The following is a 576,716-nucleotide window of genomic DNA, read 5'->3' as shown; positions in this document are numbered from 1 at the left end:
TCCTTCACACATTTTTTCCCTTTCTACAGTATGGCACATTGCTGTTCTGACAACTTGTAATGTCACCTGAATGTTACCTTGAATCATGATTTAGTGGGCCAGAGCAAAGCAACATCTCATTTATATCTGCTATTTCCTTGCATTGCAATGTAATGGTTGCAAAGACAAAAATTAAAATTGAATGTGGAAACAGATGGAGGAGTTGTATGTCTGTAAAAATGTGTCCCTTATAAAAGGTCAAGGTTGCTCAAATTTCTACTTGGGGGAAAAAATCAATTTTGGGACATAGCAAAAGCCATATGACAATTTATTTTGCTCAACTAAAATTAATTATTTCTGAATTATTAACCTTTAATATTTTATTCTACTTATGCTTTTTATCATTAATTGAAAATTATGTAGGATATCAAAAATACTATGATATGTTTCAATACTTAGGTGTACTTCCTGAATAATTTTGGAAATATTTTATTATTATATTGCTTCATTAAAGCTAGCATCCTGGGAACTAAATGCATGACTTATCATTATAAATAAACAATTAAATCCGGAAAAACTGCTTCACTAGAGAAAGTTAGGCTCATAAAATATCTTGCAGTTAAATTCCCCTGTTTTTTTTTTCTTTCTACTTTAATTCAAACCTCTGTAAACATTTACCATTGGCATTTGTTAATTGAAATTTAATCTACTTGATAGCTTATTTTGGGGCGATCACCTACATTTTTTATTCTCTGTTGATTCAAATTTTTGTTGCCAAAAAATAAATAATTAAGAATCATGTCAATAAGTTAGAAACATTTCATGGAGAAACAAATTGCACTGATAGATCAGTGTTGATTAAGATGATGATATATAAAAGGAAAAATGTCATTTAGAATTTTGGATTCAAAATTGGAACTTTGCTTCTTTAAGAAATGTTTCTTTACTTGAACATAAATAGATGTTCAGTTTATTTCTTTGCAAATGCATTATTATTATAATAGAATCACACTAGTGTATTTCCTGGGTATACGGTAAGTTTTGTCAATAATTTCATTATTGGAAGTTCATTTTTTTATAGTCATAAAAGGATAATAATAACATACCCATTCTGTTTTAGGCACTGCGCCTACTGTATATAAGTAAATCTTCCTCATCTTTATAACCAATCACAGAGCGTTTTTACCAACCTTGTTCAAAGATTCGAAGACTGTAGCATAGAGAGTTTAGGCAGCTTCCCCACAATCACAAAAGGAAAGAGGCAGGTTGAGGATTTGACCCCAGGGAAACTGTGCTTTTAATAACTGTAGCTGACTGATCTAGAGAAAGGTTTCATTCACTCAGCGTATTGACCATTTGATCTCCAGTTTGGGTGTCAACAAAGGGAAAAGAAGACTAGAAAATGGGTAATGTTCATTTTCTTGAGACGTGTGTTGAGGAGGGACTGATGGTGTCAATTGTCCACACAGTGAAGCAGAACATTTTGATAGCTCCAAGTGTGTGGACATGTTGATGTCAGCACATTCTGTCTCTTCCTCTGCTGTTAACAAAAGAGGACAAGAATCGTGAATTTTTCACAGGTCAAATATATGAAAGCATATTCTAAAGTGAAAGAAGGAAGAAAACATAAATCAAAAGAAGAAAGAAATGCATTTTGTGATATATCTATAGCTCTCTGGGGACTATTCATAGGCTGCCTGTAAAATGTATTTATTTATGTCTCATCACTACTCTTTAACAGCTCCTTGATGGCCTGTTAAATTAACTTTAGAGGTATTGTAGCACATGCATCTAGCAAAGTGTTTTTCTATGGGAAAGATTTAACAGGTACATATTGGATCAGTGTGAATATAAATGATATATATTTAAAAATGTTTAACAGCACAGGCTCTGGAGCTAAACTCGTTGGCATTAAATACCAGTTTCACACTTAGTAGCTCTTCGATCTTGGGCAAAACAATTCACTTGTCTAAAACATTGTCTTTTCATCTCTAATCCTGAGATCCTAATAATGAAGATTAACTGAGTTATGTGCATCACTTTGCACAGATAATTGTGCATGCTAAATTGTTTATAGTGTTACTTATTGTAAAGTTGAATATATATATAAATTACATAGCATTCAAAATTATTAATGAAAGTAGCATTTTAAAATATGTGATGTATTTTTTCTTCTGCACTTTAAAAAAAAGAACTGCTTTATCGAGGCTTGATTGGCATACAAAAAACTGCACATAGTTAAATGTATACAACGTGATGAATTTGGAGCTATGTACACAATTGTGAAACCATCTCCACAATCTATGCCATGCACTTACTCATCTCCTCTAAAAGTTTCTTATTTCCTTCTTGTTTATTTATTATTTTTGTAATAAGAACACAACATAGGATCTACACTTTTAGCAAATTTTTAAGTATATAAAAAGTATTGTTAACTACAAGCAATATGCTAAACAGTAGAACTCTAGGACTTATTCATCTTGTTTATAACTTTGTACCCTTTGACTGGCACCTCCCCATTTCCTTCTCCCTGAGTCCCTGGCTACTGCCTTTTACTCTCTGCTTCTATGATTTTGACTCAGACTTATCATATAATTGGTATTGTGTAGATTTTGTCTGTCTGTGTCTGGCTTATTTCACCAGCATAATGTCCTCCAAGTTCATCCGTGTTATCTCAAATGGCAGGATTTACTTATTTTTTAACGCTGAAGAATATTTTATTGTATGCATATACCATGTTTTTTAATCCATTCATTTGATAAACATTTAATCTGCTGTCAACTCACTCCAGCTAGAATGGCTATTAATAAAAAAACAAAGATAATAAATATTAGGAAGATGTGGAAAAAGAGAACCCTGGGACACTGTTGGTAGGAATGCGAATGGGTGAAACCACTATGAAAAAAATATGAATTTCTCAAAAAATTGCAAATAGAATGACCATATGATCCAGCAGTCCCCCCTCTTCACTTTTATGTACATAATTATCTCCTTAGTGATTGGAAGATAGTAGGTGAGGACTGTTTTCTGAGAAATAAAAAGGTAGAATTCCATGTCTTGTAGTTTCTAGGATTTAGAATTGAGGATTTTTTCAGAGATGTAATAATTTTTTAGACCCCATTAGCTCCTAGTTTGTATATCAAAAGTCAAGCTTGGTGGCTTAGATCACAGTGTTTTTCATTAGTTTATGTGTTTTTATTTTTTTATGTTCTAAATATAGTGGAATACCAACTTCTCCAAGGCTGAGGAAGTTTTGGAAGAAAATGATATGCAAATGTAGGGAAGGCCAGAAAACCAAGTGTTGTTAGAGTGTGAAAAAATAATAGATGAACGCAGATGGAAAAGGGCCATTTGTTTCCGTTTCTATTTGGGGCAGAAGGAGATGATGATCTCACAGGGTGTTCAGCAACAATTTGGGAAGGCAGAAAGGGAGGAAGTTAGCACTTCCCAGCCATTCTCAGCACATGGGCGATATAAAGAATCTAGAACTTGTCCTGCATTTTGGGGAAATGTGGCGATAGCTGGTGGTGGAAGGCAAGCCCACAAGAAGGTTTACAAGGTGGGACAAACAGAGGGGAGTGCCTACAGTTCTATAGCTGAAATCTATAGGATAACTGACCCAGTTTGGAGATAGGTGGTGATATGGTGCGTCTGTGTCCCCACCCAAATCTTATCTCAAATCGTAATCAAAATTGTAATCCCCAAGTGTCAGGGGAGAAACCTGCTGGGAGGTGATTCGATCATGGAGGCGGTTTCTCCCATGCTATTCTCATGATAGTGAGTGAGTTCCCACAAGATCTGATGGTTTTATAAGTGGCAGTTTCTCCTGTTCTCCTTCTCTCCTCCTGCCTTGTGAAGGAGGTGCCTGCTTCCCCTTCCGCCATGATTGTAAGTTTCCTGAGGCCTCCCAAGACATGTGGAACTGTGAATCAATTAAACCTCCTTTGTTTTCAAATGACCCAGTCTCAGTGTCTTTACAGCAGTGGGAAAATTTACTAACACAAGTGGATTATCACTGCTGGGTATCCGGTGGAGGCAAATGAACAGGGGAACGACTGGGCCTTGGTCAAACCAAATAAAAACAAAATTCATGTTATAGCAGCTCATGCATTAGCAGCACGCCCCAATAAAATGGCAGGGGATGGGGTCCCACCAATTCACATCACAGACATCAACCAGGGCACATTGGGTAAGCAGGCAACCAATTCTGTCACATAAAGCATTTATCTTTACATTAGGTATAGCTTTAACATTCCGACTAAATAAAAAAAATAAGTCCATGGTCAGTATCTGAGCACCTGCTCTCTTGGAAAGAGGTTAAAGGCACTTATATAATATTTAATGCTGCAGTCCTCTCTATTTTGCACTTTTGTATTTGAATAATCCCCCTTCTGAGTAACACATTCTTTTTTTTTAGAGGTGTTAATAGTTGCAACCAGGTTAACGTCACGTCCTGCTGGCCTGGGAGCCCTCTGCTCTTGAGGTGGCTGCTTAGCTATTATCAGCTCCATGATGGGCTTATCTAAAAGTTACACTGTCAGGGGACAGTCTTTAGACACTTATTTTCAAGTCAGCCTCTCCCAGTTTCTCCTTACTTCAGAGTTATTTAAAATGGAAGAGATACTACAGAGTTAGTATCTCTTACTATTAGTCATAATAGTCATTACATTATTTTTCTATTGTTTATATACTTAAACTTTTAAAGAATTATTTTCAAAAATGTAAAGAAAATGTTACATATTTTTAAGAAAACTTAAGATTTTTTTTAATTCCAGGTTTTGACTTTCATGAACAAATGGGTCAGCAAAACTTACAGACATTTGTCACAAATAAATAGTGTACAAAATAATGGATAGATTATAGAACTGTTTTGTAGAACTGATGGGACTCAACAGTGTTTTGTTGTTGTTGTTTAATGTGTTTTATTTTGAAAATCAACAATTTAGTAAAAAGGGCATAGATTAAGGGTCACAAAGTTGTCATTTGGCTTACAGAATTACTCAGGGTTAAAAAAATAATTATTAGCAACATTTAACAACCTGAAGATCTTACATAAGAAGCCAGATGTTCTACTTCTTAAAGTCTGATTTTAAATTAATCATTGCAAAACAGCTGCGGTTGTGTAACATTAAAAGGAAAGAAAAATATTTCTTCTTTATTGTTAGTCACTGTTACAATAGTAATAGGGAACCCAAAGAGCCATGCATTTTGAGAGAAAAACAACAAAAAAGTATATTTCTTAGTTTAATTGAAGACTGTTCCTGTGTGGCGTTATAACAGCTTGTTAAAATAAGACATTGCATGACCCCATTGCCAGCCACCTTCCCTTGTTTAAGTTACCTATCCTGCCTGTTAAGGCATCACAGTATGTGAATCTTGCCATAAATCATGTTTGGCTCTCATAACCCTGTGTGATCTCACTGACTAGCTCGTAACCTGAGAGTGCTAAGTAGTTCTCAGGACCAACTATGCCAAGGTCAACACGGGAATGCCCAATATGATTGGGATGTGTCATAGTGAAAGCGGACCATCATAGTTGATAGCAACTTTAAGAAAATGTCACTACAGAAGTTAGTTGTTTTTATTACCAAGACAAATGTCAGAGTAGCTGATCCTGAAATGATGAGTTCATGTTTTATTAAAAGTGATGTTTTTCTGAACATACATGTCCTTGAAATCTGCAGCTCCTAGATGCCACTGAAATTTAAATAATTGAGTCAAGCCTCTGCCACTCTGAAATTCTGTGACCCAAATTTTATTGGAGAGCCAAGTTTTCTATATAACTGAGATGTTACTGTCTGCACTCTGATACTAGATGTGTATGTAATCTGTACAGCAAAAACATTTATATACACATATTACTGGATCATTCTGCAAAATAATAAGATGACTTTCAGAAAAGAAAGGTTTAAAGGACTTTTTGCTTTTATGTTTAATAGTTTCATATAGCTTGGCTCATTAAGCACTAGGTATTTTCTAAATGATCATTAAAATTAAAAAAAATTAATTGTGGTAAAATACACCTAAAATAAAACTTACCATTTCATCATTTTTAAGTGTACAGTTTGGTAGTATTAAGTACATTCACATTGTTGTGTGAGCATCACCGTCATTAATCTCTAGGGCTCTTCTTGCAAAATGAAACACTATACCTATTAAACAGCAACCCCATACAATTCTCTACTGCATACGGTCACTGACAGCCAACTTTCTACTTTCTGTCTGTATGATTCTGATGACTCTAGCTACCTCATACATGTGTAATCATTCAGTGTTTGTCTTTTTGTGACTGATTTATTTCATTTAGTACAATGTCTTTAAGTTTCCCTCATATTCCAACTTGTGTCAAAATTCTTTTCCTTTTTAAGGCTGATGAATATTCCACCGTGTGTGTGTGTATACACACACACACACACACACACACACACCATAATTGTTTATCCATTCATTGACTGTGTGACACCTGGGGGTCCTTCCATCTTTTGGCTATCGTAAACAATGCTATTATGAACATGGGTGCACAATTATCTCTTTGAGACTCTGCATTTCATTTTTTTAAAATATATCCCCAGAAGTGAAATTTGTGGTTCATAGAGTAATTCTGTTGTTCATTTTTTTAGATATTTCCATTCCATTTTTTCACAGTGGCTGCACCCTTTTAATTTCCTACCAACAGTAGAGTTTCCCATCCCTCTGCATCCTCTCTAACATTTGTCATTTCCTATTTATTATAGTAGGTGTATGATTTAATGTAATTCTTCCTCCTCTTATGCTATCAAATTGAAGACTCATAATTCACATTGGGTTAAATAATGCTTAATATATCATCTCTATTCTTTTTCTTTCCATGTACTTCAACTCTGTTAATACTCAGTTCTACTAGACTCAAATATAATACATCATTAAGCTCATGAATGACCAGAAAATATAAATTGCAGTATTTCCCGGTAGGATCTTTATTTTTAACTCTTGTGAATTATATTTGCCTCTTTATTTCCTAGACACTAGTTTTGATGGTAGACTAGATATAACTCTAATTATTCCAGAGAACTAAACAGGGTCAGCTATAATTCCTTAGAATACCAAACATGAGTATTTTTTCATCCATGCATATCCATATCTAACAAAATATGGAGAAGGTATTTTTTGTTTAAAAGGCTGATATAATGACACAGTTATGGAAACTTAAGATAATGGATCCACTGTATTTTTGCATGCTAACTAGTTTTCTGATTCTTTTTTTCTGTTTAAAATTACATATATTTTGAAATTTGAAACCTTTTAATGTATGTACAGGTTTAAATTGAATGCAGACAAACAATTACATGAATAATAAGTCTATTTTAGAAATCCAAATATACACTTTCAAATAGCCTACAATTCCTCCAGCTTTCCAACAGTCTCAAGACACCTTTTTTTCTTGTATAATTTATGCTTTGCTATCATATTTTATTTTATTTTATTTCTCTCTCTCTTTTCTCTTTTTCAATATCTCGAACGGATTAGAAAAGTGATTCCTGGCTCCTGGTATCATATTCTTAGTGCCTTCCAGCCAGGGACAACCAGGAACACACTTACAGTTGAAATAGTTGTTTTATTAATCAGTGCAGTAAGAAAGAATGTCCAGCATGTGGAACCCTGAAACAGCTCTGTAAGAGGGTGTTAGCAAACTAAGAGCATTTGCTTTACGTGATTTTGGGGTTGTTTAACAAAGTGGGGCTTTGCTTTGGACTTAGAGTGGGAGAAACTGAGTGTGAGAGTAGTTATATGATTGCATTTTTAAATAAATCTTACCAAGAAGGAGAGATGACAAGGTTGAAGCTCCAGGTTTATTTGGGAAGGAAACAGCAGACACTTATATTAGCCGATGTAGAGAAATGTTTGCTATTTTGTGGCTTAGACAATTGTCAAGTTTTGTCTGTGTTTAGACATGAATATGAAGTGGCCTTGTTTTTGTCTTATTTACTACAGTCCCACAATGGCCTTGTCTGATGTTGATTCTTTCTCAAATTGTTTGCATTCAGCATAACGACAAGACCTAACTGGGCTCCTGCTCCAAGCTAACAGGGACTGCTCTTATCTTTCTTGTAGACACGTGAATTCAATTTAAAGACATGATTTATTGATTTCTGCACCTCTGTTTTCTCACCAGTACAATAATAATATCTGATAGTTTGTTTTGAGTATTACATTGATTAGGAAATATCACAAAATTAGCATTGCAACTAGGGCATAGTAAGAATTCAATAAATGCTACTTACTACATAATATTGGATGTTTGACAATCACTATTGTTTCTCATAGTGTGCCAATTTATCGAACTAATAAATCAAAAAAATGATTGAATGAGATAAATAAGGTAAGTCCTGGTTATAGGAATCAACTGATGATCTGATTTTTGAAGCATACGATTTCACTTGTTTCAAGGAAAATCCATAATTTTCTCAAATATACTTTTGGAAAATCAGGACACGTTTTAGGTGAAAGGGGCACGTTCTGTGAAAAATATAATAGATTCAAATGAGAGTCAAAAATATGCACTACTTTCTGAGCTTTGCTTAGAAACATGCATGTCGTTACAATTTTATTTGGGGAGCTAGAGAATAAAATACATTGTGAAGGAATAATTGAGTTTAGTTAATCAGGCTGCAATTGCCAACAATATTATACGAAAGAATAATTTAATTTCTTGTGTTCATAAATTTTGCTCTTGTCTGAGAAATTCTGTGTAGTCTGGGGAATGTGTGTTGAAGGTGATTTGTTCTTTTTATATAAAACTGAATCTTTCTTTGTCCGTTTTATATAAAATATCTAGACAAACGCATAATCTTCACTCACCTGCTTAATTACTATGTTTTTATTGTCTTTAGACAATGAGGCTGTTTAACCCAAAATTTATAAATGCATTATTCATGGACAATTGAAAATATGTATCATGTTTCATTAACACACATACAATTACTTTTTTTTTTTTTTTTGAGACGGAGTCTCGCTCTGTCGCCCAGGCTTGAGTGCAGTGGCGCGATCTCGGCTCACTGCAAGCTCCACCTCCCAGGTTCACGCCATTCTCCTGCCTCAGCTTCCCTAGTAGCTGGGACTACAGGCGCCCACCACCACACCCGGCTAATGTTTTGAATTTTTAGTAGAGACAGGGTTTCACCGTGTTAGCCAGGATGGTCTCGATCTCCTGACTTCGTGATCCACCCGCCACGGCTTCCCAAAGTGCTGGGATTACAGGCGTGAGTCACCGCGCCCGGCCACAATTACATTTTTATGGTATTTCTCTGGCATAAGTAATTCAGTAAAACCATTTTTAATCTGGGAAAGCCATCACCAACTGGAATCTAATTAATAGATTACAGAAAAAAATGTAATCCAAGTCTTAGAATAGATTTCAATGTTTTTTAGTATTCTCAGTAACAAATGTCTAAATAATAAAACATTATAATGAATATTCATAACTTGCTTTATGACATGAAAAATAAACAAGACAGGTTGAGAAACGTAATAAAGATGTTAGTGTAATAATTACAAAATTTGAATTTTTCGACTCCACATGCACAGGAAAAAAATTTGCAACAACCAGGACTTGTACATTTGATATTGAAAAAAGAATACCTTCAAGATTAATATTGTCCTTTTACTTTACCTGAAATTAAGTCTCATGATTTTCATATAATATTTAGTTTCTAGCTCCTCACCTTTCCTTGCGATCCCATGAAGTGCTTCTTCTCAGCATATGTCTGGTGAATTACTGTAGAGTTTCTACTGACATTTCTGCCTTACCTGTTCCACTTTTCCTCCACTGGAAACCTCTGTATTCTACAAATGATCCATCATTTGCTGAGCCTCACATTCACATTTTGCTGAGTACATTTCTGTTCTTTCTTTCTTTCTTTCTTTCTTTCTTTCTTTCTTTCTTTCTTTCTTTCTCTTTCTTTTTTAATTTTCTGCTAGGTACTGTTTTATTTTTTTGCAAGGAACTCTTACAGATGTAAACAGATAAAATTAGTTCACAGCTGTGTGTGGTGGCTCATGCTTTTAATTCCAGGTCTTTGGAAGGCCTAGGCAGGAGAATCACTAGAGTTCAGGAGTTCAAAACCAGCTTGGGCAACAAAGGGAGACCCCATTCCCCCAGCAAAATAATAATAATTCACAACAAGTGAATTGTAACTATCATTCTCCGTTTACTTGTTAAAAATGGAAACTGAGTAACTGATATAAATCTTTAATTATAATCAATCTTTCTTATCAAAAGTTTAGAGGAAATGCTGTAAACTAGTTTCTGGCCAGGAATTCTTCCAAATCAAGATTGAAGACACGTTGGTCATCCCCAGCAATGGAAAGTAGAGAATCTACAAAGTAATATCACAATAGCTTTGCATCCCTTCTTGTGAACTCCGTTTCTTTCCCGGTAATTTCTATTTCTGTTCCAATGGCCTGGAACTTCAGCTTGGAACAGTTCTATTCCAGTGGCCTAGAACTTCAGCATTCCCACATCTTCTTTTCTCAGCAATATTTCTTTCTTCTTTTAAGGTTTGAATCTTGCTTTTCCCTAATTCAGCACTCAGTAGATGATCACTGATGCTATTATAGATTAGAGCACCCCTGGCTGAAGGTGACATCTACCATCCCAGAGGATGGTAAAACTTGTTCTATCATCCTAAGCTCCTTTAATCTATTATTTAAAGTTTATTTTAAAAACGATATGCCTAATCTTCCTCAATGGCTGTACATTGTACGAATGTTTTTTTTTCAGTTTCTGGTGGAATATAGCCTCCTCTCAACAGCGATATAATAGGGAAATAATTCATTGTGCCATCTTAGTTTTTATGAGGAAATCCAAGGTTGTTTATGGAAATAATGAGTCATTAAAGAAATACTGATAGTGGGAAAAACATCTATTAATTTGTTTGATATATTAATTCTTTTTGATGAAATATTTCTAGTATATACGTATACATAATCAAAAAAGTTTAGATAGCTTAAAAATACAAAATAATAAGTTTATTATCAATTGCAGTTCAAAATCCCAAAGGGATAAAATCTAAGGAGAAAATGATAAGGTTTATCTCACTTATAGGGTGGAAAGTTTCAAGAAAATGACCACCTTAAATTTGATTACAAGCTGCATAATATGCAGGTTTGGAAAATAAGCTTTAATGTTTGGTTTACCGGCAATTAGTGTCAAGCTTAGATACAGATGGTATGTTGTTAATCTGTTAAAGCTGGGGCTGTCTTTCAAGAATTAAAACAAATCAACAAAGTTGATTGCTATATAATTGAATATCCACAATTTCATTTTGCTCTAAATGTATTTACGATAGCTAATGCTTATTGACAAATTTGTTAACAGCCCATGACTTTGAGCCTCTGAAGTTATTTGAAGGGCACAACACCATCTGACAGTCTTGCAAAAGATTGAGGGCGACTTTACTGGAATGAATACCGCATTTTAGCCTAAAATAAATTGCTTACAGTGTTTCAGTTTCTTTAGGCATGAAGGACTGAGGTTATTTCCAGAAAACCTAAATTTAGTTAATAAGTCAATGCTACCATGCTGCCTGATCCCCATTTCCTCCTGAAATCATCACTTAACAAGTAACCTCATCACCTAATTTTGGTTAATCACCAAAAATTCACTTATCAATGAGTTTTCACTTTCAATATAAACTCTATGTAGTACATAATGGTACATTTAACAATATAGAATTTTTTGAGGTTTCTAAAAATCAATTCAATACTGCTATTTGCAAATCTTTTTATGGCATAAACTCTACCCATGAAGTAAGTAATTGCTAACTAGTTATTCAGACAATTTAATAAAAACTGCATAGTATGTTGAGGTATTTATTATATTAAATATGTCATAGTTTTATAAGTTTTATGTTAAGAGAATTTACTCTCTGCCCCCAAAAAGCCATTTTTTGTAACATAAAGCAAAACTAAAATTATTTTAAGTTTATTTATGGCTCAAATTATGACTGGTTGAGTGGAGTAGATTGGCAGGACTGCCCTTCTCCACGTGGTTATTCAGGGATTCATACTGACAGAAGTGGCCGGAAAATTAGTCTGGTGCTCATGTCTTTTTCACTCCAACGAGATAGAAGAAGAAATGAGTGCAAGTGAGAGGTTATGAACAAGGTCTTGAAGTGGAGTTCATAATTTGGGATGACTGTGGCTGGAATGTAGGCTAGCTGTGTATCCAATAAGAACAGGAGATCATACATTTTGGATAGTAGCCACCAGTCTCTTTCACAAGTACTTTCTGTTAATTATCTCATTTCATCCTTTGACAAACCTACTATATTTCTGATATATTAAGAAATAAATTTAAAGATAGAGAAATTATATTACTTGATCACCTTATACACTGATAGAGCTGAAGCCTGGGTCTTTCTGACATACAATACCTCTGTTCTATGTGACTCTAATATTCTTCAGTAACATTATTGTTATTTGAATTTTTGCATTATTATTTGGAAAAACAGCAGTGCAATGGTGGATGAATATAAGAGTTTCTATTTCTGATTGTGAATATGCTACCTATTCACTTTTGCTTACCTATGTCTGTATGAATATCTACCAATGATATAACCTCACACATTTCAAATTATTTAAGGTAAAGATTTGATTTTGCTTTCGTTCTCATCGTAATGTATCCATTCCCTTTATTTGAGAATGTTTCTCATTTAATAATCTCAGTATTTTAAACTATTACTTAACAAAATATGAGAGAAATGTCATGTCATAGTTAACTGAGGTCAGTGGACAGATTTTCTTTCTCTCTATAGCCATTCATTAATTTGTTTATTCATCAAATGTTTATGTAGCCCCTATTATGCAACATTCATTTTTGTGACAGAGGGGATAGTATAGCACAAAAAGTAGAAATATCTGCCTTCAGTGACCATCTATACTAGTAGAAAATACAGATAATAAATAAATAAATGCTAGATGTATAATTTAATATCATGCAAGGGATCTGTTGAAAAAGTAAATGAAGAAAAGTAAGAATTCAATATCTCTACTAAAAATACACAACTTTAGATACAGTCATCACTGAAATCCTTTAAGTTTGTCATTTGAGCAGAAACCTGAATGAAATATTGATCGATGGGAACTACTAGCATTTTACTAGTATTTAATTGAAGCTTTCTCCAGTGGAAAGTAGGCAGTTATGGAGCTTGGCTGAGTTTTGTGATAAATTACAGACTGGATGAATTATAGGAAGCAGATTTGCAACAAGGGGTGAATCTAACTAATGAAAAGGTTAATGGAGTTTGTTGATGTACACACAGGTGATGTTTACTGTGTTTCTTAACTTGAGGCAAGTACATTTGCAGGGGATTAAATTTAACCTATGACTTAACTTACATGTTCGGCAAGGGATACTGTGCATGGATATCTATAACTAATCAAATAATTAAGAATTTCATTGTTATTTGTGACATAGATAAACTAGGACATACCTATGTTGCCAAGAGTTCTGCCTTTTCACATATAATGTTACACTCTGTAAACCACAAGTTTGATAACAGTATTTTTGTAATTATTAGTAGCTCATTTCTTACATTATACAGCATTATATCATAAAAAGACTATTGAGCTCATTTAACAAATACAACATGGTCATACTATTACTTATGTATGACAAATAATGTAACTAAGCTTATGGAAATTTGCATTTGTTTAATATCTCTGCATAAAGACAAAGATACAAATATTATGTTGAATTAAATCTCTCTCTCTCTCTCTCCCTCTCTCTCTCTCTCTATATACGTATATATATTTGAGGGCTCTCTGATTTCTGTTTATGAGAATTAAGTTAACCTGGTGAGAAGTACCAGCTAGCATGAGGATCAATTGATTTTATGTTAAATCCATTTTATCAGTTGGAGAAATTCAAGATTAATGTTGGAGAAACAGTATAAAGCTCTAGTTTTTCAGGCTGTAGAATATAAAATCATCAGACAAAACCTAAAAAGGCAAGATATTAGATGTAAGAAATGTCTTGAAATGAATGTGAAGTGAATTGAAAAGAGCCGTGAATAAAGCAAAAACCACTAGGAATTCAATTTTGTTGGCTATTTCTGACATTCACAAGTAGACGTACCAGAAGAAATAAAATCTAAGAAGAGTTTATCTTCTACACAAGTTATTTCCAGCATCTGGCAGTTCATAGCACAAAGTAAACTTCTGCATATGTTTGTCAGAATAAACTAAATCGTCTTGTTAATATACTATTGACACTGATTTTCTTAAGAATGTAGTAAAAAAGTAAATCATTCATTAAAAAAAGGAAAAAATAGAGAATGGTTAAGACCATGAAGTTGTAACTGAGGAAGATATTTAGATTTTATAAGATAAGGAACGATTTTAGTTTATTCAGTCATTACAATGGTTCAACTGCATGCATATATTAAAATATTATTATTATGAACATTTAAAAATGTATACAAAAATAAAACAGTAAACAGTTTAATGTATTTAGCTCCCAGCTTCAAGAATAATCAACATATTCTCCAAATTTGTTTCATATTCTTCTCCACTTTTTTCATCTTGGACTAGATGTTTGAAGAAAATCCTAGATGTCATGCTGATATGGTTTTAATGTGTCCCTATCCAAATCTCATCTTGAATTCTCACATGTTGTGGGAGGGACCCAGTGGGGGGTACTTGAATCATGGGGGCAAGTCTTTCCCATGCTGTTCTCATGACACTGAATAAGTCTCATGAGATCTGATGGTTTTATAAAGATGAATTCCCCTGCACAAGTTTCCTCTCTTCGCCTGCCGCCATTCATGTAAGATGTGACTTGCTCCTCCTTGCCTTCTGCCATGATAGTGAGGCTTCCCAGCCATGTGGAACTGTAAGTCCAATTAACTTTCTTTCTTTTGGAAATTGCCCAGTCTCAGGTATGTCTTTATCAGCAGTGTGAGAACAGATTAATACAGCAAATTGGTACTAGTAGAGTGGGGTGTTGCTTAAAAGATTCTTGAAAATGTGGAAGCAATTTTGGACCTGGGTAACAGATAGAGGGTGAAACAGTTGGGAGGGCTCAGAAGAAGACAAGGAAATCTGGGAAAGTTTGAAACTCCCTAGAGACTTGTTGAATGGCTTTGCCCCAAACTGCTTACAAGGATATGGACAATGAATCCAGGCTGAGATGATATCAGATGGAGATGAGAAACTTGTTGGGAACTGGAGCAAATGTGACTCTTGTTATGTTTTAGCAAAGAGACTGATGGCATTTTGCCCCTGCCCTAGAGATCTGTGGAACTTTGAACTTGAGAGAAATGATTTAGGGTATTTGGTGAAAGAAATTTCTAAGCAGCAAAGTGTTCAAGAGGTGACTTGAGTGCTGTTAAAAGCATTCAGTTTTATAAGGGAAGAAGGACATACAAGTTCAGAAAATTTGCAGCCTGGAAATGTGATAAAAAAGAAAAACTCATTTTCTGAGGAGAAATTAAAGCCAGCTGCAGAGATTTGCATAAGTAAGAAAGAGCCAAATTTTAATTCCCAAGAATATGGGAAAAATGTCTCCAGGGCATGCCAGAGGTCTTCATGGCAGAACCTCCCATCACAGGTCCAGGGGCCTAGGAGAAAATAGTTTCAATATTGAGTATGGTTTAAATATTTTATATTTTACATTTTCAAATATTGCAGTTTTATTATTTATTTTAAATTTCGCCGTCATTATCACACAGAAGGAAATTTGCAACATTTTCTTACTGCCATCTGTAACCCAAAATAAACGTGCCAATTTATTTCAAAATTCATTTTTTACAATCCATTGGTTTAAATCATGATCCATAAGTCACACATTGCAATTGATTGTTGTCTTGTAAGTCTTTTATAATCTATAACAACTTTGTTTATCTATGTTTATTTTGTTATGAATTCATTATTTGTCTTTTCAAAAAAACAGATCATTTTGATACAGTAGGTAGCTTGTCAGGCATGAGCAGGGTAAGGGAGGGCTCCCTCCCCCAACCAGGAATGTCAAGTGACCATCAGGTCATGGTCAGGTGGTTGTTAAAGTGTCTCTCTAAAATAATAATTGGTTGCAGCTGGCACCAGCAAAAGGCAGTCTCCCAGCAGAAAGACAAAACCTGAAACAGGTGATCAGCAGCTTCCCGATAAGATCACAGGAGTTGGACAAGTGTGCTCAAGCATGCATGTTAAAAAGCAAAATGATAGAGTTTAACTGGTATATGACCTTCTAGGAAAATTCAGCTGGTAAGGGAATAACACCTCAAAAGAGCATACATACAACTTTGTATGTATTTCATTCTTTTTTTATGGCTGCATAGTATTCCATGGTGTATATGTATCACATTTTCTTTATTCAGTCCATCACTGATGGGCACCTAGGTTGATTCCACGTCTTTGCCATTGTGAACAGCACAACAATGAACATATGAGTCCACATGTCTTTTTGGTATAATGATCTGTTTTCCATACTCAGTAATGGGATTCCTAGGTCAAGTGGTAGCTCTGTTTTAAGTTCTCTGAGAAATCTCCAGACTGCTTTCCACAGTGTGTGAACTATTTGCATTCCCAACGACGGTGTATAAGTGTTCTTTATTCTCTGCAGCCTCTCCAGCATCTGTTGTTTTTTGACTTTTTTTTTTGAGATGGAGTTTCCCTCTTGTTGCCCAGGCTGGGGTGCAATGGTTTGATTTCGGGTAACTGCAACCTCTGCCTCCTGGTTTCAAGTGATTCTCCTGCCTCAGTCTCCCTAGTAGCTGGGATTACAGGCAGATGCCATGATGCCCAGCTAATTTTTGTATTTTTAGTGGAGATGGGGTTTCACCTTGTTGGTCAAAGCTGGTTTCAAACTCTTGACCTGAGGACATCTGCCTGCCTCAGCCTACAAAAGTGCTGGGATTACAGATGTGAGCCACCATGCATGGCCTGTTTTTTGACTTTTTAATAGCCATTCTGACTGGTGTGGGATGGCGTGTTATTGTGGTTTTGATTTGCATTTTTCTTACGATGTGTAATGAGCATTTTTTCATGTTTGTTGGCTGCTTGTATGTCTTCTTTTGAGAAGTGTCTGTTCATGTCCTTTGTCCATTTTTAAATGGGGTTATCTGTCTTTTGCTGGTTGATTTGCTTAAATTCCTTACAGATTCTAGATATTAGTCCTTCGTTGGGTGCAGTCTGTGAATATTTTTTCCCAGTCCATAGGTTGTCTGTTTACTCTGTTGATAGTTTCTTTTGCTGTGCAGAAGTTCTTTAGTTTAATTAGGACCTACTTGTCGTTTTTATTTTTGTTGCAATTGCTTTTGGAGACTTAGCCAAAAATTCTTCGCCAAGACCAATTCAAGAAGGGTATATCATAAGTTTTTCACAATTTGGAGTCTTACACTTAAATCCTCAATGTGATTAACATTTAAATCAGTAGACTTGGAATAAATGATTTTACACACCGCAATGTAGATGGCCTCACCTAATCAGTTGAAGGCCTTAAGAGAAAAGACTAGGCAACTCCCTTTGGGTCCCCTCCCATTGTATGGGAGCTCTGTTTTTATTCTATTAAATCTTGCAACTGCGCACTCTTCTGGTCTGTGTTTGTTACAGTTTGAGCTGAGCTTTTGCTTGCCATCCACCACTGCTGTTTGCCGCCGTCCCAGATCTGCCATTGACTTCCACCCCTCCAGATCCGGCAGTGTGTCCGCTGCACTCCTGATCCAGCGAGGCACCCATTGCTGCTCCTGATCAGGCTAAAGGCTCGTCATTGTTGCTGAACAGCTAAGTGTCCAGGGTCATCCTAATTGAGCTGAACACTGGTCGCTGGGTTCCATGGTTCTCTTCCATGACCTATGGCTTCTAATAGAGCTATAACACTCACTGCATGGCCCAAGGTTCCATTCCTTGGAATCTGTGAGGCCAAGAACCCCAGGTCAGAGAACAAAAGGCCATCTTGGGAGCAGCCCACCCCTATCTTGGGAGTGGCCCGCCACATCTTGGGAGCTCTAAGAACAAAGACCATCCTATAACATCTGGTGGCCCGTATGGGTATTCTTCAAAGTGGTGAGTAATATTGGACCCCTTTCACTTGCTATTCTGTCCCATCCTTCCTTAGAATTGGAGGAAAATACTGGGCACCTGTTGGCTGGTTAAAAAGATTAGCGTGGCTGCTGGACTTAAGACTCAGGTGTGAGGCTGTCTGGGGAAGGGCTTTCTAACAACCCCCAACCCTTCTGGGTTGCGAGCATTGGTCTGCCCAGAACCAGCTTCCACTTTCAATTTTCCTGGGGAAGCTGAGGGCCAACTAGAGGCAGAAAGCTGGCATCCTGAACTCCTGGCATTAGCTGGTTGAGATCATGGCACAGTCAGAAGTCTCTACTTAACAGTCGCCCATGCATGCGCTCCTACCTTTCCTTCTGACCCATACCTCCTGGGTCCTGACCATGACTTTCTTGAAAGTGTAGCCCCAAAAATTCTCCTTACCTCTGAACCTACTTCCTCCGATCCCTGCCTCCTAGGTACTAATGGTTCAGATTTTCATTTCCTCTAGCAAGTTGTATCTCCAAAGGGATCTAAGGAAGCTTTATGCTGCATCCTTAGGCATCTAGACTATGAACCCAGGGGGTCTTGTCCCTGGTATCCCTCCCAATTTAGGTATACAGCTCTCAACATGGGCAGTTATGTGTGGCCTGTTCCCCACCACCCTTGCCAGGACCCCAAGTTTGTAAATGGCTAGGAAGATTGCTCTCCCATTGTGTAAGATGCTCTCCTCCCCCAGTTTCTACCCAGCTTCCCCCCAGCCCCCCCACCAGTACAATCTCCAAGCCTTGGCTCCTTGGCCAGGGCCTTAGACTGATGACCCAGTACTTTAACAACTAGAACTGGGTCTATGACAACATAATAGATCAGGATGAAAGCAAATTGAGTAAGTCGAGGAGAGAGAAAGAGACAGAGAGGAGAGAGACAGAGACAGAGGAGAGAGAAAGAGAGACAGAGAGAGAAAAGGGAGAGAGAAGTGAGAGAGAGAGGAGAGAGAGGGAAGAGAGAGAGAAAGGCAGAAAGTCAAAGAAAGAGAGAGAAAGAGACAGAAAGTCAAAGAGAGAAAGAAAGAGATATACAAGTAGTTAAGAAAAAAACAGTGTACCCCATTCCTTTAAAATCCAGGATCAATTTAAAACCTTTAATTGGTAATTGGAGGTCTTCTCCATGACCCTATAACACTCCAATACTACCTGGTTGTCAGTGTAAACAAGGGCTTAGCCTGAAAACACCGAGACCACCGACAACCCGTAGCCTTCCTAGCAAAAATCCTTAACCCAGTAACCCATGGATGGCCCAAATGCATTCAATCTGTAGCAGCAACTGCTTTGCTGACAGAAGAAAGTAGAAAAATAACTTTAGAGGAAACCTCATTGGGAGCACACCTCACCAGTTCAGAACTATTCTAAGTCAAAAAAGCAGAAAGGTAGCTTACTAACTCAAAAATCTTAAAGTATGGGGCCATTCTGTTAGAAAATGAAATGGTGATTTAACATTAGCCACTGAAAATTCCCTTAACCCAGCAGATTTCCTAACAGGGGATTTAAATCTTTATTACCTTAAAAAGATCTGACCTGATCTGGGAGGAACTCCCTTCAGGACAGGACGATAAATGGCTCCTCCTGGGTGATTGAGAAAAAAACCACAATGGGTATTCAGTAATGATAGGGAGAATCTTGTGGAAGCAGAGTTAGGAGAATTGCCTAATAATTGGTTTGCTCAAACGTGTGAGCTGTTTGTGCTCAGCCAAGCCTTAAAGTACTTAGAAAACCAGCAAGCCCATCTTTTACTGCTCGCTCTCCTTCTCATAGGAAAAAGGCACATAGGATAAACAGGATCCATCTCTCATATATTGTACCCAAAAGGACTTAATCTGGGGCAACAAAAAGTTTAAGATCAATAATTAGGGCATATTCCTACAAAGGAAAAGAAGGACAAAGACTCTAGTAGGCAAAAACTCCATCTCACTCCTGATTCAAAAGGTTACCTACACCCTCTCTGAAACAATTTTGCATAATAACTGTTGTTTATGGGACTGCACCTTGATGGGGCAACTGGGTTGTTATGAAATACTCAGGAACCCAGCCCAGCTCTAGGATTCACCCCTGAACTGGAGCAAAGGTGAATATTGTTATGTATTAGCAAAGAGACTGGTGGCATTTTTGCCCTGCCCTAGAGACCTGTGGAACTTTGAACTTGAGAGAGATGATTTAGGGTATCTGGTAGAAGAAATTTCTAAACAGCAAAGCATTCAATAGGTGACTTGGGGGCTGCTAAAGGCATTCAGTTTTACAAGAGAAGCAGAGCATAAAAGTTTGGAAAATTTACAGCCTGACAATGCAATAGAAAAGAAAATCCCATTTTCTGAGGAGAAATCCAAGCCAGCTGCAAAATTTTCATAAGTAGTGAGGAGCCAAATGTTAATCCCCAAGACCATGGGGAAAATGTCTCCAGGGCATGTTGGAGGTCTTCACAGAAGTCCCTCCCATCACAGGCTCAGAGGCCTAGGAGGAAAAAGTGGTTTCATGGGCTGGGCCCAGGGTCAGTGTGCTATGTGCAGCCTAGGGACTTAGTGCTCTGTGTCTCAGCTGCTCCAGCCATGGCTGAAAGGTGCCAACATAGAGCTGGGGCCATGGCTTCAGAGGGTGCAAGCCTCAAAACTTGCAGCTTCCATATGGTGTTGAGCCTGAGAATGCACTGAAGTCAAGAATTGGGGTTTGGGAACATCCACCTAGATTTCAGAAGATATATGGAAATATCTGGATGTCCAGGCAGACGTTTGCTGCAGGAGTGGGGCCCTCATGGAGAACCTCTGCTTGGACAGTGTGGAAGGGAAATGTGGGGTCAGAGCACTCACACAGAGTCCCTACTGGGGCACTGCTTAGTGAAGCTGCAAGACGAAGGCCACTGTTCTCCAGACCTCAGAATGGTAGATTCACTGACAGCTTGCACCATGCACCTGGAAAAGCCACAGATACTCAGTGCCAGCCCATGAAAGCAGCTGTGAAGGAGGCTGTACCCTGCAAAGCCACAGGGGCCAAGCTGCCCAGTACCATGGGAACCCATCTCTTGCATCAGCATGACCTGGATGTGAGACATGGAGTCAAAAGAGAGCATTTTGGAGCTTTAAGATTTGACTGCCCTGCTAGATTTTGGACTTGCATGGGGCCTGTAACCTTGTTGTTTTGGCCTATTTCTCCCATTTGGAATGGCTATATTTACCCAATATCTGTACTCCCATTGTATCTAGGAAGTAACTAACTTGCTTTTGATTTCACAGGCTCACAGGCAGAAGGGACTTGCCTTGTCTTGGATGAGACTTTGGACTGTGGATTTTTGAGTTAATGCTGAAATGAGTTAAGACTTTGGGGGACTGTTGGCAAGGCATGATTGGTTTTGAAATGTGAGGACATAAGATTTGGGAGGGGCTGGGATGGAATGATATGGCTTGGCTGTGTTCCCACCCAAATCTCATCTTGGATTCCCACATGTTGTAGAAGGGACCCAGTGGGAGGTAATTGAATTATGGAGGTAGGTTTTCCCCATGCCATTCTCATGATAGTAAATGAGTCTCAAGCGATCTGACAGTTTTAAAAATGGAAGTTTCTCTGCCTAAGCCCTCTGTTTGCTACCATCCATGTAAGATGTGTCTTGCTTCTCCTTGCCTTCCACCATGATTATGAGGCCTCCCCAGCCAGGTGGAACTGTGTGTCCAATTAAACCTCTTTCTTTTATAAATTGCCCCCAGTCTTGGGTAAGTTTTTATTAACAGCATGAAAACAGACTAATACACAGGCATACCATTTTTAATTTTTTATAACAAATTTTTACTCTGCCTTTTCTGTGTTTCTATATGTTTAGATACATAAATACCATTGTGTTACAATTGCCTATGATCTTCACTACAGTAACCTGCTACAGGTTTGCAGCCTAGAAGCAATAGGCTATAGTATATAGCCTAGGTGTGTAGTAGGCGATACCATCTAGGTTTGTGTGAGCACACTCTAAGGTGTTTGCACTACAACAAAATTGCCTCATGAAGCATTTCTCAGAACATATTCCCATCATTAAGCAACACATGACTGTACTTTGTTTGGTCTATTATTTTACTCAAGGCCAGTCTTACAGAGTCAGGCAGTGATGTCATTTACATTAGGAAGTATTTGCATGAAAAGTCTCTTTGAGAAAGCTGGTATAACACTAGTAACATTCTGTGCACTGATTGTGTCTTTAGAAGGCTATAATTTAATGGCATGAGTAAATCTGCAATCAGGTCCTGAGGAAGGTGGCCACTTCCCATCATTTAACAATGCCCCTCAGAGGCCTGCCTATTATTCTCAGGGAGACAGCAGGACCTGAGCCCAGAGCAGTGGTGGTTGTGGCAGACTCAGCACATAGTAGGGCCAGGGATGCTAAGGCCTGAGGTGCATCCAGGATCTTTACAGGTCATAGCTATTGTTATGGGCTGAACTGTGTCCCAACCCTCCACCCCAATTTATATGTTGAAGCCCTAACCCCCAGCACCTCAGCATATGACTATATTTGGAGATAAGGTCTTTATGGACTGAATGTTTGTATTTCCCCCAAATTCATAAGTTGAGCTCTAAACCCCCAAGCTGATGGTGTTAGCAAGAGGTCCTTTGGGAGGTGATTAGGTCATGAGGGCTTTGCCCTCATAAATGGGATTAGTGCCCCTATAAAGGAGACCTCAGAGAACTCCCCAGCCCCTATTGCCATGTGAAGGCACAGAGAAGACAGCTGTCTATAGACCAGGAAGCAGGCCTTCGTCAGATACTGAATCTGATGGTGCCTTGATCTTGGACTGTCCAGCCTCCAAAACTGTGAGAAATAAATACTTGTTGCTTAAGCCATCTAGTATTTGGCAGTTTGTTATAGCAGCCTGAAGGAACTAAGAGGTAAGTTAATTAAGTGAAAATGAGGCTGTTAGGGTGGGCCATAATCCAATCCAACTGGTAGCCTTAAAAGAAGAAGACATTTAGAGACACAGAGAGACACCAGATACGTGCACACATGGACGACCATGTAGGGACTCAGCAAGATGACGGCCATTTGCAAACCAAGGAGACACACACCCTGTACACCTTGATCTTGGGCTCCCAGCCCCCAAAACTGTGAGAAAATAAACGTCTGCTGTCTAAGCTTCCCAGTCTGTCATACTTTGTTACAGCAGCCCTAGTAAATGAATACAATTGTTAAGAGGGGAGGAAACCTGTTTGGCATCTTCAGCTTTGCATCTGCTCTCCTGCACGCAGTTCAAACCTTCACCATAACTTTTTATGTGGCTGTAATTCTCTGTTTCTCGTCTTGACCTCTTCCTCTTGACCTTGAGTCCCTTGAGTAGGGGGACTCTGTGTTGGTCAACTTCTATTTTCAACCTCAAAGAAAGTTGGAGAGGACTCCTGCATATGCTGTAAAGGGTGTCCTCTCAGATTTACTGATCGAAATAGACAGGGGCAGTTGGCTGTGCATCAATGCAGAATGACAAACAGCATGTCAGGGCATTTGTGATGCCAATAGTGGCCTTTGAAAGTCTACTTTGTGCAACCTAACACATTGACTAGGCCTGTGACCTGACCCACTCCTAGAGAAAGGGGAAAAACTCAGAGCTTGCCTGCCAGGTAACATTTCTGCCTCCTCCTTGCTCCAGTCTGCTCTGAGAGCCAGCGAAGTCTCTCTCACCAGCCTATCATTTGTCTGACTCAGGCTTTTGTCTGGGCTGAAGGCTATTACATTTTGAGGAGAATGACATTTCTCTGGGACCCCTGGGGGTCTGTATACTGAGTGACTGCCCAGTGAGCCGGGAAAGCAAAGTGTGATTAATACTTTGGCCGGAAATACGACAGAAAAGTGATGAAACAAGTCTCCATCTTGCTCCTTGCTCCTCTTCCCTTTCTCTTCTCCCACACCTTTGCTCTGCTCTTCCACTCTTCACCCTAAATCAGCAACCTTCAAGTGATGATGACAAAACCATAATTCAGGAGCACGTGGTCTTCAGAGAACTTCAAAGAAAATGAGCAAAGGTAAAGGGGTGTGGTGGGGAATTGGATCTGAAAAAAAAAGAAGCCTCAAATGACATCCACAGAGAGGAAATAAATAGGATGGAAAAATAAATCTTATTGAAGCATCCCAGAAGACTCATTTGCTGCTGTTCTTCGTGCTGTAACAACAGAGTGTCTGCAAGTGTGGTAGATACGTGCTTGTGCAGATGGAGCCCTCTTACAGAACAGGACAAACTTCTTCTTTTCTGTCAAGGATGGTCCAGGAGTCGAGTGAAGGAAGCCCAGGAGCCAAGGCAGGGAGGCAGGTCTTTTGCCCAGAAAAACAACCAAAGTCCCTTTTACTGGTTAATGGCATGGCACGAACACTGGCATGTTTACAATGGTAAGAAATATGTTTACCTGGCTCTGCTGCAGAAACTGTGGGCTCTAAAAACTTGCGGCACCTCCTGGCCTACTTCACAGACCAGGACGCCTCATTACCACTTAATAAAGTTGTCCAACTTGTACCATAAGCTCCTGGCTTCCAGCCTTCCTCAATGCCGTAAAACCAGATTTCCTTGATTCAGAGAAACTTACCCTAGTCACCAAAAAGAGCCCTGTAGTAAAGGGTTTTTGCTAAGAAATTAGAAAATACATTAAATATTCTAGAACGGTTGAAAGGTCCATATTTTTTGAGAACTTGTTATAGGAATGAGAATTGTAGAGAACAAACTGGAAAAATAATTTCTTTGGGAAGAAATGTCTTAGAGATAGCCAGACACTTGATCCTCATGGCATGTGGGATGATGAATGTCCCAATACATTGTCTATCCTCAATCTATTTCTTGAATAACAAAACCAGTGACATTTAAAACTCTTTTTATTACTATTTCATAGTCACCCTTCTCTGCTTGACTTGGTTTCACACATTCATAGTAAGTGACTCTGAGTCACACAGCCCACAATTTTCAACATTGTTCTAGATTATTCTTACAATTCCTTTCAACTAAAAAGCCAGTGATTCTAGGGTTCCAAACATCCCCACACCATCTGTTCTACTTATCTCTTGATATTTGACATGAAGGCTGAGTCCTTTTCAAAGTGTGGTCTTTGGATCGCTGTTTGTCGCATGTCAATCAAGTGATTAGCAGGTGGTTTAATCTCGTTTCAGAGGAAAATACGTTGATGGATGTACAGTTGGAAATTTTTGAAATGAAAGATTAACTATTATCTCACAGATTCCTGAACATTATTAATAAGTGTTCTACTTTTAAAGGGAACCCAAAGTTTGCATTGGTCAGGTGACCTCTGCTCACATTCCAGTAAGGATGTGGTTCTGCTGATGGCATTAGTAGGTTACTATTTGTGCTTGTTAAAATTGCGGTTTTTTTCTTGTTATTTTTCCTGTCTGCACTGTATTTCCAATTCATGAAAATGTCTCAACTACCTGGACTGGTTCATTAGAATGTAAAAGTCATGGCCGGGTGCGAGACTCACACCTATAATCCCAGCACTTTGGGAGGCCCAGGTGGGAGGATCACTTGAGCCCAGGAGTTTGAGACTAGCCTGGGCAACATAGTGAGACTTCATCTTTACCAAAAGAAAAAATTAGCCAGGCATGATAGCACATGCCTGTAGTCTCAGCTGCTCGGGAAGCTGAGGTCGGAGGATCACTTGAGCCCGGGAGGTCAAGGCTGCAGGGAACCATGATTATACCACTGCGTTCCAGCCTAGGGAACAGGCTGACACCCTATCTCTTTCTCTCTCTCTCTCTCTCTCTCTCTCTCTCTCTCTCTCTCTCTCTCTCTATATATATATATATATATATATATACACACACACACACACACACACACACACACACACATACATATACATATATATATATGTCATGGTAAAAGTTAATAAGTATGATTCTTAGAGACAAAATGATGTCAAAAATAAAAGGTGAACTAAAATATGCACAAGCATGAGTAAGAAAAAAGACAAAAGTGCTGTACCATGATGAACATCCAGGATTGCACACATTGACTCTGTTCCCTCACTCCCCTTTTTTTCCCTTCCCTGATATGTTTTCTATCGTGAAACCATAAAATAATGACTTGGAACTCATCAAAACCTTGCATAATTTTCAATCAAAGCAGAGGACCTTTTCTGCGAAAGTAATGAGATTTTTCTGGAGCAAGTGTAGAATCATGCATTTCAGGATAAAACTGATGGATGCCATTTCTAAATTGGAGAAGGGAGGTTTCTGAAATTCCAGTGACAATGACTAGGGTAGGTGATGCATCTTAAAGTAGATTGATACCAGGAACTGCAGCCATCTAAAGAGAGGGTCCAGATTTTGACGGGGTGAGTGTCACAGGACAATTGACCGTATTTCCCCGAGGCTGAGCAGCTGTCCCCAGCTGCTGTGTGTTTCAGAGCTGAAGACAGATGTATGCAGATTTCCCACTGCATATTGGAAAATACTAGATTTTCATGGGCATAACTGCCAGGGCATTGAGTCTGCCCCTGGAGTTTTGATTTATTATTAAATTCCCCATGGACTTAGAAAACAGATGTGGGTCACCCAGCACCTATCAGGGTATAAATCCATGTCAGTGATTAATCTGTAGCCTTAAACTTCCTGTTATGAATTGAAAATCCTTCTACAGCCAGGGAATGTAAATTTGATTAGGTTGACAATTTATATCTCCCTCCCATGCCTGAACCCATAGGCAGAACACAGTAATAATACTGTGGTCAATTTAGAATCAGCCCCGTGTATGTCAGTCCTCAGATGTTAATTGGATGTTTCACACAGAGGTCAACTTTGGCTTTGAATGCCTCATCTGTGCTGATTGGCTGTTGTCATTGTGTTTGTTGTGCAGTATCTATATACTTTTCATACGGTGAGAATCCCTCCTTTTGTGTGACAGTAGTGGGATTCAATGTCCTGCTGTCCAGTGTAGTACTTAAGTTTGGAGTTTTCCCCTTCTTTCTACCATGTGGTAGCTATGGCATGGGCATATAGTTTAGAATTAGCCAATCAGATAATTGGATAACTCCTACCCAGGAATTTGGAATAAATGACAAAGAACAAATGGTCAGTTAAGAATTAGTTATGGTGGTTTACAGGTGTCCAGGAGGGTGTAAGGTCTGACTCCACCAATAGTGACATTACAGCCAAACTGTTCCTGCTGAAAAATAAATTGATTAGTTTCCTGTGTGGAACCTTCTATACAGTTTTTCCTGCATTTTTCGAAGCCTGGTCCTTTAGCTGCCAGTCAATTCTGTGAGCACCTTGTAACTTTTTGATGCAAAATTTTTCTGCCTAAGACAACATGTGATGATTTCTATTGCTGACATTCAAATCCTTAATTGATATGCGTGCTTTTTGGTCTACATATGGCAGAGAGTAGTGATGATGATAATCAAAAAGGAAAAGGAGGGAGAAAAGGGGGAGATGGAGGAGATGATAAAAAACATGGACAGATGTAGAAGATACAGACAAAACCAAAAAGGAGACAGACAGGAAGGTAAAAAAAATACAGATTCCTACAGTTGGTTTAGAATCACCACTTATTGCCCTTTTAAAAATTCTATTTTTCCATGTGCTGATAGTTTTTCTTGAGTTATGGAACACAGTGACTTCCCCTACAATCTCTTTCATAATTCAGTCAAGAAGATCCTGGAGTGATCAGGCTTAGAATAGACCAGTGGTCTGCAAATTATGGCCTGTGGGCTGCCATTTGTTTTTATAAATAAAGTTTTGTTGGAACACAGCCCGGCTCATTCATTTCTGAACTGTTCATGGCAGCTTGCAAGCTACAGTGGCAGACCTGAGTAGATGAGACAAAGATTCTATGGTCCATAGAGCCTAAAATATTTATTACACAGCCCTTTACAGAAAAGTCTACTGGCCCCTGGATAGAGCATCTGAATCTCTGGGAACTGAGATACAGAACTGTGTTTATCTCATCTTTCACGCCTCTCCTAGATGCCCTCCTTTTCCAGCTAAAGTTTCCCAGTGTGGAGGATTAATACAAGAGGTCTGCTCTTTTTCAGTGGGCTAAGATCCATTTTCCCAGAGGATAGGAGCAAACAAGGAAGAAGAGATGAAAACAGCTCAACTCTCTTTAATCCTATTGAACTCCCCATCTGGGGGCCTGGTTCTGGGGGACTCTGAAAGCCATCCTTCTGGGCAGTGTGCAGAAGCAAAAGGCTCAAGGTCACACTGCTAATTATAACAGCTGAGACCCAACGCCAGGTCTTTCCATACTCGGCCTGTTTCTCTGCTTGTCACTCTGCCTCATCAGGGAAGTCTTAATAGGAGTAGTGGCATTTGAGTTTAGCTTAGAAACCAGAGGGATAATCTAGCCAGCAAAAACTTAATTCATCTCTTTTCAGTACATAATTACTGAAGAGCAACATCTCATTGTACTAGATACACAATATGTCACCCATAATGAAGCATGAAGATCACTGGACTAAGAGTCAGCAGACTTATGCTTTGGTTCTGGAGCTGCCACTAATTAGCTGCACTGCCTTGGGCATGTTACTTCTATTTTCTGGGCTATTATTCGGTCAAATATAATAGGGTGGGGAAATGGGTTAAATGGGCTGCAGCTGGCTCTGCTTTTCTTAAAATCCTGTTGTACTGTTATTGCTCATCACACAGGTGTCCTTTCCAGAGATACACATGCCGGTTAGGTGCATAAAAACTGGATGATTATGTGCCAAAGTCTGTCTTAAATGGGGCCATCCAAGGATGCAGTTATGGAGCATGAGCATTTGACTGGATTTGTAGGAAGGCATGCAGACAGACAGGCAAATGGCTCTGAAAGATGAGAGCCCCATGTCACACCAGCAGACAGGAACCAATGGGACATGGTTCGGTGGACTCCTGGTTTAGAATCCAAGAATGCTTTTTCTTTACTGCCTAGTTTAAGGCTCAGAATAAAGAAATGTATTTGGGATGCCAACCCCAGATCTGCTCCCTTTGTGGTTCGGGTGGAGTGTCTGAAATCAGCATTACTCATGTGGAAACATTTTGCTCCTTAATAGTTTCAGAGTCCTGGAACAGCCTGTGGCAAACCATGAAAGCAGGCAAGACAGAGCAGCTCCATTATTTGCTGAATCCAGTGATTAATTTTCAAGGCACACTCAAGGTTTTATAAGGATTATTCATAAATTTATACAGCTTTATTCCTTTAAGATGTTTATCTCTGTTTCTATATAGAAATCTGGCCTTATTTTTTCAAATTCACCTTTGGAAAAATCGAAGAAGCTAAGAAAATATCTTCAAAATTGCAGAAGCCTCCCAAACTTAACACCAACACCCTGTAGTATCTGGAGCTGAATTCAGTGGAGGCATAATTTGTCCCAGCCAATTACTAAAAAAAGAAATTGTTTTTAGTGATCTGTAACCTCTTAATAGGTTTAATGACTCAAATCCTATTTTAATTGCTTAATCATGAGCAGGAAATACAAAACAATTTATGCAGACTTGATGTTTTCTGTCTAGTAATTTTCTTTAACTCTGCCCCCTTCTCCAATCCCTGAGCTGTAATAATAGCCAACATTTGACAGTGAGTGGGTGCCAGGCACTGTGCTAGGAAGAAAGTGTTTTGCTGCAGCAATGTCTCTTTTAATCTTCACAACAACCATGTAAGATAGATATCATGAGCCTCATCCTACTAATGAGGAAACTGAGACTTAGAAAGGACAAAGTAACAGCTAGAAAGTCAAGGAGATGGAACTCAAACTCAGGTGTGTCTGCAGCTAAAGTCAATATGCATCCATCTGTTCATCCATCTATCTGTCCATTCATTAGCAGATATTTATTGCCATCTATCATATGGCTGGCACTGTGTTAGGCATTAAAAGTACAGTAGTAAGAAAATAAAGATCTCGTTATGGTATAGATGATCTAGTGAGAAGAGAACAGCATTAATGAATACAATAGATAAATATAAATTTTAATTTGGAAAGTACTGCAAAGATGACATTTTAGTGCTCTGAGATCATAGGGGAAAGAACATATCTAGTTAAGGATGTCTATCGAGTGGGACAGTCCATAGACTATCTGTAGTAATAAATTAATTCTGAAAGCACAGTGGCTTAACACAATAAAGTTTAGTAATAACTTGGAGTACATTTTTTTTTAAGACGCGGTCTTGCTCTGTCACACAGGCTGGAATGCTGTGGCGCGAACTTGGCTCACTGCAACATTCACCTCCGGGGTTCGAGCAACTCTCCTGCCTCAGACTCCCGAGTAGCTGGGATTACAGGCGCCTGCCACCATGAGTACATGTTTTATAAAGGTCAACAGAGAGTTCTCCTCCACCCAGTCACTCAAGGACCCAGGCTGACAGAGACTCTGCCATCATAGCTCCACTACGTGGAACACATGGCCACCAAAGTAAGTGAAGGAGGAGAGGAAGAGTAGGATGATCTCACTGAATGTTTTCAAAGGCTAAGCTGAGGAATAGCTTGCCTCACCCACACCCATTGGCCAGAACCCAGTCAGCTGGCCCCAATTTAACTGGAAAAATGTCTAGGACGTGGCATTGTTTCTGTTGTGAGAAATCAGGAAAGGCCTCCCAGAAGAAGGACCGGACATGTAGAGGAAGTACCCTGCCTTCTCAGGAAGTATCTTGGGACAACCAAATAAATGGAGGATTTCCAGCTCTCTAAATCCTTCAGCTCCCTTACAATTGCCTTATTTGAGCTCAGGCAGTGTTTAACTAACCAGTACAGCACATACTTAATCCATTAATTTGGTTTATATTTTCCGTTTACTTATTCTACCAAGGACAGGCATTTATGGAGTATTTACTATGTGTGAGTTGCAGAACAGGCTGTATACAAAGATAATCATGATATTGTTATTTCCCTCAAGGATGTTTAATCTAGTTGAAAAAATAAGACAGATATGTAGAGTATTAAGTAATAACACAATAAAGACAATGTTGAACCACCTCAAAGGTGTAAACAATAGAAAATTTATTATTTCATGTAGAAAACAGTTGAATGGTTTGAAGACTGGGCAATTAGGTAATTTGGTGGCTCACAAATGCCATCTAGGACCAGGTTATTTCCATCTTTCTGCTCTGCTATCCTAGGGTTTGCTGTAGTGTCCCATTTTGTATGTAAACATGACTATATTCAGTGGAAGAAGAGAGAGAAGAAGTACATTTCCTTTCTGTATGTCCCTTTTCAGGAGTAAGGAGTCCTTCCCAAAATTCCCCAGCAGATTCTCTTCTTTATCATATAATGTCAAGTCCATGCCTAAAATAATCCCTGGCCAAAAGATGAATCTAGTCATATTTTATTTCCTGTGACTAGAACTCACTTTATCTGAAAGACAGAAGAACAAAATCAAGACTCTGTTACAAGGTGTTCCATGCTGGGCAGGTCTATGCAAACCTACCCCCAAAGTCCAAGGAAGCTGAGAGGTGGAAGACAGAAGCTGACATATGCAGTTTCTCTGAAAGAAACATTTAATAGGAACTTAGGAAGAGAAGCCATGTCTGCGTCTCAAGTGGTGGTGAGAGGAGATGATGGATCCCTGTGCCATTACTCCCCAAAGCCAGAACTTATATGTCATAGGGAAGGGGTATATGTGATTCAGATGGGATGTGTAGGACAAGTGAGGTATGATAACATCAAGGTTGTTTTAACCGAAGGGCAGGATTTACAGTAAGTATGTGCTCTTACCTAAGGAACAATAAATATACTGGAAATTTTAGAGGCCTTCCCAGGACAGGTGTTAATCAGAAGTCAACATGGAAGATTAGCATTCAAAATGGAGTTGCTTTGGCCTCCACAAAAAGAAAAAAAATAACAACAAACAGTGTCTGCTATAGTGGTGATGCCAAGCGCTGAGTAGCTTGGACATGTACCATAACAGCAAGAGAACACTTTGTGGTATTATCTGAATAAGCCTAGTAAACTTCATGAAGAGAGAGTAAAATAGGAGGACTTTTAAGGCAAGGAGACAATGACTAGGAGAGAGGCGCACATGAGAAGGATTGATGAGCAATGGAAGTAACTGGCTAACTGGGGTGGAGAGGTCTATGGAACCCTAAAGAAGGCTGAGCTTGGAGGAACTGGGGATGTGGACAATGAGGTGATCTCTGCAGCTTCATTCAAAAAGGCTTATCCTATCTTCTCTGGAATATTTCAGAATGAGAAAGTTATCTTCCATTGTCTCAAGAATCACTGGATTATTCTTCATGATTATCAAATGTTCTCAACTCTCCTGAGATGTTTATTTACTTTTTACAGTGTGAATTTTTTGTGTCAACTTGGCTATCTTGTGGTTCCCTGTTGTTTGGTCTAACACCAGTCTAGATGTTGCTGTAAATGTATTCCTTTAGATGTGATTAATATTTAAATCAGTAGACTTTGAATGAATTATATTACCTGCCATAATGTAGACAGGCTTCATCCAATCAGCTGAAGGCCTTAAGAAAACAGACTGAGGGACCCTGAAGAGGAAACAATTCTGCCTCCAGACTGCCTTTAAACTCAAGACTGCAATATCGACTCTTGGAATTTCCAGCCTACTGGCCTGCCCTGTGAGTTTCAGACTTGCCAGCTCTCACAGTCACATTAGGCAATTCCTGAAAATCAGTCTCCCATTTTGAGGAATTTACTTGGATCTTTCAAGATCCTGCTGTAGCTAAGCAAGATCTTCAAGAAAACCCTTGTCTTGCCTTCATTGTGTAAATGCAATTTGCCTTGTCAAATGACTAGGAGGCCAGTATAGCAAGGTCCCTTTGGGAAACTGGGTTCCGGAGGGTCAGAGCTGCCTCTGCTTCAGGCTTCTTCATGATCTGGATCAAGCTTGTTTGACTTCCATCTACAGAAGTCAACCTTGGCTTCTCAAAGAGCAAAATAGGGCTGAGCAGACTAGCCCTGGGGAAGGTCACTGTGTCCTAAGGCTAGGGGAACCAAGGGAAGAGGTTGGTGTTATCTGGATTTAGAAGCTGGAAGAAGGGACCCTACAGGGCTGAGACTCAGGCTTCTGAGGAGGGGGAACTGCCCAACTAAAACTGATACCTTTGCCAGGGTACAATGAGGCTAATTCTGGGAACATAGAAAGAAGCTGACCTGGAACCAGCTACAGCCACCAGTGTCCAATACACAGTTAGCAGGTCATCTTAGAGAGAAAGACTCAAAAGATTGTCTGTGAATACCCTAAATCCAATCCAGGTATACTGGATGCAAACACTAGGAGAAAAAAGAAAGCTTTTATATAAGGAATTAAATTGCCCTCTGTCTGAAGAAAGAAACGATTAGGAAAGATGGAAGTGATCTGAATAAAATTTACAAAAGGAGAATTCAGACAGACCAACCTGGGTGATGTGTTTCAAGCTCTGCCCCAGGAGCTTGAATGTCTGTTCCTTGTGGCAGGAGCATTCCTAGAGACTGGTGCATCAGGTTTTATGTTGTTGTCTCTCTGCTCCAGCTCACCCTTCAAAACTCTGCCCTGGGATGTTGGAACTCAGATTCTGCAAATAACTTTTCTCCTTTGTCAACCCATAGGGGGTGACAGAAGAGGGTCCTGGATGGCTGTAGAAGGCACTTGCTCTTTTTTTTTTTTTTGGCTTGCTGTTTTTGTGTCATCTGAGCAATGGCCCTTAACCCTGGTAGCTATAGTTGGTTCCAGGTCAACTTCTTTCTATATTCCCAGAATTCTTCTCATTGTACCCTGGCAAAGGTATCAGTTTTAGTTGGGCAGTGCCCCCTACACAGAAACCTGCAGGGTCCCTTCTTCCAGCTTCTAAATTCAGATGACACCAGCCTCTCCCCTTGGTTCCCTCAACCTTACAAGATGGTTACTTCCCTGTGTTGTGTAATTTCTTATAGTAAATTCTCTGTGTTAAAATATCTAGTGTGGTTTCTGTTTCTCTGTTTGGAGCCTGATGGACACAAATGCTCAATGACACCAGCTGTTAACATTATCCAACAAGTTATCTCTCTCTCTCTCTCTCTCTCTCTCTCTCATGCACACACACACATACACACACACACTACCATGCTTAACACACACATCTCTGATTAGTATTTGGCTTCTCAAATAGATTTGTCTACCAAGAGAATTTGTTTTTCAGCAAACATCTATAATACATGTAGCCAGTTTGAGAGTTATATTTTTCATTATAAATGAATACATTAAGATGATAGTTTTTGTACATGAGTCTCTGAAAGCCTTATTCTTGTGATGGAGACAGATCCATTCCTGGGACACTGGCAGTGAGTTTCCTGCACTTGAATAATGACCCTAAACATGTAATTCCACCAAAATTGTAACATCCTGACCAGCTGACCAACTTCCTCTCTTATTCCTTTGTTCCTCATTTTGCCCTGTACTGGTGGCAAGGTGAACCCATTTTTCTTCAAATGGCAATATCTAATATCTATAGGCAATGTCCCCTTTCTGAACACACTCTGATTCTTTTTAAAACTTCTTCTTCAACTGGAATTTCTCTGTAGAGCATCTGAAAAAGCCCTTAACATGAAGTCATAAACAACCAATACAGCTAAACTACCTCATCTCAAGGTGTATATTAATTTTATTTGTATATTGATAAATCTCTAATTGGTTTAAATCAAAGAGACTAAGCCTTGATTTTAGAATCTCAGAATTCACTGTGCTTAGTACGGGGAGTATTTTTCACTGGGAAGAGGCAAGAGAGAGGTGGGTCACATTTCCACTGCTCTCGAAAATCATGCAAACAGTTGCCTCCTTTAGCTGCTCTTTAAGTTGGCACTGATACAAAGACACGTTCAGTCCAACACAGTTCTTGACTGTCCCTTGGCCAGACCATAACTGATCTCCTTTTGGCTTAGGCCACAGTGAAGCACCATGGGGGAGGCCACGGAGTACCTACACATCTTATAACGGCCTCCTTTGTAAAGCTAAACAAATATTTCCCTCTGCCTTGCAAAGCTGAGTCACAGATCTGGCTTTTACATGTATATTCATATGCATCTGCACCTCTGCTGCTCACATTAGTGGCCCTGCCAACGTCCTAACTGGGCCCTTGGGGCCAAGGCAGGCAGGATGCAGTGACAGTCCCAGTGTATCCAGGAGCCTGATGTCCTCAGGTGTCTTTTGTGAACTTTCACAGCCAGAGACAACTGTGCAGAACTGGGACTTCATCACCTCCAGGGAGGTTGCCTGGGGCAGATTCTAGATGGTTTTAATATTCAACCCATAGGTAAAAAATTATGCCCAATTGTTATTCACATCTTTGAAAACTAGACATAAGGAACATTCTGGAGCATATATGAAATGATAACCAAGTAAGATTTAATAATAAACCAATGTTTAAAATGCATTTAATGAGAAATTACTGGAGGGAAGTAAAAGATACCTATATTGAAAGATGAGGGACTCTTCTCTCTGGCCCAGTTTTCTACTTACTGCCCATGAACTTAAGTAATTTACTAAATCTTTTCAGACTGTCATCTCTGCGTGTACAAGATAGTACATGTGTAGACTCCAGACCTCTACTGGGTCTGGAGTGTTTTTGTTGTTGTTTTGAAAAGTTTTCATACATGTTCTCCCTATTTGTTTGCTAAGACTGACATAGCAAAATGCTACAAATGAGATGACTTAAACAGTGAAATTTATTGTGTCACAGTTTTGGAGTCTCAACGTCTGAGATCAAGGTGTTAGCAGGGTTGGTTCCCCCTAAGGGTTGTGAGAGAATCATCTGTTCCACGCTTCTCACCTACCTTCTGGTGGTCTGCTGGCAATCTTTGGTATTCCTTGGCTTGTAAATGCATTACCCTCATCCCTGCTTTCATTTTCACATAGTGTTCTCCTGTGTGCATGTCTGCCTCTGTGTCTAAGTTCTCCCTTTTTATAAAGACACAGTCATTTTGGGTCAGGGCCCACCCTAATGACCTCATCTTAAGTTGATCACCTTTAAAGACCTATTCAAAAGTAAACTGAGGCACAATACAGTTTTAAAGAGTTTGAGCAAACAGCAATTCATGACTCAGGCATGAGTCTAAACCAGAAGAGGTTCAGGAGCTCTACCAAGGGAGCACAAGGGGTGGGGAGGCTTCTACAGGACAAACACAGATATAAAGCAAATAAAATAGTTGATTGGTTACAGTTGTACAATTGCCTTATTTGGTCTCTCCCATTGGAAAGCTTCTGAGTCATTTAACTTACATTGTGTTTTTCTTTAATATAGGCATTTACAAAAAGTTGCTGAAGTTAAGTTTTGCCTATGTTTGCAAACCAAGCAAGGTTAAGGCCACTTATGAAACCTAATTGGCTTTGTCTGCTAAGGGATTCTTCAGGCCTGGTGTCTATTTTCATTTACTTTAACAATCCCTATTTTTAAATAGGTCATATTTGCAGGTACTAGGGATTAGGACTTAAGTTTCTTTTGGGGGTACATAATCCAACCCATAATACTTTCTGACCCCAATTCTTGAAGGCAGGCTCCCTGGCAGCTCTCAGACTGACCTTCTTCTCTCTGCCATTGACCCATTATTGATTTCTTGGGAGAGATCAATAATGGGCCAATGGCAGAGAGAAGGAGAGATCCTTCTTTGCAGAATCCTTCTCTGTAGATCTTTCTCTATAGCAAGGCAGGAGAACTCACTCTGGAAAGACAGATGGAGTCCAGTTCTTTCCAGCTGCATAACACAAGACAAGTCACTTTACCTCTGCAAGCTTCTATCACCTCATCTATAAGATGGGATCATAGGTTTGCCAACAGAAGTCAGTGAGATAAAGCAAAGTAGTACTTGGCTAGCACATGGTAAGTGCTTAACAAATTATGGATATTATTATTTATTCCTTTTGAGTCAATGAGAGGATGGATCAGTGATTCCTAACCCTGGATGCACCTTAGAATCATCTGAGGGAAGCTTTTAAAAACTGCCCAGGCCCCAGTACAGATTCTGACTCAATTGGTCTGGGATAGAGTCCAGGCATTAATATTTTTAGAAGCTCCTTGGTTTAATATGCAGCCAGGGTTGAGAACCACTAGAATAGATGACAGGATTGAAAACACGAATGGAAAGTCTCAATGCGGTAGAAAGTCAGAGGCTGATTTATAGTTACTTAGCAGTATGGCCCACTTCGTGGGGGATGCATGATGGTGAGAGCCAGAGACAGCTCTTGGAAAACCTGTGAATTGGGTGACCTAGATTTCAGAGCCACTGCTTGCTTTGTGGTCTCCCTGTGACATTTTCTCTGGGCCTCCCTGAGGAGGGAACACCCCCACTGAGACACTGCTCTGGGCTTTCCTTCCCACAGCAAAAGCCCATCCACTTGCTCACCCTCCAAACACAGGCGCCATCCTTTCCCCAGCTCCAGCTCCAGGTCTGGGAAGAAAATCCTCAGTTACTAAGAATAACAGTTTGACACACTTCCCTTCCCAGGGACATCTACCTTTTAATGGTGGACATGACAGAACTCAAGGAATCCTCCAGTGAGGAAGGTTTAGATGCTCAAGGGTAGACTTGTAGCACAGAGATGGCTGAATTTTTATGCCCTACTAGGTGGGAACTGACTGCTTGGACTGAACATGACTCCCAAGGCCCCTGAACTGTGGCCTGGAGAGCTTTTAGTTCACAGAGTAACTCTCTCCCTCCGTCCCCAGCACCAAACCCTTTCCATGTATAAGTGTGGACTCTGGAAGCGGCTGTTCTGGTAGCTGCAGGAGGGGCCAGGCTAGTTTTGACAGTTCTGGCCACTTCCAGAGATGGCTCTTGGTTCTCAGGCCCTTGGCTGAGCAATGGGGGCAGCTGTCAACAGCTCTCTCTCCTCTCCCCTTTCCCCAGCTGCTCTGACTCTTCATCAGCAGGCTGAGCTTCTCCAAGCCTCAGTTTCCCACAGTGCCTCCTCGCCCCCTTCTCATCAGACGCTTGCCACCCATGCTATTTACGGTCCTGGGTCTCTCCAGTTTTCATGAGAGAAGGCCAGTAACATTTTCTTAAGCGAGTGAATGAGTAATATAAATAAAATCATATGTAAATAGAAGCAATTTTTGATGACAAAACTGTTTAAATTCTCTTAATTTATTATCCTGAAGCAATTAGGAATGTCCATTTTCTTTTTGGCTGAATTAATAAAAGTATAGCAACTAAAGCAAAGACATGAGAATCCTCTTAATCTGGATACGCTGTGTTTGAAATAACGTGTTTGGTGCTTTCCACTTCTTCAGTTTTGTTATTTATTTATTTTTTAAGTAGAGACAGGGTCTCACTAAGTTGCCCAGGCTGGCCTCGAATTTCTGGGCTCAAGGGATCTACCTGTCTTGGGCTCTCAAGGTGCTGGGATTACAGGCATGAGCCACTGTGCCCGGCCCCGTTTCTATTTTAATCAAGAATATGTCAAAAGAAAGAGGAGCCAGAGACAGCCTTCTCTTAACACAAAGCAGGGTGTTGTATCTTCATCTGACAATAAGTGACTTAGTTAACTTTGATTTAATTTTGGCTTTTGGGAAGTCATGGGGAAAAGAAGTAAAGCTGAGGGTGGCGAAATACCTTTGCTAAACCCAGAGACACTGCACCTGAATCCTGCTCAGTGTTTTGTAGGCAACCAACTGCCTTCTGCCACTGGTATCCGGAAGGGGAAATGAGTTACCTTAAGTGGGCCAAAGTGGGGAAATACTAACAGTACAGCTAGAAACCAAGAGCTGTCGTGAAAGCCCTGAATGGGTTCCCACTGCTATTTCAGACAAAACTGATGCAGTTAAGCCTGAATTTCCTGGCAAGCACAAGGGTAGATTTTTCCAAAAGGCTTTTTAGACTGCAAATACACAGCCTTTCCATGTCTAATCACAAAAGCAAACTGCTGGACACATGCTCTCTGTTCCCAGCTGGTTGTGTATGTTTTCTTCACACTTCAACAGAAACGTGCCAAGGTGTGACATTTATGAATTTCGCCAACTGGGAACTGTGCACACAAATCGTTCTTGCTTGTGGTGTGGGAAAATGATGAATGGGGGCTGTTCTGCCTGGGGAGGAGGGCTGCTGTCACTCTGGCATGCCTACAGCCTTATTTATTACACACCAAAGTATAAAACCACTCCGCCGCTGCAGCTCTCAGCTCCAGTCCTGGCATCTGCCCGAGGAGACCACGCTCCTGGAGCTCTGCTGTCTTCTCAGGGAGACTCTGAGGCTCTGTTGAGAATCATGCTTTGGAGGCAGCTCATCTATTGGCAACTGCTGGCTTTGTTTTTCCTCCCTTTTTGCCTGTGTCAAGATGAATACATGGAGGTGAGCGGAAGAACTAATAAAGTGGTGGCAAGAATAGTGCAAAGCCACCAGCAGACTGGCCGTAGCGGCTCCAGGAGGGAGAAAGTGAGAGAGCGGAGCCATCCTAAAACTGGGACTGTGGATAATAACACTTCTACAGACCTAAAATCCCTGAGACCAGATGAGCTACCGCACCCCGAGGTAGATGACCTAGCCCAGATCACCACATTCTGGGGCCAGGTACTCAGAATTCTCTTCTAAGGATTTTTGTGAAAGCTTAATGAGTGTTGTTGTTGTTGTTTTGTTGTTGTTCTTTTTTTGGCTAAGATTCTTAGAATCAATGAATGCTTTCGAGAAGTTCGCTAAGCTGCTTGTGAATCTCTTTCTGGATTGCTCTTGGGTACAAGAGAGACTGTCGGTCTCTGTTAGAAAATCAGCAGAGGCAGCAATGATGTGATGGGATAGTGGCCGTAGCATCACCCCATCAGAAAGGGGAACCTGGCCAGCCAGCTTCCTGCTATGCTGGGACTTGATTTCCTTCTTGCTCTGTTGGTCCGGAAAGGAGTGCTGACCCATGCAGACAGATCGGTCACTGTAGACAATCATTTGTTGTTCTTAAGAGAATTGGGCTTTCTTCATCCCTTCCGGCAGGGAGAAGCTGCCCTTTGAGTTTGTCAAAAGCAATCAAAGTTTTTTTACTTTGATTTGTGAGTATACTGTGACATTTCATGGCAGTCTTGTTTATTTGATTTATAGCATTCTAGATTGTTAAGCCTCTCTGTTCAGCCTGTTTTAAAAAGAATTAAAGAGTTAAATAAAAAATAAACTGTTTGAAATGCATACCTTATAGCATGATTTGATGCCTGATAATCACAGAGGACTTGATCTATTTCTCAGGTTATAAATTCAGCTCTAAGGAAATATCTTTAACTCTTGGTAGTATGAGAGTGAGTTAAGATTTCAGTATAGTGAATTGCAAATTGGTGAAACTCAATGTAATTTAAAATATTAAGTACAGGAAGAGACATATTTTGAATTACCCTCTAGACATCTAGTATGCTGAAAACTGTCAGAGGGGGCAAGAAGAGTTACTTTGAGTTATATGATATTTGAACATACAGGTTTTTACTACAAGATTTGATTACTTTAATGCATTAAATAGGACCTGAAGAATTTCTTGTAATTGAAATCTAAATCCTTCCTACCATGGATTCAGAAGTTTGGGTTGGTTGTTTGGTTATATGGTCAGACCAAGATCACACACAGAATCAATTGCAGATTTGAAACTAACCCAGAACTTCTAACTTGACCACACAAGGCAGTTGCCCAAACCATTCTGTGGGGGATGCATCCAGAGAAAATTGCTTCTTTAAGGAGCCACGGAAGAAATGATAATCTCTAAATATGATCCTATCTTTTGAAAACCACTTTTAGAGATTGTCTATTCATCTGATAATCTTTTGGCTAAAGGGTAATGATTAGCACTAATTTGTGTGTGGGTTTTTGTTTGTTTTTGTTTTGTGGTGAAGATATTTTCACTTGTGTCCAAGACTTGATCTGGACTTTCCATTTCACACATGGTATCCTTCTTGGCCAACAGATGGTATCTTTCCTGGCCATGACAGTGTGATTCCCCCAGAGGAAGCAGAAGGAAGTTAAAGGTTGTCTTTGGTCATTATGTCCTGACAACCAACACCCAGCAGGCCACTGAAATTCAAATCACATTTCTCCTTCACTCTACCTTCTAGGTTCCTGAAGTATTTTCAAACAAACCACCAACAGGAGATATTGAGGATATTTAGAGTTACTGACATTCTGGAAGTTTTCACTACAACTCCTCTACCAACGGCTATGGAAACCACAGTTTGCATTTAGGATTGTGCTATGTTCTTCCTTCTTTCCCTACTTCCCCTGTCCCTCTTCTTTGATCGTAATTCAATTTTCCTCTTATTCATTCAGTTCCCGTGTATTTCTTGTGCTTCTACTTTGTACCAAACTTTAAAAGGGGGGCCAGGGATATATAAAGATAAATATGCCTGAGCTCCCATGTCCAAACCATCCTGAAGGGCTGTAGTAGAGATAAATTTTTGTTAATTAAATTAAGTTTAATTAAATGCCATGTGTTAAATAAAGTCAGTACATGAAAGGCAATTGGGCAAAAGTGTCAAAGTACTGATAGTTTTTGAGCTGGATCTTAAAAGATGGTATTAAAAGAATGACTATCCACAGCAAATTAAAAAAAAAAAAGTGCTGCAACAGAGACTGGAAAGCCTGTGAGGAGTTGGCTGTGGCTGAAGCTCCTGGGTTGGGGATGCAGGGGTGGGGGTTGGGGGGACGACGGGACATTACACGACTTTAGTGCCAAGAAGGATTCTGCTAGCTGGTTTAGGAGCTTAGATTTTGCTTTGCTAGCTAGGTTTTGTTTGTTCATAGCAGGACAGTGAGGTAATCAGATATATGGTCTGGAAAGATGCTCCAGCTGTGGGTTCATGGTGGAGTACAATGGCCAGAGATCTGGGGTGGGCAGACCTGGGCTCTTTTTTCCTGGTATTTTCTTCTCTGTAGCCTCTTTTTCATTCACCTTTGTCAATCTCCCCTCCTTCTCCCGGATACCCATTTCTCCCTCCTCCCACTTCCCTTCCTCTTCTTTCTTTTCCCTTTTTTTGGGGCAGGAGGTTTAAAAAAAGGAGCTATGACTCTCCTTCCTAGAAGTCACTTACTAGTAGTAGAGCTCAGTTCTGCATCCCTACCCCTAGGCCTCCATCTGCAAAATTGATGGAGCATTTCTTAGAGACAAACTCTTTCTCGCATGCTGCAAATTTACCTGCCTTTTGCATACAAATTTGTCCTGCTTTTGGGAAAGGGGATGATAAACAAGGAGGTCATAAATAGCAACTACCTACATGTAATTTTCCCTTACCTAGGAGAAAACTTCTGAATTAACACATCCCTTCCAACTTGTTCTAAGAGTTCCAACAAAAGACTCAACAATGCAAAAGCATTGCTCCATTCAACTGAACTTTGAAAGACAAGGCCAGAGGAAGGAACGTGTAATGCAATGCTGCTGAAGGGTTCTCACGAGGTGCTCGACTAGTAGTAACCAGAAGTCTCTCACTGTTCTGGTGGCAGCTCTGTGCCCTCAAAGTGCCCTCAAGTAGCTTGGTCTTGCACTTCCAATCCTAGTTGGCTCTAGCATTGAGCAACTTCATCTCCTGGAGCTGAATTCTTGTGCCTAGATACTAAAAACAAAATGTTTCTAAATTATTATTTGAGGCTTTGGAAAATACTTTAGTATCTTTGCATTGTAGAGCTGGAAAAAAATGCGAGACGACTGTAGTGGAAAAGTGGGAAATCTTCTCTTGTTTCATCCTCTGAAGATTCTCTGAAAATTAACTGTCCAAAGGCAGATCAATAGGAGAAACACACATACCGCATGGGGATGATTTCCCAATAGCCCAATGTGGTATGCATGCTTACACACCCTTCCACGTAGGGTAGCAGGGAGTTGGGGAATGTAGAAGTAAATTACAAAGTTCCTCTGAGCCCTGAGGGAGGTGCTGTTACCAAAAGTGAATCCACACGGGTCTGCAACAACCTCAATTCTTGGCTCCTCAATTCCATTGAGGGTCATAAGGCGGAAGGAGAGACCAACGCAAGTTTTAGAGCAGGAATGAAAGTTTATTAAAAAGTTTTAGAGCAGGAACAAAAGGAAGGCAGGTATACTTGGAAAGGGCTAAATGGGCAACTTGAAAGACAAGTGCACGGTTTGACCTTTTGACTTGGGGTTTTTTTACGTTGGCATACTTCTGGGGTCTTGCGTTACTTCTCCCTTGATTCTTCCCTTGGGGTGGGTTGTCCACATGTGTAGTGGCCTGCCAGCACTTACTTGGGAGGTGAGCATGCATAGTATGTTTACTGGAGTTGTAACCATGCTCACTTGAGGTATTCTTCCCTTACCAGCCAAATGCTCCTAGGAGGTCATTTGCCAATTAAACTCTGCCATTTTGCCTCTTAATGCACATGCTTGAGCCCACTTGCGCAACTCCTGAGATCTTATTGGGAAGCTGCCGATAACCAGTTTCAGGTTTTTGCTATCTTTAGGAAGACTGCCTTTACCCGGCACTGGCTGCAACCAATTATTATTTTAGAGAAACAGTTAAAAGCCACTTGATCATCACCTGATGATCACCTGATATTCCCGGTCAGGTGGAGCCCTCCCCTACCCTGCTCATGTCTGAGTAGCTACCTACTGTAACAGTATCAAGAAGGGAAGGGAGAGAAATTTACTGTGAACAGAGGTTGTCTTAAAGCTTCCCAGATTATGGCTCCTAGCTTCCCTCAGGAAATAGAAAAAAAGCCTGTCTGAGCCTTGTGATGACTCCCAGTCTCTTCAGTTCTCCAGTGGTTAATCTTTCCTGGTTATTTGATGAGATTCCTAAGGAGGGGGTCTTAAGACAATTGCATTTCTTTTGGAAAGATGCTTTCTTAGTCAAATAAAGAAATTCCAGACAGAGTCCCTCCCGGCACTTCTGGAAAGAAGATCAGAGAGACTGGGAGGCAGGGAAAGGTCAGAGAGAGACCTTGGATCTGAGGCTTCTCTCTCTTTTTTTAATAAGAGATTTGCCACAAGTCAGTTTTCCCTGTGATAGCTCTTCCAATACGTCTTTCTTAAAACACCTAAGTTCAGAAGGATCATGAGGCCCCTCTCTCATGATCTGCATTCATACTGAAAATCAAGATCAAGCAAGCTTTTGTCCTGCTCTGCAGAGCCTTCCATCCTCCCTGTGCTCACCTTATCTTCGTGGCTTATTTCTGAAGCCTTCCATTTCCAAAGCACTCAACACGCTGAAGCACGTATTTTGAAGAGTCATTTTCTGTGCACCAACACCACCTCATCCAATCCTCTGATTTAATAGCCAAAAACAAAACAAACAAAAAAAGATGTCTGGAGAACAGCGACTTCTCTAAGGTCACACAGCACCATGATGGAAATTCTGGTTTCAGTCCAGTGGGTGTTTCAACATTCCTAAGCATCTCAGTATTTCCATTCCATTCCTATATCGATGGTTCCACTTGAGGATTTTCCCTCCTTCCCCTCCCTTCTCCATCCTTAAAATTCATCATTGGCAGAGCCCTGGATTTTCTGAGGTTTAAAAGGCTGAATTTCACATTGGCAAAACCATAACAGGAAATATGGAATCCTTCCTTCTCAGATTACAGTTTTGGATTAGAAGGTGGGGTGTGCCGTGGTGTCTTTGACTTTCCAAGTGTCCTGAAATCCCTCAGATAAAATCCCTGAGATGAAATCCCTCATCTCAAACCAATGGCTTTAGTTGACTTTTCTTCCCCTACCAATTTGACAGAAGGTTTTCATAGACTCTAGTTCTTGTCCAGGTTTGAGCCTGGTAGACTGAAGACAAGACTAGGAGTTAGCTCTAAGTTATAGCTCCTGATCAGGCAAGACTTGGGTTCTGAGAGGTTGCAGGAGAATGCTTGTGCTACAGATTCTGTTCTGTGTTTTCCCTGAATAGCTTGGTGGAAAATTTTAGGACAAAGCAGTGAGAGAGTGAGAACAAAATTCAAGCCCATTTTTTATTAAAGAAAAGAAAGTAAGGTCTAAGTGTTTAACTGTGTGAAGTTTGATCCAGTTCTCTGCTTAAATTTTTAGTGACAAATACAACTTGAATTTTAAATTCTTTTTTCCTCCCTCTGTGTCTCCTTTTTCTTTCTCTTCTTCCCTGGCCTCCTTTTTCTCTCCTTTGCTTCATTTTTTTCATGAATCTCTTAGCAACAACATGCTGTTTTCAAAAGACCGTTGAATTATAATTGATGTCTAGGAACATTTCCACAAGTATTTTGTATGACATAATTAATAGGCAAGTTGCCAGTTTAGATGGGAGTTCAAATTTCATAAGCAACTTTAACTCTTCTGTCAATCAACTTCCACTAGGTCTTTAGCTCTTTGACGGTAAACATACATTTTAGAAATTTATCTTTGTATAAATAAGCATTTCACTCAGTGTCATACTTGAGCATGTTTAGTACCCATTAAGTGCTTATTAAACATTGGTTCAAACAGTGAGATAATCATTTCACAATTTTTTTTTTTTGAGACTGTGTCTTGCTCTTGTCGCCCAGGCTGGAGTACAATGGTGCTATCTCAGCTCACTGCAACCTCCGCCTCCTGGGTTCAAGTGATTCTCCTGCCTCAGCCTCCCAAGTAGCTGGGATTACAGGCATGCACCAGCATGCCTGGCTAATTTTTGTATTTTTAGTAGAGATGGGATTTCACCATGCTGGCCAGGCTGGTCTCCAACTCCTGACCTCAGGTGATCCACCTGCCTCGGCCTCCAAAAGTGCTGGGATTACAGGCATCAGCCACCATGCTCAGCCCAATCATTTCACATTTTAAAGTGGAATGTGTGAAATAGAAATCATGTTAAATAGTTGATTTACTGATAAAGTTAAAGTTGTTTCAAGATGTAGATAATTAATAAAAATGTATTGGACTTATAGTTAATAGCAATGTATTATATTCTTGAAAATTGTTAGGAGTAGATTTTAAGTGCTCTCTCTACAAAAACAGTATATGAGACAACACATATGTTAATTAGCTCAATTTAGTATTTTACACTGTGTACTTATTTTATAACAACATGTTATACGTGATAAATATATATATAATTTCTAGTTGTCAGTTAAATAAGTAAATAAATGTATTGGACTAAAAAATACTTTATTTCCTTCGTTTTCTAAGACAATTTAAGTGTGCTATGGCTGTTTGAAAAACTAGTGTTACTATTCAGAATTTCTAAGAGATCTTAATCTAGCTCTTAACTCAGTATCATGGATATAGTAAGCATTTAAAAACAGTGCTTAAAGTGGATAATTCTTGTAATTTGAGGACCATCTACTCAATTTAGCTACATCTGGGGCTATGGCAGTTGGAAAAGAGAAAAGGCTTCCAAGTCCACTTCTGAAGGAGTTTCTTCCTTTGCTGTTACAGTAGCAGCAGGAAGGCACTTTCCAGAAATAGGACCCAACTTCCCACCCCCACCCACACGCTTTTCAAAGAGCATCTTCCTCTATTGACTTTCTTGTTGCCTTTTCCTTTGATCATCAACTGACCTTAGCTACTCCCTGACCCTTTGCCATTGATATCTCCACCCCATCCCATCTTTTGTGATCTTGCTGTGATTCGATTGGAATTAAGCTTACCTAAGGGCCAAGGCCAGTGGAAATTTAAAAATCCTAATTGCTCACAAGTACCTTTTTTTCTGAAGCTTCTCTTTCTGTCTTTTTAGTCTCCACAAACCGGAGGACTACCCCCAGACTGCAGTAAGTGTTGTCATGGAGACTACAGCTTTCGAGGCTACCAAGGCCCCCCTGGGCCACCGGGCCCTCCTGGCATTCCAGGTAAGGATGAGCAAGACATACTGTCAATCTAATTGCAGCCTGAGCTAAAGTAGGAGCAAAGGGCAAACCTTAATAATTTGGGATCACTTCTGTGTGATCCAAAGGATCCGCTAGACTCTTGGCACCCTGGAATACCAGGTTCATAGGCTGGGAGGCTCCTCAACAGCATTGAGTCCGAAACGACCAGGTCATAGTCTTCGTTCCAGTATATCTGCCACAGCATGCTTTATGAAGGGCAGAGTAGAGCCAAAAGCTTACTGCTCTGGGCTACAGCCATCTCAATGCCAGTCACTGAGCTGTGCATCCTTCTGTGTGACTCTAGGTCCAGCTAAGTGCTTCTTCCTCCAGTCTCAGGATCTCTCCATGTTCAGCCGTCTCTCAGTTGACTCTCATGCCACTCTTGACCTCATGGAAACATTTTTAGGCTCCAGTACCATGTAGTGGTATGGGGAATGCTCTGGAGCTACATGAGACCCCACTAGACCAGCAATTCAGTCATCTGTACTGTGCCAATGCCACCAGGCATAGGAGAGTGCCGCGGGCCTGCTGGTACCCTGGGTCAGTCCAGGAAAGGGTAGCCCAGGTCTCCTCAATATGGGGCTCCCAAGCCTATCTTGGGTTTTATTGTCTTCATCCTCAGGTTAATCCCTAGGGTAGGACCTCATCTCAGGGTCTGGCCAAAGTCCACTGGCTCTTCTGTGACTTACTCTCATTGATGTTAATATTTATCAAATGTGGTTCAATTTTTTTTCTACTTTTGAGTAGCTTCTTGCACAAAACCAAATTTACAGCAAGAAAATCTTATGTTAAACTTTAAACTACACTTACTGGCTTGGAATCTATGTCATTGGCCATCAAGGACAGCAGCCAGCAGGAGCAATGATGTAGGGGTAGGGCCTACTTCGACCCTTGTAAAATCTTCTCAGGTCTTAACTCTTGTGAGGTTACACAAAAGATTGGCCTTGGTTAAATGTTTTCTAACCAGGAAATGGCTTTGTCACTGAACACATTAATTTGTAAACACAGTCAAAGTTCATCCATTTGGTAGGGTTGTAAGCCTGGTATGATAACCAACCAAGGGTAGCATGCAAAATGAACAGCAAAAAGCCTGAAATTTAGCAAATATTAAAAATAAAGAAGAGGTGTAGAAATTGTCTCTTGTTGGCAAAGGGAAAAGTTAAAATTGTTTTCCAACTCTTGCTTTCAAAATCATTGCTGTAATTTGTTTAATGAATGAGTTTACCTTTTCCCCAGTTATAAAAGTGATGTGTTTTTTGTAGAAAACTTCAAAGAAACAGAAAAATATACAGAATGACATGAAAATTACTCATGTTCCACATTTAGAAAAGAACCTCTGTGAATATTTTTCTGTAACTTATTCTTGTCTTTTTTTCCCTATGGATATAATACATAAACACATATTTTTCCAAACAAAGATAGTATCATGTTATTTCTATTTACTCATAACTTTCTTTTGCCTGAAACAAAGTCTGGCTCTTTTGTCCAGGCTGGAGTGAAGTGGCATGATCCAGGCTCCCTGTAGCCTTGGCCTCTTAGGCTCAAGAGGTCATCCTGCCTCAGTCTCCCAAATAGCTGGGACTACAGGTGTGCACCACCACTCCTGGCTAATTTTTTAATTTCTATTTTTGTAAAGATGGGATCTCACCATATTGCTCAAGCTTGTCTCAAACTCTAGGGCTCAAGTGATCCTCCCACTGTGGCTTCGCAAAGTGTTGAGATTACAGTTGTGAGCCACTGTACCTGGCCACTTATAACTTTAAAATCTAAAAATATCATGAATATCACTATATCATTAAATGTTTTTCTTCAGCCTTCTTTTTTATGACTATATAACATAGTTTCTAGAATATGTCATGCCCTCCTAGTATTGGTGATTATATAGGTGGTTTCCAATCTTTGCTATTTTAAATGATAATGTGATAATCAGAATTGTACACAATTTTTCCTCCAAGCCTCGCTTCAAAGGATAAACAGGCTTTGGAGCTTTAGGGTATCTAAGGCTTCTTTCAGAGCCTATTGCCCTATTTAGATGATGATACCCCTTGGTTATATTTGGGATTATTCTGAATGGTCCCCTTTCATAATTGAGTTTGGATAGTATGTCTAGAAATGGATGGTAAGTATGAGTGACTGGGTTTTCTCATGTGATGATGTCTGGTTGTTTAAGGAAACCATGGAAACAATGGCAACAATGGAGCCACTGGTCATGAAGGAGCCAAAGGTGAGAAGGGCGACAAAGGTGACCTGGGGCCTCGAGGGGAGCGGGGGCAGCATGGCCCCAAAGGAGAGAAGGGCTACCCGGGGATTCCACCAGAACTTCAGGTAAACCATCCTCGGTACATCTCCTGGTGGCTTTCCAACCTGCCTGACCAAAAGGGGCCAGGAATCAGGATGTTCGAGCGCTTCCTCAAGTCTTCCCCAATCCTGAGTAAATCTGAGTCTCAGTTTGTTCATCTACATCACAGGATGTTTGCATAAGGCCCATACTGTCCAAAAGGAGGACTTAGATACTATTCTTAGGGAGGAGAGACATTTATGAAGGGTGAAATCTAAGTCCCTCATAGAACCAAATCCAAGGCAACCCTAAATATAAACTTATCTCCTATTTTCCCAAATAAGATGTTTTAAGAATGTAATAAGATGTAATAAGGGTTTGGGCCAACTTGAATGTATAAACATTTAAGTATATAAATGGAATGATGAAATGTCTAGTTATAATATTGTATTTATTAACATTGTTATATTTACATATACTAATCCATACATAAATATTGATATATATTGTTTTCTCTCAACTCAGATTTTGTGGTATAATTTTTGTTTATTTTTTGAAACAGAGTCTTGCTCTGTTGTCCAGGCTGGAGTACAGTGGCACGATCTTGGCTCACTGCAACCTCTTCCTCGTGGGTTTGAGCAATTCTCCTGCCTCAGCCTCCCTATAGCTGGAATTACAGGCATGCATCACCACACCTGGCTAATTTTTGTATTTCTAATACAGACGGGTTTTTGCCATGGTGGCCAGGCTGGTCTCAAATTCCTGGCCTGAAGTGATCTGCCTGCCTCGGCCTCCCAAAAAAGTGCTGGGATTACAGGCTTGAGCCACCACACTTGACCTTGTGGTATAATTTTTACTTGAGCTTTTCTTGTCAGAATCTTCTTTATCAATGGAGAATTTCAGTTTTGAGCCATCCACTCAGTGTTCCAGACCAGATTACATTCATTTCAGCATAAAGTTTAAAAAATCAATTTATGAGGTTAAAACTGTACATTTTTTTCCAGGCTCAAGTACCCATTTACCTATTCTTTCTCTCTCTTTTAAATGATCATTAAAGTTCTTATTGCCAACACGATCTTAAACTTGTAAATGTGAGGTTAGGTCACAAGGAAAATTACTAACTTTGGGTTATTTCTGGAAGGTGGAGGAGGGCTAATATTTTGAAATGGATCCCCTCTGGGGGACTTCTATCAGCATTGAAAACTAGCATTTTTTAAAAATTAAGTTTCTTTCTGACTAGTGTCTTCCCAAAAAAAGTAACTTGTGGATAAAAATAAAGTAACTGAGATAAAGTACTGCAACATGAGAGATTTTTGAAGAACTAGACTATAAAGCGATTCTTGCCTGAAAGATCAATTAGGGGGAAACTGTCTTTCATTTGTGCGTGTATGGTGGTGGTTTGACCCTGTATAAGTTCCATCATTTTTCTGGGCCTTGGTTTCTCAAGTTTAAAATAGCTTGAATAGTTAGTGTGTTACTCTCATTTGTGGGTTTTGCAACTTTTAAATGAAAGCCGTTTTGTTTTGTTTTGTGTGTGTGTGCACAGGCTGGAGTGCAGTGGTGTGATCTTGGCTCACTGCAGCCTCCACCAAGGTTCAAGCGATTCTCTTGCCTCAGCCTCTGGAGTAGCTGGGATTACAGGTGCGTGACACCATGCCCGGCTAATTTTTTTGTATTTTTAGTAGAGACGGCATTTCTCTATGTTGGCCAGGCTGATCTCAAACTCCTGGCCTCCAGTGATCGGCCTGCCTCGGCCTCCCAAAGTGCTGGGATTACAGGTGTGAGCCACTGTGCCTAGCCAAATGCTGTTTAATAATTTCAGCAACCTGGGATCCATGTGCCAATATAAATTTACAAACAAAAAGGCTAGAGATGCCACTCAGCCAGGTTAAGGTATTTAATAAGACAGAAGATAAACATCTCAAAGCTAGACACTCTAACCCATAACCTATGAATGGTAAACCACGGAGAAGGGGCCCTAGAGTAGCCAGTTTGATAGAGAACATTCTGGGCAATTATTAAATTTGTCCCATCAGCTATTTTACCCTAAAATCACAATACAATCATTTGGGTCTTACACAGATTGTGAAGGAGGGAACTTCACATTCTTTGAAGGTCCCAGCAAATTAAAGAATTTATTAATCTAACTTACACTCAGTTTCAATGACTCATTTGGACGAAGGATTAACTTTGACTTTCACAGCTCATTCTTCAATGGTGGTTTTAAGCAAAAGCTTTTCTTTTCTTTTCTTTTTTTTTAACTTTTATTCTAAGTTCAGGGGTACATGTGCAGGTTTTTTACATAGTTAAACTTGTGTCGTGGGGATTTGTTGTACAGATTATTTTATCACCAGATATTAAGCCTAGTACCCATTGGTTATTTTTCCTGATTCTCTCCCTCCTCCCACCTTCCATCCTCCCATAGGCCCCAGTGTGTGTTGTTCCCCTCTATATGTCCATGTGTTCTTATCATTTAGCTCCCACATATACATGAGAACATGCAGTGTTTGGTTTTCTGTTCCTGCATTAGTTTGCTAAGGATAATGGCCTCCCGTTCCATCCATGTTCCTGCAAGGGACATGATGTCATTCTTTTTTATGGCTGCACAGTATTCCATGGTGTATATGTAGCACACTTTCTTTATCCAGTCTATCATCAATGGGAATTTAGATTGATTCCATGTCTTTGCTATTGTGAATAGTGACAAAAGTTTTCTTGACAGGCGGAATTGTCTCAAGGCTTTTAAAATTATTGTTAACATTTTGTATTTTGAACTTCAACCCTGTCTTTGGATATTAGTAGTATAGAGGTGGCAACAATAGTAGTAGTGGTGGCAAGAGGAGGAAGAGTACTACCCCATTCTCCACTTAGGGGATATAGAAATTTGAGGCCCAATTACTAATTACTCAATTGCCAAGTGACAGAATTAAGAGAGGTGGACCTTAATCTCATATCTTTGGACCCAAATAGACAGCCTTATTCCCAAACTCATAGAGCCTCTTGGTTGCCACCGTGAGCAGGTTTCTCAAGTTAATTCTCTTTGCTGATCTTTTACTGATTAAGCAGAGGCTTTCAAAGTCCCTTAAAAGATTACACATAAAGTATTTGTAACCATTCCCAGAAATGGGTGTTGACCATTAAATGACTTCTTGGATTCTCCCATCTCTAAACTTTACAGTTCCAAGATGACATTTTTTCATCCAAAATCATGCTGAGAAATTTTTGCTGTTCTAATATTCAAAAAGATTGCTAATTTTAGTAAACCATTTTTCTATATTTTAGATAACTGCAAACACTCCTTTTTACCTTTTCAAGGTTATTTACGTAATATCTTTTCACTGTTAAAAAAAATTAGAAAAGTTCTGGGCCAAAAATAATAAAACATGCCAAGAGATGATTACTGTTAACATACAGTTATGTAACTTTTCAGATTTATGCATACTTATATACATGTTACTTTTAAATATGATGGGAACATATATACATATTATTACTTTATTTCATGAATGACAATCTATCCTAAATGTCTGTTCATATAAATAAATACAATCCTATAGCTTTAAAATTAGTATCTTTTTTCTGAATATAAAATTAATACATGCTAACTTGAAAATTATAAGTGTAATGAAGAAAGGAAAACTTTCCCATGAAACTTCTACCAAGAAAGACCTGCTATTAATAATTTCAAGAATATTCTTGCAGATATTTTTCTGAATTGCCCACACAATGACTCCATCCACACAGACACAGTTAATAAAGGCTGGTATCAGATAATAATGATCTTGTGTTGTCTACTTTTTGGGTAAACAGTGTATTGAAGATATTTTCTCCTTTTATACAGATGCACATTTAGATCAGCATCAAGAATTCTCAAAGTGTATTCAAAGAATTAATTTCATTAGAAATTAATAGGCTAGGCACCATGGCTCACGCCTATAATCCCAGCACTTTGGGAGGCCGAGGAAGGTGGATCTCTTGAGCCTAGGAGTTTGAGACCAGCCTAGGCAACATAGTGAGACCTCGTCTCTATAAAGAAAAAAAAAAAAAGAAATTAATAGGTATCTTTTCGGGAAAAAATAATGCAGGGTTACCAAAATTAAAATGTTTGGCTATAGGGTTTCTCAGGTCCTTGAATTTGCTAATGTGCATTTCTCGGCTATAAGTGGAAAATTTCATATAAAATTTTCTGGTATTATTTGATAACAGAATTTTAGTATTTCAAAAATCATTTGAAAGACAAATAATCTTTGAAACCTATGTTCAGAACTGTTGATAGACATTGTCAATCTAATGGCTGCATAGCATTCAAATGTTGGAATTACCATAATTTATTTGTTTCTCTCTCCATAGATTGATGTTTATTCCCAATCTTGCTGTTATGTATAATGTTTAACAAACTAATCTGCATAAAAACTTGACTTCTTTAAGATAAATTGCCTATTTATTGACCAATAATTCTTTCCTTAGATTGCATTCATGGCTTCTCTGGCAACCCACTTCAGCAATCAGAACAGTGGGATTATCTTCAGCAGTGTTGAGACCAACATTGGAAACTTCTTTGATGTCATGACTGGTAGATTTGGGGCCCCAGTATCAGGTGAGATGGAAACATAGGATGAAGATTGAGTTAATCAATGTAATAATAAAGACAATTAAGGAAGGAAGGAAAGAAGAGAGGGAGGGACGGAGAAAGGGAGGGAGAGAAAGAAGGAGGAAGGGAGTAGGAAATAAAGAATGACATTAAGGTAGTTATTTTTTTTCTGATTCACGTTAAACCAAACAGCTCATTTAGATTTCTGTTGGATTTCAAAGTAAACGAATTAGAATCTGAAAAGACAAAAATAGTTTTTAAAATATGGCCATAGTCATTAATATTATTAACTCTGATTTAGACTGAGCTAAATAATTCTTAAGAGGACATACTTACCTCTGACTTTAAAAGTCCTTAAAACATAATTCTCAGTTTAAATGTGTCATAACTGTTTCCTCCCCCTGCCACCACCTCAAGGAGTGCCTGATCCTATTTTTTTAATTAAAAGAAATTGAGCAGGTAATACATTTACTTATTTAAAAAGTTAAGGCCCGGCGCGGTGGCTCATGCCTGTAATCCCAGCACTCTGGAAGGCCGAAGCAGGCGGATCACGAGGTCAGTAGATAGAGACTATCCTGGCTGACATGGTGAAACCCCGTCTTTACTAAAAATACAAAATATTAGCCGGGCGTGGTGGCGGGCGCCTGTAGTCCCAGCTACTCAGGAGGCTGAGGCAGGAGAATGGGTTGAACCCGGGAGGCGGAGCTTGCAGTGAGCGGAGATCGCGCGACTGCACTCCAGCCTGGGCGACAGAGCGAGACTCCGTCTCAAAAAAAAAAAGAGCTTGTTTATGCAAATGAATACAAATATATCTTCTCATATTTCTAAATAAAAGCTAGGACACTCTACATTCTGATTGTGTCTTGCTTTAAAAAAAAAAACTAACAATATATTTTAGAAATCTTTTCACGTCATTACTTCATCTTCTTTCTTGTAGCTGAATGTACCAAAGTATATTTAATGAATTCCCTTATTTCTGGACATTTGGGTTGTTTCCAGTTTGCTTTTTTTTTTTTTTTTTTTTGGTGGTGGTGGATTTTTTTTGTTTGTTTGTTTCTAGACAGGGTCTCTATCAACCAGCCTGGAGTGCAGTGGCACCATCTCAGCCCACTGCAACTTCTGCCACCTCTGCCTGCCAAGCTCAAGCGATCCTCCCCACTCAGCCTCCTGAGTAGCTGGGACTGCAGACCCAGGCCACCACACCTGGCTAATTTTTGTAGTTTTAGTAGAGACGGGCTTTACCATGTTGGCCAGGCTGGTCTGAAATTCCTGGCCTGAAGTGATCCACCTGCCTCAGCCTCCCAAAGTGCTGGAATTACAGGTGTAAGCCACCATGCCAGCAAGAATATACCACTTTGTAATTGATCACTTACAGGTATATCTGTAGGCTAAAGTTTTAGGAATATTATCAGTATAAACATATCCATAATTTTTATCAATTTTGCCAAATTGCTCCCTGTAAGGGTTGTACCAATATACTTAAATTGTCAAGATATGAAAGCACTTATTTCCTGATAGCCTTATCAACAAAATGTGCTTTCAAGTTTCTGGATAGTTGATAAATAGAAAATCCCACTTTACAAACTTTTTACTTTGAATTAATTTTAGACTTATAGGAGAGTTATGAAAATATTATACAAAGTTCTCATATTTTGTTTAACCATCTTCCACTACTATTAACATTTTAAATAACCAAAGTGCAATTATAAAAATAAATAATGAACCTAGGTACAATACTATGACTAAATTATGGACTTCATTCAGATCTCACCAGGTTTTTCTGATGCCCTCAGCTTTTCATTCCATTTATTGTCTGGCCATTTCTACCATGGGTTCACGCCTTTTGTTCTATAATGTTCTTTTATAGAGGTATTTGCTTTATTAGTATAAATTCATGGCTACATTTTTCATCTACTACATGACAACATTTTTTCTTGGAGAGTATTGTTAATCCATTAGGGTCATTTTTGCTTTTCTTTTCTACTTTAAAAAATTAACTGAGGGTTGAATGAGTTTAATTTTCCTAGACCAGCCGTATGCTCTAGTTTCTTGGTGAAGAAAGGACCAGGGCAGTTTCTAGACTGGATAACTCAAAGGCTCCCTCCCCTGCTGCCAGGGGACTAACGGATTCTTTTAAGTATGGCCCTAATGTGCGTTTTTCTTGGTCACACTTCCACTACCTCTCCAGACTGCACCGGGTCCATGAAAGCTTCTGAAGCCAGCCTTATACTTCCTGGTTCCCTTGCCTTCAGGAGACTTTTTTTTTCTTTCTTTTCTTTTCTTTTCTTTTTTTTTTTTTTTTTGCTGGCAGATTTTGAGATTGGCCACTGCAGGTCCTCTTTCCACATCCTACACTGTATCTAGCAACCATCACCCCAAACACAGCCTTGCTTCCGCTCAGCCCTGTTCACAGGGACTTGTTTTCAGCATTGCTCTTCCACGTGGCCCTCACTATCAGGGAGTGCATTTCTCCTGGCACTGTGTGACACCTGCTGCCACCTGGCCTCCTCAGAGCCTGGCCCAACCTCGTGTTATCTCCACATGACTCTGTCCACCCTCAGGGGCATTTGGCAGCACTTACAGGTATTTTTGAAGTTCATTGATTTTCTTCCAGTCTCCTAGCGTTGCAGAACGTGGATATTTATTTGGTTTTTGTTTTTCAATTCTACTCATTTCTCTATATGGTATCCAGAATTAAAAGGAAGCAACTTCTGATGGAGGCAGTGGCCCTGTCAGATTTTCACAAATGCTTTTAAGTGCACCTTGATTTATTTTTTCTACTCAGTTTAAGTCAGAAATGAACTGAGATATGAAATGATAGAAGCAATCTTTCATCACACTTTAATGTCATGAAAATCATCTTTAAATGTTCTTGTGTGATTTTCTGCTCTGAAGGTTTATGTCATAATTTTCTTACAACTATTCTGTTAAATGCTATCTATGCCACAGATTACATTAATGCCTAGAAATACCTAGTCCACATTTCCATGGAATTAAATGGCTTTATAATTGAAGCCTAAGTAAGGATTTAATTTTTTAGAGCTCTCTTGGGCCAGACGTTCAGCTTCTAGTGATACCAACTGTCATTTGACTCTCACAGTTTTCTGTTTCAGTCTCCATTTTTGCAATAGATTGCAAAAAGACCATTTTGTCCTTTTCAACTTTGGGAGTGAAGAGACGGAGAAGGCTGGTTTTTGAAATTACAGCAACACAAAGACCTCCAAACCGTAGTGCAAATGTGTCTCCTCTGGTTTCAGTACCTTCCCTTGCAGGAAAGCCACATGTGGGTATAATACATACTCACTTCGGTATTTCCAACTCCAGGCATTTCATTTATTCACCATCTGGTGTTTTAGTCTCCTCTTTCTAACATGTTTTTGCAACCTATTTTTAATAGTAGTCATCATTTTGTAAGAAAAACTAGTATATTTTCCTGTCATTTTGATTTCAGCTTTATCTTCTTGAGGCATTGAAAATTATGTGTGTGTATGTGTCTAATAGGAAATTTTGTAAAATGTGAAAAACTAAACACATATAAACTATTTTCCTTGAGGCTTTTAATTTTTATCTGCCTTTACTTTTCCTCTGTGGGCCAATCTCTAGGCATATGAATAGGCATGATAAACTTTTAGGCCATTTCCTTTGTTCCCAGAACATTGAATATGCATTCCTGGCACTAGACAAAGCATCATCATACTTCTTTGTTTAATTTGACTTAGAATCAGGTGAATTGACATGGCACCCTTACAACTTTCATCTTACTTGATTGCCCTTTGAGAAAGAAATAGAACTATCTTCTATTAAAGCTATTTCTGGGTTATTGTCTTGAAAGGCCATTAGTTTAAAATGTAACATGGAAATCAGTAAGAGTTTGATGACTTATGTTCATTCACCTTTCCAAAATGCACACCAAAATCCCATATCATTTAGAGTTTGAAAAATTTTCCTTTTGTCTTGTCTGTGTGCTATTGGATTCTTCTTAATCATTCAGTGAAAGTATCTTGTGTGCTGGCATTTAGAGTATATTAGGTCATATTATATTGCTTTCAATTAGGAGCCCTAGGCTCTTATTAAAAAACTCAAATCTTTTAAAATATATGTTGGTCTTTTCCAAATGAAGAGGATACAGACTTTTAGTGACAAGGTCCTGTTGCTGAGTCTAAGTTGGGTCTTTCTGTTTATTGTACATAATTTCACCAACATACAAGGTATAGCATGAGAAATTACCAGAACCATTTCTTTAGAACTCATAAACATTTGTTCTGTGCTCCAGGATTTCCTCATCTTTGGCTAATCCCTTTGGTGAGTTTAATCATCTGTTATATTGTAATAGTTGCTCATTTTCTTAAGTCATGGAGCATCGTTGTTCAACCACAAACATCTCTGCACCTTGGTAACACGAGTTCTGTGGTACATGAGGATGATCGCTAACCTATGCCCAGGAACAACGCCTACTTTGCCCTAAGCACTTTGTCAGGGTACAAGGCAGTGAGATACAGTTAAAATGAGGTAGGCTCCTTCCCTTAAAGACTTTTAAGTCTTATTCGGGATACACAGTGTACACATTGAAAGCACTTGGAAGGGGAGTAGATATAGGGACATTCCTGCAAATTAAGGCCAAGGAGAGACACCATACTACAAAGAATATCAATAAAAGACATGTGAAGGCAGTTGGCAAATCTCCAGGTATCTCCAGGTCCTCAATGTATAACATGTTAATATCAACATGGATATATACCTGCTTTTTTCAGGTGTGTATTTCTTCACCTTCAGCATGATGAAGCATGAGGATGTTGAGGAAGTGTATGTGTACCTTATGCACAATGGCAACACAGTCTTCAGCATGTACAGGTGGGTGGTCTTTTCTGTCATGGGTCTCATCCATGCTGCCATTGTTTGTTCAAGGAATGCCTAATGACAGGGAAGCGTATAGGAGTCAATAGAGCCTGACATGGCCCCTATCCTTAATAAGAGCCCTCATGCACCAGTATGGCCACATTATCATCATTATTGTTTGGGAAAAAGTAAATCTGATGAACTTGAGCATCAGCAGGTTGATAAGAGGCCTTGCATTAATTACTAGCAGCACTCCCAATAACCAGTCATTTGGATTATTTTTATAACTCATTATTTTTCTCCTCTCTCTCTGCCCCTTTTTCTGCTTTCCCATTCTCCCATGCCCTCTGATGTTAGCTTGGAATGTGGCAAAGAGGCAGAGAGCCGACACCTTTCTTACAATTAAAAGGGCCATGAGTTATCTATGAAAAACTTTGTGGCTGTTATCATTTCCCTGTTATTTTTGATGATGTGTGATAATTGCTGTGTTTACTTCTGGAGCCTTCCTTACCTGAGTGGGAAGATGTATTTGAAATGCCAAAAGACAGGAAGATGAGTTAGGGTAGGTGAAATTGTTGCAAGTAAGAGATCCAGTTACTCTAACATGCTAGAAGTTGATTTTTCTTCACCAGTCCAGGGCAAGAGTTCCAGGTTGAGAAAGAATGAGGGGTTGTAGGAGAGGTGCAGGTTGGGAGTGGGTTTATTCTTCCTGTTTTTTGAGGAAGCCAGGCTGATGAAAGCAGCTCTGCTGTCTATAAAACTGACTTTGAGCCAGGCGCGGTGGCTCACGCCTGTAATCCCAGCACTTTGGGAGGCCGAGGTGGACAGATCACGAGGTCTGGAGATCGAGACCATCCTGGCTAACACGGTGAAACCCCGTCTCTACTAAAAATACAAAAAATTACCCGGGCATGGTGGCAGGCGCCTGTAGTCCCAGCTACTCGGGAGGCTGAGGCAGGAGAATGGCATGAACCCAGGAGGCGGAACTTGCAGTAAGCTGAGATTGCGCCACTGCACTCCAGCCTGGGCGACAGAGCGAGACTCCATCTCAAAAACAAAACAAAACAAAAAACAAACAAACAAACAAACAAAAAAACTGACTTTGAAATTCTCTCTGGTCATTGTCATTGCCAGAGTCAGAAGGAGAAAAGCTTGCTGTTGCAAGCTTGTGGAAATATTTATGGATCAGGAATTCTGTTCAGAGAACTTAGTCACATTGTTTTCCACCCAACAAATGCAAAGGTGACATGGAATTGCAGTGCCAATGGAACAGAAGAAAGGGGATTCTGGTGAACAGCTAACCTTCTCTGCCCACTGGCTTCCAAATATCTGCTGAATTCTTCTTCCTACACTTACAATACATGTCTCCCCATCTCCCTGTCCCTATGGGAGACAGCCTGTGAAGCACAAATAATGCATCCAGCTCAAAGCCCTGAGTCAGTCAATGAGTAGTCCTTTTTATCAGATTGGTTTGTTGGCTGTTTTTCTCTTTGGCTCCTGGTTCTGTCCTCTAGGAGGGTCTTCTTTATCTGCTTTTCTCTGTGGCACATCTGAAAGGTGAGCAGGGCCTCCTCGAGGCTCTCTCACAGCCCACTTCCTGCTGGTGCAAATTTGAAAGCTGAGTCAAACAGCCCAAGCCTCTGGAGTCTGGTTTTGTGTCTCTGGCAAACCCATTTCCTCAGAAACTTACTTGGCAGGCTTTTACTCTGTTTTTTACTCGATTTTACTCTATTTACTTAGCTGGCTTTTACTTCATTTGTTAAATAGATTAAGTGAAGTCAGTTACATGTGTTACTAAACCACACTCCATATACTTTTCTTGACAGTTTTCAGCCTGCTATTCCTTGTCTTCATGCCTTTCTCTCAAGTTAATGGAGTTACCCTGAGGCCTTCTAAAGCAATCGATTTGGGCAGAAAGGCAATATTTTTAATCCATCAGATTGTGCCACAGCTGTGTCTACTTGATTGAATGAGTAGTCTTTTTTTATTATGATTTTACTTTAAGTTCCAGGATACATGTGCAGAATGTGCAGGTTTGTTACACAGGTATACATGTGCCATGGTGGTTTGCTGCACCTATCAACTCATCATCTAGGTTTCAAACCCTGCATGTGTTAGTTATTTGTCCTAATGCTCTCCCTCCCCTTTCCCCTCACCCTGCCACAGGTCCTGGTGTGTGATGTTCCCCTCCATGTGTCCATGTGTTCTCATTGTTCAACTCCCACTTATGAGTGAGAATATGCGGTGTTTGGTTTTCTGTTCCTGTGTTTGTTAGTTTGCTGAGAATGATGACTTACAGCTTCATGCATGTCCCTGCAAAGGGCATGAACTCATTCTTTTTTATGGCTGCTGAATGAGTAGTCTTAAGGAAAAAACATCAACTTTATCACTGCTCTTCCAGATATAAAGACACCTGGCTTTTTTAACCTTGTTAGGCCCTAATCACGTAGACATTATTTACTTCCTTTTCTTCAAACAAGTCAGTTTTTGCCTAACTCATCTTTGGTAGCAACATCTTTCTAAAAGCAGCAAAGAGTACTTTGGCTTTTTCCAGTCACTTCCCTTTCTTACCCTACAGGCATTAGATCTGTCTTCCAAGTTATCACATTTTCCAAATGTTTTTGCACAGTGTAACATGGATCTTCTGCTTTCCCAGACCATGATATTTGTTTCCCCATTGCTCCTTGCCTGACCATGAGCCAGTGCAAGCCTATTTTTATTTGGGTTGCGGAGCAGCCTCCTTTTGTACCAAATTCTAGCTTGGTTAGGGGAAGCTAAATTACTGTAACAAAAACCCAGTGGAATAGCTCAAACATAATATAACTTTCTTTCCTTCTCATCAAACAGCCCAAGGTTGTTCCAGGTTGGAGCAGAGAAGAGAGAGAGCTCTTTTCCACATGGTCTCCAAGAACCCAGTATTCAACATATGGCTTCTAAGATCATTCTGGTCATTGTCATGAACATTCCAGACAGTCATAAGAAGGAGCAGGGAGGGGTTTTGTGAGAGTGTTACTAGCCAGCTTTAGAAGTGGTACATAGGTCATTTCTGCTCACAGGCTGTTTAGAGAACTTAGCCGCAGGATTATACCTGTGGGAAGGAGAGAAGGGGAGCACAGACTTTGGTGAAGAGCTGGTTGTTCATGGCAAAAACTAAGTAGTTTGTTCCTCTTTTTCTTTCCAGCTATGAAATGAAGGGCAAATCAGATACATCCAGCAATCATGCTGTGCTGAAGCTAGCCAAAGGGGATGAGGTTTGGCTGCGAATGGGCAATGGCGCTCTCCATGGGGACCACCAACGCTTCTCCACCTTTGCAGGATTCCTGCTCTTTGAAACTAAGTAAATATATGACTAGAATAGCTCCACTTTGGGGAAGACTTGTAGCTGAGCTGATTTGTTACGATCTGAGGAACATTAAAGTTGAGGGTTTTACATTGCTGTATTCAAAAAATTATTGGTTGCAATGTTGTTCACGCTACAGGTACACCAATAATGTTGGACAATTCAGGGGCTCAGAAGAATCAACCACAAAATAGTCTTCTCAGATGACCTTGACTAATATACTCAGCATCTTTATCACTCTTTCCTTGGCACCTAAAAGATAATTCTCCTCTGACGCAGGTTGGAAATATTTTTTTCTATCACAGAAGTCATTTGCAAAGAATTTTGACTACTCTGCTTTTAATTTAATACCAGTTTTCAGGAACCCCTGAAGTTTTAAGTTCATTATTCTTTATAACATTTGAGAGAATCGGATGTAGTGATATGACAGGGCTGGGGCAAGAACAGGGGCACTAGCTGCCTTATTAGCTAATTTAGTGCCCTCCGTGTTCAGCTTAGCCTTTGACCCTTTCCTTTTGATCCACAAAATACATTAAAACTCTGAATTCACATACAATGCTATTTTAAAGTCAATAGATTTTAGCTATAAAGTGCTTGACCAGTAATGTGGTTGTAATTTTGTGTATGTTCCCCCACATCGCCCCCAACTTCGGATGTGGGGTCAGGAGGTTGAGGTTCACTATTAACAAATGTCATAAATATCTCATAGAGGTACAGTGCCAATAGATATTCAAATGTTGCATGTTGACCAGAGGGATTTTATATCTGAAGAACATACACTATTAATAAATACCTTAGAGAAAGATTTTGACCTGGCTTTAGATAAAACTGTGGCAAGAAAAATGTAATGAGCAATATATGGAAATAAACACACCTTTGTTAAAGATACTTTCTAAACTTGTGTTTAATAAACTTTAATAGTCATAGAATTGTAAATCACTATGGTTAACAGAAAGTGAAAATATTTTCATGCAGATGATGTGAACAGCCATGTGAATAGGTGACTTGGGCACACAGCAGGGTCATATGACTTCAGAAAACTTCGCTTTTCAGTTATTCCATTGTTATAATGTCAACCCTTTAAGACATTGATGTTTAGAGGGCTCACAAATAAAATCTGAATACCTGTAAGGAAAGAGGTTTTTTATCACATACCTTAAGTCTTTGTAATGTTCATGCTTAAATTCTAAGTTTTCACCTTAGTGACACACAAGGTTTGGTTGTAGGCAACAAGTCCCAGGTGTGTGGGAAATTGATTCACAACAGAGATGGGAAAAGGTGCAGATAATTTCCAATGCCTTCACAATTTACCCATGACCAGAAATATACTTGGAAGACTGATTTCACAAGTGTCCCAAAACTGAGATGCTAAAAAGGAAACAGTAGGTAGGTGTCATAGGAAATTTACATGTACCATCTAATAAACAAACTTGCAAATTCTAAATCTTTTTTTTTTTTGAGACAGTTTCACGCTGCTGCCCAGGCTGGAGTGCAGTGGCATGATCTCAGCTCACCGCAGCCTCCGCCTCCTGGGTTCAAGTGACTCTCCTACCTCAGCCTCCTGAGTAGCTGGGACTACAGGCGCCCACCACCAGGACCAGCTAATTTTTAATGTTTCTAATAGAGATGGGGTTTCACCATGTTGACCAGGCCGGTCTGGAACTCCTGACCTCAGGTGATCTGCCTGCCTCGGTCTTCCAAAGTGCTGGGATTACAGGCGTGAGCCCCCGCACCCAGCCGCAAATTCTAAATCTTAAAACAACTCTGCAAACGAAGCACTTGAGTTTCTGCTTGCTTCAGGGATGTAATATGGTGTAGAACTGTTTCACATAATGATCAGCCTTGGTAATTTTCCAGTGTAGAAAACATTATATTTGACCCTTGGACAACAAAGAGATTATATTGAAGGAATTTTATTGATTGTATCATGAATAAAAGCTGAAGTCAAAATTAAAATGTAAAAAAATAATTCAGAGGATGGAATATGCAAATGTAAACTCCAAATGATGTGGCTGGAATTCATAAACATTTACTTTATGCAAGATACTGTGCTATTCCAGGCACTCCTATGGCATTTAAAGTACAATTCTTACCTTCCCTAATTTTTCAACCTAGTAGAGGACAATAGGCTAAAGGGAATAAGTACATGGATAACAAAACATAAAGTAGAATGTTTTTACAGCCATAGAAGGCAAAGGGCTAGGAATTCACAGGAGAGAGAAACAGTATCTAGCTGAGAGCATAAGAAAAGCTTGTGGAAAAGATAATATCTGATGGCCAGAGACAATTTCTTGCTTTGGTATGTTTGAAGTGTTATATTTAAATATATATATTTTTATTTAAAAAACTCACTATAGAAAATTTATAAAATTCCCCAAAATATTTAGTATAAAATTAATCATCCCATCAAATATTAAATAATATTACTATTTTAAAGTGTTTATTTCAGTCTTTTCCTGCATGTATTTATGGCTTTTATTTTTAAATATAGTAATAAAATAATTTGAAATTAGCTTTTTATATATTTTTGTATCTTGCTCTAATGGGTTGGACTAAACATATTAAGAACACTCTCAAATGCTACTAAGGACAATTTGAAAACATAATTTTAATGACTGCATAATTTATTTAACTTTCCTGTTTTGGAAAATATTATTTTTTTTTTATTACAAATAATATGTCATGAGCATTCTCTTTTTAAAAAAATAAACTATGTGTGCATATAATTATTTCCTTTGATTAAATTTCCAGAAGTGAGATTATTTGGTAAAAAAGCCTAGACATTTTAAAAGCTGTTAATAATGTCACATTTAAAAAAAAAAAATAGCTTAAACTTATGTAAGGAGGGACTTTATTCAAAAGGATTATTGCCATAAGGGGAAGGTGACTACGACAATAGGGAAAAGGCTCTGAGATCTATGAGATCTGTAGCTCAGAGGACAAACACAAATAGGCTTTCTTTTATGGAGAGAAGTAAACAAGAACTGGGTGCAGGGGATGGGATGGGTGACAGGTATGATGGGACATTGACTAGGGAACACTTTTTCCTGAGTTCAGCCAGTTCCCTGAAGGAGGGGCCTCTAACTTTAACATGGCTCCATGTTCCAGTGCCCAAAGTGGGCCAAAGTTTAGGTACCTGGGCAAAGGGGAAAAGCCTTACTAAACTTTGGTCAAGTCAAGTTAGTTTGCATTTTGCCCAGATCGAACAGTTCAACGAACACTTCAGCTATTTATAAGACAAAAAAAGTGGGAATTTAGAGGGTCTGTGCCTGGTCATGTTCTATGTAAACAAGAAAGTTTTAAGTCATAAGAGAAAGCATGATTGTTTGCAGCAAGCCATTTCCCAGAACAAAAGGGAAGGAGGATTTTTAAAGTTCCTTTCCAAAAACACGGGGCTCAGGTAAGGTTCAACATTGCCAATAAATATTGTCAAGTTGTCCTCCAAGAAATCTGCACTTCTACTAGCAATATTTGAGAATGCTAGAAATGCTGCAGATAGGTAGGATTGTGATTCATGAGGATGGGAGACAAAGTGTTCTATGCAATGAAAAACAGTTTGGAAAAAAAAAGAGGCAGGGAAATTGCAAGCTCTTTGTATGCAACAGCATAGTGTGCAGTCAGCCTGGAATGAATTGCTGATACAGCGTTAAAGCAGGTACGGCTAGAAAGGGAGACAGAAGGAATGCCATAGGCTTTCAATGCCAAGGTGAGACCTACACTTAAATTAGCAGCTAAAGAATCACTGTTAAATTGTGATCAATATTTTGATGTAACCAGGGCTAAGTTTTAGGAAAATCAATCTGCTGAAAATGGGAGGCTTTGAGGTGCTCCCATTTTTTTTCTTTTAAAGACAAGCATTGATTATGTCAACCTTACAAAAAAAGACACTAGAAAAAAATTAAATATGTTGGCTTTACTTGGTAATAGAAATAAGTATTATAATCTGAATGCATGGAATGGCAAACCATGAGTACATTTGGTGAGGCAAGGGGAAGGGGAACTTTTGTTAGCAAAAAAGGTTTACATAAGCTGCTTAGAAACAGAGTTCGTTGGTCCTAGAGGTTGAAAGCCAGAGTTGTTAGCAGTTTATGGATGGAGACGCTGTTAGTGGGCAAGTGTTCTTGAGAACATCATCTCTGAATTATTGCAGTCCTGGAGAATGTCTAGTCATAAACCAAAGGGTTTTTAGAAAGTTCTTGGAAACGGTTTTTCTTATCTCAGACATATAAGCACGAGCATCCTCTTTTTCGGGCTTTACCAGCTCTATTTTGTCTGGGTCTGATGAAAGTGATTTCATCCTGGTATCTGCAACTTTCACAGCTAGCTAATGCTGAACATACATCCCACCCTCTCCCCACCACCCCCGCACAATTTCTTCTCCAAATGTTTATTGGACAGTGCAAGGTAAGGAGGCACAACCCCTGTTTGGATGGTAAGTGTTAATCCAGTGGAATGGACATAGCAACACCATGCTTTGCAGAATGCCTTAAAAATACTCTCTACCCTTATTTCCCCTGCAGAAACCCCACAAAACACACCCACTGTCACTCATTTTGACTCTTTAGTGTCACAGCAATATTGTGGAATAAGAAAGAAGTCTCTCCCCTCTTGGCATAAATGAGTTACTTTGGGCAAGTTACTCAATGTCTGTGCCTGAGTTTCCTCGCTTGTAAAATTGGGTTGTCTGCTAGCATGTACCTCAAAGAATTGTTAAAAGAGAAATTAGTTACTGCATGTTTTAATTATTTAGTGATACATAACGACCACAAACTAACAGCTTAAAATAGCACACATTCGTTGTTTTATGGTTTGTGTGGGTCAAGAGTCCAGGCATGGCTCAGGCAGATTCTTTGCTTCAGAAGCTCTCACAGGTCTACCGTCATCAACGAGGGCTGGCTCATCTGAAAGCTCAACTAGAGAAGGCTCTGCTTCCGTGCTCCCTAGTGTTGCTGGCAAAACTCCATTTGTTGAGGGTGTTGGGTTGAGGGCCTCAGTTCTTTGCTAGCCATTGTCTGGAAGCCACCCTCAGCTCATTATGATATGGGCTTGTCCAATGAACTGCTAACTTCATCAAAGCATGGAAACTGAGAATATGATGCAGAAAGTCTGCTAGCAAGACAAAAGCCACAACAGCTTAGAACTTAATCATGGAAGTGACATCCCATCACCTTGTGGTATTCTGTTGGTTGGAAGCAAGTCACCAGGCCAGCCCAAACTCAAAGGGAGGGGGTTTCACAAGGCCATGAATTCCAGGAGGAGGGGATCAATTGGGCCATCTTAAAGTTAACCTTAGATTGCCCTCCAGCCCCTAATGACTCAAATAATTCCCACATGCAAAATACAGTCATTTTCTTGCAAGGTCCTCAGAGGTCTCACATCATCATCATAGCATCATCTCAAAGTCTAGAATTTCATCTTCTGCATCATGTCCAGATATGGGTGAGGCTTTTTGGAAGTAATTCTTCAGTCCAGCTCCTCGAGTACAGTTACTTTTGATCTGCTAACCTGTGAAACAAAAAAGAAAAGTTATTGGCCCCCCACATCTAATAAAATAGTAGGACAGGAAAATACATATAACAGGTGTAAAAGTTTCTATTCAAAAAAGAAGGGAATGAGAGTGACAAAGGCCAAAGATTCATAGCAATTCTTAAATCCAGTTGGTCAGAAATTATAAGTTCCTTGATTAGCTTTCAAGGCCTATAACACTTCAGCATGTATCTCAGAGAGATTAGTTTAAAAAAATATAACCATAAAAAGAAAACATGGGCTGGGCGAGGTGACTCATGCCTGTCATCCCAGCACTTTGGGAGGCTAAGACAGGTGGATCGCTTGAGCCTAGGAATTTGAGACTGGCTCTATTTAAAAAGAAAAAGAAAAAAAACAAGATGATAACCACAAAAAAAAAAATTATAAACTCAAAAGGAAAAAAATTCTTAATATTATCAAGTATCCAGTCAGTGTTTAACAATATCCCAATTGTCTTACAAATACCTTCCTACTGTATGTTTGGTTAAATCAGGATTTCAAACAATATTTGTATATTACATTCGATTGATGTATCTAAGTCTTTTTAAATGGGCAATAATTTCTTGCTTATTTATCATTTACTTTCTAACATTGTGGATTTTGCCAATTATATCCTTTGGTTTATCCTCTATCCTCTATATTTCCTATAAGTAGATGAATAAGATGCCTTGATTAAATTTAGGCTTCAGATTTTTGCAGAAAAACTTCATATGTGGTTCTGTCCATTGCATCATACAGGGAGGTACATAGTGCCCTATTATATTGATATTAAAGTTATCAGTGGATTCAGGATGTCAAAGCCAGATTTATACATTATAAGTTCCCTGCTATGGACTGAATGTTTGTATCTCCCCAAAATTCACATATGGAAACCCTAATCCCCAGTGTAATGGTATTTGGTGATGGGGCCTTTGGGAGGTGATATGGTTTGGCTGTGTCCCCACCCAAAAAATCTCATCTTGAATCGTAGTTCCCATAATCTGCATGTTTTGTGGGAGGGACCCAGTGGGAAGTAATTGGATCACAGGGGCAGTTTTCCCCATGCTGTTCTCATGATACTGAGAGAGTTCTGACAAGATCGGATGGTTTTATAAGCACCTGGCATATCCCCTGCTAGCTTTTCTCCTTCCTGCTGCCTTGTGAAGAAGTGCCTTGATTCCCTTTCACCTTGAGCCATGATAGTTTCTTGAAGCCTCCCCAGCCATGCTGAACTGTGAGTCAAACCTCTTTCCTTTATAAATCACCCAGTCTCAGGTATTTCTTCATAGCAGTGTGAGAACGGACTAATACAGGATGTGATTAGGTCAGGAGGGTGGGGTCCTCATGATGGGATTAGTGTCTTCATGGGACATGAGAGAGAGCTTGCCTCTCTCTTTCTCTCCCTCGCACTCTCTACCTTGTGAGAACATAACAAGAAGCCACAAAGAGTGCCTTCACCAAGAACTGACTCTGCCAGCACCTCGATTTTGGACTTTCCAGCCTCCAGAACTGTGAGAAATCAATGTCTGTTTAAGTCACCCAGTCTATGGTGATTTGTTATAGCAGCTGAAGAGACTAAGACATTTCCCCCTTTAGCTTTTTGCCTAATGTTTTCAGCAGCCACTTAGGATTATAGCTGAAATCTGCTATTTCATTTGGGGTTGCAAATAGTGAAAGTTTTAAAGACAGATATTCTTTCATTAGCTATTTGGTTATCCTGAAATACCATTCATATGGAGGGCAAGATAAATATTCAACTTTTACAATAAAAAGTTGGTGCCCTAACAATCTCCAGCAGGGATCAATGAAGGCTTTAAAAACCATTATTGTGAACTCATGAATGTTCATAGTATTTGATGTGTTTTAATCCACCACAGTCATTATTCTAGTTTAACAGGCTCCATCTTAATTGTCAGTGGGAAGCCCTTCAAGTTAGTCCCTCTGCCCATTTGGGTCAGATTTAGGCTGGTGCCAATCCTGCACAGCTGGCAGGAGTTCAGCAGGGCAGGGGTGAGTGGAGTCTCTGTGCAGACTCTCCATCCTAACCAGACATTCATGCTGCAACCTTGAATGTGACTCTAGCAGCTCAAACTATTCTGTGCCCTGCCAATTGCCTGAATTCTGGCTTTCCCAGCAATTCTATGAGCTACTTGGTATCCTTCCAGTGAACTTTTTTTTTTGTATTTATGCCAAGAATCCTGATGGATCTAAGAGGAAGTAGTAGAAATGGGAAGCCAGTTAACATAAAATTGAGTGGTAAGGTAGTTTAGAAAAATAAATGCAATATAATATACTTTATCAAATAAAAAACAAAATAACATTTTGACAAAACAAAACATAGTATATAAATAGTACAGCTATGTCTGCAGATAGATATAATGGACTGTAGGACATACATCAAAGTCATGGGAGTGTTTGTCTCTTTTTTTTTTTTTTTTTTTTTAAACTGAGTCTCACTCTGTCACCCAGGCTGGAGTGCAGTGGCATGATCTCATCTCACTGCAACCTCCACATCCTGGTTTCAAGCAATTCTCCTGCCTCAGCCTCTGGAGTAGATTACGGGGGCCACCATGGCCAGCTAATTTTTGTATTTTTGGTAGAGATGGGGTTTCACCATGTCGGCCAGACTGGTCTCAAACTCCTGACCGTAAGTGATCCACTCACCTCGGCCATCCAAAGTGCTGGGATTACAGGCATGAGCCACCGCACCTGGCTGTGTTTACCTCTTGAATGCTGCGGTGGGGGAGGCAAAGAAATCTCACTACAGGTGAAAGTTAAAGAAGACTTTAGCTATGGAAGGAGTTTAAAAGCAGCTTGCATGATGATGCATTTACCCCCTTACTACAGGGATGCCCTGAAAGAGAAAGAAAAAGGCAAGTGAATCTCCATATTAACTGGATTTTGTGTAAATAGATGCATGATATTGTCTAGGAGGAAGAGAATTGAAAGACTGAATGCACTTAACAAGATATCCCTGGCCAAAGGATTATTTATGGTAAATAAACCCGGAATCTAAGAAGCATGGTTCCATAGCTAAAGCAATTCTCTGAGATATAAAATGAAGTCTATTAGGTGACCTGAGAACCTCGTTAGAGACTTCATCTGTAATTTGGGCAGAGGGGTTATTCGTTTACTAAGGCTGCCGCAATGAAATACCGCAGACTGGTTGGCTTAAACAATAGAAGTTTAATTTATCACAGTTCTGGAGGATAAAAGATCAAGATGTTGGCAGGTTTGATTTCTTCTGAAGCCTCTCTCCTTGGCTTGAAGACAGCAAGTGTCCTCACTTGATCTCACTGTGTCCTCACATGGTTCCCTTAGGTCTGTGTTTTTTTGGTCCTAATCTCCTCTTCTACAGATACTAGGATTGAATATTAGTCATATTGGATGAGGGCCCACCCATATGACTTCATTTTGGCTCTATCTCTAAATACAGTCACATTCTGAGGTATTGACGGCTAGGGATTCAACATATAAATTTTTATTGATTTATTATTAATACATAATATTCGTACATATTTATGGAGTACATGTGATATTTTGATACATGCATACAATGTGTAATGATCAAATCAGGGTTTTTAGGATATTCATCACCCAGAACATTTATCATTGTTTTGTGTTGGAAACATTTCAAATCTTCTCTTCTAGCTTTTTGTTTGTTTTTGTTTTTTTGTTTTGTTTTGTTTTCTTTTTGGAATAGGATCTCACTCTGTCTCCCTAGCTGGAATGCAGTGGTGTGATTATAGCTCACTGAAGCCTCAAACTCATGGGCCCAAGTGATCCTCAGACCTCAGCCTCATGAGTTAGTAGGTTTATAGGTGTACCCCACATCCAGATAACTTTTCAAGATTTTTTTTTTTTCAAGACAGAGTCTTGCTCTGTCGCCCAGGCTGGAGTGCAGTGGCACGATCTCAGCTCACTGCAAGCTCCGCCTCCCTGGTTCAAGTGATTCTCCTGTCTCAGCCTCCCTGGTAGCTGGGATTACAGACGCGCACCACCATGCCCAGCTAATTTTCATATTTTCAGTAAAGACGGGGTTTCACCAATTTTTCAAGTTTTTTGTAGAGATGGGGTCTCACTGTGTTGCCCAGGCTGGTTTCGAACTTCTGGCCTCAAGTGATCCTGCTGCATCAACCCCCCAAAATGCTGGGATCACAGGTGTGAGCCACTGCATCTGGCCACTATTTTGAAATATACCATATACTGTTGTTAACTATAGTCACCCAACTGTGCCATCAAATACTATTATTTAGCTATTATTTATTCCTTCTAACTACATGTTCATACCCATTATCCAATCTCTTTTCATCTCTGCCCCCCCATCATTCTACTCTTTATGAGATTAAATTTTTAACTCCCACATCTGAGTGAGAACGTGTGATACTTTTCTTTCTGTGTCTAGTTTATTTCACTTGACATAATGACCTCGAGTTCCATCCATGTTGCTGCAGATGACAGGATTTCATCCTTTTTTTATGACCAAACAATATTTCATTGTGTATATGTACACATTCTCTTTGTCCATTCATCCAGTAATGGACACTCAAGTTGATTCCATATTTTGGCTATTGTGAATAGTGCTGCAATAAACATGTGGGTACAGGTGTTCCTTTGACATACTGATTTCTCTTAAGATTTTTATCAAGACAATATGTGCACAGCTGAACATAGACCCTTATCAGGAGTTTTTGATTTTGCCTTTTGCCTTGTGATCTTTATTGGCCTCAGAAGCATGTGATCTTTGTTCTTCTTGTTTGCCCTTTGAAGCATGTGATCTTTGTGACCTACTCCCTGTTCTTAAACCTCCTCCCCTTTTGAAATCCTTAATAAAAACTTGCTGGTTTTGCGGCTCAGGTGGGCATCACGGACCTACCAATATGTGATGTCACCCCTGGTGGCCCAGCTGTAAAATTCTTCTCTTTGTACTCTTTCCCTTTATTTCTCAGACTGGCCGACACTTAGGGAAAATAGAAAGAACCTATGTTGAAATATTGGGGGCGGGTTCCCCCGATACTTTTGGACATATATCCAGTAGTGGGACTGCTGGATCATATAGAAGTTCTATTTTTAGTTTTCTCACAAACCTCCATACTGTTTTCCATAATGGCTAAACTAATTTACATTCCTACCAACAGTATATATAAGTTCCTCTTCTCTGCGTCTTTGCCAGCATTTGTTATTTTTTGTCTTTTTGATAATAGCCAGTCTAACTGAAGTAAGATGATATCTCATTGTGGTTTTGATTTGCATTTCCCTGATGATTAGTGATGTTGAGCATTTTTTCATATACCTGTTGGCCATTTGTATGCCTTTTGAGAAATGTCTGTTCAGATCCTGTGCCCACTTTTTAATGAGATTATTTCATTTTTTGCTGTTGAGTTGTTTGAGTTTCTTGTATAGTCTGCATATTAGTCACTTGTTGGATGAATAATTTGCAAAATATTTTCTTCTATTCAATAAGTTGTTTATTCTGTTGTTTCTTCTGTTGTGCAGAAGATTTTTAGTTTAATATAGTCCCATTTGCCTATTTTTTGTTTTTGTTGCCTATGCTTTTGAAGTCTTAGTCATAAAATCTGTGCCTAGGTCAATGTCCTGAAGTGTTTTATCTGTTTTCTTATAGTAGTTTTATAGTTTTGGGTTGTATGTCTTAAGTTTTTTAATCCATTCTGAGTTGATTTTTGTGTATGGTGAGGGATAGGGGTCTAGTTTCATTCTTCTGCATATGGATTTCCAGTTTTTCCAGCACTACTTATTGAATAGAATGTCCTTAATATATGTTCTTGGTGTTTTTATTGATAATCAGCTGGCTGTAAATATATGGATTTATTTTGGGGTTCTTTATTCTGTTCCATTGGTCTTTGTGTCTATTTTATGCCAATAGAATGCTGTTTTGGTTACTACACCTTGGTAGTATAATTTGAATTCTGGTAGTGTGTTGCTTCCTGCTTTGTTCTTTTTGTTCAGTGTTGCTTTGGCTATTCAGGACCTTTTGTGGTTTTATACAATTTTTTTTTCTATTTCTATGAAGAGAAAGCCACAGAGTCCTAAAATAATTCTAAAACTCATCATGACTTTCTTGCCTAAAAGATCTTGATTTCAATCGTGCCTAGTTTTGCTTTAATCACTTGCTTGAGAAATACATAAATCCCCACTTAAGATTAGTGCAGGCATATCTCTGGCACCCATTTCTGGTTCTATTAAAATTCCTAGAGATGTCAAAAATTACATTAGGCCACCTGACAGGCTATACCTAGAAGAGAAAAAATGATTTGTAAAAGCAGTGGGGCTATTTGCGATTGCTTTTTTTTTTTCTTAAATATCACCTATTAGGTTGAAAACCTGAAATTGCAGCTTTCTGTAGAAATGGCGGAAGACAAACTAACATTTTTAAAGCGCTCTCATTTAGCTCTGATGAGTACTACACCCCTGATATTCTTCTGATACTAAAATAATTTTCCTAGTGTAGTCTAAACTTTTTTAAAAAGACATGTAATCCGCGGAGTTTGTAACTCAAAACGAGTGCATCTAGGAGGTATCGCAAGCCGTTTCTGGATTAAATTCCCAGCTAGCTAGCTAGCTAAGCAGGGGCGGTGAAGAAGACAATCTGCAGCCTAGGGAAGAAAACGCTTTCGCATTGTTCTTACGTGTTTACGTTATTTTATTTCCCTAGAGCAAGGCAGGAGTAGGGACTCGAATGGTACAGTTGGGCTGGGGATCGCCCTGGTACAATAAAAGCGTCCAGAGAGGACGGTAACAGGCAGGAGCTCCAAAGGTCAGTCCCTGCAATTTAAGACTCAGGAATTTAGGTTGCACAAAAAGGAAAGCAACCTACTGCATTTGGCACTGGCGGTCCCGGGAGGCCGGGGGTGGGGAAGCGCCCAGTGCGCAGACTCCGCGGGCTTGCGCAGGCCCGCAAAAGAGGGACGGGGGTGGTGCCTTTGGGGCGCGGCGCCGCGGCTGGGGGCGTGGCGCCGGGGATTGGGAGGGCTTCTTGCAGGCTGCTGGGCTGGGGCTAAGGGCTGCTCAGTTTCCTTCAGCGGGGCACTGGGAAGCGCCATGGCACTGCAGGGCATCTCGGTCGTGGAGCTGTCCGGCCTGGCCCCGGGCCCGTTCTGTGCTATGGTCCTGGCTGACTTCGGGGCGCGTGTGGTACGCGTGGACCGGCCCGGCTCCCGCTACGACGTGAGCCGCTTGGGCCGGGGCAAGCGCTCGCTAGTGCTGGACCTGAAGCAGCCGCGGGGAGCCGCCGTGCTGCGGCGTCTGTGCAAGCGGTCGGATGTGCTGCTGGAGCCCTTCCGCCGCGGTGAGCCCGGGCCCCGCGGGCTGCTCTCGGGAAGTTCCCGCGGAGGGGAGGGGCCTGGCCGTTCGATCGAGGCTGCACCCGCCACACCTTTGCCCTGTTGCCGCAAGAACCCTTGTCGGCCCCAGCCTTCCAGATTTTTGCCTCCTAGGGTATTGTTAGTGATCATTCTTCCCAAACTGGATTGTCCAAAACTTGGGTTCTGAGATACTGCTGTTGCCCGGTTTCTCCTTTTGCCTCTCTGACTCCTTCCCAAATTCCTCCTTTTTTTTCTAAGAAACGTTCCGTATTTGCCTTTCTTAATTAATTGAGGGTCTTGAACCCTGTGAGAATCTAATGAAAGCCATAGGATTCCCTTCCTGGAAAACTGCATATAGGCGGTCATTCGGCTACCGTTTTGGAGTGCTGTACCCTCAAGCCATCCACGGGCCCAGGCTAACGCTCCTCCCTGCCTGAAATGCTGGCGTTCTAAGTCTCAGCATCTGCTCCCTGAAGCCCAGTTACCCATTCCCATCATTTTCACCTTTTTGTAGACTTCCCCCTTTCAGAGCGGCAGACGCTGGCATACACAGGTCCTGGGCATCGCCGTCAAGGCTGCCCGCCAGGCAGCTTCCACAAATCCCAAAATGAGCCTTTCCTTCTTCCTTCTAAAACAGCATCTCCACCTTCTGTATTATTTATTTCAGTGAATGCCTGAATCTCAAACTTGTACTTCATCATGGACTCCAGTCTTCCTTTCACATCCAATTTCAATGATCATCAATACAGTCATTTTGCTCCTTAGCCCACTCGGACTATTTCTCTCCATACCTGCTGCAACTGCCTTGACACTGGTGTGACAGCCTTTTAAAAACTGGTGTTTGGGGCTGGTATCACTCCAGTGGATTCTCAGACAGCTGCCAGAATAACTTTGTTCAAGTAGAAATCCAAAGCATTGCCTGGTCTATAGTGGGAAATCGGTAAATGGTGAATGAATGAATGCCTACGGCACAGCCGGCTTATTTAAATGCGTTAACTCATTTAACCCTCACAGCTGTATTTGAGGCTTGTAACAATAATGATTTAATAATTAAGATTATGTAATAATTTAAGAATGCTCCATTTAAGATGAGGGAGGCTTGTCCAAGGTCTTGTAATTAGGAGGAAGGTCGGCTGGGAATACGGATATAGCCTCCGGGTGAGGAGTTGTGACTGGTGTTTAGGTAGATGACTAGAGGTTTTCTGTGATTTATTTTAGCCTTAGGAAGGTAAAGATAGTGAGTTTATTATGTAATTTTGATTACTTTTAATCCCAGGAAATTTCAGGTGCTGGTTACCTGGGGTTTGTGCTATAAATACTATACTTGTTGATAGCTTAAAAACTCTCAGGTGCTATTGTCACTAACCACTCTTTCTACAGATGGGTGCTAAACTTTTTCGTGAAGGTACTGATGCTAGGCACTTTAGCGCCTGTGGAAACATCAGGTGTAAATTCTGCAGGAGGAGCTCATGAGCTGATAGGGAAGATAAGTGTATGCATGTACAAGCAAGTGCAGCTAAGGTGGGATGTGGTAAACACTGATGCGGTATAGAAAAAGAGAAAAGGGATTTACTAAAGGGATGAGACCCTGCTCTGGGGATTGAATAAATAGGCTTGGATAAACCTAGAGGGAAACAGAGATGTACTGGGAGAAATTACATCCTGGGAAGAAGCCACACATTCCAGAAATGGTGGCTTCACTCTTTGAGTCCTTAACTGCTGTAAACATGCCATTAGCCTACAGCAAATGTTATTAATATTACTTGCAATGGTGCTATTTTATGTTTGTCTCAGAGAAGGGATTATCTCCATCCTCAATTCATACTCTCTTAAGAAGATCGTTACTTTTCTCTTAAGGTGTCATGGAGAAACTCCAGCTGGGCCCAGAGATTCTGCAGCGGGAAAATCCAAGGCTTATTTATGCCAGGCTGAGTGGATTTGGCCAGTCAGGAAGCTTCTGCCGGTTAGCTGGCCACGATATCAACTATTTGGCTTTGTCAGGTATGTTGAAAAAAAATTTAGTCTACACTTTTAATTTATTCCATCAAGATCTACAGGTATGTTGATTAACAATAATTTGTAAAGGTAAAAATTTAAACATTTATCAGAATCAATCAAGAGAGCATGGGTGTTCAAAATGGATCGGTTTGAGTCTTGAAACAATCATTCTCAACCTTCCCTCACCCCATCCCTTAACAGGTTGGAAGGTTAATACATGCCCACTACTATCATTTATTTACTACATTTGTTGAGTCAATTCTCAGACAAACCCCTGCTAGGAATTAAGAGGCTTACTGGGTACTACGGATGGTTGCTCTGTGGTTTGAAAATGTTGACATAGTTAGATTCTGACAGCTACTTCTCCCCCGGACCCCGAAATCTCCACCCACCATATTGAGAATCATTGCCTGAGTCATTGTTTCAGACTTCTATGAGCACTAAAAAAAGCCCATGGTTTTCAGGTCCTAATATCACTTTATTAGAGTTTTTGCCTGTGACGACATGTGAGATAGGCCTGATTCCAGAATTCTAAGAACCATGTGTTGTTGACTATAGGACATTTCAGATTTTCTGTGAGTACACATTTAAAAGTTGAGGAAAGAAGTGGGTATAGAATTGTCTCTTCACATCTACTTAAAAATTAAATTCCTTTTTTTTCTTGTCTGCAAGTATTTTCTTACATTTCTTTATGCTAAGAATGAAAGTGCATTTACTGTTTTAAAACCACAAAATAAATAATCATTTTCTTTTCCAAAAGTAAGTGAGTAAAAACTTAGCAATATTTGAAAATGTTGGTTGGAATAGGTTTTAGAGAGGAAAACAACAAAACAAGGATCCTGTCTTGAGGGAAAGCCTGTTTATGAGTTTACTGACTAAGCTCAGATTTGGAAAAGTGATGTATACTAGCTTTCACTTAGATTATCTGCTGGAGAGATTGATTATTCCTCTAAGATGCTCACATATTTATTTTAAGAAGAGATTAAATTTAAAAGAGACATTAAATTTGTTTTTAATGATGTAGGTGTTCTCTCAAAAATTGGCAGAAGTGGTGAGAATCCGTATGCCCCGCTGAATCTCCTGGCTGACTTTGCTGGTGGTGGCCTTATGTGTGCACTGGGCATTATAATGGCTCTTTTTGACCGCACACGCACTGGCAAGGGTCAGGTCATTGATGCAAATATGGTAAGTATTAATTGGGGTAGATGCCTGCCACTTGTCCCTAAGTTTAAGATATAGCTGCTTAAAATCCTTTTTTTGAAGAAGAAGACAAGAGATAAATGACATTTGAAGTTTCAAGCCAGGTTACCAAGGATATCCTTTTCTTTTTAAAATAGACTTATGTCTTTTATATATCTGTTAGAATGTCATATTTTGATCATCTGTCCTTGGAGTCAGTTCTCTGAACTTTCTGTGACTCATGTGATTCCTACGTTGTTTTAGGTTGGTGCAAAAGTAATTGCAGGTTTTGCCAAATATTTGCCAACCTAAATATTTCAACAATTTTCCCCAAGTATCTCTTGTGCTTAGTATATCATTTTCAAGCAGTCGTCATTCAAAAAAAGTTCAAGAAGTCTCCCTCAGCTGGTAGAGAAAATTCTTAGGAATGCTAAGGTCAAATGGACCTCCCTGTCTAAACCTTCCTGCTGCGTTTTATAGGGGATGCTCTGATATCATAACACTTCTGTTTGTTCACTGTCATCCACTGAGTGCTTGCCTCATGTTCTGCTGAGCACATTCCCTGTGTGATTTCTTCTTATTCTCAAAACTGCATTTGGAATACCTTGTTGTTTTAAAGAGGAGGGAACGGAAGCATTGCCATTTGCTCAAGATCTCACAGCTAGTGGGTAAGAGAGCCCACTCCAGCACCACCACTGCGTGTTTGCATTTTCACAGACATTTGGAGGTGGGATGGAGAATGGATCTGAGGAGACAAGACTGGAGGTACAGAGACCAATGACTGGGTTATTGCTGAAGAGATCAGGGCAAGTACTAAAGCAGTTAATGGTAGAGTTGGTTTGCATTGAAGGGACATTTGAGGTATAAAATTGCTGGGAATTGATAATGGACTGACAGGGAGCGAAGAGGGAGAAGTTGAGGCTGGCTCCCAGGTTTCTGGCTTAGATGACCTGCTAGTGTCTTGAGGGAAGACTGCTGAACACAGTGGTCAGAGCATAGAGTGGCAGCTGACTACCTCCGTCCCAGCTCTGCCATTTACTAGCTCTGTGATCTTGGGCAAGTTACTTAACCTCTCTGTGCTGTAGTTTCCTTTGTAAAATGGAGATAATAATGACATCCACCTCATAGCATTGTTAGTTGCTATGAGAATTCAATGAGTTCATCCATTGTTCAGTGTGGGAACAGTGCCTGGCGTACAGTGGGCCCTCTGTAAAAGTTTGTCATTGTGGTTATTTTTACTAGAAGAAAAGGAACTCAGTTTTGGTCTTTTCAGTTTTAAAGTGCCTTTCAGATATCCAGGTGGGATACTTGAGGTTAGGGACTAGAAACAGATTTCGGAGTTATTTGGGAGCCATATGAGACTATGTGATCCACTAGGAAAGGGGATAGAACACCGGCATTTAAGGAATGCGTGGGCAGAAAAGAGAAGCAAGGGCTGAGGACAGCTAAGGAGAGAAGCAGAATGGAGTGTTGTCATGGAAACCAAAGAAAGGAGTGGTCAGAGGGTCAAATGTTGGTGGATACCTCAAGAGTTTAGAGACTGAGAGTGTCAACTGGATTGGGTCCTGGCTGATCTTCACAAAATCCATTTTCTACCAGAAACCCCCTCATCTCCAAAGCTTCAGCCTGCGCTTCCTTCTCCTGTTCATGGTGAATCATGACCAGCCCTGTACTGAGTGTGTGCCTGTGGGACACTGTCATCAGGGCACATCTCACACTTTCCAGTGTGCCCTCTCTGAAGTGTGTACCAGCAGCAGGGGAGTGTGGTTTATCTTTTGTGGGCCAGCTCTTGGCGTACTCATGGCATAGTCGCTGCATGAGATAGCAGCACCGGATTTATACCAGTACCCGCCAAACTCAAGACCGGTACCTTCCACAGGGCTTCTGTGATCCACACAGTTCCCTGAGGGAGACGTGCTACTATCATTGGCATTGAAGACTTGAAGGCTTGGCGAGGTTAACTGCCTTCCTCTAAAGCAGATGACGGGAAAGGGTCCGAAGCACTGCCCCAGGCAGTTGGACCCTAAAGCCACTGCTTTCAACAACTTCCCCTGCTGCCCCAAGAGCATGGTCCCTGGGGTCCAAAAGGAATGAACTAAGAGCAAACATGGAGTCTTGGGAGTGTTAAGGAGAATTTGAGCCTAGATACTTCTCTAGTAATAATTTGAATAATTTACTGAAGAGATGCAATTGATTATCATCAAATATAAATAAAAGGTGATTGCTGCTTTCAGCAGAATGTAGCTAATCAGAATTATATAATGATTAGAAGATAGTAAGGTTGGCTGGGCATGGTGGCTCACGCCTGTAATCCCAGCACTTTGGGAGGCTGAGGTGGGTGGATCACCTGAGGTCAGGAGTTCGAGACCAGCCTGGCCAACATGGTGAAACCCCATCTCTACTAAAATACAAAAAAGTAGCTGGGCTTGGTGGTACGCGTCTGCAGTCCCAGCTCCCTGGGAGGCTGAGGCATGAGAATTGCTTGAACCCAGGAGGCAGAGGTTGCAGTGAGCCGAGACCACACTACTACACTTCAGCCTGGGTGACAGAGTGAGACCGTGTTTCAAAATAAATAAATTAAATAAAGAAGATAGTAAGGTTTTAGGGTATGTGAAAATGTTGTAATCTTTCTTCTGGGTTCATATTTCCATTAGGGGCTAGTAAGTGTTTGCTAATTACACAAGGCTAAAAGAATCAGTAAATCATAGTCATTACTTCATCACTAGGACCCCTTGTGACACAGGCAATTGCAGAAGCTGATTAGGGGAAGGCAGATACCTTCTAATGGGCCGAAAGTTTTCACAGTGTTTAGCAGCAGAATTCCAGACCTGGGCCTGCCTGTGAAGAGCTGGAGGCTGCCTTATTGTAGTGCTGTTTCCTTGGAAACTGTAGTTAAGATAACTCTGGAATATGGAGTGCGTTTTGCTGTATTTACACTCAATCTGAGCCCACATGATGAGCACAGCGTTGTTAAATTAACTGTAGCATAAAGCTGCCCCCTTACGTATTTTAAGTTCCACCTAAAGGTTTCTCTTACATAATGAGCTGTGACCTAACTGGATGTGTAAACAGACTGTAACCTGCTTTTGTAACAAGCAGCAAGTCTCAGCCAATCACAGCAGCCGTACTTCAACTAATCACAGGCGGCCAGCTGTTCAAACCATGTTCAAACAAGGCAAAGGCCCACTTGTAACCAATCCGGCTGTTTCTGTACCTCACTTCTGTTTTCTGTACATCATTTTCCGTCCATAAGTCCTCTTTGGCCCCAGGGCTACACTAGTCGCTCTGAACCTAGTCTGGTTCCACAGACTGCCCAATTCATGAGTCATTCGTTGCTCAGTTAAACTCTTAAATTAATTCGTCTAAAGTTTTTCTTTTAACAGTATCAAAGGTTGGTGGCAAATTGAGGCTGCGGTTTCCCTGTGTCAGGGGGCTCTTCACTCGCATGCATGGTATATGAGTGATGGGGCAAGAGAAGCCGTGTGCCAGGGTAGCCACTGCCAGGCCTTATGATGAGACGAGGAGGGTTCCTGCTGTATTTCTTGTCCTGTACCTCCTCTGATGCTAAGGATTAGACCAGAGCTTGTTTTTGTCCTGAGTGGACCCAACTGGATCTGTAACTCTGTTAACACGTCTATTTTTCAGCAGTCTCATCAGGGCGTTCAACATATAAAAGAGATTAAAGGGGTATTTTATTAGCATAAAACATTTTATGTTTACATATTCAATATTTATATATTATTTTGTCAGACCAACGAAGCTGTTCTGCTAAACACAAACACTGGAAGTTAGAGTTTATGGGTGATTGTCTCATCGCTTTCAGTATTCAGTTTATTACTGTATTTCATTTTGACTGGATGTTAGGAAAATCCTGAGTTACAGAGATAAGTTAAAAATATCCATAGTTTTTACGCAAAAATTAGCTGGGTGTGGTAGGCACCTGTAATCCCGCTACTCGGGAATCTGAGGCAGGAGAATCGCTTGAACCTTGGAGGTGGAGGTTACGGTGAGCTGAGATTGTGCCACTGCACTCCAACCTGGGCAACAGAGTGACACTCCATTTCAAAAAAAAAAAGACCCTATATTTTTAAAAACTTGCTTAAAATTTCAGATTGCATTTCATTTATGATGAAGCAGAACAAAAATACTTTGTTTCTAGGTCGACTCACTACAGTGTGTAAAAACTTCTCACATTCTTTGGCCTGAACATGAAAGCCAGATAAACAGTATTCAGAACTCTCTGCTAAAACTCTCTCTTGCACTGTATGACAAGCTTGCTTCCAGTTCATCTATTACCGCCCTATTGATTCGGCGTTAGGCTCTGAGAGAAGTAAAGCTTGAGCGGAAAGCAGGCACTTGCTTATTGAAGGTGCTAACTTGTTGGTTTTGTATGAGTCAGCACAAATTAAGAGGAGAGGAGAACCATGCAGAACAAAGGTTTTCCTCAATAGTGTTTCAAATACAAGGTAATATTTATGCAAAATTGGAAGGAAAAGCTTTATTTTAAAGTCTAGCAACAAATGTTAATGAGTTGAGGCTCTGATGAGTCAGAATTTGGTATAGGATACATTTAAATATGTGCTTAAATAACATAAACATAAAATATATTTAAAATAGTGCGCATATACATGCATATGTGTATATATGTGTGTGTGTGTATGTGTATAAATGTGGAACTCTAATATCTCTGTAATCCAGCCTCAAAAAAAGGCACTGCCGTAGGCCACTTGCATGAACTCAGCTATTTGGTGACAATAAATGTCACAGCCATAAATTCAGATGTGCGTGAAATTTCAAGTTAAGAGGGAAAATTGGATATATCCAAAGATACATTTTGTGGTTGTTCCACAGTCAGTAACTGAGAAATTGCTAGCAGTTGGAATGAGGCCTGCTCTATTGGTAGCTTTTGAGACGAGGATGCTTTGAAGGCCTTCCTCCTGGGGTGCTGGAGACATTAGGCTCATAAAAGGCATAAAGGTCAGAACATCATCTTCTTCAAATAGTCCAGTGCCTTCAGCCTTTGAGTTTGAGCCTTGTGATAATTGTACTTTATTGTGTAATTACTTCAGGACTCAGTGGGAAGGTGGCGTGATGAGATGACTTTAGGACTCAGTGGGAAGGTGGCATTCCCAAACCAGTTTGCCTGGACTCAGAAAATGCACATACCTGCCATCCATATTGTTAGTTTATTTTATAACTTTCTAGTGATTATGAAATACATTAAATACTCAAATACAGTTTTCTTGGGATTGGAATCAAGCCAGAATAAGCCAAATTTTACTCTTATGTGATTTACCTTTAAAATGTGGTATGGTTTATACATCTGTGTGTGTTTATAGGTATGGAGATCAGAAGATGGATTTTTAAAAGCTCTTTTAATTTTTAACTTTTTATCTTGGCAGTTTTTAACATTATAAAAAGTAGAGAGAATAGTATAGTGACCTTCCATGTACCCTCACCTAGCTAAATCACTAGCATTTTGCCAATCTTATTTGAAATGGAAAGCAAAGGTCATTTCTTCTAAGTCTTATAGTATTTTTGGAACTGAATAGTGCAGCCAATTGTTATTTTAACACAAACTGCTCTAACTCACTTTCTGGAAATACCAGAGAAGTTGTGTAATTAGGTAGAATCTTCGTATACTCTAAGATAAGAATTTTTACGCAAATTTTTTTTAACTTGAATGGGAGGAATTATTCATGCTTTGACACTTGAGTTATCTGGATTTGTCTTGTATTCTGTTTTCTCAAAGGTGGAAGGAACAGCATATTTAAGTTCTTTTCTGTGGAAAACTCAGAAATTGAGTCTGTGGGAAGCACCTCGAGGACAGAACATGTTGGATGGTGGAGCACCTTTCTATACGACTTACAGGACAGCAGATGGGGAATTCATGGCTGTTGGAGCAATAGAACCCCAGTTCTACGAGCTGCTGATCAAAGGTAAGTGAACTTCACGCGTCTCCCCCAGTTCCCCTTTTGCTGTGGATGTTCTTTGGTTCTATTTTAAAGACTTTTGGCATCTAGGATGTCTTTTATTATATAGCCACTTTCTAATTAACCTAATTATAGCCATCAATATAATGTGGGGCATTTTCCATGGCTTTTAAATTGACCAGCAGTCTTACTAGTCTATAAAATAGCTGAGGGTTTTAAAAATAATAATCCCTTTTGTAGGATGTTCGGTGCTTTTATTACAGTTCACTCCTTGTGTTGGATAATCTTGACCCTGTGTGCCCAGATCTTACTCTTCCCTAGAAATGATCTCACATGGGTTGCTTTCCATTCAATATTCTACCAGCTCCTATTTCTTGGTAGATGTCCCTTATGGCACTTCAATGTCAGAAGTCACCAGAGCATGGAAAGATTTTGCCAAATGAGATTCTGTTAGAATATGTTACTATATCACTATGCCTTTGCAGATGACCTGTCTTGCAGATTCTTGCCTGCTTGGCAAGTTGTCATAAATTAGCAAGAAAATTTGGGATCTCTTCTTCCCTAATTAAATAATTGGATGGGAGTCGTTTTGTTCCTGAGAAATGTTTGAATTTAGAGTTCACTCTATAAATAATGTAGAATCTAAGAAGTTTTAGAATATACTCTGAAGTGATGTGAAAGCTGATCACAGTGCATTTACCTTTCTACTACAAGTTTAGAGTTTCATTGTTACGTTTGGTAGCTTTTCAGATGCATATACTAAAAGTTATTTGCATATAGCTGGAATGACTTTTTTTAAATTTTCCAAATTTTTGATGTGTTCTTATCTGATGGAGTAATTGTTTTTGCAAGCATCTGAGAGCATTTTATGATTAAACATATTAACTTCACCTATTCAAATATAGTTGGAAAAACTATAGAAGAACACAATGGTTTATCTAGATCATAAAGGGTACCTCTCTGTCCAGAAATTAAAAAGCTTGCCTTTTGTCACTGCTCCAAATAAATTGGAAGCTCTGGCTGCTCATGATGCTCTGGTGGAGCTCTGTGGAGCCATGAACACTGCCACCTGCAGTCTGATGAAGATAGCAAATGATATTCATTTTCTGAGTTCTGGTCCTTGGCCAGGTCTGGGAGAACTGATCTTGCTGAAAATACAACAGGAAGCAGTATCGTGCCAGGCAAGGCAAACCCTCGTCAGTGTGAAGCAATGGCCATCGTTGCAGCCCAAGTCATGGGGTTTTGTGTGGCAGTAACCGTTGGAGGCGGCAATGGCCATTTTGAGTTGGATGTTTTCAAGCCAATGATGATTAAAAATTTATGTTACACTCAGGCTGCTGGGGGATGCTTCAGTTTCCTTCACAGAAAACTAAATAGTGGGAATCCGGACCAATAAAGAAAGGATCAAGAAGCTAATGAATTAGTCGCTAATGCTGGTGACAGCTCTCAACCCTCATATAGGGTATGACAAAACAGCAGAATTGCTAAGACAACACCCCAAAATGGATCAACCTTAAAGGAAACTGCCGTTGAACTTGGCTCTCTCACAGCAGAGCAGTTTGATGAATGGGTAAAACCTAAGGACATGCTGGGTCCAAAGTGACTTAAATAAGTTTTAATGAAAATAAACGTGTAAAATTAAAAAAAAATACTGGACATTTTAAATAATTTAATGTGACAACTCCCAGGACTCCTCAGGATCCCTCAGTCCTGGGCTTGTTATTGTTGCTGTTTGTTTAATGATTTTCTTAAATTAAATCTGTATTCTTTGGCATGTGCAGCCACCGAAGTCAGCTGAGTTAGCTTCAGCTAATGATTGGACAGAAATGTCCTTAAATACCTTTTTTTTTTGTTTGCTTGTTTGTTTTAATCTAGGGGACAGGGTCTCACTCTGTTGCCAAGGCTGGAGTGCAGTGGTGTGATCATAGCCTTGAACTCTGCAGCCTTGAACTCTGGGGTACCAGTGATTCTCCTGCTTCAGTCTCCCAAGTAGCTGGGACTATAGGCAAAATTTTTTATTTTTGGTCGAAATAGAATCTTGCTATTTTGCTGAGGCTGATCTTGAACTCCTGACTTCAAGCTATCCTCCTGCCTCAGCTTCCCAAAGTACTGGGATTTCAGGCATGAGCCACTGCGCCTGGCCCTTAAATGCCTTGAACCAATAAATCTCCCATCTTTTTCTGAGGCACTATATGCCTTAACTTCTTGCTTGTGAAGAGCCTCAAGGTCAGCCAGAGGTGAGAGACGAGGGCCTTTACAGATCTCTCCCAGGCATTCATACTGCCCTGCGTGTGTACGTGTGCGTTGCCTTCTCAGGAGTTGCAAAAAAAATTCTCAGGAATATGTTGGAGCTTTTCAAAGTCCCCTATGGATATCCCATTCCCCAGTTTATTCTTTTGAGTTTTTTGGTCAGCATCTTATGAGCTGCAATAAATAACACCACCTAAGACAGCTGCGATAAAATATTGCCTTTTTTTTTTATTAAATCAACAATTTAGGGCTAGAGCAAAGTGAGCTCTGAGTCAGAAAGACAAGCCCTGAGAATGGAGCCTTTCAGGGAGCTGCCAGACAGGCTAAATAATGACAGTTCTCTGGGGATGGGATTTTGGGGGAAGCTGCAAACTTCTTTTCCTCCTCTCGGGGCTATTCTCCTGCTGGTTTTCAGAACTGACCAGAGTTGAGAGGAAGTTGTTTTTCAAGGCTACCACAGGGAGAGGGTTGAAATTAGCACAAGTTCTAACACCACAAAGCTCACTGCTCTTACTGAGATTCAGCTGTTTTTCTTGAATAAATGCTCCTTGGCTTGCTGCAAGCTTTTAATTTCCAGAATTATGAAAAAGTTAATTCTGACAGTTGTTGTTAGTGTTCTCATTGCTTTAATGCCGGTTTTTGAAGGCTGTCATTCTGCCACTCTGGAGTTAACTCCCTTCCTTGGTGTATCCTGTTATTTTAAAACATATACAGTAGTCCTCTCTTATCTGTGGGGGATGCATTGCAAGACCCCCAGTGGGTGCCTGAAACTGCAGATAGTACTGAACCTGATTGCGGTCAATTGGAAGATGTTTCTGTTTATGTCTTCCACCCACAAAGTTAATGCGTTTTCCATCTTAATTAAGCACTTATGCACTATGGCTGTAACTTTTCAGTCTGAGTTGTGACAGCAAAACTAGCATGAATTTCTTTTTCCTTCTCCCCTTCTTCACAATCTCATGAATATAAGATTCATTCTTAACAGTCGATTTTAGCAACCTTGGCTTATGAGTTTTATTCTTCCCTTAAGCTGAGAGCTTTCACCTTTTCACTTAAGGGAAGCACGTTAGGCTTCTCTTTGGCATATCCACATTGCCAGCATCACCTTTGCTTACAACCTTTGGGGCCCTTAGGAAGTAAAATAAGGGTTACTTGAACACAAGCACTGCAATACTGCAGCAGTCAACCTGACAACCTAGTTGGCTGCTAAGTGACTAATGGGCTGATAGCCCCACAGTGTGGATGGGATGGACATGGTTCATGTCCAAGGCAGGATGGAGCAGGATGATGTGAGGTTTCATCATGCATCATGCTACTCAGAACAGCATGCAATTTAAATTTATGAATTGTTTATTTCTGGAATTTTTCATTCAGTATTTTCAGACCATGGTTGACTGTGGGTAACTGAAACCACAGAAAGCCAAACCTCGGATGAAGAAGCACTGCTGTATGTGTGGAGTGCTCATTTTTCATATCCACACTTCACCTCAATGAATGAGCCTTCCTGGAAACACTGAAAATGAAACAAGACAACATTTTTCTAGCAGGGTCATTGCTCCAACCCCTTAACTCCTGATCACCTTCTCCTGGGTATTCTTCTGCTGAGTTTAAACTTTGTAACTCCCCTGATTTTTTTACAGCCCCCTCTTTTTGCATCCATAGCCTTTTATGATATCCTTAACCCTCATCTCCCTTCATAGTTTACCTAGGATCCTTAGCTGACAGATGACTTGTGCTATAGGAGATAGCATGTTAAACCACCTTTCACCTAATCTACCTAGTCCATGCCAAAATGCCTCAGCATTCTCTTTCTTTTATAATATTTATTTACAAAAATAGTACTTTTACTAATCACATATACATTTCTTCTCTCTCAAGTCCTACTGGACAAACCCCCACATCTGTAGTAATTTTTTGAGGGCCAGGTGCGATGGCTATGCCTGTAATCCCAGCACTTTGGGAGGCCGAGGCAGGTGGATCACTTGAGGTCAAGAGTTCAAGACCAGCCTGGGCAACATGGTGAAACCCCGTCTCTACTAAAGATACAAAAATTAGTCAGGTATGGTGGCGCGTGTCTGTAATCCCAGCTGCTCGGGAGGCTGAGGCACGAGAATCACTTGAACCGGGAGGCAGAGGTGGCAGTGCACTGAGATCGCATCACTGCCCTCCAGCCTGGGTGACAGAGCGAGACTCTGTCTCAAAACAACAACAATAATAGTAATAATTTTTGAGGTAGTACTAATTACATATCTAATTTACTCCCCTTTGTGTTTTAGATCTTTGATACCATACTTTAATCTGTATCTTCAGTTTCTGAACATAAGTATGCAAAATCTTTTTAAGGTGCATACTCTGCTGCGTCCCTGCTATTTTCTAGGACAAAAATAATCTGAAAACACTGAGAATTTTATGACATTTTGAGATAGCAAGTCTCTTATAGTACAATCAGGTAAGCAATAGATAATTTTCAAAAGCTGTTTTATCAGTAGATAATTTTCAAAAGCTGGGTGATCTCTGTCACCCAGGCTGGAGTGCAGTGGCATGATCTCGGCTCACTGTAACCTCTGCCTCTTGGATTCAAGTGATTCTCCTGCCTCAGCCTCCTGAGTAGCTGGGATTACAGGTGCCCACCACCACGCCCGGCTAATTTTTGTATTTTTAGTAGAGACGGAGTTTCACCATGTTGACCAGGCTGGTCTCGAACTCCTGACCTCAAGTGATCTGCCCCCACTTAGCCTCCCATAGTGCTGGGATTAGAGGAGTGAGCCACCACTCCTGGCCTTCAAACTATTATTTCTAAAAAATACAAAATAACAAGTGTTGGCAAGGGTGTAAGGAAACGAAACACTTGTGTATTACCAATGAGAGTGTAAAGTGGTGTAGCCACTGTCAAAAACAGCGTGCATTTCCTCAGAAAATTAGACATAGAATTGTATGATCTAGCAATTCCACTTCTAAGTATATAACCAAAAGAATTGGAGGCAGTGACTCAAACATATATTTGTATATCTGTGTTCATAGTGACATTATTCACAATAGCCAAGAGGTAGAAGCAACTCAAGTGTCCATCAACAGATGAATGGATGAACAAAATGTGGTACAGACATAAAATGGAATGTGATTCAGCCTGAAAAAAACAAGAAAATTCCAACACGTTACAACAGAGATGAATCTTGAAGACATTATGCTGAGTGAAATAAGTCAGTCACCAAAGGGCTAATACTGTATGATTCTACTACATGAAATGTCTAAAGTGGTCAAGTTCATAGAGACAGAAAGTAGAATGGTGCTTGCCAGAGGCTGTGGGGAGGTAGGAGCGGGAGTTAGTGTTTACTGGGTTCAGAGTTTCTGTTTGAAAAGTTGAAAAAGTTCAGGAGTTGTGTGGTACAGATGGATGGTGGTGATAGATGTAAAGCAGTATGAGTGTACTTAATGCCCTAGTACTGTACACCAAAAAATGGCTGAAATGGTAAACTTTATGTATATTTTACCACAATTTTCAAAAATGAAATAACAATTTAAAATTATATGTTTGCTAGGAAAAAAAAAAGCAATACGGATTTTAAAAAGTAAGAAGGGAAAATTTTCCTTTGTTCTTACGGTTTGGGAAAATATGGGATGTGGCCTTCAAGAATTTTTATTGTACACATACAAATGCACAATTATTCTATTCTATTTTATTTTTTTGAGACAAGGACTTACACTGTTGCCTAGGCTTGAGTGCAGTGGCACAAACATGGCTTCCTGCAGTCTTGACCTCCTGGGCTTAAGCAATCCTCCTGCTTCAGCCTCTCGTGTAGCTGGGACCACAGGCCTGTGCCACCAGGCCTGGCTAACTTTTTGATTTTTTTGTAGAGACAGGGACTTTACTAAGTTGCCCAGGTTGGTCTTGAACTCCTGGGCTCTAGTGATCCTCCTGCCTCAGCCTTCCAAAGTGCTGGGATTACAGGCGTGAGCCACTACACCCAGCAATTATTTTCTGTTTTACAATTTATAATTTATATATATAATTATATAAATTTATAATTTATAGCTTTTTATACAACAATATAGCAAAGACATTCTTTCTTGTCTGTACAAAAGATCTTCACCCTCACCCATTTGATATAGCAGCCATATCATATTTTTGATCTGCCTGTACTAAAATTTATATAACCAATTCCCTATGCAAGTTCATTTACATTTTTTCCAATTTTGTATTATAAAAATAATTTTTATGGCCGGGTGTGGTGGCTCACACCTGTAATCCCAGCACTTTGGGAGGCCGAGGCGGGCGGATCACGAGGGCAGGAGTTCGAGACCAGCCCGGCCAACATAGTGAAACCCCATCTCTACTAAAAAATACAAAAAATTTGCCGGGCATGGTGGCAGGCACCTGCAATCGCAGCTACTCGGGAGGCTGAGGCAGGAGAATCTCTTGAACCTGGGAGGTGGAGGTTGCAGTGAGCCGAGATCGTGCCATTGCACTCCAGCCCAGGCAATAGTGTGAGACTCTGTCTTAAATAAATAAGTAAACAAATAAATAAAAATAGGGAGGCTGAGGTGGAAGAATGGCGTGAACCTGGGAGGCAGAGCTTGGAGTGAGCCGAGATCACACCACCGCACTCCAGCCTGGGTGACAGAGGGAGACTCCGTCTCAAAAATAATAATAATAATAATAATAATAATAAAATAGTGTTTACAATTGCCATCCTGGACATATATCATTGAATACTTACAACTTGAATTTTGACTGCTTACTATATACTTAATATTATAAAGCAGTAAAGTTTATGGCATGTACTTAAAAGAATAAGCATTTTGTGTAACGTGTGTGTGTGTGTGTATGGTAGTTATTTTTTGGAATCAAAACATGCTTTCCCAAGTTTTAAATGGTGTCTGAGTCCCCAGGCTAGTTCCTGAAAATCTGTTTGACTTAAAATGCCAGAAATTTCATAGTGATTGTACCATAACAGCTAGCCACAATCTATAACTGTATTTATACAATTATGGATTCTGAGACTTGGGACTGGATTCCAAGTTCCATATTGGAGTGTCAGGAGCACAGCAAACAGCTCACCTTAAACCATTGGTGTTTAATCCTGTGGCCTTGGTCAGGGTCATGGGCAGGATGGGAGATTGTGGGCTGTGAAGGGATGGTAGACAATGGGAGAATTGGGGTGTTAGAGTTAGGGTAGGATCTGGGGGCTTTTGATTTCTAGTATTTTTCTAGCATACAAACTATGACCTGTGTAATCTCAGCTATAAAGTTAAAGAGAGAACACATTGGCTCTAGCTTTACTTAGTGTTATGATTCTGATCACATTCTGATAAAAAGAAACTGTTTTAAAAGCATGTGAAGATCACTACTTTTTGCTCAATGCTCATTTTATGTGCCTTTCACTCACAGAGTTCAGGGCAATCAAGAAAGAACATCAAGTGAAAGACATCCTGTAGATTATAGTGATAACCTGAAACTATGGCCTCATATCCGTCCTGGTATTTGAATGGGACTGGTGGTTACAGAAGAAAATGTACTTATATCCCACAGGAGGCTGTTTACAAAAATCTGGAACTGTGTTAGTTCTTCCTATTTCCTCATAGTCCTCAAAACCTTAAGAAGAGGCTTCAGTATTTATGTCTTCTTACCTCTATAGGGACTTTACCATCTTCAGAGCAATTTACAATTAGCCTTGATTGTCAACATGCTACAGAAGGAAGGTATTCTATAAGTGAGGATTATTCAATTAACTTGGCTAAACTTACACACAGTGTGATGCATAAAGAAAGGGCCTTTCATTATCATTCGACACTTAGCCATGCACTTTTAAAAGCCCGCTTATATGGGGAAGAAAAAGGACAATTTACACCAACTATTGTAAAGCAGCCCTGCTCTTTGGGTATAATTTAATCAGAACTGGAGTTTGGGCATGTCTGCAGGGGTAGAACCACATAGTCAGTAAAGGAAACGCAGATGGGGTCAAGAGCTAGAGAGGCCACCTTTCCTGTTAAGTCCCCAGGTAGCTGCTGTCATGTCCTCTGCACTGTGGTCTTGATGGGCCCTTCAAGTCCCTTTCATGCCGGAGAGGAAAGTCTGCATGCCCCACTGTTGACTGGCGGCTAATAAGTTTCTGTTTTGTTTATTATAGGAACAATTTGCTTGAGTCTTTGGTTACCTTACAAGTCCTTCATCCTAGTACAAAGCCCTTTTGGGCTCTTTTATTTTAAAAATGTATGTATGTTTGTATGGATGGATGGATGGGTGGATGGATGATGGATGATGGGGGTCTTGCTGTGTTGCTCAGGCTGGGCCTTGAACTCCTGGGCTCAAGCAATCCTCCAGCCTCAGCCTCCCGAGTAGCTTGCAGTATACTCGTGCCATCACTCCTGGCCATTCCAGCTCTTTTATTTTAACAAAATAAAGATAAATGAATGTATTTAAAAAATTGCAATCCTGAATTAAATAATTTGTCTTCAGGCTTCTTCCTTGGAAACTGAGATGGCCAAATGTAAAATTGTTTATATTTTATTTTTTTATAAGGTTTGAATACATTATAGAAAATAGGGAGTTATTTTAGCTCAGTATGACTGGTAATAACACCCTGGGGAAATTTTTTTTCAAAATCTACTCAGAGGTAGGAAATCAATTTCTGGAAACCAGACCATTGAAAACAGACTACTTTTGATGAAATGTGAATAATAAAATCTCAGTAGTGACAAGTCTGACTACCTCTGCCCTCTCTAGCCTTTGGCTCTAACCTTAAACTGATTTTACATTTTTTTCTCTTGACTCATTTGAGAAGCCCTTATAGAACATCTTATTTTGCATAGTACAGTGGGCTCAGCATTCATTTTTATTGATTATAATTGCTCTGTTCAAAGCATAATAATTTAGGAAATTGTATTTTTCCTCAGGACTTGGACTAAAGTCTGATGAACTTCCCAATCAGATGAGCATGGATGATTGGCCAGAAATGAAGAAGAAGTTTGCAGATGTATTTGCAGAGAAGACGAAGGCAGAGTGGTGTCAAATCTTTGACGGCACAGATGCCTGTGTGACTCCGGTTCTGACTTTTGAGGAGGTTGTTCATCATGATCACAACAAGGAACGGGGCTCGTTTATCACCAGTGAGGAGCAGGACGTGAGCCCCCGCCCTGCACCTCTGCTGTTAAACACCCCAGCCATCCCTTCTTTCAAAAGGGATCCTTTCATAGGAGAACACACTGAGGAGATACTTGAAGAATTTGGATTCAGCCGCGAAGAGATTTATCAGCTTAACTCAGATAAAATCATTGAAAGTAATAAGGTAAAAGCTAGTCTCTAACTTCCAGGCCCACGGCTCAAGTGAATTTGAATACTGCATTTACAGTGTAGAGTAACACATAACATTGTATGCATGGAAACATGGAGGAACAGTATTACAGTGTCCTACCACTCTAATCAAGAAAAGAATTACAGACTCTGATTCTACAGTGATGATTGAATTCTAAAAATGGTTATCATTAGGGCTTTTGATTTATAAAACTTTGGGTACTTATACTAAATTATGGTAGTTATTCTGCCTTCCAGTTTGCTTGATATATTTGTTGATATTAAGATTCTTGACTTATATTTTGAATGGGTTCTAGTGAAAAAGGAATGATATATTCTTGAAGACATCGATATACATTTATTTACACTCTTGATTCTACAATGTAGAAAATGAGGAAATGCCACAAATTGTATGGTGATAAAAGTCACGTGAAACAGAGTGATTGGTTGCATCCAGGCCTTTTGTCTTGGTGTTCATGATCTCCCTCTAAGCACATTCCAAACTTTAGCAACAGTTATCACACTTTGTAATTTGCAAAGAAAAGTTTCACCTGTATTGAATCAGAATGCCTTCAACTGAAAAAAACATATCCAAAATAATGAGGAAATGTGTTGGCTCACTACGTAGAGTCCAGAGGGACAGTCAGTTTTAGGGTTGCCTGTATCCAGTAACTCGGGGCCTGTTTCCCCGTGGGTCTCTGGGCTGTCAGCTTTCCTTTCTCCATGTGTTTGATTTCTCCTCAGGCTGGTAGCAAGTTCTGGATCTTATACCCAACACACAGCAACATCCAGAAATAAAGATCTCAGGACCCCCCAGCAAGTCGTTTTGTGTCTCCTTGGACTGAGTTAAGTTACAAGCCTTTCTTATACCTGTCTTTGACAAAGAAGACGGGATTGTCTTTACATAAAACCAGCCTGCTCCTGGAGCTTCCCTGGACTCAACTTCCTAAAGGCATGTGAGGAAGGGGTAGATTCCACAATCTAATCCGGGTGCCATCAGAGTAGAGGGAGTAGAGAATGGATGTTGGGTAGGCCATCAATAAGGTCCATTCTGCGCAGTATCTCAACTGCCGTTCAACAATCGCAAGAGGAAGGTGGAGCAGGTTTCTTCATCTTACAGTTGAGAAAACAGAGACTCAGAAGGGCTTCTTAGTTCATGTTTCCCTTAGCGCCTCAGTGATTTTTTCATGGTGGCTTAGGCCAAAAGAAATATCTAACCATTCAATTTATAAATAATTAGGTCCCCAACGAATTAAATATTATGTCCTACCAACTTATTAGCTGCTTGAAAAATATAATACACATAAATAAAAAAATATATTTTTCATTTCTATTTCATTGTTAATCACAACTACTTACTAAGGAGATGTATGCACCTATTGGACACTGTGCAACTTCTCACCTGGAATGAGATTGGACACTGCTGCCCTCATTTTCTGCTCCATGTTGGTGTCCATATAGTACTTGATTTTTTATCAGATGGCCTGGAAAACCCAGTCTCACAAAAATATGAAATTATCAGAAGGATTATAGTGCAATCTTATGTTGAAAGAATGAACTACCTCACTAGTAGTTCACGTGATGTCTGACAGATGTTGAGTTTCATTGTGTTTGTGTGTTCAAATTTTTAAATATTCTGAGATACTCTTGTGAGGTCACTCTAATGCCCTGGGTGCCTTGGCACAGTTTTAGAAATACCAGTTGAAAATATTTGCTCAGGAATATGCAACTAGGAAGGGGCAGAATCAGAATTTAAGCTTTCATATTCTAGCCTTCAGTCTTGTTCTTCAACCATTTTTAGGAACTTTCCCATAAGGTTATGTTTTCCAGCCCAGGCATGGAGGATCACTTGAGGCCAAGAGTTCGAGACCAGCCTGGGGAACTTGGCTGGACCTCCGTTTCTACGAAATAAAAATAAAAAAATTATCCAGGTATGGTGGTGTGTGCCTGTAGTCCTATCTACTCAAGGGTGGGGCAGGAGGATCACTTGAGCCCAGGAATTTGAGGCCACAGTGAATTAGGATTGCACCACTGCACTCTAGCCCAGGCAACAGAACAAGAACCTGTCTCTAAATAAATAAATAAAAATAATAATAATAAAAAAGATGTTTTCCCTACAACTCAGACTTTTCATTTGAACTCGGTCCAGCAAGGAAAATATAACCCACTCGAAGTCTTTAAAACAGAGGAAATTTAATATAAAGAATTCCACTGGTGACGAAAGAGCAGAGAAGCCCAGAAGATAGTGAGGCAACCCTGATAGGAACATAACTAGGAAGCCAAGACCACTCCTATGGTTGCAGGGGTGATGGGAAAGCTGGTGTACTTGGACCCAGAAGCCAAAGTTGCTGCACCCACCTTGGAGACATAGACACTGGCAGTAATACCTCAGGGAGAAGAAAGAAATCTAGGGAAATATCCTGGCTTCTTTCCTTCTCTCTCTCCCCTAGTCTTCCTACCAGTGTCTCCCATTAGCCAAATCTACCTAGAAGCCAGAAAACAAGGGAACCCTGGAAATGTAGCCCCATAAGATAAAGAGCACCAAAGGAAATAGATCTGAGCAGACAGGCAGCACAAAATGCAGTGTGTATGGTTTATTCACTCAGTAATTCCTTTAGCAAATGTTTATTGAGGATCTACTAGGTGCCAGGTATCATGATACTTGCTGGGGATACCATAATGAACAAAACAGACCTGTTCTCCGCTCTTGAGGAAATCAAAGACAAACACAGGATATGGAATAAACCCAGAATTATCTCATTGTAAAATGTGTTAAGTACCACGAGGAGAAATATCAGGGCGATCTGACACAGCTAATGATTTGAAGAAGGGTGTGACCTGCCACCATTTTAAATCTAGTTATTTCACTCCTGAGCTGTGTGTGTGGAAAACTTGTAGTAAAAAATAGAATGTCTATATTTATAAAAAGTTTATGAAAAGATATCAATTTATTTACATTTTGACAAACTCTATGTAATAAGGCTTTATTACCTCACGGCCATGTGTGTGATCATGTGTAATAGCATGTGTGTATGAGAGAGAGAAGCCATATGTAATTATGTGTAATAACGTCTGTGAGAGAGAAGCCATGTGTGTGATCATGTAAAATAACGTGTGTGAGAGAAGCCATGTGTGTGATCGTGTAAAATAACGTGTGTGAGAAGCCGTGTGTGATGTGTAATAACACGTGTGTGAGAGAGAAGCTATGTGTGCAATCATGTGTAATAGCATGTGTGTGTGAGAGAAGCCATGAGTCCGATCATGTGTAATAACGAGAAAAGCCCCATGTGTGATCATGTGTAATAGTGTGTGTGAGAGAAAAGCCATGTGTGTGGTCATGTGTAATAATGTGTATGAGAGAGAAGCCGTGTGTGATCGTTGTGTAATAACGTGTGTGAGAGAGAAACCATGTGTGATCATGTGCAATAGCATGTGTGTGTGAGAGAAGCCATGTGTGATCATGTGCAATAGTGTGTGAGAGAGAAGCTGTCATGTGTAATAATGTGTGAGAGAAGCCATGTATGATCATGTGTAATAACGTGAGAGAAGCCATGTGTGACCATGTGTAATAACGTGTGTGAGAGAAGCCATGTGTGTGGTCATGTGTAATAAAATGCATGAGAAGCCATGTGTGATCATGTGTAATAGCATGTGAGAGAGAAGCCATGTATGATCATGTGTAATAACGCATGTGAGAGAAGCCATGTGTGACCATGTGTAATGTGTGTGAGAGAAGCCATGTGTGATCATGTGTAATAGCATGTGTGTGAGAAGCCATGTGTATGATCATGTGTAATAACATGCATGAGAGAAGCCGTGTGTGATCATGTGTAATAGCATGTATGTGAGAAACCATGTGTGATCATGTGTAATGTGTGTGAGAGAAGCCATGTGTGTGATCATGTGTAATAGCATGTGTGTGAGAAGCCGTGTGTGATCATGTGTAATAGCATGTGTGTGTGAGAAGCCAGGTGTGATCACGTTTAATAGCGTGTGTGTGAGAGAAGCCATGTGTGTGATCATGTGTAATAATGTGTGTGTGAGAGAAGCCACGTGTGTGATCATGTGTAATAGCATGTGTGTGTGAGAGAGAAACCATGTGTGTGATCATGTGTAATACTGTCTGAGAGAGCCCATGTGTGTGATCACGTGTAATAACGTGTGTGTGAGAGGGAGAGAAGCCATGTGTGTGATCACGTGTAATTGTGTGTGTGTGTGAGAGAGAGAGAAAGAGAGAGGGAACAGTACAAAGGAGGATCCCTTTAGAAAAGTATTCCAACGTCTTATGGAGCCAGAGGGCTGATTCACAGCTGCTAATCTCTGTCATGCTTTCCAGCACCACCCCCTCCCTCTCATCATAACTTGTGATCTTAGAGGCAGGAAAGAATTTGAGCCCCTCCCCCAGCCTGACCATCTCTGTTGGTTGCTCGGCCAGGCTCCACGTCAAATCCAGTTTGAAACACAGACCCTAGGACCACGCAGGAGGTGGTGGGCTCGCAGGAAGGTTCCTCTCCCAGTGGCCATGGGTAGCAACAGTGGGCAGGCTGGCCGCCACATCTATAAATCCCTAGCTGATGATGGCCCCTTTGACTCTGTGGAGCCGCCTAAAAGACCCACCAGCAGACTCATCATGCACAGCATGGCCATGTTCGGAAGAGAGTTCTGCTACGCGGTGGAGGCAGCGTATGTGACCCCAGTCCTGCTCAGCGTAGGTCTGCCCAGCAGCCTGTACAGCATTGTGTGGTTCCTCAGCCCCATCCTGGGATTCCTGCTGCAGCCCGTGGTCGGATCGGCCAGCGACCACTGCCGGTCCAGGTGGGGCCGCCGGAGACCCTACATCCTCACCCTGGGAGTCATGATGCTCGTGGGCATGGCTCTGTACCTCAATGGGGCTACTGTTGTAGCAGGTAAGTGGGCTGCACAAGGTGGGCAGACAGGGATATGTGTCTTAGTGTGTACCTCTGCAGGAGGAGGATGTTCATGTGTTTGACCTTTCCTAGAAATTTGTTAGAATTGATCTCTCCTAGGTTACAATGAACTTCCCCTTTGACAAATTTGGCCCAGATTCTGTGGTTGGGGAGCCTCTACTTCTAGAAATATCAAAATAAATATGTTTCATTGTTGTGAAGATTTAAAAATAGGATTAAATTTGTATCTATTTTATTAAATTTGTATCTATTTTATCGAATTGAATATTTTTACATATTTATCAATTGAGTTACTTTTTGAGCCCATTATGCTCTATTTAATACTCTTATCAAATTGACTGGCTGCCAAATAGCTCCATAAATATTTACAATAAGTCACCTGTGTATCCAAATAAGTTAATTCTGTTCATAGTTTTATGTAGAGCGTTTTAATAGGCGTAGGGCATAAGCCCATCAGCTCAAGAGGACCTTTCTGGCATTGCAAATTCTGGACAAAAGCAAACCTGAGGGTAGGCATTTTTTCTAGCCATTAATCAGCTACCAATTAATCAGTAATTGATGGTAGTACAATAAAGTTGCATTGCAAAAAGGATCGCTAAAAATAGCACACATTTGTAGATCATTAACTCTCAAGCTAGCAGAATCGGTGATTATGAGGCAGGATAATCAATTATCATTTGTACATATTTGAAAGAAAGCGTAAATGTACAAATGTAGGATATTTCCAGGAGAATGAACAAAAAGCTGATAAGCATTGTTGACTCTAAGGAGGATTACTGAAGGACAGGAGGTGAGAAGTGGCGGGTAGACTTATTGTTCATTTAATTTTATACTGCAATTTTTAAAACGTGTATATAATCTATGCTATTCTTAAGTTTAAAAAGCAAATGGAAACAAGAGAAACAACAATGTATCTTTTATAGGAGATTGGGTAAACGATTACAGCGTATCCGTAGAATGAAAATCCAGCTGTTAAAAATTGTGAGGAGCTGAAATTATATGAAGAAAGTTGGTTACTGCATCAGTGCTGTTCAAAGATGTGGCCTCTGACCTGCCCCTCAGCATCAGCAGAGACCGTTAGAGATGCAGTTTCTCGGGCCCCCTTCAGGCCCACCAATTGAATCAGAGTCTTGGGAAATGGGGCCAGCAATCTGTGTTTTAACAAGACATACAAGCGATAGTTCAATATGCCAGACTTTGAGAAGCACTGCGTTTGACTACCATTGTACACGTGTGTCTGTATGTGCAGAAGTGCGTAAAAGGAGGCCTTAAAGCCTGACCTTTGCTGGGGCTGGGATTGGAAGCATCTCCCTCAGCTTTTTTAATAGAATTGGAATTGCTTGCGATAAGCATGCATACTTTTTTATTTAAGGAGATATTTTACATACCAGAAATTTCACTAATTAAAAGTGTACAATTCAGTGCCTTTAGTATGTTGTGCAACCATTACCACTCTCTAATTCTACAACATTTTCATCACCCCCAAAATAAACCCATTACCATCAATAGTCACGTCCACTTTTCCCCTATGCACCAGCCCTAAGCAACCACTAATTTACTTTGTGTCTCCATAGATTTGTGTTTTCTGGACATTCGCTTGCATAATTTTTAAAACCTGAAAAAAAATGTAAAGCTATTTTTATTTGGAAAAAAGCAAAATAAAAGCAAGGAAGATGATTTTATGGCAAGAAGTTTAGGTGGAAATTACAAAACGCGGATGATTCTAAAACAGGATTTAGGAGACCAATGTTTATTTTTCTTTTAGCTTTGATTGCTAACCCAAGGAGGAAGCTGGTTTGGGCCATAAGTGTCACCATGATAGGTGTCGTTCTCTTTGATTTTGCTGCCGACTTCATTGATGGGCCCATCAAAGCCTACTTATTTGATGTCTGCTCCCATCAGGACAAGGAGAAGGGCCTCCACTACCATGCCCTCTTCACAGGTAGGGAATATTCCAGAAAGTCTCTCCTTCAGCTCCCCAGACAATGAGGCACTTCCACTAAAGCCATCCAGTGTCTCTACACGTGGAGTTTTTTGAATGAACGGGTCAGCTGATGGGCTGCTCCCGTCATGCGGGCACTGTCTCCCCGTGCATTTCTCTGAACAGTCAGCTTGTGACTAGTGCTGCAGTTTCTGCAAAGGAAGTTTACAGAAGAGCTTTCTTAAGAATGCTTTGTGGAGACAATTACAACTGAAATGGAAAGAAGCCTTGTGGATTGTACTTTTGCATTAGAGCAGAGGATCTCAAGCATCAGCAATGTAGCATCCACATTCCTTAGAAGGTCATTGAAAATACAGTTGCCTGGGCTCCTTCTCCAGTTATTCTGATTCAGTGAGTCTAAGGCGGGGCCCAGACATTTGTATTTTATTTAATAAAGACCCCAGATGATTTTGTGGCAGGTTTAAAAAACAAAAAGAGAAAACAAACCAAGCAAACAAAAAACTCAACGTCTTAGAAATTTCTTAGTTATGTAAAAGGTTGGCATTTCCTCAACCTTGTGGTTTGAAAAAGTTCATGCCAGGAGGAAAATGGGAGCTCTCTTGATCTCTTGGGACTGTTGCCAGCCTACTTTGGTTACTGTTGGTCAATTGTTTAGAGCAATGCTACTCAGAGCACCAGTTAGGACTATGCTAGAACTAGGCATTGAAATATAAGGCGACAGGAGGATCCTGGCCCAAGAGGATTTTTATATCTAAGAGGGGGACTCTATCAGCCCACCTTATTTGATTGTCTTTGTAGCCCAGCCAATGCCTTTATTTATGTTTTGATGTATTCTCTCTCCTTCCATGGCCAGGTAGGTCCATGAAAAGCAAGATTTCAAGTTTTGCTCATAGTTTCTGTCTCTAGAGCTAAGACTGCTGCCTGCCCATGGAAGCCACTGGAGCCAATATTTGTCATTTGAGCAAACATTTGAATAGTTGAAAACATGAAGGAGTGAGGCCGTTGGAGCACAGTTGGTAGATCCTCCTCTGTGTAAGGAAGGCAGAGGGGCAGGAGTGCAGCCCCGTCTGTCACTGGCCCCTGCCCACTATGTCTCCAGGTGTTTAAAGGCACCTAAGACATGGCCAGGGCTTGAGACTTCCCCTGCCTCACCTTTGCTCTTGGCTTCCCTTCCCACTGCACTTTCCACGTGTGTCTCCTCACTCGGGTGCTCCCACCCCGCTGGCGTCCTTCTGTCTCTGGGGTCAGCCCAGCCCATCATACCTGCCCCAGGGTTTGGCATGAGCTCTTGCCCTGCCTGGGACACCCTTCCCCATATAATCCCATAGTCATGCCTTTATTCCACTCAGATTTCTCATCAGATATCTCTCATCAGTGAGGTCTTTCTTGGCTACCGTACCTGGCATAGTATGACCACTCCTCTTTCTCCTCATCCTTATTGGGTTTGATTTTTCTTTCTAGTGCTTATCAATACCAGACTAACTGACTGGCTATTTATTTATCTATCATCTGTCTCTCTCTCTCCTTCTCTTTTTTCTTTCTGGTTGTCTCTCCCATTTAGAACATCAATCCCAGCTGAGCAGACCTGTTGTTTTGTTCTCTGATGAATCTTCAGTTCCTGGAAGTGTCTGCTGCATAGTAGGTGCTCAGTAAATACTGAACAAACATTTCTCAAATACCCCATGTATGATAATAACCATGTATTAGGTATTTTCTCTTACATTATCTCGATCCTGACAATGGCCATGTGGAAGTGGTGTGATTCCCATTTTTCAGATGTGGAAGCTGAGCCTTGAAAGCAGTGGTGTGCTTACAGCTGGCTCATGCTGGCTTCTTGAGAATCAATTGTCAAATTTTAGGAATTCAGTGAACTTGTTGACATCATATTGCTGGCTTGAAACTGGCCATGATGGCAGTATTAAAACTCTAGAAATTGGCAAAGCTATAAATCATGGTTTTTTTTTTTTTCTTGGAAAGCCAGTTGTTAAATATTTACCTGAAGTCCACTGATTGGAGTAGGAGGGGGGTTCGGTGATTAAGTCACTTGCCCATAGTCCATAGCCGGAAAGTCTCATTGAATAGATTCCAACTTCATTTTCCTAACTTGAATCTGACAATTCCTTCTGTTTTATTATAATTTGTTGAAATTAATTACAAGGTCATGGGAGACTTTCTGGCTTTTGAACTCGATATTAAGAGTTTATTGATCTACAGGACATTGGACAATGTGGCCACCACTTCCCAGCTTACAATTGTATTAGATGTGGCTAAAAGACCCATGCTTTGCTGCCTTGACATTAAAAGACAAAACTCTGTGTTAGGGAAACTTTTCCAAGGCCAATACATGATAGTATTGTAAACCAGAATTAAAATTCTAACCCCCAGCTAACTGAAGGACCCTTCCTCTCGGCCAAGGTCATCCTAAAGTAAATCTGAAATACTAGTTTAGGCCATGATGGGAATGGGTGGTTGGACATGCCTCATTATACCTCTGTCCCTTTGGAATTCAAGCACAATTGATCAGCATTAACATTAAAGCAGAGACTTTAAAACTGACAAAACAGACTGTTTGTAGCAATTAGGTATTAACATGATAACATAGCAGGCCCTGAAAGAAATAGAAGTATTTCACCCCAATATACATTTATTTGATATATTTTGAAATGGCCCTGAAAAGCTGTCTCTTATGGGGAAAATCTACCTTCTGTACTCCTCACTCTTCCCTTTCCAGTTATTTTCCTGATTTAGGATAGAATTAACTAAAGTATCTGGCACCTTTTTAAGTCTGATAGGAAACGTTTACAGTCTATTCTCTCTGAAGCCTGCTACATGGAGGCTTCATCTGTATAATAAGAACCTTGGTTGCCACAACCCCTTATTTTAACCCAGACGCTCTCTTCTATTGCTTCCAAGTCTATAGATAACTCTTTCAACCAATTGCCAATCAGGAAATCTTTGAATCTTCCTATGACCTGGGAGCCCCACTTTGATTTGTCCTGCCTTTCCAGACCAAACCAATGTACATCTTACATGTATTGATTGATGTCTGATGTCTCCCTAAAATGTATAAAACCAAGCTGTAGCCCTACTGCCTTGGGCACATGTTTCAGGATCTCCTAGAGCTGCGTCACAGGCCATGGTCTTCATATTTGGCTCAGAATATATCTCTTCAAATATTTTACAGAGTTTGACTCTTTTCATTGACAGTATTTTTATGAGTTTCAGACAATATATCCCTTTTGAGATTTTCTGTTGATATTAGTATATGGTATGGTGCCAGCAAACATCAATAATTTTAATATTACCTTCATTCAGGCTCTTAGTACATCTCATCTGAGCTTTAGTACTGTTGATGGAAAAAAATTAAAATATTTGAAGAAGTTTATTCTGAGCCAAATATGAATGACTATGGCTTGGAACACAACCTCAAGAGGTCCTCAGAACAGTTGCCCAAGTTGTTTGAGTTATAGCTTGGTTTTATATATTTTAGGGAGCTAGAAGTTACAGGCAAAGATATAAATCAATAAATGTAAGGAATACATTGGTTCGGCCCAGAAAGTTGGGGCACCTTGAAGAGGGGGGCTCACAGGTTATAGGTAGAGTCAAAACTTTTTCAATTGGCAATTGATTCAGAGTTAAGCTTTGCCTAAAGAGTTGAAGTCAACAGAAAGAAATGCTTGAGTTAAGGAGGATTGTGGAAGCCAAGGTTCTTGTTATGTAGATGAGGCCTCCAGATAGCAAGTTTCAGAGAGAATAGATGGTAAATGTCTCTTTTTGAGTCTTAGAAGGTGTCAGGCTCTCTAAAAAAAAACTGGTAAGGGAAGGAGGTTCTCTACAGGAAAAAAAATCCCCCACAAAAGATGGCTTTGCAGGGCCATTCCAAGATATATCAAAGAAATATATTTTGGGTAAAATGCATTAATTTTCTTCAGGGTCTGTTATCTGTCATGTGATGGTATACCAGAGTCAGGTTGGAATTTGGCATCCTATTGCTATGAAGAGTGTTTTGTATGGCAGTCTTAAGATCTCTATTTTAATGTTAATGCTGGTTAATTCTGTCTAAACTCCAAAGGGAAGGGTTATAACAGGGTATGTCCAACACCTCCCTTCTCATCATGGCCTGAACTAGGTTTTCAGGTTTCTTTGGGATCCTCTTGGCCAAGAAGGGTGTCCACTCAGTCAGTTGGAGGCCTTAGAATTTTATTATTGGTTTGCAGTACTCATCCTTTAACTGTTCTCCAGTCTCCAGTTTCTTCCCACTCCAATTGAGCCAACTGATAGCTTCCAGATTCATATTTTTAAAAGCCAGCCGTGATCAGGACACTTTCCTGCTTGATGAGCTTCAGTGGCTCCCTATGTGCCTCATGGGTAAATAATATTTTCCTAGACAGAGGTTCAAAGCTGCCACAATCTGTTCCCATCCTACTCTCCAAGCTTTACTTCCCATTACTCCTTCCACATTCTCTGTGCTCTGAATAATTTTTCATCATGTTTCCAGGAGCAGCGGGCAGGTCTGTTTTATTCCCTGCATCCCTCACTCCTCTACCACTGCCTTGCATATTGTAGGTGTTCAAAATAAATACCAATGGGACAAATGAAGGAGCCAGCCCTTCCTTCTTCAGGTTCTGGGTCTTTGCTCACATCGAAAGTTTCTTTCTCCTTTTCTGCCTGTGGAGATCAAAGCTGCTTGGAAATGCTCACTCATTTTCTAGGAACAAGGGCCCTCATTCTCTTCGAAACTGCAGGTATACTTAATTTCTAACTTGGTCGGGGACTAGATCCACAAAATAATCAAAGCACAAAAGTTTATTGAGTAGATGAACATGAAGGTGCCAGTGAGGTAGATAACTCCATCAGGAAGAGACCATTGAGGCTGCAGTTGATCACACATACATCCTGAATTTTCATCTCCTCCTGGGGCCTTTATGGTCTGTTTGGGCTGCCATGCCAGAATGTCACTGACTAGGTAAACAGAAATTCATTTTCCCACAGTTCTGGAGTATGGAAATCCAAGATCAAGAAGCTGTCAGGGTTGGTTTCTGGTGAGGCCTCTCTTCCTGGCTGGCAGACAGCCGCCTTCTTGCTGTGTCCTCATGTGGCCTTTCTTCTGTGCACCTGCACCCTCACTGTCTCTTCCTTTTCTTACATGAACACCAGTCCTATTGGATTTGAATTAGGGCTCCACACTTACAGTCTCATTTAACCTTAATTACCTCTTTAAAGGCCTTGTCGACAAATACAGTCCCATTGAGGGTTAGAGTATCAACACAGGAATCGGGAGTACAGGGACACAATTGAGCCCATAATTGAGCCCTTTCACTTTTACCCTTGTTGCCGCTGAGTCCAGCTCCTGAAGCTTGGATGGGATGTGGATGGAGCACACATGCTTTTCTCTCTCTTCCCTCCTCCCCAATCCCTTTTGTTTTCCTTCTTTGCATAATGAAGATATTCTAGAATTTTCAAATAAACAAGAAAAACACAAAAGGTCTTTTTGTGTTCATAAGAGCAGTTATGGAACTGGAGTATTGTGTTCCAATCTAGCTGTTCTCAGGTTCTCATGCAGAATGCTCCCTTTAAGATCTTCTAAAATCCCTCCACCCCTGTCCTGCAGGGAGGGGAAAAAAATCTCCCCCACCCCCCTCACCCCTCCAACCTCCACCCCATCCTTGGAGGGAGGGGCAGTTGGTGGCAAAGGGAAAGTTGGCTCACACCCTGAGGAAAACATTTTACCACCTCCCAGCTTAGATAAACAGTCCAGCCCTAAAGGGCTACTTTCTTATGTCTCTTTCTTGGCCTTTGCCATTTTCCACCTTCCATGTTAGTTATTTGAATACATTTCTAATCATACTCATTACACCATAAACTTCTTGAGGGAAGGGGGCTGTCCAGAGGTAACATACGTGTGAATGAGTGAGAGGATAAGGGATGTGTGAATGAGAGACAATGTTATATGCACTTTAATGATCTTTTTGGGGGACTGGTACTGCCACCCAAAAATCCAGGTTGATTTCCTTCAGCCCTTCCCCGTGTTCTCGGCCCCTTCCCTATCAGCACTTGGTATATGCTTAGGGAATAGAGTGATTAGGAAGGGGTTGTTTGCAAGTCACTAACGCCCACAAAACAGTGGCTTCAAGGCAGATGTTTATTTTTCTTATGTAACAAAAAGTCTGGGAGTACGTGTCTGCTGGCTTTCAGTGAGCTGCTAGATGTCAGAGCCAACAATTTAATGTTTCCTTGGCAGCTTTAAGGATGTATTGCCTCCTGGATGCAAGACAATTGCTACGGGTCCATAGCTCTTGTTTGTTTCAAGACAAGAGGAGGGGAGAGGAGGGTCAGGGAGAAGGAAGGGGGAATGGGGAAAGAGCCTACATTCACTCTTTAAATGAAGAAAGCAAATCTGCCCTAGAAACCTCCCCTCTCCCAGAGCTCTGCTTGTTTCTCATTAGGCAGAATTGGGTTATGTGAGCATTCAGTGGCCTAAGGAGGTTGAAAAGTGAGGGTTTTGCTGGGAGTTGGTCATGTATCTCCCTAAACCACATTGGGGTTTTATTAGCAAAAAGGAAGGAGCAATTACAATTGAATAGACAAAGCTGGTAGCTATCACATAAAATGCAAACACAGTTGAATGTTAGCTTAATAAGAATAATTAAAGACCAAGACTATTATAAGAAAATGAATTAGAGCTTTTAAAGTCCCATATATGAGTAAATAATTAAAGGATAATTATATTTTGGAGTGATATACATGCCTGCTCGCAATTTTACCTGATCTGCACATTTGTTCACTCTCTCCCCTGTATTGTAATTTACAAGGTATTTATCTACCCCTCCTGCAAGATTCGTAAACTCTCCCATGAGGGTTTACCTGCAAATTCCCCATGGCTTCTAATTCATTGCCTTGCTGTTAGCAGGCACTTAAACATGTTAGTTGTGTAAAAGGAGACCCGAGGGTTACATAACCCTGTTTATAATTCATGGTTTTAAATGACACGACAAATTGCATCAATTAGACAAATATGCTCATTTAATTACTTTGTCTCATGACCAGCACTGAACCCCGAACCTCAGCCGACTGTCTCCCGTGCATGTCTTTGCTCATATGGAAGCAGCAGAGGTTGTGTGGATGGCTCAGAGCAATTTCTTTCCCCAACTAGAAAAACAACTTAAAACATCTTCCTCTTTTAGGACAGTGCAGTGGAGTCTCTCACTTTGTTTAAGGCTTAGATTCTAAAGTCCCCAACTCAGTGACAATGACAATCGACATTATTCGTAAATATCTCTCAGATTACTCATAAAATACAATATGCTTTGTTTTGTGTGTACAAACCTGCACATATATATATGCAGATTTGTCTCTCCTTTAATGTTTACTCCTGAAATTAATAGAATTACCCATACTATTTAAAATGTTACTCTTGTCTTTCTTGCAATCTCTCTCTTTCTCCCTGTGTTCAAAGTGTGAATAGTTGAATTCTGGTGAGTTAAATGTGGGATATGTGATCCCACTGTGGTATCCTCACTCTGAATGAAAAACTGCATTAAAAGATGAGTGAAAATAACAAGCAGGGCCTTGTCCCTCTGCCCTGTCTTTGCATACATGCCAAACTTTTTGAATTTACATGCCCTTGACAAAGAGATAACTACAGCATTCCACTTGAAGCAAACGTTTTCCGGCAGAGGCATGTTCAGTGTCAGGGCCCATTTTGATTTTTCATCAACAGCAAAATATTATTCACCCAAGGAATCCAATCATCCCAGTAAACTGAAATTCTTTTTTTTTTTTTGTTTCACTGCTGTGGTTCTGTTCCAGCATTTCCAAATGCTTCATAAATAAGCATCCAAGGGTTCATTACCAAAATATTTCCCAGCATATTTCTGACATTTTTTTGGGATTTTCTAGAGAAAAGACTGTACTGGCTCCTAGGGAGACATTTAATTCCTCTAGCTTCTATCTTTCATATTTAAAGGCAACTCTATCCTCCTCCATCCCTGGCATATGTGGTAGCCATGGTAGGTTTGGTGGGTCCACCCGCATCTTCTCACCACACAGATCCTTCACTCCTGGGTGCACCTGAGGCTGTGGAACCGAGTGAGCTAACAGAGTGGTACTCACCAGGGAAGACTGGAAATCCTTTTGTGCCCAGGGAGTCTAACCAAGCGTATTTCTGCTACTTGAACCCAAGACTTTGCTGTTCTTAGCAGTGGGCTTTCTTGCTTGGCGGGAGGCTGGGATCAGGCATGACAGGAAAGGCCAGCCCTGTTCAGCTCCTGGTTCCTCCTATTCACTGCAGAGTAGCCTCAGCATTTCTGAGCTTTCTTCATTCCTTCACAGGCTTGCAAATCTCTGCACCATGTTAGTTAATAACCACCTTGCAAGGGTCACAGGCACAGCACAATGAACCATCTAAAGGATTTCATCTAACCCAAAGAGATGAAACGCCAAATGTTTATATTTACTTGATTTCCGCTATCCTCACTACGCCTGCAAACATTTTATTTGTAATGACTCAGTGAGAAACTTGCCCCATTACATCCTTGGAAGAAGAATGGGTAACTTGTCAGATATCAACTTCTTTTAACTTTTGTCTTTTAATACTTCAAAGTATGCACAAAAAATGCGAACATGCAACAAATGCTCTAAATAGCAAATAATTAAGGGCTAAGAAAAGAGTCTTAAAAACGAAATTGAAACAAGAGACTCTTTGACTAAACCTTTTACACAGAGGAAAGGAGTCACTTCATGTTTGAGACTGTTTTAACCTTTTCTCTTTTTCATCTTTAGATGAGTGGTTTTGTTTCATCAAACAAAACCTTTGAAGTTCCACCCATGGTAGACTTTCACATCTCCTCATTCAGGCAGCTTGGAAAGGATATGGCCAGGGCAGAAACCAAGGATACAGGGATTTCAGCTTGTGGATAAAAAGGGTGATTTATGCAATTTAGGGTGATTAAGTCTCCAAATTGCCATCTCTTTTCCATTCAAATGGGATCAACACAACTCTCAAAGAATCTCCAAGTCAGATTAGAGAAGTGGGAATCTGGGGGACTTTGTCCTCCCTGTTTCCTCTGCTCGAAAGTGCTTTCCCAGGTACCAATTGGCAGTTGGCTTTTGGCCTCCTTGCTTTGTTACTCTGATCGCAAACACACACCCCCAGCCCTGACTCCCATCACAGAGGTACCCATCATTACTTGACACTGTATTATTTTTTCATTTATTTATTTCTGTAGGTCTGAATCAAACAGATTTTATTCAACTTTTTAGAATGAGGGAAACAAATGATATAAAATAAGTCACAAAAATGCTTTCTTATCCTACTACCTCAAACCATTTTCAATGTTTTACAAAATGCTCACCTAGCAAATACGAAAAGTTTCAACACATTCTTCTCTTGTAACTTCTGCTGCAATAAATGCGATATTAGCAAACATACATACTTCCATATCAGTCCTAAAAGTTGGATTACTGAATTATTATACTAATTTGTATGATGTTACTCATATTTTTATTCATACACTTTTAATGAGATCATTGGCAATACGTATAGTATTTTCTTTAACTTCACTTTCACATTAAGCCAATGTCTTTTATATAGCCATCAAAAAGTAAATTACACAGGTTTATAGTTCAATTTAAGCTCTAGCGTCTTAGAATCAGCCACTTTCTAACCTTTCATGATGCCTTCCTGCTTTGCAAAACCATGATCAGCATGAATTGCAAACATACCTCCTTCAGTACAAGCATTTCTCAGGTCTCCTCCATTAAAGTCATCTGCAAACTTCACAATTACTCCATAATTAATTTCACCATACTTTGTAAGGGGACTTGCATGGATTTTCAACGTGTCTAATCTTGCTCGTTCATTTGGCAAATCAATATGTATTTTTTTCTATCTAATCTTCCTGGATGCAGCAAAGCAAGATCCCGTGTATTTGGTCTGTTGTATTTTAACTCTGCGCAGAGTATCAAATCCATCCATTTGATTCAGTAACTCCATTAAAGTTCTCTGAATCTCTCTGTCAGCTGAAGTACCCTTGGAAAACCAACAACCATCAATAGCATCTAATTCATCCATAAAAATGATGCATGGTGGATGGTCCCTGGCATAATTAAACATTTCTCTGATCCAATGAGCCCTTTCACCAATGTGCTTGTCTACAATAGAACTAGATACAACCTTTAAGAAATTGCAGTCCTGGCCAGGTGTGGTGGCTCACACCTGTAATCCCAACACTGTGGGAGGCCAAGGCAGGTGGACCTGGGCACCATGGTGAAACCCCATCTCTACAGAAGATACAAAAATTAGCTGGGTAACTGGGTGTGGTAGCTCTCACCTGTAATCCCAGTACTTTGGGAGGCCAAGGTGGGTGGATTACCTGAGGTCGGGAGTTCGAGACCAGCCTGGCCAATGTGGTGAAATCTCGTCTGTACTAAAAACACAAAAATTAGCCAGGCATGGGGGTGCATGCCTGTAATCCCAGCTACTCAGAAGGCTGAGGCAGGAGAATCGCTTGAACCCAGAAGGTGGAGGTTACAGTGAACCAAGATCACGCCACTGCACTCCATCCTGGGCAACAGATGAGACTCCGTCTCAAAATAAAAAATAAAAAATAATTAATTAACTAATTAAAAATTAGTTGGGCATGGTGGTGCACACCTGTGGTCTGAGCCACTCCGGAGGCTGAGGTGGAAGGATCACCTGAGCCTGGGAGATGGAGGTTGCAGTGAGCCAAGACCACAGTACTGCACTCCAGCCTGGACAATAGAGTGAGACCCTGTCTCCAAAAAACAAAAAAAAAGGAAAAAAGTTGCAGTCCAGCTGGCCAGCAATAGCTTGTGTGCCAAGAGTGTTTTTCCTGTTTATGGTGGTCCACATAACAAACAGCCTTTTGGAGGTATTATTCCTACAAGTTGGAATAACTGGGTTTGTAAGTGGTAACCCCTCAATTCCCACATCTATTCTGATAGCCCTCCAATCTCAGAATAAGAAACATCCCAGGATCCTCATGAGACATGTTATAAATCAGTGGCTCCACCTCTCTTGGTAAATATCTCATGATAGTTAGTGTAGCCCTATCCAAAGCAACTCTTGTTCCTGGCTTCAGCTACTTTTGTGAAGCTGTCGACGACAACTCCCAACACATCTTGGTCCATCTGCAGCTTTAACAATGAATTTTTCTTCAGTTAATTGTTTAAGCATGTTACTCACAATCTGCCCAACACTTTTTAGGGCCTTCAGATCATTTTCAGACTTTTCATACGGTTTGGTAAATTCTTTGAATTGTTCCCTTAGCTCCTTAAGATGGTGCCCATCTCCATGCACTCTGGCAGCTTCTTGCTGTAGTCCTGAAATATCTTATCTCTAGGGTCCACCATGATGAGAAGTGCTATTTGTTTATTGTTTATTGTCTGTCTCTCTAACCATCACATAAACTCCTCAAGTACAAGAACATTGTGTTTCCTGTTCATTGACCACCACTATCTTGAATAGTGCTTGGAATATGGAAGGTGCTCAAAAAATATTGGTGAGATGGATATTCAGTTTTAACATCTTAATTTTATTAATGATTAAGCTGTGTTGTTGAGAGGTAAAGTGGCTAACCCAAGGTCACACAGCTGGTTAGTGGTAGACTAGGGGTAAAACCAACCAACCAACCAACCAACCAACCAACAAGCCAGTCAGCCAACCAGCTAACCAAAGATGTGGTTCATGAGTTAGTCTGGATTCCTCTAAAAGTTGAACCCCAGAGGTTTGTATACAGATAGTTTATTTGGGAAGGGATTCTAGAGAGCAAGAGTAAGGAAATGGTGGACAGGAACAGGCCAAACAATAAGCATTACAGAGCTGGCTCTGAGGAGGCTTAGGAAGGGCACCAAAGAACTCTCCATGTAGGGGATGAATGAGGGAAGATTAATCCAGTCTGTACTGACTGACTAAGGGTGGTACCATGGGTTTTGTAAGCCCTGAACCCCAGCTGTTTCTGTCTTCCCTCAGTTTAGGCACCATCCAGATGCACCTGTCCAGTGCAAAGCTGGCCGGAGCTGGCTTAGATTTGGTCACTGCAGCAGCTGCTGGAGCAAGGGAGGCAGGTGGGGACCGAGAAGGTTTGCAGTGGCTCACAGGGGCTGTCTAACTCAGCTGATGACTTCTAGTCTGCAGCTTTTTCATTCTAGCATTTGTGCCCTGTGCTCCCTGGTCACCACTAGGAGGAGTTAAAGCATTTTGCAAAACGCTTCACGGTGTGCTGAGCCATTACAACTTAGAACTGGAAATATTAGTTCTGTAAACTTTAAGAAAGCTCAAGACAGCCATAAATGGCTCCAGAACGAGGCCAATTAATGCCTGACCTCCTGCACAGCCTTTTCTTCCTGGGATTCTTACTGCCTCCATGGGGTCTGACCAGGAAATGAGGCACCTATCTTCTTGCTCTTGGATCCCTCAAGCCTTCCAGGGGAGGCTCTGCTCCTCTCTTCCCACCCTCCAACTCTAGCTAGGCCCATCAAGCAGGCAGCAAGACCATCGCCGCCTAAGGGATTTACCAATATGTGTGCACCCATCATGAATGCTCTGTCTAGCCTGGGAAGCCTGGTTCTTAAAGCACATTTTCTAATGAATCTACTCTCGATGCCTTCGCAGCCTAAGGGCTTTCGGAACTCTGAAGCAAGACAAACCATTCTTATTTCTCTGCTCTCTACTGTTACATACTGTCCTCAAAGCAACGAGGCATCCTGGCCCAGCTTAAATGTGAAAGAAGGGCCCAATGAGAGAAAGGGATGCCAGGATTAGAGGTAGGTGGATGGAAACAGTGAGCAATATTTTAAATATATTATCTCAGCATCTTTGAAGAGAAAAGTTGCTTTGTAAACCTAAAGAAATATCAGATCAGCTTGTCTGGTCAAGCTGGTCTTTGACCAGAGCATATGTATCATTTTTTTTTTATTTTAATTTAAAATTTTTTTTTTCTTTTCATTGGGAACACAACACATGTATCATTTTGACTGCTTTTTCTGTACTCAGCCTCCAAGAGGGCAGAGGTCATGTCTGTCTTGCTCATTGATGTATCTCAAGTGTTTAGCACAGTTCCTGGTGAAGATAGGTGCTCTAACAATTTCTATTGATAAACAAATGGGTCAAGGACACCACACACACACACACACACACACACACACACAGAGAGAGAGAGAGAGAGAGAGTAGCTGGTACTTATGTTAACTGTCCAGGATTTAGTATGTACCTGGTGGGAATAAGTAGGAAGCATGCACCTAATCTGACACTTTCATTGCTATTTTTTTCAACATGTAGAAAAGAATCAGAACGACTTTCTCATGAACCCCATGGGAAGATGGGAGTTCTTTAGTCTGTCCTCCTTCAGAGGTAAAGTAGCAAACAGCACATAGCTAGCTCTCATGACTTGAGCTGTGTCAGCCCTGGTGCTGAGCTTGCCAAGCCACACACCTGATGCCTGCAGGCAATTACAGGCAGATGGTAGGTGCAGAGTTTGATTTAGATGGACTCTCTTGAGTTTCCTTTCATCCTTTAGATTCCTTGGTACTGACAGTTTACCAATTTCCCATTTTACCTGTCATAGTTGTGGACTAAAGACAATTTTTTACATATTTCTATATATTTGGACTTCTTCCAGTATGGGCCACTGTTCAAGTTGCATCATTAGTTATGAAATATGACATCTGTCTTCTAAAGCCATTTATTCTGCTGAGTTTGACAACACAGCCTGGCTTGGTGAGGAAGGGGCCAGCTGGACCACTTCTGGCCCTTCTTTGTAAAAGCTTGTTATCTAATGTGGCAGCAGATGTCCTCCGAATGCTCTGGCTTATGGCTTGCCCAATAGCCTGGTGATTGATTCCAGTGGCCTCACAGAGGCTGATTTTGGCAGCAGAGGTAAATACAGTCTGGATGTAGGTGTGGGAGGTGGTAAAATGGTAAAACTATCAGCCTTTATCATAGCGCAATTAGGTTTTGTTGGGGAGATTGTCTTTGAAGATAAAACCCTTGGCTTAAGAAGAAGAAGCAAAAGAAAGGCCTTTAATGAATTCCTGCAGCCCTCTACTGGCCCTCATCATATCTGAGGCAGCAAATAGATAAAGTTTAAATATTTTTTTCCAGTGTCTTAATATTCTGTTAGGATAATTCCCCCAGTGGCCCACTTTGCTTTCCTGGCATGTCGTGTTGTACTATTCTAACTTGCAGCTACAACTACTTCAAAACAGTAGCTTTGGGACAAATAAGACAGTTCTTCCCTTTTTTTTTTTTTACCCCCTTCCCTAAGATAAGAGAGTGCTAATAATTCTCTAAGTTATAGATTATGTCAAGGTTTTAAATTAACACATTAATAAAGGAACCAATGGGGAAGATATAAGAAGAGTTTCCCCCAGGTTCTTGCAGGAAATGTGTGTGTGTGTGTGTGTGTGTGTGTGTGTGTGTGTGTGTGTGTGTCTAGCAAAATAAAAAATGCTAGACTAAATATGAACCTGGTTAACCTTCTACAAGACAAGGGGTTATAAAAGTATAACCCCTCTGTAATACTTTTGGAGTAATTTCCCTACCAGGCAACAAAAACCCTATTCATATCTGCAAACTACCTTAATTTTACAGGACTGCAAATCACTGTGCTTTATCAGTTATGAATTGTGGGTCAAATATCCTGTGACAACAAAGTACCATTTCTCAAGAAAGGAAGTTAGTTAGAAACTGCTGTCACCTGGCCACTCAAAAGAGTGATGCTTGGCCCAGCAGCATTGGTGTCAGTGGTGAGCTTGAAAGAAATGCAGAATCTCAGGCTCCACCTTAGACCTTCAGAATCAGAACTTGCATTTTAACAAGGTGCCCACATGATTTGCGTGCACATTAAAGTTTAAGAAGGCTGCTCTAGAGGAATATTTTAAAAGTCAAGCAGTTGCAATTTTTACACTTTCCAAGTTTGAGATATATTTTACTTTCTTGATACTTGCTACATGCCACAATAGGGTCAGGGGTAAGCCCAGGTCTCAGCCCTCAGAATAATCCATTAGTTCTAATCACTGGGCCTAAAATGACTAAATCCTTTCAGCAAGTTCCAGGCAGGCTGCCTTCAGCCAGTTCAGTGCAGTAGCTATCTTCTGCTTCTAGGGGAGGCTTTGGAATTAGGGTTACTATAGGAAGTCAGCAGGGAGCTCAGTTTTGGGTCTGGTTCTGCCATGGTATGTGCTGGGGCTTGACGTGGATTATTTGCATTAATCCTCACTAAATTCAGATGAGGAGGCAGCACCACCCTTGTTTCTCAGAGAAGTGCCCAAGAGCATGTGACTAGAAAGCACAAAGATAGGAATGGAAATCAGGCACGATTCCAAATCTCTTCTTCCCTCTGTGTGGTCTTCCATCACAGAGTCACTAAAGCTCATAGCTTTCTGATCTAACTCTTCAAATCTCCTTTTACATCCAAAATTTTTGAATTCATTGATATATTGAACTCTTATAACTTTCATTGCTAATGAAGAGAAATCCTGTCAGATTTACTAATAATCGACATCACCTTGTTACTATTAACTAGCACCAATAATGACTCTTTGAAACTCCTCTGTACTCTGAGTACCCAGCTCTGAGTTCTAGCTTATCATTTATTACTGTTTTGAAAGTAGCTTCTCCGGTGGCGGGCGCCTGTAGTCCCAGCTACTTGGGAGGCTGAGGCAGGAGAATGGCGTGAACCCGGGAAGCGGAGCTTGCAGTGAGCCGAGATTGCGCCACTGCAGTCCGCAGTCCGGCCTGGGCGACAGAGCGAGACTCCGTCTCAAAAAAAAAAAAAAAAAAAAAAAAGAAAGTAGCTTCTCCCATTATGTGCTTCTCCCACTTGAAACCACCTTCTGGGGAAAAAAATGGGAAACTGTGTCTTTTTTATGTTTATATCCCCAGAAGTTTGTAGAGTCATTTACATATATTTAGTGTTCGATACATGTTTATTGAACTAAAGTAAACCAGTAGACATGCAACTGCATCAGGAAACTCCCCAATTGTAGGACTCCATTTTCCAAATTAGTCTCTAATACAAATCCATCATTATATGCATATCCTTATATTTTTTCCATAAAATAAAACTACCATTCCATTGCACAGTGGAGGATTTATTTCACATATCAATTCTTTCAAATGAGCAGGGGTCTTCTGCTCTATATTCTTCCAACTGAGGCAATGAGTAATGCTCAGTTGAACAAAAATTTGAAAGATAGAGGCATAAGTGATAAGAAATTGAATGGCAATGTGAAAACCCTTGATCTGTTTACAAATGATAGTTTCGAAAAAGGAATGTGTCTGTCATAGGGTTGACTTAGGTCAGGGGTTCTAAACTAGGGGCCACTTTTCAACCTCCTTCCCTCAGAGATATTTGGCAATATCTAGAGACATTTTTGGTTGTCGTAATGGGTTGGGGAGCAGACTTAATACATTCTTATTGGTTGATTGCTTGGCTTGACGCATGACTTCTGATACCTTCTGCCTCTCTACAATTGAATAGTCATTGTCTAATAATAACCAGAGGCACTACAAATCCCAGAACATTCTTCTGAATCAGTCGTAGAGTGTGGCTGTTTCAGGACCTTCTCTTTCTCTCAAATCCTGGGCACTTCACCATCATCTGTCCTTTATCTGTTTATGTATATGCTCATCACATATAACTAGGCCATAAATTTCTTGCTTCCAGAGACTATATGTCTTACTTCACTGTGCCCCATTGGCCACAGTTTCTTGTAATTCTGCCTTAAAACACTTCAGCATTCAGGACATGCTAATGATGCTTTATTTTTGGAATCCAATGATTAGATTGTTGGTCCTCCTTAAATAGGCTCTATGTTAAATTGCAACTAACCAGAATATGAAGTGACCAAAATTGTCTACTCTCTCACTAATTTGAATAAATTAGGATTCATGGTACTTGACATTCAGGTTTGTGTTCTTGAGGTCAGAGTTTATGTAACTTTAGATGTTTAGGGTTAGAGAGGAACTCCTTTAGTTCTATTTTCTTCCTTGATTCTCTAGCTTGTGAAGATATTGTCCTTATCTGAGAAATAAAATAGAGACTTCACTCATACACACACACAAAAAAAATCAAAAACAAAAATGAAAGCTGATCTGTTCAGCTAGATAAGTTGTGGTTGGTAGGCATGATGGGAGTTTGACGTTTAAAGAATTTTGACAGGAGGATCAGTCCTACATAAGTTTGTGACATATGTAGTGGATGTGTCCAGCACTCAACTCTTTAATTCCCTCGACATCCCATAATATGTCCACTGCCCCCTCCCCAACCATGCTATCTCCCCACCTTTATCAGAAGTCACTGATGTCTGCACCAGAAGGAACATCTGAGGAACAGTTACTACTTTGGTGCTGAGTAATTTCTTGCCCATACCAGGAACACGTGTATTTTAAAACAGAAACTCAAAAAAGGAATAACTAATAATGGGATTTTAAATATCAGATAATTAGGATTGAATAGATTTTGAGGAGCCTTTCCTCAGTATCCCTCAAGTGACACAATGTTTAAGCCTGAGAAGATAAAACAAGCACCAAAAAGACCTCAGGTTGGAGTCCTGGGAAACGATAATAGGATTTTTAAAAATTCATGTTTAAACTTTTGTTCTCATTATTTCCTGTTCCCAGCTATCAACTGGGAACAAGTACCTTGAGCTTCTAATAGAGGAAGAAAGACAGCTTTTGAGGGTGTTTCATCTTTGCAAGCTTACGTCATCCCAGGAAGCTTAATAATAAGAAACTGCAAGTCATTTAATTTTATTGCTGCCAGAAATTGGTTTTCTTTGGGGCTTTTTCTGGTCAGAAATTTAAGTTCAAAAGCAGTCTAGAGAATGCACTTTGGAAAGGTCACAGTATCTCTGATGGTAGCAATACTTAGTAAGCCCTTGCTATGTGTCTGGCCCCATCCTGAACACTTTCTATTTTCAAATCATGACCCTACTAGTAGGTTACTCTTTTACTATTACCTCCATATTCTGGGTGAGGAAGCCCAAGATCACAGCAAGTAAATGCTAGAGCCAAAACTTGAACCCACATTGCCTGGCTGTGTGTTTTTCAGCCTCTTGCTGTATTGCTTTTCCAATTATATCCAGGTTGCCTCTGCTGTCTTCAGGGAGTTTTCCCACTGAAGGGGAGTGTCTATGCATGAGGAAAATGAACGATAATTTGCTAAATATGCTAACATAGCTTTTCTTGCTTTCCAGGTTTTGGAGGTGCCCTGGGTTACCTTTTGGGTGCTATAGACTGGGCCCATCTGGAGCTGGGAAGACTGTTGGGTACAGAATTCCAGGTCATGTTCTTCTTCTCTGCATTGGTGCTCACTTTGTGTTTTACTGTTCATCTGTGCAGTATCTCTGAAGCCCCACTTACAGAGGTTGCAAAGGGCATTCCCCCACAGCAAACCCCTCAGGACCCTCCATTGTCATCAGATGGAATGTACGAGTATGGTTCTATCGAGAAAGTTAAAAATGGTTACGTAAATCCAGAGCTGGCAATGCAGGGAGCAAAAAACAAAAATCATGCTGAACAGGTAAAGATGCAACATTTTTTCTTTACAAGGGAAAATATTCTTGCTCTTTGTTGTTGTTGTTGTTTTTTTAATTGTTTGTTTTGTCTGTTTGACGAGAAGAGTTTCATGGGGTCTAACTGAATTCCCAAATCCCCCGTAGCTATCATCCCTTGGAATTAAAATTTTATATCTCAAAGAAAAATGTCTGCATTTTCCTCTGGTCCTCCTGTCTCTTACTCCTCTCAGGTAGCATCCAACCAGGGAAGATGAAGCCAGTTGAGAAAGGTTAGGCAACAAGAGAAGCCTAAAATCATCCTTAGGCCAGAAGAAATATCCCCTTAGATTAGGATCATAAATTAGAAATTTTTTCCTCCAAATGGTAGCATCCTTGGGTTGGTGACTGAGTTGGGCATATCGAATTTGCCTGTCATGAGTTGATTGGATATTTTCGTTCATTTTCAGCGAACTGCACAGTGAATTCATCAGCTTAAAATTTGAAATAAAACTCAACTAACTGCCAGAGAAATGAGACCATGTTCAGATGAAATGATCAGAGAAGAGACTAGAATTAAGCTGAGCAATATAGTAGCTAATAATCCCGTGGGGCTATTTAAATTAAAATAAAAATAAAATTAGAACTTCATTTCTTCAGTTGCATTAGCTACATTTCAAATGCTCAAAGGCCCCATAGGGCTTCTAGCTAAAATATAGGACGTGCAGATGTAAGACATTCCCATCATTGTAGAACGTTCTGTTGGACAACACTGATGAAATAATTGCATTTTCCTTCAAGCTAAAATTGAATGCCAAAACCTCAGGGATATAGAACAGAGGATTTCTTGATTGACAAAATGTTGTAGAAGACTTAAGTTCAAATCTTGGTTCCTCTAGCTGCTGACTTGTGTTATTCATTCAGTGAATCACAAATAGCTACTTGCTATAGGGTAACCTAAAGATTAAGAGCACAGTGCTTAAATCCTGGCTGTACCACCTCTGGATTGCATGACTTTGGGCATTTACATTTGTGTTAAATGATAAAATAATTCCATCTACCTACAAGGGTTTCGTGCAGGTTGCAGGGGCTAATTCAGGTAAAGTTACTTAGAGTGTTTGCAACCACATAATAAGCTGTTGGGTTTAGGCCTTGTTATTTTGACCCTGGCAGAACACTAGAGTGCCTTAAGCACAAACAGGGAACACAAATCTGGACTCCAACAACTTTCAGACAAGCTCAGTGAATCTCACCTTCCTGTGAGGTCAACTTCTTTTGTTGGCTTGGCCAGTCTATTTTCTAGGATTATTAGGATGTTCAACTAAGATAAAGCATACAAAGACACTTTTTCAAACTTCACATAAATATATCAATACATTATAATCATTATTCATTTAACAAACAGCTTGGGGTACTGAGTATGTGCAAAGCACTGTACTAGATATTTGGGGACCATAAAACTGACAAATGTCCAGTCTCTATGCCCAGGAATTTGCAGCCTAACACGTGGCATATGCCATTTATACCATGACTCATAATCCATGATAGAACATGGTAAATGCTATAAAACAATGTATCAGTTCAGATCTTTTAAAAAGGCACCAAGATAGGATTTGACATGTAAGAGATTCATTGGAGAAAACAGCATGAAAGATAAAGTGGAGAAAGCAGAAATAGGAAGGGAAAGTCTTCTTATGTTGATGCAAGTCAAACACCTGTGAAAGGAGAAAGGAAAGGAAAGAGGATAGGGTAGGAAGCCTCTCAGATGCAGTGAAGTTTCAAGAAAGCTTCACTCAGGCCAAATGGGAGTCCTCCAGCCAAAGTTGCTCCTTAGAGGAGTCCCAACTCTTGTAGGAACAGGCTAACACTAATACCCCCCGTCTTGTTAGTCACTATCTGGGAACAGCCAGGAAAGGGGTAACTTTGGCAGGAACAGGTACAGGAACAGAGTTCCTTGGCAGGAACAGGAACAGTGGATCCAGAGAGGCAGCATTCAGCGCTGTCGATCAACTGTGTTTTCTCTGGTAGGTGACCCAAACGGCACATTTCCAAGGTGGCCACAAATGGCAAAATAGCAATTGCTTTTAGTTTTAAAGAGGGAAGGATTGTGCCTAAATAAATGGAGAAAAGCGTTATGGAAGAGATCGCCCCTGAGTTGTGCCTTGAATGATAGTTAGGATTTGAATAGAGATTTTGGGGGAAAAGTACTTCTGACAGAAGAGCATCAGCAAAGCCACAGACATAAAAAATTTTTTTTAAAGCATGAAGCATATTTGTAGAAAGTATAAGTGGTACCATAGATCACAGAGTTTGTAACTTTAGAAATAAAGTTAGGAAAGCAAATTGGAGACACATTTTGGAAGCTTTTGAATGCCAGCATAGGAACTAAAATTTTATTAGGTGGATGATGGAGGTCCATCAAAACTAGTGGGGCAAAGGACTCCTTGATGTTAGCTTTTTTTGGTTGGTTTTTTGTTTTTGATATTAATCCAGCTGCTGACTACAGGGAATAAAGAGGTACCCAGGAGGGTTTATTTGGGTGAATAATAAGATGTCTTGGAATGAGTTGCACTGTGTGCTTGGTTCATTCACTTGTGCATTCTTTTATTCATTCAATAGCTATTAATTACACCTGCCAGACCCAGTGCTGAGCATCAGAAGACTAGTGAACACCACAGCCCTTGTTCTACCCCATGGAGTTGTCACCTAGAAAAGTGTGCCTATGTGTTATTTTGCTTTCTTAATCAAAGTTTAATTAGATTTACAAAAAAGTTGCAGATAGTAGAGAGAGTTCCTATGTATGCTTCACCAGCTTTTCTCTTATGTTAACATCATAGAGAACCATGTACATTTGTTAAAATTAAGAAATTAACACTGCTTCAATACTGTTAGGTAAACAGCAGACTTATTTGAATTTCACCAGTTTTTCTACTAATGCCCTTTTTTTAAAAAAAATGTATTTCCATAGGCTATTGGGGAACAGGTGGTGTTTGGTTACATGAGTAAGTTCTTTAGTGGTGATTTGTGAGACTTTGGTGCACCCATCACCTGAGCAGTACACACTGCACCCAATTTGTAGTCTTTTTCCCCTCATCCCCTTTCCACACTTACCCCCTGAGTCCCCAACGTCTGTTGTGTCATTCTTATGCCTTTGCATCCTCATAGCTTAGCTCCCACTTATGAGTTAGAACATACAATGTTTGGTTTTCCATTCCTGAGTTACTTCACTTAGAATAATATTCTTCAATCTCATCTAGGTCACTGCAAATGCCATTAATTCATTCCTTTTATGGCTGAGTAGTATTCCATCATATATATAAAAGATACCTGCACACACGTTTACAGCAGCACAATTCGCAATTGCAAAAACGTGGAACCAACCTAAATGCCCATCAATCAACAAGTGAATAAAAAAACTATGATATATATATATATATATATGTCAGATGAATGTCCATAATAAAAAAAATAGATGTTGACGTGGATGCAGTGAACAGGGGACACTTCTACCCTGCTGGTGTTGATATAAACTTGTACAACCACTATGGAAAACAGTGTGGAGATTCCTGAAAGAACTGAAAGTAGAGCTACGATTTGATCCAGCAATCCTATTCCTGGGTAATATCCTTTTTCTGATCCAATCTAGGATACCACATTACATTTAGCTAAGCGGTTTACAAAATTTAAAAACGGTACTTTATTTTAATGGTATTTTAAGGAATTTTTTTTGCTATGTATAGTCAGTAGAAAACCTCATTTTTTTGTATACAGTTATGTATATAAATAAAAGCAATACATCTTAGCTGTTAGTTATAAAAGTGTGTAAGTAGTTTTCCCTTGAGATCAAGTGCTTCCTCCAGTATTGTTTACTCTGTTCATTTGCTTAGCATTTTTCCAAAATAAATGCAAAAGTAAACTTCGACACTGCTCATGTTTGAATTGGCAAAATGGTTGAGTATGATCTGCTGAAACGAGGCCTCATTCTATAAACATGACTGCCTTCAAGTTGAGTTGCCACAGCGCATCAACCTGCCTCTCGCCATGCCACTTGATAGGAGAATACAGTTGAAGAGAGTAATCTATTCATCTGATTCCAACAGTAGCTCCTATTTTAGGATGAGTGCAGTGTTTTTCATAACTGTAAGAGTGCAACGAGGAACTAAGAGGTCATTGGGATAAAGCCTTCATTTTATCTCAATCACACAAGTAGAGAAAATTTGAGATTTTAGGTCTCCTAATGCCTGGACTCAACCCCCTTTCCCTACACCAGGCTGCCTGGAGGAGAATACTTGTACTCTTTGACTCTCCTTCACCAAGAAGCCAGAACTCTAAGATTACTAGTTGGACTGGAGCCCTCTGTGCATTTATGCAGGACAGCCAAAGAATCACGGAATATCTATATGATAACATTCATGCGGTCATTAAAAATGTATGTTTCCGAAGGTTTACTAAAAATATATCAGGTAAAATATACATTACATGCACAAAACCATCTTTTTTTGGGAGAAAACAAAGCTGCATAACATAGAGGAAAAAATGGAAAGGAAATATACAAAAAATGAAAAGTCTGGATGATAGGCTCACAGGAAGCTTTAATTTTCTATTTTTAAATCCTGCAATACATCCAAAATTTCTATAATAGATAAAAAAAGGGAAAAAGTAATCAAATAATGTGAAAGTGAAAATTAAAAAATAATGTGGTGATTTGGGGAACAAAACAAGGTGCGGTTTTACTAAATAAAAGTATATACGTGATAATAGATAACACCCTGATAGATTATCTACCTCTTTGATGTCCCCTTCGATAGACTGGGACTCCCCCTCCAAGAGTCGCATAGGACAGGGGTCGTCCCATCCACTCAGAGGCTGCTGTGAGGATCACATGAAATCAACTGAGTGGAAGCCTTTTGAAAGTCATGGAACTCCCACACGAGTACAAAAATAAATACAACAGATACAACGAACTTTCTAGTAGGGGCCACATGAAAAATGTTGTAGACTCTGAATGATCTTGTTATTTGGTTTAAAAAACAAATTGAGACCAGTGCAGTGGCTCATTCCTGTAATCCCAGCAACTCATGAGGCCAAGGTGGGAGGATCCATTGAACCCAAGTGTTTGATGCTGCAGTGAGCTGTGATCATGCCGCTGCACACTTGTCAAAGCAACAGAGAGAGACCCCACCTCTAAAAACATAAATAAATAAGCAAATAAAATAAGACAAAAAGTTAAAGTAAGAATATAGCACAGAGTAATGCATCTTACTCTCAAAGCCATGGATTTGCACTTCTCTTCCAAATGTGTGCCCTGGGAGGTCTCCAGTTAAGCAAAGGAAGTCTGCACTTCCCCAGGGTCAGGGCCAAGGCTTCAGGGCTGTCATTGCTTGCCAAAGACATTGCTTTCCAAAATAAGGGTGGCTGTGTAATTTAAGAACAAATTTTTCTTTTTTAATGGCAAGAGGGCTGAATTATTTCAGAAGTTTAAACCAGATCTCATAAAATCTATCTCCAATTCCTCCATGTCGTCAGTTGCTCCCTTTAACATTTAAATAGTCTCCTTTTGAGGGTATGTTTGTGAAGTTTTCTTTCTCCCTGATGACTCTGTACCTTTTTCGCTTGTAAATTCATCACTACCCAGTCTCCAGCTGACAGTGGTGCAAAATAAATGCAGTAAAACAACTCCCAAGGTTTCAGAATCATTGAAAGGTTTTTACCAAGGGAATTGATGAGTCAGGAATAATATCCCAGCTGGGTTTTTATTCTGAGTTAAAATATACAAAGGGGCTTTGAATATTTACACTCTCAGCTTTTACAGAAATACTATGCACATTTTGAAAGCTCATATTTATTTTTAGAAGAAAGGAGAAATTAGGCTAACAATGAAAGCAGGCTGAAAATTATGTATAAGTCAGAAGCATATATTAATATTTAGAATGAGGCTGAGTACTTGCTGACCAGATTCGCTTTCTCAGTTTTGCATTTTTGGAAGGAGAGGAAGGAAAGTGATGACAAACCATTTAGTTGGAGGCATGAAAACCAGGCTGTTGTTTCTTGGGCTATTGTTAGCTGCTTCTTTCTGTGGTTGAGGAAAAAGTAGTAATTCTGCACTTCATTTTGGTTATAATCATTTATTTTTACAGGTACCATATTGAACTTGCAGAAAAACAGTTATTTTCCTTCAATCCAGGGAGATGTCTATAGTGTTTAACACTGATTATCAGAAAATGAGTATAGTTATGGTCAGTGGGCTAGATACTGCAAGACTGATGAATTTTAAAAAATCAACTTACACAACAAAATTAAAATGGGCGAATATAATTTTCCACAGCAAAGAAGAAAAAAGCATGATTATATAAGGTTAAGAAGTATAAAAAATATGCTGTTACAGTTAAAATAGAAAATCTCAGTAGACTGTCTTATAAACTAGCCAGTACTCAATGTCGTGATTCAGAATAAATAAAAATATGACAAGAAAGACCAATTACCAAATTGTGTCTGATGTTTATGGTCTCAGTGTCTTCAGGGAAGCTAATCAATTAATATTCCCAAGGTTTCTTTCTTCTCTTATATGACAAGATGCTAAAAGCTATTATCATTTTTTGTATTTCAAAACAGTTGTATCAATAGTTTAAAGTTTCTCATTCTCTCAATGTTTCTGAAACCAGAAAAACTATAGCTTCTAGTTTTAACCTAATTTAAATCTAAATTAAGGAATCGGGGCCTATATATTCATTTTTTACATATATGTGTGTGGGATGGGCCTTCCTAAAGTTAATGGAAAAATAGAATTAAAAGATAAAAATTAAAAAGAATAAACTTTATTTCTTAATGTAAGCTCCATTGAGTTCATTGCTTACTTTTGTAAGCAATGATACCAGCCGTTTAGCCCATCCCTAAAGAACTGGGGGTCCTGGAGATTTAGCTATGTCAATGCAGCCTTTTTTACAATATTAACTGAAAAACCATGGGTGCCCTTTATAGATTTTTTAAGATTAGGAAACAGAAGTCAGAAGGAGCTAAATCAGGACTCTGGGATTGATGCCTAAAGATATTCCATCAAAATTATCACAACATTGCCCTTGTTTGATGATAGGAATGAGCAGAAGCATTGTTATGGTGGACAAAGACTTCCTGGTGAAGCTTTTGTGTGTTTTTCTGCTAAAGCTTTGGCTAACTTTCTCAAAACACTCTCATAGTAAGTAGATATTATCAATCTTTGGCCTTCCAGAAAGTCAACAAGCAAAATGCCTGAGCATCCCCAAAAAAACTGTTGTCATGGTCTTTTCTCTTGACCTGTCTGCTTTTGCTTTGACTGGACCAATTCTACCTCTCGGTAGCCATTGCTCTGATTGTGCTTTGTTTTCAGGATCATACTGGTAAGGCCATGTTTCATCTCCTGTTACAACTTTTTGAAGAAATGTTTCAGGATCTTGATCCTGCATGTTTAAAATTTTCATTGAAAGCTCTGCTCTTGTCTGCAGTTGATCTGGGCACAATACTTTTGGTACCCATTGAGTGGAAGGTTTGCTGAACCTTAACTTTTCCATCAGAATTGTGTGAACTGAACCAACTGAGATGTCTATGGTGTTGACTATTGTTTCTGCCATTAATTGTCAGTCCTCTTCAATTAGGGCATAAACAAGATTAACTTTTTTATTTGCAAACTGATGTAGATGGTCTGCCCCTGAGGACTTCATCCTTAACACCATCTGGTTCCTTCCTAAAATGAGTTATCCATTTGTAAACTGCTGATTTCTTTGGGACATTGTCTTCATAAAGTTAAAAAAAAATCAGTGTTTCACCATTCTTCTACTGAAGCTTCACCATAAATTTGATGTTTATTCTAGCTTCAATTTTAGTAGAATTCATGTTGCTCTGTTAGGGGCTCTTTTCAAACTGATGTCTTATCCTTCTTAGTGCCTCAAACTAAATCTTCTTCAGACATGCTATAACAAGTTAGTATGAGTTTATATTGCTTCAAAAAATTTTTGGAATCCATGCATAATTTTTTCATAATATGCATTTTCCATTAACATATTGAAGACCGTGTGTGTGTGTGTGTGTTTGTGTGTGTGTGTGTATAAACATATATATTTGAGTTCTACATTGTTCTTACTTCTAACTCAATGTAAGGCTCATTAACATGTTTCTGCTATCATTAGGATTCAGAGATATAACCTGGGAGGAGACATCTGGCTAAGAACAGGGAGCTGACTGGCTCTCTGTATTAATGTTCTAATGAATAAAAAATTTTCACAAACTTAGCTGCTTAAAACAACATCAGTTTATTATCTCACAGTTCTGTAGATCAGAAGCCTGGGTAAGCTGCACTAGGTTTTCTGCACAGGGTCTTACAAGGTTGAAGTCAAAGTGTTAGCAGAGCTGTATTCTCATCTGGAAGCTCAGTGGGAAGAGCCCGCCTCAAAGCACATTCAGGATGTTGGCAGAATGCAGTTCCATGTGGTTATAGGATTGAGGTCCCTGCTTTCTTGTGGACTGTTGGCCTGGAGTTGCTCTCAGCCCCTAAATGTCACTCTCAGGTCCTTTCAAGTGGCTTCCTCCACCTTCAAAGCAGACATTTCTTGTGCTTTGAGTTGCTCTGACTTTCCCTTCTACTACCAGCTGGAGAAAATTCTGTACTTTTCAAGGGCTCATGGAATTTGGTTAGGATCAACCAGGTAATCTCCCTTTCAATTAACTCAAAGTGAGCGATTAATAACCTTAATTATTAATATATCTGCAAAATCCCTTTGCCATGTAACAGCACATAATCACAGGGATGACATCAGGGGACCAAGATCATGACAGACATCTTGGATTTGCCTACTATGCTCTCACAGTTAAGAGACCCAAGAATTATAATCATCTAAGAGCTGGCTTATGTCTGTGAGCTTTGTCCTTGTGCAACAGTTCTGTCATTCAGACATAGGATGCTCAATGTCTCCTACACCTTGGCCTGAAGCTAGCACCATTCTCATTCCCTTTGCCCTTGTGTCCAAAGCCTCATTCTGGGCCTGAAACTGCCAAGCAGCCACTCGTGCTTAACAGAATACCTCCTGTGAGTCTACTCCATGGAAACCTAGTTCCATGTCCAGGAAAAGTGACACTTTGTGTGATGGCTGACTGACAAATACATAACATGTCTGTGTGTTCTGGCTCCCTTAGCTGGCTGAGTTTCTGCAGTGAAGATCACACCTCTGTTTCATGTTTTATTTCAGACTCGCAGGGCAATGACATTAAAGTCACTGCTGAGAGCACTGGTGAACATGCCTCCTCACTACCGCTACCTTTGCATCAGCCACCTCATTGGATGGACAGCCTTCCTGTCCAACATGCTGTTCTTCACAGATTTCATGGGCCAGGTAATGAACGTGTCTGTGCACACAATCACTGTTACACATCATTTCCTCCATTAACACCTGTTGAGGTTCTTCTGGGCTATCCTCTAAGATTGGCACAGTAAGAATGTAGGAAAGGGTACCATCAAGAAGCTGACTTACAGACAGGTGTAGAAAAATGCTACTATACCCTGGACAACTAGAGGACACTACGGAGCCTGCCAGTATTTAATCAAATACAACAAATAGTTGACAGTGGGGTGTTAAAGTCTCCCATTATTAATGTGTGGGAGTCTAAGTCTCTTTGTAGGTCACTCAGGACTTGCTTTATGAATCTGGGTGCTCCTGTATTAGGTGCATAAATATTTAGGATAGTTAGCTCCTCTTGTTGAATTGATCCCTTTACCATTATGTAATGGCCTTCTTTGTCTCTTTTGATCTTTGTTGGTTTAAAGTCTGTTTTATCAGAGACTAGGATTGCAACCCCTGCCTTTTTTTGTTTTCCATTGGCTTGGTAGATCTTCCTCCATCCTTTTATTTTGAGCCTATGTGTGTCTCTGCACGTGAGATGGGTTTCCTGAATACAGCACACTGATGGGTCTTGACTCTTTATCCAACTTGCCAGTCTGTGTCTTTTAATTGCAGAATTTAGTCCATTTATATTTAAAGTTAATATTGTTATGTGTGAATTTGATCCTGTCATTATGATGTTAGCTGGTGATTTTGCTCATTAGTTGATGCAGTTTCTTCCTAGTCTCGATGGTCTTTACATTTTGGCATGATTTTGCAGCGGCTGGTACCGGTTGTTCCTTTCCATGTTTAGCGCTTCCTTCAGGAGCTCTTTTAGGGCAGGCCTGGTGGTGACAAAATCTGAACAGACACTTCTCAAAAGAAGACATTTATGCAGCCAAAAAACACATGAAGAAATGCTCATCATCACTGGCCATCAGAGAAATGCAAATCAAAACCACTATGAGATATCATCTCACACCAGTTAGAATGGCAATCATTAAAAAGTCAGGAAACAACAGGTGCTGGAGAGGATGTGGAGAAATAGGAACACTTTTACACTGTTGGTGGGACTGTAAACTAGTTCAACCATTGTGGAAGTCAGTGTGGTGATTCCTCAGGGATCTAGAACTAGAAATACCATTTGACCCAGCCATCCCATTACTGGGTATATACCCAAATGACTATAAATCATGCTGTCTATAAAGACACATGCACACGTATGTTTACTGCGGCACTATTCACAATAGCAAAGACTTGGAACCAACCCAAATGTCCAACAATGATAGACTGGATTAAGAAAATGTGGCACATATACACCATGGAATACTATGCAGCCATAAAAAATGATGAGTTCATGTCCTTTGTAGGGACATGGATGAAATTGGAAACCATCATTCTCAGTAAACTATCGCAAGAACAAAAAACCAAACACCGCATATTCTCACTCATAGGTGGGAATTGAACAATGAGATCACATGGACACAGGAAGGGGAATATCACACTCTGGGGACTGTGGTGGGGTCGGGGGAGGGGGGAGGGATAGCATTGGGAGATATACCTAATGCTAGATGACATGTTAGTGGGTGCAGCGCACCAGCATGGCACATGTATACATATGTAACTAACCTGCACAATGTGCACATGTACCCTAAAACTTAGAGTATAATAAAAAAAAAAAAATTAAAAAAAAAAAAAAAACTTTTGCTCAATAGAAATTAACTTGTTAGCTCCGGCCTGTATGAAATACATTAAAAATGAAATTCTTACAGCCTGCAAAGTCTTCCAAGGGGGTAAAGTTCCACATTATATCACACACATATGCATTTTTGTTTGCTTTACTGTGACTTGGATTTACTACAGAGACCTCTAATTTCTTAAATGACTTTTCACTTATCTACAGATGGAAGAATAGGACACGTAAATGCATCACTCATAATTGAGTGTTTGTAATACCTCTCACATCTTGAATCAAAATAAGAAATAAAATGCTGAAACTACAAAAAAAAAAAATACAACAAATAGGGCCAATTGATGTGAGCTGTAGCAATCATGGCAGGCTTCAAAAAGGAGGGGTGGGGTTCAGGCCGGGCATGGTGGATCATGCCTGTAATCTCAGTGCTTTCGAGGCCAAGGTGGAGCAATCATTTGAGGCCAGGGGTTCAAGGATGCGGTGACCTATGACTGTGCCGCTGTACTCCATTCTGAGTGACAGACCAAGACCCTGTCTCTTAAAAAATAAAATATGATAATAAATACACATAAAAAAGGAGGTGCAGTATGGTCTGGGCCTTGAAGGGTGAGTAGGAGTTAGAGGAATATTAGAGAGGGAGAAAACATTCCAAGCAGGAACAGGAATGGCCCATGTGGAGATGAGTCAGAAGCCGATTGGCTGTAGCAGAAGATGAGTGGTGGGATTTCCTAAGTCAGGTGGGGCCAGCTGTGAGATGGAAGGAGGAATGTTAAGGATCCAAGAGAGTGTTGTTGAGATCTGATGCAGCAAGCATTAGATTTCTGATAGGTCCTTGAATGAAGATGTGATAGGATGCGACTTGGTCATGACAGCATCAGCTCTGTACTCTAGAAAGGGTCCCTCAGGCAGGGACATTTGCTCCCCAGAGGTGGAGAAGCAGAGTGCATGAGAAGGGTTCTTACTACATTGCATTTGTACCTCAACAGCCTCCAATCTCTCTTTCAGATTGTGTACCGCGGGGATCCCTATAGTGCACACAACTCCACAGAGTTTCTCATCTACGAAAGAGGAGTCGAGGTTGGATGTTGGGGCTTGTGCATCAACTCCGTGTTTTCCTCACTTTATTCTTGTAAGTCTTTCTCTCTCCTAAGGATGTCTTCTAAAAGTTTCTGGTCTAGCACAACTTGGATTTGATATTTCTATGTGTATTTCCTACTGTTTAAAATACCAGATTCTTAATAAATCTATGGACGTCAGGAAAAACTATCACCTTAAAAAGGACCATATAAAGCATCCTTTTTTCATCATGAATTCTAGGTGTCATTTCCTCACTGATTACTTTGCTCTTGGAATCAGTGGGTTCCTGATCAAGTTTCTCTGGAAAATGAAAGGGAATCTTTACAAGATGAAGTGTTGGATGGATGAGTCCCAGCAGGTTCGTGTTCTACTGGAGCAAGATCATTGGTAGCATTTCATAGATAGGCTTATCAGATTTGTAGATGATACAGAAGAGAAGCAATATTAATATGACAGGTGACAAAGTCAGCATGCAAAATGACCTTAGCTCAGATGTGTAACTGGGTGGGTTATAGGAGCACCACACCAGGATTGGGGACAGCTGGCTTTCCTTCCCAGGTGCCAGCTTTTCTGAGCCTCTTAACCTCCACTTACCTAAGTTGCAGCTGTGAAGACACTGAACAAAGGGATTTCTGCTATTGTCTTTATGTAAGTCCAGGTGGCTGTGCTATAACTCCAGGGCATTGCACAGGCTGCATTGTACTTGCGACTGTGTATGGATATCTCCAAGCTCTGTATACATTGAGTTAAGTGAAACGTCTGGCCTGAAAAATGTATGCAGTTCTCCTAATTATAAAGAGCTCCTATAAAGAGCTCTTCTTCTGCAAGATTGTAAGAATAACTGACCCCCAATTCAGGGCTCTGGGCTTTGGACAGGTCCAGGGGACAGCAGGGATATGGCCCAGGTGAAGGAAGTGGGAAGAGATGGGGAGAATCCCTGTTACCATTCTCAGGAGGACTCACTCTGTCACTGTCAGCCTGCTTCTTGTGAAGGGAAAGTGTGGATGTATGTGAGGGCCCCTTCCCCTTCCCTTTACCTAGCCATAGCACAGCAGGAAACCTGCCTCAAGACCTCTTAAAAATTTAGCCCAATTGGGAAAATGGGACCTCATATAAACATGCAAGTTGATGAGCCCAATAATCACGTAACAACAACATTCATTATTTTAAAATTTATGATACTCAAAGAGTAGTGCTTAAAGATCACATTTATTTAGCAAACTCTTTTCTTCCTCTTCGAGTGTGCAAACTAAGAAAAAATCCAGGAGGAAGATTTCAAGCACTTAAAATAGAATAAAAGAATGTTAGACTAAAAGGGTCTAGTAAATTATCCAGCTTAAGTCCTTCATGATTTCAAGGGCTGAGGGGACTATTTACCACTACCCTCATGCTTTTTTTTGTTTTTCTTCTTTTTTTAAGACAAAGTCTCACTCTGCCACCTGAGCTGGAGTGCAGTGGCATGATCATGGCTCACTGCAGCCTCAACCTTCTGGGCTCAAGCAAGTCCCAGCCCTCTGAGTACCCGGGACCACAAGCACATGCCACTGTGCCTGGCTTATTAATTTAAAAAAAATTTTTTTTTTAGAGATGGGGTCTCCCTACATTGCCCAGGCTGGTCTCGATCTCCTGGGCTCAAGTGATCCTCCTGTCTCAGCCTCCCACAGTGCTGGGATTACAGGCATGAGGCACTACATCCAGCCCTACCTTCATCTTTGTCAGAAAGAAAAGTGTCAATCTAAACTTATTTTTCCTCAGGGAACTCCTACTAGATAACATTCCATTAGTCTTGTCCGCATAAATTTTATGGCATTTGAAACTTTAAAGCATATTATTTTTAGGTCCCTTCTAGTTAAAAGCGTTTCTAGTTACAAAAGAAATTATTAGTTGAATAGTTTTCCAAAGTTTTATTAATGTATAAATCTATGGGATCCCTACCATTGTTAATTCAAATCAACATTTTATTTATAAAATACCAGCCAGCTCTGCTCAAGGATTTTAGGGATTCCCCATGCCCATAGGATAAAGTCAAATTCCTGAGCTTTTCACAGTTTGGCCTAGTTCATACTTTGCCCTTTTTCACTCCCATATCAATTAACCACCCTCAATGACCCACTATGCAGACTTTCTCATTTCTGGGTATTTGCCACTGCTTTTAGTTTCTTCTGCCTGAACTGCTCTTTCTACTTCCCCAACTGGACAACTTCTAATAATATTTTTAGACCCAGCTTAAATATTACTTCCTCAGTGAAATCATTCAAGTTTTCTTCCCCCTGCACCTCAACCCACTCTGGGCAGAATCAATCCTTTCCTTTCCTTCCAGAGCTCACTATATTACCCTCTATTTTGGATTCATCACATAACATCAGGAGCAGATTCAGAGTTTCTATCCACATGGAGGTTGGCAGGACAATCTGGCTGCTGAGGTGGAGAGTGCTGATAGGGACTTGTTTCTAAGCTCCTTTTGTATACAGCAGGTACAGGTATACCAATTAGAACAACAACACTGAGTACTAAGATATGGCCTATTGTTCATACCATAATATCATACACTACTAGTCATAACTGGTGCTTAAATCTATAATTTCCCCTCAGTCCTGAAGAGAGGCATTGTGTGAGGATATGACTACCACTGGGTATCAGACCCATCAGAGGGCAATTCAAGCTTGGCCCTGAAGTTCACTGAATTATCTTTGTGAATAAAGTATTCTTTGCCAGACTTTCAGTCTCTGTACTGAAGTTACTTATGTTTCCAAATACCTCTTTGCCCTACTTTGCCTTCTCCTCTGCTGGCATACACACTTGGATAAGAGCATTTCCCTAATGGGTATTGATGGTATCTTTTAGGTATTGAGACACCTTAGATTACATTTTCTGTATAAATATAATTATTAAGCAAGCAGAAACTGTTCTAGCTTTATTCTCATTTTTGTATTCTCAACCTTAACAACAGTCCTCCAGTCATGGTATAAGTTTAATAGAGGAAGCAATGTTGCCTACTTGTCATTTCCAGATCTTTGTCTTCCATCAGTGTGAGAGTGTTTAGTTTCATAATTGATTCAAATGTACTGCAAATAAGGTTGCTTGTCTACAAGGTGTAAGTCCAATAATTATATGAATAGATATGGAAAATGTCATTCTTAATAGTCACGTTTCAAGTATCTGTTATTTATCCTCTGATTCTTGTGTTCCAGGAGAATGGGGCAGGGAAGAGATGAGGAATGTGTGGATTAAAAACGACTGAGGGAAGAAGATAAAAACAATTTAGAGATTTTCCTTGCCATTGTAGAAAACCTTGTAAAATGTTTTAAAGCAGAATTTTTCATTTTTAAAAATTAGTTCTGCCACTATACTGATATAAGCAAGCCAAGTTGACCTGCTAGAAGAGGAACCCAGTTAAAAGTCAACTGTCTCCAGCTCAGCCTGTCTTGTTGCTTAATTGGATGTTTTCTACATGCTAGGCATTAAGCTGGGTGATTTCATAGACACTTCATCTCACTTGATCCTGGCAACAACTCCAAAAGATGGTTTTATTATTCCCAGTTTTCAGATGAGGAAGCTGGGGTTTTGAGAAGTCAAGGAACTTGTTTACCAAGAGTTAGGGAGCCAGCGATGAGGAGATGCTGGGTGCTGTGGGAGCCCCTTACCAGTCTGGGAAGGATTGGCAAGTCAGGGAAGGTGTCTTCAGATAATTGTACATCTTTTACCTCCTTCTCAGGTGTGCAGACTCCATTCAGATGGGGGCTAAGAAATCATGAATGACTTAGATCATTCTGTAAATTTTGGTTGTTTCAATTTTCCCCAACCTGACTTTGGGTTGTAGGGCCAAGATAGGCCTGTGTTATTATTTTCGTCCTATGGGGCCACAGCCCATCTGATTTAGAATAACCCACACTTTTCTTGAAGCCCCAGGTTCCCATAGTTAGGTCAGATTTTCCACCACCTTTCTCGCTTCTTTTTGCTATCCAGCTGTCTGCTAAACAGTGCCAGATTCTTCTTTGTAGAAAAAAAATCAGCCTACCAAGGCAATTTCAAGCTGTCCTTTATGGAAAGGTCTTTAAAATGGTTCCAAAAGCCAGCTGTTTTCAACCCACAGATAAGGGGATTCTTTTGTTCCTGGCTCAGTATCAAAGGATGTCTAAAAAGGTGAATCTTCAGAAGAAAGGATTGTCTGAAATTATTAAATGTTATGAGGCACTGCCAGCTGTAATTTCTCCCTCTCTTCTTCCCACAGACTTTCAGAAAGTTTTGGTATCCTACATTGGATTAAAGGGTCTTTACTTCACGGGATATTTGCTGTTTGGCCTGGGGACGGGATTTATTGGGCTCTTCCCGAATGTCTACTCCACCCTGGTCCTGTGCAGCCTGTTTGGTGTAATGTCCAGCACCCTGTACACTGTGCCCTTTAACCTCATTACTGAGTACCACCGCGAGGAAGAAAAGGAGGTGTGCTGTCATTGAACCTCTGCCTTGGGTAACATCCAGACTCATCTGAAGGCTGGGGAGGATTTGGTAGCAATGTGTAGAGCAGAGCTGGAAAATAAGGGTTCTTGAAACAGCAACAGTCAAATGCCCAACCAACTGCAACCATGATCTGGTACAGGCATGCTCACCAGCCCAGCCCAGCCCAGCTGTCCTGTCCTCCTTATTCTCAACTCCTGCTCACTTAGGGAGCTGTAGGGCAAGAAGTGTTACTCCCATTTTTCTAATTAGAAAAAGGCTTGGTGAGGCTGAGAAACCAGCCCACAATTACACAAAGACAAAAAAAGGGGGACCCAGGTCTTCTGTAACCACCTCATAGGTCTCCCTGGTGCCACCTGCAGCATTTCTAGATACCGACAATAAGGGTCTCCCTATCCCCAACTTTCAGAGGTACATAGTGGAATTTCTTGGCATTATTTGCTGAGGGTAGGAAAGTCCTAGGCAATGGAGTCCAGATTTTAGTAAGTCAGACCCCATGTGTGAGAAGGAAAGCTGGAATCATGGGTGGTAATCCCCACTTTGCTGCCCTGAGCGGGACCTGTGCCATTTAAACCTTGGAACGCAACTAGTGAACAAGCGCCTATGCAGTGCTTATAACAGAGTTGGTGTTTCCACTCTAAAATTACCACCTCTTCTTATCAAAATTTGCAACTTTCTTCCTGTGAAAATAGGCTTATAGTTCCTTAACTGGAGCAATGATATAAAAGCTACAGAGATAACTCCAAGTTTAATCCAGCTCAGCATGAAACTGCAAAAACACTGAACATATAACCATCAGACTATAATTCTGGCCATGTTTTTCATCATTTGATCTGGCAGCAGGGCAGAGGTGCACCAGGAGTAAAAACCTTTCAAAAAAGAGGTGTGGCTTTCCTCATCCCCTGGCAAACATTGTCACCAAGGTGGGATGTTGCTGCTAATGGGAGAGTCATCATAAAAAACTGTCCCTACAAGGAGAGTGTTACATGGTGTTGGGGGAAGAAAACCTACGCTTCAGGCTCAGAGAAACCTGGATTCAAATCCTGCCTCTCTCACTTGGAAGCTGTGTTACACTGGGGATGTTATTTACTTGTTTATTAGTTAGCACTTAGAATGAGTTCATTTTTAGGTGAGATAATATATTCACAATGATACACAAAAGTGCACACTGTGTGCTCCCTTTACCATTTACTATCTCCCTCCAGCCCCAACGTGTTACCACTCTTACTAGTTTTTTGTTAATCTTTCCGGCATTTTTAAATAAAAACCAAGCAAATGTAAATCTGTTTTCTTATTTTCCTTTCTTATTCAAAGGATAATATGCGTTTTTCAGCATAATGCTTTTTTTTTGCCTAATAGTGTAGGAAATCATCATTTAAGCTCGCAGGCCCTCAGTTTCCTCATGAGGCAAATGGAAAGAATGTTATTTACCTTATAGAAAAGCAAACAAATTAGTGGATGTGCTTAGCATAGTGCCCCCTAGCACCCGACAAAGACTCAAAATGTGATAGCTAGTATTATAATTGTTACCATGGGGGTAATGATAATAACATGTGCATCCAGGGAGGTGGTGAGGTTGAAATACAGTAACAGGTAAAAAAAAAACCCAGGCCCAGCACATAAGCGATACCCAACAAATGACAAAGTTATCAGCCAGTTCGGAAGAAATATCAAGTATTAACCAAACATTATTATATTAATCAAGTAGCAACCATATTTTGAAAGATTGAAATGCTTTTTAAAGTTGCTTCTCTTAAGGACATCAGCAATTCAACATCCTTCTTAAAATCTTTGAATTTTTAACACTAAGAAAGGAAAAGAATGGGATATTTATTAAGTATCCACTACATTGTATTGATTATGGCCCGCCACTTGTTTTTGTACAGTCTGCGAGCTAAGAATTCCTTTTAATTGTTTAAATGATTGAAAAAAACTTTCAAAAGAAGGTTAATATCTTGTGACAGGTGAAAATTACATGAAATCAAATGCTAATACCCATCAATATTCAGTTCAGTTCCACATCACCAATTCATGAAAATTACATGAAATCAAATGCTAATAATGTCCATCAATATATATTGGAAAGCCAACTCAGCTCCACATTGCCCCTGCTTTTGCACTACAGCAGCAGAGTTGAGTAGTTATGACCAGGGCTGTATAATCCACGAAGCCAAAGGTATTTACTATCTGGCTGGTCACAGAAAAATTTTGCTGACCTGTGCCCTAAATGACAGTTCCTTGTAGGTCAAATGGTGGTTCTGTGCTTCCTTTGCAGAGGCAGCAGGCCCCAGGAGGGGACCCAGACAACAGCGTGAGAGGGAAGGGCATGGACTGCGCCACCCTCACATGCATGGTGCAGCTGGCTCAGATCCTGGTCGGAGGTGGCCTGGGCTTTCTGGTCAACACAGCCGGGACCGTTGTCGTCGTGGTGATCACAGCGTCTGCGGTGGCACTGATAGGCTGTTGCTTTGTCGCTCTCTTTGTTAGATATGTGGATTAGGTCAATAAAGAGACAATGACCCTAACCTCAGAGACAGTGAAGCACATGGCAGGAAGTTAACATTTTCTGCAGCTCTGAATCTTAGGGTCTGCCCATTGGACGCCCACTATTGTGATTTCAGCCGTGGAATCTGCCCACCTCTCTCTCTCTCTCTCTCTTTTTTTTTTTTTTTTTGAGATGGAGTCTTGCTCTGTCACCTAGGCTGGAGTGCAGTGGCACGATCCCGGCTCACTGCAAGCTTCGCCTCCTGGGTTCACACCATTCTCCTGCCTCAGCCTCTCGAGTAGCTGGGACTACAGGCGCCCACCACCATGCATGGCTAATTTTCTGTATTTTTAGTAGAGATGGGGTTTCGCCATGTTAGCCAGGATGGTCTCGACCTTCTGATCTCATGATCCGCCCCCCTTGGCCTCCCAAAGTCCTGGGATTACAGGCGCAAGTCACCGCGCCCAGTCCCACCTCTCACTTTAAACCAATCCTCTGCACAACAGTCCCCATATTTCAGGCAACGTTTGCCTGGACTATGCCTCTATGCCTCGGTGGCAAGGGGTAAGTGTGGGTGGCAGCATCTCGGTGCAAGGGTGGAAGAGGCAGGAGCTGCTTTTCACAGGGCATTACAAATCTTGCTGAGACCTCAGAAGCAGACTAATTCCATATACAATGCTTGGATGTGTTCTGTGAAGTGATTTGATTTTTTTTTTTTAGCCAGGGGTCCATATATATTGGGGAATCATATATTTCATCAAATTCACAAATATTCAAAATATTGCTAATGATTTATTCTCTATTAATTTATTCATAATTTGCTCATAATTAATTCCTATTACTTTATGATACCCCTGACAAGTCTACTCAAACATCTCATGCTGGAGAATTCACCACTTTAAAATAGTTCATTTCATTGACACAGTAAAAATATTTCTCTCTAGTCTGCACCCTTGTTTCGTCCTCTGGATTTGATGTGAAAGTCTTTCCAAAAAACAGCCCCCTGTTTCTCCTATGATCTTCTTTTCTCCAAGCTAAGCAGTTTTTCTCTAACCACACCCCTTCAACTGCCCCATGATGAGGTTTTCAGCAGCCTTGAGAGACAGCATGGTTTAATAAAAATCGTGTTTTGGAATCAGCTGGTTTTAAATCCTGGCTTTGCCACTCAGCAGTAAACTATGTAATCTCCCCAAGGCACACTTGCTCATCTATACATTTGGGATAAGAATTGCTATCTCAGAGAGTTGTGATGATTAATAATATGTAACATTGGTTCAGGCATGGTGGCTTATACCTGTAATCCCAGCACTTTAGGAGACCGAGGCAGGGGGATACCTTGAGGCCAGGAGTTCGAGACGAGCTTGGGAAACATAGGGAGACCCTCTCTCTACAAAAAATATTTTAAAAATTAGCTGGGCATAGTGGTGCATGCCTGTAGTCCCAACTATTGGGGAAGATGAAGTGGGAGAATTGCTTGAGCCTGGGTGATCGAGGCTGTAGTGAGCTGTGATTTTGTCACTGCACTCCACCCTGGGAGACAAAGCGAGTCCTGGTCTCAAAACAAACAAACGAACAAACCACAAAACACAAACCATGACATTTATGGAGTCTTTACCACTATTCTAAATGCTTTAACGTTAACACAGCAATTGTGGGAGTGGGTGCTGTTACCACTCTCCATTTTTTAGATAAAGAAATGGAGGCAGAAAGATATAACTTATCTGAAACCACACAATTCTTAAGTGACAGAGCTGGGCTTTGAACCCAGTCACTTTGGTTCCGTTGCTTCCTGTATGGACAGCACTTAGCCTGGTGTCTGGCACATGAATGGAGGCATGTGATCCACAGCCCATCCCTCTTCACTGCTTCCCCCACTCCTCTCTCTACCTAGGCAGTGTAGAGTCCTTGTGTGCATGCTGGCGTCAGCACATCCATAGCCTCCCACCTGCCTCCACCCTCTATCGCTCCTGCAAACGACCACCCTTAGCCACTTAAGGGTGGACAGACTCAGTGGCATGGAATTCCCTCTGGAGGATAGACTCAAGAAAGAACCCATGGATTCCTTGTAAATAGACTCAGGGCCATTTGGACAAGAGATTCCAAGGTCTCACGTACCCAAGCATAATCTAGGAGGTGGGAGGACTAGGGGGGCACAGATTCCAGAAGGTCCTGTGCAATCCTTGCCATGTGGGGAGGGGCAGGGGAAGAGCAGGGTCTCCTCTAATGATGACACCCAGACCAGGGGCCCTGGCTGCCCAGGGCTAAGGACCGTATCTACTGAAGTTGGCCAGCCTAGGAGCAAAGAGCCATTTGTTGTCATTCTGTGCTGCAGCCTCCTTCTCCTTCCCAGCCTCCCCAAGTGTCTTATAAGGCAGTGGCATCCCTGATATCTCACACGCGCTTTCCTCCTGCTGCTGCTGCTTGGGCTTCCACTTTGTTGCTTCAATTCTACCATTACCTCCTTTGTGTTTAAAGAACCCACTCTCTGCAGCTACCTGGTTCTTATACCTGTGACTGAGGCAGTGCTGGGGTGTGGAGCAAGGCATCTGAAATGCCCCTGTGAGTCTGGCCACTTCTGGTGTATATGTTGGGGGGAACAATAGAGGGCAGGGGTTTATGCTAAAGTGGCCACTTCTTCCTGCCCCCTGCTCAACCTCGTCACCTGCAGGGCATGCAGCTTCCTTATCCAGGCTCCTGCAGTGTGTCTGTCCCATTCTCTCCAGATCACTGGTGCTTTCCAGACCCAGCTAGGCTGTCTTCTCTGGCTTGAGCATGCTCTTTTACTTATCACCCTCCAAGCCTTGCTCCCTTCTCATTTTCTGCTTCCCAATCAGGTCCTCCTGTATTCTATTAGTACATTCACTCCCAAATGAAATAATCTCTTTCTTTTTACAGAATATATACAAAATTACCCCTTCTTCTCTACTCCACCCTCCCATCCCCCTGCCATTATCCATCCTGGAGAAATAAGTTAATGACTCATTTAGAGAGGCCACGAGGGAAAACACCTGCTCCCAACCCCATTGTGTGGGATGAGGATGGGTAAATGTTCAGAGGACTTCATGGCACATAACTCTTGGCATTAGGAAAGAAACAGCGACAAGCCACCTGTCTTATCTCCCTTACCTGTACTTGGCCTCTGCAAGGTTTAGAAATGGAATCCTCTCCAGGGTTCAGTGTTTATTTCCTGTCCGTTTCTCCAAAAACTGTTCTGATGTGTGAAGATTTGGAAATGAATAGATGGGCCAGCTGGAAAGGTGACCCACAGCTAAGGGCCATCTTATTGAACCCCCAAGAAGTCAAATGTAGTCATCCCTAACCAACCACAGGGCACTTGTGCGCGCGCACACACACACACACACACAAATATGCAAATACTCATTGAACTCAACTCCCTTGAGGTTTGAATGAATAAATATAATCCAATTTTCAAAGTCTTTAACCACATTTGGGAATCTAAGTATTTGTTCTCAGTATACCAATGACATATTCTTTCTGGCAAAAGAAATTTCCTTTCCCCAGACAAATAAAACTAGTACAAGGACGCATACTCTCAACAGAAATCCTGGGAAATCCTGCAAGAGAAAGAGAATCCCTACTACTTTGTTTCCTGCTTCCCTAACCAAGCATCCGACATTCCAACATCAAAGCTTTTAGTCACCACATTTTATTAGCGTTGAATATCCTCTCTACCTCCGAACCAACCCCTGCCATTCTGCCTAAACTGTGCCCATATATTTAGACCTGTCTCAAATATTATTTTGACCAGAAAGTCTGACCTCCCAGCAGGATCAACTTTTCCTTCCTTTGTCTTTCTTTCTTTCAGCCTTACTTTGACATTCAGCTGATCATTCCCTGTCTTATCTTGCTTGTGCTCACCGCTGTCTGTCCTTTTACGTGTGGAGGTCAGAAACGTGTCTGGTTCGTGTACATCACCTCAGCACCCTGCACAGGGGATGGCACAAAACAGCCACTCAAAAAGTAATTGTTGATTACAATTGATCTGACCATTTCCTTTGGTGACCCTTTTGTCTTTGTGGTAGACCAAAGTCATGATCTTTGATCCCTCCTGCCATGTTCTCAGAAGCCTTGTGCTTGGGATTTGGACAAAGTGACCCTTTTTATAGAGGTTATTTTTTTCCCATTCCTCCAGCTCCTTCTTTGCTGTTTTTCTAGTGCCCATAGTAGCAGATGCACATACTTCAACACCCTTTCCTAAAAATTCTGAGCTACCCATACATTATTTTATTGTTAAATTGAAATGGAAATTTGCTTTGATAAGAATCTCTCAGTAAGAGTCTATTATCCGTGTTATAGATGTATCTCCTACCGTGCAAATGTTAGTTTTCTCCTGTGTTTACTTTTTCATGTATTTTGTATTTTGGGGACCTTTGTGGAGCTTACATTTCAGTCTTTGTTAGCCTAATTGCTATTCAATATCTATATCAATAATTGTTCTTCCCAAAGGGTGAAGAAAAAAATGGACTACTTCAAAACAAACACACCATTCAGTTTTCTAAAAGAGCTGACTTCACAAGACTGCTCAGAATCGCGACTGGCAGCTTCTGCCTTTGTGGGAAGGCATGAGTGTTTAGTCATTTCACTGTGTTTTGCAATCACAGAAAGCAGATCAGGGAAGGTGGGAGTTGTAGATCTCACATTTTGAGCCCTGAATCTCAGATACTGCAGAAAACTTTCAACGACATCACTAAACAATTCTACCGTTCAAGAGGCTCTTTAAACAGACCTGTTTTTACGAATGGCTATTTTTTATATTAAACCAACCACCCTGGTGGGTGCCTGCATCATTGGTTTTTTGGCCCCAAACCAGGTTGCCGAAGAGAGTAGCAGTACCTCTATGAAAGCCAGCAGAGGGGTAGGTAGACTGATGTTTGATCCCAGTTCTTAGAAGAGCCTCAAGAAAGGACTTTGTGAGGGTTTAACATCTTAAGCTCCTGTGATCAAAACAGAGTCAACATGAGAAATGTGAGGCGGTCTTCAGAGACAGCTCCATAAACTGTCTGGAGGCTGGGAAAGAATTTGTCATGCATGCTTAATATGTAAAGCACTCTTTAGAATAAATGGAAATTGGTGATGGTAATGTCCGATGGGAATTACTATTTCCTACCTTCTCTTGTCAATAATATAAGCAATAAAAAAGCCCACAACTGAAATTCTGATGATACCCTCAGAACAGTTTCCCCAGTACTCTGCTCGCTTTAGAACATGGTACCTGAACCTTCTATTTTCTTTCCTACCCCACACCTCTGTTTGAGAGATCCGACCCAGCTTCTAGGAATTTGGTTTCCAAGATTCCACTTCCCCCCGCCCCCCGCCCCAATTCCCCTTGCACATTTCTGCGGTATTTCTTCCTCTTCTATCTAAGCCTACCAGAAAAAAATTAATAATAAAATAAATACTGAACCATCCCTCTACTCGCTGGTCCAGGGCCTCAATCAAAGGAACAGCTTGATTCCCAAAGCGTGGGAAGGGAGGAACTGAAGAAGTGCCCCCACTCCTCCCAGTAGAGCTATTCAAGATGCCTCCGGGCCCAGCTCACCGGCAGCACGCAGACTGCTCTCAGAGGAACTGGAGCGCCCGAGCTTCCTGCGCGCAACGCGCCAGCGCTCCACTTCCAACTCTGCTACCAAGTGAGCATATGAGCCCCCTTTTACCTTTTGGGGCAGCAGCCTGAAGAAATTTCCCTGTCCAGCCCTTCTAATCACACTGTGTCTCCTCCCTCCCGCAGCGACGACACTCCCCAGAGAATGGCTCTCCCAAGCTGGTGACAGGTGTTATCCCCCTGCTAACGTCTGAGCTCCGGGGCTGTGCAGCTAGGTCGGGCTCAGGGTGTTCCCGCTGGCCCAGTCCGGAATGATAATTGTCATAATGACTCCATTGGAGGTGGCTTTCCTTTGCCGTTTCTCCTGTGGGCGGACCAGGATGGTCAGTTCTTTTTCTTAACTCCAAAAGCGTTTCTTGCCTACCAGCTCTAGATTCCTGGGGCAGCCCCGCAGCAAGTAGGACCTTGGCGCTGCTGCAGTCTCGTTTGCCAAGACGCAAAGGAGTGTTTGTGCCGACGGCTGCCCTCTCCGCAGAAGTCGCTGGAATAAACGGGCACAATTGTCTGTGCATCATTTGGCTAAGCCCCGCTCCCCGTGCCAATTTCTCTACATTTTTGCTGCTTGTCTTCGCTTCTGGGCGCCCCCACACTACTCAGCGTGGGAAGAGTAAGGAGAGGCTGTGGGGTGCGGAGCGGAGGTTGGCTGTCTGGCCCGTGGGGCTCGTCTCTATCCCTTTGCCAATTTCCTCTCTCCACCCGATTTCGAAGCATCTCCTCTCCAGAGAAGGTCCTCGGCCTATCCACAGGCTCCTCCTCCATGCTCTGCCCATCCTCCTCCCACCTACTTCTTAAATGGGGCCCCCCCCAGCCCTCCTTCATCCTTTCACCTCTTTACCGCCCGGGGAAGGCCACCTTGCCCCGACGGCGCGCCCTGGGCCTGAGGCCTGCGTCAGTAGGCAGAGCTGCTGGGCAGCAGGTCGTAGCGCCCCCCGCTGTAGACCACGACGCCAGGTGGGTAGTAGAGCAGGTCCGGCTCCGCGGCCGCGTGGGGCGGCGCCGGGGCCTGCAGCCCCTGATCCTCGTGCTCCGGCTTGGTAGTGGCGGTGAAGGGGCGCATGCTGGTGATCGAAGGAGACGCGATGCGCCACAGCAGGCTCTTGAGCGCCTTGCGGAACTCGCGGCGCACGAGGCAGTAGAGGACGGGGTTGAGGCAGCTGTTGGAGTGCGCTAGGCACACGCTCACAGGGAACGCGTATACCTGGCACAGGAAATACTCCTGGCTGAAGGGCACCGCGTTGAACTTGATGAGGATGCTCCAGGTGGTGAGCGCCTGGTTGGGCAGCCAACACAGGAAGAAGGACAGGACAACGATGGTCACTGATTTGGTGACCTTCGACAGTCTCCGGGCGCTGGCTCCGGTCGGGCGTCCTCCGGCTACCGCGGCCCCTCCTTTGGTCCCCGCCGCGCGGCGGTCGGCGATGAAGCGCACCAGCAGCAGGTAGCACAAGATAATGATGCCCAGCGGCAGCACGAAGCCCAGCAGCACCTTCTGCGAGTGGTAGAGGCCCAGCCAGAACTGCCTGTCGCGGCCCAGCAACTTGTCCGGGAAACGCACCAGGCACAGCTCCTCGCCCATCACCTTGACCGTGGTGGAGAAAATGGCACTGGGCAGCGAGGCCAGCGCGGCCAAAGCCCAGATCCACACACACAGCGCCTTGGCCGAGAAGCAGCAGCTGTCCCCCAGGCTCCGGCCGCAGCAGTCGCCCCGGCCGTGTCCTCGGGTCCGGTGGCTCTTCAGAGCCGAGGCCACCGAATGGTAGCGCGTCACACTCATGGCAGTGAGGAAGAACACGCTGGCGTACATGTTCATGGACGTCACCATGGACACGATCTTACACATGGCCTTGCCGAAGGGCCATTTGAAGTCAAGAGCGTTCTCCACCGCCCAGAAGGGCAGGGTGAGCACAAACTGAAAGTCCGTCAGCGCCAGGTTGGTGACGAAGAGGTTGATAGAGGACTTGCGCCAGCCCTGCATGCTCTTCATCAGGTAGAGAACCAGCAGGTTGCCCGCCAACCCCAGGGCGCACACCACCCAGTACACCACGCTGATGAGAATCCGCACCCGGGCCTCTGTGTCCGCGCTCTCTGCCCCGCCGCTGCCCGGGGGATGTCCTGGCGGCGCGCCGTCCGGCAACTCCAGCCCCAGCTCCCACCACAAGTCCGGAAGCTGCAGCGACGCGTTACCACTCGTGTTGGCCGCCTCCAGAAGGTCCGGGACCAGACTGAAGAGTTCTGCTAGCTTGTCCCCGCCTGCTGCCTTATTCATGGTGGCTATCGTGGCTGCATCGGCCATCTGCATGCGCAGGTACCTCTAGGTCATGTTCTGGGGGACAAGACCTAAGATAACACGGTTTACCCCAGTTTTGTTGCCAGGCTAGCCTGCGGGACGTGCGTGGGAGCTTTCAAAGCAGCTACTGAAGAGAGAGCCCAGGAACTGGGTACTAAGCGCGTCCTGGCGCGCAGCGAACGCCCTGGACGCAGGAGTTGAGCTCAGCGGCTGCTTTGGAGCAGAGTTGAGGAGTGCAGCCCGTAAGGCAAGCACTCGGCGTCCAAGGGTTCTCAGGCCAAGCTCGGAGTCCCTAGGTCCTTATGTACAACGCAGACTTCCCCTCTCCGTGTCCCGCGGTCACTGGGGCACTGGCGCATAACTCCCCCAGCCGCTCAATTGTGCGATTTGGGGCCGCTCGCTCCCTTTCAAATACCTTTATCCGTTTCCTCTGGGACTGCTTGGATGAGGTTTCCGTCCTTGGAGAGAAAGAGATCGTAGAGTTCCATCCACCACGCTCAGCTTCCTGGAGGTCAGTGGGTGTCTGCGTCTCTCCGCGGTTGTCAACTCCGGGTGGGTTGCCAGCGGCTCTCACCAGTTACGGTGGCACTTGCACGGCCAAGGCGGCGGGCCCCAAGGAGCATGCGTAATCCCGGGGCGCCGCGAGGGGCGCTTTCCGAGGTGCTGAACCCAGCCGCGCCCGCGCCGCGAGGGAGAGTTGAGCTGCAGGCAAAGCCCACCCGCCACTCCAGTTTTCCTCTCCAGAGTTTCAGCAGGAAGGGTCTTAAGAGTTTATTTTACAGCTGCAGGAGAAAGTCGGCTTTGACGTGAGTTTCTTCTTCCTTTCTTATTCCCAAACATTATGATTAGAAGTTTTTTTTTTCTTTCTTCCTCACTCCCACTTTTCACCGGAATTATTCCATTTGGTGAGGAATTGTTCTAAAAATATGAGCTATCCTGCTTACTTTCCTTCTTGAAAGTAATAACAGTGGCCTCTTTTCATGCTCAAATGAGATAATGGGTACTTATTGGATACACAAAGGACAGCTCCACCTCCCCTCTTTAATTAGCTGACCACTTACGCAGTACCTGTGTTTGTCAGGATTTTCAAAGGGTCTTCACATGGCAGAAGTCTGGGCTCAAGGGTTGCCCCTACTTTAATGTATTCTGAGAGGTGACACAAAAACAGAGCAAACAACTGATGGTCCTACTTCACAGAAATTAAATGCCCTAAGCCCAAAGCGCTTCAACAAATTGTTTGATCACATACAGGCCACAGTCTCTTTACCTAGATGCAAATAGAATAGAGGATACCACTGGGCTGATCGTGAACCACCAGCCCTCCTATTTCCATTACTGTTAGCATCAGGACTCTTTTTCAGGCGTTTTTCAGACCAATGGAAGTACATTCTAAGGACTCTTCCAAGGGAATGAGTGGAAACCACTTGAATTACTTCTCAAGCTTCAGTCTACATAAATGCCAGGTCAATCGCTCTGGTGTAAATTACACTTTTAGGATTTACTTTAAAATTTTGAAATGTTTTCCTCTTGGTCTGGGACTAAACTGAAACCAAAGTTTCTTAAGCATAATTGTCCTCACTCCTGGAGTACTACAGAACTCCCAGCTTTACTTAAGGAGATAAAGAGGATGCAACCTTCAAGCTGAGGAGATAAGAAACAGAAAAAGAAAGAAAGAGAAAAACGAAAAAGAAAGAAAGAAAGAAAGAAAGAAAGAAAGAAAGAAAGAAAGAAAAGAAAAGAAAGAGAAAAAGGAAAAAAGAAAAAAAAAGAAACAAGAAACAATCTTGATTCCAAAGGACTTTTAGCCCTGAAGAGCACACACCTTGCTACGGATGCTGCACAGCTCCGTCTTCCCACTAGAGGGAGTAAGGGCTTTAGTAAAAACCTAGCCAAACACAAACATCTCCTTTGATCAGTTCTTACCTGGAGATCACCCCTGCCCTGAGGATTCCTCCCAAAGCACAGGTTATTTCTATGGATGACTATTATCCTGGTTTTAGTAGCCTCACTTTCACACTCAGTTTTGACTTTATTTTTAACTGGTTATTTCTCCATCAATTTTCTCTCTCTCTTCATCTATGTCTCTATTTCTCTTTTCTAATATTTCAAGGGGCTGTTGAAACACAAGAAAAGCTGGGGCATACCCTGAAAGCTCTCTGCTGTTAAATTTTTGGTATGTTCACACCAATGACCTCCATCTAACACATACACAGCTTCTCAGTGCTTCTAGGCACACCCAGGAATATATCTACTTGGTCTGCTCCAAATCACATGTACATATTCATACTTTATGAAAAAATTATAGGGGCCTGATTCAATTCATCTCACATTCATTGGCCACTTACTCTTGCCAGGCACTGAGATAGGCTGAAAGACATAAGTCCTCTATTTTGAGCGTCTCTGGAATTCTTAATCTAGATGAGTGTGCAATCTACTAGTGTCTAAAACTATATTTTTTGTTTAGTTTTGTGCATGACTAAGTTATCTAGAATGTAATGATTCATGCCAGATAAGTGGACAATAATTTTACCTCTTTTATTATTTCCCTTTTTTTTTAAGGGGTGGGTAGGTAATAAATAGTTATACCTTGATGGGATATTCCAGTTTTAGGTTTTTTGGGAGGGGGTACTCTATGTTGGTATTTAAAGAAACCATAAAGGAGGAAGGGTGCAGAGCTTGTTATGTTACATATGTGGTCTGTTTTTCTGTTCCTCTTCTTACCAAAATTGAAACCAGGCTGTGATGGGGGCCTGGAGGAAAATCAGCATCAAGAAACTGTCTCTCATTCACAGTGGCAGGGTATGGGATCTTGAAACCTTTTTCTGGGCTTCTTTTGTGTTCCTGAAGCCATGTGGGCCATGCGAAGCCATGAGGACAGCATAAAATCATACTCTAGCATGTAACCATTGGGAGCCCATGATCATAGAAGGGAAGAAATCACCTGCTTTGGTCCAGCATTTTGCGGAGGAGGCTTGAAGAAATGAAGGTATTTACCAAGAATCTCACCACTAGGAAGGAGCCACACCCGGTCTAAAACATAGTCTTGACTCTTAAGTGATGTCTCTTGATCTATGCTCCATTTTCCAATTTGGATCTAAGTCTTCCATATTGTTTTTCAACACAGGGGTGGGTGGTAGGCTGAATAATGCCTCCCCCCACACACAAATATGTCCACATCCCATTTCCCAAGCCCTTGGATGTTACTTTATACAGCCAAAGGAACTTTGCAGCCACTAGAAGCTTAACTAAGCAAAAAGATGGATTCTCTCCTAAAGCCTCAAGAAGGAAACAGCTCTTCTGACATCTTGGCTTTACTCTAGTGAAACTGATTTTGAATCTCTGATCTCCAGAACTGTGAGAGAATAAATGTACCTTCTTTTAAGCCACAACATTTCTGCCCATGTGTTATAATAGCAATAGAAACTAGCATAGGGTGGGTACACAGCCTGGCTTGAACATAACCTAATGGGAAATGGAGCAATTCTGATTTGAACATGTTGGTTAATCTTAACACCGACTTTGTGCTAGACACTGTGTCATGTACTAGAGATTTAGTGGTACCAGAACTCACATTCTAATAGATGAGAGAGACCTTTTAAAAATTTGAATTCTGGGTTGGGCACACTGTCTCATGTCTGTAATTCCAGCACTTTGGGGTGCTGAGGCAGGCAGATCACTTAAGGTCAGGAGTTCAAGACCAGCCTAGCCAACATGGTGAAACCCCGTCTCTACTAAAAATACAAAAATTAGCTGTGTGTAGTGGCACATGCCTGTAGTCCCAGCTACTCTGGAGGCTGAGCCAGGAGACTTGCTTGAGCCCAGGAGGTGGGGGTTGCAATGAGCTGAGATCACATGGCTGGACTCCAGCCTGGGCAACAGAGCAAGACGCCATTTCAAAAAAAAAAAAAAAATTCTAATAAATTGTATTATTATAATTACAATAAGAAAAAAACAGAGTAAAATAGAAAGTTACAAAACCATGTGCAAGTAACTAACTTTTAACTATTTACAAGCATATTTATCTAATTCTAAGATTCACATCTTATCAAATTAAAGATTTTTAAGATCAATATGGATTTCCAATTGCTATATACCTATTTAGTGAATAATTTTTTTCTCTAGAAAGCTGTAAACAAAAGGTGTGTCTTATAAGCTATAGTATCTTGGAAGAAAGGAAATTCTATAATCAGGTAAATGGGGGTGAGGTGGGGGTAAGGAAAGGGGAAGAAAGAGGACTCTGGGCAGAAGGAACAGCCTGAGTGAAGGCACTGGGCAGGAAAGAGCATGATGCTTTTGTAGGACAGAAAGAAGATGAAGTGCCTATAACACAGGGAGATGAAGTAAATAGTGCTAGATAGTCTGGTGACATGGGCAGGTGTCAAACAATTTCCGACTGCAGAATTTTGATCTATGACTTTGGAGTAATGGAGGACATTGGAAAATTTGAAGCAGGGGAGCAACACAATCAGTTTCGCATATTCAAACCATCACTCTAGATATAGTGTGATGAGTAGACTGGAAGGGGCGGAGCTGATATAAATCAAGACAATTAGGAAGCTACATCAATAGTTCAGGAGAGAGATGATTGTACTTTAATCTAGAGGGATGCGGGGCAGAATAAGATTTAAATAGGCATTTAAGACACTGACTTGACAGTACTTGGGGGTGGACTGCATACAAAGAAAGGGTGAAGGTAAGGACAAATTAAAAGCTTTCAAGTTTTTACCCTGAGCATGTGGGTAGGTAGGCATGCTGAGCAAGTGAGGTGGGGGAAGATGACACATTCAGGCTGGACATATGAGAGTGTGAATGCCCCAATCAGATTTAGATGTCAAAAAGACAGTTGAATACATGAATCAGTGACTCAGAGAAGATAAAAATATGTGGGTCTGCAGTGTATAGATTATAATTGAAGCTTTGACATTGATGAGACTGTCTAGAGAAAAAGTGTAGAGTGAGAAGAAATCTCTTGTTAAACCTGGGGGAAATCTGAGATTGGACTGTCTGGTAGAGGTTGGAAAGCCTGTTGATGATAATTGCTACATGTATATTTAATGAATATTCTCACTGTTTATGACAATGAGAATTAGAGCTAGAAAAGAGGAAAACTAGGAGCCTGTGACATGTGAACCCCGAAAATCCGAGACGGGTCTCAGTTAATTTAGAAAGTTTATTTTGCCAGGGTTGAGGACACGAGCCCATGACACAGCCTCAGGAGGTCCTGATGACATGTGCCCAAGGTGGTTGGGGCACAGCTTGGTTATATACATTTTAGGGAGACATAAGACGTCAATCAATATATGTAAGAAGTACATTGGTTCAGTCTGGAAAGGCGGGACAACTTGAAGCAAAGGCAGGAAGACTCGAAGCGGGGGAGAGAGCTTCCAGGTCACAGAAGGTGATATGCAAAGGGCTACATTCTTTTGAGTTTCTGATTAGCCTTTCCAAAGGAGGAAAATCAGGTATGCGTCTATCTCAGTGAACAGAGAGGTGACTTTGAATAGAATGGGAGGCAGATTTGCTCCAAGCAGTTTCCAGCTTGAGTTTTCTTCAGTAATTTTGGGGGCCCAAGATACTTTCCTTTCACACATGGAAGCCAAGAAATAAAAGAAATGTAGGGGAAAAAAAGCAGGGGCTGTATTTAATGCTGTGTCTAATGTGAGGCCAAGGAAGGCAGGAAAGGAGAAATGTTCATTGGATTTATGGACATGGAGACCATTGAAAACCTTGGGGCACTATTTCGGGAGGCAGATACTGGGAGAGGAGATACCAATGAAACTAGAAAGCTATTCTCATTGACTTCTAGCAACCAAAGAAACTGAGTCAACAGGAGAGACAAAAGTTTGTTTCAGTTCAACTGGCAAGTCAGTGACAGAATTAGAAAGGGATTCAGAGATATTGACTAACATTTCACCCTTTGGTTTGTTAATTGACGCTTTAATTGAGTCAATTGACTCTTTAATTGAGTCGATTAACTGCCTAACAAATCAAAGAGTTTGAGCCTTTGGGGTCCTCAGGCACCACTGCTAATCTAAGCAGTCACTTTAGTCTAAATTAAAATTTCTCAACCTTGAAACTATTGACATTTTAGGCCATATAATTCATTGTTATGTGGGAGGGGCTGCATTGTATGATTATTATTTACTAGCATTTCTGGCCTCTACTTGTTAGATACCAGTAGCAATCCCAGATGTTGTCTTGTCAGACAACCAAAACTGTCTCCAAACATTGCCAGACATACCCTGGAGGCAAATATCTCTTCCTTCCCCAAGGTTGCAAACCACTGGGCTAAACATGAACCATTTGTTAGAAAGGGAAATGGCAGGAGACTGTGAAAGAATCTTTTGTTACTCATTCTCACTTCTAGGAAAACAATTCAAGGGACCTCCCCTTTAGGTGGGAGTTGGAAGGGTGTATAGAGAACAACAGCATGTTACATTTTTGTATGCTACATACACACCCCTCCGAGCATTGGTGCAATGCATCCTTTTCACTGGAAATCCCCATCCTTTCTCTAGATGCTCTTCAGTTAAGCTAAAGCAGAGCTTGCTAATTTCTTTTAAATAGATGAGCAGACCTGCCTTGGGAAACTTCAGAGGCTCTCGCTCATACATTATGGTTAAGACTTCCCTGACATTGCCTAGATGGAAGAGAAGTTCAGGAAACCCGGACCTTGGCACATTGGCAGTTCTGATGTCCACCCACAGTGGAATGGTTTAGTCCTGTGGCTACTGGATGCCGCCTCCATCACCACCGTGCTAAAGAAGGCTCTGGCTCACTCAGGGGCCTGCTCCATAGCCTGAGGACATTGTGCTGCTGGTCCTCCCGAGCCCATTCTGCAAGTGAAGGAAACTACAAACAGACACGGGTTGTACCTTTGGAACTTTGTGTTCAGATGTCTCCCAACTAAGATTCAGGTTAGACTTCTCCAACAGGCATTCTAATTTAATAGGGATTTGAATGTTGGAAAGAGAAGCCCAGGGATAGGGCATTCTTATTTGGAAGTGAGAAATCTGAGGTCTGACACTAAGTAACCAGATAACGATACCCCAGTCAAATGACAGTGTAGAAGCCAAGTCTCACCAAACACAGGCCTCCATAACAACTCTTTCAGTACTGAGTGGTTAAGTTAAATACGAAAAGCCAGTGGCTTTATACAAAGGCTGGTATGTAACAAAAGCCCATCAAGAGTTTTATCTAGGCCTTTCCTGGGCCTTAAAGCATGACAAAATAAAGAAGGAATTCTTAACAGGACCCATTTAGGATGAAACAAGTTTTATCGTGGGGCTGAAGAAACTCCCCAGGCCTCAAACAAGTTCGTTGGGGGGTCTGAAGAAACTCCTCAAGCCTCCGTAATTTAGCAGGAGACAAGATAAGGGTAATCACGCCAGCACCTGGATCCATTTAGATTAAGTAAATTTACTGAGGCTCCAGAGAAAGGTCTTCAAGACTCAGACCGTAGTTATAGATTAAAAGAAGTTAATCACTTATGTCTTTAGATGAATGCACACTTACAAGTAGACATACAGCTTAGAAGGTTTATAAACTCTGGAAAACTTTGTAATTTTGAATAGGTCTGGCGATAATTTCCAGGCCTACTCCCTGTAACCGGCTACAGAAATAAAAACTCTCTTCTTCCCCAGTTCATCTGCATCTCATTATTGGGCCATGAGAAATAGAAGCCCGACCCTCAGTTTGGTCCTGGAACAATGCTTCTGGGTCTCAGGTTCCTCATCTATATAACGAAGGAATTGAGGTTCTTGAATATTCTAAGATAGACACTGAATCGGTGACATCAGAATCAACTAGAGCTTGCTAAAAAATACGGGTTGCATCGCTCTTCAGACCCCAGATTCTGATTCTCAGTGGATTGGAAAGGAGCCCAGGAATCTACATTTCAAACATTCTTCCAGGTGATACTATTTTTTTTTCAAGTTTGAGAACCTCTGGACTAAATTTTATTCTAGTTCTAACACTCTATGTAAACAAATTTTAAATCTCAAAGAATTAATCTGCAATGATGGTTTATCATACACTGCGATTGGAAGTAAAAGACATACAGAGAAGGGGATATTGAAGCCTGACAGGTGATATCTCTTCATTGTTGGACTATGAGGGTCATGTGCTCTGGAGGTACATCAGGCCATGAGTACCAACCAACATGAGACCCAAGCTGAAACTGAAACTGCCTTTGAAAAATTATAAATGAGGAAATTATGACTTTGAAAGAGATCAGACCTAACTGACCCCATCTTGCTTCTATCTTTTAAGCTGTCCTTGCTCACTCCTGGGCATAGGCTGAACTAACCTCGGGAAGGCATTCAGTTTATGATTTGACTCTGAAACAAAATTGATAGCAGCCCTTTCCCCAAAAAAAACCCCTTTTTGCCTTGGGACCAGTCTGCCTTCGTAGGACTAACAAATTAGCTACAAGAGTAGAAATTATGGTTTAAGAGTCATGCAGCCTCTGGCTGCAAGAGTCTGAATCTCCCCAAATTGCTGATGGGGATAACATCAATATTGTAAAACTGAAGATCGGTGCTTGAAATATTTTGCAGACCCTGTACTTGATGGACCAGCTGACACCACCCAGACTATTAATCTGGCTCAACCAGTTCTGCAATCCTACCCAGGAACAGAAGACAGCAAGCAAACCTCACTTTGACCCCCACTATGATTCTATCTCCAACCTAACCAATCAGCACTCCCCACTTCCTGAGCCCCTACCCACCAAATTATCTTTAAAAACTCTGATCCCTGAATGCTCAGGGAGACTGATTTGAATAACAAAACTCCAGGTCTGCTGCACAGCTGGCTCTGCGTGAATGATTCTTTCTGCATTGCAATTTCCCTTTCCTGATAAATTGGCTCTGTCTAAGCGGTGCGCAAGGTCAACACGTTGGGTGGTTACAGGACCCCAGGAGAACTTGTTCCCAAGTGTGACCCTTGGAGACTGCTGCTGGAATGCTAACACACATAGAATGTACTTGACTTTTTGAATCTGTTCTTGAAAATGAACCACAAGATCATGTGTAAGAATTTATACTACTGTTTAACTAAGCCTGTGTTGTGGAACCAAAAAATCCTTTTTCTTTTTTTTGAGATGGAGTCTCGCTCCGTCGCTCAGACTGAAGTGCAGAGGCACGATCTCAGCTCACTGCAACCTCAGCCTCCCAGGTTCAAGCGATTCTCCTGCTGAGCCTCCCGAGTAGCTGGGACTACAGGCACGTGCCACCACACCTGGCTAATTTTTTGTATTTTTAGTAGAGATAGGGCTTCACCTGGTTAAGCAGGATGGTCTTAATCTCCTGACCTTGTGATCCACCCGCCTTGGCCTCCCAACATGCTGGGATTACAGGCGTGAGCCACTGTGCCCAGCCTAAAAAAATCCCTTTTCAAATGACTTCTTTTCCAAAAACACTTAAAGATATTTTAGATCACTTATCTTAAAAGTATGGGCCATGGTTTACTCAAACAGGATCTAAAAATTTCAAGGAGAGGGGCATCACAATCATGGTCAAATACCATGTCAGTGTACTGTTAAAATATTACCAAAATCTTGCCATATAAATTTCTACTGGAAAATTAGGCTGGTGGATAATTTGATTGTATTGTTCAGGAGGATCTACTTTGTGGAAAAATAAAAAGAGAAGATTTATTTCTCCATCGTCTGGTTTTATTTTATTTTATTTTATTTTATTTTATTTTATTTTATTTTATTTTATTTTATTTGAGACAGAGTCTCACTCTGTCACCTAGGCTGGAGTGCAGTGGCGTGATCTCAGTTCACTGCAACCTCTGCCACCCGGGTTCAAGCGATTCTCCTGCCTGAGCCTCCCAAGTAGCTGGAATTACAGGCACCTGCCACTGCGCCCGGCTAATTTTTGTAGTTTTAGTAGAGACGGGGTTTCACCATGTTGGCCAGGGTGGTCTTGAACTCCTGACCTAGAGATCCACCCACTTCGGCCTCCCAAAGTGCTGGGATTACAGGCGTGAGCCAGCACGCCCAGCCCACAATAGTCTGGTTTTAAATCAGCCACCGCTTGCTTCCCCATCCTCACTCATTAATCTGATTGTCAAGTTTTATCACTGTGGATGCACACATGTCAATCTCTGTTTTCCCAGATTGGTGCCTTTGCTAAAAATGTTCTTGTGAATGTTTTCTCTTTTCCCTCATTTCAATGTGTTTCAATCTGACCTGTACTTTAAGGCAAAATGCTACCTTCTTTGGGAAGCCTTCCCTAATTTCTTAAGAAACAGGTAGGCTGGGGGCAGTGACTCACGCCTGTAATCCCAGCATTTTGGGAGGCCAAGGTGGGTGGATCACTTGAAGTCAGGAGTTCGAGACCAGCCTGGCCAAACGGTGAAACCCCATCTCTACTAAAAATACAAACATTAGCTGGGTGTGGTGGTGGACACCTGTAATCCCAGCTACTCGGGAGGCTGAGGCAGGGAGAATTGCTTGAACCTGGGAGGCAGGGGTTGCAGTGAGCCGAGATTGCACCATTGCACTCCAGCCTGGCCAAGAGAGAGAGACTCCATCTCAAAAAAAAAAAAAGAAAAGAAAAAGGAAAAAGAAAAAAGAAAAAGAAACAGGTGTGATTTTTTTCCCCTCTCAATCTTAGAACCCTCTATTAGCATATCTCTTAAGGCATACGTACCTGTGTAAGGAGTGCTGTGGCTCTTTCAGTATATTTCTCATCTCATTTCAAAGGGTGTCATCCTCTTGTGGACAGGCCGTGTATCATCATCGTGGTTGTTTGCTCTTAGTGCTGAGCCCAAATCTTTCACATGTGTGAGCACAGAACAGGCTTGTTGATTGGAGTCTACATTCAGGTGGTTTCCTCTTAGGAAGGCAATCCAAAAATCCTTAAAAGGTAACTTACAAGTTTCCCCTAACTATCCACTCATGTAGAATATCCAAGTGTAACTCTAGGGGAATTGACATTTTAAAATATTTTATTTTTGCCTAACCTATACCTGCATCTAGCTTAAAGCCACCTGCACATTAAAGCAAGGGTGAAGCCTTTTAAAAATACTGATGCCCAGTGCCAATCTTAAAACAATTAAATCAGAAGCACTTGTGGAAGAGTAAAACATGAAAATTTCAGTTCCCCAATAGCTGGGTCCTCTATATTTCTTCTGCCCATAGGCACATTCAAATGTTTTAAACAATTCTTTTACTATATAGCTCAATAACTCTAGCTGATATGCTTATATTGCTACTCTATGTTTTCATTTTAGGCATTATTTTTCAGTTCCTACTGTGGAAGGTGAGTAGCCCTTTTTCTCACACATTGCTCTTTCACTTCTAGTAACATTCTAACACCTCCCCATTTGGTTCTGTTGTACTTTTGAAAGATCAATTTCTAGCATTTATGCTGTAATGACTTTACTAACAATTGAGCCATACAGTATATAGCAATTGTTTTTTTTTTCTTGCACAATGTTTTGTCTCCATTGAAATTAGCAATTATCGTGGTTTGTTCAACGTAATGATCACTAAAGTATCCTCAAACTGTCTTTGAATTGTGAAAAATCTTTTCTCCATATCTTAAAAAAATTAGGTTCTTCTCTATCTGAGGATGTTAGCCTCTTCTTGCCTAAAGACATTCTGCCCTGAGGTTAGGGCCTTGCAAAGGGCTTTTGGTCATCCTAAGGACTACCTCCCCTGTTTAAAGAGGGGGCTCTATAATCAGACAAAGTCCTGGCAGGCCCCAGGGAGTCTGGGAATACTTAAGCGTGACACGTGAAGAAAGTACAGTATACACCAAAATAATTGCAAGTTTATCAATGTTGTTGATGGAAACTGAGAACATTTATGGAAATGGATCCTAAAAGTGCTGGATTATGGTGGAAGAAATGCAATGTTGGTCTGGTCACATTTGTTGATATGAGTACAGCATGCAGAGATTCTAGATTTAGTATATTAGTTCAAGCTATAGGAAGTGGCTCTAACAGTGTACTTGTTGGTTGGTTGAAACATGGATCTAGAAGTATCCTAGACAAAATTTAAACTGAAATGCCAGAAATTTTAGAAATGTCTCAGTATACTACAAGGGACACTACCCAGATGCTTAGGATGATAGGCATGGTAAAGTAGATTTACCACGTAAGATCTGCTTACTCATCCCTAACTGTGTATACTCTTTCAACAAGGCAGCAAGAAATACATTCATGAGGGGACCCTGGGCATCTTTGAAGACCTCTGTGGAGTTGTTATCAGTAGGCCAGGAATGCAAGTGGGAACTGCTGTCATTGACCTAGACTCCTTGAATTCAATGAAGATAATGGGATTTCAGGGTGGCAGGGGCCCAGTGGAGGCCCTGAATTAGCAGAGGTGAAGTAGGAAAGGCATGACAGTATGCAGCAAAGTGGAAGCAATGATCAGAATGGTTTGACCTATGACTTCAGTGCTAATTGACCATTGTTTCTAGGACTGAAATAGGTGGACAACCTTGTAAGGTCTTACTTGATATGTACAAGCAAAAAAGTCACTAAACTTTGTGAACAGAGATCTAACTTGAATCACAGTAACAGAGATGTTGTCCCTCAAATAATTACCAGATTTGAACCAGTTTATAGATGCGGAGTCCCTTGGATGAAAGGGAGGCCAGGTACCTTCAAGGAAGAACTGTGAAAAACAGCCAAAAATTTGTATTGTAATCATTCTCTTTAGCTTTCACCAAAAGAACTTGCATTCATTTGCCAGTGTGACTGGGAATAGAGGAGAAGAAATAGCTAGACTTTGGCTCTGAATTGACACTAATTCCTAAAGGCCCAACATTGCATTGTGGGCCACTAATCAGAATAGAAGCTTATGGACATCAGGTGATCAATGAAATTTTGGCTAAGCTCTGTCATATGGTGGGCTTAGTGTGTCCCCTAAACCACACTGTGGTTATTTACTCAGTTACAGAATGCATAATTGAATTACTCAACAATGCGCAGAATTCCTCTATTGGTTCCCTGGTCCATGGAGTGAGGGCTACTGTAGAAGCCCAAGTGGAAGCTAGTAGAGTGGCTTTTCCTCACCAAAATAGTAAACCAAAAGTCATACCATATACTTGGAGGAATCCTGCAGAAGTTAGTGTCATCACCAAGGACTTAAGGGGTGCACAGGTGGAAATGAAATGGCAACCATTTCTGTGTATGGCAAGAGGCAGTTGTATCTTGCTCACATTTTAAGTGACCTCCATGCTACTTTATTGGCATTGGGCAGCAGCTGGGATTTTAGCTCTTCCACTTTCTACTGCATATCTTTCTTTAGCTTTTTTTGAGTCCTGGGCCAGGCACATGTGTAGCTCTATAGCAAAAGGTATCAGCTTCCTCTGCAGGTCATCTGCATTGTCAGTTCTGGAGGTAGTGAGAGAGGGATTTTACTAAATTCAAGTTTGTCTTCATGGGTTCCAGCAGAAGAACAGTTTTTTTTAAAGAAGAAGAAGACAGGACAAGTGAATATGCCTGGAAATGATTGAAGGTTATCTTACTCCAACTCCAAAGAAAATTTGGCTGATAGATTTAGGCAGATCCTTCTAGCAGGCAAAGAGCAAAGAACCAAAGTCAGCTGTGCATGGGAGACTATGCTTGAGGGAGAGACACATGAAAAGACTGTGGAAAGAGCCTAGGAGGCCATGCTTGAGAATTTGGATTGCACTTACAGCACAACAGGAAGCCACCAGAGGGATTTATGTAGGTGCAGTAGATGCTGTTGGTACCCTGCACATCTCACCTTAGCACGTGCCATTTCCCTGTTTGCTAGCTTGACTTTCAAGTATCAGCTCTGGAGACTGTTTTCCCCAAGGCCTTTCTGTGGCAGTCAGAACCTTCCTTGCATGCTGTGGGGCAGCCTAGAGGTGGTGGAAATTTAACCCTCCACTCTCAACCTTATAAGGTCTCAGGGGACCTTATAAGCAATCACTGATGGGAGTTGATGTATAAATATCCTGGCTACCTTGCTTCTTTGGCAGAGCAACTCTGATGTGTGCTTACTCTATTTCCTGGAGTTTAGAGATAAACCTTTAGTTGGCAGAGTGGAAACTTGCGACAATACACCCTTTATTAGATTTCTTCCCTTCTCTATCTCACTTCTCCACTCCACTTGTGTTATCTGAGGTCATCTTCCAAATAAACTACTTTCACTTGAATTTTTGGTTCTGGATCTGATTTGGGGAGAGTCTAAATTAAGATAGCAGGAACATTATGGAATCCAATTTAAACTGTGTAAAGATCATACTAATTGCTGTATGGTGAAAGATTGTAAGGCAACCATGGTGTGAGCTGGGAACCTAGAAAAATGCTACTGAAGTAGTCTAGGTGGAAGGGGGAGCAGCTTAGCAGTGGTAATTGTGGGGATGGAGAGAAGTCCTGATCTGAGTTTTATTTAAAGAGTAGAATTATAATCAGGATGTGGTGATGGACTGGATGGAGTTAGAGGGAAGGGAAAAGGTAGTTTCAAAAATAACTTCATCCTAGGAAGCTAATAGGAATTTACTACAATGGAAAGACTGGGAAAAGAAAGATTATGGTGCAAGACTAAGAGAATTCTCATGGACATGTTGCCTTTCTGATATCCAGGTGCAGAGGTCAAACAGGCAGGGGGAAACAGGTATGTGGGTCTTACAAGCTGGGACTGGATTGGTTACTAAATGAATAAGAACATGTGAAATCACCCAAGGAGAGAGAGTATAGAGGAAGAAGGCATGCACCCATCCAGGGTAGAACAGAAAATGTCAGTTTCCAAAGACAAGGCTTCCATAAAGTTTCTAGAGGAAGCTATCAGGATGAGCATTTTAATTTAAATACCTATTTTAAAAACAAATTTCTGGAGAAAACTGGAACTGTTTCCACCAAACTGAATGCAGATAACAGAGACTGAAATAGAAAATATTAAAAAGGTGAGTTGAGCATATCTTTAATAAGACTAAGACCTTGAAGAATGCATAATTGTTTTTTACTAAATATGGAAAATTCACTGTCAACTGGGGCTTTTCATAGATCAAAAAAGGCCTGGGCTTCCTTCAATTTTTTTCCTAATGCTCCTGATATAGATAGGCACTTGATCTTAGCCAAAAGGCTGAGAAGTCATCCTGATATAGACAGAAAGATAAAGATAAAGAAATAGATAATATAATGATGTATACATATAATGAAAATATGCCAAAATTGAATTACAAGATGATATTGTTATAATATACATAGTTAATTAGAAGCTTAATATTTTAACACAAGAAAAGACTGTGTAACCTGAGATGTTGTAAAAGCCTAAGTTTGATGTCCTTTGTGAGTGCAAGATCTAGGCTTCTTGTCCCACTTCCTGACTCCAATCCCCTGTGGGCTTTCATGGAACTGTTGTGATAACTTGGACTGGTCCCAAGAAGATCAGACCTCACCTTGTGACTAGAAATGATGTCTTTTCTTCTCTAAAGGAAACAAATGCCCCCTGTGTCAGTGAACAAGCTTTGGACCTTAGGCTGTAGAAGGGAAGGACTCACCTACTCTTCGGTTAAGGCAATTGGAGGGCTGGACTCTGGACTATGCAGATGTCTGGGTGGGGCTGGGCCATCCCTATGGAACAAGTTGGGCAAAGATCCTCTAGTTGTGAGCCTGAAGGGTAGCCAAGACTAGTAGCAAGAGAAGCAGCCCTGTGTGTCACTCCTCTGGGTGTTAAGTTTTATTAAACACTACTGCCTGAATTTAGCTGTGTTTGGGGGAATGAAAGAAGTGATTTGAATCCATGCCTAGGGTGGACTGTTGTGGGAGAGAAAAATGGGAAAAGGAGAGTTATATGACTGTGCATTGTAAACTCAAGTTTTTAGGCAGTCTAAGGTGATCCATTCAAAGCTTATGTGGTTGGCATAAGGGCAAGTGACCACCTAGGCAGACTTGCAGAACACATAAGCAGTCTTCCTGGGTTCTTTGCCTTGGTTCTTGGCAAGTGGGAGACAAGGTAGAGATGGACTTTTCACAGTCCTATGGATGAAGCTCAGAAAATGATCACTGGGGATATAAAAAAGAAAGTTCTGATATAGGAAAATGGCAAATAGGACACAGGACTAACTTGCAGCTCCCACTCAGATAAACAGAGCAGTGTGTGGAGAATCACAACATGAACTTTTGCTCCAAGAACTACCACAGGAACATACCAGGAAAGCTGAGAGAATCCACAGACCCACTGAAAGAGGCAGCTTGCTGCCACAGGCTCTATGAAGCAACTGAAAAACTGTTAGTACCCAAAGTGTGACAGGGGGTATGTCCACCCCTGAACACACATCCTCACTGGGAAACTTGCAGGTCCAGATCACAGAAGAAGGATTTGACTCACCTGAAGCTGAGATGAATTTAGAGAACTGAGTGAAATATAGGGGTAGGAGAAGCAGCAGGAAGAGCTCTGTGGGCACTCTCGGTCCCCAGGGAAGCCATTTCTGACTGTCTTGCAGGAATCCTTGGGGAGGGCTGCCAGTGGAATTGGGGATAGACCACAGGGAGAAGGAAACTTTCAGCAGAACTTTGTAACAATTTCAACTGAACATGAAGTTTCCTGGACAGAGTCTGGGGGAGGGGGGTGAACGATGAGTGCAGATAAAGCACAGAAGCCATGGCAGGCTGAGATGTATGAAACCTGAAAGCCCTGCTTGCTTTTTTGGCGGGGACGCCTGTAGCCTGAGGCCAGATCTCAGCCCTGCTCACGGGCTGCCTGGAAATTAACTCATTGCTGTTGGGGGGCATGGTGGGAGTGAGACCGACCTTTCACATTGCTTGGTAACTGGGTGAGGCCTGTCACTGCTGGCTTTCCCCCACTTCCCTGGTGACCTGTATGACACAGCAGAAGCAGCCATAATCCCCCTGGAAACATAACTCCATTCTCCTGAGAACCTCTATCCTCCACAGCAGCTGCAGCAAACCCTGCCCAAGGGGAGCCTGAGCTCAGACACACCTAAACCTGGCCCCACCTGATGGTCCTTCTCTACTCATCCTGGTAGCTGAAGACAAAGGACATAATCTCTTGGGAGCTCTATGGCCCCACCCACTACCTGAGAAAGCCAAATACTTATCCAGATGACCCCAGGGCAAGCTCGTATCCTCCCTATACCAAGCAGCTGGTGTTTTCTTGAAAGGGCCACCTCCTAGCTGGAGGCTAACCAATGCTAAACCAGCACACTAAATAAAACTATAACCAAGGACCCTCACAGAGTCCACTTCACTCTCCTGTTACCTCCACCAGAGTAGGTGCTGTGCCAGAAATCTAGACATCCAAATACAAGAAACTCAAAGAACACCCAGGAAATTCATCATAAAAAGATCACCACCTAGGCACATAGTCATCAGATTATCTACAGTCAAGATGAAGGAAAAAATCTTAGGAGCTGTGAGGCAAAAGCATTAGGTAACCTGTAAAGGAAAGCCTATCAGATTAACAGCAGATTTATTAGCAGAGAGAGAGACCTGAAGATGGATCATGTCACAGGACTCTTTGCAGGCACTCCTCAGTACCACCCTGGAGCTTGGTAGCTCCATTGAGTGGCTAGACCCAGAAGAGAAATAACAATCATTGCAATCATTGCAGTTTGGCTCTCAGAAAGCCCCATCCCTAGGGAAAATGGGGAGAGTACCACATCAAGGGAGCACCCCATGGGATGAAAGAATCTGAATGACAGCACTTGAGCCCTAGATCTTCCCTCTGACATAATCTACACAAATGAGAAGGAACCAGAAAAACAATTCTGGTAACATGACAAAACAGAGTTCTTTAACACCCCCAAGACATCACATTAGTGCACCAACAATGGATCCAAACCCAGAAGAAATTCTGAATTGCCAGAAAAAGAATTCAGAAGGTCAAATATTAAACTACTCAAGGAGGCACCAGAGAAAGGTGAATACCAACTAAAGAAATAATAAAAAAAAAAAAGTTAAAAGATATGGGTGGAAAAGTCTCCAGAGAAATAGATAGTATAAGTAAAAAAAAAAAAAAAAAAAATCACAACTTGTGGAAATGAAGGACACACTGAGAGAAATGAAAAATACACTGGAAAGTCTCAACAATAGAATCAAACAAGCAGAAGAAAGAATTCAAAGACAAGGCTTCCGAATTAACCCAATTTGACAGAGACAAACAAAAAAGAATAAAAAAAAATGAAGCCTCCGAGAAGTTTGAAATTATGTTAAATGACCAAACCTAAGAATAATTGGTGTTCCTGAGGAAGAAAAGAATTCTAAAAGTTTGGAAAACATATTTGAGGGAATAATCAAGGAAAATTTCCCTGACTTTGCTAGAGATCTAGACATCCAAATACAAGAAACTCAAAGATGACCCAGGAAATTCATCATAAAAAGATCACCACCTAGACACATAGTCATCAGATTATCTACAGTCAAGATGAAGGAAAAAATCTTAGGAGTTGTGAGGCAAAAGCATCAGGTAACCTGTAAAGGAAAACCTATCAGATTAACAGCAGATTTATTAACAGAAGCCCTACAAGCTAGAAGGAATTAGGGTCCTATCTTTAGCCTCCTTAAACAAAACGATTATCAGGCAAGAATTTTGTATCCAGGAAAACTAAGCTTCATGAATGAAGGAAATATACAGTCTTTTTCAGATAAACAAATGCTGAGAGAATGTGCCACTACCAAGCCAGCACTACAAGAACTGCTAAAAGGAGCTTTAAATCTTAAATCCTTGAAGTACTCCAAAACAGAACCCCCTTAAGCATAAATCTCACAGGACCTATGAAACAATAGCACAATAAAACAACAACAACAACAAAATGAAGTATTCAGTCAACAGCTAGCACAGTGAATCAAATAGTACCTCACATCTCAATACTAACATTGAATGTAAATGGCCTAAATGCTCCACTTAAAAGATACAGAATGGCAGAATGGATAACAATTCATCAACCAAGTATCCACTGTCTTCAAGAGACTCACCAAACACATAAGGACTCACATAAACTTAAGGTAAAGGTGTGCAAAAAGATATTTCATGCAAATGGACATGAAAAGCGAGCAGGAGTAGCTATTCTTATATCAGATAAAACAAACTTTAAAGCAACAGCAGTTAAAAAAGACAAAGAGGGACATTATATAATGATAAAAGGACTTGTCCAACAGAAAAATATCACAATCCTAAATACATACGCACCTAACACTGGAGCTCCCAAACTTATAAACATTACTACTAGACCTAAGAAATGAGATAGACAGCAACACAATAATAGTGGGGGACCTCAATACTCCGCTGACAGCACTAAACAGGTCATAGAGATAAAGTCAATAAAGAAACAATGGACTTAAATTATACGCTAGAACAAATGGACTTAACAGATAGTTACAGAACATTCCACCCAATAACTGCAGAATAGACAGTCTATTCATCAGCACATAGAACATTCTCCAAGATAGACCATATAAAAGGTCACAAAACAAGTCTCAATAAATTTAGGAAAATTGAAATTATATCAAATACTCTCTCAGATGACAGTGGAATAAAATTGAAAATTGACTCCAAACAGAACCCTCACGATGATAAAAATAGATGGAAATTAAATAACTTGCTCTTGAATGATCATTGGGTCAACAATGAAATCAAGATGAATATTAAAAGGTTCTTTGAACTGAACAATAATAGTGACATACCCTATCAAAACCTCTGGGATACAGCAAAGGCAGTGTATTAGTCCATTTTTATACTAATATGAAGAAATACCCAAGGCTGGTAATTTATAAAGAAAAAGAGATTTAATGGACTCATAGTTCCACATAGCTGGGGAGGCCTCACAATCATGGTAGAAGCAAAGGAGGAGCAAAGGCACATCTTACATGGAGGCAGGCAAGAGAACATATGCAGGGGAACTGCCCTTTATAAAACCATCAGATCTTATGAGACTTATTCACTATCATGGAAACAGCACGGGAAAAATCTGCCACCATAATTCAATTACCTCCCACTGGGTCCCTCCCACAACACATGGGAATTATGGGAACTACAATTCAAGATGAGATTTGGGTGGGGACACAGCCAAACCATATAATTCCACCCCTGGCACCTCTCAAATCTCATGTCCTCACATTTCAAAACCAATGATCTCTTCCCAACAGTCCCCCAAAGTCTTAACTCATTCCAGCATTAACTCAAAAGTCCACAGTCCAAAGGCTTATCTGAGACAAGGCAAGTCCCTTCTGCCTATGAGCCTGTAAAATCAAAAGCAAGTTAGTTACTTCCTAGCTACAATGGGGGTGCAGGCATTAGGTAAAGACACCCATTCCAAATGGGAGAAATTGGCCAAAACATTGGGACTACAGGCACCATGTTTTGGTGCCTGTAGCAAGAATCACCCTTCCTCCAGTTCTCAACAAGTTCCTCATTTCCATCTGAGACCATCTCAGCCTAAACTTTATCATCCATATTAGTATCAGAATTTTGGTCAAAGCCATTCAACAAATCTCTAGGAAGTTCCAAACTTTCCCACATTTTCCTGTCTTCTTCTGAGCCCTCCAAACTGTTCCAACCTCTGCCTGTTACCCAGTTCCAAAGTTGCTTCTACATTTTTAGGTATCTTTACAGCAGCACCCCACTCTCTGCAGTACCAATTTACTGTATCTGTCTATTTTCATACTTCTATGAAGAAATATCCAAGATTGGGTAATTTATGAAGAGAAAGAGATTTGATGGACTCACAGTTCCATATGACTGAGGAGGCCTCACAATCATTGCAGAAGGTGAAGGAGAAGCAGTCACATCTTACATGGTGGCAGGCAAGAGGGTTTGTGCATGGAAACTGCCCTTTATAAAACCATCAGATCTTGTGAGACTTATTCACTATCACAAGAACAGCATGGGAAAACCCGCCCTGATGATTCAATTACTTCCCACCAGGTCTCTCCTATGATATGTGGGGATTATGGGAGCCATAATTCAAGATGAGATTTGGGTGGGGACACAGCCAAACCATATCAGGCAGTGCTAAGAGAAAAGTTCATAGCCTTAAATGTCTACATCATAAAGTCTGAGAGAGCACAAGTAGACAATCTAAGGTCACAGCTCAAGGAACTAGAGAAACAAGAACAAACCAAACCCAAATCCAGCAGAATTAAAAAAATAACAAAGATGAGAACAGAACTAAATAAAATTAAAACAAATAAAATACAAAAGATAAATAAAGTAAAAAGCTGGTTCTTTGAAAAGATAAACAAAATCAATAGACCATTAGCAAGATTAGCCACAAAAAGAAAAGATCCAAATAAGCTAAATTAGAATTGAAATCAGAGATATTACCACCAATACCACAGAAATATGAAAGATCATTCAAGGCTACTATGAACAGATTTATGTGCACAAACTAGAAAACCTAGAGGAGATGCATGCCAGTTAGAATGGCAATCATTAAAAAGTCAGGAAACAACAGATACTGGAGAGGATGTGGAGAAATACAAATGCTTTTACACTGTTGATAGGAGTGTAAATTAGTTCAACTATTGTGGAAGACGGTGTGACAATTCCTCAAGGATCTAGAACTAGAAATACCGTTTGACCCAGCAATCCCATTACTGGGTATATACCCAAAGTATTATAAAAGATGTATGCACACGTATGTTTATTGTGGCACTATTCACAATAGCAAAGACTTGGAACCAACCCAAATGTCCATCATTAATAGACTGGATAAAGAAAATGTGGCACATATACACCATGGAATACTATGCAGCCATGAAAAGGATGAGTTTATGCCCTTTGCGGGGACATGGATGGAGCTGGAAACCATCATTCTCAGCAAACTATCACAGGGACAGAAAAGCAAACACTGCATGTTCTCACTCATAAGTGGGAGTTGAACAATGAGAATACATGGACATAGGAAGGGGAACATCACACACTGGGGCCTGTTGGGGGGTGGGGGGCTGGGGGAGGGATTGTGTTAGGAGAAACACCTAATGTAAATGACAGGCTGATGGGTGCAGCAAACCAACATGGCACATGTATACCTATGTAACAAAACTGCACATTGTGCACATGTACCCTAGAACTTAAAATAAAAACAAGAACAACAATGACAACAACAACACTAATCTCAAAAAACTTAAAAAAAAAAAAGAAAACCTAGAGGACATAGATAAATTCCTGGAAATATACAACCCTCCTAGATTCAACCAGAAAGAAATAGAAACTGAACAGACCAATAACAAGCAGTGGGATGGAAATGGTAGTAAAATAAATTGTCAACAAAAAAAAAGTCCATGACCAGATAGATTCACAGCTGAATTCTATCTGGTCAGGGACTTTTTTTTTTGTTGGTGATTTTTGCTGGTGAGAATATAACTAGTACAACTGCTATGGAAAACAGTGTGCAGATTCCTTAAAGAACTAAAAGTAGATCTACCATTTGATCAAGCAATCCCATTACTGGGATTCTACCCAGAGGAAAAGAAGTCATTATCAAAAAAGATATTTGCACATGCATGTTTGTAGCAGCACAATTCATAATTACAAAAATATGGAACCAGCCCAAATGCCCATCAACTAACCAGTGAATAAAGAAAATGTGGTACATATATACTATGGAATACTATGCAGCCATACAAAGGAATGAAATAATAGCATTTGTAGCAACCTGGATTAAGTTGGAGACCATTTTCTAAGTGAAGTAACTCAGGAATGGAAAACCAAACATCGTACATTCTCACTCATAAGAGGTAGCTAAGCTATAAGGACATAAAGGCATAAGAATGATGCAGTGGACTTTGGGGACTCAGGGGAAAGGGTGGGAGGTGAGTGAGGGATAAAAGACTACACACTGGGTGCAGTGCACACTGCTCAGGTGATGGGTGCACTGAAATCTGAGAAATCACCACTAAAGTACTTATACATGTAACCAAATACCACCTGTTTCCCCAAAACCAATTAAAATTAAAAAAATACCAAAAAAAATCCTCATCTTATAGTTTCAAGATGTTGTGATCAGGAGATATGTCTGTTAAAAATGTAGCAATATCCATGATGTCTAAGAAAAGCACTCTGTGGCATTTTTAAAGATAAAGACTGTTCTTCTGACCTTTAGGTACTTATAATTAGAGATAAAATAAAGTGACATGAAAAGTTGAATAAATATATAAGCTTACAATCCAAATAATGTAATATGTAAGTAATGTGTAAGTAAAGGCTAGGATGTAGGTTTGAAAGAGCCTATAGTCATGTGGGTAGTTTGTTTTGGAAGACTGTAGTACGGAGGAATAATTTGTGTGGATCTGGATTAGAAGACAGAAAATCACTCCTGGAGTCAAATTAGAGAGGAGTTATATAATCAGAACTTCTAGATCCTGAAATTTTACAGGCAAAGTGGATTTTCAGATAGAGAAAAGAATTTATTCTTTCAAGACTCCTTTGGAGTATGTGTGGCTGCCCCTCACACTGCATTACTTCTTTTTAATCTGCACATGTGACAAATCTTTTATCCTACTATAATTATGAATTGAGTTCTTGTATACACACAGTAATGTGTTAGGTGCTTAGATATATAACAATGACAACGATGATACAATATGGATATTGATAGAAGCTATGATGACCATTCACATTTATTTGGACACTTTATTAGTTTAATAGCCTTGTTGTAACAAGTTACTACACACTGGGTGGCTTAAAACAATGGAAATTTATTCCTACAATTCTGGAAACTACAGTCAGAAAGCAAGGCATTGGCAGGGTTGATTTCTTCTGGAGGCCCTCAGGGAGAATCCATCTGATACGGTTTGGATGTTTGTCCCCTCCAAATCTCATGTTGAAATGTGATTTCCAATGTTAAGGTGGGGCCTGGTGAGAGGTGTTTGGGTCATGGGGATGGATCCTTCATGAATGGCTTGGTGCCCTTGCCATGGTAATAAGTGAGCTCTTGATCAGTTAGTGCATGAGGGAGCTGGTTGTTTAAAGGAGACTGGCACCTCCTCCTATCTCTCTTGCTCCCTCTCTTGCCATTTGACATGCATGTTCCCCCTTTCTTTTGCCATGGGTAAAAACTTCCTGAGGCTTCACCAGAAGCCAAGCAGATCCTAGTGCCATGCTTGTGCAACCTGCAGAACTGTAAGCCAAATAAATCTCTTTTCTTTATAAATTACCCAGCCTCAGGTATTCCTTTATGAAAACACAAAACAGACTATCATACCATCCCATCACTCCAATTTCTGTCTCTGCCTTCAGATGACATAGTCATTTCTGCGTGTATCTCTGTGTCTCTGTTTTCTCTTTTTATGAGGCTATCAGCTGAATTAGGGCTCACGATAATCCAGTATTACCTTATTTCAACTAATTACATCTACAAAGACCTTATTTTCAAATAAGGTCACGTTTGTAGATACCAGGGGTTAGGACTTGAACATATCTTTTGGGGGAGCACAATTCTACCTACCACAGGTGTACAACTGTGTACACTGTGCAAAGGGTTTCATCTGCATCAGCTCACCTAATGACCACAACCAGCGAGGCTGATACCATTATTATCCCAAATCTATACTTGCAGTCCTTTACTTCCAGAACTCTAGAGTTGTCTATTCAATTGCTACTTGATATTCCCACATGGTTGCTGATTTTCCTTCAGATTTCTCAATCTTGCTTAGTGGCATTACTATTCCCTTATCTGTGCAAGTTAAAAACCCAAGAATAATTCTTTATTTCTCATTTTCCTTTGTACCAAATCTAACCCTACCTAGTAGGTTCTGCTAGCATGGTCTCAAAAAATTCTTTTTTCTTGAATCTGTTTACTTCTTTCCATTTCCACTGGTAATATTTTGTATTAGTTACTGTTTGCCCAATAATAAATTACATTAAAACTTTATGGCTTAAAACAATGAACATTTATTATTGCACAGTTTCTATGAGTCAAGAATCCAGGTGCAGCATAATGCCGTTAGCTCAATGTCTCTCTCTCATGAGGCTGCAGTCGAACTATCAGTTAGGGTTACGGTTTTATGTGAAGCCTTGACTGATAGGCAGAGGAAACTAATCCTAAGCTCACTCACATGGCAGGTCTCCATCTTTCACCCTGTGGGATTCTCCTCAGGCTGCCTCACAGCATGGCAACTGGTTTCCACCAGAGTGAGTGATGTGATAGACAGACAGTGCTCAGCATAGAAGCTATAGTCTTCTTATAACCTCCCATCAGCAGGGACACTCCCAACACTTCTGCCGTATCTTCTTGTTTAAAGGAGAGTCCACACTCAAAGAGGAGGGGGACACACTCAAGTAAGTCCAGTCCACACTCAAAGAGGAGGGGACTACACAAGAGTACATGGGTCACGGGGGACATCTTAAACGCTGCGTAGCACAGCAGGGCAGGATGTCATGATACCTTGTGGAAAACAGGAGTTGGAGGGAAAGTCATCTAAGCAGATATTTCAACAACTACACAGTGCTGGGGCAACAGAGATTGAAGTTCCAACCTGGTAAAGTGGAAGGGTGCAAGTAATTTGTCTAAGCTTTTGGTTGAAACTCCAGAAGGAACACATCCTAAGGGTTCTACACCCTATTCTCAACAAACGGAAAATATACATTTTTTTTCTAAGTATACATAGTATATTCATCAAAACAGACCACATGCTGGGCCAAAATCAAGTTTCAAAAAATTTCAAAGGATTGAAATCAGACAGAGCATGTATTTTGTGCACAGTAGAATTAAACTAGAAATCAATGAAAGAATGATAACTAGATGTCCCTCAAATGTTTTGAAATTAAGCCACACATTTAAGCAACCCATGAGTGAAAGAAAAATTAACAAGAGAAATTAAAAAATATTTTAAACTAAATCATAATAGAAATGGGACACATCAATATTGGTAGGTTGCAACTAAAGCAGTGCTTAGGGGGAAGTTTATAGTTGTATGTGCGTATTTTTAAAAAGATGAGAAGTTAAACATCTAAGCTTCCAAATCAAAATACTGGAGGAGGACAAATATGTTACTTACATAGAAAAAAAGAAGTATGAAAATTTTAAAGATAGGAGCAGAGTAATACATGGAGAGTTTCTGTGACGGCAAGTATTAACCTTCTAGTTGCCAGATGATAGAGAGATGTGTGAAGGGGGCCTCAAGAGAGGATGAGAGCAGCTTGGGGCAGGGGTTACTTAGTGCTCTCGGGGCAGTGGTTAACCTATAAGTATGGAGACATATAAACATTTTATAAAACTTCTACTGTTAAATTCCCTCATACCAGTGGAATATGAATATGGAGTCTTCTCAATATGGTCCCACCCTCTATTGTATCCTCTTGTCAACCTTTCCCCACCAGCTGCAATACCCAAACACTGAATTGTGCTGACACTAGCCCACTAGTCATTCCCTACATTTTGAAGCAATCTCCCTCTCTTCTTTGCCTACCCCATCACTCTTTTTGCTCAGGTAGACATTTTTCTTCTGTCCCTGTTGTCTGGTAAGCTACTAATTGTTCTCCAAGATTCAACTCACACATTGTTTTTTCTTTGAAGGATTCTCTTATTCCCAATATTCCCTAGACAGAATGAATTACTCTTTTTGTGCTGCCATAGAACTTTGCATGAATATTTATTATAGTACCTTTTACTGCCTTAGACAAACACAATAACAAATGACCACCCCTTCTCTAAACTGAATACCTCTTGAGAACTGTAGTCATATCTAATGCACCTTTGTATACCCAGCTCCTGACATATGCCTAGAAAATCATATGCAGCTTGAACCTATGAATGAGACATTAATTCCATTTCTTTCCTAACAACTAACATCCATTTAACAAAGAGAATGCATTTACAGTTAGAATACCCTGCAGTAATCTGTGAGCTCCGTTTCAAATGCTTCTCTGGTCCTCTCCGTATTCCACATGCTCACAACCTGGCAATTGCCATTCTCCGTGTGTGGGAAGCAATATCCCCCCTGAACTTTGCCCCAGCTGAGGGGGCCTCTGCAATCAGGGTAACAACCATGCTTCCTAGTCAAAGAGTTAATGGGGCTTTGTTTCAGCAGAAGATATTAAAACTGGTCTTGACTGCTCCACAGCGTTCAGAGGGCAATATTTATCACATTTCATTATTTTTCTAAATTAAATTCAGGCTGGGTTAAGGCTCCTCTAACTAAGTTGGAGAGACATCAGACCAATCATCTCTGGTAGCCTCTTCCTCTTCAGCTGTACCCTAGGGCTCATGCAGTTGGAAAGAGAGAGAGGATCCTGGTTCCGGTGCCCTGCAGGCACACTGCTGATGTTGTTGCCATGTCATGTCTGAGTGCCTAACAAATTCTGCAGCTCCACTGGCAGCTTCTTTTTATGCTGAGCTCAGCCCTGGTCATCTCTGTCGAGTGTCTCAACAGGATGACCCCATATGCCCACTTGCTATTGACACCCGTGCAGGCCTTCTCACTCAGGAAAGCACGGAGGCAAGCTTTGAACTCTTCTAAGTCTCCAACCTCTCTCCTATCCCAGTCTCTAAAGTTCATGACCTTTTGGACTTTAGCACTTCCTTTTTAAATTATTGAACTCGTCCATTCGACCGTTGAGAAATAATACAACCTAATCATGGCAGAACCTCTAAAATAGTGGTTGTCAAAATGTGCTCCCAGCAGGCAGCATCAACATCACCTGGGAGTTTGTAGACATGCATACTCTGGCCATACCTGATATCTACTGAATCAGAAACTCTGGGGCCGGGACCCAGCAATCTAGGTTTTCACAAGACTACCAGGTGATTTTGATATATTGAAGTTTGAGAATCACTGTTCTAAAACAAAGAGGTAGCCTTTCCCCAACTCCCACTCTAAAACACATTGAGAAAGAAGGAAGGAATATAGGAAGGGAGGAATTGGTTATTACTCTTCCCCTTAAATAAAGTTCAGGCAAAAGAAAATAAGGATGTAAGGATGTGAGGGATTAGGGGGAGGGGAGCAGGTATGTGCATTGGCTGCTTTCGCCTTCTAAGGTTATGAATATCCATGAAAGTAAAAACAAAATACAGTAAAATTTTTCCAATTGATTATTCTGCCACAGAATAAACTGTTGATGCATTGTTTTCATAGCTGTCTTAGAATCTCTTGAGGAGCTTAAAAACATTCCAAACTCTCGGTTCCTCCCCCTAGGAATTCAGATTTTGTAGGTCTGGATTAAGATCCAGATGTTATTTTTGCAAAGTTTCACAGGTTATTCTAATATGCAGCTGAGGTTAAAATGCATTGCCCTAGATCTTCTGTTGTCTTTTAAGAATGACACAAGGAATTTTAACTCCCTGTTACCTCCTAGGCCCATGTGTGACACAATCAGAAATGGACTGGGAACATCCAATCCTAGCTGCTTCTAGTGGCCTCGTATTCAGTCCAAGAGCTGACATTACCACTCTTTTTCTTGCTTGTTTACAATGATCAGAGGAACGACAGTAGCATTTGCACATAGGTCTAACCACTACAAAGTCATTGAGGAATGCTTTTGAATATCAGCCCCTACACTCTTCCCACCTCCATCATTGCAAACTAACTTAGGCTGACTTTTTATGTATAGCTTCTAAGTTCTTTTATTTTGTATTTTTTTAAAAAGTTTAAAAAATCGACAGCATTTTATGCTTTTATTGTATACAATATGATGTTTTGAAGTATATATACATTGTGGAATGGTTAAATCTAGATAATTAACAAATGTATTACCTCCTATAGTTATCATTTTTGTGGAAAAAGCATATAACATCTACTCTCTTTTAAGAATATAGTATATCACCATTAAGTATAAAAACCTTGCCATACAGAAGACCTCTTGAAATTTATTCCTTATATCTAACTGTAGTTATGTATCCTTTGATCAACATTTCCCATCCGCTCCTCCCCCAACCACCCTAGTCTCTGGTAACCACCATTGTACTCTCTACTATTATGAGATCAACTTTTTTAGATTCCACATATGAATGAGATCATATGATATTTGTCTTTTTGGTCTGGCTTATTTCATTTAACACAATATCCTCCAGGTTCATCCATGTTGTACCAAATGGCAGAATTTCATTCTTTTTTATGGCCAAATAGTATTCCATTGCGTATATCTACCACATTTTCTTTATCCATTTATCTGTTGTTAGACACTTAGGGTGATTCCATATTTTGGCTATTGTGAATAGTGCTCCAATAAACATTGGAGTGCAGATATCTCTTTGACATACGGATTCCATTTCCTTTGGATATATATCCAGTAATAAGATTGCTGGATCATATGGTAATTGAGACCTGAATAAGCATTTCTCAAAAGAAGACATACAACTGGCCATCAGGTGCTTGAGAAAATGCTCAATATCATGAATCATTAGGGAAATGCAAACCAAAACCATTCTTCTGCAGGCTTGGTGAATCTAGCTAGCATCTAGTATCAAGGATTTACCTCAGGAAAATGCAACAATGTTTTATCAGCAAGATATGGCTAGTGATGTAGCTTCAGTCAAACAGTAAAAACATTCTAAAACCACAGACTTGACATAAATCTATTTATCAATCAGGTCAATGGTGCCACTTACAAAGAGGGACTACTTTCTAGATTCTAAAAGCATGTTTAAAACTGCAATATAATTCACACATAATAAAGTGCAACATGCTTGAAGTATAACACTTGATTCCAACATGCCCGAAGTTTTTTCTTGCCTCTTTGTAATCTGTCTGTCTTTCAGACTCACTCATTCTGATTTGCCTCTGTCACTATAGTTTGCTTAACCTAGAATTTCATAAAAATAGAATCGTATGTATCCTTGTTTTGTACTTTAGAAAAAAATCTAGCTTTTTTTTTCACTGAGCATAATTATTTTGCAATTTATCCATACTACTGAGTGTAGTTTTATTGGGGGAACCTGCCCCCAATATTTCAATGTAAGTTTTTTCTATTTTCCCTAAGTGTCACCCAGACTGAAAAATAAAGAGAAAGAGTACAAAGAGAGGAATTTTACAGCTTGGCCGCCGGGGGTGACATCACATATTGGTAGGTCCATGACGACCACCTGAGCCGCAAAACCAGCAAGTTTTTATTAGGGATTTCAAAAGGGGAGAGGGTGTACCAACAGGGAGTAGGTCACAAAGATCACATGCTTCTGAGGAAATAGCGCAAGGACAAAAGCAAAGATCAAAAGGCAAAGCGCAAAATTAGAATTACTGATGAGGGTCTATGTTCAGCTCTGCACGTATTGTCTTGATAAACATCTTAAACAACAGAAAACAGGGTTCAAGAGCAGAGAACCAGTCTGATCTCAAATTTACCGGGGAGTGGTTTTTCCCCCACCCTAATAAGCCTGAGGGTACTGCAGGAGACCAGGGCATATTTCAGTCTTAACCACACAAGACAGACACTCCCAGAGCAGCCGTTTATAGACCTCCCCCAAGGAAAGCAATTCTTTTCCCAGAGTATTAAATATCAACATTCCTTGCTAGGAAAAGAATTTAGCGATATCTCTCCTACTTGCACGTCCATTTATAGGCTCTCTGCAAGAAGAAAAATATGGCTCTTTTTGCCCAACCCCGCAGGCAGTCAGACCTTATGGTTGTCTTCCCTTGTTCCCTAAAATCACTGTTATTCTGTTCGTTTTCAAGGTGCACTGATTTCATATTGTTCAAACACACGTTTTACAGTCAGATTTCATATTGTTCAAACACAGATGTTTTATAATCAATTTGTACAGTTAACGCAATCATCACAGTGTCCTGAGGTGATGTACATCCTCAGCTTACGAAGATAACAGGATCAAGAGTTTAAAGTAAGACAGGTTTAAGAAATTATAAGAGTATTATTAGGGAAGTGATAAATGTCCATGAAATCTTCATAATATTTGTTCCTCTGCCTCGGCTCTAGCTGGTTCCTGCGTTCGGGGTCCCGGACTTCCTGCAACATAGTTTACTCCTTTTTATTGTTGAGTGTTTTTCCACAATAAGGCTATATCACAGTTTATTCTTTCAACTGTTGATAGCTTTGAATTGTTGCCAGTTTTGGGCTACTACAAATGAAACTGTTATAAACATTTGTATATAAATCTTTGTGTGGATATATGCGGTCATTTCTCTTGGGTAAATACCAAAGAGTAGAATGGTTAGGTCATATGGTAGGTGTATATTTAACTTTTTAAGAAACTGCCAAAGTATTTTCAAAAGTAGTTATACCATTTACATTCCTACAAGCAGTGTATGAGAGTTCAGTTCCTACATATCAAGATATGCATACTTGGTATGGTCAGCCTCTTAAGTTTTAGCCTTTCAGCTGCATAATGATATCTCATTGTGGTTTTAATTTGCATTTCCCTAATGACTAATGATGTTAACAGTCTTTTCATGTGTTTATTTGGCATCTATAAATCTTTTGTGGTGAAGTGTCCATTTAAATATTTTGTCCATTTTTATTGGTTGTGTTTTATTCATTTAGAGGTGAGAGATCTTTACATATTAACGATTTATATAATTTTTAAGATACATGTTTTGCAAATAGTTTTTTCTAGTCCTTGATTCACCTTTTCCCTCCCCTCCCCTCCCCTTCCCTTTCTTTCTTTTTTTCTTTTATTTTTTTGAGAAGGAGTCTTGCTCCATTGCCCAGGCTGGAGTGCAGTGGCACAATCAAGGCTCACTGCAAACTCCACCTCCTGGGTTTAAGCGATTCTCCTGCCTCAGCCTCCTGAGTAGCTGAGATTATAGGCATGCACCACCACACCTGGCTAATTTTTGTATTTTTAGTAGAGACAGGGTTTCACCATGTTGGTCAGGCTGGTCTCAAACTCCTGACCCCATGATCCACCTGCCTCGGCCTCCCAAAGTGCTGGAATTACAGGTGTGAACCACCATGCCCGGCCATCACCTTTTCATTTTCATAGCAGTGTCTTTTCAAGAGAAAAAGTTTTTAATTTTGATGAAGTCCAAGTAATTTATTTTTTTTTTAGAGTTTGTGCTTTTAGCATATATATTTTTTTCTTACTTATCTTTAGAAACTACGAAAGCTTTTGGGCTATATTTTAAAAATATTTTCCAAACCCAAGCTCACTCAGAATTTCTGCTAAAGTTTATTCTAATGTTGCATATATTTAATTCTTAAACTTTTCTTGAAAAATAAATGTAATCTCCCCTCCCCTCCGTTGTTTTTTTTTTTTTTTTTTTTGAGATGGAGTTTTACTCTTGTTGCCCAGGCTAGAGTGCAATGGCTTAATCTCAGCTAACTGCAACCTCTGCTTCCTGGGTTCAAGTGATTCTCCTGCCTCAGCCTTCCAAGTAGCTGGTATTATAGGCACCTTCCGCCATGCCCAGATAATTTTTGTATTTTTAGTAGAGATGAGGTTTCGCCTTGTTGACCATGCTGGTCTTGAACTCCTGACCTCAGGTGATCTGCCTGCCTCAGCCTCCCAAAGTGCTGGGATTACAGGTGTGAGCCACCGTGGCCAGCCTTATAATCCTTTTTAAATTAATATTTGTATTTGGTGTGAATTGAAGATCAAGGTAAATTTTTGTGTATAATTACCCAGTTGTTCCAGCACCATTTATTGAAGTGATTATTTCATCCACTGAATTGACTTGGTACTATTTATTAAAGTCAATTAACAATGTATGTGTAAATCTGGATCATGGCAGATGGGAGGCAAGACTATATTGCAGCCTGGACTTGCACAGACAGAGTAGCATGTGAAGGATCCCAATGTGATTTTTTCCTCCAGAATGACTGCAGGAATAAATCAGAAAACCTGAGAGGACCCACAGACCCTCTGAAGGAAGCAGATTGCTTCTGCAGGACCTGGGAGACACCCCAAATACTGTGAGTGCCTAAACTGTGGAAGTGGGAAAGGGAGATCATCTGCCCCCAAACACACACCTGCACTGGGGAAACTGAAGGTCTAGATTACCGGAGAAGATTCTGACCTCACCTGGAGCTGAGTCAATTGAGAAAGCCAAGTGAAATACAGGGGTAGAGGAAGCAGCAGGGAAAGCCCTGTGAATTTGGTGGGTCCCCTAGCAAGCCATTTCTGCCTGGCCTCACAGGGGTCCTTTGGGAGGGTGGCCTGAGGCACTGGGAAAAGGCCACAGGGAAAAGGAAATCTCCAGCTGAACTTTGTAACAATTTGAACTGATCGAGAAGCCTCTTGGCCAGAACTCAGGGGAGGGCAGACTCCACAGGCTGGGGAAGAAGGAAAGCCATACTTGCTTTTGCAGCTGAGAGGTGGGTAGCCTGGGGCAAGTTCTCACCCCTGCTCACCCACTGCCTGGAAACAGACTCGGTGCTGTCACGGGTAGGTGGGGCATGGTGGGAGTGAGACAGGCCCTTCGGTTTGCATGGGAGCTGGGTGAGATCTATGACTGCTGGCTTTCCCCCACTTCTCTGGCAACCTGCACGACATAGTAGAGGCAGCCATAATCCTCCTAGGAACATAACTCCATTGACCTGGAAACCTCACCCCATCCCCCACAGGAGCCACAGCAAGACCTGCCCAAGGAGAGTCTAAGCTCAGACACACCTAGCCCTGACTCACCCAATGGCCCTTCCCTACCCACCCTGGTAACTGAAGACAAAGGGCATATACTCTTGGGAGTTCTAGGGCCCCATCCACCACTGTTCCCTCTCCACACTGCTACAGCTGATGCTTTCTAGAAAGCACCACCTCCTGGCAGGAGGCAACTAGCACAAAAATAGTGGATTAGACAACCAAAACTAAGGACCCTCACAGAGTCCATTTCACTCCCCTGCCACCTCCACCGGAACAGGTGCTGGTATTCACGGTTGAGAGACCTGCAGATGGTTCACGACACAAGACTCTGTGCAGACAACAATGTATGTCTAAGTCTGTTTTTGTTTGAATTATTTTGGCTTTTGTGTGTCTGAGAGAAAGTATTTCATCTTAGAGTCTGAAAGTTTTTTTTACTGATTATAGAATTTTAGCTTTTTTTTTTTTTCTTTTAATACCTCAGAGCTGTTGCTCCACTGTTTTCTGGCTTGCAACATTTTAAGTGAAAAGTTTCCTTCATTCTTTTGTTTTTGTTCTACATGTAATATGTCTTATTTTTCTGGCTGCTTTTAAGATTTTCCATTTATCACTGGTTTTGAGCAATTGGATTGTGATGCTGTTTTGCAGTAGTTTTCTTTGATTCTTGTGCATGAGATTCATTAAACTTCTTGGATATGTGGGTTTATAGCCTTCTTCAGTTTTTGAAAAATTTTGATCATTATTTCTCCAAATAGCCTTTGTTCCCCCTTAACCCTTTTGTGGACTTCAATTACATACAAATTAGGATTCTTGGAGTTGTTCCATAGCTCCTTGATGCAGTTTTTTTTGTCAGTCTTTTTCCTTGTGTATTTCACTTTGGGTAGTTTCTATGTCTTCAAATTTACTAATATTTTCTTCTGCAGTGTCTAATCAACTATTAATACCAGTGTAATATTAAGCAGTGCAGTTTTCATCTCAGATTTTGTTTTCTTCATCCCCAGAAGTTTGGAATTGGGTCTTTTTCCTATCTCTCATGTCTTTCCTCAACATGCTCTTCTACTTTCTTAAACTTATAAAATACAATTGTTACAACTCTAAAAATATCTTTATCTACTAATGCTTATCATTGTCATTTCTGGGTCTGTTTCTGTTGTTTGGCTTTTCTCCTTATTTTGAACTGTATTTTTTCCGCTTTTTATGTCTGGCAATTATTTTTATTGAATGACACATGGTAAATTTTACCTTGTGGATGCTGGATATTTAAAAAATTTCTTTAAATATTCTTGCTCTTGGTTCTTGCACTTTGGGTCACATTTCAATTACTTATAAAGTTTGGTCCTTTGAAGATTTGCTTTTGTAAAATGTGAGACCAGAGCAACTTTTATTCCAGGTCTAATTTTGCCTCATTACTGAAGCAATATTCTGAGGCCTGTGTATTACAAGGTTTTTTCCAGTTTGACTGGTGGGACAACAAATTATTTCTGGCCCTATATAATCACTGGCATTATTCCACCTGAAGCTTTCTAGTGTTTCCTTTTTTTCCCTCCTGCCTCAGGTAGTTTCTGCACATGCAGAGGGTGAGCAATACTCAGTTAAAGGCTTGAAGGGAGCCCTCTAGACATTTCTGGGACTCTTTCTATGTGTAGCTCTCTCCTCTCTGGACAAGTCCTTCCTTTTCTGCAGTTTCCTGTGCAAACTTCTAGCCACTTTGGCCTCCTCCAGTTCTTAGCTGACTCCTCAATTCAGAGATACCATAGAGCTGTTTGGCACTCTACCCTTCCCTCCCAACACTACAACCTGGAAAGTCTCTCTAGAAAGTAAGCTGCTTAATTGTTGGTCTCACATCACTTGTTTGCCTTTTCTCAGGGATTACTGCCCCATGCTGCTTGTTGCCCAATGTCTGAAACAAGTAGTTTTATGTATTTTACCCGTTATTTTCTACTTGGTTGAGTTGAAAGGGCAAATTGCATCCCTATTACTCCATTAAGATTAAAAGCAGAAATCCCTTTTTTTAATATCCTGTTTATACAAGTTTGGGGATTGTCTCTACAATATCTCAGTCAAGCCAGATGTCTTAAACATTCTAGTTAAGAAACATCTGGTACTTATCAGAGATAAAGATAGTTGAAATATTTTTCAGTTGCTAACTTGTAGCATAAACTTTTGATTACATATTACTTCACCATTCTCTGGGTTCATATTCTTTTTTTAAATTTTTTAATTTTTTTAGTAGAGACAAGGTCTTACTATGTTGTCCAGGCTGGTCTCAAACTCCTGAGTGCAGATGATCCTCCTGCCTTGGCCTCCCAAAGTGTTGGGATTACAGGCATGAGCCACCACACCCAGCCCATATTCTTTTTAAAAATATTTATTTATTTATATTTTGAGACAGGATCTTACTCTGTTGCCCAGGCTGAAGTGTCGTGGTGTGATCATGGCTCACTGCAGCTTCAACTTCCCCAGGCTCAAGTCATCCTCTGATCTCAGCCTCCCAAGTAGCTGGGACTGTGAGCCTGTAGTAAGCCTGGCTAATTTTGTATTTTTTGTAGAAATGGGGTTTTGCTATGTTGCCCAGGCTGGTTTCAAACTCCTGGGTTCAAGTGATCTGCCCACCTTGGCCTCTCAAAGTGCTGGGATTACAGGTGCGACCCATTATACCTGGCCTCTTTTTTCTAGGGTGCAAAAGTAACACACAAGAATAATTGATAATGAAATATTTTGAAGTAAATTATAGATATTGTACCCTTTCCCCCAAAACAACTGCTAGTGCATGTGATCTTGGGTCTCAGTGGCCACATCCTTACCAGCAGAGCCCCGGCCATTGGCTCCTTTTTCTCATCGATACTCTTAGATGCTGGAGCCAGAACCACATGTAGAAATGACAGAGAGGGCGTGTGCAGAACAGTGCAAAAGCTCCTGAGCAGCAGCCATGCCTCACCTTCTGTGGAGGTGTCTGTTATAACAAGTGGCCCTTAGGTCAATATTCACAAACCTCTTCTTGCTTAAGTGACTGATGATTTAAATAGATATTTTGCTTTGAGAAAATCTGCAAAGTAGTTTATTCCTGAAGGAAAAGAGAGGAGAGAATAGTCTAACACTAACTCCAGAATCTCTTTCCCCAGGTCAGGTGGGAGTTCAGCGAGGAAACCAACTCTTTTTAATAGGGAGACATTTCTGTGGGCCTCAAAGCCCAGATCCTTCCCCAGAATGTTCCCCACTAGTTCATCCTCCCACACACCCATACTCTAATCAAGTATTTATTCACCAGGCTCATCTTTGAGGGAAATGCAGAAATGAATAAAGCATATTCTCTGCACCTACCGTTTATAATCAAGTAGAAAATCAATCATCAGCATCTAATGAACTCGAATCTCACTGTATGAAACGCAGCTCAGTTGCCTGCTTTCTAATTCCCTACTTGGTGGCATCACTCGTTTTTGTGAGTTCTTCACAGACTTCCCTCTGCCTTACATAGTAACCTGTGTATTCAATCAACATAACCAGTGTACCTGATTTTCTCACACTAGCTTTCAAAGACTGCATCAGGCTATTCAGAGATATATCACCACTCTTGCCTTCAAAAGCTGAATCACAACACCTTAATCTGATTCTGGCTACTACTTTACTCTAGGAAGTAGTAGCTAAATCAGTACAACCCTTTGATCTTGGAGGCCTCCGAAGAGACTTGGTGCAGATTTCAGGTGAGAGCAAAACAAGTAACTCACAGTATGTCAAGTGTTATCTGTAACACACAGAGGGACTATAAAGTAGCAAAGGAGGCCTCCCTACCCTGCCCCTGGCAAGATGGGCACCATTTTTAGAGCATGGCAGTGATGGATAAAGGCGTTAGCAGAGGCAGGAATGCCTGAGAGCAGAGTCTGCATTTCTGTGCTCCAAAGAATCAAAGTGCTGCAAATGCTCATCTGTGGCTGTGGAGATAACCTACACTTCTCTCTAGCAGTGTGGTCAAGCTGTATTGAGACTCAACAAAACCATAGGAAATCTTTAATCTTAATCTAGGTTTAACTTCAAAGCTGATTTTTTGTTAATGTGTATCTTTTAAAGTCACCTTTTTTTTTTTTGAGAAAAGTTCTCGCTCTATTGCTCAGGCTAGAGTGTAGTGGTGCGATCATGGCTCACTTCAGCCTCTAACTCCCAGGCTCAAGAAATTCTCCCACCTCAGCCTCCTGAGTAGTTGGGACTACAGGCATGCACAACCATGCCCAGCTATTTTTTTTTTTTTTTTGGTAGAGAAGGGGTCTCCCTATGTTGCCCAGCCTGATCTTGAACTCCTGGGCTTAAGTGATCCTTCTGTTTCAGCCTCCCAAAGTGCTGGAATGACAGATGTGAGTCACTGCATCTGGCCCAAAATCATTTTATCTTGAGGAGAAATATGTACTGTCCATTGACATGCAGTTGTTGGAGCACTTGGGGTCCTTGCTTCCTCAACTCCAGGAAAAGATCTTTAACATGAATAGTGGTATGCATGCATCTGCTTGCTTCTAGGCTAGGTGTCCTTGACCACGTTTTCCCTCCATAATTTTTCTAATGGTCAATAGATATTTAGTGAGGAGGTGAATGAATAGACCCATTGTGATATATCTATACAATAGAATACAACTCAGAAATAAAAAGGACCAATGTATTGGCACACAATATCCACAGATCTCAAGTGAGTATGCCAAGTTAAAGAAGGCAGACAAAAGTGAGTGCATACTGTAGACTCTACATAAAATTGTAGAAAATGAAAACCCATCTACAGTAACAGACAACAGAACAGTGGCTATCTGTGGTTGGTGAGACATGGGAGAATGGGATTACAAAGGGGCAGGAGAAAGTTTCTGGTACATATATGTCAAAATTTATTGTGATGATTATTTAACAGGTATATTCATCTCAATATTTATAAAAGTGTGCACTTTAAATATGTTCGGCTTATCCTATGTTAAATTATACCTCAATGAAGCTGAAAAAAAAGAGTGGGTACCAGTATGATACAGTTATTCACTGATAACGACAACTTGGTCAACAATGGACTGCATATATGACTGGTCTCCTTAGATTATAATGGAGTTGCTCTATAATGGTGTGCCACATTCTATCTTTTATACTGTATTTTAACTGTACTTTTTCTATATTTAGATATGTTCAGATACACAAATACTTCCCATTGTGTTACAATTGCTTACAGTATTCAGTACAGTAACATGCTATATAGGTTTGTAGACTAAGAGTCATAGTTCATATCATGTATCCCAGGTGTGCAGTAGACTATACCATCTAGGTTTCTATAAGTTGTTAGGTGACTTCATCATTGTCAATGATGAAAATAACTTACAGACACATTTTACATAGAGCATCTCCATTAAGTGACACATGACTGTATATTGTTACTGCTACCTGAACTAATCTCATTTACTCACTTCAAACTTTCTTGAGGGCACAGCTGATGTCTTCCTCTCGGTGATCCCAGGAGGATACCAAAGAGCAGTGAAAAATAGAGGCAGTGGCCCTCTCAGATCACAGTAGAACTCCCTGACCCTCAGCTGGTCTCCCGCTCTGAGTAGGAGAGGCACACTCCAGGCTCTCTTAGGCTTCTGGTTGAACTCAGTGAGTTAAGAGAACATAAAGAATGGGGTAAACTAGGACTGTGGATGTTCCTTGGTACACTCATCTCTTCCTGACAACACTCTCCATGAGGGAATTTCTAATCTGGACAGATTTCAAGGACGTCGATCACACTGCATTTATTGGTATGTGGAGTTATTTTTCTTAACTGATCAGACTCAGTCTTTGGTGTCACTCTTCCATTTTTGTCTTCCATGCAGCTTAGTATGAAGAGCCAGGACTCCTTTCCAGCTCTTACTCCAGTTTGAGCTATTGAATAACGGCTCCTTTCTCACTTGATTTCAAAGATAATATGCTGTCTTGGGTCTCCTCTTGCCTCATTGCTCACTCCTTGGTCTTTAGTGATTTCTCTTTATTTCCTGTAATTCTAAATATTGCAGTACCTCAGAGTTTAGTCCCCATGTCTACTTTCTTGTCTACTGAATTCACTCACAGGTACTCTCATCCATGTAACTACTATGACTTCCAAATGGATACTTCCAACCTGGACTTCTATGTGAAACTCAGTCTCGTATATCCAACAATCTACTTGACATTTCCATTTGGATATCTAAGAGACATCTAAACATGTCTCAAACCTCCCATCTTCCCCATCTTAATTACTGGCAATGCTAAACCTTTTAGTCATGTGTGATTTCTTGCTTTCCCTCGTGCCACACATCCAAATAATCAGAAAATCCTGTTGGGTCTACCTTCAGAATAAATCCAGAATCTGATTAATTCTCCCTGTCTTTTGCTACCACTTGATCTAATCCACCATTTCCTCTTACTTGGGTTAATCCAACAACCTCCTAACTGCTCTCTGTGCATCTGCGTTTATCTCTCTGCAGTCATTCTCAACCCAGCACCCAAAGAGATCCTTTTAACTCCTAAGTCAGTTCTTGTCACTCCTCTATTCAGAATCCCCAGTGCTTCTTAACTTCCTCAGGGTTTCAGAGTTCTCACTATGGTCTCTAAGAACATACACAACCTCCCCACTTCTACCATCATTCTACTCTTGTCCACACACTCCAGCCATGCCAAACTCCTTGCTTTTCTTGGGCTCTCTAAGCATGTTTCTACATATTCCCAATGGAAGGTCTTTTCTATTACTGTTTTCTCAGCCTGGAATATTCTTCTCCTAGATATCTATTTTGCTCAGGTTCTTACTTGCTTCAGGTTGCTGCTAATATCATCTTATTAGAGAGACCACTCTTGACCCCCTCATATAAAATTGTAACCTACCCCCCTCAATCACTCCCTGTTCTCCTTAGCCTGCTTATTGTTATCCATTGCATTTATCACTGTAGCACATATTCTATATTTACTTGCTTATTTTCTACCTCCCACAAGCTCACACTAGAGTGTATGCATGCATGTATGAGAAAAGAGACTCTATTTTATTCACTGCTCCATTCCCAGTGCCTAGACATAGTAGACAGTCAATAATATTTGTTGAATAAATAGAGTATTTTCTTTTTGCTAAATGGGTAGTACTGAAATTGTCCCTGATACATTTCATCCTTAATTTCTTCCTGTCTATGGGAAAAAATGGGCACGCTATTCTTCAACTCAGATTTAATCTTTAAGGTTGAATGAAAGAAAAGGGATAGTGTCCATGTGGTTCAGGACCAATATAACACCAGTATGATAATGGTAAGAGCCACAGCTATCAGCTTGGACACTTTTGCCCAGTTGCACCAAAAACTACCATACATTGGCATTTAGTTGGCTAAGTTCCAGAATATAATAGATAAATGTGTCATTATAGGCCTCCCTAATTTCCAAAAAATTCTACAGCATCTCTACCAAGCTTTCAATTGTTATAAAGAATGAGAACAGACTAAGACATTTGATAGTTTAATAAAATTTAGAAGCAATCTCAAACTTACAGCAAAGTTGGAAGTGGAGTTAAAAAAAAGAGACTTTCGTGGTCTCAGTAACTTGAGAGAATTCTTGTGAGATCTGGTTGCAGAAAGATTTAAAAGAAAATAATACATGTGGCAACAGTATTTAAATATGATGTTTGAAGTCACTACTTTTTGAGTTTCAGGTGGAATTAAGGTCTAACTACTCTTGAAAACGTCAGATGAAGATTTTTCTCCCTTCTACCCTTTGACCTGCTTGGGAGAAACACCTTAAAAACTGTAATGTTCAACACAATGATTATTGCTGTGAGATGATGATTGTGGTGTTTAGGCAGAATTAACAGATGTAAAGTCTCTTTTTGTGGCATATTCATTTGTGATTCTTAGGTCCAACTCAGGGTTTTTTGGGCCACTGTCAATTTATTTTTTGTCTTTCCAATGCTAATGACAGCTCCGAAAGATGCATTAAGCTAATTTTCCTTGAACTTCAGCCATCCCTTGTGATCCTAACGGTTTATTAGGAAAGTATGAACATTTTTTATGCCTTATTTGCTAATGAAACAGAGGGAGCTCTTTGTGAGGTATCTTAGATCTTGGGTCACAAATTGCATTTTTACATGGAAAAATACTATAATGAACTAAACTACCACCCAAGGCATTCTGATGATGTCTATATGTCAGTGTTCTAATCCTCTTCACTCTTTGTGGATGAGGACATTACTAGGGGCCTGAAGTAAAACAGACCTATATTTGAATTGACTTAGTGGTTTTGCTACATCTTTTAACTTCTCTGAACTTTAGTGCTTCATCCTGATTTTACTTTCACAGCCACTTAATCCTAGGCAAGTTACTTAACCTTTCAGTGTCTGTTTCCTCATCTATAAAATGAAGATACTAATGGTACCCACATAATAAGTTTTTTATGAAGTTTAAGTAAAGCAATACCCATATAGTCTTTAGCACAGAGCCAAGCATATAGTCAGCATGTAATAAATGCTTGCTATTCTTAGCTATCATTCAACTCTGGAATCTTGCATGGTTTTGTAGTGTTTCCTCAAGGGCAGCATGTTTGTATAAGCTCAGAGGTAGTTTGGATACTATGCAGTGATTCACAGTTCTGCTATCTACAGTGGGCAGGAGAGGTAGTTGGCTTTTTTATTGCTACCAACCTTGGTCACCAAGGGGATTTGTTACCTTTTCTCATTAAGCAGAAGCAAAGTTGAGGAGGATTAAGTCTCTCTACGCTGAGGTAACTCCAAGCTTTGGAGAGATTTTTGTAAATTCTGGAAAGAGTAGGAGGAACGTTAGAATAGTAGCAGAATGTATATTTGTGCTAAGTCATGTTGAGAACGTGCTAAAGTTGGAGACATGAATTGATAGTTGCACAATTAGATGCAATTATGTGAGTTTTTTCAACAGCACTTGGAAACAGAGAGCAGAGAAAATCAGCAGCTAGGGTAAAACAGAGTTAGATTTTGATGAGGAAGATATGAGATGTTGAATGTACTGGTTTAAGGAGGTGGATCAAAGGGTATGACTGGGCAAAAAAGGTGGTGAGTCCAGAGAGATGCTGATTATTAGAAAACCAAAGATGGGGAGATCAAGGAACTAGAAGTTCCTACTAGGCTGAAGATCCGAGGTACTGGGTATAAAGGTTTGGAAGGGCTGGCAGAATACAAAGTGTTGGTGGGATTTTATAATTTTAATATTTCAGTCTTGGTTGACTTATGGATAATAGATATTCCTGGTTATGGTCTTGAGAGTAGATGGGAGAAAGAATAAGGGAAATGCCATTAGAGTTGAAGAGGCTAAACTGTGAAGCCAGAGTGTTCAGTGTATCATCCCTGATATTGGTGGAACTCAGCAGTTCTCCAGAGTTCTTCAGGTTTCTGCCTGAGAGACAAATCTCTTCTCCAGGACCTGGGAGCTAGGAGTGATCTTGCCCTTTGGACAAGATCTTGCTTGCTATTAAAAGGAGCAGCAGGAGAAAAAAAGGTGGAAGAAGAAGAGTGACAGAAGAGTACAAGGAGGAGAGAGAAACAAGGAAAGGGTGAAGGGAAGCAAAGAAGAAGGGGAAGAGGAAGAAAAGAAAAGAAGCAAAAAGAATTCTAGCCCAAAGTTGTTCTTCAATGCCCTTGCAAATGCAGGTCATCATGCCTGTGTTATCTGAATGTCTTTTAACTCCAGTTGTGATCCTGCTTCCTAATGTTTACGTAACAGAAAAAAGGCTCAGAGTAGTTCTTTTACTTGCTTGTGACAACAAAACATGTTCTGTTACACGTAAAGGGGATTTAAGGTTGCAGATGGAATTAAGGTTGCTAATCAGCTGATTAGGAGAGTGTCCTGGTTAACCAGGATGAGTCTAATGTAATCGCAAGGGTCCTTATAAGTGGAAAAGGGAGGAAGAAGAGTGATGTGATGTGAGAAAGACTCAAAGGGCCATTGCTAGCTTTGATGGGGGAAGAGGGCCATGAGCTGAGGAATTCAGGCAGCCTCTAGAAGTTGGAAAAGGCAAGACAACAGATTCTCCCCTAGAGTCTTCAGAAATGAATGCAGCTGTGCTAACTCCTTGATTTTAGCCCAGTGAGACCAGTTTCAGATCAGAACTGTCACATAAGAAATTTGAGTTGTTTCAAGCCACTGAATTTATGGTAACTTGTAACACCAAAAATAGGAAACTAGCATATACCTCTCAAAGTCTTGGTGCCCATGTGTTCCACATCTGAGAGGACCACCTTGCTTTCAGACCACTGAGTTTGCCTTGGAGGCTCTGTCCCTATACAAGGTTGAGTAAGCTGGTATCCCAGAACTCTTGATTAACACATGTGGTTGGCTGGCAGCCAGGGAAAAGTCAATATTGGGGGCCGAATTCTTCCTGAATGGAGTAAGGAGGCCTGTTTCAGCTCAGAGGTGAAAAATCTTGGCTGGATTAGCCCAGTAAATTCTCAAGATGCCTGGCAAGCGTCCTGGATTGTGGCATTCTCTGACCGATGTAAAAGCTTGAGCCTCTGAATGAATGGACGCCCTCTCCAGGGTAGCCAGTTCAGGGAAACTGGGGAGATACCTTAACACCTTCCTGGGTTGACTTAATTCCTGGTTTCCTTTTGAGTGAATGGAGGTGGGCTAGGAAAGATGGGGTTCTAGAATCAGAAGAGCCGCACAGAGATCTGCAGACTCAGAGGGGCCCACAGGCATTTGCAGCAGTCACCTCATTGCACAGCTGAGGGGGCTTGTCTGAGGTCACATTAGCAGATTAGCGCAGCCCATTTCCCTTTGTGTGACTTGGCAAAGAGAAAAATCGCCTATTAGTTTTTCCAGTGGAAGAGAATCCCAGAGCGGTCCGAGTGGGTGAGGAGTCTTGATAGAGCGATGTTGGGAAAAGTTCAGGAACTTGGAGGAGAACAGCAGGGGAGGGGGCAGCGCTGAGCGCGGAAGGATGGAGGGAGTGGGGCCCCCCTCTGCCTCAACTCTGTTCTCCTCATTTTGAGCTTGTATTTAAGCACGCCGGGGGGCTGGCCTGGGGGCCTCTCACTCGCAGCTTCCTCCAGTGCCTCCCAGGGCGGCTCTCCCGGGTCTCCCCTATTTGGCCGGCTCGGCCAGCTGGGCCTGGCGTTCGGGGCGGGGCCGGAGGAGCGCGGGGGTGGGAGTCCGGGAGGAAGATGCACCGAGCGGGCGGGCTGCGAGGCCGCGGGGCATGCGGGAGGCGGAGGGGTGGGGACCGGGGTGGGCTGCGCCCTCCCGCTCTGGCCCATTCCACACCCCGCCGAAAGCGGACACTGTCAGCTGAATCACTCCCCTTTTAGGAGGAGGGAGGGGAAAAAGGTGTCTAGCTCCTTTCTGCTTAAAAAAGCACAGGGAGATCGCGGGCAGCTTTGCAGTCGCTGCCTTCTCGCGCCTGACCATGCACCCCTGCATCTTCCTGCTGGGCCACAGGCGAGCGCTTTATTTCTGGAGCTGAGGGCTAAAACTTTTTTGACTTTTCTTCTCCTCAACATCTGAATCATGCCATGTGCCCAGAGGAGCTGGCTTGCAAACCTTTCCGTGGTGGCTCAGCTCCTTAACTTTGGGGCGCTTTGCTATGGGAGACAGCCTCAGCCAGGCCCGGTTCGCTTCCCGGACAGGAGGCAAGGTTAGTGACTCTTCTTTATTTCTTTTTAAAACAGTGGTGGTAAGACTTGCGGGAATTTTGTTGCTCCCCTTTCCCTTCCCCCACCCGGCAGAACTGAACTCTGAAAAGCCATTTGGCTGCGTTGTAAGGAAATCTGGGCTGGGACCTCAGGAGCCTAGGCTTTCTCAGAATTCAGTGCTTAAGGTGATGAGTCCTTCATTCTTATAGAAAGGTGAGTACCTCACTCTTTTACAGGGATGACACTGCAGTCTTTGAAAGACCCAAGAGGTAGCTGGTAACTTTTTCTCTTTTGTCTCCTCTTTGAATGCTGTACTGTTTTGATCCCCTATTTTTCAGACTCTAAACATGGAAAATTTTTTTTTTAAGTGCTAACTGGCTACTGGCCGTCATTGCAGTGTTTCTAGTTAGTTTTAAACCTCTGGTCAGGAAAGGGGAAATGTGATTCTTCCCCCCTACTGAGCAGGCTTGGCTGTGTTTTGGTTTCCTGGAAAGATTTAGGGTTGTATTTTTGAAAGAATAGTCCTTTTGGGGGAACTATACCTCCATAAGGGCTCACTTTTTCCTGTCCTGTCTCACTGACCACAGCTGGCTGCTTCTCTTTATGAATTTCTGAACTCATGTTATTGTAGGAAGCATTGGAAGCGTTCTGGTGGACAATTTGTTGTTGTTGTTTTATTCTTTTAAGCCTAACAGTCAGCAGTTTATTGGACTTGGAAGGGTCAGAGGCACCTTCATGTTTGGTGGGGGGTTCATTGTACCTCTGGGGGTAAACAGTCCTAGCAGCAGCAATGGCCCGCGTGGCACTCTGTGTCAGCCCATCCGATCACTGGCAATAGCCTTCCAGGGTGCAGGTACCAGTGTTGCTGTCCCTGCTGTACAGATGAGGATGCTGCAGCTTGGAGAGCTTATGAGGCCAGCTAATGTAGAGCAGAGTTTTCAGCTCAGGTAGTCTGACTCTTAGAATCATGCAGCACTGTCCTGTAGCAATAATAGGGACACACACGCACACACACACGCATATGCACCCACACGCATGCACACGCACACAGAGCACTGGGTTAGCATGCACTAAGTCCTGTGTTTGCTGACTGTGCTGAAGCCTCGGGAAGTGTCCTCCATGACTTTCTGACATCCCTTTAATTCCCAAGGCCACTCGGGTGATAAACATCACCAGCCTGTCCTTGTTTAGGATTTCTAAGCAGGGTTTTCTGCTCATGTTGTAAAATTCAAATATTGCTGGACAACTCATCTGCTGTGGCTTCAAGACGTATCAGAAGCAAGTCCCTCTCTTTGCTTTACTTGGAAAGCTGGAGCCAGCAAACACTGGGGTTAGATGTCAGTCAGCCAGCACTCACTTGTGTAAACGGTCCAGATACAATCTCCCACCCCCAAGTTTAAAATAGCAGGGCTTGTTGTTCTTTGAAAAACAGTTCCTTTGTGAAAAGTCTCCCTTCTGGGGCAGCACAAACAAAGCCTGCAAGCACTTCCCAGGGCATTTGGAGATGATTTCGTTCAAAGACACACATTCTCCTGGGTTGGTTTTCAGCTCTGCTCCACATCTTCTTTGTAAGGGAATTCAGCTTGGTGTGAAGCAGACACCACGGGGCCATGGTTTTTGCTCTCTGGAAAGTGAGATATGATTATTTTCCCTAGTCACCTCTATCTAGAGCTATGTGCTGAGAGTATCCACTGTTCAAAAAACCTATAAAGTGCTCCAAGCTTATTGGTGATATATATATTTATTTAGGTTTAAAAATAATTAGAGGTTTTTGTTTTTCGAGGCTGAGTCTTGCTCTGTCTCTCAGGCTGGAGTGCGGTGGTGCAATCTCAGCTCACTGCAACCTCTGCCTCCCGGGTTCAAGTGATTCTCCTGCCTCAGCCAACCAAGTACCTGGGATTACAGACGTGTGCCACCATGCCCGGCTAATTTTTGTATTTTTAGTACAGACGAGGTTTCACCATGTTGGCCAGGCTGTCTCCAACTCCTGACCTCAGGTGATCTGCCCACCTTGGCCTCTTAAAGTGCTGGGATTACAGGTGTGAACTACTGTACCCAGCCAATAATTTCAGTTTTTAAAAGCATTTCACCAACCACAATCAATTCCCTAGTGGATTTACAAATAATCCACATTTGGTGCAAAGGAGAAATTTCTAAGCAGACTTACATTTAGAATTAAGAAGGAAAGTCACAAAGAGGGAGGAAGGGATGGATGAGGGCAAACCAGTAGAGAATGAAATTCTAAGGCTATCTGGGATTAGGATGGCCTGGGTTTTTCCCTCCAAATGACCTACCTACAGCCTCACAAATAACCAATCTCCTTAGACTTCCATTTCCACTTTGATAGCATTTTTGAATGCATTCAAATCCTGAACGTTTAAACTTGCAAATTACTTCAGGATCATCTCACCCATTCTTATTTTTGAAATATTTAATTTTTTTTTTAATAGAGATGAGGTCTAGCTATGTTGTCCAGACTGATCTTGAACTCCTGGCCTTAAGCAATTCTCCCACTTCAGCCTCCCCAAATGCTGCGATTACAGGAATGAGCCATCATGCCTCGCCCCCATTTTTACTTTTATGGATAAGGAATGGGAGGTCTAGGGCATCAGTTAGTCAACATATATGATTGAGCACCTAATAAATGCCCCTTCACGAGGAGGGTAAAGGGAATTGCACAGGGTTCCACATTTGGAGACAGATTCAGACACTACATTACCTTTTAGGTTCCTTCTAGTTCTAAGAGTTGGGCTAAGTCAGGATTTTAGTCGTTGGAAGGAGTATGGAGATAAATCCAGTCCTTTCTGGGACTAGAAACATAGAAACAGGCTATTTGACTAACTGCCCAGTATTCTTTCCACATTGCTCAGTTGTGATATAGGAATGTGCTGTGACTTACACAGGATTTCTTGGTTCACAACCAAGTATCAGAACAACGGGAAATATTAATCTTGCACACAACATGCTGCGTGTCTTCTACAGCCAATCATATCCCCTTAGGTTTGTTTACCCCTATGCTGTTTACAAAGCGCCAGTCTGTTCCATGACCTCTTTTGCTCCTGACATCTCTGTGAAATCAACAGGACAGTCACTTTATTCCATATTAGAGATGAACTCCAGGCTTGTGCAAGAAACAGAGGGAATGTTGCAGTGTTTTCAGATAAGAGTTTTAATTATTTATGTATTCTATTAAAAAAATTCTGCAAGGAGGAAAGGATTTCAGCTATTTTCTTAATGTAAAAAGAGAGTTCACAGATTTGATATTTTGTGTTGATTATAATAATCTATACAGTTAGCACATTAGTTATCATAAAGTTTATGAGCAAATCCAACCTTCTGTGGCATACTTTACAATTTTGAGGAGCCCAACACAGTTCTTCACAACATTCCAACATGTGTAAATTTCTATAATAAAAATAGCGTTGCAAGGTTACAGTTATCTTACATGGAAGATAATTATGAAAATAAACCTCTATTACAGGAATTTCATAATCTTGTTTTTTAGAAAGGGATCTGAGAAATTCAATTGTCTCTAAGATAGAAATAAATATAAAGAATAAGTACAGATAATGCTCGCTTTGGAAGCACATATACTAATATTGGACCGATACAGAGAAGATTAGCGTGGCCCCTGCTCAAGGATGACATGCAAATCTGTGAAGCGTTCCATTAAAAAGAAAAAAGAATAGGCCGGCGTGGTGGCTCATGCCTGTAATCCCAGCACTTTGGGAGGCCGAGGTGCGTGGATAACCTGAGGTCAGGAATTCGAGACCAGCGTGGCCAACACAGTGAAACCCCATCTCTACTAAAAATACAAAAATCAGCCGGGCGTGGTGGTGCATGCCTGTAGTCCCAACTACTGAGGAGGCTGAGGCAGGAAAATCTCTTTAACCCTGGAGGCAGAGGTTGCAGTGGGCCGCCAAGATCATGCCAGCCTGGGCAACAGAGCAGGACTCTGTCTCAAAAAAAAAAAAAGAATAACTACTATAGACTGAGCCTAAACTGTATACAACTAGTAGGTAAATATTCTCTTACCTCTGTCCTTTCTAAGCTGAGGGAAAAAGATGCCTTGTTTTGTGTTTTCAAAAGTGCTTGTGCCAGTAGCCTTTACTTGAATTTCTCATGAAGTACCATTGAAACTTGTGGACTGAGGCCTTAAATATAATTTTAAACAAGGCAAATCAAAGTATTTGGAGCTTATAATATTTCTACAAACCCTTGTATAAACTGTGATGTAATTTTCATGTATCTCAGCCTCTGGCCCTCCCAACCCCACACCTTATTGACAACCCGCCTTGACATCTGTGCTAGGTGACAGACCCTGGAGATGCACACAGTGAGGGCAGAGCTTAGGAGTGTGTGCTCTGGGATCCGATTGCCCAGGAAAAAATCCTCATCCCTCACTGTTGTCACTTTACGGAGATGGAAGTATAGTCCCAGATGAGGGATACAGTTAATAATGCTTACTCAGAGAACTGTGAGGATTAGATAAGACCAAGCCGGCATACTCTTAATGTAGTACTTGACCATAGAAATGATAAAAATTAGGAGCTATTATTATTTCTTGACACCTATTTCTCCATCGCTGTCATATCTCCTCTGAGTTCTGCTTTCATTGGCCAAGATTATAGCTAACAAATCTGCCAAACTAATCTTAGCTTGCGGAGAGGAGGCTATGGTGAGTGTGGGCTTCTCTCCTGTCTCTGCTTGGAGGTTACACATGTTTATGTCCACAGTGATCCCGGGTAGCCAAGTTCCTACCTTTAAAACCAACAATGCTAATGTTTAGCTAATGAATGTTATTTGTCAAGCACAATTTTAAATCTATTAAATATATTAATACATTGGAGCCTCACTCCCAGCCTAGGAGGTAGATGCTATTATTATTATGCCCATTGTATAGTTGAGGTAGCTGAGCTTGGGTCACCAACACAAACCACACTTTGTAAGTGACCCCCGATTTCCATCCACACCTATGGGCTGCCATGGCTTAGCTGCCTCCTATGCAATTAGATCAGGAGGGAAAACCGATCTTATCCCTCATCACTTTGCCCAACAAAGAGGCAATTACTAAGTCCATTGATTGCTAAGCAAATTGAGGTGTAAAGAGGTGAAGCACTTCTTGTCTGGTCAGATCACCGTCCCTGGGAGCAGTGTTATCACCTCTAACCCTGCTATACTCTTTGCCAAGAGCAGCTGCTTTTCTTTATTTACTAATGAAGTGTGGTGGCTAGAGCATGGTTTTGAAATAGGAGGCACAGCGTTTCAATCCAAGGAATGTTATATAACGTGGCATAGTGACTTCCTACATTCGGTTTCCTTATCTATGAAATGGGGATAACAACTGAATCTCTATCACAGGGTTGTTGTGAGTATTGAAGGAGGAAAGACTTATGGTAGCTGGCTCATAGCAAGTGCTCATGAAACACTTACTATAATTATTATCATATTATTCTACAGCCAACTTAAATTGGCTCTCTTAAAAATTCATTAGATCAAAAGCAACTGGGTCAAAATTTATAAATTTGTTTGCTCTTTTATTTATTGGGCAATAGGTGCTAGGGCATAGGCAAACTTTAGTCTTTCACTTTATACTTTCAAAAATCATGTTTAAATCTGTGAGATGTATCTTCAGAGGCAGTTTCTATAAGGGATATTTTAAGTCAGAAAATTTATGAGAAAAATTGTTATTTTCTGGATAAATTGAGATAACTCCTAGATTAAGTTTGCTTCCGCCACACTCTTCCCGTTGCAGTTCTTCTAACTCAGATCTGGGACTATTGCTTCTCTGCTGGATGGCCTGGATGGCAGAATACCAAGCCTGCCATTTAAGGCTGCCTCCACCCTGGCCTGCTTTTTCTCACATCCTTGCCTCCTGCTAACACTCCTGTTGATCTGTCACTCCAAACTCATTTTGCTTTCCTATTGCCTGAGAAGACCTCGAGCTCTACTCTAGCTGCCCCCTCCCCATCTCCAGCAGTCTCAGTCAAGGGATGCCTCTTCCAAGGTGAATTCTTCCCTCAGGATGCAGCCAGCTGTAATGGGCACAGTGAGCAGGGCATCGGGAGTGATCATTGTCAGACTGCCTTGTATCATGGGGCACTGGCATGCCTTACTTATCTTGTCTACTGGATATTCTCTATAGTTCTGTCATAAGCCAGCACAGCACTCTCCCATTCAATCCTTCTTACCTATTTATTTTTAATTGGGAAAAGCAACACAGGAACTACAATTTTTTTTTATTATTTTTTATTTTTTATTTTGAGACGGAGTCTTACTCTGTTGCCCAGGCTGGAGTGCAGTGGCACGATCTCGGCTCACCGTAAACTCGGCCTCCCGGAGGAACTACAAATTTTAAAAGGAAAAACCACACCCCAAATCTCATCATCATAAAAATATGTACTCTTACCCATTATTTCAAAGGCTTTGTTCATATGCATATATATTAATATATCTCACAATTGCAATTATAGTAGAGATGCAATTATACATTTATTGCCCCTTTATTATATCCTATTGTTTCCATATTTCTGAAAAATTACCACAATTATTTTGATATATCATCTCACACAAAAATTTAGAGTAACTTTTTAATAATGTAAGATTGATTTAGAATCACACTTGTTGGTTTCTGTTTCATGACAACCTAAATTTTATTATAGTTGTTTTCTAAGTATAACAAATAAGATATTTTCAACTCTTTTCAGAGTTTTTCAATAGGTTATAGCTCATTTGACTTGGAAGAGTATAACATTTTATTCAGAATTCATGTTTTAAAATGTGATTGCTTTTCGTTCGTGCTCCCTTTAAATCAGTCAGTCTGGCTTTTGGAAAAAATAATCTGCTAGAAAAGATGCTTATTTTTCTGTTTTGATGGAGATGCAGAAACTTGCATGTATAACAGGGTATTCAAATGGGACTCTTTCTTTTGTCTCAGTTTCTGCCAAGACCTTAAGTCTGAGAAGAAAGAAAAGATTAATTTTCCACATACACTTAAAGAGAAATTTCAGACCATATGTGTGGGACTTGCAGGGTGATGGTGTGATTCTGATTCCTTCACTCTCCTAGTATGCACGTGAGGAGAGGCTTAAAGGCCAGTGGAGAGATTTCAGAGAGAGAATTCCTTCAGGACAGATGAGAGTGCCAGGGCATTCATCCCCCCTACTGTGCCCCAACTCAAGGCAAGTGAAGGGACAGCTAGAGATCTTGAGGGTTTGCTATGGGCTTGGGGAGCATGGGCACTAGCATTTTAGCCTTAAAATACTGATAGGCAAAAGACTGCCTGGAATGACATTTGGTGACAGAGCTGACCAAAAGCACGGCCAGGAGTGGCCTGATTTTCATGACGTGGGATGGGAGTGAAGGGGATGTCAGCGATCATGGTTGCTTCTTTTGAGCCAGATTTAGACCTCATGGAAGGCAACAAGATGTGGATCATCTTGAAAAGATGCCAAAGAGGATGCCCTGCAGGGGTGACGTGGTTTCAGTAAAGGGGTAGAAGATAGGAAGGCAGTGGGCAGCCAGCTGGAGGAGGAATTGTCCACATTGAGGGACCTGAAGGGAGCAGAGGTTTCCCAGTGGACACAGAGCTTCTCTTAATAGAAGGCGCCAGTCAGCATGTGGACACTGACTACATACAGGGCACCATTGCTAGATGACACCGTTACTATACCCAGCTGAATAAGATATTTTCTGACCCAACTCCCTTCACTGTTCGAGCCCTGGAGGAGCCAGAGGCATCACTGTGAGTAGCAGAGGAGAAGAGCAGCCAGAGGGAAATACTATGGAAGCTGACTGCATCCGCCTCACCCACCCACAGTTTCTCTCTTTGGTAGGTCTAGACCTGGAAGGTCCTCCAATACAGATTGGAGCAGACATTTCTTAGGGAGTGAGTGGACAGGAGAGAGGACTGAGTCAGTTATACACCTCAGTTCATGGCACACTAGTATCATGAATTTGCGAAAAAGCTTTTTTTGTTATATATATTTATGCATTTTTGTTCCCACTCCCTACTCCAATTCTTCCCCATGGAAAACCATTTTAATGGGTTCCATATGTATTTCTTGTTCCAGTGTGTTCTGGAAAACTTTGTATTATTGTTTTAGTGTGTGTGTATTTTCCATGAATGTAAGTAGCTCTGCATTAGCTTATTTTATTTCTTGTTTTTCGTGGAGTGTTGCTGTGAAGATTTGCCCATGTTGCCATGTGGTCTGCTGTGCCTAGCTGCTGCAGTAGGAAGTAATGGGTCCGGGCTTTTTACACCTAAAAATGGAGACCATTTGTTAGTACCTGAGAGTGAAAACTCTGTATTCTGCCCCATATTTCATCCAAGGCAGAGAAGAATGATTCCACAAAGGGTTTGGAGGTAGTTGCCTGGAAAAAAAAAAAACAAAAAAAAAAAAAACAAAAAAAAAACCAAACAAACAAACAAAAAAACTCTTTTATAATTGTAGCCCATCAAGCCCAGTTATTTTAATTAACCAGCTGCAATAGTGTTTACTGATACATCAACATATAAGAACTGAGCACCTGTGATGTGCAAGATTCTGGCAGATTTGGGGATAAATCATATAATAAAAGGCAATATAAAATAAAGCCATTCTAGGAGGTACAGAAAGTAAGGGCATGAGGGTTCAGGGAAAGGAGAGAGAAGTTTAGCCAGGGACACTAGGAGAATAAAGAGGAAGGATTTGAGTTGAGATTTGAATGCTTAAACAGGATTTTGATAGAATGCAAAAGACATTCTAGTTGGGGAAGTTACACGAGCAAAGTAAAAGCAAGATCCAAAGTGCAAAACTACAACTGAGAGGTGATAAGTAGAAGGTTTTTTGTTTGTTTGTTTCAAAATATTAGTTTATCTTACTAAATGGTTAATAGTTTTGGGAGGCCAAGGTGGGTGGATCACCTGAGGTCAGGAGTTCAAGACCAGCCTGACCAACATGGAGAAACCCCATCTCTACGAAAAATACAAAATTAGCCGGGCATGGTGGTGCACACCTGTAATCCCAGCTACTTAGGAGGCTGAGGTAGGAGAATCACCTGAACCTGGAAGGCGGAGGTTGCGGTGAGTCGAGATCATGCCATTGCACTCCAGCCTGGGCAACAAGTGCAAAAATCTGTCTCAAAAAACAATACAAAACAAAACAAAACAAAACAACAAAAAAAGAAGAAGTGTAATCCAGAGTGATGATAAATTCCCTCCTAGGTAGATCCTTTGTTATTCTCAAACATCAAAATAAGGAGGTAGTGGTAGGGAGGCAAATTTGAGTAGGTCAAAATGTGTATGTGTTCTTGTGTGGGGAAGGATCAAGGGTTCCAGTCTTGCATTTTTAAAGTGGCAGTTTTTATGTTTTGAGCCAATGCCTCAGATCCTGACATATCTCCTTATCATATTAATTTGGTAAACACTTTTTTAAAACCCAGCTTCTTTTATGCACTCTTTGCTGCATTATGGAACACTCTTATGCTGTAATTGGTATGAGGTTTGTCAGCGTGCATATGATGAGTTCTCCATGATTTTGTGTTTTTTTTCCCTCTAATCTGACTTTATCAGGAAGTTCTTGATGTGTTGAAGCACCTTATAATCCACAGTGAAGCTCTGTGATTTGTCTTTCTGAACTCTAGACTTGAAAGATTCCTGTTCCTCATTCAGATCTTGCCCCTTTTCTAACAGTACCCCTCACGGATTAATTCCCATCTTAATGTGTCTCTGGTAAAACACCTGATATCATGTCACTGAGGAGGAAGCACTAGGTAAATTTGAGTTGTTCTGGGAGTTTAATGTTAACAGTATTTGTGTGATGGAAAGGATCTCTAAACTTCAAGTCAACAGTGGGATTTTGTAATTAAAAAGCTAGTGGCTGGGCATGGTAGCTCACACCTGTAATTCTAGCACTTTGGAAGGGCAGGGCAGGCGGATCACCTGAGGTCGGGAGTTCAAGACCAACCTGAGCAACATGGAGAAATCCTGTCTCTACTAAAAAAAAAAAAAAAAAAACAAAATTAGCCAGGTGTTGTGGCACATGCCTGTAATCCCAGATACTCAGGAGGCTGAGGCAGGAGAATTGCTTGAACCCAGTGAGGAGGAGGTTGCGGTGAGCCCGGATCGTGCCATTGCACTCCAGCCTGGGAAACAAGAGCAAAACTCCATTTCCAAAAAAAAAAAAAGCTAGCATTCAAGTTCCAAACGAAAGTGGCTTTGCTTTACTACCAATCTCCCTCACTGTTCTTCCATTTCTCCTTTTCTTTCAGAGCATTTTATCAAGGGCCTGCCAGAATACCACGTGGTGGGTCCAGTCCGAGTAGATGCCAGTGGGCATTTTTTGTCATATGGCTTGCACTATCCCATCACGAGCAGCAGGAGGAAGAGAGATTTGGATGGCTCAGAGGACTGGGTGTACTACAGAATTTCTCACGAGGAGAAGGACCTGTTTTTTAACTTGACGGTCAATCAAGGATTTCTTTCCAATAGCTACATCATGGAGAAGAGATATGGGAACCTCTCCCATGTTAAGATGATGGCTTCCTCTGCCCCCCTCTGCCATCTCAGTGGCACGGTTCTACAGCAGGGCACCAGAGTTGGGACGGCAGCCCTCAGTGCCTGCCATGGACTGGTGAGTGTGGGCTCTGGCATCTCCTTCCTCTGCCCTGGCCCCTAGAGTCTCAGCTGGTAGACCTACTACCAACAGGTTCACAGATGCACTGACATATGGGAGTTGAACCCCTGTGATGTGATGATCCTGGCCTCCAAAGTGGTTGGCGAGAAAGTATTTAATAAATAAAAGAGATCGACTTGAGAGATACAAAGAGTAAGGGCACTGAGGGTTCAGAGGAGGCAGACAGAACTCCAACCAGCAACATCAGTTTGGGGTTGGAGGGGGAAGAAGAGGGAGGATTTGAGTTTGGTTTTCAGCCTCTGAGGCAGCTCTGAGGCAACTGACTGGCTGGACAGCGTATTTTGAATGAGCAGAACCTAGATTTGGACTGAGAATTTATGAATAATGATGGTGATAGAAGCTGCTGTGATATAATAGTTGACTCTGTGTGCTTCGTAATCAGACTTCATGAGGGAACCTCGGGCAGTCAGTTGATCCCTTTGTGCCTCTGTTTTCTCATCTATAAAATGGAGATAATAGTAGTACCTGTCTCATGGAGCAAAGTTTGGCAAACTATGAACCATAGGCCAAATCTGGCCTGCCTCTTGTTTTTATAAATAAAGTTTTATTGAAAGGCAGATATGCTGTGTGTTTACAGATTGTCTATGGCTGTTTTCAAACTGCAACAACAGAGCTGAGTAGTTGGTGTAGTTACTGTATGGCTGAAGAACCGCACAATATTTGCTGTCTGGTCTTTCAGAAAAAGTTTACTGACACTTAATTGTGAAGAGTGTTTAATAAATAATAAACACTCAATGAATATTGGCTGCTGTTATTGTATTTTATTATTCGAATATGCCAGGCACTGGGATATGTGGTTTACTATGTGGTTTATGTACATTGTCCACTTTGCCTCGTTTTAGCAGATGAGACAGTTTGGAGATACTGAATAAATTCACTGTGCAAGTTACTTTGGGTTCAAGTCTTTCTATCATTATACGCTATATCTCAAAATGCAGCAACAGTGATGGCCCCACCAGCAACTGCAGGGCAAACAATGCTCAGGAATTCTGTTGAGATTTTTTGAGGTGTGTGTTTAGGGAGTGAGTGACTGCAGGGGAAGGAATCCCAGAGTCTCGAAAGTGGTTATGGAGGAGTCCGTGTTTTTGGCCTTGGTCCCTGTGCCAGGGCTGGTTTGCTAAGCAAAACTTCTAGTGGCATTGGCATTCCTACAAAAGGCACTTGTTCCAAATCCTCCCATTGTTACTGCCATTTTGCTAAGAATTTCTGTACTTTGTAATTTAGGGCTCTGTTTATCTTGTATCTCTGGAGTTTGGCTTTGCTAGAATACTGTGAGAAAATTCAGTAAAACATTATCCAGCAGTTTAAGTTTTCCAGAGGACCTCTGGGGATGAATTGCTTTGTACAATAAATGGAAAGTCTTGCTTTGCCTCTTTCTGTAAATTTGGATTTTCATATTAGGTGTTTATCGTTTCCTCCTAATTAGATCATAGCAGAAAATCAAGAATGGTGAATGGTTTTCTATTTTTCTTTTCCTCTTCTCTCTGGGCCTCATCAGGGGCTTCATTGAGCTGCAGAACATTTCCCAGCTCCACGGCTGTCATCATCTAGGCTTGCTCTGGACTCACATCACATCTCGCCTTTGCAATCCTGGCTCTCATTCCTGTGAGACAACCCTGGAAGCATTATGGCACCTGGTCCTCTATGGCCAGAACTGGAGAAAGTTCTGGATGATGAAACATTATCCTGCTCATTAAACATGAGCATCTTTCCATGGGATGGAGCAGTATGGTCTGTGGACCTGCAGAATCAACATCACATTGAATGGGGAGCTCATTACAAAGACAAACCCATGGGCTGCACTTCAGACCTAGTGTGTCAGAATCTCGGGGGAATGGGCAAAAATGTCTCTGTGTGTGTTTAGCTGCTTTACTGAGATATAATTCACATATATACGGTTAACCCACTTAAAGTTTACAGCTAAATGGCTTTAAATGTGTTCAGAGTTGTGCAGCCATCACCATGAATTTTAGAATATTTTCATTAGCCCACAAAGAAACCTATATCCCTTAGCAGTCACTTACCCATTCCCCCATTCCTCCACTCCTAGGGAACCACTGATCTACATTTGGTCTCTGTAGATTTGCTTGTCTGAAACCTTTGTTTTAATTAGCTATCCAGGAGATTCTGATGCCCGCTGAAGTTGGAGGAGCCCTGGACTAGAGTAGTCGTTGTTAACCCTGGCTCAACATGAAGACTAGCTGGCTAGCTTTAAAATGGACCCATGCACCAACCCCACAGCCTAGATGTTTTGATTTAATTGGTCTGAGAGTAGAGTCCCAGCATCAGCATTTTTTAAAGCTCCCTGGCAGGAGATTCTAAATTGCAGTCAATGTTGCCAACCACTGGATTAGCATAAGTGGGTGTTAATGGGTGGTATTGGCCAGTGTTACTCTAAAGTACCAGATCTCCCCAGGTGATTCTAATGAGCAACCAGGGGTGCAACCACTGCTGTAAATTGCTCCCTATTTTCATCTTGTGCTTTCTAAGGGAAATTGCATATTGTTTAGCATTATCCTAGGCTTGGGAATAGAATACTAGGACCCTTTCAATTTCAAATGTCCCCAAGGAGCAGGAGTACTACCATGTAGGCATTTTCAGATTCAGATTTCAGATTCATACGACGTTCAGAAGCACAAAGTGTTAGTTAAGATGATGGGAAATTTTCACATCCAGATCAGTGAATGATTTTGCCAGAAGAAATTCTACTGGGAGGATTATTTTGGAACCTTTTACACAAAATTGGATGTTTAATGGATGGTTATAAAAAAAAAAAGGCACCCAAAGCCAAATGAGTTTCTTTCCTTTCTGTGTGTGCACTACTTGGCTGGATTCAAGTTCATTTGCTTGTGTGCCACAATTTGCCAGTGTCCACCTAGAGTGGTCGTAGTCCAAAGGATAGTGGTTGGACTTGTACCTGACTTCTGATCACGTGTCTAGGGTCTGACATCCAGTGTAGTTGTTCTCTCTTTCACCCAGGTATGGCCCTACATTCAAATTCACAGGATGGCAGGCCTAGGATCTGCTGGCACTAAGCCCTTCTCCACTTTTAGGGGCAGAAGTAGCATTTGGGAAGTCCTTCTTAGGAAGAAACACATTCATGTGGACCAGGACGTCTGCCTGTCATTCCTGGGGTGCAAGCCTGGCTTTGTTTGTTTCAGATGTGGTCATCTGAATGAGATGTTGGAGGCTCTTGGAGTTGTCTGTGATTTGAGACTCATTTAGTCTCCTCTGGAGCAGACTCAGATGATTTCAAACTGAGGACCCTAGAAAAGCTACCTATGGGAAGCTGTGGGACAACCTTCTTCCTGCATTTAATATACTCTAGCATGGTTCCAGCCCTTGTCCTCTTTGAGGCTGCTCCCAGACTGAGTCAGCCCGTGTCTCGGCTCAGCAGCTGTCCTCTCTCATCTCCACCGTTTTCACTACCCTTCTCCCATCAACATTTTCACAACTTTGGCATTGTGGAATTTGTTTGTTTTAACAGTTTAGTTAATTTCTTCCATTCTCAGCTTTTTGATGGAGGAACTGTGTTCTTTAATCAGTTAGATTCTGAATTTATCCTCAGGAATGAGTATCGCAGTGGGGGTGGGTTTGGTTTTGCTGTTGCCAGGAGCACTACCAAATTGGTTCCAAGTGAATTTGTTGTTAGTATTTTAGTTTAGATTTCTGCACTGGAAGGATAGTCCAAGATATCCACCCTCGTGCAGAAGACAGGATTGGGGTTCTGATTTTTCAAAGGGCGTTCTAATTCTGCTAAGCACTTATCCTCTGGACTGTGTACCTGGGTCATTAAACTTATAATTTTAATTTCTGTTTATAGCACATTATGTAATTCCTGTTCATAGCATTTCTTAGCTCAGGCTTTACTAAAGTGAATACAGTTTTTGACTCTATCAAAAACTCTAATTCCAGCCCCTGCTGGGAAATCAAATTCTAATTCTTTATCTGAATAGCTGGTCATGGATCTCTCAAGGGCCATCCAGCTTTAACTTCCATCCACTCTCCAGCCTTAAGTTTCCCTTTCTCTTTGGGTGAATTGAGATTTCCTTTCTTGTTTTAAACTCAAATATGGGTTAAACTTTTGAGAGAGATATTTCTTAGTATTTTTATGTTAAACTTTTTATTTTGGAATAGTTGTAGATTCATAACATTTGTAAGAACTAATTCAGAGAGGTATTAGTATGTACCCTCTACCCAGTTTCCTCTGATGGCAACATCTTGCAAAATTACTGCACAGTATCACAGCCAGGATTTTAACACTGATGTGGTCAAGATGACACACTTTTCCATCACAAGAATCCCTCATGTTATCCTTTTATAGCTATACCCATTTCTCTCATGGTACCACCACCTCATATTTATATTTTACATTTAAGTCCATAATCCATTTTGAGTTAATTTTTGTATGAGGTATGAGACTTAGAGGTTCTCCTCCCTCCCCTCCTCCCTCCTTTTCTCTCTTCCTTCCTTTCTTGCTTTGTTGTTTGCCTATGGATGTCTGATTGTTCCAGCACCATTTGTTGAAAGGCTGTTTTTGTTTCATTAAGTTGCTTTTGCACTTTTGTAAAAAATTAGCTGGATGTATTTTTGCGAGTCTATATCTGAGTTTTAGGTTTTGTTCCATCAATAGCACACAGTCTTCATAACTGTAGCTATATAATTAGTCATGAAATCAGGTAGACTGATTCCTCCCATTTTAGTCTACTTTTTCAAAATTGTTTTAGTAATTTTAGTTTCTCTGTCCTTCCATATAAATTTTACAATAATCTTGTCTACAAAATCTTGCTGGGATTTTAACAGGAATTGTATTACATCTATATATTAGTTTGGGAAGAATTGACATCTTTGCTATGTCAAGTCTTGTGATCCATGAACATGGTATGTGTCTTGATTTATTTAGATCTTCTTTGATTTTTTCCATCAGTGTTGTGTAGTTTTCAACATCCTAGCTCTATATGTGTTTTGTTAGATTGACTTCTAAATATCTCATTTTCTAAGTCCTTATATTTTTAATTTTAGTATTCATGTGCTTATTGCTAGTATGTAAACACATAATTAATTTTTGTATGTTTACTTTGTATATACTGTGAATTTGCTAAACTGTCTTATTAACCCTAAGATGGTTTTTTTAGAAGATTCTTTGGGATTTCCTATGTATACAATAATGTCATTTGCCAATGGGGCAGTTTTATTTCTTCCTTTCTCTTCATATGCCTTTCAACTTTCTTTTCTTGCTTTATTACTTTGGCTAGAATTTTGAGCACTATATTGAATAAGAATGGGGAGAGCAACATCTCTTGCCTTTTCTCCAGTCTTAGGGAGAAGGCATTCAGACTTTTATCATTGGGTATACTATTAACTATCTGTTTTGTTTTGTTTTTGTAGATGCTTTCTATCAAGTCACGGAAGTTTTCTGAGAGCTTTTTTTGATTTTGAATGGGTATTGAATTTTGTCAAGTGCTTTTCCTGCATCAGTTGATATGGTCATGTGACTTTTCTTCTTTAGCCTATTAATATGATGGACTATATTGATTAATTTTTTAAAAAGTGTTTATTTTTTAAGAGCAGTATTAGGTTTATACCAAAACTGAGAGGAAAGTAAAGAGATATCTCATAATCTCCCTGCTCCCATATATACATAGCTTCTCCCATTTTCAACATCCCCCACCGGAGTAGTACATTTGTTATAATTGATGAATATATGTTGACACATCATTATCACCTAAAGTTTATTGTTTACATTAGAGTTCACTCTTGGTGTTGTACATTCTATAGGTTTGGACCAATTTATAATGACATATATCCACCATTATATTCTCATATAGAGGATTTTCACTGCCCTGAGAATTTTCTGTGCTCCACCTATTCATTTCTCCACTCTCCTACCCCTGGAAACCACTGATCTTTTTAGTTTTGCATTTTATAGAATGTCATATAGTTGTAAAGCATACAATATGTAGCCTTTTCAGATTGGCCTTTTTCACTTAGTAATATGTCTCACTCTGTCAGTAGGCTGGAGTGCAGTGGCATGATCTCAGCTCACTGCAACCTCTGACTCCCTGGTTCAAGCAACTGTCCTGCGTCAGCCTCCCGAGTAGCCAGGATTATAGGCACGTGCCACAATGCCCAGCTAATTTTTGTATTTTTAGTAGAGACGAGGTTTCACCATGTTGGCCAGAATGGTCTCAATCTCCTGACCTCATAATCTGCCCACCTCAGCCTCCCAAAGTGCTGGGATTACAGGTGTGAGCCACTGCACCCAGCCCCCTGAAGTTTTTTTATGGCTTGAAAGCTCATTTCTTTTTAGTGCTGAATAATATTTTATTATCTGGATGTACAGTTTGTGTATTCATTCACCTACTGAAAGACATCTTCGTTGCTTTTAAGTTTTGGCAGTTATTGATAACGTTGCTATAAACAACCTTGGGCAGGTTTCTTTGTGGACAAGAGTTTTCAACTCATTTAGGTAAATATCAAGAAGTGTTACTGCTGGATTATATGGTACGAGTATGTTTAGTCTTGTAAGAAGCAGCCAAATTGTCTTCCAAAGTGGCTGCACTATTTTGCATCCTCACCAGCAATGAAGGTGAGTTCCTATTGCTCCATATCTTTGCCAGCATTTGGTATTGTCAGTGTTCTGGATTTTGACCATTTCAATAGATGTGTGGTGGTATCTCATTTTTGTTTTAATTTGCATTTTCTTCACCATGGAAATGCATATGATATGGGATATCATTTCATATGCTTGTCATATGTATATCTTCTTCAGTGAGGTTCCTGTTAAGGTCTTTGTTCTAGTTTTTAATCAGGTTGCTAATTTCCTTATTGTTGAGTATTAAGAGTTCTTTGTAAATTTTGACAGCAGTTGATTTATCAGATGTCTTTTGCAAATATTTTCTGTCAGTATATGACTTGTCTTTTTATTCCCTAAATAGTGTGTTTCACAGAGCAGACATTTTTAAGTTTTATAAAATCCAGCTTATCAATTATTTCTTTCATGGGTAATTCCTTTGATGTTGTATCTAAACAGTCATTGAAAAAAACAAGGTTATCTAGATTTTTCTCCTGTATTATCTCTAAGAATTTTAGAGTTTTATATTGTACATTTAACTCTGTCATCCAGTTTGCATTAATTTTCTTGAAGAATATAAGATTTATTGTGTTAGTTTTCCCAAAGGGTGTCTGGATTATTTTTGCCTGTGAATGTTCATTTGTTCAGCACCATTTGTTGAAAAGCCTGTCTTTTCTTCATTACATTGCCTTTCCCACTTTGTCAAAGATAAGTTGATTATATTTATGTTGGTCTATTTATGGGCTCTCTATTCTGTTTCATTATCTATTTATCTATTCTTTCACTAATATCACATGGTCTTGATGATTATACCTTTAATGTAAATCTTGAAGTCCGATAGTGTCAGTTCTCCACTTCTCCTTGCATTCTGTATTGGCTAGTCTGTGTGTTTTGACTCTCCATATAAATTTTAGAATCATTTTGTGAATATCCACAAAGTAAATTGCTAAGATTTTGGTTGGGATTGCATTAAGTCTATAGATTAAGTTGGAAAGAACTAACATTTGAATAACATTGAATCTTCCTATCCATTAGCATGGAATATCTCTTCATATATTTATAGCTTCTTTTATTTCCTTCATCAGAATTTTGTATTTTCCCTCATATAGATCTTGTACATATTTTGTTCGATGTATCTAAGTATTTAATTTTTGGAGAATGCTAATGTAAATGGTATTAAGTTTTTAATTTTAAATACTTCTTGTTCATTGCTGGTATATAGTAAAACAACTCACTTTATTAACCTTGTGTCCTTCAAGGCTGGGTACAATCACTTGCTACAATTGTTTCAGGAGTGTTTTTTTTTTTTTTTTTTAAATCTACATAGCATTCACGTCATCTGTGAACAAAGTATTATTTCTTCCTTTGCAATTAGTATACTTATATTTCCTTTTCTTGTTTTATTGTACTACCTAGAACTTTCAATATGGTGTCAAAAAGGAGTGGTGAAAGAGGACATCTTTGCCTTACTTTTGATCTTAGTGGGAAAGCTTCTAGATTCTCATAAGTATGAAGAGATATTCTGTATTAAATTGAAGAGTTTTATCTCTATTCCTATTTTACTGAGATATTTTATCATAAATGGGTGTTGGATTTTGTCAAGTGTTTGTCCTCCATCTATAGGTATGATCATGTAATTTTTTTCTTTAGCCTGTCAGTGTCATGGATTACATTAATCAATTTTTGAATGTTGAACTAGCCTTGAATACCTGGGATAAATCCCACTTGATTGTGTTGTATTATGTGTCCTGCCTGAAATGTGTCTGGGTCCCTTTTAGCCATAGCTGGAGCTGGAGTGGCTGGGACACAGGGAGCAGAGCAAATGTCTTCTTATACATTGTTGGGTTCAGTTTGCTTGAGGGGTTTTGCGTCTCTGTTTATCAGAGAAATTGGTCTGTAGTTTTCTTTTCTTTTCTTTCTTTCTTTTTTTTTTTTCAGATGAAGTCTCACTCTGTCACCCAAGCTGGAGTGCAGTAGCACAATCTCGGCTCACTGCAACCTCTGCCTCCCGAGTTCAAGCGATTCTCCTACCTCAGCCTCCCCAGTAGCTGGGACTACAGGGGTGTGCCACCATACCCGGCTAATTTTTGTATTTTTTTTAGTGGAGACGGGGTTTCACCATATTGGCCAGGCTGGTCTCGAACTCCTGACCTCGTGATCCACCTGCCTTGGCCTCCCAAAATGCTGGGATTACAGGCGTGAGCCACCACGCCCAGCTAGTTTTCTTTTCTTGTAATGACTTTGGTTTCGGTGTTAGGGTGATGCTGGCCCCACGGAATGAGTTAGAAAGAATTCCCTCTGCTTCTGTCATCTGAGAGATATTTCAGGGAACTGACATAATTTCTTCTTTAAATATTTGGTAGAGTTCACCAGTGAACCTATCTGGGCCTGATGATTTTTCTTTTGGAGGGTTATTAATTATTGATTCAATTTTTAAAATAGATAGAGACCTATTTACATTGCCTATTTTTTCTTGTCTGTGTTTTGAAAGATTGTGTCATTCAAGGAATTGTTTCATTTCATCTAGGTTACCAAATATTGGGGCATATAGTGGTTCATAATATTCCTTTATTCTTTATTCTATAATATTTCTCACATAATGAACATGTGAGAAATGTTCATTCTCACATTGCCATAGAGAACTACCTGAGAGTGGGCAATATTTAATGTCCATGGAATCTGTAGTGATATCCCATCTTTCATTTCTGATATTGGTAATTTGTGTTCTTTCTCTTTTTTTCTTAGTTAGCCTAGCTCAAGGCTTACTGATTTTATTGATCTTTTAAAATAATCAGCTTTTGGTGTTACTATTTTTTCTATCTTTAACTGCATTGAGTTCTGCTCTAATTTTTACTAGTTTTTTTTCTCATTGAATCTAATGTGCTCTTTTTTTTTCTAGTTACCTAAGGTGGCATTGGCTCATTTTTCAAATATTGAAACAGGCTTGCATCTCTGGAATTAATTCCACTTGGTCATGGTGTACAATTCTTTTTATATATCACTAAATACTATTTGCTAATATTTTTAAAAGGATTTTTGCATCTATATTTATGAAAGATATTCTTTTGTAGTTTTCCTTTCTTTTCAGTACTGTTTGTGTCTGATTTTGGTATCAGGGTAATATTAGCTTTATAAAATGAATTGGGTAGTGTTTCCTTATCTTCTGTTTTCTGGAAGAGATTGCATCGAATTTATGTTAGTTATCTTTACATGTTTGGTAGAATTTGTATTGAAACTATCTGGGCCTAGAGACTTCCTTTTGGGAGTTTTAAAAAGTTATGAACTTTATATTCTTAACATAATTCTTAATAGGGCTATTCAAATTTTCTATTTCATTTTGGGTGAGTTGTGGTGGTTTGTGTTTACTGAGGAATTAGTTTATTTTATCTAAGCTGTTAAATTTATGTATTGATTTGTTCATTGTTCTCATATCTTTTTTGGGGGGAAATTTTACTTTCATCTTCATATTAATTCATTGTCACATGGCTATAAAGAACTACCTGAAACTGGGTAATTTATAAAGAAAAGGGGTTTAACTGGCTCATAGTTCCACAGGCTGTACAAGAAGCATGATTGAGGATACCTCAGAAAACTTACAATCGTGACAGAAGGCAAAGAGGAAGGAGGCACATCTTATATAGCCAGAGAAGGGGGAAGAGAAAGCGAAGGGGTAGGCACTACACACTTTTAAACAACCAGATCTCATGAGAACTCACTCACTATCACAAGAACAGCAAGGGGGAAATCTGTCCCCATGAGGCAATCACCTCCCATCAGTCCCCTCCACCAACACTGGGGATTACAATTTGCCATGGGATTTGGACAGGGACACAAATCCAAACCATATCATTTTAGCTCTGGCCCCTCCTAAATCTCACGTTATTCTCACATTGCAAAATACTATCATCCCTTCTCAACAGTTTCCCAAGTCTTAACTCATTTCAGCATTAACTCAAAAGTACACTGTACACTGTTGTGGGAAGTCAGGGACCCCAAACAGAGGGACCTGCTGAAGCCATGACAGAAGAACATAAATTTTGAAGATTTCATGGACATTTGTTAGTTCCTTCCCCAAATTAATACTTTTATAATTTCTTATGCCTGTTTTTACTGCAATCTCTGAACATAAATTGTGAAGATTTCATGGACATTTATCACTTCCCCAGTCAATAGTCTTATAATTTCCTATGCCTTTCTTTACTTTAATCTCTTAATCCCATCATCTTCATAAGCTGAAGATGTATGTCGCCTCAGGACCCTGTGATGATTGCATTAACTGCACAAATTGTTCGTAAAGCCTGTGTGTTTGAACAATATGAAATCTGGGCACCTTGAAAAAAGAACAGGATAACAGTGATGTTCAGGGAACAAGGGAGATAACCATTAGGTCTGAGTGCCTGGGGGCCAGGCAGGACAGAGCCATATTTCTCTTATTGCCAAAAACTGGTAAGAGAAATATCACTGAATTTCTTCACCAGTAAGGAATATTAATAATTAACATCCCTGGGAAAAGAATGCATTCCCAGGGAGGGCCTCTAAAATGGCCACTCTATGAGTGTCTACCTTATGCAGTTGTAGATAGGGATGAAACATGCCCTAGTCTCCTGCAGCGCCCCCAGGTATATTAGGATTAGGAAATTCCTGCCTAGTAAATTTTAGTCAGACCAGTTGTCTGCTCTCAAACCCTGTTTCCTGATGTTTATCAGTGACAATGTGTGCCCAGTGGGACATGGATCTTCATTAGCAATTCTAGTTTTGCCCTGACCTTGTGATCTTGCTCTGACCTTCTGCCTTGTGATATTTTATTGCCTTTGAAGCATGTGATCTCTGTGACCCACACCCTATTCGTACACTCCCTCCCCTTTGAAAATCGCTAATAAAAACTTACTGGTTTTGCGGCTCAGGGGGCATCACAGAACCTGCCAACATGTGATGTCTCCCCTGGACACCCAGCTTTAAAATTTCTCCTTTTCTCACAGCTCCTCTAGTCAGTGCCCTAGTGGGGACCCTGTGTAGGGTTCCAGCCACACATTTCCCCTCTGCATTGCCCTACCAGAGGATCTCCATGAGGGCTCTACCCCTGCAGCAGACTTCTGCTTGGACATCCAGGCATTTTCATACATCCTCTGAAGTCTGGGTGGAGGTCCCCAGTCCTCAGCTATTGCCCTCTGTGCACCTGCAGGCATAACACCACGTGGAAGCCACTGAGGCTTACAGCTTGCATCCTCTGGAGCAGTGGCCTGACATATGTCTGGGACCCTTTTAGCCATGGCTGGAGCTAGAGTGGCTGGGACACAGGGAGCAGTGTCCCAAGGTTGCACAGGGCAGTAGTGCCCTGGGCCTGGCCCACAAAACCATTCTTTTCTCCTAGATCTCTGGGTCTGTGATGGAGCAGCTGCTGCAGAGGTCTCTAGAATGCTTTTGAGGCACTTTCCTCATTGTCTTGACTATTAACATTCAGTTCTCTTTGCTTACACAAATTTCTACAGCTAGCTTGAATTCCTCCCTCAGAAAGTGGGTTTTTATTTTCTACCACATGGCTGGGCTGCAAGTTTTCCAAACTTTTACAGTCTGCTTTCCTTTTAAAAAGAGGTGTCCAATATTTTGGCTTCTCTGGGCCACATTGGAAAAAGAAGAATCGTCTTGGGCTACACATAAAATACACTGACACTAATGATAGCTGATGAGCTAAAAAATTTTTGCAAACAAATGTCATAATGTTTAAGACATTTTAGAAATTTGTGTTGGGCCACATGTGACCAATGGGCCATGGGTTGGACAAACTTGCTTTTAAATGTAAATTCCAGTTCCAAGTCATTTCTTTGCTCACAGTATAAGCATAGGTTGCTAGAAACAGCCAGGCCACATCTTGAACATTTTGCTCCTTATAAATTTATTCCACCAGATACTCTAAATCATTACTCTCAAGTTCAAAGTCCCATAGATCTCTAGGGCAGGAGCACGATGCCTCTAACCTGTTTGCTAATGTATAACAAAAGTGACCTTTGCTCTAGTTCCCAACAAGTTCCTCATCACCATCTGAGACCACCTTAGCCTGGACTTCTATGTCACTATCAGCCTGGATTGTCCATATCACTGTCAGCATTTTGGTCACAGCAATTTAACAAGTCTCCTGGAAGTTCTAAACTTTTCCTCATCTTCCTTTCTCCTTCTGAGCCCTCCAAACTGTTCCAACCTCTGCCTGTTATCCAGTTCCAAAGTCACTTCCACATTTTCAGGTATCTTTATAGCAATGACCCACTTCTAAGTACCAATTTTCTATATTAGTCCATTCTCATAGTGCTATAAAGAACTACCTGTGACTAGGTAATTTATAAAGAAAAGAGGTTTAATTGACTCAGTTCCATAGGCTGTACAGGAAGCATGGCTGGGGAGGCCTCAAGAAATTTACAATCATGGTGGAAGCCAAAGAGGAAGGAGGCATATATTACACGGCCAGAGGAGGAAAGAGAATGGAGGGAGAGATGCTACACACTTTTAAATACCAAATCTCATGAGAACTCAACTCCCTATCATGAGACCAGCAAGGAGAAAATTTTTCCCCATGATCCAAATCACCTCCCATCAGGCCCCTCCTCCAACACTGGGGATTACAGTTCCACATGAGATTTGGGCAGGGACACAAATCCAAACCATATCAAACTTAATATTACATTTGACTTAGTATAATTGATAAAACAAGCAGATAAAAAAATTCTGTAAGAATCTAGAAGATTTGTGCATCACAATTAATAATTTTAACTTGTGGACATATATATAACAGTACACCCAACATTGCATAATTTTTGTTTAAAAACTTTTTATATATGTGTGTGTGTGTTTGTGCTGTGTGTGTGTGTGTATTTTTATTTCAATAGCTTTTGGGGTATAAGTAGTTTTTGGTTACATAGATGAATTGTATAGTGTTGAAGTCTGAGATTTTAGTGCACGCATCACCCAACTAGTGTACACCATCCAATATGTGGTTTTTTTTATCACTCATCTCCCTTCCAACCTCCCACTTCTGAGTCTCCAAAGTCCATGATACCACTCCATATGCCTTTGATTATCCATAGCTTAGCTTCCACTTATAAGTGAGGTCATACAGTATTTGGTTTTCCATTCCTGAGTTACTTCACTTAGAATAATGACTTTTAGCTCCATCCAAGTTTCTGCAAAAGACATTATTTTCTTCTTTTTTATGGCTGGATAGTATTTCATGGTGTATGTATACCACATTTTCTTTATCCATTTGTTGGTCAGTGGGCACTTAGGTCGGTTCCATGTCTTTGCAATTGTGGATTGTGCTGCAATAAACACACGTATGCAGTTGTCTTTTTTATATGATGACTTCTTTTCCTTTGAGTAGATACACAGTAGTGGGATTTCTGGATCAAATGGTAGATCTACTTTTAGTTCTTTAGGAAATTTCCATACTGTTTTCCATAGAGGTTTTACTAATTTACATTCCCACCAGCAGTGTATAAGCATTGCCTTTCACCACATCTTTCACCACACCTATGCCAACATTTATTTATTTATTTTTTTTTTACTTTTAAATAATGACCACTTTTGCAGGGGTAAAATAGTATCTCATTGTAGTTTGAATTTTCATTTCTCTGATAATTAGTGATGTTGAGCATTTTTTCATATGTTTATTGGCCACTTATCTTCTTTTGAGTAATGTCTGTTCATTTCATATGCCCACTTTTAGATGGGGTTATCTTTTTTTCTTGCTGATTTTTTTGAGTTCCTTGTAGATTCTGGACATTGGTCTTTTTTAGATGCATAGTTAGCAAATATTGTCTCTCATTCTGTGGGTTTTCTATTCACTCTGATGATTATTTATTTTGCTATGCAGAAGCCATTTAATTTAATTAGATCCTACTGATATATTTTTTGTTTTGTTGCATTTGCTTTTGGGGTCCTAGTCATAAATATTTTGCATAGGCCAATGTTCATAAGAGTTTTTCCTAGGTTTCTTCTACAGCTTTTATGGTTTCAGGTCTTAAATTTAAGTCTTTGATCCATCTTGAGTTGATTTTTGTATAAGGTGAGAGATGGGGATCCAGTTTAATTCTTCTATATGTGGCTCTAGAGTTTTCCCAGCACCATTTATTTATTAAACAGGATGTCCTTTCCCCAAGTTTTATTTTTGTATTTTTTGTCAAAGATCAGTGAGCTGTAAGTATTTGGCTTTATTTCTGGGTTCTCTATTCAGTTCCATTGGCCTATGTATCTATTTTTATAACAGTACCATGCTCTTTTTGTATCTATAGCCTTGTAGTATAACTTGAAGTGAGGTAATGTGATACCTTTGCCTAGGATAGCTTTGGATATTCAGGCTCTTTCTTTGGTTCCATATGAATTTTCAGATTGTTTTCTAATTCTGTGAAAAATGATGTTGGTATTTTGATAGAAATTGCATTGAATCTATAGATTACTTTTGCAGTATGGTCACTTTCATGATATTGATTCTTCTAATCCATGAGCATGGGATATGTTTCTGGTTGTTTGTATCATCTGTGATTTCTTTCAGCAGTGTTTTATAGTTCTCCTTGTAGAGCTCTTTTATCTCATTGGTTATGTGTATTTCTAGGTATTTTGCTTTTGTAGCGATTGTTAAAGGGATTGAGTTCTTGATTTGATTCTCAGCTTGGTCGTTGTTGGTGTATAGCAATGCTACTGATATTTGTACATTGATTTTATAACCAGATACTTTACTGAATTTGTTTATCAAATCTAGGAGTCTTTTGAAGGAGTCTTTAGGGTTTTCTAGTTATACAGTCATATCATCAGTGAACAACAATAGTTTGACTTTCTGTTTTCTGATGTGCTTTATTTCTTTCTCCTGCCTGATTGCTCTGTCTAGGACTTCCAGTAGTATGTTGAATGGAAGTGGTGAAAGTGAACATCCTTGTCTTGTTCCATTTCTCAGAGGCAATGCTTTAAACTTCCCCCCCTTCAGTATGATATTGACTGTGGGTTTGTCATATATGGCTTTTATTATTTTGAGGTATGTCCATTCTATGCCTCGTTTGTTGAGGGTTTTTATCATAAAGCAATGCGGGATTTTATCAAATGCTTTTTCTGTATCTATCAACATGATCATATGGTTTTTGTTTTTATTTCTGTTTATGTGATATATCACATATATTGACTTCCATCGTCCCTACATCCCTGGGGTGAAATCCACTTGATCATGGTGTATTATCTTTCTGATATACTGTTGGATTTGGTTTGCTAGTATTTTGTTGAGGATTTTTGCATCTGTGTTCATCAGGGATATTGGTTTGTAGTTCTTTTTATTATTATTATTATGTCCTTTCCTGGTTTTGGTATCAGGGTGATACTGGTTTCATAGAATGATTTTAAGAAAATTTTCTGTTTCTCAATCTTTGGAATAGTTTCAGTAGGATTAGCACTGATTTTTCTTTGAATGTCTTATAGAATTAAGCTGTGAATTCATCTGGCTCTGATCTTTTTTTTTTATTTAATACTTTAAGTTCTGGGATACGTGTGCAGAATGTGCAGGTTTGTTACATAGGTATACATGGGCCATGGTGGTTTGCTGCACCCATCAACCTGTCATCTACATTAGGTATTTCTCCTAATGCTATCCCTTCCCTAGCCCCCTAACCCCCTACAGGCCCTGATGTGTGATGTTCCCCTCCCTGTGTCCATGTGTTCTCATTGTTCAGCTCCCACTTAAGAGTGAGAACATGCGGTGTTTGGTTTTCTGTTCCTGTGTTAGTTTGCTGAGAATGATGGTTTCCACCTTCATCCATGTCCCTGCAAAGGACATGAACTAATCCTTTTTTTATGGCTGCATTGTATTCCATGGTGCATATGTGCCACATTTTCTCTATCCAGTCTATCATTGATGGGCATTTGGGTTGGTTCCTAGTCTTTGCTATGGTGAATAGTGCTGCAATAAACATACATGTGCATGTGTCTTTATAGTACAATGATTTATAATCCTTTGGGTATATACCCAGTAATCAGATTGTTGGGTCAAATGGTATTTCTGGTTCTAGGTCCTTGAGGAATCACCACACTGTCTTCCACAATGGTTGAACTAATTTACACTCTCACCAATGGTGTGAAAGCATTCCTATTTCTCTACATCCTCTCCAGCATCTGTTGTTTCCTGACTTTTTAATGATGGCCATTCTAACTGGTGTGAGATGGCATCTCATTGTGGTTTCGATTTGCATTTCTGTAATGACTAGTGATGATGAGCTTTTTATCATATGTTTGTTGGCTGCATAAATGTCTTCTTTTGAGAAGTGTCTGTTCATATCCTTTGCCTACTTTTTGATGGGGTTGCTTTTTTCTTGTAAATTTGTCCTGAGTGGTATTACCTAGGTTTTCTTCTAGGGTTTTTATGGTTTTAGGTCTAACATTGAAGTCTTTAATCCATCTTGAGTTAATTTTTGTATAAGGTGTAAGGGAGTGGTCCAGTTTCAGTTTTCTGCATATGGCTAGCCAGTTTTCCCAACACCATTTGTTAAATAGGGAATCCTTTCTCCATTGCTTGTTTCTCTCAGATTCATCAAAGATCAGATGGTTGTAGATGTGTGACATTATTTCTGAGGCCTCTGTTCCATTCCATTGGTGTATATATCTGTTTTGGTACCAGTACTATGTTGTTTTGGTTAGTGTAGCCTTGTAGTATAGTTTGAAGTCAGGTAGTGTGAAGCTTCCAGCTTTGTTCTTTTTGATTAAGATTGTCTTGGCTCTACGGGCTCTTTTTTAGTTTCATATGAAATTTAAAGTAGTTTTTTCTAATTCTGTGAAGAAAGTCAATGGTAACTTGCTGGGGATAGCATTGAATCTATAAATTACTTTGGTCAGTATGGCCATTTTCACGATATTGATTCTTCCTATTCATGAACATGGAATGTTTTTCCATTTGTTTGTGTTATTGTTTGTGTCCTCATTATTTCCTTAAGCAGTGGTTTGTGGTTCTCTTTGAAGAGGTCATTTACATTCCTTGTAAGTTGGATTCCTAGGTATTTTATTCTCTTTGTAGCAATTGTGAATGGGAGTTCACTCATGATTTGGCTCTCTGTTTGCCTATTATGGATGTATAGGAATGCTTGTGATTTTTGCACATTGATCTTGTAACCTGAGTCTTTGCTGAAGTTGCTTATCAGCTTAAGGAAATTTTGGACAGAGACAATGGGGTTTTCTAAATATACAATCATGTCATCTGCAAACAGAGACAATTTAACTTTTTCTCTTCCTATTTGAATACCCTTTATTTCTTTCTCTTGCCTGATTGCCCTGGCTGGAACTTCCAATACTATGTTGAATAGGAGTGGTGAGAGAGGGCATCCTTGTCTTGTGCCGGTTTTCAAAGGGAATGCTTCCAGCTTTTGCCCATTCAGTATGATATTGGCTGTGGGTTTCTCATAAATAGCTCTTATTATTTTGAGATACGTTTCATCGACATCTAGTTTATTGAGTGTTTTTAGCATGAAGGGGTGATGAATTTTATCGAAGGCCTTTTCTGTATCTATTGAGATAATCATGTGGTTTTTGTCGTTGGTTCTGTTTATGTGATGGATTATATTTATTGATTGCATATGTTAAACCAGCCTTGCATCCCAGGGATGAAGCCGACTTGATCTTGGTGGATAAGCTTTTTGATGTGCTTCTGGATTTGGTTTTCCAGTATTTTATTGAAGATTTTTGCCTTGATGTTCATCAGGGATATTGGCCTGAAATTTTCTTTTTTTGTTGTGTTTCTGCCAGGTTTTGGTATCAGGGTGATGCTGGCCTCATAAAATGAGTTAGGGAGGATTCCCTCTTTTTCAATTGTTTGGAATAGTTTCAGAAAATGTGCTACCAGCTCCTCTTTGTGCCTCTGGTAGAATTAGGCTGTGAATCCATCTGGTCCTGGGCTTTTTGTGATTGGTAGGCTATTAACTACTGCTTCAATTTCAGAACTTGTTACTGGTCTATTCAGGGATTTGACTTCTTCCTGGTTTAGTCTTGGGAGGGTGTATGTGTCCAGGAATTTATCCATTTCTTCTAGATTTTCTAGTTTACTGTGTAGAAGTGTTTATGGTATTCTCTGATGGTAGTTTGTATTTCTGTGGGATCAGTGGTGATATCCCTTTTATCATTTTTTATTTGATTTTCCCCTATTGTGTCTATTTGATTTTCCCCTATTTTCTTCTTTATTAGTCTGGCTGGTGGTCTATCTATTTTGTTAATCTTTTCAAAAAATCAGCTCCTGGATTCATTGATTTTTTGAAAGGTTTTTCATGTCTCTATCTTTTTCAATTCTGCTCTGATCTTAGTTATTTCCTGTCTTTTGCTAGGTTTTGAATTTGTTTGTTCTTGCTTCTCTAGTTCTTTTAATTGTGATGTTAGTGTGTCGATTTTGGATCTTTTCCTCTTTTTTCTGTGAACATTTAGTGCTGTATATTTCCCTCTAAACACTGCTTTAGCTGTGTCCCAGAGATTCTGGTATGTTGTGTCTTTGTTCTCATTGGTTTCAAAGATGTTCTTTATTTCTGCCTTTATTTCGTTATTTACCCATTAGTCATTTGGGAGCAAGTTATTCAGTTTCCATGTACTTGTGAGGTTTTGAGTGAGTTTCATAATCCTGAGTTCTAATTTGATTGCAGTGTGGTCTGAGAGTCTGTTTGTTATGATTTCTGTTCGTTTGCATTTGCTGAGGAGTGTTTTACTTTCAATTATGTGGTCAATTTTAGAATAAGTGCAATATGGTGCTAAGAAGAATGTGTATTCTGTTGATTTGGGGTGGAGAGTTCTGTAGATGTATATTAGGTCTGCTTGGTCCAGAGCTGAGTTCAAGTCCTGAATATCCTTGTTAATTTTCTGTCTCATTGATCTGTCTCATATTGACAGTGGGGTGTTAAAGTCTCCCAATGTTATCGTGTGGGAGTCTAAGTCTCTTTGTAGGTCTCTAAGAACTTGCTTTATGAATCTGGGTGTTGCTGTATTGGGTGCATATATATTTAGGGTAGTTAGCTGTTCTTGTTGCATTGATCTCTTTACCATTATGTAATGCCCTTCTTTGTCTTTTTTGATCTTTTTTGGCTTAAAGTCTGTTTTATCAGAAACTAGTATTGCAAACCCTGCTTTTTTTCTTCCATTTTGCTTGGCAAATATTCCTCCATCCCTTTATTTTGAGCCTATGTGTGTCTTTGCATGTGAGATTGGTCTTCTGAATACAGCGCATTGATGGGTCTTGACTCTATCCAATTTGCCAGTCTGTGTATTTTAATTGTGGCATTTAGCCCACTTACCTTTAAGTTAATATTGTTATGTGTGAATTTGATTCTGTCATTATGGCGTTAGCTGATTATTTTGGCTGTTAGTTGATGCAGTTTCTTCATAGTGTTGATGGTCTTTACAATTTGGTATGTTTTTGCTGTGGCTGACACCGGTTTTTCCTTTCCATATTTAGTGTTTCCTTCAGGAGCTCTTGTAAGCCAGGCCTGGTGGTGACAAAATCTCTCAGCATTTGCTTGTGTGTAAAGGATTTTATTTCTCCTTTGCTTATGAAGCTTAGTTTGGCTGAATATGAAATTCTAGGCTGAAAATTCTTTTCTTTAAGAATGTTGAATATCGGCCCCCACTCTTCTGGCTTATAGGGTTTCTGCAGAGAGATCCACTGTTAGTCTGATGGGCTTCCTTTTGTGGGTAACCGGACCTTTCTCTCTGGCTGCACTTAACTTTATTAAGGTTAAAATGAAGATTGAAACTTCATTTCAACCTTGGTGAATCTGATAATTATGTGTCTTGAGATTGCTCTTTTCAAGGAGTATCTTTGTGGTATTCCCTGTATTTCCTGAATTTGAATGTTGGCCTGTGTTGCTAGGCTGGGGATATTCTCCTGGATAGTATCCTGAAGTGTGTTTTCCAACTTGGTTCCATTCTCCTCGACACTTTCAGATACACCAATCAAACACAGGTTTGGTCTTTCTACATAGTCTCATATTTCTTGGAGGCTTTGTTCATTCTTTTCCATTCTTTTTTTCTCTCATCTTGTCTTCACACTTTATTCATTAAGTTGATCTTCAATCTCTGATATCCTTTCTTCCACTTGATTGATTTGGTTATTGATACTTGTGTATGCTTCACGAAGTTCTTGTGCTGTGTTTTTCAGCTCCATCAGGTCATTTATGTTCTTCTTTAAACTGGTTATTCTAGTTAGCAATTCCTCTAACCTTTTTTTAAGGTTCTTAGCTTCCTTGCATTGGGTTAGAACATGCTCCTTTAGCTCAGAGGAGTTTGTTATTACCTAACTTCTGAAGCCTACTTTTGTCAATTCATCAAAGTCGTTCTCCATCCAGTTTTCTTCCCTTGCTGGCAAGGAGTTGTGATCCTTTGGAGGAGAAGAGGCATTCTGGTTTTTGGAATTTTCAGCCTTTTTGTGCTGGTTTTTCCTCACGTTTGTGGATTTATCGACCTTTGGTCTTTGATGTTGGTGACATTTGGATGGGGTTTTTGTTTGGATGACCTTTTTGTTGATGTTGATGCTATTCCTTTGTGTTGGTTAGTTTTCCTTCCAACAGTCAGGCCCCTCTTCTGCAGGTCTGCTGCAGTTTGCTGGAGGTCCACTCCAGACCTTGTTTGCCTGGATATTAGTAGCAGAGGCTGCAGAACAGCAAAGATTGTTACCTGTTCCTTCCTCTGGAAGCTTTGTCCCAGAGGGGCACCCACGAGATGCCACCTGGAGCTCTGCTGTATGAGGTGTCTGTCGACCCCTGCTGGGAGGTGTTTCCCAGTCAGGAGGCATGGGGGTTAGAGAGTCACTTGAGGAGGCAGTCTGTCCCTTAGCAGAGCTTGAGCACTGTGCTGGGAGATCCACTGCTCTCTTCAGAGCCAGCAGGCAGGAATGTTTAAGTCTGCTGAAGGTGTGCCCACAGCCACCCCTTCACCCAAATGCTCTGTCCCAGGGAGATGGGAGTTATATCTATAAGCCCCTGACTGGAGCTGCTGCCTTTCTTTCAGAGATGCCCTGCTTAGAGAGGAGGAATCTAGACAGGCAGTCTAGCTACAGTGGCATTGCTGAGCTGCGGTGGGCTCCGCCCAGTTTGATCTTCCTGGCAGCTTTGTTTACACTGTGAGGGGAAAACCACCTACTCAAGCTTTAGTGATGGTGGATGCCCCTCCCCCCACCAAGCTAGTCCATCCCGGATCAACTTCAGACTGCTGTGCTGGCAGCGAGAATTTCAAGCCAGTGGATCTTAGCTTGTTGGGCTCTGTGGGGATGGGATCTGGGGAGCTAGACCACTTGGCTCCCTGGCTTTAGCCCCCTTTCCAGGGAAGTGAACAGTTCTTTCTTGCTGGCATTCCAGGTGCCACTGGGGTATGAAAAAACTCCTGCCGTGAGCTCAGTGTCTGCCCAAACCGCCACCCAGTTTTGCGCTTGAAATCCAGGGCCCTGGTGGCATAGGCACCTGAGGGAATCTCCTGGTTTGCGGATTGTGAAGACCATGGGAAAAGTGTAGCATCTGGGCTGGAGTGCACCGTTCCTCAAGGCACAGACCCTCACGGCTTCCCTTGGCTAAGGGAGGGAGTTCCTTGACCCCTTGTGCTTCCCGGGTAAGGTGACACCCCATCCTGCTTCTGCTTGCCTTCTGTGGGCTGCACTCACTGTTTAACCAGTCCCAATGAGATGAGCTGGGTGCCTCAGTTGGAAATGAAGAAATCACCTGCCTTCTGCATTGATCTCACTGGAGCTGCAGACCAGAGCCATTCCTATTTGGCCATCTTAACCAGGTCTCAAGTTTTTTTTGTTGTTGGCAATTTCTTTTTTCTTTTCTTTTTTTTTTTTTGAGATGATGTCTTGCTCTGTGACCCAGACTGGAGGGTAGTGGTGTAATCTTGGCTCACTGCAGCCTAAACCTCCTGGGATCAAGCAATCCTCCCACCTCAGCCTTCCAAGTTGCTGCGACTACTGGTGTGCAACACCACACCTGGCTAATTTTTAAAATCTTTTGTAGAGATTGGGTCTCACTATGTTGCCTTGGCTGGTCTTGAGTTCTTGGGCTCAAGCAATCCTCCCACCTTGGCCTTTCAAAGTGCTGGGATTATAGGCGTGAGCCAGCACACCTGGACTTGTCCTTTTCTACTGTAAGCATTTTGTGCTTTAGCTTTTCCTCTCAGCATTGCTTTTTCTGTGTCTTACAGTTTTGATATGTTACATTTTGATTTCATCTAGTTCACTGAAGTTTTTAATTTGTTTGAGACTTTTTCTTTGACCCATGGATTATTTAGAAGTGTCTAGTTTGCAAGTGCTTGGAGGTTTTCCTGTTATCTTTCTGTTATTGAATTCCATTTTAATTTCATTGTAGTCAGAGGACACAGTTTATATTATTTCAATTCTTTTAAGTTTCTTGAAATTTATAGTTCCATCTTGAAAAGAATGTGTGTCTTGCTGTTGTTGGAGAGAGTGTTTCATAAATGTTTTATTAGATACTGTTGGCTGATGGTCTTGTTGAATTCTTTTACTTTACCCTAGCTGATTTTCTGTCTAGTTGTTCTGTCATTTTTTGAGAGATAGAAGTATTGAAGTCTCCAACCATAATTGTGAATTTGTCTATTCATCCTTTCAGTTCTATCAGATTTTCTTCACATATTTTGCATCTCTGTTGTTTGATGCATATACATTTGGGATTGCTATACACTTAGGTCTTCCAGGTGAAGCGACATGGTTATCATTGTATAATGTTTATCTCTGTCTCTGGCAGTTTCCTTTGCTCTAACGTCTAACTTAGTCTTTAAGAGGCAGAAGTAAATATAATTCCAATTTTTTGTGTGTTTCTCAAGGAACATAAGAGAGGTTTCAGTTCTAACTGAACTTATCAAATTCCCTTTGCTTTGGAGCTTCAGTTTTTTTTCTTTTCCAGCCTTACTGATGTATAATTGACAAACAAAAATTGTGTATATTTAAGATGTACAACTTGGTGATCTGTTATACATATATATGTAATAATAACCACAGTCAAGTGAATCAGCATATTCATCACCTCATATTAATTACCATTTTACCATTTTCTTTTTTTTTTTTGTGATGAGAGCACTTAAAATCTACCCTCTTAGCAAATTTCAAGTATACACTTCAGTATTGTTAACAACAGTCACATTGTTTTACATTAGATCTCTAGAAATTAATCATCTTACATAACTGAAACTCTGTACCCTTTGTGCAACATCTCCCCATTTCCCGCTTCCCCCAGGCTCTGGCAACCACCATTCTACTCTCTGCCTCTGTGAGTTTGACTATTTTGGTTCCACATATAAGTGAGATCATGCCGTATTTGTCTTTCTGCAGCTGCCTTACTTCACTTAACGTGGCATTCTCCAGGTCCACCTATGTTGTCACACATGACAGGTTTTCTTTCGTTTTAAAGGCTGTGTAATATTTTATCACACATATACACACGTGTACATGTATTGAATTTCTTTATCCATTTGTCTGTCAGTGGACATTTAGGCTGTTTCCATATCTTGGCTATTGTGGATAGTGCTGCCATAAACGTGAGATTGCAGCTATCTCTTGAAGACAGTGATTTCAATTCCTTTGGGTATATACCCAAAAGTGGAATTGCTGAATCATATGGTAATTTACTTTTAGTTTTTGAGGAATTTTCACACTGTTTTCTGTAATGGCTGTACCAATCTACATTCCCACCAGCAGGATACAAGGGTTTTCTTTTCTTCGCATCATGGCCAAACTTGTTATCCCTGGTCTTTTTTATAATAGCCATTCTGACAGGTGCAGGGCTATATCTAGTGGTTTTGATATGCATTTCCCAGATATTTAGTGAAGTTTTCCACCTTTTCATATACGTATTTGCTACTTGTATGCTTTTTTTTTTTGAGAAATCCTTTAAAATTTAGAGATGGGGTCTCACTATGTTGCCCAGGTTGGACTTGAACTCTTGGGCTCAAGTGATCCTCCTACCTCAGCCTCCCAAATGGCTGGGATTAAAGGTGCAAATCATCCCACTGGCTGCCACTTTTTCTGGAGGGGCTACCTTTTACAATTTCACCTGCCTTCCCTGCATGACTTCTTGCAATTTGCACAAATATGTGTGACTATAAGAGTCATATAGCCCCTTACCCATAGGATTTGGCCCAGCTTTATGTTCCCAGATGACAATCACCCAGGACACAATAGTCCATCACCAGCATGTTTTCCAAAGCCTGAGTTATTTAGTCTCAAACAGCAGTGCAGGGAGGTTTTGCGGGGGATGTGTGTGTATTATTCAACAGATCCTTTTCCACTGAGCTACAGCAGGTCCTGACCAATTCTCTATCCAGTCTCTCCTTTGATTCAAGGTGAAGAATAAGTCTGTGTCTATTTCTCGAAATCATTCAGGTTTTGCTTCTATCTCCAGTGAAGAACTGTTTGTGCTGGAATACAAGTTGGGAGGCCTTCTCAAGAAGACACAATTATGCTGGGTACAGTGGCTCATGCTGGTAATCCCAGCACTTTGGGAGGCTGAGGCAGGAGGATTGTTTGAATCCAGGAGTTGGAGACAAACCTACACAACGTAGTGAGGCATCATCGCTACAAACAAACAAACAAACAAAATAGCTGGGTGTGGTGGCGCTTGCCTATAGTCCCAACTACGTCGGAGGTTGAGGTGGGAGAATTGCTTGAGACTGTGGTTGATGCAAGGCTGCAATGAGCTGTGATCATGCCACTGCTCTCTAGCCCGGGCAATAGAGCAAGACCCTGTCTCAAAAACAACAACAACAAAAAAGATACAATTATATAAAGACTCACATTCTATAAATATGCAGAGAAAAAAAACATTTCTCCCATACAAATATGCAAAACTGCAGTGACACATTTCTGCTGAAATATAAACCCAGTAGTCATGTTCGAAGGCAAACATGACTCGTTTCCCTGTTTAACCACCTTTACATCGAGATGAAGACAATTTTTATTTTAATCACCAGAACAAATAGAATGTCTGCTCCAAAAAGAAATTTAATCTTCCTTCTTTTAACATGTAGGACACCATGGAGCTTTGGAATAGCTTTCCAGCTTCTAACCAGCAAGGAATCAATTTGTCCTAGGATATGCTGTTATAATAATTTGAACTTGTTAAACTTCCTTAGATTCTAATTTCCAGAAATGCAAGGATTAAGCATTCTCTCTGTTTAGCTGTGTGAATGCTACAAATGAGGATTAGTGACATTTAAAATGTGTGCCATCTGATGGTGCCTCCATTGAGAGAGGGGACATGCCTCATACCACGTTACTCTTTTAAGTGCAGTTCAGTTCTTGGCCCAGATGGAAAATTCTGCTGGTTCCTTTTCCATACAATCAAAGAATGTGACCGTTTCTGCCCTCTTGTTCTTGAATGCTGTCTAAAGCCTGGGGTGATGTAGCTGAGGAATGAAATCTACTGGCAGAGCTGTGTGGGAAAACTTGCCCAGTGAGGCTTCTTGCCTTGTTTCCTGATCCGGAACTTTGTGGCTCACTGGCAGAAATCACTGATTTGAGTTGCAGGATGCCTGTGTGTCAGGGTTTGTTGTCCCTCACCAGGGGGAGGGAAATAAATGTTCTGCTTATCCCCTGACTCTGCCCCCCAGGATGAGGAATTCTCTCTGACCTCTGACCTTTGGGGGTTGCCTGGTAAGACCCATGCTTACTCAGACATGAGACTTTGGAATGGGGCCTCTGGCTGGCGGAAATTCCTCCTGTCGCTATCAGTGCTTTGTGCTGCAGCCTCATAAATAGGAATGGTTTTTTCTCCCCCTCCCTCCCTTTTTGTCTTTCTGCTTACTTTTCAGTTCATCAGGTTTATTTTGTGAGTTCCCATCATGACCAATTAGAGATGGGAGGGATAGAATTGAAGAACCTATGTTTTAAGAAGCAGCATTGTTTTCTTCTTTCTGCTGGGTCTTGAATCAGCAGACCTTCCTATGGTCTAGGGATGGTACAGGAGAAGGAATGGAGAATGATCTCTGCTATTACTGGGGAAAGAGGCCAGATTCTCTATTATAGGGTTAGTGACTTGGCTTAAGGGTCTACACAAATGCAGCCCACAGATGTTACTCCCTTCTGGTGTTTATCTCTTCTGGAGACTTTACTTTGAATCTCTTCTCTGTTTTCATTACATAAACTGAAGACTAGGTGTCCAGAGCCTCCCTCCAGATATTCATGGATTAATATTTCTGTTCTTTTTGACCGAATATGAATCACAGGTAGGGAGCTTAAATATTAAAGAGAGCTAATCCCTTTTGAAAATGTCCCCATTGATTTACAGATATTAATAAGGACTTTGAAAAATGGGAAAACAAGAGGCCTGGTTTTTATGTCCTGTAACTGAAAAATTGTTTTACTTGGTCATTGGAGGTGATCTTTCAGTATAAGATGACTGATTTATTTTTAACCAGACAACCCATGTGGAGGCTTGACATATTTTGCATAAAGGGCAATTCCACCGAATTTGGGAGTTGGAGGAGCTGAGCTCAAGTCCTAGCTCGACTATGCACTGTGTTACTTTAGACAAGACTTTGCCTCTTTAGAGCTGTTACTTTGGATGAACTGGATCCTTGCAGCCCAGGGACCAGCAGGATTGGCATCACCTGAGGGCTTGTTAGAAATGCACATTCTCAGATCCTCCCCTGGTCAGCTGAATTAGACCTAAATTTTAACAAGATCCCCAGGTGATTTGTATGTGCATTAAAATTTGAGAAGCATTGACCCATTAAACACAGACACTAATTCTATTTGAGTTCACCCTTTTATGTCTTGCATCCTTGTGGCAAATTGTTTGTCGAAAGCCTAATGATGCTTAAAACAGTAGCAGGGAATGATGCTGCTCTAATCAATGTTGATGGGTGAAGGAGTGGAAGAGGAATCTTAGACAATGTGATTCAGGAAAAGACTGAGAAGATACATGGGAACTTGGAAGCCAAAAAAGATGGGTCATTTGGCCAAATGTACCCATTCATTGTCATCCTTTTCTGCTCCCCTATTCTCTGCTGTGTTGCGTTATGTTCAAATCTGTGTCTTTGGCATGGATAGCTCTTACCAGAAAAGCTGCTGGTTCTTCTCATGCTCTTTAATTCTTGTCTGCTTGATGAGTGTGCCAAGCAATAATCTCTTGTTTTGGTGTTTTCATCTAAGCTGTTGAGAAGAGACAGGCTTTCTGGGCCACAGAAGGGCTGGGACAGACAATGACAGCTAGCATTGTTGATGGTTTTATTCCTATCTCAAGGGGATGGACCTTGTTGATTCTAAGTTTAGGTCAAGAATGAAGAGACCTTGATGTTATAAATATTCTCTTAAGAGATTGTTAGTGTGGAGTTTTCCAAGGTGGTGATTAAAATCTATGTGTAACAGGGCAGTGGCAAAACAAGAATTAGGCTCCCTGCTCGGTTCCGGGAGGACAGTACCCATGCAGACAGGGCTGCTGACAGCAGTGCACCCTGGGGACGGCAGGGGTAGGGGCAGGAGGCATGGCCCCTGCTCCTGAGGGGCTGTGGCCACCTTGCCTCTGTTAAGTTCTAGACCCCTGACTAAATGAATGGGGATTTAGAGAAGGTATGCATGTGTTTTTTTTGTGTGTCTCCATAAACTGCAGCCATCCTGTCTGTTTGCCTTTTTATTGATGATACCTGTTATTTGCTTTTAAGCCCTTTCAAATAATCAAATACTGAAAATCTTCCTTTCAACAAACACATACAAATGACCTTCTTAGCTTTTTTCCCAATGGTGTATGTTGCTGGATTTGCTTATTTCCCTCCTTGAGAGATTTCAGACATTTACTTTAATAGAGTGAATTTCATACACTAGTGCTTCCTACCAGACCGTTTCTCTAACTTGCAGACTGCACATTTCCATGTAGACATTCCTTCATAGTTCTGCAATTAAATTGGCTGGGAGGACAATAAACTATTTTCAGAAACAGATTTATCAGATTATGAAATTTCATACTAAACGGCCGCATTTGGTGTCACTGATTCCTCCCTTTACCCATTCTCCATCCACTCACCCTCTGTACCCTGTTTATGGCAGATTTTTCTCTAGACTGTTTTTTCCCGTTTGATTTCTGCTTTGGCCGTAAGAAATGAGTCACTTAATTTTAAAATGCACAACTTTCAGTCTCTTAGTGGGTCATCAGATACTACTATCTTTCTTCCAAGCAGCCTTTCTTTCTTCTAGAAAACCTTTTTAAAAACTTTTTAAAAGTTTACCACTGATTCTTTCTCTTTCTGGTCCTTCAGTATTCTCAGCCGATCTCTAAGGACTTTTTTTTTCTGTTTACCAAACTGAGCTTTCTGGGAATTTTCTTTGGCTTTTCTTTCTCTTCCTTGGTCTTTGTTTTAGTTGTTTTTACAATTTGGTTTTGTTGTTGTTGTTGTTGTTAGCACATTTGCAGAAGAAACACAGGAGGTTAAACTGTTAGATAATATAAGGCTTAGGAATAGTCAGTGGTCTCTTATCTTTTCCAACCTCTACAGAGCTTGATAAGGAAAGAATATGGGGAATGTGCCACTCATGGCAGAGCTTCCGGACAAATTAGAGTTGATTGATAAGCAGGCTATGGTGTGTGTGTGTGTGCTTGCACATGCGTGTGTGCACATGAGCATGTGTATGCCCATACTGGGAGTAGCTAATGCAGAATAAGTCTGCAGAAAGGGGTTTTACCTGAACGTATGGTGCAGAATAAATGAATGAAATCAGCTAGGCTTACTGAAAAAGACATAAAAGCATCTCTGCATCTTTTTTCTTCATTTATTTGAAATTGCATTGCAGCAGAGGGCACATCTGATCTTGGAGGTTGGATATTGTGGGGGACTGGGCAGCAATCCAGTATCCCTTCTGAGCAGATACTCTTTTCTATCTGGAAGGTTGTGATAACAGTTGCTTTGGCAATGACCAGAGGAGGATTTGAGATGTATCGGTGAGTGCTTTACATCCCTCCTCTGGAAAGGATTCTCTCTTTTACTAGTAAATCCTTTTAATTCAATTAGTTAATTCAACTGTTTCAATAAAGAGATTCAAATTTGACAAATAGACTCCTCTTTCCTTTTATTTTATTTTATTTTTTTGAGATGGAGTCTCGCTGTGTCACCCAGGCTGGAGTGCAGTGGCGTGATCTCGGCTCACTGCAAGCTCTGCATCCTGGGTCCATGCCATTCTCCTGCCTCAGCCTCCCGAGTAGCTGGGACTACAGGTGCCCACCACCATGCCTGGTTAATTTTTTGTATTTTTAGTAGAGATGGGGTTTCACCACGTTAGCCAGAATGATCTCGATCTCCTGACCTCGTGATCTGCCTGCCTCGGCCTCCCAAAGTGCTGGGATTACAGGCATGAGCCACTGTGTCTGGCCTCCTTTTATTTTTATTGCTAGCTTAGTCCACTGTGATTTAGGCTTAAGACTTCAGAAGAGTACTCTGTCATGCGCAAGCACTGGACTTGGAGTTGGGAGACCTGAAGTTTATGCCTGAATGCTCCCATCTAGCCAGAAGCTCTAAGAGAAGTTTCTTAACACTCAAGATTCCAGCTTCTTTTTCTGGGAAATGAAGGCTAATTCCTAAGATCTTATAGAACTCAGGAACTCTGACCAAAGCATATCACCTCATGGGGTGATACGTGCAAAATTAGGTATATAGTTGTTTGTTTTATTGGTGGGTGACCTTAGACAAGACTTCGCCTCTTTAGATCTATTACTTTGGGTGAACTGGATCCTTGCAGCCCAGGGACCAGCAGGATGGGAAAAAACTCTCTCTTTGACCTTTGAATCTGAAAAACTAAACAGTCAAAAAATATGAAGGTGAGAAATAATATCCTAGCCCAGGTCATCCAGAGTAGATATTTACACTGTAACATTTTCTGTGCTGTGGACATGGATGGTGGCAGCATGATGCTGGTATCAGACTGTTCCTGTGAGGAAAAGGCTGCTGCAATGAGAGAGGCCTATGGTGTCGAGAGCCTGTTGGGCTTTCCAGGTAGGCAGATTTCAGTCATTAGCTCTGTAACTTTGGGCATGTTAGCTCTGAGATTGTAAAAGGGGCTGACAGCACCTGTTTTGGTTGGGAGGATGGGTGTGTAGCACTTAGCATAGTGCCACACCAAGAACTCTCTTGTGAAAGGGAACAAGAAGGCCTCCCAGAGGTCGCCGTGGCCAGCTTCCCCTGAGGTCTGATTAATCCTCTCTTTTAGTGAAACTTTCTGCTGAGTCATTGTGTCTGAAACCCAGAGGCATGTGAGACCATGCCACATCCTGGGTCAGGAAGTCCCCTTTCACCTGCTTAACCGATGTGCAGGTGACGGACCATTAGACGCTCGTGGTAAGGGTGGGTCACAGTCTGGTGGTGAGATCTGCTCCGTACAGACGATATGGTAAGAACAGATCATCTATTGAGAGTGAAAATCTCCGTGAGAGGAATCTAGGCTTTTCCCCCTTCGTTTTATAATACGTTTAGCAGGTAATAAGTTCACATGCTACAAAACTTAAAAGATAAAAAGGATTTACACTATAAAATACATCTCCCACCTGCCTCTGCTACTAGTATAGTGTGTGTATATATTATATACACATGCTATCTATATGTAGGTAATACATATATAATATGCTATGCAATACATATATATATTGATACAATGTATATTGCTATGCAATACATATATATTGATACAATGTATATATTGCTATGCAATACATATATAGATACTATATATTGCTATGCAATACATATATAGATACTATATATTGCTATGCAATACATATATAGATACTATATATTGCTATGCAATACATATATAGATACCATATATTGCTGTGCAATACATATATAGATACTATATATTGCTATGCAATACATATATATTGCTATGCAATACATATATATTGCTATGCAATACATATGTGTATTGCTATGCAATACACATGTGTATTGCTATGCAGTACATATATGTATATATTGCTATGCAATACATATATATATATTGCTATGCAATACATATATATATATTGCTGTGCAATACATATATATATATTGCTGTGCAATACATATATATATTGCTATTCAATACATATATATATTGCTGTGCAATACATATATATATATTGCTGTGCAATACATATATATATTGCTATTCAATACATATATATATTGCTATTCAATACATATATATATAGCTATGCAATACATATATATATATTGCTATGCAATACATATATATATTGCTATGCAATACATATATATATATTGCTATGCAATACATATATATATATTGCTATGCAATACATATATATATATTGCTATGCAATACATATATATATTGCTATGCAATACATATATATATTGCTATGCAATACATATATATATATTGCTATGCAATACATATATATATTGCTATGCAATACATATATATATTGCTATGCAATACATATATATATATTGCTATGCAATACATATATATATATTGCTATGCAATACATATATATATATTGCTATGCAATACATATATATATATTGCTATGCAATACATATATATAGATGTCTCTTCTCAACAGCTTAGATGAAAACACCACGATATATATATATCATGTGTGTGTATAATATATACACATTAAAGCTACTTAGGTGATTCTGGTGCAGCCAGGTTTGTAAGCTAATAATCTACGTTCTAGATTCATATTTTCTCTTCTGCTTCTCCAAGGCCTGCCCTCCCACTTCTCTTTTTCAGTGCTAATACTTGCAATCACCCTAGGTGATAGACACTCAAAATACTTCTGCTAAGAATAGAAGCCTGCTTGCATTTTCCCTAGGCAAGTTGTCATTGGGGCAACTGATTCAGAATACATCTCAACAATTCCAACAACCTCAAGTAACCTGTATAAAAGATAGGACTCTCTGAAGTCCAGTTTTGCAACTAATACCAATGAGGGAAACACAAATTTGACTTCTCAGGATTGGAGAGAAACATTTCTCATGATGTAGACATGTGTATCATAGGAAACATCCTACAGACAGTTTTCTTAAAATCTTGTATAGATCTTGTTCTTGTCTTCAACATTTCACATTCACATTCACAGAAGCTTCTGAAATCCCTCCATCTTTCACCTCACTATGTCGCTTGTTTGTCTATCCTCTGCCCTCATGTTGACTTCCTGTTGGGTGACAACTGGCACTTCAGGTTCTGGATTCTGGCTGAGCTGAGACACTCCAAGGTGGCTGGTGGTGGTCTGGGCAACTCCAGGTACTCAGGCATTTCCTTGCTTCACTTTTTTTTTTTTTTAAACAGAGTCTTACTCTGTTACCCAGGCTGGAGTGCAGTGGTGCGATCTTGGCTCATTGCAACCTCCGCCTCCTGGATTCAAGCGACTCTCCTGCCTCAGCCTCCTGAGTGGTTGGGATTACAGGCACCTGCCACAATGCCCTGCTCCTTTTTTTGTATTTTTAGTAGAGATGGGGTTTCACCATATGGGCCAGGCTGGTCTCAAACTCTTGACCTCAAGTGATCTGACCACCTTGGCCTCCCTAAGTGCTGGGATTACAGGTGTAAGCCACTGCACCTGGCCATTGTTTCACTCTTTATGGAAGGGAGAGGATATCCTTGGAAACACAATTTCTTCCTGTGACAGATCTTTGGTGAATACAGTCTTCTACCTCATTCACCTTACAGGTGCTGTGCCCACCCATTAAAGGTGGCCTGTTTTCTGGTAACAGCTTCACCTGAGCCTCTCCAAGGCCCTCTTTGCCTAACTTACTGCTACTTTTATCTTCCTTGGCAGTTAAGTAATCCTATACTTGATCATTTGGGTATAATCATTCTGGGTTTGATCCAGTCCTTGAAACTTCCTTTTCTTTCTTTCTTTCTTTTTTTTTTTGAGATGGAGTTTTGCTCTTGTTGCCCAGGCTGGAGTGCAATGGCGCGATCTCGGCTCACCACAATCTCCATCTCCCGGGTTCAGGTGATTCTCCTGCCTCAGCCTCCCGAGTAGCTGGGATTATAGGCATGTGCCACCTTGCCCGGCTAATTTTTGTGTTTTTAGTAGAGACGGGGTTTCTCCATGTTGGTCAGGCTGGTCTCCAACTCCCGACCTCAGGTGATCCACCAGCCTAGGCCTCCCAAAGTGCTGGGATTACAGGCGTGAGCCACAGTGCCTGGCCGAAACTTCCTGTTTTTTATTAGTGTCCTGTGGGCAGTGAACATGTGGTCTGGCCAGGCTTGCATGAAGGTGCTACCCTTGAGTCTGGACATGGGTAGAAATGCTTGTGGATACGTGAAGATCCACATATCTCTGAGATAGATCTACACATCTGTAACATAGCACCTTTAACATTTTCCTTCTCTCAGGGCCTTTGTGCTGGATTAGGGCTTCACTCTCAGTTCTTCTCACAGGCCAACTTGGGAGTTCTACTGTAGGACAGACCCCCACGAAGTTGTTTGTTTTCCCTTTCTGGAACTTGATCAGAGGCAGCTGGTGTCTTGCCTGGATAAGTAGCAAAGTGGGAGAGAAGACAGAAAGGAGGTATTGGTGGGCAAGAGAAGCTCCAGTTGTTAATCTAGTACATCAGAAGAAAGAAGCAATATTGCTACATCTTGGGGAAGCCCAAGAATATGGTCTTTGATCATCAAATGAGCTAATTGGTGTGCAATTTTATTTTATCTTTTTAGGACTCATTGCTTCATAGTTGTGCTGAAAAGCCTTCAAACCTCCGGGGACAAACATTTCCTTAATCAGAACAAAGTTTCAGGAATTTATTAACAAGTATTCGTTAGGTACCCATTGTGTGTTCTGCAAGGTGTTTACTACTATTGAGGACACAAAGAAATATAAGATGTAGCTACCCCCACCCCCATCAAGATCTCTAACTTTGCCTTTGAAGCCTTCACATGATACACTCCTGAACTGTTGAGTCTTGTGTTGCTTATCATTGCTCTTCTCAGAAGATGGAGGAAAACATGAGCTCTGGAGCAGCAATCAAGGCCGTCTTCCTAGAAGATGAGCATTTGAGCTTGACCTAGAAAAATGAGTAAAAAGGAACTTTAGAAACTCAATTCTATTACTGGCTTTGGGGGCTATTACAGCATTTCAAGTGTTTGGTTTTATTTTCAGGTTAGAGAACAGAGGGAAGGAGTGAATCACTGTGAAAGCCTGATGTTTAGGTGGCTGTTTATTTTAGAGACAGAAGAATTCAGTTAATCAAACATATGGGACATCTAGTAAGTATTGGAAACAGTACATGACACTGTTTTCTGATAACTCCAGTTTCTTCAGTCTAGAATAATTCCTCTGCCTTTCTTTAGCTCTTATGACCTTGACACTTTCGAAGATTATAGACCAGTTATTTTGTAGGATGTCCCTCAGTTTGGGTTTGTCTGACGTTGGCTTATGATTTGATTCAGATTGTGCACATGATACAGTTTGGATATTTGTCCCCTCAAAATTTCATGCTGAAGTTTGATCCCAAGTGCTGGAGGTGGGCCCTGGTGGGAGGTATTTGGGTCATTGGAGTGGATCCTTAATGTATGGGGAGCTGCCATTTTGTGGGAGTGAGTTCCCACTGCAACACCTGGTTGTTGACAAGAGGCTGGCACCTCCTCTGCTCCCTCTTTTCCTTTCGTTCTCTCTCCTGCTTCCTCTCTCACTGTGTGATATCAGCCCCACTTTGCTTTCCACCATGAGTGGAGAGATGGCATCTTTGGCAGAAATAGCCGGAAGTGACCATGTATTTTCTCATTGCATCCTATCAAGTGTCACATACTTCTGATTTGTCTCATTTCTGCTACTCATTTTGATTACTTGATTAAGATGATGTCTACTAGGCTTCTCTCCTGTAAAGTTAGTCTTTTTTCTCTTTCTAATTAATATACATTTGAGGGAAAATGCTTTGAAACTATGTGAGCACTCTGTTCCTCATCAGACATGCAATTTATTTATTCATGTATTTATATTGGTATGGTCTTATGCTTATGTCTGTACTAATGTAACATCATTATTTAATATGTTATTACTATTATATCTGTTATTATTAATACATAACGGCAGTATTTATGATGATATTCAATTATCTCAGTTTGGTCAGTGGGAGCCCCTTCAATCTGGCTTCTGTGTCTTTTGCCTCATCCCATCATTCTTTGAGTATGCTCTTGCTTTCTGGGACAATAAGATGTTCTAGGGTCATTTTGTACTTTCCCAGCCCTATAGTTATTTCTTCAGGGAACCTTTTTCTCCCTCCTCTGAAGAGTGATATTTTGAAGCAAAGATCTGGGCACAAAATGTGCTCATTGCTATCAGGTGCTGCTGTTCCAGACCCTCTCAATGGACAGAGGTAGAGAATATGTGTGTATATGGGCATATGTGCATGTAAGCCACAATACCTGCTTGCAGCTCTAGTTATTAGTGTATCTATATACTAATATACATGTATGGAAAATTATGGGTTTACACTAATGTTGTAGTCCTCCCTTATCTATGGTTTCACTTTCTGTTTTCAGTTTACCTGTGGCCGACTGTGGTCTGAAAATTTTAAATAAAAAATTTCAGAAATTATCGGGGAACCTGCCCCCAGTAGTCATGTAGGTTCTTTTCTATTTTCCATAAGCATCGGCCGGGTTGAGAAATAAAGGGACAGAGTACAAAAGAGAGATTTTAAAGCTGGGCGTCCGGGGGAGGCATCACATTTCGGTAGGTTCCGTGATGCCCCACAAGCCGCAAAACCAGCAAGTTTTTATTAGTGATTTTCAAAGGGAAGGGAGTCTACAAATAGGGTGTGGGTCACAGAGATCACGTGCTTCACAAGGTAATAGAATATCACAAGGCAAATGGAGGCAGGGCGAGATCATGGGACCACAGGACCGGGGCAAAATTAAAATTGCTAATGAAGTTTCGGGCACCATTGTCATTGATAACATCTTATCAGGAGACAGGGTTTGAGAGCAACCGGTCTGACCAAAATTTATTAGGTGGGAATTTCCTCATCCTAATAAGCCTGGGAGCACTATGGGAGACTGGGACTTATTTCATCCCTACAGTTTCCACCATAGAAGATGGCCATACCCAAAGGGGCCATTTTAGAGGCCTACCCTCAGGGGCGCATTCTCTTTCTCAGGGATGTTCCTTGCTGAGAAAAAGAATTTAGCAATATTTCTCCTGTTTGCTTTTGAAAGAAGAGAAATATGGCTCTGTTCCGCCTGGCTCACCGGCAGTCAGAGTTTAAAGTTATCTCTCTTGTTCCCTGAACACTGCTGTTATCCTGTTCTTTTTTCAAGGTGCCCAGATTTCATATTGTTCAAACACACATGCTCTGCAATTTGTGCAGTTAATGCAATCATCACAGGGTCCTGAGGCAACATACATCCTCCTCAGCTTACGAGATGACAGGATTAAGAGATTAAAGACAGGCATAGGAAATCACAAGGGTATTGATTGGGGAAGTGATAAGTGTCCATGAAATCTTCACAATTTATGTTCAGAGATTGCAGTAAAGACAGGCATAATAAATTATGAAAGTATTAATTTGGGGAACTAATAAATGCCCATGAAATCCACATTCTTCTGCCATGGCTTCAGCCAGTCCCTCCGTTTGGGGTCCCTGACTTCCTGCAACAAGAAATACATAATTCATAAGTTTTAAATTGTGTGCCATTCTGTGTAGTAGGAGATCTTGCACCATCCTGCTCATACCTTTGTCCAGTATCCACACTGCCTAGGCCATTTGCCTGTTAGTCACTTCCTGCTTATCAGATCCAAAACCATAGCACATATAGGATTTGTTATTATTCATGGTCTCAGGCATCCAGTGGAGGTCTTGGAACATATCCTCTGTGGATAAGAGGTGACTACCGTACCTTCGCTTCCAGGCCAACATCATAGTATTCATTCTGGTTTTCTCCCTTTTATATTTATGAAAATATCTTCTCTGACAATGATGTAACTGGCTTTCATTCTCCTTAGTATTTGATCAGTCTCCCTGTTTTTGATTAATATCCCATCTCCATTATTGCTACCATTCCCTGCTCTCTTCTCACCAAAATTCAGCTCCCACATTCTGTGCTGGCTACTCACTACCCCCTTGCCTGATATGGATGCCCTCCTCACCCTGCTTGGGCTCTGACCTCCATGTCAAGCCACGGGGCATTGATTCTCCAGACTGCTCCCTCTGGGGCTGTCCACCTTAGCTTGCTCAGGCTCAGGAACCTAGCACTGTGCCTCTTTCTCATTAACACGGACATTTTTCTCATCTTGCTCAGTCCTGGGCTCTGTTACCCTGCACCATGTATCATGCCTATGCAGATGTCTTCACTCTGCTCAGGCTATGGCCTTCTGCTAGTCCACCTCAGCTCTCCTCTCGTTCCAACCCTACACAGATGCATACTTTTATCTGTCCTACTTAAGGGCTTTAGAACTGAACTGTTCAGGAAGGGAAAGGTAGGGAGAGAAGGGCACCATGTTTGTCTGGGTGATCACCAAGGGCCCTTCCAATTCATGCTATGGGGATTTAGACTGTGAGTGCCAGCCACTCAGCATTGCTTACTTTTTCATTTCCTGTAACCTTCATAACAAATCTATGAAGTTGACCCTATGCTGGCTTAGCTACAGATTCCCAGCTCTACCTTAGTGTTTCTTGGAGCTCACCAAGTCTGGCTCTGTCTTTTGTAGTTTTTCTAGCCTTAGCTTTCTGAATGTGTGTTCGCACCCCACTGTTATCCTGGCTCTTGGTATGATGCCTACTGTCCTGGTGTCCAGGGGTCTTCTGTCCTTTTATGGGTCACCTACAGGGTCTCTGCACTGTTAGAGGGCTTAGATGGAGAGACTGTCCCAGTGCCTGGCACCATGCCTGCCTCCCACTTTCCTCTGTTTTTCCAGCTGCCCCTTGCGTTTCCTCAATAGTTCCTTATGCAGCACTCTGGATATTAAGTAAGCTTTGTGCTAATTTCAGCATGAAAAGCTCTGTTTAAAAGTTGCAGTGTAGACAACTCCTGTTTTAAATTATTTTTGCTCTAAAAGCTTTTATGCTATGAGGACTTAGACTTTTGTGAACCCTCCCTTTGTGGAAAGCTGCAACCTTGAGGATTTTCTTATACTGGAGCCATCCCCAAAGCAAATTCTATTTTACCATGATTCAGCAGAATAATTTGTAATAGTTCCCTAAGTAAAGCACCTTTTAAATTTATGTAAAAATTAGAAAGGAAGAATGAGGACCACAACAAAGATGAAAGAGTCAGGGGAGAAAAGGCATGAAGAAAGCACATTTCGCTTTTTTGCATAGGATTACCAATTATTTTGCTTCTCTTATGAGTTACAGATGAACGTTTCCAATGACTCGCTGGGCCTGTCTACTTAGATGTCTTAACAAAGTAAAGTCATAATCCTTTTGTTCTGGAGATTGAGAAGGCATTGCTGAGAGATGGTTAAGGAGACAAAACTGAGGCTTCACCCGATTGCATGAGTGGTGCTAATGGCATTTACCCGGGTGTCCAGGTGTTCAGGGAGATCATGAAGTCAAAAAGGGGATGGTGTAAGAGGAAAATGAAGATGTGTCAGGGTGTGGAATTTCATGGTTGTGTAAGAATGAGAGGTAGAACCTATTGACCCATGTGGCCCTGGCTGAAAGATTTTGATGAGGAGAGAAGCATGAGTCTGCATAAAAAATTACTTCTCTCCCAGAATACCCTACCCTACTCTGGACTGCTTGGTAGCATCTAGGACTCAGCACAAATGCTCCTTCTTGCATTGCGTTGTCAGGAACCCTAGCATAGCAGTCCCATTGATGGGGAGAGAGCAGAAACCATAATGCACTTACATGCAAGACTGAATAGTAGGAAATTAACCCATTTATGCCAGAGGTTGCAAGTTTTTGTGTGTGAAAAATCAGACCTTGGCGACGACCTTGAGCAGTAGGATAAAAATAACTCCTACAAGCTTAGCATTCCAATAATGGAACACTAGGCAAAAATGGGTTATGCTCCAAATGTAGGCCACCCTATTTGAAAGAAAGAAAAATACAGGTCAGAGCATGAGGAGAACAAAAAGTGTGAGTTTGAGTTTTTCTTTTGGAAGTTGAAAGAGAAATGAGCAAAGCCACAGGAGAACCAGAGGTTAACCAGAGACAGGATGGTTGGTGAAATGAAGTGGCAGAGGAAGTAAGAGGTCCAAAGCTGACAGCACAGTGAGAAGACTTTGCCTTAGATGGAAGTACAGGCCCTTTATGCTACAAAAAGGATGAAAAGGAAGGAGGGAGTAGCTGCAGACAACTGTGAGGTTGTGGGGCAGGAGGTGGAGGGAGCTGCAGCAGGGCCTGGAGTCACCAAACCCTAGCAGTACTGGTAAGGGCTGTGGCTATTGAAGCCTGATTGAACAGTCTGGGGTTCAGGGAGAGAATCCAGCCAGGAGACTGTGTGGTCATGTGTGCCACACAGACTGGGGGGACAAGACAGAGCTAAGGGTGGGAGCAGCTCAATTGGCCATATGTGCCACACAGACTGGAGGGACATGGCAGAGCTAAGGGTGGGAGCAGCTCAGTTCAGCAGGACTGGAATGCTTAGCTTCAGTTGATTTGAGCACTGCACTAAACCTAAAGCATCTGAGTTTGATTTGGTTTAGCACTGCACTAAACTGAGGCTGATTTGGCTTAGTACTGCATCTGAGGCTGCCTTTGGATTAGCACTGCACTAAACCAAAGGTGTCAGAGGCTGATCAGTGACCAAACAAGGGCTGCACCTGCAGGCCGAGGATTCCTCCTATCCCTGCAGGGTGGCCCTGGGGATCCAGGGTCTCATATGCCAGAAGGGCTGCAGTAAGTAAGGCTGCTGCATTCCTGGGGCCTTGGGCATAGAGCTGAATACTGTTAGTACAGCTTCCCATGGCTACAACCAGTTTCAACACCTGACTGTGTGCCAGGCACTGTCAGAGGTGCTTACTTCTTTATTTCACATAACCTTCACAACTAATCTATGAGGTGGTACCATTATCATCTCCACAGTTGAGAAGAGGAAACAGGCCACAGGGAACTTAGGTGAGTTGCTCAGGGTGGCACATCTGTGGCCAAGCTGTGAGTTAACCCAGGCTGCCAGGTTCTTCATCCTGAGGTCTTCACCAACATGCCATGGTTAATTAAAGGGTGAGATGGAGAAACTGAAGCAAGGAGATAGTGTTAGGAAACCCTTCCTAAACAGAAGTAGTAAGGAGAAAAGAATTTGAATACATACAGTGAGACCCTAGAGCTCAAGCATTGTATATCTTTACCTGAGATCTTACAAAGAGGAAGATGAAGATGTAAAAGAATAAAGTAGGCTATGCTGATATTTCACATCCTGGCCAGAGATCACCCTGCTTTTGTAAAGCTTTGGAGAAAATGGGTGTAAGTAAACTTGCCTCTGGGGCACTTCTTCCTTCATGGAGATTTGGTGTCTTTCTGCAAGTGGAGATCCTTAGGCTTTGTCAAGGAAAGTCAGTGAATGGGGAATTAGTGAGTTTGCTTAGAAAGATTTATCTTTTCATCAAAATACATTTAGAGGAATAAATTTGAATTATTTAATGCCCAAACCGTCTTCTTTTTGTAGTGTCTTTTTCTTCCTAGCTAGTCACTTGATTCAGCCCTAGTAAAACACAGAAGAACTGTCTTCTTCCCGTTTCATGAAGTTACCAAGCAAACTACTGTATTTGTTTATAGTGAACAAAAATGATAGCACGGACAAATGCGGAGAAGCAGGGCTAATGTTTGTATTGCTTGCGTTTCAGTGAAGAACGCGATACAACCTTTTTGAGTGGGCAGGGCACGGTGGTGGGGATAAGGGTGGAGAACACTGTGTTGTGGGAGGAGTTTTAAAGTGGACAGTCAAACCTAGGAGGCAAGAAGCTTGATGTTGGTGGAAACCAAGAAAGGACCCTCTGTCTTCAGTCGGCTCCCCTCAGCATGGAGCGCAGACCTCATTCTCTGGTTCCCTTCCAGAGTTGGAGCCACCATATGTTCAACTAGGAAAGAAAATTGACCTGGGATCCTGTAAAGAAGGAAAAGCATGTGCCTCAGTGTGACTTAGTAATGCACAGATGTGGAAAGGACACACACCAATTAGCGTGACAATAAAATGACTGACAACAGCATACACCAAAATTCAGGTCTAAAATACGGTTAAACCTACAGTCCCTCATATTGATTAGCCTATAAAAGACACTTGAAATGTGGGATAAAAGATTTCTGCTAATAATAGCACACACAGCTTATATTGCCAAAGCTTACTAGAATCTTATAACATAGATATTCTTATCATCTCCTATTTGTAGACAATGACACTGAGGCACAAACATGTTAAGTGCCTTTCTAAAAGTCACATATGGAGAGAAGATTAAAGGAGCCTACCCTCAGCTCCTGTGATCTTGATCTCAACGCTCTTCTGCCTCTTTTTTAAATCACAGAAAGATCAAGTTTGAAAAGACCTGTTTTAGGATCTTCACGTTTTAGAGGAGGGAACTGCGATCAAAGGAAGTTGGACACACAGTTGACATAGCAACTCAGGTTAATGCCAGAATTGGGAGTTTGAATCCAGTCGTTTTTTATCCAGCAGAAGGGGCAGTGACTATAAAACCATGTTATTGTTTCTAAGAGTTTTAGTCCATTATCTGCCCTACAGGTACACTTTCTCTTTGGAAATGACCTTCCTTATTCTGTGGTAAGCTCTTCCTCTTCCCTTTTTTCTTCCTACTCACTTCAGTCCCTTCACCATCCCTCCCCAGGTCCTCTTCTCTGCTCCATCTTTCCTCTTTTCCTTTCTTCTCCCTCTCTCCACTTCCCTGTTACTTCTGCTTCTTTCTTTTTTTCGTCTGTGACAGAGTCTCGCTTTGTCACCCAGGCTGGAGCGCAGTGGCACGATCGCGGCTCACTGCAACTTCTGCCTTTCAGGTTCAAGCAATTCTCCTACCTCAGCCTCCACATAGCTGGGACTACAGGCATGCACCATCACACCCGGCTAATTTTTGTATTTTTAGTAGAGATGGGGTTACACTATGTTGGCCAGGCTGGTCTTGAACTCCTGACCTCAAGTGATCTGCCTTCTTCGGCTTCCCAAAGTGCTGGGATTACAGGTGTGAGCCACCGTGCCTGGCCTAGTTCTGCTTCTTGAATACCTTTGTGGCCTACGATTCTTTTTGTCTGCATTTATTCCTCTTTTTCTAACACTATCATTTCCAATGTTTTAATTTTCCTTTTTTAATCCTTTGACACCATTGAATCTGCCATTAGAAATCTAACAAACTATATAACTGATGTGGTTCTTGTTATTGAATGTCTTTAGTCCTTTCAGCTCTTAAGTGTTAACCATTGCTTCATAGTCTTTAAATGTGCATAGTCATTGCTCAACCTGGAAGCTATACACCACACCTGTGTGAGTCCACATGAGGCACAGGGGAGCTTCTCTATAATCCTTTCTGTGGGGATGTTGTGGGGAGTAATTAAAACACAGTGCTATTCTTCATGACAGTTCTCACTAAAAAAAAATATGAGAGCTGTTAAGCGGAACCACAAATACAGATTTAATTGTGATGTTTTACTGGGCTTAGTAAATTATAGTTTCAATATTGTACCCTCTGTTGTCTACTTCTAATTTTTTGACAGTACGTTTTCAGAAAGGCAGGCTTGCTCAACAGAAAATCTGTTTTCTGGTTAAAAGTTACAAATGTGGCTTCTTTAAAAACTAATTATCCCCAGTGTTCTGGTGTAAGAAGTGTTTACTAAGTAACTCAGTGATTGGATCCAGGTAGTCACTGTCATGGACCCGTCTCCTTGGTTTTGTTACTGTCATATTCCACATATCGTCTTAAGCTTTCTTTTACAAAATCATCATGCACTTCAAGAAGGACCAACCAAAAGAACCATGCAGATGCTAGGAAGGGAGTGGGAAGTGCTCTTAAACCCAGAAATCCCATTCGGCTGGAAACAAAGACATGCCCTGCCCTGTGGGGTCAGATTCCTGCAAGAAATGAAGGATTTTCAAGAATTTCTTGGTGGAACCAAGTGGTAGATTGTCAAAGGAATTTGTTTATTTCTGTGGGTGTGGCAAGCAAAGTGCTTATGAGGACTTTCTCCAGTACATCTTTGGAAGAGGTAATTAAAAGCAGCAACTCAACTGAGGCTGGCCTAGTAACCGACCCATCTCCACTTTCCACCATTGCCACTCAGTCCTTCCATTGCCTGGTCGATTCTGTCTCCAAAGTATTATGTTGGTGCATAAGTAATTTCAGTTTTTGCCATTAAAAGTAATGACAAAAATAATACATTTCAAGTCCTGTCTGTCCACTCCCCTACTCGGGCCCAGCCCCGATCTCTGACCTGGTCTCATTCCTCCCTAAGAGTTTGTCTACACAGGACAGCCAGAGGGACTTTTTTAAAGCACACAGTGGGGCTTGTCTGGTGTGCTAAGTCCCCCAGGGTTTTCCCATTGTTCTCTGGTTAAAAGCCAGGGCTGGGCATGGTGGTCCAAGCCTGTAATCCCAGCAATCTGGAAGGCCCAGGCAGGAAGATTGCTTGGGCCTAGGAGTTCAGGACCAGCCTGGGCAACATAGTGAGACCCTGCCTGTAAAGAAAAAAAAAAAATTTTAAAGCCAGACTCTCCCGGAGGCCAGATGACCTCTCTCTGCAGCCTCTGACCTTCCCATTCTACCACCAGCCCTCTAGGCTCTGGCCACCTTGGCCTAGATGCTCCGTGCTCTTTCCCAGCCCTGGTCTGTGTACCTGCTGCTGTCTGTGGCGCGGACATTTGTTACCTCCACCCAGGTTCTTCTCCCTCAGTTCTCAGCTTCCCTGCCACCTCCTCCGAGAGCTGCTGGGTTCTCTGGGTCAGTCTCTGCCTTACTTTCTTTTTCTTGGCTTTTTACTATTTCCTTCCCACCCAGCACTTCTACAGAATGGACTTTGTGCTTTTTTGTTGCCTTGGTCCCGTTGTCTGCCTCCCCTGCTGTAATGGAAGTGCCCCCAGAGCAGAGTTCTTGTCCTGTCCACCCTTGTTCTTCTGTTATGTCCTTAATATTTAGTTAAATAAATAAACATTTGTTGAATGAATTCATTCCCAGCCAGCCTTCCAGGTTTTGCAGCTGATCTTTACCCTCTCCCAGAAATGTAATGTGCCACCCCTGTCTAGCTGGCATTTGCATGTCAGAGGAGGGTGTTTGGAGAAGGCTCGTCCAGCCTGATGAGCCTTCAGGTCCGGGGCTGCCTGGGACCTTTCAAGTCATTCCAAATTGGCCCGGCCCCCTCCTTCAGGCTGAGGAAGTCTTTTGTGGCTGGTGAACATCCTGCATCCCTGCTTCTCCCTCCACCCAGCCAACCACAGTGGGCATGGCCGTGTGATTTTCAGATTCTGTGCTCACACGCATTGGGCTTTTTCACTTGAGGGAATGCTTTGTGATAACTTAACCTGCTGAGGATGTGGGCTTCATGAAAACAAAAACAAACCCAGTAACATCCATACATTTGCTGAGCTTCTGGAGCATATGTTGCCTATTTCCCTTATTTGGGTCTTAGCATAAACTGCCCAGATGGACACACACACACACACAGAGAGAGAGAGAGAGAGAGAGAGAGAGAGAGAGAGAGAGAGAGAGATGGATATTATCCTCAGTTTGATCATGAATTCTGTGAGGGCAGAAAATCTTATACTGCTCTGTATTTTCCAGTCCTGAGAACCTTGCATATATTTCATTTCTTTAAACCTCAGTTATCTCAACTCTAAAATGGGGACAATAATTGCTACGGTCTGTATGTTTGTGTCTCTCCAAAATTGATATGTTAAAATCCTTACCCCCAAGGTAATGGTATTAGGGGTAGGGCCATTGGGAGGTGATTAGGTCATGAAGGGGAACTCTCCTGAATGGGATTAGTGCCTTTATAAAAGAGGCCGCAGCGAGCTAGTTAGTTCTTCCATCATGTGAGGACACAGCAAGAATGTACCACCTATGAACTAGGAGACAGGCCCTCGCCAGATACTGAATCTATAGGCACTTTGATCTTGGACTTGCCAGCCTCCAGAACTGTGAGAAATAAATTTCTGTTATTTATAAGCTACCAAGTTGATAGCATTTTCCTATAGCAGCCTGGATGGAGTAAGACAATACTATTAATTTTACAAAGTTAGTGCAAAGATTAGGGATAATGCTTAACAAGTCTTTACCTGGTGCTATGGACTCTCAGTAAAAAGCTAATTTGGTCTTGTTCTTTCATTACTCAACAAATACTTAGTATGGACCTCACTGGGGATACAGTAAAACAGACATGGCCCCCCTGCCTTTTGGTCTTACGGTCCTGGGAGGTTATGAACTGGGGCTCTGGGTACCAATCCTGGCTGGACCACTTATTAGCTGTGCATCTTGGACAAGTAACTTCTCTGTTTCCTCATTTCTAAAAACAGATTCAATTTCATGGGTTGTCCTGAAGTTTAAAGAGATAGTATTTGAAAAATGGTTAGCCGCATTCCTGGGTTATGGAAAGTACTATTGTTTATATTCTATTGATAATACTTGGCAGGTGTTGCCACACGGTCAAGTGAGTTTCCTGCTTCTTTCCTGCTCCCTCTCCCTGCAAGGGCCATTGGGACTCCACCATTCTCAAGGATATTAGGTGGATCAAAATCAGTCCAAAAAGCACTATCAGCAAGGCCTCAGACCTTTTACTTGTGACCTAAATATGTATTTTAAGCAGGCATTTGAAAGAATAATTTTTGGCCAACAGCAGCATGTGTGTAGACATAGAACACAGTGTCCTAATCCTCCAGGAAACTAGGGACATCTGTCCTAAATTCATACCTGCCCAGGGAACTTGGGTGAAAGGTATGTGTATGGGATGGTGGTTAAGAGGGATTGACCTGACTTTGGAGGATGGCTTTGTCCTTCTGACTCCTCCAGTGGGGATTCATAGAGAAGGGCAGGGCTCCTGGCCTTTCGGAATGCAAGCTAAGAGTTCATAGAGGGTCATGGGTTCCTGAGTGAGGAGTGGGTTTTTCCCTAACACATGCCTGGCAGTTAACTCATTGCTAAGAATGTGGCTCTGATGGAAACCCTCAAGAATGCTAAAAACGTGTTTCAAAGATAAATTTCATTGTTTTCTCTATATATGAAAATAATACATCTTATTGTAGAATATTTGAAACACTCATGAAACTACCAAAGAGGAAAATGAAAATTGCCCCACATCCCACCACTAAAACACTCTTGTATATTGGGCCCCTGTTATGGACTGTATTGTGATTCCCCCAAAAATTCATGTTGAAGTCCTAACCTCCAGTACCTCAGAATAGAACCATATATGAAGATAGGGTCTTTAAAGGGGTAACTAACTTAAAATCAGACCTTAATCCAATATGACTGCTGTCCTTATAACAAGAGAAAATTTGGACATAGAAACATACAGAGGGATTATGATTTGAGACAGAGGGACAAGACAGCCATCTAAAGCCACCAAGCAGGGCTGGAACAGATTCTTCCTCAGAAGCCCTCCAAAGGAACTAACCTTGCCTACACTTTGATCTTGGATTTCCAGCCTCCAAAACTGTGAGAAAATAAATTTTTGTTGATTAAGCCACTCTGTGGTACCTTCCTATGACAGTGCTAGCAAACTAATGTAGCCCCATTTTTTCCTATGCATGTAGTTAATAATTTACATCATTTTATGTATTTAGCTTTGAATCCTGTTTTTTATTTAATATTTTATTGTAATCATTTCCCGAGTCATGAATTTTTTTGTGAATTAATTTTTCTAGCTACAGAAGATTTCATTGAATGGCTGTGCCATCATCAGTTTAACCATTCACAAAAGCTTGGACGGTTTTTGAGAGAGAGTTTGCAGGTGTAGAGCATTGTAGAGAAAACTTTTTTTCTTCCTTGGTTGAATCTACTCTCCATTGTAAGGTACTTAATTTCTAACAGATACAGTCAAATGTACCTTTTATGTGTGAATTATACAGTTTGAGATATTTTAGCTAACTTGTTCTAGGGAGGTTTTTGAAGAGATGTAAAGACTTAGGACTGGTCCTTGAAAGGTGAAAGTGAACCACTCTTTGTCTCTGAAAAGAAAAGAGAGCTGATATAAATGACAAAGTCCCTGAGCTCCCCTGAAGAGGCAGCTGTGAGAATTCATGTTGCAATGATTATGACCTCGTGTTTCCTTGCTGTGTGGCTTCCCAGTCACAGATACAGAAATGCTTGTCAGAGCTTGGTCCCTTGAGCTTAAGTCCAATGAGGCCAATGGGTACATACAAACTAAAAAAGCAAATACTGTTATGCAGTTGGAGGTGTACTTGGAACTTACTGGAACATGGTTTCTTTGAACAGAAATTTTATTTCTTCCCTCTGCCTTCACATCATCACCATAGTTATTCATGATCATCATCTCACACTAATTCCCATGTGTTCTTAGGAAAAAATGGCAGCAGTGACTCACAAGTTTTGCTTTTATTTCATGGTGACTTATTTATAGCTATTGTACTTCTGGAAGATCAATGACTAGAGAGAAACAAAAGCTTCCCTGGAATCTATGTGAACAAGAGAGATGATATTGACTGAATTTAAAAAGTTAAAGATAGAGGAATAAGCAAGTGGCTTTTTTCCCCTTCACTTTTTGATTTCAGGCCATTTGATTTCAGGCCAATTGTTCAGTCTGGTTTCTACCTCCCACGGCTGTCTTTAGTGCATATGTGAGAGTCCGAGGGAATGGACCTTATATTTATACTGATATAAATGGAAGCAAAGTATGGGTTATAGTTAAAGAAGGGGAAATCCAGCTCTTTGTAACCATCCTTTCAAATAAAGCAACATTGCATTATTGTCCCCAAACCAAGCCGCATCAAGGGAAAACACCACCACCCCGCTAGTGCCTGGTGGAAATTCTCTCTCTGAGCATGCGCATTGCCAGATGGTAGAAATTGTACACGTTTTGCTGAGTCTTTAATGTCTAACACATTTACTTGCACATTTGTTGAATGGAACTCGATTTAAATCTGAGTACAAGAAGAGGGAATTCAATTTTGTGCTTGAGACTATTCCAATTACAATGATTATTTTCAGTTTTCATATAGTGACTTTAAGTAGATGTACTGTGCCCATATCCAAAGGGTTTTTTTTTCCTCACAAAATGTTCAGTTATTTATTGGGTTGTTCTCATTGCAAAGCAAATAGGTAGAACCTGTTCATACAGTACAAATGAGGAAACTGAAGCATAGTAAGCTTGTGGACTTCGATGAATCTCACACAAGGAGTCAGGGGCACAACTTGGGAATGAATAAAAGACCCCCTTCCTATCTAATTATTTCAATCACCAACTTATATATCCTCCCATACAATCCCAGGTTTTTCTTTGGAAATCAAACTGCAGATACTGTTCACACCTTTTCGTGTGAATCTATCAGATAGTTTCAGCAATGGTTCATGAACGACAGTCTTGGTGATCACTTGAAGTGTGAACCTGAAAGCTGCAGAAATCACTGCATTCTTCAGAAGAGAAGGGGCTGTGCTTGGTACCAGCTACCTTGCAGGGACCCTGTGAATCCTGTCTCCTAATTGTAACTGTTTGTTTTGTCATTCCTGGCAGAATGCTTTCTAGGCGTCAGGAGTCCTTGAGAGGACCTCCCCACTTCTAGCTTCTGCAGTGGCCTCGGCCATAGAGCAGGGCTTTCATGACTGTCTCTGCCACCTGGAGCTTTCATCTTGGAGAGCTGGTCATTTATCATGGCAATATATTTTGTTACCTGTGAAGGCAGGAGGGATAATAATCATAAAAAAGCAGCCAGAATAAAAAGAAGGTGATTAAGCAGTCTGCTTAATTTCAGCTATTATTCTATTGGTAATTAAGCAGCACAGTGAATGTGGATTAAGCTTGTTACAATCATGTGATTTGGGGAGTAATGAATCATCTAGAAGGAGGACCAGCTGGAAGATGGAAGCAGGACTCTTCAGTTGGAACCTACAACGCACCTGCTATTAGTTCTCAAAATGCAGTAAGTCAAGCAAAATATTTGCCTTCAGAAGCCAGACTACTATTTGGGCTAATTTGTGCAGAAACTTTCACAGGATAGCAACACTTAAGATCATTGTTTATTTTTGCTAGGCAGGTAACTCACCATCCTTTAAGAGACAGTATAGTAGAGTGGTTTTAGTGGTGGAGTCTGGAAGCAGAATGCATGGACTGGAATTCTAGTTCTGTCATCTTTCCATTGTATAATCTCGGACAAGATATTCAATCTCTATATGCCTCACTGACCTCATCTTTAATAAGGGATATAAATTGTAGCAGTTCATAGGATGTGGCTTCAATGAGTTAATATCTGTAGCATGCTTAAAAGAATGTCATAGTAAATATGCCTTACATAGTAAATATTCTCTATTGTTTTTGCCTATTGTTATTTCAATTGTTTTAACCATTCTTCTGGTGTATCATATGGAGCTATGTGTGTGTGTTTTTGTGTGTGTTCTCCATAAATTAAGAGTCTGTTTGTAGCATAGCCATGAAGGAGATCATTTTGAAAATGGAATTAAATCAGGAACCAAAAGCATCAAATCATGCTACTGTTTTAGTATGGGCTTCTTTTGCAGAAACTGAAAATAAGAAAGAATTCTTTTTAAAATTAATATATATGTTTAACTTATGTATATATCCAGTAAGACACTGTCTATATCAGTATATACATATACTGATATAAGTGGAAGCAATATAAATGAAAGCTATATATATACAGACAGAGTTTTGCTGTGTTGCCTAGGCTGGAGTGCGGTGGTGTAATCATGGCTCACTGCAGCCTTGACCTCCTGGGCTCAAACAGCACTCCCATCTCAGCCTCCCAAGTAGCTGAGACTACAGGTGTGCGCCACCACTCTTGGCTAATTTTTTTTCAATTTTTAATAGAGACAGTGTCTTGATAAGTTGCCCAGGCTGCTCTTGAACTCCTGAGCTCAAGCGATCCTCCAGCCTTGGACTCCCAAAGTGCTGGGATTACAGGCGTGAGTCACTATGCCCGGCCAAGACAGAATTCTTTAGCAAGTGGCTTTAAAGTTGTTAGGACCTCTCGTCCCCAGACACTTCTGTGTTTTATATCAATTGGCTGCTTTCTTGGTAGGCTGACCATTTTCTGACTATCTTCTCTTGTGAATATACTTCTAATCATGTAATTGAGCTAGTCTTATATCAAATTGTGATATCGATCAAGTTTATATTCCAGTTGTCTTACCTCCTTTTTGCCATTTTTCTCCTCATATCACCTCTTCCCTCTATCTTCTGAAGGGATCTGGGTGGTACAATGGCTCTCCAGAGCCCTTATTGGACCATTTAACTGAGGTCTTCCAACTTCATGGATCCTTTATTTCTCCAAAGTTGTCCCATCATTTCTTCTTTAATCCATCAGAGCCTCATGCCCACAGCATAGCTAGAAATGTCTACCTCATTTCAAATTTGAGATCCTAGCTTTGATTTATATCAAAGCCACTGACCTGTCTTCCAGTTTGGGCTGTCTGGCCTCCCTTTCTTCATATGTTAGGGCTCAGGGTTCTAACATTTTATTGAGTTAGAGGTAGGTATGGGCTAGACCAAGAGAGTTATGGAAAGGGCTCTCTGAATGTCACTGAGGCTGATTGCCTCAGATGGAAAAGGACTGGGGCCAGATGGATTTCTCAGTATGAAGCGGGTGAATTCTTTGGGAATTGAGGAAAGCTGGTCAACATTAGAGTGGGACTGGAAAGGGCCATTTTTAAAGGAGAATTTGTACTTTCCGACCACAGCTGCTTAGTTAAGTGAAATCTGCTCTTAGATGTGTAGGGGAATTGTTTCCAGGGAATGAGTTCAGGGGAACAGAGAGGCCCATGGAACAACATGCCTCAGGAGGAATTAATTATTAAGACCCAAGGGGGTTGAAGAAGGCAGGGGGCAGCACAAAGGCCAATGGTCAGATCCTCCTTCTATGCAGTTCTTGGGAAATCATTTCTTAACTTCCAGGCTGAATTTGAAGTTGAAGTCATAGCAGGCAGCTAGCTGTGTGCTGCTTTGGAAAGGTGGGGAGGGAAGGTCCTGGCTGGTGAGAAGAGAAGAAGGATGGAAAGAAGAGTAGTGAGTTTAAAGTATGCAATAATAAAACAGCAACTCAAAGTACTATTAAGAATTAAATCCAAGCACACAGGGAAAAAATAGAGTATGCAGTGAAAGGTCATATCTGGATGAAGCTTTGCTAGTAAGGCAGGTTAGGATGCCCCGTCTCTAAGGCCAAGTCCTGCAGCAGCCTGAGCATCTTCCTTCATGTTACATTCAGGAACGCCAGCTTGGGGAGGAGCACAGCTCATGAGTATGAGTCTCTGAATGGGTTCTTTTCCCATTATTGGCATGCAAGTAGCCTGACGAAAGGTGCCATCTGTTTGTCTCATTGAACTGTATCAATTACGTGATGAAAGAGGTTTTAAGATGGCCATGTGCTGGAGTGGATCTCATTCAGAGCAGTATGGTGTGTATGCCCGTTGCTAGTGTTACCAGGGCTGACAAGGCAAATAGCAGCATGACCCTTTCCCTCCCACTCCCCATCCCAAGTGGAGAGGGATTCCAGTTTTCAATAGGAAAAGATAAATCAAGGATTAGTAACTGCAACACAGGGGCGAAAGAGGATGTTCAGGGCAGAATCTACTGCGACAGAGCCCTCCCTTTACCCCTTCTCCACCAACAAGATCCTGAGTCACTGCATCATACCCTCTGCCACAGTACAGTGGGATCATGTTGGCTTCCCAACCACATACATATTTCTCATCTTACCTCTGCCTAGGGTGGATTGTTGAGCAGATGGTGTTAGAAAAACTGGCTTATAATATGGAGAAAAATAAAACTAGAGGGTCTCATACAAATATGGACCCTAGGTGGATTAAGGACTGAAACGTGAAAGGTAAAAGTGTGAAGCCAACAAAAGAAAATGTAGGATAATATTTTAGTGACTTAGTGGTAGGAACATATTTCTTAATAAAGATCCAAATAAAACACAGATTATATAGCAAAACATTGAGAAATATGATTATATAAAATTAAGCATTTCTGAGTTAACAGAAAGATATAACAGTAAGAGATACCTGAAGAGTTTGGTGTCTAAAAGATAGAGGACATTCTGGAAATAAATAAGAAGATGGGAGATCTGGTAGAAAAATTGACAAAAGCACATGAGAAGGCAGTTTACAAAAGGGGAAACTGAATTGCTTAATAAATATATGAAGTGATACTCGAACTCAGTGATTCAGAAAAATACAAATTAAAAGCACTTGATGTTACTTTATACCTGGGAGATTGACAAAGTCTCAGAAGTTGGTAATGTCAAATCTTGGCAGATATAGAAAACAGGACCTCTTGCACTGCCAGGGGAGTAGCCTGGTGTGACCATTTGAGACAGAAGTCTGAGAGTGCATTCCAAATTAAGTGGTCATATGTCCTGTGACCCAACCATCCCATTCCTGGGTATATGCCCTGGAGGAATTCTTAGATAGGATTATGAGGAAATGATCACAGTGCTGATTTTGGTAAAGGAACTGAAGGTCAACTTAGTAAAATGCATAAAGAAAAACAGCAAATACACACTATGGAATATTTTGTAGCAGTTAGAAGGAACCCACTAGATATGCCCACAGCAAATGGATAGATGGTAACAAGGTATATTTGAGTTTTTTTATAAGATAATAAATAGCATAGTATTTATGACACAATACTATTGATATAAAATAAACTACATTAGCAAACAAAAACATTCTATCTATCTATCTATCTATCTATCTATCTATCTATCTATCTATCTATCTATTTTGTTTTCTCCAAGGACATATCCAAATGCGAGGATACATGTCAAAGCACAACAGAGTGGTTACTATTTTTTTATTAACATGTTTTTTTAATGGGTGAGTAAGACAGGGAAGTGGGGATAAAGGAAATTTGCTGAGGTAATAGCTTTCTATTGCTGCATAATAAGCTACCACAAACTTAGAAAGTTTGGAACAATACCTGTTTATTAGCTTACAATTCCGTAGGCCAGAAATCTGGCACAGCATGACTGGGTTCTTGGCTTAGGGCAGCACAGACTGAAATGAAGGTATTAACGGGCTGAGTTCTCTAGAGACTGTGGGGAGAAGTCCGTTTCTAAGCTCAGTTCTTTGCAGCTGTAGGACTGAAGCCCCTGTTTCTTTGAGTGATAAACCAGTGACACCATCGACTTTTAGAGACTAACTGCATTTCTTGCTATGTGACCCTCCTTCATCTTCAACCCAGTGGTGACACATCAGATCCTCTTCTGTTTCCCATCACCGACTTGTGTCCCTCTGCCCAGCTGGAGAAAACTCTGCTTTCTTTCAGGGTCAATTCTGAAAGTGCTTCCCCAAGCCCATCTGTCAGCCTTGAGCAGACCCCTAATGGGCTGAGAAAGGGACCAGGTCTTTATGCGGTGAATGAGACACATCATTCCATAGACATTAATTTTTGTGGATGAACTGAGAGCTATTTAATAGGAAACAATTACGTGACTTATTAAGGGTCATTAAATTTTAGTATTCATAAAGTCAGTACATGACTAAAGCTTATTATAGACTCCAATTTGGTATTTTACTAAGAAGCCCATTCTCCCCGTAATGCCTGGCAATGTAGCTGAGGTCTCACTACCATCCAAACACATAGATGGCTGCAGTTCTGCAGTTTGGGGACAGAAGTTTACCATCAAGGTAGTACTTAACTGTTTATTTTTATTTGATACTTGTTTTAGTGCTTATTGTTTATTTGGTACTTGTTTTTCATTATAAATTGCTATTAGTTTAGCTTCATTATTAATTTAGGTTATTTGTTAAATAGCCAATAATGGGCAGTGGTACACATTTTCATCAAGAATATTTCTATGTTTTCAAAGAATTAAACTCAAAATTATATATATATATATATATACACACACACACACATACACATACATAAACATATTTCTGTTTTCAAACAGACTTAAAAGCATATATATATTCATGCATATACATGAGTTCATACATATATTCATACATTCATACATACATGTATGCATACATATGTATATGCAAATTGAATTACCAATACTTAAACCTTTGCATATACACTTTTCCAAATTTGCTAGTATTAATATTACTATTTTTTATTAACATTTTTTTTAATGGGTGAGTTAGGTGGGCAGCTAATCATTTGCCCTCACTGAGCAGACTATCATTTTTATAAGTTTAAGTTCCATAGCTGAGGAAGAAAAGTTCTTTGCTAAGCACACTATTGTAGACCACATCAAGATGCATAAATTGAATATAAAATTTTCAAAGAGAAGTAGAGAAAACAATTTATTTCTTGACTTCCCTTAGAAATGTCCCTAACTCTTCTCACCAACAAATCATCTAGGAGTATAGAGGTGATGTAGTTTCATCTTCCCTGTTTTTAAGAGGACTTCTTTTTTTAACACCTCCTAACTGCAGTTCACATAACGAAGTCAAATGATGTGTACCGCCTGTTCAACTATGGCAAGGTAGAGATCTGTTCCAGTGTGGAGTTTTCTAAATTCAATTTGCAGAGGTGAGCTGGTGCAGCCACAGCATCTAGACCAAACTTGATTCTAGTTTGGAGATACTCTCTTCTGGTTACATAACTGAGGAACCACATGACAAGAATACTGCTAGCAAGGTCTCCACGGAGGAGTTGAACCAAAACTCATTTGGAAAGAATTGCTTGCCGTTTGGTCTTACTTTCTCTCCCACTTCCAGAGAGTTTTTGTATAATGGATTATTGCTTCTTCCTCTATCGATTTGCAAAGCAAAAACCATACATTTTAGAATTATCACTGGAAATTACCTGATCTTTCTTTGCAAAAACAAAAACAATTCTGATCACATAAAATTTTAAAGCACTACCTTGATCAAATAGTTTTATGCAATTAGTTAAGAGACTCATATGCTTTTTGCCCTTTAGTTCCTTTTGGGTTTGTGTAGCATCTGCAACACAAATCCTGAATGTACAAATTTTCCTCTTTGCCAGAGTTTCTGCAACATTCATGCAGCTCTTACTTACACTCATCCAGCTTTGGCCACTGACTAAATCTCTCATCTAATGACATGATATATCCAGCTCAGTTTTCCTCTCTAAAAAGTTTGAGCCCACAGCACATTCATTGATATCACCAGAATCCTGGAAACTTGCACGTACTCTGTGTTCTTGGATATGGTCAGGAAGATTTGTCTGGAATTTCAGTAGATGACTTGACTCTTCATACATATAAGGGATTTTCAGCATGCTTTGTGGAGCCACCTCCACAAAGAGACCTTCTTAATAGTAAGCTCTTTGCAGAGCAGAAATGATTTTGCAAACTGGATCTTTGCATAAGCATGGGTGAAACCGCTGTAGTTTTCCCGGGAACTCTATTAGGATGTGCTTGCTAGCTACTTTTAACACACAGCTGCCAAATCTTAGTGGCTAATATCAAATTTTATTTCTCATTCACACGATAGCACAGTCTGGGTCAGCATCTCTAGTGGGATGGCTCCCCTCCAAGAAATAACTCTCCTTCCAGTGGTAGCTCAGGAATCCAAACTCCTTCATCATGTGGCTTTTGCAGTGTTAGAGTCCCTCACTTCCCATTCTGCTGAAAAGCTATCAAAGTATGAGCTGAGAGTCTTCTAGGAGATTTTAGGGGCCAGATTGGGAAGTATCATCCTAGCCTTAACTGTGTAACTTTACAGAGCAAGGGATGCTGGGAAGTTTTCTTGTGTGACCAGAAAGAGGAAATGGGAAGGTGAACACTGAGGCAGTCTCTGCTGCAACACTGTCACGAGCCTTTCTTCCTCACTTGTACTCCTGAACTGATGGCCTGCCCCTAGACAGCCACTCATTAGCACAGCTGACAGGCTCCTCTTCTCAGGCAACCAGCACAGCCCTCTCTTTTTTGCTTTACACTCCTGGTCTGGATGAAGACAGTGACTTAGAGTGGAGGAATCTATTCTTTAGGTATGATTATGTTATGATTGCTCATTTGTTTTTTATTTTTATATGGACTAACTTGCTCCATTGAAGCCTACAAAAATGTAAACCTGGGGGCAATGTCCTCTTCTAAAAATGAACTGACCAAATGATCTTTTAATATAGAAGGGAACCTACCTTCAAGGGCATTCGAGGCCCACAGCTCTTCACTGGGGCTGCTGCAAACCCGTAAGTCCCCCCTTTCTGTTCCCGTCTTCTGGCAGGTGGCTTCACGGGAAGGTAGCATAGAAGTCTAGGGTTGAGTCCTGGGTCAGGCTCAAGCTGTGTGACCTTGAGGTGAAGTAAAATTAACCATATAAAGCCCTAGCCCAGTATCTGGGATTTAGTTCTTAGGATATCTTAGTGCTTGTTATGATCTATTATTATTGAGAAGAAAGAGGTTTTCCTCAGTGAGTGAGTTGGCTCATGACCATGATATGCTTGGGACTCTTTAACAATTTAAAACTTTTTTCTTTTTCAACAAGCTTTATTGGGGTATATAACTGACCAGTAAAAATTGTATATATTCAAGGTGTATAACATGATTTGATACATGTATGCATAGCATAATGATCACCACAGTCCAATTAACCAACATATTCATCAATTATTTTTCTTCACACTCTTCCTTCTCTGCCCCAATTCACCCTATTTTTTATTCTAAAAACGAGACCCCTGTCTCAATCAGATAATTTTTTCTCATTGAAGGAATCTCAAGGGTCATTCTGAAACGGATTAACGAAGACATACAACATATTTTATTTGGATTCCATAATATTGAAAATAAGCCAAAACTGACAGGTAAATATCAGGAGTTTCCACCTAAACATGTGAAGTTTCTTCTTCTTAAAAAAAAAAAAGGCAGAAAATGTTATAGCAATAGGCTTTTATGCCAGCTGGGCCAGAGTCACTGGGGGCTGAGTCTCCCCTCCCTACAGGGTGAGTCCCGTCTACTCACTGTAGCTCCCACCACTACCTCTCTTTTTTTCTGACACTAAGACCAACATGTGGTAGTCACCATTGATCATTATATTTGTACCTTGTTTGCTAGTGGTTGAAGGATGTTGTTTCTCTTGTGAATAACTACATAAAAAAGAGAGGATAACAAAAGATATGCCTAGGGTGTTAAATGTGTGACAAAGACGGGAGAAGGCATAATTCGTTGTGAAAGTGAAGATCATTCCTGCTTCTAAGTATAAAGCATGTGCCAATTTTGAAAGAATAACAGCCAGTGTGCTTCACTCATTCATGTTACCAGTTTGGCCCTGAAGGCAATTGAGCTTGCCACCCAGGGAGAAAAGCTCTCAGTTGTGTATAATTAAGTATCAGAATAGATAATGCAGTCAATATTATGGGCAGTCCAAAGGAGGGCTTTGTATTTTTTGTATTTCTTTTCTTTTTCTTTCTTTTTTTTTTTTTTTTAGAAATGGGGTCTTCCTCTGTCACCCAGGTTGGAGTGAAGTGGTGTGATCATAGCTCACTGCAGCCTCAAGCTGCCGGGCTCCAAGGATCCTCCCACCTCAGCCTCCCAAGTAGCTGGGACTATGGTGTGCACCATCACATCTGGCTAATTTTTTAATTCTTCTATTTGTAGAGTTGGAGTCTTGCCAAGTTGCCAGGCTGATCTTGAACTCCTGGCCTCAAGCAATCCTCCCACCTTGGCCCCCCAAAGTGCTGGGATTACAGGCGTGAGCCACCATTCCCGGCCTATATTTTTCTTGAGCTGTGCAATGATGTTTTTTATTTTTCTTTAGAATCATGATTTTATTTTTTATTTAAATTTTTTAGTAAGAAGAGTACTCCTTTTAAATACCAATTAATTTTGCAGATCTCCTGCATGATAATAGTAATAATCATAGTATCTTTTAATTTGTGGACCAAGAAAATATATATGTGCACATGGATTTGAGGATTCTTTTAAATTTTGCTGCAACCCACCAGCCATTTGCAGGTGATAAGTTGAAAAACACTTGATGTCTATAAGTTCACTTTTTATTGGTAATTAAGGAACTTTTGGAGAACACCATGGAGATTAAAGAGGTCTTATAGAAAATATAACCCAATTTCCTCATTTGCAGATGAGGAAACTGAGGCCCAATAAAAAGTGAATGAGATCACAGAACTAAAGCCAGAACTAAAGTCTTCCTCCCAGGGCTGTGCTTGCATGCTCTGTGTCCAAGTGGGCAATTATACGTCCCCAGGGTGAGGTTGGCCACTTAGAGAGCTTTCAGAAGTGAATTTTCTACTCAGTGTTAGAGACCAAATGGAGCATCATGTGGCTTTTCATTTTCAAGGCATTAAAATAAAAGAAATCAGGATTTAAGGCATTTCCCCAGCATGGAAGGGAGAAATAGGATCTCTCAATTGTGGAACATGGAATATTCCATGGTGATAAGTTGTAGATTCCAAGGATAGAGAGGAGACCAGGAGTGAGGGAAAAATATAGTAGTTATTTTTCATAAACAATATTATAGAGGACATTTGTAAAAACAAAACAGAATGTGACTTGAAGATGCCTAAATCTTGATTAAACACGTGGAAGAGTAAGTTTTACTATTTTAGTCTAGACAGAAGGTAGACAGTTTCAGGAAATCTAAAATTCATCAGTTCTAAATGAAGAGCTGGAATGTAGTAATCAGTGACTTGGTTGGCAGAGAAACATTATTATACTGAAAACCTTTCATTAAGAGGATTGAAAGGGTGATGTTGGGTAATTAACATCTGTATAGCAAGTTCACAGCTAGAGAAGGGAAGTAGCTTCATGTATTTGATAAAAATGTGACTTGGAGTAGCTAAGCAACAGGAATGATTTTTTTAAATTTAAAATTGTAAGTAAAATGTGTTGCCTTATATATTTCAATTATGTTAAAGCTAACAACGAGTACTTAGAGAGTGGGGAGATGCCTCAGTCACGTACTGCTGGTTGGAAAAGATCGTGACAAGAGTGTTCAGAGGGCAATTTCTTAATGCAGATCAAAATAAAAATTTGTATGACCTAAAACATTATAATTTCATTTCTAGGATTTTATTTCCAGTATATCCACTATAAATCAGTGACTGGGATGATTACAACAGTATTGGCTATAATAACGAAATACATAAATTGGAAACAAACTAAATGCCAAAAAATAGAGAAATGCCCAACAATTGGCGTATCTTCATACAGTGGAAAATTATGCAGTCACTCCCAGTACTTGGGAAGATTATTTGAAAGTAAATAAAGGAATTCATAAGATTGCTAAATATGAAAAGCAATACATGATATGACTCAAAATTTTACATTATAATGATTATAGATATAAATGTAGTAAAACTATAAGAATGTCATTAATGGTCATTACTGGTGTTATGATCATGTGAGATGATGATGATGATTGTTATTATTTTAACTTTTAGGTTCTGTGGTACAAGTGCAGGTTTGTTACACAGGTAGACTTGTGTCATGAAGGTTTGTTGTACAAATTATTTCACGACCCAGGTATTAAGGGTAGTACCCATTAGTTATTTTTCCTGATCCTCTCCCTCCTCTCACACTCCACCCTCTGAAAGGCCGCAGTGTATGTTGTTTTCCTCTATGTGTCCATGTGTTTTCATCATTTAGCTCCCACTCATAGGTGAGAACATGCCGTATTTGGTTTTCTGTTCATGCATTACTTTGCTAAGGATAACAGCCTCCAGCTCCATCCATGTCCTTGCAAAGGACATGATCTTGTTCTTTTTCATGCTGCATAATATTCTATGGTGCATATGCACCACATTTTCTTATCTAGTCTATCATTGATGGGCATTTAGGTTGTCTATGTCTTTGTTATTGTGAATAGGATCGCATGAGATTATTCTCCTGATCTATATTTTCCAAATTTTTTTTTATATATTAAGCTATAGCAATATATAGTTTAGTAATTAAAAAACCCAACTCCATAATCAAACAGAAATTTCTTCTCTCAGTCAAAACCGACTTCAGTTCTACTGGCTACAGAACAGTTTATTATCTCCTCTACCAATAAACTGTTTATCAGTTGTCTTTAGATGTTGTGCAAATGCCACTCATAGTCTAATAAACATATGTTAAAAGATCTGTATAAAGTTCTTCTAAGAGGTCCAGGATAGGAAATGCAAAAGCATACTTAAAAGCAAATAATGCAGGTGGTGCTTTTAACATATTCCAACATGATAACAACTTGATTATTGTTGGCAGTTTGCTTTATGTTTAATTTAAATCTGTTGCTCTTCATTTCAAAGATAAAATTCCCCCTGCAAAGAGCAAAATCCTAGTATTTTACTTTGATTGCTCCCAAATAATTCTGTGATTTCAATTTTTGATTGAAAACATCTAAACAGTGCTAGAATTTGAAGGAACATTTGAAATTATATAACCCAGTCCCTATTTACAGGTGGCACAGCTGAAACCTGGAGAAATAAAGTGATTTTTCCAAGGCCACAGTTAGCCAGTTCCAGAGACTCCTAAATAAATGTCAGCCACTCACCATGCCCAACAATACCTAGAAGGGCTTGCATGTGTCCTTCAACAGCAGAAAAGAAACCAATTGTTACCAGATAATCACAAATACAAAATGGCAGCAAGAGGATGGAGAATATTCCTTTTCCCTTCCGAGATGGCCAACTTTTAGCTCCCCATGGGTACTGTGAGCTGCTTCTTTCCTTGGTCTCCTGCCTCTTTCCTTTTACTGCCTCTTTGTCCTTCTCATCTAGGTTGAGGTAGGAAGTCCATCACTGATGGCCCCCAGATGAGATGGCTCCTTAGTCCTTACTACAGGAAGTGTTTGGGTATCTCAGATTCTTCTGAGTGGATCGTTTATAATGTCCATGCTTCCCAAAGTAATACACAGACTTAACACAATTCCTATGAAAATTTCAATGGTGTTCTTCACAGAACTAGAAAAAGAATCCTAAAATTTGTATAGAACCATGCAAAAAACAAAAACAAAAACAAAAACAAACTGCAAATAGCTAAAGCAAAACCGAGAAAGATAAACAAAGTTGGAGGCATCACATGTCGAAATTTAAAATTATAGTACAAAGCTACAGTAATCAAAACAGTATGATACTGGCATAAAAACAGAAACATAGACCAATGGAACAAATCAGAGTGCCTAGAAATAAATCCTAACCAACTAATTTTTAACAAGGGCATCAAGAGGACACAATGAAAAAAGAATAGTCTCTTAAATAAATGATGCTGAGAAAACTAGATTTCCACTGACAAAATAATGAAATTTGATTTTACATCATACAAAAAATTCAAATGGTTAAAAGATCTAAATGTAAAACTTAAAACCATAAAACTCATGGAAGATAACATAAGGAAAATGCTCCTTGAACATTGGCCTTGGCAATGACTTTTTTTGGATATCACACCAAAAGCTCAGGCTACAAAAGCAAAAATAAATAAATAGGACCACATCAAAGTACAAAGCTTTGCACAGCAAAGGAAACAATCAACAAAATGAAAAGGCAACCTACATACTGGGAAAAAAATTTGTAAACTATATAACTGATAAGAGGTTAATATCTAAAATTTATTTAAAAATTCTTACAACTCAATAGCAGAAAACAAAATAATTTGATTAAAAAATAAGAAAAGGACTTGAATAGATATTTCTTAATAGAAGACATACAAATAACTAACAGTTATATGAAAAAGTACTGAACATCACTAATCATCAAGGAAATGCAAATTAAAATCACTATGAGATATCACCTCACACTGGTAAGTTTGGCTATTACCAAAAAGACAAGAGATAACCAACGTTGGTGAGGGTGTGGAGCAAAGGGTACCCTAGTACACCATTGGTGGAAATGTAGATTGGTACAGCCATTATGGAAAACAATGGAAAACAATATGGAGATTCCTAAAGAAATTAAAAATAGAACTAACATGTGACCCAGCAATCCCTCCTCTGAGTATACCCCAAAGAGAGGAAATCACCACCTCATACATAGATCTACACTCATGTGAATTACAGCATTACTCACAATAGCCAATATGGAAAAAACTTAAGTATCTATAAACAGACAAATGGATAAAGGAAATGTGTATATATGGAATACAATTCAGTCTTAAAAAAGAAGGAGATCCTGCCATTAGGACATTATGCTAAGTTAAGCTAGACACAGAAAGAAAAATAATTGCATGATGTCACTTATATGTGGCATATTTTTAAGAAAGAGCTTGTATACCCAGAGAATGAAACAGTGGTCATCAGGGGGATGGGGGAGAGGAAATATGGACCTGTAGGTCAAAGGATGAAAACAGCAAATATATAAGATATATATAAAATAGTTTAGAGATCTAATGTAACATGAGTACTAAAATTAATAAAATTATATAATATTAGGGATTTTTGTTGTAGAAAATAAGTAGATTTTACCTGCTCTTGTCACAACAAAGTAACTATGTGAGATGATAGATATGTTAAACTGCTTCACCACAGATTTATTTTGCTGTCTACATATATCCTATGTTGTAAACCTCAAATGTACACAGTAACATTTATTTTTAAAAAGACAAATAAATCCATACCTTGCTCTCTTTTCACATGATAAAACCTCAATGCTCTATTTATATGAAAAGGATCTTTTAAGTATCTCTATATTCTACTATGGAAAGATTTACATGATATAATGTTAAATGGAAAAGAGAAAGGTGGAGAAAAAGTCACATATTTTAAAAAATGAGATGATCAGGGACATCTGAATACTGACTGACTATTTGATAAATTAAAGAATTATGGCTAATTTCTTTAGGCGTGAAAAGAGCATTGTAGTTGTATTTTTTTTTAAAAGAGAATCTGTGTTTTTGGAGATACATACTCAAATATTTTCTGATGACATTATCTGCTGTCTGGAATTTGCCACAAAATAATCCAGGATGTGGTTTGGGGGAAGTGGGTGGGTATAGATTAAATGAGATTGTCCAAGAATTGATCATTGCTGAAAATGGGTGAGGAGTACATGGAGGTTCATTATACCATTCTATTTTTGTAATGTTTGGTATTTTCCATAATAACAATATAAAGAACTCCTATTAGGATGTTTAATGGAAAAGGCAGGAACTTGAGACCCTTGAGTATTCAGGGTTTAGAGAGGGAAGAATGAAGAGGGTGAGGAGAATTCCATTCTGTGGAATCATAAATATTTCTTGACTGACTAAATGATAAATTGCAGGTATGAATGAATTGATAACCAAACCTGATTCTTCTAATTCTAGTGCAAGGCAGTTTCCACTAAAGTTCAAGTTAATGTCTCTTGTAAAACATAGACTACTTACTACCTGTAGGTTTCAAGATTGGAGTTTCTTACTTGTTTATCCAACATTGTACCACATGCTTTGACCTTGCTGTGTGACTTATCTTTCCAAAATGGCAGAATTGAACCTTCCTTTTGTCCTCCAAGCAGCTGTTTTGTGTAGAAGTCTGATTAATATTTTTTAAGGATACAGCTTGAGTGATCAGCTCATAGACTGAGAGGCTGTTTGTTTTTCATTCTTGACCCCTGCACCCTGGAGAGGAAGCACCGTAAACTACACACTTACTGAGGGAAACAATAGTTTATGTTGCTTGGAAACTTGTTTGGAAATGTTTCAGTATCAACAGAGACCCAATATATAAAGAGCTAGAGTTGTAGGTATCTGAGGCAAAGATGAAGAAATAGGCTACTAAGTTAAAATCTGATTCAGAACAATCCTACTCACTCTTAGAACAAAATTGCTCTTCAGCTTCTCATCCTCAGTTGATGTACCCCCAGACACCCCTGTGCTTTCCTCACCTGTCATTTCCATTGGATTGTGATTCTTTTCATTCTCATTGGCTTTCTCCCACTAGCCTATACTTCACTTTTTGTAACCTCAACACATAGCACAGCACTAAGTGCATAACTGTTAAGTAGTAATTCTTGATTGGATATGTTAGATAAATGTTAATGGAATCAATAGAGGTTATAATCCTCATAGAAGCAGAGAGTAGAATGGGGGTGAAGGGAAGACTGGGGATACAGAGGCTAGCGGGTGAAGGGAAGGGAAGGGGGAGATGATGGTCAAAAGGTACAAAATCTCAGACAGGAGGAATATATATTTTTTCTTGTTTTGAATTATATTGCATACCATGGTAGATACAGTTAATAACAGAGTATTGTACATTTCAAAATTTCTAAGACAGTACATTTAAAATATTATCACAAAAACTGTTAGGTACTGCATTTGAGATGATGGATGTGTTCACTGGCTTGATTTAATTATTCCACATTGTATTCATAAATCATAACATTATTTTATACCCACAAATTTACACAATTATAAACTGTTTCATTTATAATACAAAAAAATCCTGAAGGTGAGGAAAATATAATCAGAAGACAGAAAAAGATCTGACAGGCGGTGCGCATTTTTCACCCAAGGATACTGAAACTGAGGGAGGCCCACTGACTTGCTCCTAGTCACTATGGCAGGACCAGACCTGGGTGCTCATCATCTTTCCATAGAATCACACTACTCTTTGTTTGAAGGATGGCAAATTGGCAATGAATTTGCAGACGGAGACCAGGAGGACCCATGAGAGAGCACAGGACATCCATCTGGACATTTTCTTGGTATGTGAACTGATGGATGCTGGTCCACACCAGCTGTGAAAGGAAAGAGAAGAAAGAGGGTCTCCATTAATATCATCAGAACTTTAGAGGAATCCTTCCTGGATAGTTAGAGGAGATGGAATTAGGACTGGTCCTGGATACCTTTGCGATCTGGGTAAAACTTGCCTTTCCTGCTTTCAGGACTATGCGCTCCTCTCTCCTTCATTTGCCAGGACCCCAGGATATCTGCCTTGCTCATTGTGCAACATCTTTAACGTTGATGTCCTAGCTAAGTCTGTTCCCCATAATCCTCTAAAATCTTCTTTTTTTAGCTGAGGCTTCTATAATAGAACACTGTGGAGTAGGTGACTTAAAAAACAGATATTCCTTTCTCAAAGTTCTGAAGGCTAGAAGTCTGAGATCAGGGCACCAGGATGGTCAGGTTCAGGGCAAGGGCCCTCTTTCTGGCTTGCAGGCACTGGCTGACTTCTTGCTGCATCTTCACACGGCAGAGGGAGGAAACTCTGCTGTCTCTTCATCTTATAATGGCACTAATTCAGCATAAGGGTTCTACTCACAGTGCCTCATCTAAACCTGTTAATAATTACCTCCCAAAGGCCCGGCCTCCACATACCATCACACTGGGATTGGGGCTTCAATCTATGACTTTAATGGGAACAGAAACATTCAGTTTGTAACAACTTCCCTGACCTGTGCACCAGTCTCCAAGACCCAGAGGGTGCAAGGGAAGAGATGCTAGCCTGCAAAAGTAATCAGTGCTGAGGTGTAATAGCAAATTATTTTTCCTGCATTGTTAATTTCCCCTTCATTGCACCATCTTGCTGTTATTTCTTCCATATTTAACAACAATAACAACAACAACCCTCCTTGACAAGCCCAGCACCTGAGTTGGCAACTCTGCTCCACATCTGTAACAAAACTACTGACAGTATTTGCAGCAAAATCACTGTCTCTCATTACTCCTTTTCCTATTCTTTCCTAAACTCTACGATTCGAGAATTTGTCTCCATCACTCCTCCTTTCAAGGAGTGTCTTGTCAGTTCCTCTGGTCGAGGTCACAGTAGTCCCCACATTGATAAAGCCAACAGTAAATTATCAGTCCTGAGTTGACTTATCATTGTCACTGACGCAGTTGACGTGAAGTTATTCCGTGAAGAACTTTTTCTAGTGTGCATGTTGTACACTTGCCTCTCCATTTTTCCAGTTCTTTCTTTTTCCCAGCCTCTTAATGTTGAAGGATCCTAGGATTCAGTGCCTGGGCTTCCCCTCTACTCATCTACACTTATATTCCCTGGGTGATTTCATCCAGTTCCATTGAGATTGGCTTTTCAGAAAACCAATAAACATATGATTCCCAAATTTATATCTTCATCCTAAATATCTGCTTTGGATTTCAAACTCATGTATCTAACTGCTTAATTGACTGCTCCACTTAATTGAGCTAACAGAAAATTTAAATTTAACTTATGCAAATTGAACAGAACAGTAAGTCCAGAAACAGATCTCACATGCAATCACTTAATTTAGGAGCAAGGTAATATTACAATGCAGGAAAAGGATGGCCTTTTCAATAATTGCAATGGTGAATTAGATATCTATATGGAAAAAAAGTAAATCTCAACCTCTATCTCATATCATAAGCAAAATCAGTTCCAGATGAATTTCAGGTTTTAGTATAAAAAAGAAAACCTTCCAATTTCTAGAATGTAATACAGGGGAAAATATTTATAACATTGGAGCAAGGAGCAATTCCTTCATTAAAACACTAAGATAAAGGAAAAGATTGATACATTGGATTTCATTCTAATTAAAGACATCATTAAGGGAGGGAAATAGCAAGCCACAGATTGGGAGAAAATATTTGAAGAACATACTTGCAACAAAGGATTCATATTCAGTATATGCCCCAATTTCCTGAAAATCAGTAAGAAAAGACAGAAAGCTATTTTTACTTACCTATTGCCTCATAACAAACCACCTCAAAACTTAGTGGCTTTAAAAAAGTAACCATGTTATTTTTGTAATTTGAGCAATTTGTTAGTTTTGCAATTTGGGCAGAGCTCAGGGGGCACAGCATGTCTCTGCTCCACATGGCATCAGATGAGGTGGCTTGACGGGGATTGGAGAATCCACTTCCAAGACTGGCCATTCACATGGCCCACAAATTGGTGCTGGCTGTCACTTGGGAATCCAGCTGGAGCTGTTAGCCTGAGACCTTAATTATTTTCCATATGGGCATTCCCATATGATTTGTTGAGTTTCCTTGTAGCATGGTAGCTAGGTTCTAAGTGAGAGGACACAGAAGCTGTCAGCCCTCTTCAAGGTTAGGCTCAGAACTGGCAGTGCATAATTTCTACTGTATTCTACTGATCAAAGTAGTCAATGGCTTAGCCCAGATTCAGCGGGGTGGAGAAATCTACTCCACCACTCAGAGTGTATGGGGAATGGCTGCAAAGAACTTGTAGCCATCTTTAATCAACCACAGCAATTAATTAAAAGATTCACAGACAACTTGAACAAGTACTTTGCAAAAAAAGGTTATTCAAATTACCAATAGGCATCAAAATGTGCTCACCTTGTGTTATCAGAGAAATACAAGTTGTTATCAGAGAATTACAAGATAACACTACATACCGATCCAGATGGCTAAAATGAAAAAAGCAGACAAACAAATCTGGCAGCACAACTATTGGGGAGGATGCAGAGCAATATAGACTCTTTAAATATTGCTGGTGGGACTTTAAGTTGGTGCATAACACTGGGAATCTGTTTTGCGTGATCCAGCAAGTCACCCACATGGCTGCAAGCTGGTACTGGCTATCACTTAGGAATTCAATATGAATTAGTTTTTTCTGTTTTTGAAATTCACGTAAATAGAATTATACAAAATAAACTCTTTTGTGTTTGACTTTTGCTTTGATTCTCCTTCACATGAGTCTTTCTTCCTGGCGGCCTGGGCTTCCTTATGGCATCTTGGCTAGGTTCTAAATGAAAAGATGCATTAGACATATGTATATATGGATATATACCCAGGACAGATGCACATATATGTGCGACAAAAGTATGTACAAGAGAGCTCATGGCAGCAGTATCAGTAATAGTCCAAATTGAAAACAAGCCTAATATCCATCAATAATTGAATGGATAAATGAGTTGTGATGTATTCAAACAATAGAATAATGCACAACAATGGAAAATATATGAACCATTGTTATATTTAACAATGTGGATGATTCTCACACAGTTCATACTGAATGAAAAAAGTCAAACACAAGAGTTGATATTGTGTAATTCCATTTATTTACATGAAGTCCAAAGCCAGGCAAAACTAATCTATGTTTATGAATGTCAGAATAACAGTTATCTTTGGGATAGGTGATGACCAAGAGGTGTGTGAAGGAAGCTTCTCTGTTGGACAGAATATTCTCTTTTTGATCTTGAGGTGAGTAACTTGGTATGTTCTCTGTGTACAAATTCAACGAGCTGCCCACTTAAAATGTGTTCATTTTTCGATATATTCATTTAAGCTTAAGAAACCAACTTGCCTAAAACTGAACTTCTAATTCTCCCATCAACATCTGTCCTACTCACAATCACTACTCACAGATCTTTATTTTTGAGACGGAGTCTTGCTCTGTCACCCAGGCTGGAGTGCAGTTGCACCACTATGGCTCACTCCAGCCTTGACTCCCTGGGCTCAAGTGATTTTCCCATCTCAGCCTCCCAAGTAGCTGGGACCACAGGCACATATCACCAAGACTGGCTATTTTTGTTTTTTTAATTTGTAGAAACGAGGTCTTTCTTTATTGCCCAGGCTAGTCTCAAACTCCTGGGCTCAAGCAATCCACCTGCCTTGGCCTCCCAAAGTGCTGGGATTATAGGCTTGAGACACCACACCAAGCTGCTGACAAATCTTTGAGTTAGTGGCTTCCCTATCGTTTATGTCATCCCTGACTTCACTCTCTCTTCCTCTCACCTCCCAAGTTCATCTGTAAATCTGGCTGGCTCTGCCTTCAGCACGGGTGTAGATTCCAACCACTCTCTCCTCCTCCACCAGAACCGTCCTGGTCCAGGACACCTTGTTGGCTCACCTGGGTTAATGCCATCATCTCCTACCTGGTTTCTCAGCTTCTACTTTATTTCCCTACAGGCTATTCTTGGTGCCACAGTCAGATGTCCACTCAAAACACAAGGCATTTTATGGCCTCCTCCAGTGGCATCCATCTCACTCAGAGTAAAAGTCAAAAGCCCTTACTGCAACGTATGGGGCCCTGGAGGATATGGCCCCATTTTCTCTCTAGTCTCCTTGAATCCTTTCTCCTCTAGCCATTCTGGTCCTCTGGTTCCTTGAACACAGTAAGCATGCTCTCCCCAGAGGGCCTTTGCCCTTCTTGTTCCATTTCCTCTTCCTGACCACTTTTCTCCCAGATATTGGCATGACGATCACCCCTTTTAAGTCTTTTCAGACATCACCTTCTCAGTGAGACTTGCTGTGACCATCCTAATTGAAGTCATCCTTCCCCTGCACTCCCTTGCCATGCTTTGGATTTCACCTTTGCACTGACTACCTTCTAAAAAACTATATATATTTTCCTAGTTTAATATGTTTATTATCTGTTTTTCCCCTTTATACAGACTCCCTGGGGGATTTTGAAGCAATTTAAAGTTTGGGAAGCTCTAGTGTTGATCATCCTGGTGACAAAGTGCTCTTACATTTCATTATTGAATTTGATATTACTCTATGAGTTGGCACAGTACGTACTATTAGCCCCCATGTTTTTGTTGTTGTTGCTTAACAGATGCAGAAACTAGTGCGTAGAGTCCAAGATCACGAGCAGGGCCAAGACTTATATTTTGGTCTTCAAGGAGTTGGCTCCAAGGCCAGTACTTTTCCTGCCATGACACGTCATCCCCCACATCAAACAGCTGTAACTAAAAGGCAGATGATACACTGGAGAGAACCCAGCAAAGAGGTGGGACAAGGAGCACAGGGAGTGACCAGGACTTAATTTAGATATGAAGCAAGATGGCTGAGGAGTGTATGGACATGAATGTGACAGAGCCTGGCTAAGGGATAACTGGCCCATTGTCTCCAGGGGCCATTGTTGAGTCAAGTAAAGATAGGCTTGGCTTTATTCTGAGTCCTGAGACAAGAAGTGGGGCAGAAGAAAGACTTTTCCCCTCAATTTTAGGGCAAAATTCCTGGATGATGCTGTCATATCCCTTGTTTTGCTGGTACTCACAGAACTCTTAGGGCTCTCAGCTATCCCAGGGATTCACATGAGAATCAAGTCTAGATTTCTAGAAATTACTTCACTTTTTTTGTACTCTTTTCCACAACTCCCCTTCTAATCAGGTTTGAAATTGCTTACAATAAAAGACACATATTGAATAGGACCAATAGTACAAACAAAAAAGATAAATAGCGTATGTGGGGGTATGGGGTGTAATAAGCCAAAAAAGCTTTTTGCATGGATTTACTGCAATTGGAACATTTACTTCTGATCATCCTGGAAGTGGAAGAGAAAATGAAACGTAGTTGTTATGCCTGATTAAAACTTGCCCCACATTTGGTTATGTGAACATGGGATTTTTAGAGGGATACAATCCAAGAGGAACCTATCTCAAAAATCCTCTTGAAAGGACATTAAATTCATGACTGGATTTTTATTTTTACAGGCCTATTTTCTAGCATTTTTTTCTGCTACCAGATGAGTGTTCTGTTTACCCAGTAGCGTTCTCTAGACAGTAAAATGCATTATGTTTTGGCCAGGGGCTTTCAGGGAGGAGTATTTGCATTGCAGGACCACTTTTGTGCTTTCACTCCTGCCTCTCCCCTGAGCACTCTTAGGACTCTGTAATTCAGCATTTTCCAGTGGATCATATTTTCAGTGCTTCTAATCTGTTTTTTTTTTTTTTTTTTCTGTTAAACTTCTTAAGGATTAAAATGCCTTTTACTTCTTTGGTACTCCAGTGCTAAGCCCCTGTATGATTCTCCCTCTCTCCTCTTTCACCCCCACCCCCAGTCTCTACTAAAGAATTGGTACTGCCTCCCATCTGCCTGGAACTCTGTCTCTCCAGCATGCTCCACGTCTTTACTAAAATGTCACATTCCCAGTGAGCCTGACCCTGACTATCATATTTGAAATTGCACCTCCATCCCCACCCACAGCAGCCTTTTCTTTTTGCCCTAGAACCCCTTACCTCTTAAGTGACCACTACTTATTTATGTCTTTTGCTTATTGTGTGTCTCCTCCTGCTGGAATGCAAGATCCATAAGGCCATATTGCAGGGAGTAGTGACTGATAATTTTCAGAAGTGATGAGAGGCTCAATCCTCAGATTGAAGAAGTCATCCCAAGTCGAATAAATAAACATAAATCTAGGTGCATCACAACACAATTAGAACACAACAAAGATAGATAAAAATTTTGAAAGTAATCAGAGGGATTGAGAAGTTTCTTAAAAACAAATATTAGACTGTTATAAAATTTCTCATTAGCAATAATAGAAGCCACAAGACAAGAAAATATCTTCAAAGCATTTGGGGGCGGGATGGGAGGAGTGGAAAGTAAGTGTCAATGTAGAATTCTGAATCTGCTAAACTCTTGCTACTCAAACTGTGGTCCAAGGACCGGCAGCACCAGAATCACCTGGAAGTGAGTAAGAAATGCAGAATCTATCCCAGACCTACTGCATCATGGTCTGCAGTTTAACAGGATCCCTGGTGTTTTAAATGCTCATTACAGTTTGAGAATCCCTGATGAAGTGAACTATCATTCAAAGTGAGACCAAAACAAAAACAATTTCAAGCAAAGAACAAAAGAGAGCTTTGCGGAAAAATTACTTCAATAAGAAAAAGAATGGAATCCATAGGAGAGAAGCGGGATGTGGAAAGCAAAGAAATGGATAAATGTGGGTAACCCTAAAGAATTGAAGACATAATCCTTGCCTTCAGGAAGTTTATCATAGTGCTGAGAAGAGGAAACCAAAACACACAGGAAACAGAGGGTCAAGGGGCACCCTGAAAGTAGTCACGGAAACTAGATTCTAGTCCGGAATTGGCTATCTTTTTGTTTGTGTAACTTTAAGGAAGACTTTTAATCTCCTTGGGCCTCAGTTTCTTCATCTGTGAAAGGAGTTTATCTAGATCAGTGGTTTCCAAGCTTTTTTGACCCTGACCTAATAAGAAAAACATTTTATATCTGTACCCAGTTCTTTCATATGAATGTATGTAAATAGACATGCTTATACAAATTATGCTTTCCCTTTTTATATGCAATGCACTCTGATATCTTCTATTCGATTTCCTTTATGCATTTGCTGGTGTAGTGTTGATTTTAAAGAGACAAAACCAAAGATTTGCTGAAGTTATTTTTGGTTCTAACTGTACACAATTTTATTCTAACCGTATGCAATTCATTCCTATAATACCTCTAGATAACTGGTTCTCAAACTTGACTACACATTAGAATCTCCTGTTTTTGTTTTGTTTTAATTACTGATGCCTGTGTTCCACCACAGAGATACTGATTTAATTGGCATGGGGCATAACGGAGATCAGAATTTTTAAAAGCTTCCCAGGGAGTCCAAGGCTGAGCCAAGTTTGAGAACCACTGTTGACAGAGACTCCATACACCAAAGGCATCTCTGCAACTGGAAATAGCTTTTCCCAGGCCCTGCTCCCCACAGCCATTTCAGAAAACTGCACTAGTGTATGTAAAGACACATACTTCTCTAATTCCTTCTGACTACACCGAAGAGAAGTCCTTCTTTCTGTACGCGGCTCGTGCTTTCCCTTCCCTTGAGCCTTTGATCCCGTTGTTTCTCCTTCCTTGAGAACTTTGAAGAATCACTTACCACCTTTCTGTCCTTCATTTTCACCGTGTCCTCTACTGCTAACTTCATCCTGCACGCATTCCAATATGCTGTAATCACTTGAGAGAAACAGTTTGCCCCATCTCTTTCTTTCCTCTTCTATAGTGAAATTTCCTGAGAGGCCCACACTTACTAGCTGCATCCCAGCTCCAACTCGTTGTCAGATAACTGCACTCTCCTTCCACACCTGCTTCTTTTTGCCTATTAACTTTGAATAACCATTACTCGTGATGGTTCTCTTTGAATTCCACACAAGTTTCATTTGCGCTTGCCCAGGTATGTATGTAATGATCTTTCATCTGATACAAGTAATTTACTCTCCATTCTTGAAGTGGTCCCATATTTCTGGGTGAATTAATTATGCCTTCATTTTTATGACTGCATTAAATTTAAATCTGAAAAGTCAACAATCAAGCCAACCAATGATTATGAAAACAATAATTAAGTCAACACCACCAGATTTTTATTTAATGCTTATTGTGTGCCAGGCTCTGAAATAAAGAACTTTACATCTATCATCTCAGTTTATCCTCACAGGTACCCAATGATATAGGCGCTAACATTATTTTATAGATGAGGAAAACAAGGATTACAGAAGAGTTGGGTCATTTGACTAAGATCTCGCAGCTAGTAAATGATGAAGCTAAAAGTTCAAGCTGAGTCTGTCTGATTCTGGAGCCATGCTACTGTATTCCTCTCCTGTATTTAGAAATCTGGATGTTTCCTTAATGAAGAAACAGATGAAGTGTCCATGGCTGAGTCACTTCCTTTCTCTGAACTTTAGTTTTTTTATCTGTAAAATGACTATATCAGGCAGAGAGAAACAAAAAGCAGCAAGTACAAAAGTCCAAAGGCCGAAGGGAATGTGGAACCCTGGAGGAGATAAAAGTCTAATATTGCTGAAACAGACAGAGAAAGGAGAAAAATGGTTAGAGACACACAGAGAGGCCAGAGGAGAAAGGGCCTTGTACGCTGTGTGTAGGAATTCAGAATTTATTCTGAGAGCATGGAAAACCATTAATGGGTTTTAACAGGGGTATGACACGAGTAGGTCTGCAGTTTTAACCTATCGTAGAGGCAGTCAAGTGGGAAGTGGACTGCAGGAGTTAGAGTGCGGGCAGGAGCCACCTGGCGTCAGCAGTTACTGTGTGGCGGCTGCACGGGGATGATGGCAGCTGGATGGATGACAGCCGTCGTCAGGAGAAACTTCAAAGATAAAGTGAACAGGATAAATAGGATGCGTTGGAAATCTGAAACATGACAGTATTCGTTTTCTTAAAAGAAATGTAAACTCCCCTCCTCCCCACTAAATTCTAGAGTAACCAACACATTTAGAAGATCTAGAATCTAAGTGAAAGTTTCCAGGTTGTGGCCTCAGTAACATGTTTTTGCATATCAAGAAGCTCAGACAGAGCCTTGTAATGTACCCTTGGCAGGAATCATGGAGAAGGGGAGTGTCAGCATCAGCTCCATCACTGGACCAAAGCCGAGACTCCTTGACTTGGATTTCATTGAATCGTTTAAAATTAGGTTCTGATGTTTCTACTTTTCCATGTAAGAATGTTAAAAAGTTAAAAAGTTACTTCTTTCTGCCCAACACCATTCCATTCCACAGACTGGTATTGAAAAGCCCCTGAGCTAGCTGGCCATGATGAATGGTGTTCCCAACCTCGAGGCTGTGCTTCCATTAATGACATCTCTGTGTATGGACTGGATGCATTTCTAGATTCTTCAGTGACTTCTGTATATTGGGAGTAAGGGGAGAGAAGGAACTAACACATTGAAAACACGCAGTATTTTTTTGTATTTTCATGATCTTCTGCATCATTTCATTAAATGCTTACAACATTCCTTCAAGGTACATATGACCTATATAACTAATGAGTAAGCTGAAATTCACAACAGATTTGTAGCTAGTAGATGGAAGAATAAATAATGAATTTTAAAATATTTATTCATCTTACTTGAAATTGTAAAAAAGTATCTAATTTTAGATATTTACACTTATTTACCACTTAGCAGCAGACTCTAAACATAATAAAGTTTAATTTTATTTTTAAGTGTTCTGCAATTTATGTTCTTTACAAAGTCTTTTTTTTTTTTTAAATGAGAGGTGGCTTTTTTTTCCCCCTTTTCTTTTCAGAGACAAAATCTCACTCTGTTGCCCAGGCTGGAGTGCAATGGCACAATCACAGCTCACTGTAACCTCGAACTCCTGGGCTCAAGCTATCCTCCCACCTCACCTCCCAAAGTGCTGGGATTAAGGCATAAACCACTGCACCCAGCCCTTTTTTCCTTCACAGCATACATATCATAACCTCTTTTCTCCTGTCACACATACATTTATTAGACAAACATTCATTATCAAAGTAGACACAAAAATAGTGCATAGGTCTATTCTGTGAGCTTGATGAAAGCCTCCACGCGCTCCCCTTAGGAGACCTCACTCCATTAGGATGGTCTGCAGATTCAGCACAGCCACTGCCACATTACAAGTCTGTGCAGTCAGTGATCCTCCTAATGTGATCAATTGCTGGATGTGGATCTGATTAAGGAGTAAGCCTCAGGTGCCCTATACAGACCTTGAGCCTTGCTGGGGTCTCATACCTTGTTCATGCAATGGAGAATACGGCTCAACTACCATGGCAGTTTATGTATCTCCAACATCTTTAATTTCTTTAATGAGACTGAATTTCTAGTATTCATTATGCTAATTAACAAGACCCTACTTTCACCAATAATTTTTAAAATTTGTTATATAATAATTAGCAAGCTGTGGATTGTTGATGTTGACCCAGGTAGTGGAAGTATTTGGGGAGCCTCTCCTGGAGGGTGGCTCCTTTTGTTGTAATGCTAGCTAACCACCCCAGGGCTGTGTATAAAGCATAGTGTTAGCTTGATCAATCTTAGAATTTAAATTAAAATTAACTGATGCTTACATAATATCACACTGAGTAGACTGGAATATTTTCCAGTATGTTACAGACTTCATGATGCTCACTCTCATGAGTACATTGGTACTAGTCAGACATTGTTTGTTTGTCAGGGGTGCAAAGTGGGAATGAATGGGTACTTCATCTTTGCTGTGCTGATCCCCATTGACTTTCACATTTTTTTTTATTCTGTAGTGCAGGGTTTTCTTACTATGATTTCTTGGAGTACAATGTTCTATCTCTTCACCTCCTTACTCTTAGGCTGGTAAATATCTATAGGAATGAATGGAATGGGGATGGTGAGCGGATCAGGTATATGTAATTTGAAATTTCTGAATGATTCTGATGCCACCCTTCACCCACCTCACTGCCTTAGGCTAGTTCTTCCTTTTGGCTCTATCATTCTTTTCACTTGTGAATTGCATTGCAAATATTTTATCAAAATGGTTTCTACAGTGCTGTCAATTTCCCAGGACCTCTTAGGCTGAGGAGGGAAGTGATGGGCTGTGTACCTTTCAGCACGTGTTGGGGAATGCCACTCTAAAACTCAGTGGCTTTAAACAGCCATCATTTATTCTTGCTCACACATCTGCATGTCAGTTGGGAGTTGGCTGGCTGGCTCTCCTTCCAGCTGTGAGAGAGCTGGGCTTGGCCCCTCATGCAGGGTTGGGCTCAGGTCTGCTCTCTGTATGTTCCTTCTGAGGCCAGGTTGGCAGGAGGCTCTTCCCATGGCAGTGATGGGGGTGCAGAAGGTGAGCACCACTGTGCAATCATAGCTTGTTTGCGATGGGTTTGCTAACATCCCTTCCAACAAAAGAAGTCACATAGATGAGCCCAAAGTCAAGGGGCAGGGAACTCTATATATGAAGATGGGGGAAGAGGAAGGGAATATATATGAATAACTTAATCTACTGTGGCCTGTGAATGAAGATAATGTATTTTGGAGCAGTTTTTAGTTTGCAAAGACTTCTCCTCACCCACATACATTATCCCATTCGGTCCTTATAATAGCCCATGAGGTGTGTGTTATATCTGTCTCCATTTTTAATGAGAAAATTAAGGCCTAGGGAAGTTAAAGACATTTGGTAAAGGATGTCCAGCCAATAGGCAGCACAGCTAGGCTCTTGTCTTCTTCCCCTACATTGTTGATATGGTTTGGCTCTGTGTCCCCACCCGAATCTCACCTTGAATTGTAATAATCCCATGTTTCGTGGGAGGGATCCCATAGGAGGTAATTGAATCATGGGAGCAGGTTTTTCCCATGCTGTTCTTGTGATAATGAATAAGTCTCATGAGATTTGATGGTTTTATAAAAGGGCAGTTCCCCTGCACACACCCTCTTGCCTGCTGCCGTGTAAGATGCGTCTTGCTTCCCCTTTGCCTTTCGCCATGATTGTGAGGCCTCCCCAGCCATGTGGAACTGGAAGAATTAAACCTCTTTCCTCTATAAATTACCCAGTCTTGGGTATGCCTTTATTAGCAGTGCGAGAACAGACTAATACAATTGTCTCACTCTTCATCTGACCTCCCATGAATCATAGAGATCATTGTACTTTGCTGCCATTGGAGAACATGAAAGTAGCTGGGTATTTCTCAATGTTATTTGTTGGTGGCATCCTAAGGAATCAAACACAACCAGAATGGTTCAGGCCAGTGCACCCCACACTTCAAGGCATGTAACAGTGAAGTTGAATAACCAAGGTAGCATTTACCACTTTAGGTTGTGTATAGCGTGTACTTAATTGACTCTCTAAATGTAAGCTTCTCATTAACAGGGCTTATGTCCGGTCACCAGTAATGTGTCTGATTCTATCAGATGTTTGTTCCCACCACACTTCTTTTGGGGTTTGTAATAGTTTTGTCTGTGGGTTTTTTTGTTTAGTTATCTTAGTTTGTCTGTCTGCTTTTATGGGCGAGTTTGGAGAAATTCAAAAGCAATCCCACACTGCCTTCATCTTCCCTGGATCCATGTACCTTATCATGTATGAGTCTTTTCCTAGCCCTCTAGAGAGACTGTCTACCACCTCATTTGTGCCTTGCTGTTCCCTGGACATCCTTATCTTATAATATCAGTGACACTTGCTGATTATGGGTAAGTCTCCTTCTGAGGGCAGGGGTTGTTTTTCACTTGTGTTTGGATCTCAAGTACCTAGTTAATTGTCTGGCATGTAGAGTTCCTCAGTAAGCATTTCTTACATGAAGGAATAAACAGACTTTTGCCGCAAATAGGTCCCACATCTGGAAGAGTAAACTTGTTACCCGGTGCAAATTGCCTAATAATAGCAACTGTATTACGTCTCCCATAGAGGACTGCTATTGCTAACATTTGTAGCTTGAAAGGATGTCCAAGAATTTACTTGGGGATCAGAGTAGGGCCCCTGAGATGTAGTGTCTTAAAAAGGGAAGGCTAGGTGGTTTTCTGTTAGCTATCCCTGGATGTTAACTTTAGATGCCACCTGGGAAGAGGAAGTTGCCTGAAATCTTAAAACTTTAAGCAGAGCACCCAGTGAGGGCATTTAACGGGAGTCATGGGGAAGATGCAGAGAGCAGGGACCAGGTGGCCATCCTAGCAGTGGTTTGCATGTTGCTGTTACCATAGCACCAGTGGGTGGTCCATCCTGTGGAGCAGTGGCATCTTTGATGATGAGCACCACCTCCACTACTGTGACATTGTGGGTGGTGTCATCTTGTTTGACAAATGCTACCTGCCTGTGATTAGGATCCAATGTTGTACTTGGCCCAGCTTAGCTTTGCTTAGTTGTTTGAGCTGGAGTTCAACACAGTAACAACTTTCCAACACAGCCCCTTTCAGATAATGCTGTTTGATTAGTGTTGGAGAACTTCTCTTAGTCTTTTTGGGCTGCTATAACAAAATACTATATGTGAGTGGCTTATCAATAACAGAAATTTATTTCTCACAGTACTGGAGGCTGGAAAGTCCAAGATCAAGATGCTAGCAGATTCAGTGACTGGTGATGAAGGCCCACTTCCCAATTCATAGATAGTGCCTTCTCACTGTAACCTTACATGGTAGAATGGGAAGGCAGCTCTCTGGGGCCTTTCTTATAAGGCACTGATCTCATTCATGAGGGCTCCATTCTCATGGCCTGATCGCCTTCCCAAAGCCCTACCTCCTAATAGCATTACATTGGTGATAAGGTTTTTAACATACATTTTGGAGGGACATAAACATTCAGACCATAGCAATCTTCCACTGAAAGCTCCACTTTAATAAGTCAATGATTTGGCACTGGGATCACAAAGAGTGGAAATCACAAAGATGGGAAACACCCCAGCAGTCACCTTTAATCTTCAACCTCACGGCATTTTCTTGTTGCTTCGCTGTCTGATGTCACAATGAGTATTCATTCTTCAGTGACTGGCACTGGGACTCCCTCACCTTTGTACCTTCAGCACCATTTCTGCTACACTGTAAGTGCTTAGTAAATGTTTCTATAATGAATGAGTTTGTTTTGAGGCTCTTGTTTTTTCTGAAAGGACACCAAACCACAGTGAGAAGAAAAGAGATCTGCCTAATAACAGACAGAACCTGTTTGGGAAAGATTCAGAATGAGGAACCTGGTTATAAGTTGAGTGTGTTTCCTAATGACACATCACATTATATCATGTCATATCACAGCACATCCTGTCATGTCATGCCATGAAGTGACATTTGCTAGTTGTTTAAGGCTGATTTACTCAGTTATGATGTGAGCAAACCAGGTCTCTAAAACTAAAAGCCCTGATTTGTAGCATTTGCCAGTTTCTGGGGTGTAAATACTCCCACCATGGCTGATTTCAGGCTACCCACCTGTATCAGTTTCCTACAGCTCTGTAACAAATTACCACCAACTTGGTGCCTTAAAACAACAAAAATGTATTCTCTTAGTTCTAGAGGCCAGAAGTCCAAAATCGGTTTCACGGGCTGAAATCAAGGGGTTAGCAAGACTGCACTCCCTCTGGAGACTCTATGGGGGAATTTGCTTCTTGCCTCTTCCAGCTTCTAGTGGTTCATGGCATTGCTTGGCTTGTGGCTACATCACTTCAATTTCTGACTCCATGGTTCCAGCACCTTCTCCTCTTCTGTGTGTGTCAAATCTTCTGCATTCCTCTCATAAGCATACATGTGACTACATTTAGGACCCACCTAGATAATCTTTCCATCTCAAGATGCTTAATTATACCTGAAAAATCCTTTTTTTGGTTGTTATATAAGTTAACATGCACAGGATCCAGGGATTAGGACATAGATACCGTTATTCAAGCAACCACATCTCTGTTTAACACCAGCTCACAAAATTTCTGGATATTTAGCAAATGGTCCTTACAAGCAGGCACATGGGGGCTCCAGCACACCATTGAATGTAAGCTTCTTGTAGGAGAAGACTGAGGCTACCAATTAATTGTATCCTCTACAATCCTTAGTCTGGTGAAGCTTGTATAAACTAGAGCTCAAAAAAAAAATACTTTTGAATTGATTAAGAAATCTGACAACTCCAAAATTGATTAATGCCAAACCACTCAGGTTGTTTATTTCTAGGAAAAACCTTCAAATTGTGAGAATTGTCGTAGAAATAAATAGTAGAAGGCTATGGGAAACGGCCAAAACTCATAGTTCTGTGAGAAAATCTTGTGGATCATGTCCAAGTTTGTGTAGTATTGAGCTCTTTGGAAAGCCCACATATCCGCAGTGACTCCTTTTCTGAGTGTTCCCCTCAGCTCATGTCTTCCGGTCCTGATTTTTATTTGTCATATGCTTTGTTTCATCTGTCTCACTAGACTAAGGTCTTTGGGCAGGGACGTGTGTTATACTCCCTTACTACTCCAACCTTTTCCCTTCTGCAATCCTGCGACACTGGTATGGTGCCTTGAACTTAACATCTCCACAATTATTTTGTTATTTATAGACTGACTGAGCTATTCACCAAATTGAAGTGTGTGTATCTATATAAGTCTACTGAATGAGTGAAAGTTAGAACTGCGTTTGTATTTTGCTAAAGTCATCAAAGTCAGTGTCATATTGGTATCCCCTTTGGCTTAAGTGCCTGATTAGCACAGCCTGTGTTGCCTGAGCCCTTAGAGGAGGCCACAGTCCCGGACCCAGGAACATTTCCAAGAATGTTGGTCACCCTTCCCCACTAACCCAGAAAATACTCTGGCCTACTGGTCTCTGTTGCTCCTTCATTTAATAACCTTGTCTCAGTTGCCCTTATCTGGATTGAGGAGAAGATTGTGTATGTCACATATAAGAGGGACACTCTCTGTGAGCCTGATGTGGCACTCTGAGACCCCTTCCTGTGCCTTTGATTGGATTCAGTGCTGTTGGCCCAGCTTCTACCATCCTGCTTTCAGATATTCACTCAACTATTTTGAGCAGCAAAGAAAGAAAGAGATGGGAAATACATTAATTAAGCACATACAGTACAATGTGTCAGCATCGGACTAGAGGGTTTACAACATGGTTTTCTACTTAGTTCCCTTGACAACCCAGCCAATGGGTATAATGCCCATTTTATGGATGATGAGATTCAAAGCCAAATAAGGGGTTCAGTTAGCATGTCAATAAATGGTTTGGGAATGAAGGCTGCCTGATGAATGGATGGAAAGAACTTGCACTCCAGGCAGTTGCAGAGTCTGAAGTGGGAAAGACTCTGCCCAGCAACTCTTGCACACACAGGAGGGAGAGTGTGATGGGACTAGAAGTATGAGCAGCCCCTTGGGAAAGGGTGAGGTAGAATGAGTCTCAGTGAGGCCTGATGATGAGTATATTTAGGTCCTGTGGGAGAGTAGAAAGAAGGTTGGGATTTTATTTGCTAAAGTAGTAAACATTCTGTGTTTGCACTTAATTAGTAAACCAACCAATATAGCAACATTGAGGGATGTGGTTAATGAACAGGACATTGACTTCCCAAGGGTTCTAGTGCTGCTTCTGGAGCACACATGCCCACACTGGTCGTTCTCATCTTTAAGTGCACGGCACTTACTGCCTCATCCCTCATGCGCTGCCTTGAGCCACTGCTTGTATATTTGCCCTGTGAGCCCTGTGTTCATGGGGAAAGTGTCTTGTCCACAAGTAGATGGTGAGCTCCAGGTAGAAAAAGTTGTGTATTGTCTTTCTTCATGTCTCCCATTGAAGCTCACACAGGAAGAAAGCAGGGGATTGCACAGATGCCACAGAGCCCTTCTAAGGTGATGCTATCTGTTATAGACTGAACTGTCCCCCAGAATTCATAGGCTGAAGTCCTAACCCCCAATGTGACTATATTTGGAGACAGAGCCTTTAAAGAGGTAATTAAGATTAAAGAGATCATAAGAGTGAGCTCTTAATCCAATAGAACCACAATTCTTATAAGAAGCCGCTAGGAGTGGTGGCTCACGCCTGTAATCCCAGCACTTTGGGAGGACGAAGCAGGCAGATCACCTGAAGTCAGGAGTTCAAGACCAGCCTGGCCAACATGGTGAAACCCCGTCTCTGCAAAAATACAAAAATTAGCCAGGCATAATGGTGGGTGCCTGTAGTCCCAGCTACTCGGGAGGCTGAGGTGGGAGAATCACTTAAACCCGGGAGGCGGAGATTGCAGTGAGCCGAGATTGCACCATTGCATTCCAGCCTGGGTGACACAGTGAGACTCCATCTCAAAAAAAAAAAAAAAAAAAAAAAAGATACAAAGAAGAGACATCAGGAACATGAGAAAAGACCATGTGAGGACACAGAGACAAGGCTTGTCTGCTAACCAAGGAGAGGGTTCTTGGGAGAAACCAAGCCTGCTGACACCTTGATCTTGTACTTCCAGCATCTAGAAATGTGAAAAATAAATTTCTGTTGTTTAAGCCACCCAGTCTGTGGTATTTTATTATGGCAGCCCTAAAAGACTAATATACTACCCTTGGAAATTAAAAAAAAAAAATGTCATGAGAGTGTAAGTAGGCATCTAGTAGATGCTCTTTGAATATACTTAAGTTATATTCAAAATATAACTTAAAATGTACTTGTTTTATTCAGAAATTTCCTTCATATTTAGGAACGAGAAGGATAGTCAGTTCTTTGAATTCATCACTGAAGATGCTGAGGAAAGAGATTGTCAGATGTCTTACCTACCAAGAGGCAGTAGGATGGATGAAATAAACTCTTCAAGTCTATACTTGCTATAAGCCTTTATGTTCACTTTTTATGTTAGTACTTTGCTACAGACATTAGAAAATTGCAATTTAAATAACATAAGTATTTGTGTAGCTAGTATATGTTTGTGTAGCATATTTGTGGAGTTGGGCTATGCTCTCTATTTAGTACTCATTCAGGTTCCATAATAGCTTGAGAAATATTCATAGTAACTTTTTTTTAAGAAGAAGAAAACACATCAGTATTTATTGTGCTAGAAATAATTACAAATACAATTCCATTAATCCTTACGACAACCCAAGTAAGTAAGGTATTATTTATCATATTTTATAAGGAATGCGAACATAGTCTAGAGTGGTTGGGAATGTACTGAATTTCTCTGTGGGGAACCTTCATCACTAAGTTCTGACATTAAAAGCCAGCTCACTTTGGCTTCTGCGCTCAGCCATGGTCAACTCAGGGTCAATCTCGCTGTGTCCCTCTGGATCCCAGAATCTTTCTCCTGTGTTTCAGATTGGTTGTATAAGAGTTTTATTTTAGAGAAAAGATTTATCAAAGTGCTAGCAGTTACACACTCTGTTCACAACTTCTTTAATTCCAGTGTTTACTAACTTCCCTATTTCTTATAACTCCAGGAGATAGCATTTAATTAGTCTCCAGTGTCAATGGCATATCCTCCCATTTTATAGGGCAGGAGCCCTCTTCAACAGGCTTGGCCAGGAAGATTACAGACCCTTGACCACTCAAGGTCTGTAAAAGTGAAGTCTAAATTCTTCTTGCTAGCAACTGGCATGGGGCTGTGGGAGGCTAGGCATCTAGATTTGTTGACGTGATGTAAAGAGTTGCTTGTTCACATTCTTGTTATCAGGATATTATTTTTTCATGCCTGGATTTAGAGATGCCTTTATAGAAGAAGGTTTCTCAGAGTCCTCTCAGTCCTGCCTTCTGTGAGGTTTTTGCCTTTCAATTTGGACATGCTTTGATCCAGTAGTTGGAGAGAAGTCAAGCTTCCTTGAAGGAGTCTCTATCCATCAACAATCACTGAGTTCATCATCCAGTCTTCCATTCCCAAAGGCTGGACTTAGGGAGTCCACAGCTCTCATTTGAAAGCACATAATTTTATGTTTTTTAATCAAATGATGATGAGGGTGAAGTTTGGCTTTGGGGAGGCTTTTGAAGTTGCTCCTTGCACCATTTCTTTTCCTGCTCTTCATAGACCCTACAGGATCCAGGTTGCCATAGGCTTGATCTCAGCACATATATACTTTCAAGATAAACTTAGGAAAGGGAAGAAACTCTGAGGCCCATGCTGGTATGTAAATGGTCTGGCCTGGAAGTGACATGTGTCATTTACTCTTACAACTCATTGGCAAAAACTAGACATGAGGCCCCATCCAACCACAAGGGATGAGGGAATTCAGCTCTCCATCTGCCTATAAGAAGAGAAGTTCTGGATGTCAGTGAGCAACACCTTTTTAGGCACTGCAGGTGTATATAAATGCTACATACCTATATTAATATACATAATTTTAAAATGAAATGTATGAAGAAATAAATGTGTAGGAAATCACTAACAATAAAAATGGTGTCATACTGTGTTCTGTAATTTGGTGCTTTTCATGCAACAATATACCTTGGCATCCTTCCATGTCAGTATGTAAGTTGCATTTGTTCTAAAGTTTGCACAGTAGTGTGTTCCTTTCCTTTACTGATGCATCCTCCAGCACCTACTGGTGATGAACTCTGTGATTGTTGGTGGATAGAGTATGCCACGCTTTATGCTGGGTGCCAGAGTGAAGAAGATGGCAGTGGCAGTCCTGCATGGCACATTCTGCAGCATATCCACAGTACGTATGTGCCATGATCTATTGTCCTATTGGTGTCCCTGTAGATGAGACTTAGATGTTACAAACAATGCCACAGGCAACATTGTTGCACACACATCTTTGGGCATTTGCTTGAGTTTTTTCTCTTGTATGGACAGCAGAAAATAAAAGTTGCAAATTCCAGCATTTCTTCATGTGCCCAGAAAGATTCTATTTATCACAATGGAAGAGAGAATGGACTCTTCAGAGTGGGGCTCTCCAAATGGAATTTCTAAGTATTTTTTTGCCTGGGCTTTGTTCTCAGCTTAGGCCAGCATTTAATTGTGTGTGAAGTAATCGGCCTCAGGCACTTTGTTCCTTCATTCCCTTCAGCTTTTACTTCTACCAGTGGGGAGTATAGTGGCGAATTTTCAAAACCCTCCACATTTGGGCTGAGGTGGCTCTTACTGACAGAGACGAAGAATGGCTCCCACATCCCAGCTCCCCCATTCCTCCACATTGGGAGTATAGCCAGAGCTTGAGGAGTCTGTCCATTCACCACCGCTCCTCTGAGGAGCGTAGTTGCTGGAGTCCCTTTGTGCTTCTGAATGACATTTCTTAAGGTTGTTCGTATGAAATGAGACTATTTCCTAGTTTCAGTGCTACGTGAATAGATTTATTTTTCGATTTAAAATTTTTTTTCATTTGACGTAGGGATTCTGGAATTTGGTAATTTTTAATATTTCTGCCACCTTTTCCAGATGTCTCTTGTCTTTTAGTGCACTACATCGTGGGGCATTTGGTGAGAGCAACACTTTTTTGTTGTTGTTCCCACAGGGATTTCTATCTGGGTTGGTGTATTATAATATATTGAGACATTTCCAATCACTGAATTCGCCAGCCTAATGATTCCCGTCTCTTTACAGGTAGGGCAGTGCCATTTGTAAGCACACTGGGTGCCAGGGCAGATGCTTGCAGATTAGATTTACTGGAATCTTTCAGCCCATGGGTCCTGTGATGCTTTTACAGCCAGAACTATAGAGAAATTATTTCCAGCTTTCCTCTGCTATGCATGTAGTTTCCAAATAAAATCCAGACTTTGCTGTACACGTAAGTCTGTTCTTGTGACCAGCTGCTTGAAATGAACAAACTTTTCAAATGTCTTTTTTAAAAAAACTTGGTCACTTTTTAATTAATTTTTAAAATATGTAAATAATGGGTTCTCTGGGAGAAAAAGGACATCATTAGGGAACTGTCCTTTGAGGAGTATTTCAAGCTGCCGATGGAGTTATTTTTCACTGATGACAGCTCAGGATGTGATTCATAGTGCTGGAGATCATACCACTTTCCTACTCTTAAGTTCTGGAGTCAGCGATCTCCCCCGCTGGCCCCTTGCAGATAGAGGAAGATACTCAGGTGTGTACCTCAGATGCCTGCCATATCAAGGGCTGCTGAGATACATTCACATCTTAACAGGCAGCTGCTGCTGGTTCTGCTACTGATGTGCCATCCACAGTGCCGGTTTCCAAGGAAAATGGAGCGTAGGAAGAAGTGCCGTGCCTACCTGCACCTCGGTCTCCATTGCCAGCAGACAGTGCATATTTGATTTACTTAATTGAGTGGCAGAGCTATACAGAGAGAAGTCAGTGTAGCAGGATGAGAATAAGCTGCAGCAGGCTGGGTGCAGAAAACCAGAATCTTCCCAGGCATGCAGCTGGCTTTCCGCTCACCGGCTCAGCACCATCTTGCCTGCTTGCGCAACCTCCACTCTCCACTCTTGAAGTAATGAGGACCGGAATTTTAGCTCCAGATCGACTGCAAGAACAAACCAGCAATCCCAAGAGGCCCCACAGACCCTCTGAAGGAAGCGGACTTCTCCTGCAGGACCGGAAGAGACACCCCAAATACTGTGAGTGCCCCAGCTGCGGAAGTGGGAAAGGGAGACCCTCCTCTCCCAAGCACACACCTCCACTGGAGAAGCTGAAGGTCTGTTTGCGGGAGAAGTTTCCGACTTTACTTGGAACTGAGTCAAGTTAGTGAGCCGAGCGAAATACAGAGGTAGAGGAAGCAACAGGAAGGCCCTGGGAGCTCCCTGGGTCCTCAAGCAGCCCATTCCCGCTGGGCACCACAGGGATTCATGGGGAGGGTGGGCAGAGGAGCAGGGGGTAAACTCCACGGGGAGGAGGAATTCTCTAGCTGAACTTTGTAACAATTTGAAAGCGGCGAGAAGCCTCCTGACCAGAACTTGCGGGAGAGTGCAAATCGGGCATGCAGACTTCACAGGCGGGGAGGGGGGAAGAACTAAAGCCCTTTTCTCTCACAGCTGGGAGGAAGATGGTCTTGGGCAAATTTTCAAGCCCATCTCGCCCTTCGCCTGGGAACAGACTTGGGATTGTTGGTGGGGGCACGGTGGGAGTGAGATTGGCCCTTCAGTTTGCATGGGAGCTGAGTGAGGCCTGTGACTGCCGGCTTTCCCCCACTTCCCTGAGTTGCTGTGGATATTAAATTGAATATGTGGATATGGAGCTTCATGTGGAAATACATTAAACAAATAAGAAAAAAAAGTTTGGGTAAAATAATCCAATACAGTCTCTCATTTCAAAAAATCTTAAATTCAATTTAAAAAATGTGACTAGATAACTTTCCATTTATGTCGATATTTATAGCCCATCCAGATTTTAAGAAACTTCACTCTCTAAAACATCTGTTCCTGGTTGCTTAATCAAATTCAGGGTTTTAAACTATTTTAAGCAATTCAGAAGATTATTCTTAAGTAATCAAAAAAATAAAGTTTATTCTATGGGAACATTTGATATTTTGCTTTAACATTTTGAACAGATTCTCATTTTGTTGGGGGGTCTGACCTTCACCCATGATTTTAAGTGTTCAGCCTCATTACACACAAACCTTATCTGTCCATGGTCCCAAATAGTTAGAGCTCATGTTTCTTGTTTGTATTTGTGAACAGAAATTTTTAGCAAGGAATAAAATAAGATTAGTCCTTTATCTGAAACACACTGGAGATAAATTGGATAGCCGTAATTGAGGAAGAGCCGTGGTGGCCAAGAGGCCAAAGTCCTGAGGCAGATGAAACCCCAGTGATCCACTGTGGCACACATCCCGAATGAAGGCAAATTCATGGACACTAAGCCTGGTTCCCAGAACTCAGTGCCTGCTGTTGTGCTTGATGTTTAGGGAGTGCTATGGGAAAGAGACAACAGAGGACACAGGCTCCTTTCAGAAGGCTACCTTGGGAGATTGACTTCTGTGCCAGTCCAGGGGAACCACAAGTAAACCATGTTCAGTTGTCCAGATTGTGCACTGAGCAATAACACCAGCCAAAGGTTGAGTGGAGTTGGAGTTCGGCTCACACTCTGCTCACCAAGTTGTCCCTTATGTGCAGGACTGCAAGTATAGAGAAGAGGCTATGACTGGCTTTTCAAGGATACTATCTTCTTGTTTTTGTTCTGTGCCTATGGAAACAGCCTGATAACCAAGTGTCAGTCTGTTCTGCCAATCATTGCTCCACACAGGGTCAGAGATAGCTGCAGTGGCAGGTGTTGAATCAACACATATCTGCTGAACATCACCTGTGCTTAACACTTGTGCCAGGCTCTTTGAGGGATAAAAAGTATAATAAGCCCACCAAATTCAATAATTGGATGTCAATTATGTAAACTGTAGAGATATTATCACGAGGTCAAGGAAAACCAGTACTTTTCAGACAGAATTTTAGTCCTATCTAATTTTCTCAAATGGGCACTGGATGAAGTAGGGGAGCCAGTTACGTGACATGCACATTCATGGTATCAAGCAATTGGCTCTATAGTACGGGGTCCCTTTGCTACCAATCTAGCGGACTTAAAAGTGAAAGCAGGCTGGGCATGGTGGCTTATGCCTGTGATCCCAGTACTTTGGGATGCCGAGGCAGGCAGATCACTTGAGGTCAGGAGTTCGAGACCAGCCTGGCTAACGTGTTGAAGTCCCATCTCTACTAAACAAACAAATTAGCTGGGTATGGTGGTGGGCGCCTGTAATCCCAGCTACTCTGGAGCCTGGGGCAGGAGAATTGCTTGAGCCTGGGAGGCAGAGGTTGCAGTGAGCCGAGATCGTGCCACTGCATTCCAGCCTGGATGAAAGAGTGAGACTCCATCTCAAAAAAAAAAAAAAAAAAAAGTGTGAAAGCACGTTTAAGCTAAGACTAGGTATAAATGTAAAGATGTCACAGATAATTACCACCAGGACCTATGGACAAAGAGACATCACTAGGGTCAATGCAGCCTAACAGTCTTCAAGGAGTATAGGATCTGAGTTAGGCTTGGAGGATGGGTATTAGTAAAGCTTCCTTTATATCAAATGACAGATACCAACTTCGCTATCCTAAGGCCAAAAAAAAAAAAAGAAAAGGAAATAAAAAAGAGTGGAATTGATTGGGTGGTTTGGAAGGATATCTGGGGTATCTCAAGGAACCACAGACAGACTTAACAACTAAGACTCAGAAATTTCAGGGACCAAAGAAACAAGCATTCATGGACATTTTCTCTAGAGAATTTCCATTAAAGTGGCTTAGCTGCCTATTATATAGGTCACTGCATAGAAGTACAAATTTCTAATTCCCAGGTGATAAAAATCTGATTGGCTTGGATAAACACTTTTCCTAGTTCTTTTTTTATTTAGTAGTCCTTGTTTTTGTTAAAAAAAATTTTTAAGGCATCTAGGCACAGCAAGGATATATGTATAAGGGATTAATAAAATATATCTTACAGGAATTTAGAGCTGAAAGAGATTGAGACCAACTCCCTTATTTTACAGTTGGAGATTCAGAAAAGTTTAGGTGACTTGCCTAGCATTACAGAGCATATTAATATCAGGGTCAGGTTGAGAATCTCAAAATTCCCAGTACCTCATATTGCCCAGGATGTTTTCATTGGAGACTTTTATATTTTAAGCCTGAACATCCAACTCAATAACTACCAGACATCTAATTCTTGCTGAGAGTCAAGAGGTACTGGCCAGCCATGCTGCTGTGCATGTGAGTAGCTGTGACCTGGGTGGGGTAAGAAATCAGGTGTGGAGCTTAGCTCAGAGGCCTTGTCCTCCATCTCCTGGAGTGGTTTTAGATCTGGCTAGATTGCTTTCATCATGAGAGTGTGACCGCATGCTCTGTAGTGGAGGGACTGGGAATCACCATGCAACCCTCTGACCAATGTTAACATCACTAAATGTGCAAGAACCAGACATTAGGGGTTTCTCCTGTGGGATGCAACAGGAAGAACACAGCACCACCTATTCAGTATTCTTACATATACACATATACATGTAGCTGATGTCTGCACCTTAGCCATATATATATCAACATGCATATATATATATATATATATATATATATGTTTGTATGTCAAGCTAGAAGTTTGATTAGAGTCAAGTATATGTGTGTTTGTGTGTATACCTGAATCTCTATGTGCACACATGTGCGTGTGTGTACACACACACACACTTTAATAAAGCCTTTAGCTCTGTTGACCAATTTACAGGAGAAAAAGGTTAAAGGAGAAAGCAACAGACAAATCCATATGTGGGACATTCTTTTTTCTTTTTTCTTTTTTTTTTTTTTTTGAGATGGAGTCTTGCTCTGTCACCCAGGCTGGAGGAGTGCAGTGGCACGATCTCGGCTGTCTGCAACCTCCGCCTCCTGGGTTCAAGCGATTCTTCTGCCTCAGCCTTCCGAATAGCTGGGACTACAGGCATGCGCCACCATGCCCAGCTAATTTTTGTATTTTTAGTAGAGACGGGGTTTCACCACATTGGCCAGGATAGTCTTGATCTCTTGACCTTGTGTTCCATCCACCTTGGCCTCCCAAAGTGCTGGGATTACAGGCGTGAGCCACCGCGCCCGGCCAGATGTGGGACATTCTAAAGGACAATCAACTGGTTTCTGCAATTAGCCAATGGCAGGAAAAAAAGGGAGATGGAACTGCTCTAAAAGAAAACAGACTTAAGGATAAAACAACTAAATACTATGTGTGGACTCTGGCCGCACCTGATTCGAATGGATGAACTGTAAAGAGACTTTTTTTTTAAAGAGCACTACAAAATTTGATAATCTATTAGATAACACCCAGGAATTGTTCTATAACCTTGTTAGGTGTGATAATAATATTGTGGTTATGTTTGAAAAGGTCCGTAATTTTAAGGATTCATAGTGTAGTCTCGGGGTGAAATGACATGAGATAGCGGATTTGCTTTAAGATACTTTGGCAATCAACACTGTTGTATTCTTAGGCAAAGTAAATCCATGAGAGGCAGGCTTGAACTGTCCATTTAGAAAGAAGAGGCTGCAGACCACATGGCGCTTCCATGCCAAGAACGAACTTGAGAGCACTGTGGGGAAATGGACTTTCCCCTGTGTTTGTTCATTTGTCAGGGACACTAAGTAATTTCAAAATTAAAGAAAAGCCAGCCACAGCTCTGAAGTGCCAAGGACTGTCAAGAACGCTGTGTGTGTTTCTATCAAAGCACTGATGTTGCTAACACATTCATCATTTATTTTTAAACCTGCTGGGACTGCTGTTGAGGTACTCTACGCAGCCACTAGCCATTTTCCTCCTTGGGCAGGGTTATTAGCTTCTGCTTTCCTCCAGAGAGACCAATGAGGGAAGTGCAGAAACCTCCCTTGGCTTTTCTCTGACAGAATAAAGAAGAGACCCTGAGAGCGGTCTAGAGACCCTAAAAGCAGACTGTGTATTAAGCAGTGAGGCATGGACAATGGTGGCTGTTCCATCTCCAACCTCTCCTTGGAGATGGCTCACTCTCAGCCCTGGGGGAGGCCATGTGTGGGCAGCATCTGCTGCTGGAGTTTCATTGGCAGCTGTATTTGTGTCCCTATTTCATAGACATCCATGGTGGGACAGCAGCTGGTTCTCTGGGTCTTTGAGGCCTTGGGCCTGGGACACAGCAGCCGTCAGGCTCTCTCCTTGCTGAGTGTGTGTGAGAGACCTTTCTGTCCCCTAGGGAATTCACACAATGTCCACAGCCTATGAAACCTCCCGTGTTCTCATAGATCCCAATCATGACTCAGAGAGGAAAATCATGCTTTGATGTACAGAATCCGTGTGATCCTGAGTATGTGGATGTGGTTCAGATTTCTGTACCCTGACTCACATTTTTGGCCAGCTGGGATTTCACTGTTAGGGAGATTCTTAGACTCCTGGGAAGGGAAGAACCTCTGCTGAGCACTGTGGAAAAATTGCTGTGGGAACAGCCAGAAGATGTGGAGGAAACTCAGTTTCTGCATCTGAACGAAAGAGGATGGGATACCTGCCCAGCCCCTTTTTACAGAGTTATGGGAAGAACAAAGGTGAATGTGTGCGCATGTGCTTTAGTAACTGCCAAGTGGTCTACAGGTGGAAAGTAGGGTTTTTGGTAATAGGTTTGCTTATGGTGAAAGCCACTTCCTCCTGTTGAATAGCCCGTCTCTTTCTCAAGGCTATAATCCAAGGATCCTTTCATGACTGCAGAAATTCAAAATAGCTTCCTGGTGCACCTGCTTCCAGTGTTTCTCTTCATCATGCCCTATTCCTTTCCTCGCCAACTCACTTGAATTCCTGGGAAAATGAGATTCTGTGGAACTATCAAGAAGAGAAAGACAACATTTGCTTTTTGTGTGCACCTGAACCTGGCATATTTTAGCAGTCCTACCTTTTCTCTCTCCCCTTCTTTTCTCTCTCTTCCCATCTCCTCCCCTTACCTTCCTTTCCCTTCCCATCCCTCCCCTCTTTCGTTCCCTCTTGGTACATTTGCCTATGATTCCAGTGAGTTGTTATGAAATTTAATTAAATTTCTCACCTTGAACTTCTGCGTATTTATTGGACAGGCAAAAAAAAAGAGAGAGAGAAAAAAGACTGTTAATGTACCTCCTTTAGTTGAAGTTGCTTGTTTCAGTTAGAGGACATACATTATTTCATGGTTTGAAAAGTGACAGGAACCCCTACTGGCTGTTCAGAAGGAGCCATCTGTGGACAGGCGTCCATATTCCAGAGCAAGACTGTAGTTCGAGGGGCTGGCCATGCTTCACATTCACAGGTGACCAAGGCAGGGCAAGGGAGCCCATCTGTGCTGGAACTCACTGGCATCCTTAAAAGTTCATTATGGTGGGTGGCTAAGTGTTGCCATTTCCCTCCCGTTTGAGTGAGGCTGTGCCCTTCCTGGTGGCAGGGTCTATGGTATGTTTGTCTTCAATTATCTGGCACCCAGAACATTCCCTCACACATGGTAGATGCTCAGTAAATGTGTGGAAGAGTCACGAGAAAACAGCTCCATTTCCTATCGTGCTTTACTTTGCCTCTGTAAAGTGTTGAAGAAATATCACGCTCTTTTCTGTATGGGAAACTGTTCTGTAACCAGTCATGTCTGAGAGACCCCCAAGGATGGGACATTGAGGAGGTGGGGGCAGTGGGGATGTGGGCAGCTGGTGTGGAAATCAGGGTAGGCCTTTTTAAAAATGGCCTGCTATGGACAGGTAGCCCATAGACTTCAAGCCACTCAATTCCTGCAGCCTCTGTGCCAGCATGTGGCTCCCACCAGGAGCATGGCTCCAATCGCTGATGTCACTGCCAAACCTACCCCATATACTTGGCAACTAAAGTCCTCATAGTCGCCTTCTTCTCTCAAGAAACATGTTCTCGTGATGAATATGTCTTCATAGAAATGCTGAAGGTTTTGTCCACAAATGCTGGAAAATATTAGGAATTTCAAGCAATTTGCTAGGCAGATTTAGGAATGTTTTTGACATTCGAAAAGTGGACAGTGGCCCTGCAATGGATGGTTGCCTTAATTTTCTTGAAGCTCCATGTTCTCCCATCTACAAACCTGTCTTTCTTCTAACAACCGTAGGAAGCTTTAGCCTTTACATCAGCAATCTGATCTTTTTCAGGGGTAAACCTGACAATCAGTAAAATAAATCAATAGGAGGTGACTACAAATGCTTTTTTTTTTCATATTTCCTACCTTCTTCCAAGAATGGAAAAACTCCCACTGAGTAAAGAATGACAATGTGCTTCAGGTTGGGGGGTATAGTCTTATAATCACTGAATTGGAAAGAGCTAAAGGACTTTTCAGCCATAGAGGACCACATCTAGGCATCCACTTAGGTTATTTCATGACTAATATGTAGAACGAGTATGATTTGGTCCTAACTGTAACAAAATGAGTAGCCCTTTGCTATTGATATAAGAGGGGGATCCCTTCTGATGGACCAGAATCCCCACCAAAGGCAGGGGAATTGGGAATCTTAATTGTTGGTTTAATTTATTAGGATTGGGAAGGTACTTGCTATCCCTAGTGTCTGGCACTGACAGGGGACTGGGGAGATGTGAATAAAAGGTCAGAAAATAGTTTTTCGTAGAGTAATATTTATCCCACGTTGCACTGCCACAGTGCTGAAAGTTCCTACTGTTGCAGACATGGGCTGTGCTTGTTAAACTTACCTGGTCACAAGAATCACTGCTTTGCTTATTGAAAACAGACTCCTAGGACCCAATCTATCAAGAGAAGAGGTTCTCAGGGGTAATATGCTTGGGAGGCAATGCATATCAGAATCATTTGGGGAACATTTGCAAAGTACGTACAGCCTCCTGATAATAGATGGTATTCTTCAACTTCTAATATTTATTCCACGGAGGAGGAAGTCTATGTGTGTTAAAAAAAAAAAAGCTTCTTAGATGATTTTAATATGCTGCCTTCTGTCCTCTTCTCTTTCCCTCCCCATCTCTGCCCTTTACCCTTGTTGGAAAACCATTAAACCCAAAGAAAGGAAATTATTTTTATTTTCTTATAAAATGTTTTTAACAGCCTTATTGAGGTATCATTTACACACCATAAAATTCATTTACTGTAGTGCACAGTTCAATGATTTTTAGTAAATTTAGGCAGTTGTGGAATCATCACAATACACTTTTAAAATATTTCCATGACCCCCAAAAGTTCACTCATGCCTGTTGGCAATCTGCATTCCTATCCCAGCCACAAGCAAATATTGTTGTCTTGTTTGTCTTTCATTAGATGCATTTTAAAGAAATGTCATATAGTGGAATCATACAAGATGTAGTCTTTTGTATCTGGTTTCTTTCACTTTGCATAATATTTTGAGGTTCATTTATGTTGCATTTATCAACAGTTTGTTCCTTTTCATTGATGAATAGTATTCCATTGTATTGCTGTATCAGATTTTGTTTATCCATTCATGAGCTGAGGGATGTTTGGATTGTTTCTAATGTGGGGCTATTATAAATAATGCTGCTATGAATATTTGCACACAAATCTTTGTGTGAATACACGCTTCATTTCTCTTAAGTAAATATTTAGGATTGGAATTGTTTGCTTATATGAAATGTCTATGTTAGTCTTTTGAGAAGCTGCCCAACTGGTTTCCAAAATAATTGTACCATTTTACATTTTCAACAGCAACATACAAGGGTTTCAGTTTTTCCATATGTTAGCCAACATTTGGCATTGCTAATCTTTTAGATTATAGCTATTTAAATGGGTTTGTAGTAGTATATAATCATGATTTTAAGTTGCATTTCCCTGATAATTAATGATGTTGCATATCTTTTCAATATTTCTTTGCTGAAGTGCCTATTCAAATCTTTTGCACATTTCGTAGTTTGTCTTGAGTTTGAGCATACATGCACACACACAAACACACACGTACACACACACATGTACACACACTCTGAATGCAAGTCTTTTGTCAGATACATGGTTTGCAAATATTTTTCCCTGTCTGCATTATATCTTTTCATTTCAATTAAGACATATTTTGAGAGCAAAGTTTGCGATTTTGTTGAAGTTCAATTTATCATTTTTTTTTTACAAGCTGTGCTTTTGGTATCATATCTAAGAAATTTTGGCCTTATCCAAGGTAGAGTGAGTTTCTCCTATAGTTTCTCCCATAGTTCTAATAGTTTCAGCCCTTATATTTATGTCTATGATCCATTTTGAGTGAATTTTTGGGAGTGGTATGAGAAAGGTGTCCATCATCATTCTTTTTCATGTGGATATCCAGTGAAAAGCCTCATATCCTTTCCCACTTTTCCTGCCCTTCCATCATTAAATTGCCTGGGCCAACTTTGTTCAAAATTAATTAACCTATGAGCAAGGGTTAACTGCTCACTATTTTCTTCCATCGATCTGCACATCTTTTCTTATGCCAATACCACACTATTAATTACTGTAACTTTACAATAAGTTTTGAAATTAGGTACTGAAAGTCCAGCAACTTTTGTTTTTCTTTATAACATTTATTTTGAATATTCTAAGTCTTTTATTTCAATATAAATGTTAGAATCAGCTTATTAATTTCTACCAAAATAGCCACTTGGAATTTCAGTATATAGAATATATAGATCAATTTGAGAATTTCCCAGACTTGAGTCTTTAATCCTTGAACATGGTATGGCTCTCTAACTATTTAGAAATTCTTTAGTTGATCTCGGTAATGTTTTGTACATTTCAGGATATAGATATTGCACATTGACTTAAACGTTAATTTGTAATTATTTTGTTCTTTCTGATTATCTTGGAAATGAAACTGCTTTCTTAGTTTCATTTTTGGATTGTTTATTTCTGGTACAGAATACAACTATTTTTTTTATACTGACCTGTTATCCTGTAACCTTGCTAAATTTGCTTGTTATGTCTAGTAAGTTTTTTGAAGTTTCCTTAGGATTTTCTAAATAAATAATTATATTGTCTATAAAAGAGTCTTACTTTGTTTCCAATTTGCATGCCTTTAATTTCTTTTGCTTGTCTTATCACGTTGGCTCACCATCAGTACAATGTTGAATGAAAGTAGTGAGAGGGGACATATTTGCCTTGTTCTTAATCCTAGGGTAAAGCATTCTGTCTTTTATCATTAACTATGAGGTTAGCTGTAGACACTTTTTAAACATATCTTTTATAAGGTTGAAAATTCTCCCTCATATTTCTAGTTTCCTGAAGTTTCTGTTATGTATAGGTAGTGATTTTTGTCAAGGACTTTTCTACATCTATTGAGAGGGTCATATGGTTTTTGTTCTTTATTTTATTAATTTGGTGTTTTAAAATAATTGATTTAAAAATTTTAAATGAACTTTGCAATCATGGGTAAATCTCACTTGGCCATCATACATACTCTTTTTCATATATTGCTAAATTTGGTTTGTTATTATTTTGTTGAAATTTTTATATCCTTATTCATGAGGGATATTAGCCAGGTTTTTTGTGGTATCTTCTTAGTGTCTTTGTTAGCTTTGATGTCTGGGCAGTACTGCCTCCAGAAAAAGTTGGAAAATTTTATGTGAAAATTTATTTTGGGAAGAGTTTGTGTAGGACTGATATTATTTTTTCCTTAAATATTGGATAAAATTGATCATTGAAGCCACTGAACCTGGGTTTTTCTTCATGGTAAGATTTTTTAATTACTGATTTGGTTTTTTAACCTGTTACAGTTTGTCTTCTTGAGTCATTTTAGTAATTTGTGTCTTGCTAGGAATTTTCTATTTCATATAATTTGTCTAATTTGTTGGCACAGAATTACAGCTAATATCCCCTTATAATTCTTTTAATTTCTGCGGGGCAGATAGTGATGTTTTCTCTTTTATTTCTGTTTTTAGTAATTGGATTTTATTTTTCTTTTTGCTCAGTTATTCTAGCTAATTGATTTTGCTGATTTTGTCAAAGAACCTGCCTTTGGTTTTTTGTTGACTTTTTTCTATTGATTTTCTTTTTTGTACTTAATTAATTTTTAATTTGAGCTTTATTTTTTCCTTACTTTAGATTTTATTTGGTCCCTTTTTAATGTTTTTATATAAATGCATTTATAGCTTTCTTCTTTTCTAATTCAAATATTTAAAGCTAGAAACCTTCCCTCTAAATACTATTTTCATTGTAACCCATAAATTCACATGTTTTGTTTCCATCTTTATGTAATTCAGTATTTTTTGTAGTTGCTCTTTTGGTTTCTTTCTTAACTCATTAGTTATTTAGAAGTTTATTGTTTAATTTCTCAAATTTCTTTCAGTTGGTGATTTCTAATTTAATATTCTGGTGTTCAGAGAACTTACTTGGCATGATTTTAACTCTTTTACATTTCTTGATAATTATTTTATAGCCTAGCATATGGTCTACCCTGGAGAATAGTTGGCATGCGCTTAAGATAATGTGTGTTCTGCTTTTATGAGGGAAATGTTCTGTGTCAGTAAGGTCAAGTTGATAGCATTGTTCAAGTCTTCTAAATCCTTCTTGATTTTTGTCAAGTTTTTCTATGAAGTACTAAAAGAGAGATATTGAGATATGAAGCAATAATTTTGCATAATTTTTATCCTCAATTTTGCCAGTCTTTTACTTTATGTATTTTATGGTTCTGTTATTAAGTACATATACATTTATAGTTACTATATCTTCTCGATATATTTATCTCTTTATTATTATGAAATGTCTCAATTTTTCTCTGATATTTCTTACCTTAAAATATTTTTTGTTATTAATGTAGTCAACCTAGCTCTTTTATGATTATGGTCTCCATGATTTATCATTTATTCAATTCTTTCACTTTCAACTATTCCATGTCTTTGAATATAATGTGTGTTTCTTGTAGACAGATTTTGGTTGGGTCTTACTTTTTTATTTTATATGACAATCTCTGTTTTTTGAATTGAGTGTTTATTCTATTCACATTTAATGTCATTATTGATGTTGGTTGGATTTACATCTGTTTATTTCTTCATGTCTCATGTCTTTTTCTTCTTCTGTTTCTCTTTTACTGCCTTGCTTTGTGCTAACCAAATATTTTTTAATGTGCCATTTAATTTTTTCTGTTGATTTTTAACCATATTTTTAAACTATTTTCTTTTTGGTTGTTCGGTAGTATATAATAACTTTGCTTTAATGTCGCTCCATTTACTCCCTCACCTGTGTGCTATTATTTCCTATATATTACATCTATATAAACTCTAAATCCATTAATACACTGTTGGCATTATTGCTTTATATATACTTATGGCTTTTTAAAAAAATAAGAGAAGAAAATAGAAAATTGTTATATTTGTCATTTCAGATCTTTATTTATTGCTGTGTACTCAAGCAGAGACAATTCAAGATGAGGTTAAGGTATAGATACAGGAAGCCATAATTCAGCTGAGCTTTAATGGATAAATAAGAGTTTACACTATCGCAAGAACAAAAAACCAAACACCGCATGTTCTCACTCATAGGTGGGAATTGAACAATGAGAACACATGGACACAGGAAGGGGAACATCACACTCTGGGGACTGTTGTGGGGTCGGGGGGGAGGGATAGCATTAGGAGATATACCTAATGCTAAATGACGAGTTAGTGGGTGCAGCACACCAGCATGGCACATGTATACATATGTAACTAACCTGCACATTGTGCACATGTACCCTAAAACTTAAAGTATAATAATAATAAAATAAAAAAAAAAGAGTTTACAGGTTGATAAGAAAGAATGCAAGGGCAGGCAGGATAAATTTACTGGTTGACCTTTCAATTATAGTCAGTGTCTCCCAGTGTCTCAGCAGATTCCATTATCTGATATGCAGCTGCTGCAGCTGTTTTGTTTGCTTCTTTGTTTTCACTGACAGATTGGCCTGGTCAATGTGAGTCATGTCACTTAGTGTGGTCCCTGGTCTGGTCACATGGCCATCCTCAAGGAGCTTGTGAGAAATGCAGACTTCCAGCCCACATCCACATATTCTGAATCAGAACAGGCATTTAGTAAGATCCCTGTGTGATTCTCATGTACTTTAATGTGTGAGAAGGACTAAGTTAGATGACTTCTTGGTATTTCTCTTAGTTCAATAATTTTAAGACCCATTAAGATATGCGTGTATATATACATATATATATATACACACACACACATGCACATATCTGTATTATACACATGCACAGACATTTGCATGTGTGTGTATATCTGTATCTATATCTATCTATATCTATGTATGTATGAATTGGAGCTGTCTATTTTCTTACCTTACAGCATAAAGTCTGAAAGAATAAATGTCCCCCAAGAACTCAGCTATAATAGCTGTGCTATTCACTTAATCCCAGAAAACACTTATTATTCCTAATGCGTTGTTTCAACCAGTTTTGCATATCTATTATGACAGTATTCTTCATGAAAGTAAAGAAAGAAAAAGAAAAGGGAACGTATTTGTCAGTTTTTGCCTGGAAACTTATGCCATCCCACCACTGAGATTCCCTGATGAGACCACTCCTGCTGCATGACCATCAGGAGCTTTCTGAAATGTTGCTTGTAGTGAGAAGGGGAAAGACCAATCTCACATTTATTAGACTCTTCTTACGAGAGAGCTATAAAAGGAAAGGAGTCAGCTGGGAAGCAAGGGGTGCTTGACCCAGTGGGATGAGGTTGGCTGCTCTTGTCTTAAAGCAATACGATTTAGAAAACAATTTGAATATAATATTAGCCTGATAAGGGACAAGAATCAGTACTTGGTGGCATAAACAAAAGTTTAGACTCTTTTGTAAAAGCTCTTTTACACAGGGAATGCCCAACTCCATTTCTTTTTGCGTCAATCTACCTGAACCACCTTAGCTTATTTCCCTTCAGTGCTTCCAATCTCTGTAACCACCTCGCCTTAAGGAGGCACCACTGGTTTTTATTGAGAGGTGGCAGAAAGAAAGCAGCCATATGAAGATCATGCACATGTTTCTTTGTAAAAATATCATTGAATCCCTTATCTGTAAAGTATCTCATACCTTGTATGATGAGATCAGAATTCTAGTGTCAAAAAAAAAGTCTTTCATGACTGAAAATTTGGTGCATTTCTTCTTTTCAGAGAATAAGAATTGTATAACTCATCTGATCTCCTTTTTAACCTTGACTGACAGAAATCTCAAGGCAAACTTAATTCTGAATAGAAATAATGCTTAATTGTTAAGGTAAATTTTTACTCCTCTTCATGGATTAATTTTCTATCTTTATCTTAACAGACTTCTTGGTTGGTTTCCCCTCCTACAGCTTTATTGAAGTTTTTTGACAAATAAACATTGTATATATTTACAGTATGCAACATGTTTTTGTATCCATTGTGAAATGATTACCATATTTAAGCTAATTCACATATCCATCATCTCACAGTTATCATTTTTTGTAGTAAAAACATGTAAGATCTACTCTCGTAGCAAATTTCAAATGCACAATACAATATTATTAACTATAGTCACTGTTATAGTTATTATTAACTATAGTCACATTAGCTCTCCAGAACTTATCCTTCTTGCTTAACTGAAACTTCATACCCTTTGACCAACATCTCTTCATGGCCCTCATCCTCCAGCCTTTGGTGACAACCATCCTGCTCTCTCCTATAAGTTCAACTGTTTTAGATTCCACATATAAGTGAGATCATGTAGTATTTATCTTTCTGTGCCAGGCTTATTTCACTTAGTATAATGTCCTTCAGGTTCATCCATGTTGTTGCAAATGACAGGATTTCCTTCCTTTTAAAGGCCAAATAATATTCTGCTGTACATATACACTACATTTTCTTTATCCATTTATCTGTTGATGGGCACTTAGGTTGATTCCCTGTCATGGCTATTGCGAATAATGCTGCAATGAGCATAGGAGTTCAGACATCTCTTCAAGACAGCAATTTCAGGCCAAATGCGACGGCTCATGCCTGTAATCCCAGCACTTTGGGAGGCCAAGGTGGGTGGATCACTTGAGGTCAGGAGTTCAAGACCAGCCTGACCAACATGGTGAAACTCTGTCTCTACTAAAAATATAAAAATTAGCTGGGCATGGTGGCAGGCACCTGTAATCCCAGCTACTCAGGAGGCTGAGGCAGGAGAATCGCTTGAACCTGGTAGGTGGAGGTTGCAGTGAGCCAAGATTGTACCACTGCACTCCAGCCTGGGCAACAAAGCAAGACTTCGTCTCAAAAAAAAAAAAAAAAAAATACTAATTTCAGTTCCTTTGGATATATACCCAGAAGTGAGATTGATGGATCATATGGTACTTCTATTTTTAATTTTTTAAGGAACCTTCATAATGTTTTCTATAATGGCTGTTCTAATTTACATCCCCACTAACAGCGTGCAAGGGTTTCATTTTCTCCACACGCTGCCTTCCCAAATCTGTTATCCTTTGTCTTTTTGATAATAGCCATTCTAACAGGTATGAGATGGTATCTCATTGTGGTTTTGATTTGCATTTTCCTGATGGTTAGTGCTGTTATATCTCTTGGTTGCTTGTATGTTTTCTTTGAGTAATATATATTTAGGTTCTTTGCCCATTTTTAATTGAGTTATTCATTTTCTTGTTATTGAGTTTAAATTTCTTATGTATTTTGGATATTTACCCCTTATCGGATATCTGATTTGCAAATATTTTCTCCCATTTCCTACGTTGTCTGTTTACTCTGTTGATTTTTTTTCTTTGCTGTGCAGAAGCTTTTCAGCTTGATGCAATCCAATTTCTCTATTTTCACCTTTGTTGCTTGTGCTTTTGAGTTCATATTTTAAGAAAATGATCCTTGCCAAGACCAATGTCAATAAGTTTTCTCCCTAAGTTGTCTTCTGGTAGTTTTAGTTTTAGGTTTTAAGTCTTTAATCCATTTCGAGTTAATTTTTGTATATGGTATGAGATAAGGCTTCAGTTTTATTCATCTGAATGTGCATATCCAGTCTTCCCAACACCATTTATTGAAGAGACTGTCTTTACCCTGTTGTATGCATTCTTGGCATCTTTGTTGAAGATCAATGGACCATAAATGTGTGGGTTTACTGCTGAGCTCTCTATTTGTTTCATTAGTCCTTGTGTCCTTTTTTAATGCCAGTACTCTGCTGTTTTGATTATTATAGCTTTGTAGTATATTTTGAAATCAGGTAATGTTTTGCTTCCAGCTTCAACTTTTTGCTCAAAATAGCTTTGACTATGAGGGGGTCTTCTGAGGTTCTATATGAATTTCAGAATTTTTTCCATATATGTGAAAAATGCCATTGGAATTTTGATACGGATTACATAGAATCTGTAGATTGCTTTGGGTAGTACTGATATTTTTCATATATCAGTTATTCTGACTGATGAACATGAGATATCTTTCCATTTATTTATGTCTTTTTCAATTTCTTTCATCAGTGATTTACAGTTTTCAATGTACATATCTTTTACCTCTGATTAAATTTATTTCTAATTATTTTATTTTTGTTTCTCCTATTATAAATGTGATTTTTTAAAAATTTCTTTTGGGATAGCTCTTTGTTACTATATAAAAAAATCTTACTAATTTTTATTTGTTAATTTTGTATTTGCAACCTTACTGAATTAATTTACTAGTTGTAACTTTTTTTTTGGTGGAGTCTTTAGGATTTTCTATATAGAAGACCATGTCATCTGCAAACAGAAAATTTTACTGCTTCCTTTACAATTTGGATGCCTCTTATTTCTTTTTCTTGCCTAACTGCTCTGGCTATGACTTCCAGCACCATATTTAATAGAAATGGTGACAGTAGGTATCTTTGTCTTGTTTTTGATCTTAAAGTAAAAGCTTTCAGCTTTTTACCATTTAGTCTGTTAGCTGAGGGCCTGTCATATATGGCCTTTATTATGTTGAGATACATTCTTTCTATACCCAATTTATTGAGAGTTTTTGTCATGAAGGATGTTGAATATTTTCAAATGCTCTTTCTGCATCTATTGAGCTGATCATATGATTTTTGTCCTTCATTCTGTTAGTGTGGTGTATCATATTTTTAAAAATTTTTGTGTGTAGAATTATTCTTGCATCTCAGGGATAAATCCTACTTGATTATGTTGCATGATTTTTTTAAATGTGCCAGTGAATTTCGTTTGCTAATATTTTGTTAAGGATTTTTTTGCATCTTGGTTCATCAGAGATATTGGCCTGTCATTTTCTTTTCTTCTAGTGTCCTTGTCTGGCTTTGGTATCAGGGTAATAGTAGCCACATACGATGAGTTTGGAAGTCATTCTACCTCTTCAATATTTTCGAAGAGTTTGGGAAGGATTGGTGTTAATTTCTCTTTAAATGTTTGGAAGAATTCAGCACTGAAGCCAAGAGGTCCTAGGTTTTTCTTTGTTGGGAGGTTTTTGATTTCTGATTCAATCCCTTATTCACTACTGGTCTGTTCAGATTTTCTGTTTCTTCATGATTCAGACTTGGCAGGTTGTAGGTTTCTAGGAATTTATCCATTTCTTTTAGGTTTTCTAATTTATTGGAGTGTAATTGTTTATAGTAGTCTGTTATGACCCTTTGTTTTATGTGGTATCAACTGAAATGGCTCCTCTTTCATTTCTGATTTTATTATTTAAGTCTTCTCTTTTTTTCTTAGTCTAGCTAAAGGTTTGTCAATTTTATTTATCTTCTATTAATTTTCTAGTTTCTATTTCATTTATCTCTGCTCTGATCTTTATTATTTCTTGCCTTCTGTTAACTTCGAACTTAATTTGTTCCTTTTTTTCTGATTTCTTAAGGTATATAGCTAGGTTGTTTGAGATTTTTCTTTTCCTTAATGGAGGCGTTTATTGCTACAAACTTCTTTCTTAGAATTGCTTTTGCTGCGTTCCATAAGTTTTGGTATGCTGTTTCTATTTTCATTTGTCTTGAGATATGTTTTGATTTCCATTTTAATTTCATCTTGATCCATGGATTCAGGAATTCAGGAGTGCATTGTTTAAATTCCACATATTGGTGAATATTCTAATTTTCCTTCTGTTGTTAATTTCCAGTTTCATACCACTGTGGTCAGAAAAGATACCTGCTGTAATTTTAGTCATCTTAAATTTGTTAAGACTTGTTTTGTGTACTAACATGATCTATACTGGAGAATGTCTCATTTGCACTTGAAAGAATATATATTTTGCTGCTGTTGGATGGAATGTTCTGTATGTATCAGTTAGGTCCATTTGGTCTAAAATGTTGTTCAATTTCAATGTTACCTTATTTATTTTCTGTCTCAATGATTTATCCATATTAAAGGAAGAGCATTGAAGTCTCCTACTATTATTGTATTGTTGTCTATTTCTTCCTTCAGTTCTGTTGATATTTGTTTCATATACTGAGGTACTGTGATGTTGGGTGCATATTTATGTACAATTGTTATGTTTTCTTCATGATTTGACTCCTTTATTGTATAATTACTTTCTTCGTCTCTTGTGACAGTTTTTGACTTAAAGTCAAAGGTGTCCTCATATGGCAGAAGGGATAATGAGCTCCCTTCGGCCTAATCCCTTCACGAGGGCTCTGTCCTCATTACCGAATCACCTCCACAAAGGGTGTACCTTCTTATTCCAGCAAATTGGTGATTAGGCTTCAATATATGAATTTGGGGGAACACAAACACTCAGATCCCAGCACCCCACGTGGAGGGTCTCTCTCTGCACCAGGCTGCAGGCTTGGGGAAGGGTGATGTGGGTCATGTGGAGCTGTCCTACCCTCTTCAATGCATCATTTCGTATTTCTGCACTCCACCCAGGTGTTACAATGTCTCACATGGATTCCTTAGTTCTTATAAAAGTATTTTCTTTAATGGCTAGTTTTCCAAAGTGATGTTTCTCTGAGGAAATGCATACTGGAAAGTCCTATTCCACCGCCTTGTTCATATCACTCTCCAGACATCTTTGATTGGAAGAAACTTTGCATATTTTTGTACTCTGATGGTATGTAAATTAAACATGATTTATTCCTAAGAGTAGTCATGCTCTGTCTGTAAGGGCTGTGAGCAAAATAGTGAAGTTCAAGAACTTCCTTTCCTCTCTTCTGAGCTTTCTCCACCTTTTCCATGGGCCCTTTACCCACCTCAGAAATCCTATTCTCTTATGTTCTTCCGTTTGTTGCCCAAAGTATAAGTGACATAATAGCTTTAATTATTACTCTTCAAAAAAGAATTATATTTTTACAGGGCTCAAAGCCCTAAGATAAGGGGTGAACGTCTCTATTGATGGGATGTCAGTTTGTGCCAAGCAGGTCTTCTCTGCGCATTTGGACATTCTTGGTGTTTCTCTTCCAGTGGTTCCCAAACACTGTCACATTGACTTTCTGCATCAGAATGACCTGGGGAGCTTTAAAAACATCAGGATTCACAGGCCCTATCACCCAGAGATGCTGATTCAGTAGGTTTGAACTGGAGACTAAGAATCTGTATTTTTACCGCATTCATCCCTTCCGTCTACCTAGATGATTTTCACCATCACAGTATCATTTTCAAAAAGTCAAAAATGTGATTCTTATATAAACATAAATATAGTGTTCTCAATAGTGGAAACTTGGGAAAGTTTAATTAACTCATTAAAGAACAAATCAGCGGGAGAATAAAGCTGGGCAAAGCAGGACATGAGTAACAGTTAATGAAAGACAGGCTACTGGGATAAGAATGCCAAGACAGATACAAAATGGGTTAATGTTGTACAAAGCAATAAATATTAACTTTCAGGGTTATCTTTTCTATTGGATAATAGTCATTTGTATTCTACTGGACAAAAATAATTTTCAACTTTTCAATCTTCTATGAGTTAATTCTAACTTCGCAGACTCTGGACTCTCATCAAAGGTCAAGGGTAATTGGAATAAGAGTACAGTCCTCCAGAGAATTAGACAGCCTTTCAGTGGGTGGGCCTGTTACACAATGTTCTGTATGAAGCCAAAAGGGCATGCTTTCATCCTTTTGCATTATTTCAAAGTTTTGATTTTTTTTTCATAACACCATGTACAATCATGCTTAGAAAAAAAATAGTGTAGTTCACATATATATAAGCAAACCCAAAACATTTGGTGCCAGATTAGCTCAGATTTCAATTCCTCTAGAGATCCTTTCCTGGGACCCTCAGGTTCCCCTCTTAAATTTTCCTTGTCAGGACTTCTAATTGTCCATGGGCAGGAATGTCTGGTTCGTTTACGGCTGTATTCTTAGGGTTCTGATAGAGAAGCTGGCATACAGGAAGCACCTAATAAATGTTTTTTGTTTGGATGGATGAAAGTGGTGATCTCAGACCAGATTAGGGTCGAGTGAAACCAAAGTCTAATATACTGGTTGGTGCAAAAGTAATTGTGGTTTTTGTCATTACTTTAAATGGAAGTAACCTCCCCATTACTTTAAATGGAAGTAACCTCCCCAAAGGCCACACCCCCAGTAGTGGAGGTGCCACCTTTTGTAGGTGAGGCGGATGGCAGTGTGTGTACGTACTTTTGCACCAACCTAATAGTGGATTCTGAGCAAACTCAGCCAGCTGCTTTCTTTGGGCACCCCCTGACAGTCAGTGGCTTCTTGGCCATATTTCTTTCAATGAAGGGCCAACTCAGTTTTATGAAGAACTGAAAGTCATATGTATGTATGCAAAAAAAGTCTATCATAATCACCCTCAAAAAGCAACTTTTTCAGTAGCTCGGGGTATGTGGTGCTGGGCTAGGCTCCTGGAGAGAAGGCATTCAACATTATCAACACTACTTGGGATTAGGCAAGAAAGCTGATCTATATGATCTTTCTTCTTCCCAGTTTATTCACAGACTTAGTTTCATGCTACTTCTGGGAGTCAGGGTAATTTTGAGTCCAATAACTAAGAATTCACAGAGAGAAACAGACCCTAGTTTGTCATCCTGACTGCCATAATGGTGGAGCTGTGACCAGCCATGAAGGAGGCTCCGTAGATGACACATGTCCATGCCTAGAGCACATGTCAGGCCACAGACTGGCAGCAGGGTTTCATTTTATAAAGAACATAGTGCACTCATCCGCAGCCAGTTCTCACTGTGAATACCCTATGTGAGAAGAGTGAAAACAGAAGGGAATGTGGTTCTTAAGGCTATGAAAACTTCTCTGCCTACTATCTATTATAGGAAGCTCTAATCAAAATATCAAGAACATGGCCTAAGTGTCAAGTAGACTGATATTGAGGAGTGTCCAAAGAGTTACTGTCTGAGTCTAAATTCAGAAAGAAACAAGTCACCGAACAAAAAAAGATAAGCAGCAGTTGCACTTCTTGGAAAAAAGAAGAATAAAAACAAAAGATTCCATCAAGAACAGCTCATGTGTTCAAGAATCCTGGTTATTTATGCCTTGCACCTTCCATATGCAGGTTGTTTGCAAAGTATTTGCAGCTGTCTAAAAGATTACCTTTCCAAACTCTAAAGTAATACTCATTCTCCAAGACGCAGATCACAAACACCTTCTTTCTGAAGCCTTCCCAAATGGAATTGATTTCTTTCTCTTTTGTGCATCCACAGTGTGGGATCTGTTTCTTCTCACTGCCCACTTCATATTAGCATTATTCATTCCTGTGTCTAGAAGGCAGGGTCCAAGCCTTATTTACATCACACGTGGTGTGCTTATCTCAATGAGCTTCAAATAGTGGTGCTTAAAATGAATTAAATCCAACGAAAACTCATCCAGGATTAGCTCAGTTTTTAAGAGTGGTGCAGATCTGTCTTTAACTTAGAAACCCTCACTATGCTAAGGGTTTATGAAGCACAGCCAAGCTGCTCTTTTTCAAGAAGCCTGGAAAAGAAGTATCTCAGTTTTCATTTGGGCATATGCTTTGTTATGTATGCATACAGGCACATAAGGAAACTGTCTTCTCTTTTCTTAATTCTGGAATTATTTTTGCTCAATCTCCTGACCTCCTGGATGTTTTCCAAGTGAGTAATACAGCACCTTGGGAGGAGCTATGGCTAAAACACATGGTAAATTAGTTTCATCTCACACTGCTCAGTTGGACCCACTGGTAGAAGATGCCTGGGCTGCTAGTTGAGGACTGTGAGATGGGTTGAAGGTGTGAGGTGAGAGCACCAAGGATGAATGGCAGTGTCTGCTGTGAGCACAGGATGGGACCAGATAGGTGAGGCAGATGACAGTGTCCTTTTTTGCTGTCTCTGGTCTGGACGAATTACTTATGGTAGCTCTTGTGCAAGGGAACTGCTGTTGAGAGTCTAGAATGAAAACTTCACAGGATATACTTGTTGAAAAGGACCACAAGGCAGGGTGTGGTGGCTCATGCCTGTAATCCCAGCACCTTGGGAGGCCGCAGAGAGGATATCACCTGAGGCCAAGAGTTCAAGAGCAGCCTGGTCACATAGTGAGGCCCCATATCTACAAAAAATAAAAAAAGTTAGCTAGGCATGGTGGCAGATACCTGTAGTCTCAGCTGTTTGGTAGGCTGAGGTGGGAGGCTTGCTTGAGCTCAGAAGTAATAGCTTGAGGCTTAATCCCAGAGGATTGTTTGAGGCTGCAGTGAGCTGAGATTGTGCCACTCCAGCCTGGGTGACAGAGCAAGACCTTGTCAAAAAAAAAAAAGAAAGAAAGAAAGAAAAAGGATGAGGGGACCACAAAGGACATCAAGTACGCAGTATAACTTTACTACACAGTGTTATCACTTTAAGGACAGTGAATATTTAATATTATATACAATATACAATATATAAAATGTACCATCTTAACCATTTCTATGTGTATAATTCAGTGACATGAGTGTATTCACATTGTTGTACCACCATACCCATCCATCCACAGAACTCTTCATCTTGCAAAACTAAAACTCTATCTGTTAAACAAATTCTATTTTTGCTGTATGGATATTTATTTTTAATAAAAGAAACTAATAATTATAGGAAATTTAGAATATTCAAGGAAATAAAAAAGAAGAAAAACCTCACTCAGAGTGGGACCATTAATACCATTAATGTGTTGATGAATGTTTCACTTGATCATCAAGGCTGTGACCTCATTTTTCTTTGACTTTTTGAGGTCTGCTCCCAGGCAATAACTGGTACCCACTCATTCATACAGGCTAAAAACTTTACTATGATACTCCTTCCAAACCCATTGTAATTATTTTTCAGGGGACAGATTCCTTTTTTACTTTAAGCTAAAGGAATAAAGATCTAGTTATGGATGTTCAACATCATTTACTCAACAGTCATCACTAAACAGACATTTGTTGAGTGTCTATCATGTGTTGGGTAGCATTGTATGCAATATATTTAATAGATATAGGATTGAACAAAATAGATGAAAACCCTACCCATCAGGGAACTGAAATTCTCATACAGAGAGTGATATTAGTGACATTTACTAACCTGTAAATATATGCCTGCCTGTCTATAATATGAAGTCCTCTAAAGAAAAATTTAAAAAGTAATGAGGACCAGGAACAGTGGCTCACATCTCAAATCCCAACACTTTAGGAGGCTGAGAAAGGAGGACTGCTTGAGGTCATAAGTTCAAGATCAGAATCTCTACAAAAAGATTTAAAAAGAAAAAATAGAGGAGGAGGAGGAGGAAGAGGAGGAGGAGGGGAAGAGGAAGAAGAAGAGGAAGGAGAAGAAGAAGAAGGAGGAGAAGGAGAAGAAGAAAGCAGGGAGGATAGGGAGTGCTGGTTGGGAGCTCTGAACATTTTTGGTTGTGTGGTCAGGGAAGGACCTTCTAGAAGGTGACATCAGAAGTGTACATGTACCTGGGGGTGGGGGATGAGGGCAGAATTTGAGGGCAGAGACCGTGAAATAACATTTGAATCATCCTCTCCTGGGCCTAAAGCAACACAAGCTCTCTCTTAGACCCCTGAATTTTTCTGAGTTTATATTTCAGATGAATGTGAAAAACATTTTTAAAAACATTCCTATATTGCCACAAAACCTCCAGATAAAGCTGCAGGTGTATAGCTGATGAGAGATGGACTTACTTAAAGCTCCTGCTCTGTCCTCGGAGGAGCTGAATCACGGGCAGTTACAGATTCCTCCTGGACCCCCAAACAGTGTGCAAGTTACAAATTAATAAATAGTGAGAAAAAATGGAGTTTTCCCCAATGTTTCCCAGTAGATCCCAGAAAAGTTGAAATTTGATCCAAATAGGATCTCTTACTCCCCACAGATTTCAAGTTTTTCTATAGTCAGTTCAAAATTGGAAGCAACCAGGATCCAGCACATAAGGCCATTTCCTCTTCAAAGCCCTTGAGATCAGACTGTTCTGGGAAGGTCTCTTTGGAACCTTTGGAATGAAGACATGTTTAAAACCATGAGCTCATGCTGTCCATGGATGGTGAGACTTTGTTAGCGGGACCATTATATTATTAAAAAGCCACCACCCACCATCCCCAGACATGATATTTTTCAAAAGAAAATCATTCATACAGCATCATTGTGATTTGCAGCAAAACAATTTATTATGATTATTAAGCTGAAAATTATAGAAGGGTATATACATACTTTACCTGTGGAATCATGCATATAGTTTTATTTGCTCTTCACAATACCCATGGGAGGAAGGCAGGACAGGTGTTATAATTTCCATTTTTCAGCTGCAAAACCTGAGACCCCAAAAATTTGGTGACTTGCGTAAGGTCTCACATCAGGGTACAATTCTGCATCTCTTGATTGCTTGACCAGATTCCTTTTGGTCATGCCTTACATTTGACCCAAGTGTCCCAAATCAACAAAATACCTTAAGCCTTTCTAGTTGTGATTTTTCTTCCCAGTAGAAAAAATAACTGTATTTGAACCTTGCCAAACTTGGCATTTTCTTCCAAGTAGTTCTTGGGCTGATTTTGGCAACTCTTGGGGCTGAGATGGACTCACAACATCACTGCCTGTAATTGATGTAAGTGAATAAAATGGACTCATTTTAAGTCTTGCAGAGGCTTTAGTCTAGATTAAGTAGCTAAAATTTCCAGGAAGCCAGTTTAGTTCTTTTTATCCCTCCCAGGGCTGGACACTAGCTTTTGTCTGGATTAGGTCATTTCTATTAAGAGCTGGCACCCAATTCTGGTTGGCACGGTCCCTCCATTTGTACTTGATGTATGTAACCATGCTGCTTTAGCTGTGGGGTTTCAAACAACGCAAACTTACTATCTTACAGTTCTGGAAATCAGTAGCTTGAAATGGGTCTCAGTGAGTCAAAATCAGTGTTGGCAGGGCTGTGTTTCTTCTGCAGGCTCTTGGGAGTTTCCAAGGTGACACTCTTGGGAGTTAGTTTCCCGGCTTTTCCAGCTTCTGGAGGTCACTTGCCCCATTTCTCCATCTTCCAAGCCAGCCTTTCTCATACTGCCATCTCTCTGGTTCTTTCTGTTGTGCCTCTGTCTTCCAGTTATAATCTTTTTGATTAACTCAGGCCCACCTTGATAATCCCTATCTGAAGGTAAGGATTATCCTTACCTTCAGATAATCCTTATCTGAAGGTCAGCTGATTAGCAACTTTAATTTCATCTGCAACCTTAATTCCCCTTTACCATGTAATCTAACATATTCACAGATTCTGGGAATTAGGGCATGGACATTTTTGAGGGGGCTGTTATTTTGCCTACCAAGCATACCTTGTCTTATTTTGTTTCATTTAACAATGTGCATTTTGATATGTAACAATATGAGTAGTTTCTTATCATGCCACTACATGTTCCTGAACATGGTAATAAGTGGGATTCTATTTTTCCATTAAGGATATTTGAACCAAATAAATTATAGCTAAAACCCACAACTACTATAAAAGACATGGACATTAAAAACCTTATAAATTATTTGGAATAATACAATTAAGCTATAAGTCCTATAAAACAGGATGAATATATTCTGTACAATCATTACATATTATATTTCCATATATCTAAAATTTAAAAACGTGCAAAATGCAATTCTGTTGCATGATTTAAATATGATTGAAAACTAATATCCTTGCAAATCAAACATCTATAAAATAATAAGAATTTTCCTTATGATTTAAAAGGGCTTTCGAAATAGTGATTTTGATAACCCCTATGCCTCTAAAAGCTTAATGATGTTATTACTTCTCTGTAGCTAGCAGAGGTATTAAAAAATCACCCCCTTGGCTTTAGAGTTATGGGTTTCAAAAATTATTTCCTCGTCTGGTCTTCCTCTTTTGCCGTGAATAAAGTAAACATGTGAATGACTGAATAAAGGCAGTACAGTTGGAACCGGAGGCCAGGAGCAACATCAGTAAACAGCACAGCCCTCTTCCATAGCATGGAGACCTCCTGAATGGCCTCTTGCCCAGCACAGCAGTCCTGTTGGCTGTTCTTTATCAACTAACTTCGGCCTGAATGGTTGCCTCCCCAGGGCATTTTTTTTAACAGCTTTAAAAATTTTTTAGAAAAAATATGTGCCAGTTCTAACTCTGTTGGTTTATCTACTGATTATGATCATCTCTCACCCTGTACTGTTGCCTATTAGTGAGTTTATTTCATGCAATTTCCAATTTCCTACTTTACAGATTTGAAAGACATGTTTGTTCATTTCTTCCCTTTATTTTCCTTGCTCTTGTTCCATCTTTTCCTGTCTCACCTTTCCCACTTCTTCTGTTATTTTTTCCCCATCTCTTCTTTTTCTGGTGTAGTTTCCTTCTTTCTTCCTCCCTATCATCTTCTCTCCCTCCTCTTCCCTGCCTTTAGCCGCTTTACCTGGGGACCTCTAATTAGCAATGTAATTGCACAAACTCTTGACTGGCTCTTAGGAACAGAATGTATTTCTTAAAACTTCAATTAAAATCATGCTTCCCAAATGAACAAATATCCCTAAAACATCCAAGCTATTTGTATATATTATTTAGTATCCTTAAAAAAATTATTTTTAGTTAAAACATGTTACCAATGAAACCATTGCATTTAGAAAAGTATAATAAAACATTGTAATACATTCTATATGGCTACAAAAAATAACACAGCTAATATAGAGATTGGATAAATACAGAAAGGCACAAAGAGGAAAATAAAAATTAATTGTAATCTAATTATACAAAGAAAAGCAGTAGCAAATGCTTTGAAAATAACTTTATTTTTAGTATAAAAGAAATATATATCTGATGTGGCAAGTTCAGAATTTTTACTGAAAGTATAGAAGAGAGAAGGACCGTTATCCAACCATTCAGGAATGACTGTGATTATATTAAAACATATGTATTTCTTTCCTGTATTTCCTATATATTTCTACAAAGTTGGAATCATGTTGAACATACAATTTTCTTTCATTTAAGTTTATATAATGAATATTTTTCCATGTCGTTAAAAATGTAACACATTTTTTATTTGCTGCATGACATCCCATTGTGTAGATGTGCAATTTGTTTGCCAGGCAATTATTATTGGCCATTAGTTTGTTTCCTAGTATTCATCATTATCAATAATGCAGTGGTGGATATGTATCTTTGTGCACAAGCTGACTTCCTTATTTTGGATCAGTTCTTTCAGAGATTTTACAGATGGAGTGTTGGGATGAAAAGTATGTATTTCTGAGGCTTTTAATGAATATTGTTCTGAAAGACAGATGCAGTCCTCACTTTCCCACAGTGTCTGTTTGACCACGGTATGATGACATTGCCAGATTGATAGAGTAATTGCACAATTTTACTACGGGATAATTTTAAATTTCCATTTCCAACTTTGATTGGGATCAACTTTCTGTAAATTTTAATACTAATTAAAAAAGAATGAGTTCTTTGTACCTTTTTTTAAAAGTACACTTTTAAAATTTTAGACTGTTTTTAAAATTACAGAAAAGCTGTAAAGATAGTGTGGAGAGAGCCTTTGTGTACCTGACATCCAGTTCCCCTGCTGTTAACATCTTATGATATTAAATTATATTTGTCAAAACTAAGGAACCAACATTGGTACGTTACTAGTAACTCAGTTATACACTTTATTTAGGGTTCACTAGTCTTCCCCTATTGTCATTTTTTTCTGTTCTAGGAATATCCAGGCCACCACATTACAATTAACTGTCATGTCTCCTTAGCTTGATGTATTGGTCAGATTTTTTGTAGAATGCTCCTAAATTTGATTTGTCCAATGTTTTTCTCATGGTTAGACTGGGGTTATGGATTTTGGAGAAGAACACAGCAGAGATAACATGCCACTCTGGTCATGTCATATCTAGGGCACATGTATCAGTAAGACTTGATGCTAACCTTGATCACGTGGTTGAAGTAGTGCCTGCCATGTTTCCTCACTGTAAAGTAACTTTTTTCCTTCTCTTTTAATACTCTGCTCTTTGAAACCAAGTCACTAAACACAGGGGGCAGTTAAGTTCCACCTCCTGGAGAGAAGATTAAACTATTTGGAAATCTTCTGTACAGGAAGACGTTTGTAGATATCTTCAGATGTAGACTTAGTACTTACAGACTTAAGAAGTATAGGCAGAACAACCGAAGATTTACCTGATTGTAACGACCTACGGCTAAAAAAAAGTGGTGTTTCCTGTTATATCTAAATTTAAATCAAGGATACTCAAGACAGTGAGCACTTAATCACATCATCTGAAAGAGATTCAAAGTATTGTACTTTAATCTTATGAAATTAAGTGTGTCACATAGAGATAACCAGTGGCAAATTTTTAAATAACTTTTTTTTTGGTTGTAAAAAATTTAGAAATTGTAGAAAAAAGCATAAAAGAGGCAAGAGCCATTATCTTTATTTTTTTTTCTGTGGTCAGAGATTATTGGTTATACCTTTGTGCTCTGCTTAAGAATGCTCTTCATTAGCGATTTGGGGGTCATGATTTAAGTGTCAGACAGGCTGTCATTTGCTTCCAGCAAGTTCATCTCCAAGAACATTGCCTTGATCAGGGTTAAGGTTACTGAAAAATGGAGGGTACATTTTACTTTTAAGAAATATTCTGCTTTTTAATGTGCTTGAAGTAAGTATGAAATTATTTTTTAAAAACTTGTATCCAGATGCAAAGTGTTAAGCTTGATTAGATTTTGGATTACAAACAAAGACAGAACCAATGCAAAACTAAGATGTTTTGGGGACAATTTGAGAAATTCAAACATGGAATGAAAATAAGGTTATTTTAATTGTGGCATATTTACTAATTCTCTCAGGTGAAGTAACAGAACTGTGGTTATGCAGGAGAATGTCTGCTCCTTAAGACTTGCCTGATGAAGTATTTAGGGCTAAATTGCCATGATGTCTGCAATTACCTTCAAATGGTTGAGCATATATATTAGAAATCAAAGGTGGCAAAATACTTGTTGAATCTAAGGGTGGGCATATGTGTGTCTATTTTTAAATTTTCTGTACTTTAAAAATTTTGCAAAATAAAACATTGGGAAAAGAAAAAAGATCATTCACGTATATACTTTAAATCAACCTTTCCCCTGTAATTTAACACCCAGGACTTCCTGCCTAGCTTGCAGAGAGACTGGGACTGTTTGTAGTGGGTTGGTTTTGGTGTGTTATGTTCATATGCAGAATAGCGCTGCTTTAAACTGTTTGTAGGCATCTTGGATGCTGAGAGAATGGTAAGAATCGGGGGTGCAAATGGGGGTGGGAGTTGAACTCTAATGAAGATGCCTGGTCAATTTGGGCCTTGTTTAAGAAAAAAAAAAATCATCAAATTTTAGAAAGCACTTAGCCATTCTGTCTTCAATGTTGTCACTATATATTTTCCCCAATTTTAAAGCTCATTTCCCAGACCCCACCCCGTCTACCATGGAGAAAGTAGATCTTTTGGTTAAGGCCTAGCAAAAGAGGTAAGTTAGACTGAAGTTTTGCCTTACTAATCTCTTCCCCGACGAATTTAATTCTTATGAAGGAAAAAAGTTATTCTTTTTCCACTATGTTATTTTTCCAAAGCTGATGGCATTGGAGTGCTGGACTCTCAATGTTCAGTTCTGGTGTTATTTCAAGAGGAATATTGACAAGCTACAGTATGTTTCAGGGAGAATGACCAGACTGCTGAAGAATTAGCACAATGGGAAATGTCAAATGGTTGAAAGGAATGGAAGCATTTAACATGAGAAGAGAAATCTTAGTGGCACATGATAAATGTCATCCAATCTAAGGATATATTATGTATAAAAGATATTAGACATATTCAGATATAGTTCCAGAAGGCAGAACTAAGATGATGAACAGAAATTATAAGGACTCAGATTTTTCATCATGCCATAAAGGGAAGAGATTTCTAATAATTAAAGTAGGTTAGCAATCATAGATGACTTGAGAAGTAGTCTCTCCTCGCTGGAAATGCATTTGTATGTGTAGACGAGCGTGTTTGAGGAGGCAGTTCCAGTATCAGCTGAAAACAGAGCCCTTGCAGAGTCTTACAGTGCTAGGATTATCTGGTTTTATAGAAGAAGCCACTATTGTTTCTTAATGAATGCTGTGTGTGGCACTACAGCCCTGTAGGTGCTTCCTCATGGTATTTCTTTTGTTCTTAACAGCTGTATCAAGTATGCATTCCCTGTTTCCCTATGAAAAGTCTGAGACTCAGCCATCAATCCATTTGACCAAGGTCACACAGAATCAGTGTAAGAACTGAGATCTACATTAACTGTAAAGCCCAAGCTCTCCATTCCATATCAGTAGTGTTGCATCTGGAACCAGAATTTAAAATAAATGAAATAGAGTGGCACAGAATGGAATATATCAGAATGCCTCCCACATAGGAAAAGGTGGAAGCATTGTTTCCTACAACATTTGTTTGCATGTGAACCGGTTGTGACATGAAATGTACTTTATACTGTGGGTCACGGCCAATGCCCTAATGTCATGGACCTTTGGCCTCCTGGACTTCCCTGAATGGGTCTACTTTGGTGATCCATTTCCATGACCACCCCCTAGGGTGTATTAGTTTCCTAGGGCTGCTTTCACAAATCACCACAAAGTGACATAAAACAACACACATTTATTCTCTTCCAATCCTGGGGGTCAGAAGTCAAAAATCAAATGTTGCCATGGCTACCTTCCTTTTGGAGAGTCCAGGGGAGAATCTGTTTTCTTGCCTTTTTCATTTTCTAGAGGTCACCTTGGCTCCTGGCTCCTTCATCACATCACTCCAGCCTCTTGCCCCTGTCACTTCATCTCCTACTTGTGCAGATCCTCTTGCCTTCCTCTTATAAGGGCCCTTCTGATTACATAGGTCAACTCTGATGGTGCAGGACAGTTTCCCCATCTCAAGATTTTTAATGTAATCACATCTGCAAACTCCCTTCTGCTAAGTAAAGTAAGATATTGGCAGGTTCCAGGGATTAGGACGTTGACAGCTTTGGGGGACTATATTCAGCCTACCACACCAGGCTTGCTTTACAAATTCTGAATGCTCAAACTTCAACAGTCCCCTTTCTGACCACCACTTCCTCTGCATTTGCCTTCTTTGTCATTTCCCTTGACTTGCTTTTCACAATATCAGCTAAGCCTTCAACCTGGCTGCATAAAAGATCAGCTCCTTCTCCCATTCCTCAGAGCAGTTTCCCAAATGCCCATCTACTTGCCTTAAGCAGATGATCTTACCTCCTACTTAAAGAGAAAAAGAGGTTCCTGGTGTGTATTGCTTCAGCTCCCGTCCTCTCTTTTCTCCCTGTGCTATCCTGGAAGGAGAACACAGCACTGCTAGTCACTCTGAAGTACCAGAGAACAATGAATAGTTTACTGAAGATGTCATAGGTAAAAATGGTAAAGTAGATTATGTTGTACATTTCCTATCATGCTCCAGGGAAGAATCCCCATTTTCTTCCTGCAAATCTTTCACTTTGGCCACCAGCTGCTGTATCTCCCTCCATGGATTTTTCCCTTCTGGCCTTGTCATCTCCAGGTCACCCCTTTCTCTGTACGTGGGTTATTTCCAGGCCTCCTAACTTTTTTCTTCTTTCTTTCTTTCCTTTATTTATTTATTTATTTTTTTTTGAGGTGGAGTCTCACTATGCTGCCCAGGCTGGAGTGCAGTAGCACGATCTCGGCTCACTGCAACCCCCGCCTCCCGGGTTCACACCATTCTCCTGCCTCAGCCTCCCGAGTAGCTGGGACTGCAGGCGCCCGCCACCACGCCCCGCTAACTTTTTGTATTTTTAGTAGAGACAGGGTTTCACCGTGTTAGCCAGGATGGTCTCGATCTCCTGACCTCGTGATCCACCCGCCTCGGCCTCCCAAAGTGCTGGGATTACATGCGTGAGCCACTGCGCCCAGCCTCTTTTATTTTTTTATTTTTATTATTTTTTTGAGACGGCATCTTTATCACTCTGTCACCCAGGCTGGAGTGCAGTGGCACGATCTTGGCTCACTGCAACCTCCATTTCCCAGGTTCAAGCGATTCTCCTGTCTCAGCCTCCTGAGTAGCTGGGACTACAGGCGCATGCCACGACACCTGACTAATGTTGTATTTTTAGTAGAAATGGGGTTTCACCATATTGGCCAGGCTGGTCTCAAACTCGTGACCTCAGGTGATCCACCCGCCTGTGCCTCCCAAAGTGCTGGGATTATAGGCGTGAGCCACCATGCCCGGCCCCCTTGTTTCTTAAACATGATTATTTCAGACTTTCTCAGCTCCTCTCCACCACCACTTTAATGTTGTCTTCAAGGATGTGAAAGCCTATTAGCCTAAGTAGGAAGATTTTTATTGCCCCCAGCCAAAAAATACTACAGTTACTCAGACCTATTCTCCTTATAGGGTAGTGGGGGATTACATATAACTAAAATGAATTTATTTTGCTATAATTATGACATTAGTCGGCCGTAGAAAATGGAGACAGCGGGTGTGGGTATATTCTGTAAAGAAAGACCCTGTAGGAAGGCAAATCTTTCTTTGTCTTTTTGTTTTAGAGACATGATGTAGATATAAATATTCATTAATGTCCTCATTTATGTCTCTAACATCTCACTCGACCTCCTCTTCATTTTGTTACCCTTTCTCTGCTGTGACTCTTGGTGAAATCAACACTACCAAATTCCTCCTGATTAGCCTATGTCCATCACTAAGCCATCAGAGATGGCATTCCCCTCTGCCACAAATCATTGTGAAACATCCCTGGAATGCTGTGTGTGAGGCCTTCACAGTAAGGAGGATGGTCACCGTGTGGCCACAGCAACAGCCTTGCCTGGCTGCCCCTCCTTCCAGGGTGGGAGCACTCCCTCATCAGGGATCCTTGCCTATCAGAGTGGGAGAAGAAGGCCCAGGGCCATGTTCTTCCCAGCCTCGGAAAGGCTTTATGTCCTTCCGGTGAAGGATGGTTTCTGGTTTGAAAATGGTGAGCTACTGGGATATGAAAAAGAAGTGCTGTATCAAGGCTAAATCCGCCATAATGGCTTTTTGCTTCCCACGGGGAAAGTGCTTTCACTACTGGAAACAGGTTCTCTCCCATTGTTCTCCCTAGTAACATGTTTCCTGGGCTCCCGATGTGCTAGCAATTTTTCCTCTTCCTTTTAGTCGGACATTTTATTTTTTGGTGAGACATGGCAAATGTGGGTTTATGGATTGCTGCTTAGAAGCGCATACGCACACACACACACACACACACACACACACACACACACACACAGAGCAAAGACAAAGAAATTATGAGAAGCAGAAAACTTTTCTGATAGAAGATTGTTGGGTGCAAGATAGGTAGTAAAAAATGACCAGAAAACTCTGGCATTCCTCTTTTTGCTCAGGGCTTCAAAGAGCCATATTTTCAGGTGGTGTCATTTATGGGGCTCCCACCCTTGTCCCTGAGAACAGTGTTAGAGAGAAGTTCTGATGAGCTTTTTAGATGCTACAGTGTCTCTTAGTTGATGCTCCTGGATTTCGTTGGTTTATCCAGAAATGCATGGTTTGAGATGTAATGAAAATTCCTTTCCTAGTTTTCTTCAGCATGTATGTCAGGCCAGCTTTTTCCTTTTCCTAATTTTCTTCAGCATATATGTCAGCCCAGCTTCTTTCAGAATGCCCATTTTCTTCTTGACATGAAATAATTTCACATTTATTTTACATTTCAAATGCAAAACATTTATTCAGCTAGAGTATCTGCCTACTGGAATGTTTTTCAAATCTTTTTTTTTTTTTGGCATCTTTTTATCGTCCTAGTCTGCCAAGCTATTACAGACATTGTGAACCTTGAATTCAGGGGAATAGTCTTTACAAACTGCAATCAACAATTGTCATAGTTAGAACTTCTTTTGATGATGAAGGTTAACTAAGTGTTAATTGGGGCCATTACTAGTACTTCTCTATATCCTTAATACTATGCCATTTGGGGGTTGGGGGTGGGAGGTGAAAACAATTAAGCACCACATGATGGAAGAATGCAGTGCTTTCCAAAGGGTGGTACATGGATTATCTATAACAGAAACCTCAGGATGCTTGCTACAGTGCAGATTCCCGGGTCTCACGCTAGATTTGCTGAATCTCTGCGCAGGGCTCCTGGGCATACGCATTTTTAACAAGCTCTCCATATGATTCTTTTGCACATTAAAATTGGAGAACCTCTGGACTAGTGGGTCACCTGACGCCTTATTCTCTTTGGTGGTTGCATTTTTTATTTCTAAAAATCCACTTTATTGGACTGAATGGCTGTCTATCAATGACTTACTCTTCCTTCTGTAGGAACAATAGTTTGTGAATCTGTGGGAGCAGCTCTTGGGAATTAAAACGAAATAAATGCACTCAGTTCCAAGTGCTATCAAGTGAGAAACAAAGATAATTAACTAAAAGGCAACTTTTCTAGTCTTATGTGAGGAGAGGGTTTTCTTCTAAAACCAAAAACTGAGTATTTCCAGAATAAACAACTATGTTAACCATACTTCAGGATAAGGAAATGACTGATTTAGTCACGGAAGAGTTGAGATGCTGTCCATCAACATGACATCCACAGAGACAGCAGATTGACTGAAGGTTGGCACTGTTTGGGGTCATTTTCATGAATTGCCTTATTTAGTTCTTGTCAGCAAAAACCATTTTGTCATGGTCATTTTACAGATGAGGAAACTAAGGCTCAGAGAAACAAAATTACTTGTGCAAAGCAAAAACTGCTTGTTAATGCTGGAATTGGGTGCTGAACTTAGCCTGTCTCTGAAGTCTGGCTTCTTTTACTAGAGAAAAACAGACTATGCTATAGAATGTGCTTCCAGCAGGAAATACAGGAGGCCAGGACCTGGCGTCTATGGTTGATTTAGAGACTTGGAAATGAAGTCTGTTGAAGGTTTCAGCTCTAATTCCTTTGAAGAAATCTCCGTTTGGGAGTTTGCTTGATTCTGCCCAAGAGATGCCCTAAGAACCAATTACTCAGGCCAAGAAGATGCCTGGGATGTGCTGGAGGCTTGATTAGAAGCCTCGGCCATGGCTTCCAGCTCTAAGACTCTATCAAAAAGGAAAAAAGAGAAATTGATTAATTCTGTCCCTGCTCAGATTTTTCTAGACTCAGTCACCACTGGTTCTACTTCGGTTAGTGGGGTATCATCTGATCTGTTTTGTGTTAACTAAGGGCAGGCCTCTCCCTAGAGAAGAATTTTCCTCCCCTCCCTGCTTGTTGGTGAGACACACAAACTTTGCAGTTGTGAGAAAGTTACTTCTGTGGCCATGAGGAGAGAGAGAGTTGGAACTGACATATATAGTGCCTTCTCCTTATCCCACCAGTATCTGAATCTGGGCTGTGAGTTGGGTATGTTGGAGTGTGTCCCACCTCCTGGCTGTATCACCTGAGTCTGACAAACCCCCATGACAACTACTAATGAGCAATTCCGTCTTGCTTCCTTCTCTCTACCCTTCTGCCATCAGATACTGCCTACCCCGTCCATTGGTTCACACCTTCCTCCTTCTGCTCAGAATTTTAGTGACACTGACATCTGGAAATTTTAGTTTTACTTTTGTGGGAGCCCTTTACCCCCTTGCGCGAATCCACATCCTCTCTCTCCAGCCCTCAGACAAGCCCACTGCTGTTGTTTTTCTGAGAACAACTTACTCCATTGCCTGCCTGCCATCAACTTCACTTCATACTTCTGCTGAAGGAGTCCTGCTTTTGTTCATTATGCCAAGAGGCTGAATGTCAGAGTGTGGCCCCTTCTTGCAGCCTAGCGATGGCTCAGGATCACTGCCACCCTGACATTCCTCCCATCTGTCTGGGTGGGCAGCACCTTTCTGCCTATTTGAGTTTCACCAGTATGACAGGGGGTAGCTTTTAAAAAATGCCTCTGTCCATTCCTACAGAAACCCTTAACTTGTGGCCCAGGCATCCCTTAGACTATCATAGCAGCTAATATCGTAGTAGCATATTAGCATAATAGCTAATAGCCCAATATGCTTATCGGGCACTTACTATGTATGGATACTCATCCTAGCACTTTACACTGACTCGTTTAATACACATGACATCCTTTAATGAGTTAATAAATTACTATCAGTATTCATATTTATCAGATGAGGAAACTGAGGCGTAGGCTTCAGTTACTTGCAGCAAAGAGATGAGTCAAGCAGATGGACTCTAGAGTAACTGCTTTTAAAGCACCACTTTATACTGTGTTTGCGGTAGACGATGCTATGATGAAATGAGCAACTGTGCATTTATTGAGCACCTACCATATGTCAAGACCTCTGCTAGACATTTTACGTATAGTGTCTCTGATAGTCATAACCCTGCAAGTTAAAACTGATTTTGCCCCATCTTACAGATGAGACAACTGGGGCTCAATGTGTTAAGCAATGGGACCAAGATCACACAGCTCATGCTGTTTCTATTCAACCATATCATACGTTTTTGATCCTATATTCTTTTAGAACCCATTTTGTCCATTTTCCAACAAAGGGATTATTTTTTCCCACCGCTTGGATTCTTGAGCTGCCAGCCAGTGGATGTGGTCTTGTGTATATTAGGGTTGTATTAGGCTCCTTCAAAAAGCATCTGAGAGGGATGAGGGACATGTAGGTTGATATTTCAGGGCTCTCAGGGTACAACTCCCTCTAGAAGTGGAACCCAGCTTCCAATTCTGCATGATCACAGCCCCCGTCCGTGGTTCCTGCTAGAACAAACATCTGTTCCCATTCCATTCTGTCCTCAGGACAGTGGCAGCTCCCTCACATAGCCCTTATCCTGTTACATTTATTCCCAATGATTCATTTTAATTTTGGTGAATGTTGCATTTTTTATATCCAGGTGTTTCTATTGATTCTCTGAAGCCTGTGTGCAGTGCACGGGTGTTCCCAATCTGGCTCCTGATGTATTTGCTTATGAAAACCAAACCATTATAGTGAAGTAGGTCACATTTTTGCAGTTCATTTGCTTTTAAGGCAAGTGCTTAAATTGGCCCTGATGACAGCTGTCATCACTATAGGTGAATATACTTATGATTATGAATCTCTCTCTTTCCTTACTTGGCCAATCTTTACAAATAAGCTGTCCAATATTGGAGCCACTAACTGCCAGTGGCTGCTTAAATTTAAGCTAATTAAATTTAAATAAAATTAAAAATTCAGCTTCTCTGTTGCATTGGCTATATCTCAAGTGCTCAACAGCTGCATGGGGTTAGTGGCTCCCAAATTGAACAGTGCAGATACAGAACGTCTTCATCACCACAGGAAGTTCTGTTGGACAGCACTGTTTTAGGGCAGAGGGACCAGCTCTGTTGTGTTGCTGTATCCCTGATACCTGCTTGGGTCATGGTAACTATCAGGCAGATACACCAATGTCTTCCTGGCTTCAGTCCATATTTCCTGAAACCACATGAGTTACTAGGGCTGCCCAGACTCATATGCAAAATCTTCATGAATTGATGACATCACTGGTCACTCTCTTCATTGGCTTCATGGAGGCCACTTAGGCATCACAGCAGAGGGTAGGGTGTGCTGGGTGAAATCTTCCCGGTGGTCCTACTCCCACCTCTCTTTATTCTGAGGCTTCTATAATCTCTTGACTTATACTTTCTGCTGACTTATTATTTTGGCTGTGTATTACATGAGAAAAAAACTGTCTCTTGCAAACCAGCAACAAGAAATAATAATTTGGAGAGCCTCTCATGGCTTTAAGACTGTGTCAAGTGTTCTGGAGTCTGTGGAAGTTCAATCTTGGCTTCGCCGCCTAAAAGCAGCCACTCTCAGTGGCCTCCGAAACACAGTGCTGGAATCCATAGCACCCATGGAAGTGCCGCTCCAGTGAGGGCTGTGTTCTGTGGGGAAGGGCTCTGTGACACAGGACTTCAGGTCTGGGCTCTAGGCCCAGTGCCACCAGAGGCCATGGGTTTGCCTCTTGAGTTGTGTGAACACTAAGTCCTTTTCAGCATAAAATTACCCTGGGCTTTGCTGTTCCCTTCCCTACTTGTTAATGAACATCAGCCTTGTCTTCATGGCTGGATTGCATATAAACCTTGAGGGCAGGGTCAGTACCTTTCTTAGCCCTCTCAGCACAGGGCTGACCCTATGATAGATATAGATTGATACTTTGTAAGAGGAATTTTTGGGGTGCTATTTTATCCTTTTTCCTGCCTATATGATGGGGAACAGGTGATGTCTTTTCCAGTGCTTCGTATACTATTGGGTACCTTGGGTACCTCTTTATCCTCAATTTTTTTTCTGTTCTTGATTTTGGAATGTGTTGTGTTGTCTTTGTCACTACAAGAATAAACAAATTCATCTGGTAACATCTGCGATTTTCAAATGAGTAAAAGGAATTTTCAAGGCAGGGTGATGGTTTCAGAAGCACAGTTCCATCACACAAGTCTGGGGTGCCTTCATGTGTCTTTTACACTATCATTGGCTCTTACCCTTCAGGCTTTACTTGTGGTACTCCAGAAGGCACAACAGCATGGGGTGGGTGACTCTTCAAGGTCTCTAGTCTCTGTGACTCTAGAACATTCTATTCACAAATTCCATATAAGATGCTGTCAGTTTCCCTCTAACCCCAGATCACTGTCACTAATTGAAGTAAAATATCACATACATCAAGATGACTAATATGTTGATGCAAGTTGAGGGGAGGGAGGAGAGATTACAGGCAACTCTTCTCACTCTGGGACTGTTCTGAAGAGTGCAACAATCCTTCCCCATCCTTCCTCATCAAAGAGCAGTGGAGGTCAAATACCAGCTGGCTCACACCAATGCATCTCAGCCTTTGGTCTTATCCCTACCATCTGGGCTTGCCATATTTCTCCTAAAGCAATATGAAGAGTCTGATTTAATAAGCCAGGGGAAATTCGCCCACTGTAACAAAATCTTTTTTATTGGTCAGCCCCTAACTCTTGAAATGAACTAGTAGCCTTTTTGTGTTTGTGCGTATATCAAATATTTTTTCCTCCAAAGAATTCAAAATAGGCTCAAAACTAACATTTCAGTGTTGGAAATCAGGATCATTGTTACCCTTGGGGGATGTTATTGATCTGGAGAGGGAACAGGGAGTCTCTCAGCTGCTGGTAATGTTCTATTTCTGCATCTAGGTGTTCTTTTTATAAAACATTTATGAGGATTTACAACTAGGATTTTGCACATCTCTCCATATGTTTATAATGCTTCAAAATAAAGTTTATTTAAAACAGTTTTTAGTAGACTTGGGAAGCATTCACAGATACTTATTTATTTATTTATTTATTTATTTTGAGATGGAGTTTTCTTCCCTCTTGTCTCCCAGGCTGGAGTGCAATGGCGCAATCTCGGCTCACTGCAACCTCCGCCTCCCAGGCTTAAGCAATTCTCCTGCCTCAGCCTCCCAAGTAGCTGGGATTACAGGCACGTGCCACCACACCTGGCTAATTTTTGTAGTTTTAGTGGAGACAGGGTTTCACCATGCTGTTTCACCATGTTGGCCAGGCTGGTCTCGAACTCCTGACCTTGAGTGATCCACCCACCTTGGCCTCCCAAAGAGCTGGGATTACAGGCATGAGCCACCGTGCCCAGCCAGATGTTTTTAACTTAGTTAAAACAAGTAGGTGAGTTTATTTCCAAAAGACAGTTAGCAGTATGCAGAGACTCCTGGATACTGGGTGGGAGAAGAGCAGATGGCACAGGAGGTGAAGGGGCATGTTTATCTTCGAGCTTTAGCCTAGGGCTCATCCTGCCCAGGTTCTTCTGAATGCCCAGTGCAAGTCCTCACTAAATTGGATACTTTTTCCTCAATTCCATTTCCATTCTCCTTTAAAGATGTAAGAGAAGTGGGCAGGTTGCAAAGGAGACCAGAATGGAAACTATTTTCTTTGGATAAGGTACAGACCTTGTAACAGAAGAAGGTGGTTCTCTTGGGCAATTTGCTTCAGGGAAAGTATGGGGCCAGCCCTTTCTTTGGAAAGCAAACCACGGGTGATTTTTTTCTAGCATGACCCTGGCTCCAGTTAGATGAGAAGAGATCAATAAACTGGGCCCACCTGGGTACTAGATGTACAAAGCCCTGTGTTTATATGTTGGGAGAGAGAAGAGGTGCAGAGCTCAGATGAGGAATTCCCCACCTCACTCTCCCTACAGCTGCTTCATCCCCTCTCCTACCTATTCCTTTCTCTGTGACAAACACACGAGATCCTGGGACCAGCAGCCTACTTGCATGTCAGCAGATCTCTGGCTTCTCCTCTAGTGGATGAGTCAGCAGCTCTCACAGGTTTCCAGGTAGCTTCTGAGAAATATTGAGGTTGAATAGGTGATTTTCCGCGTGCACCCTGGCAAGACCACTTTGTGGAGGAATGCAAATGGAGTAAGCCTTTAGGAAGATGCTGGTTTGGTTCTCAGGCTTTCTTATTCATGTTGCCCGTAAAATGGTTATTATGTCCTCAAGTGGAGCCCCATCTGTTTCTTCTGTGCCGCTTGGGTCCAAAATTTGAGGCTGAGGAAATATCAATAACTCCTTCATCTTGGTGGTGTCTTTTGTAGTTTTTCTCCTTCAAGGACATCAGTATTGGGCTGATAGCAGGTACACTAAGGGCCCCTAGGTCCAATCATCTTTGAGGACTCCTGGACTTCTGCTTTGTTTCCATAGAACAAATGAGCTTTCTGACAACAGGCTCACATTTTCCTCTTGTGCCTGGTCTCTGACTCAGAGGAGAAACGGAACCAAATCTCAGTACTGCACAGAGTCTGTTTCCCACTATTTTATGGCAGTTATTTGACAACTGTCTTTGGGCCTTGTCCGTTCTTCCTTCCTGTTCCAGAGATTGTCCTTAGAGACAGATACTGAAAAAAATGTCATGTTTTCTAAGCAATGTAAGCATAGAAGCAAATTATGTCAGATGTAACTGCTATTGGCGTTGGTAGTTAAAGTATTACCCCTCTGCATTTATAAAGCAGTTTGCATGGCACTTTTACAAGCTTCACCTCATTTGATTCCCCGAACAGCCCTATGAGGTAGTAGGCGTTGCCCCCTTTTACAGAAGAGGACTTTGTGCCTCAAAAAGTTTGCATGACCCATTGAAGGTCACACAGCTATTCTTATTACTCCCAGTAAAGTGCTCTATTTTTTCTATTGTGCTTATTATTAAAGACATTCTAAGGTCAGCAATCAAAATAGGAAGCTGATTGTGAGGTTTATGTTAAGATCTTGTTACATTACTGGCTACAGTGAAGCAAACATTTTGGAAAGACTCCCACGTCTAGAGCTGTCCAGTGGAGACCAGCATCCCCCTTTGTTGGAGCCCCTCTTGCCTCCTGACTGTGGGGGCTCCTCAGCTTGTCTTCAGACTCATCTGCAGAGCAGGGAGCCTTGAGTTACTGATGAATAGTGAAAGGACCTTGAACCTTGAAAGCCTTTTGCAGTTTCCCTAAGCCCCCCATGTTTCCAAGTTTAGTTTTGCAACCTTAACATTTACTGAACTGCTGTATTGACTCTGGAGACCCTATTACAATAAAATGACATAGAATCAGAGATCCAGAAAGAGCCTAATGGCAGGTGAGACTATGATCCAGGCCCTCTTCTAAGAGCTTTGCATACATTAACTCATTTACTCTTCATAGCAACCCTTGATTTATCCTATTTTTCAGCTGAGAAATTAAAAACTCAGCCAGTCACTTGCTCACTATTGCATGGAGGAGTTGTTTAATTTGAACCCAATTTAATTCCCGAGTCTGAGCTCCTGATCACTTTAATGTGATGCCCCAAGCAGTCTGTCTAGGTCAGGTCCTTTGTTTCATAGACTTAGCGTTGAGATCCTGAGAGTTAAACCCATCTTAGGAGATCATTGGCAAAGCAGTTTTCTAAGCACCTCAAATGGGCACTAAACATTTTCCTAAAAGGACAAGAGAGTTGTAGGTTATAGCACTTCTAGACCTGACCTCTAAAAGGAGTTACTCATTGGCCAGTGTTCTGTAGCATATCACTGATTTTCATATCTGTGAAATGAGAATATTCCCCTTTCCCTAGAAACTGACAGAGGGCTTTCTGCTGTAGGCCCCTGAAACTCAGTCTCAGATCAAGGACTTTGCATTACGTTTCTTTGTTTTCTTGAGTGAAGAGTGCCATTAAACACTTCCAGCCACACAGTTGTGTGAACATGTGGCTGGGCTACCCCCATGCAGGTAAATGTTCTAAAAGTTGTCAGTGGAGTGTGGGACATAGGTCCCAACTCCATAATAGAACAACTGGGAAGCACTGGGTCTTCATTTGGGATCCATAGATATCCAGCAATGGGTTTTAGAGGAATCTGTGAACCTAAAGAATTGTAGGCTACATTTCGGACACATGTGTATGTGTGCACTTTTTTCAATAAGGTCACAAATGGATCTGTGACTCCTAAATATTTAATAACGATGACTATAAAGATATTTCACTAAATTATTTGTATGTAACTCTTCTATGAGATCGAACAGCAGACTCTGAAAGCACTGGTCTTAGGAGTTTCAGAGATACTCATAAGCTATATAATTTTTCACTTTGTTTTTAGTAGGTATGTAGAATTGGTTAAAATAAACTTTCTTACTGAATGTATTTACAGACTGGATTTTTCCAACTACCACATGGAGACTTTTTCATTGAACCCGTGAAGAAGCATCCACTGGTTGAGGGAGGGTACCACCCGCACATCGTTTACAGGAGGCAGAAAGTTCCAGAAACCAAGGAGCCAACCTGTGGATTAAAGGGTATTGTGACTCACATGTCCTCCTGGGTTGAAGAATCTGTTTTGTTCTTTTGGTTGTTTTATTAAAACATGACCTATTCTTACTCAAGTCTCTTATCTCCTCTGTATTCTTTTTTTTTTAATATCTTCATGACATTCAAATCTCTTCTGTATTCTCTTGCCAGAAAGTGTACATTCTTTTTGCTTGTATAAACCCTTTCACTTGTCAATACTCGAGTCTCTGCATATTCTTAATGAGAAGGAAATAAAAGCATCTTTGCCACATTAATTGATGATGCTCATAAGACATTTACAATGAATTTTTTTTAAAAAACTCTTCTGAATAGTCTACAGGAAAATAATTAAAATAAAGACGTAATGATTTTCAGTATTAGCAGTGTTATAATACATTAGTATGGAATATTACCAGACAGCTCATCACATCTGCATATGGAAGGCAGATTTAAATGTTTGATGATGCCGATAATAATGTGTGAAGAAAAACTGAAAAAAATTATCAACACATTGTCAGATGATGAATTCAGTAAAGCCTCTTTTGGCTACACAGTGTTGTGTCTGCAGTTTGCTGAGCTGCGTTCCCTGCCCTTAAGCCCCAAGAATGATCTGAATTGGTCCTCTTGGCCTTGTCCCAAATAATTTCAGGTAGTTTTCAGAAGTAAACTGATCCAAGTCATTTCCTTGCAACTCCCACATTCTTCTTAGTGTGTAGGAGATAATAAGCTATGCATTAGTTTATCGGGATTGGGAATCGGGACAGTTTCTTAAATATTACATAATGTCTCCTTTCTTCAGAGAAAAAAACAATGCCAGAGGGGCTGTTAACAAAAGGAATCCCTAACATTATTTATGAGTCTTGAGGATTTGGAAACAATGGACCTCAAAGGGAAAACAGATGATGAGGCAGTGAGGGAAGGTGGATCCTGAAAATGGCAGGAGGGACTCAGAACTGGAGCTTTGCAAATAGAATGAAAGGACAAGAGGACAAGCAACTTCTCTACAGACTTCACCCAGTCCCTATGCCAGATAGCAACTTCCCTGGGAGTTTCGTCTATCATCTTAGCAGAGCATGTAAGCAACAAGAAACTTTTGAGTCTAAAATGTTTTCTGTACACAAAAACACACAACTGCTTTAAATTGTTGACTTCAGTAAGCTACTACAGCTTTATTCTAAATTAGATAACTTGCTGGCTAAATCCTCTAACAAGTACCAAGAAAAGGGATGAAATATATCATGTAGCTGATTTGAGTGATGAAGGTATCAGTATAGATAAGTTAGTCTTAATGTGAATATCTAGAGTTCTCTTGTTTGTCATTGATCCAGTCACCTGGATAATTGCCCAATTCCTATTACACTCTGGGTGATGGGGAACACTTTGTGATTTTATACCTTTTAAATCACTAGAACATCAATACGGTGGAGAAAGTTACTAGGACAGTGAGTGATCTTGACTGGACACTTACTCCTGTAGGCATCCTTGCTCTGTGAAATGAGTGAGACTATTCCTTATCTACCCACCTTGAACACCTCTCTCTCATAACTCCCCTATTGAGGCAGAGTTAATTACAAATGAATTGAGAATAGCAAATATTTAGTCATGAAAACAGAAGGGATGGATAAGAAAAGAGTGGGGTTTACAACTATCATGGCCCCCTATTAGGGCATATGCAACACCACAATTATGTTTGTCATCCCATTTAATGTTGTTCTTCTAGGCCGATCTCAAGACTTTCCACTTCTAAAGAACCTTCTCTGATTAATGCCATACAATCTTTGCCTTGTGAATTTCTCCACCAGATAGAATTTCCACCAGGTGGAATTTCTCCACCTTTGTACCTTGAGGTACTAAGCAAGTATGAGAGAGTATGTGGTAGAGAAATTCACAAAAAAGACACTCTCTTACACCTGCTTAGTACCCCAGAGTGTCAGAATTGAACAGCTCTACTAGAAGAACCTTTGAGGATGCCTTATGTAGCTTCCTTCCTTCTTTCACCAAAGAGATAGTTGTGTCTCAGAGAAGGGAAAGAATTGTCAAAAGCATCAAGATAATTGGTGTCAGAATATAGCCAAGCTCACAAGTCACGGTTCTATTCTACCTGAAGCTTTATACGGCCTCCGGTTTACTTTTTAAGTCTTCCTTGAATATACACCTTGTTTCATCAATAATTCTCACAAGCCCTATTAGAATAGGTATTCCCTCCCCAGTCAGTGTGTAACAGAGGGTTCAATGCAAAGTAGGAATTCAGTAAGTCATCAAAAAGGAACTGACAAAGAGTATTTCATAGCCAAGAAGATGAAACTAGAGTATATTAGTGTCTAATATATATGTCACTCATGGAAAGAAAAAAGAAACATGCCTTTTCCAAATATTGAAGTATCAACTGTGTGTGATCATCTCTCTTCCTCAGACAATATGTGTAATGCATAGTTACTGTTTAAACAGTAGCTAGAGATCCAAGAATTGCTAATGTGCTTGTGAATATTCTTAAACTACACATGACGTTTAAAATTTTTAAATCTTGGTGTAATGAAATGTTCTTGGCCTTGCTGAACCAGGTCATTGCAGTGTTCTTATACCATATTGCCCTGCAGAGAGAACAGAATTAACTGACAGTGGTGGTGTCATTAACCAACATTAAAGTACATTTCATGCTTAGGTCAGTTGATGTTGCCAGACTGAATTACTGTGATTATATGAAAAAAAGATCACCTTTACCATATATGGAGCATTTTGCTTTTGTAACGTTCAAAGAGGAACACTCTAGATATTGAAGAAAGATGTAATTTAAAAGTACCCTAGTGCTTCAAGAGAGAAAGGATATCAATTCATTTCTCCTAAAATCTGTCCTTTCACTCATTTTTATTTCCCACATAGAAAGGTGCCCAAATGTCACAATATGACTTAATTTCTGTTTTCCAGGCCTTTAATGTGATGCTATTTTGTTTTTGATTTTCTCAATTTTAACTATGTTTTCTTAAGTTGTTATGCTAGTTTTGTTTGCTTTTCTAAGCCTTATGTTTGCTAAGCCCTGCTGCAATTCTTGTTTCCTCTAAGATCGACTTTCTAGAATCTATGGTAAACAGTGGGAAAATAAAGCTTCCCTGAATTAAATCCAGGGGAAATTTCAAAACCTCATTTTATCAACGATGACAAGCTCCTTTCTCTAAGGCTTTTTGGTGAGAACATGATCACACTGGGATTTGAGTGGTGTTAGGTGGAAGTCTCTGTGGGAACTTTTGTTCCAGAAATCTGGGGAAGAAGAATTAACACTGGTCAGATCAATCAGATGAGAACAGATACTGGGTCATCTATGGCAGAAAAGGGTCCTGGCAGGTAAGGTCAGAGTCTGGGATTTCATGCATTAGAACTCTAGGCTAGAAAAACAGGGTCTGGCTCCTGGCATACATGCTTGTGTTCAAAATTTATTCATTCATTCAACAAATATCCATTAGGTATCTTCTTTGCGCCAGGTTTTTCCTAGGTTCTTTGGGTAGAATTGTAAATAGAATATACCTCTTTGTCTGAAGCACTGACAGCTTGGATATAGGACATGAGTAAGTAGAGATCTAGTCCTGGTTTTATCTTTATAATATATAGTAAGACTAACAAGAGATTTGGAATCTTAATGCATGTTTTATACCTTTTGCTACTCAATATTGGGTTGCTAGGACATGTAGCTATAATTCATTCATTTTCTCTTCTGTAGTTTTTCCATCTCATGAATCTTTCACACTCGATCCAATCTCCTTTGAGTAGATCTGAACTGCTTTCAGGCTTGGACTATTATACATTATGTTGAAAAGAACCTTCTTGTCCATATTTCCTAGTACACAGGTTCATAGATATTCCCAGTACTGGGTTCATTCCACCCAGTAGTGGAATGAAATTAGTAACCAATAAGATAAATACATCTATGACTTTAACAGATAATGCAAAATTGTTCAAGAACAGTGAATGAGAGTTCCCATTTTCCCATATTATATCTAGTACTTGGCATTCTCACTTTTACATGTAGTTAGTCTGGTGAATATGAAGTGGTATCTCATTATGTTTAATGTTAAAGTCACACATATCCTGTTGTGAATTAGGGCCCTAATCTATGGGCCCTAAATCTATGGCTTGTGGCTATAGATTCTCAATGAATAGTTGTCTCCCCTGGACCCAGAGTCAAGGCCCACTTTATTTGCTTACTTTACTTACTTTGTTTGCTTGTTTTCTGTTTTCCTTTTTCGCTTAGTCCCTAGACTGACTTTTAACCCTATGAGTCCTAATGTCTTTTTTCCCCGGAGCAAAAATAGGGAGCAGCACATATCCCAGATGAGCTACCAGTGCCATGTGCCAGTCAGGGGTTCAATCAGATAAGAACAACCAGTAGGAAATATATATTAAGAAATTCATTGCAAGAAATTGGCTCATGCAGTAGTGGGGGCTGGCTAGGCAAGTCCCAAATTCATGGGCAGGCCATCCAAAAGGGCAGGTTAGAACTCTTGGGCACAGGCTGAAACAGCTGTGCTCAAAAAAGACAACATTTCTTCTTCTGGAAAGCCTCAGCTCTGCTCTAGACCCAGTTCTGCTTTTCGACTGATTAAATCAGGCCTGCTACATTATGAAGAGTAATTTTCCTTACTAACAGCCAACTGATTATAGGCTTTAATCACATCTACAAAATGCCTTCCTAGCAACACCCAGATTAGTGTTTGATTGAATAACGGGGACTGCAGCCTAACCATGTTGACACATAAAGAACATCATCATGCTGCATCTTTTACTTTTCTCCCTGAATTGTTTTGCTTAATTTTTTTCTACTTTTGGCCTCTGAGGATTTCTTCTTTCTTTCATGTTTTACTATTGTTAGGGGCTTAATACTGGAGGATGTTTAAGAATATCTTGTCTATTGCACGAAATCAAAGCCTCAAGTAAACTTCTTATTTAAGACATTCGGAAATTGTGAGATGCTTTTTAAAAATTACATGCTCTAATATAAATAAATGTAAATGGTATAATACCATTAACACTAGCTCCTTGGAATTTATTAGCTTGTCAGATCACCAATCTGATAAATCAGAACAAAGTTATAAACTTGGGGGATATTTATAATTTTGTTCTGATTTCATGGAAATCCAGTGAGTTGAAGATTCTAAGTGACCACCATACTCCACATTGAGTTTAACATGTACTCAGTAGATGGTACTATTGGAATTGGCTAACACAAACACTTCTTGACACAACCTGCCTGAGTCTTGTCTTGAATTTCTTGATTACTTGATTGCCTTGTGAATAGAGGTGGCTTCACAGTAGTTTGTGCTTTGCTTTGCTATGAGATAGCGAACATTTTAATTATTGCTCTATATTTGTTTTTTATTTTTTCTTCTGTTTTTTGGAGGGGTGGCATGTGCATATATGTTATTATTATTATCTGCCGTAAGAACTGGTGGGAGGATTGATAAAGTGCTTCAAGATTTTACTAACGAGAGGGATGAAAAGACTGTTGGTGAAAATTTGGGGAAATGCTTAATGCATGAATGTATAGGGAGATAAAATAATAACCCTATTAGTTTTGTTTGCTTAATAAAATTCGAGACCAACACTTTAGGTACTCAGAGTGCCAGAGGCCTCAGCACAATTTCTCTGTAGCTCTGAGATACTCAGTTTTTTTTTAAAGCCTTTTTTCATTAACCAGCCTTCATGCAAATAATCTTCTTCTTTGCATTTCCTCAGCACTGGATAGTCTTTTGGTATGTTCCTTCATCACTTCAGGTGTCTGGGTTTCCATGCCCCAATAAGGAGACGGCTCTCCAGGAAACACAACATCTGCTTGTCTTATCTCCTCCAGGATGCTCTGTGCTGAGCCCATCCTGTCACAGTGGCAGAGGCTGCAGAACTGAACTAGAACAGCCAAGAGCACTGTGGGAGGCATTCTAAGGTGGGAGGGTGCCTTTGGAACAATATGAGCAAAGGATCAGTTTCACCTGATAGATGGTTCTTTTGTAGGACAGAAAGTCTTAATACTAAATAAATGTTACTTGATGTGTTCACTATCTAAGCTCTCTGGCATTTCCCACAACTCTGCAGGGCAATGAATAAGTAGCTTTGAGTTTTCCCTTCATCATTCCTGTGCTGCCATCTGCCTTGGGTGGAGGCAGGAGGAGGCTTGTTCTGTTCTGACCCACCTTCTGGCTTCATCCTGCAAAGGCCTGAGAGAGCCTCTGAGCTTTCCACCCCTCACCCATAGAGTCATCAGAAGTTCTGATGAGAAAGTGAGATTCACTCTAAAGAAAACCCCCAAAGATCTGGGTACAGCAGTTCATGCCTGCAATGCCAGTGCTATGGTAGGCCTATGTGGGAGGATCACCTGACCCCAGGAGTTCAAGACCAGCCTGGGCTACATAGCAAGACATCATCTTTACCAAAAAAATTTTTTTTAATTGGCCAGAAGTGGTGGTTCACACCTGTACTCCCAGCTACCCAGAAGGCTGAGGCAGAAGGATTGCTTGGGCTGGGAGATTGAGGCTGCAGTGAGCTATAATCATGCTGCTGCACTCCAGTCTGGGTGACAGTGAAACCCTGTCTTTCATTTTTAAAAAAATGAAAGAAAGAAAACCCAAAACAAATGACAACATTTCTAGCTTCAAAGCTCTATGTGGCAAGTAAACCCCTGGTGAGGGTGGCCTTCTTTAATCTGTGTCCTCAACCAACTCACATTATTACCAAGTCTTGTCATTTCTGCCTTCCCAAATAGCTTTCTACATTGTCTGCCTTTCCCCAGTATCATTACTGTGCCCCAGCATCTGTCGCCTCTCACTTGGATGATTGCAGCAGCCTTCTAACTAGTCTATCTGCCCTTGATGTCTTCCATTAGAAGTCAGAGAAATATTTCCAAAACACAAATCAAATCATATCTTTCCCATGACTAAAGCCTATCAGTGAACCCATTACCCTTAGGATAAAGACCCAGCTCTTTTAGTACCTTTTGGGAGCACATTCTCTTGTCACTCCAAATATAGCCTGGTGCCATCCTGACCTCATTTTTATTCATTAAAGAAGCTTTGCTTTTCATCACTGCTACCCTTTGCCCTTAGACTCCTTCTCCCTGAAACGTGTTCTCCCCAAATGCTTTTCTGAGTGACTTCTACTTATTCTGTGAGACCCATGCATGGCTTCCATTAGAACACTACCTACTTCATACCCTACCACAGGCTCTATCATATGATGAGTATCTGCCTATGTCTTTCCCTAGACAAGAAGCTCAGTTGGGACAGGAATCATGTCTGCTTATGCCCAGGGGTGTTCCCAAGATCTGTCAGAGTTCCTGGCCACGGCAGGAACTTAAATATGTTCAACTGAAGTATTGAACTTACTGTCTGTGATGCATTTTATAGCTTATTAGATACTTCTATTTTACCTATATGGAGCCAGTTTAACCCCTGAGGATAGCCACCCTTTCCTGGAGAAATTCAGTGTATGATCTGAATGGCCTGCAAACCAGCAGTAGTTGCAACTTACCTCACTCCTAAAGAGGAATGTGCACCAGAGACAAAGATGTGGCAAGGGTTGTGACTTGTGGCCTGAGGGTGTAGTTAAAAATGAAAGGACTACTTAAAATCTTTATTTTGGAGAAAAGCAGATCATGTATATATGTATGTATGGATAGAAGGAAAGAAGGGTGGGTGGATGGATGGATGGATGGTTGGATGGATGAATAGATGGATGGATGGATAGACGCAGATAGAAAAAGAAAGCAAGTGATTTCATTTACTCAGCGAGCTCCCACACTCACACTGTGCCAGACACCGGGTAATTAGGATACAAGGGTGAACAAAATATTGAAGCAGGCAGAAATGTAGAGATGGAGGCCTGAGAGAGCTCTTGGGTAGAGAGGAGCAGGTGTGTTTTCTGGCAGATACAAAAGAGGCAGGGGCCTTGGAGGATGATATGGAAGATGAGGCCCTGAGGCCCAGCCAATTGGCCACAGCAATCCTAGCAAACTGGGTGCTTGTCTCTGAGCCTAGAGCATACATAGTTTTTAGTTTCCTGTGGGCAGGGGGAGGACAAATTCTCATCCAGTCCACTAAGTAGATTTCTGGCATTCTTCCAGTCTCATTTCGAATAGTGCTGCCTTCCCCCACCCTGGACTGCCTCCGAGGCCTGCTGGCCCCCACCGTTTCTTGAGCTCAATCTGCATTCTGATGTGACCCCTTGTTATCATCCACCTCATCTCCCACCACTCTCCCCTTCCTTTTCTGCCTCTCCAGTGTTCCTTGAAGTGGGCTCACTGCAGGGCCTTTGCCCTGGCTGTTCTCTCTGCCTGGAACACTCCTCTCCCAAATTTCTTTATGGCTCACCCTTTCATGCTAATGAACTCAAAATACCCAGAGAAGCCTTCCCTGACCACTGTTTAAGATAGCTTTTCCTCCGTCACTTTGTAAGCCCTTTATCCTACTTTATTTTTTCACAGCACTTGTCATCACCCGATGTTATTTTAGCTGCTTATTTGTGTATTGGTTTATTGTCTGTCTTCCATGAACCAGAAATATGCTCAATCCAGGCAAATACTTTCTCGCTTTTGTTCTCTGCAGTATCCTTCAGTTGCCTAAGACAGAGCTGGCCATAGTCATGAGCATCTGGTAAATGTTGAATGAATGAATGAATGAGTAAATGAGTGAATTATAGCTTCATTAGTGATTATCCTGTTGAACTTGGATCTTATTTCCACCAGTAGACACATCTTTGTATTTTAAGTATCAAGCCTAGTGTCCGATGCATAGTAATCATTTAATAAATGTCTGTTAATTAATTGCATGAGTAAATGAGGTATGTTTACAGTGTGGTGCTGCAGGTATGAGTAGATATCAGTCTTACCTGGGGCAAGGGTCTCAGCATTCCAAGAGCACTGGGAGCCACTGAGGCAAGGCAAATGTGTTCTTAGACAGCAATTAATGATAACTATGAATTTGTCCCACAGCTCAATTGATGCCAATGTTTGGGAAGACAAACACTCCCACCCCCGTGGTGTCCCATTTCTGTGCAGCAGCTGGAAGTCTCACACATCACCACATTTTTTTTTTTTTTTTTTTTACGGGGAAGGAAGTTTACTTGTTAGATTTGACATCAGATGTTTGAGGAAATTATCAATGTACTTTATGCTCTAATCTTCCTCTTCAAAGGCAGATTAATGAATCCCCTAGGGCACTTTTTGGGCCAGTAAGCCAAAAATGAGAAAGTTAAGACCTTTAATTACATTGCTTTGTGTGTCATTGATTGACCTCCTTTTCCTCAAGAAATTTTAATTTGTCAGATACTAAGGGACACAGCTCTGAACCTGTCAAATTAGACCCTGCCCTCAGAGACTTACAGTCTAGTGGAAAAAGAACTTAAACAAAAAATCACAAAATCGTATGCATGAACATTGTGACAAATGCTGTAAGAGTATATAGCAGAGGAAATTGATATAATTAGGAGGTTTAGAAATGTTCCCCCCAAATAAGCCACAAAAGTGGGTTTGGTGTAATCCCAGCACTTCGGGAGGCTGAGGCAGGTGGATCACAAGGTCAAGAGATTGAGACCATCCTGGCCAACATGGTGAAACCCCATCTCTACTAAAAATACAAAAATTAGCTGGGTGTGGTGGCACATGCCTGTAATTCCAGCTACTCGGGAGGCTGAGGCAGGAGAATCGCTTGAACCCGGGAGGCGGAGGTTGCAGTGAGCTGAGATCGCACCACTGCACTCCAGCCTGGCGACAGAGTGAGACTCCATCTCCAAAAAAAAGTGGGTTTGGATTCTTAGAGAGCCATTTTCCAAGATCGCTTCTACTGGTATTCAGCACTTGAGAAGTGGTGTCCATTATGAGCTAAATGGTGTCCTCCCCAAAATCCGTATGTTGAAGCCCTGACCCCCAGGACCTCAGAATGTGACAGTATTTGGAGACAGGGTCTTAAAGACCTAATTAAATTAAAATAAGGTCATTATAGTGGGCTTTGACTTTGCCCTCATAAGAAGAAGAAATCTGGACGCAAGCATGTCCAGAGGAAAGTCCCCCATGAGGACACAGAGAGAAAGCCCCATCTGCAAGCCAAGGAGAGAGGCCTCAGGAGAAACCCAACCTTCAGATACCTTATCTAGGCCTTCCAACCTTCAGAACTGTGGGAAAATCTGTTTATGTGGTTTGGGCCGCCAGTCTGTGGCACTTTGTCATGGCAGCCCTAGCAGATGAACACAGCATCCACTGGCCATCCTGCTGGCACAGGGCTCCTTTCCTTCTGCCAACCCAGGAGCACTTAGTTACGCTGTGTGTGCAGCAGGAAACTGCACACACACACCTCAGTGAGGTTTTTTCAGGGCTGGCTGCATGGGACTGTGACTAGAGGGGCCACACAAGGCCTTACACTAGAAAGAGTTCCATGCTTGGGGTGTAGTGCTTTGAGGTAGCGTCTTGAAATTTTTAGTGTTTTTAATATTTGAATGTCCGCTTTATAAGTGAAGTCTGAGGAGACAGTGGAGCACGAGCTGGGGCCTGGGACGTGGCCTCACTCACGGTCCACCTCTCGCCAACATCCTGCCTTCTGGAGTTGGGTTCTCTGTCACTTTCTCCCTGGCCCCTTGGTTCCCTGGCCCCACCTGGCCTCTCCCTTTCTGCTCCAATCCCGCTACCACTGTGACCGCCTGTCTTGGGCAGTGACCAGGTCACATGAAAGCAGGGAGGCCTGTTCTTCATTATCCCTCTATGCCCCTGGTAGGAGCCTGGGTGCAAACATGGGGAGGGTCAGGATTGGGTGCGTGCCCGCAGTGTCTTGGAGTGGGACATAGCAATCATCCCCCCCATCCCAAGATGGCATTTGGCAAGTGACTCAGGGGACCTCTCACCCCCGCATCCCCGTCATCCAGGTACCACACACATCCCTGTGCAGAGTTTTCAATCCCTTGGGAACCACCCATCTGTGGTGGGTTGGAGTGGTGGGCCCCTCAGCAAAGGGGAAGACTAACCTCCCTGCCCCAGGCCGGAGCCCTACATTTTTATTTTGCACTGTATTCTACAAATTATGTAGCTGGCCCCGGGATTAGAGTTGCTTTACTTGCAAAAAATTGAGGTGAATCTGATACACATTAATGATATACCTGAGACTGCTGTATTATTTGCTATAGATGAAAAGCAATGATTATTTATTATTCTTTTTAGTCTTGCTTATATACAGTCAAATGAGTTTTATATTTTTCTCTGTTCTTCACGTTAGAGTTGAAAGAGAAATGGACTGGAAACTGGGAGAATTATGTTCTGGTACCACCTCTGTCATTCCCTGACTTGGGCAAGTTACATAAATCCCACCCTTACTTTTCCTCATCAGTTACATGAAGGGGTTGGAATTCTCTTAACTTTCGTGAGTTATGAGTCTTTCTGTTTCGATTCAGCAGTATCTAGAAACAAAGCAATCTTGACATTCTTTATTCACACCAATGTGGTTTAAAGCCCATCAAGTGGGCTTGTACACACTGGCATCTCACATCTAAAAGTGAAGATCTTGACCCATCTTTCTGGTAACCCTGACATCTGGCTCTCAGGTGCTTTCTCCTCCCAGGCCTTCTGCCTTCTTTACACCCTTGCCCCATCCCTAACAGCCACAAACTTCGGAGCACAGGCCCACTGCTCCTGGTACTCTGCCTCTCACCCAGAAGGGACAGTCAGGACCTAAAGAGGCGGCAGAACTTCAGGGTCATGACTGAGTGGATGTGTCTAGCTCATCATCACGGGTCAGAACATTGAAAGGAGGAAGTGGCAGTCCTAGAAACCGAGTCTGGACACAAGATCCCTAATATCTGTCGGGGAGAGAGGTGAGAGTATGACGGATTTGAGTGCCTACTTATTCAGGGCATGGCTCCTTATCCTGGCATCAGATGTGTGAGACCACACACGTATGCACACATGCATGCACATGCACATACACATACACATAGTTTCTTCTGAAATGTGGTATTTGGTTAAAAAGACTCCACATGCATTTGAGTAGTGTCAAATACATCAGGGCTGTTATTCTAAGTTCAGGACCTAGCATTTCAGCTAAACTCAGCCCAGTGGGGGCTGTGCGTAGTGTGTGTGTGTGTGTATGGAGAATGTGTGTGTGTTTGCCTATATGTGTGTGTGTTTATGTGTGTGTGAAGGAGTGTGTGTTGATGCGTGGGGTGTACATGTGTGTTTAAACATTCGTCACGTCACACACTGTCAGCTCCAGGATGTAAAGATGGCTTGCTCAGCTGTGATGACTCAGGGATTTATGGAAGTTCTACCTGTTCTCTTTAAATGCAGCATGTTGAAAGCCTGAGGTATTCTCTCAGTCAACAGAGAGGTTAAACTCTTTGTTTAACCTAACTAGCAAGGGAGTCCAAACACCTCCGAACGAAAGGCTTTCCCTTGCTGGATAAGTTGTGCTAAGAATAGAGTCAATGTCAACCCCACCAGCAGCTGACCAGCACCCTGGCTGCATTTCTTAGGGAATTACTACTGCTAAATTGACACCAGAAAGGGCAGAGGGCTCATTTTCTGTAAAGCATCTTCTCCCCACGCCATCCTCTCAAAGACATTGCACGGGAAACCAGCCTTCGTGCCAGCTCCTCCAGAACACTGGCCTTGGCTCTTCAGCTCCTTCCTAATAGGATCAGCTGTGCTGAGGGCTTGAGGACTGGCTCCGTCCTTCCTCAGCCAGGACAGTGCTGCGATGTGGAAACTGACCAACATAGCGAGTTTCCCATGGCACTGATGTTGATGTGCAGAAGACAGGCATTGCAAATGCAGGTCTGTTAGGAAGATCAATTTTGATACAGTATCTGCAAGTAGGGAACATTCCTAACCAAAGGATAGGGCAGGTGACCCATGACATGAGAGGTGAAAGCCGAAAGCCATTTCTCATTAGCTCTTCATGGGGCTTCAGAACTCTTTTGGTCTCATTTCCCCTGGAATATGCAGGAGGCATCAAAGACACTTAATTTGCATACCTTCATTTCTTGAGAACAGTTCCAGCCTAAAGCGGCTATTAGCATTGGAAAAGCTCACCTGATTGGCAAGATTCTGTACTTTATGCCTGAGTAACCAAACAAACAAAAAAAAAATCAAAGGGCAGTCCCAACGGCCACAGAGCAGTAGTTTTTCCACTCTCGCTCCTGGTTTGGAGAAGGGTATTTATCAGGGGCTGGTTAGAGGTCAGGGTTATGGCCTTCTAAGATGGGGAGGCCATTACCAAAGACCCCAGGTAGCCCCATCCCACACACTTTCCACTAGTGCCTATATTGGGATGAATCTTCTGGCAATCTTCCTTAAAACTTCAAGAGACCTCTTTAAGATTCTGTAGTTGGGTGAGCCTGTCTGTGCCCAGGGTAGCCTGAAGTTAAGGTGAGGGCTTAACAGTGGTACCAGGCAGTTTGGATCCCAACTAGCTAGCTGTCCTTGGGCAAATGACTACTTTCCTACTACTGTTACTTCTTGTTTCTATTTTCTCCTCTGTAAACTGTGGGTAATGAAAATGTTGCGCAAAGGTAGGGTGGGTGAGTGACAGCTACAGGCTCACTGTTCCTGAAAACTGCAATTCGAAATTCCACAGCCCCCTGAAAATAAAAAGTCTTTCAGTGAATGTTCAGCAAACTCCCTTGGTGGCAAAACTGACTTGAATTAACATGAGGCTATTTATGATATTTTGTAAATCTCAGTTAGTGAGACTAGTTGTACATTTTACTGTAGAAATATCCATGTGTTTGATTTCAGAGTACTACCCTGAAAATACCCAGGTATTTGGAAGCATAGAATATATGAATTAAATGACTTTTTTAAAAAATTGTGGTAAAATACATATAACACAACATTTACTATCTTGACCACTTTTAAGGGTACAGTTCAATAGTGTTTGTATATTCACATTGTTGTGCAACCAATCTCCAGAATTCTTTTTACTTATTAAACTGAAACTCTGTACCTATCAGACAACTCCCCGTTTTCCCCTTTCCCCAGCCCCTGGCAACCACCATTTGACTTTCCAAATTTCTTTTAGAATTGCAAAAATTCCAAATTCCAAAACACATCTGGCCTCACAAGCATTTCAGATAAGGGATTGGGAAACTTAATTAGGGAAGGGGAATGCCTAACATTTGATAGAGTCACCACCTTTCGAGATGATCCTGGAAGAGGGAGTTCTTCCAATCTTACAGGGGCCTGTCAACCACAGCACACTGCTTCCCAACATCGATGCCCTTTTGTAAAAGATGGCACAGTAACAAGAACAAGGGCCATTAGATTCTGACCAGAGCAAACAGAACGCAGGTACTTGCATGGGATGTTTGATACCTTCCCCTTCTTTTCTGTCATTCCCTTGATCTCAGTTTTTCTCAGTAAGTAGAAGTGCACATGTTGGCAGCTGGTTCTGGCATCTACTTTTTATTTCCATTCCAGGGACCATGATGGAGGATGCTTTTACAGTGAAAAGGCATGAAAACCTTTATGCAGACTGAACTCATGGGGAAGATGCTGACAGTCTGTTTAGAACTTGCTGGAAGCCATTGAAGGCCAGATTTATCCATTTTGCAGAACTCTCTAGGAATCTTCAGAAAAGCAGTAGGGCTTACCCTGCTGTTCCCCAGCAGATCACAGTATGGAGACCGGTTCTGAGTCATGCTCCCTATAACTGGAATAACACAGGGAATTCTTCACATGTTTCATAATGTGTGTGAGTGAAAGGACAACCCAGACTTGTTATTGAAAAACCCGACAGTGGTCAGGCATCATTATTGGAATGTCTTCTCCACACTGCCCATTCTGTAAACATCCTGGGGAAATGTCGAGGTTACTTTCTGTGTGAGGCTTGTGCTTTCTTTTCCTGTTTGTAAATACCAGGGATGAAAGTGGATGCCTTCAGAATTGGAAGCCCATGAACACAAAAATTCTGCAGAATACAAAACCCTCTGATGGACCACTCCTGATAAATATAAAATAACCTTAGTACCAGAACTTCTACTTTTGGGTTATGGAAAATATGCCAAGAATTTTATGTTTTAAAAACAAACTACAGGCTGGGCGTGGTGGCTCACGCCTGTAATCTCAGCATTTTGGGAGGCCAAGCCAGGTGGATCAACTGAGGTCAGGAGTTCGAGACCAGCCTGGCCAATATGGTGAAACCCCATCACTACTAAAAATACAAAAATTAGCCAGGCATGGTGGTATACGCATGTGTTCCCAGCTACTTGGGAGGCTGAGGCAGGAGAATTGCTTGAACCCGGGAGGCAGAGTTTGCAGTGAGCCGAGATCGCACCGTTGCACCACAGCCTGGGTGACAAGAGTGAGACTCTGTGTCAAAAAAAAAGAAAAAAAAAAAACAGCAAAAAAAGAATACAGTTGTTCGGATGCCTTTATTATCATCATTACCATTTTAAAAGCTCTAAGAATCCTTTATTCTCAAAGAAAACAACACTAAATGTTGTTTAGTGTTTAACACTTTTAATGTTATCTGGCCCTGGAAAAATCAAACAAATGATCAGTTTCCAACATCATCAATCAACATGGAACATTTCAGATTCATAGTGACCAGGATGTTCCTGGGCACCAGAGGTTTGGAGCCAGCAATAGAAGAGGTTTCCTTTCCTTAGTGGCAGTTCTACCACTGTCCTGAGCATTTCATGGTCCGTGCTGGACATTCATTGACCTTTCCAGCAGCTTGAAGCTAAGGTGTACTTCCCCGATTAGGCCATTAGGTAGCTGGGACCTCAGGAAAAGCAAGAAAACAGTTGTGGGGTCAGGGGGCAGTTGGGATCAAGACCAGAAATTGGTCTAGTGTCTAGATGAGGGGCCAGGCAACTACAGTCCATAAGCCAAATTCAGCGTGCCATCTGTTTTGTACAGCCTGATAGCTAGGAATGGATTTTACATTTTTAAGTGGTTACATTTTAGATGGGTATATAAGTACTCATATAATATCCTCGATTTTACCTTTCATCCTGCAAATTATACAAGATAGCAAAAACATTTACTATCTGGCCCTTTAATAGTGATAAAAACTTGCTGATCCCTGGTCTAGACCATTGGTTCTCAAAGTTTAGTCCCCGGACCAGCAGCATCAGCATCACCCTGGAACTTATAAGAAATGCAAATCTACAGGACCCACCCTAGCTTTATTGAATCGAAAACCCTAGGGTGGGGCACAGTATCTGCATTTTAACTTTGGAGAGCTATTTCTTTATTCCTTCAGAAAAGAAGACCCGGGGCAAATTACTTAACCTCTTTGTGCTGGATTTTCTTCATCAGTAAGGGTTGGGAGAATTTAACAGCTGAAACATGTAAAACTTATTAAGGTAAATGCCCAATGTATATTAGTTATTGTTATCTCAAATGTACTATTATTTAAAAAAGCATTTTATTAGGCTTAGGTTAAAAATCAAAAGACTTTACCAGACATCTGAAATTCTAGCAAGAATCATTAAGGTACATGCAAGGTATCTTGCAGTAAGGTATGTCCGGGTGGGAATCAGAAGTGCTGGTCTAGAAATTTGAGAGCCAAAGAGTTACAGACCCTGTCAGGGTGGCCCACAAGCTCCTCCTTCAGCCAGGCTCTGGAACATTTCCCAAGCCCTGAGCAGACACCCCAGTTGATGTTTCTTCCAGTGGAACACTCAGCCTCCTCCCCCACCCACCGTTTTGGCTATAGCCCCTTCCTCTCAGGCCTTTGGTGTTGTCATCCTTTGCTGCAGCTTCTCACTTCCTTGCTAACCTGGAGCATAAGTACTCATACTTTATTCGTGAATCATTTGGGGCAATCAGGATAGTAAAATTCATTCTCAGGGGACTGGGTCTTTGTTAGGAATTTTAGAAGCTATATTATGTTTAGCACAGTAAATTAAATGTGGAAAACATGTTAGCTGTCTTCCTTGTTATAATTTTTTTAATTCACAATTGTGACTTAAAAACCTGGGGTAACTACAACTCCAGCTGGTTAACATCAAGAGAAGCTGCAAATTATTTTGGACAGCAATGATTTCTGCTAATGTTACTGCTCTTCTTCAGGTACTTCACGTTTTTTTCTTCTGGTGCTATTATTCTTGAAGTCAGGCTTTGCAGAGCTGTGTCCTCACCTCTGACCTAGGCAGCTTTTGTTCCAAAGAACCAGAAGTGACAGGGTATGACCACTTCTCCTGAGAGGCAGAGTGGGGTTTGGTCTCTAGCTGCGAACAGGAGAAGCAAGGAACACGTTCCTGCTTTTAGAATGGAGGAAAGGAAGGATATTGTTGTCTCTTCTCTCTTTACCCACTGATGGCTTGGCCACTGCTTGGGGGCTGCCTCCCTCCTTGTCTGCTCAGCGCTTTTTCAGAGACATCCTGAGGCTAAGAGCTTACTCTGTGTGTGTGTGTGTGTGTGTGTGTGTGTGTGTGTGTGTGTGTGTGTAGTGGGGAAGTGTAGGCTTTGACATCAGATGGGTCTGGGTGTGAATTCTTGCACTGAACAGCTCTGAGACCTTGGGTGTTTCTGAAGTTCTCTGAGCCTTATGATCTACATCTGTAAAATGCACATGGTACTTGCTTGGCTGTGTCTGTGTGAATTGGAGATGATGCATGCATGTTAAGTACTGATCTCTGTTATCAGAGCTGGCAGCCCCCGTGTCTCGCTGATGAGTCTCCATGGCCACATGGAATGATGGTTTACAAAATGACACTTATGATCCTTTCAGGAAACTCTGGGTCACAAGGATGCTTTAGCCAAATGCAAAGCCACCTGGATTTGCACAAAGCACGGCCATGTTTGTTTGGAGTATAAGGACCCAAGGGTGCTGCAGCCACTTTTACTGGCCAAGACCAATCCATTCAAAGCTGGTTTCCAGCTCCCTTCAGACTAGCTAGTTATCAGTATTTGAAGACCACGTATTCCAGGCAAGCTACTAGAAACTTAACAATGTCTCTTACTTAAGATTCGTGGCTGTCTTATGATTAGAGGCTGTTATTATCCCCATTTCACAGATGAGAAAACTGAGGCATAGATCAACTGACTTGCTCAGGCTCACGCTGTTAAAAGTAACAAAGGTTTGTGTCACTACAGATTCTGTGTTCTGGACCAGCATGCTCTAGGACTTTTTTCCTACAACTGGTTTTCTTGAAGAAAGTTTCATTTAACAGTTTTAATCTGGATTTAAATTTCTTTAAAAAAATAGTAACTGTATTATTCTGTAACTTGGTTATTATAATAACCAAATATAATAACCATATATTTTTTTTACTGGGAAAATAATATAATGAGGAAAATAAAAGTCACTCATAATCACACAACCAAAAATAGCCACTATTTGTGAATATGTTATTTATGTAACATTTTATATGATATGAAATAATATAATTTAGTGTTATATTGGATAAAAATATAATATAATATATAATAAAACCCACAATTGGGATGTGTAAATTCATTCTGCACAGTTTATATTGTGAACATTTTCCCAAGTTATAAAAGGCTATTTTAAAACATTTTTAAGGATCACTTAAAGCTTTACTGTGGAATGAAATCAAAATTTATTTACACATTCCCCTGGTGTTGGACTTTTAGATTTTTTTCACAAATTTTCTTATTATAAAACTCTGTGTGATTATTATTCTTGTACCACCAATTTTGCCCACATTTTAAAATATTATCTTAAGAGTCCTATAAATGAATTACTGAAAATATTTCTAAGAATTCCTCCAAAACGTAACACTAATTTATATTTCCAAAGCAACATATAAAAAGTATCCATTTGTTCTACTTTTGCCAGCATTGGACAAAGTATTTTTTAAATCTTCTCTAATTTGTTGTGCAAAATATGCTATATCAGGAGTGCCCTAATTATTTCTGTGAATATGAATATCCACAGTTGTCAGATTTTGAACCACTGATAATTCTTCTTTAAGAATCATCTCTCCATGTTCTTTGATCATTTTTAATAGGATTATTAGCAATTTCTTAATTTTTCATAAAGGCACTTAAGAGATTAAGTATGTAACATCTTTGTCATATTTGTGGGAAAATGCTTTTTCTGTTTTCATCTTTAATTTTTTTATCTCTTCTTATGTAAGATTTTCATTTAGACGTTTTCTTTCTGATTTCCTCCATTCTTTTTATGCTTACAAAGTCCTTTTCCATTCTAGTGTCAGATAAATATTCACCTACATTTATTTTTTTTAGCACTTCTATGTGGTTTACAATTGGATTTTGAATGAGAAGGGAGATGGTGAATATGTGGTACATGTATTGCCTCTTCTGGCTCCTGGTGCTGGGCAGACATCACTAGTCTATGCTGGCACCCTATTCTGCTCAGCCTGCGCAGTCCTGGTGCTGGGTAGACATCACTAATCTATGCTGTCACCCTATTCTGCTTGGCCTGGATGCAGCCCTAGAATATTTCTCAAGGCAGCTCCAGGTCTAGCTACCACCAGCTGGTCAGAGGTGGAACATGAGATTATACCTTTTTGCCATCTCTCCAAAAGAACAAATTTCTCTGATATTGACAATAAAGATGACCAGTTTTAAAATCCTAAGTACCCTATAAATCTTATATCTATATGGAATAATTTATAGTCTTGTCCATAATAACACATGCAGTCTAATAAGATGCAATGTTAACATTTCTTAGGCAGGGTCATGAGCCATCAGCAGACCTCTGGCATCTCTCTAGTGGACAGCCTCTGCCTCAGCCAGAGCATCGTGTTCCTGAGTGCTGCCTTTTCACACTGGCCTTAATTCTAGATCCTATCAGCATAGTCCCAAAAAGGATTTTTAGCAATCCTTAATTGTTTGCTCCTTTCTGCCTTTCCTGATGTCCTAGGATTTGACCATCTTGGTAGACACAACTGGCCCTTCCTGTGGAGCTGGAGTGCATGTCCCAGCCTCTGCTGGCTGCCTTGCCTCATTATCATGCATACCTTTTCAAGGCATCTGATAAAGACCATTCCTGAACACATCTGAATGAAGCTTAGGATTGCCATGATGAGGCAGCAGGAGAGCCTCCTGTGCTGTGTACATGGCTGTCGTCTTCAACACTCACTTTAATGTAGAGAAAAGAAAGATAAGGTTGGGTGCAGTGGCTTACACCTGTAATCCCAGCTACTCGGAAGGCTGAGACATGAGAATCTCTGGAACCCGGGAGGCTGAGGTTGCAGTGAGCCGAGATCACACCACTAGACTCCAGCCTGGTGGAGACAGTGAGACCCTGTCTCAAAAAAAAAAAAAGAAAAGAAAGATAAGCAGAGAAGAAACTAAGAAACTGGAATTTATTAATTCATAATAGCAGTGATTAGAAATAAATTATTTATTATATGCATGACATTGAGCTAAATCCTCTACAAACATCCCTTATTTAATTCTCCCAATAACACACTGCAACTGCTTTTACTATCCCTATTTACGGATGGGAAAAGTAAGGCAAGTCAGAGATCTCCCAAATAGTTAAGTGTGACTGGGATTTGTATCCGGGTCTGTCTGACTCCTGAGCTAGTACCCGTTATTCTCAACCCTTCTGCTATCTCTGCCAAGGTACAGATTTCTTCATTGCTGAAGAACTTCAGGACAATAATTGGGTTATTCTAAATGAGCAAAGTTAAAGGACCATGCAAAGGGTTGCCTGTCTTTTGTGGTCCAGTTGAGAATTTGTGAAAACATCAATGGAGTTAATATTATACCAGTGTGAAAAACAGTAGATAAAGTCGAGGGTTCCAATGAAGCAATCCTAACTAAGTGAAGGATGAATCTTTCTGTCTTTTGACACTAGCTTGCTGTAGGTCAATGGAAGCAACCTGCCTTTGGAAGACCACTGGTTTTAGTATATTTTGCTGTTATTTAAGACAAAAAACAATAAAATTATAGACCTTTATTCATCACTTTAAGATAATGAATCAACATTCTATAGGAAAAAATAAAAATAGGCATTTAAACTATATTTTAACCACGTAAAGGAACACATACAAGAGGAGAAGACACAGGGAAGGAAACAAAAAGGACAGCTTTTGTGGCCCCTCCTGCCTCCAGTCTTCCCCCCACCCATCCTCTTCCAAAAAAGGATCAATCTTACCACACACATACACACAGAAACACACACACAGACACACACACACACACACACACACACACACACCCTAATGGACTCTGATCTCATAATAGCACCAGCACCTTATACAATAGTGATACTTATACAATGCCACACATATGCTGTTTTTGCAACTATTGGCATAAACTGTGTCTAATCCCATATCACACAGAAAGATTCAGATTTCATATTTGATCTGTAACCTGTACAATGTGGGTCTCCTTTCTACCCGTGGGTGGGTAGTGAAGGACTTCGTCAAGAGCCTCAGGGTGGAAGAAAGAAGCCTTCTAATGTATAACTTTTGCCTTGGAGCTCCAGAATGGAACTTTTGGAGCTCCAGAATGGAACTTTTGCCCATAGACAGACTCTTAATCATTACTATATTTGGAAAATGTTGGGTGGTTTAGTAAGTAATATTTGGAAAGCCACATGCTGTGTATCAGTGATTCATAATCCACACACAAATTGATTTCCAACCCTCTTGCTCTAAAGCCTGAAATTGGGTGTTATCAATCTCAGCCACTGCCAGTGTCTCTTCCTTTATTTAGAGAGAAACTTTGGGACACTCTGCCACTTGCCAACCAGTAGGATCTGCCTGACCTGCCAGTCTCCAGCATCCCAGAGGCATCGGGTGATGCCTCTGACTTTTCAGAACCCTTCAGAGTACCATCCCACCGGGGCTCACATCTACCCTCTGAAGTCAGCAGTCTGGAAATTATTTTCTTACTAAACTCTTTCTAAGTATGTAAATTATGTGTTGTTAAAGCAAATTAAAATGGAGGCCACAAAAACTCCCTGAGCAGACAAAGCCAGTTAGGTCTTGAAAATAACCTTAACTTTGCTTACATTGGAAATGGGAAGGAGACTTAATTTGGGCTATTTCTTGTGAATGCTTGTATTAGAGTGAAACAATTTAAGCTCAACCAATAAGATGCAGCCAACTAACTTGTAATCATGCAACTAGGGACTTTCCAGTGAGGTAGATCAAATATGGCAACTTTATACCTGTAACCAATCAAATATTTTCTTTGCATGACTTCCACATTCACTCTATAAAAGCTTATCCTTTATGTTTCTCCAATGGAACCCCTGAAGCACTTCTGGCTTGGGGCTGCTTGATTCATGAATTGCTATTCACTCAAATAAACTCTAAAATGTTATTGTGTCCCAGTTTACCTTTTTAATAGTTTGTATAATATAACATTTGGAAGGTTCATACATGTATAAAGAATATAAAATATCAGTATGCTGTCATCATCATACCAAGCTAATATTGTTAATATTTCATATTTGATGCTCATCGGTTTTCCTACACATATGTGCAAACATGTATACATATCATGTACATATACACATATATGTATGTGCATTTATATACACATATATGCATATGATATATCATGTACATATACACATATGCATGTGCATTTATATAAGCATATATGCATATGATACATGCTACTTTGTAATGAAATATACTTTATAAATGAGATTAGTACAACTGAGAGGTGAAATGATGAGTTCAACCATACCTGACATTACTGGTTAGTCGTTTGATTCTAGAAATCTTTTCTCTCCATGACTGTTCTGATGGCCTTCCCCTTTCCTACACACAGTCAGAGCTCTCTACAGGGGTAGCTGGCCTTCTTCAGGCTGGGGTGCTAAGGTGTTTTGTGGAAGAGGCTGGTGGTCGCCTGAGCCTGAGGCCAGAAGGAACACTGTCTTTCCCTCCCTGAGGAGAGGTGAGGCTTAAAGGGCAAATGGCCTTGGCAGAGAGGCCCAGGGCCAGGCTGATCCCAGTGACAGCCCATGACTAGAGGCCACACTGAGAGGATGGTGAGGGCCACCAGGAACAGGGCTTTGCGAGTCTGAAGGAGGCAAGTGGCAGAGTTAAGAGGCTGATTCGGACAGGAGGGGAGTCACACCTGCCACCAAGGTCTCATCCCACAGCCAACAGTGTCCTGGAAGGAAGCCAACTCCTCCAGGTTTTGCTCAGAGCATCCCTTTCGTGTCCAATGCTCTGACACTGTTCTTCCCCTCCCCCTTTCCACTTCTCTCGTAGGCTGTGGATTTTCAGCTGAAATGTCTCATTTCAGTGAACATCCCGAGTGGGATAATGTCCTTCTGCCTCAGAGAATCCAGCAGCACAGAAAAAGACTGGGCCTCCTTCTAGGGGAAGAGGATGGTCTCAGGGCTGCTCTGGAAGGAAGATGAGGATGTCCAACAGTCATTTAACTGTTGCCTGTGCATTTCAGGGACACTCCAGGGTATGAGCCAATTTTTGTTTAATATATTTGTTCCTTTCCTTAGAAAATAAGAGGGGTTGCAATCTTCATGCTTTTGCTCAATCTGCAGGTATCTATTGAGGGCTTGCATTAAAGATGCTGAGCGTAGAGTGTGAATGTGACAGGTGCCATGCTCTCAGTAAGCCTACTGCCTCATGGGAACATTGGTAAAGAAACAGATAAATAATTACAAATAAGTAAACATAAACACAGGCAAACCGATAAATACCAGGAACGGAATTAGTGGGATGAAGCACCAGAGGGCAAAGGAGACGATAGGATGGTCTGTAGGACTTTTAGGCTGAAAATGGACAAATCAACCAGCGCTAATCGTTCAAAATCTAAGAAAGAGTGTGTTCCAGGGAACAGGATGCATACAAGCCTCAAGCATAAACAGCTTGGCTTCTTTGAGGAATTAAACGAAGGCCAGTGTGACAATAAAGAGAATAAGCTTGGAAAGAGAGCCAAAAGCACCTTTGAATTAAACTGAGTTAATATTCATGTGTTTACAACAGTTGAAGCCCTTGGAAAGTCTGGAAAACAGAAAATGCCCATGAAAGGGATACCTCAGGACAGTCTGTAAAGCTAATGCTTCATTTGCTTTGGGTTTGCTCTAACTTCAAAGCAGAGTTGCTCACAGAAAACAGCTATGTTAACTTCCTCCTATCGGAGAGGCAGCTGCAAAGCGATGAAATGCCTCCATGGAGGAGAAGAAACAAGGAGGCGAGAGCCCAATGGACCCTCTCTTGAATAACTGAGAATTCACTCAGAAATGCGAGGACACACACGCGTCGTCACCCAGGCCAGATCTCGGTGGTGAGGCTTGACCTCGACCCAGACACACAGGTCCAGCGGCAGCCACAGTTCATTGTGCTTGGGCCAACCCTGCCTTGCTTTTGCGCTTGGTGATCCTGTCTCTGCAGTGTCCAGCAGCATAGGGCAGGTGGCAACTGCCTTGCGCCTCCAGGAGAGGTGAGAGGAGAGAGAGAGGAAGCTTTGTGAGAGCCTGCTGGAGGCGGTGAGCTGACTCGACTAGAGATTTGATTCACCCAGGAGTTTCCTCTGGAGCTGGAAGGAGGCAAACTGCAGCTGGCTTAGATCCAAGCCCAGGAGATGCCTCATCTGCCCAGGCGGATTCCTGGATCTGGCCGTCCAAAAGGATGCATTCACATGGCTTCAGAGTGAGGGCACTTTATAAACTGCGGGGCACCACACACATGTAAGGATGATTCTGATAGTACTGTTACATCAAGCTGAATTTGGCCCAAGAAAGCCTCTGCACTTGCATATTTGAATTCTTAAGTCTGAACTGCAATCTAATATGTTAACTCAAAAGTTAACTTAGGAGTAAGCTTCAGTAACAATAGCTGAATCTCGGCCTATTACAGTGGCCACACTTCAACCAATCACAGATGGCCAACTGTTCAAACCGTGCTCCAATAAGGCAAATGCCAGCTGTAACCAATCCAGCAGTTTCTGTACTTGCTTTCCTTTTCTGTCCATAAATGTCCTCTGACCATGAGACAGGTCCAGAGTCTCTCTGAATCTGTTCTGGGTGAGGGCTGACCCATTTGCAAATCTTTTTTTCTCCCCCTCAGTTAAACTCTTCTAAGTTTAATTTGTCTAAAGCTTTTTCTTTGTTAACAATAATAAAGACAATTTGGTGGGTTTTGGTGGTGAGTTGACTGGCCAGAGACTTTAGCGTCAGCCACGGAGCTTTTTTAGGAGCTCACACCTGCAGCCCTCTGCCCCAGGCCTCCTCAACTGTACCTACAATGTGAGTGACATCAGTGTACTCACCGAGGCAAGGAAGTGGCATGATTAGTCCCCTGGACACTTTCCCTTCCAACCAGATTGCTGCATTTAAGGCTCTTGCTTGTAGACCCATCTGGTGATCCTGGACACCCAGATCTTTGTTGGCCATTGCTTAAGCCACATAGTGGAATGTGACCCAGAACAGGACATGGGAGGCTTGGATTCTTGGCCTGGCCCTGGCACTAATGAGCTGTGTGGTCTGGAGCAAATGACTCAGCCTCTCTGGGCCTCTGTTTTGTTTCCTTGGTTTTACAGTAGAAGAGTTAGGGATGTATGTTCTAAGATAACTCTGATTCTCGCACGAGAGTGTGCATCAGAATCCCCCGGGGAATTTGTTAAGTTGCAGATTTTTGAGTGTTGTCCCCACTTGAGTCCTGGTTTAATCAGCCTTGAGTGGAACCCAAGAATTTGTATTTATAACATATTCCCAGAGGATTCTGGTGCTGCTGGTCCTGGGAACCTACTTTGATAAATCTTCTCACGAAGTCCTCAAGCTGAGGTGTGGCTATGATTGCAAACTTCACAACGTGAGGGCTTCCTCGCCGATGTGTCTGGCAAGGCCATTCCCAGCTGCGGCTGTGTGCCTGTTTCCTTGCAGGCTTTGAGTTGTGCCCAAGTCCCGGTTCTGTTGTTTGACCATTGTGATCTACTTTGGGTGCTTTCTCATGGTTTCTCTCAGCCCCTCTTTCCTCCCTTCCTTAGTTTGGCAAGCTTATCACACAGAGCTTTAAAGACTTCAGAGAGTTTCTATGCTCTGGGATGGCAACAGAATTTAGTATCATAAGTGGGGAAAGTTCTGGGTAATGCAGAATCTCACTTTTTTGGGGCTGAATGAGATGATCAGGCAGGGGAGGAACAGCTGGCTCTTGCACCAATGCATTCCCTTCATATTTGACCTTAAACTATCAGAGAAAGAGAGACTGTGTCTAGGGAGCCAGGCAACCCAGAAGATGAACTGGAAGGAAATCGGGATTGGAATTCAAGTAGAATGCTGAAGGTAGTGGGGCTTTAGAGATCACCCAGCTCAGTGGTTTTGAAAGAAATCAATGTTTCTACAGAATCATATCGGGAGCTGTTTCAGGAATGCCGATTGTCAATTCCAAAGACTACTGGAAACACCTGTTCATCAAGCAGAGCTAAGCTGATGAGCCATGCTGCAGTCAGGGAGAACTTGGCAACAAGCGAGCCTTAGTAGTATCATGAAATGGGGAAGGCAGGGGGAAGGTATAGGGTTTCCGGGCCTGAGCTGGGCCATTTCAAGACAGGTCTTATAAGGGATAAGGGAGGAAATGGCTGAGATTGGAAAGAGTTTTTGGAAATAGCTTTGGATTGGTTGGCTCAACGAGGTGAGAGTCTTGAAATAAGTGGATTTTGATAAGAAGCTGTTGGCCGGGTGCGGTGGCTCACGCCTGTAATCCCAGCACTTTGGGAGGCCGAGGCGGGTGGATCACAAGGTCAGGAGATCGATACCTTCTTGGCTAACACGGTGAAACCCCGTCTCTACTAAAAATACAAAAAATTAGCCGGGCACGGTGGCGGGCGCCTGTAATCCCAGCTACTCAAGAGGCTGAGACAGGAGAATGGCGTGAACCCGGGAGGCGGAGCTTGCAGTGAGCCGAGATAGCGCCGCTGCAGTCCAACCTGGGCGAAAGAGCGAGACTCCATCTCAAATTAAAAAAAAAAAAAAAAAAAGAAGCTGTTAGCCTTGATGACCAAGCTGTTTACAAAGTCCTCAGTCTTGTTCTTCAGTAACAGTGTGTTCAGAACACATGGTTAATGTATTCTCACTTGGTCTCAGAATCGTTTAAGATATGGACAGAAAAGTATGTCTGTTTCCAGTATTATTTAGCATAATTAAATAAAGGGAGTTATGTTAGTTTTCATTTTCAGGGATGAAAGTGGTGGGGGTGGGGGATGACTGTGTGGGGTCCCTGCCCCTCCCTGACCTCCCAATCAACCAGAGTTTCTCCACACTTTTCTGTTTTCTATGTTGGGCCTCCACATCAGATTTCACTTAAAGTAAGGGCTTTATGTTTTAAAAAGGGCTCAAAATCCAGAACTGTTTAAAAATCTCTATTTCTAATAGAAGAGAGAATACTGAAATCCAGAGGGTGTTGAGATGTGCCTATGATCACACTGTTGGTCAACAGCATAGGAGAGAACCAGAGAGTTTGGTACAGGCTCACTCTGGATCCAGCTTGTGCTTGTTCTGGGATATTCAGGACAACGATGCTAGGCAGAGCCACAATCACCATGAAAATCTCAGGAGCTTTGCCCAGTAAAGATGTCTTTCTTCATTGCATTGCATCTGAAGGGGCCAGGCAGCTTCCTACATCTTCCATCCTTACCACCTGAAACATGTGTTCTCCAAAGTACTATGGCAATAGAGTGGAAGGGAAGAGGGCACCAGCTGTGAACTGCTTCAGCTTGAAAAACACATGGCACATCCATGCACAGGTCATTGGCCCCAATCTGACAACAGGGGTGCTGAGAAATGGAGGGGAGTACATGAAACATTTGGGGAGTACCAAGTACCTCTGCTTGCCCAGGGCTGGGGTTGCACACACCACTCCATGTTGTGCTGCTTTTATTGTTCAGTTTCTGGAGGAGGAAATGAGAGCAGAGAAGATAAGTGACTTAGCCAATCCCACCCAGGTTGTAACTGATGTGGCCAATGCTTGTACCCCAGCTCTTTTGATTTAAGATTAGTGCTTGTGTTTCTCCCCTACCCTGTTAAAGAAAGAACAATGTGGAGAACCATGAGGCCAAGCTCAGTTATTATGGGATGGAAGAGATCTATGCACATTTGGAGATAGAGGGGCAAGAACAGTAGGACAAGAAGAAATAGAGGTGTTTGGGGTCAAAAGGATGACTGAGGTCTTAGAGAGATACACAGGATTAAAATGTTAGCAAAAAGATGGGATTATTTCTCTTCCTCTTACACAAAAGGGAGAATAAGAGAGTAGTTTATATGCAGCAAATATAAGGAAAAATGGAGTTCGCTTCTCAAAACCTTTACACAAGACCTGAGATTAGAATAACACATGACAGTAAAATGGGGAGGGGAGGTATTAGCCCAGGCTGAGGGCATAGGAGGAGAGCAAGGCATTTAGAGCAAGGCATACCTGTCATCCAGGTATGAATGACAGGAGAGGCTGAGCTTTCAAAGCCATCCATCAGGGCCACAGCACTGTCCTGCCTTGACCCCTGATCCTGAACTGCCACTGTCATCTTCCCCATCCTCATACCCACTCTCTCTGCTTTTCTTGGGCTTCCAGGGTCTGTTCTCCTTCCTTCCTTGCTTCTGCAGCTGTATATCAGGCACTTCCTCTCTGCTCATAGCCCTCTCCTGCCTCACTATAGGCCAGTTTGCTGCTCCAATTTAGTTAGACTACAGTGGTCACTGCCTGGACCACCTTCCTGACTTTGGGTCATGACATAACCATCACCTTGCTAGTGAGCCCTCAATTACGTGCCTTTGACTCACCGGCTGTGAGAATTACTCTTGGTCCATTCCCCTCTGTTCCCTTGGTTTGTTGGTAGAGTAGATGTTCCCTGTGTAGTCTTTTTACCCTTCCAGCTAAAGATCGTCTTCGTTTCTGCATAGCCAAACTGTGCGTAAAGGAAACAAGCTCATTTTGTTATTTGGTCTAAGAAAATATTAGGAAGATCATTCTTAGGACAGTCATCAGGGCTGCTTAGATTCACATTTCAGCCTCACCTCTAACCAACTCTGAGATTTTAGACAGATCACCTAATGTCTCTATGCCTAACATTCAGCTGTAAAATCGGCATATAATAATGTCTACCTTATAGGGTGATTCTGAGCGTTAAAATCAATAACGTAAAAACACTTAGAACAATACTAACACTAATATAACTGTTTACCATCATCATTATTGATATTAAATACACAAATAACACAATACAGGGTCAGTAGTAGTAAAGGTTTTACTACTTGTCCATTGGAAAGATCTATATCACTGTGTTGCTTTATTCTGATAACAAACAATTACCGGTGGACTATATTACTCTTTTGGTTGTAATAGCATTTCTTTAGGTCCAAATATAAAAATGTATGATCTGAGTTGGATGGAAATGTGGTTGCAGTGTTAGTCACATTGCAGTTTGATATTCTTACCAAGAGAAACACTGTGGCCAGAGGAGTGCTTTTATGTCAAGTTATAAAGGAAAGTTGACTGAAGCCAGAATAAGGAAGAAGCCTTGTCAAATTGCCATCAGAATGAAAGGAAACGTCCTCACATACCGATCCTGCTGCTTATTTATATAAAGAACTCTCAGGCTCAGATCACTGTGAACAAAGACCATGGCATTTGGTTTTAGCCCTTCAGAGGCTCTGAGGACTATTGAAAGAAGGCCAGTCCAATCCATGTGAGATGGCAGGCTGAGCTGCCGGGTGTCACTCTCAGCAAAAACTTATCCTTGAAAACAAATAAAGGAAGAAGCAGGTGGTGAAGGGAGAGGCTGTGGAATAGACCCAGGAAAGCTGAGATAAATCCAACTCCAACTCAGGATGCAGGATTAAAATATTTACTCTGGCATTGGCAGGAAAGGCTCGGGGCAAGCGTTTGCTTTGCCAGCTCAGCAATATCTTCTGGCCATTTTGTATGCACTAGCAGGCTTGCGGCCCTTAAAATATCAACTTTTATAATTTTGCAGGTGGCAATCCAGAGTGAGGAAAAAGGACCCTCCCATACTGAGAGACCATGGAGACCTTTTCTCCAGCCATGTTGGAGCTATAGAGAGGGGAAAAGGCAACGGTCCCTCTCATGATTGGTTCTGCCTCCTGATCCAAGCACCTATTCCAATTGTTTGACTGGATTCGGAGGGGGTTTTCTCATGTGTACTTCTCATTATTCAACTGAAAAAGTTATTATGTCGTAAGTGCACAGTTTGTAAACTTTCACAAACAGAACACGTCCATGTAACTAACACCCACGCCAAGAAGCAGAACATGACAAGCTCCCAGAAGACTCTCCGGGGCCTCTTTATTCTAGTCATCCCTCTCCCCAGAGCTAACCATTACCTTGACTTCTAGCAGAATAGATTAGTTTGGCCTTTTTGGTGTTTCATATGGGTGAAATAATACACTCTCTCTCGTGTCTGGCTTTTTTCTGTCACATTACATTGGCGAGTGCATCCATACTATTAGATGTGGTTGCATATCATTCTTTGCTGTACAGAATTCCATTGTGTGACTATTTCACAATTTATTTCTTCATTCTACTGTTGTTGGGCAGTGGATATTTTTCATTTGGGCTATAAAACTAGTGTTGCTATCAATGTTCTAGTACATGTCTTTTGGTAAAAATGTGTACATGCTTTTGAGAATACACACACATCACACATACACATACACATGTACACACACATCCCTAAGAGTGGAATTGCAGGGTCATATAGTATGCATATGTTAAGCTTTAGTTGAAACTGTCAGTTTTGCAAAATGGTTGTACCAATTTACCCGCTCACCAGCAGTGTATAAGGGTTTCAGTTGGTCTCCATTCAATTTTGTCTCCCTTGATTCTAGGACCAGGATGACAAACTGCACATGGAATAAGCACACATAATGGAATATGTAATCCCACTTAAATAGGTGACAACATTATTTTCAAAGTAGAACCAATACTGTTGCTGCTCACCTCAGCTTCTCTCCATCTGGCAAGATTTATCTCATCTTTCTTTCTTGAGCCAGCAAATCTTTATTGATGTAAACACAGGTGAAATTCTTGGTTCTGGTCTTTCTATTTAGCATTTATTGTTGATGGTTACCATCAAATAATTGAATTTCCATGACCTATTTATGGTTGAACTTGAAATGAACTTGGAATGCTTATTCTTGAATCCAGAATAAAATACTTAATGGAGTTGGAAAATGAAACCACTTTTTGAAATTGGCAATCGTGTGTGTGTGTGTGTGTGTGTGTGTGTGAGTGAGAGAGAGAGAGAGGGGTGAATGGAAACTATTAACATTTTATTCAAAAAACTTAATACATTGATGCCAAAAAATCCCTTTCATTCTGATCAATAAATTTCTCTTAACCCCATTGTCCAGTGGAATGAGAATTGGTCACAATTTTGAGTTTCTGGATAGCTTCAATCATGGATGTCTGGATGTTTTTATAAGGAGCATTTTGTGTGTGTGTGGAATGTTTGGCAAATGTCTGTAATAAAGATATTGGGTTTGAGATTGTGGATACAGATGTATAAGGTCACCATACAAATCAGCCAACAAATAACATTTAGGTATTTAAAGCAGATACACATGAGTGCTTTGAATCCCTCCCCTAGCAACCCCCACCAAGTATTTCTCTTTGGTTTCCATTTTTCAGTAATTTTCAAAACAATTTTTTCTTTGTATTAGGCTATGGGCAGAAAGGCCTTTAAAAAGTATACAGCATCCATCTGTTATAGTAACTTCGCTTTTAAGAGAACTAATAAGGTTGCTGTTTTCCATGCTTCCTTAAAGCTCATAAATAGACTTAAGTTCCAGCAAGTAAAAATGACAAAAGTCAGTGGCTAGGAGTTGAGTTGTCCTATGGATAAAACATTAGGCTTACAGGGTTTAAATGCCACTTGGCAGGATGAACCCCCTTAAGATTCTTAGGTGCTGATGGTGCTGTGAAATCACTCAATAGACACTCATTGGACAGCTGAGCCACTCGATCATCTTGTTGCTCTCTGGTCAGAAGATCTGATTAATCATGTGTACAATTCATTTCTTAACTAAATTTCTAGAAATGGAATTGCTAGGTCAAAGGGTAATTAAGTGTAAACTTTTACAGACATTGCCAAATTGAGGTCCAAAAACAGTTGTATCACTTTTCACCCAACCCAGAGTGTATGAGGGTGCCTGCTCTTCTTATTCCTTCTTCTAAAACCTCTTGGGAGAAACAAAGTCCTCTTGGTTTCCCTCCAGAGCGCTCCCTTCATGACTGCACTCTGTATTTTCTTAGCATCTATCTTTTTCTTCTCTGTGGCATATATTTTGCATACTTTGCAGCAAATATCTGTATCTATTCCTCTTCCATTGGCACAACCCATCTACCTTCCTACCTAAGAATTAAATCCCAAGTGGATCATTAAGCTCTGAGAACTTCTATTTCCTCAGTGACAAAATGAGCACAATCACACCCATCTCACAGGGCTGTGAGGAAGATTAAGCACCGCAAGGCATGTAAAATCCTCAGCATGTTGCCTGGCATGTAATAGACACAGAGGCACAGAAACCTGAACAGAGACTTTCTTACTTTTGCCACTCCTGATGCTTCCTGGCGTTTAACACAACATAGTGTAGAATAAGCGTTTTGCTGACTGACTTGATCTCCGGTGTTCAAGCCAATCATAAACCAAGTACCTAGGCAAGTGCATGCAATATTTTCAGGTGCCCGTCGTTAGAAAGTGCACTGCTGTACTGCACTAAATGGCTCTTTCCTTATCATTTTATGACACATAAAGGATCCTGAATCAAGTATGGTGACCAGTTTGCGGCCCCCAGAAAGTGGCCTCATTTACCAGAAAAGCAGTCATCACATGTGGGCATTCTTCTAGTTCTAGCATTAAGTACCATCTATTCTTTACAGCAGCAGTTCCCAACCTTTTTGGCATCAAGGACTGATTTCATGGAAGACATTTTTTCCACGGACTGGGAGGGGGTGGGATAGTTTTGGGATGAAACTGTTCCACCTTAGATCATCAGGCATTAGATTCTCATAAGGAGCACACAACCTAGATCCCTCAGATATACAGTGCAGAATAGGGTTCACATTCCTATGAGAATCTAATGCTGCTGCTGATCTGATAGGAGGCAGAGCTCAGATGGTAATGCTTGCTCATCTGCCACTTCACCTCCTGCTATGCGGCCTGGTTCTTAACAGACCATGGACCATTCTGGTCCATGGCCTGGAGGTTGGGGCCCCTGCTTTACAGCAATTTTATAAAATCTTTCTCAGAATCCATGTTATCTGGACAAAGGACATTTGCTTAATATGTTCTCATACAAAATCTAATATAATCATACATATGGAGATAGATGATCTTTAGTGCCCTATTTATCACAATCTGTGATTCTGTGGCGCATGTTAGACTGTATTATACTTTTAAATATTATTTGCCAATATTATTAGAGCTGAAGCTCAGATAGCACAGTATTCAGCCCAGGAAAATTCAACCTGCTACGTGAGAAGCGCAATTTAAAATGTTAGGATTGTGTAAAACTTTTGCCTCACAAATGGGAACACACAGAATACACAGAAGTTTGTTGTGGAGATAAGTATGGGAAACTAGGCAGTAGTGTGGGTCACAGCTATGACAAAATGACTTTCACTTCCAATGTCATTTTCTTTTCTTACTATTGCAAATTCTTCACATTGACTTGTTTTATTTCAATCCAGTGTAGACAAAAATAAGTAGAAAAATATATTCATCAGTTATTGTTCATCATTTATGGGCTTGGGCTTATCATAGTTTTAATTTCATAATAACTTCCTGAATACTCAATTGTGTAAGTTGAGGAAGGCATGTAGAAATAATAAAGATATCAAGATTAGAGTCACTAAGTTATTCACAGTGATCAAGGCCTTTTACTTGGTGCAGGGTGCTTGGTGGGGAAGGAGAGTATTTGAAAGAGACATATGGTGCCATGGTGAAGAGCCAAATCGGCTGTTTCAGTCCCTGCTCTGCCACTTACTATCTGTATGGTATCCAGAAACTAACTTCCCTCGTCTGTAAAATGAGGGTAATAGTAGTACTTACCTTACAGGGTTATTATGTGGATTAAATGAATTAATATATGCAAAGCACTTCTGATAGGATCTGGCACTGGGCCATCATTACATGTTTATTGCTTCTGGAATACTTTTCACTTAACTATTCCATTGAAAAAGAGGCTGGAAAGTCAACTCTGGGTTCCCCTTAGAAGACTAGATGAAATTTGGGTGCAGAGAGGGGTGGTTTACTTGCGAGGACTGAGCTTTTCAGTGAGGAAAGATAAGTCATGCAAATCCGTCACGATGCTAGGACATGGGACAGCCTTCCCTGTTGTGCCCCACACCTCTCTCCTGTGACAAGGATGAAAAGAGCTTAAAAAAAAAAAAAACCTACAATTTCTTTCTCAATCTCTACTTACACCAGTTTTCCAGCTTCCAAACTGATAGAGTCATAACTCTATAGGGTAGGATCAAAATTGTTACTGTATGCATGTTCCCAGTTTTTCCCTTTTGCAAACCAATAAAATAAGGATTCTGCTTTGGAAAGTACAATGCCCCTCCTGCTGTCCTCTGAGTAGGATTTAGTCCTATTAGACAAGTTCTCTTGTACTTTATTTTATACTGTAGAATTAGAAGAAAAGTGAAAGTGGAGAAGAATCTGAAGCCTTTGGGCCTGGGCTGGGGAAAGAGGCTTTTCAGGGGATTTTGGAAGAATCTTGTGAGTTTAAGAAAATGATCTTTATCATGATGATCCATCATTGCTAGAAAACTACTCAAGTTTTTTCAAAATGTATTTTGTTCGTGGCTGAACTGTGTTCCTTTGGTCATATTGAAATTTAATTTTCAATAAATAAAAAACACAATTCTGATAAAAATCATATTGAATATGTGTCAGGTTTTAATTAACTCAATAATGAGAGAAACAGCAGGATGACAAGGCTGATTCATAGGAGGACAGGAGAAACTAATGTGTATATAATAAGCGAGGGAAACACCAAAATAAGCACTGCAATAAAAAAGAAACTGCAATAAGATTGCTGAGCTAGATAGATACACAATTGGTTGATTTTCTACAAGACAATAAAACCATAAGTTTTAGGGTTATTTTGTGTCTTTAGTCCATTTGGGTTGCCATAAGAAAACAGTCTTAGACTGGTTAATTTATAAATAACAGAAATTTATTTCTAACAGTTCAGGAAACCAAGAAGTCCAAGATAATGGTGAAGGTAGATTCAATGTCTGGTGAGGGCAGACTTAAAAGATGGTACCATTTAAAAGATGGTACCATTTCTCTGTGTCTCCACATGGTAGAAGGCACAAACAAGCTCTCTCAGGCCTCTTTTATAAGGGCACTAATCCCATTTACGAGGGCCCCACATTCCTGACCTAGTCACCTTTCAACACCTCTGCACTGGGGATTCAGTTTCAACAAATGAGTTTTGTGAGGACACAAAAATTCAGATCATAGCATCTTATCTACTGGACAAAAATTATTTGTAGTATATAATGTTTCTAAAAGTTAACATCTATCTTTACAGAGCTGTAAAATGCCTGGGCCCTTATTAACAGTAAATTGTGAGTCAAACAAAGTTATAGTCCCCAGCCTAGAGAGAGTTAGAAGAAACTTGGGTGGGGTTGGCTAGACAACTCCCTGGCCTGACAACAAAGGTTACACAGTCATCTTTTTGCCCTACTCCCATGTTTTGGTTAATTTTTAAAAATAGTTCCTTGTGTGATTATAAAGTCTCCTAGGATTCTTCTTTATCACAAAAAAGGCTGGTTTCATTGTGTTTTGCGTTCTTTGTGGGATTCATTTACAGAGGAGAAGCATACAGAACACATACTACCCTCCTGTTGTAGAGTGCAGTAAATCTACAGCCACGAGAAGCTGAGCAACTACAAAAGCCGAAGAATTAGCTCGGTCTGAAGAGTTTGTAAAGAATCTAGGATTGCATCTCAATAACCTTTATCATTCCAGAGATTCCCCTAGCCAAAGTTTTTATTTTTACTTCTTTGTTTTAATCACTCATATATGCTTATTTTTTCTAATGCTAGAGAAACAAAATTAAGAAAAAACTTATTTCCATCCAGAGTTCACCAACAATGCCCACAACTGCATATGAATTCTCTCCTTAGTGTCCCCCCAAACTTGCTAAGGTCTGAAGACTGTTAGGATGCCTTCAAACTTCCTCTTTACTGTCACAGAATAGAGACATACTGATTTCCCAGTATGGTTTTGTAAACATTAGTTCCACATATGAAGCTCAACCCTTGTTCCATAATTGTGGGTTTATCCTATTGAATGAAATGAAATTTAACTCAATTATGACATTCCTGCCTGGAATTAAAAAAAAGAGAGAGCTTCTTCAAGTCAACAGGCCCTGAAAATGGATCATCACTCATTCTAAATTTATTTATTGTTACATAATAATTGTACATATTTATGAGGTACATGTGATATTTTGATATATGCATACAATGTACAATGATCAAATCAGGGTATTCAGGATATCAAATACCTAAAAGATTTATCATTTCTTTATTTTGGGAACGTTTCAAAACTTTTCATTTAGTTGTTTTGAAGTATACAATAAATTATTTTTAACTGTAGTCACCAAACTATGCTATCGAACCCTAGAACTTAATCCTTCTATGTAACTGTATGTCTGTACCCATTAACCAACTTCTCTTCATACTCTGCCTTCCCTCTGCCCCTTTCAACCTCTGATAACTATCATTCTACTCTTTACTTCTATGAGATCAACTTTTTTAGCTTCCACATGAGTGAGAACATGTAATTTTGTCTTTCTGTGCTGGATTATTTCACTTAACATAATGACCTCCATTTCCATCCATGTTGCTGCAAGTGACAGTATTTCATTCTTTTTTATGGCTGAATAGTATTCCATCATGTATATATCCCACATTTTCTTTATCTGTTCATCTGTTGATGGACATTTAGGTTGATTCCATATCTTGGCTCTTATGAATAGTGCTGAAATAGACATGGGGTGCAGGCATCCCTTTGACATACTGATTTCCTTTCCTTTGGATAAAAAGATATTAGTGGGGTTGCTGGATCATACGGTAGTTCTATTTTTAGTTTTTTGAGAAACGCTTATACTGTTTTCCATAGTGGCTTTGCATTTACATTGCATTTGCATTACATTTTGATTTACATTGCCAACAACAGTGTTTGAGAGTTCCTTTTCTTCCGCATCCTTGCCAGCATTTTGTGTGTGTGTGTGTTTTTGACAATAGCCTTCCTAACTGGGGTGAGATGATATCCCATCGACTCATCCTAAATTAGTTTAAAGGGGCTTTCCCCCTTCTTCAGCTGTAACATATAGGCAGCTGTAGGCTATTACTTTATCTCCTATTTATGGTTCCCCAATTTGTAAAACTCTCTAAAAGAAACACCAACTCCTGAAAGACTCTAATTGTTGAATTGTCCAGACTTTCAAATAAATACAAGTGGTATCACAAGCCCACATGAAGATTTCAGGTTCTTCCTGGAGGACAGGGGTCCAACCAAGACTACCATGCTCTTATCTGTAAAAGAAGGTTGGTGTCAGAAACGAGATCTTTAAGACTCTTACTCTGAATGATAATGACCAGAATAACTAGTTCTTACTGGGTTTTTTAATGTCTCCCAAATAGATTTATTTCTATTGACAGTAGATTCTTGTCATATAATCAGTCTGACTTGAAAATTAATCACATTTGCCTTTTACTCAGTAGTGGCAAGAACTAGAGCCAACTTTGTGGACTAACCAAACAAGTGAATCGACAGAATATGGTGACCCGTTTTTCTCATTAGTTTCATTAGTTTCAGTTTATTTTATCTTCTCCTCATCAATTTTTTTTTCTTGTCATCTCCTGATTTAAGTCATCTGGCCATCCTGTCTTTATTTGGAACCCACATTAGTTGTTTTGTGAAATAAAGCAGGCTATATATAAATCAAATGCCCATACTGGGTCCATTTCCAAATTTCTGTTTGTGATATCTTGTGGTTTTGAGGATTAAAAATGCTTTAAAACCAGCAATAAAAGGTTGTTCTAGCTTTTAAATATGTATTTTTAAAAGCTCTTGTTAAAACTTCTGAGAATGAAGGAGGAAGTTAAAACTAATGAGGAAGTTACTTTGTATGTTGGTGGTTTCTGTTTACTTGGTTCTGTTTTTGCTCCCTAGAACTTGATTTCCACAGCAGTGAGCTAACAGCACTCCTGCTATTGCTGACTGGGCATATCTACATACAAAAAATCTTGATAAAACAATGTGTGCTGAGGAGTGTAAGTATAGCTCCCTGACTGGCCCTTTTAATAATACTGATTGTTCCCTTTGTTGCATTTCACATTATGAACCAAACTCTAAGAACTGATTGGGAAACGTCTTCTTCTTTTCAGAAACATCCATTCAGAGGCTTAAGGCCTCAGATTCCTGGCCTTCCACAGTTACAGCTCCAGTGTGGAGTTTGTCCAGTATGTGTTTAAAATCAAGATGCAAATCCCTAACAAGTCCTAAATTTATTTTAAAATGTGGCCAAGCTATACAGAGTCTAGCCAAATCCCATATTCTGCCACTAGATGATTGCTATTGGATCTAGGCCATGACCCCATTGATTTTTTTACAGGCAACTTTGCAGCCCCAAAGCCAGATATTGAATCAAGGAAACCAAAGTCCCAGTGTTCAGGAGGACAGCATTGTACTAACCCATCTCAACCAGCTTCACCTCTTTGTACAAGAAGTACTCAAGAGGCTGAAGAGTTGTGAGGTTTGGGTGAAGAGGCCAAACTAGTTCATCTTTGCCAGTTTGTTATGTAGATCATCACAGCTTCTCACCTATGTCAGTGATTTTGCACTTAGCCTTGTCTCTATCTTTTACCTTGTCAAACCTCACCAACTCTTTTCTCCACCTCTGTCATTCCTAAAACCTATAGTAACTACTTCACTCAGTACCTTCAACTGAATCTCTGTGGCTTAGTGTTGCCAACGTATCCACCCCTGCAAGAGATAAATCTGCTGCAAAGATGAGGGTTTTATAACTTCCTTTTCACAACTTGCTGCTCTTCCTATCTATGCAGTTCTTCTCCCTGCCCAAGTTTCATTACTTGTCTATATTTGAAACCCACCTCGAAAGAGCATTGAAAGCATTTTACTTCTTGAGGGTGGTATGTGCTTTTGGGGGATATGTTGAGACCTTCTGCCATCATTCGAAGTCCTGATGCTGCCTTGGCTGTTAATTGACAGTGAGGTTTTTTATGTTTTCCAGCCAGTTTTTATTTGTTAGATCAATTATTAATAGTAATATTTAACATTTAGTAAGTATTTACGGTGTGCCTGCTACTGTTACATGTGGTTTATGCATCAAGTCATTTAATCCTCATCAGAATTTCGTTACATTCCAATATGTCTCCATTTTACAGATGAGTAAACTGAGGTAGAACAAAGCCAAGTAAGTTATACAAAGTCACTTAGGAGTTACTAAGAGATGGTACTAATTTGGCTTTGGAACTGTGCCCAAACATCATTCTATCCTGCCTTCACTGGTAACCTACTGCATCCTCAGAAAATATGGAAATACTATTCTTAAAATTACAAGCTCAAGTGTAAGAGGCTGAGCAGATATTTGAAGATTCCAAGTACAACTAATATTAAGTGATCAGTGATCTGCTTTCTGCACATATCCTTAGGGTCACTCCTTCTCTCCAGGATCCATTATATTCCCTGTGTTTAAGTAGTAATTGTATCTTTGAGTTTGAAAGACAATAAATTTGACAATTCTAACTCTAGACATTTTCAGAGAGAATATTGGAAGAGCGATGAGGGAAGCAATGATCATACTCATTTATTAACATTGATTGTACATATTTCTTCTTTGGGAGGATGTTGCTTGTGTGTTTGTTTACACAGTTCTGTCGTTTAAGAGAGTAACAGTAGGGAGTGGTGCCTGGAGCATCATGCAGTGAGTTTGGAAGGACACCAAAATCTGTTTGTGCTGTGTGTCCCCTGGGGTGTGAGACCTGACAGGGCCAGCTGCAGCCCTACAAGGCCTTTAATTTAGAATTTCCTGAGCCACTTATGGTTCCAAAATATTTCTTATGTGTTTCAAAATAATAATTGAAAAGGAAGTAAAAACAGCCAGTCAGCTGTAAAAATTGTATGATATCTAGCAACTGGGCTGGGTCACCGAGGGTGGACACCCCTGAGAGAAATAAGTAACAGAGCCTTGGAAAGCACCATGTTAATTTGGATGGGGAGGTGGGGATGTGGCTGGAAGAGGAGAGGAGATTCAGGGTTCTGGGAGTAAGTTGAGTGGGGTTAGTCAGTCACTCTCTGGGTTGTGAGTTCTGTGTAAAAGGCATTGTTGAGGTCCCGAGCTGGTGATAAAGCTGGTCCAGGGGTAGGACATGGTATTTGAAAATGGTGGTGCTGAAAGTTGTTATTGGAATCTTCACTGCAAGAGAGAAGAAGAAGAAATGACCACATAATTTCCATTCTTATTTTTGCCATCCCTCAAGATGGTATATCATTTGGCCCTGCCTATCTGTGCAGGGGAGTCTCTTAGACCACTTGCCCCACATTCACTATGTCTCAACCAATCCTCTTTCTGAAAATTTTTAGTACTCATTAAGATTTTTCCTGCTATAGAAGTTCTATGCTTGCTCTTTTCTATGTTTGAAATATTATTTCTGTGTGTCTGCACATAGGCTTTTCGTCACTGAGGTCTCAACTTAAATGGCACACCCTCAAAGTGATGCTTCTAGATCATGCTATCTAAAATGCATTCTTCCCTACACTGTTGTTTAAGCAGTCTGTTCGTGTCTTCCACAGTGCATAGGACAACCTCTAACTTTTGAGAAGTGTGATTGTCTTACTTGTTTGTCGTAGGTCTTCACCATCAAATTCCAAGCTCCATGAGGCCAGGAGCCATGTCATTATTGCTCACTGATATCTTCTCCATTTCTAGTACAATGACTAGGTCATAGCAGATGCATAATAAATATTTGTTTCAAAGGGAGAGAGTGGCAAGAAGACTTGACAATTTGAGATCAGAAAATGGAGACGTGGTGAACCTCTAAAATGTGTTACGATTAGTTCCAGCCTACAACCTTGGCCTCCTTGACACCATGCTCCAGTGGTGGAAACTGCATTCAGGATCATTTTTACATGCAGATTCTTAGGCTGTCTTATATGGCAATGGTTGGAGGATAGACCTGAGTGAAGAAGCAGAAATTTTATCTGATTAGTGCCTTGGAAAACACTAACACGTTGCTGGAGCCTTCAGGAATTTTTATTTTCCAAATTTAAAACTCTAAAAATAGTTCTGAAATAATATAAGTTACTGATTCCTCCCATATAACACAACACTTTTTATGGAATGGTCATACCTAGCATATCTTTGGGTCACCGTAACAGTCCTGGGAAGGGACTAAGACACACAATTTTAAACCTATTTTGAAGATAAGGAATTGGCTTCGAAGAGTTTAAGTGATTGTAACCATTAACAAATAGCTGGAATTAGAATCTCGTACACTTGGTTTGCGTGGATTGCTTACTCTACTACATTTTTTCAGACAATATTTTATTTTTATATGTTATTTTCATGGTAGATTGGATTTTGACTTGTTTTTTTCTATTTTATTATTTTATTTTAATTTCTGGAATACATGTGCAGGTTTATTACATAGGTAAAAGTGTGCCATGGTGGTTTGCTGCAGCTTTCAACCCATCACCTAGGTATTAAGCGCAGCATGCATTAGCTACTTATCTTGATGTTTTCTCAACCCCCACATCCCCCCACAACAATCCCCCATGTGTGTTGTTCCCCTCCCTGGGTCCATGTGTTCCAAGTGTTCAGCTCCCACTTATAAGTGAGAACATGCAGTGTTTGGTTTTCTGTTCCTGCTTTAGTTTGCTGAGGATAATGGCTTCCAGTTCCATCCATGTCCCTGCAAAGGACATTATTTCATTCCTTTTTATGGCTGCATAGTATTCCATGGTGTATATGTACCACGTTTTCTTTATCCAGTCTATCATTGATGGGCATTTGGGTTGATTTCATATCTTTGCTATTGTGAATATAGTGCTGCAGTGAACATATGTGTGCATGTATCTTTATAATAGAATGATTTATATTCCTTTGGGTGTATACCCAGTAATGAGATTGCTCAGTCAAATGGTATTTCTGGTTCTAGGTCTTTGAGGAATCACCACACTGTCTTCCATAATGGTTGAACTAAGTTACATTCCTACCAACAGTGTAAAAGGGTTCCTATTTCTCCACAGCCTCACCAGCATCTGTTGTTTCTTGATTTTGTAATAATTACCATTATGACTGGCCTGAGATGGTATCTCATTGTGGTTTCGATTTGCATTTCTCTAATGATCAGTGATGTTGAGCTTTTTTTCATGTTTGTTGGCTGCATAAATGTCTTCTTTTGAGAAGTGTCTTCATGTTCTTTGCCCAATTTCTTCTTAATATGGTGAAGCATAGTATTCTTTTTTTGTTTGTTTTTGTTTTGTTTTGTTTTTTATTTGTTTTTTTATTTTTTATTTTTTAGTATACTTTAAGTTCTGGGATACATGTACAGAACGTGCAGGTTTGTTATATAGGTATACATGTGCCATGGTGGTTTGCTGCACACATCGACCCGTTATCTACATTAGATACTTCTCCTAATGCTATCCCTCTTCTTGTCCCCTACCCCCTGATAGGCCCTGGTGTGTGATGTTCTCCTCCCTGTGCCTATATGTTCTCATTATTCAACTCCCACTTATAAGTGAGAACATGTGGTGTTTGATTTTCTGTTCCTGTGTTAGTTTGCTGAGAATGATGGTTTCTAGCTTCATCCATGTCCCTGCAAAGGACATGAACTCATCCTTTTTTATGGCTGCATAGTATTCCATGGTGTATATGTGCCACATTTTCTTTATCCGGTTTATCATTGATAGGCACTTGGGTTGGTTCCAAGTCTATGCTATTGTGAATAGTGCTGCAGTAAATATATGTGTGCATGTGTCTTTATAGTAGAATGATTTATAATCCTTTGGGTATATACCCAGTAATGGGATTGCTGGGTCGAATGGTATTTCTGGTTCTAGATCCTTGAGGAATCTCCACACTGTCTTCCACAATGGTTGAACTAATTTACTCTCCCACCAACAGTGTAAAAACATTCCTATTCTCCACATTCTCTCCGGTGTCTGTTGTTTCCTGACTTTTTAATGATGGCCATTCTAACAGGCATGAGATGGTATCTCATTTTGGTTTTGATTTGCATTTCTCTAAAGACCAGTGATGATAAGCTTTTTATCATATGTTTATTGACTGCATAAATGTCTTCCTTTGAGAAGTGTTTGTTCATATCCTTTGCCCACTTTTTGATGGGGTTGTTTGTTTTTTTCTTGTAAATTTGTTTAAGTTCCTTGTAGATTCTGGATATTAGCCCTTTGTCAGATGGATAGATTGCAAAAATTTTCTCCCATTCTGTAGGTTGCCTGCTCATTCTGATGATAGTTTATTTTGCTGTGCAGAAGCTCTTAATTAGATCCCATTTGTCTATTTTGGCTTTTGTTGCAATTGCTTTTGGTGTTTTAGTCATGAAGACTTTGTCCATGCCTATGTTCTGAATGGTATTGCCTAGGTTTCTTCTAGAGTTTTTATGGTTTTAGGTCTTATGTTTAAGTCCTTCATCCATCTTGAGTTAATTTTTGTATAAAGTGTAAGGAAGGGGTCCAGTTTCAGTTTTCTGCATATGGCTAGCCAGTTTTCCCAACACCATTTATTAAATAGGGAATCCTTTCCCTATTGCTTGTTTTTCTCAGATTTGTCAAAGATCAGATGGTTGTAGATGTGTGGTGTTATTTCTGAGGCCTCTGTTGTGTTCCATTGGTCTACAGATCTGTTTTGGTACCAGTGCCATGCTGTTTTGGTAACTGTAGCCTTGTAATATAGTTTGAAGTCAGGTACCATGATGCCTCCAGCTTTGTTCTTTTTGCTTAGGATTGTCTTGGCTATATGGGTTCTTTTTTGGTTCCATATGAAATTTAAAGTAGTTTTTCCTAATTCTGTGAAGAAAGTCAGTGGTAGCTTGATGGCAATAACATTAAATCTATAAATTACTTTGGGCAGTATGGCCATTTTTACAATACTGATTCTTCCTATCCATGAGCATGGAATGTGTTTTCATTTATTTGTGTCTTCTCTTGTTTCCTTGAGCAGTGGTTTGTAGTTCTCCTTGAAGAGGTACTTCACATCCCTTGTAAGTTGGATTCTTAGGTATTTTATTTTCTTTGTAGCAGTTGCGAATGAGGGTTCACTCATGATTTGGTTATCTATTTGTCTATTATTGGTGTGTAGGAATGCTTGATTTTTGCACGTTGATTTTGTATCCTGAGACTTTGCTGAAGTTGCTTATCAGCTTAAGGTGTTTTTGGGCTGAGATGATGGGGTTTTCTAAATATCCAATCATGTCATCCACAAACAGAGACAATTTGACTTCCTGTCTTCCTATTTGAATATGCCTTATTTCTTTTTCTTGCTTGATTGCCCTGGCCAGAACTTCCAATACTATGCTGAATAGGAGTGGTGAGAAAGGGCATACTTGTCTTGTTCCAGTTTTCAAAGGGAATGCTTGCAGCTTTTGCCCATTCAGTATGATATTGGCTGTGGGTTTGTCATAAGTAGCTCTTATTATTTTGAGATATGTTCCATCAATACCTAGTTTATTGAGAGTTTTTAGCATGAAGGTGTGTTGACTTTTATCGAAGGCCTTTTCTGTATCTGTTGAGATAAACCAGCTAGCATCATAATGACACGATCAAATTCACACATAACAATATTAACCTTAAATGTAAACGGGCTAAATGCCCCAATTAAAAGAGAAAGACTGGCAAATTGGATAAAGAGTCAAGACCCATCGGTGTGCTGTATTCAGGAGGCCCATCTCATGTGCAAAGACACACATAGGCCCAAAATAAAGAGGGGTTGCAATCCTAGTCTCTGATTATACAGACTTTAAACCAACAAAGATCAAAAAAGACGAAGAAGGGCATTATGTTATGGTAAAGGGATCAATGCAACAAGAAGAGCTAACTATCCTAAATATATATGCACCCTATACAGGAACACTCAGAGTCATAAAATAAGTTCTTAGAGACCAACAAAGAGACTTAGACTCCCACACAATAATAGTGGGGGACTTTAACACCCCACTGTCAATATTAGATCAACAAGACAGAAAATTAACAAGGATATTCAGGACTTGAACTCAGCTCTGGGCCAAGCATCTCATGAGAGTTCATGAGATGAAGGGGGAAGGGAACAGTATTCCAAGCCAAACAAACAGCATGCAAAAAGACTCTATTTTGCCATAAAACTTTCAAGATTGTTTTTCTATTTTTTTAAAAAAAAGTCATTGGTATTTTGATAGGAGTTGCATTGAATCTGTAGATTGCTTTGGTTAGTCATATTATTTTAACAATATTAATTATTTCAATTCATGAACATGGAAGATCAGTTTGTGTCCTCTTCAGTTTCTTTCATAAGTGTTTTGTAGTTTCTTGTAGAGGTCTTTCACATCGGTTAAATTTATTTCTAGATATGTTATATTTTTTGTAGCTATTTAAGGAGGATTGCCTTCCTGAATTCTTTTTCAGCTAGTTTATTATTATTATTATTATTGTTATTATTTTTTGAAACAGAGTCTTGCTCTGTTGCCCAGGCTGGAGTACAATGGTGTGACCTCAGCTCACTGCAATCTCTGCCTCCCAGGTTCAAGCGATTCTGCTGCCTCAGCCTCCCAAATAGCTGGACTACAGGTGCCCAGCACCACGCCCAGCTAATTCTTGTATTTTTAGTAGAGATGGTTTCACACGTTGGCCAGGCTGGTCTCAAACTCCTGACCTCATGTGATCTACTCACCTCGGCCTCCCAAAGTGCTGGGATTACAGGCTTGAGCCACCGTGCCTGGCCCAGCTAGTTCATTATTAGCATATAAGAAAATGACTGATTTTTATATGTTCACAACTTGTTGGATGGGAGATAATATGGGAAAACTATTCATCTGATGAAGCACTAACATCCAGAATATACAAAGAACTCAAACAACTCAACAGCAAAAAACAATCCATTTAAAAATTGGGCAAAGGCAAAGGTATGGAACCAGCCCAAGTGCCCATCAATCAAAGAATGTATACACGCACACACACACACACACACACACACACACACACACACCATGGAATACTACTTGGCCATAAAAAGGAAAAAAATAATGGCATTTGCAGCAACCTAGAAGGAGTTGGAGACCATTATTCTAAGTGAAGTAACTCAGAAATGGAAAACCAAACACGATATGTTCTACTTACAAGTGGGAGTTAAGCTAAGAGGATGCAAAAGCATATGAATCATACAATGGACTTTGGGGTCTCGGAGGAAGGCTGGTAGACAGGGAAGGAATAAAAAGGAATAACCACATGCAAAAGCATAAAATTGAACCCTTACCTCACACTATATACAAAAAAACCCTCAAGATTGAAACAATAAAACTCTTAGAATAAAATATAGGAAAAAAACATTTCTAAACATTGGACTGGGAAATGATTTCTTGCTTATAAAACCAAAAGTATAGGTAACGAAACAAAAAATAGACAAGTGGGACTATATCAAACTAAAAATCTTTTGCACAGCAAAAGACACAATTAACAAAATGGAAGACATTTGATGGAATGAGAGAAAATATTTGCAGACCACATATCTGATAAGTGGTTAAAATCCAAAATGTATCCCTACAACTCAATAGCACATAGAAGCCATTTAAAAATTAGGCAGAGGACCTAAATAGGAATTTCTTCAAAGAAGGCATATAAATGGCCATCAGGTATATGAAAACGGGATCAACTTTACTAATCATAAGGGAGATGCAAAGCAAAACCACAATAAGACATTATTTTACACCTATTAGGTGGGGTATTATCAAAAACACAAAGGAAAATGAATGCTAGTGAAGATGTGGATAAAAGGAGATCATTTTACACTCTTGGTGGAAATGTAAATTGGTGCAGACACTATGTAAATCAATATGAATATTCCTTAAAAAATAAAAATAGAATTACCATTTAATCCAGCAATCCCGCTTCTGGGTGTACATTCAAAGGAATTGAAACCTGGATCTTCAAGAGATATCTGCTTTCCCATGTTCATTGCAGCATTATTCACAATAGCCAAGATACGGAAGCGATCTGAATTTCCATCAATAGATGAATGGATAAAGAAAATGTGGTATATACATACAATGAAATACTGTTGTCAAAAGACAAAATTACAACAAATTTGGTTTAAAGATATTAGTTGGTTTTTATTTGTGATTTTAGGATCAAACAACAACTCATTCTGTAGAATAGAATGAGTGTTCCCATAAGCTGCGTAAAGAAGTTTGGCTTTATAAGCAGAAAAGGGCTGAAGAATGCAAAAAACAAGGAACAAAAAGCTTATTCGTCATTAGAAAGTTAATTTCCTTGTAAAGGTTAAAGCAGAAGAGGCTTCTTATTGTACTAGCTAAAACTGGCCTGTCTGGGGATTAGGCTTTTATTGCTCTCTTTCCTGATTTCATGGAAGATCAGGTAACAACTTAGTTTTGTCTCAATGGCATGGAATTTAGCATAAGTGACTCCATTTTGGTTGGTTTCTTGGGCCTAGTGCAGAAGCTCAGCCCAAACCAATACCTCCTGTAAATTTTATTTAATTTACCATTCACCCTTAAAACTGAGGAAAGGATAGCACTGCCATTTGTGACCATATGGTTGGCCCTGAAGGACATTAGGTCAAGTAAAATAAGCCAGACACAGAAAGATAAATGCCATATGATCTTGTTTATGTGTGGAATCTAAAATAATTTGTAGAAGCAGAGAGTAGTATGGTGGTTACCAGAGGATTGGGGGGAGGAAGAAATGGGGAGGTGTTAGTCAAAGAGTGCAAAGTTTCAATTATGCAAAATAAATAAGATCTGGAGATCTGTACAATATAGGGCCTATGATTAACAATACTCTATTATATACTTAAACATTTTCTAAAAGAGCAGATCTTATATTATGTGCTTTTACCACAAATGGGGGCGGAATGAAACTTTTTGATGTTATGGATGAGTTTATGACATTTATAGTGATGATGGTTTGATGGTATCATGGGTATACACTTATCTTTAAACACATTAAGTTGTACACATTAAATATGTACAGCTTTTCATGTGTCAAGCCTATTTGAACAAAACAGTTATAAAGAAAAGAAAATTCACCCTCCAGGGGTAGTCAGCTGGTATTGTATTAGAAAGACTATAACTCTTCAGATCTTAATCATCACCAGAGGCTTTGAAAATTAGCACAGAGAATGTCAGAAATGGTTTTATTGGTGAAATGAGAGACTTGCTAGTCACGTGATGCATATCAAAATAGAATCTCAATGGTACGATTCAAGGTATTCAAGTTTGAGGAGTGGGGTATCATCAAGGTGCTCCCCACCTGTGGATGAACAGGTTGTAGGAATCCAGTGAGACCCATGGTTTTGCCTGTAGAATGGCACTGAGGTACCATCTACAGACAGTCTTGTTTCCAGCCACTCGTTAGGAGGCTTTCTGGCTGCCTAATGCCAAGGCATGAGGGTCCTACATCTGAAATAGCGTTACTTCTGCCTCAAGAGAAATTTCTAGTCAAGAGGTAGAATCCATCAAGCTCACAGTTGTATGAACTGTCCTGGACCTGCCTTCTAAAGGAATGTTTAATAAAAGGTCAGGTTTTGTCAATGAAAAAAAATGCACAGTTGATTCGTAAAGAAGCCAACTCTCATCTAAGTAGAGTTTGTGGTGACTGAGGTGATAAAATAGATATAGTGCCATTTGCCACTCATGGGGCACTTTTGTACTGGGTGAGCCAGTTCATTTGAAGCTCATTGTACAGTAGACTCTTGTTTATCTAAAAATATTAGCTAATGAAGGATCAGGGAAGTTACACCTTCTGTTTGACTTACACTCCTGTCTACACCACTATGCATTCCCATTGTTTAAAAACACAGGAGATGATGGAAAGTATTCAGTAAGAGAACTCAGATGGGCACAATTATTCCTTTGATGATTGGGAAGACATGTGTAAGTCTTTAAAGACTCATGAACATCAACAATACCAGGTAATGCTGCAGCAGAAGAAATAATACCCTGGTAGAGATGCTAGGCTGATTCTAGAACCAATGCTGGAAGTTGCTTTATATAAATTATTAACATCAATTACCTTATCATTTAGTCAATTTCCTCTCTTTTGTAAAAGTGTCTAGGAAGAGGAATGACTTTCTAGTTATGTATTAAATTGAGCTTTGCACTCGTTAAGGTTCTGTGAATACAGTCATTTAGTGCTGTGTTAGTAACACTCTCCTTCGGTGGGATGGGTTGGAGACTTTAGTTTTTAGCCATCTGTGAAATAGAAAATCCACTTGATCCAGTGCATGCACCACCAGAGTCCCTTAAGGATTACTGTCAGAAGTTGTCACTCTCCTTTAAGTTCTCATTAAGAGGAAACTTGAAAAAGGAAAATGATGAGGATGTTTTAGGATTTGTGGCCATGGGGGATTTTCCATCTTCATTTCAAACAGCTTAAGGCAGGCAATGGGAAAGATCTTGTGCTGAAGGTTATATGGGCTTTGTATCTTCAAGCTGAATCCCACAAGTTAAGCCTCTAGTTTGCAAAACACTTGGGAGACGAGGGTCCACCCTACCTGGATTGCCAACTCTGAGAGTGGTTATTTAGAAGGGCAAGGCTGTGGGGTTTCTTCTCACTTTATATGGCAATCTCAAGATACCTTTGCCATGGCCTGGATGAGCTTGCTTGTTTTGTTTAATTGTATTTTATATTTTGACCATTTAAGATATGAAGAGAACTTCTCAGTAATTCTAGATGTTAGGATTTGAGTAACTTCGTATTGAATCAGATCTGCTCCCAGGAACTATGCTGGGGTGGGTGGGGTGGTTGTCAACGGCACTCCCCTTTGAGCTTCAAGGAAAGCTCAAGAGAAAGAAGTGAATACTGGCTTGGCAGTCTATGATGAGTGCAGATGGAATTCACTGGGTCATACTTAACGAAAAGAGTAGCCAGGCAGTCAGAGCCCAGCTAGTAAGGAAGGAGGAAAGAACAAATTTTGGAAGAGAGCAGTAGCTCTGCATCACCAGGGAAACCACAAGTAGATGTAAAGTTCTAAGGGTGCTCAGATGTTGGGGAGTAGAACCTGGAGAAAATCCCTTAGTAGATGACAGTCCTGCTAGGCCCTTTCATAGGCTAATTGTATTTGATTAACTTTATCTTGTTTTCATTTATTTATGCACACATCTATAATTTCCCAGACTTGGGATTATATTGTATATGCTGTTTTTGTCATGGACACTTCCTCTTTCCCTCCCTCATCTCCATTCCTCAGAAGTTGCTATTCTTGGTGCTAAGTCCACTCAAGAAGGAAACACAGATCTGGAGTTCAGAAGGGCTGTCTGGGCCAGAGTTGTAGTTCACCACTGGCTCTGCACTAGGAATTTGGAGATTTACGTGTAGGTTTTGTTTAAGCTATTATTGTGTGAGCCTAGACATATACTTTTTAAATAAAATTATTACTGAGATAATTGTATATTCACATACAGTCATAAGATACAATACAAAGAGATCTCATGTACCCCTCACCCGGTCTCGCTTAATCATAACATCTTTTAAAACAACAGTACAATATCACAACCAAGATATTGACAATGATACAATCCACTGATCTTATTCAGATTTCCCCAATTTTACTTGTACGTGTGTGTGCGTGTAATTAGTTCTGTATGGTTTTATCGCAAGTATATTTTTGTGCATCCACTGACAGTCAAGATACTGAACAGCTCCAGCCCCCAAAGATTCCTCATGTTGATCTTTTATAACCATACCCACCTCCCTACCATGCCCTCATCCCTCCATCCTAACCCTTGGCAACCACTAATCTGTCCTAAAATTTCTAAAATTTTGTCATTTAAAAATGTTATACCAATGGAATCATAAAGTGTTTAACCCTTTGGGATTGGCTCGTTTCACTCATAATTATTTCCTGGTGAGTCATCCAAGTTGTTGTGTCCATCAAGAGTTTGTTCTACTTTATATTATCAAGTAATCTTCCACAGTACGAATGTATCCTTCACTGGTTGAGGCACATTTGGGTTGTTTCTAGGTTTTGGCTATTATGCATAAAGCTGCTACAGATTTTTATGTGGACATAAGTCTCCATTTTCTCTGGGATAAATGCCCAAGAGTAAAATTATTGAGTTGAATGGTAATTGCATGTGTAGTTTTATAAGATACTGCCAAACTGTTTGTTAAAACAGAGTGGGTAGACTATTTTATATTTCCACCAGTAGTATATGAGTGATCTAGTTTCTCCACATCCTCAACAGCATTTGGTGTTGTCACTATTTTTTTCTTTTAGCCATTCTGATAGATATATAGCAATATCTCATTGTGGCTTTAATTTGCATTTCCCTGATAGCTAATGATGTTGACTAACTTTTCATGTGCTTTTTTGACATCTGGATATCCTCTTCAGTTCTCTTTGTGTAGTTTGCTTGTTTTTGTATTGTTACTTTTAAGTTTGGAAATTCTTTTTATATTCTTGATACTAGTCCTTTGTTAAATATATAGTTTGAAAACATTTTCTCCCGATAGGTAGTTTGTCTTTTCATTCTCCTCAAATGGGCTTTTTCTTTTTAGTAGAAGCTTTCTTGAGATATAATTTGCATACAATTCACTATTTTAATGTGTACAACAATCTGGTGGCTTTTAGCATATGTGCAGAGTGGTACGACCACCACCAAAATCAATTTTAGAGCTTTTTATCAATCCAAAACGAAACTCCAGATTTCACATGGGCAGAGAAAGTAATTTTAATGATGTCAAATTTATTATTTTTTTCTTTTATAGACTGTCTTAGAATTCGTGGCCTAGTCCTTCATCCCAAACATTTTTCTCGTATATTTTATTCTACAAATTTTTATAATTTTACGTTTTATGGTTAAGTCCATAATCCATTTTGAGTTAATTTTTATATATTAGTAAAGATTAGGTCAAGGTTTTTTTTTTAATTTTTTGCCTGTTAATTCCCAATTATTATAACATCTTAGTCGAGAAGACCATCCTTTCTCCTTTGAATTGCTTTGCACATTTGTCAATAATCTGTTAGACATCTTTGTGTGGGTCTATTTCTGAGTTCTCTGTTCTGTTCCATTAATCTGTATGTCTATGCCTCCTAACTTAAGCTTTTTATTTTTATTTATTTTTATTTTTTATTGTTTGAGATGGAGTTTCGCTTTTGTTGCCCAGGCTGGAGTACAATGGTGTGATCTCAGTTTACTGCAACCTCCGCCTCCTGGATTCAAGCAATTCTCCTGCCTCAGCCTCCCAAGTAGCTGGGATTACAGGTGCCCACCACCACACCTGGCTAATTTTTGTAGTTTTAGTTGAGACGGGGTTTCACCATGTTGGCCAGGCTTGTCTCGAACTCCTGACCTCAGGTGATCCACCCACCTTGGCCTCCCAAAGTGCTGGGATTACAGGCGTAAGCCACCACGCCCAGCCAGATACTTTAAAAAACTTAGTTAAAACAAGTAATTGAGTTTATTTCCAAAAGAGAGTTAGCAGTATGCACCACCACACCTGGCTAATTTTTGTATTTTTAGTAGAGACGGGGTTTCATCATCTTGGCCATGCTGGTCTCAAACTCCTGACCTCAGGTGATCCGCCCGCCTGGGTCTCCCAAAGTGCTGGAATTAAAGGTGTGAGCCACTGCACCTGTGCTTAACTTAAGCTTTTTAAAATGTAATGGGGCTAGTGATATCTGCCCTCTTACCCCTAAGTTGTTAGAAGAAGCAACTACTGTGTTAAAGGCACTAGCTCTGTGAGCTGTAAAGCAACATCTGAATGTAATATATTATTATTGAGAAGAATATAGAGATGTCACTCATTCCCCCTTGACATTTTTTCAGCTTATCTGATTGGCATTCTTCAATTTTTATATTTTTATTCTGGGAACCATGATGAGTGAGTTACTGCTCAGTTAGGGACATGAGAATGGTCCACTGTATGGAAACTTTGTAGCAAAGTTAGGATTCCTGCCCAGCCTCTATCTGCAGATCTTTTGCAGGCTTCCTGGATTCCTCTCATCATCCCAGCTTGTGTAGGTTCAGAAAGATAAGATGATTTTAATAAGCAAAATGTAACATCATTATAAAGGAGAGCTGATATCCCTTGGTCACTTGGCAAATAGAAATAACTTAGAATTGGGCAGTTTGGAATTATCCAGGCTATTCTGAATTCTCAAAAAGCCAGACGTTCATTCTTCTCTCCACACCTTTGTTCATCCTGCTTACTCAGTTGGCTCTCCCCTCTCCTCCGCCTAGTTGCATTCTGCACACCCCCAAAGACCTGCTTACCACCCTAAGAAGTAAGGCTGTTCCATCTTGTTAGGAATAACGCTTAAAATTCTAAGGAAATTCAACACTCAAACAATGGATTCTTAGCAAAGCAATTTTACTTTTGCGCAGAGGGGTGCCTCCTTGGCCAGTTGCCATGAGAGCACACCTGAACAAAGGGGCATGAGAACCTTTATTCCTGAAGCAAGTCCTGCCCCTGTACCCTTTCCCCATTGGCCGGGGTCAGTTCGTATAATCTGAACTAATCCCGGTTGGCTAAACATTTGATTTGTTTTAGATAAGGTGGGCACGTAAAAGAAAGCAGAGAGGAAAGGGGAAGGGGTGTCTGTAGTAAGCTAGAAAGTCCTCTTTCCAAATAAGGAAAGGAATGTGAGCTGGTACTGATAATGCCTGGTATTGTGGTATTGTGTCTGGGCATCTAACAAACGCTAAAAGGAAGAAAAGGAGAAAAAGGGAAAAAGGAGCGGGGTACTGTGAATTAAAGAATAAAAGATTAATTGGGTTATTTGAAGAGAAACCTCATCATATCCCACAATCTGTTTCTCTAGATAATGAGTCCCTTAATGGCAGTAAAGTTGCTTTTACTCATCTCTGTAATTTCTGGGCCTGGCATGGCAACGGGAAACAAACAGGTGCTCACTGAATTCAGTTTACCTTGATCTCTTTTTCCTTTTAAATGCCTCTCATCACTCTTAGTGACATTTAATCATTTATCATTTGTGTGATTCTGTTTCTTATGGATGGTTTTTGTCTTCTCCAATAAATGAGAGAACATCTTGAGATTAAAAGGCATTATTTGTACCTTATCTTTCCCTAGAGAGCCCGGCAGTTTCTGAATATATACACACCACCTTATGCCTAATTAAATATCACAGTTTAAGTATATTGAATTCATTATCCCATTTTTGAGAAGAGAACATTCCAGAACTCCTATTTTTTAAAGACTGGAGGCTTTAAACTACATGTTAGAGAGGAGTTACAGAGGGAGGTATGTAATAAAAAGCTTTTTTTCTTGGGCTAACAAGGAATTAGTGGAGTGAAAGAATTAGACAACAAAATTTAGAAGCTTAAAATGTATAGTCCAAAAAAGCAAGCTGAACTGTGGAGAACAGCATTTCACATTGACCATATTAAGCCGAAAAGAACTGCCTAGGAGACTATAATAGCTTCAAGAGGGCAGAAGTGGGCAGAGGCCCATAGGTGAAGCCAAGACTGGTTTGTCAGTATTGATAACATCACAGAGGTTATGAAGCTTTAGTAAATATCTCTATTGAAAAAATTAACTCAAACTTGAGCCTTTACATAGTTTTTCTAATCTTGGAAGCAGCCTCCCAGTGCAGACTTACTTCCCTTCCTTTGCTTTTCCTGGAAAGCCAGCTGCATGATGTCCCTCACCAGCTGTGACACTATCCCTGAACTCCATCTCTAATTAGATGAGGGAAAAACCAACCAGGCTGCCATCAAGGATTCAGTTAGGGTCCCGGAAAAGAATTTTCAATTTGTGTTATTGTCAAACCTCATTTAACCGGAATGCTTTGGACAACTGAAAGGTTTTGGACAATGGAATTTCTGGCTAATTATAATTTTTTTTTTTTTTTTTGAGACGGAGTCTTGCTCTGTCGCCCAGGCTGGAGTGCAGTGGCGCGATCTCGGCTCACTGCAAGCTCTGCCTCCCGGGTTCCCGCCATTCTCCTGCCTCAGCCTCCCGAGTAGCTGGGACTACAGGCGCCCGCCACCGTGCCCGGCTAATTTTTTGTATTTTTAGTAGAGACGGGGTTTCACCGTGTTAGCCAGGATGGTCTCGATCTCCTGACCTCGTGATCTGCCCGACTTGGCCTCCCAAAGTGCTGGGATTACAGGCATGAGCCACGACGCCCAGCTATAATTTGTTAATTGACGATTAGTCAGAAAACCCTGATTTTAATAACTCCAATTACAAGTACTGAAACATTAACACCTTAATAAGCACATGTTAGTGACTGTGAATCAGTGATTAAGGATTGAGTCTCTTTAGGGACACTATGGGACTCGTCAATGCAGCGATTGAAGTGCAGGAAATTGGGTGAATCTGTATTCAATTTGACATCCACCATCTACCATGGAAGTTACTTTTTTAGAAAGTTGATTTAAAAGTTTTTGGTAACATATACATAACAAAAAATTTACCTTTTGAACCATTTTTAAATGTACAGTTCAGTGGCTTTAAGTATATTCTGTTGTTAGACAACCATCATCACCATCCATCCCTCTCCAGAAGTTTTCCCATCTCCCCAAACCAAAACTGTGTACAAATTAAACAGTTTTTCCCATTTCCCTTTTCCTCCCCAACTCCCATCCTCAGGCAACCAGCATTCTACTTTCTGCCTCTGTGAACTGTACTACACAAGGTACCTCATGTAAATGGAATCATACAGTATTTGTCCTTTTGTGACTGGCTTGTTTCACTTAGTATAACATCCTCAAGATTCATCCATGTTGTAGTATGTGTCCAAATTTCCTTTGTTTATAAGGCTGAACAATATTTCATTGTATTGTATATACGACATTTTATTTATTTGTTTATGGACAGGAAGTTACTCTTTAAAATAAATCTCTATGTCACGATTTACTGATCTCTCTCTCTCTGTCTCTATTTATTCCCCTCTCTCTTTAAAAAAGAGAATGAAAAAATACTTGATAAAAATTTCTTAACTGAATTATGCTTTCTTGTCACTTTGTTCTAGTGGGTGAGGAACTAGGCAGCCATTTCACAAGGTGAGGGTGAGGATAAAACAGCCAGGCTGATTAAAGACAAGGCTCTCCCTAATCAGAATTAAATAAACCTTAACTGAAAACAAGAGGAATTAGAGTTTTGATCTATTGTGGACATCATCTCTTTAGTTGCAAATAGGATTGAAGAAAACAGAATAATACATACTGTGACTTTACTATGTGGCAAGTATGGTGCTTGACTCCTTTCTTCAAGCAATTATATTATGTGAGTCTGACTTTAGATAAAATAACAAATAACTAGGAGACCCTAGATGGATATCCAAGTGTCTTGACCTCTAAACCAGTGCTCTACAATACAAATATGTGAGTCACAATGAAGTCACATAGGTAATTTTCAACTTTCTAGTAGCCAAGTGAAGAAAATGAAAAAACAGGTGAAATTAATGTTAATACTTTTCTTAGCTCAAGATAATCCAGAATATTATTATTTCAATATGTAATCAATGTACCTTATTAGTGTGAGAGTTCACATTCTTTTTTATCATATCAAGTCTTTGAAATCTAGCCAGCACATCTCATTTTGTGTACAGCGCATTTCAAGCTTCCATCACTGCATGTAGCTGGCAGCCACCATATTGGCCCGGACTTCTCTAGACTAAAGTGTTCTTTCCTTCACCAGAAAGTGTGTTCATGTGGCTCTCTGCGTTCAGTCTTTCCCTTTATACTTTATGTGTCAGTAGTTCCTTAGTAGAAATGCTGGCTCTTATTTTCGAACCTTTTTACCAGTCAGGTACCTTCATAGAAGAATGGCTGGCTTATTACCAAAAGGGTAATTTTTCTCTCCTTGATTTTGCTTGTTTCCCTAGGTCTACTTTTCTGTCTTTTAAACAACCAAGAAATCAATGAAAACTCAAATTGCATAGGTTTATATTTCTCAGTAATTATATAGGTTACTATGTGATTGCTCTTACTAGAGGAACAATTTAGATGGTTGAGAGAATAGCCCTTAGTTTTTCTGTTATAAAGTCAGACATTAATAAAAGAATTAGAGAAGAAATTTGAATTTTTAAATTGCTTTGGGCAGTATGACCATTTTAAGAATATTGATTCTTCCTATCCATGAGCATGGAATGTTTTTTCATTTGTTTGTGTCATCTTTGATTTCTTTGAGCAGTATTTTGTAATTCTTGTTGTAGAGATCTTTCACCTGCCTGGTCAGCTGTATTCCTAGGTATTTTGTCCTTTTTGTGGCTATTGTGAATGGAATTGCTTTCTTAATTTGATTCTCAGCTTGGATGTTGTTGGTATATAGAAATGCTGAACTTTGTACATTGATTTTGTATCCTGAGACTTTGCTAAAGTCATTGATCAGATCTAGGAGACAGTGGGGTTTTCTAGGTATAGAATCATATCATCTGCAAACAGAGATAGAGTTTGACTTCCTCTCTTCTTATTTGGATACCTTTTATTTCTTTTTCTTGCCTGATTGCTTTGGCTAAGACTCCCAGTACTGTGTTAAATAGGATTGGTGGGAGTGAGCGTCCTTATCTTCTTCTGGTTCTCAAGGGGAATGCTTCTAGCTTTTGGTCATTTGATATGATGTTAGCTGTGGGTATATCATAGGTGACTCTTTATATTGTGAGGTATGTTCCTTCAATGCCTAGTCTGTTGAGGATTTTTATCATGGAGGGATGTCGCATTTTATCAAAAGCCTTCTCTGCATCTATGGAGTTGATCATGTGTGTTTTGTTTTTAGTTCAAACAGAACATTTCAAAAGCTGAATGAACATACATACTATTTTTATAATAAGTTGGCATGTAGGACATTTTATTTTTATGAAATTAGATAATTAGAACAAACTGTAAATATGTTTGTGTGTACACAGGTATGTAATAAGCCCATATATATGTAAATATAACCATATATAAATATTATCTCTTTCACGTTCTTTAAAAATGAAGTCTCATCAGCATGGAATTACTTTGTTGCTGTCTATTGAAAGAGCAGATGGTTTCTCAAGGTCTCTATGATATATTCTCTAATTATAGAGAATTTTTACTCTTGACTTTGAGCTTGATTATTGCTGACTCACCAAGTTAACATTTGTCAATCTGGGAGTATGGGAAGAACATAAATGTATTTATGCCCTGCAGTTAAGTTCATGAAATGAAATATCAAGCAGTTATGTGTGAGCTGGGTGTAGCAGCAACAGAGATAGCTGAATTGCAGGCTTCCGACTAACAGACTTGCTGACCCTTTGATGACAGTGGAGAGAGTGTTAATAAATAAGCAGTCCAGTGGGAATCACCCAGAATTTTCTTGCTTCATTTAAAAGTACATATGAGGTTTCCAAGCATAGTGTCTACTTTCCCTCTCAACTAAACCTTGGTACCTTCAGTTCTCTTAAGAAGATACATGTAGGACTCATGGGATTATTTTCTCCGGAACAAGAGTAAATATATGACTTCTCTGAAAATACTATTTTTGGAAGCCATTGTGGGAAATCAGTCTTATTCCTATGTTAACAGACTGAAGGTAGTAAAAGAGAACTCACTGTTTATTTATACCTTATCAACTTGCTGATCTGAGGGGACGGATTGAATGCTGTCACTTGGAGATGAAAGCAACCCACACCTAGGATTACGGACTCTGAGAAGAGATAGTGCCTCCCAAACATGAAGGGGAGAGTTAAGTCATCATGTCACTTGCTTAGGATAATAAGGCTTTTGGGTGACAGAAAATACCACATAAGATTGATTTATTTAAAATATTGTTACTGAGTAGAAGGAACTATTCTAAGTGCTGGGGGTAAAAGGAGTGAGCAAAACAGACAAAACAGCCCTCTTCTATTCAAGTTGAAAAATACTTTTATTTTTCTCACATATAAATGGAATTTGGAAATAAAACATCCCAGGTTTTATCTCCACAATCAGGAACCCAGGCTCCTTCTATTGTCTATCTTCTATATTATTCCATCTTCTTCAACATCTGGCATCCACTTTGTTGAAACCATCCATATTCAGGCCAGGAAGGAGGAAAAGGAAGAGAAGGGGCTCTGCCTTCCCTTTAAGTTCTGAAAATTACATGTAGCCCTTCCCCTTGTGTCTTATTGGTCAGAATTTAGCTGCAAGGGAGGCTGGGAAATTTAGTCTATATTCTAGGAAGCCATGCACCCAGAACAAAATCAAGGAGGAAGAGGGGAAGAACAAATATTGAGGACAATTAGCAGTCTAACACAGTCATCATAAAGGAAGGCACAAATTGCCTCAGGCATGTTCAGTATTTGACCTGGTAAGTTTTAAGGACTTGATGCAAACAACAGAGAAGGGCCTGGGCCAGTGGGGTAGGGACACTGAGAGGGGGCTTACCTTAGGATAGCCCAGATCTATTTAGACACCACTAATTCATTTTTTCTTCTTAGGTCAATAGTTAGCCTTAGGTTGGTGTGAACATTAAGAAAAGCCTCTTAAGCAGTTTGCACTGTATTTATTGAGCACACACTATGCTTGCAGGTCTTAGTGAGTAATCTCTAAAAGTGCTGCCAGGATGTGGAAGGAGGTAGACACGGAGTTCCAGCATGGTCTTGTCTTTGGAAGGTCCTGCTGAAGCTTAGGACCAGCCCTAACTAAATGCCAGCATGACTTCTTGCTGGTCCATCACCCATCTTTCCACAGATAGAAGGTAACTCCGTTTTCCAAGAGACCTCTCTTCCATGTCTCGCCTGCTTCCCTAGTGGCTCTATTTAACTAACAGTATTTCTGTTCCGGCAAGATGGAAACTGTCCTTAAGACCAGGGAGAACCCTAAAAAGAAAGCATTCCATTCCCACTGTATGGTTCCTGGATAAGACTTTGCTCCCCTTCATTTCCATATAGATCATCATAGAATGACAGGCTTATAATATGAAAAGACTTTAGTATTCATTGAATCTCACTTCCTTCCTAAGCTAGTATTCCCTAAAAGTTGTATTTTTTCAAGTGATGTTCCTCAGAACACTAGGTATTAATGGGAGCTCTGAAAACAAACTGGGACTCATTGTCTAGAAAGCTTTGTAAACATGTACTAAATTTCCCAGTAGGAGAGTCACAATATAGGTAGTCTTTCTTTTATAGGCTGGTAGAAACTTTATACCCTACATGAAATGTAACTGTGCAGGAGTAAACTCTTTTTGAACACTTGCAGCAATGGCCAGCTCACCACTGAGGACAAAGAAACTGTAAGAAATGTTTTGTGGAGGCTTGGATGAAGCGTGAAAGTCCCTGAGTTATTCCCCAATCCTGAGTCACTAAGCCAAGGGAAGTGTGTCAGCAGAGTTCAATCGATGTCTAAGCATACTGGGACTCATTATCCACTCGGTTGATTACTTCATTTTTTGTTATTTTACTTCTGCCCCCAGCAGCCTCCTCCGCATCTGGTCTTCATTGTGAGAAATGCATCAGCACATTTCTATCAGAGAGTGCGGAACGGAAAAAAGTGTGTGGGGTCAGACCGCAAATCAGTGGAATTACTTTGCGTTCCAAGTGTTAAATAGATAATTAACAAAATAATAATGTGTTTAATATAAATCCATTATTATATTTAATATAAACATATAAATAACAATGGATTTAATATAAATTCATTATAAATTCTCGACTCATTCAGATTATTGACTCTCTGGAAGGATCTTCAAACATCCTTTTTACTTACATTTGATGTAATTATGTTGGTATTTTGGGAAGAGTCATGTGTCCCAAATGATCTACCATTTCCATCTTCCTTTTTGACATATTCTGAATGAAGTGAGTGCAGTGTCAGGCAGGACCATCCAGCCTTTGAGAATACATCTCTTTCTTTCTTTTTTTTTTTCAGGTGCTTATACTTTTTGTCCATACTCTTAAGCTAGGATGTACTTGTTTTGGGGATCTAGCAGTTTCTAACAACTTAGACTCAGGTTGCTTCATTTCTTTCTTTAAAGGCAGCTGTTTGTACTTCAACAATGGCCAGTTTTGAGAAATGGATAGTCTGTTACTTAAATGTAAAAAAATATTTTTTGTTCTCAGTTAGTGTGGTAAACTTTTTGTGGAGTAAAAATGAGCTTCCTACAGAGACCCTTCAAATATACCCAAGCTGGCCTGGAGAGATGGGCCCCTCGGGCTGCTCAGCCCTTGTTGCTAATGGATGCACACACCTGCACTGGTGTTTGACTCTGCTGGGGAAGGCCACAATGACCTGCCAAGAAGAGGATCTGGGTGCAAGTGTGTGGTAGTGGCAGATAGCTCACAATTATGCCTTGGCAGTGGGAACGTGTGTTCGCCCAACTCAGAGAACACTAGAACTGGAAGAACCCCAGATATGGTGTCAGCTGGTGGTTTAAAGATGCACCATGTGGAATCCCCTTTGGGGCCACCCACCACACCCCATGACCCCAGCAACTTTGGGGTTCATTCTTTTCTTTACTTTTTGCATAATCTTTGTATCAAGGAAAGGTTCCATGACCCTTAAAAAAATAGGAATTCAATTCAGTTTCTTCATTAGACAGGGGAAGAGATAGTAATATTTGTCCAAGGTCACAGGTGGTTTGGGTCAGGCCAGTAGGCATGGGGAGCAAGCAGCTATCAATAGTGGGCCTGGATAGGACCTATTAGTCTTAAGATGCTTTCCTTCTTTTTTCCTGGTACCATCTCTCCAGCCCTCAACACTGGGTCCAGAATATCTTCCCTGAGTAGCACTTGTCTGAGTTATATAAAGAAGCAGGATATTGTCTCCAGAAATCTAGTATCAAAAGGTCACCTACCTCCTACTGCACTCGTAGACAAATGTCCTTCATGCATTGCTGAAGACTGGTGGGGACCTGGAGGACTAGGACTCAGCTGGTTTGGGGTCGAACTTCTTCTATGTATGATTTTTTTTTTTTGAGTTGATCCTTTCCATTCCTCATGCTGAAATTTTATTAGGCAGATGATCCCAGAAACCCCATCCCCATCTCCATGCCACTAAGTTAAATAAGATTCACACTAAACCAGCTAAAATGCTGGTCCTGCTGCTTACTGGCTATGAGACTTTGAATAAACTCTATAATCTCTCTGTGTCTCAGCTTTCTCATTTTAAAATGACAATAAGATTTACTACATGTTTTAATGTGAGAATTAAGATAAATGATCAAATCCAAGAGTGTTTAGCACCAGTTGGGCTCTTGATAGGCACTGGATCCCAGATGGCTGTTAGTGTCTATGTTGCTGTGTTGCTGCCCAGGTGTCATGTTTCAGAAACCTTGCAGAAGTGGTGACAGAAAGGTGGGACAGTTAGGGTACTGGGTCTCATTTGTCTGGAAGCTGCAGTGTAGGCTGGAGAAGATCAACTTGAGAAGGTCATCTTGGGGGAAGCTGGACCTCAAACAAGGCAGTAGTAATTAGTGGCCAATGTCCAGTTAGTGGTCAACCTGCGTGGGCTGGGCAGAAATCCTTCTCTGTTGGAAATCTGATATAAGGGTGTAGAAGAGAATCCAGATGAGGGAAGGGTTGGGCTGGAGGCAGAGCCTTGAGCAATTTTCTAAGTAGAATAAGCAGCCTCATTGCTCACACTGGAAACTACTGGCATGTTAAAAAGCACTCCAGAATGTACTGGAAACTGTAATTTCCAGAGTCTTCTGCCATCTATGTTCAGTTTCTTTGCTCCCTAGCACTACTCCAGGTTCTCTGTGTGGCTTCGTCAAGGCGTGATCCATGCCTGGCTGCCGTGGACACTGACTCAGAGATCAGCAGGTGAGGGCTCTGCCATCTGCAAAATCCCTAAATAGAGCTTTGTGAAGAGCTGCCTGCAGTATGTGGGGAAGGAAAAAGTACTCGGTAAATTGCATTTTCCAGGGATCTTCTAGGACTTCTGTTCTGTTAGTGGTCAGGTATCCTGAGCACCTCAGACAACGCTGGACAGACATCTGCACTCTGTTAGCTTCCATTTAGGAAAATCATTTCACTGTCCTCTCTCAGCACTGGAAATTTTCCTTGCTTAAGCTGCCCGTTTGGCTGGATTTCTCTGCTTGAAACAAACATGTCATGGTCTCAGTGGGGAGAATTCCTTAAATGAAAAAAGTCATCGAATGGAAAAAATGGACAAACCTGGCAATTCTTCTTTGCTTGTGGTTCATACATTGGTTCTGATTCATCTTCAGTTCTTTGCTTGTGCATTTGGTATTTACTGGGTGCCACTTTTGCCTGTTATGGTGTTAGGATTGGGGCAAAGGCCAAAGAAGATGTTTTTCTAGCCCTTTAGTTGCTTAAAGCCTAATTAGAGAGTCCTGTTATTTAAAACAGGAAATTATAGCAATATAAAAAGTACTCAGGTTGAGGTGTGGCCAGAAGCTATGCCAGCTGAGAAGAGGGGTCTCTAAACAGAGTGATGTGTATGATGGGAAATAGTGAGGGGAGCTTCCCAGAATCATCAGCCCCTCACCTGACCCAAAGAACTAGCTGTCTTTGTCATCAGCTTTAGAGATAAATGTGTAGGGCTGGTTTCTTGTACTTTCTGAAATTGCGTAGCAGAAACATTTCTTCCATCAAATCTGAGATTTCACTAGAACTCCGCAGAGTCAGCCCACATATATACAGTCCTCTCCCCCAGCTCAGTCCTGTTAAGGCCCAGTTCAGATCTTACCACTTCCGCAAAGCTTCCGGCACTATCTATAATATAACTGATATTTCTCTTTGGGAATTACTTGAACCCCAGTGATGACAATTTTTCTTATGTTCATGTCTCATTACCCACAAGTAGATTGGTTTTTGCATAAAGTCAAGGATCACGTCACATACTCCTTTGTCTCTATTCAGGAGAGTAACTTGGGCCTTGCCCAGAAAACCTATTGTATAAATGTTTGTTTTTGCTGTAGTGGAATCACACAGATGGCTGAATCTGTCATTTACTATGTGACTTTAGGAAAATTACCTAATCTTTTTGAGCCTCGGGTCCTTCATCTATAAGATGGTGATCATAAGAGGGCTTATCTCATAGATTTTTGGCAAGTTAAATGAGGTATGGTGCTATGTGCTTAGTATAGGACCTGAACTTTCATAAGTGCTTAATGTAGGTTTTGTTGAAAAATTTCAAATAGATATATGCCTTTAGCAGACCTCATCTCTCATTTCCACATTTCCTCCTATATGACTGTTTACTACTGAGTAACTACCTATTTGCTGGAAAAATGAAAGTAACTTGGACTTTAAAGATGTCTTTAAAAAAAAAAAACTCATGTCTTAGTTAGCTCAGGCTGCTATAACAAAATGCTATAGACTGGGTGTCCTAAACAGCAGAAATTTATTTCTCCCAATTCTAGAGACTTGAAGTCCAAGATCAAGTCCAAGATCTCTCTCTCTCTTGCTCTCTCTCTCTCTCTCTCTATATATATATATATTCAGTGCCTATATATAGAGAATATGTGTATATATATTCAGTGCCTACATATATATATAGAGAGAGAGGAGACAGATGAGGACACAGCAGGAAGATATATACATCTCTCTCCCTCTCTCTCTCTATATATATAGGCACTGAATATATATATATATATAGAGAGAGAGGTGTATATATCTTCCTGCTGTGTCTTCATGTCTCCTCTCTCTGAGAGAAAGAGAGGGCTCTGATGTCTCTTCCTTTCCTTATAAGGACACTAATCCCATGATGGGGGCTCCACTGTCACAAGCTCATCTCGATCTAACTGCCAACTAAAGGCCCCACCTTCAAATACCATTACCTTGGGGATTAGGGCTTCATCATCTGCGTCTGGGCAGGATGCAAACATTCAGTGCCTAGCAACTCTCTTTTTCAACACTGAGGGATAAAAGGTAGAAAAAGGGGAGAGTAAAGAAGAAGTAAAGAAACACAGGACCAAGGGAAGCAGAGAAACTACTTCTTTTTTCTACACGCTTCTCACCCATGACAGCTTCCTGCTAGCACCTAACGGTAGATATCTGAGGGTGGGGACTGAGGCTGCAGCCAGGAGCACAGGGTTCTGCTTTAATGAGGGGCTGTGCACAGCACAGTCTTTGCCTGCTGAGGTGAGCTGAAGCCTCTGTGAGGGGACCGGCACCCAGGGGAGGGAGGCTGAGCCTGCGGGGGCCAAGGGAGAAGAAGGGCTAAGGCCCCAAGGGCTTTGTGAGGGCACTGGGTGAGAAAACTGTCTGCCAGTCACCCTCACACACAAGGTCAGGGCGGCATGGAGCAGCCTCCTGATTAGAACAGACCTGTCCCCACCCAGCAAAATAGGAGGGGCCTTAGAGAAAGATGAGACCGAATCCATGTTGACAGGATTCCTGTACTCAGCCCAACCTGTAACAGCCGTTTCAGAAAACACCAGCCCACGTGGGCTTAAAGTGGGCTGGCTGCTTGGCTTACACAGAGACATTTGAAAGCAGATAGCGGTTTGAAACATTCATGTGAGATTCAAAACAGGGACAAAAAGCTGATGGGGCAATGAGGGAGGGGGTTTCAGAAAGTTAGAAACCATTGATAAAATCTTGACATTTCTTAGGGAATTCATGCTTCCCCATGCAAAGTGAGTGGAGAAGGAAACTAGAAAATGGTTCCAGCACAAATGAGGGGTTAACCATCTCCCCATTTTTAAATCTTCACAGGACTTCCCTCCAAAGTTTACATAATCCTAGATTATTTCTCAGAAGTGTTATATTGAAGTACAGCATTATTATTTTGAAGTAAAACTCACAACGCTAGAGTTTGAATTTATTTAGACCTATGATGATGTTTCATTTCTTTTGTCAATATCGCCAAACATGTCTAAATTCATATGGACAGAGAAACTGAGGAACCAGGAAGGGTTACACACAAATCAGTGTAAGCAACTCCACAGCCTAGAGAGTACCAAGGGAGAGGGCAGGATATGGTGTTAGTTGTCCCAACTCAGGGTCTGAGGCAGGGCCTCAGGAGGAGGTATAGTCCTAGATGCTTCAGAGAACAGGACCAGAGCTAACGAGGAGGAATGACAGAGAGGCAGGTTTCAGCTCAATGCAGTCGAGAATTTCCCAATAGAACAAGATGCCCTGTGAGTTGTTGAGTGTCCCTTCCTCCTGCTGGAAGTTTTCAAGTTCAGACTGGATGGCCATTACCAGAGATTAGGAAGGGGACATGAGGTTTGCCACTCTGCTTCGATGTTCTGCCCCTGCCAGGGGCCCAGGGTGCAGATGAGGGAGAGGCAGGAAGTGTTTGTGGCTGTGATCCTGATAGGAATCTTCAAAGACCCAGGCGCTGCCCTGTATCAGCCCAGGCTTCTTTCTTTACTCTCTTCTGGTCAACCTGTCTTCCTCGGCTCCCTAAGCCATTCTGAGCCCACTGGAACTTTTTACACTTGACTTCCACTTGGGTTAAGTACCTGCTTCCTGATGTGCGAAGTAGCCTTTTATTCGTTTTGGTGTTAAACAGACCTCTTTCAAGTTAGAATATGCTCCCTACTTACAGTATTCTGGGATTTTGAGAATGATTCCGTGCAGCTACTGTCTGACTTTCTTTATCATTCTATAGCCTCTCCTAGATTTCGTCTTCCAAACCATGACCCTCATGTATCAAATCCTTTTCATACTAAAACCTGTTAGTCACCTTGATAGTTTTGCTGTCCTTTGGATCTTTTCCACCTCTTTTTGTGCCTTCTTCAAGTGGAATGCCTGGAACCTTTGGCAGGTTTTCAGCTTATATATACTACAGTTTTATACATGTTTACTCTGTTGGAAACGGTGTGATGTATATTTTTAAAAATGCATGATTTTGGGGCATAGAAAGTACTGGATCTTTTACTGACTGATGGGCTGCACAACTCTGGGTAAGTTATTTAACCAGCCACTTTGAGCATCAATTTCCACATTTGCAAAATGGAGAGAAGAATATGTACCTCTGTCATTCATGAGGATAAACAATGTGGCATTTAAAAGCCAGGTATATTGCCTTGCACACAGTAGGCACTAAATAATTTAAAGGAGGAGAAGAAAGAGAAAGTTCCCATTGTTGGGTACGTCTTTTCAATAGTGGAAGACATAATTTAATGTAATAGGTAAGAAACATTTTTATAAAGTACTTTTTGAACCTCTCTGTAAGATTCAAATTTCTCTTGGTCATATTCATTTAAATTGGTCTATTTTGGTTATGTACGTAAAAACATTGCGTTTATATTATTAAATGTAAATTAAACTTATGGCCTTGCATCTTTACTAACATAAGTAGATAATATATGAGACATATACAGTGTTAGACCATTGTCTTCTGTTTACTGTTTAGACAGTGTTAACATCTCCCAGAAGCAAGAGCTATGGCGGGAGAAGTGGGAGAGGCACAACTTGCCAAGCAGAAGCCTCTCTCGGCGTTCCATCAGCAAGGAGAGATGGGTGGAGACACTGGTGGTGGCCGACACAAAGATGATTGAATACCATGGGAGTGAGAATGTGGAGTCCTACATCCTCACCATCATGAACATGGTATGCCAGACTACATGGGGGCTGGGGCAGCTAGTGAACAGATGTCATTAGAAATGCTTACATAAATAAATAAGAAAGGCCTTTTTGGGGTCCTTTTAACTTATTTTTATAAATATATATGTGAATCTAGTACCTGCCTAAGGATGAATATGGATGGAAATTCAGGATGAATTAGTCTTTCCCTTAAAGATGTGTATCCTGGGAACATTTTATAATTTATTAGTTACATACTTCTGGTAGGTATTTTCCAAGTGACTCAATCCTTTTCGTGTGGCTTTGTCTCATCAGTTTATGTTAGTAAACCGAAGGAGTAAACTGAGGCAAAGAACTAGAACATAATTTCCTCAAAGTAGTTAGAAATAGAATTGGAATAAAGTTAATGACTCTTAATTTCAAGCTTTCTCTTTGCATTGTTGATGTTTTCTGCCTTCAAGAAGATGTTAGTCCTATTGAGGTGGGAAAAGGTATTTGCCTGAGTAACTGATAATAGAAGAGGAGAATACTGTGGGCTGGGTTAAGAAAAGAAAAATGTTAATCCTTCAAACACACAGCCAAGCTATCACCCTGAAAGATTTTGTTTAAATATTGTAATGTGGAATGAGCTGTGGGCATATTTCACTCTTCTTAGCACACCGCCAAACATTTCTGACCTATAAGAAAACCTTTATTTTATGTGCATTACAATGCTATTTTCTTCTCTGGTATTTATTTATTATCTCTTCGTGTGGAGCTAATGGTTTTCTATTTCTGACCCTAGGTCACTGGGTTGTTCCATAACCCAAGCATTGGCAATGCAATTCACATTGTTGTGGTTCGGCTCATTCTACTCGAAGAAGAAGAGGTAACATTTTTTCCCTTCACTCTTCTGCTATATGTCCTCGCACTTCCTACCTTCTTTTTTTCAGGGGAGTTCTTGGTAGACAAGAAAGAGGGTACCAGAAAGTGTTTGGAAGCCCATCGAGAAGGAAAATATTATTTCTGTGTTATTCCCTTGGGAGTTCAGTGATACTGAGCGGGATGTGGATAACATTTCCAAAATATACATAGTTGAAATCTCTTGACAGTCATTGTATCTAATAACATACACATGAGACTCACCGCAGTCACTAAAGATGTTCTGCAAAAGAAATAGACTAAATCATGACATGGTTGGATGGTTTCAGTAAAAGGTAAGAAAGACATGGAAATGTCGAACCTTTGATACTACTAATTTACTTCTTGCATATTTAACACAAGCCTCTCAGATTTGGGACCTCTTGTCTATCTGCACGTTTACCTTTGGGGATTTCATCTATTCTCAGAGATGATGTAAAGTAAACATAAGACTTAATATGTAAGTCTTAATATATAAGACTTAAATGTAAGTCTTATATAAATGTAAGAGACTTATATGTTATCTATGTCCTGAGACCCTCAATTGATACGTCCAGCCTAGACCTCTTCCTTGGGCTTCAGGCTCATATCCAAGTACTTGAAATCTCCACCTGGAGGTGTCAAAGTCCATTCAATCTTGAAAACTTAATAAATCCAGAATGGAACCTTGATTACTCCCTTCCTAAATAATCTCAGTTCTGCCACCTCCATTCCCCAAATCACCACCTTACCCAACAGTACTATTACGCATTGGTTACATAAGCCCAGGAGATATTCTTGATTCCTTTTTTCATATCTTCCACATCCAATAGCAAGGAGCACTGTGGTCTTACTTCCAAAATACGTGTCATCTCTGCAGTCATCACATTGGTTTGGCCTTATCATATCTTGCATAGGCTACTGCAGTGAACTCCCAAATGGTTGTTTCCTATTTTCAGCCTTGCCATAAGAATTCATTCTCCATGGATGATCATTTTAAATGCAGCCATAATTGATCATTTTAAATACAAACTGAAGTGCTGCACTGCACAAAACCCTTTAATGTCTTTCTGGGTTTTTTTTAGAACAAATTCAAAATTTCTTGCTGTGACCTGTGGTGACTTTCATGATCTTTCCTCCATCTACCTTTCTGGTCTTTGGTTATGTTACTCTCTTCCTTGTTTCCTACTCTCATACTCACTGTCTATGCACTTGTGGTTCTCAGTGCCTGAAACATCTCTCTCCTGGTTCTGCACATGACTGGCGCCTTCTCATGCCTTATGCCCCGTGTAAATGCTGCCTCTTCAGAGAGGTCTCAGTGACCAGTTTATTCAAAGTAGACCCCTCTTATTGCTTTTCATCACAGAATGATGGCAGTCTCACAATTCATCATGATTCTGTGTATTTGTTTACTCTTTTTTTGCTTATCACAGCCTCTACCAGAATGTGATAATGGCTTCCATGAGGGCGGAAGCCATGTGTCTTTATTCTGTTAGATCCCCAACACCTAAAACAGTGCCTGGGACACAAATGAATGAATGAAGTGAAATGTAATGAATGGTAGGACCAGCCAACTGATGAAATGCCCTTGAAATCTATAGAGCTTAACCAGCAGCTAGGATATGTAAAGAACGGCATCATTCAGCTTCCCATCAGCAAGAGACCTGCAGTCAAAATGCCAAGGGAGGGCTTATTGTTTTCTTGACAGGAAAAATCTCCACGATCGTGTGTGTTAGATTATTTTTAAAACAATCTGTGGAGTGGGGATCCATTTTTTCTTCTTTCCCCTGTAACCCGGTCTCCCTTTGTCACCTAAAACCTACTTTGGGTGTCTTGGAATACCAATGGGTATGTCATTTCCCTTCATGTGGTCTTTTTATTAAGAAAATATATTCAAAACTTGGAAAACAGGCAACATGAAACCTATATATCCTTTTGACATTTAAAGATACCTATCTTACTCTATGAAAATGTAACTGCTTGTTTACCATTGATTGGGGCACAGATGTGGTAAAGTTAGATGTTGACATGTAGAAAATGATAGGGTACAAATGGTTTTTGCCTAGTAGAGGTGAAAATGATTTATGTCCAGCAGAGAAGATAATTCTGAAGATGGTTTTATTGGTTGGCGGAACCAGACCAATAAAAATTGGTACCTAATTTTGTATCTAACTTAGCAATCTCATTCAGCAGTTCTCCCACACTGGCTATAGCTGCATCAGTTTTTTGCATCTGCCTTTGAACTAGCTTTGCCATCTTGCCTATCCCCTCATTAAGGAGCCAAATTATCTTGCCTGTCTCCTCACTAATGAGTTAAATACATCTTGAACATGTGCTCATTGTATATTTGTATGAAAATTGTGTTTTTGACTTTTGAAAAGCATGCTTTGATACCTTGGAGAAAAAAATTTTACTTTTTCATACTGGTTGAGCACATAGGCATTCCTAGATAGAAATGTGAAGAAACATTTAGCATTTTCAGACCAAAAAAAAAGAAGAAGAAAGCTACTTCTGGGAATAAGAAGGAAAAATCCTGGGTTTGAACTGCTTTCATATAAAACAGAAGGAAAAATCTTGACCCTCTGTAGTCCCAGCAGCACCACTGGTAGGATTTCATAATGTGGCTTCCACGGATCAGGCCCCTTTAAACTCCATGTCTCTTCATTCCCGAGAAATAATGTCACCAGGGCATCTCCATGGCATGTTGATGCCAGTGAAGTTGTTTGAAGGAGCTTGATTGGCCTCTGCCCCCTGACTCCATCACAATCACATTGTTTCTCCTCTTCTCTACCAACCTGGTTTTGCAAATGTAAAGAGACACACATGACTTGCTTCAGGAAGCCATGGCTCTCTACCTCCCACTTGCCAAATATTATCCTCGTTCAAGCTTTTACGGAGTCTCTAATTGGCACAGAGTTCACAAGTTAACAGCAGAATTGCAGTCCACAATTCTCATTTTCCTAATTCCCAGGAAATGGCTCAAGCCATTCTTCACATCTGTGACTAATAAGCAGCTCAACAACAGACAGCAATGATTCCAGCCCTTAACTAATGTCAAGATGGCAGGCACAGGAAGCAGAGTGTGAGGTTCAGTGCTGTGACTCCTTTGAGCAAGTTGACCTGAGTTCAGCAACTCTAAGGAAGTTACATCATTGCTCCATGTCCATTTTTCTTAATTTGTAATGAGAAGAGAGTTGTGGAACATCAGGCATATGTCACACCTTGTGGTAGCACCAGGGATGAAAATGTGAACACAAGTCCCTTTTCCTGATTCTGAGGAACTTTGAGTCTACTGCACAAAAGCACAAAAATAGCACATTTCAAGTTGAGATTGGCATGAGTATAGAAGTACTGGGATAGGAAAGGGTACTTGGATGTCTAAGCTGGGATTTTAGAAAATAAAAAGGAATTAACTAGTGAGGAAGTGATACGGTTAGGCTAATTGAAACATGGAGGTGGTTTCCCCCATGCTGTTCTTGTGACAGTGAGAGAGTTCTCATGAGATCTGATGGTTTAATAAGGGGCTCTTCCCCCTCTGCTTGGCACTTCTCCTTCCTTCCACCTTGTGAAGAAGGTGCCTTGCTTCCCCTTCACCTTCCACCATGATTGTAAGTTTCCTGAGGCCTCCCAAGCCATGCTGAACTGTGAGCCAATTAAACCTCTTTCCCTTATAAATTACCCAGTCTTGGGCAGTTCTTTATAGCAATGTGAAAATGGACTAATACAGGAAGGAAATTCCAGGTGGAGGGACCTGCATGGGCAATGGCTTTATTCTTAAACCAACAATATGCATATGAGAGGCAGTGGACATATCACTGATGTTGGACCACACAATGGGAGGTTGAGAAGTCTTGCTGTGATACAAACGAAACAAAGTGATTGTGCTGGAGACAGGAGAGAAAGCAGCCAATCAAAACCTGCCTACTTCCACTCGCACTTCGGTTTGTCCCATGTTGCTCATGTCTGCACATGACATTATCATCCTTTCAGTTGCAGAGGCCAGAAATCTCGATGCACTGATGATACCTCCTTCTCTCCCTCCCATGTCAAGTCTGTTATCAGGTACTGACCATTTATCTGACCATCTCCATTTATATCACTTCAATTCAAGCTACAGTTATCTCTTTTCTGGACTATACTGGTATATACTTTCTGGTCTACTCAAAACCAGTTGGATTTCTTTTCATCTTGTTTCCTCAGTGTAGTCAAGATAATCTGAAAATGGTACTCTGATCATATCCACCCTCCTGCCACCCTTTCTCCAACCCCTACACCTGGCTTCGTTTAGTCCAGTGGTTTTCTGATTCCCTTTCTCATCTCTCGCTATTCCTGCCTTTGCTCTTGAGAGGTAGCAATAGTCTTATTCATCAGGCTTTTTCAAGGCCTGCCTCTGGTCTTGTTGTTGCCTGGACTGTCTTCTTGTCTTCACTTAGTTAACAGCCTAATCTCTCAGATCACAGCTCCAGTGTCACTTCCTTGGGGAAGCCTTTCCTGACCCCCTTTCCTAGTAAGATTCTGTTATTGACTCCCATAAAACTACATTTCTTCTCCACAGCATGTTTCACAGTTGTAATCTTAGATCTATTTAATCGATACCGTTTCCTCAATTAGTATGTAAGACTTAAGAGCAGAGGTTGAGTTTGGTGTTGCTCACTGGTATATAATAGACCCTCAATAAATATTTGTTCAAATACTAAATAGGAGAAAGTGTGCAAATGAGGCCAGCAGTCTGTCAGTGAACCAGGGCCAATGGCAGCCAAGTTGCTGTGGGCCTTGTGGCCACATAAGGACTTTGGATCTAATCCTGTGGGATACTCTAGATTATTCCAAACCAACAAATGGAGTTAGAGAGATCACTCAGGCTCTGTGGAAAGTGTGTGAGGTGGGGAATCCCGAGATTGGGTCTCTGAGGTAGATTCCTTTTATCAGTGACTTTCTATCACTCTTGTCGTTCTTATTCTAAATAAATCTCATGGGTAACACCATTTGGGGCTTTATTTTTCTGCGGTGGTTTCAACAGACCTTGAGGTTAGGCTATATACATAAAATGCATGTTTGTCAGTTACCACCATCTAAAGACCACTATGGGGTTTCATCACATTTTGAGAATAAATTGGAGTATTGGGTGTAAAACTCACTTTGGAACAATTTGGAGGCTTTCTCATAGGCGAGATAGTCATATTTCAAAGCAGTGGAAACTGAGGTAACTGACGTATACAAAACCATGTTCTGAAAAGACGTGTCAAACATATTAAGAAACCATGGGCCAAGAAAACAGACAGTGAGTTCAGATGGGAGCCAGCTTGCTCTCACTCCTGTCATGTCCCTGTCTATCCCTGAATTGAGCTCTGATTTTCATTTTATGGCCCAAATTCTATCCTTTTAATTTTCTCCTAGGACTTGGACACAAACTTGACCTCTAAGCCCTTTCTGTTTTAGACCAATTTGTTTGGTGGGCCCCCTGCTCCCCTCTTGGGTCGGGGGTTAGGGATGGGATTAGACTCTTTCCTCCAATTCTTGTGAGCAGCTTGACATCACAGAGAGTACCAGATTTATCATTAGTTCCACTGCTTGCTAGCCATATAATTTTGGTAGGTTGTTTAACTTGTCTGTGTCTCCATTTCCTCATTTTGTAAAATAGTGATAATTATATGTATTTCATAGCATTGTCATGAGAATCAAATGTCTTCATTCATGTAATACTTAGCATAGTATCTGGCTTGTAGAAACTGCTCAATAAATGTTACTTGTTAATATCAGTCTTATTATTTTTATCATCATCATCATTTAGCTCCCACAAAAACCCTGTAAGCTTATTAATACTATGCTTATTTCACAAGGACTTCAAAGTCCTTGGAGGAAAATAAAAGACCTAAAGGACAAAATCAGGGTCATATGATGTTGGAGACTTCTTTTAAGAACAAGATAGAGACAAAACTGGAATGAGAGTGAGTCGGATGAAGCCAAATGAATCCCATCCTAGGTGACTATGCCATCCAGTGGAGGAGCCTAATGGCATTGGTGGGGCTTGAAGGTACAGCAGTAGGGCTGACAGCAGCAGGAAGGAGACAACCACTTTCACAAAGAAATTCTTCTTGGTGTACTGAGAGTGGTTTAGTGTTGAGTCTACTCTTTTTTGGAAACTCTAGAATTAAAAGCCTGCTGATTTTAAAAATTCAGGCTGGTGGTTTACCCCTCCCCCCAGCTGATGTGTGGGTCTGTATTGTTCTTTCAGGGTAAATGTCAAAAATACTGGCAAAGAATTTTTAGACTTATTCTCTCTCTCTCTCTCTCTCTCTGTGTGTGTGTGTGTGTGTGTGTGTAAGATAGACAGAGTCTCACTCTGTCAAGCAGGCTGGAGTGCAGTGGCACATAGTTCACTGTATCTTTGAATTACTGGGGTCAAGCCATCCTCCCACCTCAGCCTTCCAAGTAGCTAGGAATACAGGCACTTGCAACGATGCCTAGCTATTTTTTTTTTAAAGATGGGGTCTCACTACGTTGCCCAAGCTGGTCTTGAACCTTAAAAAAAAAAGTATCCTTTCCTCTGGTAATCAGATGAGTTGTCCCTTAGACACATGAGAAGTTTCAGATTAAACCTTTTACAGCTTGTCTCTTCTCTGCTCATCCTCTTTCTTTCAGTAGCGTAAGCCTGACTACCAGAGCATGGTCAGATTGTGCACTGAGTCAAAAACTGCTATCAGAAATTCCAAGAGAAATCAATACAAGATTTTCTCATTATAGAGAGAGCTTACAAAGAGCGAGAACAATTTTTAACAAAAGCCACGTTCTTGCAAAATTATTTCCCATGTGGAGCTATTTTATGAGCTTTCTATGATTTCTTCTAGGTCAGCTTCCTGTCCTGTTAATTCACATACAAAATGTATAGAAAAGGGGAAGTGGAAAGTGAATTGGATTAGCTTGAGAAGCTGAAGTGAAAAAAAATAAACAAAAAGAGGAATCTATTTTTGTTTGCAGAGGAAATGAGGAAAAAATAGTGTGAATGGGGGTTTGTTTTGACATGCTCAAATAGTTTCCAGGATGCTTTACGGAAAATGTTTAGCACAAGTTCCCTCGCATTTATTGTGAGCCATCATAGTCTCTCTGAAGTCCTGTTGCATTTTTTGTGTGCTTAGGGCTGCCTCAATTTAATCCATAACTAATTACTATTCTCAAGGCTTCTGTGATCAAGAGCATACAATAAATTAAATGAGTGTTTCTTGGACTTAACCCCTTCTGAGACTTGGAGATTAAGAAGCTGAAAAGGTTGAAAAAAATGTGCTCAATTACAGCTTTCTGGAAGAGCTGTGACATTTAATAGAAAAGACACTGTCACTGAATTTGTGTTAAATGTCACATATTGCAGATGAAAGTTCTACACAGGGGCGAAGTATCAAGCTGTAGGTAATCATCAACTCAATTAATTGTACACTTGCTTTGTCTGCACGAGGAACTTTAAATAGGAATAGGAAGAAAGCAAGAAAGATTTTGAGAGTAGACTTAAAGCCCTAGCATTTTTTCTCTTCATCAATGACTATCTCTCAGGTTATTCCAGAATTACTCTTATAGCAAAACTGGAATGTCAGAAGAATCTCCTATGTTGAGATTTTATTTTACTATTCAGCTTCTTTCCCTCTCCTTTACTCCTTCCCCAACAGCCCTGCTGCTAGAAAATCTCAACAACCATGCAGACCTGCCCATATATTTAGATGGTCCAACCTTAACGTGGTTCTCACTACTGCTTGATCACTTTTTCTCTGTTATCCTCCTTATTCCTGTCAAGAACTAGGCAGGGTCTGTTTTAGTCCATCATCTGCTGCTCCATTCTCTATAACAGAATATCACAGACTAGGTCACTTATAAAGAACAGAAGTTTATTTGGCCCATAGTTCTGGCGACTGGGAAGTCCAAGATCATGGCACCAGCATCTGGTGAGTGTCATTCCATGGTGGAAGGCATCACATGGCAAGCAAGCATCCAAGACAGAGAGAGAAAATAGGGCTGAACTCATCCTTTTCATCCCTGCAGTAACAAACTCACTCCCATGATAACAACATTAATCCATTTACAAGGGCTCTTAATCACCTCTTAAAGGTCCTACCTCCCAATATCTTTACATTGGCAAACAAATTTCAACATGAGTTTTTGAGGGGAGATTCAAGCCATAGCAATCTGAGATTTTACCCTACTTGCAAGCTAACAAGTTAGTCTGCCATGCTTTTATGAATGAAATGCTGGCAGAAGACATGAAAATCCTGAGTCACAGACAAAGGACTTTATTGCTCACAGCATAATGGGACACGAGCATCTGTACCTGTCCCTCTTGTCCCATAATTTGCACTGGGGTGTTGCAGGCAGCCCAAGTGTATGCTATGCATACAGTGGGTTTTATTCCAGCTTAGGACCCCCAAAATAAGGAAGCCCCAATCCTTTAAAACAGATTGTAAGCAAACGTGTCCAACTTTTGCCCCAGAGGAAGCCATCACCTTTATTATTATGGACATAAAGTAAATCCTTCCTTTTCCCTGGAAAAAGACTATCTTCTAAGGCTGTTTCCTTTACAACATCCTTCAAAGGATACTCTGGAACAAAACCTATATCTTTGCTCAGATGATGTGCAGAAACACGAGACACCCATGTAGAATCTTCTACTAGCAGTTCCTATTACAGGCACTGGAATTATTATTGCAGATTTTCTACTGAGTTCTCAAACTTCTGGCCTCTTTACTGCCCCTTCCCTAATCCACAGGAGAACTTGCCTCTTGTTAACTTACCACAAAGCCTCCCATTCACCTAGTCTTCACTTTTTCTGGCCTAATGGATATATTCTCTCCCTTTTCTCCTTTCCTTCATGGGTGGTGTGCATCCTCAGTTTTGTCAGTCAGTATATCTGCTGTAAACCAGGATATATTCAGTGCCTGAGACAAGGAGAAGAATAAACCTCAATTCTTGTTCTGGAGGCCCTAAGAGGAAAGCAGGCATACAATTTGATTATTACGACCTTGCACAGCAAGTGCTGTGAACCAAGTATGAAGAAGGTATATTGGCAGGAAGCTAAACCAGACTAGGGGGCAGGGAAAGCTCCCTGGAAATGCCCAAATTAAATCTTAAAGAATGAATAGAGGTTGAATGGGTTAAAGGGGGTAAGAGAAAAAGACAATCTAGGAAGAGGGAACATCTTGAAGAAAGGAAGGTGTGTGGGAGTATGTGAGGGAGATCTGAGGGAGTGCTAATACAAGCAGTTGTTGCTAAAGCATAAACCGTGAGGTTGCAAATGAAAGGAGAGCTTCCTGGAGGCTAGACTTCGAAGGATCTTGAGCCATGGTCATGATATGGACAGACTTTTGTTTTGATCCACCTGCCAACAGTGAGGAGGATGGATTTGAAGAGGGCCTGGATATTGTAAACCAAGCATAAAATGAAGGTTTGGGCTAAGGACAGTAGGTAGCAAAGATGTAGAGGAGGTAAAATTAGCAGCACATGATGACAGATTGGGATGCAGGATATAGGAGGAGAGGGGGATAACAAGACACTGGCATTTCTAGATTGGGCAACTGAGTCGATGGTGGTTCCTGCAACCACAGAAGGCACAGAAGGAATCGCAGGTTAAAGTGGGAGGAAAAGATTTCGGGGATGCTGAGTTGAAAGTACCTGTGGAGGTGACCATCAGGAGATTTAGGTTCATAAATTTGAACTCGGAGAGATTTGGAATGAAATACAGATGTGGGAGCCAACAATCATATTTTGGAGTGATTTCCAAAAATATGACTGATTGAGAGTGAACTAAGCAATGAACCAAAGGAAGGACAGAAGAAGAAGGGCTCACAGAGGAGCCCAGGAAGTGGACAAAGAGTAAGAAGAGGACAGAGGTAAGAATCTCGAAAGAAGAGGTTATCTGCTTTTCTGTTTGTCTCCTCACTGAGGGTAGGATTGTGAGGTTGAGGAGTAGAAATAAGCCATAATCATTCATTGGTTAATTACTAAGTCTTTCCAGTTATTCAAAGCAGAGTTTAGAGAAGTCCTCAATAGTTTGGAAACCAGTAGTCCTAAACTCATAGCTGCAAACCTGTGTTCCAAGCCCTGCTCTGCCAATGCCTGCTTTGTGACTTGGCTAAGATACTGTCCCTCACTGTTTAAATGAGAGTATTAAATGCATAATTCCTGAGGCCCTTCAGGGAAATGGGCTCTTCATTATGATGAAAACATTGGAGGCAGCATTTGGAATGCAACATCTGGAAGATGACTCTGCTTTCTCCACAAGGATGAAGGTGGGTCCTTGCTGACACTGAATTTGGTTCAGGAATGTGGGAGACTGGACCTTTGTAAACATTCGCTTTTTCGAAACAGACACACGTAGATTGGAATGTAAGATTTTCAAACTGGTGATTGAAGCCAGTGTATAAAAGGACAATATTGAAAGGTAGAGCTTTTCAGATCCAATCAAATCCCCCTTTCAACAGTGTGCCCTTGCCAGGGACCCTGTGAGCTAAGGGAGAACAAGAGCTCTATTTCTGCCTGTGTAGCTGCTTCAACTCTAATAAGCTTTTATATTCATGGCTATTGAATTAGAGATCTTAATTAACTTTAGCATGGATGTATCCATGTGTGAGTGTGTGGATGTAGAATACTGTGGGGGTATGTGTGTATGTATGTGGATGTGTGTGTATGTATGTGTGTGTGTATGTGGATCTGTGTGTATATGAGTATGTGGGGGTGTGTGTATGTATGTGGGGGTGTGGGGCTGTGTATGTGAGTATGTGGGTGTGGTATGTATGTGGATCTGTGTGTATGTATGTGGGGGTGTGTGTGTATGTGAGTATGTGGATCTGTGTGTATGTGTGTATGTGAGTATGTGGATGTGTGTGTGTATGTATGTGGGTGTGTGTGGATGTGAGTGTGTGGATGTGAGTGTGGATGTGTGTGTATGTATGTGGGTTTGTATGTATGTGAGTGTGTATGTGAGTATGTGGGTGTGTGTATGTATGTGGATGTGTGTGTATGTGAGTATATGGGTGTGTGTGTATGTGAGTATGTGAGTTTGATGTGTATGTATGTGGGTGTGTGTGTGTATGTGAGTATGTGGGTGTGTGTGTATGTGAGTATGTGGATGTGTGTGGGTATGTATATGGTTGTGTGTGTGTGTATGTGGGGGTGTGTGTGTATGTGAGTGTGTGGGTGTGTGGGTATGTGAGTATATGGATGTGTGTGGGTAGATATATGGTTGTGTGTGTATGTATGTGGATGTGTGTGTGTTTGTGAGTATGTGGGTGTGTATGGGTATGTGAGTATGTGGCTTTGCGGTTGTGTGAGTGCATGGGCTCTTCCTACCCACTGTAACTCATCTGAAAGACTACAGGTTCCCTTTGATTCAAAGGTATGAGTTCTCACATATAATCAGTGAGTAATCTGCATAGGATCATACCAGAAAGTGTTATAAGATCTTCTATTGCAACCCTCCAGCCTTGGTTCAGACCAGTTATTTTTAAGGTGTTTTTGTATTTTTCTGTTTGTTTTGAGTTCATTGTACATTCACATGCAGTTGTAAGAAATAGTACAGAGAAATTCCTATTACCCTTCATTCATTTTCTCCTAATGGTAACATCTTGTGTAATCTTAGTACAATATGACAACTCAGAATGTGATAGTCCAACAATTCCACCTACCCTCAGATGCACACAGTGGTGTGTGCATGTGCATGATCATGTGTGTATACATTTAGTTCTATGCGATTTTTGTCACACATATAGGTTTGTGTGACCATCACCACAATTAACATTAGAACAGTTCCCTCACAAGCATCCCTTGTGCTACCCTTTCATACCTTTTATACTTCCCTTCCACCTACCTACCTGATCCCTGATAAGCACTAATCTGCTCTGTGATAATACATCTGTATGATTTTTGTCATTTCAAGAATGTCATATAAATGGAATAATACCAGATATAACTTGAGACTGGATTTTTTTCATTCAGCATAATTCCCTTGAGATCCATTGAAATTGTGTGTATCAAGAGTTTTTCCCCTTTTTGCTGAGTGGTATTCTATGATATGTACCTATTTGTTTAACTATTCACCCACTGAAGGACATTTGGGTTGTTTCCAGTTTTTAGCTATTATGAATAAAACTACTATAGATGTTCAACTACAGGTTTTTGTGTGAACATAAGTCCTCGTTTCTCTGGAATAAAGGCACAGGAATGTAACTGCTAAGTTATATGGTCATTGCCTATGTAGGGTTTTGTTTGTCTGTTTGTTTGTTTTTTGAGATAGAGTCTCGCTTTTGCCGTTCAGGCTGGAGTGCAGTGGCACGATCTCGGCCCACCGCAACCTCTGACTCCCGGATTCAAGCAATTCTCCTGCCTCAACCTCCTGAGTAGCTGGGATTACAGACACCCACCACCATACCAGACTAATTTTTGTACTTTTGATAGGGACGGGGTTTCACCATGTTGGCCAGGCTGGTCTCAAACTCCTGACCTCAGGTGATCCACCCATCTCAGCCTCCCAAAGTGCTGGGATTACAGGTGTGAGACACCGCGCCCGGCCACCTATGTAGTATTTTTAAGAAACTACCAAACTGTTTTTCCATAATGACTGCACCATTTTCCACTCTCACCAGCAGTGAATGATTCAGTTTTACCTCATCCTCACCAGCATTTGGGTGTTGTCATGATTTTTTATTTTACCCATTCTGGTAAATGTGTAGTAATATATCATTGTGGTTTTAACTTGCAATTCCCTGATAGCTAGTAATGTTGAGTATCTTTTTATGTGCTTATTTGCTATCTGTATATCCTCCTTGGTGACGTGTCTCTTTATGATATTTGCCTATTTTCTTATTTTTTTTTATTGTTGAGTGTTGAGAGCTCTTTACGTATTTTAAATATAAGTCTTTCGTCAAATATGTGTATTACAAGTATTTTCTCCCACATTGTAGCTCTTTTTATCCTCTTCATAAGGTTTCTCTCAAAGCAAAAGTGTTTAATTTTGATGTGATCCAATTTATCAATTCTTCCTTTTATTAATTATGTTATTAGTGCCAAGTCTATAAATTCTTTGCCTATCCCTAGGTTCCTAAGATTTTCTATGTTTTTTTTCTAGAAGTTTCATAGTTTCACATTTTATATTTAAGTCTATCATCCATTTTGAGTTAATTTTTGTACCAGCTATGAGGTTTAGATTGAAATTCTTCTTTCTCTTTCTCTCTTTTTGTTTATTTGTTTTTGGCCTGTGGATATCTAGTTGCTCCAGCACTATATATTTATTTTCCCAAATGCAAATAATGCTTTATTATCTGGATTTAAATTTTTCACTATGTATTTCTTAATCTAAGACTTTTGCCTTTTTTTTAATACTACACCTTCTGGCCTTCAACTCGTATATTCAAGAAGTGCAGAATAAGTGTAATATTAATTTAAGTAAAAGTTTAACAGATCTACTACATTATAGAGTGCAAATATAGTGATGTATTCCGAAAACAAATGGAATTCATTCCCAGGTCATGATATTCACACAATAAACACACACAGTAGAACTAATGACATATCCTACATGATGCTTGGACTTTACCTATTGGTACAGGATTCATTGTGGAACATTTCACAGATTGAATATGGTTTGGGTAAGAGCTTCCCCATCCCCATGGGCAACATCCTCATGGGCAATGTGAAACATTGTCAAAAGTTTTAGGGAACTGGATGATATCATTACAACGAACAAAAGAAAAGACTGTGGTAGGAAACAGGAGAAAGACTGGAGAAAGAGTATTCTTTTTTATGGAAAATAGCTTTAGAAATCATAATAATTCAGGGAGGACTGTAAAGAATTATGATTTGCTGAACATAGACATGTTCAATTTTATTTGTTCGAAAGTTTATGTCCACTAACTAATTGTATTGATTACTTTCAGACCATTGTTTTTCTATTTTCAAAGGAATGCAAATCCCTATTTTTGGTTTACTTTACATCTCTTTATTAAAATGCATGTTTCATTATTGTTTTAGTCTGAACACCTTTTATTTTGGGCTGACTCTGCTTGCTGTCTGCAGTTTCTCCCAAAAAAACAAAGAAATTGAGAACTTGAGTTGCTATTGAATCAAGATATTTGCCCTGAACTTGATTGTGTCATCAGTGGGAAAGTTACAAGTCTGATAAATGGTGACTGACTTGCAGGGTAAGAGGGAGGAAAAAATCAGCTAAGTATCTGATTAGAATCCTCCAGAGGCCGGGTGTGGAGGCTCACGCCTGTAATCCCAGCCCTTTGGGAGGCCAAGGCAGATGGATCACTTGGGGTCAGGAGTTTGAGATCAGCCTGGCCAACATGGTGAAACCCCGTCTCTACCGAAAAATAGAAAAAGTAGCCGGATGTGGTGGTGCAGGCTTATAGTCCCAGCTACTCAGGAAGCTGAGGCACAAGAATCGCTTGAACCCTGGAGGATTGTGCTACTGCACTCCAGCCTGGGCGACAGAGTGAGACCCTGCCTCATAAAGAAAAAAAAAATTCCTCCAAAGCAGATTTAACTGTAATGTAAATCAGTAGATCAGTCATCAAGGAACAGATCCGTAGGTTAAAATAGATGCCAGGACCACTAAATATCAGAACACAATTACAGGTGTCCCCTTACAATGGTTCCATTTATGATTTTTTGACTTGAGAAAATTATATGCATTCAGTAGAAATGATACTTCGAGTGCCCATATAATCTTTTCACTTTTAGTAGAGTATTCAGTAAATTACATGAGCTATTCAACACTTTATTATAAAATAGGCTTTGTATGAGATGATTTTTTTCCAATTGTAGGCTCATGTAAGTGTTCTGAGCACACTTAACGTAGGCTATGCTAAGTTACAATATTCGGTAGGTTAGGTGTATTCATTGCATTTTCGACTTATGATATTTTGAATTGATGACAGGTTTATCAGGACGTAACCCAGTTGTAACTCAAGGAGTATCTGTGTCACTTACTTCTTGTTGCTTGGGGTGAGAATTTGTCAGGTTTGTTTCCTAGTATCTTGCACACATTAAAACAAATGCTAGGATAGAAAGATATTGGAAGCAGGTGCAGTAGTATGGTGAAGTTAATTGAGGAAAGTCTTTCAAAGGTGCTCTGGAATCTTAATGATTTCCAAAACTGTTGCTTTTGAGCTTCCCTATCTTGCCTCTGGTAGCCTAATTAATACAGAATGACTTTTTAACTGGTACCAAGTTCCACTCCAGTTCAAATGACAGCTGTCAGGAGAATGTGGCTGAGAACTGAGGAGATTCTTAGTTATCTACTTATTTTTAGAAGATAGACGATACATATATATTTAATTATCTACCTATCTTTAGAAGTGTTTGGTTTAATGAGTGCTGTCATTCATAAGGTGTTTTAGAACCATGCTAGGTATTGTTGGGGCTCTAAACAGAGTTTGTTTTCAGATTATTTAATCATCAGCAGGGCTTCAATATCCTCCCATCCACCACAGCAAAGTAGAGAGTTATAGAGAAAATATAGTCTTTGAGGTGCATATAAAATAATGGAGGACCTATGGAAAATGCAAATATGCCAAAAATGCTACAGATACAACCAATGGTGTAACCAGTTGCAACCATACAGAATTATTCCTATTATTGAGGTTGTATATTTACTCTTTCAAGTGTGAGTCTCTGTAAGCGAGAAATCTTTTTTTTTTTTTTTTTTTTTTGAGACAGAGTCTCACTCTGTTGCCCAGGCTGGAGTGCAGTGACGTGATCTTGGCTCACTGCAACCTCCGCCTCTTGGGTTCAAGCAATTATCCTGCCTCAGCCTCCCAAGTAGCTGGGATTACAAGTATGCACCACCACGCCCAGCTAATTTTTGTATTTTTAGTAAAGATGGGGCTTCAGTAAGTGAAAACTCTTTAAGTTTTATGTGCTATTTGTGGCTTTACCACTTGAAAACCATTAGTGATCAATTCTAATTACTAAAGTAAACTTTCTTCTTAGCAGTAGACAGGAGTTAATCATCACTCTCCTAACTATTAATACTTCACATAGTTGTTCGCAAAATCAAATAAGATGAAGTATGTGGAAGTGATTGATAAGCCATAACGTGCTAAGCATGAAACGTGGTTTTATTATTATGTAGAACCTCACTGGGACTCACATATATAAAAAACGGATTAATCTGTTATAGAGTAAACACACCTAATAGCAATAATTTAAGCATATCCTTAAAAAGACCCTGTATGGTGGCCGGGCATGGTGGCTCACGCCTGTAATCCCAGCACTTTGGGAGGCTGAGGCAGGCAGATCACGAGGTCAAGAGATCAAGACCATCCTGGCCAACATGGTGAAACACTGTGTCTACTAAGTATACAAAAATTAGCTGGTCATGGTGGTGCGTGCCTGTAGTCTCAGCTACTAGGGAGGCTGAGGCAGGAGAATCCCTTGAACCTGGGAGGTGGAGGTTGCAGTGAGCTGAGTTTGTGCTACTGCACTCCAGCCTGGCAACAGAGTGAGACTCTGTCTCAATAGAAAAAAAAAGACCCTGTATGGAAGATACACCTGAATGTGTGTTACAAGCTAGGGAATCGAGAGGAGCCACCCCAGAGATTTGTTCCTTATCTATGATAAACACCTGAGCCTCTCCCCCATCCTGTGGAACACAGGCCATACGGGGGTTGAGGCCCTGAGTTTTGGAGTAAATGAAGGTTGCCAGGTGGAGGTTATTAGCAGGACGTTATTAAGTGAAAATACAATATAGACCACATGATGTCGGCAGGTGGTTGTAGTTTTTCTGGCCGGCCCTGCGCCGCTGGACTGTGTATGTTAACGGTGGAGGGTGTCCAGTTCTTGGCATCTTAAAGAATTGGCCAAAACACACAAACAAAGCAAGGAAGGAATGAAGGGTTTTATTGAAAATGAAAGTATACTCCACAGTGTGGGAGCAGGACTGAGCTTAGAGGCTCAAAGGCCCTGTTACAGAATTTTGGGGAGTTTAAATACCCTTTAGAGGATTCCGTTGGTTACTTGGGATACGCCCTATGTAAATGGAGAGGATGAAGTAAAGTTACAAAGTCATTTATGGCATATGCCCTATGGAGACGATATTTCCTGTTGTAGCCGAAGTGTGAATGTTTTACCTGCCTCTAGACCCATTTTCCTGCCTCATCTTCCCCCTGAGAGATGTGATCCCCATAAATCTTTATGGGAGGCAGAGGGATCGATGGTGGGAAGGCAGATATATTGTCCAGCCCACCACTGGACCCTCTCCCCATCACATAAGCCCCTAATAAAACCCTGTATCTCATTTGCTGGCCTTGGGTCTCTTCTTCAGTCTCTTGAACCTGATGCCTTCCCTATTGAGGTTAATAGAGGTTTGGCACAACATCTGTGGTTTCCACCTGAAGTCTTTCTCTCACATTTTGTGTAATTCTTGGCTGTTGCTCATGGCTTTGGCTTTGGTTTAGGTCCCTCTTCTTGATTTCTCTCTTTCTCTCTTATACATTTTAAATTTATTTTTAATTGATAAAAATTGTATTTATTTTTGGTGGACAACATGTTTTGAAATATGTGTACACGGTGGAATGGCTAAATCAGGCTAATTAACGCATACATTACCTTGTATGCTTTCTTTTTTGTAATGAGACTACTTAAAATCTACTCTGTTAGCAATTTTCAAATATACAGTACAGTACATTGTTATTAATGACAGTCACCATGTTGTACAATAGATCTCTTGAACTTATTCCTTCTATCTAAACTGAAATTTTGAATCCTTTGACAAACCTCTCCCAGCTCCTCCCCCAGCCCCTGATCTCTGCTTCTCAGTTTTACTTTTATAGATTCCACATAAGTGAGATCATGTGGTATTTGTCTTCCTGTGCCTGGCTTATTTCACTTATGTCTTCAAAGTTCATCCATGTTGTCACAAATGGCAGTATTTCCTTGTCTTTTAAGGCTGAATAATGAATGTTCCATTATATATATATATTTCTTTCCTTTGCCTTTTCCCTTCCCTTTATTTCTGATTCATGCCACCTGGCCAGTTTTTTATGTTGGGTGGGCACGTTTGTTCCATATATATATAATGGAATATATATGATATGTATACCTTACAGTTTCTTTATCCATTCATCAGTCTATGGGCACTTAGGTTGATTCCATATCTTGCTATTGTGAATAATTCTGCAGTGAACATGGCAGGTATCTCTTTGACTTACTGATTGTATATCCTTAGGATATATACCCCATGGGATTCTGGGATCATATGGTAGTTCTTTTTTTAATTTTTTGAGAAACCTCCATGCTGTTTTCCATAATGGCTACTAATTTACATTTCCACCAACAGTGTACAATGGTTTCCTTTCCTCCACAACCTCTCCAAATCTTATCTTTCATCTTTTTGATAGTAGCCACTTTAACAGGTATGAGACGATATCATATTGTAGTTTTAATTTGCATTTCCTTGATGATAAGTGATGTTGAATTTTTATATGTGTATCTGTTGGCCATTTGTATGTCTTCCATTGAGAAATACCTATTCGGGTCCTTTGCCCATTTTTCAATTGGATTATTTGTTTTCTTGCTATCCAGCATAATTTATTGAAAAGGCTGTCTTTCCTTCAGTGAATTGCTTTTTTACCTTTGTCAAAAATCAGTTGGGCATATCTAGGTGGGTCACATTTGGTGTTTCCTGTCTGTTTCATTGATCTATGTGACTATCCCTGCACCTATAGCACACTCTCTTGACTATTATAGCTATATAGTAAGCCTTAATATGAGGTAAAGTGATACGTTCCACTTTATTTTTCTTTTTTCAGAATTGCTTTAGCTAACCTGAGGCCTGGAACTTTTTAAATAAATTTGATATAAATTTTAGAATGAGCTTGTGTGTGTCTACAATAGAGTTGCTGAGATTTTGATAGGAATTGCGGGTAAAGCTATGCATTCATAGCTTGAGAGAATAGATGATGTCTTTATTATGTTGAATCTTCAAATCCATTAACACAGTATGTTTCTGTATTGACTTAGGTCTTTGACTTCTTTAAGCAGCATTTTATAATTTTCAGGATACAGATCCTGTATATGTTTTGTTAATTTATACCTAAGTATTTCACTTTTTGTAACAATTATAAGTGGTAATACTATTGGTAATTGTAAATGGTAATGTTAAATTAATGAGTGTTCTCTAAGAGACCTCTCCCAAAACATAACAAAGAAATGTAGGGTTAAAAACAGACCAGAAAAATATCTGATCATAGTTGATGCTTTATGTGATAACATGCCTTCCTGTCTGAAGGAGCTGGAACTGAGGCACCTTCCCAGTGAGGTTGATGACCAACTGCAACTCCAAGTTTTATCTAGGAACCTTTTTTATATTCTTTGACTCAGTATCTGAGCTAAGTGATCTTGATCTAGTTCTTCACTTCCCTGAGGTTTAATTTCCCTTATTATACAATAAAAATGATAATGCCTTCTTTACAAATAATACTGAGTAGATGCAATTAAAAGAGACAGCGTATGTAAAAGCATCTGGCACATAGTAAATGATCAAGAAATATTTCCTTCGTTTCTCTCCTCCCTTTCCTTCCTCCCTCCTTTTTTTCTTTCCTTTTCTCTTATCCCTTCCCTTTATTCCTGATTCATGCCACCTGACCAGTTTTTTATGATGGGTGGGCACGTTTGCTCCCATCTAGGGAGGGCTGTTAATCTAGCAACAGCTTGGCTGGTTGAATTGGAGGCCGACTCCCTCATTCCCAGCTCGTCCCCCAGAATTCCTCTACCATATATCATTCTGCTGGGTGATGTAACAATGAAAATTATTAAATAATGAAGTCAGTGTCTTCCATCTAAATTCTTTATGCTGAGCAGCTCAGTGACTTTTAGCACGTGATGAGCCACCTTTCGGTGTTTTCACAAAAGGAAACTGGTCTATAATAGTTACTTATGACGAGGAGACCTAAAAATGCCTCTAACACATAACTGATGCCCCTCGGGCCTTTTATGATTTGGGTGTGGGCCTCAGCAAAATACAGAATGGTAGAGAAGCAAGCTCATAATTTCATGCAGAGACTGTCCTGAAGTTCTTGGACTGAGCCCAGAGCAAGGCTCAGATGAGAGTGAGCCAGTGGAGGTTAGTCATCCTCCTGGTGGAATCCATCCTGTACCAGGGATGGCTCTATGTGGAGGCCCCAAAGAAATGAGGCAAGGGAAAGTAATTTCTCCTTTAGAAATTCAAATTAAACCGGAGCCACTAAAGAGCTGACTATTTTTCTTCTTCTCCCCATTCAGCAAGTGTTCATCCAGATAATTTGGAGTAATCCCTTCCCTCGTAGCCCCAGTAGTAGCTACCAGCCAGGCAGATGCCACAGGGCTGGCATAGGCCTCAGAAGCCCTTGAAGCTGCAGGCTGGGGGCATCTGCTACAGCATCCTACTTGTTGTCAGAGGACCAATTCTCCTAACTGGTCAGCAGCCTGGAGAGATTATGTCATCCACTGTCCTTCACCCATGGGTGTCAAACCAAAATAAAATTCAAGGGTTAGAAAACATCCAGTGCAACTCTAGCCTTGCAGGATGTCTCATGAGAAGAAAAAACTTTTGTTGAAAATCTGCTTATTTTGCATTAGAAATAAAAATGCCTCTTTGATATTGCATTGGTTTAGGATGCAGAGAGACACAGAAATAGACCTTCAAATAGCTTTTGGTTATTGCTAATATATTTTTAAATGTTCTTCAAGGGCTGCTTGTCCCAGGGATAATTTCTGTCTTGGAGTTTTCCCCTTCAGGTTCTTCTAGTGGAGGTCATTAGAATGGGAGTGTTTAACCCAGAAGATTAGTCAAGAGGAGTCAGTTGGCCTCTGCCACATGACTGCCAAATGTCTGATGCACCCACCCTGAATTCATCTCACTTGGACACCTCTGGAGATGAATGCCTAATGCAATGGTCCCTGACCACAGTGAGCTCTCCCATGCTAATCTCTTCCTCTTCTTTCTCCAGCAAGGACTGAAAATAGTTCACCATGCAGAAAAGACACTGTCTAGCTTCTGCAAGTGGCAGAAGAGTATCAATCCCAAGAGTGACCTCAATCCTGTTCATCACGACGTGGCTGTCCTTCTCACCAGGTACACCAGAGACTACATGAAACCCAGGGGCAGTAAAGCAGGGAGGGATGGCAGGTGAAAGGCTTACCAGGTGTTCAAACCCATGACATTCTCACTATTCTTTGCTGCTCTTGTAAAGACAGTGTCTTTGATCTAGTCAACTCCTGACTTCCCTATCAGTAGAGGAAACAGTTTAACAAACTTGCTAATACGACAAAGCTCTCCTTGTTAATAAACTGCATCTGCTGGCAAAATGCAGGCCTCTTTACTATCCCACTGATGATTTCCTTTTTAAAACTGGTTTCTTCATGTAGCTCTATAAACAATCAGGAAGCTTGCTTGCAGAGCCTCATTAAAGACTCTTGTTACTTTTAACCAGTGGGATTTCCAATCCTTTGCTATTTTATTTTTCTCCAATGTAGAAACATGAAATATCTTTACAGAAATCTGTACACCTTTTAACTGTTTGATGCTGAGGATAGGATATGAGGAGCAGGTCCCCGCTGAGTAGGCAGACTGGTTTGGTTACATCTTTCTCCCATGAAAATATCATTTTGTTCTAATCACAATAGAGCCTATAGTGCTAATAAGAACCATCAAACCTTCCAGGACTCATAGCTGTAAAAATCCAATGAACTTTCTTGATCAACTCTTGCTCTTTGAAGGCTATGTTTGCTCATTGATTCAATAAATATTTATTGAGCACCTACTATATACTAGGCACTATTTTAATCTAGATGAAAGAAGGGCTTATATTAGAATGGGGTAAAGTAAATTCTTCTTGGGCTCCGTATGCCTATTTGTCCAGAAATCCAGGTATGTATAGTAAAGGAGGCCTCTTGGCCCTGCCCTTCAACCACAGAGAACTTCAAGCACTGAAAGGCCCTTGGTGTGCACTGTCCCTTTGGAGGATAGGCTGCCCATGAACATTTTGGCCCTGTGATCTGTCCCTGTGATAAGATCATCTCAATGCATAGAATCCCTACAAGGAAGGATAATCAGCCCCCACCCTATCCAAATGTCTACCTTGCCCTGATCCAAAACTCCAGTCATCAGAATCACTCTTTTGAGTGAAGGTATTCAAACGCTGGTTAAATGTGAATGTATCCCACAGGAAGTTTTTGACATAAGCCTGTGACAGTAGGTACATTAGGTTCTAAGACACCTTGGGTTGATCAATAGGTCCCCTGGGAAATAGCATGGGTGTGGAATGTAAGCACGGGGACTCTGGGGAGCTAGCAGACAGCCTGGGGACACCGAGGACCTGATCAAGAGGCCAGGTGAAGGCTTCAGTCAGACAGAAACTTCTGTAGGGAAGAACCCCAGAGTCAGGGAATGGCATTGCCCACTAAGTTGTGTCTCAGAAAGTCTTTCCTTCCCCTGAGAGCAGATTCAGATGCTCCTGTCATTCTCACCTGAAGAAATGAGTGAGTTAATGATAGCTTACATGTGTGAAATGTTTGATATGGACCAGGCACTGTGCTATGTCTATTAGAACAGCCATTGTTCCATTTACTTCCCACAAGGACACTGGTAGTTGGCTACTATTAATCATTCATATTTTACATTATAGGGAAACTGAACCTTGGTTATGTCTCTTGCCCAAAATCTCATTGCTGTTAACGGGTACAATTGGGACTTAAGTCCAGGTAGTTTGACCCCAACAGCCATAACTTAGCTATTACCCAATATGAATACGAAGGATCTGATCTCCTTTTTTTCTTATAGTCACTTTCCTTCCTTAGGACAGGGGTCTGTTTGCATAAAAGTGTGTTGAACCTCAACAGCTCCTAGACAGTGGAGAGCATTTCAAGTTCTATAGCAGTATTTCCCACCCTCAGCACTATTAACATTTGGGGCTGATGATTCTTTGTCGTTGGGCCTATCTTGTGCATTGTAAGATATTTAGCAGCATATCTGGCCTCTACCCATGAGATGTCAGTAGCACTCTCCTCCAAGCTCTGACAGCTGAAACTGTCTGCAGACATTGCCAAATGTCCCTTAGGAGGGGGTGAAGAGCAAAATCACCCACCCTCATTGAAAACCACTTGCCTGAAAAGATAGGTAGGATCACGAAGGGAGGGAGGTATGAGACTGAGCTTTGCCTCTGAGAGACTATCCTGAGATCCACATTAACAGAGTTCTCTACAGAACAGCATTCAGTAGATGGAAGATTTGGCATGAAACACACCCAATGTGGGTTCCACATGTGCAGCTAGTGGCTGCTGCAAGCCAAGGCATATTTTCTGTTACATAGTGGCCCCAGTGCATGGTGGAAGTAGAGCTTAAGCTGCTGGCCTGTAAGAACCATGTTCCTATAATTCTTTTGTTAGCCACTTTTTTCTTTAGTGCTGGACACTTCAGAGGCACTCTATAATCAGTATTTAATGTGCCTGACCTCCTGCCATATCAAAATGAGAAAGTCAGGGGATCAGCAATGAGCACCATTCATCTTTTTCCAGCAGCTTCACACAGACCTGGACTTTTTGAATGAAATAATAACAAGTGCATTCTGCAGCAGGGGTAGAAAAGTGTTTGATTGGTTCTCTTACAGACCTAGAAGTTACGTAAATGACTGGGCTGTATAATCTCGCTCTCCAGTACTGAACCCCCAGTAACTGCTGCTGCTAGTGAGAGTGCGGATTTGAGTTTGTGGTGCATGTGCTGAGACTGGGCCTGCTCTTTCCTGTCCTATTACCCCAGCCATTGCAACCTGGAGAACTGAAGATTCACATGGGTTCTCAAAGTCTGGATCTTTTCCATGTCCCAATGGATGAAAAAAGCAGACCATTTGCTGCTAGAAATGGTGCCCACACAAACCCCGTTAGCTGCTGGTGTTCAATTAACTAGAGCTCATAACATTGTGGCCATTTCTGCTAGTCCCTCTTGGCAAAGAGCTCCTTTTGTGCTAAAGAAAACCTAGTGACTAATTAGTGACTCTTTCAAAAGTCTTGTCCGTGATTGAAATAATCTCTACCAGTTTATGGGAGCATGTTTTTTCTATTTAAAAGCCATAATTAGTATTTTCTGAGATTCTAGATGTACATGCACACACAGGCATGCATTCTCTCATATATGCAATATTGTTAGTGGAATGGGGCTGGATAGACAAGTATTAAATCTCTGGATAGGTTGATGGGACCAACTATCTTTTTCATGAATGGGAAAAAGAAGTTCTTAGATGAGTTTTGAACACAGACCTCAGAAAGACTAAAAAGGATTTTCATATTTGAAAAACTCCAGTCACTGCTGATTGTTCCTTCCCTATTTAAAACTTCAAATTAACTTGAGTTTTCAATAAAATCTTTTGTTGGCCAAATCATGTAATTTGACCTCCCGAGATCCAGAGCAAAATAAGCTCAAAATAACACATTTGCTATATTTTCCCACATTCTGTGTTGGTGAAATTCAGTAATCAAAAGGTAAAATCAGAATCATCTCAGTGAATTCAAAATTGCTGCCTACATTCATGTAGACTTTTTAAAAAATGCCAAGCATACTTTACAGACCATATTGAATGTGAGTTTATACCCAGATTTTTTTCCAGGAGGTTTTTCCAGATGTTCCTTTGGGCGCCTTAGCTTCTGTATTCTCTGCTTTCAGAAAGGACATCTGTGCTGGTTTCAATCGCCCCTGCGAGACCCTGGGCCTGTCTCACCTTTCAGGAATGTGTCAGCCTCACCGCAGTTGTAACATCAATGAAGATTCGGGACTCCCTCTGGCTTTCACAATTGCCCATGAGCTAGGACACAGGTAAAGGGCCAATGATAGGGAGGTTTGCTCACCATATTCATGTGTCAATATCAGCAGAGAGAATTTGAGGTGAACACACCTCAAATTGGGGGTCAGGAGACTCAGATTATACTGTGGCTTGTGACTCACCCTCCTCAACCTCTGCTTTCATCTGTAAAGTGGGGATAGTAATGCACCTCATGGGCTCCATTGTCTCCACTGCCCAGACCATGTATACTCACACATATCACAGAACCAAATAGGCCACTCCAGTTCTCTGGATTAGAATGGAGGAAGGGCAGAGATAAGCTTGAACTCAGTTGTTTAATTGAGGAATAACCCTTGGTTAGTTCTTATGAAATGATAATGTTAATATCACTAAAAAGCCATAAAACCTAACATTTTTGCACCTTACTTTGTGCCATTGTGCTTTTCATTGCATCATTGAATCTGCTTAACAACCTCTTGAAATAGATGGTACTGTTAGTCCCGTTTTACTTATGTTTATTAAAGGAGGACATGGAATAAATAAAAAATGGAAAACTGCTGTAAATTTGGAAAGACTATAATGTGAACACCAGTTAACTGGATGTCCAAGTTGTTCACAAAAATGTGTGAATTTGATTAGGTGAATTCCTTGAAGGCAGGTTTCAGAATGCTTGAGTGAAGATATAATGAGATTCTGAATTCACCAGATATCAGAGGTTTCCATGGAGGAAAGTTCTTAGCTTATTTGTAACTTTCTTTGCTGTTATATTTGCTAACCACAAATAAGAGAGCATCATACTAATAGGAAACTGGGTGGGGAGGCACATGAACAGCTGAATTATATCCCCTGCCTGTCATGTATCCACCAGCCTGGATCTCCTCCCTTTGAAGAAGGAAAAATGCTGGGGAATATTCTTAGTGCACAACTAGAAAAGAGGCAGGATTGGAAAAAACACTGGAGACTGAATTATTCCAGGCCTGGCCTCTCCAGTTTCAGCTTGCTCACCATTTTTCTAATATAACATTTGGACTTTCTAAAACAATTTTACCTACATTATAAAGCCAGAGCATTGCTTTGAGAATTGGAGAAACAGAATTGTTGTTCTGACTTTTCTACTGACCAATATTATGACCTTAGATAATTCCCTTCACCACTCTATACCTGTTTCCTCATCTATAAAATGAGTAGGTTGAACTAGGCAATATCTAAGGTGATTTATTGGATTCTCACCAAAAAGGCCTTGGTTATAAATGTGGTATATTCCAGTATCCTTAGTTATCAAAAATTCAGAGATAGAGAAGCTAAGTGACTTGCTTTCATTAAATAATAATTAGGGATGCAGGGGAGCTGGCCATCTTGATGAGGCTAGGCCATAGTTGTTGGCATGTCGATAATAAAACCTGGCAAAATGTTAAGTTATTGTTATGCACAAACAGACAGGAGTCCCCAGTTCTGAAATGTGGAAGGACATGGCCCCTGTGGCCTTCAGTCAAGACATTGCTGTCAACAGTACCTGCTGGCCAAACAATGCTAGGTGACTGTAACTGGGTCAAACTGAGAAGTTATCACTCAAGCCATCCCAACAATGGTATACTCAAACCAAAGAGAAATGGAAAAGACTTTGCTTGATAAAAGACATTTTCGAATCCTCACTTTTTGTGTTCCAAGGATGGATTCTTTCTATCCTCAAGTTCAACCTGATCTTGTAACAAGAATATGTTAAGCATGTCCTTCAAAAGCAATGTTGCCCAATTTTTGAGGCAATCATGGACTTAACTTCCTGGGCATGGACACTTCACCTTTGTAAGGAAGGCCACCTAAGTAAACAAAGCTAAGGGCAAGTATGATCCTCCTTCCAGATTTCAAATTTTCTCTAATAAAGTTAAGAACCTCATGGTAACATTACTTGGGCACAATTTCTCCGAACACTTAAAAACAAATAGTGGTAGATGTTTAGTAGTTATTGGGAGTGGTGGATTATTTAACAGACTAGAACTGAGTCACTACCTGAATCACTTTGATATTGTAGTAAGTTTAAACTGAACACTCGTTCAGAACTATCTGATGCATTGTGGAAATAAAACTACTATAAGGTTTCTTTATCCTATACTTTTGTTGTTATTATTGTTCTATTTCAAATTATGCAGGAAAAAAGTGAGGATCTAGCTCCTAAAAAAACCTCTAACTAAATATCAAGTTTCTAAGTAAAAGAATTAAAGAACACTGAAGGCAGAACTAGAGAACCGTCTTTGAGTTTATTCAGAAAGCCATTATTCTCAGCAAACTAACACAGGAACAGAAAACCAAATACCTCATATTCCCACTCATAAGTGGGAGTTGAACAGTGAGAACACATGAACACAGGGAGGGGAACATCACACACTGGGGCCTGTCGGGGTTCAGGGGAAAGGGGAGGGATAGCATTCGGGGCATACCTAATGCATAATCTAGGCTTAAAACCTAGATGATGAGTTGATGGGTGCAGCAAACCACCACGGCACATGTATACTTATGTAACAAACCTGCACATTCTGCACATTATCCCAGAACTTAAAGTAAAATTAAATTAAATTAAATTAAATTAAATAAATAAAACTAAAAAAAAAAAAGTCAACCCCGAGACAAGGATTTGAGAGCAATTAATTTATGTGGAAGGTAAAGGAAATACCAGTAGGGAAGTAGGGTGTAAAACAGAACAGGGAAGGTAGACAATAAACAATTCATTATCTCAGCTTCCACTCTGAGCAGTTGAACCTTAATCCCATGGACAAACTCCAAGAACGATATACAACACACGTTTCAGAGTTACCCTACCCAACGTGAGAAGAACTGGGCTGTTTTATATACCAACACCCTTAAGTTGTTGGTTAGAGGCTGTTCCCAGAGGTTGTTATTAATAATTCCTTGATACTTTCAGCAGAGCAGTCTAATTGGCTCTGGAGAAATCCCAGGTAAAGAGATGCATATACTAGCAGCTGGAAGGCAGCTAGTAGTGAGTCTATGAACAGGTACCAGTAGCATCTGTTACCAATAACTTACTCAGGGGCATTAAATGCTGCCCCTTAGAAAGTTATAAGTCATGGAAGATAGAATATACATACTTTTCCATATGCCGTCTACTAAGTATGATGAAAAACACTGAACACTATATCAAAAACAAACATAGGAAGACTGAAAGATGGAGAGAAGGAAGACAGGCTGAGGACCACAGAACCTGAAGAGTGACATGGTGGTGAATTCCCTGGCTTTTCTTTTCTCTCATATATGCCAGACTTGGAACTGATGATGGCAACAACCTGGAAATACACACACACACACACACACACACACACACACACACAAAATCACCCACATACGCCTGTTCTCTCTATCCAAAGGAGTAGGAAAGGGACAGTCTAACAAGGCAGAAAATTCTAGACAGTAACTCTTCTACTCCAGGTGAACAGCAAAGGAAAGAAAAAACTGTACAACTGTGGCTCTATGCTAGAAAAGTCTGAGTGGGAAGCCTAGACTTGCATCTGTGTGAAGCTATAACAAAGCATCAAACACCACTACTTGGGTAGTGTCAAAAAGACCAGTTAGGGACTAAGACTTTGATCCCTACAGGCCAGTAATGAGGGCTCCCCTAGCCCCACCCCTGTGGTGTCAGGACAGATTACATGGGGAGCCAGAAATTTCATCCACCCCTAGACAGTAACAAGGAGCCATCCCTTTGACAACTCAGGTACCTATAGAGGCTTGGCAGTATTGAAGCAGTGGCCCCACTCCCTTCCCCTCCAGAGTAGTGTCAGAAAAGCAAGCTAAAACTGAAGATTTAAATAAGATCCATAACATAATATAAAAACCTCCAGGTTTCAATATAAATCACTCATTATACCAAGAACCAGAATATCTCAAACTGAATGAAAACAAAGAATGTCAAGAGATGACAGATTTTAGAATTAGCTGACAAATATTTCAAAGCGGCCATGGTGAAAAAGCTTCAATGAGCAATTATCAACAACCTTTAAACAAATGAAAAAATAATGTGTCAGCTAAGAAATAAAAGACATGAAGAAGAGTCAAACATGTAGAACTGAAAAATGCAATAATGTAAATAAAAAGCTCAGTGAACACTAGGGCTCAACAGTAGAATGGATGAGAAAGAGGAAAGAATTAATGACCTAGAAAATAGAACAATAGAAATTATGTAATCTGTATGAGCAAAGAGAAAGAGACTAAAAGAAATTGAACAGAGCTTCAGAGACCCGTGAGAATATAACAAAAGATCTTACGTTCATGTCATTGGAGCCTCAGAAAGAGAGGAAAAAGACAATGGCATTGAAAAAGTGCTCAGAGAACAAATGGCTGAAAATTCTGCAAATTGGATGAGACATAAACCCACATATTTAAGAAGGTGAGAGAAACTCAACCAGGTTAAACCCAAAGAAAATCCATGCCCAGGCCTATCATAATTAAACTTCTGAAATCTAAAGAGAAAGGAAAATCTTCAAAGCAGCAAGAGAGAAAGGATACCCCATCTATAGGAGGGAAACTATTTGAGTGACAGTGGATTTCTCATCAGAAACAATGGAAGCCCAAAGAAGAGGTGCAATATTTTTCAATGTTAAAAGAAAAGACCTGTCGACAACCAAGAATCATAAACCAAATAAAGTGCATGAGAAGGGAAAACTTTCTAATTCATTTTATGCAGCTAGTATTACCCTGGCACTAATTTCAGACAAAGACAATGCAAAAGAGAAAACTAAAGAACAATATCCTTCAGGAATATAGATGTAAAAAAATTAACAAAATATTAGCAAGTAGAATTCAGCAATATAAGAAAAAAAGAATTAGACACAATGACCAAGTGGGATTTATTTCAGGGATGCAAAGCTGGCTCAATATTTGAAAATCAGCATAATCCACCATTGTAACAGGCTAAACAAGAGAAACCACATGATTATATTAATATTAATTTTAGTAGATAAAACATTTGACAAAATTTGACATCTATTCATCATAAAAACACTCAGAAACTGAAATTTCCTCAACTTGATAAAGAACATCTTCAAAAAATTTAAACCTAATATTATACTTAATGCTAAATCACTGAATATGTTTCCCCTAAGATCAAAAACAAGACAACGATGTCCATTCTCACCACTTCTTATTCAACATAGTACTAATAGTTGCAGCCAGTACAATAAGATAAGGAAAGGAAATAAAAAGCATACATATGGGAAAGAAAGAAACAAAACTATCCCTGTTTGCAAGTAACATCATTGTATATGTGGGGGACCCCATATACAATGAGAGAACTGATCTTTGACTAAGTCTACAGAAATATACAATGGGGAAAGGACACCATGTTTAATAAATGGTGCTGGCAAAATTGGATAGCCACACGCAGAAGAATGAAACTGGACCCCTATCTCTCACCACATACAGAAACTAACTCAAGATTGATCGAAGACTTAAATGTAAGTCCTGAAACTACAAAAATCCTAGAAGAAAGAAACTCTTTTGGTCCAGGCAAAGAATTTATGGCTAAGACCTTAAAAGCAAATGCAGCAAAACAAAAAATAACCAAATGGGACTTAATTAAACAAAAAAGCTTCTACACAGCAAAAGAAATAATCAGTGGAGTAAACAGACAACCCACAGAGTGGAGAAAACATATGTAAACTATACATCTGACAAAGGACTAATATCGAGAATCTATTAGGAATTCAAACAACTGAACAAGAAAAAATAAACAACCCCATTAAAAAGTAGGAATAGGATAAGAACAGACATTTTTCAAAAGAAGACACAAAAGTGGCCAATAAACATATAAAAAATCCTCAACATCACTAATTATCAGAGAGATGCAAATTAAAACCACAGTGAGGTATTATCTCACACCAATCAGAATGAGTATTATTTAAAAAATCAAAAAAGGACAGCTATTGGCAAGGATGTGGAGAAAAGAGAATGCTTATACACCACTGTGGTTGGAAATATAAATTAGCACAAACTCTATGGGAAACAGTATGGAGGTTTCTCAAGAGCTAAAACTAGAGCTATCATTCGACCCAGCAATCCCACTACTGGTTAGGTACCCAAAGGAAGAGAAATTATTGTGTAAAAAAGATACCTGCACTCGTATGTTTATTGCAGCACTATTCACAATGGCAAAGTCAGGAATCAACCAACAGATGACTGGATAATGAAAATGTGGTATATATAGACCACGGAATACTACACTGCCATAAAAAAGAATGAAATCATGTCTTGCGCAGCAACATAGATGGAGTTGGAGACCATTATCCTAAGTGAAATAACTTAGAAAATCAAATACCTCATATTCTCACTTACAAGTGGGAGCTAAACAATGAGTATGTATAGACATACAGAGGGAAATTATAGACACTGGGGACTCCAAAAGCTGGGGAGAGTGGGAGGAGAATGAGTTGAAAAGTTACCTACTGGGTACAACGTTCACCATTTGGGTGATAGGTACACTAGAAGCCCAAACCTCAGTGTTATGCAATGTATCTATGTAAAAGACCTGCACATGTATCCCCCAAACTTATAAAAATAAAGAATAGAAAAAAACTGTTAAGGTGCCTCTCAGGTACTTCTTTTTTAGTTGTATAATTCTAATTAGCTGTGGATCAAACTAAGAAACATTGGCGAGATCAACGAAATGGCCTGGGACAGACCATAAGGAGAAAAATATATTAAAACAATATCCCAAGAAGACACCCATCATAGTTTAATAACAAAGATATCCCTTTGTTTTTTGCACACTTGTTTGTTTCATCACTGATTGTGTATAATGCAAAAGAGAAAGTAACTTGTGCTATCACCCAAGTGAATAATTTTACTTTTATTTTGAGAGAAAACTTAAAAATCCATTTGTGAGGGCCCTAGATTATATGGCTTGGTGTATCGACATATCCACAGATAAGAAGATCATTATTCATGTAGGTTTTTAGAACCTTGCTTGCAGTTTAGGATTTTAACTACTGAACAGTCAAACTTGTAGAGTACCTCATGCTCTGGGTGGGGCTGGATTTGTAGCAGGCTAGGGAAAACCTGCTCAGAAGGAAGCTTTCGTTGAACCACATTCTTTGTGGGTGTGTGGTAAGAGCTTTGTACATTGATTCTCTGACTCCTTTGTGAGTTTTATATTCATGTGGAATGTGATTAGAGTTTGTTAAGTACATTGATAATACCATAATGCATGAAAACACAAGAAAATCTCCAAATCCCCCAAAGACTCTTCTCAGCAAGAGTTGCTAATACTGATCAGAAGGTTTCATTAAAGTTGGATATGAGCTTCCCAGTCAGACGAGTTGAATTTCACTACAAAGAGTAAAAGGTCATACAGATTTAGAAATTTAAGCCAATGTCTCCAGGTTTAAATGTCTAGTGTCTCAAAGTCCACCCCAGTGGAGAGAGTTCTGGGAATCTCAGAAAACGTCTTTGGGTGATCTTGAGAACGTGGCTTATAAACAAAGGCTTCTGAATTGTCTTCTTCCCTAGGCACCCTCGTGCCATGGTGGATGGTTAAGCTTTTCAAGGCCCTTAAAGGCTGCTTCACTGGGTCAGCCCTGGCAATGGAAGGTCAGGGAACAGACCAAGTGACACATGGACAAGAGTACTGTGTTAGGAGCCAAAGATCTGTGTCTGAAACCTAGTTTTACCACTAACAAGCTATATGATTGTTGACAAATCTCAAAGTCTAAACTTTTTCATATGGAAAAGGAAAATAAGCTAGATCATGATAAAAAGAAAACAAGAATGTTTTTTTAAAAAAATTCTATCCTTGGTGAAGCCCTTATTATCTGCCAGGTACCCTGTTAAATTGTTTTCAAACTTTATTCTATTCAGATCTCATTGTAGCACTAGGATGACTACCCCATCTTCTAGGAGAAGAAAATGAGGCAAGTTTTAATGATTTACAGGTCATTTAAGTGGCAAGGCTGGAGTTCAAATACAGATCATCTGTCTTAAAAATCCTGCTGTTAACACTGAATTAGGAGGACTCCTGTAGCAATAGTAGAAAGACATTGATCCCTCAAAGCTTGTAGGCTTTGACAAAGTCTCCCAGAGGCTTCTCCTTTCATGCTGTCTCTTAAATTCTGATGAAAAGGGAGAAGGAAGGTTTTGTTCTTTTGTGCTGTGCACTGTGGTTGCTGCAGCAGGAGAAAGCAAATAGCTGGGGGCAGGATTTGCCTTCCTGACTCCTGATTCATAGAAAGAAAGCCAGACAGAGCTCTTAGCCTTCTGCCAAGCAGAAGTTTCTGAATTAGCTGCATGACTCCCATGGATGCATATTTGAGGTAAAGCATGCCTACAATGCTCCCTGTCCTTTTTCATTTGAAAATTAGCTATGCCCCTCCGACTTCAAAGTCTCACTTTGCAAACAGTTGCCTTCTGTACAAACGTGGCTGTCTGTGAGTTATTACGCTCTTAGGGAAACTATGGTTTTTCTTCCTGTTTAATGCCTGCCTGCTGGCTCTTCTTGTGCTTGGTTCTTCCCTGCCAGCTTCGGCATCCAGCATGATGGGAAAGAAAATGACTGTGAGCCTGTGGGCAGACATCCGTACATCATGTCCCGCCAGCTCCAGTACGATCCCACTCCGCTGACATGGTCCAAGTGCAGCGAGGAGTACATCACCCGCTTCTTGGAGTAAGTGACAGTGTCTCATGACGCCCTCACCTGGGTCTCTTTAAATTGGAAGCTGCATTGAGTTTTACACAGAGAAGCTGATGCCTGGAAAAGGCTGGATTCCATCCCACAGGCCACCATGTCAGGGTGGCATCAGAAGGGGCGGATTTCACTTCTGCATTCTGATCCTGAGGTCTAGATGGGCTCTGCCCTCTTGTCACAGGCAGGTGAGCATCCTGTCCCATCCCAGATTGCTCCTGCCCCAAAATAGCTTTCTATGAGCCAATTATGAATTAAGTCCTTGGGAACTGGCAGGAACACCCAACAGAGATAAGAGTGGTCATTCAAACCTCATTGAGAGTAGGATAATGATTTTCTAATTTTACCATGGCTTGTATTTTCTAGATAAACTAAGCTTATGTTGTGGGATATGATTTGCATTTTCTTTAATAACTCCCATGATGGGCCTAGAGAGTTCTCTGCCTTGTAAAAAATAAAGTTGTCTTAAAGGACAAAGAGTAAACCAGAGGGAAGTTTCTGTTGAATGAAAGGCTGAAGGTAAAGGGAATCCTAAACAACTCCTCTCATTTCTGTTAACTTGTTTTCAGCCGAGGCTGGGGGTTCTGTCTTGATGACATACCTAAAAAGAAAGGCTTGAAGTCCAAGGTCATTGCCCCCGGAGTGATCTATGATGTTCACCACCAGTGCCAGCTACAATATGGACCCAATGCTACCTTCTGCCAGGAAGTAGAAGTAAGTGTACCTCTTGGTGGCTATATGCAGGGCTTCAGATCTCCAGCATGCTGAAGGAAGGGCCAGGACAATATTTGGAAATAACTGAACATCCAGACACAGAAATAGAAGCTTTATATTTAAGGCAAGGTGTGTCTGTAAGGGAAAACAATTAAGCTGGAATCACATGCCTTGACATTGCCACCTTGGTATTCTACGAAGCCTATATTCCATTGCAACTGGGTGGTGTTTGACACAGCTCCATAGTGATTTTCAGGATTCACAGTGATTCACACCTGCAGACTCCATAGCAACCAACTTAATCCCTAAAATTGCTCCCTTTCTTGAATTTCACATCTGGCTGAAGAGTACCAGCAGCTCCCAAGTTAGAAGTAGGATTTATTCACCAATTCATTCTTCTTGTTTATTTTCAACGTCCAAATAATAATTCAGGATTTGACACCGTACCTTCTGAAGAATCTGTAGCTCTGTTCTATCTTCTTCATTACCACTGTCACTGCCTCAATTCAGTCTCTCATCATCTTTCCTTGCTATCGTAATTATCTCCTACCTAGTCTCCCTCCTATTCAAATTGTTGCTCAAGTTATTTTTTAAAAACACAATGTAACCGTGGTCTACTCTGCTGTTAGGGTCCCCGCTGACCACAGGATAAAGTTCCACCTCCTTTTGAGGCAGTCCTTCGTGATTTGGAAATTGTCTACTCTCTGAACTCATCCCTTATAATGCAAAAGTATCTGTGTTAACACACACATATTGACGAGGCAAGTCTCGCTGAATCCCTGCCAGATTCTGTGCTATGTACAGAATAAGAAGAAAATATAAACACTCAAAAATTAATAAGACAAAGTCTCTGCCCTCGAGGAGCTCATGGTGGAGGAGGCAGGCATAAAAATTTTAATACAGTGAGATAAATTCAAAATGAAACAGAAAAAACTTAAAGGGGAAAGTAAATAACTGTGCTTAGACAGAACAAGCAAACTTAACAGAGAAGGTAAAGTTGATACAAAAATCCTCACCCCTCATTTCTAACTGGCTACCAAGTTATGCCAATTCTGCCTCCTAAATTTTTGTTTGTTTTTGTTTGTTTGTTTGAGACAGAGTCTTTCTCTATCGCCCAGGCTGGAGTGCAGTGGCATGATCTTGGCTCACTGCAACCTCTGCCTCCCCAGTTCAAGCAATTCTCGTACCTCAGCCTCCCAAGTAGCTGGGATTACGGGTATGCGCCAACAGGGCCAGCTAATTTTTGTATTTTCAGTAGAGATGGTGTTTCACCATATTGGTCAGGCTGGTCTCGAACTCCTGACTTCAGGTGATCCACCCGCCTTGGCCTCCCAAAGTGCTGGGATTACAAGAATGAACCACTGTGCCCAGCCTAAATATTTCTAAAATCCACCTGTTCCTAGATGACTATAGCAGTTCCCTGAATGGTAGAATCTGAACGCTTCCCCTCAACTCTGATTCATTTTCTAAAATGCAGCCTAAGTAACCTTTATAAATGGAAATCCATTTATAAATGGATTTATAAATACTTACTCCCCTGTGAGTAGAATATCTCATGGCCTTCCTATTTTCTTGCAATAAAGTACAAATTTCCTAAAATGGCTTAAGAAGAGGCTTCATAATTCGCTCTCCTCTTGCTCTCCGGCCTTATGTTTTAGAATATTGTTTTAGCCCTTCACTCTCTAATCTGCTACTGATTATATGTATATGGAATTTAATCACTAATCTTTCCTATCTGGGAAACCTCTCCTTCATATTTTCATCTCTTTGTGTCTCTGTATTTTATATCATGTATCTTTATCTTCTAGTTCACTAGTTCTCTCTTCAGATTTGTCCAATTATGCATATTTAACCTGTCTATTGACTTTTGAATCTCATTTATCATATTTTTATTTATAAAAGTCTATTTGGTTATTTTTCTGAATTTTCTCTCACTTTCATGGTATTTCTTTCCTAATTTTAAACTTTTGATGTAATCTTTTATTTCTTTAATAATATGTGACATATTTATTTTGCAATTTATACTGAGTAATTTCAGTGTTCAGAGTCTATGTGCATCTGTTTCTCCTGTTTGGGGTTTTTTTAACATATTACGTGTTATTTTGTTTTGTGATTTTTGCTTTTATTGTGAGCCTTTAGTTATAAAACTTTATGTCAGGTTTTCCTTTAGGGTTCAGATGGCTGGCACATTCTTTCACCGAAAATTTTCAGTTCTATCTCTGGGTCAATTTAAAATGTTACTGATTTGATGTTGTGTTGACTTCATGAGCAGCATGGGGGCGAGTGTGGTTACCAACTCTCAGGAGTAACATTTGACCACTCCTTCTAGAGTTAAAGTCAAATGAGACAAGTTTTCTGTGTACCTAGATTTCAGGTCACCCTTTCACTCAAGGCCTTATATGAAGGTCTCCAACTTCCTACCTTACATAGGCCCTACACATTGTCTCCAGTATCTAAGTGACTAATAAATCGAAGACCTAAGTAACTAGGTTTGCATCTCCAGATTAACATTTCTGCTACATTTTTAGCCTTTAGGGGGTTTCCTTACTTTCTTGGTGACTCAAGGATGCACTTAAAATATTTAAAATATATTATGCATGATTTTAGAAGATTTATAGAGGTAAGCGTTTTCCAGGGTATCCCATTGTTTACTAGAAACAGGACACCCAAGTTATCTCTGGTCAGCTCCTCTTTTGCAATCCATGTTTATCTGTCGTGAACAGCCTCCATTCTCTGAAAGTGCTGGGTTCTCCACAACCTCTAGAACCCTGCACAGTGGTTCCTTGGAACCATCCCTTCTGCTCATCATTTGAGCCTCAGCTTAAAAATTCTTTTATATCCTATCCTGAATTTCCTGTGTCAAAGCTTTATTAGACTATATTTTAGGTTTTTGTTTACTAGACTATCTCCTCTCCTACCATGTGAGCTCTGTGAGGAAATTTTTATCCCTGACACTCAGCAATGCCTAGCACATAGTAGGCACCCAACAGATAAGTGAATGAAGACTTCATATCTCTTTATATGGCAGCCAAGATAACCTCATCATTTTCCGTGTTAACAACACCCTAAAATACCAGAAAATGTAGCATTATCCATGTTATAACTTTTTATTTTGAGATAGTATAAACTCCAAAAAATTGAAAAAAATAGTACAAAGTTTCTGTGTACCATTCGCCTAGCACATCATCCTTTCTAAATGCTCAGTGAACTTAAAGTAAAAGAAATCCTCGGAAAGAAGGAAAAAAAATAAAAGGGGGAGTGATAAGCATGAACAGATATTGAGGCTGAAGTGGAGATAACAAAAGGGTTATGTGGGTTTTCACTTCCACGTTGGAAGAGACAATGATGTATTCTCCTTGACCAGGGCCAGGATTTAGAACTGAGACCTTTGCATGAAGCCGCGATTCTCAAAGAGTTGTGCTTCAATGAAAGGATGAGCTAGAAGAAATCAACCAAAAGGAAAGAGAGATGACAGAGAAGCATCTTTTATCTCAGCCTAGTTTCTAGTGGGGAAGTGGGGGGTGTGTGGAAATACTGGTGAATAACTTTCTCACTTGGAAATTCTTTACTACAGGCCATGCTCATGCTAATCTAGAGTTTAAATCTGTACCCCTTATAGCTTGAGTGCCTTCACGCAATAATAATAATAATAATAATAATAATAATAATAATAATAAATAAAGCATTTGTCCTGGAGATACCATGGATGCCTGGAAATAAAGGTGAAACTGGCCCAGAGGAACCAACACTCAACCAAGGTGGCATGAAACTCCAATAGATAAAGCCACCCTAGGCCGGGTACGGTGGCTTACGCCTGTAATCCCAGCACTTTGGGAGGCCAAGGTGGGCAGATCACGAGGTCAGGAGATCAAGACCATCCTGGCTAACACTGTGAAACCCCGTCTCTACTACAGATACAAAAAATTAGCCGGGCGTGGAGGCGGGTGTCTGCAGTCCCAGCTACTCAGTAGGTTGAGGCAGGAGAATGGCGTGAACCCAGGAGGCAGAGCTTGCAGTGAGCCGAGATGGCACCACTGCACTCCAGCCTGGATGACAGAGTGAGACTCTGTCAAAAAAAAAAAAGCCACCCTTCAGATGAGTTCATAATTCAGCCTCTAATTCAAAAATCTAATGTAGTCTATCTTCAGCTAAGTGAGCTGAAGCCCTTAAGAAGCCCTTAACAAGCCCTTAAGAACTTTCAAAAATTGAATTTTTATATAGGGATAATAAAATAAATATATAAGAATGAACTGTACATGAGAAAAAAGAACCAGAAGATATATGTAAGGCAGATATGAGGAAGAATAAATATAACTTCTGGAAATGGAAGGTGTGGTTATTGACTTAAAAATTCAGTGGATGGATTAAACAGCAGACTTGACATGGTTGAAAAGAAAATCAATCAAATGGAATTTAGAGCTGAGAAAATTACTTCCCTTCCCACTTGGGTGCTTCTTAGGGGTGTGTGATGGAGGAGAAAGTTTCTTCGGTTTTCATATACAACAAGATTGAGAGATGAGGAATATGAAAGTGAGGTTGAAACACAAAGTACAGAATAAGAAGGTCCATCAACAACAATTACGGGTTCCAAAAGGAGAGAAAGGAGAGGCAAAATTTAGAGAGAGAAAGATTGATAATTTTCTAAAATGGCTTAAAATATCAAGTCATATAATGAAAAAACACATGCAGTGTAGAACACAATAAGTGGATAGAACTATGGAAGATGAATAGACAGAAAAAAATACTGATAGATAGATGGAAGCAGCTAAGCCATTTCAGATGGCATCTGAGAATCCTGCCAACCTTCCTTTATCCCCATAAGGGTAGAAATAAGAAGGAATATGCAGCTCTCTTCCTGGAAACTGAAACCAGCTGACTACTTAAGGTAATAAGTGAACAAGCTGAGGCTTTCTAGATGGAAGAGTTTCCATTTTCTTCACTGAGCAGGCTCAAGTTATAACCACCCCCAACTGTTAGTAATCAGGTTGCCTTCCAGCCACAGTTTAGATTTACCTTTCATAGATGATCACCAGTTACCTTTCCCAAGAGCAATGAGGGCTGGATATTGTGCCAAACATATAGAAATGACCATCTCAACCCTTAGAAAATAGGTTTTATCCCTCATTTCCATATTACCTAGTATGATCTATAGACCATTGTTTATGAATGATGACAAAGTCCAAGTTAAGCTTGAACTGAAAACTCTAATGATTGCTTTCTGTCACTCTTAGTCACTAACAACAGTGGCATTTATTGTGAGTGTGTGGATGAGTGTGCATATTTTACTGTAACTATAGAAATGCTTTGTGGCAGGTTTTGAAAATACAAAAGAAGTGCAATTTGTTTTCTAGAACGTCTGCCAGACACTGTGGTGCTCCGTGAAGGGCTTTTGTCGCTCTAAGCTGGACGCTGCTGCAGATGGAACTCAATGTGGTGAGAAGAAGGTGATGCGTCAGGCCGAGGAATGAGGTGGGAGGGCGGTGGGCAGAGTTCTTGGGAGGAGCTGAGGAGAAGGCCCTAGAGGGCAACTCTCTCTAAGGGAAGAGCAGTGGATGGAGGTCAAACAGTCAGACCAGCCAGAGGAGATCACCCACATCCACCACTCCTGGTGAACCTGCTTTGGGAGCAGGTAGTTAAGGAGGGAGGGCTGAGGTCCAGTTTCACACTTCACTTGTAAAACATCTGTTTCATCTTTCCCTGATGAATTTCTATGGAGTTTGTGGTCAACATTTCCTAAGCTTATTATCAGCCTTCCTTTTGACTTTTTTTCTCTCATATGGAAGATTGAAAAGGATAAGCCAGCGGCTTCTTTTCCCAAAAATGCAGGATTTAGGCCACTTATCATCTTCTTTCTCATCTTCTGACATGACTGCATTTCTTGAAGTTCTGCTACTTTACTAAGCAGGCAAATCAGACACCACAGAACACAGAGAGGTTTGATATCCTCTAGGCTGGGTTCCTTGTGGGCCTAGAGCTTACATGTTTTGTGGGCATCTTTATGCAGCTTGAGTGTGGCAGGACCCCTCACTGAGATTACAGAACCCGGGCAAAATACACAGTGGCCAGAAAAAACACAAGAGGAAAAAAAGGATATCAGACAATAAAACATGTCCAAATCCTCCAGGAAATGTGGTTATTCACGACAACCACATAGCATTTCCCTTTGTTTTCATTTTTGTATATTTACTCTCCTAAACCGATAGTCGTGGAAGGATTGCCTTGAAGAGGGGAGAGAGTGGATTTTTTCTTAGTTGCTTGAAAGGCCAGAGCTGCAAACAATGGGTAGAGTTAAAAGAAAGTGTAATTTTTTTCTTGATGTAATGAAGAACTTCCTAACAGCTAGTGTGTTTTGGCAGTGAAATTGACTTTTTGCAGCGGATGAGTTCTCTGTTGCAGTCATTAAGTTCCCAGAGAGCTATAAAGAAGTGCTATTCGCTGTGCCAGTCTGTGAACTATTGTGGTTTGCAACAAGATAAGGATCATGCACCAGAAAGCAAATCAACTATGTTACTAAGCAACTATGTTGCTAAGCATACTAAGCTGACATGCTTTTCCTAACAAGACTTTCTCAATGAAAAAAGTAGTATGTTGATTTACATTCTCGTGCTCGATCTGCCAACCACACTGTGTAGCACCTGTGTGATTAGGCAACGTAAAGTTTCCTTCCATTCTTGAAACTCTCTGATTCTAAAACCCACGACTCTTGGCAGAAACTTATATGAGCCCCTGTTTGTTTTACATCTGATATGTGACTGTAGAAAGCCGGCTTGCTTGCAGAGAATTGGGTTTAGACTTTTAGGGCTCTTGGCTCAGCTTGCTCTGGTAACCTTCCTGATACGGCCATCTCCTGCCTCTTCCCTTTCCAGTGGTGTATGGCAGGCAAGTGCATCACAGTGGGGAAGAAACCAGAGAGCATTCCTGGAGGCTGGGGCCGCTGGTCACCCTGGTCCCACTGTTCCAGGACCTGTGGGGCTGGAGTCCAGAGCGCAGAGAGGCTCTGCAACAACCCCGAGTGAGTCCAGATAAATATATTTCCCTTCTCTCCACATGTGCTGGGGGCGGGATGGGGGGCAGTCTTGAATGGCATGACCTCAGTGACCCCAAGCCTCCTCCAGGTAAATTAAATGGGTTCCCAGGACAAAACAGAACAAGAAGATTCACAGAGAGTGGGGAAAAAAAGTGGTTCTGTTTTGTGTTGTTTCATTTCGGCTTGGCACTGGATTCTCACTAAAACTTGGATAAGTAAGCTGATTTTATCATTTGGGGAAATAAAGCAAATTTCTTTTAAATGTGCAATCTATGTGAAAGCCTCTAGGAGATTATACAATTAAATCTTTTTAAATAACTCAATTTTATCAGTAGAGATTAGTGAAACGCAATTTTGCTGATAAGATTGTAGCTTGCTTTCAATGATAATGAATACACAATTTTATGAGAATAATTCTTTCCTTAAGCAACTAGTAAAACAGGTACATTTTTGAGGACAATTATTTTTAATATTTTTCGATAAGGATTTTTATAAACCCTAAAGTTCCGCAGTGGCCTGTTAAGGATTCTGCAAATGTTATTTTACAAGTGACTTTCAATTGTTTAAGCAAATTGCTTAATTTTTCATATATTCTATTTGTATGATAATATTATATATGAGGTAAATTTAAACTTGCTTGTTTTCCAAATACACATTACATTCTTAATTTCATTATTTTCTGATATACTGTCTCCCAAGTAATTTCTTAAAAGTGTATATGTGATATCTCCTTTAAGTGGAAATTATATTGTTTCTTTTATCTAAATTTACATTCATCTACTTTGAAAAGTAGGAGTCACATTTTTTAAAAGGCGAGCAATAAAAGTGATTTTATCTCTCAATATCTCAATTCCAAAGGTTATTTATCCTTTTTGTTAATAACTGTATTACCTAGATGTATAGTATTTAAATATAAGTATATGTATATATGAATATATATGCATGTATACATTACATATATACATATATACACTATATATATTATATATTTTTTCTAAGGGTTAATAAGTTAGTATGTGTAAGGAATTTAACACAGTATCTACTACATAATAAAGTGTTAATAAATAGTAGTTATTATGAATCTTTATCATTTACCACATTTATAAGCATGCATTTGGAAATTCTTCACAAAATTATTTTAAAATTTCACCCTTTGATGAAAGTTGTTTTATTTAAGTACTGGGTTTCTGTGACTTTCAAAATTCAAAACCAAGAGTTTCTCATAGAGTATTTTGTTTTTAGAGAAAATTGTCATTTAATCGTTTGTTTCCATTTGATCCAGAAATGTGATTTCCATTTTCATTTGAGAGATCAGAAAAGAAAGGCAATTTGCTCTGGGACTTATTGTCAATGCTGTATATTCAGACACCACCAGTGTGAAAGTTCTTGGCAGGTTGGTCAGTGACTTGTGGCTATCAGAGAAGGGAACTCCTAGTTGAGGAGGTGAAGGATGAATCTCTAACCTGGCTTCAGGAGAAAGGTAGTTCTAATTCTCATCTCCAAGGCCACAGTTTGTCATAGAGTCTCTTTGGGTGAGTGGACATGCCTGTTCTTCATTGCCGGTTTGCTTAAATTCATTGCTAACACTGCCAATGGCACCGCATCATAGATTTGGATCTGTGGTTCAAGTCACAGATTCAGGCCAGTGCATGAGCCAGCTGATCTTGGGACTGCATCCTTGCTGTAGGTCAACTGTCTAGTGAGAACCCAGCAGAGCTCGGCTCATAAGAGGCTGTCAGTGATATTGATTGGATGGAAATGAATTGGAGACATACCAGGTCATAGAGTGTCCCTGCATCAGCACAAATAGAAAACCAGCCTCACCTTAAATAACAAGGACAATTCTTGGTACCTCCTAAAGGGAATCAACAAATTAAGAGCCTACTATGTGAACTGCCTTGGTCAAAACTCTTTCATGAGTGAGGAACAGAAGCTTACTCAGGCCACATTGAGGGAGGGGAGGTATAGAAAATCTCATGGGCATTCAAGGAGAACAAAGTACAGCAGAATCAACAAGAATTACAGCTGCAACCAGTACTTGACTAGACTGCCAGGATTTGAGTTCTCTGTCTCTCAGGATTTTGTGGTCAGGCAGTGTAACATAGTGGATAAGAGCTCAGGCTTTGGATCAAGGAAGACGACGATTCAAGTCTTGGCTTTGCCACTACCACCTGTGTCCTTTGGGGAGCTGTTCTAGCTTTCTGTGTCCCTGGAATACGATTTCATCTGGACTGCTCGCTCGACATGCCTTCTGCCTTTGCACTGAGAAGGACTTTCCAGTCGTCCTTTAAGACCATTCTCCAGGACAAGCCCTTCCGTAAATCCTTCCCAACTAGCCTCATTTCCATGGCTTTCCCCTTCACATAACTCTCATTGTACTTTCAGTCTGGGATACATAATTGCTGTCTTAAATTTTCTCTCATTTCTTATATAGCTCATTTTTTTCTCCTCAACCAAATTATAAACTTCTAGGAAGCATAGAGCATGGGTTGACCTTCATTTGCACTCTCTTCTCCCTGAACAGTGTTGAGCACATGGTAGTATATAAATGCTGGTTGATTATTATTCACGATAACCAAAAAAAATGCTCTCAGTTATTGATCTCTCATTCTGTGTTAGTTACTCTACTAAATCTGTGTGTGCATTGTCTCATGCAATACAACTTGTGAGATAAAAACTATTATGCTCATTTTACAAACGAAAAAAAACTGAGGCTCAGAGAAATGAGGTAACTTATTCAGATCCATCTAACAAAAAGATAATACCAAATTCGAACTCCAGGCTATTGGCACTCCTGCGATAGGAGGCACACTCCCTGATTCAGATACTGCAGCAAGATGGAGACCAGAAGGCATGCCTGGGAACCTTCTCAAAGGATAGTTTCTTCACGTCTCCCCTCTCCCATTTTGAGAGACCCATTGATCCTGACAGGAAGGCTGGTATGCCCTCAGGTGTATCACAAAGGAAAGAAAAATCAAAAAGTGATTTTTCTAAAATAAGATTAACTTATTCACCCATTGAATATCTATTAAGAGCCTCCTATGCCCAAAGTACTGTGAGGCACCACAGAGGACACAGAGCTTGGATTGTGCCATCAAAGAACTATCTTTGGGAATGATAGATTCAGGACGTGCAGGCAGCTGGCACACAAAGTGTCACTGAAGAGGAGAAAAAAATTACTGCTGGTGGAAATCCAGGAAGGATTCGTGAAGGAGGTAGCATTTATTTAGTTCTTCAAGCATGAGCAGTATGTAGACATGTGGAGACTTTAAGGGAGGAAAAAAATCTATCCAAATGCACAGAAAAGAAATATTAAATAAGGCAGGTGGCACCACTGGAGCAGTGTAACATGAAGCAGAGTGTGGGAAGTAAATTGTTAAGGTGAGTTAAGGCAGGATTGTGAGAGCTTTGAATGCCAAGCTCAGGAGGCTGATGTGACCATTGGATGCTGTTAGTGATTTTAAAACAGGGAACTAAAATAATTAAGGTCATCTGAAAATTTAGCCTGATAATTGTTTGTACTGTGGGTTCAATTTTAAAAGTAGAGATAGAAATGGAGATAAGAATTTTAAAAGTAGAGATAGGAATGGAGATAAGAATTGGACTGGTTTGATTATTGCAGAGTTGAAGAGTAGGAAACAAATGTAAATAGGCAACTGATGACCAGGCAACTGATTGACTGTGGGATCCAAGGAAGGCACAGATGGATGATTCTGAAATCTGACCACTTTTAACTCACCAAATAGGAATCAGAGAAGGAGCATACTCGAAAGGAAAATGATGTATCCTTTTTTGGCGTAGATTTCACCTGGAGGATATACAGGTGGAAATGATATATAAACTATTTCAAAATAAGCTACTATACACTTAGGACTGAAATGTTGTCAGGCAAGGAAAAAATGTGTAAAATTTGAAGCAGTTATTTAAAAGGTAAGTTTTGAGGGCATAGAGAGACATCATTTGTCAAGGCCAGATACCAGAGGAGTTTTAAAGGAAAGTGCTGGCGTTGAAGCAAACTAAAAGAAAAGCTTGTCTGTTTCATTTGCAGGCCAAAGTTTGGAGGGAAATATTGCACTGGAGAAAGAAAACGCTATCGCTTGTGCAACGTCCACCCCTGTCGCTCAGAGGCACCAACATTTCGGCAGATGCAGTGCAGTGAATTTGACACTGTTCCCTACAAGAATGAACTCTACCACTGGTTTCCCATTTTTAACCCAGGTAAGGAGCTGTAATGGTGTATCTCAGATCTAGGGAACAGCCATTCTCAAAGCATTTGTATGTCAGTCAGGGTTTCTGTGATCCACACAAAGCTTAACAAAGACAATTGTACACCAGGAATTTTGTAATTTAGAAGATGGAAACACTGACCTGGTTAAGTTGATCAGTAAATGTTGAAGGCTGAATACATTCAACTCTGTCTGAGCTTTGTGGGAGATAAAAGAAGTTTATAAAACATGGTGACTTGCTTCAAAACAGCTGAGGTGCAATTGAGCCATTAATAGGACATGTAGGAATTCAGTAACTAATTGCTTGTTGATGGACATGAGAAACTGACTGTGATTTCGTCAGAAATTCCGAAGAAAAGGTCATTGTGGGTTTGAAGTAATTGCAAAAAAAAGGCTTCCAGTGAAGCAGTTGATGATTCTTAAGACTACTTATGCTTTCATGAGCAGTCTTTCCACAAGAAGAAAGAAAAGGGAAGACATTCAAAATAGAGTCATTCCAAGTGGGAGTAGAATAACAGGCGGAAAGGCAAGATAATAGGAATGAAAGAACAAAAGCCAGCTCTGCAACAGAAGTCAACATTTTATATGTACTGGAGTATGAGAAGGGTGAAAAGTAAAATCAAACATCTGAATGTTGCACAGGAGGGATGGGGACATAATGGAGTTGGAGAATGGAATAGCGGCCTTGGCAAAACGTCCAGACACATTCTCTCCTTAAAATGAAGAAGAATCAATGACCGTTAGCTAGACATCAACATCAAAAAACATATTTGTGTTGTTTGTTGTTATCTGAGTAGGAAATGAAACAGAAAAGATTTTCCTGTGTTAAAGAAATTTAAGGCAAGGTAGTAAAAAATAGCTAATCAAATTTTTCATGATTTTTGAGTTCCAGAAAATCCATTGTGAATAGGGCACAAGAAAAATCACAGATTTGAGAATTGTGTATTTGGGCTGTTAGAACAATGACTTATGCAATAGCTTTTGAAAGAAAGACTCTGCAGTGGTTTGCTCAGCTCAGGTCTCCAAAATACCCTGATGCTCTTAGTTGTCAAGGGCAGTGATTGCTCCTTGCCCCCAATCGTTTGGTGTCATTTATGATCTAGAGGGGAAAACCATTTGGTTATTGGTGCAATTTAGTTTCCTGAGTCAGGCATTTGAATACAGGAAAACTCAGACATATACTCAGGTGTACTCCAAAATTATCAAGTGATGAAAGGTGCATCCAGCCAGTGCTATCTATGTGTATATCCTGCGCATTCTTGATTTGTTAAAACTATTTGGGTCAGTGGTCCTGTAGACTCTGAATGAGCAGCCTGTCAGAGCTAAGATAGCATAGCTGCTCCAGTGATATCACATGTGCTTAGTACGGGATCCCCCTCCCAGATATACAGTTGGATTTGTGTCTATCTAACCCTGATGGCTCAAGTAGCTGGACTTAGAATAAAAATATTTGATTCAGCATTGCTTTTCATTTGTTTGCAAGCATTCATCATGTGCCTACTTTTTGACTAGCAAAGCAATAGGTACTAAAGAAGTGAGCGTTATACAAGTTGACATCAATTCCACTCACTCTGGAGTGATTGATTTGCTTCTCTAACTCAGATGAAGTTTGCCACCTGCTGACCTTACTCCCTACCCAGTCTATCAGTATTCATCCTCTATCCCGGTAGTTTCTTTACAGATTCCTATGCTATTATTTTCATTAGCAGACAATGACTTATCTGCTAACCTGAATAGCTACTACCTTGAACAGCACACTGATGACTTTCCCCATTATACTCTGTCTACAGAGTTGCTATTTGCTTAGTTAACAGGCATCCCTGCCAGTAGGTCGTTCATGTCAACAAGGATTTATGCAGCATTTTTTCTGTGCCAGATATCGAGGGCCTTACAGCCTCCCAGGCATCCTTTTAGAAATCACCAGAGGATAAAATAAACATACAGCAGAGTTTTCTACCCCCTCAGTGGACAGTGATACTTCCCACAGCACTTTATATGCTTTTTCCTAATTTTATCTCCACAAGAAAACCCTTCAAGGAGAGCTGTTTTTGACCCAATTTTTAGAGATAAGCTAATAGGTTCGGAGGACCTCTGTAACTTGCCCAAATTCAGACTATGAAATAGAACCAAGAGTTAGCCCATGCCTGACTCTGCAGCCTCATCATTAAGCACGAAAACACACAGGGACTGGGTTAAGTTCATTTCCTTAAGACCAATGCACTGAATTTTGAATTTTCCCTAAGGCAATGTTCATGTCTTTAAAACCTTCGATTATTTCGTAAGCCAGGAGCTCTGCTAGAAAACCCAACAACCCTTTTTATTATGATTAAGGCTCAGTTTATTAAACCTATATATCTTGCCCTTGAGAACCAGTGTTTTCTAAACATTTAAGCATTGATGACTAATTATTACATTGCTTAAATAATTTAAGTTGTGATTCTAAGTTTACCTCTTAAGCATCTTAACCAAAAGACAGAACTTAAAACTACACGGTAAATAGAAAACTCATTACTGCACTTACCCTAATATAATACATCAATACAGCCAGGCATAGTGGTGCACCCCTGTAATCCGAACTAGTCAGGAGGGTGGGGCGGGAGGATCGCTTCATCACAGAAGTTTAAGGCTGTAATGACCTATGATTGCACCACCTCACTCCAGCCTGGGTGACAGAGTAAGACCCTGCCTCTACAGAAAAATTTTAAAAATAAAATATAAAATAAAGAGAAAACATCAATGACAAGGGTTTAATTCATTTTAAAAAATTATTTCTACTTTTGTTTTTATACCTTTCTGTGGTTACTATAGAATATATTCATTTTAATGCCTTCTTATATTTCACTAATACATATTTCTATGTATTGTGGGGATTACAATAAGATTATAGTATTAGAAAGTACAAGAATACCATTTTAGACTAGCCAAAGGTTTCAAACTCTTGGTAATGACTGATTTTGGGCTGTGATACAGAGTGACAAGTTTTCATTTTTGCTTTTTCCTCCAAGCTGATTTGATTTTAATTCTTAGCTGAGCTTCCTTTTTAAGTTAAACGTAACTTCTTGCATCAATAAAACATTTTAAGTTATGCCTTTTGCTTTGGGGTTTAGTATTTCTTGGGATCTGTTGAGGAGTGGCAGGGGTGCACACCACAGATCCCTTCTCTTCATGTGCACACCGCCTTCCCGTTTTGGCCTTCCCTTACCGAACACAAGTTCAAAGGTAAAATGTTTAAGAATTGCAAGACAGAGACAATAGCATTCAACCAAGTGTGAGGTCCTGGGTAAAAGCACCGGTCTAATGCCCACGAAGCCCTGCCTGTGAATGGATTTTAGAAACTGGATTCTTTAAAATGATGAAACTCACTTTCCAGTCTATTCACAAAACACGAAATGCATCAAAACTTTTCCTTACCTAAGAAATATTTTCATTCTTTTTAGCAAGTTAGAGCTTTCATTTCTGTCATTTATTAAGATCATTATCCAAAAATGTTGAGCCACCCTGTTTCTGCAAAATTGAAAATGCAAACTTTGATTCGGTAAGTTCATCTCTTTTCCTAAGCTCCCTTTGAGAGGATTAATCAGAGAGTGTGAGGGTGAGAGTTCACTAGTAAATTAGTTTTAGAGCTTTTGCTTAGGTGAATTATAAATGGACTTGAAAGCTTTTGAAAGCTAGAGGGAAAAAAAATCACATGACCCTAAAAAAGGATGTGTCAGGGCAGGGGAGTAAATGTGAGACAAGGAAAGTACTCAACTCTGTAGAGATGATGGACTCAACAAGGTTGATGTCCGGCACAGAGAATCTCTGATACCAGTGATGACTCCCAAGAATTAAGACCATCCATTACCACCCTTGCCTCCTCCTGCAGATCCCTGTGCCACAGGACAACTTAATGATATAACCACAGCCCTTCCAGAGCACCATGAAAGACAAAGGCCAGAGAAGGAGGGGACAGAGGAGGACTTCAGGCTCAGCCTTATAAAAGCCTTGAATAGCACTGAACCTTCCATTTAGGATGACTGCTTTCAAACATAGGCCTGAGGCACACCTATAGGTCATGGTGGTGGGAGCTCTGGGAGAGTTGCAGCAGAGGACCTGTATGCTGTCATTGTTGTTATTATAAATGTTATTTCCTGGATAATTTCTAAGACTCCATAAACCACTATACTTATAGTCAACACACATGTGTGTTTCTTGTAGGCAGTGTACTTCAGTTAACCTGTCTAGCCTTGAAGAATGTACTAGTCCTGTGTTGTGGAAACAGGATGAAGGGAAGTTTTGAAATTAGAGACTCTCTTTATGGTGATGTGTCATGAATATCACTGGGGAAAGAAGACTTTTCCAGTTTTCCTATTTGAGGGCCAAGACTTATTATTTTTAAAAGGAATATATGTGTCTTATAAAAATGCAAGTGCATATAGTAGAATGAAACAGAAATGAATTCCTATTATCCCACTGCATTTAATGTATTCCTCCAAGATAACCATGCTAACAGCAGGTTTTCATTTGCACACAAATAGAACCATAATTTGCCAGTTCTGCAACTTGATGCACTGAGTAGATCATGGCATCATGGTTTACCTCATTCCTTTTAGTGACTGCATAGCAGTCCATTATGTAAATGCGACTTAGTGAATCTGTCCGTTTCTCTCTGAATAAACATTCCGTTGCCGCAATGAACATGCTCTGGTCCCAACTCTTCCCAGCAGCCTTGAAACAGATGATTCCTTAGAAAAGCTCCAGAATTATTCAGGGCCGCTTTCTATTTTTGCTTTATGTATTCCAAATACAAAATCCCAAATCCAATTCTAAAGTTTAAACCAAAGTCTTAATAAAATAATCCTTGGATTCAGCACCTGGATTGATGTTCTCATCCTTAGGAGAATAGAATTGTTCCCAGGTTGCTCCCTTTAGTACTTCTATTCCAGTTTGCGCAGTAACAGAGCTAATCGTGCTACCAGAAATGGAGCTACACAATAATCCCAAGTCACGCTTTGTCCCAGAGTCTTGACACTTTTCCCCTGGCTGTTTATCCAATGATCTCTTCAACTCATTTTGAGTCTATCTGGTCAGACAGCTTATCCACTGCACCTTATATGAAATCAGTTGGTTTTCTTTATTTACATATTTGCTTTTATCTTTCTCTTTTAAGCTTTTTTGTTTGTTTGTTTGTTTTTGGATTCAGGGAGCACATGTGCTTGTTTGTTACCTGGGTATTACACGCATAATGGTAGGGATTGGGGTTCTAGTGTACCTAGCACCCAAATATTGAACACTGTACCCAATAGGTAATTTTTCAACCCTCAAACTCCTTCCACCCTCCTTACTTTTGGAGTCCCCAGAGTCTATCTCCATCTTTATCTCTATGGGTATCCAATGTTTAGCTCTCAATTAAAAGTGAGAACATGTGTTATCTAACTTTCTGCTTCTGAACTAGTTCACTTATCTCTTTTAAGCTTTAAACATGTTTTTGACCTCAGTCTCAAGTTTGTTCAGCATTTCAGCATTTGGAGCTTTTGCTCATGGTTACATTTGTGTGAAATTTGCACTTTCATTTCCTGGCCACATGAATCACTGCAACCTCAAGCAGACAGAGCCATCACTGTGCACTCAGGCTTGGCATTTGGTGCCCAGCCCAGTGAGAAGGGCCCATGACGAATAGCCTTATGGCTGGTACCATTGAGTCCTCAGCTGATCACACAATGAAGGAACTAACAGCCCTGCCCATAATAAACACATCCAGAAGAGACCCCAAAATCCCTGCCAAAGAAGACATTATTGTGTTTTTCACTAAAGAAAAGCATTCATTACATTCATTAAAAAATTATTATTTGAATTCTTCTTATCATATACATGTATTCACTATTAAAATTTTTAAGGCAATCTGTGATTTAAATGTTATCTATCTTTCTGGTTATTCTGTATACATACATATGGGTATGCATTTTATTATGTAAATGTTCCTGTGCTCTAGATCACCCTATCTTCATTCACAATGGAGTAGAAAACTGAACCTTAGAATGGATTCAGTGTAGGACCAAGATGATGGGATGGATCACTATGATAAGCAGGTTGGCTTCAGCTTCAACAAAAAAAATGTTTCTACATGGTTGTCAATCTAAGCACCTCTTAGACTGGAGGAGGATATTTGTTGGGGCAGGATTATGCTGGTGGTGATGGAGGTTGTGGTAGTAATGAGCTGGCTCTGTGGGAGGGGATGCCTGTCCCCTGGAGGTCTACTTACTTTGCTGCAAGAAACAAGCAGGCATCCCGCTTGCCTGGAGTCCTTCATGGCTGGTTGCAATAACTTATTTTCTAAGCTAACCCCAGATGCCCAGTGCCTTATTTTTATAAGCACAATTCAATGTTGAATAGAAAGAAGTCATTGTTTACAGCAAAGCATAGAGTATTTTAAAGCAACCTTTTAATTTAATTCATTATGAAACTTGTTTTGAAAAAGGAAAAATAATCCTTGGATTCAGCACCTGGATGTGTGAAATGTGTCTTGAGGCATATTTCAGCATGTGTCTCAAGGAGGTGAAAAGGTGGGATTGCCAGAGTAAATGACACTTGGGGGTCCTAAGTACGGAGGAATCCTGGGGGAGGATGCTGAGCTAAAAGCTAATTTGCAAGGCTTTGCCTTCTTTTTTCCCTTCAGCACATCCTTGTGAGCTCTACTGCCGACCCATAGATGGCCAGTTTTCTGAGAAAATGCTGGATGCTGTCATTGATGGTACCCCTTGCTTTGAAGGCGGCAACAGCAGAAATGTCTGTATTAATGGCATATGTAAGGTATTGGGTATGTTTCCTTAATCTACAACTTTATAAAATCATGACTTTTACTAATTTGGGAAGTCAGATGTTCTAGGTTTGTGCTTTCACAGCATTTACACCTCATCTGTTTTTTATATATAGTTCATGAAACGAAAAGATAAGACTTCCCAGTGTTCATCAAAGTCACAGTTTTGGATTGAATAGTTTTTTCCTTCTGCCGTCATCTTCATTTCTTGATTAGTTGATGTGCACTACGATATTGTTTTAGACATTGAGCATGAAAAAGAGGAATTATCAGGAAAACCCAGCCCAGATTATTTCAGTGGCATTAAATTTGAGAAAAACTGAAATTAATAATAGTTTCTATGGTACTTTTCATAATGCATTTTCACATTTAATTCTCCATTGACTATCAACATGAGCTTCTCAGAGAGACGGCATGACAATAGTTACAAAACACGTTTCTGATTTCTATGTAATTTTTCCACACTCACTTCATTAATCAAGTCTATATAAATTATTTAGACCTGATGTGTTGATGCTTTTAAGTGTGTAACCATTAAAGAATTCCTTGTTGCTGCTTGCATTTTATTTTGCAAGGAACTGAGGAGCAGGACTTGTGATCCAACCCCCAGGCATAAATCTCAGTTTAAAGAGAAAGTGTTTTTAATTGGTTAAAGGAAGATGTTTTAATCAGTTAGTGAATCATAATGGTTTAGCACTGGGGTTTTAGAATATGAACTCAACACCATCATTTACTAGTTGTATGATCCTATACATCTTTCTAAGACTCAGTCTTCTGTCATAAAACTGGGATATTTTTATGTATCTGCCTAGGTGGGGTTGTCAAAAGATTAAATAAGGTCAGTTAACCTAAATAACAGACAGAGAGAAGCTCTCTAAAAGAAAATGAAGCTTATTTGGGAATAGTGCATTGCAATGGGAATATGTATGCCACAGTTAACTATGTGCATATTTAGGAAGGTAAAGGAAGACAAGGGTTTTTAAAAGAAAATGAAAATTTTTAAAGGAAAGAAGTTGAAGAGAATTGCAAAATTGTTTTTAAATAATTATTATTTCCTGCAGAGATCAATAACAAGGGTGACGCCAATCCAAGGTTGCTCAGGAAGTTGCTGGGCAGATGTCATTGCAAAAGTATTCTTTGTGTAAGGTTGTGATAGCCTTTGTGCAAGGTTGTGGTGTTTGCAGAGGCTTTTTCATCATCAGGCATACAAGGGTGAGAACTCATTCTTCCTAGCCTTCCCTGGCTATATTTATCAGGGTTTTTTCTTAACATTAGTTGCTCCATTTTGATTCTGACAACTTTCACAGGTAATATATGTTAAGCTCTTAACAGAGGCCCTGGTGTAAAATGAACTCTTAGAAAACAGATTTGTAAACTCAACAAATTTTGTTTTTTAAAAATATTTATAATATGTTTTTCCACTGGACAAAATTATTCCCTGTGACAAGCTCTTGCCCCTAAATATTCAGCACTCTGAGAAGTTTCATATTTATCTATACAGTTGCTTTTTCATTTATTTTATTCAAGGCACCTGTTTTCCATCACAGGCTAAAGATGCTATTTCTCTCAATGCAAAGGTATTTAGATCTAAAAGATAATTTCAGCATCACATTCACTCCTCAGTGACTAAAGTCCTCAGCCCTAGCTGCATATAATAATCACCAGGGGAGATTTTAAAACATCAATGCCCAGACTCCACATCCCAGAGATCCCGAATTAATAGGTTTGAAATAGAGCCCAGACATCAGTAATTTCTAAAAGCTCTCCAGGCATTCTAATAAGTAGCCAGGATTGAGAACCATTATAAGTTGGATGTCTTTCTTGAGGCCAATCAAGTGAACCCAATAGAATAAGCCAGATTTTATCAGCCTGCCTTACTCTTTGTGGGAGCCAGTTAAGACCTTTTAGAAGCTATAATTACCCACTTTCTGTCTATAGCACACTGGTTTGAGTTTTTAAGCTGAAAAAATGGTGTCAAATCAAATATGCTTAATAGCCTAAATACTTTATCTTCAAGGATCCAGGTTGTAGGTAATTCCAGGCTCCTTATTTGTTAGTCTTATTGTTACTCTCCTATTCATTTACTAGTTTTTTCAAAGGGGATTGAGCATGTATTACATAAAAGTATATGCTTTCAGGAAAACAATGTATGCAGTGTTTGTCTAATCTGCATTCGTTGTGAATATGAAAACTTGGTTGCTTATATTCATGTCTATTTTGAATTTACAATATTTGCCAATATTTTGGTATGTTAGAGTTGCAGATTCTATTGTCAAGGAAATTATCAAGCCCTGATCAGAACTGAATTTGTTCTGGGAGGTAACTATCTGTGCCCTTCCCCCTAGTTTTTTTTAGTAAGCTTGTTTATCAAAGATATAGATTTAAACTTTGACTTTTCAGGACACCTTCTGTTTTAAATTACCAGGATGACATAGAATAAGCTTTTAAAAATGAGCAAATGCCCTACTCACCTCCACCCACTTCCAGCTCTGAACTCTCACTCTCATACCCACTGTCTGAGGCCAGCTCGCTAACCTTCCAGCTCTCTCCCCTCTTTCTCCTGGTAACCAGTTGGTTGACTTCAGCTCCTGGACTCCTCCGTCTTCACACAGTCAGCATAACGTTGGCTGAATTTCCTTCTAAAATAGACCAGATGCCCTGGTCTATCCATCAGCTGCTCCCTAACTTTCTCTTAGCCTTCCCCCAATCTGTTACACCAGTTCTGGATAAGGTTCTGGATCAACCCCATCACACCCCTTTTTTGATCTTACCATTAGCCTACTGTGCACTCCTTAAAATAAAAATTCAACGTTATGCATGTGTCCTTACAAAGTCAATGTCTTCAATCCACCTAAGCTTTTATCCTTACCTGACAATCTTCCCACTGTCCCAAGTTAGCTTCCTCACTCATTTCTCTCAAAAACTCTTTTGAACCTTCTTTCATCTCCAAGGCCATTTTGGCCATCTCAGTGATACACTAAACATCCCTAAATCAATTGCTCAGAGCTAGATCTACGTTCAGAATACCAGGTCCTATCTCCTGACCCTCAAAAGCCTGAGAGTTACTCCAATCTTAACATTTCTAAATTAAAATTATACCTAATTCTTGCCCCAACCTGTTCTTCTATAGCACTTCTTTTTGGAATGATGCTAAAACCATTTAGGTTTACTGATATCTAGGCCAGAAATCAGTAAGTCATTCTTGAGTCTTTCTCAACTCTCCTCTCACAGTTAATTACTCACTATACCACCACCACTACCACCACCACCATCATCACCATCACCCCATATCACCACCACCAACACCACCACTGCTGCCATCACCACCACCATATCCACCACCATTATCACCCAACCATCACCACTACATCATCGCCACCACTACTCCCACCACCACCATCAACACCACCACCATCACCACCATCACTACCATCACTTCCATCACCCAACCATCCCCACCACCATCATCAAATCAACACCACCACTACCACATAACCACCACTACCTCTACCTCCACCACCACCACCACCACCATCACTCCACCATCTCCACCACCACTACCACCATCACCCCACCATCACCACCACCTCATCACTACCTCCATTACCACATAGTCACCACGACCACCACCACCACCACCACATCACCACCACCACCACCACAACCATCATCACCACCACCACCACTACCACCACCATCAAATCACCACCACCATTACCACATCACCACCACCACCATCATCAAATCACCACTACCCTACTGCATCACCACCACCATTACCATCAAATCATCATTACCACTACCACATAACCACCACCACCATCAGCAAATCATCATTACTACTACCACATCACCACCACTACCATCACCACCATCAAATCACCATCACCACCGCTATCACTACCACCATCAAATCACCACCACCATTACCACATCACCACCACCACCATCGTCAAATCACCACTACCCTACCGCATCACCACCACCACCATCATCAAATCATCACCATCACTACCACATCACCACCACCACCACCATTACCATCAAATCACTACCCCCACTACCACATCACCACCACTACCACTACCACCATCAAATCACCACCACCATTACCACATCACCACCAACACCATCATCAAATCACCACCACCGTCACCTCACCACCACCACCACCATCATTACCATTAAATCACCACCACCATCACATCACCACCACCACCACCATCATTACCATTAAATCACCACCACCATTACCACATTACCACCACTACCATCAAATGACCACCACCACTACCACATCACCACCACCACCATTATTACCATCAAATCACTACCATCACTACCACATCACCACTATCACCATCACCCCCACCACCATCACCACTACCATCACCCCCATCACCACCACCACCATCACATCACCACCACTACTACCACATCACCACCATCATCACTGCCACCATTACCCCGCAGCACCATCACTGTCACCACCACCACCCCCACCACTACCACCATCCTGCCCCCCACCATTATTGTCCATCACCATCGCCACTACTCCATCACCACTATTATCACCACCTTCACCATCATTACCACCACTACCATCACTGTTCCCACCACCATTGTAATTGATGGTAAGATGGGAAATCAAAGTGATTTTTTTTCACAAACACACTACCTATTGGGGTGATTGCCTGGCATATTCAGAGTCACATCAGAAAAGGGCCATGCTGAAGTCATTTTCCACATAGGGTAGCAGCAGTGGAACCACCTCTGATTCTGCTGAAGGCAGAAAGAGCATACTGTTGTGGGCTTTCTGTGTTGCCAGAGCATGTTATGAAGAAGAGTGAGGTTTGTTTCTTTTCCCCTGAGAGCTCCTTATGTTTTATATGCAACAAGGAGGACTGGTTTATGTCTTCATAGACCTTTTGTTGCATACTTAATTCAGTTTTTATTGTACTGCATGCAGCTCACAGGAAAACTAAATTGGGTGAGTCTCTGCAAGAACCCATTTAATATGCTGTGGGACAGAATGTTGGGGACATGGGTGTGTCTCCTTCCCCCAACCCTTGTCTCTCAGTTATGCAGGCAAATATTACTTTAGAAATATAAAACTACCCATTCAAGAAAAAAGACTTGGGCTTCAGATGTTTGCTTTTCTGACTTTCTTTCCTTTATTCTTCACATTTTTTATATCTATTTCCCTGTTGGTAGAGATTAAAGAAAATACTTTAAAATTAATATGCCTCAGAGTCAATCTCCATAGCTCATTCTAAATCAGTGAAGGAATGAAGGCCACTGGGAATGTGGTTGTAGATGTCAGCTTATTAGAGGGTGCTCAAGCTTGATGCAAACATATTGCTTGTGAAGGGCTGGCATTTTACTCATAGTCACTAAAGGCACCTGTTTCCCACATTGCTTTTTTTCCCATTGTTATTAGCATAATTAAATTTTGGTGTTTTTTTTTTTAAATCTCTTAGCACTTAATTTTTTTCCCCCTACTAGGTGAAGCAGCACAGTCTTTGGACCTAAAGGAAATTAAAGACAGTTAACCTAAAGAATGAAGCTATTTTCTGTTAGTGGGTATTCATTCTCTGTTTAGCTGGTAGAGGGTGTATTTAAAGACTCAAAATAAGCCTGGTGTGGTACCTGTAGTCCCAGCTACTCAGAAGGCTGAGGTGGGAGGCCAAGAGTTCAAGGCTGTTGACTGTGAATAGCTACTGCACTCTGGCCTGAGCAAAATAGCAAAATCCCATCTCTCTCTAAAAAGAGATTCAAACGATTCTTCCTTTGAGTAGATTTGAGGTGGCTTTCAAGTTAGAAAGAAAATGATCTTTAAAGATCAAAAAGGAAATGAAACTATCTGGACACAATTGTTCCCAAACAAGAAAGAAACTTATGACTAAAGGAATATGGTATAGCTTTCCCTTCTGGTCATGGAAGAAAGCAAGCCACAGAAAAGTCCAGGTGAAGGTCAGATACGGCTCATGACTTTCAATCTAAGTGTCATGATTCTTTGGTATCCACTCCCACAGAACACCCCAAGCTTCGTGGCTCTCCTTTTCCAGGATGAGAACACATCTGAAAGAGACTTGCTGCTCTACCAGCTTCAACTCCAAGATGTTTTCATAGTTAGATTTTTGGAACATTTGCATAGATTTTGTTCAGTTCTGCCTCTGACTCGGGAAATTAGAGACCTCACTCAATGTGTGCCTCCCTCCTCTCTGAGCAAGTAGTGCCTTTACCATTGGTGGATGCTTGGATATTCCTCTTGCTGCCACCAGGAACAAACATTTGTCCTTGTACCTGGTACCTCCTGCCCAGTCTTATGAAGCACCAAAGGGGAAAGAAGAAGTCACAGATCCAGGCAAGAGTGGCATCCCCTGCCTGGGCATTCATCCTCCACCTCTCTTCCCCACAGATGGTTGGCTGTGACTATGAGATCGATTCCAATGCCACCGAGGATCGCTGCGGTGTGTGCCTGGGAGATGGCTCTTCCTGCCAGACTGTGAGAAAGATGTTTAAGCAGAAGGAAGGATCTGGTAATAAACAAATAAATAATCGAAGTGGCAGGGGACCAAAGGTGGGGGGCAAGATAAATGGTTGATTGGTTCCTAGTTTTTGTTTTTATTTCTTTAAACAGTCTGTGATTTTCAAAGTATTCAAAATGGAATATAGCCTTTACCACAAAGGAGGAAGGGTTCTTCGGCAGTTGTAGGAAACGGGTTGATTGCTGACAAAATACAGGATGCATCACAGTGAGATAGAGATCTGAAATGGCCCTGTGGTTGTGCACAGGAACAGGTATAAGAGTGTGATCTCTGGGAGAGGATCCCCTTTGGGAACAAGCATCACAAGAGGATCCAGCATTAAAGCCAATGGCATTGGAACAGACCAAGAACTAGGGGAGAGAAGAGATCAGAAGCTGGCCGAGAAGGCTGCAGACACAAGGACAGATTCTGTAGTGAGGACAGAAGCCAGCAATGGGTTTACAGGCAAAAGAATTGGGGTGCACCTTCAATTCAAAGTCAAAAGAGAAGCAAGGCAGGGTTGCATCAAATCTCGTTTATTCCCAATTGCTCCCTGGGAGGGGGTCCCACCCACTGGTCCCTTATGAATTTCCAGACAGCTCCTCCACCTAGCATCCCCTTCTTACCCACGCTTTACTATTCTTTTCCCATAGTCACCTTTTGCAGAGTTTCTTCTCTGTGCAGCTTTGGGCTATGGATAGTCCTCAGGGCATGAAGAGTTCACCTTCAAGGGTGGACCCCAAGGAAGAGTCAGTTCCCAAGGAAGGCAGCTAAGAAAGGGTGAACCATTATATGGGAACCATGGCAGATCTTGCACCTCTGAGTTTCCCCGACCTGAGGGGTGAAGGAATTGAGATAATATACACCACTTTCCACCAGTCATGGGTTGAGGTTACTCTAGGGAGATCGGACTGTTAATTCTCTGGATTCCATAGAGATGCTGGGAGTAGGGAATCCATCATGCACTATTGCAGTAGGGCCTGAGGGGAGAGGGGCAGTGTCTGCTACACAGGGTTGATGCCCAGGACAGGAAGTGATAGCCACTTTGAGAGATGGTAAAGCCCTGTTTTCCTGGATCCTGGAAAAATAATATCTCTCTTCTAAACATGCTTCCTACCCAGGATGAAGTTACTGAGTAGGATCCTGAGAGGATCAAGTATGTTCTTCAGTTAATTACATGACCTATTGTTCCCTAGTAATCATAACAGCAAACAGTCTAAATTTAATTTCCATCCCTATTTTTCATCTTTGACTATTGGATTACTAAGCTTAAGTTGTGAGATGTAATGCTTGTCCTGCCCATGAGAATTACCACTGGAAGACTGTATTTCATGTCTTTGATTGATAGCTTTATTATGGATGAAAAATACTCTCTGAATTACTTATTTGGAATGTGAATGATAACCGGTATGTCTTAGGCTTATGATTAAGCACCCTATGATAGCCAATGTTTTTACAAGCTTTACAAAGGTGTTTTGTAAATATTTTTCATTATTTATAGTGGCTTTACTTACTTATAAAAAGTTACACTTAAAATCGTATTTCTGCATTTAACCTGTTTTTTCGTTTTTGTTTCTGTTTTTGTTTTTTTGAGACGGAGTCTCGCCCTGTCGCCAGGGTGGAGTGCAGTGCTGCAATCTCAGCTCACTGCAACCTCTGCTGCTGGGTTCAAGCAATTCTTCTGCCTCAGCCTCCCGAGTAGCTGGGACTACAGGTGCACGCCAGCACACCCAGATAATTTTTGTATTTTTAGTAGAGACGGAGTTTCACCATATTGGCCAGGATGGTCTTGATCTCTTGACCTCGTGATCCACCCACCTCAGCTTCCCAAAGTGCTGGGATTACAGGCATGAGCCACTGGGACCAGCTAACCTGTTTTATTTAATTTTCTTTATGAGTTCCTATCTTGGCCTCTGAGGTGCTGTTCTTCTAATATTATGATAACTCAATTGAAAACCAGAGTTGTTGTCCCCAGGTCTCTTCCACTTAACCTTGTAATCCCTTAGGAAATCCAACTCTAATTCTGGGTTCTTTCCTCTGCCCTGGTCTCTTGGGAATGAGAAAGAGGGATTATAAATGTCTTCTGCTCCCCTGTTACCCCTACCCCTTCCTGCCTCCAAGATCTCAATACCTCTAGCCACATGCCCACCACTGAGCATTTGACATCTCCCTGTGCCTTTGTGTTTTCCATTCTCTTTCTCCCATGTCCCCTTCCTACAATTCCTTTCCACCAGCTTCTAACAAGAGGGTCATGGTTGCTCGCAGTGTGTTACAAGATTCCAATTATCTCACAACCCTCTTTTGAGATAACTGAGACTAAGAGTCTTAATCTAAGGCAAGGCATTTTAACTTCTCAAAACATATACCAGGTACTGTTATTTTTATATATTTCTTCCTCACTCTGTGGTTTGTGAGCCTGTCAAACACTGGTTTGTATCTGAACCAGACACCTATGTGTCACTGCTCTCAAGCCTGGGATCAGACATGGACCAGCATTTCCCAGGAGCCTCCACACATCAATCATGAGATATTGGCCTGCAGTGAGCATTGTCTCAAATGGACAGCATAAATCTTTAAAAAGACAAGCTGACCACTGTAGATAAGTTGCCCAGGGTTAATGGTATAACCTCTTTATGAGCACATTTTTATTAGAAATGTCAAAGACTGGAGACCAAATATGCCAGTGAGTAAAGTCCGTTTTTGTGGACCACAAAAACAGTTGGATAAGATGTGTGTTAGCATCAATAATGTATGATGTCTCTTATCAGAATCTCAGAAATGAGGGCCTATCTTTTGCCGCATCCTCAAACATCCTGAATATTCTTTTTTTTTTTTTTTTTTTTGAGATGGAGTCTTGCTGTGTCACCCAGGCTGGAGTGCAGTGGTATGATCTAGGCTCACTGCAATCTCTGCCTCCTGGGTTCAAGCAATTCTCCTGCCTCAGCCTCCCTGGTAGCTGGGATTACAGGTGCGTGACACCACGCCTGGCTAATTTTTGTATTTTTTTAGTAGAAATGGAGTTTCACCATATTGGCCAGGCTGGTCTCAAACTCCTGACCTCATGATCCACCCATCTCGGCCTCCCAAAATGCTGGGATTACAGGCATCCTGAGTATTCTTTCAGCTCAATGTGCTCAAGACTGGGATAGTGATGGAATAGTTTCTCCAGGTGGTCTCCTTGGACCCAGAGACTTCTTGTTTGAGGTCAAAATTATGTTCCTCCTCTTCCCCTTATACTGGTGCAAGCAGCTAATGCTTCCACTGGCGAAGATGCAAGAAAATTGATTTGCTAAGCAAATATAGTCATCATTCTTAATACAGTTGACCCTTGAATAACACGGGGTCGAACCAAATGAGTCCACTTAGTATGAGGATGTTTTTCAATAAATACATTGAAAAATGTTTTGGAGATTTTTGTGACAATTTGAGAAAACTCACAGATGAACTGTGTAGCCTAGACACATCAGAAAAATTAAGAAAAAGGTATGCCATGAGTGCATAAAATATATGTAGATATTAGTCTTTTTTATCATTTACTACCATAAAATATACACAAATCTATTATAAAAAGTTAAAAATCTATTAAAACTTATGAACACAAACACTTACAGGCCACACATGGCACCATTTGCAGTTGAGAGAAGTGTAAACAAACCAAAGATGCAGTATTAAATCATAACTGCATAAAAGTGACTGTAGTAATACTGTACTACCAGAATAATTTCATAGCCACCTCCTCTTGCTATTGTGGTGAGCTCAAGTGTTGCAAATATCTGTTTAAAACGCTGTGTGATGCTAATCATTTCCATGTGAGGATATTTGTCCAGTAAATTGTGTATCACAGTAAAAAGTGATCTCCTGCAATTCTTGAATATTTTTCATTGTGTTTAGCACAATACCATAAACCTTGAATAACACCATGGGATTCATACAAAGTGCCACTAGTGATGCTGGAAATGCTCCCAAGAAGCAGAGAAAAGTCATGACATTACAGGAAAAAGTTGAATTGCTTGATATGTACCATAAGGTCTGCAGCTATAGCTGTCTGCTACTTCAAGATAAATGAATCTAGTGTAGAAAAGGAAATTTGTAAAGCCATCACTACAGCTATGCCAGCAGGTACAAAGACCTTGCACTTTTTGTGAAACTTTTTATCTTTCATGTAGCTTTCACATCGGTGCAGGACTGCTATAGGAAAGGCATACCATACCTATAGACTCTGATATGATTCAGCATAAAGCAAAGTCATTGGCCGGATGCAGTGGCTCACGCCTGTAATCCCAACACTTTGGGAGGCCGAGGAGGGCAGATCACGAGGTCAAGAGATCGAGACCATCCTGGCCAACGTGGTGAAACCCTGTCTCTACTAAAAGTACAAAAATTAGCTGCGTGTGGTGGCACGCGCTGGTAGTCCCAGCTACTCAGGAGGCTGAGGCAGGAGAATCGCTTGAACCCAAGAGGCGGAGGTTGCAGTGAGCCCAGATCGCACCACTGCACTCCAGCCTGGTGACAGAGCGAGACTCCATCTCAAAAAAAATTAATAAATAAATAAATATATACATACATACATACATGCATACATACATAGCAAAGTTATTATATGACAACTTAAAGCAAAAGGAAGGAGAGGGACCTAAAGCTGGATAATTTAATACCTGTAAGGTATGATTTGATAATTTTTGAAAGAGGTTTGGTTTTAAAAGTGTCAAGATAACAGGAGAAGCAGCTTCTGCAAGAGACATCAGATGAGTCTCCAGCTGCCATTAAGAAAATCCTTGAAGAGAAAAAAATCTGCCTAAACAGATTTTTAATGTGGATGAAAGTGCCCTATTGTGGGGCAAAAATGCTAAAAAGGACTTTTACTAGTAAAGAAGATAAACGAATACCAGATTTAAGGCAGGAAGGAATAGGCTACCTCTATTGTTTTATGCAAATACAGTCTGGTTTATGATCTGTAAAGGAGCTAACGTAACAGCCTTGAAGGGAAAAGATAAACACAAGCTGCCAGTCTTTTGGTTGTACAAGGAGAAGGCCTGGACAATGAGAATGCTTCTTCTGAATTGGATGCATTGATGCTTTGTCCATAAAGTCAGGAAGTACCTTGCCAGTAAGGAACTGCCTTTTGAAGTTCTTTTGATATTGAACAATGCCCCTGGCTACCCATGAACTCAGCACCAAAGGCATCAAAGTGACCTACTTGCCCAGAAACAAAATGTCTCTAATTCAGCCTCTAGACCAGAGGGTCATAAGGATCTTTTATGCTCATTACACCCAATACTCTTTGGAAAGGAGTGTCAACATTATGGAAGAGAACGCTGACAGAAACGTCATGAAAGTCTGGAAGGATTACAACGTTGAAGATGCCATTGTCCTAGAAAATGCCATGAAAGCCATCAAGCCCAAGAGTAAATTTCTGCTGGAGAAAACTGTGTCCCAATGTTGTGGATGGCTTCACAGAACTTGTAACAGAGACAATCAAGGAAATCGTGAAAGAGATTGTGAATATGTGAGAAAGGCAGGGGTGAAGGGTTTCAAGATATGGATTTTGGAGAAATTCAAGAGTTGCTAGACACCACACCAGGGGAATTAACAGAAGACAAATTGATGAAGAGAGTGCTTCCGAACCAGGACCAGACGACTGTCCCAGAAAGAAGATGGAGAAGAAACAGTGCCAGAAAACAAATAGACATTGGACAGTCTAACAGAAGGGTTCTGATTACTCAAGACTGCTTTTGATTTCTTATATGACATGGACTCTTCTGTGATACAGACACTGAAACTAAAGCAAATGGTGGAAGAAGGATTAGTACCATATAGAACACTTTTAGAGAAATGAAAAAGCAAAATGTCAGACAGAAATTGCAATGAATTTCTGCAAAGTTTCACTGAATGTGTCTGCCTCTCTTCCTCCATCTCCACTTCCTCCACCTCTTCTACCTGAGAGAAAAATCAACCCCTCCTCTTCGTTTTCCTCCTCAGCCTACTCAACATGAAGACAACAAGGATGAAGGTCTTTATGAGGATCCACTTCTGCTTAATGAATAGTAAATACATTTCATCATGAATTTCTTAACATTTTATTTTCTCTAGCTTACTTTATCATAAGAATTCAATATATAATGCATATAACACAAAAAATATGTATTAGTGGACTGTTGATGTTATTGGTAGAGCTTCTGGTCAAGTTGTTAAGTTTGGAGATAGTCAAAAATTATACACAAATATTTTTACTTGCGTAGGGGCTCAGTGCCCTAACCCCTGTGTTGTTTAAGGGCCACTTGTACTTTGGAGCTATTCTTACTGGTCCTTCTTTTATCTACAAGCTATTCAGAAGCAGTAAGTTAAATATGCCTCTTTCAATCTACCCATAATAAATATTTCTAGTTTTGGATTTTCTCTCTTAAGTGGAAGAATAAAAAGCAAACACTGTTATTTATTGTTTTTTTTTTCTATTTAGGTTTTTATTTTTTAAAAGCAAGGAGCAAGGTGGTAGACACAGTATTTCATACCAGTTCATTTACCTGCATGAGCTCTGATATGAAAAGGCATGCAACATCCTAAGTATGAAAATGACTGCAGATAGCAACACTCGGAGGGCATTTATTTTTTAAAACCATTAGCCTCGATTACATGTGATCAATATCTTCCCGGAGGTGGTCATACATTAGTGGTTTTAATCAGCTGTTCTAGGCAAGTGTTTGAGAGCCAAATGGAACTTAATTAAATACTACGCAAACCACATTTTTGTTCCTCTGGATGAGAGCTGCCAATTTGAAAAATGAGGCAGAGGTTGTGATCTGTATCCAGTTTCAGAGCAAATTATTCTTGCTGGACAGGCCACAGTTTGACCCCTAGGACCCCATACTTCTTTAGCGCCAGAGGAAGATGAAGAAATTGAGGCACTTTCAGGTGACAAAGAGGAAGGGCTTGCTCATCAGACCAAATAACGTAGTGCATATCCAGTGGAAAAATAACCAAGATCATCAATGTCTTAAAACTGTATTTTATATTTAAAAAAAAAAAAAAGTTGAAAGAACAAAGAATAGTTAACTTGCAAAAGAGAAAAATCACTCACTATTAGAGCTGAGAGGGACCGCAGACGTCATCATTCAATCCCCTTCTGTGCAATGAGATTCAAAGAAGTTAGATGAATCAATGAAACTCATAGAGCTGATTTGCAGAAACGCAGAGACTAGAATGCAAGTCTTTCAACTCCCATTGCCCCAGAATTCCTTTCGCAATGCCAACCTCCAAGTCCATGTTCTTTCCATTTTATTAGGGAATGGTTCTCAAGAATCATAAAGAAAGTGAATGCATAAAATGTTTAGCATAGAGCTTGGCAAACACTGGCAACCATTAAGTGTTAATTTTTTCACCAGTATGCCTCTTACCATAATGACCATTAAACAGGAATAATAAGACTGTGGCTGGAGTTGATTGTTATCTTTAAGTAAATGTCAACCTATGATGCTTTTTCAGAAGGCTGAATTAGAACACAAGAGAATAAATTATAAGTTCCTATTTCAGTGATATATAAAAGAAAAAATGAGAAAGAAAACTTTCTAATGAATAGAATCGTCCAACAGTATAAAAGGCTGTACTCAGAGTTGAGTTCCTCATCATAGGCTGTATTCAAGATAGCCAGGTGGCAAACAATCTGAGATTCCCTCCAGGATTTTCTTAATGAATGGAAGCTAGGATTACATTACTTCTAAGAGTCTGTCTTTAACCTGCTGGCAAGGGGGGTGAGGAAAAGTATGTATCCAATGCAATGTTCAGGAAGTCTAATGTAATAGTAGCAACAAAGGGGGAAGCAGAGATACTAGCAGGAAGCTAGCAAGGAGCTTTAGGGTTTTGAAGTATCAACATAAAATTACAGAAAAATAAATGCTAGATCAACCACAAAAGCTTCAGAGTCCAATCTGCTCTTATTTCACCTCTCCTTACAAAACTGGGCACATATTGAGTCACAAAACTCCTGAGAATTCTGTTCGTGTCCAAGTTCTCGAAAATCCCCCATAAGTAGTGCTTCTGCCAATTCCAGTGGCCACCCAGCAAGGTCACTAAATGATGGGGAGGCTGGAAAGAGGATTAACAGTGGGTCACAAACAGATTGCATTCAGCTGAGAAGCTGGCGTGCCTCTTTCATGATTGTGTCTTCTCTCTTTAGGTTATGTTGACATTGGGCTCATTCCAAAAGGAGCAAGGGACATAAGAGTGATGGAAATTGAGGGAGCTGGAAACTTCCTGGCCATCAGGAGTGAAGATCCTGAAAAATATTACCTGAATGGAGGGTTTATTATCCAGTGGAACGGGAACTATAAGCTGGCAGGGACTGTCTTTCAGTATGACAGGAAAGGAGACCTGGAAAAGCTGATGGCCACAGGTCCCACCAATGAGTCTGTGTGGATCCAGGTAATGCAGAAAGGAGGGAAACTGCTGACATGTGTGCTAGTTAGAATACTTCTCCTTTTTCCCCAAGGTACTTGCTAGGGGACATTAAGTCAGAATCTTTAAAACCTCTTTTAGCAAGGAGCAGGGAGGGGAATGAGATATTAGTTTGTGCTGTTAATCCTTTATTGCCTAGATATTGCTGAAACCCCCATAACAAAATGCAAGGTGCTTTAAAACCACCCACTGGGAGGTTTGAGTTCAGCTTCTGGGCTGATTTAATTGAGGGTGATTGTTCCTGAAGTCTATTGTCATTGTGGCACGGGTTTCCAAGTAGCTTTCCAACAGTGGGGATAAAGTGACATGTTACTCTGTGTTGTCCTCAAGCAAAGCATTTGGCTTTGTGAAATTCTTGCTGGAAGGAGGAGTTAGAATACAACATGTGCTCTTCAAAGGTCCAAGAAATTTATCTTTCATATTGGGCACAGAACTGTAGAAAAGGAGTGGAATGAATATACCGATAGCAGCAAGGCAGATTGAGGATGAGAGATGGCCAAGGAGTTAGATCCAGCCACAGTCTAAAGTTAGAGAGACATCCTTTTCGAGCCAGAGATCAGAGCACTCACAGAAGCTGAAGGTCAAGCGTGGCAGTTGTGATCCATGAGTGTCGGGAGACTTTGCTTCTGACACAGGCAAGGATTAACACATGGGAATCCCCAGTCCCAGGGAGCAACCAATCCAATGCCTCTATGTTTAAGGTGAATCAATTTTAAACATGTGATAAGTAGATTGCCTGCATGAGAGGGAAGTAAGGGGAAGATCCCAAGAGCAGCATACCTAAGTTAAAGTCCATGACCATTGTTAGCTCAGAACTACTATTTGTTAAAGATACTGAGTAGCCTGAGAGGTAGGGAAAGCCATCGTAAGACAACAATAACAAACATAATACAAGTTAACATTCGCTGAGCCACTGTTCTAACCACTTTCCATGTGTTTACTCATTTAACCCTCACAACAATCCTACAAATAGGCACTATTTATTATCCCCACTTTGTATATGGGCAAACTGTGGCACTTACCTATATTCACAAAGCTGGTAAGTGCATAAGAACACAAAGTAACCTATCGGCCTATTGTTGGAAAGGATACTCCTTGCCATTTCCACAGAGTACTCCCCATATGATTTGATCTCCTCATTTATGTGAACTGAAATTCCCATGGGAATCCAGCCAAGAACTAATTAGATGGAAAATATATAGCTATAGAGGTAGATGTAGATATATAGATATGAACTTAGACACAGACATAGGTATAGACATAGGCACAGACATAGGTATAGATCTATTTAATGGCTTTATTCCAATGCATGCTCCCATTACTAATTTTAGATGACTGACATTTTGTGGTGTTTTTACATGACTGGCTTATGGTATAAAGTCATGACAGTTTGACATGACCCCTCTCTTGCCTTTTAGCTTCTATTCCAGGTGACTAACCCTGGCATCAAGTATGAGTACACAATCCAGAAAGATGGCCTTGACAATGATGTTGAGCAGCAGATGTACTTCTGGCAGTACGGCCACTGGACAGAGTGCAGTGTGACCTGCGGGACAGGTGAGAAACAGCTGCTCTCACTATGAAGCCATGCCAGCCTCAGAGCAGTTTGTAGAGGTGATTACACCAGTGATTTGCTTTGTGCTCTCTGCCCATGGATCTGCAGGGCTCCACTGAGATGGCCAGGGGCCTCTGCGGACAGTGAACATGGGCATGGTTTGAAGAGAGGCAGTTTTTCTTTTATCAGCTCTATATACTGGCCTTTTATAGAGCTGATAAAAAAGTTGATAAAAGTTTTCAGTAAAACCTTTGTTTGAATGTTTCATTACGTGTCAAACAAAAAGCATTAACAACCAATGCTCTGGTTGAGAACCTGAAGACCACAAAAGTGGAACAACTCCTCAAATGTGTACCATAAATCATGGCCAAATTCAAACCACAACCAGCTCTTCTGATTCCTAACCCAGTGCTCTTTCTCCATCTCCTGTTTATTCATTTTTATACATATAGCAGAGGAGTAGCTTACTCTCACAAAATCAAGCACTGGAGAGATTCACTTGCTGCCATGTACTAGTCAGGATGGGATAAGTTCTGCCACAAGAACAAAAAAATTGAAATCTTAGTAATTCAACACAATGAAGGTTGATTTTTAACCCACTGTATGCCTGAAGCAGGTTAGAAGACTCTGCTTCATTTCCTACATAAGACATACAAAACACATGGCTTCCAGCTTGCCCCGTAAGGAAAGAAAGATGGGAGAGGCACCCTGGCTCTGTTGACAGCCTTGGCCTGGAAGTGCTGCAAGTCACTTCCACTCACATCTCGTTGGTTGGCGTTAGTCACATGGGCACCATCTAACTGCAAAGGGAGGCTGGCAATTATGGAGGGGTACGTGGACATTTGAGGAGCATGGAATCTCTGCTGCAGTGCTGGATGAACTTTCCCAAGCCCTGTGAAGGCAGGGGTCAGGGCCTGCTGAATACTTGGGGCTATATCACTCATTTAGGGGGCTTTAGTAATATTGCCATATGCAAAAGCCTCTACCTCTCTTTCTCCTTTGGGTCACGTCCAAGTCTGTTCTGAAACTTCTTGCCTCTAGGCTGTAACTGCAACCTGCAAAACTAGGACAGCTGCAGAGTGATGTGCCAGAATTGGTGATGTAGCAAAAGGGAAGAAAACTGAAGCAAGTGAATGGAGCAGAAGACCATGGCCTACTCTCCCACAGGCTTCCCTCTCACATACCAGGTCTCTGCAGCACCTGCACTGGCTTTCCCACCCCTGAGAGTTGTGCACCATCAACCTTATAAACAATTTTTGTATTATCAACTTCTTTCTTTCCCCATTTCAGCACAGAAAGCCAAGGTTAGCTTTTAGAATTCATAAGAATAAAATTAAATTATGTGATATTTAACAATGCTAACTAACCCTCTGGAAATCTATCAAGGTCAAAGGTGCAGTCTGTGGCAGCAGCCATGAGTGGTGTTGATAGGAGAGTCAGTCCTGCCATTCCTACCACTGCCTCTAGCATTTCCAAACATACTGCCCACCACTGCTCAGGGTCGGGGACTGGGCTTGGAGTTAGGTGAAGGCAATTTAAGCAGAAAATAAGTGGGTGAAAAAAATTTCCCTTGAGGAGCAACAGGAGGAAAATGAAGTCATTGTGACTATAGATATAAATACTTTGTTGATTTGTCATCCCCTTTGTTCTCATCTTTCTATGAAGTACAAGTTTAAGCTCTAAGTCATTTGTCTCAGGGCACCATGGAATGAAACAGCCAGTGCTGATGGCAGGGACTCCTGAAAGAAACAAGAGAACATCCTCCACTCACTTCTGTTTCAAGATAGAATGGACCCTTTGCATCACACACACAATATTTCAGAACATCAGGAATCAAGAGATAAGTGGCTGATGTGTGCAGTGATCATAAAAAGACATCTGAAGTCAGCTAGGAAATTGGACATTCTCACCAGATGTAAATCAGACATTTGGTTTTGTTACAGCCTAAGCCTTCAGCAGCACTTCCACCTACCTAGGTAAATGTCACTCTGATTACTAAGCCTTAATGGGAAAGATCACAATGCTCACATGCTCACCTGAACTTCAGCCACACTGTTTGTTTGAGTGAGGGCGAATCTTACTCTGGCAAAGGAGAAAGACAGCAGCATATCTACTGTAATACTCTCAAACATAGAGAATGAAATGCTATTATTCACACAGGACACACATTGCTAAATGTAACATTGGAAGGTTGCCTGAAACACTGAATCATTCAGTGATGGATTTTTATTTTATTTAGGCTAAAACTTTCTACACTGTAAAAGTAAGTTAAACACATTACTGAAACATGAAAAATTGTCACCACTCTAACACATGCACTTTTGCTACTTTGCTTTTCTTTCCTTTCAGTGCATTTTTTTCTAATCATAGATGTATATAGGTGTGTGTATATGGATGCATTTATGTACATTACACACATATTTTCACTTATCACAATACGGATACTTTTTCATGTGTTAGATAATCTTCATAGCTATCAATTTTAAGGATGCATTTAATTTGCTGAAAAGATAAAGTAAAATTTCCTTAACCAATTCCTTATTGCTGTTCTTCTGATGAGCATTTAGGGACCTGTGTAAAAAAATGGTCTCCTCAGTTTTAATTTCTGTGTGAAATTTCTAGGTTCAAAGAATATAAATATTCTGATAATTGACTTATACCAAATTACCAGATAATATTAACTTATTGCCAAATTGATTTCCATAGTAAATGGGTTACAAATAGGTGGCAGCAATCATTTTATTTTTTTAATTATTGTGTTATTTTCGTTTTACTGAGAAACATTTCAAACATATTAGCAAAATAGAGAATGTAGTAACAAATTCCTTTGTACTAACCACTCAGCTTTATTGCTCTTACCATTTTGTTTCAATCTTTACTATTAAAGACAAAAAAAAAAAAAGTCCCACAGCTACAATCAAGAAGCGCATTCCACATCCACTTCCTTCACTTTTTCCCCAGGGTTAACTAGGGTCGTGAAACTAGTGTTTATTATTCTCATGTATATGGTTAAATACTTTTACTATGCATATGTATAGCCATACACATTATATAGGATTGTTTCTCAGGCATTTAAGCTTTCTGCAAATAGTATCATATGCACTATACCATGCTTTGTCTTTTTTTTCCCTCAACATTATGCTTTTGAGGTAAATCCACATTGATTAAAGTAGCTCTAGTACTTTTTTTTTCTGTCACCCAGGCTGGAGTGGGATGGCACGATCTTGGCTCACTGAAACTTCTACCTCTGGGTTCGAGCGATCTCTTGCCTCAGCCTCCTGAGTAGCTGAGATTACAGGCATGCACCATCACATCCAGCTAATTTTTGTATTTTTAGTAGAGACAGGGTTTCACCATGTTGGCCAGGCTGGTCTCAAACTCCCAACCTCAAGTGATCCACCTGCCTCAGCCTCCCAAAGTGCTGGAATTACAGGCATGAGCCACTGTGCCCAGTCTCTCATACATTTATTTTAAGGGTTGTGTACTATTCCGTTCCGTGAATATATCATGATTTATTTATACATGCTACTATTTTGCAGCTATAAATATTTCTGCAATTCTGTAATGAATGCCTTATGATTATTCCCTCATTACCTCCGTATTTGGGCTTCTTTAATATGTCTACCTAAAAGTAAAATGCCTAGGTCATACAGTCTCCATATCATAGGAGTAAATCTGTGAACTCATAGGGTGCCGTGGAATATTTTAAATTTTCCAGGGAAACAATGAAATGTTAAAGGGAAACACAGCAGGAGTTAACATTTCTTGGACATCATGTGTCTACTACCTGCTCGAGGTAGTTCAAGGTTAGGTCATACTACATTCTTTTCAATGACATTCTATGTTTGTGAAACTGGTTTTTCAGTGGTTGCTGTGATTAAAAAATCAAGTACCTCCTGAAAATCGATGTGAAACCGGAAATATGGTGTCTCATTCCAAGATTTGAAAAGTTGTACAGTATCCAATAGAGGCACACACCTCATCAAGTCAATTTAAAATGAAACAAAAATACTATTTTGTTTTTCTTTTTTGTTGTTGCTGTTGTTGTTCGTTTGTTTGAGACAGAGTTTCATTCTTGTTGAACAGGCTGGAGCACAATGGCTCAATCTCGGCTCACCGCAACCTCCACCTCCCAGGTTCAAGTGATTCTCTCTTGTCTCAGCCTCCCGAGTAGCTGGGATTACAGGCATGCGCCACCATGCCTGGCTAATTTTGTATTTTTAGTAGAGACGGGGTTTCTCCATGTTGGTCAGGCGGGTCTCGAGCTCCTGACCTCAGGTGATCCGCCCACTTTGGCCTCCCAAAGTGCTGCAATTACAGGCATGAGCCACCATGCCTGGCCTGTTTTTCAATTTATATGTATTATTTTTTCAGATGGCTACTAAGTTGTTGGACCATAAATCTTTATTAAGACTGAATTATTTAATGAATGGAACTGTTAAATGTTTTATTTTGCATAGAGGCCACAAGAAAAATGACTGAAACATGAAGGGCAATATGAACCAAAAATGTTGCAAGTCTCTGTTCTAGTCTTTGCCTTGTCTTTTAAACTTTGTTTACGTTGACTTATTTACATTAAGCAGAACTCATATTAAGTAGAAATATTACACTTTGTGAGGCAGGAAGTCACTTGTGCCCAGGATTTTGAGATCAGCCTGGACAACATGGTGAAACTCTGTCTCTACAACAAATACAAAACTTAGCCAGGTGTGGTGGTGGTGGGCGCCTGTAGTCCCAGCTACTGTGGGGGCTGAGGCATGAGGATTACTTGAGCCCAGGAGGTTGAGGCTGCAGTGAGCCAAGATCCTGCCACTGCACTCCAGCCTGGGCAACAGAGTGAGAACCTCTCTCCAAAAAAAAAAAAAAAAAAAGTTAAATTTTTAATATAATGAATTTTGTGTGTTTTCCCTTTAAAGTTTGTGCTTTCGGTGTCTTAACTAAAAATACTTTTCTATCCTATATGTAGATATGATCCTATATTTTCTTCTAAAAGTTTTAGATTTTGAATTTCACATAGGGAGTTTAACCCACCTAAACTTATTTTTTGTGTGAGGTGTAAAGTAGGAATCCAGTTTCCTTAGGAATAATCAATTATTCCAACCACATTTATTTAATATGACAACCCCTCCTTGTTGGCACTTTTAAAGCTGTTATTATTTTAATACCTTATTTTAAAGAAATTGCTGAGAATTTGACAAAACTAATGTGGATGGCTATAACTGCACTTGACAATATCTGTATGGGGGAGGAAGTGAAATCTCTAGACAGTACTTAGAAATGAATGCTCTCATCCCACCCCACCTACATGTAATTCAGGTTAAATATGCGCGCATCCTAGTAGCTGGAACATCTGTTTCTAGCTTCTTGTTTCCCTTGGCTGCTTTTCAATTGGATTTCCTCCATCAGATCCGAGGCTTATCACCACAGCCAGGGTTTGTTAAACATCACCACTGTCCTGCATTAAATAGGAGGGCCGGGACTAAGCTAATAACTCACCTGCCTTTCTGACCGAGTGATGCTCTCCATGGTCACTTACCATTCAGGCTCCTTGGGAGGGTGCTTTTCTTTGTCTGTACCTCTGGGTGGAACTGGTTTTCTTTCCTCTTGTTCCTGCAGTTGCACGTGAAAAGGTGGGTTCATTGTGGCTTCTCTGGGGCAGCTGTGTGATGCTTTGCCACTATCAGAGAGTCAAAGGAACTGCATCTCAACAAACTCACTGTATCCCATCTGTGAGAACTCTAAGCGTGATAAGTGATGATTCTCTTCTGTTTTCCTTTTTCCATCCAGTTTTGTAAGCACATCTGTAAAAAGACCCAACTTTTTAGGAATTGTAGTCATTAAAATCTTATTAGCTTGGTTTTTAAAGCACAGAATTCTATTGTTAAAATGATCGAACTCTGTCTTCATCTACCTCTGATTATTTGCCGACTTGTAATTTTAATTATAATATTTGTGTGCACGTCTTATCTCCTTTGCCAGATTGTAAACTCCTGGATGACAGGTTCTGTGCTTGATGCTTTTTGTGTGTCTTTCCTCCTTCCCAGGTGTGGCACAGTGCTACTTACTGGTTTATTCTAAAGAATGTTACAAAGGAAACAGATGAAGAGATGCATAGGGCAAAGTGTGTGGAAAGGTGATAGAGCTTCCATGCCCCCTCTGGGTGCTCCACCCTCCAGGAACTTCCATGTGTTCAGCCATCTGGAAGCTCTTTCACTGGCATTTATCCAATTTGCTTATAGGTGTGGGTCTATTTCCCAGCTCCTATTCTGTTGCATTGATCTAGTTCTCTAATTTTTGCAGCTTTATATATGTGTTAGTATTAAAATTCCTTATCTAGTTCTTTCTCTTTAAAAATCTTCTTATCTATTCCTGGCCTTTGCTTATTTATCAGTTTGTAAAACTCCAAGAAAATCCTTACTGGAATTGTGATCAATTTGTATGTTACTTATGTGAGGATTGATACCTTTAAAACTGAGTTTTCCTGGGTCTGAATACATACGGCTAACTAGGGAGGTGAAAGATCTCTACAAGGAGAACCACAAAACACTGCTCAAAGAAATCAGAGATAACACACAAAAAATGGAAAAACATTCCATGCTCATGGAAAGGAATCATCAATATCATTAAAACGGCCATACAGCCCAAAGCAATTTACAGATTCAATGCTATTACTATTAAACTACCATTTAGATTCTTCACGGAACTAGAAAAAAACTATTGTAAAATTCATATGGAACCAAAAAAGAGCCTGAATAGCCAAGGTATGAATACAATAGATCTCTCTATTCAGGTCTTCGGGATTCTTTAAGAATTATTTTCTCCTTAGAGATACATAGGAATGCTCTTGATTTTTATGTTTTAATTTTGTATCCGGCAACCTTGCTGAACTCTATTATTAGTTCTGTTTGTCTGTAGAATTTTTTGAATTTTTGTTTCAGTAATGAGAACATTTTTATCTCCTTTCCAGATGTTTCACTTTTTGTTTTTTGAAGTCATTGCATTGCATTGCATTGCATTGCATTGGGCCTGTCACAGAGTGCTGAATGGAATAGATCCCAATAGACAATAAGAGATATGTATGCCTTTCTGCTGACTTTGATAAGAATGCTTCAGATGATCCTTATCGGTGAAAAAAAAATTTCTTCTATTCCTGGCTTATTACCTTATTATAAATGAGTGTTGAATCTGTTTAATTTTTTTTGCATCTACTGAGATGATCATATAGTTTTTCTCCATTAATATTCTAAAAGAGTTGGTTATTTCATGAATAGATTTTCTGTTATTGAACTGTACTGGCATTCCTTTGACAAAGCTTACTTAATGTGGTATAAATTCATACATGTATTATATACACTGTTGAGTTCTGTTTGCTAATATTTCACTTAGGACTTTTGCATCTACATTCATGAATGAGATCTATCTTTAATATTCCCTTCCAGCACTCTCCTTGTTCAGCTGGGTATCAAAGTTATAGAAGGCTCATAAATGAGTTGGGTTATTTTTCCTCTTTTTTCTCTGCAACTTTATATAAAATAAGAATAACAATGGTTTGTGTCCATTGCTGTTCTTGCTTCCAGAGAAATTTCTCCACAGATTCTAGTCAGTCCTACTTTGGTTAGGTGGGGGAGATTTTTCTTCATTCTTCTGTCCTCACATAGGACTCACGAATGCATTCAAAGGTAAGTTGTCTGCAGATCAAGTGGCTAGAGTGGGCACGCAGTGGTCTGTGCATGAAGGCAACTCATCCTTACAGTTTCTTCACACTTCTTGACCATATGGGTCAATAGGTACTCCTTATTTTCTCATTCATTTATATTATTCTTTCTTCCTGTTGACTGGCTACTATTTTCCTTTAAGATAGAGAAGCATTCAAGTAAGTGTCTCCTGCAATTGTATAAAATCTTCCCTGGTCCCATGGCTCTCTTTCTCATTCTTAAGTAATAAATAGTCCTATTAGTATGTCATGGTAGTTCATTAAGATTGTAGCCTCTGGGATGGGCGCAGTGGCTCACGCCTGTAATCCCAACACTTTGGGAGGACGAGGCAGGCAGATCACCTGAGGTCAGGAGTTTGAGACCAGCCTGGCCAACATGGTGAAACCTCATCTCTACAAAAAATACAAAAATTAGCCAGGCGTGGTGATGTGTGCCTGTAGTCCCAGCTACTTGGGAGGCTGAGGGAGGAGATTTGCTTGAACCGGGGAGGCAGAGGTTGCAATGAGTCGAGATTGCACCTCTGCATTCCAGGCTGGGCAACAGAGTGAGACTCCATCTCAAAAAAAAGAGAGGATTGTGGCCTCTGGAACCAGACTGTTCAGATTTAAATCCCAGCTTAACCAGCTATCAACTATATAACTTTGTATAACTTATTTGTGCTTCAATTTCTTCATCTATAAATGTGAGAAATTTTGTATGGTTGGTATGAGAATTAAACGAATGAATATATGTAAAATGTAATTGTTAAAAAGCAGTGCCAGAAAATTATTAGTAATTATCTATTTAAATACTACTCATTGATTATCCTCTTTATTCTCTGTTCTGTGACTCCTATTACATGAATGCTGAAACTTCTCGATTTACTCTGTATACATCTTAAATGCTTTTTATATGTTTCAAGTATTTTTTCCTTTCAAACTGAACTCTGAGTTCCTCAGAACTTTATTCAACATCACTCACTTACTCTTCAACTGTGTCCTATCTAGAATTTACCCTCACCACAGCATTTTTTATTTCAATGACTATATTTTCCTAAGTTTTCCAGTTGTCATTTTTATATGTATCTATTCTTGTTTCTTCCATTTTTACAATTTATTATGCTCAACTAATAGAAATTATATCTTTTTTAAATTTATTTGAACATCCTCAACATTTTATTTCTGTGTGGGAGAAAAATGCAAGAGGTAAGGAGAAGATATCCAAAGTTTTTGCAGCAGTCAAGGGAAATAATACAGTGGCTAGAACTGAAATTAAAGTGACATAGATGGAAAAATTGTACAAATGTGGAGCTCTTTAGGAAATAGGCTAGACTCGGCTCAGTGGTTGATTCCATTTATCTATTAGTGGACAGTGATTTGAGCATAGGGAAGACTGAAAGGTAACACTCTCTGTGCTCCGTTGGGTAAGTAGCCAAATGGTGGTATCATTCACTGCGACAAAGAACATATAACAAGAAACAGGTCTGAAGAAGAGTTTATTTTTATATATGTCTAATTAAAATGCCCAAAGGCAGTAACATGCTTATTTTAAAGCTTATCAGAGTGCCCTATCAAATTTATTTCACCCAGAGTGGATTCCTATTCTAATTACTTTGTAGCTTGTCTTAGCATTAGATTTCTCTAAATGTATTTTGGAATTATAATTTACAGGTTTGATTAGAGTGTAATTTCCTTTTAGTGGCTTTTTCTTTTTTCTCTCTCCTGCCTCTTTTCTCCCATCTTCTGTCTGTATGCACCCCACCCTTTCTAATACTTTTGCAGTTTTACTTGACCACACTGCAGAGCCTCATTTCAGGACCAGGATTTGTCATGATTGTTTAGAACTGTTGTCTCATGGTGACATTGACAATATACCGGATAAAGTGATGGAGCCAGCAGGTAGGTCGGCTGAGCTCTTGATTAGAAATTGAATTCTTGTCTTGCTAACTTCCCAGGCCTAAAACTCTTCAAGAGTGATTGTGCTAAGTAGGGGGGTGGTGGGGGGTTGTTCTTTCTTTTCTTTTCTTTTCTTTTTTTTTAATTTTGAGATGGAGTTTTGGTCTTTTTGCCCAAGCTAGAGTGCAGTGGCGTAATTTCCGCTCACTGCAACCTCCACCTCCCAGGTTCAAGTGATTCTCCTGCCTCAGCCTGCCCAGTAGCTGGGATTACAGGCATGCGCCACCACACCCAGCTAATTTTGTAATTTTAGTAGATACGGGGTTTCGCCATGTTGGCCAGGCTGGTCTCGAACTCCTGACCTCAGGTGATCTGCCCACTTCATTCCTGCTCCTTCAGATGATTTTTATCAGGGAAAATAAATTTTCTTCTATTCCTAGTTTATGACATCTTTCATTATAAACGAGTGTTGAATCTGATATTTTTCTGTATCTTCTGAGATGATCTTGTTTTATATCTATTAATATGCTAATTTGGTTACTCCATGAATAGATTTTCTGTTACTGAGCTGTACTGGCGTTCCTTGGTTACAGTTTACTTAATATGATATAAATTTATACTTATATTAACTGCATTCACTCTTGATGAGTTCTAGGCCTAAGAAGGTAGTAAGACACTAACAAGGCCAGGAGCCTGACAGAGCTCTGCTTAAGTTAAGCACTTCACTTAAGTTCTGCTCAGTATTTTGCAGGGCTGTTTGACTACATTTGAGTGTGGTGCCTTATTTTTTGTATTTTATAATCTAATTTTGTTTACGTGTTTATATGTGATATATTACTGTTACACATTTGGAACAAAGTAAGCATAAATTCACTAAGATGTTGTTTTCTTATTTTGAATTTTTAAAATATTACCTTTGTTCTAGATCAGAGATCCATGTGAAAAACTGGCAAGACAATAGTCTAAACTGAGCTCACTGGTATGAGAGCCAGCCGACTTTCCACAGTTTAGTGCTCAGAGGTAAAGGGCACTCTCAGAGAACACCAGTGACAGCTTTGTCTCCAAGCCAGTGTCTGTTCTTCTCTCCCCTCAGCGGCATTTGCTTTTACTTCTGCCTTACCATGGAGAGTGACGCTCTGACTTTAGGGGAATTTAGGACTGACTACTCCTCAGGAAACTTGGAAAAGAATTACCATGCATTACGGAAGGCTTAATGAAAGTAATTTATCTGAGTCACCCATCAAAAGATCACCAATGAAAGTTCAGCCAATAGATTATCTGTGAAGAAACATCTGCAGAAATGGCTTGACACAGATATTCATCTCCACAGGAAGCTTCAGGACTCCTTATAAGAAAATATTTGGGCAAAAGCTCAGGATCACTTTTAGAGAGATGCAAAAGCCACCTTTTTGCCTCATTGCAGCCTTAGTACTGCAGAGTTCTGTCAGTCATAATAGCGTCTAACCAAAATTTCCTGTGTCCTGGAATGGCCCTACTGCTGGAAAATAGCTCCTCACTTCTGAACGTGACCTTTGCCATTTTTGTGCTCAGTGATCTTGATTCTGCGTTTTGGGGCCTGTAGGTACAACAGTGGCCTACACAAAAGAGAGAACACTTCTGCCCTACCCTGGGCTTCTCCTTTTCCTTTATCTCCTGGGTAAATTCTCTCTGGAGTTAAGTCATTCTCCCTTTGTTCAAAAAATGTCATGTGCTGGTAGGAAAAGCAAATATTGAAAACTGCAAAGACCATGCCTACAAAGTTCCTGGAGATTGTTTGACTGTTCTAAACTGAATTATAAACTAGATCACATTCATTGGAAATAAATTAGCGTGGAGCAGATACTTCTGTTTACTGAAACTAGTTCCTACAGGATTTATCCAATAGTATTCCTACTGAAGCTCAGTGTAACCATGCTTGAGATAATGTCCACATATCCTTGGTAAAGCACGAGATTCATAAATAGAAGCACCTATTCCGCTATAACCCTGATTTGTGACCATATACTGATATTTAGAAAGCAGAATACACTTCTTTGGAAACTCAGAGTCAGATACTTATTTAACATTTTCAAAGTGCACTCATCTTGGTGCTAATCCATCTGACTTTGTCCACCATAATGGTCAGGTAGGATCAACCAAGTTCAGATATTGATCTGTCATAATGTAGGACTTCATAAAGATAATAGGAGGACGAATTCAGATGATTTCAATGGAATTAAATTATTGGAATTGAGAGATGGATACTCTAGAATGAGGATCATATAGTTTACTAAATGCATAAATATATAAAATAATCTACTAGTAATATACAGTGGAGGTCTGATAACCTTTCTGTTGTAGTTCACTAATGAAGAAATGAGAATCCTTAATCAGAGTGGCTAATCTAATGGTCTGTTATTTAGCCAGCCTTCCTAGTTCCATTTTTTACCCTGTGCGGCCAGCGGAGATTTATCCTGCCCTTATTTCAAGGCCTTAGTTTTGTTCTTTAATAATGCAGTTGCCTGGAATTTCTCAGTTGGTTTCTGTGGAGCTTTGCCTTGCTCGGTGTGCTCTGTGGAATGCTGACTGGCTGCTTTTCTTGTTAACCCATGAGAGCTGTGAGGCATTGTAGGCCTCTGATTTTCTTTAAGTGAATGAGGTCCCTGACTTGGACACAGAAAGGGAGTCATAATCAGGCAGGAATACTCTTGATTGTGGTGAATTTTGAAAATATCTCCTTCATAGGGCAGAATCTTTTTCTACCTAAGACTATTAAACATTCTTTAAGCACCTTATTTAAGCATTTCTTATATAAATTCTTATGTTACCCGTAATCATGACAGTCAACTTATGAACTTATGTAACAGTTCATTGGCATTTCAGGGAGAGAAAAAGTAGTGGCTTGGAGTTTTACTGATGTGAGAGGTATAGGTTTCAACAAATGATGATAGTAAAATAATATCTTATTATCTAATATACATTCAATATTTGTGGTTATTGAAGTCAATGTCAATGTTCTTTTGAGCTAGGAAATAAAAATGAATTGTGTAACAAGGGTCTAGTTGTTTGTAGGAAGGAGTTTACATCACAGAAGTATGAAAACTACGGCTTCATTGAATTGGATGAGTTGAGTTCGCTTTATTCCCTAGCCTCAGAGTGTGAAGCCAACCCTGATCTTATGAGGTGCAGGAAGCAGAATTTTAGAGGGAGTTAATATTCACTATTGGATGAGTGGGTTACAAAGAGGCTTTGGATTCAGGTTACAAAACTTTTCTCAAGGTCCTACTATGTGCATTCAGCATAGTACCAGGACTTAGGGTACATCGTGGGCATATGAGGATGCATACATCATTTTGTCCTCACAACAACCCTATACTATAATCTTTTGCCATCCTGAAGATGAGGACAAGGAAATTGAGGCTTGAGAAGGTTAGCAGGATTGTCCAAGATTACTCAGTAAGTAAATGTTAAAAGCAGGATTCAAAACCAGTTCCAGTTTTGATGGTGCTGTCGATGTTGTGATTGTTGATCACACACACACACACACACACACACACACACACACTCTTAAATGTGTTTGAGCTTCTATAGTCATGAGACCCAAGCTGTCCTTGACAGAGCCTTCATTATGAAGGGTAGATCTGAACTCATAGAGCATGAAAACAGGTGAAGAAACCTAGAGAGCCAGAAAGAAAAAAGGTAAATATTTAGTGGGAACCTAAAGTGAAAGTTGGCTAAGAATGGACTCATTGACAAGAGAGACGGACGGATAAACAATTCCTACACTTCTCTTCTTCTTGTGAAGTTAATGTTTGCTACTTATTTAGGGGAATTGTAAGTGACAAGCTCTTTATTGAGTCACAGAATTGTTATCATTTTCTATTATTAAAATCAATGTTATGTCTAATTTGGGGAGGATTGTAATTTACGTGCTAATGTGCAATTTAACTTGTACTGGTATCATTCTCACTTAAATGGTTATTTTAAAAAAGAGACCTTAACAGTATTTTAAAGATTGAGTATACAATGCCTTGAAACTTTCACATGCTGTAATTAAATGTTCACTGTCTTAAGTATCTAATCTTAAGTTTATACATAACAGGAAATACTATAGTTTTAACCATAAGTCATTACAATAAGCTATGTCTTCACTTGTTTTATCTAAGTCTTTCAGTTGTCTAAACTGAATTTTTGAATCAAATTTAATTAACCATAACAAACTCCCTTGATTTTACAATCTGGATATTGAATTGAGAATATGATGAGCTATGTCATTTTCTTTTAGACGTAAGGAACATTGCTTGTTCCTTATATCGAGGCATAATTTTCATTCAAGATGAGTACTCCTGTTTAGAGTACAGGAAGACGTTCTTTTAAAGGCACTTAGTTGACTTTTCATTGCTAGTATCCAATGAGATTTACTAAGTACTGCTGCATGGCAACATTCTGGTTGCTACCTGGGGAAAGGCATTCAGAATCATCTGGAAATAACATTTTGAATTTAGTTCTCATATATTTTGGAATGCAACTGATTTCTACTTTGTGTCTTTTGAAGTAAGTGCTTCCAGATAAACAGTTAACTTAGTGCTGTGGCAACATATTGATTGATTGGCATCCTTAATTAGCTGGAATTTCTTTTGGGACTATATTTAGTATAGAAGAGAAAGGGAAAAAATAGCAAGCCAAATAAAAAGCCAATATCATTTATCTTTCTTTAATTTCCAGGGAAAGATCAAGGTCACATAGACTTAGCTGAATGTGTTGTATTTCCTGCATTTGCAGTGTCACATAATGATAACTGCTCTTAAAAGGGTGACTGATTTGAACCCCCTCCACAAGAGATATTACAATATCCTATGTCAAAGAAAGATTTTATTTCAGCAATCGATTTTCAGAGTTAATGAGTGTATCACTGAAGATGAATAGTTTAGGATTTTTACTGCAAAGGAGAAATTACCAGTTAGGGACCCAGCAGGGAACAGCTGGAACAGTCAAGCTGACGACCTTGCCTACTTTCAAAGGTATGGGTAGGGTTTAGGGAAATTAAGAAAGGTAATTTACTGCCCCTGCCCATTAACAGTGAAGGGTCAGGGGAATAAGGCTACCATCCCTAGGCCTAAAGAATTAAGGGGGAGGAGCAGTTAAAGAGATAGTGCCTCCATTTCCCAAATCTCATGGGAAGCCACAGCAATCCACAGGATGACCTTCTTGAGGTTTAGGGCAGGGAAGAGAAGGGGGCACAGTGGATCTGGAGGGAAAACAGAAGAACTGTAGCACAAGAGAAAAGAACATGAAAAATCAATAAAATCAATCATGGTTGGACTATAGCAAGCCAAGCTCAACTGCAGCTCTGGGTCTTGACTGGAGGAAAGAAGAAAGCTCACATTTATTGAGTGTTCTTTCCATTACTCCTGGTATATAACAAAGCACCCTTAAATTAGTGTAGTAAAACATCCACCCCTTTATTATGCCACAGATCCTGTGGGTCAGAAATTGAGACAGGACACATTGGGTATGCTGTGCCTCTGTTCCACTGTGTTTGGCACTTTGGCTAGGAAGACTCAAATGCCTGGGGGCTAGAACCATCTGAATGCTGTTTTATTCATGTGAGTGGCACCTAAGCCGGTTGATCCAAGGGCTAGGTTCATCTGGGGCTGACTGTTGACCTACATGTGGCCTTTCCAAGGGCGCTGAGTTTCCCCACTGTGGTAGCTGGAGTGTCCCGAGATTGAGACACAGATGCAGCAGATGAAGTTGCTTGGCCTTTTCTAATCTGGCCTCTGAAGTCACACAGCATCACTTCTGCATTTAGTTCAAGGCCAGGAGAATTAGACTCTGTGTCTCAGTGAGGGATGACAAGGTCATGTTGTAGAAGAGCACGCTGAATGGGAGAATATTGTTGCAGCCACCTTTGGAAAATATGAGCTGCCATATGCACACTCACGAAGGCAATATGAACTAATATCATTTTGAAACATCCTGACAATCGTTTCAACAAACCATTTTCTAGGTTAACCATAAAATTATATTAACCAGATCCTTTCATTATCCAAGGTTTCCAATGATTAAACTTTGTCTTCCTTTTATGGAGCATCACTTTTAAAATGTAAGAGATGCTTCCAGGATAAACTAGCTGAGCTTCCTGCCCTCCAACAGCATGAATATCACTGTTCTCATTTTCCTACAGACTAAACCCAGTGATGTGTAGAAGGAAAAGTAGGGACTAGAACTCAGGACGCTTGGATTCTATTTGTTTTCTTTTCTTTTTTTTATTTAAGCAGGAATAGATAAGAAATGAATTGATAAATTAAATTTTACCAAATGAACACACAAGCATCAGACTTGAGAAAGAAGCCCTTGGCTATCCTATAATGTCAGGGGGTCGACCTACTGGGTTGGGGCCCTCATTGGAAGATTGGGCTTAGCTTGGTATCTGGCACATACAAGGGCTGTAGCATATAAGAATGCAGTTGCTGAGAGAAGAGTAATGGTCACCAGGACCATTAATGTCAGTGGAGAAACTCTGACACATAGTTATCCCTTTTCCTTTTGCCCTTGATGACATCTGCCTGGCCTATCCATTCATCTCCCAGCTGGTGCAGTGGATTGACCCATGCCATGTTATTAACTTTCCGAAGGGGATTTTATGTAAGGTTTTGTGCCCTTCTGGAGACAGGGACACTAAGCACACTTACCTTTGCTATTCGTGCACAGATACAAGCCTTTTCGGAATGTTTCCAACCTGTTACAGTCATCTGACGGTCCTTTTCATGTTTTGACATCAAGAATTTGCCAAACCACCCAAGCTTTAATGAAACTTCTAAGCAGCTAAACTTTTTTCCCCCACTCTCCAATGGCAGATGCATGTCAGCTTCTCTGATGTCAATGATCCGAGTCTCTATTCCACCGACATCTGTTAGTTGGGAAAGCCTGAGAGGTTGAAGGTTTACTTGTCTCTTGAAAACAGAATTTTCTCAAAAAAAAAAAATTGTTCTTTTTTAAAGGATTTACTTACTGTTTTGCAACTCCCTCTGACACTTTTTTAAGTGACAAGATGCCATCTGGCATCAGGGGGATTTGGCTGAAGCGAGTCCATGCTGAGGCAGTGCGAGGTGGTGGGTGGTAGGACAGCAGGTTCCAGGTCAGTCCTGCGAGCTGTGTGACTGAGGGAAAGCCCCTCAGTGTCCTTGGCTGTAAAGGGAGGAGGTGACCAGCTCGTTGGATTGCTCCGGGCCTTTCCAATTCTGGAGTTCTGTACACCAGTGAGCCCACACAAGGTCTAGACATCCTGAGAGCTCAGGGTGCCAGCCTTTGTACAGACTGTTCTGCCTTTCAGGGTTCTTAGTCTTTAGTATTCTTACCCAGTGTTTCACGTGTCACATGTGAGCACTAGCCCTTTCAAGGGAGATGCTGAGTTGCTTCTTCACTGCCCCTTCACTTCAGTCCATGACAGTCTGGCCACTCCTCTACATTCCCTTGCTAATGATGTCCTAGTTATCAAAGTCAGTGGTCCTTTCCCTTTCTCAACCTTTGTGACTTCACTGTGCCTCAGTTTCTTCGCCTGTCAGATAATGATAATGACGGTGCTGATTTCATTGGGTTGTTGAGAGGTTTGGGTTATTATACATCATAATAGATAACAGGTAATACATTATTGATATAAATACACATAGTTTAGAACAGTGCCTGGGACAAGGCTTCATTTGCCTATAGACCCTGTGTGAGTCCCTTACTTACATTAACTACCTGGTCTCTGAAGGCAGCAGGATTATCAATCCTTGCTATCAAATCCCTGTATTTTAAAAAACATAACATCTCAAACTTCACAACATTATTTTAAATTGTATTTCAGTCTTTCAGAATTTACTGACATCAACTAATATAAAGATATCTGTCTCCTCTATCCTTTAATTACGCTAATAATGTAGCAATTGCCTCATAACACCTGGTGATGATATCTACTTTCATTAGTAGTAGCAGTAGTATTTTGGAGACAGAGTCTCGCTCTGTTGCCCAGGCTGGAGTGCAGTGGCACGATCTCAGCTCACGGCAACCTTCGCCTCCTGGGTTCAAGGGATTCTCCTGCCTCAGCCTCCCAAGTAGCTGAGATGACAGGAGCCCACCAACACACCCAGCTAATTTTTGTATTTTTAGTAGAGATGGGGTTTCACCATTTTGGCCAGGCTGATCTCGAACTTCTGACCTCAAGTGATCCACCTGCCTCTGCCTCCCAAAGTGCTGGGATTACAGGTGTGAGCCACTGCGCCCAACCTACTTTCATTATTTAAATCTCATTTGGTTTTCCACCTGGCATGTGTGTGTTAGTCTCGTCTCCATGGCTGGACTGTAATCTATGGAACAGACTTTACCTCCTACCTCTATGATCTACAGTTTTTCCTAGGCAAGCTCTCCTCCTCCTCTTGCCAGCTGCAGCATCAGGGTGAATTGTAAGAGGTCCCTATTCTTCATCCCTCCTTTAAAACCAAGTAACTTTTGAACAACTTTCCCATCAGCCGTCAGCATGATCGTTGACGTGGTCAGGTACCTCACCTGACCATGAGCATGTGGGCTCAGGATTCAATATGTGTGAATCTTTCTGTCTGACCCCCAGGTATCCGCCGCCAAACTGCCCATTGCATAAAGAAGGGCCGCGGGATGGTGAAAGCTACATTCTGTGACCCAGAAACACAGCCCAATGGGAGACAGAAGAAGTGCCATGAAAAGGCTTGTCCACCCAGGTAACCATCGCTAACAGCTGGAGCTCTGTGTGTCTGCCTACAGTGATGTCTGACTCAAGAGTGACCTAGTGCTTGCTGATAAAGAAATATTGTGTGGTTTTGTTATTTGGATAAATACAAGAACGCGGTTAGAGTTTTCTGTGGCTATGCTGTTGGAGCCTGTGGCAAGCTGTGAGGACATATTCTCCCAAGAGCAGTATTTTCACAAGGTGATGTGTTCTGTGTTTAATTATTTGGCAAGACTAACTGCCAAAGCATTGGTGAAGAGAGTGCTAAGTGGATCACCCAAAAGTAGTTTTACTACAGAATTGTCTTTTCCAAGGGCTTTACCAGTGCAACACCAGCCTTCAGACAAAAGGTTGGCACCTTCCGATCACAGTGCCCACTTGTACTTCAGGCTGTCCAGAAGAGGGGGCTCAGAGAGCAGGTTTTCCCAATCTTGACATTACTGGCACGTGGGGCTGGCTGACTCTTTGTTGTGGGGGGCTGTCCGTGAATTGCAGGAGGCTTAGCAGCATTGCTGGCCTGTGTTTACTTAGATGCTAGTAGAACTCCCTCCCTCCCAGTCCAGGCTATGACAACTAAAAATGTCTGCAGACATTGACAGATTTCCACTACGGGGTAAAATCATCCTCAGTTGACAGCCACTGTTATAGAGATATTCAGCAATATTCAGGGTGTTGCTAATCACATTGGTTCAAGAGATTGGGATCCTAGAAGGTAGTTGGGATGTTATTATGCCAGGCTTATGTTTAAAAAAAAGAGAGAGAAAAAAAAGAAAGGAAAAAGATAAAGGAGGAAGAAGGAGAAGAAGAAAAGAGGGAGGGAAAAAGGGAGAGGAAAGAGGAAGAAAGGAAGGAATATTGGTTGATTTCCAGAAAGAGTCTTCATTCTCTGGCAACCTTAAACAGGGATGTATTTATGTTGCAGAGTCCATCAAGCATTCATCCCAGTTCTAAGCAGACACACTATGAGGCATTTAAACAAGGGGGAGACTCAAACAGGTGACAGGGTGGATTCTAAAGAAGAGCTAGAATGTGATAAATATCCAAGAACTAGGTTAGAAAGAAGAGTCAGGACAAGACAGTTGAAAAAAATGATGTCAGTCTCTTAGCAGTCCAAACAGGCAGGACCCAGAGGCCAGGGTATTCTCAGCTCAGAGAGAGAGGTTTATTTTCTCTTCTGTTCTGTGGCTTTTTCTAGGTAGGAGCTGGACCCCACCACTATTGAAGCAGGACAGAAATGTGTCATTGCCTCTCCGTGCTGTAGCTCCTTCCTGTGGTTCTTTTGCCAGGAAGAACTAGAAATGACAAGGGAAGATAAGGCTAGCACTAGGTTTTACCTGAAATTGCAGTTATGTTACTTTCTCAGGGAAGAATGAGGCAGGGAAGACAGCCCTTCTTAGAGCTAGTCCATTGCCTACTACTCCACAGAGTTCATGAACTGTGAGATTTTTGACTGCTGAGAATGTTAATTAGGCACAATATAATACATACAGGTATAATTTCTGAAAATGCACTCTCAAGTAGGATATAATAAGCTAAGTAGAACTGCATGAAACATTCAGATATAATGAAGACTGGATAACTTACAAAGAAAAAGAGGTTTAATGGACTCACAGTTACATGTGGTTAGGGAGGCCTCACAATCGTGGCAGAAGGGGAAAGGCATGTCTTATGTGGCTACAGACAAGAGAGAATGAGAGCCAAGTGAAAGGGTTTTGCCCTAATAAAGCCATCAAATCTCATGAGACTTATTCACTAGCATGAGAACAGTATGGGGCAATCCGCCCCCGTGATTCAATTATCTCCCACCAGGTCCCTCCCACAACACGTGGGAATTATGGGAGCTACAATTCAAGCTGAGATTTGAGTGGGGACACAGCCAAGCCATATCAATGGCCAATTTACAAAAGTGCTTTTTATTTATGATTGCATTTTAGCTTCTACAAATATTTATGAAATAGTCATAAGACAGGGTATGGGTATTACTCTGAGGTGGTATATGAGGAGATAAAGGTTCAGAGAAATTTGATGCCATACCCTAGGGGAAATGGCTGCAGAGAAAACTAGCACTTCTTTTTTTAAATTTTACTTTAAGTTCTGGGATACATGTGCAGAATGTGCAGGATGTTCCATAGATATACATGTGCCATGGTGGTTTGCTGCACCTATCAACCCATCATCTAGGTTTTAAGCCCCGCTTGCATTAGGTATTTGTCCTAATGCTCTCCCACCCCTAGCCCCCCAACTCCCTACAGGCCCCAGTGTGTGATGTTCCCCTCCCTGTGTCCATGTGTTCTCATTGTTCAACTCCCACTTATGAGTCAGAACATGACATGGTATTTGGTTTTCTGTTCCTGTGTTAAAAACTAGCACTTTTTAAGAATGCACTATTTTCCAAGCTGTTTCCACATAACCATATCATTTAAGCCTGTAAGCAACCCTAATTTGTAGATACATTTATGCTCATTATACAAATGAAGACTCTAAAGCTTTCACCAAAATTTTCCTAGGTCACTTAGCTACAAATTGTAGAGTCGGGATTTGAACCCAGATCTGTTTGCTGTGCTGCCTCTGTATGTGCTGCTACACCATGCTGCTGCCTAGGATCTCAGGATAAGCAGGTTTCAGTACTAGAACCAGAATCCCCTACATTTAAACTTTTTCTCTCACATTAAAACACAATAAAAATGTTATGAATGCTTGACTCCAAAACTAAGTCATGCCTCCAGGTCCAAGCAATTCTCCTGCCCCAGCCTCGTGGGTAGCTGGGATTACAGGCGCACACCACCACATCTGGCTAATTTTTGTATTTTTACTAGAGATTAGGTTTCACCATGTTGGCCAGGCTGGTCTCAAACTCCTGACCTCAAGTGATCCACCCGCCTTAGCCTCCCCAAGTGCTGGGATTACAGGCATGAGCCCATGTGCCTGGCGATTTGCTTTTTTAAAAATAAATAAATAATAAACTAATATTATTTGTTTTTGCAAGATTAGTTCACTAGTTTCCTTGTATATGAATTTCAAGCTGCAATATCTTCTTCTGTCACCGAATTTCCATGATCTCTAAAAAGTTCATACCCATCACTGGGAGCTGTCATTTCCTTTCCCAAAAAATTTCCTGTGCAAGGTTTAATCTTATTTATTTATGGATCATTTTTCTTCAGTAATATCTTGTTTTTACAACCAATTTCAACATTCTGTGTTCTTCCCCAAAGGAGTATTTGAGAGAGATTTTTTTAAGATTTAATAAAAACTTTTGATTATCTAAACATAAAAAAATATATATTACATTGCCAATGGCTTTCAGGATGAAAGCCTTGTAGAGCATGTTCCAGGAGAGGGTAGGCTGTCAAGAAAGAAATTCTTTGAAAATTTAATATATCTGACTCCAGAAAGAGGTTATTTGAGTCCCTTCTCCCTACTGACTTCTCTCTGAATTTTGGTTTTCAGCAAAGCAAAGCTCTGCTAGGCCACAGCTGTGATAGTGCCTAGCATATCCAAAGTACTCAATAAACCTCTGACAGTGATTTTTTTAAACTCTGGCAGCTACATGTAGGTTTCAGTCCACAAAATAATGACATATGACTTAAATCAAGGTTTCTCAACCTCAACGCTATTGCTGCTTTGGGCTGGATAGTTTTTTTTGTTTTGTTTTGTTTTTTGTTTTTTTGTTTTTTGTTTTTTTTGTTTGTTTGTTTTGAGACGGAGTTTCGCTCTTGTTGCCCGGGCTGGAGTGCAATGGCGCAATCTCGGCTCACCGCAACCTCCGCCTCCCAGGTTCAAGCGATCCTCCTACCTCAGCCTCCCAAGTAGCTGGGATTACAAACATGTGCCACCACGCCCAGCTAATTTTTGTATTCTTTTTTTTTTAGTAGAGACGGGGTTTCTCCATTTTGGTCAGGCTGGTCTCGAACTCCCGACCTCAGGTGATCCGCCCACCTCAGCCTCCCAAAGTGCTGGGATTACAGGCGTGAGCTACCGCGCCTGGCTTACTGGGCTGGATAGTTTTTTGTTGTGGGAAGCTGTCTAGTGCCAATGTAGGAGGTTTAGCTGTATCCCTGGACTCTATCCACTAGATGCCAATAGAAACCCACCCCCCTTTCCCTGTCACCACTGATTTGTGACGACGAAAAATGTCTTCAGACATTCCCAAATGTCCCCTGGGGAGGGAAGCTGCAGAAATCTCTGCTGATTGAGACCTTCTGATCGAAATGAAAGGAATAAGATCGTTGAGACTGGGAAAAGCCCATGAAAGAGGGAAAAGGACTGAGCATGGTGTGTGTAGGGGACAAGAAAGCTAGGGAAAATGAGGCTGGAGGAATGGGATATAATGAGAATATGGAGACAATGGGTACACAGAGCCAGGAGGTAAGAGTGCTTATACTGTAGTCATGGTTTTGTCAGAATTTGAAATGTTTAGTTGAATCGGATTTTGGAATGTAAATTCTATTAGGAAAAATATTAGTACAAAGAAAGATGATAATTATAAAATTTGATTTCTTAAAGGAAATTACTATTCTCAGCAAGGGTTTAACAAATTCAGTTTTGGACTTTCATTTATCTGAGTAATGAAGGTTAGAAAGAGTGACGTGTCCTGGTTTGTTGGCGATCAGCGCTGTTGGAACATATACTGATAGGGGAATCAGTAGAAGCTACTGATAAAAGAAGGGTTCTTTTAAAAATAAAAGAGAGGTTCAAAGGGTCTCTAACCCATCCCTTCTACTTGATCTCAGAGAGGACTCATATCCAAACTACAGTAAACTTTTACAGAATTCTGGAACAACTACAGGCTCTTCAAAGATCTCAAACATAGGCACACACATACACACACACACACACACACACACTTAGACATTTAGATAAAACATAAAATCTCCATAAATATAAAAACAGTATTTTAGAAATCTCCAACAAGAGGTGGGATTATGGCAAACACCCAAAAGAATGAGATGGGCAGCAGAGAACAACTGGACCATGGCTCCTGAGCCCTGGACCTGGAAGACCTTTACAGGAAAAAAAAAAAAAAAAAAGGAAGAAGAAGATGGTTTTCACTTTAATCTTGTGAGACTAAGACTAAGCTGTTTTAGTCCATTTTGTGTGGCTGTACCAGAATACCACAGACTGGGTAATTTATAAAGAACAAATTTATTTCGTGGCCAGGTATGGTGGCTCACTCTGTAATCCCAGCACTTTGCGAGGCCGCGGCAGGATTACTTGAGCGCAGGAGTTCGAGACTAGCCTGGGTGACAAAGCAAGACCCTTTCTCTATAAAAATAAAAAATAAATTTCTTTTAAAAATAAACATTTCTCACAGTTCTGGAGATTGGATGGCCAAGATTGGAGGTTCATTTGATCTGGCGGGGGTCTTCTTGCTGCATCCTCATAAGGCTGAAGGAGGAAGGGCAACAGAGGACAAACGTTCATGTCCTCATACAGAAGAGTGAGAGGGAGTAAACCACTCCCAAATCCTTTTCCAAGTGGCCTTAATCCATTCATGATGGTAAAGCCCTCACGATCTAAACACCTCCCATCAGATCCCACCTCCCAACACTGTTATATTGAGGATTAAGTTTCTAACACATATGTTTTGGGGAACACATTCAGACTATAGCAAAATCACAGGCAATATGTCCCCTAAGGGACTGTAGAGAAAACTCCAAGAAGAGAAAACAAGAACGTCTATTATCACTTTGCAGTAATACAGCTGAAAGCCCTGTAGCAAGTACTTAGATAAATTAGGCTTTCAACCAACTCAGATTAAGACCTTTTCAGAATGGCATTTTATATATTCCCTTGGCCTGCCCTCCTTTAGAAAAGTCAGAGGCAGGACAAAGTAATTAGATTAATACAGTGGGGCACTTATTTGGTTTCACATCATACTGTTCCAATATTATTAGCTCTTTATCCACTGATGTTAAACACCAAAGAATAAATAAGTAATCTCAATTACTTATTAAATGAAGAATATGATTGAATTGAGGAATTGCTTTCTTCTGATATTTTTAACTTGAGATTAAAAGTGTCACAATCAAAAGAAATTCTACATAAATAAATCTAATATTTAGTAAATAAAAATAAAAGTAAAAAGTTTTATCTTCAAAATTACCAAAATTCAATGCTGTCTCAAGTCAGGAGGCTTTCCTGAAGTCAGGAATGAAGGACTTCCCCCAGTGTACTATTTTCCCATGAAAAATAGAAGTGCCCCACTTGTTACTATATGAAGGGATGGACAAGCGGGCTGTACACAGGAAAAATAATGGACACAAACCACACTGGGTGAAGACACTCAATCTGTCTTCGGTGTTGGGGAAGATTTGCACAATAATGGAGAAGATGGACAAGAGATGGCTCCCTGCCATTTTCAAAAGCTACTTTTATGTAACCAGTGGGCCCACATCCTAGATTATTGAGTAAAAAACGATTTTATTTATGTTTATTCTTTTTCTACTCATTTCTTATCAAAGGGACCAGTGAGAATATTAACAAGTAGACTGCAGGAGATAGGGAAAAAAATAAAGGCAATATCCCTGATTGATCGCCTCCTAAATAATTTAAAAATTTATGTTTAAGTAGCTACTTTACATTCAATTAAGAGCCAGGAGACCTAGAGTCTAATTGGACTCTTTTATTCAATAGCATGGTCAAAATAACAATAAATCATAACAAATGCTTGAGTTCTTGTTATATGTCAGGCTCTGTACTATGCACATTACATGAATTGGTCTTTCATTTCATGTACAACACAACACTCATATAAAGAAAATATATTTTCACACCCATTGAATAATGAGAAAGCGAGGCTTAAACTTGCTTAAAGTTGCACAGCAGAACCCTGGACCTCAGTTTTCTTCCTGAAAAGAGAGGGCATGCATATATATTTTTTTCTCATTCAAAAACATGCGTATTTAGCAACAGCTCATGCCAGGCGCCCTGCAGAGCTACGGAGCTATGATTGAAGACACGGTGGCCCTGTCTGCAGCACGCCCCCTAGTGGGTTGGAGTGTCTCCATGGCCCTTCCAGCCCTGTGATCTGCATTTCTGCCCCTGCTTTCTCAGTGGTTGAATGGAACATATGCGTAAGTTGGCGATCTTCTCTCACATATCCATGTTTGCCTGCAGGTGGTGGGCAGGGGAGTGGGAAGCATGCTCGGCGACATGCGGGCCCCACGGGGAGAAGAAGCGAACCGTGCTGTGCATCCAGACCATGGTCTCTGACGAGCAGGCTCTCCCGCCCACAGACTGCCAGCACCTGCTGAAGCCCAAGACCCTCCTTTCCTGCAACAGAGACATCCTGTGCCCCTCGGACTGGACAGTGGGCAACTGGAGTGAGGTGAGCTCAGGGCTCGGCGGGGAAACTGGCATTATTCAAGCTTCATCAGCCCCTGCCTTCCTTCTCATTATCCAATCCAAAGTGACCCTAGGTAAAATTGCAAAATAGCCAGTGTTCATCACCCCTGGCCTGTCTCCTGCCTTTCCTGTGTCCACTACTTATTTTCCATTCATAGGGGATCTTGCTCCCACTTGCTCAATGGTCAGCTTACTATCTGACAGGGGTGAGGTAGACCCCCCACTCCCAGTACAGGATCACAAAGACTAGTTAATAAATCATCAGAAGCTTGGCCAGGCCCATTGTTAAACCACTGGTAGCAGATAAGGGACCTCCCACACACCCCAAAAGTGGTTTATAAAACATTGACTGCACATCACTGTAGTTAACCCAAACCAAAAGAGTGTCGCTTGACACTGAGAAAAATCCCCTCAAATTATCCATCTATTCACCATGTGTCAAGTCCAAACCAGACCAAGGTTTCTAACATCTATTATCAGACACACAAGTTCAGATAAATGTTGCATTTTCCCAAAATTAATTTGATCTAATTATCTGACTATAATTGGAAATCAGTAAGCTGGAAGGTTATGAAAAGCTCTCTCAGGCTTTAATTTTCTTTGGGTCACTTTGGAATCTGGTTTCATCAGGCATTGTCATGTTCCCAGTTATTAGTGGAAGGCCCCAAAGTCTCCAAGGGCCTCAGCTCTGCTTCTCTATGTGCAGTTCAGTGAACAACCTAAGAATAACTAGAAAATACATGTTTTTTAAAAATTAACAGGCCAGAGTTTAGAGATGGATGCTGACTTTATCTTACGAGCTTCCTTGAGAAGCCGTATGCTTCCATGATAATGCTACCACTGGACAGGCACCTGTAATCCCAGCACTTTAGGAGGCCGAGGAAGGAGGATCACTTGAGCTTAGGAGTTTGAGACCAGCCCAAGCAACATGATGAAACACCATCTCTATGAAAAATACAATTAGCCAGTCATGGTGGCACATGCCTGTAGTCCCAGCTACTTGGGTGGCTGAGGCAGGAGGATCGCTTGAGACTGGGAGATCGAGGCTGTAGTGAGCTGATATCATGCCACTGTACTCCAGCCTAGGTGAGAAAGTGAGACCCTGTCTCAAAATAATAATAATAACAATAATGCCACCATTGCTCAGGATATTTTAGGAACTCCTGTGAGGACTCAGGAGAAAATGGAGAATATCTGATTCAGGAGAATGCCACAGAAAGTCAATTAGAATGGGGCCTGATGGATAAATGAATAATGTGATCAAAATCTTTGTGTTTAAAAAATATTTGATGATAAATATGTGACAGATTGCTTTTCACCTGCTCTGAAAGAAAAATTCTAAAATTTGTGTAAGCAAAGATACCATCTCTGAAGATACCTATTTGAAAGCAAAACACTCATTTAAATACAGCAGCTTTGATGAAACCTTATTTCCAAGACTCCCTTTTATTAGCTTATGTCACAGTTTAGGTTTATTTACCTTCTGAATCTGTACAGGATGTTCTCTTGGGCATCTAGGTGAAATTAAAAAAAAAAAAAGAAACAGAAAATATGGTCCCTAGATGGTAAGAACTTCCATCCAGTGGGAGAGATGGGATCCAGAAAAGAAAAAGAAAAAAGGAAAGGAAGGATAAAGATATGCATGCAAAGAAATATACCTACATACAAATATGGGTGTATTACTGATTCATGCACAGATGTATGTACACACATCAGTGATAAGCCATACATTCTTTTTGCTATTCCTGGGAGAGTATAATCACGGCATTTGGTTGGCCTGCCTTATTAGTCCACTGCAACCTAGGTTTCTGTGAATTACAGTGTTGTCAAAATAAGGCTGAATGGAGTATTGTGACTGGCCTATTAAATCTGTTTACCAAAAATGTGTTGGCCGCATCCAAAACTGTTAATAATTCTTGTCATGTAGAATTTACTAATTGCCAACATCTTAATGCTTTTTCAGAGGACTGCAATTACAGATTTGGCTGAGGAGTTCTTCTTAATGTGTTCACGTTTATGGGAAGCGTAGTAACCTGTCTTAACTGGAGAACAAGAGACCAAAAAGTTGGCATGATGTAAGAAGCACTTGGGTCTGTGATTCCATATGTAGGCCATTGCATAGTCAATGGACCACACATGGACAGTTTCTAGCTTCCACTTGACAGAGCTGAGCAGAAAGGCTGGGCCAATGCCCTCATTCAGAAGATGTCATTGGAAGTGCTTTTAGTTAAATCAGTATCAAAATATTCATCAAATGGGTCTTCCTTTCTTCTATCTGCTCTCTTACTAATAACCTCCTAATGAACTTTGCTGGAGTATGATGAAATGTCTTTGACATTCTAACTATGCCCAGATACTTTTTTTAAAGAGAGGTGACATAGTGATTCTTGGCAGGCAGTATTTATTATCTAGATTTTGTCTGGAGACCAACATCATTTGAAGCAGGATAGTGCTCCAGCCATCATTTGGTCTGCACTGTGTCATTTTCATCTGCATTTGTCATTTTCATCACCCTGGATGGTCTAAAACTGTAAAGTTACTTATCCAAAAGGCCCAAGAACTGACAGCCTTCTAGACTCCTGTAAAATGGCCTTCTCTGGGCTGAACTAAGTGAGAAGAAAGAGGAAGTACATTCATGAGCTCCTTTCCTTATCAAAGCACTCCACCAACTCAAGCAGTGAGGAGAGAGTGGGCTCAGCCGTGCCAGGTTGGTACACTCATCCCTGTCCCAGCAGGGATCAGAAAGGGGAGCTCTCTCCCCTGCTGCCCCAGACAGGCTTTCCTGCCCCCTGTGACCAGCCCCTTTTCTCTAAGCTTATGTTCTAGATACCTGACTCTCACCTCCAATCTCAGGTTTTACCAAGAATCTTATCCTGGTTTTGCCCATCCTACTTTGTGGACTTAAAGGGTAAAGAAGGGAACTCTATTGTAAACAGAGACCAGGTATCAAAGTTACTGTGACTCCCTTACTTCCCAGATACACCATTTCAGGGACATGCCTTGTGAGAGGCAGCCAGTCTAGTAGTGAAGGGCACAGCCCCTAGAGCATGGCTTCCTGGGTTCAAATGTGTATGTGTGGCAAACAGGACACTCCAGAAGCCAGGATGTGTGTGTTTGTTTATACAGTTTTCCTTTCCAAAGGCATTTCAGGCAGTTTACAATAAAAGGGCTCTAGACATTGAAGTGGTGAACTAGAAGTTGTAGCCACACGTGGGAGCAGAGAGCAACATGATAAACATGAGAATAATAGGGTTATTTTGATGAAGCTTTCAGTTTAACCCAGTGCATCCAGACAACCAGGGCAATAAGGGCAGCCCAGTGGGTTCCATAATTCTTTCTTTTTGATAGATGGAAGGGTACCTCTTCTTCAAGAGACACCCCTGGTACCCCCAATGAGAGCTTTAAAATAAATTGCCAAAATTATATGAGATTTTTAATCATGGCTCCAATGGTTTAGTCAGATACTTTGTAAAAACCTATGCCATCTTTTTCCTTGGAGGGATGGATGGATGGATGGATGGATGGATGGATGGATGGATGGATACATGGATAACCACCATGTACTTAATAAATGTTTGACTAGTGCATCCTTGGCAGAAAGGGAAGTGGGAAGAGTCCTGGCTGAGATCATGGAGAAACCATCTTAGTTCTGGCCTTGTATTGCATAAACTTGTATTGCATAAACTTGTATTGCATATTGAACAGTCTTAGGAAAATGATTTTTCCTTATAGGACCTCAGTTTGCTCAATTATGAACCAACATGTTATTTCTCCTAGTAATTAGACTAATAGTAATGATAGGTGGTAATTTTTCTAGGTTTTCCAGCCCTGGCAATCTAATTGTGTGGCCTTGAGCCAGTGCTAATTCTCTCTTAGCCTGTTGTCACTGAGAAAGATAGGATTATTGTAAGAATTGAATAAGATAATTCATGCAAACACTTAGCGTAGTGCCTGGTAAAAAGTAAGTGTTCACTAAATTATTATCAGACAAGAAGACAAAAGTCTGTTTTCCATGCTACTCTGATTTTGCAAACCTTGTTCAATCAGTCGTACCCAAATGTGCTGAAGGAACTGATTTGTGGCCCCTTAAGTTTTCACCTATCCTCTCCTTGAGCTCAGGGAGCTCATTCATTTTATGCATGAAACACTATAAGCGCAGTGCTTGGGGCCTACAGATTTTTCAAGGGCCTGCACAACATTTGAGACCTGAAAAAAAAAACCTCATGCATTGCATCTATAAAAACAAAAGGACCCTGCAAAATCAGAAATCAATATTTAATTACATATTAATAGGAAATACATACCAAGCATTTTGTATGTATTATTACTATGTATTATGTATGTATCTATTAAGTACTTTTATGGGTATTAGCACATTTAATCTTCACCATGACTTATTTAGCCCCATTTTATTAATACAAGTGAAGAAACTGAGGCATAGAAACATTTAGAAATTTGTCCAAGGTCACATAACCACTAAACCACGGAGCCAGGATTTGAACGCAGGCAGCACAGCGTCTACTCTGAATGTACACTTTGCCATACTGCATCTCAAATATCTGCAAAGTGTAGCAATATGACAGCTCTTAGTATTCATAAGAAATGTTTTGTGTTTGGAAATTATTTGTAGACTGGCTTTTCTCATTCTGTTGGAATTTCAGACTATGCATGACAATTGCTGAGAAATCAGAGCCTCCCCAAAATTAAATGTTACCCTCAGTGAATAACTTCAAAAGCGCAGGAAAAAAATAAAGCCTTTCACAAAAGATTTCAATAGACATTTCTCAAAAGAAGGCATACTAATGGCAAGCAGGCATATGAAAAGGTGCTCAATATCGTTGATCATCAGAGAAATGCAAATCAAAACTATAATGAGATACAACTTTTATTCCAGTTAAAATGGCTTACATCCAAAAGACGGCAAAAGCAAATGCTGGTGAGGATGTGGAGAAAAGGGAACCCTCGTACACTGTTGGTAGGAATGTAAATAGTTTAACCACTGTGGAGAGCAGTTTGGAGGTTCCTCAAAAACGTAAAAGTTAAGCTATCACGTGATCCAGCAATCCCACTGCTGGGTATATACCAAAAAGAAAGGAAACCAGTCTATCAAAGGGATATCTGCACTCCTATGTTTGTTGCAGCGCTGTTTGCAATAGCTAAGATTTGGAAGCAACCCAAGTGTCCCTCAACAGACGACTAGATAAAGAAAATGTGGTGCATATGCATGGTGGAGTACTATTCAGCCATAGGAATGAATGAGATTCAGTCATTTGCAACAACGTGGATAAACTGGAGATCATTATGTGAAGTGAAATAAGCCAGGCACAGAAAGGGAAACATTGCATGTTCTAACTTATTTTAGGGCTCTAAAAATCAAAACAATTGAACTTATGGACATAGAGAGTAGAAGGATAGTTACTAGAGGCTAGAAACAGTAGCGAGAGTTTGCAGGGAAGGTGGGGATGATTAATGGGTACAAAAAAAAAATAGAAAGAATGAATAAGACCTACTATTTGATAGTACAATGAGGTGACTATAGTCAATAATAACTTAATTACACATTTTAAAATAACTTAAAGAGTATAATTAGATTGTTTGTAACTCGAAGGATAAAAGCTTGAGAGGGTGGATACCCCATTCTCTATGACGTGCTTATTTCACATTGCATGCCTGTTTCAAAACATCTCATGTACCCCATAAATATATACACCTACTATGTACCCATAAACATTTTTTAAAACTGGAATGGAAAAAAATAATTTCAAATGTTTTTTATAGCAAAAGTTACGTTTCACTTGAGACAAGAAATGCATTTGAATATATTTGATGGGACATGAGGTGGAGGCTCTAAAAGCAGACACACACAGAGTCTAGGAAGATCTTTAACTGGCCCTTCCTGCGCCTGACAAAAACACACAAACAAAACATTCACTTAACCAAGGTACTGAGAATCGATAAAGTACAAAGCTCATCACAGGGGTGTTGGAATGCAGAGTGACCAAATAGACCGAATGCCGATGTTCACAAATGAGCTCTCTGGCTCTTGGGATAGAAGACGTGGCAGCAAATGGCAATGCTATGTCTATTGCTAAGTGGGAAGCAAAGCTAGACTCATGTGAAGTCCCTGCCACCCGAGGGAAGAGAGCATGGAGGGATAGGGGCATTTTTGAGAGTCGCTGACCCTCTGGATTCCCCAGTCCCAGGCACTCCTGTGGGGCTGGCCACCTGATGTTCTGACCTTGTCACTCCCTCTTTTGGTGTGGAGTGTCATTCATCAACATCTCAGTTCTTCCCAGGCATCAGTAGCCTGTGCTCTGCCAGGGTTCCTGGGGAACAGATATGGGCACCTCTGTTTGCAACAACTACTCACAGAAAACCAGCTGAGAGCTATGTTGATTGTCCTCCTCAGGTCTGATTTGTTTTAATTATCTAGGTCTGATTTTTTTTTATTATCTTAGCTCCCGAGGGCTGCCCTAATGAAGTACCACAAACTGGGCAGATTAAACAACAGGAATTTGTTGTCTCACATGTGCAGAAGCTACAAATCCAAGGTCAAGGTGTTGGCAAAGTGAATTCCTTCTGAAAGCTGGGAGGATGAATTGTTCCACGCCTTTCCCCCAGCTTCTGGTGGTTTGACGTCAATCTTTGGTGCTCATTGGCTTGTAAATGCATCACTCCAATCTCTGCCTTCATCTTCACATGACATTCTACCTGCCTGTGATCTCTGTGTTCAGATTCCCCTTTTGATGTGGATACCATTAGGGCCCACCCTAATGACCTTATTGTAACTTGATTACCTTTTTAAAGATCCTTTCTCCAAATAAGGTCAAATTCTGAGATTGGGGGCATTGGGATTTTGACATATCTTTTTTGAGAGGGACACAATTCAACCCAAAACAGATACCTATGTGTTTTAGCTTGCTTTCAAAGCTGGTGTTTGTATGAGATCTAATTATTCATTTATAAATTTCTGAGATTGTGCATTAAATGTTTTAATGCCCAAAGTATTCACTGTTTCTCTACTCAGCCCTTTAGCCCAAACCCTCTGATAAACTCCGACTGTGTTTTCGAATAAACCCTTTCTCAGCACTACAGCTCAGTGCCAATTGTGAGCCTTTTCACCCACCACAGTGGACCACAGGTGGGTGGAGTTGATAAATTGGGCAGCAAACCTCTTTCTCAGTGGGTTCCCCGACAAGAGGCCTGTATCCAGGATGGTGATAAGTGAGGGCAAAATGACTCCCAAAGAGCAGGTTAACAGGTTGACATGCTGCTTTCCTGGTCCAGGGTTCAAAATTACAAGGAAAGGGCATACGATAATCATAGCTGAAGTTGGTTTAGAGAATTCTGAAACTACCAATTGAGATAGGTTTGGAGTGTGGCGTTGTGTACTGCATTTATCTCATCTGAAGGGCTTGACAGCTCCTAAGGAGATAAACACGTTGGAAGATGTACTAGAAGAAGCGTGGAGCTGAATACAAAGCAGCACTGCCTGTTCTGCAGTGACTAGGAGAAAAGGCAAGTTCGTATTCAGGCCCAATATGCTTGGTAGACAGCTAATACTGTCCAGCTGGGCATAGTGTGCCCCAGAACTAAGGAATGGCAATCCTGGGTTATTTGGAAGATTCGATGTCTGCTGGCTAAGGAAAGTAGATGTGGATGGAAGGTTGGTGCACTGAGGGACGTATAAACTCCCAGACCCCAGGTCTTCATTAATCAGGTTTTGGGTTGCTATTTGGGAATGAGAGCAATAGATGCAGATCATCAGCTTTTCCAAGAGAAGTCAAAAATCAGGAATTTTATTAACATAAAATTGCTAATTTTTAAAATGTTGGCTACTATTTTGGTTTTTGTGTTTTGCTTGTTGGTTGGTTGGTAGGTTGGTGGGTTTTAAGATTGAGCAGGCTAAAGAATACATGTCAGTGGGCCAAATGTAGCTGTTAGGCTGCTACTTTGGAACTCCTCTTCAAGAACCATCTTCTGTTTTAAAATATTAAAATCTAATGTATTTTAACTCAGCAACCAGCTAGGTAGCTGAAATGGTCTGGCTGTGTGTCCCCACCCAAATCTCATCTTGAATGGTAATCCAAATTGTAATCCCCATGTGTTGAGGGAGGGAACTCATGGGGAATGATTAGATCATGGGAGCTGTTCCCCCGTGCTGTTCTTGTGACAGTGAGTTCCCATGAGATCTGAGGGTTTTATCAGGGGCTTTCCCCACTTCAGTCTGCACTTGTCTCTCCTGCCGCCATGTGAAGAAGGATGTGTCTGCTTCCCCTTCCACCATGATTGTAAGTTTCCTGAGGCCTCCCCACCCATGCAGAACTGTGAGTCAATTAAACTGCTTTCCTTCATAAATTTCCCTGTCTGGTATTTCTTTATAGCAGCATGAAAACAAACTAATACAGTAGCTTTTCTTCACTCCTGCCTTACCCTTTTAGGTTGAGCAAATTCACACCATCAGTAAGATTACTTAGTTCTTGTTATTGGTAAATTTGAAAACCACATATCCATCGGTTGGCTCTAGGAAATCTGAATCTAAAAACATCCAGCAGTAAACCAGTAGGGGGTGTGTGGATCTCCACAGTATCTTGTAGACATGTGCCTGCACCTACCTCACCAAGACAGCTGCTCACGTCACACCTCCCTGTTGAGACAATTCTGTGTGTCACCCACAAGGGCAGTAGAAATTGGGGAACCCCAAGCCTTTTGTTATGATCACTATTATTATTATCAGCATCATTATTAGAACAGTGATAATAATAGCTTTCAATCACTAATTGTCTTCATATGTTATGCCACCTCTGTTAAGCCTGTTGTTGAAGGTAATCCACACAGTAGCCTGCAAAGGTAGGTGCTGCTGTCTCTGTTTCCAGGTGAGGAAGCTGACTTAGTCACCGAATCACACAAGGAGTTAATATGATACATCAGGGAATTTAAGCTATTTCTCAGAGGTTTTATAGTTTTTTGACTTCATAGTTCAATGGGGAGGTGGAGGGGATATGATCCTATACTTTGGCATTTAAAATTTTTTTGTAAAAGTGTACAAGTAAAGCTAACTTCTTTAGAGATATTAGCAACATTTCAAGTCAAAACAAACCAAAAAGAAAAAGAGAAAGAAGAGAAAGAAAATAAAAATAGAAGCGTTTCCTATTATGTTACTATCTAGTCTAATACTTCATGGAAAGGAAAGCCGAAAGAGAGCCACCTGTTGCCTGAGAAGAGTTGGCAGTAGCTGGGACCTCAGTTATCAGTCAGCTCTCAAGACTGAGCCTGCCTGAGGCAGCCAGCATGGAAATGTGTTCACACATACAAAACTGATCAGTTTTACAAAGTGGGGATTTGAAAATCCAAGAAGTTCAGATTAGAATGTAATAAATGGAGAGGGACTCAGCGTGACTAAAATAGATGGAGCACAGAGTATCTTCCTACACAAGAAGGGAAGAAACAGTGCAGCAAACCAGGAAGATAAATACCTCCTGCCTTCCCTTTCTAGGTCCAGGGAGAAGTGAGTCATGGACCATGCCAGAAGAGACTGTTTCCTCCCTGTTGGGCTCTGACACTTGCAGTTGGTAGCCCCCACTTTGGTGGGAAATGATTGTGCATTAAGCATCATTTCCGCCCAAATTATTATTATTATTATTTCAAAACAAATCTGGAAGTTCCATCTTGGAGTGACTTGCTTTAATATTTTGTGGACATCTTAAATCCACAGCTTCACTGGTTGGGTCCAAACACAGTTCGACACTCCTTCAGCTGTACATTCTCCTGTGCTCACAGCATCTGCTTTTCAAAAGAGCTGATTTCACAGAGCTGTTTTACATCAGTAAGTGATTATGTTTGATTGAAACAAAATAAAGGAGAAGTTTTCTATGTCAATATTATGTTCCTACTTAGAGAAAACTGAAAATAGAACTTGAGAAGGCAAGGAACTTAATCTAAATGCAGAAGCTCATGAGTGAGAATTTTTCCATTCCTGATTTTTTTTTCCAGGTAAAAGAGTCACTTAATTAATATGTATAAGGTGATCACTGTGTCCTCAGAACTATCCTGGAATTCCATTATGAATAAAAAACAGTTCCTGCCTTTGGATAGCTTTTAATAAATCAAAAGTCACTGAGTGAACTCCATGGACAGCTACTTGTACAGTGTGTTGCACTAGGTTTGGGGATGGGGGTAAAAATAAATCTAATGCTTATTCTATGACTGACTTGCCGCCTTTCAAGTGAGTTCCTGGGCCTCAGGCTCCTCACTTGTGGGAGGCAGAATAACAGTTCCTGCCTTGTACATCTCATAGGGACGTCATGTATATCACACAGAATAATGTTTGCGCAGCCCTTTGAAATCATTATGCAGTCCCCATCCTTAAGAAATGTGCTTTGAGGTCAGGGATACCTGACAGAGAAATGTAAAATGACCAGTGAAGACCCCTGGGTGGTCTGTGCTCAAGTGCCAACTATTTGGTGGTTGACTTCAAATGCCATTGGAAAGAGAAGCTAAAAATGGAACCATTTGGTAAAAGTACGGATTTTTCAAAATATTTAGACATTTAGTGTTTTATAGCAACTCCATATCTGCCATTCACAGGTGTTGAAATTGATGCAATGAAGATTCTTTACCATGTATCCTGAGGAAGGCCTGTTCTGTTAGGATTCCCCCAAAGGCAGTCTAGCTGCTTGGGCTTCAGCATGGCATACAGAATGTGGAGGGAACATTGGGGAGGGGCACTTACCAGTACCCGAATATATACCTCAGTGCCATGCTGAGGGATTGACCGAACTCCTTGGGAAAGGCTATTTCCTACCTTTGATTAACTATGTACCTTTAAATTTTAGAGTAGGTCTTGGATCTATGCACCTGTGTGAGTATGGTGATTATCTAGCTTTTAATCTGATTCCACCTGCCATAGGCAAGTGAAAATGGAGCTTAAGGTACCTGGGGAAAATGTGTGAGTTATGATAGTTGCTTTCTAAATAGAAAGGGAAAGGTTCCTTATACCGAATTTCATATTCCAGAGAATATGCACACATTATACATTAATTTAATAAAATCACAATCCCAGAAAAGAGACAGTGTGACTTACTAGCTCTTTAAAAGATTTAGCAACTTGTGTAAACCATTGCATTCATTGTGGATCCCGCCATCCATGATTCACAGCCCAAAGGGACTGCAGTTTGACTACATCATGGTTTACATTTTCAGTTTGTGAAGAATAAATGGTTGAGACTGAGTCCCAGCTGGTCTCCAGGAGATACATATTTCCATGGAAAACTGAAAGAGCACAGAAACCAAATGTAGATAGCAGACAATTTTAGCTGCATAGTTTAGTTTCCATCAGGCCTGTTTTGATCTGTTATAGACCTAACCATGAGAATAAAAGCATCTTCTCTCGCCAGGCTAACAGCTGTTTCTCTCTTCTAGTGTTCTGTTTCCTGTGGTGGTGGAGTGCGGATTCGCAGTGTCACATGTGCCAAGAACCATGATGAACCTTGCGATGTGACAAGGAAACCCAACAGCCGAGCTCTGTGTGGCCTCCAGCAATGCCCTTCTAGCCGGAGAGTTCTGAAACCAAACAAAGGCACTATTTCCAATGGAAAAAACCCACCAACACTAAAGCCCGTCCCTCCACCTACATCCAGGCCCAGAATGCTGACCACACCCACAGGGCCTGAGTCTATGAGCACAAGCACTCCAGCAATCAGCAGCCCTAGTCCTACCACAGCCTCCAAAGAAGGAGACCTGGGTGGGAAACAGTGGCAAGATAGCTCAACCCAACCTGAGCTGAGCTCTCGCTATCTCATTTCCACTGGAAGCACTTCCCAGCCCATCCTCACTTCCCAATCCTTGAGCATTCAGCCAAGTGAGGAAAATGTTTCCAGTTCAGATACTGGTCCTACCTCGGAGGGAGGCCTTGTAGCTACAACAACAAGTGGTTCTGGCTTGTCATCTTCCCGCAACCCTATCACTTGGCCTGTGACTCCATTTTACAATACCTTGACCAAAGGTCCAGAAATGGAGATTCACAGTGGCTCAGGGGAAGAAAGAGAACAGCCTGAGGACAAAGATGAAAGCAATCCTGTAATATGGACCAAGATCAGAGTACCTGGAAATGACGCTCCAGTGGAAAGTACAGAAATGCCACTTGCACCTCCACTAACACCAGATCTCAGCAGGGAGTCCTGGTGGCCACCCTTCAGCACAGTAATGGAAGGACTGCTCCCCAGCCAAAGGCCCACTACTTCCGAAACTGGGACACCCAGAGTTGAGGGGATGGTTACTGAAAAGCCAGCCAACACTCTGCTCCCTCTGGGAGGAGACCACCAGCCAGAACCCTCAGGAAAGACGGCAAACCGTAACCACCTGAAACTTCCAAACAACATGAACCAAACAAAAAGTTCTGAACCAGTCCTGACTGAGGAGGATGCAACAAGTCTGATTACTGAGGGCTTTTTGCTAAATGCCTCCAATTACAAGCAGCTCACAAACGGCCACGGCTCTGCACACTGGATCGTCGGAAACTGGAGCGAGGTAAGACATTTCCTACCCCTGGCCTGGTTTTACATGGAAAAAAGCTAGGAGTGTTAAATTCATGTGAAAATTTCAAAATGAGTTTGCATTAAAATATATTCTATTGTGAAAACAAAAGGAAGCAATCAGACCCATGCCCTCCCCTCCCTCCTTACCCCCATAACTCTTTAAATGGAAAAAAAATTATGTAAATTATATAACTTGTGAAATTGTATAGATATATTGTCTAGCTTTTAATCTGATTCTACCTGACCCAACCAAATGAGAGTTCCTGCCGTGTACAATTCTGAAGGATGTTGTGTATATCACACAGAATAATGTCTGTGCAGCCCTTTGAAATCATTATGCAGTCCCCATCCTTAAGAAACCTGTTTTGAGATCAGGGATACAAGACAGAGAAAGGTAAACTGACCAGTGAAGACCCCTGGGTGGTCTATGTTCAAGTGCCAACTGTTTGGTGGTTGACTTAAAATGTCATTGGAAAGGGAAGCTAAAAATTTATATATAGGGAAGGAGAACAAATGTAGTGAGATATAGTGAAAAGTACCCTGAACTAAGCTAGGAAGCCTGGGCATTCGGCTGTGTGATTATGTCGAATTCATCTATCTTTCTGAGCCTTTTTTTTGGCCTACAGAATGATAAGGCAAGTGTAGATTATCTCTAATGTCCCTTTCAGCTATAAACTACAATGATCCTATGATGAAGGATGACTGAAAAGGCCTGATTCACATTTCTCAAAAACCTAGTTTTGAGACTTGGTTTAAAATTGTGAAGTAATCACAGATGGAACGGAAACCTAAGACAAAACTTGTTAAAACAATTGTATAGCTCGCCATATCAGTGATTTTTTTTCTTTTCTTTTTGGTTTGTTTGAGTGCTTGCATTTAAAAAATTCATTTTGGCTTATTGAAAGAATTAGAATATAGAGGAAGAAGAAAATAAGCATGATGACATCATGCTGGCCCCTATTTTCATGCTCCAGAAATTTGGCTAGGTATTTGTCTTTTCATTTCTAGAACCAATTACATCCTTTGAAGCATCAAAATCATTTCTCACCTATTTGAAATCTGAATATGCAGTATACAAACTTGTTAATATAATGTAACAATGCAAAAGAGGATTTTGCAGCAAAGTAATCACATGTTCAAATCATTCAGCATTTTTGACATTTCATGACTCATCTCGCCAGTTAAAGTGAAGTAAACTATTAGCAGCTAATATAAAAATAACAATTTGAGTATAACAATTTATAAAGTATGTAATTTACAAACCACTTTCATAGGTAGTCTCATTTTTTCTATTATTATTATACTTTTAAGTTTTAGGGTACATGTGCACAATGTGCATGTTTGTTACATATGTATACATGTGACATGCTGGTGTGCTGCACCCATTAATTCGTCGTTTAGCATTAAGTGTATCTCCTAATGCTATCCCTCCGCCCTCCCCCCACCCCACAACAGTCCCCAGAGTGTGATGTTCCCCTTCCTGTGTCCATGTATTCTCATTGTTCAATTCCCATCTATGAGTGAGAACATGCGGTGTTTGGTTTTTTGTCCTTGTGATAGTTTACTGATAATGATGATTTCCAATTTCATCCATGTCCCTACAAAGGACATGAACTCATCATTTTTTATGACTGCGTAGTATTCCATGGTGTATATGTGCCACATTTTCTTAATCCGATCTATCATTGTTGGACATTTGGGTTGGTTCCAAGTCTTTGCTATTGTGAATAGTGCCGCACTAAACATACGTGTGCATGTGTCTTTATAGCAGCATGATTTATAGTCCTTTGGGTATATACCCAGTAATGGGATTGCTGGGTCAAATGGTATTTCTAGTTCTAGATCCCTGAGGAATCGCCACACTGACTTCCACAATGGTTGAACTAGTTTACAGTCCCACCAACAGTGTAAAAGTGTTCCTATTTCTCCACATCCTCTCCAGCACCTGTTGTTTCCTGACTTTTTAATGATTGCCATTCTAACTGGTGTGAGATGGTATCTCATTGTGGTTTTGATTTGCATTTGTCTGATGGCCAGTGATGATGAGCATTTTTTCATGTGTCTTTTGGCTGCATAAATGTCTTCTTTTGAGAAGTATCTGCTCATATCCTTTGCCCACTTTTCGATGGGGTTGTTTGTTTTTTTCTTGTAAATTTGTTTGAGTTCATTGTAGATTCTGGATATTAGCCCTTTGTCAGATGAGTAGGTTGCGAACATTTTCTCCCATTTTGTAGGTTGCCTGTTCACTCTGTTGGTAGTTTCTTTTGCTGTGCAGAAGCTCTTTAGTTTAATGAGATCCCATTTGTCAATTTTGGCTTTTGTTGCCATTGCTTTTGGTATTTTAGACATGAAGTCCTTGCCCATGCCTATGTCCTGAATGGTAATGCCTAGGTTTTCTTCTAGGGTTTTTATGGTTTTAGGTCTAACATGTAAGTCTTTAATCCATCTTGAATTAATTTTTGTATAAGGTGTAAGGAAGGGATCGAGTTTCAGCTTTCTACATATGGCTAGCCAGTTTTCCCAGCACCATTTATTAAATAGGGAATCCTTTCCTGCTTGTTTTTCTCAGGTTTGTCAAAGATCAGATAGTTGTAGATACGTGGCATTATTTCTGAGGGCTCTGTTCTGTTCCATTGATCTATGTCTCTGTTTTGGTACCAGTACCATGCTGTTTTGATTACTGTAGCCTTGTAGTATAGTTTGAAGTCAGGTAGCGTGATGCCTCTGGCTTTGTTCTTTTGGCTTAGGATTGACTTGGTGATGTGGGCTCTTTTTTGGTTCCATATGAACTTTAAAGTAGTTTTTTCCAATTCTGTGAAGAAAGTCATTGGTAGCTTGATGGGGATGGCATTGAATCTATAAATTACCTTGGGCAGTATGGCCATTTTCACGATATTGATTCTTCCTACCCATGAGCATGGAATCTTCTTCCATTTCTTTGTATCCTGTTTTATTTCATTGAGCAGTGGTTTGTAGTTCTCCTTGAAGAGGTCCTTCAGGTCCCTTGTAAGTTGGATTCCTAAGTATTTTATTCTCTTTGAAGCAATTGTGAATGGGAGTTCACTCATGATTTGGCTCTCTGTTTGTCTGTTATTGGTGTATAAGAATGCTTGTGATTTTTGTACATTGATTTTGTATCCTGAGACTTTGCTGAAGTTGCTTATCAGCTTAAGGAGATTTTGGGCTGAGACGATGGGGTTTTCTAGATATACAATCATGTCGTCTGCAAACAGGGACAATTTGACTTCCTCTTTTCCTAATTGAATACCCTTTGTTTCCTTCTCCTGCCTAATTGCCCTGGCCAGAACTTCCAACACTATGTTGCATAGGAGTGGTGAGAGAGGGCATCCCTGTCTTGTGCCAGTTTTCAAAGGGAATGCTTCCAGTTTTTGCCCATTCAGTATGATATTGGCTGTGGGTTTGTCATAGATAGCTCTTATTATTTTGAGATACGTCCCATCAATACCTAATTTATTGAGAGTTTTTAGCATGAAGGCTTGTTGAATTTTGTCAAAGGCCTTTTCTGCATCTATTGAGATAGTCATGTGGTTTTTGTCTTTGGTTCTGTTTATATGCTGGATTACATTTATTGATTTGCGTATATTGAACCAGCCTTGCATCCCAGGGATGAAGCCCACTTGATCATGGTGGATAAGCTTTTTGATATGCTGCTGGATTCAGTTTGCCAGTATTTTATTGAGGATTTTTGCATCAATGTTCATCAAGGATATTGGTCTAAAATTCTCTTTTTTTGTTGTGTCTCTGCCAGGCTTTGGTATCAGGATGATGCTGGCCTCATAAAATGAGTTAGGGAGGATTCCCTCTTTTGCTATTGATTGGAATAGTTTCAGAAGGAATGGTACCAGTTCCTCCTTGTACCTCTGGTAGAATTCAGCTGTGAATCCATCTGGTCCTGGACTCTTTTTGGTTGGTAAGCTATTGATTATTGCCCCAATTTCAGCTCCTGTTATTGGTCTATTCAGAGATTCAACTTCTTCCTGGTTTAGTCTTGGGAGAGTGTATGTGTCGAGGAATTTATCCATTTCTTCTAGATTTTCTAATTTATTTGTGTAGAGGTGTTTGTAGTATTCTCTGATGGTAGTTTATATTTCTGTGGGATCAGTGGTGATATCCCCTGTATCATTTTTTATTGTGTCTATTTGATTCTTCTCTCTTTTTTTCTTTATTAGTCTTGCTAGCGGTCTATCAATTTTGTTGATCCTTTCAAAAAACCAGCTCCTGGATTCATTAATTTTTTGAAGGGTTTTTTGTGTCTCTATTTCCTTCAGTTCTGCTCTGATTTTAGTTATTTCTTGCCGTCTGCTAGCTTTTGAATGTGTTTGCTCTTGCTTTTCTAGTTCTTTTAATTGTGATGTTAGGGTGTCAATTTTGGATCTTTCCTGCTTTCTCTTGTGGGCATTTAGTGCTATAAATTTCCCTCTACACGCTGCTTTGAAATGTGTCCCAGAGATTCTGGTATGTGGTGTCTTTGTTCTCGTTGGTTTCAAAGAAGATCTTTATTTCTGCCTTCATTTCGTTATGTACCCAGTAGTCATTCGGGAGCAGGTTGTTCAGTTTCCATGTAGTTGAGTGGTTTTGAGGGAGTTTCTTAATCCTGAGTTCTAGTTTGATTGCACTGTGGTCTGAGAGACAGTTTGTTATAATTTCTGTTCTTTTACATTTGCTGAGGAGAGCTTTACTTCCAAGTATGTGGTCAATTTTGGAATAGGTGTGGTGTGGTGCTGAAAAAAATGTATATTCTGTTGATTTAGGGTGGAGAGTTCTGTAGATGTCTATTAGGTCCACTTGGTGCAGAGCTGAGTTCAATTCCTGGGTATCCTTGTTAACTTTCTGTCTCGTTGATCTGTCTAATGTTGACAGTGGGGTGTTAAAGTCTCCCATTATTATTGTGTGGGAGTCTAAGTCTCTTTGTAGGTCACTCAGGGCTAGCTTTATGAATCTGGGTGCTCCTGTATTGGGTGCATATATATTTCGGATAGTTAGCTCTTCTTGTTGAATTGATCCCTTTACCATTATGTAATGGCCTTCTTTGTCTCTTTTGATCTTTGTTGGTTTAAAGTCTGTTTTATCAGAGACTAGGATTGCAACCCCTGCCTTTTTTGTTTTCCATTTGCTTGGTAGATCTTCCTCCATCCTTTTATTTTGAGCCTATGTGTGTCTCTGCACGTGAGATGGGTTTCCTGAATACAGCACACTGATGGGTCTTGACTCTTTATCCAATTTGCCAGTCTGTGTCTTTTAATTGGAGCATTTAGTCCATTTACATTTAAAGTTAATATTGTTATGTGTGAATTTGATCCTGTCATTATGATGTTAGCTGGTTATTTTGCTTGTTAGTTGATGCAGTTTCTTCCTAATCTCGATGGTCTTTACATTTTGGCATGATTTTGCTGAAGCTGGTACCGGTTGTGCCTTTCCATGTTTAGTGCTTCCTTCAGGAGCTCTTTTAGGGCAGGCCTGGTGGTGACAAAATCTCTCAGCATTTGCTTGTCTGTAAAGGATTTTATTTCTCCTTTACTTATGAAGCTTAGTTTGGCTGGATATGAAATTCTGGGTTGAAAATTCTTTTCTTTAAGAATGTTGAATATTGGCCCCCACTCTCTTCTGGCTTGTAGAGTTTCTGCCGAGAGATCCACTGTTAGTCTGATGGGCTTCCCTTTGTGGGTAACCCGACCTTTCTCTCTGGCTCCCCTTAACATTTTTTCCTTCATTTCAACTTTGGTGAATCTGACAATTACGTGTCTTGGAGTTGCTCTTCTCAAGGAGTATCTTTGTGGTGTTCTCTGTATTTCCTGAATCTGATTGTTGGCCTGCCTTGCTAGATTGGGGAAGTTCTCCTGGATAATATCCTGCAGAGTGTTTTCCAACTTGGTTCCATTCTCCCCGTCACTTTCATGTACACCAATCAGAGGCAGATTTGGTCTTTTCACATAGTCCCATATTTCTTGGAAGCTTTGTTTGTTCCTTTTTATTCTTTTTTCTCTAAACTTCCCTTCTTGCTTCATTTCATTCATTTCGTCTTCCATCACTGATACCCTTTCTTCCAGTTGATCACATCAGCTCCTGAGGCTTCTGCATTCTTCACGTAGTTCTTGAGCCTTGGCTTTCAGCTCCATCAGCTCCTTTAAGCACTTCTCTATATTGGTTATTCTAGTTATACATTCGTCTAAATTTTTTTCAAAGTTTTCAACTTCTTTGCCTTTGGTTTGAATTTCCTCCTGTAGCTCAGAGTAGTTTGATCGTCTGAAGCCTTCTTCTCTCAACTCATCAAAATCATTCTCCATCCAGCTTTGTTCCATTGCTGGTGAGGAACTGCATTCCTTTGGAGGAGGAGATGCACTGTGCTTTTTAGAGTTTCCAGTTTTTCTGCTCTGTTTTTTCCCCATCTTTGTGGTTTTATCTACTTTTGGTCTTTGATGATGGTGATGTACAGATGGGTTTTTTGTGTGGATGTCCTTTCTGTTTGTTAGTTTTCCTTCTAACAGACAGGACCCTCAGCTGCAGGTCTGTTGGAGCTTGCTAGAGGTCCACTCCAGACCCGTTTGCCTGGGTATCAGCAGCGGTGTCTGCAGAACCATGGATTTTCGTGATCCACGAATGCTGCTGTCTGATCGTTCCTCTGGAAGTTTTGTCTCAGAGGAGTACCTGACCGTGTGAGGTGTCAGTCTGCCCCTACTGGGGGGTGCCTCCCAGTTAGGCTGCTCAGGGAACAGGGGTCAGGGACCCACTTGAGGAGGCAGTCTGCCCGTTCTCAGATCTCCAGCTGCGTGCTGGGAGAACGACGGCTCTCTTCAGAGCTGTCAGCCCAGGACATTTAAGTCTGCAGAGGTTACTGCTATCTTTTTGTTTGTCTGTGCCCTGCCCCCAGAAGTGGAGCCTACAGAGGCAGGCAGGCCTCCTTGAGCTGTGGTGGGCTCCACCCAGTTCGAGCTTCCTGGCTGCTTTGTTTACCTAAGTGAGCCTGGGCAATGGCAGGTGCCCCTCCCCCAGCCTTGCTGCCGCCTTGCAGTTTGATCTCAGACTGCTGTGCTAGCAATCAGCGAGACTCCGTGGGCGTAGGACCCTCCAAGGCAGGTACGGGATATAATCCCCTGGTGTGCCATTTCCTAAGCCCGTCGGAAAAGCGCAGTATTCAGGTGGGAGTGGCCTGATTTTCCAGGTGCCATCTGTCACCCCTTTCCTTGACCAGGAAAGGGAACTCCCTGACCCCTTGCGCTTCCCGAGTGAGGCAATACCTCGCCCTGCTTTGGCTGGTGCACGGTGCGCTGCACCCACTGTCCTGTGCCCACTTTCTGGCACTCCCTAGTGAGATGAACCCGGTACCTCAGATGGAAATGCAGAAATCACCCGTCTTCTGCGTCACTCACGCAGACTCCATAGTCTCTTATTTTTTCCTTTTCGTGGTCCTGATGAGTAGGTAAGTGTCTCACTGATACTGACTTACAAATAGAAAAAGAGATTTGTAACAGTTAACTGATTTCTCTGAAGACACAATTGGATGATGAACCTTCTGTCTCTTCCCACTCTGATCTGCTATCTCTCTGGTGGATTTTAGCACCAATTGACAATTTAACTATATAAAATTCTTTTATATAAAGTAATCAACATCATTGGTCATGGAATTGACTAGAAGCAATAAATAGGTAAATTCAAACCACCTCCAAAATTTCTTGCATCAAATACTATAATTGCTTGCATTTGAGCTATGTTTTCGCTTTGATTTATGTTTGATTTCTAAAATGAGTTATCACATTTTCTGTCATCTTATCTCCATTTAGAGGTAAAGAATTCAGCTTCAGAGGTAGAAAAGGTTTTCATGCTTACAGTAAGCCAATTTGTTGAAGGAAGGAGATGAATGGGTCTTATGACTCCTGACATTTTAGTCCTGTTTCTTTCCTAATCAGTTTCTTTCCTAAGCATGCATCAGGCTTTACAAGCATGATTTTATGCTAATGAGCATAAATTCTCTCATTTAATCTTTACCACAGTGTCAGGAGATTGGTAGTATTTTCCCTATTGTAGAGGCAAGGAAACCGAAGCTGAGAGAATTTAAGTAGCTGGCCAGAATCGTACATACCTGTGAGCTACGGGGACTTGAACTCAGACAGATGGACTTCAGAACCCATGACCCCTGGCTCTGCAAGTCAGAAAATATTACCATCCTCTGTGTCTTTGATTTTATTTATTTCTTCTTTGGTCATATTACATATGAAAATAATGCCAGTTATGTGGTGACCTTGGGTATACAGATGAGAAAATGACATAGTTCACAAGAAAGTTATTTAAAATAACATTGAGGCCACTCATGGTTACTTTGAGTTCACCTGGGCAAATTGTCCCTCTATTACCACAGTGGATCCAGGCTAGATGTTTTGAAACAAAATGGATCTGTTTAGGTGTTTTTGAAGTGATAGTGTTCGGATTCCCCCAAAGGCAGTCCAGCTACTTGTGCTTCAGCATGCCCTACAGAATGCGGATGCGGAGGGAACATTGGGGAGAGGCACCTGCCAGTACCTTTCAAACAGTACTGTCAAGATATGTATTTTCTTCCTAAATCATGGTATCCCTAAAGGGCAGATAAGCAGGCCTACTGTCTTCTTCTGTCGACATAGTTTAGACAGTGTGTGGCTTCTGTGGACTGAAAACAAAGAAAACAAGTGGTAGAAGTGGAAGCTACTAATTAATTTGTATTTTGATATTTAGTTAATGGCAATAAGGTCTGAAAGCACCTACAATTAATGACACTGTAGGCCATGAGAATAAGACAGCCTAGGTCAAACAGAATATGAAAGAGTAGGCGATAAAAGGCATACATGTAGGATTGATATCAGAACCATTAAAATATGAATGACATGTGTGTGTGTGCATATGTAATTAGAAATCACACTTGCCTACACTCACACACATTAGGAAGGCTAGGCTTCTGTAACAAATAAAGCCCAACAAGTAATGTCTCACCAGAAGAGGTGTTGACTTCTCAGTCACAAGGCAATACAAGGTGATGATTCCAGTCTGCAGTGCTGATGGTAGAGGATGGTGCAGTCATTTGGGAACCCAGGCTAACAATGGCTCTACCATCTTCCCATCATCAAATTTGCCCTGGGGTCACCATCCCAGTCAATCAGAAAGGGAAAAGGGCATAGAGGCACTCCTGCAGGAAGTTGTATGCTCCAAGCCTTGAAGTGGAACAAATCACTTCTGCCTACATTCCGTTGTCTAGAACTAGGTCTCATGGCCAAACCAAACTCAGGGAAGCTGGGAAATGCAACCCAATTATGTGCCCAGAAGAAGAAAAAGGATTATGGTGAATATCTAGCACTCTCTGCCACTGACTGTAGGTAGCCTATTCTGAAGCAATAAGGATTTTGACCTATTGGGAGGTTATTGCAATAGTCCAGGTGAGGCATGAGAACTATAAGAAGAATATTCAGGATGAAGAGGGAAAAATATATCTAATATATATTTGAACTTAAAATCAGGGTTTGTAAATAATTGGATATGGGGAATGAAGAAGAGAGAGGAGAAGAGAAGGAGTCCGTCACTGACTCATTGACTTTTTTTGAGACAGGGTCTCACTCTGTCACCCAGGTCGGAGTGCAGTGGTTTGATGATAGCTCATCACAATCCTGAACTCCTGAGCTCAAGCAGTCTTCCCACCTAAGTCTCCTGAGTAGATAGGAACAGGTGCCAACCACTGCACCTAGATAATTTTTTTATTATTTTTTGCAGAGATGGGAGTCTTGCTATGTTGACCAGGCTAGTCTGGAACTCCTGGCCTCAAGCAAAATTCTGCCTCAGCCTCCCAAAGTGCTGAGATTATTGGCATGAACCACTATTCAATTTGGGTTTTGGCTATTCCATTTGAACTGACTGTCATTGACTATTCAATTTGAATCAACTGTTAAATTTGAATTTTCATTGTCTGCTGGGTGGTGCTCCTATGAACTGAAATTGTCTCTAAAAACAAAATGGTTGTATGATGACCCAGATATTCATTTTTTTCCCCATCCTCTTCACTTTTCATTCATCACCAAAACCCAGAGCAGTTGTGGAATTATGGAATTTAAATGTGTTTTAATTATTTTGTCTTGAGAATATTTAATACATGTTAATTAATTGACAAATGTTAATTGATTTAACGAGCCATTACTATATCCACGCAAATTAAGCCAAAATGAAGTACGCATCAACTATGATTACTGTTTGAGCTCAAAGGTTAATTAACACGTTTTGATTATAGTAAATCAAGATACAAAGAATTAATTCTATCTCAAACATCATTATTTGACTTTGACAGAAATAAATGGTCTTATTGAACACATTATAGCTCACCAAAAAAAAAAAAAAAAACAAACAAAAAACTGGCAACAGTGGTGGAACGATTAACAGCTGTTAATTCCTGGCAGTTTGGCTAGAAAAAGAATATTGGCTCAGATTCTAGAGTTTTCAAAGCTGTAAGGACTATTACTAGAATAGAACTCCACATTTGGCAAGAGTCCCCCCTCATGACAGGGCCTGGTGCCTGCTCTCTTTGTGCATGTTTTGAGAGAAAATGTTTAATAAATAGAACTGAAGGCCAGAGCGGTGGCTCATGCCTGTAATCCCAGCACTCTGGGAGGCTGAGGCAGGTGGATCACTTGAGGTCAGGAGTTTGAGACCAGTCTGGCCAACATGGCAAAACACTTTCTACAAAAAAAATATAAAAATTAGACGTGGTGGCGCATGCCTGTAGTTCCAGCTACTCGGGAGCCTGAAGCATGAGAAACACTTGAATCCGGGAGGCAGAGGTTGCAGTGAGCCAAATTTGAGCCACTGCACTCCAGCCTGGGTGACAGAGTGACACCCTGTCTTAAAATAATATATAATAATAATAAATAACTGTCAGAGAGGGTCAGGGTTCAGAATGAAAACTCTGAGTTTTGAGTTCCTCACTGTCCCTGATTTTTATTTCTGCCTATTCCTGAAGCTATTTATTTGGGATTGCCTCTCTCCGTAATGAGTCACTTATCTCCCAATCACCACAACTTAGAGCCCGTAGAATCACCATTGATATCAATTTGCCTCTGTCCTACAAAAAAGAAAAAAATTGTAATAGTTTTTCAAGTCAGTATCACCTCATCATTCCTGTCCTCTCCTCTTTATGTCCTCTGTTAGTCTAAGACCCAGTGGTTTCTAATCTGATGGTAGGAGGAATTTACAGATGAAGGAGGATGCTTTTGTTTGTTACAACAATGTGGGGAAGGGGCGGCAACTAGCATTGAATGTCTGAGAGGCATGAATGATAAAAGTCCCATGACATTCAGGAAAGTCCCTTATAAGGAAGAATTGTTGAGTCCCAAATGCCAATGGTGCCCAATAGATGAGAGTGAAGGACCTGGGTTACCACTCCTGCTTAGAACACCTGCCCTTGCATCCTTGCTGGTCTACATACCTCCAGCCTCTCCCTTCTCCTATCTTTTCCACACACTGTTGCACAAGACATGAGACTGCCAAATTCATCCTCCAAAAAGCTATTCTAATCATTCCAAACTCCTGCTCATAAGTCTTTGATATCTCCTCATTTCACACTTATTCAGATAAAATCTACTGCAACCCAATATCCAACAGCCTTCCTAGGCTTACATAATCAAGCTTTCAAAACATACTGCCTCCTACTTTTCTTCATCCATGCTAAGCTTCAACAGCTCAGTTGCTTTAAACCTCCTGCCTGTCCCAGTTTGGTGTCTCTATTCATGCTGGTTCCTCTCCCTGGAATTTCCTTCCCCTTCTCCTCTGCCCTTTTAAATCCTATCTGTTCAGGATCAAGCTTTGAGTCTGATCTTGCACAAAGCTTTTCCTGATCCCTAAAACAGGAAGTGATTTCTAAAGTTCCTTGGGTGTGATCTGAAATCGCTCTTGCAATGTCCTCCTGCCTTCTGGCCTGTGGGAGGCTGTCCACAGCCCCACTGGACACAGCACATTCCTTTAATTGTGTTTTCAAATATTAAGTAATTGATGTAAAAGCTGAGCTAACACTGTAAGTAGGTGTAAACCTTGAAGCCAGACTTTCTGGGGTTTAGTCCTGACTCAGTAAATTACCAGCTGTATGTCCTCACTCTACCTCATTTCCCTCATCTATGAAATGAGGATGATGATAATGCCCAACTTATATGACTTAGGAGATAAAAGGAATAACTATATGTAAGGTACTCAGAAGAGTGTCGGGCACATAGGAAGTACTCAGTAAGTGTTTGCTCTGATCCATATTTACAAAACAGAGAACTTCAGTGCTATGCAGTGTGCATGGGTATGGCTTTTATTTTGATAGAGACTCACCTCTCATTGACTTGCCTCATCATTCAGTCAGATCCCTTGGGCCAGTCAGTTAACTGTAAACTGTGTGGTCGTGTAAAATAGAAGTGACAGCATAATTTTCCACAGCATTTCAGAGCAGTGTTCATATGGTGCTGATGTGAACCCCAGCATCAGTTCTGGTTCTGAACACCTGGATGCTGACCTTTGACTTGGTTAGTCAGTCGCCACAGGGTCACTAGGTGTAATGAGCCCTCATCCTCCAGCAGGCCAGCCCAGGTTTAGTTTCATAGCAGAGGCAGGGGTCCAAGAGCAAGAATGGAAAGCACCAACTCTTGAGAACTGGAACAGCATCATCCACTGCATTCTGTTGGCCAAGACAAGTCACAAGGACAGCCCTGATTCAAGAGCTGGAGAAATAAATTCCACCTCTGGATGACAGAAGCTGCAAAGTCCCCTTGCAAAGAGCATGGGTTTAAGGAAGTATGAACGATGCAGGCCATTAGTGCTATCAATCTATAGTACTTCAGCTGTTATCTCTATTACCTAGATACATAATATGATACAAAGAAGAAAGTGGTAGAAACTTAACAAAAGAAACAAATCCTAAAGAATTATAAGGAGGAGAATATATTACCTCTATAAATGACTCACTTGGAAAAGATGATGTAGTAGAAAATAATTTCTACTTTTCTCTTTCTGTGATCTACAGATTATCTACCTAAGAACTCTATTATGTTATATATGTGTTGTAACACAAGAACGTGCACAAAATGAAACATAAAATTATATGGAGAGTGAAGGCCAGGCGTGGTGACTCATGCCTGTAATCCCAGCACTTTGGGAGGCCAAGGAGGGCAGATCACCTGAGGTCAGGAGTTTGAGACCAGCCTGGTCAATATGGTGAAGCCCTGTCTCTACTAAATATACAAAAGTTAGCTAGGTGTGGTGGCACACACCTGTAATTCCAGCTAGTTAGGTGGCTGGGGCAGGAGAATTGCTTGAACTTGGGAGGCAGAAGTTGCAGTGAGCCAAGAACATGCCACTACACTCCAGCCTGGGCTACAGGGTGAGACTCCATCCCAAAAAAAAAAAAAAATTATATGGAGAGTGAAGTTACAGCAAGAGAAACTTAAGTCTGGTCTTTATGTACAGCCTATCAAAAGAAACCTTCAAGCATGTCATAGATGGAACTTCCACCCTGTCTTTTTTTTTTAGTTCAGCACTTTGTTTTGCTCATCCAGAAACAGCCCCTTTTAGTGAGGATGAGCAGGGGAGAGGGGATGCAAGAAAAATCAGTTACAGGAAAGAATCAGGCACACAAAAGGGAACAAATTTTGTGATGGACATTTTCATGGTTTTCAAAGTGACCCCCCGCTAAACCTGAGATATTTAAGAATTATAAACAAACAAAAACACTTTGAGGGGAATGAGCTGTATGTGTGGCAAAGGCGACTGAGTTCTTCACCACCAGTGGATTGAGGGATGAAAAGCATCATGCTGTAACATCTTTCTAACTCCGAGTGTGATCTGAGGACCAACAGCATCAGCAGCACCTGGGAGCTTGCTAAAAGGCACAATCGCCTCCCCTCCCCAGACCTACTGAATCAGAATCTGCATTTAGCAAGGTCCCCAGGTGATTCATATGGTCCCTAAAGTTTGAGGAGCACTACTGTAACAAATATTTTCCTGGGTTTTAGAGACAGAAAACCCTTTGGGCAGGTCAGCTCTCAAAGCCTGTTTCTTCATCTACACCATAATGATACCAGACTACAACTCAGGTTTGTCATGGAGAGAAATAGGTGAGATAGTATCATTCAGTGTTAGGGAGGAGAGGCAAGGGGCAGACACCTGGACCTGACATCCACTCTGAACAGCATTGGTAGGAAATGTGGCAGCTTGCCTGCAGCCCCCTGGGCAATCATGCCAAGATAATTAATGTTGTTTTCTTTTGAGACAGGATCTCACCCTGGCACCTAGGCTGGAGTGCAGTGGTGCAATCATAGCTCACTTCAGCTTCAAATTCCCAGGTTCAAGCAGTCCTAGCAACTCAGCCTCCTAAGTAGCTGGGAATGCAAGTATACACCACCACACCTGGCTAATTTTTAAATTTCTTTAGAGATGGGTTCTCCCTATGTTGCCCAGGTGATCTCAAACTCCTGGGCTCAAAGGATCCTCCTGCCTCAGCCTCCCATAGTGTTGGGATTAAAGGCATGAGCCACTGCCCCTGGCCTGCCAGGATAAGTTTTAAAGGGAAGCAAATTTCCATTTGCATTGAATTTTCCTTCTACATGCAAATCAAGGTTTCTCAACCGTGACTATTTTTTAAAATAAGCTGGGGAATTATTTTTAATACTGAGCATCCCCGGGTCCTACCCCAAGAGATTCAGATTAATTTGTGTGAGTGGGGTGCCCCAAGTGTTGGTAATTTTTAAAAAGCTCTGTGGGCAATGTTAGCAAACGGGACTGAGAACTGACTCCAGGATCCCAGTGATGGGGCATGTGTGAGAAGGTGACACTCAGCCTCTGTCATCTCTCTCCTTCCCTGCTACAGTGCTCCACCACATGTGGCCTGGGGGCCTACTGGAGAAGGGTGGAGTGCAGCACCCAGATGGATTCTGACTGTGCGGCCATCCAGAGACCTGACCCTGCAAAAAGATGCCACCTCCGTCCCTGTGCTGGCTGGAAAGTGGGAAACTGGAGCAAGGTAACTTATCAGGCTTGGCAGAGTCTTGGAGGTAGAGAAGGTGGGGATGGGTTGGAAAGGGAATCTTATATAAACACTTGCTAAAGTCGTTTTTTTTTTTTTTCTTTTTCTTAATTAAAGTTCTAGGGTACATGTGCACAACGTTCAGGTTTGTTACATATGTATACATGTGTCATGTTGGTGTGCTGCACCCATTAACTCGTCATTTACATTAGGTATATCTCCTAATGCTATCCCTCCCCCCTCCCCCCACCCCACAACAGGCCCCGGTGTGTGATGTTCCCCTTCCTGTGTCCATGTGTTCTCATTGTTTAATTCCCACCTATGAGTGAGAACATGCGGTGTTTGGTTTTTTTCCTTGTGATAGTTTGCTGATAATAATGGTTTCCAGCTTCATCCATGTCCCTACAAAGGACATGCACTTATCATTTTTTATGGCTGCATAGTATTCCATGGTGTATATGTGCCACATTTTCTTAATCCAGTCTATCATTGCTGGACATTTGGGTTGGTTCCAAGTCTTTGCTTTGTGAGTAGTGCCGCAATAAACATACGTGTGCATGTGTCTTTATAGCAGCATGATTTATATTCCTTTGGGTATATGCCCAGTAATGGGATGGCTGGGTCAAACGGTATTTCTAGTTCTAGATCCCTGAGGAATCGCCACACTGACTTCCACAATGGCTGAACTAGTTTGCAGTCCCACCAACAGTGTTTTTTTTTCTACCTTTCTGCTGCCCTTTTACCTCTTATAAAATCAGGGATGAGCAAATCATGGGCATTACCATAGGCCAACTTCAAGTTACACAAAAGTCTTAGAAGTACAGAGTTTTTATTAACCCACATGTGGTAACCCACCTGTCCTTTCTCTTACAAGATAAACCAGAAAAGTTAAGTTTGGGTTATTAATTGCTTCTCCAGCATGCAATGCTATTTCTATATTACTTCAATTTAGCATTTTAATGAATAATCCTATATTATCACGGATATAATTAAATCATGAATCACCTGTGCTTTACAAAGCGAATATATGGCTTAATCTTCCAGACCCAAAATGAAACAAAAGCTGAGATATAAAGAATAATTTGTTCTTTAAAAGCGTACTCCCTGCACTGATCTTCTTATTTATTTTTATTTTTATTTTTTTGAGATGGAGTCTCACTTTGTCACCCAGGCTGAAATGCAATGGCGTGATGTTGGCCCACTGCAACCTCTGCCTCCCGGGTTCAAGCGATTCTCGTGCCTTAACCTCCGGGTAGCTGGGATTACAGGCATGCACCACCATACCAGGCTGATTTTTGTATTTTTAGTAGAGATGGGGTTTCACCATGTTGGCCAGGCTGGTCTCGAACTCCTGACCTCAAGTGGTCCGCCTGCCTTGGCCTTCCAAAGTGCTGAGATTGCAGGCGTAAGCCACCACACCCAGCCATACTGATCTTTTTAAAGTGCAATTTTACCATCTTTGCTAATCTTACTGTGATTACTCATTTTGCTGTGCTGTCTCCATAGTTCCTTGTGAAAAGAACGTATCAGGTTTTCAGATTAGTTAGCCTTGGTGCTTTGAGACACTAACTAGGCCTAATCTGCTTGTCACGCTGGACTAGGGCTTAACCAGTTCTTGGGGGATAATTCAGGGCTATAAGGCACTGGTCAGTGGTGAGATTGAGGGCCAGTTGGCAGGTAGAGAGTACAGAGGTGTGAGCTGTGCATATACCTGTTTGCCATACATGATCAACCCTAGGAAGCCTGGTAGGCCCCTGTCTTCTCTCCAGGGAGCTGGTTCCTCTTGATAGCTGAGACACAGGAGAAAGGAAAAGAAAGAGCTACCCAAGAGGTTTAGGGAAGCTGATGTCACCTCTAGACATTTGTTTCTTCATCTAGTGAAGAGCTCATGTCCCCAGACAGACAGGACCCAGAGGTGTTGCAATGGGCATTTCTGTCTCTGGTTCTCCTGGCAGACTTACCATCAGACAGGAACATGGGAGGCTACTGTCTGATGGTCGGTCTTTCGGACCCTTTCCCAAAGCAAGGCTCTGGTCTTTGGAAGAGAGGGGTTGTGAGGCTACTCCTTGAGAAAATTACCACCTTCTTTCTCTTTCTATATAATTTTTCTTTCAAGAATCGATACTGGTCTTTTTTATTTCTCTTCCAACTCATAACAAACTCAGGATCTGAAAAGGACTGAAAGTTTGGCTACAACTTCTCTTCCATATCCAGAGAAATCTCAAGAAACATCTCATATCCCTGAGCTTGCCAAATGTTGACCAAGTCCTAAAGTTCCACTTTCCTGTCACTGGGAATAATCATTTCATTGGAAATTACATGACTCATGAAAAGGAAAGATGTGTGAAATAGCTTGTGTTTTGAAAAGGTCAGCTCCAGCCTGAGGGAGTCTAGCCAGTGCAAACTCTGGATGAAAGATTAGCAAGCTCATCTCTGGGGTCCGGCCTCCTAAGGAAAGCCTGGCTTGACTCCTTGCCTGGCCTATAGGGTCTCTCATGCCCCTCTCTCTCTCTCTTTCATGGCCTTTAGGGTTGCAGATATATTGATTAATCTCTGTAGTGCCCTGAGTGGTTTTGTAGGAGTTGTTTCTGACACATCATCAAATTCAGCTAGAATGAGGTAACTACTATATCTAAAATATAATCCTCAAAATTACTGTATTCCTACCAGTAAAGAAAGTGTCTCTTTTATTAGATAATAGATAAACCTTATATCAAAGATGCTATTTAACTACTGATGGTCAGTTGCCCTGATTTTTGTTTTTTCTGACCACTATTATGGGTATTGCATACATCAGCAGTCCCTAACCTTTTTGTCACTAGAGACCAGTTTTGTGATCTCTACAAAATTCTTTTTCCACGGACTGGGGGAATGGTTTTGGGATGATTCAAGCACATTACATTTATTGTGCACTTTATTTCTATTATTATTACATTGTCATATATAATGAAATAATTATAAAACTCACCAAAATGTAGAATCAGTGGGAGCCCTGAGCTTGTTTTCCTGCAACTAGATGGTCCTATCTAGGGGTGATGGGAGACAGTGACAGATCATCAGGCACTAGATTTTCATAAGAAGTGTGCAACCTATATCCCTTGCATGCACAGTTCACAATAGGCTTTGCATCCCTATGAGAATCTAATGCTGCTGCTGATCTGACAGGAGGTCGAGCTCAGGCAGTAATGTGAGCAATGGGGAGCAGCTGTAAATACAGATAAAGCTTTGCTTGCTCGCCCGATGCTCACCTCCTGCTGTGCAGCCTGGTTCCTAACAGGCTGAGATATAACAGACTGGGGGATTGGGGATCCCTGGCATACATGGCTTGTCTTTCCTAGAGATATTAACTTAAATCTTGATTATTGAGACCCCTTTTTCTAATTAATTTTTTTTTGAGATGGGGTCTCACTTTGTCACCTAAGCTGGAGTGCAGTGGCCCACTCACAGCTCACTCCAGCCTCAACCTCCTGGGCTCAAACAATACTCCTGCCTTAGCTTCAAGTAGTTGGAGACCCCTTTTTCATATGGATGTCTAAAGTCCAAATCATGTGCTAAGAAAGATTTGAAGGCCTTCCCTCTGAGCTTCGCTAATTCTGATAGGCCTTTTATGCTCTCTTTGTGGCAGACCTTCAAAATCCAGAGCAGGAAAGAGGATCCCTGGTTTTGCCTTTAAATATCCAGAGAGTTTAGATTCTGCCGAACTGATCATTTGCCTTTTCACAGATACTTTCTCAGAAAGAAAAATTCTAATTTTACCTGGAATTTTCTACATTATTCCAGCAATCTCTCCTCCAGATCCAGAAACACTTTAATTCTCATAGGATGACAGGGTATGTTGCAGCCTCACCTGAACCCACAGGTATCATACCTGAGGCATCCAGGTTACTCACCAGGAACTTCTACCACTGTGATTGCTGTCTGGATTGCAATTGTTTTACTGGCTTATTTCTCTCATACCATTCTTCTTGATGAAGCCTGATAGAACTGCTGTGAACATTTTCTCATATACATATGTCAGGTTCATGACTACACCAAAGGTCATGTTGCAGTCTGAAGGGAGTGGGTGGATGAGCAGAAAGAACACTCGGGGGCCACAGGCTGGTGAAAGATTATTTTATTCAGCAGCAACTCTCATCAGCAGCTTTTTCACACTGTCCGCCCCATCTGGGCTGCTTAGTCCGGCTCCCACACACAGCTGCATGGCTGGCTTTCCCTTGCTTTCAGGGTCAGCAGGTTAACTCTTTCTTTCTCTCTGGGCATGAGTGAGCCGAGCTGTGTCCTGGCTCCCCTCTGTCCATCTTTGCAGATGGACAACTTTGGCTCTCTCTCTTTCTCTTGGTGCAGTGTGACCACACTGTGTCAAACAGGGCAGTTATACCTTTTACAGACAACAGTGGCTTAGAGCCAAGTGATGGCCTTCCCACGTTATGGCTCCATGACTGTGATAACAAGTGGAGTTACACACCTGCACTCTAAACTTGCTGAGTCACACAGGATGTAAACATCCTACCTCGGCCTATCCTTCACCAAAGCACAGCCATGTTCCTTACAACATGACAGAGGACTGAGACATTCAGATCTCTACCTTTCCAGTGTCTGCAAGTAGTTTATCACAGTGGCTTTCCTCCTCTTCGTGCATTAATCTGTCTGAAACAAAATCAAGGTTGTCATCCTCAGGTTTCTCCCAGAGGCAGTCTTGGAAAAATGCAATTATGCAGTATTGAATCCCAGAGGGGTCTGACTTGGAATCAGATGTATCTGGCATGATAACCTACTCTGTCATTAATCTGTATGTGACACTGGCCATTCATCTAACTACTTAGGAGCTTTAGTTTTCTCACCCCTGAAATGAAGTGGATGATATTGCCTCTACTTACTTTGTAGAGGTTGTTATAAGGATCAAAAGAGAAAATGTGTGCAATGAACTCTGTTCATGATAAAAGACTAAACAAGGCCCTGGACAAACGTCGAGCTCTAGGTAAAGTTAGGGCTGGCTATTGGACATTGACTAATCTCTTGTTTCCTGGACTTAGGGCAAGAGGCCTGTGGACAGGTTAGTGAAGTAAGCCCTGCCAATGGAGAAACTGGCCTGAGAAGGTGTTCACTCCCCAGTACTACACAGTCAGGGTGCTCAAAGTGTTCCTGAACTCTGGAGGACTTGACCTACTGTGGGTGGTAGTACTGCCACGTGTCTGACATTGCATGGAAGCTTTGGATAAACAATTTTATTTTTACCATAATACAGGACTTTATAATTTCCACTAAGGAAACTAGGGCTTAGAGTATTTAAATCACCAATATATACTTGATCACAAAACTAATATTGAATAGTCTCAATTCTAAGAAACCGTCACCTGGGGGATTATGTCATTTTAATTACAGCTTTTCAGAAAGAAATGAAACACTACACAATTAATACGTATATCAGTTGTAGGACACATGCCGGTTTCAGAATGTTAAAATTTGTATGGGGGAGGCTGGGCACTGTAGCTCATGCCTATAATCCCAGCACTTTGGGAGGCCAAGGCAGGCAATCACTTGACCTCAGCAGTTCAAGACCAGCCTGGGCAATATGGCAAAACCCCGTCTCCACTGAAAATACAAAAAAACTTAGCCCGGCTTGGTACAGCACATGCCTGTAGTCCCAGCTACTCGGGAGGCTGAGGTGGACGGATCACTTGAGCCCAAGAGGCAAAGGTTGCAGTGAGCCAAGATTCCACCACTGCATTCCAGGCTGGGCAGCAGAGTGAGACCCCATCTTAAAAAAAAATCATATGGGAGAAAAAGTGATTCTTCTGATGGAAGAAATGTAGTAAGAGATAATAATGAGCTTGAAAAATCCTCAGCTGGGTTTGACAGCAAAACGATGCATCATCTGCACAGCTCCACACACTTCCTCACTGATATTTTGTCTGTTTCTTCTGAAGTTTTGGCAACTGCTGATTTGACAACCCCTTTATTACTTCAGTTAGAATGAACATTGCCCTTTTCATAGCTAAGTCTAGCAGATCTTGATTTATTTCTGAAGTGAATCAGAAAGATTTTTACTTTTTTTTTGTAATAATCTGTCTTCCCACATAGGCAACGTTGCCTTTTTATTTTAGCGGTAACTTTATCATCTAAGTTATTTGCTGGAAAGTAACAGAAAGTGACAGCCTTTCCTTATGGCCTTGGATTTCATGTATTTGCTAACTAGTCCTTCTGTCTTATTCTAGTTCTTGTCTCCATGTTTATTGAATTTTACAGATTGTCTATGGCAGTACTGCATTTTATGGACCTGAATTTTTACAAATGAATGAAATGGGAGAATAGCCTTTGTTTTGCTAAATACAGACAAACCATACTTTCATACACAGCATGTTCCCAGAAACATTTACTAAAGTCCAGTGTGCAAAAGTCAAAACCTAGAATTGTATGTTATAGGAGAGCTTCTATCCTATGAAGGCAAAAATTGAGTAGCAGAAAGATGAATCATACACTGAGTATCCCTACATTTATTTTACTGTTGATATAATTTTTTCTATGTCTAAACCATCACACTCTCTTGACACCCCTGAGCATTTCAGATTAAGAGATTCTCAAGAAGAAGTGGTTGGAGGAGTGGCAATTAAATAGAAGCCTTTAGGAGCATATAAGAAGTGACCCCAAGACCACCAATGTCCAGACCACAAGGTTCTCCATGATGGCGTCCACCCATCTTTCTCTGTCTACCCCTACCCCCTGCTCTAGCATTCTGACCAACTTACTGTTCCCAGACAAGCCATGTGGGTTCACAGTCTCTGTGCATGCCATTACCTCCACTTCAAATGTCCCCCCACACTATTTTGCCAGCCACATGAGCATTTACTCATTAAGATTCAGCTCAAGCTTTGACTCCTTTATTTAAGCTTTTCTTGACTTCTTCAGGTGAAGTTGACTGTCTCCTCCTTTGTGTCCTCACTAGATTGTAGACAACTATGGCATATAATCTTTATTTCTTCTATTCATTTATGTGAATTCTCCTGCCTCAGCTAGATTGCAAACCACTTAGGGTAGAGATACAGAGCTTGGAACATAGTAAGTGCTCAATGAAGGGAAAGTGGGGTGGGGAGAAGGACAGGCAGACCCATGAATTTTGATGCTGTTCTGCTTAGAATTTTTGGAATAAATTTTTTTTAACTTTTAAGTTCAGGGTACAAGTGCAGGTTTGCTACATAGGTAAACTTGTGTCATAGGGGTTTCTGGTACAGATTATTTCATCACCCAGGTATTAAGCCTAGTGCCCATTAGTTATTTTTCCTGATCCTCTCCCTCCTCCCACACTCCACCCTCTGTTAGGCCCCAGTGTGTGGTGTTCCCCTCCATGTGTCCATGTGTTCTCATCATTTAGCTCCCACTTATAAGTGAGAACATGTGGTATTTGGTTTTCTGTTCCTGTGTTAGTTTGCTAAGGATAATGGCCTCCAGCTCCAACCATGTTCCTGCAAAGGACATGATCTCATTCTTTTTTATGGCTTCATAGTATTCCATAGTGTATATTACCACATTTTCTTTATCCAATTTATCATTGATGGGCATTTAGGTTGATTCCATGTCTTTGCTATTGTGAATAGTGCCACAATGAACATATGCGTACATGTGTCTTTATAACAGAATAATTTATATTCCTTTGGGTATATACCCAGTAATGGGACTGCTTGGTCAAATAGTATTTCTGTCTTTAGGTCTTGAGGAATCACCACACTGTCTTTCACAATGGCTGAACTAATATACTCTCCCACCAGCAGTATATAAGCATTCCTTTTTCTCCACAACCTCATCAGCATCTGTTATTTTTTTACTTTTTAATAATAGCCACTCTGACAGATGTGAAATGGTATCTCATTGTGGTTTTGATTTGCATTTCTCTAATGATCAGTGATATTGAGCTTTTTTTCATGTGATTGTTGACCGCGTGTATGTCTTTTTTTGAAAAGTGTCTGTTCATGTCCTTTGCTCACTTTTTTATATGGTTGTTTGTTTTTTGTTTTTTGTTTTTTGTATAAATTTAACTTCCTTAGAGATGTTGGATATTAGAGCTTTGTCAGATGCATAGTTTGCAAAAGTTTTCTCCCATTCTGTAGATTGTCTGTTTACTCTGTTGATAGTTTCTTTTGCTGTACAGGAGCTCTTTAGTTTAATAGATCCCATTTGTCAATTTTTGCTTCTATTGTAATTGCTTAAGAACAAAGGTGGAGGCATCAGCCTAAGAGACTTCAAAGTATACTACAGGGCTACAGTAACCAAAACAGCATGGTACTGGTAAAAAACAGACACATGGGCCAACAGATCAGAATAGAGAACCCAGAAATAAGACCACACACCTACAACTATCTGATCTTCGAATTATTTTAAGGGTCTTATGAATGTGTTTAGCATAAGGCCAGAAAGGAATTCTTTCCATATTTCAGAAAGAATTATTTTAAGGGTCTTATGAATGTGTTTAGGAAAAGGCTGGAAAGGAATTCCTTCCGTATCCCAATTTAGTATTTGATGTATAACTTTGAGAGGAAGAAAGTATTCTGAAATCAAAACAGAGCACAAACTCAGTGATCTCATACATTTATGACACTCTAGAATGCTGGGATAGTTTAATCATCTAGTTTATCCTCTTTTGAATACCAATGGAGAAATGGAGCCTTAGAGAAGTGCAGTGATTAATCTGCAGTCACATAGCCACTTGATGCCAGGGTCATAGATGGAGTTGGTCTGTTAGTCCCCCAATCCTGTGTTTGTTAGTTGTGCTATACTTCTCTGAATACTCTGTAGAAGTTCAGCCTGGGAAGTGTACTAGGATTTCATAAATCAAAAATAGCACAAGAAAGAAAAGGTTTTGATTTCATTTTACCTCTGCCAGTGGCCCCAGTAAGCTAAGGATATTTTTCATTCTAACTCAATTTGCTGTGCAAATCACAGGAATTAAACAAACTGATGTAGTGATGTGGTAACTGGATACTATCAGACCTGTTTGGTTTCAACAGGGCATTTACCAGTCTTTCTGTTCTCATTAGCCTGCCTCTTGTCGTCAGTCTGGTTCGCAGGCTTTACATTAGGAAAACAGGAATACAAACGGCCTTCCTCTCAGGCAATAAGAAAATGAATATAACATAACAATTGTCATTCAGCACACAAAAGCAAAAGAGCGTTAGGACTGGAGTGACTTAATATGCTGTCACTTCCCTCTTGCTAACAGAATCAGAGGCTCTTTTGAAAATGGAATAGAATAATGATAGATTTAGTGAGTGTCTTCCCTTATTACTGACTTCAGCATATTAATAAATTTTATTTCCCACTGAATGTGCACATGCTCTTGACAAAAGAGTAATGCTAATTTGAAAAATAAATTTAGGAATAACAGATTATAGCAACAAATAGAAAATAAAAAAGTAAAATCTCATTTTATGCTTATGTCTTTTAAATCCCCTTTTCCTAATAAAAAGTACTCTTGTTTTAACTATGGGCTATTTCCTGGAAATTTATTTTGTCAGACAAATAGTTGCTTTGAGTGGAAGCTATTAGCATGCTTTCTCATTTGTTCTATGGCAAATTTTAAGTTTGCTGTTACTGTTTTTCTTTGTGTGCTTACTGTGTGGCAGGAAAACAAAGTTTTTAATTTGCACTTTTGGGAAGCTGTTGGCAAGTATTGCTTATTTCTGATAATCTAAACACACTTGATTTATGGAAGTACCAGAGCATCAATCTGTCCCCTCATCACATGGGCCCATGTGTTTCCAAAATACAGACCAATGTTTGAAGTCAGGTGACTTGGTGAAATCTGCCAATCAGAGGAATAAAGGGGAGCAGTATTTGGGGTCTATGTCTACTGAAAAGTCGTGAGGAATTTTCTTTCCTCAACCACAGCCCTAGAATCATGGCTATTCCACCATAGCCAGAAAGACAGCATGGTCTTTTACCCTTCAGAGAGAAGAGCCAGATGAAAATATACCTTACAGCAAGGGATACCCTTTCTTGGTGACTTGTTTCCTCAGCCAAGACTGCCAATGAGATCATTGATGGAAGGATTCAGAGGGTAAAGAAGCACATTCTTTATCCTATGATTACTGGAGATCTCTTTAGCCCACTGGGAGCCCTCCCAGCTGGCATTTTCTCATAATTCAATGTTGATTCAACAGCTTCATAATGGCCATCTACACTGTGTCTGTCCCTGTGCTAGGGATCCATGGTGTGATGCGGAACAGGGCAGGGCAGGGCAGGCTCTGCTTTCATGGCAGTGATGGATAGTAGAAAGGATGGACAAAATCAATCAAAGTTGCTCTGCAGTTTAGCTTTGTGGGATGAAAACAGAAGAGGAGCTGAGACAAATTACAAGAGAAATCACCTCCTTTAGATCAGGTATTCCATGAGAACCTCTCAGAAGAGGTGCCATTGAAAATGAGGCATTAAAAAAAAGCAGTGATGGGTAATGCAGAGAATAGAGGAAGGAACATTCAGGACATGGGAACCCCAAGGACATTGTATTAACCCGAGGAGAACCTGGGGAAGAACCTGGGCTGACGAGCACAGATGTTAGCCTCCATCCCACCTACCTCAGGTCCCCACCTCAGTGTGGGCAGTAACAAGACTGGTCAGGCCAGGTCTGGCCATGAGACACCAGGCTGCAGAGGGAAGATAAGCAGAAGGCCTATGGCAAGCACTAGAGTTCTAAACAGACCAGAGAGCAAGTCCTAGAAGCACAAGTTATGATCAGATAAAATCTTTGTAGGTCAGGGAGTGGGGAGCTGCCAAAATCCAAGAAGTCAGAGAGTCAACAAAAGCAGCACTCTGGAACAGGCTGTGCAAACTTGGTTGTAGGTGACCCAGACCCATCAGTGTTTATCACGGTCCAAGGGAAATCAGCAGCCTGCTGGTGAACCTGGGCTGCTGCACAAGGGGTGGGGTCAGAGAGGAAGGGAGTGAGTAGGGCCTGTGTAGTGGCTATCGGGGGCAAGTGCTGAGAAGACTCTCAGTGATGGCTGCACGTGATGGTGCTGCAGGAGGAATGGTGACGGTGGAGGCAAGGACAGTGTTTGCTCACACCCATGAGTCAAACCACTGAGTAGTTAATTCAGTTTATTTCCCTACTCAAGGCCCTTCATGAGAGAGACATAGTAACCTATTCTGCATCCAGCATCATAGAGAAAACCAGTATTCTGAAGGAAAGACGGACAAGGCTTAGCAGCCATGCCCACTCCTGGGAAGGGATAGGCAGGCCACTCTGCCTCTAGTGAATACTGACTTCCAGACGGAATGGCCACCCACTGGGGCAGATGCTGTGCCAGCAGGCACTCCAGCCCCAGGGTCTATAATCTCCCCACAGCTGGGAGGTAGCAGTTATGATCCCAGTTTAGAGATGGGACACCTGAGGCTCAGCGTACTTCAGTGACAGGCCCAAGGGCTCAAGACTAGCGAGTGGCAGAAACACTCCTATGCATGTGTTTCCCGACATCGGGAGCTGCTGGGGTGCCTCCTGCTCTGTGGTGTGGGAGGGAAAGCAGGGTTCACCGGAACTAGACCTAACCCCTCTTTATGACTGAATGCCTGGCGCCTCCACGGCTGAGGGGAAGGAAGGGAGGCCTGATGCCAATGACTCAGAGATCGCCTTTGATTTTTCTCTCCATACAGTGCTCCAGAAACTGCAGTGGGGGCTTCAAGATACGCGAGATTCAGTGCGTGGACAGCCGGGACCACCGGAACCTGAGGCCATTTCACTGCCAGTTCCTGGCCGGCATTCCTCCCCCATTGAGCATGAGCTGTAACCCGGAGCCCTGTGAGGCGTGGCAGGTGGAGCCTTGGAGCCAGGTAGGTCCCCCACAAAGGGAGAGATGTCCTCACACAACCTGGCAAGCCATGAATCTCTGTGTTACTGCATAAGTGTAGAAATCAGGGAAGACCACACCTGTGTCCTGCCAATGACTGGCCTCTGTTCAGTGACCCCACCCTGTATGTGAGAAGCTGAATGGGTCTAACACTTTCAGGAGGTGAAAAAATTCCACGGTGGAGACAATGTGTTATAGTTTTAATCACAGCAGTTCAGTGTTGTGTTGCAACCTGGTCTCCCAATGGATATACTGGGGAATTGGTGTCCTTGCAGGGAAAATGAACGCAATGGGATGATTTGAACAAGGACGAATCTGATGAGAGCCACTTACAGACAGAGCCTAACATGCTCTCTGAGGCTTCTGCAGTCAGGCTGGGAGAAACAGCCCTATCTTTTCCACACAGTATAATATTAGAGTTTCATCTCTTACAGCTCTCAGATCACTGTACAAATAACGAGTGTGTGTGTGTGTGTGTGTGTGTGTGCTCTCTTTATGAGGGCCCTGGCTCTGCTGGGTCTTAGTTTTACTTTGGCACATGAAAACAAGGTTATTTGATGAAGTTCTTTGGTGAAGTGTGATGATCTCATTTTTCAACAGTCAAATGTTTAAATATCTCAACAGCTAAAACATACTCCCAACTACATCCACAAATGATAGAAAGAAGGCCAAAAAATAAAAATAAAAGAGGAACCCTGCATATTTTGAGTGTGTCCAGGAGCTAGGCACTTTCCCTATGATACTTGGTTTAATTATCTCCATGACCTGGATGGTAGGCATTTTTAACCCTATTTTATAGGGGAAGAAATTGAGACTTAGGTTGAGAAACCTACCTGAGACACACAATGAGAAAATAAATGGAGTTTTAATTCAAACATAAGGCATTCACAACCAGAAAGATTTGATTGCTCATCTTTGATTGCCCATCTTTGATCCTGCTATGATGTGGAACTAGCCCAATGGGCATTGAGCGAAAAGTGAACTAAGGAGAAAGAATGAATCAATAACTATTTTGGGGGCACCTACCATGTGCCAGTGAAGGGAAGGCAGAGAATCCCAACCTGAGGCTACAGAGTTAGTGTCAAAGCCTGTGGAGGACTGAGCCCCGAGTTACTTACCACCCACCGGCCAAGCATCCACACTGATTCCTGAGGCTCTGGGCCACTAGCTAGAGTTTTCTGGGGCAGCAGCCACCACTGTCCCCTCTTCATCCTCCTTCCCCTGCCTAGTTCTTGAGTACATGAAGTGCCTGCTACTCCCAGGCTCTGAACCCAGACCTCCAAACTCTCCATATGTGCTGAGCCTGGCCTGGACCTGTTTAGGCAGCAGCTTCCAGAATCCAGGAATTCACAGAGGAGCTTAGATTGCCCTTTCAGAGAAATGACATTTGCAGGCGATCAAAGATGAGCAATCAAATCTTTCTGGTTATGAAAAAGGTCTATTCTTTATGTTTCCTCTGTAGCTTCTCGGATCGCCATCAGGAACCTGCTCCCTGAAGCCCTTCTGTTTCTCTCCTTTCTAAATTGCCCTGTTTTGAGCAAACCACAAAGTTGGTAGAGTTCCCTCTTAAGCAGTAGTAGAGATAGAAAATGTAAAAGTCAGTTGAGTACCCGGAGCTGCTCTTAAGGGATTGGGCATCTTTAGGTACTTTCCTTGCCCGTGGTGCTGACTGCCATCCTGGGAATGTTACGAACCCATCTGGCAAGCATATCGGCCCGCCTCAACTACCCTCCATGGCAGATGCATTTTAGCTGTGGGACCATCTCTACACCAGTGGTAGTCAAGCTTTATCATGCTTCAGGACAACCTGGAGGGCTTGTCAACACACAGATGGATAGGTCCCACCCCGAGAATGGCCAATTCAGGGGATCTGAGGTGGGGCCTGAAATTTTGCATTTCTAACAAACACTCAGAAGATGCTGAAGTTGCTGGTCTGAGGAGCATTTGAGAACCACTTTTTTGACCCCCTTTTCCTGGAAATTACTTAGGCAGGTGGTGCTGAATCTGTGTGCACATAGGTAGGTATGCACAAGAACTCCAGATGTGGAATTCCTCTCCCTCTCTCCTCAGATGGGGTTAAAAACAGGTTGAATAAGTGGGAAAAAAGTTGATGTTGATTCTCAAAGCTGGAATATTGTGAAGGCACTACGTTAGTTCTTTTATTGAGCAGAAAAGGTTAATTGCATATAATTTCCCTGTTTTCTATGATACTACCACACACATACTACCTGATGTGATGGACATGATGTTTGCAAGACAGCCATAATTATCTTATTGTTATCGTTGTAACCATGCTAAAACTAAGATTTTTCAAAATGCTTTTCCAAATACTCTAGGAACTTTTCAAACATTCTTGGTGAATTATTTTATTTCCTCCTTAAAAAGTCATGCAAATGAGATAATGTATCTTATAGAATTATTCTAGTAAGCAAAAACCTGACATGTTTCAGAATTGTACCCTTTTAGAAATCTGACTTGTCATCTTGAATTTATTTTGTTGTGAGTGTTAACAGCCAATGCATCTGAGTCCTGAGCAAATCCATCCATTTTATTACTCCTACTATGGACAAATTTAATTCTAAAACTTTATGCAGTGGAAAAGGAAGACTAAATCTCATTTTAATAGGAGGCAAACAAAATTGTATTGCAAATGTGTGCCCCCCTTTTGGGCTGTCAGAGATAATCATTATAAAAAATCTAAATCATTATAAAAAATCTAAATCTTCTGACTTTTCTCCTCCTTATATCTTCAGGATTTGCTTCATCAATATTTCCACCTCTCTTTAATTCTTGTTTCCCCCCCTTTTTTTTTTTAAATAGTGAGTGGTCATTGTAAGGAATTTGCAGGAATGCTATAAATTCTAATACAGATACCAATATTCCTAGTAACACTGTACATAACAAAAATGACAGTACGAAGTTCTTCACTTATCATTAAACATGTCTCCACCTGACTTTTACCTAATCTTGTCACTGCTGTGTATCAGTGCTCCAGGTCCTGTGGAGGTGGAGTTCAGGAGAGAGGAGTGTTCTGTCCAGGAGGCCTCTGTGATTGGACAAAAAGACCCACATCCACCATGTCTTGCAATGAGCACCTGTGCTGTCACTGGGCCACTGGGAACTGGGACCTGGTAAGACTTGGTTATACATACTTTTTTTACTTTAGCTTTTTTTTTTTTTTAATACTTTAAGTTCTAGGGTACCTGTGCACAACGTGCAGGTTTGTTACATAGGTATACATGTGCCACGTTGGTTTGCTGCACCCATCAACTCATCATTTACATTAGGTATTTCTCCTAATGCTATACCTCTCCCAGCCCCCCACCCCCCGACAGGCCCCAGTGTGTGATGTTACCTGCCCTGTGTCCAAGGGTTCTCATTGTTCAGTTCCCACCTATGAGTGAGAACATGCAGTGTTTGGTTTTTTGTCCTTGCGATAGTTTGCTGAGAATGATGGTTTCCAACTTCATCCATGTCCCTACAAAGGACATGAACTCATCCTTTTTTATGGCTGCATAGTATTCCATGGTGTATATGTGCCACATTTTCTTAATCCAGTCTATAATTGCTGGACATTTGGGTTGCTTCCAAGTCTTTGCTGTTGTGAATAGTGCCACAATAAACATACATGTGCATGTGTCTTTATAGTAGCATGATTTATAATTCTTTGAGAATATACCCAGTAATGGGATTGCTGGGTCAAATGGTATTTCTAGTTCTAGATCCTTGAGGAATCACCACACTGTCCTCCACAGTGGTTGAACTAATTTACACTCCCACCAACAGCGTAAAAGCATTCCTATTTCTCCAAATCTTCTCCAGCATCTGTTGTTTCTTGACTTTTTAATGATCACCATTCTAACTGGCATGAGATGGTATCTCATTGTGGTTTTGATTTGCATTTCTCTGATGACCAGTGATGATGAGCATTTTTTCATGTGTCTGTTGGCTGCATAAATGTCTTCTTTTGAGAACTGTCTATTCATATCCTTTGCCCACTTTTTGATGGGGTTGCTTGTTTGTTTTCTTGTAAATTTCTTTAAGTTCTTTGCAGATTCTGGATATTAGCCCTTTGTCAGATGGGTAGATTGCAAAAATTTTCTCCCATTCTGTAGGTTGCCTGTTCACTCTGATGGTGTTTTGTTTGCCATGCAGAAGCTCCTTAGTTTAATTAGATCCCATTTGTCAATTTTGGCTTTTGTTGCCATTGCTTTTGGTGCTTTAGTCATGAAGTCTTTGCCCATGCCTATGTCCTGAATGGTATTGCCTAGGTTTTCTTCTAGGGTTTTTATGGTTTTAGGTCTAACATTTAAGTCTTTACCATCTTGAATTAATTTTTATATAAGGTGTAAGGAAGGGATCCAGTTTCAGCTTTCTACATATGGCTAGCCAGTTTTTCCAGCACCATTTATTAAATAGGGAATCCTTTCCCCATATCTTGTTTTTGTCGGGTTTGTCAAAGATCAGATGGTTGTAGATGTGTGGTGTTATTTCTGAGGCCTCTGTTCTGTTCTTTTGGTCTATATATCTGTTTTGGTACTAGTACCATGCTGTTTTGGTTACTGTAGCCTTGTAGTATAATTTGAAGTCAGGTAGTATGATGCCTCCAGCTTTGTTCTTTTTGCTTAGGATTGACTTGGCACTGCAGGCTCTTTTTTGGTTCCATATGAACTTTAAAGTAGTTTTTTCCAATTCTGTGAAGAAAGTCATTGGTAGCTTGATGGGGATGGCATTGAATCTATAAATTACCTAGGGCAATATGGCCATTTTCACAATATTGATTCTTCCTATCCATGAGTATGGAATGTTCTTCCATTTGTTTGTGTCCTCTTTTATTTCATTGAGCAGTGGTTTGTAGTTCTCCTTGAAGAGGTCCATCACATACCTTGTAAGTTGGATTCCTAGGTATTTTATTCTCTTTGTAGCGATTGTGAATGGGAGTTCACTCATGATTTGGCCTGTGTTTGTCTGTTATTGTTGTATAAGAATGCTTGTGATTTTTGCACATTGATTCTGTATCCTGAGGCTTTCCTGAAGTTGCTTATCAGCTTAAGGAGATTTGGGGCTGAGACGATGGGTTTTTCTAAATATAAAATCATGTCATCTGCAAACAGGGACAATTTGACTTACTCTTTTCCTAATTGAATACACTTTAGTTCTTTCTCTTGCCTGATTGCCCAGCCCAGAATTTACAAAACTATGTTCAATAGGAGTGGTGAGAGAGGGCATCCCTGTCTTGTGCCAGTTTTCAAAGGGAATGCTTCCAGTTTTTGCCTATTCAGTATAATATTGGCTGTGGGTTTGTCATAAATAGCTCTTATTATTTTGAGATACGTTCCATCAGTACCTAGTTTATTGAGAGCTTTTAGCATGAAGGGGTGTTGAATTTTGTTGAAGGCCTTTTCTGCATCTATTGAGACAATCATGTGGTTTTTGTTGTTGGTTCTGTTTATGTGATAGATTACATTTATTGATTTGCATAGATTGAACCAGCCTTGCATCCCAAGGATGAAGCCGACTTGATAATGGTGGATAAGCTTTTTGATGTGCTCCTTGATTCAGTTTGCCAGTATTTTATTGAGGATTTTTGCACTGATGTTCATCATGGATATTGGTCTAAAATTCTTTTTTTGTTGTGTCTCTGCCAGGCTTTGGTATCAGGATGATGCTGGCCTCATAAAATGAGTTACAGAGGATTCCCTCTTTTTCTATTGATTGGAATAGTTTCAGAATAAATGGTACTAGCTCCTCTTTGTACCTCTGGTAGAATTCGCGTGTGAATCCTTCTGGTCCTGGACTTTTTTTGGTTGTTAGGCTGTTAATTATTGCCTCAATTTCAGAGTCTGTTATTGGGCTATTCAGAGATTCATCTTCTTCCTGGTTTAGCCTTGGTAGGGTGTATGTGTCCAAGAATTTATCCATTTTATCTGGGTTTTCCAGTTTATTTTCATAGAGGTGTTTATAGTATTCTCTGATGGTAGTTTGTATTTCTGTAGGTTGGTGGCGACATCCCCTGTATCATTTTTTATTGCGTCTATTTGATTCTTCTCTCTTTTCTTCTTTTTTAGTCTTGCTAGCGGTCTATCAATTTTGTTGATCTTTTCAAAAAACCAGCTCCTGGATTCATTCAGTTTTTGAAGGGTTTGTTGTATCTCTATCTCCTTCAGTTCTGCTCTGATCTTAGTTATTTCTTGCCTTCTGCTAGCTTTTGAATTTGTTTCCTCTCGCTTCTCTAGTTCTTTTAATTGTGATGTTAGGGTGTCGATTTTAGATCTTTCCTGCTTTCTCTTGTGGGCATTTAGTGTTATAAATTTCCCTCTACATGCTGCTTTAAATGTGTCCCAGAGATTCTGGTACATTGTGTCTTTCTTCTCACTGGTTTCAAAGAACGCCTTTATTTCTGCCTTCATTTCGTTATGTACCCAGTAGTCATTCAGGAGCAAGTTGTTCAGTTTCCATATAGTTGTGTGGTTTTGAGTGAGTTTCTTAATCCTAAATTCTAATTTGATTGCACTGTGGTCTGAGAGACAGTTTGTTGTGATTTCCGTTCTTTTACATTTGCTGAGGAGTGCTTTACTTCCAATTATGTGTTCAATTTTAGAATAAGTGTGATGTGGTGCTGAGAAGAATGTATCTTCTGTTGATTTGGGGTGAAGAGTTCTGTAGATGTCTAATAGGTTTGCTTGGTGCAGAGCTGAATTCAAGTCCTGGATATCCTTGTTAACCTTCTGTCTCCTTGATCTGTCTAATATTGACAGTGGGGTGTTAAAGTCTCCCATTATTATTGTGTGGGAGTCTAAGTCTCTTTGTAGGTCTCTAAGTCTAAGTCTCTTTGTAGGTCTCTAAGGACTTGCTTTATGAATCTGGGTGCTCCTGTATTGGGTGCATGTATATTTAGGATAGTTAGCTCTTGTTGAATTGGTCCCTTTACCATTATGTAATGGCTTTCTTTGTCTCTTTTGATCTTTGTTGGTTTAAAGTCTGTTTTATCAGAGACTAGGATTGCAACCCCTGCTTTTTTTTTGCTTTCTATTTGCTTGGTAGATCTTCCTCCATCCCTTTTTTTTTGAGCCTATGTGTTTCTCTGCATGTGAGATGGGTCTCCTGAATATACACACCAATGGGTCTTGACTCTTTATCCAAAATGCTAGTCTGTGTCTTTTAATTGGGGCATTTAGCCCATTTACATTGAAGGTTAGTATTGTTATGTGTGAATTTGATCCTGTCATTATGATGCTAGCTGGTTATTTTGCCCGTTAATTGATGCAGTTTCTTCCTAGCATTGATGGTCTTTACAATTTGGCATGTTTTTGCAGTGGCTGGTACCGGTTGTTGCTTTCCATGTTTAGTGCTTCCTTCAGGAGCTCTTTTGTAAGGCAGGCCTGGTGGTGACAAAATCTCTCAGCATTTGCTTGTCTGTAAATGATTTTATTTCTCCTTCACTTATGAAGCTTAGTTTGGTTGTATATGAAATTCTGGGTTGAAAATTCTTTTCTTTAAGAATGTTGAATATTGGCCCCCACTCTCTTCTCTCTTGTAGGGTTTCTGCAGAGTGTCAGCCACTGTTAGTGTGATGGGCTTCCCTTTGTGGGTAACCCGACCTTTCTCTCTGGCTCCCCTTAACATTTTTTCCTTCATTTCAGCCTTGGTGAATCTGACAATTATGTGTCTTAGGGTTGCTCTTCTCGAGGAGTATCTTTGTGGTGTTCTCTGTATTTCCTGAGTTTGAATGTTGGCCTGCCTTGCTAGGTTGGGGAAGTTTTCCTGGATAATATCTTGAAGAGTGTTTTCCAACTTGGTTCCATTCTTCTCCTCACTTTCAGGTACATTAATCAAATGTAGATTTGGTCTTTTCACATAGTCCCATATTTCTTGGAGGCTTTGTTTGTTTCTTTTTACTCTTTATCTCTAAACTTGTCTTCTCACTTTATTTCATTAATTTAATCTTCAATCACTGACACTTTTTCTTCCACTTGATTGAATCTGCTATTGAAGCTTATGCATGCGTCACGAAGTTCTGATGCCATGGTTTTCAGCTCCATCAGGTCATTTAAGGTCTTCTCTACACTGTTTATTCGAGTTAGCCATTCATCTAACCTTTTGTCCAAGATTTTTAGCTTCCTTCTGATGGGTTAGAACATGTCCTTTAGCTCAGAGAAATTGTTATTACTGACCTTCCGAAGCCTACTTCTGTCAACTCGTCAAAGTCATTCTCCATCCAGCTTTGTTCCAGTGCTGGTGAGGAGCTACGATCCTTTGAAGGAGAAGAGGAACTCCAGTTTTTAGAATTTTCACCTTTTCTGCTCTGGTTTCTCCCCATCTTTGTGGTTTTACCTATTTTGGTCTTTGATGTTGGTGACCTACAGATGGGGTTTTTGGTGTAGATGTCCTTTTTGTTGATGTTGATGCTATTCCTTTCTGTTTGTTAGTTTTCCTTCTAACAGTCAGATCCCTCAGCTGCAGAGCTGTTGGAGTTTGCTGGAGGTCCACTCCAGACCCTGTTTGCCTGGGTATCACCAGCAGAGGCTGCAGAGCAGCAAATATTGCAGAAGAGCAAATATTGCTGCCTGATCCTTCCCCTGGAAGCTTCGTCCCAGAGGGTCAGCTGCCTATATGATGTGTCTGTTGGCCCCTGCTGGGAGGTGTGTTCCAGTTAGGCTACACAAGGGTCAGGGACCCACTTGAGGAGGCAGTCTGTCCATTCTCAGAGCTCAAACACCATGCTGGGAGAACCACTGCTCTCTTCAGAGCTGTCAGACAGGGATGTTTAAGTCTGCAGAAGTTGTCTGCTGCCTTTTGTTCAGCTATGCCCTGCCCACAGAGGTGGAGTCTACAGAGGCAGTAGGCCGTGCTGAGCTGTGGTGGGCTCCGCCCAGTTCGAGCTTCCTGGCCACTTTGTTTACCTACTCAAGCCTCAGCAATGGTGGACACCCCTCCCCCAGCTAGGTTGTCACCTCACCATTTGATCTCAGACTGCTGCGCTAGCAATGAGCAAGGCTCCGTGAGTGTGGGACCTGCCGAACCAGGCACAGGAGAGAATCTCCTTGTCTGCCAGTTGCTAAGACCTTGGGAAAAGTGCAGTATTTGAGTGGGAGTATCCCATTTTTCCAGGTACAGTCTGTCATGGCTTCCCTTGGATAGGAAAGGGCAATCCCCCAACCCCTTGCACTTCCCGGGTGAAGCGACGCCCCGCCCTGCTTCCGCTCGCCCTCCATGGTGCAGGGACAGCTGCACCCACTGTCCAACCAGTCCCAGTGAGATGAACCAGGTACCTCAGTTGGAAATGCAGAAATTACTCATCTTGTGTCGATCTCGCTGGGAGCTGCAGACCAGAGCTCTTCCTATTCAGCCATCTTGGAACCTCAATCTACTTTAGCTTTTTAAAAAAATGGTTTCTTGCCACTATACTTAAGCAAAAAAATAAAAATAAAATAGCATGCATTTTCTTTTGATTACAAAAATAATCTATACTCATTGTAAATATTCAGTGCATTCATTGATTTACAGTATGTTTCTGGATACTTCGGTTTTCGTGTTCTTCTGCCACTGAATACCTCTAAGTCTGCTAAAAGTTGACCCACGGCTGCTGTGGGTCTTGAGTTGAGAAGGGAAAATATTAAATACTTTCAAAAGAGAAAAGATCAAATATCAAAGTTATTCCAGAGGCACACAGCCTAAGAAACATCTGTTTTACAACCAGCACCTTGGATTCTCTGGCTTTTCCTAGAGCAAAGAGGAGTTGGCATCTGTCCTAAAGCTTTAGGCATAGTCAGACTTATTGAGTTTCAGGCCTCTTGTCAGCCCACAGATCAGTTTGCCAGATGGCCAGCCTGTTTGATGGAACAAAATAATTAAACTGTAAATGAAGGAAAGAGGTATTATTCTCCCTAAGCTTGCTTATTGCATAAATAACACTCTATCAGCAATACTGAAAATAAAGAAAATTGTGGCCAGGTGTGGTGGCTCACACCTGTAGTCCTAGCACTTTGGGAGGCCGAAGCAGGTGGATCACCTGAGGTCAGGAGTTCAAGACCAGCCTGGCCAACAGGGTGAAATCTCATCTCTACTAAAAATAAAAAAATTAGTCAGGCATGGTGGTACATGCCTGTAATCCCAGCTACTCCGGAGGCTGAGGCAGGAGGATCACTTGAACCCAAGAGGTGGAGGTTGCAGTGAGCCGAGATTGTACCACTGCACTCCAGCCTGGGTGACAGAGCAAGACTCCATCTCAGAAAAAGAAAATAAAGAAAATTCTCCCATGGACAGATTCTGCCATCATTCTGATTTGTCTTATCCTGGGTTTTCTATCAAATGGAATCTCGAGAAAAAATTTAACACTTTATTAGGAAATTCAGTGCCAGGGAAGCAGGGGTGATAGAAAAGAGAAAGGAGGCAGAGAAGAAGGAGAGTCAAAAATGAAGTGGTGTGTTACTAGACTGATTATCTTACCTAACTGACCATCGCTTGGTGTCAGGAGCAACTGACTGCTGGCTCTCACAGGAAGGCTTCTAAAAACTGTGTGAACTACTGCGTGTTGTGGCAGTTTATCCGGGAAGGGAGGGAAGAGTAGGAAAGAAGAAGAGTTATCCACTGGCTCCTATCTCCCTTTGGTGGAGTCTCCCCTTAGAGGGCTAATATCTCCATACTTCTGAATTGTCCAGATATGGGCACTGAGCAAGTCCCATTGTATCTCATGTCTCATTGGCAACAAGAAAACCCAATCAGAAGCAGGGAGGCATGAGACATGGTGATATGGTTTGGCTCTGTGTCCCCACCCAAATCTCATCTTGGATTGTAATTCTCACGTGTCAAGGGAGAGACCCAGTGGCAGGTGAGCGGATCATGGGGGGCAGTTTCCCCCATGCTGTTCTTGTGATAGTCAGTGATTTCTCACAAGATCTGATGGTTTTATAAGGTGCTCTTCCCATTTCACTCCCCACTCTCCCTCACCTGCTGCCATGTAAGATGTGCCTCTTCCCTTCCACCATGATTGTAAGTTTCCTGAGGCCTCCCCAGCCCTGTGGAACTCTGAGTCAATTAAACCTCTTTTCTTAATAAATTACCCAGTCTCAGGTATGTCTTTATAGCAGTGTGAAACTAGGCTAATACACATGGCATGAGGTGAAGGCCACTGGGTTGTGCTTTCAGAAAGTTGGTTGCCACCTCAGCTGGGACAGATCCTAGGGCCACGAGCTGGGAGACAGGAGAGCCAAGATGGTCTGATACACTGACACCACAACTACTAACATTTTTATAAAGTAACTTGTTCCTGTGCATGTATGTTTTGATGGTTATAATTATAACACACACGGGAATGCAGTATTTTGCCCAACATAATGCCCCCAGCTATTTGTAGGTTGCTATACTGTTTGTAATTCTCATTGTTCATAGCTGCATAGTTGCACCGGCACAGCCATTGATCCACTCTAATGCTGTGTCAAATTGGCAGTCTATTGGCAGTCAGACATGTGAGGCACAATAGGCTGGACTCAACACCGAATTCACTTAGCTGTGTAGAAGGATACAAGCAGGAATTATATTAGGCACAACAGCCTCATCTCTGCAGGAGGTTGCTACCGAAGGATACAATTTCAGCAACTATCCAAGAGTACAACTTCATTTGCTTCCTTGTCTGTCAAGTGTGGTATGTATGGGTAGCAAGAAATCAGAGCCAAGATGCACACAGGTCACCTTGACACAAGCCTCAGCCTCAGTTTCTTGCCAATATTTTAAACTATTTTGGTCTCACATGCCCAAGGCCACATGCCAACTCACAGGCCTCCAGTAGGGAGCAGTCCTACAGTCAGGAATTTCCTAGTGAACAAGACAGTCATCATCTTTTGCATTTACCTTAACTCTCTAGTTTCCAAGGAAACCATACTTCAAGGTCATTTTTTCTCTCCAAGTACTCTGAACCAGGACTAATGTTAACCTCTTCTTTACAGTAATATTCCATCAAGTTGATTGATCATATTTACTTAACAGTTGCCCCTTTGCTAGAATGTTTATCTGTTGGCACCCAATAAATAGTTACCAAACTAATACTCACTCCTCTGAGCAAGATTTGTGTGCCTAGTCTAGCCATGAGCTTCACAAAATTCATTATTAACATTATGGCAGATTGGATCAAGGCAGCAGTGGCCTTCTCCAGCCACATGGGCCTGAGCAAAGGCCATGCTTACTCCTGGCAGGCCTTGCCCCAGCTGCCTGGATATATTTCAGGACTAGGCTCTTTATAAATATCTCAGAGCTCTGTATAACAAAATAAGTACCTCTAATCAAAGCAAACATGACCTCGAAAAGAGAAAATGTGATACAATGTGAAGTCATAAAAATGCTGTAAGAATTGGGCCCATTCAGGGAAACAATCTCATAGAAGATTCAAAATTGTAAAAGAACATTTTTAAGTCTCCCCTTTAACTCCCTGAAGGAGTTCCAGGTGAGTCTATCGGGGGTGGACTTGGGTTGAAGTTCCTTAGAAGAGCTGTGTGTCAGGAATTAACCAATTGTGCATAGCAAAGAATGGAGGGATAATGAGAGAGTGGTTAACACCTACCAGGCCAGCCTTTGGAATCACTCGTAACCTCTATGATCTATTATTAAGTGAAACTACACAAGCTATGGATTGAACATATACATTTGCCCTTGTTCTCAAAACTCCACTAAATAGGCAGAAGGCATAAAACACTAAAAATGGCACAAACCCAGAAGGACAAAGATGGGGGCAGCAGACAAGAGCAGAGAGATGGGTTCATACAATTTTGGAACCTGTAAAATTACACTGATCTATCTTTAGCTCCCCCTTGCCAAAAATAAAAAATAAAATTGGAATCTGGAAACAAATGGCTAAACTTCCAGTTGACTTAGCGAGTGTGCCAGAGGAAAAAGTCACCAGGTGTGGTGGCACACGCCTGTAGTCCCAGCTACTTGGGAGTCTGAGGTAGGAGAATCACTTGAACCCAGGGAGGGAGGTTGCAGTGAGCCGAGATTGTGCCGCTGCCTTTCAGCCTGGGTGATAGAGCCAGACCTTGTCTCAGAAAAAATGGTTTAAATGGTATATTTTGTGCTTTATATATTTTACCTCAAAAAATAATTTAAGAAAAGAGCATATGTGGTAAATTCAGGCACATTTTCTTGCATCCTGAAGAATCTTATGTAAACTGCTTTCCCAGGCCAGCGAATCTCCCTCCTGCAGCCAGGTGGGCGATCATGACATTGCAGTGGAACCATATCATTAGAATGGCTTGAGAGGACCTGGTCCAGCTAGGCACAGAGCTGGGTCCGCTGTTGCTCTGCTTCTTCCCCAGCTTCCATGCTCAGCCCTGTCCCTACCCCCATTCCACATTCTCTGCATGCCACTGGGGTCTTTCCCTCCCACTTCTCTTTTTACCCAACGTTCATCTCTTCTGGTAGCTCCACCCCTCCTCACATCCAATCCCCAGCCCCAAATCAAAATTAGTTCAGGCCGAAGTACCACGACACAGATATGAAATTGTATTCTGCTTTGCTTGCAATTCAACCTCCCTCCATATGTTTCACTCCATATACTCATGATGCAAAGATGAATGTTTGGGTTGGGAGTCTTAGCTAGAACCAAGGGTGTGAACCCCATGGGCAATGCCTCCCTCATTCCCGTTCCTCTCTAAGCACATGCTTCATTCCATTCACCTTTTCTGCCATCTGGTTTTCACTCATTCTACTTGGCAGGAAATGTGGCCACCAACAACACCCAAGTTTTCAAATTTCAGCCTTAGATGGAATCTCTGGCTGGGTCTCAATTCAAATTCCCAAGGAAGTGACTGATTGGCCCAGCTTGATGCAGGGACCTTCCCTAGAGCAGTCATGTGTGGCCAGGTGGCTGGGTCCAACGGCACCAACGTAGGTTCCTGGAGCCCAGTGCTGTAGCCATGTGGCGAAAGGCATCAGGCCATTCTCAAACGTGTGAAAAAGGAGCACGTTCTGCAGAGAACCTAATAGTAATTTCAGTCAGATTCAATCCACACAACCTATAGTATAGAGTCTCTCTAAACTCACATCTCCAAATTATTAGTGCCTTTATTCTATGACTCCTCCAAAAAGGTTTCTGGTTATTGAGATGTTTCCATTCTTGACCACAGTGGGATTGGAGGTGTTCTACTGGTGTTTCCTTGGGAGTCGTGGGGAGGACTTCTGACTCTCTGTTCACCTTCTCTTTCAGTGTTCCACTTCCTGTGGAGGTGGCTTTCAGAAGAGGACTGTCCAATGTGTGCCCTCAGAGGGCAATAAAACTGAAGACCAAGACCAATGTCTATGTGATCACAAACCCAGACCTCCAGAATTCAAAAAATGCAACCAGCAGGCCTGCAAGAAAAGTGCCGGTGGGTGAATGGGTTTGCTCGGGGAGAAAGAGATCTTTGCACAAATGTCATCCTGCATGATACAACTTGTAGATAGCTTTACATTTCTTTTACTGAATAGAAAATCTTAATGTTAAAGAGGTCAACCAGTAACCCTGGGAACAAACTATCTGATCTGGTGAGGTTTGAATCCTAACTTCTTGAGAGAGTATCTCATCCATTTTTCTTTTTTTATTATTATTATTTATTGAGTATCATAAAATACCATTTTCTCTCTGTAAGCCTGTTCACACTGATGTCATCCAACATGGATGAGAATTACTTCTATGCTTTCAAAGATGTCTTGAGAGATATCCCAGCCTTTCTTAGGAACCCAGTCAAGTGTGAAATGGTCATCTCTATAAATCTGGTACCACTGCATTAGGCCAGGTCCCCCAGAAGCAGGCTCTGGGGTGAAAGTGTGTGTGCAAGGGATTCATTAAGTAAGTATTTCCATGGAAGATCATTAAGGGAGTGGAGAAAGCTGGATGGAAAACGAGGAGACACAGCCAGGGTGCCTTCTCAGGAACCTGAGTCCTAGCTTCAGCCTGGTCCTCCAGGCAGCTCCAGAGCACAAGTTATACCCCCAAGTTGTCCACTCCTGAGCCAGTAAGTGGTACATTCACACTCCCACACTCTTCAGCCATTGGCCAAGGGCTACCCCAGGAGAAGTGAATTTACAGGAGGCTCTCTGCGTGAGAGACAAAGGAGCTCCTATAGGTTGGGTAGGTTCAGCTATGACCTATAATGTCCATTCCACTGATTGTTTGGGCTTCATTGACATGTAAAATTTCTAAATAAAATTAAAAACAGAGAAGTGAGTATATTCAGGAGCTCATTAAAAGAAAAATTTGATAGCCCTTTGTGCTGGGAGAAAGGAGAGAAAGGCTAATGCCCATAATTTTGACTTGGGCAGCTGAGTAGATGAAGCTACCATGCACTGAGAGAGGAAGCCCAACAGGAGCTTTGGGAAAGAGGGAAGATAGTGAGTTCTGTCTGGGACATGTTTGTTAAGGAGTCTGTGAATTATCTAGTTAAGGGTGTCCTGTGATTGGTTTGCTCTACAGGTATGGAGGCCAGGAGAGAGATCTGGTCTGGAAATACTGATAAAAATGCACTGAGCGAGGAAATGCTTTAGGTGTGATTATCACAGGAAGCTCTTACTGACTTGCACTTAAGGGTGGCTTTCATTGGCCTTACTTGAAATTCCAGAAGAAACCACCTAGAGCTCATTTTCAGAAGTGTTATTCATGTCTTCCAGACTCTTGCTTCTCAAAACATGGTCCCTGGACAAGCTGAATTGGCATCTCCTGGGAGTTTGAGGCTCTCAGGCCTCACTCTAGACCTACCTAATTAGAATCTTCATTTAACAAGATCCCTGGTGATTCATGTGCACATCAAAGTTTGAGAAGCACCTCGTTCTAGACCAAGGGACCAATTTGAGACTCTTTTCCTTTCATTTCATTTCATTACCTTCTATGGTACCATACTTTAAATAGTTGAGGCTATAGAATCCCTTCTATGTTGTGTTATTTTTTATATAACTGAAGCAACAACTTACTCTTGGTTGATCATGCCTAGTGTTAGGGCTTGTTATTTTGAATTATATGTAGGTTGTCTTCAACTGTCCTATTGCTGGACAATAAAATCTTCAATAATCAAAACAGGGTTAAATGCATAGATGGTAGTTTTCATTTTGAAATCTCACACAGAATAAATGGCGACGAATAGTTGGCTGGCAATTGATGTGCTTAACAATGAATTCCACTCACTGACAATTATCAGGGCCACAAAAGTTAATTACTAGCTTCTTTTGAAGGCAGAGCCATGCCTACTCACATAGAAGGAAAATGAAAGAAGAGTTGTGAGAAATTCCTTGATTTAAGAAACCAGCCACCCACCCTGACCACTATAATTCTCTAAAATTCTTTGAAAATATTCATTCAATGCCCAGACTCTTGTCAATCAGCTTTCACAATAAACATAACATACTCCTAAGTATATTTTATAATATCAGGTATGAATTCATATAAGGTTTAGTTTCCTCCAGGTCATTTTACTTCTTTTAGAAACCATTTGAAGTTTTAATGACTTAAAATCTAAATTGGAACTATTATTTCCACATTAGTGCCTACAAAACCCTTTCCACATATCTACATGGAAAAAAAAATCAACAAAATTCATTTACCAAGTATCAGCTTTATTCTCAGCATTACATTCTTATTGATTAAAAAACAAAAGCAAAACCCTTAAGCCTACCATTCCTGGGGTTGTTTTGTTGTTGCTGCTGCTATTGTTTTTAATTTGAGGAAGGGTAGAAAAGGCCAAAAAAAAAAAAAAAATAGAAACAGTACTTAGATCCAATGTTGATACAGATGAACATTTAAGTCGGTAAATTTTCTAGTAAAGAATATTCTGCCAGATGAATAGGATCTCATTCATTCACTTATTCAACAAAATATTATTGATCACAAGATGTCTCAGAGAAGTGCTAAGAGCTGAGGAGAAAGACATGAGTAAAATACAGTTCTTGGCCTCAAGAAGCCCAAAGTCATGGAAGCTGTATTTGTCAACAACATTGAAATTGTTTTTCAAGCTTCTTTGGTGAAAAAAATATTATCGCCTGATAACGCAGCTGACAACAAAGATACAGGCATATAACTGTCCCTTTAAATTTCCAAATGTGATTTTTGTTGAACCAGCAGAGGCAAATTGGGATCTCCCCTCCAAGTTGCCCATAATTATAAGCATTGTATGTACTTTGGAAGTGGAATCCAATTGACTAATGAACACAACAAGCCTTCATTGTTTCACAGCAATAGGGAGAACTGATGTAATTGAGCCCTGTCATCATGTTGGGCTCACGGTCATCATCTAAATGAGTTGCTAAATATAGTTCTGGAACACAGACTGCCAATATAGGCCACTCTCATCCTCCACTCTTCCTTCCGGTCCCCCACTCTCAAAAAGTGGGGCCCCAGGACCTTGCATGTATCCAGGCTCCAAGGACTATTGAAAAGCAAGGCTCTTGATCTCATGGTTTCCAAGAACATGTGAGGATTCCAGGCTTGGTTGAGTCTCTTTCAGTCATTTAGGTGTTGACCTAACCTGACAAGTGGGCCTCCTGTGTTGAGAAAAAGAAGATGTTCTGGGCAGAGAAGACCTATTCATGTGATCTTCTCCTGCCCCATCACCAGTACAAGAGATTCATTCTCTCAGAGACAAAGCTTGGGAGCTATTGAGACAACATTCAATTTCCAGTGGCACCATCTATGTACCAGCTGTGTGATGTTGGGTCAATTGCTAAGCTTCTCTGGAACCCTCAGTTATTAAAAGAATACATGCACCCACATCTATTGATTTCTGCGACAATCAAATGGTATAGTATATATCAAACATTGCCTAGTGTGTGGTAAATGCTTAATAATTTGTATCTGTGTTTTTTCTGCTTTCATGGAGGAAGGGGTATATTAGCTTCCTGGGCTACAAGCACACATATTCATGCTGCCATAACAAATTATAATAAACTAGGTGACTAAAGACAACAGAAATCTATTCTCACAGTTCTGGAGGCTAGAAGTCCAAAATCAAGGTATTAGTAGGGCCACAGTCATTCTCCCAGCTGCTGGCGGTTGCCGGCCATCACTGGCATTCCTTGGCTTACAGAAACTGAATTCCAGTCTCTGCCTCCATTACCACATGGCTGTCTTTCCTCTCTGTGTCTGTGTCTCAGCACGGCTTTTCCTCCTCTGTATGTGTGTCTCTCTCTGTGTCTCTTCTCCTCTTTTTATAAGGACACCACTCAGGTTGGATGAAGGGCCCACCCTAGTTCAGAGTGACCTCATCTTAACTGACATCATTATTCTATCTGCCAAGATCTTATTTCCAAATCAGATCACATTCACAGATACAAAGGGTGAGGACTTCCACTCTGGGGTACATTTCAAAGGATACAGTTCAACCCACAACCTTTGGGGGGCCTCCTAGAGGTCCTTTTTATAATGGCAGATACCTTTGCCCTTAGCAGAAGAGGCTTATGCTCAATTTACAGAGCAGGTCAAGAGAGAGTATGGTGCCGTGCCCGAGTGTGTAATACAATAATGCCTGTTTGGAGATGGAGACAGAGGGGACTCATGTGGGTCAGCGCTGCCAGAAGAAGCTTTGTGGAACGGTTGCTGTCAGCTGAGCCTCCACCCTTCCTCTGTCTTTCTCCTCCTGGCCAGCAACCCTAGAGCACTCACAGACACAGCGACGAGATTGTGGGGCAAAGAGCCGCCCCACCTGTGCCCTCTCCAGCCTCCATCCACAGAGACTTCAGGAGAGGCTGGCTAAGAAACTGGGGCGGCTTTGTGATGCTTGGACTGCCCTGCCAGGGGGCTTCCCAGAGCCCGGGAAGGAAGCCTTGCCTTGTTCCGATCAGCAGTGCACACAGTGCATGGCCCAGGTCCAGTGAACAACACCCACTGCTCTGCTGGGATGAGGGAGATGAAGAGCTGGAAGGGATATTCCACAAGAGACATGCTTGGTCAAAACATGTACTCTCTGAAGTTGAATTTTGAGGAGAAAATCTGAAACAAAAAGAAAAACAAGGCCAGGCACAGTGGCTCACACCTGTAATCCTAGCACTTTGGGAGGCCGAGGCAGGCAGGTCATTCGAGGTCAGGAGTTCAAGACCAGCCTGACCAACATGGTGAAACCCCGTCTCTACTAAATATACAAAAAAAAAAATTAGCTGGGCATGGTGGCACATGCCTGTAGGCCCAACTACTCAGGAGGCTGAGGCAGGAGAATTGCTTGAACCCGGGAGGCAGAGGTTGCAGTGAGCCGAGATTGTGCCACTGCACTCCAGCCTGGGAGACAGAGGGAACCGTCTCAAAATACAAAAACGTGTACTCTCTCTCTGAAACTCCCAAGGGTGTCAGGCAATTTCCTGTGGGGTTTTAAGAGAGACAGGGTTTTTATAAGAGGCTTAAAGAAGAGGCCTGAAGAAGGAAAGCTGAAGACTCAGATTTTGGAATCTAGGAGCATTATATGTTACCAATTCCTAAGGGCACTTAAAACTTCAGCACCAAACAGGACTCTGGAAGCTAACAGAAGACATTCATTTCTTCACAAAAATAAGGCACAGTTAAGAGAATAAGGAGTTCTGAGGAGATAAAAAGAATTTTTTGCCTTTATGATCTAAAGGTGAAAAAAGCATAGAGATGCAAAGATACTGTCGCAAATTTGGGGTGGAGAGGCTATTATTTCCATTTCTACTTTTCCTGACTGTTCCCTTTACAAAGGACAGCGGCCTGTTTATGAAAGTGCTTTTCTTCAGAACTATGAAAATATTTTCTCTGTAAAGGAGAAAGAAAGATGAGAGCTCCAAGAAGTACCTAAGGCAAGCTTAAAACAACTTCACTTTCTAGAAAAAAAAAAATCTAATTGAATTCTTAACAGACCTGGAACGTGTAGGCCAGTGCCATCTGAGAACCACCCGTACAAATGTGTGGGGGTGGTCCCTGAGCAACCCACTCTCGTTCCCTGACTCATGTATGGGAAAAGCAAGGCCAAGAAAATTAAAGGACACACTTTCCCAGAGCTAGTTAGAGGAGAACAAGGGTTAGAACTCAGGTGACTAATTGTATACTTACTCTGGGAATTATTTGTACATATCTTCTGCCTTCACCTCCATGGTAAAGTTCTGCAGGGCGGGGATCACAGTTTATGTCTGTATCCCTCACTCACTCTGGAAGCATTGGTTATTATTTTTTTTCTTCTTTTTTTGAGATGAAGTTTCACTCTTGTTGCCCAGGCTGGAGTGCAATGGCACGATCTCAGCTCACTGCAACCTCCACCTTCCGGTTTCAAGCGATTCTCCTGCCTCAGCCTCCTGAGTAGCTGGGATTACAGGCGCCCACCACCACGCCCAGCTACTTTTTGTATTTTTAGTAGAGACGGGGTTTCACCATGTTGGCTAGACTAGTCTCGAATTCCTGACCTCATGATCCGCCCACGTCAGCCTCCCAAAGTGCTGGGATTACAGGCGTGAGCCACCATGCCCGGCCCGGAAGCATTGGTTATTTTGCTGACGGGTTGTTGGCTTGACACTCTGAATAGTATGATTGATTAGAGCATGAGCTCTAGAGTTAAGACTGCCTGTGTTCAGATCTGGCTATGCCATTTATCAGCTGGACAACCTTATACAAGTTCTTCACTACTTGAGGCCTTACTTTCGTCATTTGTGAAATGGAAAAAATACTTGTCTGCTAGTAGCACTGTAAAGATGAAATGTAGTGAAGCATGGAAGACACTGCATTCAACTATTTCCATAGCAATACTGCATAGCAAAGCACCCCGACACTCGGGTTTAAAACTACAGTCATGTATTTTTTTCTTTTTTACAATTTCAATAGTTTTGGGGGTACCAAAGTAGTTGTGGGGGATAACCAAAACTCACGTTCCTTAGTGGCGATTTCTGAGATTTTAGTGCACCCATCTCCCAAGCAGTGTATACTATACCCAATATGTAGTCTTTTATTCCTTACCACCCCCAAGTTTCCTCCCTGGGCCCCCTGTCTATTATATCATTCTTATGCCTCTGAGTCCTCATAGCTTAGCTCCCACTTATAAATGAGAACATATATTTGGTTTTCCATTCCTGAAGTTACTTCACTTAGAATAATGGCCTCCAGCTTCACCCAAGTTGCTGCAAAAAACATTATTTCATTCCTTTTTTTTTTTTTTCTGGTTGAGTAATATTTCCTGGGGTGTATATACCACATTTTCCTGTATCCACTCATTGGTTGACGGGCCCTTAGGTTGGTTCCATATCTTTGCAATTGTGAATTGTGCTGCTATAAACATGCATGTGTGTGTGTCTTTTTCATATAATGCACAGTCATGTATTTTTTGCTGAGCATCTATAGGTCAGCCAAGGTTCACATGATTGAGCTTGGCTTTGGTTGACCTTGGCTGCTAACTGTAGGTTGAGTCCAGGTCTGCCCCATGTGTCTCTTATCACCCTTGGTGGCTGCACCAGCCAGGTTCTTCTTATGGTGACAGCAGAAGCTCATCAGGGAAGGCTTGTCCTCCTGCACATTCCAAGTCACTGCAGAGATCGTGTCTACTAGCATCCCATTATCTAAAGCAAGTCACAGAGCTGAACCCAAAGGCAAGTAGTTGGGAAGGATTCTCCACCCACTAGGCAGCCATGGCAAGGAGGGAATGTTCTGTATAAAACAATTACATGGGAGTGAAGAATTGTGACTGATAATTCAGTTTAGCATAAACACTCTGCACAGCGTCTGATACATAATAAACATTCAGTAGATACCACCTATTATGAATTGTTATGGCTCCTTTCTTGGTAGACATATAAAGTCTTACATTAATAGAAGTTGTGCTTGTATATCCACAAAGGATAATCTTTGGACTTTTTTCTTATTCTTTTTCTCCTTCCACAGATTTACTTTGCACTAAGGACAAACTGTCAGCCAGTTTCTGCCAGACACTGAAAGCCATGAAGAAATGTTCTGTGCCCACCGTGAGGGCTGAGTGCTGCTTCTCGTGTCCCCAGACACACATCACACACACCCAAAGGCAAAGAAGGCAACGGTTGCTCCAAAAGTCAAAAGAACTCTAAGCCCAAAAGGAAGCCAGCTTCCACCAGACTGCAGCAGCCTGCTGACCATGACATGCTTTAGCCCTGGGAGCTGCTTCGTTGAGGTTTTGCTTCATATATTTCAGATTCAGCTTTGGGTCATGATGAAACAAAATCCATTGTGTTCCTCTAGCCACCGAATGTCCCTCACAGGAGGCCTAGGCTGCCGTACTTGCTGCTCCCTGATAGGAAGGTGAAATAGCTAGGAGAATCAGGCAGCACCTGGTATCGGCTCCTGGGAAAGGTGCCAGGTTAGACAGATTTGTGAAATACTGTATTTTTGTTCTCCCTTAAAGATAAAAACAAAGAGACCAGCTATTTCCCTGACTACCTCAAGAGTATCAGGCAACACTTACCCAGGGGACAAATAATCTTCTTAATTTATCTTGATGAATACCTTTCTTTTTTTTTTCTTGCCTCCCTGCCTGGGGCAGCTGCTATTTAAAATGTCACAGCGGAGCTTTAGGAACATTCCTTTAATTCATCCAGGCAGAGGACTGCTTTCTTCACCCCATGTTCAACTAGGGCAGGAAGTGCTGGTTACATCCCTCAGTCTCTTCCTCCATCCCTGTAGGGCTCCATATCTGGGCTGCTTAGAGTCTCCTGCCAACCTTGGGACACTAGACTAAGAGGAAACAGGCATAAGAAACACAGCCTAAGGGGTTTAGGTCACTTACACAGAAAACACTTCTGGTTTGAAGAGCATTTCTATGAAAACTCGTAAAATGCAAATGAGCAGAAATCAATTTCTTAATATTACAGAAAAGGAACTGTGGGCCTTTATTCTTCCCACTTTCCTGGCAAATACACACTCCTTTGCAGAAGGGAAAATGTGTCTTCCTGGCTGACTTCCTCCCATCCTCCAGTCCCCACAGGAGGCCTGAGCTCAGGTCCCACCATCGTCTTGCTGCAGGGGCTGTATATGCAAAGACCACTATGACCAGCTCTAGGGCTGCCACCTGTCCTCACCTCTTCTCAGGTTGGAAAATGGAGGTTCCATATTAAAATATTTCAAAGAACCAGGTAAATTGTACTAAGTACAAGAACATAGTGCAAACTTCTAATCTAGAGAAAAAACATTTCTAAAAAGTAAGGTAAAGGGGATCTACTCCTCAGTGTACCCAATATGTAGTTAGTCTTAAAGATCTTTTACTTTGGGGAGAACAGGTGAATCAGGGAGTCCAAAGAAACTGAAATGAAAGTTAGAATGCTTGTTCTGGATGTTCCTACCTCCCACCAGAAGTCAAAGTAGGCTTGGTCTCAAATTCAGAGCAAATTTCTAGACAAAGTGATTTCTAAGGGAAGGTACTTACATGAACTGAACCCAGAGAAAGAGGGTAAGTGGGTGGGTGGAGGGGCATAAGCTTCAAATGAAAGAAGATATCAGAACCAATTCTTGACAGGGAGAAAGGCAAGGATGTGGCCTTCATGTGATGGGCAGCATATTTTCTGACTCATGCACAGATACACTTAATACTCCTCATGGAACACAATATCCCACGTCTCCCTTTACCTATCCGTTCAGCAGAATGGTGCTATTAAAAAAATGGTGCTAATATCTAGATGGTGGCAGAATTAATGTAAACATAGATAGGCATACAAATGGGTAAGTGTATGTGAAACTCTCCATATACATCTTCTGTTAAACATGTAACGGTGTTGCTGACCAATGCCAGTTTTATTGCTTGGGTACCTTGAATTTAAGATTTAATATTATGTGCTTTTTATTTTTTTCCAAGCCATTAACGTGTATTACTCTCATGAATTCCTGTGAAAAATAAAACAGTGGGATTGGGATGAAATTCAAGATAGACCAGAAACAGGAGGAAAGTACAAATGTTTACCTAAAGCCAGAGAATTTATTTCTAGATGATAATTACATTATTGTATTCTCTGCCTTTAAACATAAACATTGCTGGCCGATAGCAATCTCTGGTGAATAATGGTTTTCGAGGAGAGGAGACACTTAAATTGTTAGTGACATGAGTGGAGGAGAATCTGATATTTACTAATGAGGCAGTTTGCAAAGACTGTCCCTGAAGTGTAGTGTAGTCTTTCAGGGGGATTCATTTAGTAAGCTAGATTGATTTAACCTGGTACTGTACTAGCATAGGGTCAAATACGTGTCATCAGAGACCTGGGTATGACCAGGCTTACAAAACTCAGGAACAAACTCAGATTCCTACTGACCTCAACCAACTAAACTAGGCCAAATTTCTCCGTGTACAAAATGGACCACGTTATTTACAATCCACGTGGTGGAGAAGATGGTAGACATGTGGAGAGAGTTTGGCCAGGTGCTCCATTCTAGGTCTTTTTCCAGTTTCTCAAAGGCAGAACATTGGCTCCTAATTATTTGCCATGGATATTTGCTTCCTGTTCTGGAGCTATGTTGTAAGACAGCTGTGTGATGTCCATCATTCTTGACTCCAGAATGAAGACAGGGCTTGCTGTTTTCTGTCCTGTTGGTATCATCTGTTGCCTTGGCGATCACTCAGTGATGAGTCGTCAGTATTTTGACATGTCCCAGTGCTTGCTGTACAAGAGGGGACTCAGATCAACAGGAAGACTCTGAAGACAGGAACCTGCATGGTATCTTACATCTTTGATACTTGGGTGCTGATATGAAGCAGAGTTGTTGATTTACTTTATCTAGGCCCTTCTTTCTTCTCACCTGGATCAAGCAACTGAGAAGTGTATCAGGAGACACTGGATACATATCTCTATGAAATAGAGAGGGCCATCGCAGGGCCTGGTACTTAACTACATTAACGTTCTAAAACCCAGTTTGGTTTACGTTGTCTTTCACAGTAGTATATTTAGCTCTTCTCTGGAAAGTTGTGGGTTAATATAATTCTTAAACATGAAAATGTAATTAAACACACCACGAGAGAACAATATTCCAGGAGACTTAATAGTGATTACTTTCTTCAATCAGGAAATCGTTTCAGTGCCTCCTTTGTAGGAATGCTTTGTTTTGTGATGGGTTTTCTTAAAGAAGAGCACACCTCCGTCCAATCTCCTGAGACAGCCACGTCTCCGCTGACATCCCACTGTGATGCTTTCAGATAGTCAGTGAATGTTTCTGATAACCTTCATCCAGTATCTGAAACACAATGTGAGAGATTATATTGTTTTAGATAATAACATCCCATTTAGTTGACTAAAATCTTCCAAACTCTGAAAGCTGCACACTGCTACTCCAGAGAGTGCAGGTCTTAGCTCTTCTCCTTTCTGACTTCAAGATGAATCTTTGGGACGATGTTTCTGGTGCTTGGTCCACAGTGATTCACTTTTGAAGGAGAGGCCACATGACATGAACTGCCTGGTGTTACAACCTAGCTAACATATTTGATGCTACTCCTGTTGTCTGTACTGCTTATTCAAGTAGTATTCTAAGTTATGTTACTAAAAAACATGGTGGGTAAAGCACAATCCTACCCATCATTGTCCTCCAAAATAATTGTATGACATACACGGCCCAGCCCATTGCCCTCCCTGCATCTCTGTGCTGCTTTGCCATTTCCCCTTCTACCCAGCCTCCTCAAGGGGTACCTTGGTGGATATTTCAGTACTTAAAACCAGACTGTAATCATAACCTCCCTCTGTGTGGCATCAATAAATAGCCAAACTCATTGATGTTTCTGTGTGATTCTTTTACCCCTGCTGTGAGACTCCCACCACCCACCAGTGTTACTATGGATTTTAGCAACCTGGGAAAGGATGCTGTCAATTTCTTCCTCCCACACTCATTCCAGATTCCCTCCTACCCTACCCCTAGACCAGTACATCATCAGATGAGTCACATCCCAGGTAAGCCGGTCTCTTCTCATGAATGTGCAACAACTGCCACACTCCACCATATGATAATCTGAAGTGATGCCTAAAATTCCCCAAAACACTGAATTCAACATATTCATGCTGCTCACAGCAGAACCTACTCCTTCATCTATCCAAAGTGTAGGCCTAATGCTTAAGAGAAAATGACCCATCTCTAGGGGAATTTGCTTTGGGAATTCAATCCTTATTCAAAGATGGGTGTACAGCTCAGTAAATGCAACTAGCAAAAGCAGAATTTGTACATATAGTGATAGAGTCTACTCACATGGAATAAACAAAACCATAGAGGTAGGGAAGAGCCAGGCCTCTCCAGGTGATCCCTAGGATGTTTGAGGGCATGAATAGGAATAGTAGGAAATGTAGTTTTGGTCAAGAAGGCATCACAGAGAGCCATGGATACCTCCCTGATTATACCTTACAAATTATTCTATCTGTGACTATGAGATCTTTCTAATACTGCAAAGCCCAGCTCAAATGCTACTTCCCCTGGGACACCTACCCTGACGCTGCCAGAAAGACAGGGTCCATTTTCCGTTATACTCTGCTCCCACTATACTGGGTACATTTTCCACTAGAAAAGTAGCTCTTAATTGAGAGTGATTTTTGTTCCGCAGGGGATCTTTGACAATGTCTGGAGACATTTTTGATTTTCACAACTGGGCAGTGGGGGAGGGAGGGAGTGCTACTGGCATCTAGTGAACAGAGGCCCAGAATGTTGCTGAACATTCTGTGGGACGACATTCCCTCAACAACAAAGAATTGTCTGGCTCATAATGTCAATAGTTCCAAAGTTGAAAAACCCTGCACTAAAACAATTATCACCTTGTAGTGAGTAGCAGGGGATCTTGGTTGAGTAAAACCAAGCTTTCACTAAAATTCAGACTTCTCGAAAGGACTGATGAGGTAGGTCAGAAAACCTCAAAAGGACTAAAAAATACATCAGGGTTCAAAGCACACCAGCTTGATTAAAGAATCTTGATGTTGAAGGGGATACAGGATAATGAGCACAGCTCAAAAGAGTCTTAAACCAGCCCCTGGGGACAAAGGTGTTTCGATCCTAGAACTGAGGCAATAAATCAAAAGCAAGCAAAATGGAAAACTGGTGTGTTAGTTTGGATTAATCATCCTCCTCTAATTGAGATTTCTAATCAAACTGAGAATACACATAATCAGCCAGATCAAAATATCGGCTTCAGTAGTGGTGAAGCTGGCTTGGAGAGCATGTCTTGGGTGCAAATGGAAAAAGGGTTTTCCTACCCTTCACATCTGCATCCCCCCATGGCAAGTAGCTGGAGATCTGCAGGCCTCCCTCCAGTGGTTCTCTGAACTCCAGGCTTCAAGCTCAAGAGAGATGGGAATGCAGTAGAAAGAAACAGAGAGAAATGGACCACTCAACCTATTAACCTCAGTTAATAGGAGTCTCATGGCCATCAAACTTTCACCAACAGAAGCACCCTCTCCTGCCCTGGGAGGAGCATGTAAAAGGGTTATCATAAAGACCCCAAAGGGATATCTCAATACTATCCACTCTGGAAGTGGAGGATTCATGCCCCTATGGGAAAGAGGTAAGATTAGCGTGAAGGAAAAAGCGGGTAGAGGAAACATTGATTAAAAACTACCACATGGGCTGAACACAGTGACTCATGCCTATAATCCCAGCACTTGAAGGCCGAGGTGGGAGGATCACTCCAGACCAGGATTTCAGGACCAGCCTTGGCAACATGGTGAGACCCCATCTCTGAAAAAAAAAAAAAATTAATTAGCTGGGTGTGGTAGTGTCCACCAGGAATCCCAGCACTTTGGGAGGCCAAGGTGGGAGGATCACTTGAGGCCAGTTTGAAACCAGCATAGGTAACATAGTGAGACCTTGTCTCTACAAATATATATATATATATATATATATATATATATATATATATATATATATATATATTTTATTACCTGGATGTGGTGTTGCATCCTTGTAGTCCTAGCTACTTGGGAGGCTGAGGCAGGAGGATTGCTTGAGCCTAAGTGTTAGAGGCTGTAGTAAGCTATGATCAGGCTACTGCTCTCCAGCCTGGGCAACAGAGCAACACCCTGTCTCAAAAAAGAAAGAAGTATCAAATTTCAAGTTCTAAATAGAATAGATCCTCATTATTTGCAGTTCCATATTTGCAAATGTACCTACTTGATAAAATTTGTTTGTGGCAACACTTTTGCAGACATGCACAGAGTACTGAAAAATTCCAGTCATCCTTATACATATGTTCCAACGATGAGATACTTTCCTTTTTTTCTTTTTCTTTTTTTTTTTTGTGACAGTCTCGCTCTGTCACCCAGGCTGGTGTGCTGTGGCACAATCTCGGCTCACTGCAACCTGCACCTCCCGGGTTCAAGCAATTCTCCTGCCTCAGCCTCCTGAGTAACTGGGACTACAGGCACAAGCCACCATGCCCAGCTAATTTTTGTATTTTTAGTAGAGACGGGGTTCCACTGTGTTGGCCAGGCTGGTCTCGAACTCTTGACCTCAGGTGATCTGCCTGCCTCGGCCTCCCAAAGTGCTGAGTTTATAGGCATAAGATACCATGCCCAGCCTTTTGCCTTCCTTTTCAAGGCCTGTTTAGTGCCATGTCTTTTGCATGTTTGTTTTGGTGTTTTTTCTATTTCAAATGGCCCTCAACTGCAGGGCTACAATGCTGTCTGGTGTTTTGAAACACAAGAAGGCTGTGATGTGCACACTAAAATTTGAGAGCCATTGGGTTAGAGTCATTTCCACAGAATACAGCGTTATATAACCATGGGGTTTAGAGGTGAGGCAGTCATAATGTGTTATATTATTATTAGCCTGCAAGAAGTATGGTACCTGTCCAAAAAGCCTGTACAAGAATGTTCATTACAGCTTTATTCAAAATCATCAAAAACTGGAAACATATCTGGCATCCATCAACAGACAAATGAATAAACAAATTGATATATTTATTCAGTGGAATATTACTCAGCAATAAAAAGGAATAAACTATTGATACAGCAATATGAAAAAAAATCTCAAAACTTTATGCTGAGTGCAAGAAGCTTTACCCAAAAGAGTACCTACTATATAATTCTTTTTTTTTTTAATTGAAAAGAGGCAAAATCAGTCTACAGTGGAAAAAATTAAGAACAGTGGTTGCCTCTAGGGGTTGGGTGGGGGTGATGGCTGACTTGGAGGGGTGTATGGGACATTCTTAGGCTTCACCCCCAGAATTTCTGATTCAGAACCAAGAATCTGCATTTCTAATAAGTTCCCAGGTGATATTGATGCAGCTATTCTGAAGAATTACACTTGGAGAACCACGGCTCTAACCTAGCCTCTTCAATTGAAGAAGCAGACACCTCTGGTGCCCATGTCACATTCCCGAAGGCCCATTTAAGTTCTGTATGTGCTCAAAGTCCCCTTGCCTCAAGCACATGCCATGCATCTATCTGCCCTCTGTTCCAGAGCACCCTCACCTATGCACAGCTCTGAAGTGCAAAGGAGTTAAGACCACTGGGCCTCCCATGCTTCAGATGCACCAATCTGGGAGGATTCTGCATGCTTTGTATGAGGTCCCAGCATTGTTGAGCCCCAGTTGCCCACAGCAGCAAGCTCTATAACACACTGCCAGATTTGCCTTTCTTCTTCCCGTCTCACCCTTCCTATTCTCTTGCTTTTATTTCCTAAGATCACCTCCTAAATAAACTACTTGCATCCAAGTCCTTGTCTCAGGCTTTGCTTTGGGGAAGTAAGATAACTGGGTGGATGTTGGGAAATGAAAGGACACTGAATATGATGAGTACAAGGGAAGTGTATGGGTCTGTTCTCATGATGCTAATAAAGATATACCTGAGACTGAGTAATTATAAAGAAAAAGAGGTTTAATGGACTCACAGTTCTTCATGGCTGGGGAGGCTTCACAGTCATGGTGGAAAGCGAAGGAGGAGCAAAGGCACATCTTACATGGCAGCAGGCAAGAGAGATTGTGCAGGGGAACTGCCCTTTATAAAACCATCAAGATTTCATGAGACTTATTCACTGTCAAAATAACAGCATGGGAAAAACCCACCTCCCACCTCCCACTGAGTCCCTCTCATGACACATGGGGATTATGGGAACTACAATTCAAGATGAGATTTGGGTGGGGACACAGCTAAACCATATCATATAATGTCAGCATCTGACATTATCGTAGAAGAGAAATATGGAGAACAATGGCCCTTATTGTGCTGCGTTGCTACCAAATCTGGCATTTCCCATTTGAACCTAGTGTGCCTACCTGATTCTCCCATGAAACAGAATCTACCCACTCTTTCAGTCTGGTCTTGGTCAGGCCACAGCCCAGGGTGGTAGTGTGGTGTCACAGAAGTGAGTACAGATGGGTCAGTATCAAGCTCCACTCTTCTTTTTTTGGGAGGTGGGGAGTGGGGAGCAGGGTCTCGCTCTGTTGCCCAGGCTGAAGTGCAGTGGTGCAATCATAGTTCACTGCAGCCTTGAACACTTGGTGAAGATCCATTCTTCTTACGGGTCACTCATGCCCACTTCTCAGGCCACTCACTGAGTTCTGACCTCTCAGTCTCCCAGATTCTCTGCCTGACCTCTGAGTCCCTTTGGGAGTCTCTCAATCCCATTTAATGCCTCACATTGCAGAACTGGATTCTGCTTTCTTGGGCTTATGTCACTTTGCCTTACCCTTGTCATTGAAGAGAAAGATTGGTTAAAACAGCACTTCCCAAGCTCTTTACATATGGCACACAGAAAGATGATCATATTTGCCTAGCCCATTGCAGTAACTGTGAACCACTAGCAGCCAGATGTGACCAGGCCTGACCACCCTGAGCACTGAGGAGTTCAGTATCTTGGGCACACCTGTAGCCTCCATCCTGTCGGGTTGTGTGGTTTTGACTCTGAATCCTTCCTGTCTTGAGTTGTCTTAATTTGATGCCTTATAGATCTGTATCTAAGGTATGTGGGGGTCTCCTTTGCCCTAACTCCCTCCTATATGCCAGGCAACCTTAAAATACACCCTTATCCCCAAATATTAATAAACACAGACTATCAATACTCACAGGAACAGGAACTATGGTGCTCTGGAATTCAGGGAATGAAGTATTGTCTACCCACAGTGTAAAAGTATTTGGGGACAGTGAGCCCAGGTTTGGGTGCCCTCCATTCTTTCACATCCCAAGAAGCTGGCCTGAAAGTTATCATCCCTGCTCCCCTCATTCTGTTCATGGTGCATCTCTGCAGTCTGATTTTAGGGAGTCTTCCAGGGAAAGGGAATTCTTCTCTCTCCTAACTATTCTGTCTCCTAGTTGCCTTCTTTTCTCGAACCTCTTCCAGTTTTGCCTCACCCAGACCTGTGCATCCATGGCCAAGCTACTCAATTCCATATGGCCCCAGGTCATCATCATTGCCTTGGTCACAAGCTTGGGCCTGACTGTGCATCAGCTGTACCCTGGTGACTGTCTTCAGGAAGAGAGAAACTGCTCAACCCTAACAACATGGGAGAATCCACAGGAAAGGAAGACCCTTGTGAGGAGAAATTAGAATGGTAGACTGTGGTGGTGCTGATTAGCTAATAAGCAGGAACACGTTTCCTCAACTCCATGGAAATAATTGCAAATGGGTTTCAATGGTGGGAGCCACAAGGGACCAGCTTGAAGCTGGGGCTGCACAAAATGGCAATTTGTGTTCAACTGATGGTCTTGCATCTGTTTTAGATCTCAGACAATAGATGAGCTAATGAATTGTGAGATTGAATTAGCTCTCCTTGGCTCTTATGGATTAGAAAAGGAATTAGTTATATATTGCTGGGGGGATCAATAGCTCTTTTATGGCCTTTTTGCTCAACCAAAGAGCAGAACATTAAGTAAACTCTCCTTTGTCTGGTGGTTGGGGACAGACACCTCACTGAAATGCACATCTGAATCTCAGAAAGGGAAGCACACTGACAAATACACTAGGATCAGAAGATGCACGCTAACAAATACACTAACATTTCTTTTCTCCTTACTTAGGGAGACACAACTCAGGAAGCAAGAAGATTATTGTTAAACTAAATCATCAGATTACTGGAAGCAGGAAAATCAAAAGTGAAGGTGGTCAGCTGGGCATCTCCCTTGTAGGGATTTGGAACTGACTTTCCTGGTCTCAGGAAGCCCAGTTCACTCGTTCACTGAGACAGCCTTATTGTCGTAAGGAGCTTAATTAACACAAAGCCAGCCAAGTGGAAGGACTGGAGTTTCATTATCACTCAAATTAGCCTCTCGAAGAACTCGGAGACTAGGGTTTTATGGATAATTTGGTGAGCAGGGAGCTGGGGAATGGGTGCTGCTACTTGCTTGGGGATAAAATCTTGGGGGTGTGGAAAATGGTCCTCAGGAACTGAGTCAACCTCTGGGTGGGGGCCACAGGACTAGTTGAGTCATGAGTCCAGGGTCCGGGTGGGGTCAGTTGGTTGCCAGAATGAAAAAAATTCTGAAAAAAAACATCTCGAAAGACCAATTTTAGGTTTTACAATAGTGGTGTTATCTATAGGAGCAACTGAGGAAGTCACAAATCTTGTGACCTCTGGCCAGAGGTTCTGAGCAGTAGGGGATTATAGAAACTATGCCTGCATGTAAGCAGAATTGAGCCTCTCCCATAATCCTAATCTCATGGCCTTTCATTACTTTTACAAAGGCAGTTTTCGGTGGGAGCAAGGAAGGGATCAGTTTTAAGGAGGGACTGTTATCATCCTTGCTTCAAAGTTAAACTATAAACTAAATTTTTCCCATGGTTAGCTTGGACTATGCCCAGGAATGAGCGCCAGCCTCTGAGGCTAGAAGCAAGATGAAATAAACCATGCTAGACTTATCTCACTGTCATAATCTTTGCAAAGTTGGTTTCAATCATACCCCTAGAAATAGAATAAGTTGATATTTTGGTTTATATATTAGTTTCTTGTGAACTTGGTTAGTGTATGTTAATTCTCCTAAATCAGAGAAAATTTTCTAAAGCTGCCAAAACAAAGGTCAGACCTTGAACTATGGTTGTTACATTCCCCATAAAATGCCACTTCTTGAGGCCCAGTGGGAGCAGCCATCTGACCACCTACTGTGACATTGCAATCTCCACTCTCCCTGGTCTCACTCAACAAGTGAGTGGTAGGGATGTTCAGAGAATTTCAATGTCTAGCATAGCTCCCAGCATATAGTAAGAATTTCATAACTTGTGGAAATCATCTTTTTTCTTTTGTTCGCCCATTCATAGAAAAGATGTCTTGAAGGAGGAGGAAGCAGCAAACATAAAAGAGCTGGAGTAGGGGAGAGAGGAAAAGGTAAGAACACACAGGTCATGCTCAGGGACAAGAGAGCAGACGATGGGGTGGAGAATGTGGTAGTGAGAGGTGACAGCGTGCTGGCAGTCCTCACAGCCCTCACTCACTCTTGGCACCTCCTCTGCCTGGGCTCCCACTTTGGCGGCACTTGAGGAGCCCTTCAGCCCACCGCTGCACTGTGGGAGCCCCTTTCTGGGCTGGCCAAGGCCAGAGCCGGCTCCCTCAGCTTGCAGGGAGGTGTGGAGGGAAAGGCGCGAGCGGGAACCGGGGCTGCGTGGGGTGCTTGCGGGCCAGCTGGAGTTCCGGGTGGGCGTGGGCTTGGCGGGCCCCACACTCGGAGCAGCGGGCCGGCCCTGCCGGCCCCGGGCAATGAAGGACTTAGCACCCAGGCCAGCGGCTGCGGAGGGTGTACTGGGTCCCCCAGCTGTGCCAGCCCACTGGCGCTGCACTCGATTTCTCGCCGGGCCTTAGCTGCCTTCCCGCAGGGCAGGCCTCGGGACTGCAGCCCGCCATGCCTGAGCCTTCCCCCGCCTCCATGGGCTCCCATGCAGCCCGAGCCTCTCAAGGAGCGCGGCCCACTGCTCCAGGGCTCCCAGTCCCATCGACCGCCCAAGGGCTGAGGAGTGCGAGCGCATGGCGTGGGACTGGCAGGCAGCTCCACCTGCAGCCCCTGTGTGGGATCCACTGGGTGAAGCCAGCTGGGCTCCTGGGTCTGGTGGGGCCTTGGAGAACCTTTATGTCTAGCTCAGGGATTGTAAATACACCAATCGGCACTCTGTATCTAGCTCAAGGTTTGTAAACACACCAATCAGCACCCTGTGTCTAGCTCAGGGATTGTGAGCGCACCAATCAACACTCTGTATCTAGCTGCTCTGGTGTGGCCTTGGAGAACCTTTGTGTCCATACTCTGTATCTAACTAATCTGATGGGCAAGTGGAGAACCTTTGTATTTAGCTCAGGGATTGTAAACGCACCAATCAGCGCCCTGTCAAAACAGACCACTCGGCTCTACCAATCAGCAGGACGTGGGTGGGGCCAGATAAGAGAATAAAAGCAGGCTGCCCGAGCCAGTAGCAGCAACCTGCTCAGGTCACCTTCCACACCATGGAAGCTTTGTTCTTTTGCTCTTTGCAATAGATCTTTCTACTGCTCACCCTTTGGGTCCACACTGCTTTTATGAGCTGTAACACTCACCGCGAAGGTCTGCAGCTTCACTCCTGAAGCCAGCGAGACCACGAGCCGGGAGGAACGAACAACTCCAGACGCGCCGCCTTAAGAGCTGTAACACTCACCGCGAAGGTCTGCAGCTTCACTCCCGAGCCAGCGAGACCACGAACCCACCAGAAGGAAGAAACTCCGAACACATTCGAACATCAGAAGGAACAAACTCCAGACGCGCCACCTTAAGAGCTGTAACACTCACCGCAAGGGTCAGCGGCTTCATTCTTGAAGTCAGTGAGACCAAGAATCCACCAATTCCGGACACAGTAGGGTGTGTGTGTTGGGGTCACGGAGAGGAGTTGAGTAAATATCAGAGGCTGAAGTGCACAGATACAGTATCCTTCCCTGTCCATGCACTGTGGCAGGGGACTGAGGGCACAGCTTGGGCCATCTCAGAAGGGATTGGGGTGGGTACTTCCTCCCTGTGCTTGCACTAACCTGAATCCTCCTCTCGTCTCTGCTAATCCCAGCCTGTTTGCAGCTCAGGGAGTAAGGAAGCCATGTGCCGGGGGCTTCTCCAAAGTTGTGTATGGTTTCTCTGTCACGCAGGTGGTTGGTGTGCTCCTGCCCATCCTGGGACCTGAAAGTTGCTTGCTCCAGGTCTGCTCCTTAGGATCTTGAGGCCTGGGGTAAGAGTTCAATGGAAGGGCCACTTACCAAATGTATAAAGGTTTGAAAGTCATGAAACAAGCTACATTCTAGGCCTGGCCTCTGTTCTCATCCAGCATCTCACAGCCATCTCCCCAAGGATCAGCCATGTGACTGAGAGGCTAAATTAGCTAGCACTGGGCCAGCCCTGCCTCCTGAGAATTTGGTGGCACAGACCCAGGTCTCCAAGGTGACTAAACCCAAATCCCTGATGGAGACTGAGCTGGCCAAGCTCCCTAGGGAGTCTGGGAGGGGTAGGTTCCTTGCTCCCATGCCTCACTTTTCCACCTCATAACCTGCAACAATTCTAAAAACCTTCCAACAATATCACATGGGCAGAGAAAGGGGAGGGAGCCAGTTATCTGCAGACCTGGTCCACCCAGGCCCCTAGACACTCACCATGGGTGCTATGGGGTGGCGAAGTATAAGCAAGAGCACAGCTCTTTTCCTGGTTTCCTTGGGCCTAGCCTGTGATTTTTGCATCCCCAGCCTGCACTTACAGACTGTCAGGCCCACACCCTTCTCTGGCCTGGGGCGCCCAATGTGTGTATTGTATTTTGATAATTCTTACTCAGTCTGTTACAAAACTCAAAAGACTTTGTTACCAAGCCACAAGGACAGAAGTATTTGTATTTGAGCCTTTTGGAGTACTGGCCCGTAGAAAGCCAGGCTTGGGGCAGGGGCTCCTGTTGCCAGGCCTAGAAGCAATACTGCACGCTCCAGTGTAGTTCACGAGAATTTCCAACTATGAGCAGAGATGCTTGTGGGAAAAGAACCTTGTGGCCAAGTAGGGTCCAGGCTTATCTTGAGCAATAGGATAGATGAACGGCTGGGAAAGTTGTTGGCATGCTCCAGCCCTGAAGCCCAGGTTTCAGAGGGCCACTCAGGAAGGCAAGCTGTTAAGTCATGACTGACTGGCCAGAATGGGATCAACAAATTAGAACCAATGTTTCTTGAGCGCAAATTCTGAGGTGTGCTTCCACCCCACTTCTGGCCCATCAGCCTCCACTCCTGCCTAATGACAGGAATGTGATTCACAGAGGACCGAGAAGCAAAAGACATGGGCAGAGGGGCTATATGGGCAGGGCCTATTTCAAATGCATCAATTATCAGGCTGGGCACGGTGGCTCATGCCTGTAATCCCAGCACTTTGGGAGGCTGAGGTGGGTGGATCTCTTGATGTCAGGATTTCGAGACCTGCCTGGCCAACCTTACAAAACCCATCTTGTCTCTACTAAAATGAAAATAAAAATTAGCCAGGCATGATTGCACACACCTGTAGTCCCAGCCACTTGGGAGGCTGAGGAAAGAGAATTGCTTTAACCCAGGAGGCGGAGGTTGCAGTGAGCTGAGATCGTACCACTGCACTCCAGCCTGGGCAACACAGCAAGACTCCATCTCAAAAAAAAAAAATAAAGATCAAATGTACCAATTATCTTTTCTCTGCACTCAGACAAAGAAGCTAATTATCACTCTGAATCATTAATAAACTGTTGGGATTTCACAAAAAGTTCCCACATTTCACTCTAGGAAGCCAAACTCAGTAACTCCTTATCAAGTTATCAAGCATGACGTATACATCTGGGGACCGAAGTAACAGCAGAACCATTTGGGACTTTGCTTCTGCTGTTCCCATATAGGGATTACCGGGAATTGAATGCCCAGAAGGATTTCAGGACCAGGTGCCAAGAGACAGCATATCTGTTATCTCTTTCCACATCAGTACGACAGTGTTAACAATATTTGGCCTACCTCAGAACCTCTCAGTGTGGCTAGGGAGCTAAAACAGAGTATAGGAAAGGGCCTGGCAAAGATGGTGGGCCCAAGATACATCCACTGCCACTCAGCCACCCACAGGAGAGATTGTGTCCTTGAGAGTCATACCATCCACCTAATATCCCTCTTCCACTCCTCGTCTCTGTCATCTTTCATCCCTCCTCCATATTTATCAAGGCCTTTTGCTCCTGCTTCAGTCTTCCTTCTGGAAATAAAGACCAACCGAATGAGAAAAATAAAGTATATTTATTCTGAACTTACTATAGCAAGGGAGGCAGCCACTGTCAGTGTCCTTTGGCAGAGACTCAAGGACAGATAGAGAAGTGGGAAAACCTTATAGTGGACAAAAGGGAAGGCTTCAGGTGTGCCCTGATGGGAAGCTTTTGGCTTGGGAAGCTGTAGGAGGCTAACGAGAAGCAGTCATCCTATGTCATTGATTAAGGTGCATATTTGGCTTTCTCTGGTTGGTCCTAAATTACAAATCGGGACAAAAATTTGGGAGGCTTTCAGTTATTAATCAAGTCCTGATCATTTGGGGCTGATTGCTACAGGAGTTGTTTAGCTTCCTGGATTGTCACTAAAATATAGCAATCTAGGCTGGGCACGGTGGCTCACACCTGTAATCCCACCACTTTGGGAGGCCAAGACAGGTGGATCACTTGGGTCCAGGCATTCAAGGCCAGCCTGGGTAACATGGTGAAACCCCATCTCTACAAAAAAGTAAAAATGAATTAACTGGGTATGGTTGTGTGTGTCTGTGGTCCCAGCTACTCAGAAGGCTGAGGTGGGAGGATCACTTGAGCCAGGGAAGTGGAGGTTGCAGTGAACTGATTGTACCATTGCACCCCAGTCTGGGCAACAGAGTGAGACCCTGTCTCAAAAAATAAAGACAGCAACCTGGCTTCTTGCAATACTGACTTACAGCAGGCTGGCTTCCTGGGTTGTCTATTGTAGGTAAGGGGATAGGCTTCCTGGGAAAGTTGCTGTAGGTCGTGGGTCAAAGTTCTATGGTCTGGCCATTGTCTATTTGTGTATTCATTCTCACTTCCCATTGCCAGTTCTACTCTTTTTTTGAGAAATTCAGTGTCTAATGACCCATCTAACTCCCCAGCCCTGTGCTCTCAAACTTGAGTTTACACAAGTTACATGGAAGAACTTTTTTAAAATGTGAGCTGTTTGGCCCCAATTCCAGTGATTCAGGAGGATTTAGTAGGTCTGGTGTAGGCCCCAGAATTTTCAGGTGATGCAGATACAGATGGTCCAAGGGTCACAGAGCAGTCTTCTACTCTCTCAATTGCTTGGCCTGGTCAGCAGAATGGACCCAGGGTCTCTCAGAGGTCTTGAAGAGTTCTAGGCCATTTCTATTTTTAGAGGATTCCAGCATATTTAAAAATGAAGAATTGTCAAAGTTATCAAAATTTGAATGTTTATATGAATAGGTAGACGCGCGCACACACACACACACACACACACACACACACCTAACTGCATTTGAAGTAAACAGCCGAAGTCTAAACCTGAAGCCTTCCTAAGATGGTCAGCCTTGGTACAAAGTGTAGGTGCAGTGGTCCTGAAGGGAATATGCAGACCAACCTAAAGCCTTAGGGCTTCTTTCTTGCAGAAATAAGCCGGAAAAATAAAAGTAAATTTTTAAAAAGACACATTAACCAATAGAATATGAGTGCCCAGAAATAAACATATGGTGGACTGATTTTTTACAAAGATGCCAAGAACACACAATGGGGGAAGGATGGTCCCTTCAATAAATGAGAAAACTGGATATTCACATACAAAAGGATAAAAATGTACCTTTATCTCACCCCTCATACAAGAACCAATTCAAAATGAAATAAGATGTAAACATAAGACCTAAAACTATAAAATTACTGGAAGAAAACATAGAAAAAGCTCCATGACATGGTCTGGGCAGTGATTTTTTGGATATGACCCCAAGAGCACAGACAACAAAAGCAAAAATAGACAAATGGGATTGTGTCAAACTAAAAAGCTTCCGTACAACAAAGGAAACAATTAATAGCGTGAAGAGACAAGCCCCAGACTGGGAGAAAATATTTGTAAATCATTCATAAGGGGCTAATTAATATCCAAAATACACAAGGGAAATCAAACTATTCAATAACAAGAAAACAATCTTACTTACAAATGGGCAAATGACTTGAATAGACATCAAAAGAAGATGTACAGATGGCCAATAGATACATATTTTAAATGCTCAACATCTGTAACAATAAGAGAAGTGCAAATTAAAGCCACAATGAGCTATATCACCTTATACATGTTAGATAGGCTATCATCAAAAAGATGTAAGATAACAAGTGTTGGTGAGGTTTTTGAGAACAGGCAATCTTTATACACTGTTGGTGGTATTATAAATTAGTACAACCTTTTTGGAAGACAGTATGGAGGTTCTTCAAAAACCTAAAAATAGAATTACCATATGATCCAGCAATCCCACTACTAGGTATATACCCAAAGGAACTAAAATTAGTATGTGGAATAGATATCTGCACTTCTACATTTATTGCAACATTATTCACACTAGCCAAGATGTGGAAGCAACCTAAGCATTCATCAATGAATGAATACATTTTTATTTTTTTATTTTTTGAGATGGAGTCTCGCTCTGTCGCCCGGGCTGGAGGGCAGTGGCGCGATCTCGGCTCACTGCAAGCTCCGCCTCCCAGGTTCACGCCATTCTCCTGCCTCAGCCTCCCGAGGAGCTGGGACTATAGGCGCCCACCACCACGCCTGGCTAATTTTTTTTTTTGTATTTTTAGTAGAGATGGGGTTTCACTGTGTTAGCCAGGATGGTCTCGATCTCCTGACCTCGTGATCCGCCCACCTCGGCCTCCCAAAGTGCTGGGATTACAGGCTTGAGTCACCGCGCCCAGCCTGAATGAATAGATTTTTAAAAGGTGGTATACATACATACAATAGAATACGGTACTATTCAGCCTTTAAAAAAAGAAACGAACAACAACCAAAAAAAGCAAGAAATTCCGTCATTTGTGACAACATGGATAAACATAGAGGACATTACATTAAGTGAAATAAGCCCAGGCACAGATACTGTATGATCTCACAGCATGTGGAATCTAAAACATTCAAACTTACAGAAATAGAGTGGAATAGTGGTTACCAGAGGCTGCTGATTGAGTTCCTTGAAGCAAAGGTTTAGAGACTCTGGTGATGTTTTTCATACTCAGAGTGTCCTATCAATAAGGGCATGCATGAGCATGACCTGAGTATTTTGCCAGACTTCCTTAGTGGTCCAGATAGTGGCTGGTCCAGGGAGAGATCCAGCCTATGCATGGACTGCTGTAGTGATGAGACTTTTGAAGTACATATCAAATCATTGGGCTTTAACTCTCAATACTTTTTCAGATCCTTGGCGGGAGAGGGGTGGGAAGGCCAGCTACAAAGCAACCTAGGGTTCCAATAAGGATCTGAGCAGTTAGGATTTAATTCTCAGTGATGCCACATCAGGAAGTAGAGGGTTGTGGCTAGATAGTTTTAAAAAAAATTGAAGAATTGGAAATTTGGTAACAGTTGGCAATGAATGGAAGATGACAGGATTCAGTTCAATTTACAGGTAAGTAACATGTTAACATATTTTGGAGATTTTTTTCATATTCATTAGTTACCTACAATTAACAAAGAGATGTTATATAGCTCAAAAACTATGAATATGATCAGAATCTGATAATCCACAATAGTGTGCTATAATTTTCTATGAAAAACAAAATTTTTCTCAACAGTTACCCTTTTATGATCAAAGATAATCCCAAAGAAAAAATGTTCTTGATTATAAAATAGGGCCGATATCATTAGATTTGGCCTGATCGTTTACATAAATACAGCAAGAAAGGTAATTTATACCATAATAGACCTTTTTTAGTTTGCTTTACTGAAGTTTTTCATAAGGAATCTGAGATTAGACTTCTAAAAGCACGTCAAGGCTAGGAAGCCATGCCAAGAACTCACTACCAGACTTTACCTGCAGTAGCTTTAGATTTGGATGAACTCCTGTCTTCTCAAGGTTTCCAAAATATTGTAAAGTTCCTGGGCCTGCCAGGATGTGACCTTCCTTACTCACCTATAAGGCTGGGAACTCTGTAAGCCAAGTACCAGGCTGGGTTTTCCCAAGAGAGTTTTGTAGGCATTAGCTACATAAAATCAGCCTTAGCTACTAACAGTTGATTCTATGTTTCTATGATCATCATTCTCAAATATGACACTTCAGTCAAAGCTTTGGTTTATATAACCAATGTTTCTAATTATTTCCTGTTAACAAAGGGGTCAGACTCATTGAATCTATGCAGAAAAATTATGTTGTCATGAAATAAAAATATAAGAATTTGCAAATTCTGGAAGAATCAAGCCAAGGAAAAAATATAATTGTTTCAGTTCTGTTTACAAAAGTATAATCTACTAAATTGTTATGCATTACAAATAATGTAGAAGAAGAGAGAAGGAGGGTCCTTATAATCAAAACATAGAACAGTATCCACAAGATTCCAAACAAAATCCATAATCATTTTTTATCAGCCCTATGTAATTCGTTCATAGAACTATAATCCATTCAGTCACATATAATCACTTCTTATTCTGTTCAATCTTGGGTTAGCAATATTATTAACCCATTGGCTTCTCCACTAGAGTTCTAGAAATCTTGACTCAGTACAGTGGTATGGTCTCAAAAATAATTAAGAAATGCCGTCAGCCTGGGCCCAGTGACTCACGCCTATAATCCCAACACTTTGGGAGGTCAAGGAGGGATGACTGCTTGAGCCCAAGAGTTCAAGACCAGCCTGGGCAACATAGTGAGACCCAGTATCTACAAAAAATTAGATAACTAGCCAAGAATGGTAGCACACCCCTGTGGTCCTCACTACTTGGGAGGCCGAAGTGGAAGGATTGTTTAAGCCCAGGATGTCAAGGCTGCAGTGTGAGATGTGATTGCACCACTGCACTCCGGCCTGGGCAACATAGTGAGACTCTGTCTAAAAAACAAACAAACAAGAAATGCCATCAGAAGCTTGTGCCCTAGAAGCCTATGACTCAGAGTACCTGAAATAGTCCTTTCCATGGATCTCTGAGACAGTCCTTTTTTCCTAAAGATGACCGGGTACTTCTATACGTTTCCTCTCATTTCTCATATTTAACGAGACACTTTTCTATGCTTCAAATAAAAGTGAGATTGTTGACAAGTGATATGGTTTGTCTGTGCCCCCACTCAAATCTCATCTTGAATTGTAGCTCCCACAATTCCCACATGTCTTGGGAGAAACCTGGTGGGAGGTAATTGAATCATGGGGGGAGGTCTTTCCCATGCTGTTCTTGTGATAGTGAATAAGTTCTCACGAGATCTGATGGTTTTAAAAATGGGAGTTTCCCTGCACAAGCTCACTCTCTCTCTACCCACCACCATCCATGTAAGATGTGACTTGCTCCTCCTTGCCTTTGGCTGATTGTGAGACCTCCCCAGCCATATGGAACTGTAAGTCCATTGAACCTCTTTTTCTTCCCTGTCTCAGGGGTGTATGTCTTTATCAGCAGCGTGAAAACGGACAAATACAACAAGTAATTTCAATGTACTTTCCAAGTGAGAAAGGCGTAACCAAGATATAAACATGTAAAATACTGAAACATTCCCTTGATAAGAATTGAGTCCTTGGCTTTATATGAGATGAGCTCATTATCACTAGGTGTATTACAGGTTTACTCTAATTTCTCTAATTTGATAGATTTGGAAATAAGAAAGTCTTTGTTCTTCCTTCAAAAAATTAATACTAAAAAATTTTGAATTTCTAAGATTCAATTTTGTGCCATTAATTTTAAAAATGTATGAAGCTGATGTTTTGTGATTAAACTTTTAAGATTCAAATCCAAGGCAATAAGTGAATTTTAAAAATAACACAAGTGAAGGAGTAATAATCTTCAGGAAGCTGAGAGTTGTAGTCTGTAATTCAGGGATCTTGATTCAGTATTCATGTCAAATCTAACCAGAAAGACAGGCCTATATGAAACCTAAACTGAGTTTAAGCAAGGGTGAAGGCCGGGTGCAGTGCCTCATGCCTGTAATCTCAACATTTTGGTAGGCTGAGGCAGGAAGATAACTTGAGCTCAGGAGTTCAAGACCAGATTGGGCAACAAAGTGAGATCCCCATCTCTACAAAAAATTAAGAAAATTAGCCAGGCATAGTGGCTTATGCCTGTGGTCCCAGCTGTTCTGGAGGCTGAGGTGGGAGGATTGCTTAAGCCTAGGAAATCAAGGCTGCAGTGAGCCGTGATCACACCACTGTACTCCAGCCTGGGTGACAGAGCAAGATCCTGTCTCAGAAAAATAAATATAAATAAATAAAATAATTAATTAATTAAAATAAATTAACTGGAGGAAGGTGAGTAATAAAATCTTGCAACTTTGTTCAGTTAAAACAAAGGGAAAGAATTTCCTGGCATCATGCCACAAAAATTTGATTCAGCATTTTAAAAATTTACCCCTACATCTCCTTTTGTATCTATCAACTATAAAGTGGGCTTTTTTAAAAAAAAGAATATTATATTTTCTAAAGTATTTTTCTAAAATAATTTGGTTCTCAAAAAATGCTACAGCCTATTTATGCCATATGTGCTTTTTCCCCCAACATCAGAATAGAGGCCGGCTGTATAGAGAGGTTCCTGGTACCGAGAAGAAAGAAAAAAATGAAAGGATTGTCTCAGCTATCAATGGGTTGAAAGAAGACTTCTGTTTTAATAAAGTTGAAATTACATCTTATA

The 576,716-nt window shown here is 40.7% G+C and overlaps 5 protein-coding genes, 2 long non-coding RNA genes and 3 pseudogenes across 22 annotated transcripts in view, besides 14 other annotated features; 8 read left to right on the top strand and 2 right to left on the bottom strand.

The window, feature by feature from the left end:
- C1QTNF3 (C1q and TNF related 3) overlaps positions 1-64,426 on the top strand; it is a 226,867-nt gene extending 162,441 nt beyond the window's left edge. The window contains exons 1-6 of one of the 3 annotated variants that reach the window (NM_030945.4): positions 39,071-39,242; positions 46,526-46,637; positions 48,826-48,980; positions 53,401-53,530; positions 58,276-58,375; positions 61,542-64,426. In NM_030945.4, coding sequence (NP_112207.1) covers positions 39,159-39,242; positions 46,526-46,637; positions 48,826-48,980; positions 53,401-53,530; positions 58,276-58,375; positions 61,542-61,701 — 741 coding nt within the window. In that variant the 5' untranslated portion in view covers positions 39,071-39,158 and the 3' untranslated portion in view covers positions 61,702-64,426. Of the gene's footprint in view, positions 1-39,070; positions 39,462-46,525; positions 46,638-48,825; positions 48,981-53,400; positions 53,531-58,275; positions 58,376-61,541 lie in introns of those variants that run through there. The other 2 variants (NM_181435.6, NR_146599.1) reach the window with 2 other exon arrangements.
- Positions 1-95,298, top strand: part of C1QTNF3-AMACR (C1QTNF3-AMACR readthrough (NMD candidate)) — a 137,543-nt gene extending 42,245 nt beyond the window's left edge. Inside the window, exons 2-9 of the long non-coding RNA NR_037951.1 lie at positions 46,526-46,637; positions 48,826-48,980; positions 53,401-53,530; positions 58,276-58,375; positions 61,542-61,697; positions 76,385-76,528; positions 83,457-83,643; positions 92,782-95,298. This is a non-coding gene — a long non-coding RNA (C1QTNF3-AMACR readthrough (NMD candidate)). The remainder of the gene's footprint in view (positions 1-46,525; positions 46,638-48,825; positions 48,981-53,400; positions 53,531-58,275; positions 58,376-61,541; positions 61,698-76,384; positions 76,529-83,456; positions 83,644-92,781) is intronic.
- Positions 74,018-74,097: a silencer, noted in NCBI's record as "silent region_15964". NCBI's record gives its function as "represses an Ori minimal core promoter by ATAC-STARR-seq in GM12878 lymphoblastoid cells {active_cell/tissue: GM12878}" and the evidence as "EXISTENCE:reporter gene assay evidence [ECO:0000049][PMID:35858748]".
- On the top strand, positions 74,234-96,119 carry AMACR (alpha-methylacyl-CoA racemase). Of its 3 annotated transcripts, NM_001167595.2 has the most exons (6): positions 74,234-74,511; positions 76,385-76,528; positions 77,550-77,710; positions 83,457-83,643; positions 92,782-93,173; positions 93,923-95,298. In NM_001167595.2, the coding sequence occupies exons 1-6, from the start codon at positions 74,265-74,267 to the stop codon at positions 93,974-93,976; spliced, it is 1,185 nt and encodes a 394-aa protein (NP_001161067.1). In that variant the 5' UTR covers positions 74,234-74,264; the 3' UTR covers positions 93,977-95,298. The 3 variants fall into 3 exon arrangements, with proteins under 3 accessions (NP_001161067.1, NP_055139.4, NP_976316.1); NM_014324.6 differs by having other exon boundaries at positions 92,782-96,119; NM_203382.3 differs by lacking the exon at positions 77,550-77,710 and having other exon boundaries at positions 92,782-96,119.
- Positions 97,591-137,661, top strand: SLC45A2 (solute carrier family 45 member 2). Of its 5 annotated transcripts, none has more exons than XM_047417259.1 (7): positions 97,591-98,085; positions 99,872-100,048; positions 118,268-118,353; positions 127,780-127,923; positions 130,607-130,730; positions 134,910-135,121; positions 137,412-137,661. In XM_047417259.1, the coding sequence occupies exons 1-7, from the start codon at positions 97,701-97,703 to the stop codon at positions 137,634-137,636; spliced, it is 1,353 nt and encodes a 450-aa protein (XP_047273215.1). In that variant the 5' UTR covers positions 97,591-97,700; the 3' UTR covers positions 137,637-137,661. The 5 variants fall into 5 exon arrangements, with proteins under 5 accessions (XP_047273215.1, NP_057264.4, NP_001012527.2 ...); NM_016180.5 differs by having other exon boundaries at positions 118,268-118,593; NM_001012509.4 differs by lacking the exon at positions 137,412-137,661 and having other exon boundaries at positions 118,268-118,593; positions 134,910-136,418.
- Positions 103,396-104,288: an enhancer, noted in NCBI's record as "OCT4-NANOG hESC enhancer chr5:33978101-33978993 (GRCh37/hg19 assembly coordinates)". NCBI's record gives its function as "activates a minimal SCP1, AML or CMV promoter by ChIP-STARR-seq in naive H9 embryonic stem cells {active_cell/tissue: H9 hESC(naive)}" and the evidence as "EXISTENCE:reporter gene assay evidence [ECO:0000049][PMID:30033119]".
- PSMC6P3 (proteasome 26S subunit, ATPase, 6 pseudogene 3) lies at positions 109,356-111,430 on the bottom strand (annotated as a pseudogene).
- Positions 137,050-137,550: an enhancer, noted in NCBI's record as "H3K4me1 hESC enhancer chr5:33944839-33945339 (GRCh37/hg19 assembly coordinates)". NCBI's record gives its function as "activates a minimal SCP1, AML or CMV promoter by ChIP-STARR-seq in primed H9 embryonic stem cells {active_cell/tissue: H9 hESC(primed)}" and the evidence as "EXISTENCE:reporter gene assay evidence [ECO:0000049][PMID:30033119]".
- Positions 137,551-138,051: an enhancer, noted in NCBI's record as "H3K4me1 hESC enhancer chr5:33944338-33944838 (GRCh37/hg19 assembly coordinates)". NCBI's record gives its function as "activates a minimal SCP1, AML or CMV promoter by ChIP-STARR-seq in primed H9 embryonic stem cells {active_cell/tissue: H9 hESC(primed)}" and the evidence as "EXISTENCE:reporter gene assay evidence [ECO:0000049][PMID:30033119]".
- RXFP3 (relaxin family peptide receptor 3) lies at positions 143,366-145,898 on the bottom strand. The gene has a single exon (NM_016568.3). The coding sequence runs from the start codon at positions 145,541-145,543 to the stop codon at positions 144,134-144,136; it is 1,410 nt and encodes a 469-aa protein (NP_057652.1). The 5' UTR covers positions 145,544-145,898; the 3' UTR covers positions 143,366-144,133.
- Positions 150,741-151,246: an enhancer, noted in NCBI's record as "OCT4-NANOG hESC enhancer chr5:33931143-33931648 (GRCh37/hg19 assembly coordinates)". NCBI's record gives its function as "activates a minimal SCP1, AML or CMV promoter by ChIP-STARR-seq in naive H9 embryonic stem cells {active_cell/tissue: H9 hESC(naive)}" and the evidence as "EXISTENCE:reporter gene assay evidence [ECO:0000049][PMID:30033119]".
- Positions 190,011-190,510: an enhancer, noted in NCBI's record as "H3K27ac hESC enhancer chr5:33891879-33892378 (GRCh37/hg19 assembly coordinates)". NCBI's record gives its function as "activates a minimal SCP1, AML or CMV promoter by ChIP-STARR-seq in naive H9 embryonic stem cells {active_cell/tissue: H9 hESC(naive)}" and the evidence as "EXISTENCE:reporter gene assay evidence [ECO:0000049][PMID:30033119]".
- On the top strand, positions 190,294-558,749 carry ADAMTS12 (ADAM metallopeptidase with thrombospondin type 1 motif 12). 8 transcript variants are annotated; one of them, XM_017009905.2, is made up of 25 exons: positions 190,294-190,554; positions 200,804-201,165; positions 330,736-330,880; positions 398,229-398,425; positions 399,183-399,266; positions 420,244-420,368; positions 423,951-424,100; positions 432,587-432,730; positions 433,318-433,462; positions 438,814-438,906; positions 440,329-440,474; positions 444,538-444,707; positions 451,371-451,504; positions 457,933-458,053; positions 466,212-466,456; positions 467,908-468,046; positions 486,224-486,350; positions 493,475-493,685; positions 503,418-503,528; positions 505,124-506,230; positions 521,105-521,257; positions 532,901-533,077; positions 536,082-536,225; positions 547,292-547,451; positions 554,918-558,749. In XM_017009905.2, the coding sequence occupies exons 1-25, from the start codon at positions 190,428-190,430 to the stop codon at positions 555,094-555,096; spliced, it is 4,896 nt and encodes a 1,631-aa protein (XP_016865394.1). In that variant the 5' UTR covers positions 190,294-190,427; the 3' UTR covers positions 555,097-558,749. The 8 variants fall into 8 exon arrangements, with proteins under 8 accessions (XP_016865394.1, NP_112217.2, NP_001311441.1 ...); NM_030955.4 differs by lacking the exon at positions 503,418-503,528; XM_017009906.1 differs by lacking the exons at positions 190,294-190,554; positions 200,804-201,165 and adding an exon at positions 331,672-331,947 and having other exon boundaries at positions 330,798-330,880.
- Positions 190,511-191,012: an enhancer, noted in NCBI's record as "H3K27ac hESC enhancer chr5:33891377-33891878 (GRCh37/hg19 assembly coordinates)". NCBI's record gives its function as "activates a minimal SCP1, AML or CMV promoter by ChIP-STARR-seq in naive H9 embryonic stem cells {active_cell/tissue: H9 hESC(naive)}" and the evidence as "EXISTENCE:reporter gene assay evidence [ECO:0000049][PMID:30033119]".
- On the top strand, positions 194,122-194,228 carry RNU6-923P (RNA, U6 small nuclear 923, pseudogene; annotated as a pseudogene).
- Positions 231,881-232,382: an enhancer, noted in NCBI's record as "H3K27ac hESC enhancer chr5:33850007-33850508 (GRCh37/hg19 assembly coordinates)". NCBI's record gives its function as "activates a minimal SCP1, AML or CMV promoter by ChIP-STARR-seq in primed H9 embryonic stem cells {active_cell/tissue: H9 hESC(primed)}" and the evidence as "EXISTENCE:reporter gene assay evidence [ECO:0000049][PMID:30033119]".
- Positions 292,870-294,069: an enhancer, noted in NCBI's record as "BRD4-independent group 4 enhancer chr5:33788320-33789519 (GRCh37/hg19 assembly coordinates)". NCBI's record gives its function as "activates an origin of replication core promoter dependent on BRD2, P300/CBP, MED14 and CDK7 cofactors, and independent of BRD4, by STARR-seq in HCT116 cells {active_cell/tissue: HCT116}" and the evidence as "EXISTENCE:reporter gene assay evidence [ECO:0000049][PMID:35650434]".
- Positions 405,687-405,836: an enhancer, noted in NCBI's record as "active region_22456". NCBI's record gives its function as "activates an Ori minimal core promoter by ATAC-STARR-seq in GM12878 lymphoblastoid cells {active_cell/tissue: GM12878}" and the evidence as "EXISTENCE:reporter gene assay evidence [ECO:0000049][PMID:35858748]".
- Positions 425,608-426,174, top strand: ST3GAL5P1 (ST3GAL5 pseudogene 1; annotated as a pseudogene).
- Positions 468,945-470,144: an enhancer, noted in NCBI's record as "BRD4-independent group 4 enhancer chr5:33612245-33613444 (GRCh37/hg19 assembly coordinates)". NCBI's record gives its function as "activates an origin of replication core promoter dependent on BRD2, P300/CBP, MED14 and CDK7 cofactors, and independent of BRD4, by STARR-seq in HCT116 cells {active_cell/tissue: HCT116}" and the evidence as "EXISTENCE:reporter gene assay evidence [ECO:0000049][PMID:35650434]".
- Positions 477,177-478,376: an enhancer, noted in NCBI's record as "MED14-independent group 3 enhancer chr5:33604013-33605212 (GRCh37/hg19 assembly coordinates)". NCBI's record gives its function as "activates an origin of replication core promoter dependent on BRD2, BRD4, P300/CBP and CDK7 cofactors, and independent of MED14, by STARR-seq in HCT116 cells {active_cell/tissue: HCT116}" and the evidence as "EXISTENCE:reporter gene assay evidence [ECO:0000049][PMID:35650434]".
- Positions 493,379-493,428: a silencer, noted in NCBI's record as "silent region_15963". NCBI's record gives its function as "represses an Ori minimal core promoter by ATAC-STARR-seq in GM12878 lymphoblastoid cells {active_cell/tissue: GM12878}" and the evidence as "EXISTENCE:reporter gene assay evidence [ECO:0000049][PMID:35858748]".
- Positions 505,042-506,241: an enhancer, noted in NCBI's record as "CDK7 strongly-dependent group 2 enhancer chr5:33576148-33577347 (GRCh37/hg19 assembly coordinates)". NCBI's record gives its function as "activates an origin of replication core promoter dependent on BRD2, BRD4, P300/CBP, MED14 and CDK7 cofactors, with strong dependence on CDK7, by STARR-seq in HCT116 cells {active_cell/tissue: HCT116}" and the evidence as "EXISTENCE:reporter gene assay evidence [ECO:0000049][PMID:35650434]".
- A 974-nt stretch (positions 558,750-559,723) lies between the features above and the next one.
- LOC105374717 (uncharacterized) lies at positions 559,724-566,265 on the top strand. Its single transcript, XR_925906.2, has 3 exons — positions 559,724-559,857; positions 564,970-565,256; positions 566,204-566,265. It is a non-coding gene; the product is annotated as an uncharacterized LOC105374717 (long non-coding RNA).
- Positions 566,266-576,716: the final 10,451 nt, after the last annotated feature.

Source organism: Homo sapiens, chromosome 5 (genome assembly GCF_000001405.40).
Source record: "Homo sapiens chromosome 5, GRCh38.p14 Primary Assembly".
Lineage (NCBI taxonomy): Eukaryota > Metazoa > Chordata > Mammalia > Primates > Hominidae > Homo > Homo sapiens.
Note: the sequence above shows the minus strand (reverse complement) of the source record. Positions and strands in the feature narration are given on the sequence as shown.

What these genes read in the sequence shown, in the direction of transcription:
- RXFP3 (NM_016568.3), bottom strand. Translation starts at nt 145,543, where the DNA reads ATGCAGATGGCCGATGCAGCCACGATAGCCACCATGAATAAGGCAGCA.
- ADAMTS12 (XM_017009905.2), top strand. Translation starts at nt 190,428, where the DNA reads ATGCCATGTGCCCAGAGGAGCTGGCTTGCAAACCTTTCCGTGGTGGCT. An exon ending in GTTTCCCATTTTTAACCCAG is followed by an intron (nt 444,708 to 451,370) that starts GTAAGGAGCTGT and finishes TTTTCCCTTCAG; the next exon opens with CACATCCTTGTGAGCTCTAC. An exon ending in TCGTCGGAAACTGGAGCGAG is followed by an intron (nt 506,231 to 521,104) that starts GTAAGACATTTC and finishes TCCCTGCTACAG; the next exon opens with TGCTCCACCACATGTGGCCT.
- SLC45A2 (NM_016180.5), top strand. Translation starts at nt 97,701, where the DNA reads ATGGGTAGCAACAGTGGGCAGGCTGGCCGCCACATCTATAAATCCCTA. An exon ending in TGGGGCTACTGTTGTAGCAG is followed by an intron (nt 98,086 to 99,871) that starts GTAAGTGGGCTG and finishes TTTTTCTTTTAG; the next exon opens with CTTTGATTGCTAACCCAAGG. An exon ending in ACAAAAATCATGCTGAACAG is followed by an intron (nt 118,594 to 127,779) that starts GTAAAGATGCAA and finishes GTTTTATTTCAG; the next exon opens with ACTCGCAGGGCAATGACATT.
- AMACR (NM_001167595.2), top strand. Translation starts at nt 74,265, where the DNA reads ATGGCACTGCAGGGCATCTCGGTCGTGGAGCTGTCCGGCCTGGCCCCG. An exon ending in CAACTATTTGGCTTTGTCAG is followed by an intron (nt 76,529 to 77,549) that starts GTATGTTGAAAA and finishes TTAATGATGTAG; the next exon opens with GTGTTCTCTCAAAAATTGGC. An exon ending in AAATCATTGAAAGTAATAAG is followed by an intron (nt 93,174 to 93,922) that starts GTAAAAGCTAGT and finishes ATTTCTCCTCAG; the next exon opens with GCTGGTAGCAAGTTCTGGAT.